We start from the raw sequence: 554,139 nt of genomic DNA on the forward strand, positions 1-554,139 counted from the left end.
TAAAAAGGCGCGAGCCAGTTCGTGAGCACATCTGGACTGGGTTGCCATCACTCACCCACCATCGGGTTCTTAATTCTCGACCTGTCAGCCAGATCTAGTCAATCAATTGGCTCAGAGAACGTTGCGATCTCCACTTGGCTGGCGGTAATTTAGCTGACTTGGCCAAAAGGGTTAAGTGCGATGGCAAAATGGCAAATCATGGTAATTATGAACGGGCCGTGCCACTTGCGAAATTAGTCGACTTGGCTAACGCTACGTGCATTAATTGTTCGGTCACATAAATCGGGCCAAGAGGGGGCGGCCATCGAGGGGGCGTACCAGCAGTTCAGCAGGTGGCAATGTAGCTGCAGCTGCTACCCACCCGATGAGTTCAAAGCTACACTGGCCTACCCAATTCGCTAGCTTTAACATTCGATATGCTATCCCACCGCAACCCGGCAGTCCAGTGTCTAATGCCTCAATTGCAATTCGAGTTTCAAATATGTGTCATTTGCGGGCGCAACAATTTTCTCATCTCCATATACAAATGTAGAAAACTTTTTGCCGGATTTTTACAACTGCTGAGTTATGAATGCAAATGCTAATGCAACGGCTGGCCATAAATCCCCCGGCAAATATATATATCTATATATATCCATCTGACTATCGATGTAGTGCATCGGCAACAGATGTGAAATACTAAAAAAAAGGCGCAAGAGAATCTACAAATTAGACACGATTTTTTTCAGCTGGCGAACACGATTCGAGACTCACATATGCAAGTCAAACGGAATGACAACTTTTAGATAGAATATTGTACATCTGCATGCATATCAGAGCGGTCGAGATGAGGCTGCATTTAATTAAGCAGCCGCCGTAGGTGATAATCAGCAGCTTACCCTTTCTGCTAATTGGACTTAAATTGCAGCCCACAGAGACATACCTGATCTTCTGTGGCCTTGTCTAGGGCTCAGAGCACAGCTGTGCACACAATCTGGTCGAGATTTATGGCCATAAGCCGTAGTCACCGCCGAGCTGTCTCTCGCTCTCGAGCGGAACAGCTGGCAGCGTTTATCGCCACTCAGAACTGTGTGACAAGCCTCCCCTGGCAACCACCACCCCGAAATCACCCAACACCCCAGCCAAATTGCATATCAATCATTCGGATGCAATTGACCCTGGCAGTTAATCAGCTGGCAATTTTCCCACTCGGAATGCATTCGATTCCATTTGATTGCACTCTATGCTAGAGTTTTTCGGCCAATGACTCAGCACATCTGGCGCCAGCGAAAATTTATGCAAAATATATGTATATCAAATATTTCAAATATGTTGACTGCCTTTGATTTCGATGTGGAATTCTCAGGCAAATTCTTTGGAAACTGCGAAATGCGCAAACCGCAAATAAAATTTGCAAAAAACAGCAATCAATTTTAGTAAGAAAACGCAACTGGCGCCAGTTTTTTGTTAACAAATTAATACACTGCTAATTGAAAGGGAGAGTGCAAAAAAAGACTAAATTGGGAATAATTCCGTTTATATTTTAATTGCTATTTAAATCGTTTAATTAATTGAATTTCATTTATACATTAATGGAGTATTTTCCCTTTCTTAATTTTGTATAATTGCTAACCAGATAGAACTATTAAATATAAACGTTACTTATAGCTGTTTTAAATAGTTTGTCAATTTTATGGTAACTTAATTGGTAATCTTAACACTACTTTATAGTGTATTACCCAACTTACCTTTATTTAGCTATATATTTTCTTCCTAGTCTTGCTTTATTTAAATTTTCGTCTTGTTGCTGTGGTTGACTTTTGAGCCAAGCGTGACTTTTGTTGACTTTTATTGTATAAAATTGGTCAATGAACGCGTTTGTTTATGAAAATGATTTCGGATCTGGTTTTTTATCGCCACTCTTTGTTAGATCAACTCAAGCTACTAAGATGTGCGTTTGGTTTTTTTTCGGCTAATGCACTCTGGGGTTTATTGAGTTAAAATTCCCCTAAGTTTCACTTGTATCCTAGATTTATTTGCATTTGCTTGATGGATTTGATGAAGAATTCTTGAAAACACACATGAGCGAGAAGTCGAAGCAAAGGTTGAAATTGTTTTTAAAACTTCGAATTTTATTTAGTTTTTACGGAGACTGAAAAATGTGGGACTCCCGATGCCGGACAACGTCAACTGACAACTGTCAACCCAAAACAAACATTTAGCGCTCGACAAAAGCCTCGACCGCCGAGCAGACGGTACATCAATTTTTCATTTAATTTAAATTTAAATTCAACTTAGGCTACTCAGTTGTTGTGTTCAATTGTCGGGACAGGCGCAACGAATGCTCTTTGCCTTGCATTCCATTCGCGGTGACGTGGCTGCGATCTTTTGGGCGGCTCATTATCTCTGGGGCAGCTGCCAGGTCACGTAATGCACGAAAATAAGTTCTGCCCGGGACTAAAATCAATTTTACGTGCCAAAACTCATCGATGCCGATGGCTTCCACTCGCCTCCAGATGGGCGGACCGAGGGCAAGTGGGCGTGGCCCTGGCGACAATTAAAGTTCATTTAGACAGTGCCGCAGCATTTGTATGCCGACGAGTTGGGTTGCTGGAAATTTTTGTGCCGCGGCATGAGAAAGGTCGAAAAGTTCGTTGCCTAAGTCTTTTGATTTTCGTCAGGTGCTTTTCGCATTACCGGAAGCGCTCGTTAGCTGATGAGTAACTGCGGCAGTCGGATGTTACCAGTGAAGTGCTACTGCGGATCGTGTCCACAGGGGGTATAATCATATGATTGACTGGTGAATTATTTAAGGTGCATTTTCAAACATTTATTATGATTTGCTTAACTCGAAAATGCTCGGTGCGACAAAAATAAACTTTTTGACAAATGAGTTTTGGGTTTTAACAGGCGTAAAGCTCATAAAATAAATTGAGGTAGGTTTAGGTATGAGCTTAAAACTTAAACATTCGTCTAAATAAAAAATGCTTGTTCTGGTGAAATAGAGAAATTTTAAGTAATAATTATTTGAAATGATTATTACTTAAATTTTTTTGATAGAGCAAACATAATTATTGGGCGGCATTTAGCAATCAGCAACGAAAATTTCAATATGAAATAACAGATTTACATTGAATTTTAGTGATGATTAAGGGATTCTTGACCAAATTTTCGGCTTTAGTAAAAATAACCAAAGTGTTTCAGCCAAGTCATATTTTTTCTAAAGAATTTAACTTCCAGAGTGACTAAGTTTTGCTGGGTGAGTCACAGACCGCATTCAAATCCGAAACTTATTCAATCAGCATCAATCAACTTCTGTTCTAATTTGCCACTTGAAAGGAGCTGATCAGAGATTATTGATAATTCGCCACTTCATTAATTATTAGGAAAACGAGTAAAACAAATTAACTGCAAAGATTACGCTGCAAAATGGTCATAGAATTATATAAACCAATTCGAGTGTGAATACTTTGGCCTAGGTGATTACGTGCCCAGCATTTGAAAACGGAGTCAAAAACTGGAAACCCCAAGTCAGCCAATGATCATTCATAAATTTTGTTTTAACGATAGCGGAGCAATAACAAAAGGAAATACAAATAATATAATTAATTGAACTTTTATGCGAAATCTAACAGCGAACTGCTGCCAAAATGGAAGCAGAAACGGTAGCCACAAACATAGACAGATGGTAAGTTCATTTCATACCGAAAGTCATTGATAAGCCGAATATATATTTCTGAGGCACGATAAGACAATTAAATATTCAGTTCTCTACAGCAAAACTTCCTGTAATGCTGACATTGAGGCACTATTTAAAAATCTGGGTAATTGTGTCTGTCGCTGTCGTCGCCATTATGCTTGAAAATTATTGTTCACTTGAAATGGGTTTTCGGGGGTTCTAGAAAACGAAAACAAAACTGACCGAAGGTTTTCCGCGACTCATTTCACATTCTAAACTGTCAGCGTTGTCATTGCGTTTATGAAGTTATGAAGTGCTCTTCTACCAAGTCAGTAAACCCGACCTGGAAAACGATGTGAAGCGCTTTTTGAAATCAGCCAATTGATTGATAACTTTTTGTTCACCAGCAATGCGGAACCGGAGCTAACGGAGCTAAGTCCATGGCGTTTTTCGCCTGGAGGAGCAAGCGCGGCGCCCAAATCCCAGTCCCTGTTTAATTCATCGATTGCTGACAGGCCAACAAATGATGGCTAAACTCAAAGTTCGCACAAATCAAACAACTATCAATCATTCGAGCACACGAACAAATTCGGGTATTTTGTCACAAAAACAAAGCAATTTACTAATTAATGGTTTCTGTCGTCGAGTGGCAGAGTTCACGTAAGTAAAACGCTCGGCAAGGGGAGGTGGAGCCCCAGGTGAGCACGGGGCTTGACCCGGAAATGACCAACAGTTACGCCCAAAAACCGAGGGGCTAAAAAGTATATTTATGCTTCCAAATGTTTCGAAGAATAGTTGGAAATGCCAGTTAAGAAAGAAGATTCATACATGTTATTAAGCTATTTAGAATGCCCTGAGGAGATTATTAAAACCCTTATGTATCCTAACTGAGAAGCTAATTATTTTAAATATATAGCTTGTCATGGCTAAAAATACTATTAGTGTTATGTTATGCCACACAGCTTGTTGCAATCAGTTTATATGTAGAATAGTTTTTGTAGAATGTTTTTACACAACTTTGGCTCAAAGTAATGTAAGTTATAAGCACACTTTGGGCAAGTAATCGCATTGTTCATAAAACCCAAAGCAAATACAAACTAAATTTAACTTTTAATGGTCTTAATTTCAAAAACCCCTTATCCGCAGTTAAATGTCTTTCATCACATCTAGCCGCAAATCTACACTCATGCCCAAAGTTCAAACATCTTATTGAATATTATTTCATGCTTTGTGTATTTCTGCGTATTTATTTGTTCTTGGATTGGTTTTGTTTTTTCCATTGTTCATTAATCGCTGCAAAGTGATGCTGGCAGAAATTTGTTCTTTGTTGTTAATGATATTGTCGGTGGGGGCTGGTACCAAAAAACACATATGGCTAGCTGCGGATATATATAGCATGTCATGGCAGCATCAGGTGTATTATTGATTCCTTCGCTGGTGTTTTGTTCGAAATGGTTTGTTGTTTTATATGGCATAATAAACAGCATTGAATAGCATTAAATAGCATTACAGGGGAATTCGATCGGCACCTCGGGTTTCCGCCTTTTTCGAAGAGGTCACTGGAGCGGATGAATGGAGCACATGGATAATGAGTTTAATGGATGATTTTACCAGGAATTCGACGGGGAATTTTACATTTTCGCCGTCGAAACTCTTTTGCGGTCGCTTGGAACTCACTGACAGATTAATTTGATTAGTATTTTCATTGGCATTTATTTTTAGTCCACTATTGTTTGCGCCGCGCTGCTCATTAGACATTATTTTTAGAACTGCGAGCATTAAGTACGCCGAAAATAAGTCTCGATTCGTAGTGAAGATTTGCCATTTATAAAATGTAAAGACATAATGGCAACCAATTAGCCGGCATTCGCCTGCCCACTTCCGCTTGTGGCCCAAGTCCGTAATGCCGCCGAAACGGATTCATCTGGCTAGAACTTCGTCTGTTTGGGTCAAGTACTCGGCCTCAAAGTGTTGAAATTGTTTTAATTAAATTTATTGCTCACATGGCGGCGCATTAAAAGTCATTGGCAGGCGTGATGTGATTAATCGAGCTGCGAGATTCGGTTGACAAAATTGATGACTTCTGAACGAGATTCAATCGCTCGCTTTCGAGTACGTGGGTGGTCCCTCCACCAATATATCATTCTACTTTCGATTCTGAGTGGGTTCGAACGGGTGGATTGACTGCCCGGGCAGAAGCATTGGCCACGGCACTAAAGAAACAACTTACAACAGTTAGTTGGTCAATGGGTTATTATGATAATGAACTCAATTGCCGCTGCTCAGAGCTTTGTTGTAATTTGAATGGCCTTGGGACATGGGCTAGAAGATTTCACAGCCAAAAGAGAGAATAGATGGCGCACACAAAGACCGCGGAACGCGATTATTACGATGATTATCATTATCGCGGTGGCCGAAGAAGAAGCACACAGCTGGCCGGAGGTCAATGCGGTTGAGAAAATCAAGTTTACAAAAGCAGGCAATTACACAGCCACACAGCAAAATATTTCGGTTTTTCTAAAGTTAAAAGTGTTTTACAATAAGGGTGCTTCGCATTGAATTCAGAGGATTTTCAATGTTTTGGCTTCAAGAATTCAAAGTAACCAAGGAAGCAATTAAATTCCTTAAAAAATTCAAACAAAAATGTATCTCTTTTCAAAATGAACGATAATTACTGTGTTTTTGAATGATTCCAAAAATGTGTTAAGCTAAATAGTTTTTCTGTTGTATTCATAAAAACAAGAATCATGTTTTTATTTAAGATTAAAGACATGTAAATGACGTGCCATATATATCTTTCCAAACTAGAACCATTGTTTATAGTTTTCTCAGTGCATCGACCAAGCTAAAGCGGCGTCAGGTTGGTTTTTCTGCAGTAGCTGTGGCCAGCAGTGATAAGAATCGCGTTGGCTAATTAAAAGCGACCACGAGGCGTATGAGTAATCGGCAGTCAGTCAGCCAGCCAGTCAGAGTGTGCCCAAAGTGATTTATGTGAACTCACTACTGATTTGAACTTCAGGCGAGCTCTTCAGGCGAGTTCAAGTACGCATGGCCAACAATTTGTATTTGGCCGAAGGCGAAACGCACAAGAAGCCAATTGCCCAAAAGCACTTGCCGTTCCACGAAAATGTCCAACCGACCGAAGCAGCTATACCCAGTCTATTAATATACATATATTTTCCATTCCTCTGGCACTTCAAATGGATATCGCTTTATAGATTGATAAAAGATATGGTAGGATTTCGAAAGTTTTATTTAATTTACAAAAGTCAGCATAGTTGGCAGACAGAATTGTGTAAAATATGCAATGCCATTGCCGATCTACCCGTAATGATAGGGCATCATTTGGCTACTGTACTTGTTCATTGATTGCGCTTCGGGCAGAAATCAATCGGCAAGGCAAACAGTAACAAAAGGCATTAGAGCTGACCTTCCTTGGAATCGAAATTTTATGTGCGCGAACTTGAGACATTGGAAGTAATTACTGTCAAGCCGAATCCGCAACGGAATTGAAATTCGCGACAAAGTGCCTCGAAAAAGTTTAACGACTCGCGACTCAGTTTCTGGCCACAATTAGGCTTAACGAGTGGAGCAATGGGTCGGCACCTGGATTTGTTTTGCAGAGATAAGGCGGTTCGTAATTGCCATGCTTTTGGCTTAATTGTCGCAGAGATTGCCCGAGGGGTTCTATCTATTCAAGATTTGGTTAATTCAAATCAGCAGGGGCAACTGGAATGAAGCTCTGAATATGGAGATTTAAATTCCAAGTTTTTTAAATCATTACGTTTTTCTTTTCTTTGAAAAATCAAGGGAAAATTTTTACTTAAGTTGGTTTTTCCTAGCTTGGTGGTCTGAAAATATAAAGTTATGGTGAAATGACATATTAGAATTATAATATTATTCTATGTAAATGTTTAAGTTTAAATCCAAGTAGTTAAAATAGGTATTTATTTGAACAGGTCATCAGAGTTGGCTAACTACGAAATTCTGATAAAATTAATACGTTTTAAATACGTATTTTTATTCAATGTCTTAACTACATTTGAATACTTTCTTACCGTTAAAAAACGTAGTCTGGCAACGCTGGTCTTTAAAAAAAATCAATACCAAAATGATTTTGGTATATCAGTGGTAGGCTTAAGCTTTAATCGAAACGTTTTTCAAATTCTCTTGTATGTAAACTGTATATAAATATAAAATACTAAGTGTAAACGGTGTATAAATATGAAATATAAATAGGCAACAATAACATCGATAGAATTAATTGTAAAACCACTCCATCTCGATTTGTTTTGAAGACTAAAACAAATCGAGATGGAGTAGTTTGAATCGAGAGCTTGAATGAGAAACAGCGTGAATAAAAAAACTTATGAAGTTTGTTATATGTAATAGGTGAAACTATTTGGAAAAACTGGTAAAAGCTAATTTTCCACAATATTGTGCCGACCAATGTGACCCGTTTTCTGCCAAGTAGAAAGGCGTTTATCAAAGACGTTGTTTGAAATACCAGGCAGAAAAGCGTTGGGCACACTGTACGACAAATTTGTTGTTTTCATTCAACTAATACCCTTCGAGCACAAAGAAAAAAGTTAAAATTCTATCAAAATTTCAAAAGGATTTCAATTGAAGCCGATCTGGTTTGCCAAGCACAATGCCCGCGGTTGAGGAGACACAAATAACAAAGTACCTTTCGCAGGTAAGACCCGTCTATGAGTCATCATAATACGCCCATTCTTCGAAATTTTGTTCATCTGAATTTTTCCTTTCTTCTGCACGCAACGCAATTAACGATACAATGGATTTAATTTCAGTATAAGTACGTGGCTGCCACCAAGAAGGACGTTGTGGACGTGGTCACGTCGTACCGCAGCTTGAGCTACGACCTGCAGAGTTTCGGTAAGCAACAGCTGATAAAAGCATCCCACCTGGCAAAGGTATTATTTATGTAAGTGCATCTATTATTTATACATTATTCTCTGCTTTTAGTGTTCAACGATGGCACTTCCAAGAAATTGTTCACCATACAGGGCACTATTCCCGTGGTCTACAAAAGTAATTAATTATATTATAAAAGCCCCTTGATAGCGTGAGATAAAGACATGTATATTTCCCTTTCTACCAGATAACACTTACTACATTCCTATTTGTATTTGGTTGATGGACACTCATCCCCAGAATGCACCCATGTGTTTTGTCAAACCCACTCCCACCATGCAGATAAAGGTATCGATGTATGTGGATCATAATGGCAAGGTCTATCTGCCCTACCTGCACGACTGGCAGCCGCACTCCTCCGACCTTCTCTCCCTCATCCAGGTGATGATCGTCACCTTCGGAGATCATCCGCCAGTGTACTCAAAGCCCAAGGAACAAATTGCAGCCCCATATCCAACGAACTGTAAGTGAGAAGTTTCAAAGCTCTCAATTTCACTAACATCCCAGAATTTCTTGATTACTTTACGATTTGTTTGAAACTTTCTGTGAACTTTACATTGTTTAATATACAAAGTTACATGATACATTTCTCCAGCTTATATGCCTCAGCCTGGTGCACCTGGTGGCAGCAACTCGTTTCTGCCTTATCCCACAGCTGGCGGAGCTGGTGGCAGCAACTTTCCACCGTATCCCACCGGATCCAACGTCGGACCGTATCCCCCGACACCCGCTGGTCCAGCTGGTGGATCCGGCTATCCGCCATACATGAATTTCCCACAACCAACAGCCGGTGGGTACCCACCAGCAGCGGGATATGTAAGTTGTAGATTATAATCTAAAAGTCGACTTCTTAAAATCTGAAGTTTATCCTTTTCAGAATCCCTCAAATCCCAGTTCCACGGGAACTATTACCGAGGAGCACATCAAAGCATCAATCATAAGCGCTATCGACGACAAGCTGCGCCGCCGAGTTCAGGAGAAGGTTAATCAGTATCAGGCCGAGATCGAAACTCTCAATCGCACCAAGCAGGAGTTGCTCGAGGGCAGTGCCAAGATCGATGCCATTATATCGCGCCTTGAGCGCGAACATATCGATATGCAAAAGAACATTAGTATATTAAAGGACAAGGAGCAGGAGCTGGAAAAAAACCTTGAAGCTCTGGAGAGCGCCGAGGCCATTAACCCCGACGAAGCAGTGACCACCACAGCGCCACTATACCGACAGTAAGTTGAATATATACGGATGCATTCCAAGATTAGCCATCGGCTGTTACAGAATTTCATGCTAAATAATTAATGCTTAATCCACCCGCAGGTTACTCAATGCCTATGCCGACGAAGCGGCCACCGAGGATGCCATCTATTACCTGGGCGAGGGTCTCCGCGGAGGTGTCATCGATCTGGAGACCTTTCTCAAGCATGTGCGACAGCTATCCCGCAAACAGTTCATCCTACGGGCCACCATGCAGAAGTGCAGACAAAAGGCCGGTCTAGCCGGCTAGAAGAGACTTGATTTCAACAGTTGCCGTTATTTCTTATTCGACGGGGTAGTGCGAGCACGTGCAGACGATTTATATGTTACCATAAAAAATATTCGATAATGTTTTAAGCGCAATTTGAATCTTAAAAATTGAAATTACAATTACAATAATCCTAAATAAAACAAAGGCCTCATGTATGTTAACGCCCACGATCAGATCTTCAGTTTATTTCTATGCGGAATGGTGTCTTATCTCATACGTAAATACCGACGGTTAAAAGCAGGAAAACGATGCCGAATCCCAGGAAAATAGAGGCGCACAGGCTAATCAACAGTTCCTTTATTAAGGTGCTTTCCTTGGAGCTCTTTCGAGACACCACGAAGATGAAGAACCAGGCGGTGAAGAAGGTTCCGATGACCAAGAGCACAGTGGCGAGGTGGGGGAATACGGCCGGGTTCACGGGAGAAACGTAGCGCTGCATTACGTCCATACTAGAAATAAGACGATCCGGTTAAGCTATTAGTTCAACACATTTGAGGCACTCTTACATTGAATTTTATCTTTAATTACTTCTTGTTATTTTTGACGCAAATTGTACGTGGCCCGGCAGCTAGGGTTGCTCCTCTTGTTATCGTTATCGGAGACACCCGCAATCGACTGCCAGTTTTGAAGTATCGCAACAAAAAGTATCGTGGTTGCTTGTAAATTTTAATATAAAAACATTTTGAGAAATAAAAAACACGGAGTAGAAAAATGTTATTAAAACTTAAACCAAGTTCGAATTTGGATTTCTTGATGTAAATTATTTATTTTTTTTTTTTAGAAATGTGCCAGCTAGTAAAAGTATTGTTGTCAGATTTTTTTTATTATCTACCATCTAGTTTGCTATTCGATAGCAACATGTTTCGATAGCCAGAGTGCCATCGCTGACTCGATTGACATGCTCTCTCCAGTTTTCCCCAACACTGCCATCAACGTGCTCTCTTTCATTATATTACTTTTTATCAATGCGCAGGAAAAATAAATCAAAGGCAAAGGAAAACAAAGACGCGCAATATGAGTGATGTGAGTGTTGGCCCAAATAGCCGCTATTCCAACCGATCTAATGTATTCTAATCCGAAGCTTGAGGAGATGGACAGCGAACGGCTGAACGAGCTAGAATCAATTCTATATGCCGCGATCCACTACAGCGATGGATTCGACGAGCACACTGCCATGGATCAGCCTGCGAAGGAATCAACCAGCGACCAGGATGCCAGGAGCATGCCACCGCCTCCCCAGCAGAAGCATCCCATTCCCGGACAGCGTTTCGTCAGCGGAACGCGAGTGATCAACAACAACAAGCAGAAACCACGCTACTGGATTGATGGAGCGGCAGCTGTGGGGCAGGGGCAGGTGGTGCAGGCGGTGGAACAGCAGGCCACCACAAACAAAACAATGCCAGGTGAGTGGCAACCAGTGGCAAATGGTATATATGAAGCAACAAAAGCCGTAAGCTGGCACAGAAATATTCCCAAAAATTTATCCAAAAAAGGTGAATATCATAAATGTTATCAGTTAATTTAAATCAGTGTTAGGAAATATATATAAAATCATATTCAATCGGTTGATTTGTATAACTGTTTAAAACTCAAAACTAAAAAAAATTAAACCTTATTAATAATCATAGGTATTTTTAGCTAGTTCATTTGTAGTCTTTTAGTACCGCACCATTTCATAGTTTTTAAGAACCCCATTTCCTAATTCCAACAGTACGGATCAGCCCAGCTTTTGGGCATTAGGCTGCTTACATCCTTTCCAAAACTATTTCGTTGGCGTGCTTTCAAAATTCTCCATAACCTTCCAATGATGACCTGCTTCCTTAGTCGCTTTCTGGGCCTGGGCAGGTGCGGTCTGCAGGTGCTCGAAAGGCGGATGGGCCATTTCAACCATTGCACCTTGGCCCTGGCCACTCTCGACCTTGTCTGCATTGTTTGCCTGCTCCATTACCAACTGGTGCAGCATGGCCGGGATCTGTTTTTTTGGTGCGACGAACTGGACCAACGGCTAGTGGAGTACATGCTATCTGCAGTCGTATTGATGGCCAGCGTTAGTGTGCTGGGCTCCTGTGTGGATGGCTTTATCTTCTCCGCCTTGGTTCAGCGGAAAATGAGTCGGTTTGATATGCCGCGACAGTATTTTGAAGATCGTTACCGCAGATTCGTGTTCATGCGGCTGGTCAGGCAACTAGAGGAGGCTCTCAAAGTGCAGGCTAAGCAGTCTGAGTTGGGCGAAAGGATGATGACGCCACTCGCCAATCTGTCCGAGGCGCAGCAGCTGATCAAGGAGGCAATCGACGAGTTTCGCACAGCGGTGCGAATCCTACTGTGGCCCAATCGATCCGATCTGCTGGCAGAGGCGTTTGTCCTCTTCCACATTAGCGAATCGCAGTTGTCGGATCTGACACTCCAAGGCTACAGGCTGAACGACGTCGAGGGGGAAGACATGTCCAATTCCCGTCTCAGTCATATGCTTAACCCAATCTGGTATTAAAATTGGTGCTATAGTTTAGAAACTGACTTTTAAATTGGTCTTAGGTCTTTGGCTGATAAGATGGGAAGGTTAGGTTGTATCAAAAGATTTGGTTTATTCTTAAGAATTTCTGTGAATTTACTATTTATATTTATTCATATCGCCTATACAGTTAAATATAAGGAACACATTTTAATTTATGGTTCTTGTCTCTTAGCTGCTGAAGAATGTTCCTCATCACAACCGATGGATGACGATTTGCCGAAAGACAAGAGTCTATTGCTGTCGCCCAAGAAAGGAACGCAAAATCAACCGAAAACAGCTAGCCAGCCACCGAAACAGCAGCAAAACCCACAGGCCAAACAACAGCAAAATATTCATGGAAAACAACTGCAAAATCAGCAGGCAAAGCCTCAGGAGCAAACAAATTCACAACAGAAACAGCAGCAGAGTCAAAAGCCAAAGCAGCAACAAAATCAGCAAAAGAAGTCGACGCCAGTAGTACAAAAACCAAAACCGCAGCCAACCGCACCCACCAAAGTGAACCACGAAGCCTACGAGGCGGAGCGTTTTGACCAGAGACTTCTAGTCGCCATCCCACCGAACTGCCCGCCCAAGAAGCAGAATAAGCCACAACAAAACAAGCAACAGCAGCAGCAAAACAAACAGCAGCAGAAAAAGCAACAGCAGTCGCTGCAACATAACAAACAGCAGCAGCAACCAGGTCCTGGACCGTTTGGCAAAGCCAACCGCAAGTTGGAGCAGATTCAGCGTCTGGCAGATAAGAAACAGAAATCCAAGCAGGCTCGGTTAAATAAAAAACAGCGAAAGCAGCAATCTACGCCTGTGGAGTTTGTCAACCTGGCAGAAACCAGCGAATCTTCCGATGACGATGATGTGGTTCTTGTACCAATTCCGCCAGCTCCTATCATCGACTTGGACACGAGCGACGGCGAGCAGACCTGCACTTCATCTCAATTTTTTCACGAAGAGAATGCTATGGACGCCACAGACGTGAAAATGGGATTGTCTTGTATAACTGAACCAGAGGGAACGAGTGTTGTTGCTAGCAGTACCACACCATCCATGCATTCACCGAGCTGTTCCGTCATCTCCAGTGATGACTTCATAGTTCAGAAGGATACCACTCGCTTGTTGACAGAACGTGAGGACGCAAATGATGAAGATCTGCTGGTGCTAACTGAGACGGCTATAAGAGAAGCTATTGGCGAAGAACCAAAAGATAAGGAAGTTGTGGATAATGCATCTGCGGATCAAGAACACGATCATGCGGCTGATACCTCGTCGGAATATGAATTTGTTCCCCCTTCGCGACTGGAAGAAATCAAGAAAAACTATCGCGTCGACGATCAGCAATTCAGAGCTTTAGACGTCTACGAAAGTGAGTCTGACCTCACGGAAAGTGGCATTTACTCAAAGGCCAAAAACAAGACCACGCCAACGATCATACGCAACGTAGACTCATCATCGAGCTCTTCCGTCGAGGAGGTAGTGGAGCCTAGTGTCCAAAAGACGAAGCGTCTGCGCAAACGCTCCTGTTCAACAAACAATCACAGCCAATCTGACCCAAACAACGATGATGGGTTGGATGATTCAGATAGCGATGATGGCGTCCATTCTACTGGAGTTCCTGGCATAGCTCGTGGTATGGCAGTGGAGCGTTGTAAGCGCAAGATCCGTAGAATCAGTACCAGACATAACTCTGATGACAATTCGAAGAAGACGGCTACACGTATCCATAAACCGAAAGTTTCTGAAGACCAGCATGCTAGCTCAGAATCTGCGTCTGAGTATGAGTTGCCAAGTGCCAGAGATATAGCCGAGCGACTTCTTAATCAACAGCAAGGACAAGGAAAGGAGCATGTACAAAAAGGCGGTGACGATGACGATGCTATGGATACCATTTCTATCGGATCCAATGCAGATTCCGAAGCAGAGGCAGAGTTTCGCGATGCTATTACTGATCGATTAGCTGCAGTCTTCGAGCGTCTTGAAGCCAAAGCCAACAAAGGGGAGGAAGACGAGGAACAAGTGAATGCGAGTGGATATATATCCGATGAAGAAGACTCGCGAGACAAAGATGTAGACACCACCGTGCGATCCGACGAGGATATGGATGCTTCCAACGAGATTGAGGAGACGAATCCAGATAAGAACGATACAGACGTGGTAAACGAAGAGCAGCCCATACAAGAGGATCACAATTTGCAAGAGCTAACTGACGAAAGTCTGCCAAAAAGCGGAGACCTCATTGGCTGGAACGAAGAGATGCGCAGCTTCTACAATGACAGTTGGAATGGGGAAAACTTCTCTGTTCACAAGGTCCAAAGAATGATGTCAGGTGCTGTTAACTTATTAGTAATAAGCGAATTCAGCTATTAACCTACTGTAATTACAGGTAATCGCCACGAGTGGAGGATCAACACCGCGGATAGATATCCGGTAGCACGACCCCGCTCCCATGCCAAGTGCACCAACTGCTTTGAGATGGGACACGTTCGATCAAAGTGCCCGCGTCCCCGCAAGCCACTTCTTTGTTTCATTTGTGGAACCGTGGGTCATACCGAGCCCCGCTGTCCCAATGCCATTTGTTTTGGGGTAGGTAGTTCAACTATTACAACTGGAACATACTAAACAAGTCCTTTCCATTTTCTAGTGCGGATCAAAGCAGGAAATTTACGTGCAGCAGTGCAACAAGTGCTCCTTTCACAGCCGCATGGTCTGCCAGCTGTGCAAAATGAGAGGACACGGCATGGATCACTGTCCGGATAAGTGGCGTCGCTACCACTCTACGGTAATATATATTAATCTGCAGTGCAGAAATCAATGTAATCCTCATTTTTCTTTGCCAACAGACTCGGTCAAACACTGAGCTGGATAGCCGAGTACAGTATAGGAACGTACAGTGCAGCTACTGCGCCGGTCGCCATTCTTTCGAGAACTGCCGACAGCGGATTGGTGACTTTCGTAACACGAACTATACAAGCCAGATTATGTCACACCAAAAGATCTACAAGAATCGCGGTGGCCCGATAGGTTTTCTTGGAGATTCAAAATCCTTTTTTGCGATTGAAACTCCCTTCCACTTTAAGTGGAACAGTCCGAGTATGCCGAAAAATTGCTATTATTCGAGGTTCCTTGTCAATGCAAATTTGGCAAAAGTCCAGTCAGTGAAAAGAAAGTCAACTACTGCATTAGCGGAGATTCCAGTAAAGATGTATACCCATGAATATGAGCCCAATGCTCAGGTGAAGGCAGCTCGAGGGGAGGTATCCACTGGAACGGCTAAGAAACCGCTCACAAAACAAAAGCCAGTTGTCGAGACAATCGCTGCGAACCGAACCGCGGAGAAGCCAATTGGAAAGCTGAATCGTGAAGAGGAAAAATCTGAAAATGTGCAAGATATCGCACCGGAAGTGGACCAACTTCAAGACGATCTGCTTGGACAACCTACTCAAAGCCAACCCGATGAAGAGCTACCCATGAAGGATGCCGATCAAGAAGTACCATCGTCCTCTGTGCAGCGTGAAGAGATTACCACCAATTTCGACAATCCACCAAAGGAACCTGGCCTAAGTAGAACACCATTGGCGGCCCATGAGTTGGACTCGGATTCGAATTACAGTTTCTCCGAGCACTTTGAACTGCCCAGCTCGACAACAACTGATGGTCAACCCAACAGCCCACTTCCGATCGTCCGTCCCATGGGCTCTCTACCCGATGCCATTTCTCTAAGTAAAGACGATTTTGAACTATCCTCTAACGTCCAAGGCATTTCCATGTGTGTTAACTCCAGAAGCACTGACGGAACGCCCGATCCGGACTCCAGTGAAGAACTGCCAGATGTTCCAAGCGAGGGCAAAATCATCATGGCGCGCGAACAATCCGAGTACCTGTTCAGTCACGAGGGCCGAACTTTTCTGGCGGAAACCGCCAAACAGTGTCATGTTAGCGTACGCATGGACTTTAAGGACTACGGTTATGTCCTGGTGATATATGGCCTTAAAAAGCACCAGGAAGAGTTTCAAGTGAAATTGCTTCGACGCAGTCAGGAAGTCAAGCGCAAGAGCATCGAGTTCCAAAGTCAGAAACCCCCCAAACGTATTGATGTGCTTATCCGCTTTCTGCGGGATGGAATCAACAGTCTGAACACCAATCTAGGAAACGCCAAGAGCCACTATATGCGCATCAAGGAGCTAGAGGGGATGAACACCAAAAACGGTTTTAAGATGGCAGAAAAAAAGCGCCGCCAGCTTAACATGATCCTCGTAGGCCAGGCGGGACTCCTGAATGGCAAAACACATCTCGATCAATTGCTGGTCTTATTGCGTCGCCTCATCGATGACTTCTCGCCGGATGAGAACGCCACAACACAGTTGCGCAATGAGATCGAGGACCATTGGCGAATGATCTTCACATCATATCCGCACCCGAATTACGACTCTCTGCTCAACAGCTATGGACGTTTGGATCAAAAGAATCGCTTGCCCTCGTTGCACATAGATCCTGTGCTGCTGGGACTGCAACAAAAGAAACAGCAGAGTCAGCCGCAATCGCCTAGTAAGCGGCCACCATCGCCAACACCTCTTCCACCAGTTTGGCAGGACATGGCCCCACCACCACCTCCTAAAATGTCAAAGAAGAAGCAACGTCAAGCCCTGGAGCAGCAACAGCAACAGCAAACACAAAATCAACAGCAGCAGCAAACACAAAATCAACAACGGCAGCAGCAACAGCAACGTCTGCAGCAGCAACATGAAAACCAGCAGCAACGCTTGCAGCAGCAGCAGAAGCACCAGCAGCAACGTCTACAACAGCAACACCAGCAGCAACGTGTGCAACAGCAACGTATGCAACAACAGCAGCAGCAGCAGCAGCAATACAACAACCAATATCAGCAGAATCTACGACGTCCACAGATCGACCAGATGCCCTACAATAATCATCAGCAACGATCGCGATCCGATCTTCAGCTGTGGCAGACTATTAATCCGGAGTGTGACCGTCTGTTGAATGAAATGGATCACAATCAACCTGGCAGCATCAACATGGACGCCAACAAACCGTCCATGTTCTGGTCACGCGAATCGATAAAGTACCTCGATGATCTTTTCAGGATGACCTCCAACACGGAGACCGTAGAGCGGCTGAAACGAGTGCTTCAGCGATCGCAGCGTGGTCTGCTGTCGCACAACGATTACCGTGCGGTCATTCGACTGCATTCACTAATGTGCAACTGAGGATTAGCGGGTCATGGGACTTATTTCCTGGTGGGTCACCTTCATTTTGTTTAACAAATGCCAACAGATTTCACAATGGGTATCTGAAAGATATTACCCAAAAACCGAATAAATACATAACTGACTATTTTGAAAAAAGCTCGAATTTATGATTTTATTAGTTGAATGAAGAGTCTCAAAACGACTGTGTAAATGTGTTTAGGATTAGAGTTATATTTTTTATTTAAATTTTTAACTGATTTCAACATTTCCACAGGTAAGTGTAGAAATAGTGACAAAATAACGACATCTAAGAACCGAATTCCAAATGAAAAACTGGACTAATTTTCTACTTCGTTTGCAATAAGTTACTATTTATTTATTTCGAACTCAAGAATGTTACACTACAAATTATAAAATTAATGTTTTATAGTTTCGTTGTCGGTATTTTATACATTTTCCTTGGCTTTCATGTTACATGGTCAGTTGTGTTAGGGTAGAGTTGTCCTTGTTTCTATGCCGCTGTGGTCTGCTGCTGCTCCTGGGTGGTAGTGGACTGCGCAGAAGAGATCTCCCCAGACTTTTCGTTGACCCCCAGCCAGGGACAGCGCTTCTGCAGCTCCAAGCGGTATCTGGGGTGACTTATGGCATAGACGAATGGGTCTATGCACGCCACCAGTTTACAGGTGCAGGCCGGGATCATCGTGGCTCCTGGTGTAAGCAGACTCTTATCCCCGAATGCCCCGATCAGCGACATTACGCCGTAGGGCGTCCAGGACACGAAGAACAGGAAGCAGATGGTAATAGCAGCCTTGGCTATCCGTATCTCGGCCGTCTCCTTGCTCTTATCCACATTGGAGCGCAGCGACTCCACGTTCATCTTCTTGGCCTGCTCCCTTAGCGCCTTTTCGTGGCTGAAGACATGGCCCACGATCTGGGAGTAGTAGTAAAGGATCATCAGCGTGGGGCACACGAAGCTGAAGAAGAAGATGGTGCCCACAAACAACCGGGTGTCGAAGTTGTCCGAAAGATAGTCGAAGGAGCAGGACGTGAGGTAGCCCTCTGGAAATGCATGAAGAATGATGAAATTTTTGGTATTAGGATATTTAATTACTGCATATCTGTTAAACACAATTTTACTCTTCCATAAATTTCTTCCAAATAAAATTTGTTTCTTCGAATTTCTTGGTCCAAACTAAGTTTGTAAGCATTTAAGATTCCCGCCACACATGAGAAACAAAGACAAACAAAAAAATCGCCTATCGATATTTTTATTTAATATTTTGTATTGCTTATGTCATTTGATTGGAAATACTATAAGAGGGTAAAATTGTATTTATTAATGATTTTAAAAATGTATGCATGGCATAACAGAGTAACAGACTACAACTTTTATCCTTTAAAAATTATGCGCCTTGATCGATTTGTATTATTTCAAAACTGATGTTTTCCTTCTATTAATTTATTAATAACAAACGTGGCAAGGCTGTAAAGCAATCGATAACAGCAATTGATAGATACCAGGAGGCACTGCGATGTTGCCGATTGCCTGTAATCGACTATCATGAATCGAATAGACGACAATTGGGGTTCCATCTCTGCAACCGACGCGGACATTAGAAGAAACTTAGTAAAGTAAAGTAAATTAATTAATTAATCAGCCAAGGCAGACATCACGACCAATGTACATGGAGAATGCCGAAAAAGACTGAATTCCACACCGCGCAAGGGCAAGTGCAATAAACGCCGAGTGCGGCGATCAAAGAACGCAATATAGAAAAAGTGAGGCACACGAAAAAAAAAACCATTTCGCTGCCTGTGTGTAAATGCAAATGGTTTATTTTTGTGCAGCAACAACAACAACACAACATCAGCATCAACACAGAGGCAGAAAAGGCGAAAATAACTAGTAAAGCTAAATATGAATAAATGTGTATGTGTGCGGGTCGCGTTAAAGAAAATTAGATAAAAAGCCAAATGAAATTAGCTCACGCCTGAATTTCGAGTTTCGGTTCGTTGCAAGGTGAACGAAAAGGCGAAAAGCAATCAAAACAGTTTTTCCATTTTCCCAGTGTGCGTGTGCAGTAGCAAAACCACCTGCATTGGTTATATATATATGCGGTTAAAAAAACAACAAATTGCAAGGTAAAAAACGGAACTTGCACCTAGGATATATACACACACATGCTGGCTGTATGCGTGTGTGTGTGTGCATGGCCGTAAAGGCTGACTGACTGATAAAAAAGGAAACAAAAAAATAACAAGAAAAATAAAATATACACATAGACACACACCAACGCAGCGGGGCACCAATACCTCGGCACAATTTCTTGGAGGCAGCCTGTCATGTAAGTTTACATATCAACGATTATGTATTTCGCAGTTGTTATTGCTGTTTAAACAGCAGCCTAGTCTCACTTAATGGCGGCTTAAATTAAAGAAAGATAGTCGCATTTCGCTTTGCACCGCAACTTACGTTTTCTATTTTACCATTTTGCAACTCATGAAAGCAGAAGCCAAGTTAATTATATTCATGGCTATGACTTTTGTGGCAATTACCATTTTTACCCCGTATGAACATTTCCAACGGTACGCAACGTAAACGAACTGTTAATTATGTGTGTGCGATCTGTGTCTGTATTGTAAGTGTGTGAGTTTCCCTCCCCGCTCCTGCCACCCCTACCACCACCCTCCCCTTACACTTCCCCGTTGCATTTGTTACGTTACGCACTCTTCATTGCGTGCCCTGCGCTTACGATTCTACGTTTATGCGGGCGAAGTTACGAATTTCGTAATGGCAAATGTTAAAATAACTTTTCCAATATATAGAATAAAGTATTAAGCATTTGTACGTTTATGCGTGTTTTGGGTTAATAAGGAAACATATTATTTATTATTGAGGTTTGAGTTTGTTTTCGAATCTAAAAAAAATATTGCTGAACTCCTTTGACACACAATTTCCCGTTAGGAAAGAGAACAAGTTATGTTTGTACATCAAAGCTAAACAATTACGAAAACTTTATATTTATATTGATATTTATCTTATAAGCGCACCATAGCACCCACAGCATATTGTTCACACTCATATGTGCCCATTCTGTCCAAAGTGGACAAACCCGTGGAACCGAACCACACCCATTACAACCAGCACGACACCCACCATCCCACAATCCCGCCATGGGTCGACGTCCCTAATGGCCGTCCATCAGCGTCGGCTCCGTCAGCTCCGCCTGATAAGAGCCAACATATTTGCGCCGTTCCACACGTGCCGCCAAGAGGCTTTTGGGCTTGGGCTCGGAGTTGGAATCGGAATCGGGCCTTCATTTCGACCGGAGACGTGACGGCGACCTCGAGCTGTGTCTTTGCTTTTCGCAGACCAACTCTGGTTCGATACGTTCCGCTTTTAGTAATTGCTTAAATGCAATTCCCATACACGCAAATGCGTGTGTTTTCTTTTTTCGGTAATGACAACAATTGGGAATCCACGGCAAGGTTAAGGTCAGGAATGATAAATCGCTGTGGCTTTTCTATTGGACGGCACGAAAATCGAACTACCTAGTAGTAGTGATTACGTGAAATAAGTTTTAAATTAATAAGGCTCAAGGCACTTTGATAGTAGTTTTGCTGGGCGACATTCTTTATAGCAATCGAGTAGAATTTGCTTACACAGTTTGCATTCATTTCATTTTAATGGAAAGTTTATTACTTCATCGAAAAATAAGCTTGAATATTACTCATGTCCCACTGGGCAAAATAGTAGGAAAGAACATTGAAATCAATAGTATGTTCCGAACTTAAGCAGCAAAATCGATAGAAAGCTCATAGCCTACGTTCAATTTTATACCATCATTTATTCAGTGTGTTATTCTATGTTTTTATTTGTTGGTTGCAATATGTTCTTTTTGGATTAACTTAGCTTAAACGTAACAAACTATATTTGTTAGGATATGTGTATTGTATTGTAGGTTATTGTTTTTTGGAGTTCTTATCACTGACCGAACAAAAATTAAAAAAAAAGAAACAAATTTTTGCTATGACTAAATTGGTCGCATTACTCACCGACTTGTGATTGTATCTCATTTCAGACAAGCACAAGAAAGCCGTTGTCGAAGCCACCGGGAGGACGAAGAACCTGAACCTGGCGAGAATTGCAGGGACCCAGAAGAATTGTAGACACATTCGTGCCGTTGCGAGAACCCTTCCAATGTCCAATAAAATCAACCCGAAGCGCCGCGAACCGACAGCAGCAGCAGCAGGAGCAGGTGCCACGGGAGTGGCCCCCAACACGAGCACATCGACCGGATCCTCCAGTGCCGGCAACACGTCCTCGGCCAACACATCCTCGTCGTCCAGCTCCTCGCTGTCGTCCGCCGGTGGCGGTGATGCGGGCATGTCCGCCGACTTGACCTCGCTGTTTGAATGCCCCGTGTGCTTTGACTATGTGCTACCGCCGATCCTGCAGTGCTCCAGCGGGCACCTGGTGTGCGTGTCCTGTCGCTCCAAGCTCACCTGCTGCCCCACCTGCCGCGGTCCGCTGGCGAATATCCGCAACCTGGCGATGGAGAAGGTTGCCTCGAACGTCAAGTTCCCGTGCAAGCACTCCGGCTACGGATGCACCGCCTCGCTGGTTTACACGGAAAAGACAGAACACGAGGAGACGTGCGAGTGCCGGCCCTACCTGTGTCCGTGCCCGGGCGCCAGCTGCAAGTGGCAGGGCCCGCTGGACCTAGTCATGCAGCATCTGATGATGTCGCACAAGAGCATTACAACGCTGCAGGGCGAGGACATCGTGTTCCTGGCCACAGACATCAACCTGCCCGGCGCCGTCGACTGGGTAATGATGCAGTCCTGCTTCGGCCACCATTTTATGCTCGTGCTGGAGAAGCAGGAGAAGTACGACGGACACCAGCAGTTCTTTGCAATCGTTCAGCTAATAGGGTCGCGCAAGGAAGCGGAGAACTTTGTCTACCGGCTGGAGTTGAACGGAAACCGACGCCGGCTCACCTGGGAGGCAATGCCGCGTTCGATCCACGAGGGCGTCGCTTCCGCAATTCACAACTCGGACTGCCTGGTGTTCGACACGTCGATTGCGCAACTGTTCGCCGACAATGGCAACCTGGGCATCAACGTGACCATATCTCTGGTCTAAACGCACTGTCAATTCGTCGAGTTCTTTCATTTCTTGTGTTTACTATTCCGATACAAATACATATATAGTTTATAGCCCTCTGTTCGCATCAGGCGTCTAACTCGTGGACAGATTGTGAGTCTGGAGATTAAGAAGAAAGAGTTTTGCAGAGTTGTTTTATAAAAATGATTCTCTATTCTAAGAGCCACTTACATGCATATGTATATATATCTATGGAAATATCAGGCTGTTTCGATTATCACATTCGACACGATATCGCAGTTTTCTTTGATTTTTAAATTAGGTAAAATGATTGTTTTGTGCTCGCACACCAATGACAAATTGTCTGAATATAAAACTGGCTAAGACACTCACAATTTTCCAAATCGAAATGGAAAGCGTATGAAAGCTATTGCTAAGTGATGTTCAGTGTTTATTGCACACGTTCGTTAAACCTGTAAAACCGCGTTTAAAGTTCGTATTTTGATTTTCTATTTGCTCATGAGTGTGTGTAAATCGACTCATTTGCTGAAAAATTTCCAATACTTTTGGCGAGATTTCGCGGATTTAGTTAACACAGTTTCCTGTCGAATGCGAAAATCGTGGCTGACCTGTATGTTTGTATGTCTAATCGGTTCGATTGGTACTCTAGTTCTAGGACATGATTTTTTAGTTACCGCACACAGAATACTATATATTTCAAAGTTTCAGTGTTACCCGTTTTGTTAGTTCATGGGGTTCTGCTTTAGTTTAATTTAGTTCGTAAGGGCCACACACCTGGAGCAGAGCTGCCTGCGCGTGCCCACGTGCCCACCACCCACTACAGTGAACGCTAGGAACACAGACCCACTCACCAAAACGAAGAGAACGGCAAGAAAGGCGAGGTCACTCATCACTCGAACATGTACTGCAAAGTCTAGTTTAGTTAATGTAAATTATTTTATACAATACTTGTAAATGGTAATAAGTAAAACGAACAGTTTAACGAAATTAACAAACCTAATAACAATAACGATAGCGGCAAAAGCGAAACCACAAAGAAAAGTAATATTTGATAGCGATAATCTGTAATAACTCGAGAGTTGTTTGAAAGTTGCAGCCTAAACGAAACTGCGACCCGCAATTTTGTTCATGCCAAACCACACAAAATAACAAAAACACACTAAAAAAAAAGAAAATTTTTTTCGCAATGCTAAAAAGACAGTTGCCCCTTCCCATTTTCCCCCCCAACCCCCCCAAACTTAAAAAGCAATGTTAATGTTTAAATTTCTATCTAGTTTAGACGATCTCCCCGGTTTGGCTCATGTTTTGGTTTTGATTTCCATTCGGCCAACGTTTCCCAATCGAAAACGGAAGAAAAATTAATGATTTTAAGCATCTGCACCGTAATTAGCTTTTAATGCGCCGATTTACCGCGCCACTACCATATGAGATCACTCACACAGACACAAAACTACAAAACTGAAATAAACATGATTAGTAAAAGTAAACAATGCTCGTTAATTATTGAAATTAATCTAGGGGCCACTTTGTAAACTTGTCGATTTAAATCAGTTACTATCTGTTTGTTTAGTTTGGCTTATCTTCGAGATACTTGCGTTACTTCTAATGCGATTTGGAAAGTTGCAGCAATTGATGGCAAAGGTTTTGAATGTTACAACGCCGAAGCAAGTTAAAGATTAAGTCGTTTGGTTGAGGTTATCTTAGAGATACTTAATCTAATATTCAAAATAAATCTTTAAGCTGATTTTAAATTTATTTCAAGTAAGTAGGCTCCGAAGTAAAAGTAGTTCAGTGTACTTTTAGCTTCGTTGTATTGTGGTATACAGATTATATTTTCGAATCCTTTAACCAAAATTTCAGTGTTCAGATAAAAGTAAAAAAAATTTGGATCGGCACTTATTCTTCAGAATCGTTTGGTTGTTAGGTATTGGGATTAATAGCTCGCGTATTTATTTTTGGCTGAAGCACAGATGTCTGTTCGTAACTCACGCCTCCAGTTGAATTCGTGGCCTGAGCGGGTTAGTCCGCAAAGGACAATTGAAACTCCCACGGCATCCGGAGAAATGTTGACTCGTCGTCAATCAGCACCAGCGTTGGTCGTGCCGCCGGAGGAGACCACGCACGTTGTGGTGGTCAAGCGGCAATCCCCGGACGCAACCGCTGCCGGAGAACTGGTGCCGTCTAGGCGGAAGGACTCGGTGGCTGTGCAGTCGGGAATTGTGGCCAATGGGCCATTGGACACAACACGCAGTGGTGCAAAAGACGACTTTCTAATGGCATTGCTGGAGTGCCCGGTGTGCTTTGGCTACATAATGCCGCCAATTATGCAGTGCCCGCGTGGCCACCTCATCTGCTCCACCTGCCGCTCGAAGCTGACCATTTGCCCCGTCTGCCGGGTGTTCATGACCAACATCCGCAGCCTGGCAATGGAGAAGGTGGCTTCCAAGCTGGTCTTTCCCTGCAAGCATTCGCATTTCGGCTGCAGAGCGCGGCTTTCTTACGCAGAGAAGATCGAGCACGAGGAGGACTGCGACTGCCGTCCGTACTTCTGCCCGTATCCGGATGACAAGTGCTCCTGGCAGGGACCGTTGAGGGACGTATACCAGCACTTGATGAACTCGCACGAGAACGTAATCACCATGGAGGGCAACGACATCATCTTCTTGGCCACCAATGTGAATCTGGAGGGTGCCCTCGACTGGACAATGGTGCAGTCCTGCCATGGGCGGCACTTCCTCCTCTCGCTGGAGAAGGTCAATTTGGGTGAGGGCTGTCAGCAGTACTTCACCGCCTGCCGTATGATCGGCTCCATGAAGGATGCCGCCGAGTTTGTGTATAATATCTCCTTGGATGCCTATAATCGCACTCTCCGCTGGCAATCCAAGCCGAGATCAATCCGTGAGAACTTTTCCTTGTTCACCAACGCCGACTTCCTGGTGCTCAACAAGCACACCGTCGAACTGTTCTCCGAGGATGGTAATCTCGCCTTGAACGTGGTCATTAGGAAGGTGCACGAGCATACCAACTAACCACTAGCGTATCCGTATCTCTGCCCCCCTACAAATTGGACGTCGCTGATTGGTAGCTGTTAGCGTGTTTAGATAAGTGCATATTGAATTGATACATGTGCTAGCCATATGAATTCCCAGGAACCACTCATGATCTCCGTGATTCAAAAGAGTTGTGTTGATGGTTTTAGGAATTACATTTGGCAAAGAATAAAGGATTGAAAACTATAATTAAGAGTTTCATATATAATTTGGATAGGGTTTCATATCCGGTGAATTTTATTTACAATCCTTATTTCACTTAGATACTTGTCATTTACTTATTTCAAAAGAATCCCTAGAACTAAACATAAAACTCATAATTCTTCTACGTCTATAGCTTATATCTTTTATATAACCATGTGCTTCATGATGATAGGATGCAAGTACATAGTCAACGCCAATCCGAAGCGGTTCGCAAAGATCGTACATCCCAGCGCAGTAGGATTGATTCTAGTGGGAACGGTACTTTTTTTATCGGTGGAAATGTTCTATATGTTGCCCAAGATATACGACCCCGATGGACTGTTCTTAAAGATCGCCTGGCTTATGGCACTATTCATTGTCTACAATCTGTTGGGAAATATGCTAGCCTGCCATCGCAAATCCTCTGCGGTGACTTCCTTGCCCAAGGATCGGCAGATTCCGTGCCCAGAGGAGGAGCACCTGTGGCACTTCTGTGACCACTGCCAGATGTTAGTGCCGGTAAAGTATTCGCCACATATAATGTATCTGTGTATCCACGACAAAGCATTTGTAAAAAGTGGATGTCGGAGGGACGGATACGAAACATTATACCTAATTATACATATGTACATTTGTACAATACACTCTGCTCCTTAAAAAGTATGTAACAATTGAAAGATGGCCCTATAAAGTAGTATATTCTCGATCGGGTTCAGTGGCCGAGTCGATCTAGACATATCCGTATGTCCGTCCGTTCGTTTGTCCGTGTGAACATCAAGATCTTGATTACTATATAACCAATGTTTAAAAAAATACCTAATTTTCTTCTTGGCACTGCCACCAGCTGCGTAAAGGGTATCTGATAGTCAAGGAACTCGACTATAGCGATCACTCTATTACACGGTTATAAAATATCCTTATGGTTGTAAAACATTTGAAACATTTGAAAACAGCCCAGATCCTGGCACTGCAAAGTGTGTGAATGCTGCATTCTGAGGCGGGATCATCACTGCATCTTCACTGCGACTTGCGTTGGCCACAATAATTACAGGTAATAGTCACTGGTGACAGCGATATTATTGTAAATCTACCCACATATCTTTCCAAAGGTACTTTTTCTGGTTCACAGTTTACATGCATATTGGATCACTTTTGTCATTGGCAACGCATGTAAATCTGCTTATAATTGATGAACAAATTCGGAGGCAATATGTTGTATTACACTTTTCATGCATTTTCCTATTTCTCAAACCAATGAGCTGGGAGTTAATAGCACTGAACATAAGTTTCGTTATCAACATCTATGCTTGGATTCTTTCACTCATAATGTTGGGATATCAGATACCAGTCCTGTATCTGAATACCACATTCTATACGCCGAAGGATCATAGATACAATCAAGGACTGCTAGGCAACTTCATGGCCTCCATGGGAAAACGAGGCCTCTGGACATTTATCTCGCCCAGCATTAGGAGTCCTCTGCCTCACGATGGAACTCAGTGGCAAACCAAGCAGGCACCCACTACTATTTGATAGCACCCACCATTATCCTAAAAATTAACTGTGTGTTTAGGAACTTTACAAAATGATTTCCAGAAAAAAATGAATATTTCAGATATTTATAAATAAAACTTCTAAGAAATCCCTGGTTTTCAACTTAAGGATACACACAATCTCACCTGGCACGAATCGATCCCAGAACTGGGTTAGCGGCAGGACAACCCATGGTGTGCAGTACAACCAGATGATTATATTCATTATCACCGCCTTGGTGAAGGTCATGTTGCGGTTCATGGGCTTGGTGATCACATTGTATCGATCGTATCCTATGGCCGCGTTCGTCATCCCAGCTCCAATGCCCGAATAGGAGCCAATGGAGGCGAATATCTGGCACCAGGTATTGCCCAGGGCGAATCCTCGATGGAAGCTATTGTAGATGAAGATCGGCGCCTTGAGACACATGATTAGATCGAAGACGGCCAGGTTCAGCACGAACATATTGGATGGTGTCCTCAGCGACTTGGATGTGCTGAAGATCCAGATGACCATGCCATTACCCACTGTCGAGGCGCAGAAGAGAAATATGTAGAAGACGCCCAGCATGTAGTGCATGGAGGCGGGCGGTTCCAGCTGGGTCAGCCAGTGCTCCGGAATGTATTGGATCTGATCCGGCGGCACATTCCATCCGAGGAACTGTAAGTCCCCGTTGCCAGAGCTCCGTGCCTCCGGGCGAAGTGGCGGTTCACTGGCGTTGCACAGCGGCTCCATATCGGTCAACCCGATACCGAACCGATTCGTAACCGATACGCCTTAACCGCTACCCGTTTCGCTCTGTGTGCGCCACAGGGCTGAACTGTTTCCAATCACCGCGATGCCTCGTTTATATCGCATTTTGTGCTGCCTACCAAATTCAATTAGACTTTGTGGTTGCGTGCCCGCAAAGACGATTTTCTGCCCTGTCTGCTGTAAAAATTTATCAGCAAGTTTTTCGCTCAATCACGGGCAAAGGGTTGGTTATAAAATAATGACGTTAAGACATCGTGTCAAGGTTAAAATTTCAGGGTACAGTAAATGTAAATGTTAAAAATAAAAGGGGTGACACAAGAATATCTTCGAACATGACGAAATTTGTATTAATCTCAAAGAAGGATTGCTTTTTATTGGTCATTGTCCAAGAAATAATTATGTTATTATTTTTACGTTAATATAAATAGATATATGTCAACATTGCACAAGAAACCTTAGAAAGCTGCAAAAATGTTTTAAAGTAAATATTAACTGAATACCAATCCTATTTGAATATAATTATTTGTTTTGTGGCAGGTGCGTTAACCGAATTAAATAATTGCTAATGCAGTTGAAATAACATTTTTAGAACAAACGAATTAGTTACAATTTTTTGAATTTAATGGTGCTGCCACATCGGTTCCAGAAACCCGCTAACGTTGCCGTACCAACTTGTTCACGAATCGCGGTGACTGTCACAAGTGGGTCACAAAAAAAAAAAACACTCCCATTAAAATGCGAAAATAAATCGTAAATAAAGCGAATCATGGACGAAGTGGACAAGATAATCATGCACCAGCTGCACCAGGTGGACGCGGCCATTGAGCCGATGGATGAGCTGTCCGACTTCACCCCGGAACAAGTGGTGCGAGCAGTCTCCGGCTGTCTGGCGGAGATTCGTCCAGACTTGCAGCTTCCACGGTCTCTGCCCGGCGGAGCGATGGCCCAGCGCTTCGGAGTGGCCAGCTCCTTGGCGCAGGGATGCAAGGATAGCGGTTACAGGGGCGATATTGGTTATCAGACCTTTTTGTATCCCAATGCCGTGGAACTGCGGCGACTGCTGATGTTTCTCATCGAGCAACTTCCGCTGGAGCGTCAAGGCACAGAGGACGGTGCCAGCAAGTCGCAAACCCTGAGCCACAGGCAACTCCTGGAGCGAAAGATTCGAAAGGAGCTCGCCCAACAACTGAAGACACCATGGGTGCCACAGTTTGCCCGGTCCGTGGGAAATCGCAAATTGCTCGGTTGCAGTAGCCTGGGCATTGAATTTCGACCAAACATCAATCTCAACATTCCATCCGCCAATCCCGAAGAGCGTTCCAAGGAGCAACAGCAGTATCTCGATCAACAGGCACCCAATCTCTTCCAGCAAACCTCCTCCACCTCGACGGATCTCGTTGCCTCGGTGCTGCACAAGAATGAGCTGGACAGGTGGGGCCAGATACTGCCGGATTCAACACTTATCTTCGTGAGCAGTGAGGATCCAGCGACGCCCCTAATTCCAACCGTACAACCGCCCGCCAGTGCGGCGGAGGAGGAGGCTTCACCCATCCAAGAACTGAGCGACCAAGTCCAGGAGTTGCGAGTCCAATGCGAAACCCTGCTAGCGGAACGCAAAGCACACGCTGTTGCCATTGCAGCTCTGAAACAGCGGGAAACAAAAGCGAGCGAGGAGATCAGTCGCATTCAGCCGACGCTCAAACTGCACGAACGCACCTCCTTGGTTCTCGCCGATTCCGAGGAGAACCTGGCCAAACTGGAGGCCCTGCTAAAATCCACGCAAAGCAAAAGGCTCACGCTTACCCAGCAGTGGCAGGATTACAGGAAACCGCTTCTGGAAAGCCTGGAGAAACTTAAGACCGCCAAGGAGGCTCAGGAGGTCCAGAGCATTCGCAACAGCATCGAGCAGCTGGAGCAGGAGCTTCTGGCCAAGACCCAACAGCACAACGAACTTAATGCCACCCTGCGTAGCGCCAGTCAGTCCCTGGCACCTCGCAAGGAGTACACCCGCAGGATACACGAATTCATTGGAAACATACGCAAGCAACGAGCGGATATCTACAAAGTTCTGGATGACACGCGGCAACTCCAAAAGCAGCTCAATGTCGTGGGTGCCCAGCTGCAGCGCCAGTTCAACTACACGGACGACCTGCTCTTCCAGAGCGCCAAGCATGATCTCCACGCGAAGCGGGCCTACAAGCTCCTGGCCCAACTACATGCCAATTGCAATGAGCTGGTCGAGTGCGTCTCACTCACGGGTAACGTGACCAAGCAGATCCGCGAACTGGAGGTACAAATCGATGGCGAGAAACTGAAGAACGTGCTGACCAGTCTGCAGCAGATCACCGGCGATATCCAGAAGTTCGAGGAGCACATCCAGGAGCTCCAGGAGCAAATACGTGCCGTGGAGCAGACGAACGCAAGGAGTTAGCTACGCGGAATCACTTGTTTACTAGTACCAGTCACAATAAACGAATTGATGCACGCCAAGCGTTCAGATATTAGCCAAAATAAGCGTTTTTCTTTAGTTGGTTTCAATGCTTTTTCACAGATAAATATATCAAATTTATTAGAAATCTATTCTATTTTTCAATTAAAATAAACATATGTAACGTATGTTTTTATTTTATAAAACAAGGTATTCAGAACAAAGAATATCTATAAGCTTTTACTTTTAAGGGGTATTGACATAGTCGTCCTTCGAAATCTGTTTCGCTTTGGTATTTTTCAGTTGTGTCTGGTATTTTTGCTATTTCTGCATTAGCCAGCTACGTTCACACTGGCCAACAGCCGCAACATTCGTATTTTTCGCAGTGTTTTGAAAGCCAAAGCTGAAGCCAAAAGCGCGTCGGCGGATCGCGTTCGTTTCGTTTTTACGTTGATTTACTTTCGTTTGTTTTTGGTTTGCGCGGCAACGAGTGAGTGACTGTCTTTGTGTGTGTTAGTGTTTAGTGTGTGCATTGCTTTTTACTCCTGGCTAAATTACCTACCACAAAAATGCTATAAACTAACAGTGAGAAAAAGCCGTGTTTCAAAATAAAACACTCGAGTGCGGTGTTGTTGTTGTTGTTCCTGCTGCTGCTGCTGCTGATATTCCAGAACTTGTTTTTGGCCTAGAGTTTTGTGTTGTTGTTGCTGTAGTTTTTGGGTTCTTGCATGCGGCCGATAACAAGTTTAACCGGTGTGCGTGTGAGCCGCGCTTAAATGTGTGCATGTGTGCGTGCGCCTTCGTTGGTGCGTGCGTGTGTGTGCGTGCGGCTCCTGCAACAAACTGTTGCTTCTTCGTTCTTCTTCTTATTGAAATTGAATTCCAATTAGAATTGCAGAACGCTGAAGGTCGAATTGGAGAGAAAGGGGCAAATTAAATAAAAAATAAGCAGTAAAAGATAGTGGAAAATCGAATAGAATAAATCAATTAATTGGCCGGCCGGCTTTGCTTCTGCTTCTTCTTCTTCCTCATATTCTCATATTCGGGGTCAATCAACGTTCGCCAGCAACAACAACAACAACAACCACATTCTTTTGGAAGCGTTCCGGTTCACCTTTTTTTGATTTTGTTAGTGACGTCTATTTCTAAAAATAGTCCAATGACAACATTCTTTGCATACGATCCAAACTTCCAGACTCATTAGAGTTTTGTTTATTTTTTACATTTTTTACCTTAACTGTTATTGAAATCAGATTGCGAGTACAGTAAATACCAGTTTAAATACACCCCCGCAGGCTCAATTTCCACTTTAAATCTAACGACTTTACTTATCATAAATATGTGATAAATTTTAATTAAAGTAAATCACTTTCCAGTCATCCGGTTGGCAGTAAATATGGCAAACGTTTGCAAAGTTGATTTGTTGAACAAATGTGTTCAGTCTGATATCCGCCTAACAAAATTATGATAGCTCGCTTATTCAGAAAATTAATTATTTTAAAGAAAATATAGTAAAGGAATGGAATTAAATTAAAGTAAATTATTATTTTAAGTAAACTGTTATTATTTTATAAATTCAATAATTGACCCCAATCGCTGACCACTGCCTAAATACCATCGTTTCCAGCGGCAATTAAAAAAAAGGCCAAAACAAACGCGAATCGTGGTGGCAAAAACAGTTTAACGCCGGCGACATTTTTCAACGGCTACGTAATAATTTGCTTATAGACCAAAGCAGAAATGCCAGCAAATTCGCCGACTGATAAAAAGTTGTTATAAATTAAATTTACTTCGCAGCACGCAAGCTACCGCATAAATAGTTAAAAAAAAAAAACCGAAGAAATACCGAGGGAATAGAGTGCAACCAAACGAAAGCAATACGAATAGGTGTTCCCAGTGAGCTTTTCCAACTAGAACCTAGAACCTAGAACCCAGAACCCCAAGCCGCAAGTGCAATTCATAAGCGATAACCAACCGACGGAGGCAGAAGATATAATTGCCATAATGACACCATCGCCGACCAAGGAACTCATGAGTGCCACACCGACGATTTCGCGTCGTCCGCGCGAGGAGTTCGCCGAGAAGGTGAGTGGATATATATAGTAAATATAGAAGGTATAGTTATAGATATAGGAAAGATATGGCCAAAGAGCAGGGCCGATCGATTTTGGCCCAAACTTCCTGTGTTTCCATTAATCGACCCCACAAATGTGTTACGTCGCCGTTCAGGCGGGAAAACACATAAACAAACTGGCCTTTTTGCCTTAAAGTCTTGCCTTGTTTGTTTGCCTGTGCCTTGATCAATAAAATATATATACGTACTCGATCCGATTGTACTACCAACCACACACATGTGCCCATCAACGATGCTCGGCCAAATAAATATCGCTGTCATCGCTGTCTTCGCCGGGACTTCTTAGCCTTCTCGTAATCGTTCCACCTGAGTTCTATATTATGATTTCCGTTACTCCATCACCTTTGCCGCCATTTGTTTCCGTGCCGCAACCGATCGGTCCGCTTTACTTTTCCGCGTCTGTTCTTATTCTTGGCTCTGACTAATCGAATCGAAAATTGGCCCTGGCCTACGTAACGTGCTGAAATTTCATTGATAAGATATCGTTGGCAAGCCATAATCGCTGTTCTCAGCCGGTGCACAGATATCATGTGTGTTTATGTTTGTTAGTAGGTGCAAGATTGAATTTGGAAGGCAAACGTTTGGTTTTCGAAAACGATCTTTTAATTTAATATATCTTCATAAACCTTATCATCAGCCAATCATAGCTAATGTTTAAGATAATTAAATTGTAAATTAAATATTTATGCAGCTTATTTACACAAATGCATAGCTTAAAAAACATAACTTATAACTTGTGCATTGGCCTTTACACGTTTGTTTTAAAATGCGTTGCGAATAATAAGTTTGTTTCCTAAAAGGCTTAAATGTTTTAAATACGCATAAAACTTGTTTGTTTTGTAAGATACATTTTTTAAATATTCGAATCTTGGCGATAATTGTATCTTTAAGTTATAGTTTAAAACATCTTATGAGCAAAGCAAATCAAATATTTGTCAAAAGTTATTATTAATTTAACAAGATGACTTTAGGACTTTCTAGTTGCTTTGGATAACTTAACATTTTGCCTTTGTAAATTCTCCGATTCGTACTTATTGCGGCTGACGTCACTCCAAGTACTTGAAATGCAAAAGGAAAAAAAAAAACGCGAAATAAAAACACTTGCTGCAACAACAAGTTCAAATTCAAAATTCACCGCTCAGACTTTAAGTAGAGGTCAATGTTGAAGTGGGTGGGGATGCCTCATTAAAGGCGAAAATGGAATGCTTTAAACTGGATTTTTAGTCGATCGGCAGAGAACGTGATGTATTCATAAACTAATAGATGTTGAACAGTTACAAATTCATATGCAAATCGCATTATTTATGGCTTGTATCTGGAACGCACAAAAGCTGTCGCCAGACGGGAATGTTTTGAATCTTTCGAATGCTTTGAATGTTTCGAATAGAGATGTCAAATGAGCTGTAAACTGAGAGTATCTTTGTATCTGTATCTGATTCCCTTGCTCTCGAAATTTTCGTCAATTGGTTGATTCGCCACAGTTGGCAACAACTTTGCTGCAGATCAATCAATTTGCTGCACACGCAATGATATTTTTTATTCGATTTTTTTTTTGGAGGGGTACCTGTGTCTGGGCTCATTATATATGTTATGCGATTTTATATCTGGGCTGTCAACGATTGTCAGTCAACTGTGAGGGTCCAATGCAACCAATTCCATGGCATTGACCATGAAACATTTATTTTTTATTCGCTGGCTCGCCTCAAAAAGCGCTTTTTGCTCTGTGAAGTTGATGGCGTTGGCTGTTGGCGTGCTAACAGCTAATTTTGTATATTCTGCATATGTCTTTTGCACATAAAAAAAAAAAAAAACAGACACAAAAAAGGGGGAGCAGAAACGAGAACAAAATTGCGGACCACATAAAACGACATGCCGTGCGAAATCTGATGCAATCGATGAGATCATCATCAGCCGACGAGATTCTCCATCCGAATCCGAGTTCCATTAATAAGCCGTTCCATAATTATAATGAGTAGGGCCAGCATAATCATTTCATTAGCTGCCAAAGTCCAGCTTCAACTTGAAGTGCAAAGTTCTTTACCATTCCGATTCACCTAGAGGATACTTCACTTCTTGCAGAGATGTTCAATCAGGTTCATCCTGGTACTGACTCATTTGCATTCCCAAAAAAAAAAAAGAAGTAGGGCCCTGGAAAAGTTGCCCTTTGATATTTTTTACGTATTTCCAGATTGGTTCTGACTCATCTGGTGCATCATCATCGCCCTTCTTGCTTCGTTTTTGGGATGTGGAGGCTCTTGTTCTTTGGTTCTTTGTGTGTCGCCAACTTTGTTGCAGCTGACTTTCCATTTCTGTGCACTCTAAAAAACGCTTTGGATATTTTGATTAACTCGATTCTTAAATCGTTCGAGCTCTCTGTCTTAATTGCTTCAGAAGGTGGCGAATCTTTTATTATAATTGTTCGCTTAGATTGCGATCTTTATAGTCGCCACTTAATTTATCAAGCAGTGGCTTTTGCTTTCCTGTTTGGAGCGGAATAAAAACTAGACCTGAGTCATCATCATGATCATGCTGACGAACCAACCCCAAAGAATTTCTGCACAAGTCCATGCTGCGTTTTGGCTTAAAGAATCTATAAGATACGTTATTCATATAATGATATCTTAATATATAGAATTACCAGCGCTGTATCGTATAGCTGTCAAAGTAATGATCGGTATCTAATAAACATGTCAATAAACAAGAATACTTTGTGGCTTTTGGGTTGGCGCAGATAGAACAACAGGAGATAAGATTGCTAACTTTATTGAATAAATCGGTAACTAAAACTAACAATTTAATGTATCTAGATATGAAAACCTTTATTCCAAACTGCATGTATGAAATCAAATGCTTTACATTAATCAAAGAATTTATTAGCATTTCATCGACTAAAAGAGCGAAGTTTTCAAGTGGACTATCAAACTATCATTTTCAAAAAAAAGCTTTTAGATAAAACGATTTCAAAGAGGCATTCTGAGTGTCGTTTTTCGGATGCCTGGCCTTGCATCCCTCAACATTTTTAGTCAGTTTATGCTCCGTTCTTTTTATTTTGACACTGTGAAACCCGAGGCAATCACTCTGCGGCTTTCCAAATACCGGGCTATATGTCTATATACATACTGTGAACTTACATATATAGAAACGTATGTACATATGAGTGGCTGTGCGGTATGTACTATATTTGCATTTGGAGACGCTACGCTCGGCATTATTTGCGTTTTAAAAAACAACCTTGCACTTGGCGAACTGCGACCAACGCTTGTCAGTTAGTTGGCAGTTTCCAGTCGGCAATCGACATTCGCATTTTGCCCACTGGTAACTGGCAGCTAACTAGTTACTGCCCCGCCTGACAGTTGACAACTTTGTCAACGTTTTTAATTGCATTATTAGTTTTCATTGCCCGTCAATTGGCGACCAAATGGCTTCAAGCTGCAAATTATGGAGCTCTCCGTCGCGCCTTGGAATACATTTTTGAATTTCGGCTAGGCCTTCGTGCAACTCCCCCCAGTATCATCGGTCATATTCCGGTGTCCGTTCTGGTCTTTCCGTAGATTGTTGCGTGCCATTGTTATATTTCCCAGGGGCGTGTTAGATGTGCACACAGCCGCGGTGAAGAAACTAGCACCAAGAATAAACAGCACTTCAATAAAACTTAAATCTCTTCTAAGTAATTTGTTGTCTGCTAAGTATGTAAGGAAATCAGTATGGTTTATATTATAATTATTATGTATAAACTAATCATATTTTTGAAAAAAAAATTAAAAATATTTAGTACAAGAAGAAATGTATTTATATTTAAGAAACATGGATCACTCGTGGAAAGTGAAGTACATATATGATCGTAGGGGAAATTATTCAGACTAATAACAGTGTTGTATGAATGTTTTAAGATCCAAATACCCTGAACTTTAAGATACCTCCAAATTAGAACGACTTGGGGTGCTATCATGGTGTCCAAAGTTGTGGTGGCGCGAAGTGAACGGCAAATGGGGGAGTTGTGGAGGGTTTGGGCGTGGGATATCATCTTGCACACCTTTCAAAAAGCGGGGTGGTGTGGCATGGGCATGGACTTGGCTGGGCTGGGCAGTGGGGATGGCCAGGTGGCACTGTCATATCACATGGCGGTGTTTGCGCAATGGAATACCGGCACGCTATCGCCTTTTTGGGCCACGCCATCCTCCATCTGGCAGGAGGTAGTCATCCACCTACCGGATTTTCGGCTGACACTGCCGCTTTTTGTCTTCATCATTTCTTTTTTTTGTCGGACGCCTGGGCGTGTCGCACATTTAATGTTGTTATTATTAATTTAATTGATTTGGACTTTAATTCGTTTATTTTGGAACAGCTGGCGAATATGTTATTAACACAAAAAGTTTACGCTCGGCTCGTTTCGTCTATTCTTAGACGTTTTCCATTCAAATATACTTTCGACATCAATTTCGGCTTAACTACCGGCGTTTTATTTAAATTGCTTTAATGCCCAATGCCATTTGGCAGCGCGATCTTTTGCGGATTCTCTTTTTGGCTCTGAACTGCGGTAACCCCAGAATTTGCATTAGATGTATTTAGTAGATATTTTTTTGTCAGCTTGTTTGGCTTTAATTTGTTGGCAATCATTCGCACCAGCCAACATTTCACACCCCACCAAAAATCCAGTTTGAGCGTTTCGAATTCAAATGGACGGAGCAACGAAGCCGGCATTACGCTTCGAATCTCGTCATCGCATCTTAAGCTTGGAGTCAATATTTGTGTTGGCTTTAAGCCGAGCGACGGTGACGTCATCGCGGGAAAAAAGCCCGCCGATCGGAAATTGAGCCCCTTCAATTAAAACGAAACTCCTAAGGCAAAAGGGGCTTATATTTATATTGCTGCTGCTTTGTTTCCCCTTTTTCGGCTTAAAAACTGAATTAAGTATTAACTAATTAAGTATGACAGGAAGCGCAATTATAAAAAAAATAACAAAAAAAAAGGTGTGGGAATAATTGAGTAGAATAATCAAAGAACTTACCTCACTATTGGCAGTGTATCGGAATTCAAGAGTAAAATATTTGCATATGTCTTCAGGATTTAATCTGCTAAAGACACGTTCCACAGATAACAATGAAGGCGAAACGGGTTCTCTGTTTTTCCAGGTCTTTATTGTTTTATGCTCGAATAAGTGTGTTAAGTAAACCTTCTTCGGCCGAACCATTTATTGTTCTAAAATAAAGCTCGACGTCATCGTTTAGCATTCGCCACTGGCCAATAAGGAGGCGGTCTTTGCCCCAAGTTGGAATGCAACTGCACTCGCTGCTTCGTAACCATGTGGCCTTTCTCCAAAAATTTTCAAATAAAACAGTCATGGGGCCGCTTCACCTGCACCACTCCCCACTCCCCAAACCCAAAAGCCCCCAGCCACCCAAAAACCCAAACGTCTATTATAGCTGGCGCAGAGTTTTGCAAAGCTCGCGTCATGCGTGCCTCCACTTGGCACCTATTTATGTATGCACAGTTGGGGTCACATAAATAGCACCTAATGTTCTTGTCACATTGTAAAATATTTGTCAAGTAATTGTTAAGTTTCAAGGAATAACAAATTATGATACTATTTGATCGCAGCAAAGTGTATTATATTATATTATATAATACACTTTTATACATTATAATACACTTTTATATATTACTAATTTATCATTAAAGCTTCTTTTATCCACATTTTTTTAAACTAGTCAAACATATTTGATTAAAAACTAATTAATCTGGAAAACGCGATTCTACTCGATGATCTACCAAAACAGAGCAAATAATTTAAAATCATGTAAATTACAACATTTCCCATTTTGGTGACCCCGTCTGTGGATCTTGTGTGTGGTGGCATTCAAGCAGCGCTTATGTGTGTGCCCGAATGTTAGGTATCGCATGTGAGTATTGGATGGACCGTGTACTCATACTCGTACTTGTACTCATACTCATACTCATACTCGGACTCGCACTCGTGTTGATGGTCTACTTTTCTTCCTTTTTTCATCCCCAGGCCTTTTCTTGAGTCGCGGTCTCTTGTATTTGGTCTTGTTGTTGTACATTGCCTGCCGGCAACCGGTCACGTTTATTGCACTGAAAGAAAAATCTGACGTTTGCTGATAGATGCAACATATTTATGTACATATGTGCATAGTTGCCAAATTGTTTTGTTTGCACGATCAACTATTTGAAAATCAAAATGTGATTTCTAGTAATATAGCAGTTAGATCTTTAATGATATATTGCTATATTTTAATTGGTCTTACAAAACATGGATATATATAAAATATTTATGTTTTAGAAACATACCAATAAGATTATTATGTAGACACAATTTAAACAAATATAACTTGTTAAGTAATCAACCTCACTTTGCCTAGGAAGTGTTAATGGTTTATGCCAAATATGTTACTTAAAGTTGTTTCTCTAAGTGCATGGTGTTTCTGTTGGCGCCATGGCTAAACCCCTCCCCTTATCCCCGAGCCGCCAGCGTTTAAGTGGCCAAGATAGGTAGGCATTGGATTGGAGCAGCTGTGTGTGCTCTATAACTGTAAAAACACGCTCGCCCACTTCCTTAAGAGCCGGCATTTTGACCAAGGCGTCGTTTTGTTTGATTTCTGTTTCGATTATATTGCCCCGATGCGATCTCCATGCTCGGCATCTATAGTATGATTCTCTGTGTATGGGTGACTCTCCCGAGTGTGTGTTAATTTTTAATTGTGCTAAATGTGCACATAAATACACAATAACCGCACGCCAATAGCGCTCACAATCCGCAGTTCACCATATTTCAATTTCAACACCCACCCATAATTTGGCTTATTTGTGGCCATTACACTGCTTGCTTTTTATTTTTTATTTAGCCTGATATTGTTGTCGTTGGCATTGGATCCCCCTCACCAATGTATGGGTGTGCGTATCTGGGTTTGTGCATGACTTAATAGCTGATAAATATTGTATGGTAGGTCATATAGACACACAGACATGGATCTCCATACTTGATACTATGCACACAATGCATTTGTCCAGTGGACATGTGCCCATTGGCCATTTCGCTGGGGCAAATAAACCATATAATCAACCATACATACATAGTTGAGTCTCTTGGGTCACTATACAACTTTATTTATGCAAATATTGATTTGCTTATCGGGCACAACATATGAATTGTTGTTAAACTGCGAAAATATTCATAAAATTGGGGGTTTAATGGGTTACATGTCTGAATCAAAAGATGAAGATGTTGTATATCGCGCAAAACAATCAAATATTTATAATTTATTCTCCATCCGATCGATATCTTGGGTTTTTAATTTAAAATAAGGGAATAACGCAATTCCCAGGAAATGGATAATTCACTTGATCGAGCACTGAACAACATACCACAGGGGTTTTTTTTTAAGGCATTTGCATTTAAGCGGTTTTATAAACAACTGAAACTACTCTGGAAATTGACCTCATGATTAATCATTTGGTTTTTCTCCACTATGCTGCGTTGATTTGGCTCTTCAAGTGATTTATTTCGCACACGAGCAATAAATATTAAAAATGTTTTAAGTTCATTATTCCATTTGTTTTCCTCTTTATAGGTATATATAGGTAAGCCTACCTCAAGCCAAAAATACAAATGCTTTGATGTTTATGTTTAGAATCAAGCATTTAGGAAATGAGGAAGCATCCCCCAAGAATCATATTTTAAATGATTAATTCATAATCTCTATGCGCAGACAACGGGTTGTATGAGTAATATGTCCCTGGCAGTTAATATTCATTGAAGTTTAGATTTGTTCCCTCTGCCAATCTGCAGTCCTACATATTTTATTAATCTTTTCACAATAAACATTTTGGCGCAGCAATATTTCTCGTGCGGCAGAAGGTGGAGCCCGCAGGGTGGCACCCAATTTGGCAACCACGGATGTATGTGGCATGTGGCAAGTCTTCTGTTCTGTTCTTTTATTCTCTCGCCTGCTGATGCGGTTGCCACAACCTCGGCTGCTTTGCTCAGCCAGAGCAGTGTTTATGTGGGGAAGATGCTGGCTCATGATTCTGCGAATGGCGTGAACTTTCCCCTGCCCCAAAAGATTTTCCTAGCCCCACTTCTTCTACTTCGGCGTCCCGCAGCGATTTTAGATTGCCCCAGTCCAAGCGTATTTTTGTGTTAACAGTCAAAAGTATTTGCTCTGCGGAACGTGCACAGTACTTTTTTGGGGTTTAAACAATTGAATAAAATAAGCAGGAGACGCAGTAGGGAAATGACGAGAATCGAAGACATTTATTCAATTTATTAAGTGTTAAGATATCGAAAATGGGAATATAATAATTTAAAGGGTTTGTTTTGAGTTTCACTTGTAAAACATTCGATTTGGCTCGGCTTTATGTAAATATTTACAAACATGTATTTAATTGTTGCTAAAAAGTACAGCGGAATTTAACTTCTAAGAAACCAGCTGATAATATATCTACAATTAGTGTATTTAAAGACATGTTTATGTTATTTAAAATATAAAAATGGTAAAAACAGTAAACCATTACTTTTATATTATCTACAACTTATTTCTTTCTTTCTTATTTATTCTTATTAACTTATTTCTTCATTCGAAATAAATATATATATTTAATTAGTTGGAAAATTATGAAAATTATATAAAATTACAAACGCACACATGAGTAAAAACCATTTCATTTTATTTAGTGTATTTGTGTGTAGCTTTCTGGTTCATTGCCTACTTTTAGGCAGCAGCTGCACGGTGCCATGAGTTGAGCCTAAAAGTAGGCAATTGTGCTGAAGCAAACCTGCCTGAATTCCAAATTAAAGGAGATTAAATTTGGAAAACAGGCAAATAATTCAGCAACTGATTTACGAGCCAACTGGGACCGCCGAGCCTCACAGTCTTTTGTCCTTAAATTAACAGGGTTCCTATTGTACTTACACATACATATGTGGAAACACATGGGCAGTTGTTAAGTGCTTAAAATATGCATGCTTTAATTGCCAGCCAGCTGCTGCATTGCACTTCATTCAGCAGTCCGAACTGCGAATTTCACAGATACGCCGATACAATCAAATGACTCGCATAAAGTGAGAAATCGGAAGCGAAGCAAATTAAAGTGCCACCAAAAAGCGATAAAATATGGTAAAAAAAAACCCCCACACACATGCCACTCGATCTGAAGCCGCTCATTAGGCGCAAACAAAGAGACAATGTCTGGTCACCATCATGTTTTCCTCACCGTCATCGTCGTATTCGCGTTTGATCAGCTCCGTCAAAATCAAATCTGATCGTAGAACGCTCACCTCTTCAAACAAAGCATTGCCCAAACACCTGAGCTCAGGTGTCGTCTTTGTTGCGTCGCTTGTCTATTGTCGACTTGGCACCCGGAAGTTTGAAAATCACAAAGTGGAGCGTATAAGGCGGCTATGAGATCTTGCAACAGGAAGGGCAACAAACTGATTAAGTGGCTATATAAGCTCGATTGTCCATATAAGACGTAAAGCCTATCCTTTATTTTCTATAGATGTAAATAGGTGGATGAACCTAATGTTGAATAAGGAACTAAGGGGTATTAAATTGTATATGGCACATGGTGAATTTTGAGCCTTCATTAATATATTTCGAAAACATTAATTCAAACTTTTGTTTATTTGCATTATATTTACAATATTTCACTATAAATTAACAGAAATAGTTTTAATAAATATATATTATTTAATTTAATTATGCTGCTACACAATAATTGATACACCCATCAAATATGGTCTTTACATAATTTTTACATACGCTAAGCTCTAAATTGCTTAGAGAATCTGTAGTTATATGTGAACCCTGTTCACTGGGTATCTCATTATCGAGCATTGATTGATTCGTAGTCGAGTTCTATTGATTGCGGTGATGTTAGCATGCCGGTGTAAACGCTAATTTGTTAAATGAGCTGTTGATGCCCGTCTGCGATGGCTAATTAGAGCGATTTCCGTTGCATAAATTACGAAAGTAGCGTTTTGCCCCAACAACGGAGTGGAAAAGGGCTAATTTACATAATACCCCTGTGTGTGTATGGGAGTGTGGGACTGTTACACCCACGCACTCAGCTGGTGCAGAACGCATATAGCCACAAAACACATAATTCAAGCGGCTCAAAGCGTGTGGAACGCGATGATGAAGTTAATACGCTAAATTGGTCAAAACAAACGAAACGAGCAAAGTCGAATGTCGAAGCTCGAAGCCACACGGCAAGAGAGACGGCGACAGTTCATTCGAAAGAGACGGCAAGCGAGCGGGTAGAAATTCTAGTGATCCGCGTAATAACTGAAGTTGGGCGCTCAGTTGCTCAGCGGCAGTTGACAGCGTCGGTTCGTGGATCAGCGATCGTGGATCGTGATTTTTTTGGCCCGCCGCTCGCCAAGGTTAATTAGCCCAGATCCGAGATCGAGATTGCGGAGAGACAGAGAGCGAAGATCACCATCTAGTGATGTCGTTTTTTCGCAATATACGCTCCTCCCTCTCCTCGTCGCGGGCCAAGAGCTCCCGCTCCTCATCCCGCGATACGACACCGGTACGCTCCGGATCTCGTCCAGGCAGCGTGATCAGCGGAGTGGGATCCGCGGGAGTTACCAGTCGCCGGGACTCGACTACCAGCTCAACTTTGCAGCGCGGTGATACCTTTATAATGCCCAATTCGGAAGAGGACGTGGGTTCTGCGTCGAACACCTCCACTCTGGAGAAGAAGTCGAAGAAGTCCAAGGTCTTTAGCAAATTCAGCACCTTCACCAAGCGCAAGAAGACTCCGTCGCCCGAGGAAGTGGCCAGCTATGAGCATCATCCCAGTGACACGGCCACAAATACTTACTACAAGTGGCGCAGCGATGGAGCGGATCGTCTGCAGGACTACGATGCCCAGTCGGATCCCTTCAACTTCCTTTACGAGCAGCACTCCAATCTGAGGACTCTGCAAACGGGTGAACCCAGTGGTATCCACCGGCAGGCCAGCATTGGTTCAAATTCCAGTGGCAGCTTTGATTCATCCACCTACCGTAAGAGCAAAACTCCCACGCACCTGCGAGAGCAGCTGGAGCAGCTTAAAACCCACTCCAACGACGATCTGCTGGAGGATCAGCAGCGGGAGGAGGATGAGCGTGAGAAGTACAAGACAGTAACCCTAAATAGCTTTAGGAAGTCCTTCAGGGATCGCTTGCTGCAGCAGCAGAAGGAAACGCCCCACAATCCCGCCTGGTTTGTGGAAGTTCCCGCCCAGCCAACGTCCACGAAACCCCTGGAACGACGCGAGTCCAAGGAGAACCGACCCGATTTCCTGGTCTTCGACAATGATAACTACCGCCCGCAGTCGCGTTCTCCTCTCCGGGATCGTCCCTCTCGTTCCGCCACCCGTTCTCCGGTGAAACGCAACGAGACTTTCCGGGTCACACAACCTTCAGTGCGTCATATGTCGCCATCGCCGACACCCACACCTGCTCCCTCCATTCGCATCGAGATCAAGAACTCCATATCACCGCATTCTCCTGGCAGATTTGTGCCCGTGGGCGTGGCCAAGCCCATGCCCACCACGGAGTACTATGCCCAAAGACTGCTCGCGAATAGAACCAGCATGAGCCCCAGTCCAAGTCAAAACCAGGGCTCGCGATGGTACCGCCAGCAGAACTCACCCACCCGGTTGAGTGTGGGTCACCAGCAGCAGCTGCAGCAGCACCAGCACCAGCACCAGCCCAGCCACCTCAGCCAGCAGCAAAAGGGAGGACGAACCCTGGTGCACATAGGATCCGACCAGAGCAAGGCCATGACGCCACCAACCCGAGGCAGGGCGCCAACAAGAATCCAGCTGTACGGCAGTAAACCACAGAGTAGACCACAGCCAACGACCTACTTCGGTGGCCACTACAATGCACCTGTTAAGCCCGGCCCGCGATCAGCATCCACTGGTGGACCCACCGTTTATCTGGGGCGTCGCGAACCACCCATGACACGTGCCACCACCACCACCGCCACCACCAACAACAGAAGCATCGCCAACAGCACCACCGCCCACATGGCCGCCCCCGTGCCACGACGCAACCGATCGCCGATCAAAATGCCCTGGCGGTAGGCGTTAACCGAATCTGTTATATAGAGATATGTGTATGTCATATTGCCAATGGAGAATCAAGAATGAGTGGATGACATATATAGCAGTTCTTTCCAAAGTGACAAAGTCGTCGAAGTTGCGTCATTATCAGAGCTGGGAGCTCAGCTTTGCCAACGTTGTTGGTGCCCCTCCGATAATGGGCAAATAAATGATTTATGTAGCCCCATCAGTCCGAACAATCCGTATCGTGTGTTGTGAATTTTTTCTACGTAAAATTATTGTTAAGTAAATAAAAAAATAAACGACAAACAGATAATGCAAAATGTGAGACCCAGCGGGGGATTTTTTACAATTAAATGGCTACGGCGTACCCCAAAAAGCACTCGCGACTTCTAGTACAGAGTGTTAACTGTCAGTTTTGAGTTGCCCCCAAAAAGAGTGCTCTGAACTTGCTAGATATACATAAGTGCTATCATAGTATAGTAACAGATGGATGGATATGCGAACATATAGCTGAGTCTCTATGACTAACGTGCATGAAAATGAGCCAGCGTTACGTGACAAGCATTTAATATGGTCACTCGATTGGTCCGATGGGCGGGGTGCGGGGATTGTCTAGTTAGAAAGCAGCTGATGAGCTCTTGGCCATATTTGGGCTGAGAATATGTATTCGTACTCGCAGGCAAATTATGGAATAAATTGCCTTTCCCCCCAAACCCAAAACATGATGTCAGCCGTCTATCTATGCGCTTCTCCATATTTTCATTCTACGAATGCAACCAAACAAACATTCAAATTCTTCCTATTTCAAACTGGTAATTCTTATAGAAAAGAACTCATATGCATATGGGGCAGATGCCTTCTCTGCGCTTCTCAAATGTTGTACTTAAGCAGTGCAACAAAATGACACTCGGTCTTAATAGATGGTAATGGTAATTCCCATAGAAAATAACTCAAATACATATGCGCAGAGGCCTCCTCTGCGCTTCTCAAAACTTGTACTTAAGCAGTACACCATAATACCAAAATGAAACTCGGTCTTAAAAGAAAATTCTAATATTAATTCCATATGATTTAAAATTTCAAAAATTGTTTAAATACACACAAACATTGATTTTAATATTTAATTAAAAAGAAAATCTAATATATTGATGTTTCGATGATGCTATTCAAAATAGAATGTCTAAAATACAAAACCATGTTTTAGAATAAATTTCCTTTCACCAAGCCAAAACAGTAAAGTTTAAACTAATGATGATGTCAATGGCCTTTCTATGCGATTTTGATGACAAAGTCATTTATCATTATTTGTCATCCAGTAAATAGAATTCGATCTTCTATCATTGTCCTCATAAAACTAATAATTAGCGGTTCCAAATACAACAAAATATTAAATCCTTTCCTTAAAACTCTTGCTTAAACGTGATTTCTCGTATCATTCTGATTTCATGAAATGGCCACCGCACAAACAGCGATTTCGCTGACCGCATCCGTCTTTTGGCTATTCGCTAATTAGTGGATCATTGCCCCAGACTAACTTCAGATTAACTCTGCGCACATTTCACTTTCTAATCTGGCAGGCCAAGGAGGCCAGCAAAAGACTAGTCTCTGGCCAAAAGCTCTCTTAAGTGGCAAGATCGTAGAGACATCTTTGGTCAGTGCAACTACAGCTCCAGTTTTTGCTCGGATCTACGCATGATCTTGAACTACATTAGTCTCAGTTGGCGAGACGCACTTTGTCTGGCCAGATTTCGAGTTGCGTTAATGTGAACTAGAGTGTGAAAATCACTATGTTTGCAATGTAAGCTAATACGCAGATTAACCTTGCTAATACGGCTAGAGTCTTGGCGTTATTTCTTTTTTTTTTGCGTGGGTCTACAAACAGGTTGAATTCAGACTTTGAATCATCATCATCATCGCCAGTAAATAGCATCGGGCTAATTCGTGATCGCTGGGTCGGAGGTTCCCTCAACTCATTCCCCAAAAACTCCACTTGTTCCGTCTGTGAATTTGTTAATTTGGCTTGTATTTTCGGTACTTTACTTAAGTGTGTCGGCTTTTGTTTTCGGGTCTCTCTCTCTCTTTTATTTGGGTTGTATTTTGCAATAAACCAACACTTACTGTTCTGTTGCTTGCGCTTTAAAAGATATACTATGTACTACGCATAGATTCAATTCCAAGTAACCGAGGACCGGTTTTCGGTTTTTTCTTTTTGCTGTTGATACCGCCAACTGAGACGACGACCTACGGATTTTAGTACCCTGTAGCGGTTTTTTCGGTTAAGGTATTTTGAATTGCCATAAAACGTGATAATTAAGGAAAAATCAGTAAGTATGACAAAAGTGGAGGTTAAGAATTCTGTTCCAATGCTTAATTTAGTGCTGTATTAATTAGCTTAAAATATATACTTCAATTCTTTAAATGCCATAAATACAAGTAAAGTTTAAATAAAAATATTTATTTAAATATGCATTATTTGACTAAAATAAGTTATGGAAAATGTCAACATTGCGTATGAGTGATATTTAGGCTTTCAATGATTTCTATTTGCTAGTTTTATCCTACTAATTTATTTTAAAATTTCTATTATCTGTAAGTTTAGGTAAACTATCTTTGAGTTTAAATGTAACCAACTCACTCTAATTTCGCTGCAGACAAACAGTCAACAGCATAGCGTCATTGTACGAAAATGTGGTGGCTGAACGAACTTTGATTCAGATTCTGTTTATTTTTCGATATTTTGCTATAAAGTTCGCTTGGCTGTGCCAGAGTTTTGCCACTGAGTGGGAGTCCCCAAGTGCGTGGGCTTATCAGAACTGGACTGACCACCATTAGAGCCAGATTTGTATGCGCTAAAATTTTACAAAACCGCGCTCCCCAAAAATGGCAATTGCAGCATAATATTTCTCGTATCGCGAAACGAAGTCAGCTCATGTTTATTTATACTAGAGATTATGGTAATTAAAATGAAATTGGTTCACAGACGGCAAGACGGCACATGAGATCATAAATTCGGATGAGAGATTGGTGGAGGAATACAAATTGGATGATAATCTAGGCATTACATTAAATCCGACTGGGTGAAATGTGTTTAATATCGAATTACAGCGCCATAACGTTTTGTGAAAGTTTCGCCATCATGGATTTATTGACATACCCATTCGTTTAATTGGCGACACATTAATCTTTGCACACAGCCAAATAGCACAAAAAGGCAGCACAAAGTCAAAGCGGAAGACAAAGCGGCGACCCGCCTAAGTGGAAATCAAACATTTGCCGAACAGCGGGCCAAGTTGCAACTTAATGCCAATAATATCCGCGCATCGGGCGCAAATGTTTGCCCTGTCTATGTCTACGCTGTCCTCGAATCCTCGTACCCACGAATCCTCGTCCCTATCCCCCCCCCCCCCCCGGGGCATTGTCTCCCCGGCACTTTATTCCGCCGCTTTGAACTGGGTCAGCATCGATTTTTGGCCAGCGACGTGTCACAATTATCGCTGCCAGCGATGGATTCGATGTCACCCAAATGGCAGTTCTGCCTTAAAATGCCAAAAAAAAAAAAATTGACGTAATGTCCCTGCCCGAATATTAGATACCTAGTTTTATGTGTCATGCATAAATAAAGATTATCAGATGGTAGTAAAGTTCGAGATTATGAACATGAACTAGATATTTACATTTACATAGTTCTGCGATATATATCACCTCTGTTCTTTATTTATTAATCAATATTTTCCAAAATAAATGTTACATAAATGCCAGCAAATACGATATACCTTTTATATTACCTAGCCATAACACCAAGTCGAGTGCACTGAGGGCAGCTCTAGACATCCTGAATATTAATGTGCCCGGGTCAAAGCTATGAAAAGTCAAGTCTTGTGTTTATTGGCAAGCGTTAAGGATTACATATAGCCGTTCGAAAGCAAAGGAAGCAAAACAATTTTTACTGCAGTCCTCGAACTCGGCACAAAGACAAAGGCAAGTTGGCCAAAAATGGAAGCGTGCCAAGTGCAATTTCTGTGTGTTTGCTCCCTCTGTTTTGCTGTTTTGTTTGTCGGCTTGTCTTGGTTCGGCGTGTATTTTTGGAACAAGTGCAACATCCAAGCCGGCAACTGCAACATCAACATCCGATTCGCGGCAGCAACTGCAACTGCAACTGAAGCTGCCACTGCCACAAACATATGCATGCATCCCCACCCTTCGCCTGCGCTTAACTTCTGGCATGTCCCGCCGCTTTTCTTTGGCTACCAGGCAGCTGGCCAACAGCGATTTCCATGCATTTGCATCCGGAGTCCGGCAATTTCATTTCAGATACGGCCAGAACAGCAGAACATGGCATTGTTTGGCGCAATGGCGCGTAAATGAGCAGGGCACAAATTAAGTTGTACAATCGTAAATCGGTTTTGTCTGGGCGCCCTGGTTTTTTATTTCGCATTTCAGCATGTTTTTTAATGTATTAAAAAGGGGAAGTTTCTCGAAGTACATAATGCATGTTGGCTGGGATGATTATCTTAATGAATTTGAATTATCCGTTGAAGTATAAGGGATATTTTAGGCAGGATCCACTTAAACACATAACTACGTTGGGTTGCATCAGAAAAATGCATATTAACTTGATCGTTTTAATTTATAACATAATTTATAACGTAATCATTATTCGTATACAATCCAAAATATTTAATATTACCTATATCACCTTAAAATAATCGTTATGCTATGCAATTATTGTACAGATAATTCAATCGCAAACCTAACTCATGAAAACCTTGTGGAAAACTTTTTTCAGTGCCTTCTGAGTTGCTGGCGTGCAATAATTATTTTCGATATATAATTATTTAGTTCCTGACTAATTAATTTTTTTTTGCTCATTTTCAGGGTGCCATTATAAGAGAGGTGGAAGATGGAGTACGGTGTGAGCAATGTAAATCAGATTGCCCAGGCTTTGCAGCACATGATTGGAGGTAAGAAATCATTAACTTTAAATAGAATATACAAAATTTTCAAGCAAGAAGTTCTAATGCATTTTTGAAAATATCATTAAATCCTTTACTATCGTTCCCAGTTTATAATTTCTTAAAATTTATTATGCGTTTTCTTGGCTACTCAGCAAAAATTTCTTTTAAATATTTAATATATCTTCAAGAACTTAGAACAATTGCTTTATTTAAGCAAAAAGAACACATCTTCCCCTAAAGATATGCCAACTTTTTGTGCCTTTACTGTAAAGCTCTCTAAAAAGCTTTACTGCTTGATAAGAGTAGTTGCAGGTATGGCCGCTAGATGGAGCGGACTGTAGTTTACTAATCAACCAAATTAGAAAGAATCAAAATTTCCACACAATATATAAGATAAAACAAAGTGGCGCATTGTTTTAAAACAAGACCCCAATAGATTAATTTGAAATGAATTAAAGTCAAAATTTTAAGATCATTTTCCTGTGTGGGCTCGGCATTAGTGTGTCTCGATAAATAAATTATGCGTCAGCGGTGCCAAAAACAGAGAATCCTCCTCGCAAGCAGCCAGTAATCGAGAAAAAGGCAAGAACAAATCACCTACAATCTTGTGGTTCATAAAAGCCAAGATAGAAAATGAACCAAAAACCGCAAGACGGTGGCAAAGGCGATTTGGCAGCGCCTCCATATATTCCCCCAATGGAATATATATATATATATATATATATATAGAATCGATGACATCGGTGCAATGTGCAATGTGGATAATGACTGGCCGCAGCGTTAATTTATTGCTCGCCTTGTGGCCGCGAACCAAATAAATATTAGCTCCTCTGATTATTTTCACTATTTATCATTGTTATTTGCAAAAGCCTAATAGTAAGCCGAGCGGAACTAGTTTAATTCCACTAGCATGAATTATGCAATTATTTGCCGCATTTTATAATGCTCCATATACATACATACGCAAATCGGGAATCGACAATTGGCCCAAACACTTAGCCATTTCGTTTGCTCCTGCGCCCAACCACAAAAACCATTTCAAATTACGCCATTAATTTGTGAACTGAACCGAATGTCCGACTGTCTGTCCGGCGTCTCCTTTTGTCTAACTGCGGTTGTGTTTTCTATTTGAGTTTTCATTTTGATGCTGGCCGCACGCCAATTCCATTTGATGATTTACGGGGCGTATACGTGATACACTTTAAGGGTACTACGCTTATCGAACTAGTTGGTTCAAAAGCCAAAAATAAAAGGTAAACTAAATGGAAATATGATGCTATTTTTTTTTAGATTTTCATAAGCAACTATTAAGTACTTTCTTTGATCTAAAATCTTGAAAAAAGAAAGAGTATTCCACCATAGTTATGTTTACCTCTAATTCGTGTTTTCTACAATTACTTAAATTTGGCATTATTGGATTTGTTTGCTTTTGGCATTTAAAAAGTATTATTTGCTAAAAGCAGCTAAAATATCTGTTTTTGGCTTTGGGATTTATGTCTTTATGTGCATTTTTTGTGGGGTAGTAAATTACAATTTTAAATTTCTTCAACAGAGCAACTTATACACACATACTCAAATCACAAGAACTATAAAAACGATATTCGAAAAATTCCTATTTATAAATAAAACGTAGGCAACTTTTAATGACCATGTTATCAAATTCATTTGATGAAAACATAGATCAAACCGTACCATTTTATTATGTGGGAATACGCACTTAAAGAAATTATGGCTAAATTATGATTATTAAGTTTAAGTGATTCGGTTTTATGAATATAAAATAAATCGAAAAGATAATGCTATTATGTACTACCATGCTTATTCGCTTCAATAAATAGCAGTGCATTCTGCACTGGAAAAAGTTGAGATTGCATTTGATTGAACACTTAAAACAATTACTTTAATTGGAAAATAATTATGGCAAAAAGGTGTTAATTATTAATCTCACTACACGGAGATAATTGACTAAGTAAATAATTGTTTTCATGCCCAAGTGCGTACATTAACCCCTTGTTTTCCCTTCGCCTCGTTGTATCTCGATTTCACTTCGTTGCAGCGGCAATTAGTTGGCAATTAAAGTCTAAAGACCTTGACTTAAATTTCTATAAATTCACCCCAAAAGGGTTCACCGCACATTTGTTTTTGCGCCCTGAAGATTCAGATTGAATTGATTGCGATACAAGATTGAAGATTGACGATTGCGATTGCGATTGCGATTGCCATGTGGTTGCTACATCAATTTGCTGGGTTCAGCTCAAGTTCAAGCTTTCGAGCGACGCGTTCAGTTTTTTATGTCTCCCACTTTTTAGGGCTTATGCTTGAGCAATGAAGACCGACATTGACTAACTGACTGAATGACTGAATGACCGACTGACAATCAGTATGCATGTGCACATATATACATCTGTATATGTACACAGCTTAAGCTCGTGTTTGTATTTGCGTATATTATGCATTGACGATCTCTCTAACAGCTGCGTGCTCGTTTTGAGTTTGTCGATTTATTTGTGTTTTTTTTCGTATTTGTATTTTCGTGCTCAGAGACGAGCTCAAATTGCATTGTTTAACTGCTAAAACAGTTGTTACTCAGTTGCCCGCACGATCGGTCTGTCCCACAGAGAGCGAATGAATATTCAACTTTAGTTTCAAAAAAAAAAGAAGAAAATATTGTAAAAAATACGAGGCTGTGGGGAAAAGAGCACGCGATGTGTCAGCAGCACCTTCACCTTATCGCGTTTTAAAGTGCGCTCATTTCCACGGCGATTGTTTGCCTAAACGTCAATTGTGCTTATCAAAATCGAAATCTCTTGCGGGCAACAGTCTGTTGAAAAATATAGAGTGCAACAGTGGCTCCAAGTCATATTTTATACCCAAATAGGCAAGAAGTGAAAAAAATCGTTGAAAAACTGATGAAGTGTATACTAAAAACTGCCGAGAAGTTGCCACAATCTTAAAGTATAATATATCTTAATTATATCTTGTTTTAAAAGCAAAAAGTTGAAACCAAATTAAAATTATTGTGTACCCAATTATTTGTGCAATGTGCTCATCTGAAAACGACCTTAAAGTGCTCGGAGCCACCAAACTGAAAACGGTTTTGACAGCCAGAGTTGCTGAGTGTTTTTAAGTTGCGTGCCGAAGTCGTTAGCTGAAACTGAAGTTGAACTCTATAAACAATATGCTGTTGAAGGTGTGTCCATGCGACGAGTTCCAAGTGCAGCACAAAGTGGTGAAGAAGCAGCCCAAGTTTCCCACCCGCGAACGCCACATGGCCATTCGGCGGAAAAAGTCCACGGTCATGGTCACGACCACGTCGGAAAAGAGCGCCAAGTGTCCGGAACAACGGTGAGCATGGGAAAAGCGGGAAAGTGGGGGTACTGGGGTTCTGCCGGGTCAGCTGTTTATGAGTTATCGAGGTGGTAATTATCGGCTAATGGATTGTGCCCCGCGGCCCACAAAGTATTTTAATTGGGCATCAATCTTTCGGCACTCGCCTTGGGCTGAAAAGGCCAAGAACAACAAGAACTCAAATAAATTCCAATTTGACTTTGGCATCTTCTCTTTTCATTTCTCGACTGCTGTTTTGCATAAGTTCACACATTGCGGTATCAGATTTTAATGGTATCCCATTTAACCGGCGCAAAGTGTGTGCTGAGGGAGCCAAATCAAATTAAAAAACCGTCTTAAATAATTATAATTGCGCATCTACATTTTTTAAAATATTTTTTCATGCGAAAAAAGAAGATAAATATATTCCTGATAACTGCTAGATACAAACTGGTGGATTAAAAACATTTCTTTATTTACATGTTACACTTAAGTACCAAATAAAGCTGTCGAAAAAATGTAGATCTCTGTTTTCTTCAGAACTTTCCACTGACCCAACTTTCTACTCGAAAAAACTACAAATGGGTTATGCAAAATCAACGAGATCTTAGCCATAAATAACCCGTGCCCCACGTGAGATGCCTTTTCGGCCGAAAGGCGATTAGAGAAACACATTTTTGACAACAAAGCAATTTAAAACATTTGCCGGCCAGAGGCCAACGCAAAAGTCGAAATAGTGACGAATGATCATTGTACTTGGAGCAATAATAAACATTGGGAAATTTGTGTGTTTACTTAATGTGACGGTAGCATTAACGTGAATTTCCACGAATCAAAGCGAACGTCAAAGCCTAAAAAATATATACGTGTACAATAAATAAATATATACACATACCATTAAAAAGTAAGACAGCATTTGTAGCCACCTTTTTAGATGGGTTACGCGCCCCGAACACGCTGCAAAAATGCCTCAGATGTCGAAAGATGGCCTCAATGCTTGGCCGCAGAGCCATTTACACCTGCGGCCGGCGACAACAGCCAAATGTGGCCGGCAGATACATGTATCTACAGCATCTGTATCTCTTTTTTCCCCTCCCCCACAACGCCATGTAATGTAATTTCCTTTTGGCTGTTTTTGCCTGTTCGTGTAATTAAAAGCAACAAACGACAGGCTCGTGCATCAAAGGTGCCTCTCTGATGGGTGGGTTAATAAACAAACAAACAAACAAACCGGTTTCCCCACAGCTGTTCACCTGGCCCCGGGTGCCAATGATAAATGGGCTGAATTATGCCCAATTGCATCTGCATGTGCACTTCATATTGGCTTTTGAATGGGAAATCAGAATGGATCTCATGCGGGTGTATATTTATTCAAAAGAATTGATATGAACCAATTAAAAGGGTTTGCTCTCAATTCTGCTGTTTATATATCCTCTTATTAAATAAGTAGTTTTTATTTAGTAAAACTTAAAAAAAAAAGATTAAACTGCTGTATCCTAATTTATGACACTCTAGGTGGCAAAAACGTTAATTGCAAATATTGTGAATTTAAGAATTGTCTGAGCTGTAAAAAAATAAAACCAAAAATCTAGTCACAACACATTAATTGCCTATCTGTCACCATAGATCTTCATACATGCAGTCCTACATTCCAGCTTCTCAGAAGCCCAATAGCGATAATAGCACGTGGACGTGCATTTAAAAGATACGGATATTTAGCCGTAATCGATGTGCTGCCAAAAGAAGATACATTATCCAGATACATTAAAAACATTGGCTATGCACTGCCGGATTGTTCCGGCAGTTGGTCGATTTTAGCTGGGCTCGTCTGCGTGTCCATTAATCAGCTGCCTCGCCAAAGTCACGTTTTGCATTTCGCCAGTGTATCTTTGTATCTGCGAGACAGGTCGTGTGTGGTTGTAGATGTGGATACACTTAATGCGGCTGCTTATCAAGTTGACAGACATTGCGGCGACACCGCACAAACTACCTGGATGTGTCTGGAGCCTGGACTTTCGTGAGCCTCTAATTAAGTGGTTTCAAACTGGAACTTGAACTTTGCCAGGCGATGGTCATCAATCTTGCCCAGATGGAAATACAAACATGCACGCAGATACAGACGTCAGTGAGCGCACATTAGATGCCTGATTTTATTGTACAATTTACGAAATTAATCATTAAAATTTACGATTAAGCGAGGCAAAAAATCTTCATAAATTACAGCCAGCACAGTGACAGAGATGGAAATGGGTGTGTTGACTCTCTTCGTGCTCGTGCGCCATGAATGAAAACACTTGGCCACACCAATCAAACGGATCCCTCGACTGCGCCTCACACCCGCCTCTGGGCACACCACCCACTCAAAGGCTTTGTGTATTTTTAGTGCAAATATACAAATTTGACCAAGTGCTGCTAGCAGTGGCGAGCAAAGCGAATCCAATGGCATAATAATATTATTAAAGCAGTTGCGTAGCCCAAAGTAGCTAGGCGAGAAGGGGGTGTTGTTTTCGAAAACATCGGGTAAATGATTTAATAATATTTTGCGGTCTAATCAAGATATGTTCAAAGAACAAATAAATAAAGAGTTGGTACAACATCGCTTCTATTCGGAAATGTGTGTGTTACCAAGTAAACTATGAGGTGAAACGAAACTTATGGTTACTCTTTTAAATGAATGTACGAAATAAATGATTTCTTTACAAAAACTTCAGTCAGCTTAAGAAACCTTGAGTTATTTGACCTTAAGTGATATGCTTGTTATAGTAATTTTTGATTGCAATTTCTTCCTCAAGAGATCCCCTTTTGCGAACGTCCTTTTATTTTTTATGGCCCATTTGCGCTGTCTGTATGGATTTTGTCCAGCTTACGCCGCCTTCCCCCGCCCAGCGACAGTTGGCCTTTTAGCTAGTTGGTTCTAGTTCTTTGCTTATAAATAATTGCAGTTCGGAATTTGTTTCATGTCTGCGCACTGCTACATGTGGCAATCAAAGTCAAAGTGTGGAAAAATGTCGCAGACGCTTTTGATAAATGGCTGGGGCAACTGGTGCGGAGGTCGGTCATCCAATACGACCTTGACCGCCTGCCGATTGGCGGAAGCCAGAAGGTGCATATGCTTGGTTTACATTTCGAGTAATAAGTGCAGGGAGCGATGGCCATTAATTTGCCGGAATTACCTTAGCACCCTCCAGTCATTTACTTCCATCTTCCATCTATTCCCCCGAAAAACCCACTATCTAAGCACTTCGCCAGCCAAGCGCGCTACCTGTTGACTCCTTAACTTCGGTTAGTGGCACACTGTGAAAATTAAATTTATTTAATAGAGTGATTAGATATAAAGCTTAAGTAACTTATGAAAAGCAAGAAACAAATAAAGTTGTTAAAATTAAACACTAATGTATAAGAAGCTAATCCTCTTTTGATTAAACCTTCAACTTCAAACTAATAAGGCGTTTCTCTCAGTGCTGGAGTTGCAACTCCCACCACATTGTCACTACCCTTGCACGTGCGTGTGTGTGTGTGTGTGTGCTAATGAAGAGGGCCATAAAAAGGAACGCAATGCATTGCTAATAAGCGGTTCTTGCGGCTCTCTTGCGCTCCCCTTCTCGCACTCGCACTCCCACTCCCCCTCTCTTTGGATGCAGCAGAGCACACACTTGTGCGGTGCCATTATCGCACACCTTTTGGAGCACTCCCCTGACCAACGCCAACCCAACCACCACCCGCTCTCTGCAGCACAGCGCTTTCTTCGTTCGGCAGCTTCGGGCTTTTATGCTGGGCTTCGGGCCGCGACTTCGGCTGCCGAACGGTGTGCGCAGACAGCGACGCCGACGCAGCAGAGTTCAGTTAGAATTGGTCTGCTTAACGGTGCGGTTGTCGGCGGCGGCGTTCATTCCTCGCGATTTGCGCGCGTTTCGCACGCGTTTTCACCAGTCGGTTGGCGGTGTTGTGGAATAAATTTAAAATAAATTGAATTAAATTTAATTGCACATATTTCCGTATGCTCACCTCGGGACTGGGCCATTGACTTGGCGGGGGAGTGACGTCGGTGCGCTTATATTTGCTCGATCTGAAGTGTTTAACATTTATTTGAATCGTAAACAAAAACAAAACGCCACGATTTGTTTACATTTTGTTGTGCGGTCTCTGGTTGCTTTATTATTATTATAACGGAAAAATGCAAATGTCAATTGCCGGAATCAAAATATATCCCAGTGCAGAGAAGAATGAAGAATTTTTGAAAGAAATATTCCTGTGGATTATTTTTCATTTTTCACTTGTCCCGAGAATGAGTCAGCTTTTGGATTACACTCCCACCTATTTTCAAATCTTATCCCACACACTGACATCTGACATTTGTTTTTCCTTTTCCCTTTTCACGGCCCATTGCGCATTGTGACCATATTTCGCGGAACTGTAACCCCCAGACAATTTTTGCACCAGTGCTGAGTGATAAATATTTATGCAGTGGGATCGGGATCTTAAGCCCCGTAATACCGTAATAGTTCCCGGAAATTCAGCGACGTTTCTACAATTTCACTGATCCAGCTTTCTGGGTCAGCCTGACAACTCTATGGGTTAATGGGAGGTTTATTCGCGCTAGATTGATGAGACAATAAAGTGAAGATGATTGTGTGCTATCATCCAACTCACATACTATAAATCATAATAAATTACTGAGTATTAACGGTGCTAAGAATAACAAACAGAATAACTGGGTAATGAGGTGTTTGCCCTCCGATCGGTCAGATTGATACTGTGTTCTCTTGGCAGCAATGCAGGCGGATTGAAAAAACAGAGTTATCAGTTTTCTATGACGTTATGTTATCTACATAAGTGTTATCTGCATGCCAGGTTAGCGACCCATTAAAACTACGGATTTCGAATTTTCAATTTACTTTATGATATTTCGATTTCAAAAGTAAATTATACTGAAAGTATCTCTTCCCGTTAAATCAAATTTGACATTAATTGTTTCCATTATAATTATGGGAAATCGCTTAGATAGTTACTCAACTAACTTTTCTTTTATGCATTATATTGGAATTTTCCTTTTATTTTCCCTATGTGTCCCTTTAGAAATCGCATTGGTTTAGTCGTGATTTATGCAGTGACATTTGCGGTTCATCTCTGTGGGAACCCCGCAAGGTTGAAATAATTCACTATGCAATTTGTTGCTAAAGAATATTCTATCTGCTTTCCGTCCGGCGGCCCCAACAACTTTCCGTACAACCCCGTGCTTGTAAATATCAACTAAGCTGCCCCTCGGTTATGGGAAATATAGTAAGTGGTGCTGTGAGGGGGGAGGGGGGTTTAGTGCAAAAGGGGCTTGTGCATCCTGTAGTGCATATGTTAATTATCCCACCTGCCCACTGATAGTGGGGTAAACCTTTTAGATGGGCCGAGTGGAGGGGGTAATACTACTCACTGATTCAATTAGCGGTAGCCATACGCACATAACCCATATTTACGGATGCACAGGAAAAAATTACACATATGTACATAAAAAGAAAAATAAAACAGAAATTATTTTATTAGGTGGTTTGAATTTGATTATGTGATGAAAAATAAATGTCACGTTAAATAACTTAATTTGGTGATTTTTACTGCATAATTACATCTTTAGTTAGTTGTAGTGTGTCTTATTGTTCCAATTTGTTCTCTGTGCATCTGGAGGTGTAGGGCAATGCAGCTCTACTATAACTATATAAATATATAGGGCAATCTGAGCGTCCAACAGTAAAGTGCATTGTTCTGTTGTTGTTGGGGTAATCGCATTAAAAGTCGTTTAATCGAAAGCAAAAAGAGAACTTTCCCCACCCCACCCCGCCCCACATCGTGGGTTAAGTGGGTGGGAGCGGGCGGTATAGAGCAGGTGGGGTGGGGGGTGGTAAAAGAGGGACCACAGCTCATAATTGAGATTTGTTGCACTCCAGCGTTGACTTTTATGCGAGCGCTTTTATTGTTTATTGTTTACAGCGGCAACATGTAAGTGCAATTACTGCGGAAAATTGGATTTCCTCGCTGCGGAAAAGCTCTCTGGCTGGATCCCTGGGATGGTCTTAGCGCTTGAGCTTCGCTTTTCGGTAGGTGGCAAACAAATTGTTGGTCAAACAATGCTGATTGCTCTCTAGCCGAAACAGGGCGATACTCTATACTGAATAGGATATAGCGAATGAGGGGGTGGGTGGGTTGATGGCACAGCCCCAAAAGTTTTCCAATTGCGGTTGCCGCACGCCGCTTGCCTCTATAAACGAAAGTGACTTTGGGGCTTATCAATTGTAATTGTGGGTCCGGGTTACCTACACCTACATACTGCTCCCAGCCCCTGCGCCACGCCCATCGCGAAATGCTGCGGGGCCTAACAAGAAAAGTTGTCGCCGAGTTTGACTGTCTATCTGTGCGAGAGTGTGAGAGTTTGCTTTCAGGATACAGTGCTTGACAAAACCATAAAGCCATGTACCAGAAACTAATGAACAAAACTAAAATCTCGTTAAAAGTGCTAAAGTGGCAACTTTCTGACTAAAATTATGTGTATCAAAAATTAAAAGAATGGCCTATAATTAGTAGTAGTAATTAGTTTACTATAATTATAAACACTATTTGATTATAAATTTGAATTCTATGCAAACTTAATTTTCTAAATCTTCAACAGAGTTTCCTTAATTGGCTCATTAAAAGTTTCAAAGTACCAAGCGTTATGTCTCGCACTGTAGCAAACTTTTGGCTTTTAATTACATTTATCTGGCAAAAGTTTTAGCCCCGAAACTAGTTTTATTTGTTTGTCATACGCATTTCTGTTGATTGTACACCATACGATATCAGTTATTATTATATTATGAAGCGCTTTTTATGCCATTGACATTGCCATTGTTCCTTGTCGCCCATTTCAATTAAATGAAAATCTTTGCCAGATGGTAAAAGCGCATTGCGTTCGCTTTTTCGCGTCTGTTTTTGATGTGACAAAAAAGCCTTGTCGCAGAGAAGGTTCTAATCTGAAATGAACACGTTTTAATGGCATTTTAATTGTTTATTCTGCGATAACACTGCGCATCTTCTCTCCGCTGAAGACTGAAAGCAAACAGAGAGATACAAAGTCTGTTTAACAGGCAGATAAAGATAAGTCGCGAGAATGGGAGGCTCATTCAATATAGACCATATTAGCACATCTGGCACGGCCCGCATTGGTGCATCATAAGCTGTCGCTGGGCAAACAAATGTGTTCCTCAAGGTCCCCAAAAGCATTGAAATCCAGAGATGTGAGCTCCCCATACAGCTGCGGGCATTCTAAATTCACTTGAATATTTAAATATAGACTCTGCCCGTGTGATCTATCTTGTACTTGGAAATCTGTCAAATTGAATTTGTTTCTACATCAATTACGGAAATGACATTTATTCGGGGAGAGATTTTTTGGTTAAGTCTCGTTTATTTTCGTTTGCTTTAAATTAAAATCGATTTGTATCAATTTTTTGAGGGACTTTTAATCACGTCGGATGTTTGAATCTACATAAAAAGTATCTATTAGTCAATACTTCCGATTTAACTGATATATATTATGTTTTTATGCTTTGCTGGATAAGTAAATATAATTAAAATCAACAATCATTTTCATTTAATGCTTCCTCAATCTAGAATTTACTGATAAATATTATAAAGATAACTGCGTAAGCCAAAATAATTTCACCCGCCGTGTAAAATGTGTCTTATCAACATGTTATTCTGAGTAGCCCCCTTTAATTATAGAGCATTCTTCATTTCCTTGGACTTCAAATGTAAACATAACACAATATATATCTAGATCTTGCGAGAACCTTGACTTTGTGTGTCACAGAAACATGACTCAGCTGCAATCGCATTAAATTATTCAATTTATTTGCATTACCCGGGGGACAAATCTCCTCCAGCCAGCAAAACCTGTTGCACTTTTCCGCATCAAAGTCGAGAGCAATTAGCAAACAGTTCCTCATTTTCCAGACAAGTCCATAATAGGACAGCTGGCATTTCGATACCATATACCCTGCGTTTTCCATTCCACATAGCCATTTGGACAATCGCCAGTCCCTGTGTTTCCATTTGATAGCATTTAGGTGGAAGAACTCACATCGGCTTATCTTATTTTGAACGCTAACGCAGTTTGGCCTCCGTCGATGATTGAGCAAATGGAATTTGGCAATTTCGGTTTTGGGCTTGGAGTTTTTCGTTCTCAGCTCCCCCGATGACATCACACACACACACACACTGATGGCCAATCCTACCCAGGATTGCTGGGTGCGTGTGTGTGTGTGGGGGGAGAGACCTTTATTAATCTTATCAAAAGATGCTTTTCTACCTTTTATTTTATTTCATTGCTTGGTCGTTTTTATTTTCGCTAAATGTCAGACCAACGGGCATGCCATAATCGTGAGCTCATTCCATCAGTCCCTTTTTTTTTACTTTTGTAATAAACTTCTGAAAAAGAACTGCAAGGCATATCTTTTCTGAACCTTTGACTGATGATTAATATTTTAAAAATAGTTAGCTAATCTGATTTACTATACAAACTGCCATTTATCTTTCTGTGTACTGGGCCTACGCACAATTCCACTGGTGTGGGCGTATTTATGATTGTGATTATTTTGCTTGTAGCTCTAATTGAAAAATAAGTAAACAAGCAATTATAGAAATTCCCAGCCCGCAGAATACCACCGCGCAGAGGTAAAATTAAATTCTTGGATAGTAAACAAATGCTATCGGAACAAAGGTCAAATTAGCACTTTAATCAAAATGTCAATGAGCAAATAACGCGCACCGACGTGCCGAATGAAAGGTGATTTTAACCTAAGACGCGAGTTTCTCTTATTTTCGTGGAGGTGGCAGCGCGAATCACCAAAGAAGAACCGACAAATTGTGCCGAGTCAGGCAATAAGAAAAGATATTTAAGCAGAAACCCACGAGAGCCAAGCCAAGTTCATTAAGACAAACGGTAACAGTAATAGGAATAAAAAAAAGAAGCGGATATAAAGCCAAAAAACCTTAGTTCAAAGTGCGGTTAAAAGTGGCGTAAAATGGTGAAAATGCTCGATCTGGACCGTCACGCAGAGTGCCCACTGTGGGCGGCACTGGCCTCCTCGGATGTCCCATGGACGGGCATGGACTACGCCTGCCTCAACGTGCTCAGTATCTACTGCAAAGTATTCGATAGGAAGGAAATATACGATCTCATCGTGAGGTAAGGCATTAGCCGCGTGCGCAAAGCTGCCGCTGGATGGCGCCACCAGAACTTGCGTTCAAGCATAACGAAGCTGCGCACAGTGGAATTTTTTTTTTTTTATTTTATTTGTGCTTTATCCCTTATATGTATATATATGTACATTTCATTAAAGCTAATGGTATAATTTGGTATTTACAGTGTTTAGCTAAGGCTTTCATCTGAAATATTTATTAATTATGTCTAGTTGACCTGTTTTTAGTTTTTTGTATAACAATATTTATTATTTATTAAGGAAAACAAGGGAGAAGAAAAACCTTAATTGACTTACAACTAACTTAAAAAAACTAAGACTTGAAACAAAAGATTGTTAATATTGTATTTTTTGTTGAACTTTTTGTACACCTACTTTTATATGTAGGTACTTAGTGTTTGTGTAATAAGGTAAGTTCATTATTAATTTTAACAGCTTGTTTTGGCATATTTGAAGTTTTTTGATATGAGTTTGAGCACATCTACCCCAAACAGGTGACCCATACATTAATATTGGATTAAAAATTGTTTTAAAAATTATGATCTTATTGGATATTGATAATTTAGATTTACGATTTATTAGAGGGTACAGTGTGCAAATAATTTTATTAACTTTCATAATTGTGTTGTTGATGTGGTATTTAAATGTTAGTTTTTTATCAAAAATTATACCCAAATATCGAATGTTGTCAACCCATTGTATTGGAGAGTCTAGTATTCGCAACTGTCTATCAGGAAGATAACGAGGTTTCCTTCTTTTTGTAAAAAATATAGCATTCGTTTTATTAGGGTTAATTTTAATTTTCCATTTTTTGTAATATATGTCTAATTCATTTAAGTAACTCTGCATGGATTGATTTATCTCGCTGTACGAGAAACCAGCACTGTAGACAGCGGCGTCGTCAGCAAACAGTGAAAGTACACAGTTTGTAGCTTGTGGAATATCGTGTGTAAAAATATTAAACAATGTAGGTCCTAAGACAGAACCCTGTGGCACACCTGCATTTAAAATTCGTCTAGCAGATTGACTACTGTCCAAATTAACGCTAAAGTATCGATGTGTCAAAAAATTTTGAACTATTTTAATGAGGTATATGGGAGTTCCAATCATCTTTAGTTTGTGCAACAGTCCGTCATGCCATACAGTATCAAATGCAGCCTCAATATCAAGTGTAACCAGCCCTACAGATTGTTTGGATTGGATACTTTCTTTAATATAATTTCTTAGTTTTAAGGTCGGCAGTATGGTATTTAGACCATTTCTAAAACCATACTGTACCGTTGGTAGTGTGTTGTGTATGTCCAAAAATTTCACCAATCTCAATTTAATTAATTTTTCCAGAATCTTGGACAATCCGCTTAATAGGCTTATTGGTCGGTAGCTTTCAGGGTTATCAGGAGGTTTTCCTGGTTTGAGAATTGGAACTATTTTTGCTATCTTCCAATCCCGTGGGAAATAGCCTGCCTGAAGACAGTGATTGGCAATGTTAACAATATGATTAATGGCGCTTGTAGGAAGGTTTTTCAAGGATATATTAGGTATTCCATCAATTCCAGGAGATTTTCTAGTATGGAGAGCTTTTACAATTGAAAAAACCTCTGGATAAGTGACTCTACAAATTTCTGCGATGTTGTTTGGGGTTTCAGCTATAGATTGTAAAGATATTTTGACTTGGTCAATTGTATTTTGGTTTGAATATGAATGTGTCAGATTATGCTTCAGTTGAAAGACATCAGCAAGAATATTCGCTTTTTCTTTTCCAGAAGCATATATTTCATCAGCTTTACTTAGACACGGAACAATTTGTTTTCTTTTTTTAATTGCTTTGGTTATATTCCAAAAGGGTTTGCTGCATTTATCCAGCTTTTGAAGTTTATTGTTCCATTTTGCATTATTATAAATGAAAAGCTCTTTTCGTATGATGTAATTTAAATGATCACATCTTGATTTTAGTAATGGATGACGTGACCTAAACCATTGTCTTTGGATAATATTTCTTGTTTTAAATAATTCAGTTATATGTACAGGGAGTGTAAGCTTGGAGTGATGTATAGGTTTATGAGGGACTGCTTTAAGAAAGGCATAATTGATTACTCTAGTGAAAGAGCCGATTAAATTATCAATATCCAAAGTCGATATCTGTGAGCAGTTGACAACCACCTCTTCAACCATCAGCCTTTCATTTATAATTCTCTTAAAAAGCGCCCAATTTGCCCTTCCCAAAATCGGATATGTTTTTACATTGCGCATAAAATTTGTAGAGTATTTAATAACCACTGGTAGGTGATCAGAGGAAAGCTCTTGCATTACTGCTGGATTAGCCAGCTGGTTAGGGATATTAGTGAGGCATAGGTCCAATGTTGATGCTTTTGCTTTATGGTTATGCGGAATATATGTGGGTTGCGTAGGGTACAAAATACTGAATTTTCCCAGGTCTGAAAGTTCATTGAGAATTTTGCCCCAACCATTGGCTCGGGTACACTTCCATGCTCTGTGGCGCGAGTTGAAGTCCCCGCAAATTAGAAAATTTCCATTTATTTGTGAGATCTTAAGGAGATCAGATCTATACAAACTTTTTAAATGATTATGGTCCCAAGATAAATCACATGAACTAGGAATACATTTTGAAGTATTTCCAGCAAAGTAAATAGAGTAAATTTTTAGACTGGAATTAGAGTCAGTGTTGATTTGTATACCTACATTTTCAATAACATGACTTTTAATGCAGGGTATTTGTTCATGTATCAATGTGTTACTAACTGCAATGGCAACGCCGCCTCCCCTACTTTCCTTCCTGTCATTTCTGTATATAGTGTATTCGGGTATATTAAAACGGTCACTATGAGTCAGCCACGTTTCATTTATAAGTGCTATGTGAATGTGATTATTTTCTAAGAACTTGATCAGTTCTATACGTTTGTTTCTAACGGCACGAGCATTCCATGCCATAATATTCAAATTATCAATAAAATTATTTGTTTGTGTAAACATACTTAATCGCTAACTGAGAAATTACTTGAAATTGCTCTCCCTTATTGGAGCATTCATTAAGTCTTGTTATTAATTCAGACAAAAGAGAATTTATCTCTTCACATGAAAAGAGATTAGTTTCATTTGTGATATTTGCTTTGGGATTAGGCAAAGTATGAATATTGGTGAGTGCATTACTATAGCTACCAAAGTTGAGTTGTTGCACTCTCTTAGTTTGAGTAGGCAATGAGATCTGGGGTTGATTTCCAAAGAGAGCAGATGGAGCGATGTGTTGCTTAGAATTCCTCATTCCATGAGCTTCCAAGTTATTTCTTCCAATGCGTTGTGATGAGCGTTTGGAAAGTAAATTGAGATAAGAAATTCGGCATGGGCATGTCAGTTCTGTCGATGGATGGTCGCCTTTACAGTTAGCGCATTTTTTGTTGTTTACGTCCATACATACGGCAGTCTGGTGTGATCCAGCACAATGGGCACATGATGTTTTAACTGAACAATTATTTGATCCATGTCCAAATAGTTGGCAATTGTAGCATTGAGTAATTTTATTCTGCAATTTCACTTTATACTCCCAGCGTACTTTAGTGTGGTTGACATACATAAAGTTTTTGCGCAGTTCCTTTACTGTGATACTTTTGTTAACGAAATAAACAATGTACAGTAATAATTCATGATCAGACTTAGTTTTCTTTTCCACAATTTTGACTTCGGTGCATTGTAATCCTAGGTTTTGTAGCATGGATTTGACAGTTTCAATTGGTAGTTTATCCAGCCCGGATAAAATGGCTTTGTATGGCTTGTTTGATCTAGTATCGTACGTGTAGAACTCACAGTTATGTTCCTTGAGTTGGTTACAAGCTGCATTGAAACAGTCCATATTTGGTAAAAATATTTTAATTCCAATTGAGATGGTTTTAATAAAGTAATCATCAGTTTTAATTTTAGCCATTAGCTCGTGTACAAATTTTGTATTTTGTTTAATTAATGTTATAGGAGGTGGTTTGATTATTATTTCATCAAGTGTGTCCGTTTCAATAGGTTTATCATCATTATCATCGTCTAAAGTTTGTAGTGGACGAAAATAATTTGTAAATTGCTTGGAGCCCCGTTCGTTCTGGCGCTCCACTAGTGGTTTATTCCTTTTAGTACGCATTTTTTCAACGGCAGATGCTTCAGCATCACCAATTGCATCACTTGAACGTTTGATTGTAGTCCTTTGCGAATATCACAATTAAAGAAGAAAACAGAAAATATCTAATGTACACCAAAATGTTCTCAGAGAGAACAGAAGATAACGATCGCAGCGTTCAATTTTTACAACCGCGTTCGACAAGAGCTAGTCGAAGACGGGCGCACAGTGGAATGAAATTAAAATTTATTGATAAAATATTTGTATAATATATTTTTATGTATTATATCCAGGGTGGTGGTTATTATTATTATTATTATTTATTTATTATTATTACTTAACAATCTCATTTCCCTCTTAATTTCCAGGAAAACCTGCCAGTCCTGCAAATGTCCTCGCGAGGCGCATGCCATCTATCAGCAACAGACTACCAACGTGCACGAGCGACTCGGCTTCAAGTTGGTCTCTCCGGCGGATTCGGGAGTGGAGGCGCGGGATCTGGGCTTCACGTGGGTTCCGCCCGGAGTGCGTGCCTCCTCGCGGATCAATCGCTACTTCGAGCAGCTGCCCGACGAAATGGTGCCCCGGTTGGGCAGCGAGGGCGCCTGCAGCCGGGAGCGACAGATCTCGTACCAGCTGCCCAAACAGGACCTCTCGCTGGAGCACTGCAAGCACCTGGAGGTGCAGCACGAGGCATCCTTCGAGGACTTTGTGACGGCGCGAAACGAAATCGCACTGGACATAGGTAAGGCTTTTATTATTACACATTGTTGTTACACATGGGGGAATGGCTTCAGTTTAAATTGCCTGACCCCACCCAGAGTGACCTAACTGATTGCGTTTCGCATTATTTTCCGGTTGAATAGCCTACATCAAGGATGCCCCCTACGATGAGCATTGTGCGCACTGTGATAACGAGATAGCCGCCGGCGAGCTAGTTGTGGCGGCGCCCAAGTTCGTGGAGAGCGTGATGTGGCACCCAAAGTGCTTCACCTGCAGCACCTGCAACTCGCTACTCGTGGACCTCACCTACTGCGTCCACGACGACAAGGTCTACTGCGAGCGCCACTATGCGGAAATGCTGAAGCCCCGCTGCGCTGGCTGTGATGAGGTGAGTCGTCTTTGGGTTAACCCCTCCTATCCGATCCCTAATTGACAAATATTGTGTGGCACACTTTTGGGGCAACGTCTGCAGATGGTATCTGTGTGTCGCCTGGCGAATCGAGAGTGTCCGTGTGAGTGAGTGCTCGCTGTCACGGGCTCTGGTTTTTATCGCCCGCCGCACGCAGTTCACGTTTATTGCATAGGTGCGGCTATCGCCCTTTCCAAAGGTTATGACATTTTCATTGAACTTCACTTGGCTGCCCGTAGGAGTCGGGGATCCCGGGGATATCTATCCTCCAGCTCCGCAAATGCAGCGACTCGCGAGTGGCGTTGGCAACAAAGAAATGAAGGCAGTTCATTGGCAGCATTGGCTGTTGACGCGTTGTCATCCGTCGAGCGGAAGTTCATTGCGAGTGAGCCGGAAATTTGTGGCATTCGGTTAAGGTTAGAGATTCCTACAAATTGCTGCAGGTATCCGCAATTCGTTATTGATGTGTACTAACTGGTGTAGCTCGATTGAAAAGATCCTTTATACATTTATTTTGATTTTAAATAGATTGGGGGTATAGTATGCAAGTGAATAGATGTTTTTCATGCGCGTTTTTCGTGTTGATTGATTTTTAATTAGAAAATATTGAATAAAGAAAATAAATTCGGTGTTATTGTAAAAAAACACCAATATGTTTAAATTCATTCAATTTAAATTCCCATCCCATGATATAGAAACACTTTCGCTTTCGTTGCGAAAAGCTAAATAAACATATGAATATATTACCACCCCAGATGACCCATTTATTCATATAAATCTGTGTATTTTTGGCACAATTTCTTATGACAATCAAATGACGAGAATAAACAAAAGAATACAAAAATAGTTTGGCTTTGTGGGGCAAGAACACAATTATGCCGCGTTTGACAATAATTATACTGATTCTGAAAACCCAGAAGAGAACCACAGCGAAATCGGCGATAAAGAGCCTCTGAAAGCTGCTGGCAAATGTTAGTGTCAGTGCCAAGACGAAATTTATGGCAAACATTTGTGTGCAATCCGCTCGGAGGCGGCGAAATGGGGCGTGGCGACCCTGGCCCCAGGCGCTGGCCATGCCAAAGAAAACTGATTTGCAAACACTGGGAACAGTAAAAGTCATTCGCATAAGAATTACGAATGCTTAAATATATTTTTCCCACTTTCGAGAATACCAAATTTTATAGGCAAAATAAACAAATGAATTGGGCATTTTATAAACAAAATTGTATCTCAACATTGTACTTTTAAATGTTATTTTTCTTAAATCGCAGATAAGATGTGACCATTAATGCCAAATTAAACATTTTTATGGAAATTGGCACCTCTGTATATTATTGCAGCCAACTGTGCGTATAAATAATATGTGTGGTATGCAGTTTAGAAAGATAATGTTTTTCAGAAAAACGATTATTAATGATTTAAAATGTTGCTTATTTATTTAAAAATAATGGATATTATTATTATATTATTATGCTGACATCATTCGGAAAGGAACCTTAAATCTTTATACTTGCTTGAGATTCAAAAACTCTTCATTATTTTATCGAAATGACAGTTTCATTTGATTTTCCTTATCTGATTTATGGCCATGTCGCTTACTGTTCTCCCGCACGAAAACGGCGAGCAAAGCAGAAAGTGGCGAAAAGTGTTTTGTGGAAAACAGCAATCGAAGCATAGACCCAAAAATAGATCCCCCGAAAGAAAAGGGGGCGCGGCCGGCGGGGTGTCGACTAAACTGATTAGAAAATCCGCTTTGGCCAATTCCGATTGCTTTGGCATTTGACACGGAGGCAAGGCAGTGCAACGGCGGCAGCGAACAGAAGCAGATACATTTGTGTTGCCAAATTGCCAGCGACAAAAGTCGGCGATGTCTTGTCAGTTCTACAGGCCTTTTGCTCTCATCGCTGGCCGTCAATTAGCGCCGTTTGCCATTTGAACGGATTCGGTTCTTGGCGGTTCTCTCGCCGCTGATTCACTTGTTCTCTAGAAATCGGGGGACCCATGGGCATTGGCTGGGGCATTAATCAGTTGCAAGACGATCGATTAGCGGAAAACAAGAGCTCGCCGCCCGAGCAACTGCATCCGCCTGGCGATTTCGCCCATCTCCGATTCTCCTCGCTCCGCGCTCTCATAAATCGTCTCAAAACGTAGATAAATGAATATATATCGATGATTGGTCCAATGATTTGTGAGCGAAAGTGAAATAAATATTTTTCGAATTACCTAATCGGCTGGCCATTAACGTGAGTGGTGTGAATTTTTCGAGTGCGTGGTGAATATATTTTATATAATACGTGTTAGCCGATTCGGTTCTCGTCAACACATACTCTCATTGCATCGGCGAGCGTTGGAGGATTCGGATTCCGTTTCGATTCTGGGCATTACGCAATGGCTGCTGAGGAGACGGCGCTTACCGGCGTCGGCGAGCTACTATTCTCGCTGCTAATTGGATACCTAGGTGCCCTGGAATTCGCCTTTGTGGCGCGCCATCTATACCACTGGACTTTCCAACATCCCGGCGATTCTTCTGCAGATGCAGCAGCTGACTCTGAAGAACTGCCTCGCATGCGAGAGCGATTGGATAAGCAGATCAAGGAGGCGGCCCAAAGGGAAGCCCTGGCAGGAACCAATGTCATGCAAGATGGTGTCCTATATGTCAATGGAATACGAGTGGATCCTGCTGGAGATAAAAGAGAAGCTTTGGCAGCCGAACTGGCACGTCAACAGCAGATCGAAGCCGATACGAGGCGTCAACTGGCCGAAGCCGAGGCCAAACTGGCAGAAGAAAGACTGCGAGTCCAGAGGGAGAAAGAAGAATCGGAGGAGCAGCAGAGAAAGCTCGTAGAGGCGGAAAGACAGCGCGAAAGAGAGCAGGCGGAGAAAGAACTGCAGGAACAAAGGGAAGCCGAACGCAGACAGCTAGAAGCAGAAGAAAATCAGCGTAAACAGCGCGAAGACGAGGAGAAAGAACGCCTAGAAAACGAAAGAAGGCTGATAGATGCCGAACGGGAAAGGGAGGAGAATGAGCGAAGACTGCAAGCAGCTGAAGAGCAGCGCGAGCGAGAAGAAAACGAAAGAAGAATCATCGAAGCAGAGCGTCAGAGAGAGCAGGCCGAAGCCGAAAAGGAGCGAGCCGAACAACAAAGGATCCTGGCTGAAGCCGAGGCAGCCGAAGCCGAACGTCGTCTCTTTGAAGCCGAGATTCAGCGAGAGCATGATCAAGCTGACGAGGAAGAGCAAGCACTGAGGGATGCGGAGATTGTAGAGCGTCTTCTGGCAGCAGAAAGAGATCTCAGTCCAAGCGCTACAGAGAGCGAACTGGAGGAGGATGCTGCCATCGCAGAGCAGTCGCGTCGCCTGATCTCCAGCAGAACCGATCTGGAGCAAAAGCAGCGAATGATTGAGGAAAACGCCAGACGCTTTCTTGAGGCTGAAGAGGAGATGGTGATGTTACAGCAGCGCCAACTTCAAGCCTTCCACAGCCAAGAGGAGGCAGACGAGTATGCTGGCATGGAACCCGTGGTGGAGGAGCCGTGTGTGAAGAAAGTGGCTCCACCCAGGTTTCAGGAGCCTCCAGAAGAACCCATGGTGCATAAAGTGAAAACTCAATTTGGTCAAGGAAGTGGTTCTGAAGACGCCTACTCAGCTAAGTCCAAAACACTCACCTTCCCTGGCGTATCGGATGAAGGATCCTCCCTTGAACCCAGAACTCCGTACTCCAGTCAGCAGTCGTCCTTCAGCACGCAGCCCTCTGATGAAGGCAACAGAATCGAAAGTGAACGCCCAGAACCCGAAGGAGAAGATCAGATACAGGAAGTCCAGTACACTGAGGACTATCTTCGTTCTCTAGATGGCATTAAGAATCGTCCTTTGATGCGAGAGGATGGTTCAGGAAGAAGAAGGGCTTTTAAGAAGCGACGATCCAGTGGAAGCTCGAACTCCTCACGGGAGTCGCGCGCCTCCCGCGACGAGGAACTAAAGATGTTCACCTCGCTAGAGGAGGAGGAGTTGCGCCACGGCGACCGGGAGGACTATAACCCCATCAAGTATACGAGCGAACCTACCCTGAGGGTTAAATCCCACCGACGTCACAAAAGGAGTCCAGCAAAGGATGTTAGACCAACGGCAGAGTCGACCACATCCTTAGAGATGCTCGGTGAGGAGAGCACAAATCCCTGGGGAGAGGTTGTGCCGGAGCACTATAAGGATACCGAGTTCTGGAAGCGGGAAAAAGCGCTCTCCATAGACGAGGAGGAAATCGAACTAGAGAGACCCTCCAGGGGAGAGGATGTTGAGGATGAAGCCACAAATGAGCCGAAGTCGTCCTCCTTTGAAGAGGCCACTGAGGCACAAAACGAACAGGCAGTAGCCGCCCTAAAACAACAACTTTCCAAGGAGCAGGTGGTAAGTAAATGAATCCACATGTCGAGGATCTTTATCAATGGCTTATTATGTGTGCGTTAGGACAAAGAAACGGAGAAGGACAACCCGCAAGCAGTGGAGGCCAGCGACAGCAACAAATCCAATGTAAGTGCGTAGGACAGACACCTGGCATCATTTCTCACCCACTAATTTCGACCACAACCTGATCCAACAACCGCAGACACCACTGCCGCAAACTAACTGTCCTAACTGCTTTACCTCTTTGCTTTTCATATTGCCTCTGCTCCCACACTCCGCTTGCTTTTCCGCTTCACCTTTCCCCCAAAAAGCTGCAAACCTCTACCGCAGCAGAGGAGCAATCAAGGGGTGGTTCACCTGGCTTGCGACGCAGTCCACGTATGGATGAAATGGAGCACTATCCGGAGCGCTGGTCCGCCAGCCAGGAGCAGCAGTCAGCGCAACAGCAGCCACCGCGAGCAGCACCAGCCATCAATGTCCAGCAGCCGGATACGGCTCCTTGGCGGGATCAGTACGGATTGCTAATGGAGGGACTCAGCGATTTCTACGACTTTACCGCATCTGTAAACCCATCGAGATCCCGTTCGGCATCGCGATATCCCTCACCAGCTCCCAAGAATGTGGCCAATTTGATGGATGGGGACACGGAGCGATCGCTGGAGGTTTACGACGACACTCAGGAGGGTGTAATGGCAGGCGAACTAAACTGCGAGTCTGTACTTCAACTTCTGGAGTCGAACTTGAATGAAACCGAATCCACAAATGACCAACTTCAAGTGCAAACTGTAGCCGATGATGCCAGGGATGGTAAATCCATACTACCCATGGTCCACGAACCACTTGAAAGCTCTACACTTGGTGCTGTTTTGGAAGAAAGGGGACGCGAGCCTTCTGTCGGAAGGATTCAATCCAGATCCCGCTCCCGTTCACCACTTCCCACGTCAGAGAACCTAGAAAAAAGCATTCATAAGCGCAGGGAGCGATTAATCAAACAGAACGATGAACTCGCCGAACGTCTATCACACTCAAGTTCAGAAGGTTCTATGGAAATCGAAACTAATGGCAATGGAAGATTAAGTCCAACACTGGAGGTCACCCTACCACAGCCTGTAATCGAGATTAATGAAATGGCTGACAAGAACATAGAGGATGCGGAAACTACACCTGAAGAGATGAGACTTTTTGTAGAGACCCTGAGAGCTGAGAGGAATGCCCGCTCAAGATCCCGATCTCGTTCCCGTTCTCCTCTGCCAACGGCTGGTAATATAGAAAAGAGCTTGGAAAGTCGTAGACTTAAACGCATTCAACACAATGATGAAATCTTCGAAAAACTACACGATCAAATGTCTTCGCCTCAGATCATAATAGAGTCCGCTTCACCGCCATCTTCACCGCTTCCTCTACCCACAATATCCATTGAAATTGCCGAGCCACCGGAGGAAAATGCTACCCAAACCGAAGCAGAACCTGAGGATACACCGGAGAGCATGGCTAGACTCTTCGAGCAACTTCGTCTGAATCGAGTGAGATCCCATTCTCGATCCCGGTCGCGTTCGCCACTTCCAACACCCGCTAATTTGGAGCAGAGTGTGCAGAAGCGCCGGGAGAGGCTGATTGCTCAGAATGATCAATTCTTCGAGGTACTCCAGGAAAGAGCAAGGACCCCGGAGCCAGAAACCCGTTTGACCGTTGAGTACGTCTATGAATATGTTCAAGAGAAAGATGAACAGGTTGGTGTAGGTCGCGACAAGCGATCCTTGTCCCCATCTCGCTCCCGGTCACAGTCACAAGAAAAAGTGCAAGATGATTTCCACTTGATGCTTAACCTGGAGGGTAGTGAGTTGCGCACACTACGCAAAAATAGCGAGGAGTTGGAAAGTGTCCTGGCCGTGGGTGCAAAGCAGCGGGAGGTCGACATGGATGCCCTGGAGAAGCTACACAATGCCAATGAGGAAATAGAGCTTCGCGTGCTCAGCCCCACTAATTCGGAGTTAGAGAGAGTGGTTGAGATGACACGTGAGAATCCGGACTTGGACCGAACGGTTTCTGAGGTGGCACGGGATCTGCAGGACGAACTCATGGCCAGCGGTTTCAAACGCTCCACCTACGTGGGGGAGTCCCTAGATCTAGGCAGCGATCAATTTAAGGAGCTACGTCGAGAGGCAGCTCAATTTCAGAGATCCCGAAGCCCATCTCCAGGATCGAGCATGGACTACGCTCGAGAGCAGGCTGCAGCTCAAAGGGAACTCCAAGCGGCCATTCTAGACTCTCTGACCGAAAGTCGTCTGGGAGCCAAACCCAAGACCTACTCCGAGGAGAGAACTGGCGAGTTCGAGGATATATCTGCCGCCCAACTGGACGATTTGCGTCATCGTACGGCCGAGTTCCAGCGATCACGTAGCCAGAGTCGTTCGCCTTTGAGGGAAGAGGAGCTAACTCAGTTGAGGGACATCGAAGCGGAGTCGGCTAAGAGGGAGCTGCAGGATCAGTTACTAGATAGGTTAGCCGCCTCGAGCATTAATTTCGAGAACTTCTCGCGGCACTTAAACGCAGACTTCTTGGACAGCGAGCGAAGGGCCTCGGACTCGGCTTTAATGGGTGACATGGAACCGGATGAATACCATCACTTCCGTCGCTATTCACTTGCACAGGAACAGCCCGTCGAGGAGTATCCCAGTGATGACTATGTTTATATATCACAGATCGAAGTGCGAACTCTAACTGGAACAAGGACTTGGTTAAAAGAGGATTTTTACACCCAAGAACCAAACGATTTTTCTGATTCAAAAAGTCCGGTTAGGGATGAAGACTCCTGGGCAAGAGCTGTTTTGGCTGCAGAGGCCGAAGCCGCTGAATTCGATTCCACCAATGCCATCTATAGCTATGATATTGTGGGAGACCATGAGAACTTGGATCAGGACAGGAGCAGCTCGAATGACAGCGAGGACACACGACAGACGGTGGTGGAAATTGATGACGAAGATGAGTTTGAGTTTGAGTTGGACGAGGGAATCTCGGATAACAACGAACGCACCCAGCCCACCGATGAATCCCACCATGACACCTCGGAATGTGAAGAGGCAGAAAGGAATGCAGATCGCTATGAAAATCGGGGAGCTCAGGATTGGGAAGAGGTGGATGATGTGGAGGATTTTCTCGACTACGGTTTCGACGATGGTGCTGTGGGCGGAGCAACCCCGTACTCCGATCCGGACTCCTTTATCGAACAGATCTACAATGAGGCCATAAAGAACAGAAAGCAGTCTGGAATTCTAAGGGAGTACGAGACCATGGTTCAGGAGCAATTGCCTTCGGATCTCAGCGAATCTGAGAAGGAAAAGTCCGGTTCTGACAGTGAGAAGTACGCTTTGTGGGCCAAGACCAGGGAACTGGAAAGATCGCATTCCGGTACCCGACACACAGATGTTGATATTGCGTTGGGGTTGATACCAGAAAGTGATCATCGCGATTCTGAGATGCGTTACCTAGGTGATGCGCATGTGGTGGCACGACAATCCACAAGGTTACGTACCCGATATGGCTTTAATCCTAAACTTGAAGTTGGCGACCTAGAAGATGACATCGAGGTGGACCTTAATTACAAGCCCAAGAGGGAGTACAACTGGCGCAAGAACTTCCGACTGGACGACAATGAAGAGGGAGAAAGAAGAGTCCAAGTTAAGACAGAAGAGGATGAAGAACAGGAAGCCAGAGATCAATTTGAGGAGGAATTCGGGTGGCAAGATCGAGAACAAGAACAAGAAGAAGAATATTATCAGGATCAGGAGCAGCCACTGAATGCTAATGAAGAAAACGGCGAAATGGAAAACGTAGAGCTATTGGAAAACCGCAGGATCAGTCTAGGCGGAGAAAGTATCACCCTCTTCAGTCGTAGTCCTGTTCGAGAAATTTTACCAGATGTTCCTGAAGAACTCCCGCAGGAGGTAGAAGCATTCGAGGAACAACCAGAAGCAGTGGCTCCATTGGAAGACTTGCCAGCTGAGAAGCCCAAGAAGAAAAAGAGCAAGAAGAAGCTGCGTAAAGGATCTAAAACCGAAGAGGAACTTCGGGATGATAATGATTCGGATACCCAAATGGGATTCTCTCGGCGCAGTGATGACCAGGAGGCAGCGGATCCGCCAAAGAGAAAAACACGCTCAAGGCGAAGCTCACGAAGTAGCTTGACCAATGAAGAACCCAATGGAGGTTCAGGACCCTTTTCACCTAGGAGCAGTCTTGCCTTTGTGGGTGAATCCTTGGAGGGCATAGCTGAGTTTGAACCACAGGAAAGAGAGGAAGAGCAGTCCACCAAGAAAAGGACTAAGAAACGCAAGAAGACCTCAACAAAGGAATGCAAGGAGGAAGCCAAAGAAGAGACCCAGACCATTGACGATTCTCACTTGGATAAGGCACTAGCTGCTGCTCTGGCGGAGATTGCCCCCGTTTCGGTGTCCACCAATTTGACCCCAGAATCCACGCAGCAAAACTTACTTTCCACCATTAGCACTGGACAGAGTGTCTGCATAACCCCAGCGTCATCCATCGAAGAGATTGGTGGATCGCCCTCCTCGACTTCAACTACGGTGGCTGCAGTGGTACCAGCGCGATCCGTGGTGGACACCTTCGATATACTCAAAGATGCCAATTTCTATCCGCTCTTCTAGATCGCTTGGTTTGCAAACTAAAACTTCAACCTTCACACTCTATCACCCATTTGATTTACTCTCTATCTGTTTCTTATAGACATGATCATAAGCCAAGTCAAGCCAAGCACAGCCCAGCACAATCCAGTCCAAGCCACATCCAAAACCGAGCACGCTGTACATGAATTCAGTCCCAGTTAAAGATCCAGTCACCAGAATCCAGCATCCGCTCCTCTGACTGAGGGTAAACACCCGTCCACGGGATCCCAGAGATTCCGATCTGTATAAACTATGTAATTATACTAACGACCCAGAAAAACCTTGAAAGCAAGAAAAAACGAACGATTGAAGGATTGTTTACCATAGCTGTTAGTTTACTTAACACTTTTGTCTTTATAAAAATGACGAGAATAAAAGCCAACTGAATAAATGAAGAAAACATTTGGTTGTACTCTGGTTGCTATTAATAGTCATACACCCCATCGAAAATCGCATCTGCGGTTTGTGCCAATTCTGCACCGGTCCTCGAAATACTCGGGCATTGAGATCATTCATGCCGCGGCAGCGGTGTCACCCATCAATGGGCCACCAAGTGCAACCGCAGAAGAAGAGGGTTCATAAATCTTCTCCCACAATTGCCCATGTTATTCTGCACAAAACTATCTGTGGCCCAATTTGCATTTTCGCATGATGTCATCGCTTGACACACACGGCTAATACCAATGAGCCAACACTCAGGTCCCAAAGGAAAATCTACGCCATATAGATTTACTCGATTTTAATGCTGTTGTCATTACGACTATAAACGAAACAAAAACAATCTGTCATGAACATGAGTTATATGTATATATAGTATTGGGGCTCACACACTTGGTTTTCTTGGGTCTTATGTCTGAATGATGGCACTAAGGTCAGGGCTAAGTGGCATTATGTTGGTCTAGAATTTGTCAATGAAAATATGGGGACATCTGTTGTTCTTGGTAGAAAGCTAAATTATGTCAAGATTCTAATTAAAAACGCAAGTTTGATCAAAATAAACTTGGAACATAAATTTAAGCAATTCTAACTTTTTTTTGTGAGATTGTATATTGTTTTATCCCAAAAGTATGCTAATCCAAGTGTCCAACTTTGCATTTCATTCATGCAGATCGTTTTGTTTATGTTTCAGTTTAGGGAAAAACATTATTTTTGCACTTTCCTCACTCGTGTTTTTTTTTATTTTTTTGGCGAAATGCCGCTGTCAAGTTTTATATGTCATATCCTTAGTCAAATTAAGCAAAAGTCAGCCGCAGAATGGCGACAAAGGTTCGCGGCAGATAACAAATTATCTCAGCGACTGTCAGGCCGCAAAAGGGGGAAATTGAAAATGAAAAATTCCCAAAATATTTATGACAGGCCAACAGGAAAGTGTGTCACTCGAGTGATTTGTTTACGCAGCTCACTTGGCTTTGTTCTCCATTTTTGCACAGGGTAAACAGGCCATTTGGAATATATTTCTGTAAAAGCCATTGCGTAATGCATTTTGTGCGGCAAATAAATGTATCTCTCCGAACTTGCGTTAGAGCCACATCCAAGCAAACACGGCCAAAACGTTGCCAAAAAGTCTTATTCAATAGTTTTGTCTTTGACATGAATTCATTTTTCTTGCGGGGCGCACTTAAAAGCCTGCGGTTATATTTTCTTTCATATTTTACCCCAAAGTACAAGTGTGTGTATATATAGTATTTGCACTGCGCGCGGAAAATTGCCTTAAATAATTTTCTAAAAAAATTCACTTGAATTTCGTGCGTTCAGCTGGTAAATGAATTTTATATATTCAGTGTGTCAGTTAAATGAAACACCTTTTTTTTTGCACACCGCCATACAGTTCTTCTTGCATTTTAAAGATACATATTTAAGCGTCATTTTATCATCATCATCAATAATATTCCAGAAAACATGATCGACCAAATGAAAGACATATTAAAAATGTGCCAAATTAAAATCAAATCTTTTTGGGGCGCAGCTGTTCTTAAACTTGAACTTATAAAATTTACACAGAATAGGCTTCTTGTCTCGGGAAAGTTTCCCTGTTTGACGTTGATTTTCGCTCAATACCCATGAAATCAGAAATATAAAAATACGCTGGAATATTCTATACCGCCTATACTGTCTATATGTGCTTTTGCCTGAATTTATGACCCAATTAACGCTTTAACGCCTGCGTGAAAAATGCCAAATACTCGTAATGATGATCCAAGGGAGGGGAGGGGGGCGGGGGGACAGCGGTCACATCACGCAAAAACTTTTTATCAAAGATTCGCGAAATGCGGCTTATTTTTAGACCAACTTGCAGATTGCATTTCACTTGGCTCCATTGCAGTTGTTGTTGTTGCTCGTGTCTGCGGCGAAAATAGCAACAACTAATATACACATGCGATGCATTATTTTATAAGTATGTGCATATAGCCAAGCACGAACATATATCATACTGTATATGATAGATAGGAGGAGCATGGCCAGCGAAACTTAATTCGCACGAAGAAGTTGAGCCGGAAGCGTAATTATGTATTTTGATTTCAAGTAAAATTAAAGTGTGAAATTATTCTGCCAATGACCTTTAGATTATTATTATATTATTATTATGGATTATTATGCAATTTATTATTACAAAAACTACATATGATAATGTTAAGATTTTTGCTTAGATATCTTTCTTTTATATTCATTTGATAAAGTAGACAAATTAATCCACAAAAACTGATTAAAAGTCTGAGATTTTATTAACATTTTCCCTTGTGGTTTATATGTTTAATCCCCCCGCTCCCCTTTTATTTTGACGCATCCCACGTCAGTGGCCACATCATCATTAGAACCATAAATTTCCCATCTCAGCAGTGAATCAGTTTACATCAACATTTGGATTCTTAAACAATGTGCATGTATTTATTGTGCTGGCTGCCCTCTTTTAGCCAGAACATTTCACGAGCTGTTGATTTTGTTTATTAATCATTTTAATCGGACTGGCTTTTCGTATTCCCCGCTTGGTTTAGACGGCCTTCTTAATAGCTTTCTACCACTGAACTGTCACTAGAACATTCTTTCGGCCCATTTGGCCATTTGTACTTGTTAGTTTTCGCCAAACTTACCTTGGATGGCTGCCCTTTGGTGTCGTTTCAATTTGTCTAATGGAAATTTGTTCTGCTGTTTAATAAACATCGGTTATTAATTGGGTGAAATATATTAATTTGCCAGAAAATTTAAGAACTGATTTAGGACCTGATGAGGTCATGGTGTATAAGTGTTCTATTAAAAGATACTGAATATTGATGGACTTTTTTTTTCGAATGCATAAGATAATTGAATGGTTGCCATAATTATTAACTTGCCCTTGATGAACGCTACTTTCAAATCATAAAACAAACAAATTTTTGAAATTTACAAGGGGGAGAGAACATAACAAACATAAATTCACAAAATTAAAATGAACTGATACAAACGCACCCTTTCTATTTATGGTATTTCAGAATTTCGGAATTTTTTCTTACATTAAATTGAGATTATTTTTCCAATTTGCCGGCACACCTGTTGGTTCATTTCAATTCAATAAACATTGGCATCTCAATGTCTGTCTGTATGCCAAATGCTGTAATAATGCAAGAAAATCAAGAAACTGCGGAATGCGAAAATAAATTCCATATATTAATACAATTTCGATGGAGATCAATTAGGGAATCTATTGGAAAATTTAAAAATACCGCAGGGTGCGATAAGCCAAAATGCCAGACGCGCAGATCATCATCGTTTTAGAATCGTTTTAGAACCGATCCAAGGGAAAAGCGATTTATGCTCCACTAGATGGCGATCGTGTCGTTTGTAGTGCAGTGTGGGAAGCGAGAGAATTTTCCTCGCTTTTCCATTTGCGCGAGTGTGTTTGTTTGGGTGTCGTGTGCACAAGCGCCAGCAACAACAAGAAAAACACACTACATTTCATTTGGTGAAAAATTGAAAAATTTTCAAAACTCTGACATGCGATTTAAGGGGGGCGATTTTTGAGTGTGCAGGGGGGGGGGCTAACGATTTCCGAGGGTGGCCAAGCATGCCACACCCCTTTGACCGCCGGCAGGTGGGGCAAACGCCCACAACTTTTGGCACCTGAAATGCGTTCGATTTTCCATTTAGTATTTTTAGCGGTAAGCGCGAACGATATATTGCATGCAAATTGGCCGAAATCGCTGAGAAAATTACCCCAATTGCATTGCAAATTCAATAATGCCGTTAATTATTGGCGATATTTACATTGTCTACCGCAATAATTCAGAACGCCCGTCTCTGGCGCTCCGTAAAAATAAATCTCTATAGAGATCCAAAGATCTCGACAGATGCTCTCTCTCCATTCTGCGCCCATTTGGCTCTGGCTCTCCGAGATTTTATTTTTACACTTGGCGGTGGCGAAACTAGATACAGAGCGGACTGAAAGCGGTGCAGCAGGCGTTTTGAAAAACATTTTCGGAAACCGCTGCGCCAGTTGAGATCCCGACTCGGCAAAGTTCATACCGTGCTGGACCTCCGAAATCGAAAATCGAAAATCGAAAATACACAAAAACTAACACACATCGATATACAGACACACGGCCAGACAAATCCACAAGATACAATAATTATAGAAAGTTCAGTCGGTCATTAGAGCGAGCGAGACAGCGGGCGCGATGGCGGACGTGGAAATTATGCAAACGGTGCAAACGGAAGTGAAGAAGACCACGAAAAAGGTCAAGAAGTCGTCGAAGCGGCGCGAATCCGAGGTCCAGATCAGCGAGGTCGAGGTGGACGCCACCATCGAGGAAAGAGGGTAGGTGACCTGTGTCATGTGTGTCCCAGCACAGTTTTGTGGCAGTTCGTAACGAAAGTCTTCTTCTGTAATCATATCTCAATTCTCTTGTGCTCTTTGTCCGATCATCCCAAAAACTTTGTTGTACAAAAAATAAAAACATTTGCACATTCCAATCGAAAAGATTCCAAAATCAATATATGTATACAAACCAATGAAAACTCTTGCATATCGAACTTTTACAAAACGACACACGTTACTACTCTACTTTCCTCGGCCAAAATGTTTACTAAAAGGTATCCAACAAGTCTATCTAAGCACACCCACCACCACAACCAGTGCCACAAAGTAAAACAAGCCAAGTAACACCCGAAAACTGCACTGCACAAAATGAAAACAAAACCGAAAACTATACAGAACACACACAATCCATGTGATATATACCCCCATATATTTTGTTTATGCCCATGTGCGATGTGAATCGATATCTATATCCCCCGATCTCTGTGTGTGCTTGCAGTTAATTTTCAGTGGCGAGTACACAAAAGCCATGGACAAGGACTGGCACTCCGGACACTTCTGCTGCTGGCAGTGCGACGAGAGCCTCACCGGACAGCGTTACGTCATCCGGGACGATCATCCGTACTGCATCAAGTGCTACGAGAACGTGTTCGCCAATACGTGCGAGGAGTGCAACAAGATCATTGGCATCGACTCCAAGGTATGTGAGTGTATTTCAACCATTTCGACTGGGGATCGTCGATTGGGGCCAATAAACTGTTCGTAAACCGAACTTATGGCCATAAGTGGGTAGTCAAAACATTTAATAACCATTAAGTAGGACAGAAATGCAGGCAGACGGCAAATATGGAGCACACTTCCCTTGAGAAGTTACGAAAACCAGTTCCAAAAAGAAATGGAATCCATAAATATTTTTGAAATCGCTGCAAAGACTTCAGATTACAGCAGTTTAACCGAAAAATAAAATTGAATTTTAATGTGATTTTTATGTTTGCGCTGTGAACTTTATGTGCATTTTATTATCATCGCGCTTTTATTTTGTCGGTTTTATGCGTCTAGCCATAATTTGTTTTAATTATCGCGTTAAAATTAGAATGACAACTGCAATACGAGAAGAAATGCAATAGCTTACGTTTAATTTGTTTTCGGAATGTGTGTAGAATATGCGAGCAAGGTTTATTTAAGTTCTGAATTTATTTAAGGGTTTCATTGCGTAAATAATTTCTCACGGTCTATGCAGTTTGTATTTGTCAAGTTTGAAAAATGTATTTAATATAAGGGCAATTAATATGTCTGCCAACCAAAAATACAATTTTAGGTAATTTATTTTGCTTGGCTAAAAGCCCAGCACTCAACAGCCCAACGGAAATCCACATTCTATTTCAAATGTTTATATGCCAAAGAACAAGATGAACTCTTATAGTTAGTGAAAAAATAATAATTTAAAAAAGAATATTATGGCCTAAAGTTAACTAGTTATAAAAGCAATTTAAATAAGTTTTCCAAAAGTTTCCTATTATATATTCACTACTTAAGGAAACACCTGAGTGTATCTAAATAAATCTAAACTTGTATCTCATTCCATTTGTTATCCCTCCCTTCACAGGATCTGTCCTACAAAGACAAGCACTGGCACGAGGCCTGTTTCCTGTGCTTCAAGTGCCACCTGTCGCTGGTGGACAAGCAGTTTGGAGCCAAGGCGGACAAGATCTACTGTGGCAACTGCTACGATGCCCAGTTTGCGTCCCGCTGCGATGGCTGCGGCGAAGTTTTCCGCGCAGGTAAGCTAAATTCGTGGGAAAACTGTGTGAAAATCGTGGCATACTTGCGGGCGGAGACAGAGTAATGGCAGCACTAAAGTGAAATGATTGCCATGAGAATCTCGGAATTCAAGTTCTTGTTGTTACCGTTAAGGATGGCTAATTGTTACCGCTGAATGGAGTTTCTAAGGAGCCGGGAGTTGGTCAGGAAACTGGTTCGGCACAGGTGGATGTGCACAGGTATCCCGTATCCATGACATATCTCGAACACTTGATCAATTTATAATACGAACGCAAGGAAATTGATTGCCTTTGGCTAGCTATTTGTTAGCCAAACTAGGCTCATAGTCATTGGAGTGGACTGCACGTATGGGTAATAAATCTTAGCTTATTGTCAAGGCCTAAACATAATTCTTAAGTCTCAAAGGTCAACTGGTTATAATTAAACCAAATTTAAAGCGTTTTAAAGGAGCAATGGACTTAGGAAACAGTTCAAAGAAATTAAAATCAATGGCTATTAAAATGTAACTCTTTTTACGTTTTGAACATTAAAAAGTCAGCTAAAAGCTTGAAATTACACTCAAGTAAGGTTTACTTATTTAAACAATCAAAATGTTAGCCGCTGATTTATGTGGTCCACCCGAATTGATTCGCACACCGTGCATTCCAACCAACGAACTTGCCACACTCGAGTGCGTCCAGTTTCGAGATGCAAAGATACGAGCGCTTACGTAAGTGCGTTGATGTCTCGCCTGCAAGTTCATTGTCACCTGTCCACAGACTCGGTGTCTTTAATGAAACGGGCAAACTGTTCCAGCCCACGCCAGACCCTGAACCCGCTCTCCAAATGCCCCGTTCCAACCCGCTTTTCGGTGGACAAGGTGTCTGCTGCTCCGTTTTCAATTGTAGCGCAAATAAATATGACAGAAAGGCAAACAGTGTCGGAATACATTGACTTTGTCAGCGAGTGATAAATTTATGGCTGATAAATGCCGCAGATCAGTTCCGAACACCAACACCAGATACGATACGATCTTAACCGATCCGATCCGATCCGACCCCTCGGCACGTTCCCAATTTGGCCAAAACACCAAGGGGGCCGTGACACTTTCGCGTTAACGCAAGGTTGCCAACCACGCGTTGCCAATTACGTGTAGAACAGGCCAGAAGCCGTAGATACAGTACAATATCGTATTGTTGATTTTCCTGCACTTGCGAAAAGTTATTTCAATGTCAGGGCATCCCACACACCGCAATCCGTCGGATTGAGAGATTCTGCTGTTTATCAAAGGTGGATCTCGGGTTGACAGTCGACACGGCAGTGACCAATTTGGGCACCAGCTAATCACCGCATCAAGTGCATACTAAATACTGGCGATTTACCAACTCAAAACATGATCCCATCCAGATCTTTTGGATTCCCACTGAGCTCACCTAATCCCACACCAGTGACTCACCATATAATATTCACGGATGCCTGTACATTTTTTGTTTGATTTATTTACTCTCACTGACACGCGTCGACGAAGCAAAGATTTTGGGATTTAAATTTCTATTCTACCCCTTGATTTGTGGCTTTTAAATTGCCTTGGTTCGGCATCATTAGAATGAAAAATGATTATTATGCTGCTTTCGGAGGCGGAGGTGCGGCAAAATTGCGGCAAGATTGCGAATCAGCGGGAAGAATTAAATAGAATTTGGTTTTTGGCACCCAGCGAATGGGGCTTTCATTTTGAGTCAAGTATATAAAATGGGTGAATGGATATTCAGTTGGCCAGTCGAATAAAATGAATTTTAGGACTAGTGTGGATCCAGAAAAAGATGTTAAGAAGTTTACAATTAGCCTTGATTTTTGCATTACATTTTTTCATTGCATCACATTGAAGTTTAGTTCCCACTTCACTCAACTCAGCTAATTACTGACATATTTTTCTAATGAATTTCGATTTTTTTTATTGACTTTCAATTGATTGATTTGCTGGTAGCGAACGGAGGGGAATCCCACGCACGCTGCGATCATCCAACGCGTGTCGATCCATTTCCGTAAGTCGAACGAGTTAATCAAAAACGATGCCAGCGAAGTGAACTTCATTCCGCTACGCCCTATGGTCATAATGTTCCGTCGCTCCAAATCGGGACAGAATTGATTAGGCACTGCAACTATTTCCTATTCGATCGCGTACCAAATGCCACTGGGCGTTGCGACCATGCAACCAACCAGTCTGAACTCCAAGTTGTGATCAGTTGACATGTTCCTAGCCACAATGCATAATGGTTGCCCACACTCATAACCGGGGGTAATCTGCATAAACGGAGGCTATATCAAGTGCCATGCGCCGGCGGGTTCGTCAATCTCCTCCCGGGCCGGTTCCTTCACTCAAAATAGTTCATAATTGCCCCACCAGCGGGCGGAGATCGGCAGATTGAAGTCTCTAAATGGCACCTCGACTGCCTTGCCAAGTGTTACACAGAAAGAAAGTATCTTACAGATATTTCCTTGTAAAAAACAAAGATTATTTTGAGCGATTTATGAATGAATATTATAATCGAGAACCTAGCAACCCTGACAATTTGTTGCTCTGTATTTTCCGATTTTAAGTTAATTCCCTTTGATTAAAGTGACCTTATTTTTGAGCAGTGCAGCTATTTCAGCTTGTCGGCTTCGATACAACAAGATGATCTGTTGTCGAAGGCGGCATGCAACAGGTACCGCCTCTCCAGTAAACAGTTTTCATTTCCACTCAATTCACAGTTCACTCAGCTCGATTCAATTTCGACTCGTTTCTCTCGTTGCTGGTTTGTCTCTCTGAACTCCGCCGTCTGCTTTTGTTTGGGGCCCCCGACTCGGGATTTCAGTCTCAAAGCGGCTTTCAAAGCGCGTGGAATGTGCCGCGGATACAAAAGAATTTGCTTAGCTATCAATTCCCCGTAGACAGTGTGTTTGTTTTGCTCGGAGCAACGTGTTGCATGCGAATTTGATGCATAAACTTTGATCATCTCGATACAATAAAGAACCAAAAAAAGTATTTCCGCATCCAAAATCCGTAGTTGAGAGACGCCGGCGCTGATTAAAAGAAACCAGTGCCCGTCTCCAATTATAAACATATTGTTGTTTAGAGCAATTCACCTGTAAACAATATGGAAAAGTGTACCCAAATGGCTTCTGTTTTCATAGTGTGTAATTTGCAACAGCGGGTAACAGCGAGGAACTAGCGACCCACATTGCGTATACTTAATGCCTGATTTCACTTTGCACTCGCTCACACATCCTGGGCGTATACGTAACGAGCGGCCCACACAGCGCACACATTACACAATCCTCAGGTTGCAGCTGCAAGTCACCACAGAAATGATATCTAGACACTCGCACCGCCTCTGCTCAACTTACTTACATTTCGATATCACATTCAAGTCAAATTCATAAATAACCAAAGAAATTTCATGCCACCAAAACCGGAAACGAAATTGGACCCATTTTGGCTGCATTTAGTGTCAAGCGATGGCCATTTCGACGCGTTCCACATTTAAATTTGATCCGAAATGGGAAAACATGTAAACCAACGACAGAGACATATGAATATGCACGCAATTGAGTTGGAATTTCTTTCCATTATTGCTGTTGTCATTGCAATTGAATATCAATCGAAATGAAATCGCTTGCAACTATTGCCACATGGCTTTCAATTCAGTTCGTTAATGCGAAGCGATTGATTCGGTCGATTCCCCTTGGGGCAGTCCACTTAATTGCCTGGCTAATTAAAGATCCTATCTATGGGATCTATCATGAACTCCCTCATACTTGACCGCCAAAGCTGATCCCGCTCAGCCGTTGTCATCCGTTCCTCTTATCAAAACAAAGGCCAGCAAACAAGCAAATTCAATTTCTCTTTTCCCCGAATCTAACAGACCAATAAATCTCGTCTTTTGAGCCAACATTTGTGCCCTGCGGCGGGTCAAAGTCAAAGATCTCGCGGTGGAAATCAAATATTGCGGCAAGCCGCTAAATGAATCCCATTTTAATGCACAGCTCAAAAAGAAGATCTCTAAGCTGAGTAAATTAATTGGTATTGGTATCATTAAGTATTATCTTAATGATATATGTACACAAAATTCCTTCACTATTTGCAATACACACAAACTTCTCATATCTTTTCATAATGATAGCTAATTTTTATAATCCAAGATCTCATTGTAATCAGAAGCAAACGAATTCTTCAGATTTAAAAGAAAAGCTTTAGATAAATGTAAAGATTACATCAACTGCATATGTGGTTCCTCCAGTATTTATCAAAATCATTAAATTTTTTCTTTCTGTGTGCGATATTTGCGCTGCTGATGGTTTCCAATTGCAATTAAAAATGCAGACCATGCACGAAGTAAGGGTTTCATTTTGGCTTCGGTTTTTTGGCTCGCACGGCGTTTGGGCTTAGCTTGACATATCCGAATCCGATTCGAATCCACTTTCATTTTCGGAGCTGTGACACTCTGAATGGGCCAATGCAAACGTAATCGCAAATGTCATCAATCAGCGGCGTCGCACTCGCAGTCGGCGACCTGTCAATATATCATTGCCTCAATGCCTCGCCACTTGACCCTCGCAATCCGAGCGTCATTGCTGCGGCGGCAACGTTTGTTGTAGGCGTCGGTTGAGACTCCAATCTTTCAGTGGGCGATGCCTTTGGTCTTTGCGGAGCTGACAGCCCATCACAATTAGTTATAATTATGTTAGACGCTGGTCGCTATAAATAAACGTTGTTTATGCCCCACCATTTGGCCGCAAAGAGCGTCGCAAACCCATACGAATGCTGTGGTTGCGAGTTGGTAACCCAATATTGATGGGACTAACTGTGGGGTCAATTGAGTTTGAACTAGATAGAGCTTAGCAGTCGATACTGGTAGCCATTCTATTATTATTTCTCTACTGAAGTCACACGCGATAAAAACTTGCAGCTCTGTTTGAATTTCATGTGTCAAATTACAGGTTTTTCACATCCCCAAGTTAAAATAAATACTATTGCTTTGTTTTACTACGAAGAGTAGCTTTGCTAGGTTTCTGATTGCTCAAATTCATAGTTATGGAAGTTTAAATATTTGCTTAGGGTTTATAAACATTTTAGAAGTAAATAATGCTATTGTTATTAACGAAGTTTAGATTTTGACAATCATATGTTGACATTTTCGTGACATGTTGACTTTGTAAATATCACTAAAAAGTCGTTAGGTTATAAGTTACTGTTTAATATGAACATTAAATTAGATTTTGATGTATAATACTTCAAAAATCCGGACTAAAAATCAGCATTATCATTACAACCTCGCACCTCCATCGTTTGCTCTTCAGACCCTAATCTTACATCATCAACCCAATACGAATCCCATTTCTTGACCATTATGATTTCTCCGGCATTCCTAGTTATCCATCTACACCTTCCCAATTCCCAATTGTGTGGGTTTCTATGGCTATTAATCCACTCTAATCTATTCTATTCCAATCTGAGCTTCCTGTGCGCTTCTGACTTGGACAATTTCCTGCTTCAATTTGCGCACAAGCTTCGGGCAAATCAGAAAAAAATTGTTCACGAAGTTTAACAAATTTTTGGTCTTGTTGTATTTACAAAAAGTTAATTATTTAATGATTTATGATAGCCCGTTGTTGTTTCATTTCCATTATAACCAATTTGGCTTGGGATTTTATTTATAAGCATTCGCTAAGTTAAATGAAACTCGTTATTTGGCAAATGATGTCATAGAGGCAACGCCTTCGGATCATACCAGATCCATGGGTGAAAAAGAGAGAGACTAGGCGTCGCCAAATTTGTTTTCTGTCCAAGTCCAGAGATCGATTCCAGATAAGCAGAGTTTGCTGGTTGGTGTGGAATATCTTAAATGAGTTTTATAGCCGGTCTTCGATCTCAAACTGACCCACTTTAGCGATGGCATGAAGAAAACTGCATTTTTCGTGACTTATCAAGGTGTTCTCGTTCAGAAGAAAGGGGCAGGTCAGAACTGAAGTCATTTAGCTGGGTACACTTTCCATTCGTGAACTAATCCGAACAAGAAATACAAAAGGTAGCGCTCGATCATGACCGACGTGGATGTACTCAGCTCGAGAATGAAGTCTCGGCTTCACCTGCAAACCAAAACGATTGGTGCCGAGCGGATCAAGAAGGCCAAGGACAACAACGAGGACATCGCCGTGCTGAGCATGTTCCTGCCCAACGCCTCCGCCGTGGAGGAGAACCGGAACTTTTATTGCCAGTTGGGCGATTATTGTCGCCTCGGCGATCCGCGTGCCAGCAAAGCAGGTAACATGGCCAGCAGTAATATTCCAGTGGTCCACACACTCATAAATCGAACTTATGTTAATTAACAACGGATGAGACATCATAATTTATCAATATTATTGTCCGAAAACTATTCAAATTGGCCAGAAGAAAGGAACCGCCCACTGGCTGGTGGCGAGATCCATAGCGTCATCGCCATCGATGGATGATGATGAGTAATGAATCCATTTAAGGGGGTCTCTCAAACAAGACAGACAACTAATCTATTACTTTATAAATCTAGGGTCTATCAACTTGGATGTGTAATAAAGAAAGACAACCTATAAAATTTAAATAATCAAACCAATATTGTAAAGTAAATCTTTTTATTAACAAGGTTGATTTTGAAAGCATGCATACTAGGTCTGGTATGAAGTACTATTTTGGTATTATTTAATAAATTAACGTAGATGAATAAAATTAAGGTCGAGTGAAATTTAATGACGCATTTTAATGGAATTTTCGTTAGACAATTTAGCACAACTCCCAGAACGAATTTTCCCGAGAATGCCCCTGCTGTCTTGCTTGGCAACCGTGAATTAAAGAATAATTCGCAGACGACATAGTCAACATTTCCACTCAATTACCCGCACTAGCAGACCTTTTTTTTCTCGTGACGGAGAAAATTTGCCTCAACTCTTTTTTGTCTGATTATTTTTGGCCAGCAACATTACGAGCACGCAATAAATAAAGCAAGAAGATGGCAAAATCCTCAAAGGTTTATATGGACTACTAACACTGCAATAGCCCTAAATCATATAGGGAATGGCTTTTGTCTCGAGACTAGCCAAAATTTGCGTAATTTCTGCATTAATTATTATGAAAATGTTAAAGCCAAAAGGGAAGAATCGAGCGGGGCGTGACTGGCACCCCTCGCTTTGGGAAAAAAAGTTGCATGTCTGGCTGACATAAAGAAGGAACGCTTTTGTTTCTATATTGGAAACGGATTGTCTTCCATCCACTGATTGACTCTGCCCTCAATCTGTCGCTGCCTTAAAATTGAGTTCTCCTCAGATTGAATTGATAGGCTCCGGAGCTGGGTTAGTGGGTTGCCAAAGTTCAAGGTTCAAGGCCTCAAGAAGGCGGAAATTGATTTCGACTTGGATTGATTTTTTCCCACCCGCTATTCTGCTTTCAGGCACCAAGAAGATGGAGTATAAAACCAGGCAGTGGCACGAGAACTGCTTCTGCTGCTGCGTCTGCAAGACGGCCATTGGGACCAAGTCCTTCATCCCGCGGGAGCAGGAGATCTACTGTGCCGGCTGCTACGAGGAGAAGTTTGCCACGCGCTGCATCAAGTGCAATAAGGTTAGGAAGATGGGAGTATGGCTATTTGAATGGAACTTTAGTTCAGATTTCGTAGTACACCCTATTTCACTTTTAGTATCATTGTATTATTGAATCTAATCCGATCTAACCTTCATGTTGCTTTAGGTCATCACCTCGGGAGGTGTTACCTACAAGAATGAGCCGTGGCATCGCGAGTGCTTCACCTGCACCCACTGCAACATCACGCTAGCTGGCCAGCGATTCACCAGCCGCGACGAGAAGCCCTATTGTGCCGAGTGCTTTGGCGAGCTGTTTGCCAAGCGGTGCACGGCCTGTGTGAAGCCCATAACAGGTGAGCCAAATAGACGATATATATCAAGGAAATCTGACTCAAAACCCTTTTTCTTATCAGGCATTGGCGGCACACGCTTCATCTCGTTTGAGGATCGCCACTGGCATCACGACTGTTTCGTGTGTGCCAGCTGCAAGGCTAGTCTGGTGGGTCGTGGCTTCATCACCGACGGACCCGATATCCTGTGCCCCGATTGTGCCAAGCAGAAGCTGATGTAAGGCATCTGCAACGAGTCTGGATGTGGGAGAGCTGTGGAGCAGCAAGCTTAAATTAGCCATAAACAAATTCAACGAAATTATGGATCAAATCAGAGGGATACTTACAAGTGGAAAACGATGAAGAGGAATATACACAGATGTATTAAACGATATACAAGAGATGATAATGCCTTACACTTACATTAGATATGAGAAAATTAGCTGAAGCTGATGATGATGATGAGTCCTACTAAATCAAAAGCAAATCAAATTTTGTAAACTTCAAGTCGATAGTGTTAGCTAAAATCTATGGTAACTTCGCTTTATCTTCACGCGAGTAGAGCAGCACATCAGATTGTATAGAAACTTATTATTTGTAATTGCATTTCAGAACGAAATCAAAATCACTAAACAACAAAAAAAATGGAAAAACCCAAAAAAATCAATATGAAATACTGATCCAATTGTAACTATTGTTGCCACATTGAAAAATGTATGTTTATTTATTTATTTTAAGTTTTAACCAAGCGACGAGCGAGTCGAACGCGATGAAAGTTTCCTAACCGCTGGTTTCAGTTCTAAACAGTTCTATTGTATTAAAAACCACACACGATTTTTGTTTGATATATATAGTACATTATGTTTATTAAACAGAAACACAAGGAACACACACGCACACAGACACAAGTCCTAGCAATTTAATTGTTTAGTTTATATTATTTTCGTTACGATCCCTTCGTCCGTTTACCTATTTACCTATTTTAGAGACTCCGCTTACTTGAAGCACTAAATACACACACACACAAATAATAATGATAATTGCGACACAACATTATATCAATGTCCTTAACTATTTAATGAAATTCAATCTAAATAAATTAATAAATTATCAACGAAAATTAATGGTTTTTATGCAGGAGCTTGGTAAAGGCATTACATCCAGATCTGTAACTTTAAAACTAAGTATACTGTCACCCTAAATATTTCAAAAACTTGTAACCGATTTTTGGGGTGACCAGTTGTCGAATTTTCACGTTGCCAGACTGAGCGACAAACTTGAATACAAGACTTAGCTTTCAATTAACAATAAATATAGCTTTTTTTTTACATTTCTCACTGCAATCTCAAAAATTATAAGTTCAATCAACTAAAGAGTTTTTTTTTATATTTTTATGCCGAAAAACATTCTTTAGGACCATTATTATGTATTTTTCAAAATGAAGTGCTTAAATATTTTATAGTTGATCAACTTCATATGTATATTTCTCTCCCAAGACAAACATTTTATTCATTGTGGGTGACTTGAACCCTTCTCATATATCTTCGGGGAATATAACACTTTCACTGCATGATAATATCGACTTGCGATATTAGCAATACACTTCGCTTTCGGGGCCAGTTGAAGAATAATATAACAGAAAATTGACAAATAAATGCAAATAAGTAACTCAAACAGCAGAAACAACTCAAAACCAAAGCGCAGCCACTGCTCAGGGCACGTCTCAAAGTTGGGTTTGGGCTTATTGGCCATGTGCCAGGCGAAGTCAAGCCAAGCCAAACGCCTAACCAAACCGAACAAAGGCAAATACAAACAGTGCTCAGTTACACTCAAAATGCGTACGAAAAACGGGTAAGACGCGGAGAAAAAGCGCAGCAGTTGGAATAAGTTCGTTGGCCAAGGCGAAGCCAAAATTAGTGCACCCACAGGCCAGTGCCAGAGCGGATCTTCTCTAGACTTCGATCATTCGACATGCAGTTGATCTATTTGACGCTGGGATTGGGACTGATCTTCACCACTGCCCTTCAGGCGGCCATCATACCACTGACCCTGATCAAAAACGGAGTTGGAGCGAATCAAGCGCTTCCCATGGATACGGAGAAGTTTGGTTACCTGGAATTCAAGCCCAATGGATCACTAATACTCAGAAGGACGCCCAATCAGAGCGGCAATAACCTACAGGACCTGGTGATGCTGAGAGGAGTTCTTCAGGCTCTTAAAGCGAATCCCTCGAAAATGTCGGAAATCCGTGGCGAAACGCCATTGAGCCTAAGGATCTATGGAGATGGAGTGGAGCACAAGTTTCCGCCCATACTGGAGAATATCATCCAACGCATTCAAACGTATTTTTCGGTTTATCGCTTTACGGATACAAGCAAACCCGGTGGATTCCAGCGAATTGAACTTACTACACAGCCGGCGGAGGATTCTCCGGATGTAACCACAATAAAAGCCGAGAACAATGATGAACTGATAGTAGTCGGAGAGCAGGACGCGTACATTACAGTGGGTGATGATACAGACTAGAAATAAAGCTATTTAATACATATTTATTCACCTAGCTATGTAAGATGATAAAAGTGCCGTACTTCAAATATTTTTTGAAAATATATCACCCTCATTCGCAAATATCAGGGCACGTTTCGACGTTACTTTGTATGCAGGGTTGTGAATCGGGCACTTTATGATTTTATTTACCCAACCGTGTAATAGTTGCAATATTTGTATGTTGCTGGGGATTTTCTGGTCTACGCATAAAGCTATGCGAATTTCGGCGAATTTTTGGGGGTCATTGTCATTACGTAATCAATTGCTAAAATAAATGCCTTGCATGGTAGAGAATTAAATAAATATTTTAATTATTTTTTTGTATTACGGTCATATACGAATAGTTTCTTTCATAAAATCTTTTTAAAAACCTTTCTGTGGTCGTAAAAAGTCGTAAAATTTTTCCACATAGCCCCAACCCAACCTAAAATTTCCATTCCCTGCATTCTACATTTTACATTCACTTTTTTATTGTTCTGTTTTACGTTTTCAATGTTATGGTTAATGAATATGTAATGATGATGATGAATACGAACTTTTCGTGATGATAATTATGAATGAATGTCTCTTTCTCGTTTCGCTGCTGTTAATTAATGTCTGGAAAATGGAAAATGTTGCGGATGCGTGTGTTGTATGTTAGTAATTATATGTACGATTGGTGGGTGGATGGATGGTGGATGAGGGGGAACCCCATGACCCGGTCGACATTGCGCCGGGCCAGCTATGAGAATCAGTCGTAGAACCAAAGCTGCCCAAGGGATGAATGAGATTCAAAGATGAGTTCTGGTTCCAGCCGAGCCTCTAAGCCTGCGGCACAATGGCATCGGCGATGATCTCCTGCTGCTTCGGCTGCTCAGTCTGGATGGCCTCGGCGGGAAGAATCTTGGTCTGTGGATCCGCCTGGATGGGCTTCTTCACCAGCTCGGTCTGAATGGTCTTGATCAGCTCCTTCTGCTGCTCAATTTCGGCGGCTGTGAAAAACATGACATGGTCAAACCGATAAAGTGTGCTTAATAAAAGACCTCACGTTGTTGCTTCAATATCTCCTCTGCAATCCCTATAGTTTTCTGTTCCAGCTGACGGCCGTTCTTCTGCTCCTTAGCATCAGGAATAGTGGGCTTCAAGTCCTGAGCAGCCTGTTCAAAAACCTGTTCCTTTAGCAGGGGCTGTTCCTTCAACAGGGACTGTTCCTTTACCACGGGCTGTTCCTTCAACAGGGGTTGTTCCTTTAGCACGGGTTGTTCCTTCAACAGTGGCTGTTCCTTTACCAGGGGCTGTTCCTTCAGCAGGGGCTGTTCCTTCAACAAGGCCTGTGGTTCCGGCTTGATCTCAGCCAGCGGTTCCGGCTTGATCTCAGCCAGCGGTTCCGACTTGATCTCAGCCTGTGGTTCAGCCTTCAGAGTCTGCTTTAGAGCAGTTTCGGCAGATGCCAACGCCGGTTCGGGTTCCTGCTGGATGCTGCGTGCTCGGATGGTGGAGATGGGCCAGGTGTAGAGGGGACCATGCACCACATCAACCACCGGAGTGTGATAGACCTGGGGCAGACGGTAGAAGTGCCTGGCCTCGGTGGCAATCAATGGCTGAGTATTGGCTGGCGTTTCGATCAGCTCAATTTTCTCGGTCTTCAAGCCCTGCAACTGCTCCTCCTTCTTGGACCCACTTGGTGGGAACAGCGAGGGGAAGAAGCCCGCTCCGGCGGAGGCTGCGGATGCTGCCGCCTCGCTCAACTGGCCACTCACGATCTCGACGCCCTGCTGGGACACCTGCTGGATCTGGTTGGCAATCTCGCCCGTGTTCTCCCACTGCTTGGTCTCCGGAGCACCGCCAGCACGGCCAGATCCCACGGCATCTACGACCGGCACCACCTGGGCAGCAGTTCCAGCAGGCACATACACAATCGTCTCCTCATGGTGGTGCGGAGTGGCCACGCGGGCCAGTGGCGACAGTCCGTGGACATAGCGGAGAGCGGGTTCCAGGTGAACCTGCGCCTGCGGAGTCACAATCACGATGTGCTGGGCCGTCGGCTCCAGAGGCCTGGCCTGACAGCCCATTGCCGCCAGGGACAGACAAAAGGCCGCGAGGAGGAACATTCTGTAGGGGGTAAGGATGATAGATCGATCGTAAAGAATTGTGTATACTTAAGCAATACGTATAAATTTCGACATAAATGAGCTTTAATAGATACGTATTTTTTTTGGAAGTGTACACAGAATAAAGTGAGTAAGTGTAACTATAGGCGCGCTTACTCAATATTTCTGGGTAGATGAATCCCTACTGTATATTATTATCGTCTTAGCTCAAGTGCAGTAAACGGGTCTAGCCAATGGTCTATTTATAGCCGCACTCCTGCCACCGCACCAAAGTCCATTCTAAATTTAACGTTACTATGCGCAACTGTGTGTATCCGTGTGTAATTGCATGTTGCCTGGTCGGACAGGATGCTCCTCGTACTTGCATGGATCGAGGGACTATCAACCGGTTTGCAATTGATTGGCCAGGCCATTGGAACTTCTTTGCCTAGCACTTCTAGTGTAGATACTAGCTAATGACTGCAAGCAGCTTTATGGCTTAAATCGGTACTTGATAGTCAAGTTCGTCGTCCCCACCTCTTTACAAGTGCTCCTTGTGTGGTACTTGCCAAGTTCGGCTCTTAAGTCTTTTGTTTGTTGGTAAAAAATATGTTATGCTAACTGGGAACATCGCTCCTTATTTTCAAGACTTGTGTGATTAAATTCGATCTTTAGATAAAGTTCTTCAAATGTTAATGTACAATAATATGTTATATAAGTCGTTCTTTCAATATTAAATTTGATCTTTAGATAAAGTTCTTCAAATGTGATTATGCAATAGTTTTGTTCTTACAATTTGTTAGCAAATCAAATTCGCATTGGGTTGATCCAGTTTCTTTGATAATATTATAATATCGCTTTTAAGTTTCTGAAAGTTTCTTTTATAAGTTTCTGAATTCCTATGCCTTTTTTCCCCTAATTTCGAAGCTGAAATCAATAATTATTTATATTCTTCACGTCCAATTTCAATCAATTTAAAAAACCCTTAGCTTTCTGATAAAAAACTTGTATTCTTTCATAAATACTAAATTTTTTGTACTATTCTTCATGGCTTTAGCCCATAATTTCGGATATATTTACTTTCTTTTCGCGATTTTATGGCTAGACCTAGCCTATAACTTAGTTGTTTAATGACCCCATTAAAAGAACTTAAGACCAGAGAAAAACGAGATTGAATTAAGCACACTTTTTGAAATAAGCCGAGCATAAACGCAAATTGAGGGTCAGACTTACATTTCAGTAGTTGATGGGGCCTTTCTCGACTTTCCCAAATCTAGGCAGGTAGTTTGATGGAGTTCTCTGGTGGCCACACGATCCGCAATCCGCTCAAGAAGAATCTAAATTATCACTAGTCAGTCTGAACACAATGGCAGTGAACACAACGGGCTCAGTCTTCAGTGTTAACACGGCGACCACTTCAAGGAAACTGGTGGCCAGTGCTGCTCGGCCATGGCCTTTTATAATGTGCGACCACAGACCCCTTACCCTGACCTATCCCAAGAACAAAGAGCTGAAGACCTGATGGAACTGGAAATGCGCAGCTTCCCGCAGGAAAGCTGAAGGGGGAACCAAGTCGTTCGCTGGCCAAAAGAAGCCCGAATAGCCAACAAAGCTGGCTGGCCAGATACATTCTGGTTTCAGGTTCGCTTGCAGATGGCAGATGGTCAACGAAGATGCCGTCTTGGCCACATCCCCGGCCAAGTTCTGGGCCTATCAAGTTTGTTAAACCTGCCGCGTAATAGAAGTCAAGCATGGCATGGGCGAACGCATTGAAGCCGCATTGACGGGCAAAGGTACTCGGATGGGAGACGGTAGATGGGAGATGGTCGATGGAGCCAACTGGTTCAGGTGCAAATTGAATGTGTTCCTTCCTGCCGACCGCCCCTCCGTCCGCTGCCCGCTTAGATAATTTATTTTCATGTTGCCTGCCCTGGCGGAAAAGATTAATCAAGATTTGCACATGCTTGCATTCAGTCCGCCTGAGATTTTCAATGCGCTGGCCGCAATCGCATAAATAAATTTATATTCCTTATAAACTGTATGCACTTCCCGCAGCAATTAGATGCGTCTCTGTCGCAGTCTTCACGTGATCTTGAATGGCTATTTGCGGTCTGTGATTCGAACGCCCGATAACAGGGTATGGAAAACTCCAGTTCCTTGGCTCGCAAGTCGGTTGTAATTACGTTCCTCTTAAAGACCGAACAATTATGCGAACTTTACGATCCCTTGCAAGCCATTTTTTTGTCTGACATTTTGTAACAAAGTGAAATGACTTTTCAACAAATAATTTACATGGACTATTTTCTGATTTCTAGAACTTTTAAACTAACATTCACATTCCAGAAACTAAGCATTTTTAACGCAATAACAAATTATTAGGTTAATATGAGAAGGTAAATAATTCATTTAAATAGGCATATTTTATTGGCAATCTGGGAGCTGGCACACAATATGTTGCTTAAAGTAAACTATGAATCTCATTGCGATCAAGTTCAATCCAATTGTAATCTGGTTCATCCAATCCTATAGCATTAGTTCTATTCCGAGTGTAGACGCCGTTTGGGTGCCATGCGGATGAAGGGTGTGGGATGCGGCATGGCCATCTTGGTCAGCGCCTGCCTGGCTGCGTAATCCTCTGCGATGGCGGTGCGCCACCTTTCCACCAGGGAATCCCCTCCAGAGATGCGAACCGGGACCAATTGCTGAGGAGTTTCCCGGGTCAGAGGGAAGCGGGCAACAGTCAGAGGTACATCATTATAGTCATAGTCTTCGCTGGCCTTCTCCGATGCCAAATTGGGACTCTTGATCACCAGTTGATTCCGAGTGGGCAATGAAATGCTGAAGGCAGCTGCCTCCTCGGGCGAAACCCCAGCAATGGCTGTGGCCTTGGGCGATGCTACGGCCAATCCATTTCGGCCGGAAAGGGCCACAGCATTAGGCTTTGAGGAGGCCACTCCACCTTCACCGGCAATCGAAAGACCTAAAAGGGCATTAGAGGGGTTAATAAAACTAAATTAAGAGAAGACTCTCCTTTAGATATCTTACCAACTGGTTTTGCCTCAGCCACGGCGGCATCCTTTTTAGGAGCCATTACGGATACACTGTCGTTAACATCCTCATAGGGATCCTCGTTGTTGGGCGGCAGGAACTGCTCATCCGGCGAGAACTGTTGCTCGGTTACCTCGTCAAGCTTCTGTTCGTCGATCTTCTGGTCAGCCGGATTATTGGTGGCCTCTAGTCCGAAGTTGGCTGGCTGCTTTTGAGGATTGCCAAACATTTCGGGCTGCAGCAGAACACTGAAGTCCTTAATCTGTCCGGTTTGCTGGAGCAGGGCCAAACTCTGAGCAGCCTGGCCCAGTTCCAGTAGGCTGCTGGCATAGATCTTGTTGTCCTCCTCGCTGAAGGAACCTTTGCGCTTGGCCAACTCCTGAATGGCAACCAACCGAGCGGCGGCCGACTGAATTCGATTGAAGTCACTGGCGCTGGCTGAGATCGAGCTGCTGGCTCCACTAGCATCGGCTACCGCCGAGATGCTGGCCGCCGAAATGGTGATGGTGTCATCGGAGTCCCTGGGCACAGCCCTCAACTGCGGTTGTTGGCGCTGCAGGATAAAGCTGCCCACACTGCCGTCCCGCTGCGGACGCAGTTGGAGAAGCTGACCCCTCAATCCTCCGTAGTAAGGATGCTCCTCGAAGACCAGCGGAGCCGACCTCGATCTGTGTCTGCTTTTCGGGGTTAGATTTGGTTATAGAGAGTGTGTGTGTTGGGTGTGTTTGGGAGTGTTGGGAGTTGCCTGGAGAAAGCGGGGATTTAGAGAAGCGTCAAGTATCTACATGGGATTAGCGGACTACTATATGACCCAAGGCGAAAGCTGTACAGTTTACGATTTACTTTATTTACAATCTAAGAAATGACACATTAGATAGGCCTTTGTTCTTAACATAGGAACATAGGTCAGTTGGGAGGAGGAACTACCAATTAGATTCTGTTGGATAACCTACAATATAGAGCCCATTTTCAGCAACTGATTTGTTAGGAAAACTTTCTTTGGGTGTTTTGCGTACTGTGTCAATTGACCTTCAAAATAATGCTAAGTAATCAGTTGATGAAAGTGAGCTTTAAGTTAAATCCTTGCTCCTTTACGTGAACAGATCCAATTCCAGGTCCGCCGTAGCATGTGCCTTGCCACCCACACCTGCTATGGCCACAGATTCCGGATTGAAGTAAACGTTGGTGGGCACGCCCTTCTTCAGATACGCCTTGGAAATGGGCGTGGATATGGCAGTGCCACCATTACCAACCACCGCTTTGGAATGAGGTTCCAGGATGAGTGCAGCCTGCTTGCGTCCCTGGATCGCCTGAGCCTGCTCCGGTCTATATGGCAGGAAATAGTTTCCAAAGGGGATCTGCGGAAAGTTGCCGGAACTGGTGCTGGTCTTTCCGGTGGCCTCAACCTTCAAGGGAACTCTTCCACCCGCCTGCTTTCTCAGTTTTTGCGGGGCAATCGCCTTCTTCAACTGCTGCTTGGCGGAGCGGGGTGACCCAGAAGTGGAGATCACTAGCTTGCCCGGCACCGGAACAATCTCTTCGATCACATACTCGGGGTTTATTTTGCTGACCGCTGAGCGGAGACCCACATCGCTCTTCAGATCCCCAGTGGTTCGAGTCTTCTCTGCAGGCAGAGCCTGTAGCTTTTCTGGTTTCTCCAGCTCGCTGGAGCTGTCATCGGCTAAGCTTTCGGGTCGGCCAGTTGTGGTGGTGGTTGTTGCACCGGCTATGGTGGCTTGACCGGCACTGGCGATGGTGGGTTGCACCACATAGGCCAGGGGCAGATTGTAGGCGGCATAGTAGGGGGCACTGAGCAGCACGGGTTGATAGGCTCCATAGGGCGTGAGGTCCTGGGCCGGAGCAGATCCTGCAATGAGTTTTCCGGACTTCTCTGCGACGGGTGCTCCTGGTGGCCAGGCCTCGATGTTGGTGGTGCGCCAGTAGGCACTTGAGTTAAGATAGTTTTTGGTTTAGGGATAGTGGGATAGAGGAAAATGGTGAAGAGAACCGCCGGTTAGTCGGATAATATTTACAGCAATAATTCGAGGGGTTAAACTGTGTCGGGTTAATATCATGCGGAATAAGTGAGGGTTAATACGTGTGATATCTAAAACTACTATGTACAAGATGAAAGCAAAAGCCCAAACAATTACGAAATACAAATATTTATTAGAACACTAGACAATACCAACTATGGATCCTAACTAAACGTGCTAAGTAATAGCTATTTGATTTAAGCCTCGAACTGGATTAGGACTCAAACTGGCCCGTCTCCAGCCCCGCCCCCTGATCCGCCTCCATGGTTGTTGTGCCCGTGGGTGGAGCATAGTAGACCGTTGGTCCTGTGGCCACTATCTTTCCCTCTCGCGGAAAACTTCTCGTCTCCAGATCGGTGCGTGCCAGGGCATCTTTCAAGTCCACATCTGCCGGTATGGAGATCACCTTGGCACCGGGACCGGCGATGGTGAGACTCCTTGGATGGGTGAGAGCATAGCCACCGGGACCCACAATCGCCGTTCCTCCGCTGCCCGCCGTGGCCACGCCCCCAGGTCCTGCGATAGCGATGCCGCCCCTGCGCACCTTCAGCCGCTGAATGATGATTCCTCCTTCGCGCAACGCCTGCTTTTGGGTGCTTTGCTGAGCGGCGGCCACCTGGCCCACGGTGTGCATGAGGTGGTGGGCCTTGTGGGCAAACAGGTGCTTCTCTGAGGAGGCACTGTTGTCCAGTTCCGCGGCGGTATTCTCAATGGTATCCACATCATCTGCCATCCCATCGCCAGCGCCCTCGCTTTCATCCTCCCATTTATAATCCATCGAATCGATTGAGTGTTTTTTCACAGGAACGTTGCCCACAATCACAGGACCTTCTCCAGTTGTGGCCGCCATTGGAGGTCGGAAGGGGAGCTTGAAAATGTTTTGGAAGGCATTCTTGATGGCTGCCGAGGTCTGATTCTGCATCTCAGCAATATTCATTCCGGGCATGCGGAAAGGACTTAAGCGATTCCGATTGGGCAGTAAGCCACCAGATGGTGGTAAAGTAGAACTCAACAGGACAGGCGCAGAAGTAGCCTTGATATTAAGTGAGGAGGATCCCTGGTAGATTTGCTGTTCAGCATCCTTTCCACTCAAGCGAACGGGTTTCGCTGTGGAACTAACCTTCTTTCTGTTGAAAGAATTTAGTTCCGGTGCCGAACTGGGCTGAATCTTCTGTGGCTTATGCACGGGCTTCTCGCGGGAGTCCAAACGATATTCCTTGAAGTTCACAGGCGCAGGAGCCTTTGTGGTGGTCGTGGTGGTGGTGGAATTACCCCTCTTTGGGGTGCCGTCTTCATTCAGAGCCAGTTCTCGGGGCAAAAAGAACAGGTGATACTTGGGCGTCGTCTTGCCCTGTTTTCTTCCAGCCTTCGCCTTGCCATAGAAGCTGTCCACATCGCCAATGATTTTGTATCCCTTTATCTTGTATTCCTGCGAGGCATGCTCCTTGAGATACTCCTCCTTGTTAAGTTTGTACAGGTGCACAGGCACCACAAAGTGGGCGGGCAGCTGCTGAGCTTCTTGTTGGGAAGTCGGCTTCGGTACCTCCACCTGGTTGGGTCGGAAGTATAGTTGGGCTTTCTTCTCCTCCTTGGAGGAGCTCTCAATTGCCTGGCGCAACCTGGGAGGCACATTGTAGCTGCCTGCCACATTCCTTGTGAGTTTCACCGCCCTAATTGAGGGTTCTAACAAGGTCTGACCATTACTTCCCGCGAAGTGGTGCTGATGGGCGTGGAATGGCTGATGGGCGGGCTTGGGGAACAGGTATTGACTGGAATCAAGGATCGGTGGCAGCTTGGGCTGCTCCGGCTGCTTCTTCACGTAGCCAAAGGCCTCGTTAACCTTGGCTATCTGCTCGAGGATGCGCTTGGCCTCGTCCGCCTTTTCCGAGGACGGAGTGGCCGCATTGGGCTCAAAGTCTTCGGGAAATTTGACCAGCCGCTGCTTCTGAATTCTGCAAACGAAAGGTGGGGTTTGTTTGGTGGTCTCTATCTGATGGTGGAGTTAGCTTCTAGTTGCTAATGCAGGGTAATGTGTTGTTGGGTGGAGGGGAGTGAGTATCGGGGTTAGTCACAAGTCTGGGCTTTTTTCGGTTTAGTCACATAGTTCTAGGCAAGCGTATCAACTTCTACTTGGAATGAGCATTAGCGTTGACACAGTCACATTTGGCAGGCAAGGCATTTCATGGTTATTTTGGGTCTTAGGGCTGGGTTACTAGCTACTAGTCTACTTACTCGACGGCCAGTCCACCGGGCTGTTGAGCCTGGCCAAGTGCCAAAGAGGCCAGAAGCAGTGTTGAGAGCTGAAAGACAAATGTGTGACAATAGATGAATGAGATCTTTAATTTATTCCGGTTAGATAGGGTGTCTGTATTCCGATGTCGTAATGGATACAAAATTCACACGTATGGAATGCGGTCAAGTCCCTCGCGAAAGTCTCTCTCCCTGCTCCTCCAGCCCATTTGCATAATTTCTTACGCTGCTGTAAGCTAAGCCGAAAAGTGAGAGCCAGGTGGAAAGGAACGGCTTAAGTACTTGACGGATTTTCCCTCGAACACGATTGTCAAGAACCTCACGATCGGCAAATATTTGACTCACTCTCGCCGGCTCTCCACATCTTTGGCAAAGTCAATATTGACGCAACCGTTAGCCGGTGGAAACGACCAGCCAGCACGCCTATCTATCACCGCCGAAATGTCACAAAGCCGAGAGGAACTGAGACCCAAAGCCAAAGCCAAAGCTTCGAAGTCGAGGCTCGTGTTGTGTCATTGACCTGAACCTCTAGGCGGCTGTTACGATTTCGGGGCCGAAACGTAACTCGAGAGAAGAGATTCTGGCGCAGAGGCTGTCGAACCTGGTTGCCATTGATTTGCAAGAACTCTTGCATCCCCAAGCAGTAAGATGTATTTCTGTCTGCTTTCTTTTGTGAGTATCGCCTTATTTATTATATTGCCCTCCCATAACGATGCCGATTCGACCCCGTATCGGGTGTGTCTTGTCCAAAAATAAACTGGGTTAATGGCTCGAATGCAAAGTTTAAGCGCAGCATTTTATGTTCTCAAACAAGATATAAATGGGTCTGTCTCCTGATCTTAACATCCGATCAGGTGTCTTTTGGTCTTAAATGATATTCCCGAGCCATTCCAATGGAGCTAATTGAGCAGGGATTGATGGACTTGGGACGTGTGGCTAACTGTCTATACTCATAAATTGATTAATTTATGAACCACTATCGAAACGATCACAAACTCGAAAACAAACCAATGCACTTATAGTTAAGAACCCTACACAAATGTGGCCGATTGTTTGGCAGTTGGGAGGGGGAAAGAAGACTTATATTACCATTTGTTAGCCCACGCATGATTTTTATACGTTTGCGGCATATTAATTTTATGTTCTTTGAGTCATAATTAATATTTGGGCTTTTTAACCCAAGTGGTTGTATTGGTTATGGTTATAATTGAATGGCATTGTTGCTTATGGGAGTCGCTGTAGAGTTTTGACTTTTAAGGGCATGCTTTTCTTAATGGGAATATGAATAATGCAAGGAACAATACTTCCTAGGTATGAATGATTAATTCTCACTTTTTAAATTGGGGTGGGGCTAGAATATTGTCACGTTCAAATGGGATGGACAAAAGGGTTTCACTTTTCAGAAAGAATAAACTCTTTTGAAAAACATTTTTTAAAGTGAACAATAACTGGCACAAAGAGGTCTTAACCTTTTGCATTCATATAAAAAAAGATTCCCCAATATAGTTCTTTGCGTGCAAACTGATTTGTGATTATTATAATGCCCAAAAAGATTTTAGCCACTCTTATTAATATTTGCATATGGCACAGAGCATAATCAAGGCTAATTAAGGCGACCAAAAAAGACAAGAACCAAGCCAAGAATCAAAAATGTTGCTTAGTGAAAGTTAGTGTCGATTCAGAAGTGAAAGAAACAAAAGACTTAAGGCACGAACTTGGGCCAGTTGACGATTTAATGAGTTCAGCGGCAGCACAGAGCAATAAATGATTAATTGCGGTCAGGTATAAACTAGTTTCGTTTTGTATTCCCAAAATGTGAAGTGAAGTCTTGGTATTTAATTTTCTTTTTTATGCGATTTGACTTACAACAAGGAAGCGCATTTTAACGCGATGTTCTGGTGAATAGTTTCAGATTTTTCAATAAATTCTTGGTTTCGTGGCGTTGACCAATCCTCGCCTTGACTATCCTATATCCTTGAACTGCAAACGAGAACGGGAATGAGTGGCACTCTGGGTTATCACGCGGCAAAATCACACACACTAAAAGCACTAAAAAACCAATCCTGCTGAGCTTTCAATTTACGATTGTTTCAGGTTCCGTTGTTTTTCTTTCTTTTTTTTTTGTCACGCACAATAATAGGGTCTGGAAATGGAACTCCTACCAAGAACCAAGAGCCAGCGAGCCAGGCGACGTCTGAAGATGAACTGAGTGCTGGCCGGGCCCAGCGCGTCTGTTTATAACATTTCCATTAGCGATGCAAACGACGAAGCTAAAGAAATGGCCAAGAAAACAGGGCCCGATCAGGTGTAAGAGAACTGGGTTTTGGGCAGAAGAGAGAGCCGAAGAGAAGTCCGCGATTCGGGCACGTAGTCGAGCGCCTTGGCCTGGCTTTTATCTGGGGGCGTGGATCTGTGGGATTTGGTTACCATCTCCAGGGTACACAACACCAATTGATATGCAGGCTTACAACTCTAGGATATTGCAGATCGAAATCTTCCCCGATCCCTTGGGTTAGGCAAATAGTTTGCCTAACATATTGTCAGATATTTCTCAAGCATTTGATTAAGTGTGCTGACAGGCGCTTCTTCAGACGACTACTGTTTCGCAAACTCGCACCTAGCTAGAACCCAGAATCACAGCGCTGACTTTGATTAATTGGCCGTTTATTGGCTTGATTGAGTGTGACTGGACAGGAGCGAAGTGACTGGCCATTACAAGTGGAGTGAGCCACGAGAATAGAAGCGAAATGCGTGTGGGAAGTGGAGAGGTAATCAGCTCGAAACGGGCCCAGAACATGACATAAGCCAAAATGGTAAGAGACTTACCGTGATGAATGAATCGATTGGTTGCCGGGCAATTCAATTAAAATGTTTGCCTGGAACTCGTTAGAAAGTTTCGCACATAGTGACTCAAGAGTCGTGTTCTTTTTCTGATTTGACAAGCACTTCGGCGTGAAGACTTCACACACTTCTCGGGTATCAACAGATGTCAGGATTAAGACTTAGCTTCGGGCCGTTTTTGATCGATAATCATAAATAACAAATGTCTGAAATCAGAGAAATTGATTTCAGGTTCGTGCCTTAAGTCATTTGTTTTCATTGCAGACCAAAGTCTTTATTAGCCCAGAACCATTAATTTTGTGATTAACTTTGCTGTGATCCAACTGCAATTTATTCTTTTATTGGCTTTTATGCCCCAAGCAGCCAGCTACTGACTCTGCTGTTCAGGCAGCAATAATGCATATTCCTTGATTAACCAGCATCGAACGGGGGGTCGACCTTTGTGGCACACGCAGGCATCAATAAAATTGCCACAAGATTTATGGTTTCGAGTGCGCAGAGCCGAAGGGAGCATACGAAATTAGCAGCAACACGTTGTAAGCCCCGAATGCGCCACACGCACCACTAGATCCACAATTGGAATGCAGCAATCAAAAGGCGATAAATCGAACCCCAGCTGAAATCCAAGCAGCCGAAGAGCGAGTCGAGAAGTTGAAGACCGAAGCCCGAAGACCGAAGACCCAAGACCCAAGACCCAGAGACCTTGAGGCCTATTTATAAATGCAGGCGAAACGGGACTGCTAGTGGGATGTCGTTGCCTAGGCCCGGGCCAATTAAGTCTGACCTTCGTCGAGGAGGAGAATCCCAGCCCAAACCGTTGTTTATGAGGGGGGAAAAAAAAAGGAACAGCTAACTGGCACCTGGGAGAGCCGGAGCCCCAGTAATTTGTGGTTTCAATGCAGGCCGTTCTGCTGCTACGCTAACCCAATTATGCACCTCGGCTACTTCCCAGGTGAGCCATTGATTTCTACGCTGAGAACGTGGCCATTTCAGCCACACAAACCCTAGGCCCGGCCAAATAGAATCTATGTCAAGCTATGGCAAGCTTTTTAGTGCTCTTCTGTACGTTCTTTTAGTGCATTCGGCGAAGAAAGTTTTCGAGTGCGTAGGAACTTGTTTCAGGGAAATCACTCGCTTAGATCTCTTGACATTAAAATTTAATTGTGGCAGTGAAACTTTCGGTCAAAACTGGCCCATGTTATAACTTTTTGTTTTGGCAAATATGCATATTATTATTGCTTATGGGCTTTTCTTGGCTTCGCGCGGCCAGAAATATATTTTATTTAGGCCACGCCGTGGACGCCAAGGCTTTCCGTTCGATTCAAATTATTTGGCAAGTGCGCGCACGCGTCGAACATTTCAAATGCTGTATTATTTTGGTCCCTTTCCGACATAAAATTGCCCAAACAAAAATAAATAAGCCACAGAGATGACTCAATTTGGCTTTGGGATGCACTGTCCATTTGTAAAATGACTTTGTGCGACCGAATAACCATTTTTATGATCGGAAAATCAATTAGGGTTTATAACATGCATAAATCGCAGCAGTTGTTTCGTGCCAAAGCACGCGCCACAAGCAATTAAAGCTCTTACAATCATTTACGATCAGAAACTGACAATGTTTACCCTTATCTACTTTATGCAAACAATTTTGTTGTAAAACGTTGAAAAATTATGTCCAGACAAGAAAAGCGGTAATTAATGCGATGGTAATTAAAACAGATTATGTTATTTTTTAAAATGAAGAATAATTTTTCTTCTTACCTTCGTATTTAGCCTAATATAATATTCCAAGATTTCCAATAACAAGAATTTAGAATTACTTATTTATAAATGTGAATATAATGTGTTTCCATCGAGAGATATTTTTGTGTCGCGTAGAAGGTATGAAATGCAGAGCTCCCTATTATATTTGATTATTGCTTGCATTCTATATCCAAGCAAGGCAGCAATCTTTGCTTTGAATGAACTCCGTTTTACCAGTCATTCATTCTTTGACATATGTGTGCAGTTCAGATCCCCGATCACGTAGGTGTCAAACACGACAGGTGACACTGTCAGATCTCCAAAGACTTCCAGTAAATAACGAAAAACACCCAAGTAGAACGAGCATTAGTTTTGGCTTATATATTTTATTTACGTGTAGCCACGATATTTATGCAACTCTTGCAGGCTTGTCAAGGCATTTGTTTGGATTCCGTTTCCGATTTCGATTTCCGAGTGCGGTTCAGCGGCGGTGGCCTTGGCCAAATTGCCACCCATGACCACGAATCCGATGCCGGCGCCCGCCTTGTAGCTCAGCTCATGGTAGCCAGCCTCATCGTAGTAGGAGTACTTGCCCAAAACATTTCCCGCCTCATCGGTGTGCTGGGCATGCGACATCTGGTCGGTGCTGAAATCAAAGTTTTGATGGCTTTGCAGGGGCTTCAGGTGATTGGTCGCTGCTAATTGGTAGCCACTACTCAGCGAGGATGTTGCCACTGCTAGATTATCCTGTGTGTTGTAGGAAATTCTGGCAAGCGGATTTTGCCTTGTTCTCAGAGCCTGATGCACAAAGTTCAGCGGACCAAAGGAATCCAAAGAAGATGCTCCAAAACTAGGCGTAACGACACTCCTATCCAATCTATCGCCATCCGTGTTGTAGGAGTATCCTTGTCCATTGAACTGCATATACACTTGAGCTCCATGAGCACAGGAAACTATCAGCGGAGCAATCAAAAGCACCAACATCTTGTTCAAGTCTCAGACACAACTAAACTCCGAGCATGGTAAGTCATGCGGTTATATGTGGATTCAAGGAAACCGCAACGTGCAGATTAACCTGCTTATACCCGCATCCACGGATATCATATAACTATTTGCTATAGATACAGATACAGTTTGAGATACAGATACAGGCAAAAATGTATTCCGCTTTAAATACTGTTTTAGTTTCCATGCGGAGTCAACCCAGTTTCGGTTACTCAACACTGATCACTTAGAGCTACGCACTACAAACTACAGATCCAATGGGTGCTTAGTGCTCCCTTGAGGCATTCAGCTCGGCGATCTCATCCTGACGCAGTGCCTCCGACGGCGAGAGACCGATCCTTCCGCCCAAAGGTATTATGTCGATGTTCTGGACATGGGCACGCACACTTTGACCAGGCGGCAGGCCCACGTACCATTTACCCACGTTCTTGATGACGGTGGAGTCGCGATGTCGCTGCACCCACTCCCGATCCCTGTCGATCTCTAGAATTCGGTGGTTGGCGGTGACCAGAGGAGGCAGTGAACTGCCCACATCGTCGTCGTTGAGGTGGTAATTGTCCCCGGGTCCGCTCATGGCACTGGTGCCCGATCCACCTGTGGGCGGCAGGTAGCCAAGGCCGGAGTCGCCTTCGCTGGAGGCTCCAGCTCCACCACCTCGGCGACTGCTTCCCCCACCGGCAGCACCTCCCCTTCCTGCTCCCCGTTCAGAGGAGGCACTACCTCCACCACCGCCGCCGAATCGGTTTCTGTTTCGGGACCCACTAGCATTGTTCCTGGTGGAGCTACCTGAACCCCCTCTCTGAGAGCTATCGCCTCCGGCATCGTATCTAGTAGTGCCCCGTTGTGGACTCCCAGCGGGGAACCCTCTTCGGTCTTCTTTGCCATTGAAGTTGGTGGAACCAGAGAAGCTGTTGCCTAGCCCAATGTCATCCCCTTGGTCATCAGCATGGGCTCCCAGATTTTCATCAGCTGCCCCAGCATCACTATCTCCGCGATTCCGATCTCTTGCTCCATCAGCCGGCTTTAGATAATCTTTTCCTCCTGGTCTGCTTGGAGTACGGCCCCTTCCCGCTCCTCCTGCACCACCACTTGGACCCGAAGCTCCTACCGAACCACTTCCACCGCCTGATCCACCACTACCTCCTTTTGGACCTAAGCCACCACCTGCACCCCTGCCAAAATCATTAGCCAGTCGAAAATCTGGATCTGTCAAACGAAAATCAGCCACAGAGGGATTGTTATGGGTTCCAGGACCAATCCGATTTTGCACCACCCGGTAGCCAATTCCTGCTCCAGCTATATACTCCACAGTGCGCTGTACGCCCTTGTCGTCCAGGAAGGAGTAGGTTCCCCGCACCAGGCCATCGGGTGCTCGACTTTCTGCCCGTCGGTGATCCGATCCGGAGGCGATCAGCTTATAGCTTCCAGCCGGCCCCCTTTGCACAGACATCTTGCCGCGTGCTTTGGGATGGGACTTGTACAGAGGACTGGAGTACGCCACAACGGATGGGCTGTCCGGCACAGCGTTGGAGATCTCGAATCCGGTTCCGGCTCCAGCTGCATACCGGACACTGTGCCGCTCGCCCACGTCGTCCAAATAGGAGTACAGACCTGGGATAGAATCAGTTAATATACTGCTAAGTACCATCCTCTCTAAGCTCACCTCTTATCCTATTTCCCGAATCATTCTCCTCGCTGCGCGACTGATCCGGAGTGCGAAAACTAAAGCTGTAGGATGGATCGTCGAAGGGATCGGCCAGCGGATCGTCCGGACTTCCCCGCGGCAGTACCGGATACTGGGCCAGGTCCATTTTCCGATGGATTTTCGGTCCGTTCACGCGAAATCTATGTGGGAAATGGAGGGAGATTAATTAGCTACCGACACAATGAGTGGTGATTGGGTAAACCCTTCCAGCGGAAGCGGACTTGCACTGCAATTTTGAATATAGATTCGATCTTTGCCCGGCACGCCATTACTTCGATTACTACACATCGCGGGGAACGATCCCATTCAGAATCATCGCTATCGTTGAGCATCTGCCATCTACAATCCATTCCGTTTTTTTTGGCTCGAAACTCTCAGGCCAGTCAATTTGTTAACAGCTTTTTGTTTCCCCCGATTTACCGGAGATTGCAAAAAACAACAGTAGCGCCGAAGCGGTAATGGAAAAACGTTTAGGCAACGCCAGAAAAAGCAGTCCAATGTGTTAGAACGGCTCCAACTCCATGGATCCCCCTCCGTTTGTTTGGGTTTCGCTTCAGTGGCCGCCGCCTGCCGCCAACCGCTGATATATGAGCTCAACTCTGACATCGAGGGGAGATAACTCACTTTGTGCTGCCACTTCCTCCGCCGCCAATACACTCAGGAAAAATCCACACATCTTCCTTAAGGAAGTTACTTTTAAGTAATGATGATCGAAGATCGTTAATTATATTTAAAAATATTTCAAGTTTAGATACTTTTAAAAGTACAAATGTTCTTTTTTTCCCATATATATTTCGAATTTTTAACAGTATCAGTTTCTAATGCAATTTGCTCCGCTCATATGCACTTTAAAGTTATGCTATTTTCTTGCAGTGCACCAGCGCACTTTACCCACTCGTCTTCGCTACCGTCTTCGATTACTCACCCACGTGGTCCGGCCGTGTAGACCGTCTCCTCGATCTGCCCGCTCGCCGGACTCCGCGAACCGTAGCGACCTCGCACCGTGTTGTCCGGAGTGCCCGAGGCGCTGTGATAGTAGCCGCCAATGTCATCATTTGCATGTCTTTTGGCCGATTGGAAGCAACAGCATATCCATTATCCATGCCAGGTGGGGTCCATCGAAACAGAAGTAATTGCGTTGCCCCATGCGTGCGAAATGGAGAGGGAAAGATGGTCGGAAGCGTGTTATTGTTGTGGTTGCAAAACGTTGAGGCGTTAAAGAGGTGCTAAAAATCTCAAATTTGCTCGGGTGTGATGGTGATGGTAAGGTAGCAGACATCATTGACCGATTAGATGATTTGTTAGATTTATGACCCATGGCTGCTAAAAAACTGTAATTGAGTTGTTCTCTTTTCAAAAGGTTTACTATTCCACCAAACAGCGAAGGTTGTAGGCAATTGACTCATTTTCAGCGACTATTTACTATTACTTCTTTCAAAGGCTAATGAACGACAATTAACGTTTTAATATATCAATTAGTTATTCTATTTAATGAATTTTATGGTTGTGGGTTAAGTCTTGTTATTGAGCTGATGATTGTGATGAAATAGAAATTTTCAATTCATATATAAAATTTTAAGTTCATTTTTATCTGAAAATCGCATTACTAATTATGTCCATTTTAGATTTAAGTATTTTTGTTAAATTAGCTATTATCAAAAACGTATTAAAAAAGAAATCACTAATTTCTGTCAACATATCCTTCTGTTTTTTAAAGCATTTTTAGGTAATATGGAAAATGTTACTAAATTCAAAATATTTTAATTGTAACGAAAATGGCTTCAGTCACTGGGTGTTGCAATTGCAATTAAATGCATATGCATATAACTCTTAATTTATGCACTTTTTTTCTTCAGTGCTTAATATCCTTTTAAAATGTTCACTATAGTTTGTCACACATCTCTGTACCGAAACTGGAAAGATCCATCCTCGTTGATGGTATTGTACTCGATTTCGGCTCTTGCAGGATCCGCAAAGTATCCCAAAACTGCGCAGAGAAACAAGAGGGAATTCGCGTGCCGATGCAGATGCAGCATCATTCAAATCGCATTCGTTTTAATCCAATCAAGAGATGAAACAAGTATCAAACGGGCATCCTGTTCCAGGTGCACAGTCACCACATAAACTTCTATTCCCCCAACAGTTCCGATTCAATTCGATTCGATTCGCTTTGATCGTCTCCCAATCCGAGCTTGGATCCCGACTTAAACTCCGACTTGGTTTGCGATCTTCGAGAGGAGCTAGCGGCTAGAACAACGCGACGGCGACGACTGATGCGATCCAGCGTTAGACCTTCGTATTTAAATACGATTCTCAGGCGGCTCAGCGAGCGGTTCGTGCGGCGTCATATGGTGGTGCTAGTGGAGCTAGTGGTGCTGCTTGTCTCACCTGACCACCCACCAAAAAGAGCCAAAGCCACGAAGATGAAACAGCAGCATTTGTGTGCAAATTGCGTTACAAGAAAAGGCGGAAAGTGGGCGCGGGGCTCAGGTGAGAGAATTCGTTCTAATGATGGACACGCAAGTGTTGTTGCAGCTGCTGCTGTGTTTCTCCTATTTTATGGCTCCTTGTTCGCCACTTTACGGGGGGCGGGGTAAGGGGCTTAAAACCCGCGGGAAATGGCCAGCGGAAAATGGAAAATCGTGCCTGTGTAGCTGTCTGTCAATTAGCTCACGTTGTTCTTGTTCCCCGAAGTTGCAACCTGGAGAGCTTCCTGTTGACAATCCACAATCCCCGCCCCGCTCTATCTGCAGCTTACAAATCGCGAAACGCTGAACATTGAACTTCATCGCTGGGAAATCAATTTTCCATTTTGAGTTTTCCGTTAGCCGGAGCTTATTACAAATTCGATCCAGAGCGAGTCTAGGTCAGTGTCTTAGCTGCAATTTTTGGCCAGGTATGCAATTAAAGGCAATTACCCGTCGGCTGGAGGAGACCACAGAACCTTATGACAATTTCCGCCTAGGATCTTGGCTCTTGAATCTTGGCCATTTTAATGAGCCATAATTAGCGTGGCGACGCTACTGACCACTTCCAAGTACAGTTATTGGCCATTGTTCTGGGTTCTAGAAGGGGATGTACTGGGGATATGTCAGGCCCTCTGATTAGACCGCCCCGCTTGGTTGCCTTTGATTCCGGTTATAGTTTATAGTTCTGGCTAGCCCATATCCACATCCACATAGACTACCGCCTTTGATAATCTTTATAGCCGTTGTTTTTTGGCCACATGCAAATTGGTCAGAAGGCGGAAGAGTTCACCAATTGGTTAATTGTGCGCTCAATCGGAGCGAGTGCGTTCCGAGCATAAGCGCTGTGTAATCGCACAACCGCAGAGACAATGGAACGAAACCCAATGCGATCGCGATCGGAGAGCTATGGAGATATGTATAGCCATGATATATGGCCGCTGCCAATGACCATGTTCATAGGCATGTGGTCGAGCTTTAAGGACAAGTTTCTAACGGACTGCACGCATGGGAAATGTGCAACCAGTTGTGGCAGTTGCAGTTGCACTTGGAGTGTTGCCGTTTGCCATTGAACCACATACCCAAAGAGCAAAACTGAAATGAGAAGAAAAAAAATACAGCTAAACTGGAAATTCATAAGTGGCCTGTGTGGGCCATCCTGCCAGGTTGGCTTGGAAAAGTGAAAATGCTTTCGATTTCATCGCGTCCATTTCTTCGGGGGACATTCATTTGACAGCGGCCCAGGCGATCGGATCGGCGTGGAGACTCCAATTAATCGCAACCATGAGGATTACACAACTTTTATGCATCTCGTGCATGGTTATCACATCGATCGACGCTGTGGAATATCTAATTCGCTTCGAGACGAAAAAGGCCAAGTGCTTGAATCCACCCAGAACGGCCAGGAAAGTGGAGTCGGTCATAAGGGAGTGCCAGGATGAGGTCCGCAACAAGTTGGTTAATGGTGGGTCCTCAAATTAGTTAAGCCATATCAAGTACTATACGGTTTTGGTCCCCATATAGAGGCCTATGAGATACTCAAGGAGCAGGTGTCACACAATCAGCCGCCCATCGATCCGAACGATGACTCCATCGACTTCATTTGGCCTTCTGTGCCCGAGGCACCTTCCCTCGATCATTCCCCCAACATTAGCCAGTACGAGTACATAGTCTACGATGAACCCGAACCAAAACGCCATGTGGCCAGATTGATGAGGAACATCCGACGTCTGGATGTGGCCAGTTCGGGTATATATCATCCCACTCTGGTGCCTCTGGAAGACAAACGCATTGCGGGGGTAAGTAAAGTCAAGTAGGAGAATCTTCTGCGAGTAGATCGCTTTTCTTCTCGTGTTAATGAAATGAATAAGCCAAGCTCAATTAAGTTCAATGGCAGCCCAAGAAACAATTGGCTAAACCCCCACTTAAGCTCACCCAGCAAAACCTAAAGTCAGGGTTTTTAGACAATCGAAAGAAAAGCAAATGCATTTTCAGTTGCATTCAAAATCACACGCCTCCGGCGGAGATTTTTCGCACACCTCCCAGCGCAATGCTGAATTTGATGGCTGAAAAGCGCACTTTATGGCGGCACTTAATACACATTAGCTGGCTTTATGCATCAGCAAATTGAATGCACAGACAGAAGTACCTATGCAGTGAGAAAAATATTAGTGGACAAATGTGTCAGATTTGACTATGTGTTAGGGGATACTCTGCTTCTTAGTTTTGATCAAAATTAGAAATTATTAAGTGCAAATATTACAAATGTTAATATAAAGAAACAAACTATTGTTTTTAGATAGCCTGTAGTTAGTTTTAACTCATTAAATAATTTTCACTGTGTATTCCATTGTATAATTTAAACAGGTTTAAGTTAAGTTTATTTACTAAAAGACCCTCGTTGAGTATAATTATCCCTATTTCTAGTGCCTGCTGCACTGCGTCTATGCCAAAAACAACGCCATCGATCAGAGGGGCTGGCCCACCTTAGACGGACTGGTCCACTTCTACTCCGAAGGAGTGCACGAGCACGGATTCTTCATGGCCACCTTGCGGTCCGTGAACCTCTGCCTCCGGACAATGACCGCCCGGTACGGCGTTAATCGCAAGGAGCTGCCCAAGAAAGGAGAAAGCTGCGATCTGGCGTTCGATGTCTTCGACTGTATATCGGACCAAATTACCGGCTACTGTCTGGATCAATACAGCAGATATTAGTTAGTCACTCTGTCTAGTGTGCGTAGCAATTAAATGTTTAGTGCAAGTTCAATTCCAGTTTTTGTGTCCGGCGGCGACTATTGCTACTATGCTGTGGAAAACAGTGTAGGTGGCTTGTTGTTGAAATTATTGTGGCTGTTGGAAATTACTAAACATGTGTCATCTTATTACTCACTTTTCTATTGCAAATATCGTTTGAATTTTTCTTACAAAACTTCACATGATTTCACTGATATTGAAAATGGAAAATTGTCAAGCACAAGAGTCAATCCATTCTTGATTACACGCTTAGCAACAAATTTCTGGATCCTATTGCACATATCAAAATCGACTTAAAAAGATAACGGAAGTATTTTGAATTCTTGACATATTATTTACAGACTTTATACATCGCGCCTTTTATTATCATCTACAGTGGCGCCACCTGCAGTCGCATAGGAATAAGCTCTGTATGCTAGTGTTACCGCTCACCAAAACTGTGAAAATAATCGATATCTAGCAGAAAACGATTGCGTTTCGATATGTTAGACAGTCCAGGCCGTCCGCCAGCATTAACAGTCCCACCACTAAAGCAAAAGTTTTCGGCTGTAAAAACGTAAATATTTCAACTTTAAGCAACTTTAGTGTAAAAATAATCAAATCAAGTGCGTTAATTTGCAAAAAGTGTGTGGGGCTATGGGCAACTTAGAGCTAGCACTGGCGTCAGCGGAAAACCTGCATTTCGCGTGCTTTTCTCTTGTCCCACATTCGTGGTCCGCTTTTGCATCATGTGGAATTCCAGGAATAACCATCATCGTTTCAGCGATCAATAAGCCACGCCGCGTGTTCTCCTTTCTAAAAAGTGCATTTAGCAGGCATTTGATTGGTATATTCCAAAGTTTTTCTTCATTTAAATTCAAGGACTGTTCTTATATAATTGGAAAAGTGCAGGTGGGCGGCTCTTCGGCGGAAAAGCGCTTGCGCCGGCTGCCCCAAATGAAAAGTGAAATTTCGCAATGCAAAACAAGCGACGTCGGCGACGTCACATGTGTTTTTGTAAAATTAACTTGCCGCATTGATGACGCAATTGACCGAGTGCCGCGTGTGCTTTTCTCCCCGCCGCCCAATGAATCATCAATCAAAAGCAATGGCAATAGCAACAGCAAACCGCAAAGAAAGCGCGCGGCCGCATTGTCTGGGGCAGCACAACTTGTTTTTTTTTCTGCAGACGGATGTGAATCATCTGCCACAACCTATCATAAGTCGGCTGCAAAGGCCCCAGATCGGGAATAGTAACCACCAAAGTATTATAATACTACGGAACCTCTCCCTCCCCCTCGCACCATGTTCCGCAATTACCTCATGCCCTTGGACCACTCTTCTTCTTCTTCGTCTTGAGGGGGGCTCGTCCAGGTTTTTTTCAATGGAATGCAGTTGCAAGCTGGTTTCTGGAACGGCTTAGCAAGGTGCAGAACCCTACTGGGTGCGTCTCTCTTGACGTTTTATACCCTTTTAAAGGGTATCATGACAGTTGAATGGCTCACGCCAACTTTGATAATAGCTTTTATTCAGTCTAAGACTAGTTGGTGGAAAAGGAATATGCAGGATAATTAAAGTAGTACATACATGTAGATACCAGTACATAGTTAGCATTCGATATTCAAATTGCCATTTCCGTTATTGTTTAGAATAAGATCAAAATTAGGATTTACAGTTTACCACATAATTTTTGTTTTTTATATTTTTCTTATTATCTTTCTCAAATAGCTTTCAAAGAAGTGGGGGTAATATTAGAAGTATTATTAAACTATAAAATACAACAATTCTAAAATAACTAAGAGTATCTAATGATCGGTCCTCCTCGATTGTTCATTAATTTCGCACTCGCATCGAGGTAAATGGTTAACTTAATGTGTCTGGTGTGTGAACTTGAAACTTTATTGATTAGCGGAAAAGTAATCGATACACGCACATATTCACTTGCGCTTGACCTATTAAATGCACTGTGAAAAAAAATTAAAAATCAATTTATATCAAGTTATTCTGGATACTCAATTGTATACCAAATCTTATAAAAACATTTTGTATATTAATTTTTGTTGTCTTTGGTGTTATATGATAAACAAGGTCTATGAATGTATTTTGAATATTATTTTCCTACGCATACCATGCCGCTTTTTCTCTCTGATTCACTTCACTACTCTTCTGGTTTTGGGCTGTGTGGGCGGCATTCTTTCAAACCATCAGCCGGCTGACGATCGGACTTTGGGATTGTTGTAAACAAATTCGGGCTATAAATACGCAAGACATGGGCAAGAGCCAGGAGGCGAGGCGGTTAGATAAGCGGAGGAAGTGCGGTCAATATGTAGATACATGAGTATGTACCTGACTGTTATCAGGTCCACCGATCGGCGACCGACCAAACCCCCTTTTGCCAGAAGATAAAGATACAACGCCGAGTTGTCATGTGGCCGCTTTGTGTGTTTTTATCACACACTCACTCTGTGTTTTCCTTCCAAGTTTTCAGCCCGCTCGGCGGTTCGTGAAGAGCAAATTCGATTTCTAAATTTTATATTTCACTCTCGAAGGCGGCCGCTTTTGTATTTTCGCTTCAGTCGACGCGCAGCACTCAGCACGAACAAACGTTTGACGCGTATCTGCGAGATACGGATACGAGTACGACGAGTACATATATTCGGTTGGTTTTTGGAGCAATCGCACGCAGTATATGCGTATATATTATACGGTGTCTTGATTCCACCGCGGTGCAGTGTATATACAGTCGGAACTAGACCTTCCACCGACCGAAAGCCTAATGGATTTTTCCAGTCATGCTTCGAATTGTGGAACTGCAGGCTCATCGGGCGGACTATTTCACACTAATTAGCTCCATCATCTGGGCGTTCTAATAATTCAGCTGCTCTCACGCGAGTCTTCGTTTTTTATTTTTTGCACTTATGTAATGTGTTTTCGTAACATCTGCGGCGACGTCGAGCAGAATATAATTGCAGGGAAAGCAGTATGTGAAAAGCGCCAGCACAAAACAAGCAAACAGATAAATGACACTGAAAGAAAATGTCGGGCTGCTAAATTGAATTATCTATTGTGGGGCGGACAATGTAACTGTAATTGTAGCTATGACCGAATCAAATAACCCGAGTGATGCACTTTCAAATACTTAGCTTTGACCACTCCAAACCGGTTAGCCGTTCCAATTGTTTTCTTTCATTTTTTGTGCTCCCTTGTCTGGGGGCCAGTATTTTGTAATCACTTCATTTGGATCGTCTGGCCAGCATGCCTTCGTCGATAAGACATGTGACCTGGCCACGCCTTCCTTGCCCCATAAGTTCCCAATCCGAATTTCATTCAATTTGTACGTATTTTTTGCACGACTGGCTTTAGATAGGGATTCAATTACGACATCCGCACGCGCTGGCCTATCGCCAATAATTTGATTAATAACTTGACAAATTCTGGAAGTGCTGTCGTGGCATGATCGGGACTGGAGGCCGGTTAAGCGGCCTCCTCTTATCACTGAATTGCGTCTAGAGGGTTCTTAGTTTAGTCATGGACCGCAGGAATTTATTACTCCGAGCCAGGGACATTCACTCTTGACGCCTTTGCGTTATCTGGGCAAACTCGTTTTGGGACAAATACCCAGGTGAATGCTCACTGCGATTCGGAGATGGCAAACAAAAAGTGAGGGCAAATATTCACAACTGATTAAAAGTTGGGAAACGAACAAACTGCGCAAAAAGCAGCTGGCTCTCCCCATATAAAACCCCCCATTTCACCATTATATTTGGGGGCCAAAGTATCTCCGCCATTTCTTGGCTGATTATCAAAAAAACGAGCGACAGACTGGCGAAACCAGCCCACGTTAGTTTGACGTCATCGGCGGAATCAGCAGACGTACGGCATCACGTGTGCTTTTTTCCACCAAGCGATCCCCCGATCTCAACGGTCTAGTCTGGCTTTAGACGTATGTAAATTCCCCCGCATCCATTCAATTGTGAACTTGTTTCGTGAGCGTGAGGGAATTTCATAACTGGCCCACTGGCCTGGCAACAAGTTCGGAACATTCGGTTGATCGGTGACACAGTTAAAACCCAGAACATGACCATGACGTAAAAACTTCTAAGCTATCTTATCGCGTTTACAGCAGCCGAGGGTCAGGAGTTCGGTGTTTCGGGGGTGGCACTGGCACTATCTTTTACGTGGCTTGTTTGTCAACAAAGCCGCCATCGATTAATCAGTTGGAAGTGATATAATAGTTGGCTGATAAGATCTCCACTAAGATTGTCTCTTGCCTCTTTCTTTCAGTTCTATTTTGTAAAGCTACAAAATGCATAGAGCCCACACAGCCTTCAGCCTGGCCTTGTCGCCGATGGCGCACAAGAACTTCGCCACATGGCTGCTCAAGAGCAGCAGCAGTCAGCAGGTGAGTTTGGTCGATATGGAGAACTCTTGAGGAAACCCCCACTAATGAAACCCCAATCTTTGGCAGATGGCCAAGGTAACTGCAGCGGCCGCTGTGCGCACCTACAACTCCGCGGCTGCCGAACCTTTTGCCAACGGCAGCACCGCCTCCTACGTGGAGGAGATGTACAACGCCTGGCTTCGGGATCCCACTTCCGTGCACACCGTAAGTATCCCCATTAAACAGGGTTTTATTCCTGCGACTTTTTAAATTGAACTCTTGATTCTGAGTCATCGCGAAACAAGTTCGAATTGCTTATTTCTGAAGCGGAAGTGTATAATTATCCTTTTAAAAACCATTTAAAAATGTTAAATGTTCTCTGTAACAAAAAATTTTAAAAAAAAGTCCAATAAAACGGTGGAATAAAGCATTGACTTGCAATACTTTTTAATACACAATAAATCCTCATTGATTCATTCTTCTTTTAGTCCTGGGACGCGTACTTCCGCAGCAACAGCTACGTTAGCCCGCCCAACTTGGCGCCCGTGCAGGCCAACACTCTGCCGCTGACGTCCTTCAACTTTGGAGGAGCCGTCGCCGGCGCTGCGCCCGACTCCAAGACCATTGACGACCATCTGGCCGTCCAGGCCATCATCAGGAGCTACCAGGTATGTCGGCTCGTGCTGGCTCAATTACTTGGCTTCCAGCCGAACGGTGGAGATTGCAGCCACAGTTGGCGCTTTTTGTTTCGTTCTCCTAGGTTCAGTTAATGTTTATGTTTAGATTATGATCAGTAGAGTTGCCTTTGCCCCACCCTTATGTGTGTTCACTATTGTCCATTTACCCAGACCAAATCATTTCGAATCCAGTATTCATGGTAGATTAGAAAATACTTCGTTGACTTACCCACGCCATCCACAGTATCCATAGAGTTAGACATTCACTCCTTCATGAGTAGTTTGGTTTTCTGTTCAATCACTTCCATTTCGGTTCACCAAATAGTTATATATTAAGGGGACTTGTCACTTTTGATTGCACCATTCCTCACTAGCTAATAAGATAAAGAAATATCGAAATTATTTGCGATTATCCAAGGATATTCTGATTATATTGCCAGAGAAGAAGTTAATTTTAATTTTCATATGATATACATTTTTGGTAAAGTTAAGCCTGTTGTTTTGTAGCTTGTTTGAGTTTCTAATGACATACGATAACTTCCTGGCGTACGCATTTAACTTAATATACCTAAGTCCTATGATCTACCCTGTACACCTCTTTACATATAATCAACCAATCTGTCTACGATATGTATGTACCATATAGTCACGAGGTCATTTGGCATCTGATCTGGATCCGCTCGGAATTTTGACTCGCGAAAAAACCGTCTGCAAGGATGGGCTAGCACGTCGTGCTAACGAAGATGTGCTCAGGCAGCACTCTGGGTTTTTGTTTGGTAAATTCTTTTACACAACTGTTTCATTTAACCCCCAGTCGCACCACTCAATCCAAAACCTGATGCACCATCCTGCTACTACCCACTCGCCTAGTAACTAAGTTAAGCACTCAAACTTACGCAATTGGTTTTGAAAATAACTCGTGCTTACCATTTAACAGCCGAAGAAGGTTAAATGAAATTCGGAGTTGATGAGGAAGGGACACATGCCCCTTTGTAGGATTAAGTTAGCGAGTTCCGTTCAGTTGAAGGTTTTTCAATATTTCCTGTAAGTAACCTTGGTGTTTGGCTTTCTCGAAGTTCGTATCTTTCCGTTAAGGTTTATTCTTAAGCATCCTGTCGACTCTATATCTCTGAGCACCCCAGTTCCATATTACGTCGCTGTTCTTGCACTGTGACCACCGATTCTCGATTAACCCACGAAATTCGAACACATTGCCATCTGTCAATCATTGTCTACTGATCCTGTCGAAGCTTTTAGTGTTCGCTTTATTTGTGTTTGTGCGTTGAGCACATGTATCTGTTTTTGTTCAAAGCCATATCTATTCTATAATTTTAATTGATTATTTTCTTTTCCTTTACTTTTATATAACTGCTTCCTAACCTAAATGTAAACAAATCGAAAAACACAAACTGCAATCGAAACTCAAACCAAAAACCAAAACCGCCAATCGTCTCGAACAATGTTTAAAAAAAATTCAAAATTCTCTCTTTTCGTATTATGTGTGTGTTTTAAAAACCTAAACCGAAACCGAACCAAATCCAATCCGAAAACATTGTTATTACTACTACCACCACCAACACCACAACTACCAACCAAACACCCAATACTGACTCGTTAGATTCGAGGACATAATATTGCTCACCTCGATCCACTCGAAATTAATACACCAGAATTGCCTGGCAACTCCTCGACGAAATCCATTTACGCTAATTTCAGTTTTGGTAAGTAAATCCGGCGTTGGTCGTAACACCTGGCTATTAGCCCGAAACATAACCTGTATCAGTTCTTAACCCTTGATTTGTAAATACTTTAAAAACCAAATATTGTGTTAGTGACGTTCTCTGTCTTTCACCCGCACACACGATCCCCGGCATCAAAAATTCGATTATCGAACCCAACCAACCACACAAATGTATCCAATGATATATAGAACCAAGTAAATATGCGCTATATATTGCCAGTGAATTTGTGTTACATTGTTTGCCCATTTCCGCCTTTAATTGTTATAATTTGGATGTCGTGACGAAATATATAAATATATTTAAGTATACCTCACCGATTCGATTATGTCACAAATAGATTGCATGATTGTTTTGCATTTCTCAAGCGAAATAAAGGGAAATCGATTGATAAGCCCCCTTAGTCTGATTGCAAGTGAAAGATTATGAGCCCATCAAAAACAAATTTAAGTTATCACCGATGTGTCTAATGCATGTCGAAAAAGTGTCCGAATGAGGAACCCGTGAACAAACCAGCTGAGCATGAGCATCCGATCCTAATTTAAACTCTGTACTGCGTACAAACACCTCCGAATAGAAGCAACAAAAATCATTACACTCCGAATTTCAAACCAACATCTGCCGCCTACAATTTACTAATCCCACACCATGACACAATCACTCAGAACCCCTTACTAAAGTCTTAACCCATTGTTCCAACCCACTGCGCAAAAAAAAAAAAAAACAGGCGAACAGGACATGGATCGCCAGTTCAAGCTGCCCAGCACTACCTTCATCGGAGGCGATGAGGCTTCGTTGCCCCTAAAGTGAGTAACCCAACTAAAAGATAATGGATGACCCAACTAATATGTGACATTCCCTTTATTAGGGAAATCCTGAACCGCCTGGAGAACGTCTACTGTAACAAGATTGGCGTGGAGTTCATGTTCATCAACTCGCTGGAGCAATGTAACTGGATCCGCAAGCGTTTTGAGACTCCCGGCGTCCTCAACTTCTCGCCCGAGGAGAAGCGTCTGATCCTGGCCCGTTTGACCCGTGCCACCGGCTTCGAGGCTTTCCTGGCCAAGAAGTACTCTTCTGAGAAACGTTTCGGTCTGGAGGGTTGCGAGATCATGATCCCAGCCCTGAAGGAGATCATCGACGTCTCAACGGAGTTGGGAGTGGAGTCGGTCATCATGGGCATGCCCCATCGTGGACGTCTTAACACCTTGGCCAATGTGTGCCGCAAGCCCTTGAACCAGATCTTCACCCAGTTCGCTGGTCTTGAGGCTGCTGATGATGTATGTGAAGATAAAAATCAGCTTGGTATATATATTTAATGACCTTCCTTTCTAGGGCTCTGGTGATGTCAAGTACCATCTGGGTACATACATCGAGCGATTGAACCGCGTTACAAACAAGAACATCCGACTGGCTGTCGTGGCCAACCCGTCCCATCTGGAGGCTGTGGATCCCGTGGTCCAGGGCAAGACCCGTGCCGAGCAGTTCTACCGTGGCGACCAGGAGGGCAAGAAGGTTATGTCCATTTTGATCCACGGTGATGCCGCCTTCTGCGGACAGGGCGTCGTCTACGAAACTATGCATCTTTCGGACCTGCCCGACTACACCACCCACGGAACGATCCATGTGGTGGCCAACAACCAGATCGGTTTCACCACCGATCCCCGTTTCTCGAGGTCCTCTCCTTACTGTACGGATGTGGCTCGTGTCGTCAATGCTCCTATTTTCCACGTCAACGCTGACGATCCAGAGGCCGTGATGCATGTGTGCAAGGTGGCTGCTGAGTGGCGTGCCACTTTCCACAAGGATTGTGTTATTGATTTGGTCGGATACCGCCGCAATGGACACAACGAGATCGACGAGCCCATGTTCACGCAACCCTTGATGTACCAGAAGATCCGCAAGCACAAGAACTGTCTGGACCTGTATGCCGACAAACTGATCGCCGAGGGCACTGTCACCGGCGAGGAGGTCAAGTCGGTTGCTGCTAAGTACGAGAACATTTGCGAGGAGGCATTCGCTCTGGCCAAGACCGAGACCCACGTCAAGTACAAGGACTGGCTCGACTCGCCCTGGTCCGGCTTCTTCGAGGGCAAGGACCCCTTGAAGGTAGCGCCCACTGGAGTCAAGGAGGAGACCCTCATCCACATCGGCAACCGCTTCTCGTCGCCGCCACCGAACGCTGCTGAATTCGTTATTCACAAGTATGGTCGAGAAAAGTTACTTAAACTTCAAATACTAATTAACCGATTTCTTTCCAAGGGGTCTATTGCGAGTGTTGGCCGCTCGCAAGGCAATGGTGGACGAAAAGGTCGCCGATTGGGCTTTGGGAGAGGCCATGGCCTTCGGCTCTCTGCTGAAGGAGGGAATCCATGTGCGCCTTTCCGGACAGGATGTCGAGCGCGGTACCTTCTCGCATCGTCACCATGTGCTGCACCACCAGCTGGTCGACAAGGCCACCTACAACTCGCTGCAGCACATGTACCCAGATCAGGCGCCCTACTCCGTCTCCAACAGCTCGCTGTCGGAGTACGCAGTGCTTGGTTTCGAGCACGGTTACTCGATGACGAATCCCAATGCCCTGGTGCTGTGGGAGGCTCAGTTCGGAGACTTCAGCAACACGGCCCAGTCGATCATCGATCAGTTCATCTCCAGCGGTCAGTCAAAGTGGGTGCGCCAATCGGGTCTGGTGATGCTCCTGCCCCACGGCATGGAAGGCATGGGCCCCGAGCACTCCTCGTGCCGCGTGGAGCGCTTCCTGCAAATGAGCAGCGACGATCCCGACTACTTCCCACCAGAGTCCGACGAGTTCGGAGTGCGACAGCTGCACGACATTAACTGGATCGTGGCAAACTGCTCGACGCCCGCCAACTACTACCACATCCTGCGCCGACAGATCGCATTGCCTTTCCGCAAGCCCCTGATCCTGTGCACGCCCAAATCGCTGCTGCGTCACCCCGAGGCTAAGAGTCCTTTCAGCGAGATGAGCGAGGGCAGCGAGTTCCAGCGCATCATCCCCGACAACGGCCCCGCCGGCCAGAATCCCAGCAATGTGAAGAAGGTCGTCTTCTGCTCGGGCCGCGTCTACTACGATTTGACCAAGACACGTAGGGAAAAGCAGCTGGAGGGCGAAATCGCCATTGTGCGCGTGGAGCAGGTGAGTCCCCATATGAATATTTATATTGCACCATCTGCTAACGTATTTTGTATGTTCAGATCTCTCCCTTCCCCTTCGATCTGGTCAAGGAGCAGGCCAACCTGTACAAGAACGCCGAACTCGTGTGGGCCCAAGAGGAGCACAAGAACCAGGGCAGCTGGACCTATGTGCAACCTCGTTTCCTCACCGCCTTGAACCACAGCCGCGACGTCAGGTAGGTGCCAGGGCTATATTTAAGCGGTCAGCAACTATCCAACCACCTAAGCAGGAGCACTCCGACCATGTCTTCACACCCTGATTTTTCTCTCAGGCTCAGATTCTTCTCTAGTCTCAGTTTATCTTTGTCTCTATCATGAAGTGCACTATTTTCATCGTGTACTGTACTTTTTATCTTTGATTCTCTAAACATTTTACTCTCTTTTGCTATTGTTTCACTACTTTTGCATTAAATGAAGCTTTAATTTGACCTTTTCATTTTTCATCGCAGTCGCTATCATTTTAAATGCTCCAGCCGTATGATATTCACTTAATATCTAATTTATAATAAAGCTAAATTTAATATAAATAATATTTTATAAAGCTTGCGGACCGACAACCAAAGTTGCTTAATTTACTATCTTTATTGATAAGAAAGTATCATACGGCAAAGGCGAATTTAAAATTTTTATTAGAGCTTCCTCTCACCCCTCACATGCCTCCTAGCTGCTGTATTTATCACACTCCCACTTTTTATATCTCTCTACCTATCTTATTAGCTAGTTTTAGTCCCAACAAGTGATAAAACACCACACACACAAAACTCAAACACTCATTGAACGGATATCCGCTTCTGATTTCTATTTTCGTTTGGATGAGCATGTCCAGCACCGCAAAAGAAAACGAAAAATCATTTTCACCACAAAGTTTAAAAATCAATATCTGAAAATTTATCGCAGCAATTCTCCAAGCGAGTCCATCAGCAAATTGGCTTCATTCATCCGATATTTCATCCTATTCATTTTTACTGTGCATGGCTTTTTATTTATGATTTAGTTTAAACTCTTGTGTTACGTTTATTTACTTATCGAAACTTGTGAAAGACAAGCAAACCAGTTATGTGTTATTTTGAATCTCCCAAATTCCCACCCCGAAATCCACTCGTTGTGTAAATATGTTTGTGCAATTGGCAAAATCTGAAGAAAAAAAAATTTGATAAAAATTCGAAACTACCCAAGAAACGAAAAAAAGCAACCAAAAACAAATCCTTTCTCTCTTTCTCTCTCTCTCTCTGTGTATGTGTTATTGTTACAGCCAAAGCGATGAACAATCCTCCTCCACCAATACTACCACTACTACTGATCATACTAATCATGAATCCGACACCGATTCCGATTCAAAATCAAAACCGTGGCTGAGTCGCATGTTCGCCGCCCCGAACTCCGGCGGCGATCCTAAGGATCCGGCGCAAACCCTTGGCGGCGACTTCAATGCCGCCAAGCACTTTGACTTAAAGAATGTACGACACGATTTCAATAGGCCCGCGGGCATCGCGGCCGCTCCGGGCGCCCGCATAGCGAAAACCGGACGCAAAATTAGGTGAGAGGGCAAGCTCAGCTCAGCTCCGCTACGATGCGCGCGGTCAATGAACTGTGTATCTACAATTAATCTAATCAACTATCAACTACCAACTACTATCTGCAACTTAACTATCCTACCAAACGGAAATTAACTCTCAGTTCCGTTATCTCTTCATTTGTCTCCTCGTTTCCCTTTTATCAGTTTCCTCGATTGCGTTTCTGATTTCTGTTGTTTGGCATGATGATTGTTCGTTCCATGATCCAGCGCCTCATGGTACCCCCGGTTAAAAAGAAATCAACACACCAAACCCTACTACTCTTAACCTCCAGCTCAACAATCTAATCCTCTAATCCTAAAGCACTGTTCTACTTTTCAGTTCTGAGTTTTTGTTTGCACCTCGCGCGTTTCGAAAGTTTTGCATTTGTTTTTGATAAGTTTGCCCTATTTTGCTGTTTGCCAGTCCAGTCCCAATCGTAAAAAAAACCACAGTTAACCCCGACATCTGTACTGCTCCAATCTAACCAAAGTTGTGCTGTAATCTGTACTTGAATTTGTTTGTTTGTACGACGTGCTGTCTATATAGATCACAACCAAGTTAAAAACTACCACAACTACCTTGAAAACAGAGTTTTTAGCGCTTATAGGCAGACATCTCATACATATGCCATCCTAATCTAGGCAATTTGCTGTTCCACGAAGCTTGAGAATTGATGATAAATATCTAAATGATTCTGCATAGCAAAATTTATTGGGGTCCATTTCAATGTTTGGGTTCGGTGTGGTTGCCCTTAATATCACTCTCGACTTAAGATCTCTATACATTTTAATCTTAATATTTAACACCCTGCGCTTGCCTAACCCTCATTTCATTGAACATTTGCCATAACTGTGCTAAAACCAATCAGAAACTAGACTAAAGTTTAGTGCACGTGTCTAACCGAATCAGCAAATCGAATACCGAATGTTGTGCCAACTCACCGCTCGATACCTCAAGTATCCCCACTAATCCCAACTATTTTCCTAATCCACAGCTACGTCGGACGCGCCTGCGGAGCCTCCACCGCCACCGGATCCAAGGCCCAGCACATCCGTGAGCTGAACGCGCTGCTTAACGACGCGATTTCGACCTAAGGAGATGGGTTAGGATGCAGATGAGATTGGGATGAAGATGGAGATGGAGACGATGAATATTAATTACGATTATATTTTGTATTGAAACGTATGCAGACTCTTTGATACGATTTTTTGCTGACGAAATTGTTAAGAGCATTGTGTGAAAGTAATGAAATGTTAAATATTAGTTTAGTGAAATTACAAGAGCAAACGGCAACCAAGTAACAAATAACACGAAATGTTAAGTGTTTAGTAAAGAATCAAGCAAAACGAAAAAGAACTACAACCACTCACAGCAAGTCTTTAATGCAAACTAAAGAGCCAAGATCTAGTAAATAGCCAACTAACCTATGCGCATACATTTGAAGTGATGAGAACTCGCATAGGAGGAGGATATCACTATACTTTCGGAATGAATAAAACCCTTTATAATCTTATTTCTTATTCCTATGTTTAATATTTATTTTATTGTATTATATATAACTAAACTATCTCAAGCCACGCGAAGTTTTGACAGCCTTTATCGATCGCAGGCCAAGAAATCATTAGTGTTTTTGTTTGCCTAAGTTACACATTTTTGTTTAAATAAATGAACAAGTATAATACTTAACAATGACAAACCAACAGAGCTGTGCTTTAGTTCATCACCGATCGAGGAGGCACTATCAGGGATATAGTTCGCGTTTTATATACTCCCCAGTAATTTGGACTGGAAGCTTTGATTACGATTCTCAACAACAACTTGTGTTTGGAACTAAGCAAAGCGTGTTTTATTTTTTTGGAAACCCTTTATGGAGCGCATCAAAATGCAGCCAAAATGCTTTAATTGTTTTTGATCCACGGACGGAGTCCAATCAGGACCCTCTTAAAAATATTTACAAAACAAAATATATATATACTTAAAAACTAATATTGCACTTGTCTCGCACCAATATAAGATATTGAACTGTAGAGTGATAAAGCTAAACTTTTCCAAGAAAAACAAAATGAAAACTATTTTATAAAAGGAGAGAACTTAAAGAGAGAGCATGTGTGTGCGACATTGTCGAAAATTTAACTTCATCTCTAAATTTTAGTGTTACTACAACAAAATATAAATCACAAATTTGCACCAAGTAAGTAAGTAGAATGTTAAAATCAAATATTACACAAGGCAAAATGAGTTGTCAAGAGCCCTGATAAGAAAAGATTTTTGCAAATAATGTGAAATGTGGGAATAACACGATTAAAAAGGAAATATACAATTTACTATTTAATGCATGGTACACTGCGTGTTTTACTCAATATAAATAGGGGAAAACCTTTTACAGCTTCTAGGCCCCAAGAACCAGTTTCATGCTTTCAATTTTCTTCTCTTTTTGGAAGACTTGCAGCAACTAGATTTTCTACAGGAAGTTGCAAGACTGGCCGTTGAGCATTTTCCATTTTCACTGCTCCATCATTCTATGCGTACTTTCACATGCTATCTGCAGTTTGGAGCCAAGATCTTCCTGTCCCGACAACTTCGACATCGCCAATTGGGCAGGTAAAGTGCTCACTTTTGGTCAATTTCTTTCTTTTCCCCTGCAAAAGCAATTTAATCGAACATCTTCGCCGGAGTTTTTGCCTTACTTTCTAATGTTGACAGTATATTTTCATGTCTCCCCGGAGGAACTCCTCCGGCGACCGCATTGAAGAGTGTCTTTCTTTTGGGAGTAACTGGGTGCAATTATCAGGGGCAAACACCACGTGTCTGGAATATTTGCTTACTATCTGTTGACTCAAGTATTTTGCGTTTTTTTAACTGATTTGCCAAAAAAAAAGCACTACAAAAATGAAAGCATAATGCCACGGATAACGAACGCTGAAACACCCTTTTCAAGACACCATAATTATCTGAGAAATAGTTATGAAATCAAATATTAATGCTGCTTTAAAGTTGTTACTCCTTTTTCTATCTATAATAAATTATTTATTAAATAAATAAATTCATTTTTAAATTCAATGAATTGAGAATTTTTTAAGCTATATTATTAAATTTACTAAAAATCGTATCTAAGCTTGATATTAAGGACTACTACTTCATTTTGGCACCAATCAATCTGCAATCAACAAAGAACTCTTCTAAGCCTACTCGTAGATGCTATCTTATTGAACTACTTTGTTCACTTAGTTAAAACTTCAAGCTTAGAGAAATTTAAATGAAATACTGGCAATACTATTTCTCTTTGGCACCAATCAATCAGCAAGCTATCTGTGATAAACGAAGAACTCTTCTAAAGGGCAGAAACCACAATATCACGCCAAGAAAGTAAACACAATCTTTAAAATGGGGACAGTCGCTTATGGCCAAAAGTGGCACTGCCTGAAAGCTCGGCCCGGATCACCCTGTGCCCGCTCCGATTCTTGGACCAACGAATGTGGGGCCTTCGGGGCGCCTGACCCGACTCCGACCCAGAGCTTCCGAACTCGGCGATCGGCGCTGGTGCTCGGTGGCCCATTGTTATGGGGCTGCTCACTCTCGCACGCTTCGCTCCAGACCCACGATACCAAGCGATCCGGCGGCCGTATCAGTCTGTGTCTCCGGTCTTCAAATCAGTCAGTCTCATTTTCAGTCTCAGTCCAACTATCAACGTCTCACGAGCTCCATTAGCGCGGTTCGGCGCGATTCGATTCGAATCGGTTTGGTTATTATCCATATTCCATATATCACGTCCAGCTGTTATCGAAGCCAAAGAAGCTGAGTAATGTGATTGATCACTGGCAGTGCTGCAACCAGCAATCCGAGTGAAGAAATAATTAGAAATAAAGTAAAAGTGAAAGGGTGGAAAAGTGAAAAAGTGGAAAAATGTGGTCAGCTCCAGCGGCTTCTGCAGTCTGGGAAAGTGTGCGACAAATTCGCCACTCGTCGAAGCATAGATAAAATGATAATGCGCCCAGGCTGATTTGTGTATGAAAGCGTGAAAGATAATGCCCCGCTATATATGCCTTACATAACAATTCAATTGGCTTATTAGTATACAAATGAAAAGAGTGAAACAAGCAGTGGATTGATTTAAAGCGCCAATAATTGAGCACTTCGGATGCAAATTAAAAACTTAGGATTTTACTCATCAACGGGAACAGTGAACGGCCTCAAAATGTAAGTATTCTTGGGCACAAATGAGTGATAAGGCAATTGCACAGCTCGAATAACATGGGCACTGATAATTTCCGGACTTATCTGCAGTTTTCTTGGAAAAAACAATAATACACTGCCATAAATGTGCATAAAAGTGGGTACATCACACGATTCGATTTCATGTTTCTACGCCCTTCTTGCCAATTTGCGGCTTTGGTTGCCGTGCAGTTAGAAAGCTGTCAAAAGCAAATAAAGGTCGTTCGCTACTCTCTTTGAAAGTTGTTTATCCGCCGGTTTCGGGGGAGGGGCCGAAAAGTGAAAGACGATTGATTAGCATCGTGATGAATCTGGGTTCTTTGAGTATTCATTACTCACTTCTTCCACTTAACGCATAGAGCGGAAAAAACAAACAATCATATAAGAATGGGACTTTTTTTGTTTTGTTATAATATTTTATTATTTTACTTAGTTTTTATTTGCGTTATTAATGCTTGTTCATTTTTTAAACAAAATATATATATTTAGCTGACAAATTATCAACACAGCCAGCTTTGATTTTCGAGTAGTGTTCAGTGCGAATTTTATCTCGCTACATTTCTATCAATAGAACCCGTATCTTTTTATTGTGCCTATTTCCGTTTCCGTTCACTTTGGGTACAGCAACTAATATCTTACTCAATAACTACTACCAATTGGGGTTAATTCTTTGGTAAAAAAACCAATATTTATTTTGATATCCATCGATCGTTTGTTTATCCCTCACTTACGCACGTTTGTTTAGCCCACAGTCGAGCCTTTGCTTACCTACGAATATCATTGTTGCACTGCCAGTTTCCATTTCATTGCGACTTCAAGAGGTTGCCACCGTTACAATTGCCACGATTTCTTCCGGCCTCATTACAAGGCAAATACCAGTTTACACACACGCTGGTGACGAGTGTAATTCTGCAATGTCTGCTGGGTTTTATTGAGTCGAGTGGAGTGGAGTGAAGTGAAGTGATGTGGAGTTTAGTGGCCTGGTCATGGCTTCCGTTTCGCGTTTGTCGTCGAAGAAGAAATCACCATAATAACTCTGTTAGTTATGCAGTCGGCAAATTATACCCAAAGATTATAGCTCAGCGAGGGGGGCTAACCACTTTCCATTTTCATTCACATGATCTCAGGGGGTGACCATCTTGAGATCAGCTTCTTTGCATAACAATTGTCAGATGTCTAAGTACTGGCCGTATAATTAGAGCCCACGCCCACGGCGGCCGCACACGAAATTGTGCTGCGTGGGCGTAATTGTGAATTTGTAGCTCGCAGATACAAATAGATACCCCAGTGCTCGTAATTGTAATTCGTAGGTGCAGCGCACAGGCGCTGACAACCCTGGTCGGAATTAGCCAAAGTCTGGGGGGACTTTTCCCTGCATTCCATTCCAGTCAGCGCCGATCCGTGACTCATGGCCCAAATGCGAAGCTGATGCTGGTCAAAACCTGTAGACAGAGCTGCACAAGATTCCCCTTACTCAGTGGCTACAGGAAACACTGCGGAAAATTGCCCATTACTAACATTAATTGTATATTTAAATAAAGTATAAATAAACAAATAAAGTTATAGAGTTTATTAAACATGTAGAACTGTAATTATATTTATTTAAATATATGGAGTAGTTGAATAAAACATTCGATGACATTTTTTGCCAGTGTAGATTTGTCTTTGGGCCAGTTGCTTGGCGAATGCATTCGTCGTACCAGCCATTGAACTTTGTAGCTCGGGCATCAGCAGTTATCGTTGCAAAAAATGCATATAAATATATATATTAAAGTTAAGCAAAACAACAATAGGAGAAACAAACGCGTCATCGGCATCGCTGGCATGCTCGGTGACATTTTCGATGTGAAAACTGCATCGTAAATTATTTTGACTTAATCGATCCTTCGATCGCCGATCGAAGCTGCGAATGCCAATGAAGCTGGCTTCAGCTGCAGGTTCTTTTCGTGGCTGGCCATTAATTTTTGGCCCGTGAAATTCCGCTAATTGATATGCATTCGGCATTTGGCCACAATCGCGGGTCGTGAGACAATCGTTTCACATTCAATATCGTTTTCGTGGCCTGTCAAGCATTCTATGTATATAGTTCATTGCTGCCTAAACTGTGTCACCCCACCATGAGTGTGGGCGATTTTGGAGGTGCTGAAGCAAATACTCGGATGATACCAGAGCCAACGTCAAATCTGGCCTAGAGAGTTCGTTGATCGGGCCAAAACATCGATGAGACATCACCTGTCCATGAACAAGAGTTCCAAACTGGTTGGCAGTTGGGAGAAAGAAGTCCCCGAGCAATTCCCATAATGAGATGGAACCGCAAAAGAAGCATAGCATTTACATATTGCATACAAATTAAAGGAAATGTTTCAACCTTAAGGTATTTAAGTTTTTATGGTAGCTTTATTAGAAATAAATAATTTGGATCAGAACACTTTTTACCAGCTTTATTTAACTAGCTCAATTTTTTGTGAGAAATAGTTAAGTTAATAAATAGAAAATAACTATTGAAAGATTAATTTTGCATAATAAATAGATCGAAAGAGATTGTCTTAGAGAGAATTAAAGTCATTACCAACCGAACTAATAGGCATTGCTCTATTTCCTTTTCAGTTGCTCTTATTCTTGTGACTAACTTCTATTGAATTATTTCTTCCTAAGTATGTAGTTCATACTGTTCTGAGTTAACATATGTTCCAATCGATTAATCCAATAATTTTAATAGCAAGTAAGAGCAATACCGCTTAAGGCTACCCCAGATTTCCTTGTAAACTGATTCACTGCTCCACACATTTGCTCACTTTCACCTTGAAGTTAATTCTGTACTTTTGCCGATATGGGGACTCTTTGTGTTTAGTGATTAAACACGATTCCAAGCAACCGGCCACGACCAGCCAACACCACCGATCGTACGTGGTTCCGATTTAATTCTGGACAAATCACGTTTGGGGGCTGAGATGGGAGCATAAAACTTGAAGACCCCTGCCAAGGCCAACAGAGCCGGCTTTAATCTTCAAATACGTATTTTCGCCATTAGATTTACCATCCGCCTCGCTTTGCAGGGCGGCTGGAGATACAAATGACATGCAGCCGGAGACACTTGAAGACAGTTGGAAAGTGCTTTAAATTTACTTTCTGCGCCCAGATTTCATCTCCGAACTGCTGTTTCTCTCTCCGCGCAGTTGTACAATAAATTAAATAGACCAAACAAAAACAAGAAGTTGACGTTTTTCTTACGCTGTAGTTTCGTCAGTCGAAATGGTAACGATAATTAAAGTTTTGCATTACCGCAGCTGCCTGTGATTAATGGGCTTTGTTTCGCATACGCCCCGTTGCCCCACCGCTCAAACCCAACCCAAAACCGCCCCAAAAACAAAAACAAAAACCAGCTCAAATTAAAACGAAAACGAAATCAGCCGAAGGAAAATCAGCCACTTAATGCAAATTACAGAGACAGATACAAAGATACAGATGCGAAGATACGGCGCGCAACAAGTGTCTGCTGTGGAAATGAAGTTGCCACATGTGGCAACCGTACCACCGGGTGCTCCAGCCTCATAAACAGCCCCATATCATGATGATCATACCCCTCATAATGACGATGATCCATCCACCCAAGTACAAAGCGGTTGCGCTGACAAGCCCATGTATGGGCGTCGGTTTTTTATTTGCCCGGTTTTCGAAGCAGCTCACCGCTGTTTTTCGCATTGCATTGAATGGAATGGAATGGAAATGGAAATGAAAAGGAAAACGAAAACCAGGTTTGCAGGTCGCTGAGATTTTTGAGTTTTTCGTGCGCGCCGAAACTTTGCGAAATGCTAAAATTCCTTTTAACTTTGTGCCACATCAACGGTGGGTTTCTTAACCAACTATTATTTAGCAAGTACTTGTAAAAAAGAGTGTTAAATATCACTGTTTAAAATCATTTATATTTTAAACAGCTTATTTGGAATTCAAAATACCGAACATGACCTAAAAAATGTAAACTGTAATTAATATAAAATTCAGTTTATATTGTTTAAGACATTTTTTTTTAATTCATAGAAATATGTTTTTCAGCATTGAGTATGCAGCCACTATAGGGTTAATCTGTTACTGCCCGTTAACAGCGACAAATGGTCACCCAAAAAGCAGGCCGTCCCACTCGCACACTCCGCTCGTTACAGCCGTTAAATATTCGATTTGTTTTGGATCCGGCGCAGCGCTGCTTTTATTTGTATTTTGTTTATTTGCCTTTGTTTACTTTTTTTGCATTTTCTCTTGTGTTTTTCTGTTTTTGTGGCCGTCTGTTTTCGACAGCGCTGAACTTGGACAAGAACTGGTATTGAATTTCCCAACTCGAACCGGTTTCGTTAACAGCGGCTTAACCGATTCGTGGCGATTGATGGGCAGTGATTGAAGTACATATTTCGGGGTCTCCAAAGCTCGTAGAATCTAAAGAACCCGTTTCCGCTTCCCAGGCGCCCGCAAGAAGTGATTTAGAGTTTGCAGACATGCCAATCGCTGAATTAATGGAGCTGCCAAATCAATTAGATGGGCTGCGACTTAATTAAAATTTGTTTGCCTAATTAAAAGCCAGCACAGTCAGTGTGAACGAACGTGCACAAGCGATTCTTTGTGGTTCCTCCGCCAGAAACTCGAGATCTCCAAGACCAAATCCTCTTTTGTGGGTCGCATGCCAGCGGAGAAATGCAGTTCTCAGTTGGAGAAAAGTCAAAGCAGCAGAAGCGGAAAAAGAAACAAATGCAGAAAGAGAAAGAGAAACAGACACAGAATCAGAACAAAATGCAGCGCCAAAAGCCAATGCACAAGAATGCGAGACGAACGCCACGATCCAAGATCCACGATTCCGAAGCGGAGTTGCAGTTGCACTGCGAGAAAAATATGGCTTTTATGCCCGATATGCCTATCTGTTGATATTTACATATTTATGTTCACAGCAATTTGATTTGATTGTTTGGCTATTCATTGGAATTTCCAGCTTATTCCACATTTTCTGATTAGATATCGCTATTACAACACATGGCTTCCTGAGAGTTAAAATGGCATATTTAGGTTAGAAAATATTGGCTAAACTAGCGGATGAGCTATTTTGATATGAGCATTATTATAATATTTATTATATACTTATTATAATATTTATTTAAAATGAACTGAAAATTAAATTATATATTATCAGCTTAATTTAATCAGCAAAAGCAAAAATTTTACTGGTGGATTTGCTTTTAATTTAGCAAGGAAATCTTATTTTTAAAACATTTAAGAAGGGGAAGCATCAGAAGTAAAGATACATTTTTATCTGGAAAATAGTGCAGAATCGTTTGATAATTTTTTCCCGTGCCCCAAGAAGAACGGCAGTTGCAGCAGCAATATCAGTAGCTGCAGTATCATAAGCAGCGACGCGACGCCAATGGCAATCGACAGCAGCCCAGCACCAAAACCAAAAGTCGCAGCAGCAGCAGCAACAACAGCAAAAGCAGCAGCAGCAGCGTCGACGGCAGCAGCAACGTCGACGGCAGCGGCAACACTCGTCAGTCGGTTTGCGTTCGTCGGTCGGTGGAGACGTTTGGAGTTGCTGGCGTTGCCTCTCTGTGCTCTTCTGGGCACTCCTCTGCGCGTGTTTTTGTGTTCGATTTTGTTTCGGCCGATTCGAGCCATATAAATATAAATATTTTAGATAATGTGCAATAGGGCATAGTGTGCTAAAACGACAGCAGTGCAGTAGCCGATATCGAGTGCAACAAGTTGGTTCATTTTTGGGGCCAGAGTGAAATTAAAGCTGGCAAAAGTGAAACGCCCACAAGAAAATCTGCGTGGTGCTAGTGTGCTCTTGAAAGAATCTAGCCAAACCACTTGGCAAATTCCACATACATACATACATAGCAAATTGGTAGAAGCGAAATTTCACCAAGAACAGGCTCCGAATCTCCGATCGCCTGGTTAAAACTTCGATTTCCGTTGGGATTAGACCGAGCCAAGGCGACTCTTAATGGTAATTAAAGCAAATTGGAATGCTACACTTCCTTGTTTAAGTTGTCTAAGTCGAAGACCTTAAGAATTGTACATGGTCTTAGCTTGAGAACTACATGTAATATTTCTGGTTAGTTGAAATTAACAACATTTTGGCCCAATCGTTAGAGAAGGAAGTGTTAGTAGTGCTCTATTACTTCAGTAGTACTTTGCAAACTATCTCTGTAATAGTTCGTATTTGACTAGGTACTTAAATGTTTTATTAGGAAATTCTAGCCACGTTTTGTCGGCACCTCGACTGCAGTTAATTGTTGTCACAGGGTATTAAATGAAATCATATATTAACGCATTCTTTTTGGCCAGTTTCCGTCATGACTTAACTGTTAACTCCAATCGGTCGGTGTGCTTTTCACACATTCGCACACGGGCGAATTGGCCTCCGAACTGACCTCTTCTTCCATGTCATGTCGGATTCCCCGCTTACGGTTTCAGAATTACGGTTAGCCATGTTCCGTGGCCATGTTTCAGTGTTGTTTGGTTCCATTAGCTTCACTTTGCCAATGCTGCACGCTAATTATACGCCTCTGTGCCTTACGCGGTTATAGCCAGACCTAGTCCAAGATTTAGACCCAGTCCAAATCGCAGACTCAACAATCTACAGTCTGCAGTCTGCAGTTGCCGTTCTTTGAGGCGCTGGAGGCAGCCAAGCTTGGAATGCAGTTAATGCTCGTTTGCATGCTGGTTTTTTTTTCTATTTAACCTGTACATGTGTATGACTATCACTAAAAATAGTCAGTCAAATTTCCCCCGACTTGCCTTCGATAAGCCTTAATGTTCTGACTCACACTGTAATCAGTGGGCAGATAAGCGGTAGTCAGCGCATAAACTGTGTCACTTGTGTGCATCAATTTCGCAAATTTAATTTAACTTAAACTCAACCATAGAGGCACCACAAAGCTTGAATAATGTAAGCATTCAAGGGGGCGCATAAGTGGTAAATAGGAACTACCCTTCGAACATAAGGCAACTATCGACCCATCGGCATTGTTTACCATATAAAGCATACGCAGTGGTGTATTAACGTTTTAGGGGTTGCTCGCAGCTAGCCACCTAGCCAGCTAGCCACACAATTCAGTTGGCTAAGGGCTGCAAGAGCTGTTTGGTGGTTGGATTTTGCCACGGCAACGCGGCCAAAACAAAAACAAAGGGTTCGTTGGTTAGTTAGTTACGAAGCAGTCAACAAAATTCACGCAGTCTAAGGTCCTTTTCGTCCAGTGATGATGTAAAGTGGTCAAGCATTTAAATAACTCGATTGTGCAACCGAACAGTAAGCCAAGAATTATCCCACGTATATTCAACACCTTTTTTGGCCGTCTTCAGCATCACTAAATCATGGCCAAGACAGTTCATTAGCTCTGAAACAAAAAGGTAAAAAACAAAAAGCGAGTAGCCAAAGGGAAAAGTAAACTTTCACATTTCTAATGGCGGCAGGTTTTGTGTTTTTTTTTTCTATACAAAATGGCAATAAATTTAATTTGATTTAATTTCACGAAATTAAAATATTTCTATCCCATTTCATTTGTTATCTTCTTCCGCATTCGCATGTAAGAGCCGAGATTAGTTGTTAAGCTGCGTGTCTAATCGCTGGATTCTTGGCTCGAAGTCATCTGGGCATTATCACTTTCACCCCAACTGTCAACGACTATGCTTTCCCATCGGGAAAATCTTTCTGCCGCCCTCAGAAATTATGAACCGTTCGTTGTGATAGGGCTAACAAAAAGAAATCAAACAAAACGCTGCATCCGTTGAAAGCGATTTGCATACCTATAGATATATACGGCATTTACCATATGCTATATCTTCATAATAAATGAATGGCAGGTGCAGCTGCAGCTTAGCCTAAAAAACTGCAGCTCATCAAGTTTCTTTTTTATTATGCCGTCTTTTCTTCTGCTCAAGATGAGGTTGATTTTTATATTGTCGAGGTGTCTCGCTGTCAATTGTTTACATTTTCCATTTCGGTTTCAGACTGCTTAATATGCGAAACACTTTTATTGACCAGGCCAAAAAGCTGTTGACCGCCTCACAGCTTGATCGGCCTTAGTGGAGTCCACTCTATATAAAAGGCATTGGAATTATCATTCTGCGGCGGCTGAGCAGAAAGCAAAAAGATTTATGGCTTGTTTCAGATTTTTTCTGGGGATTCTAAGCTAATTAATAAGTGTTTAGCATGATTCAAATATTCAAAATGCCAGATAATAGGTGAAAGCTTTGTTCTAAGTTAAATTTTGTTGTCAATCAACTTCTTGCTGTCTTGATTCTATATTTGTAAAATTTAATTTGTATAGTACCCATTTTAAAAGTAGTATTGCAAGTGGTTTAATCCTATAAGGAAGAAAGAAAGCTATTAAATTCACAAATATTAGATAACACATTTTACATAAAATATGTCATTATTTTGATAACTCTCAAATATGCGAAGCTACCAACAAGCAGCAAGCTGGCAATGGTTCGCCGGGAAATCCCCATTTTGGGGGCCGGTTTGCTTTCCGCCTTGCAATTGACAAATAATCGCCAATAAAATTCCATTTCGTATAAACAAGACATTATATGTAAACAACACACTTTTGGCCAGCAGTTTCCTCTGTTCCGCTGGCAATTTGAAAACATATGTATTGTCGGCCAAAGACGTTTGCGTAATCAGCAGCTTTAGCTCTTTTATTTACATTGGTCGTGCGTGTGTGCTTGGCTCGTATATAATATTTTGTTTAAAAACCTTTTTGCAATGGCAAATAAAAATTTATTTTGCTATTCTCGCCGCGTGCTAGGCAATGTGACGACTAGAGAAACATATGGATATAACGCTTAAAAAAACAGCAGACAAGTATAAAAAGTGAGTAGGCAAAAGAAGGCAGCAGAAGACCGCTGATGAAAACGGCTAACGAACGTACCGAAAGCAGCTTAAAGGCAATTTTACGATGCCGCATGTGAGGCAGAAGAAATTGTTTCGACTTTATGTAATCGCTCATTATAATTGGCATTTGTGTGTGACAAAAAACAACACGTGAACGCGGGGGGTGGTGGGCGGTGGTGGGCGACTGTAGCTGTGGGGCGGTAAACAATTGTCAGGTGCGAAGAGGCGGTGGGACAGTATTGTGGCCTGGGTTTTTGTGCAATGCCATATACTCGCAGTCGGCCAACATCGATCGCATGGCGATAAGCCAGCGCATTCATAACGTACGAGTATCAAGCATACGCAATGTTGTACACCGCACTGATTTCTCGCTTGCCCAAGTTTCGGTTTCTTTCGGCTTCCTTGAAAATTGTATAGAAATAATGTCAATTCACCATTTCGTCAGGTAATATGAGTCAAAACTCAAAAAAGAGGCTTAAAATGCTTTTGCAGATTACACGATTTTGTCACCGACTTGGGTGCTACCCACAGTATTTTTAACAACGAAAAGAACCTGTGTTTTGATTGTTAATAGTAAAAGTATTGGCTTTGGGTTGCATGGAAAATGTTTTTTTGATGTTTTAAACTAATTCCTATAGACCTTCTTTCTATGACGTTTATTTATTTAGTTTTATTTGTAGCTTAGACTATAAAACAGCAATTCTATGTTAGAAACTTCTTAAAAGCATTTATTGTTTTTACTCTGATGTAAGAGATATAGGGTTTGATGGTTTTTGCTTTGTTTTTGGTTGTTTAAGTAATAATGATATTCTAATTTACTTATACTAAAAGTCATGTTTAAAATCGGGAACACGTTGACAAACCAGCTTATCATCACCCATAATTACTGCGATCGGGCACGCCTTCAAATATAATGGGTGGCACCCAATTTGCATTTGCATGAACAAGATTTTCACGAGCTTTCTCTTCAACTCTCTGTTTTTTTTTTTTTGTGTTCCAGGCCCGGAGGCAACAGCAACATTATCATCAGCGGCAGCAGCAACAACTTGGCCGGCTGCATCTTGAATAGCCGAGAACGTGATCGCTTTCTGGCCAAGATCGGAGCAAGCCAGCGCCATGGCGATGTCACCTGTCTTGGATGCGGCTGCCAAAGCCGCTGGCCGTGATCTCAATGGCAATGCAGCAAGTGCAACAGCAGCATCAACAGCAACACCAACTGCAGCAGCAGCAGCAGCAGCAACCACACCGCGCAAAACGAAAAAGACAATTATCAATTGGCTGGTGAATAGTGACAGTGAGAACAACAATCGGCCGACGTGCGATAAAGCCGGCAAAGATAATCCAAATCCGCATCAAAATCCGAATAGCCAAGCAAATCCGAATCAAAACTGCAGCTGTGAGTCGCGGGCATTTCGCGATTTCCGTGGCGTGCAAACCTTGCGATTGTTGTGGAGCAGGCGCATCAAAAGTGCCAGCGAGGATCAATGTCACTCCCCAGTCCACTGCCACACCTCCTCCTCCTCCTCGCTGGGCACATTAAAAAAGTTAAATAAAAGCGTTAGCTGTCTGGTTAACGCCTTTAATAACTCGCGCGATTGCGCCACGCCGGAAAAATCGCTGGCAAAACGCGCGGCCAGTTTGCACAATTTGCAGGATTCGCAGGCGAAGCATAAGCAATTGCATAGGGAAAAAGATAACTTCTACAAGTACAAAAACGCCGAGCAGGCCAAAATGCAGGCCAAGTTAAGAAGCAGCGCCGACGAGGCGATTTTAAACGCCAGCGAAACGCGCGCGAAACGTGACGACAGCGGTGGTTTACCTGAAGTCAAATCGTATAATTTGAACACCTTATCAGCCGCAGATAAGGTTGCAAAAGTGGCGAAGGGGGAAGCTAAGACGCAGAGAAGGGTGGAGGAGCCGGTGGGAGAGGCGGAGGTGGAGGTGGAGGTGGAGTTACGAGCCAAACGGGAGCGCAATCGCCTTGAGGGTCTCAGTCTCAGCGCGGCGAGCGCCCAAAGTGGGGGCAGCAGCGAATCGCTTCAAACCACCACCACCACCACCTCCTCCACGCCCACACACAGCAGCGTGACGTCATCGACGGGTCGGTCGGGCGGACGTCGCAAGTATAGCTTTAAAACCCATGCCGGCAAGTCATATCATCAGCACCATCATCCGTCGCGCAGGACTAGCAACATGGATGCCTCAAGTGGTGGTATTAGTATGGTGGCCAAACTTACCCATCAGTTCAACGAGATTATCCAAAAGGATGCCAAGCTCCTGGAGCAGGTCAAGCGGAACAATGGCGTTTGGATATCCAGGGGCACTCATGTCTACAAGATCGTGGAGAAGCCAACGTCAGAGGGAAAGGGATTACCTAACGGCGAGGAAAATCGCATTTCGACCGTTCAGCGAAATATCAAAAAGTTCGAGAGGCTGGAGAAGCCGAATGTGCCCTTGAAGAGCGAACAGCTGATGCGGAAACATCTCGAACTGATGAGGGGCAGCAGTCTTCCGCGGGGTCCGCGAATCAAAAGGAATCTCAAGCTACCACCGGGTAGTGTGGGCATTCCAGAACTGGCGATAGTCAGCGAGGAATTGAAGACTCCTACTTCCGAAGAGCAAGCTAAGCAACCAAAGTCAGTCCAAAATGAATCACTGCCCAATCATCCCGAAGAACTGAATCAGTCGAATGACAGACCCAGTGATGAGTTGGCTGTAATTTTGGGGGAGGACGGCGCCGAGGAGGAGCTGCGTCAGAAGCAGCGGAAGCACAAGTATGCCTCCATATACGAGAAACTCCGATTCACCTTCGCGAAAGGTAGAAAATCAGCGAGTCCCTCACCCACGAAGGCCCAAATCCGGGAGGAAGTAGCCATAGATGAAGAGCCCGTCAAGGAAAACACATCCGAAGATATGGTTACTCGGAAAGAAGATTTCACATTGGAACTTCCCAAAGAGGTAATACCTAGATCAGAAGACCTAGAAGATTCCTCACGCGCCCTGCTTATATCCCCGTGCTTTGAAGCCGATGCCAAAATCCTGGACGCCCTTGAGGCAGTGGACCAAAAGCTCAAGGTGCTCAACCCCCTCAACGATGTGACCACCGCAGACGGTGAGCGGGAGCTCCTCCTGGCCGCCAACGATGACTTCGAGCAGCGCATCCTGCCCAATAGCTCCTTTGTTTACCAGGCGGCCAACAAGCAGTACTCGAATAACCAAATTCTGCTGAACCAGGCTGTCAATGTTACCCTAGTGAATGCCATCGAGGGTGAGCAGATGATTATGGAGCAGAAGCAACTGATGAAGGTCAGAGAGTTGGAACTCACGGAGAAGGGCGAAGATCAACCCCTTAAGCCAGCGGAAAAATCGCTAGAGAAGAACGAAACCCTGGAGCCTGAATCCCTCTACGAACCCATCACACCTGTTATGGATGAAACCAAGACTCAAGCCCAGACATCCAGCCTCTTTAAAATATACACCAAGAAATCAGAGATTGTGGAGGACATATACCAAACGGTTGAGGAGGCATCCACTGTCGAGGCGAAGACGAATAACTGGCTGGAGGGCTACGAATCAATAGCTGGATCCCAGGAGGCATGTCCCTTGACGTACGATGGCTACGAGTCCTTCGCCCCGGAAGAGGTGGTAACTACACCCACTACTCCATCTGCCACTGGCACACTGGGCCGGAACACCCGCGATGAGCTGCCTGAACTGCCGAAGCCCAAGAGGGTACTCAACAAATCACCCATTCCCATGCGACCAGCACCTCCAAAGCCAGAAGCCAAAGAGTCGGAAGAGGATGATAATATATACGACACCATCAAGGGCTGCTACGAGTCCATGCACTGCAAGGCAACCTCCTCCTCGTCCAGTGGAGAAGCCACACTCACCACGGACACCATTTCCCTGAGTTCCAACTGCTACGAGAGTATCTCCCACATCCGGAGAAGCCGAGTGGCAACTACTCAGAATCATGGTCAGGGTTCGGCGGGCAGTTGCATCCAACTTTCGAGCAGCGGCTCCACATTGACTATCTCCTCGGATCACAAGACCAACAGCCTTTATGAATCCTCTCTGGCGGCCACCGGATGCGTGGTCTACGGAAGTGCCAGTGTGGGATGCAGGTCGTCCTTGGGCAGTAGTGCCGGAAGCAGGGACAGCGGAAAGCCCGGCGATAAGAGATCCTCCATAGCCGGCTCCAGTGACAACAGCGATGCCTGGGTGGACATTTCGGATGGGGAGATTGGCCACACGACGATGGAGGCGACCACCAACGAGGCCCAGTTCATTGTGTAAGTACTATATCTCACATTGAATGTGCGTATCTTTTAATACAAAAGGAGCTAATTAAAAAAATAAGTAAAGTGTAGATAAATGAGAAATGAGATTGGAATTTTGTTTATAAAAAGAAAATAATTAAGTAATGCGTTATTTTTTCAGTGAACTTTTTTCATTTAACTTAAAGTATATAAATATTGTTCAGCGTCTCATGAGTCTGTAGGTCAGGTTGATATGAATAATGTTTTAAGTATACACACATTGCAAACCGGGAGAAAATATCGCAATGTTATTGTTATTTATTCACTGCCCGTTACGCAAAACCGATTGCGAGTAAAAAACGATTGGAATTGCAATCTTCCTACAGCTGGGCTATATAAATTCTGCGTAGATTGCTTATCAGTTTGTTTGGGTTTGCTTATCTAATCAGTTGATAAAGGACAGGATACCGCAGGGGTTTTTATCGTCAGAAATTTTGCTTGCCGCCAATGAATGGTGCATAATGGGTTGCAACATATATATAATAATCATTCATTTCGATGTAGAGGTTGACCCCAAAACTGTACTAAGAAGCAGGTCAAGGTAATTTTGGCTTTGATATCTGAATTGTATAAGGTAGCAGGATTAAATTCGAAAGATTTGTAGTATTACGCAAACGAAACTAATATATTATTAAGATAAATGCCCATATTTGGTCACTGTTTTACTTTTGCACATACTTAATCTTATTTAGGAGTAAACAACTGCCACAGATTTTTCAATTACGTAATGATAGCAAAATAAATGACGTTTATGTTTTTCTGCACACGCTTGCTATAGCTTATCTAAGTTGTTCAACAATAATGCACACAAAGAAACAATTTAAAACAGTTGCGAACTACAATGGGCTCTTAACGATCTTTTAATAGTTCTTCTGATCAACTGATAATTACCACCCCCAGAACTTTTTGTTAGCACTTAATTAGTACAAAGTCATGCTGTGCTCCATTTGATTGTTTCGACATTTGCCGGCTGATTGAAAGTAGTCCCCACTCTTTAGCGGCCCCTATCAATTAGAGCGCTGACCTACAATTTCTCTGTTATCAGCTGATAAGATTGGCGGGCCTATGGAGGCAATCTCTGGAAATGCTGAGAGCCCAAAATCAATACAACTACTCAAGACTGTCAATTGTTACAACTAACCAAAGGAGATCAGTTGTCTGGAATTAGTTTGATCGATCGGATTTTTAATAATGAAGTACTTAGCAATTCCCATTTTTAGTCAATTAAATTACTTAAATTGCTTTATTACTTTTGATTTTGTTTTTAATATCTCTTGTTGCACTTGCTCGTTTTCAGTGTAAGGGAAAGGTTTAAGCCACATCGCACCCGGAGTCCGGATTGGTCGAAACGCATCAGAGACAAAAGACTGCAACAGAAGAAGGCGATAAGCTGCATAGAGGGTGAGTAACAAATAAGTTAAGAACGTATGTATTTAAGTATGTTTTCAAGACCTAAGAATGTGCTCACTGTAGATTGGAAACAAATGGATTGCTACTTTGGCTGACCTAAGTTACATTGAACATTAAGATTAAAATGAAAACTGTATTCCTAAAGAGATACATTTTTTAATAACTTTCGGCAAATTTCTTCTAATTAAAATAATGTTTTAATTCAATATAAACTTTACAAATGATGTGAAAAACGTTTTATATTAATTAAATTTATATTTATAAGACTCGATTTTTTTGTAATAGCGGGGACTTCCCTTCATTGGAGCTTTTTATGAAAGCCATGTATTCGACATGCGTAAGCTTTGATCGCGGGTTCGTGTCCGCGCTAAACGTCAACATCCACAAATAGCATCCACAGCTGTAAAATGTCAGCGCTTCAAACCAATAATTATCAACTGTTTAATTAGACCAAGTTGAGGCCACTTATTCATTTTGCCTTTGATGAATATGCATAATTGGCTGTGCTCCACTCAAAAGTTTGCCCCAAGCGGCGTCTGGGCTCCTCGAAGGCAAATGCCAAATGTGAAGCGGAACCCGAATTGTTAACGAGTCAAGCAGCTAACAGAGCGGATAATTAAGCCACCTTTTTACAAATGAGAGTGAGAGTGAAAAAAAATGGGCGACAGGTTCCACAATAACTACACACTGCTAAAAATGTTCATGAATCCCAGAAAGGGTAAAACTATAAAAAGAAACAAGCAAAGTCTGTAACAGCGTTGCTTTATACTTCAAAAAAAAGATTAACATGTCGGATACGTAATATTTTTAAAATTTATTTTCCAATCCACAGTTAGCTATTTTAACAACTACTTAGAAAGCAATCTAAAGAAATATAACTATTTAAAAATGTTGCCAAAAGAAATAATATGTTGCAATTAACGAAAAATAAAATGATTATCGTGGCTAAGATATCTAAAATACATTTATATTGCTTATTAATGGTAGTAAAAACAAAAGTTAAAATCTGTAAAATCCATTTATATTGCCCATTAAAATAGCAGTCGCGTTTAAACGAATTCCTAAACACTCAACAACATAGGTAACTATTTATTCATCTTCGCATCCACTTTAAGATTCTTCTTTCTAAATACCACTAGTAATATGCCCACATCGTTTTGCGCAGTGCACAATGCCCATAAAGTGGACGCAGTGTGCAGTTACTGCTGCTCCGTGAGTGGGAATGGGATGGGGATGTTGGGCAGCAGTGAGGCGCTGCTGCTCTCCACTGGCAGCTGGGCCTCTCATTCGTGCCAACGCGCTCAACTGCGACGGTCCGCTGAACAAAACGGTCTGCGGAAAAAACGCGAAAGAATTCGTGTGATAAATGTGAATACCAGTGGGATAATAATTAATGATGCTGCTCTAATGTCAACCCGTGACAATAAAATAAATCAATTGATGTCGTGAAGTGCACATAATATTAGGAAAGCTCTCAGAGAGTTTGGAAAAATTACAGTGAGATAGAGAGAGAAAAGAGCTAAGTGCATTTTTGCACTACAAGTTTTTTGTTGTAATATGTGTGTGTGTGTGTGCGTGTGTATGGTGTTGCTGCTTTTGGAGACGTCACGAACTGAAACCGACTGTTGTGCTCGCCCTTACACCACCCCCTCCCCGATCAACCATAAAAACATTATTTTGTTGTTTTTCTGGCCATTATTTGTTGCTGCCTTTGCTGGCGATGACGAAATTGTTTAGCGAAAACGAAAACCAGTCTAGAAATATAAAACTCGAGCCAGCGCCAGCCCAAGCAACCTTGAAGAAGTCTTAAAGAAACACAAAGCGAAACAGGGGAGATAGCCGTTCGGCAAACTCAATTGGCCAAAGGAAGCGCAATTCACCAAACACGGCGATGACTTTTGAATTAAAAGACGTGTCATAATGAGTCCAACTATTGCAAAAAGGCGGTGTGCAATATGCAATGCGAACTAGAGTGCGAATTTGACTTCGCAAACCAGTGAACATGGTCGTGTACAGAGGCAAAAACCCAAGCAAGATCGAAGTTTGCCTGAAGTTTGCAATTTTTCACGAAAAATATGTTCACATCACTGTTTGAGATTAAATGGATCATAATGAAATATTTCCAAGATGTTCATTACTCCGTTGAAATCCTTAACATTAACATTAATCATATTTCTATAAAAAAATTTATTAGGGACATATGCTTATGTTAGCAACTTTTTTGTGCCGTTTAAAACTTCTGTCAAAATTCCCTCAGTGTTGCACAATGCGATAATCTCTCTAAGCGCTTCCCCTGTCGCCCGCCAAAAAAGGGGGTTCAGCGAACGCAGCTCCACTTGGCAATTGGAAAATATCTGCTAATGGTTTCATGTTTCATGGGTGAAACCGAGACCCGCAAACCGGCAGTGCGCTTAGGCCCAAGCTCAAATCCGCTAAATGGAAATTCTCAGCTTAACTTTTAACTTTTACCCGAGGCACGTTCAACTTTGGCTCGTTACCGCTGACACGCAACGCCCGCAGCGAAAGTGTCGTGGAAATTCCGAACCAAAGTCACAGTCGCTTGAGGCTCAAAAAAAAAAAAAAATGTGTATAAATTTATGAGCTTGCCGCATGCAGGAAAATGCATCCCAAGTGAAGATTTCCGAATGAATTCACCTCTTCAATTGGATGACTCGTCGTTGTAGCAGTAACTGGAATTTAACAAGAATGATTAGGCTCTTGAGACGTATAATTACACTGAGGAAATGTAAATGCATGTTGTGCCTATTTCAGTATTAATTTTAATGACTAGGTGAGAGTGCATTTTCACCACTTGAAATATACAAAATTCAACAGTTTATCAAATGTGCGAATCAACTAAGCTCTCTCAAAAAAAGAAAATACATACTAGAATGTGTGTGAACATTCAAATTGCAGATTGCTTGAATTATCTATTTAAAATAATGTAATAAACTACATTGCTAAATATAAAATACTGCTATACCCTGACATGTATAAAAATAATGACCAAAAAAGCAGTAAAATGATGTGGAAATCTTTAAAAACTAAACAGATCTTGAAGAAGAATGGCCACTTAAATGGAGTCATTTACGGCATGAAGCAATCCAAAAATATCTGTAAAAACAATTTTCCTACACTGATCGTCGTTCCTATCAGCCATTATCCGTTTCCTACGTGACCAAGAGCCGAGTGGAAGACAATGACATCGATTGGCACTTAATAATCTTAACCTTAATGCGTCAGGCGATCAATCAACCGTTCGATCCGTTGATCAACTGGATTTTTGCCAGCTGCATAGCAGTGTTAATTGTTAATTGTTTATGCGTGAAGAGCGGATAGAAACAACAGCAACCAGAGATCGTCAAACTGCCGGCCTTGCACTTGCTGCATTCCAATAAACAAAAGATCATCTTCGTCTGCATCAAATGTACATATATGTACATATGTACATTACATATGTGGCAAAGACGGTGCAATCGTATGTATCGCATGGCCAGACCATCTTTTTCTCCGGTTTCTTTGTTTAAGTCTCACGCTAAGGCGATGGGGCGACTAATGAAATAAACCATTTCCGTATTGGCATTGTTGCGGTACGATATGAACATTCACTTTACACGCACCAACAAAAGCCTAAATTCGCAGAATTTCGCCAGGGCATACACACTTGAATCCGTGAGCCAAAACCATAACTGGAAACCGGTAACTGCGGCCTCATGGTGGCCAGAATCTCGGCGCGCAGCTCCTTGTTTTCGGGCCAGAACCCCATATTTCCATATGCCCACGCGCAACAAGTGTCGCCGCCAAAAGTATCTCGTTTCGTTCAAGATATGGTCACGTAAATGAACACAGCTGCGGCCAAAGTTATTATTTCATATTTTATTTCTTGAAAATATAGCAAAGAAAATATATTCCGATGCTTGAAATCGTTGTAAAATATATTCAAAGTATTTAAATAGAAAGTATTTATATGTATTTTATGTATGAATTTGATTACTGTAAGTAAAAGGCCTGAAAAAACTATTATGCCTGGAATGCCATCTTATTTTTATGAACCAACTAACTTTTGGTGCTATCTTGCTGACCGCGCTTGTGGCTATACGTTCGCAAGCCGCATATCTGTGTAAACTCATATCCATGTTCAGCGCAAAGAGCTCGGATCGCTGCCTGGTTTTACTGACGCTCTCGAACCGGTTGGCATTCGCTGCGCTTGCCTGCCCCTTTGTCTACGTATGTACTAAACTACGTATACGTAATATGCGAGCAGATAGCATCTGGTCTAAGCACTTTGTGCTCGAAACCAGCTAGAATTTTCTAACTTCACACATGGGTTAACTGCGAAGTCGGTGTGTAGCCGCGTGAATAAGTGCTTTAAATTTAGTTTGAAAATTGGCAAATTCGTTAGTTTTTAGAGTATTCGAGGTACGGCACCTGCCACATCATGGTGTTTGATTTTTCAGCTATGTCTGTTTATCACTCGACATTGTATCCCCAGCGACTGTCTGCATTCAACCATGATTCCATTGTAATTTGCGCTATTTTGCATGCCCTGGCTTTGGCTTTGGGTGTTTGCTTTTATTTTAGTTCGCTTTAGTTTAGTATAGACCTCGCTGCGTACTAGTTTGCATACCATTGGCTCCATATGGCCAGCAGCTGGATTGTTGTGACACTTGAAAAGTCGGTTTAATTAGCATATCGGACAGTGGGCTGAATTGGTCAATCAAAAAGGGCAGACAATTGCTGCAGCAGCTTTAATTGCTTTCAATTGAGTGCAACTTGCTAAGAATACAGTTCAGAAAACCAGAGTTGAATCTCCACACTCAACAAAAAGGAGATCAAACTTCATTTAAAGGTTCTGAAATTAAATTTACCACACAAATACAACATTTAAATTCAAACGAAGAAAGGTTGATCATAATTTAGAGCAGCTGAAGTACGAATCAGACGATTTCCCCATGAATTTTTAAAGTTGTCATTAAATAATGGTTATATAAAATGTTGAAAATTTCTTTTGGTGGAAATCGTTTGAAGTCGCAGAAAATCAATAGTTCTTGAGTGCAGCAGTTTGTTCAATTAAGCGAATCACTGAATCCGTTGACAGGCTTCTGACCCCAAAGATGTGACAAGATGTCGGCGTTGAATCGCAGCAATGGCCAGCGCCTCAGCTGCTCCGGCAGTCTGAGCAGCAGCGGCCATCCCGCCGATCCGGTGACCTTGCCCCGGAAACGGCGACCTCGAGCACGTGGCGAGGTCGGGGTCACCTGTCAGGGAAGCAGCACCGTCTATCTCAACGGACCCGTGTCCGCCGAACCCATTCGACCCGCTCCCGAACCCATTTATCAAAACGAGGCGGCGGCCATTAGCCAGCGCTGCAGTTACAGCCACCAACGAGCCCAACTACTGACCTCCATGCGAGTGACCATCGCGGAGGGGGCCGAAAATACCGCAAAGGTCACCATGGCAGTGAGCACATTCGTAGGTTCGTCCTGGTTTCATAAATTGATTATAACAAAATAAACTAAGAAACTTTCAGCAAATTCATGTTAATATATTTAGAAGTCCTGAAACTGAACTAACTGCTTTCCATTCTGCACCCTTTCAGATGACTCAGACCACTACTACGAGACCCTGTCGCCACTCGGAAACAAACGCCATTCAACACAGCTGGTGCGGCAGAGCCAGGATGGAAATCGGAGCGGAGGGGTGCGTTCCTCGCACCGCCGGAGCAAGAACCACTCGGCATCTGCCCACACATTGGGCGAGCACGTGGTCATCTCGGATGATTACGACTCCTTTGAGACGGACAGCGATGATCACGGCGATGGTGAACCCGACCTGCGGCTAAGGAACGTAAGTAGCTAAACTATGCTTGATAGATTCACCATGATAACTCTGCGGAAATCCTATTTCAGCACAATGACAGCGGCGTGGACATGCGCAACCATCGCCTGCCAAAGCCACCTCCTCCGCAGAACCAGGTATATGAGTTCGTGCGCAAATTCAAGGACTTCATATCCAGCAAGAAATCTCCAAAGGGAAGTCAGCAAAAGCTGTACGAGAACACCCCGGCATCCACGCTATTCTACGTGGAGTCCAGCAAACGAACGGAGGACGTTTACGAAAACACTGAATACGCCCCAGAGCGGATTCCAGCTCCCGGAACCAAGGGCCACCAGGAGCAGGCTCCGGTTCTGAGGGCCAAACAGAAAAACGGCAAGAGCCTTCGCTCCCGTCTTCGTAAAAGTCTGGTCGGCTCCAGTTTCGATACCAAGCAGCTCTCCTCGCTGGCACCTACACGAAGCACCTTCTACGTGGAGGACCCCGAGGGATCATTGCCAGCTCTGCCATTAGAGCCAGAGATCCACGGTTCCGGAGAACTGGACTCGGGCTTCTCGGACAAGAACTGCACACCCTTGCCAGAGGCACAGAAATTCTCAACAGTGGCGCGCAAGGCCAAGAAAGAGGCAAAGGCCAACAGGCGGCGCACCACCATTGGTCTGAGACCGCACGATCCACCGCCGCCTCCACCGCCAATGACCGGCAGCAAATCTCCCTCGGACCCGGAACGTGACCTGGATGCTGAGCAGACTACTTCCTGGTACGCCGAGTGCGGCGTCTTTAAGCAGGCCACCAATGGTGCTGTGTCCCCAAGAGGCGATGAACCGGTCACACCCACTCCTAGTGGTCACGGAGGCGTTAGTTCGTGGTACGCGGAATCGGGTCTCTACCAAACCAGCGGCGTATCAGTGGCCAGCTCCAGCGGCAGCTCCGGCGTGTCCACCGGTAATGAGGCGGGCCTGGGCGACGAGTTGTCCTCGGAGCCACATAGTCTGTTCTCCAATGAACCTCTATACCAGATGTATAGCGCCGCCAAGCTGGAGGTAAGTGAATCCTCCCCATTACCTACTTTAATCAACATTCGCTAACGATAATATTTCACCACTTTAGTCGATCACCCGCGACCTGGAGGCGCATGGATCCTCAGATGGCTACGAGGAGATTGGCCAGCAAGCTAAGGCAAAGCCCGAGCCACTGGTTAAGCCCAGACCCACTGCCCTGCAGTTGGTGGAGCCCAAGAACGGTCCTTCTCGCACCCTGTGGAGCGAAATTCCCGAAGTCATACACTCATGCATACTGCGTAAGTAAATAGCTTGATTTTATCAGGGAGAAAGCGGCTTAGGATATATACAATCAACTAACTTATTCCTCTACGAATTCGTTGCAGCCACTTTGACCAGTCGGGAGCGCAGTCTGCAGGAGGCCAAGTTCGAGATCATCACCTCAGAGGCCAGTTACCTAAAGTCTCTTAATCTGCTGCGCCGTCACTTCATGAATCACAACGCCTTCTTGGACTCATCCGTGCTGAGTGCCAAGGACCGGAAAGCACTGTTCTCCTACATTGTGCCCGTGCACGAATGCTCAGAGCGATTGCTCACGGAACTGGAGGCCTGCTGGCAGGACAACATCATGCTGCTGGGACTGAGTCGCTGCATCTACGAGATCGCCGAGCGGCACTTCCATGTTTACGTGGCCTTTTGTGAGCATCAGGGCAGAATGGATAGAACTCTGCGCCGTCTTAAAGAGTCCAAAGAATCTCTGGCCTTCCAGCAGCACCTGGAGCGGCTGGAGGCGAGTCCCAGTTGCTGCGGTCTCAATCTGCACTCCTTCCTGATGCTGCCCATGCAAAGGATTACCCGCCTGCCGCTCCTGATCGATGCAGTGTTCAGCAAGGAGTCACCGCTGAATCGCGAGGAATACGAGAGCTGGAAGCTGACGCTCGCTCTCGTCCAGAAGGTAGTGGGTCAGTGCAATGAGGCGGCCAACCGCTGGGAGCAGGCATTTGAGCTGGAGCGGATTGCGCGCCAGCTGGAGTTCCCCTCCCATGTGCGAGCGCTGGCCATAGCACCGGTGGGAGTGCCGCGAGCGGGAGCCAAGCCCCGTTTCCTGGTCAAACGAGGCGAGCTGACGCATCTGCTGTGGCGTGGCGAGGATGCCAAACTGACCTTCGGCAAGCGCCTGACGAAGATCAGCATATATGCCTTCCTTTTTTCGGATCTTCTGTTGCTCTGCAAGCGTCGTGGTGAATCCTGCTTCAGTGTTTTCGACTATTGCCCCAGGAGCATGCTCACCCTCGCAGCCGGCGATTCGCTGCCTCAACTTCCAACCAAGGACCTGAAGGACCAAGCCGGCAAGAACCTCATTCTGATGACGCTGCTCGAGAACTGCGACCGCAAGACCGTCGAGCTGGTGGGTTATCTTACTCTTTAAACCCCATTTTCTTTGCTAAGATGAGTGCTAACTATATGTTCCCTGCAGTTGCTGTCTTGCCCCTCGGTGTCCGACCAGCAGCGCTGGCTTCAGGCCATGAGACCGCCCGAGGCGGAGACGCCCGGCGAGAAGCTCTACGAGTCCTGGGACTGTCCTCAGGTGGTGGCTAAGCACAGCTATGAGTCCGACGAGCCAGACGTTCTTCAACTGGAACTGGGCGACGTCGTCAATGTTTCCCGCAAACTGCCCGACGGTGAGTGACTTCAGAGGTGTGATAAAATGAAAAGCAAACCTAATAATTTTAATCCTCCATGTAGGCTGGTACCAGGGCGAAAGGATACGAGATGGAGCCGTAGGTTGGTTCCCTGGAAGCTACACCGAGGAACTGAATTCAGCCCATGTCCGAGCGCGGAATCTGAAACAGCGGCACCGTCTGCTCACGTTTACTGCCACTTACCTGGAGTCCCAAAAGAGCAAGTGAAAACGGGGATAACACTAAATAGCAACGCCAACTCCATAGTCCGCAATCAACTCTAAGTGAATTACCAATAGCCGAACACTTTAGGAAATGTGATAATTATTTAAATCGATGTTAGTATTGATTAATCGAAAGTCTTAAAATAATTTTCCCTACCAAGTAAGCAATAGAGAGTACTTCAATTTAATTATAACCGTTTAGTGGTAAATAAATAAATAAATAAACAAGCGAAATTTATGAAAACAATTATATTATGTACTCTTTACTCAACTAAAGCGACTGTTTCCTTGATTCCCTGACCTTATATCCATGGTACTCCTTGAAATCTTAATTATTAAATAAATAATATCAGATTCAAATTGTTTTCTATTTACTGCTAATTGTGCTAAATTTCGCAAATTGCGGGAGTAGTCAATTTTTTTGGAATATCGCTGAAATTATCGAGGAACACAATAAAATTATAATTATATATAAATTATATATAATTATATTATAAATTATATAATAAAAAAAAAACAACACGTAAGTGTATTCGGCTTTTGGTTTCAAATATTTTAACAGGTAAGTGTATCTAATAAATATTCTTCATCAGGATCACTAGCCACGTATCTATCATCCGTATAAAATTCGAGATTTTGGGATGAAGATTTCTAGCTAGAAAGCTAGAAACTACTAAATAGAACATGATTGATCATTTTGTAGCTAGCAGTTAAATAAAACACACAGTTCCTTACTTCATTTTAAAATTGTATATTCTCCTTCAAAAATATATATACATATTTTGATTTGATTTGTTTGTTGCTTTAGTTGTTTTCTAGTATGCATTATACATACGTATGTAATTTTAGTAGCTGCATCCCTAGCGTAATTCTAAACTTATTCAATTAATGTTACGATTATATTATTGCTGTCATAAATTATTAAATCTAAATCAAGCACTACAAAAGTGTGGGGCGGAGCAAGATATGTTCTGGCGATCGATCGATCCGATAGCAGCCCGTTTCGAGTGCTGCTAAGCCGGAGTCGTCATAATCATCGTCACCCTATCGCCAACACAATCTGGCCCGGCTAATTCTAACCCAGATGATTTACAATACTTCTTCATGTGACCGCGATGAGTGGATGTGGTAAATTTCGATGAAGGACCCATTTACACTGGGCGATTACAATAGTCAGAAACCAATCGTTGAGGTTCAGTTGGGATTGGTTTCGTTCGAGGGCTACGGCTAAGCTACGGCTCAAAAACGTATCCTGCATTTAGGCGCTAGATTCCTACACATATATAAATATATCACAAAATCAGTGAAATTAAAATTCGCTGGAGTATTTGCTTGTTTCGCTTTGGATGATGCATGAGAAGTGCTCGTTGAAACGTTGAGTGATCAAATGTTTGGCAATGTCCTAGCTCAGCAGACGGCAACAACCTGTCACCTGAAGCTGATGCCGCACTTGCGGCTGATCTTGGGCGTGTGAATATATGCTATTGACAGCAGCAGTGGTACATCGTTTTCGGACAGCTGCAATGGATTTGTAATGTCGCTCAGTCGGCAGGGATCAGTCTCCAGCAGGAATGCTGCCAATGTTTCCGATTGTAGGTAAATTTCCTGTAACTTGGACTCCAGGAACGACAAACACTGAAACCGAATATTCAGAAATTAGCAATGAAAAATTTATAATCACATTTGCGGTGCCTACCTCATAGGCTGGTATGCCGCCTGCATTCATGGCCTGTACGGTTTCCAGCATGCTGGACACGAGCTGAGACATGCCCACAGGAGAACTCTGACCACCGGCATACGGAAACTGCTGCGTTTGAGATGAAATTAGGCGTACATCCCACTTGTCCATGTCCGCCACAATTGCAATGTTCTCCGCCGGCTGCGAGATTAGCGAGGCTGAGCGCGCAGCCAGAGCTAGATCCTCCCGCAGATGCATCTCCCACTTGTTGGGCGGAGCACAAGTACCCTACAACATAGGAAACAAAATATAATCAGTACTGGCTCAATCGCAAAGATCGCAAAGCAATTCCCCACCTGCAATACCATGTCGGAGACGTAATGATCGCTGACGCTTAACAGCAGCGAGGGAATGAAGCCGGCACGCAGTTGGTCGCCCGGAGATTCGTCGTCCTGCGGCAATTCCTTGACGCCCGGAACAGGCAGTTTCAAGAGCTGCTGGGACACATTGACCGCTGCACACTTGGCGGCCACCGAAGAGACGGAACTGCGTCCTGACGGCACCCGCTTGGGCTGCTGCTTGCGCATGTAGGTGGTCTGCATTTGGGTTGGGATCGTTGGAGTTGGTGGCTCGACCGCAACAGAGGACTTTAGCGTGTCTATGGAGGCCGCCGAGTTTACGGATTGTAGAGCCTGGGAGCTGAATCCATTACCGTTCCCACTTTGATTGTAGCAATGCATTTCATCGGTCTCGAATTCCAGCTCGGTGGCATTGGAAGGTGTTTGGTTCCAGGTGGCCGAGGTATTTATGCCAACGCCACTGCTGCAAACTACGCAACGATCGCTATTCGCAGCCACTGGAGTTGTCGGTGGAAGCAGAGCGGCCGTGGAGCTACTGCTAGCAGCTAGTGTTGCCGTGCTATCGCTACCCTTAAGGGCAGCTGCTTCGCTGGCCTCCAGTTTGGTGACCTTGTCCATTAGCAGATCATAGTTGGACATCAATAGATTCTTGTTTTTCATATAGTTGGTGGCTATTTGCGGATACTGTTCAAAGTTGAACTTCATACCCGAGTGCTTGCTTCTGTCGTGGGTGCGCTGATGTTGTGCACACAGCATCAGAGTGGGCTTAGAATCTTGATCTCCGCTCAGGTCCTCACTGCTCTTTTTCAGGTTGATCAGCGGTTCATTGTCGCCCAAAACGAAGACTACTCCGTTGCCATTATCTGCGGATGTTTGCCGACAGATGCCGTGTTCTCGTTCGATTAGCTTGTGGCAGTGATCAAAGTGAATCTGCTCCTCCAGGCTAACGTTTTCTTTTATGGGCTCAATGCCCCAAGTCATGCGATCGCTTTTGCCCATGCTGTTCTGTGTTATCAAATCAGAGAGTGACAAATGCGAGGCTCGTCTCTCATGACTCAGGGGCTCAAAGTCACCAACTCCACTTTCTCCAGTCTTGCTCTGCTGTTGGTCGGAGTTTCCTTCAACGGAGTAGCTGCTGCTGCGTCGCTCTAGCTTGCGATTGATGATCCGAATGCCCTGCTGCAACTTGGCCAAATCACTGAGACTCAGACCCTCCTTTACACCTGCTACCGGCACCATGTTCCAAAAGAAATTCTTTTTCGGAGGTGCCTCCACGTTGTCTTCATAGTCGATGGCCTCGATGGCACCGTCGTCCACGGAACCTGTACTTACGGAGCCAGTGCCGCTTGACTGCTCCTCCTCCATGCACAGCTCCACGTTATCCGGCGTGGTTACTGTCAAACGGATCCGGCCGTCTTTGCCAGTACGAAAGTACTGCTGTGCCTGCCGCGCCAGCAGCATCTTCTTGTCAATACCTGTGTCCATTAAATAGTTTCCGATACGCAGCTCCTGCTGCACAAAGTGAGAGTCTCGGAAGGCCAACACAGTGGGAATCTCATTCTTTTTCAGAGTCTGCATGCCATCGCTGGCGTCCAGGGACCCAGAGTCCAATCCATCTGGGTCCCCATCCTCGTTGTCCCTATCGTACACGTTCAGTTCGCCATTCTCATCGTCCGCATCATCAGCAATGGCATTCAGATTCTGTTTGCAGGTTGCCGCCCTGCTCAGTCCGCGCTTTTGCGTCGGTGGACTCTTGTGCCTCTCCTGCGTACCCGTTTGATTTTTCGTCTGGCTCTGGGCGGCAAGGTCGTTAATAAGCTGTTTGTTAAAGTCCTCCCGCTTGGCCGCTCGCCGTACTTCGCTGCACCGAATAAAGTATGTGAGCACGTTTAGCAGCTTCTCTACCCAGAGCTTCTCTGCTCCACACACAATGGTGCGAGCTAGCTTCGGCGGCATGCCGATGGCTCCATAAAGGTCGCCGAGCTGGGCCCACAGCGCATTGTACGGATGCTTCTGGGCAACTTGGAGTAGCTTTGCCCTCTGCTCAATGGCCGCCGCAGAGGCAGACGACTCCGATCGTCGAGAACCGGAGCTGTTGAAGGCAGACACGGTGGCTACCCATCCGAGGTGATGAGTAAGAATTCCCGTCAGCATGGTGCTAATAAAACTGCAAATAAACAAAAAAATAATTAGATATAAATCTAAATTCGTCTAGTCATAGACGTTCCTATGATAGTCAAACTTACAAATTAGAGTCCTTAGTATCGGCGAAGGAGAGAAGGTCGCACAGCTCCTTGATGAATCTCTCGGCCACAGTCTTGGAGTACTTGCTGCCGCTGGTGGTGATGCTCAGCCAGACGGGTGTCTTGATGCGCGGGGCAGTGAAGAGATCGCTGAACCACTGTTGCGTATCCTGCCAGGCCTGGAACATGATCTGAGGTCCACACACAAAATCCTGATTATTTGAAATTCAACAGGGATTCTATCATATGTGTGTTCCTTACCTGCAGAAAGTTCTTGTGGTTGATGTAAGCCAGTTCTGTACTGGCTCTCAATCGACTAAGCATAGATTCCAGCAAGGCAATATGCTCACTGCAAAACAGTTCCATCTCCTCTTCAAAGGACTCACTCATCGAGATACAGACGGCTAATCCCAGTTTCGCTCGCCGGCGTAGATTGGCCTGCCTTCTGCCCATTTCCGGATTACTTCGCGTCTCATTCGCACAATAGCTTGCTCGTCGATATTGCGGTGGACCCATACCACCACCCTCGCTGCCCCCTCCAGCTCCGCCTCCTGCTGGTGCTACCACCGGGCCATTCAATGCGTAATTGTCGCTAAGGAAGCCGATAAAATCGTTCTTGGAATGCTCGTTCTCGAAGGAGGTGCGCAAATTACGCGAGATTCTTCGCTGCAGGCAGCCATCGCTGGCAAATCCGTCCAGGTAAGGAGACCCCGTATAGCACGCCGAGTCCATGCTCAGCTTCCGCATTGCATCCGACTGATCCGAGAGGACGCTGCCCAAACTGCTGCGCGTGGATGAGTACTGATATGACCACTGATCCCCGCCAGCTCCACTGCCACTTGCACTGGCCGAATAGCCCGAATCTGTGGCAGTGCTATATGTTGATGAGTATCGAGGCCCACTGGAGTCCATCGAATGAATCGACAGGGACTGTTGATCAGCCGGCGTCGCCGGAACGTCCAGCGGTGGCGTCAGGCTCATCTGCCGGCCCACACTCACGCTGAACGGCATTGAGAAGGAGTTCATCGAGAGACCATCCATGGATCCATGCTCGCTGCATATCGATGTGCGCGGCGTCGCCAGGCTGTTCGTGGAGAGCGTGGAGTAGGGCGAGTGGCCGGATCCACCATTGCTGGTGGGCGTCAGGTAGACCTGGGAGCACAGGATCCTGGACGGTTCCGGCAGCCAGTGCACCTTCAGAGCCGTTCCGCAAAAGGACATCGGCAACGAGCCAAACACCATTTCGCCCACCGGCGTGATGTCGGCTCCCGAGGGTCGATTGTGCTGTTTAAAAATATGAAATTGGTCAATTTAAAACGAAGTTAAGTAAGTATTGGGATTCTGCGTCTACGGTTCTAGAATCTGTATGCTTTTATGGTTCCCGAGATTCTTACGAACAGACGGACGGACATGGCCAGTTGGGCTCGGCTAGTGATCCTGATTAAGAAAACATATAGCGTATTTTGTTCTATAAATATCAAAATATAAACAAGAAGATTTTCAACTAATTTAAATTTCATCATCCAAACTAAGCGAGTCATAATCTACAGACTTAATTATAAAGAAATTAAATCGCTCAACATATTTAACCTTTATGAGCAATGCTTTTTATGTTTTTACATCCGGTCTTATGACTTATGTTCGAATAGATTACTTAATAGATGACTCACCTTATAGCCATACTCTGCGCACACCTCGATGAAATTGCTGCCATTGCTGGAATGTGACTTCGATGGAATCTTGCCATTCTGCAGCGATGTGTACTTCTCATTCTTAAGGAACTTTCCGCCGCCACTCGTGCTGGACGATGATATGGATGCGGATGTGGCCGATGGGTCCTTGTGCGTCACCTTCTGCAGGGCATTCGAGTCGAAGAGCAATCGCCGAGTGTCATCCTCTTTGTAGAGCAGAACTCGCACCTGGCTGCCCTCGAAGGGGAATCGACTGCAAAAGAAGGATCGAAGGTAAAGTCAATTAATTTAGGCACATACTCGTACTAAAGAAGATTGTAATTACAACATGGTTAGAATTAATACAGTTTGTTTTAGCGCTAATGGACTAACACTACCCGCTAGATGCACTGTTCAAAATTCCCCTTTGTACAGATTAGTTCCACTGCTTTTTTTAAATATATTTGTCACCATTCGACACCATTCAAAATCGGGAATATAGAGTTCCGCTCGAAGGTCATAAAAATGCCAGCCGCAGCTTCGCCGCCCAGCGGAGGTTCATTATAATGCGCACATCTCGAGCAGCTCTCGTATTTTTTGCTGTTCAGTGTCGTCGATAAAATGGCAAATGCTATGCTCTATATATAGCGATCCTTCGTTTGGCACGTGACGATTACTCATGCCCCCATACGAGCGGTGCTGTCAGTGCCGTCTTCAAATCTTTTACAGCCCCAAACCGCAATGTCGATTGATAAGGCCGAGGGAAACGTACTAATGCTGAACTTTGAACCCCCTGAAATGGGGTGGGAGGGGGAGTGAAGTGAAGGTGTCGTCGGTAGTCACATGACGGCAAACTTGAATGTTAAATTAAACCAATTTATTTTTGCCGGTTCTATAATTGGCTGATCCAAGTAGCGCTGGCAAATGAGGTATACGAGCATATCTCGGCGGAACAGAACAAATACAAGTCTAAGGTCTTAATGAACGAAATCTATTTAAAACTTAAATGAATTCAAACAAAGTTTGCTCGACGATTTAGTGAATATATTCGAATACCTTATCCAATGGCATAGCGATTATACAAAAAATTATACAATATTTTAGGTATTTCTAAAGTACCCTACAAAACTAATTGAAACTCTGAGATGAACTGTGTGAAATGCAAAAAAAATAAATGAATAGTAATGCATAATTTGTTGACAGCTCCTGTCAACGCTAATTATACTCCAATCCATCGAATAACCGACGAAACCCATTCGAAATCCATTCCACTCCACAGGCCAGACAAATCGGCAGCCATCGTACTCGATTTAAAGCTCGTACAACAGATTTGAGCTAATTAATTTAGTGGCTGTATAAATGGCTTGTCTAAGTAGCGCTAAGTTTGCAAAAGGCGCCTTCTCTGAAATTAGCGCTATAATTAACAATTAGCCCAACTGATGATAGTCGTTTGCCGTCTCAGGGGGTGGGGCTGGGCTAAATGGTGGGGGGTGGGGGGAGTGGGCGAACTAGTTTTAGAGCTTAATAAATGTTTTACTGCCCAGCGATAAGAAGGGGGGAGCCCGCACGCACGCCGATTACGAAGGTGTTTTTGTTTTTTTGGTTTGGTTTTAGGTCGGTCACGAGGGCCCCTGATATAGTGTGGATATATTGTGGTCTGGCCGGCCAGCCAGCCAGCCAGCCAGCCAGCCGGACGGACTGCACCGGCGGCCTCTTTGTTGTCCTCGGACTGTCCAATGTCCGGCCATCCCGGATCGGGGCGAATTTATTGACCGTGCTTACTTGGATTTAAAGGGCGGCGTATGCATGCGACAAAGGGTAATTCCAACTGCAGCTTCGCGATAGCGCCAACTGTCTGGCCGGAAAGTTTCGTAGTTACAGGTTGTACTTGTCCAACTCGACCTTGCCTATCTACAATTTCATAACAAAAAAAAATGCCTCATTTAATTTGCTGGTCACTCCTCCGTAAGCCACACAATTTGGAAACCTAAGTCCATAGAGTGTGATAAAATATCTATAAATTCATTAAGCATTAGTACCTCTTAACGGGTTAGCAATGTATTTATACTTCATGATCGATTGTTAACAATAATAAATTTTACACGAATTAGCCTTTTTATCTGCTCAATTTACTTTAAAATTTCAACAATAAGTATTGAGCAAATATTTATATCTGTAGCTCTTCACATCGAGACCAAATTGATAATTTCAATTGAAAATGTAAACAATTTTGGTATTTACTCGCAAGTCACGAATTAATTCAGAGTATTCATTTTTGAATAAGATTTCAATGAGCCAAAAAAAAAACAAAAATGTGTAAAATGTAACTCCTTATTTTGTTAATCTATTTTTGAAAATGAAATTGTGTTTGAAAAAGCAACTATATTTTTCATATTTATTTACATCTTTTGCATTCTCTAGCTTCCAAAGTTGGTGAGAAACTTGTAGTTTATTTTCGAGTTGGAGAAGTTAAACTGTAACATTTACCGTTGGACCCCCGATTAGCGCGGACTGACGACGCGTCGATATCTTTATGGCCGCGATGCTAGTCAGCAAATGAAGTTCAAGGCGCTCGCGATCGCACTGGGAGCTCGAGAACTGGGGAACCGAACTGGGAACGGGGACTGAAAAGCCCAGGTCCCGTGCCCAATCGTCAGAGCGAGACGAGCGGCGAGCTCACTCGCATATGCATTATAATAAGGCCTGCCTGCCTGCCTGGCCAATCGATATATATATATATACATATATATATGTACATATGGAGGCACACCACGGACATATGGACATACATACAGACGAGGGCAGTACGCTGAAATACTCATGCAGATAATACAAGCAACGATCCTCAACGAGGCGACTTCGGGGCCGCGACATGGGGCATCCAAATTGGAGCGCTGCTCACATGATTTCGCGGACCCATCCATTCGTTCGTCCAGCTGTGCACCCAACCCAAAACGAACATAACCGAACCGAGTCCGAATCCAAAACCCCCCGAGTGGGATCCAAAAGTCGGACGAGCATCATGTGGCCACCATTTGTTGGTTGTCATAGAGACTGATGTGTTAATATGTTGTTTAAAAATTTCAAAAAAAAAATACAAAAAATAAAAATAATAATAATAATAACCCTAAACACACACACATATGAGAAAGAGAAAGGAAAAACATTTGGCCACAAGTCGAGAGACAGCGATGAATGATCGTTTGATGGATTAGTTGAAAGACATATGGCCAAAATTTAATAACAACATTAAAGACATTCCTCAACGGTTTTCTGCCGAAGGTTAAATGCCCTGGGGAATGTAATTATTCAAGTTATTTTGAGGCTCTTAATGGCTTGCTTTGGATTTTAATCAAAGCCCGGAAAATAGGAATGTGTTAGAAATCAGAAATTCCGAGATTAAAGTTTAATCTTCAAACTAAAGGGGAAATCCAAATAAGTAACAAAATTATTTGGATTTCCCCTTTAGTCATGCAAAAATATATAAATAATATATAAAATAAATTAAGATTAGTCAAATATTAAAAAAAAAAATTCCAGGCACATTTATTATATTGAGAAGGCAGTGTAGAACACTCCATTGTTTTAATATTTTTGCTGGGTGCTCGTGTTTCCCCACCCAAATGGACTTTGTCAGCAGCCCTGATCTTTGGGGCACTACGAACGAGTACGTGAACATTTGAGGCCAGCATGCCAGAAAGCCAGATGCCAAAAGGCACAGGGCTGCTGCTGACCTGGCCAAGACGTGTGGAGTACGGTGGAGATCAGCGCGAAAACAATTATCGAAAGGCCGCTAAGTTGACTTATCGCTCGAAGAGGCAGCGGCGTTGTTTATTCAGATATTTTTGCCATAGCTTTTATTTTCATTATTATTTTTTTTTTTTGTAGCCTGTGGGCAGGGCACTCGCTGGGATCACATGCTTTTTCAGCTACGCAAGCAAAACAAAAGCGAGCCACAGCCAAACAATATTAAGCAAATAAATACATACATAAATACGGGCGGGCATGCATAATGAACGAAGACAAGAACAAACGACGATTCCCCCAATCCGACCATATAGCCCTCTCTCTCTTTGGGGGGTTCTGCACATACACTATACCCTATACATACACTATATAGGAATATTGTGATTGATATGGTCAGGTGTACTTATGGGGGATGTAAGGCGGAGTGCCCACTCGAGTGGCGACGGGCGTTATCGGGCTTTGCCTGGATTATGTTTTGATTAGCCCTCGGATACTCCTCCACTGCGCCACACTGATTGATATGGGAAATCGCCGGCAATTGATATGTCCCAGACATTTGGCTTCTGGCACGGCGGCCACAGTTCCGCACACTAGCATGTACACAATACGACACCAGAGTGATAAACAGAGAGTAAAGGCGCACAATTGTAATCAAATCAGCATCTGTTAATGACTTTACAGAGCGTGTCTGGACGTCTGATTCGCCCTGTCTGCGGATTATGCACTGAGAGAAACAAAAACTAAATACTGAAAAAATGCCATTAAATGTCATTATATAAGGATTTGAAAGTTGTCTAGGCAAGTTCTAGTATAGAACTGTTTTATCAAGATGGCAACTCTTTTCTAAGATGGTTAATGTTTCCATGCTGAATTCTTTGAAATACCACTTATAAATACTATCAAACTTTCCACCTTTCTTAAAACAGGTGTAAGCAAGGTTTGTTCTTCAAGGATGAACTTCTTGCAACCAGAAGCCCCCTTTTTCCCCCAGTGTTAGTCTTCTCGTGTGAGTGAGTGAAAGAGAGCGTGGCAAATAAACACAGATTTCCAAAGCGACGACAGCAGCACAGCCAACAAAGCCACGCGGACTGGCGGAGAGCGCGGGGCGGGACGGCTAGGCGGCGGCAAAAGCGAAACAACAACCAGTTGCTCCATCCATACAACAAGTCACATGACCCAACCAACCGACCAACCGTCCGTCCAACAACGATGATGGCGATGGCGATGGAGACGTTGGCGTTTGGCTACGACAATGGGTATATATAATGTATATACCGTATATATATATAAACAGTATAACGGCAGCTGCGCCCAGCAAATTGACTATCATTATCACTGGGCCCATTATAAGCAGTTATGCACACACAAATAAATCCAGTAGACACACGTCCGCACAGTCGAACGACCTTCACCCCGTCCTTTTGGTTCGCAAAAAAAAAATCGAATGTCAAGTTCAAAGCAATTGGCAATATCCCCAAAAGCCACTCACACGCTTTGGAACACCAGAAATTTATCAGCCAGCCAGCAAGTCAGGCAAACAAAAAAAAAACGAAATAAACTACAAAAAATAAACACAAACAAGAGTCGTCGCCGTCGCAGCCGCTCACAATACTAATGAGCAAATGACGACAAAAATATCGAGTGATTTTCATTGTCACTTGAGACCAATGCAAACAGACGCGGAAAAGTCAGGTGGGGCACCCAGAGGCGGAGGTGGAGGTGGAGGTGGAGGTAAGGACAGGTGAGCACTGGCGGGCGCAATCAATCAATGAAAGTTCCCGCACACACAAGTGCCAGCATTGTGCACTTGTTTCCACCTGGCAAACACAACGTGACTCAGGAGTAAGCCAACTCTTGCCCAGGTGAGCTCATGGCCCAAATGTCAACAAGTCAAGAGTCAGAGTCGCAGAAAGATGACGGAATACTAAATACGGAATACGGAATATCAAACCTGAAAACAATACTTCCGTCATCTTTCGAATTAAACGCCATAGCAGCAGCAGTAGCAGCAGCGGCAGGAATCAATTGAAATTGTTTCATTCAGCAATCTGGGATCAGGGATTAATGGAAAACATTTACATAAACAATCACGAGCGAAGGGAAAACAATGGCCAGACCTTGCAGATAAGAGGCAGAAACACACCAAGTGCCCTGTAAGCTGCCATATAAACAGTTTTACAACACAGAATCATGTGGTCAGCTGGGTGAAAAATTCCATTCGCCGATTATTTATTTATAACGCAGTCCTTTATATTCTTAAAAGAACAATTAGAATTCCCTGGGGTATATAAAGTTAATAAAATGGTATAAATTAAGCATAGAAATGCAATAGCTATTTGCTACAATAATAAATTGTGTTTTATTGTCGCGCTTATAAATCATAATTTGTCTGTGTTGTCCTAAACTTAAGACCGCACATAAATCTCAGGTGAAAACTAAAAACTATCTTTGAAGTTTCAAAACCTAAGTTGATTACTCCTAAATCACTAATAGCATTCATTTTTTTTAAGCTTTCTATCTGAAATTTAACGACCCAAACAGTTACGGTTCGGCGAAAAGGTAATAAACAGATATACTACCATCCTCATTATTCACACTTCTGTGTGCATAGTTATATGTACATATTTCCATAATTCCGTGAAGTAACAGCCCCAACCGGCCGAGTGTAATCTCAGGTGTTTTTGGCAATAGTCATAATACCCCCGTGATTCGATGAGCGTTCGGATTTGGCCAAAGGCAATGGCAAACAGTAGTTAAAGTAGAGCCGTATGCATTGGGCCATTGGAAATTATTCGGAAATTGTGCCCCCTGCAATGGTTCACCTATAAGGTGTCTCGTTGAGCTTCCGTTAATGGAGCTCTGGGCTTAGGCACTTCGGGCTCTTATTTTGTTTGCCCAGCTCATTGATACGAGGCGGCGGCGGCAGGCAGTGGAAAACAAAAGCGTTTTGTCAACTGATAATGGGTGAAAACAGGGCCATTCCACAGACAGAGAAGCGCTAATGTCTACACTGGCAGACAGATAGAGTGAAATTCAATTGCAAATGCCATTTGATATCAAACATCACCTTACCTTTGTCAGACTTCATAGTTGTTTCTTTATAATCCTCTTTTTCTAACAATAAATATCATTGACAGCTCAATAATTAAGTTATTTTGCTTTTTTTCCTTCAATTCAAGTTCAAATTGTTAAAGTTCTATGCTAATCCGATTAAGATATCAAGCAATAAGAAGTTTAGCTTTACCAAAAAAAGCACTTGAGAATTGTAAGATGAAAAGAAAGAGAAAACAGCCTTCATAGGTAGCAAATTATGATTGGGTTCGGAGATATCTCTTGTATTTGTTTACTTTTGTTAAATATTTACTTATTGTTGATAATTAAATTAACATTTAATTAATAAATATGTTATATTAATAAAATATGTTGGCAACTTTGTTAATTGTTGATATTTAAATTAACATTTAATTAATAAATATTGAATGTTGTGCTAAATAAAATTAGGATATATTCAGAATAAACTGGATTAGGACAATGTAATTGCTTAAATGGGTGTTAAGCTTAAGGTTTTGCAAAAATATAAATTAATTAATACATATCTCACTAAAGTGCAAAATCGGTTAGATTTCTTTGTTAATTTTTGGTAAATACCACATAGCAAACTTTGTTTCTCCAAGTGCACCTGCTATCGGAACGGGTCGCGAGGCAACAACAAAAACTGGATACGCGACGTCGTCGACGATTCACTACTCATATGACTTGGCAGACCACGCGACTTCGCACATGAAGCACCACATCACCACCACAACCACCACCACCTCGCCCCTTTCCCCTCGACAAAGTGCTGCCATTTAAATGTGCTGATTTCTGTTTGCACATAAGTAAAGTTTGTGTGCTGACTGCTCCGCCGGCAAACGCGTACATATTTAATTGCACTGATGATGAGGTTAATAGTAGGGGGCGGGGGGTGTGGGCAAGGGATCCCATATGATGGGCATAACACCTCTCCTGACATGTGGCCCACAGCGACGGAAAACTAGAGCCAGACACCCCGGCACCTGGCCCATTATTACTATACTACTACTCTATTACGGCTGGTCGCATCGTAACGCTACGGACCATGTAATAAGTTCACACCTGCTGCGCGATCCAGACCAAGCACTTTGATTGATGTCTGGCCGGACGGCGACTGTTTGGCCATTCAATTGGCGGGCAGTTATCAAAAACTATTAATGAATTCTCGTTCGCTACCCAATTTACGACTCATTTGCCTAAGGCTCTAAGTGAAATCATCCATAATGGTTCATTCAGAGCGGTGATTTTTCTTTCTTTTCTTCAGCATATTGTGGAAGATTGATATGTGTGGCTTTGTTTGATCGGCAATCGAACGCGATTTTATTGTGTGCCACACGTGCCTGAAGCCCACGGCCCACGGATCATAATGAGACTTTGTTGGGCCAAAGTTTTCCACAAAAGGTGCTAATTCGCTTGATTTGCGTAGCTGGACGCGATGTGATGCGGTGGGTATGGTATGGGTATGGTTATGGTGTTCGTACTCATGTGAAAGTCCAGCGATCGATCGACAGTTTGCGAATCGCACCTCGTAGATCGCAAGGCGATTGTGCGGGTACGAAATCACAGTTTGTATATAGCCAGAAATCCCCGGACTTATCGGGAATTAATACCAGCTCGCTAATAACGGATATATGTATTTTTGGACGCCATATGCGATGGATATCGGGCGAATGACTTGCGAATTGGGTTAAGGAATGCGCGCGCCTTCAAAGGCACATGATGCCAGGCGTCTGGTTTTGGATTTATTCGCTTTAGTATCATGCATATGTACAAAAAAAAAAAAAAAAAAAACTGTCATGTGACCAACTGGCTAGCAAATGTCTAAACATGGTCACGACGACGACGGCGTCCAAAGGAAATGATTCACCCCTTTTCCGCGCACGATTGAATCACCCCAGATGTCCAGGGGCCTTGATTTCCAGCATTTCACCATTTCTTAATTATACACAAGTGTCATGGGGTTTTTTTTTCTTTTGTTTTATTTTTGCCAGCTTTTTTATTCTTAGCTCTCCGCCTATCAGAGGAGACCGAAAGTATTTTTAAATCATTTCTTTTGGGCCCGGTGGAAATATGAACGATAAGTGGAGGTTCAGATTCTGTCGTGGAAATTTACCCAAGCGTGCTGCCGTAATTTATTGCCGTCACCCAACTAAATTAAGCAAATAAACAAATACATTTATTTGGCCCGAGTGGAGTTTTTAACTGCTATTAGTGTAAACGTTTGTTTAGTTTACAGCGAAACCGAAAAAAACCTGACCTAGTACAAAGATAGCGTCGGAAAGGGGGGGTGTTTCGGGGGCTAATTCGAGGGGGAGTTAGTCGGGCCGGCTGTCGTCTACACCTTACAGGTTTTCACTTTTTTTTGTTTTTATTATTATTATTAGAATTGTTCTCCAAGTGTGAGAGCGTGTGTGTGCGCCCGTGGGCAAAGTGCAAAAACCCCAAAAGCTGGCGACGCTTAATTAGCAGAGTGAAAAGTTTCTATCACGTGATGGCGTTGGCAAATGTTGGCGACAAGCGCGGCCATAAATGTATATACGGCCCGAATATTGGTCAATACACACTCGAATCTGACAATTTCACCATTACGCTCTATATATATTTTAAATGCCAGCTTGCCGTCTGACCGATAAGGCGGCCGATTGACAGCGTGGACGAGGCGCTAATCGAGTTAGCCGGGCAACGGGGGCCCTCAGATTAATGGCCCCAAAAATAAATGGGAAAACGATTGAAACATTTTATGGGCCCTGTCAGCAATGGTCTCCGAAATTTGTTATCCATTAGTTTTTTTTTTTTTTTTGCATATCGACAGTTTGGTATCATCGTGAGTTGTCGAAATAGGTTTTTTGATCGTTATCAAACTGACGTGATTAGAACTTTTATTAAATGCATAAAAAATACAAAAAAGAATTGCGTTTTAGAGGATCTTATATTCCAAAATTCAATGATTTTGTGGTTGCCAAACTAAGCAACAAAAAAGTATCGTTAAAAATAAAACGAAACCTCCAAGTCCGATAGTTCTCTGGCCAACTATATGCACATTAGAAGCTTCATAAAACTAAACAAATAAATACGTTTTCGGAGAACTGTAATCTTATCCGTTTTGATTTCGCAAAAATTATATACGAAACAGTAAAAGGTGTCAATGATATTGCGTTCCTAGAAAAGCGGGCGTAGGTGTGTCCCCCAGTTAACCGTTAACAAAGCATCCCCGCAATCATAGTACCATGCACACTCGCAGTCACAGCAACAGGAACCAAAGCCACAATCACTGCCCACGCACAAGTTAAGAAAAAAGTGTCAAAAATAAACATTGTAAACTGAATGCAGCAGCATACATAGGTAAATAGTGTAATAAATAATAATGAAATGAGAATTAAGCGCAAAGGCAACAAAAACAATGTGCCGCGCCAACAACAAAATGTGTATGACATAATAATCACGAGAGCAGGCCGCGGCCGCCGATTAGCAAGTCATGTGATTCGCTTTTATTTACATTTGCGCCTGACGTTGCCGTCGCCTTCCCCCGGCACACCCCGTAAAAGTTTACCAACGTACGCCTACGTCTGCGTGAGTGCGAGCGAGAAGCCAGCGCACACGAAGCGATAACGAATGGAGCCGAGAACGAACCGATCGCTTTGTGGGCAGTAGAGGAGAGCCACGAAGCGCGTGGGGAGAGGCAGAGCATAGTGGGGCACAGTTATTTGCGCGCGCAGCTCGATTGATGGGTGTGGAGCCATGCGAGCGAAAGAAACGGCAATGGCCAAACATCAACGCACCTCCTCGCACACATGCATCCACCATGACTACCCAATATGCACTGCTGGGGGTGTTGGGTGATTTAGGGCTTGTTGTTGGTTTCTTCGTGGAGCTGCTTGTGGAGCAGGCTATCGTTATCGATATTAGTAAAGTGAAGCGTAGCCAGAACCATATTTTTGTCTGTGATAAATTTTTAAATATGAATTTAAAGCGCAATAAATAGAAGAAAACTAAAACATGAACTAGCAATTTTACATAAAAATTATTTAGTTAAAAACAACAAAATCAACTCAATAAAAAAATGTATTTACTTTAATTAATTTGAGTTTTTACCAGTTTTTAAAATGTATCTAAAAATGTAAGAAAATAAGAATAATCCTTCTTAACTGCAAGCACCTGAAAATGGAATTTCCTGCAAAAACCGATCAGGTAGCTTGTGCCCTTTAAGAAGAACCCACTGTGGCTATAACAACAGAGGGACAAGGAACCAAGATAATGCGCCTCCTTTGTTACGTTTTCGAGGCAGCTGCAAACGCATCTTTGTAATCCCCTAAGATTTTGCTTTCACTGCCATTTCACTGCGGATTTGCGTCCTTTCATGTCGGCCAGACTTGCAGATTCTATCGAATAAGGCAAGCGGCGTACGTGACGATGATTAGTGCATGCCGAATTTGTGTGCTGGGTTATCGTCCTCGTTTTACGCTTTGCCAATTTGCGTACGAAGCACGGTAGGTGGGGGAAGAGGAAGCGCAGGTGGTGCAAGAGAGAGGAACATGATGAACATGATGGTGGAGGGGGGGCGGGTTGTATATGTATGTATGTATAGTGTGAAACGCATCATGAGAACGCCTTTTCGCACGTCTCTCTTTGTGTGAGTGTGTGTGCTTCCGAGTGATTTTGCAGCTGCACCTATTTTCCCCCTTTGTTGAGCGCGCATTTTATCGATACACTAATACCGGGTGTTAGGCAGTTTTGTTGTTAAAATGATAAACACTTACCTTAGATAATTTCGCGAAGTTTGTTTTGTAGCTTTTGCGGACGACGAACTATTGCCAGCAGAGGTCGTGGCAGCGACGCCGGCAGAGGCGTGAGCTGTACGTGCCGGCGATGTTGTTGTAGTAGCTGGTGTTGCTGTTCCTGTAGTTGCCGTTGTTGTTTGGCTATTAATTAGCGCTGCTGCTGCTGCGGACGCTGCGGTCAGCGTGGGCGCTGCCGCTAAATTCGCGGGTGTTGTTGGTGTTGCCGACGGAAAGAAGAGTTTATTCAATAGGGCCATAATAAGACACGATGTGCGAAAACTGTTAATAAACACATCTGGCCAATCGAAATCTCAGAATCGAAGATCTAATATTGAATTTATTTCTGATTATGTATGGAAATGGAAATAAAACACAGACACGCACGCACACAAGCAAGCGCGCACTTTTCGCTTTCCTTGGAATGTGTGGTTGTTGCTGTTGTTGTTAGCGAGAGAGACGTCTACCGTTACACGCGCGCCTGCCAGAGCGAGATGGCGGATGCTGCACAATCAAAACCAAAACTTTCGCTTTGCACTTTTCTTTCTTGCACTGCTTCTGATCTATCTGATCTCTTCCTGATCACAAACACACACATACGCACTTGCAGTGGAATTTATTTGATTGAGCAAAAACAATATATGGCTATTTTTGTGTTATTTTCGCGAATCGGCTGCGGAAGCGACACAGGTTCTTTACCGTTCCACATCGAAATGAGAACCGAATATCGCTGGCGTCCGCTTTAAAAAGTTTGCAAGAGACGCGTCGCAGTCGTTAAATGTGTGTGAGTGAAAGAGAGAGAGAGCGGCAGCAGCGTTTAAAGAGCACCGTCTGTGTTCGTTTGTTTGAGTGTGTGTAAATGGTTTTCTGTCGTTGCTACCAATGCGAGCTTCTTTTGGCCAATACACACTTTTTTGTTGTCATTTATCATTCACTTCCCACTTCCTGCCCACCTTTTTCACCGTCTTTCTCTCGATTCTCAGATCAAAGTCAAGTCACTTATTTTAATTGAACACTTTGCGGCTCTGTTTGCTCTCGGTCGAGATGTTACATTCTGCTTTTTGGCCTGGCCCAAAGGTTGGTCTTCGGTCATAACGCTTCGCGCTGACTGTTTGGCCTTTATTTACAATCACAAACACAAACAACACAAGAGCATTTTGCAACGCGAAGTTGGCCGCAGCTGCGCGACAGTGTGTGCACACCAAGGTGCAGAAGTATGAAGGCAGTTTTAGGGGATATTTTAAGTGTTGCCACACCGTTGCGTTTAACGGAAATTCGAAAAGTCTTGTTCGTCGAAAGAAAATGTTATTTCTGAAAACTTCTTAAAAAAAAAAAAACGTATCAGATGATGATTACAATTCGTAAAGGTGTACTTAGTAAAATTTTGAAAACCTTGCACCTTTAATTAAAACAAATTTCTGTGCGAATTTTTATTTAATTTTAAATTGTTGAACTTTATTTTTGTTGGCTTACATAAACATACTTCAAAATTTTTAGGCCCACATGCGAAGGAATTGTGGGAAAATGGTTTCGACATGAATAGAATTCACCCTTTTTATAAATTCATACGATCTGGTTAGCGTGTGCTGTCCATCCTCATTCTCATCCCCTATATCCTCCATATCTCATTATTAGCTGTGTTTCACTTAACTTTAACTGGAACCGAGCGAAATTAGAAAAACATTCAAATCTTAAACATTAGCGCTAAATATTCGTTCGCCTAGGAATTCCGTTATTGAAAGGTTTTAAGAGATTTTGATCAAATAGAACATACATATACATATTAACCATATATAAATGAGGCGACTTTGAGTCGCCCTGGAGAAGCTTACGATAGTTTACTTTCTCATCTTTTGTTTCTGTGTTTTCTTATGTTTTTAGGATCGTTAAACTGGTTGCTTGCATGCGTGCGTGTTTATGAATATAGTGTGTTTTCGTGTGAAAGTGTGTGAATAAGTCATGATTTTTCTGTATCCCTGTGCGAGAGCTACTGCATCCTCCTAGTCCTTGCAGGTGGACGTGTCCATGGGACTGGCTGGCTGGATAAAGGCCGTGGCCGCCGAGCTGGGCGGATTGGTTGGCGTGAACGCCGACAGTGAGGAGTTGCTGCTGCTGTTAACAAGATTGCCGCTGGACGAGTTGTTCAGGCTGATGTTCATCAAATTGGACGATGACGACGAAGCGCTGGAGTGGCTAGTGAGATGGGCCAGCAGACCTCCACCTCCACCGCCGGCCAAGAAGGTGGCACTGCCGCCAGCCGAATTCGACGAGCCAAGGCTTAGGCGTTCGCCTCCCAGATTCGAGAGAAAGCCGCCAGCGGCATTCCCAGCTGACACGGACGCAGACGATGAGGAGCTGCCTGTTCCCAAAATGCCCAGCAGTGGGTTCGTTGAGGTCAGCACGTTGGGTGCAGAAGTGTTCAGGCCCAGCATGGGCGTTGGCAGTGCTGGCTTGATGAAGCGTTCGCTGGCACGACGATTCTGAAACGAAGAATTTCGAATTTTACAAATCTGGAAAGCAGCAATTCACAATTTCGCACTGACCACTAGCTGGCCGCAGGCATAGCAGCGGTTTTGCACCGCCGTGCCCGGACTTAGAGGTCGGCTACTCGAGGGACTGTGGGAGACGGGACTGCTGATGGTGCGTTGCCGCTGGGCGCTCACCGCCGAAGCTGCGGCCGCGGCTGCTGCCGTCGCTACAGCGAACGAACCGCCTCCCATCAGGTTCTCGTTGTAGAAGCGTTCCTCGTCCATCTCCAGCGAGGATTCCGATTCAGAGAGGTGCCGGCATAGGGCTTCGCGACGCTCCACCTCCTGCTTCAGCTTGCGCTGAAGGCGAGCGTTTTCCTCGCGAATAGACTTCTCTTCCTGCGCATACTGCTGTGTTTTGATGGTAGCCTCCTTCTGGGCGGTCGCCAGGTCTGAGCGATAGCGAAGCACTTCGGAGCGCAGAATCTGGATATGAGCACTCAAACTGGTGGCCGTATCGCCACCATTGGCATGGGCGTTGTTTGTGATGTCTCGCGGCGTGGTCGGATCGGAAACCGGCTGATCCAGCTTGATTTGCAGCGAACGCTTCTCGGTCTCCAGCTTATCCATGCGCTTCCACAGCTTGTTTACAAGAGCCTCCTGTTCCTGCTCTAGCGTGTTCTCCAACTCGACCATTTCGCGGCGCAGCTGCTCGAGATTGGTCTGCTTGTTGTCCGTCTCCGCCTGGAGCTTCTCAATCTTGCGCATGAGCTTGTTGACGAGGCACTCCTGCTCCTGCTCAAGTGTCTGCTCCAGCTTGCACTTCTCCTGACGCAGCTGGTCGAGCTTCCGGGAGAGATCGTTGGTCAGACACTCCTCCTCGCGCTCGTAGTGGTGCGCCAGAGTCTCCTTCTCCTTTTTCAGGGCCTGAATCTTTTTCAGCAGTGTGTTCGAGATGTACTCTTCCTCCTGCTCGGCTTTGGCTTGCTGTAAAAGTAAACAAAGGCAAATTGAAGCAACGTTTGTGATATAACATGAAAGTTGTACTAACAATGATGACTGAGGCTTGCTTGAGGCAGCGATTCTCCTCTTGCACCACTTTGCACTTGGTCTTGAAGGTATCCAACTCGGCTTTCAGAACCCTAGAAGGGAAGAGTCATATTATTTGTGGTAAAAATGCATTGTATTAATGGTGGCCGACTTACTTGTTCTGCTGGGTAAGCGATTCTATCCTCTTCTGGAGCTGCTCCCGGGAAACTGGGCTTGGTGGCAGCATGGTGCCGCCGTCCAGCGAACTTTCGGATTCACAGGGACTTTCCATGCCTGCAAAACTAAAGGTAAATGGCCCATTGCCATTACGTTTTTTGAGCATATACATATATGTATGACAAGAAATAATGTATGCCAGTCGCTTTTTAACCAGATATTTATATATATACATATGTGCATGAGTACATATATATGTGGCGACTGGCTGTTCTTTATTCTTGAATTCGTCTGCGCCTCGTGAGGAACAAAGAATAAAGAAATCGGTCGGTGGTGGTGTTTGGTTTTGGCCCTGATCCGATGCAAAAGTTTAACCTTCAGCTGTGATTTTCTGTGCATCTGGCTTGATGCAATTTTTCGGAAATCGATAGAAGGGCAAGGTCGGCGAACGAAGGGTTTGCACAGGCTGGCAGGCCATCGCCATCGCCACCACCACCACCTACAGCCCACCACCGCCAGTGACTTGCAACTCGCATCTGGGATTAGGCCTCTCATTTCAACCGGCTGAAAATCTTCGATTCTATCTAACAGAAACTACCTTTGGTTACCTGGCTTTTGTGCGCTGTTTCCCCTTAAAAGACTTTTGCCTTCCGCCGTACTGCTCCTCCCCCCTCTTGAACACTCCTTTGCCGACTCTGTTTCACCAGGGCTGTGGTTGCCGTTCTAGCGTTTCACCTGCGCAGGTGAAAGGATGCAGCCGCGAACGGGGTAGAGTTGAACCTTAGGCGTCTGCTTAGGGCCTGCAGATCTGAGTGCGGTACATTTTGACCGAGCCGATCGAATAAAATTAATGTCAAATTGCGAAAAATCCACAGTGCAGAAGTGTGACCGTATATGTGGCGAAATACCGAAAAAGCGCTCACAGCGAAACGCCGCAAGGTAGTGATGACACTCGAGGAAATAACAGTATAGGTGGAAAACAAAACAATTATGTTATTCATATATTGTATTATAATTTTATTAAAATATATCAGGAAATTTTTTTTTTTTTTGGGTGTATTATTTTAAAACTGTCCTTCGCGGAAAATCATTAAATTTGAGGACTAAACCTAACGGTAGAGAATTAATGGATTACATAATTTGTTGCGAAAACTTTACAATAACTGTATATATATCTATTGCTTATAGATATACATGACTTAAACACAAAATTTGTATCAGCAAATAGACACGTAAATTTTGTAAGTTGTTTTCTTGGAATTCGAAATGTGAATTATTTGACATGTTACTTAAAAATTGACAATACTAAAAAAATTCTATTTTTAATTTGTGTTTCAAGCGTTTTTGATTCGTATACCATTTTTCCTGAGTTTCACGATTACGATGAAATTATGAATTGCTATATCTGATGCTGATTTCCCGATTACAAAGGTTCTGGGCGATTTTGGTTACCCTTATATGTGTTAAAACAAAGTGCATATAACATATGCAGAATTAAATAATACGTTCAAATGTTTTAATTGGCATTTCTAGTATGGGGACTCTTTTTACTTTACTCAATAGATTTTGTAAGCCAAATATATATCTAAAATATATATATTTAAACAATCTATCGTACTTTTTATTTACGATATGAATTCAGGGCTGGATGAAACCAATTGATTTGGAGCTGTTTCATAATCTGGCAACACTGGCTCCACGTGCAGCGCGTAAACAGCGGATAATTTAATAATTTGAGATATTTAAAGGCTGTAACAATGGCCGACGATGCCGGCCAGGACAAGCGAAAGCAGCACCGCGCCCGCCAGTCCGGCGTGAAGGCGGACAAGAAGAAGCTAAAGGCCAAGAAGGACTCCAACCAGAAGGAGCCCGAGTTGACCGCCAGGCAGAGGAATCCCAAGGCGTTCGCCATCAACTCGGCGCAGCGAGCAGAGAGGAACTTCCGGCGCAAGGAGGACCTTACAGCCAAGAAGCAGCATATTCCGGTTGTCGATCAAACTCCGGACGTACCGCCACCCGTACTGATTGCCGTGGTGGGACCACCCAAAGTGGGCAAGACTACGCTGATCAAAGACCTAATCAAAAGCTTTACGCGGACGAATGTCACCGATATAAAGGGTCCCATTACTATTGTGACCTCGAAGAAGCGCCGGATCACCCTGCTGGAGTGCAACAACGATGTGAACTCCATGATCGATGTGGCCAAATGCGCCGATCTGGTCCTGCTGCTCTGCGACGCAAGCTACGGCTTCGAAATGGAGATCTTTGAGTTCCTGAACATCTGCCAGGTGCACGGCATGCCCAAGATAATGGGCGTACTTACCCACCTGGACATGATCAAGAACCCCAAGCAGCTGAGGAAGCGAAAGAAGGAGCTCAAGCACCGCTTCTGGACGGAAGTCTACGATGGCGCCAAGCTCTTCTACCTTTCTGGTCTTCTTCACGGCGAGTACCTGCGGAACGAAGTCAAAAACCTGGGACGATTTATCTCCGTGATGAAGTTCCGCCCGCTGCAGTGGCGAGGTGCACATAGTTATCTGCTGGTTGACCGCATAGAAGATGTGACAAACACAGATCGCGTGCGCCGGGATCCCAAGTGTGATCGTGAGGTTGTACTGTACGGCTATGTCCGAGGAGTTCCTCTCAAGCAGGAACACATGGTGCACATAGCTGGCCTGGGTGATGCCCGCATCGACGAGTTGAACGTCATTCCCGATCCTTGCCCCCTGCCTGGAACGGAAAAGAAGCGAAGTTTGCTGGAGAAAGAACGATTACTGTACGCCCCCATGTCCGGAGTCGGCGGCATTGTTTACGACAAGGATGCGGTCTACATTGAGCTACAGGGATCGCATTCGCACAAGGAACAGGAGCAGACCGCCGAGGCTGCCGAGCAGGCGGAGCTGGTGAACAAGCTGATCGATAAGAAGGCCACCATCGATGAACAGATGGAGCAGCAAGAGTTCCGTCTATTCTCAGATGCCAAGCCAATCAAGTCCAAGGACTTCCGCAATGATCAGGACGACGAAGAGGAGGATGAAGAGGCGGAAAGTAGTGAGAATGAGGATGACGATGGAGAGGACTCTGGTCTGGATGCCGCTGACAGTGAGGAGGAGCAGCAGGATGAGTTCGATGCGGACGATTGGCGTGGGGAGAACAGTGAGGAGGAGGAGGATGCTGAGGAGGAAGATGCTTCTTCTGGCGATGAGGAGTATCAAAGCCTGGGAAATGTGAAAACTTCCAACGAATCCGATTCGGACGATGAGGAGGCTCGCGTCCTGGCCAGCAACATGAGCTGGAAAACTAATTTGGCCCAGAAGGCCCGCGATGCTTTTCTCCAACGTCACTCGGAGTCGAAAAACCTGATGCGCCTCGTCTACGGTGTTTATAATCAGAGTGAACATAGTCGTCAGGAGGCACAAGCAGAAGACGACGACTCAGAAGAAGAACTAGGTGGCCTGTTCCGGGTGGCTGCAAAAAAACAAAGCCAGCAGCAATCAGACAAGGACATTAAAGATAAAGACGAGCGGTGTTTCTTCGAGTATCAGGGTGGTAAGTAAAGTATATTTTCCTAAGAATGGTCAATTATTTACACTTGTTTTAAATTTAAGATGCCACTCGGGATTGGCTGGCGGAAGACAACAAGGAACTTATCAAGAACTGCTTCGTTACTGGCAAGTGGAAGGCCAGCGAGGATGCTGAAAATCTACTAAAGATGGACGACATGAGTGACGCAGAAAGCGAAGTGTACGGAGACTTTGAGGATTTGGAGACGGGCGAGCAGCACAGCGGTAAACCCAAAGCAGGAGATGGTGGAGAATCGGAAGAAGAGAACTCCAAACCTGAGGATTCCTTAGCAGCCAAGCGCAAACTGACCCGCGTAGAGGAGGAAAATCTCACCAAGGCCGAACTGATGGCAAAAAAATTAAAATTAAAGGCCAAGTTCGATGCGGAGTACGACAATAGCGGCGAGGGAAAGGGCGAGGAGGATAATGGTCGGATAACTGGCGATCACTCCTTCTACGATGACCTTAAAGCGGAGGCTCAGCGGCAGAGCGAGCTAAACAAGAGCGAGTTTGCTCACCTGGACAATGAGTTCCGCATTCAGATCGAGGGCTATCGGCCGGGTCTTTACGTTCGCCTTGGATTCAAGCAGCTGCCCGCCGAGTTCATCGAGAATTTCGATGCCAGCTATCCGGTACTGGTTGGTGCCTTAAACATGACCGAGGAGAACGTTGGCTATGTCAACTGCAAGGTGAAGAAGCACCGCTGGTACAAGAAGATCCTCAAAACAGGTGATCCTTTGATCATCTCAATGGGTTGGCGCCGTTTCCAAACAGTGGCCATCTATGCCAAGGTGGAGGACAACTTCCGTCAGCGATACCTTAAGTACACGCCCAATCATGTCACCTGCAGCATGACCTTCTGGGGCCCAATAACGCCTCAAAATACTGGTTTCCTGGCCTTGCAGACGGTGCGTCAGGATCAGGAGGAGATGCGTCGGCTTGGCTTCCGGATAGCGGCCACAGGCTGCGTCACCGAGGTGGACAAATCTTCGCAGATCATGAAGAAGCTCAAGCTGGTGGGACATCCGTTTAAGATCTACAAGAAGACGGCCTTTGTAAAGGACATGTTTAACTCCTCACTGGAAGTTGCAAAGTTCGAAGGAGCCAAGATCAAAACGGTGTCGGGAATTCGTGGACAGATCAAGAAGGCTCACCACACGCCCGAAGGTTCTTATCGTGCCACATTCGAGGACAAGATCCTTCTGAGCGACATAGTCTTCTGCCGCACTTGGTTCCGAGTGGAAGTGCCTCGGTTCTATGCACCTGTGACCTCACTCCTGCTGCCGCTGGACCAGAAGAGCCAGTGGCAGGGCATGAAGACGCTCGGTCAACTCAAGCGGGAGAGGGCAGTGCAAAATGCAGCCCAGCCCGACAGCATGTACACGTCGATCGTGCGCAAGGAGAAGATCTTCCGCCCTCTTACCATACCCAAGGCCCTTCAGCGGGCGTTGCCGTACAAGGACAAGCCCAAGCTGGGACCGGAGAATCCCAAGGCGGAGATGGAGCGCGTGGCCGTGGTTAACTCACCGTACGAGCAGAAGGTGTCCAAGATGATGAAGATGATCGAGACCAACTTTAAGGATAAGCGGCAACGTGAACGCATGGAAATGAAGAAGCGCATCAAGAACTACCGCGAGAAGAAGCGGGAGAAGATGGCTTCCAAGGAGCGGCGCCAAAAGGAGCTGCGCAAGAAGGTATCGCGGGCTATCAGCAAGGTGCGAGGAAAGCAGACTGCCTGATTTTGTTCTGGAGAGTAATCAATGGACAATTCTAAGGCATTTTGCTGTATAAAATGTAGATATAACAAAATTAAATGTTTTTAATAATTGAGTGCATCGACTATCAGATACAACGTGGATATGAGGATAAGGGCAATACTTCCAATTATATACCAAACACAAAAATGTTTATATTAAAATTTAATCATCGACCATGCGACCGGCGCTGGAGCAACTGCATCAAGGGCTGGATTCGATCCATCTTCGCCAAGCCACTGATGCAACTGCTCCAGCTGCGCCGGACACACGGGCCTCAGCTTGAAAAATATATATATAACTCAACACCGCTTAAGGACTAACTTGAACTGGACATGGGTGGAACTGATGCAGTGCACTCTAGTCCTGGCTCTTGTTGTCGTCGATCGTCTTTAGAGCGGCCAAGAGGGCATGCTTGCGACTGCCGGTCATGTGGCTACTACTGGCCGCTGCTCCGGTCGCGATGCTGCTCCTCTTCTTCGGCGCAGGATCGTCGCGCATATGGCTGTTGCTGGCCTGGCGGCAGAACGTCTTCAGGAAACTCTCGCGGTCCTTGAAGTCATCCGAGATCTGCTTGCGTAGGCTGGACATGTTCTCCTTCAGACGCGGAGCACGTACACTATGGTCCTGCGATTAAGAAATCACTTAAGTACTACTAGTGGATGGGAATTACAAAGGCAACAGTCACCTCATCGTCGCTGCCCTGCGATTGTTGACCATCAGTTCCGTCGTACTCCTCCATTGATTCCTCCAGGGGATCACCCTCGCTACTCTTGTTATCCATGTATGCCGAGTATTTCAATAGACTGCTGTCGTTGGCATTCTCTTCGCTGTTGTCCTGTGGTTCCTCTTCCCCCTCGCACATCTTGCTCATCAGGCCGTAGGCGTCATCATCACCATCATCGCCAGCCGGCTCATAGTCGTCCTCGTACTCGTACTCCAGAGACTTCTGCTTGGGCTTGGATTCGGCGGAAGCCAGTCTGGACATGGTCTCCGGTTCGCGACGCTTGCTAACCTGAACGCTTTCCATCTTGGGCACAGCAACGGCAATGCGTGATTTAGCAGATTTTCCAGAAGATACCGAAATCTTTCCCTGGGCCGAGAGCACTTGGCTCAAAGTGGACCGATTGGCTTTCTGTCCCATCTTAGCGTGGTTCGTGGCGGGCGGCAGGACAAGCTTGCCGCCACGCCCGCCCACCTGTCGTTCGATTTGACTAGGTGGAGTGTTTGGTCCACTCTTGTCCTCGGCACTGTCTTTGTCGAAGTCGTAGAACGATTCCGACTCCATCACATCCGTCAAAGCCGTGAATTCGCTTTGGTTGTTCTTCTCGATGGCCTTGTCCAGCATCTCCATTGACTTCTCCAACTTGTCGATCTTGTCCGGCTCATCGGTGACGCCACTCAGTTTGGTTCGTCGTCCGGAGGACAGGGGATTCACCTTGTCGGTGCCGAGCTGAAGGCTCCAAAGTTAAAAGATGACTTAGTTGAATTACTTATAATACCCACAGTGTACTCCTCCAGCTTGCGGTATCCACTGATCTCCAGCTTGGCCTTCTCCAGCTTCAGCATCACCTCCTTTCCCTTCCTTTGCTCGTTGAGCAGTTGCTGGCGGATGTTCTTCGACTCCAGCTGCACCTTGCGGGCCATCAGCTTCATGTCGTTGTCCTTCTCCTCCAAACGCTGCTCCAGGGATTTCAGCTTCTCCTGAAGCTTTTGGCGCTCGTCGAGATTCCTAAATCAAAAACAATCAAAAGGAATGAAGATTAAAGTAATTGAAAACATACTTATCCTTGTTGAGCTGGCTGTAGTGCTTGTTTTGATCGCTCAGCGTCAGGATGATTTCCTCCTTCTGCTTGAGCTTTAGCTCCAGAGCCTTGTTCGCAGCCTGGAGAGTGCGGTACTTGGTCTGCCACACGCGCAGCTCCTCGGCATGGGAGCGGAGCAACTTGGGCAGCTCGGCGTTGTTGGCCTCGTACTTATTGAGCGCCGATGACTGGCGATTGTGGAGCGTGCGCAGCATGCGATTCTCGTGCGCCAGATTCGCAATTTCCGCCTGGGCATCGGCCAGTTGGTTCTGGAAGGTCTTGGCGCGCAGATTCCTCGCGGACATGACGCGCTGATGGATCTCGCTGTGGTTTTGGGAGCTCATACTGCCGGAACCCTTAACGCCGCCTCGTTGTTGCGGTGGCGCCTTACTGCGCTGGTAGATCAGGCTGGCCGACTCCCGGGAGCTGGCCGAGAATAGGCTCTCACAGCTCTTTGCCGACGCTCTAGAAAAGGGGATTTAGGGGGGAGACTTTAGATGGTGGCTACTGCCGAAGATGTGGACTCTACCCACGCCATTAGATTGTTCGCTTCCGATTGGGATGTTCTTGGGCCGTAGGACGATGCCAGCTTGCGCGGCGATACCATCTAAGACCCTGCCGCTGCTCCGGAGGATTGTCACTGGGTTAGCTCGAGAAAGCTAATAATTTTCAGAGGCCAATTCGGATGTCTAGTGTATAGAAATAGATGGAGAGCCGGCGCGAGGTGAAGTCGAAATGTAACTGAAAACCAAGTGCCTGCTACTGTGGTTACGCCTGGATGTTTGGTGTCTATTGTTTATTGTTTGCTCCGCCGACTGCTGCGTTGTTGGGGCTGAATCCGGAATCGGGGCTCCTAGGAACTGGTTGCCATGACGCCTCCGATTGCTTGTCTATCGAATTGGGGAATCGAGACAACTTTTATCCTTTTTCAAACGATTCTGCTTTCAAACTAGAAATGATTTCTTATACTATTTTATTTAAATTTTTTTTATACTTTTGTTTATTTATTTACAATTATAGCAATTTTTTCCTCATAAAATCAAAAATTCAAATATTACCTTTTTATTACCTATTATTACCTATTTATTAAAGTTGTTTAACTAATATCCAGTAATGAAAATTTCATAGATACTTACGGAATGGATACTTTCAAAAAGGCCAAAGGTTGAAGCTTCTCTGCAGTTTATTCGTTAATTAAAGCAAAATAAAATCACTTAAGATAACAACGACGTAAAATAGAGGTTGATTAAGGCTCCTCATTGGCCTTGGACTTCATCTCCTGGTATTTGATGCGGTAGGTTCCCTCGGGATCGTAGATCTTCTCCAGACGCTCCCAGTCGGTGGGTCGGTTGTCGATGAGATGACGGGTCACCTTTTCAGCACCATACCGCTGCTTCTCCGTGCACTTGGTGCAATCGGTTTGGATGGCGTCGGGTAGGATCTCTACAAGAGATTGGGTATTACAGAGACCAATTGAATTGGGCTTCAAACATACCCTTCAGCATCTTTGCATCGGGAGTGCAAGGACCTGTGCCCTCCAGGCACTTTATGTAGTTGATCAACAGTCGCTCTTGGTTAAGGATCTCGTCCAGATCGACGTTGTCAAACTTATCGTCGTAGGCCTGCTCCACCATCCTTTCCATCATTGGTGACGGCGACGTGGCCGGCGGATGGGGTAGTCCTTCCACTTGGAAACAGGTGGTGCACATCAGTGCCACCACCAACGAAAAGTGCCCCATGGCACGACGGAAACCGGGCTGTCCCATTTTCGAATCGATCGTATGCTGTTAACCGTATTAGCAATCCGGGCTTTTATACAGGCCTCCGTTTGGAAATACACTGCGTGTCTCCGTCCAATTTGACCACTTACCAATTGGGCTCAAATTAAGTCAATTTAATTTGATTACCTTAAGCCCATCAACAGGCAAATGCGGTAGTGGCTTATTTTCTAAAGAAATTTAAAAAAAATTATTCTGGGCTAAGCAGTTTGTTTTGTGTGATATAAAAATAAAATATCTAATGAGTGAGCAATAAATAATTATAGGGCTTTGTGTGATAGTAATTTTTGCTTTTAGAATCTGCATGCTTAATCATCAAGATTTATCAAGATTTATTATATACTGTAAATAATACCCTCACTTTTGATGGATATTGGATATTGGTAATTGCAATTCAATAAAGGTCCTTCGGTTAAGAATTTAAAATATTATTTCAAACTAAAAAGGCATCCCATTAAATTGAATTTCAACACTGCTTCGCGCCCATAAATTAAATTCTAATGGTGTAATCTGAAACAGTAATCGAAAATACTCCTTTTTCCATCTGGTTACACCGATCAACGATATAATCGATAGCGATTTGGAAAACCAAGTCAGAGATATATCGATACCAGCGCGAGTGGGTAAACCAGTCGGTTCGGCGCTTTCTTTTTCAATGGACTGAATTTTCTTTAATTGCTCTATTTACGCAAGCGAAACGAATCGATGCAATTGCCCGGATCCGGAAACATTGCGACATAGTCAACGCAATTGCAGTGAATTTTCGACCCGTGGATTGCATCACAGTGCGGAAAATGCGAATTTGACGACCATCTGTGCGCCGATCGGTGGAAAACTCTCGATTTTGCAGTGGGCGCCCCACCAAGGACGACCTAGAAACGCCCCAGACGGGCAGCAGAAAGTAGGACAGGTGACATCACAGCAGAACCATGATCCACGTCGGCGAGAACTCGTGGAATCTGCGGATCTTCATCACGGATCTGGCGCTGGAGAAAACGATGCGCGTGCGCGGTGACCAGCACATTGGGGGCATCATGCTGCAGCTGGTGGATCCGGAGAATCCCAAGGACTGGTCGGATCATGCTCTGTGGTGGCCGGCGCGGAATGTTTGGCTCAGCCGAACCAAACTGACCCTGGATCAGTGCGGTGTCCAGGCGGATAGCCTGCTGCACTTCACGCCCATGCACAAGATACTGCGGGTGCAGCTGCCGGATTTGAGGTACTTGGACTGCCGGGTGGATTACTCCGTAAAGACGTTCTCGGCGGTGGTTAATCTATGCAAGCAGTTGGATATCCGCTATCCGGAGGAGTTGTCCCTGTGCAAACCTCTGGAAGCGGAGCACCTGAAGCGTAACTTCGCCCAAGTGCCGCATCAGAAGCGAGTGCCAATTGCTGAGCCAGATGGCACTACTTACCTGCAGCCTGCTGCGGACACCAACTCGTTTGTGCCCATCAGCACGTCGTTTCATGGAGAAGGCGGAAGCACGGGCAGTCTGGACAAGCCCTCTGCACCGGGATCCTTCTTCTGTGCTCCTCTGTCGCCGCACAATCACCGAGCCCGCTCGCCAGTGCGCTCCGCATCACCTTTTCCAGGCACCTGGAAACAGAGTCAGCTTGGCTATGCCACGTACGATTCAAGCTCCTCAAGTCTTGGAGATTTCCAGGAGAATTTGGCCAGCTCTCCGCCCACTCCATGCGCGGATGTGCGAGCTCTTCAGCTGCGCCCCAAGTCGCTGGTGGAGAAGGCGCGCTTGAATGTGGGCTGGCTGGACTCGTCGCTGTCTATCATGGAACAGGGCATACGCGAGTACGACACGCTGTGCCTGCGCTTCAAGTACTTCACCTTTTTCGATCTAAATCCCAAGTGCGACCAGGTGCGCATCAATCAGCTGTACGAGCAGGCCAAGTGGAGTGTGCTGAACGAGGAGCTGGATTGCACAGAGGAGGAGAGCCTTATGTTCGCCGCCCTCCAGTTCCAGGTGAACCATCACGTAGATCATACACCCCAGGGTGCAGCAGTGGACTCGGGCATTGAAACTTCCAGTCAGGAGAATGATAACGAAGACGAGATCGATTCGGCACTTAAAGAGCTACAGATTACGCTGGAGGGACCGGATTACGGCGGAGACTCGCGAAACATTACACGCATACCGGAGCTCTCTGACTATTTGCGTTACCTGAAGCCGCAAAGATTCACGCTGCGCGGCTATAAGCGCTACTACTTCACCTATCGGGATCTGCATTTGCATCTGTTCAAGAACGCCGAAGAGTCACGACGTGTTGCGCCTGTCATAAGCATCAACCTGAGGGGCTGCGAAGTAACTCCGGATGTAAACCTATCCCAGGGAAAGTATGCTATCCGGCTGGAGGTCTCTCCTGATGGTGGCCACGGTACCAACAGCGAGGTGTGGGTGCGCTGCGAGAACGAGCAGCAGTACGCCAAGTGGATGGCTGCCTGTCGTTTGGCGGCCAAGGGAAGATCCCTGGCGGATAGCTCGTACGAGAGTGAAGTGGACAGCATACTCTCGCTACTGCAGATGCAGCGACCCGCACACGGAGTTCATGTAAACATCGATCCTCGCTCTGTGGAAGCAGTTGATTATCTGTCGCCCAAGATCCTCCGCAAGCTGTCCAACAAGGCAGTCCAGCGGATCCTCGAAGCACATGCCAACGTTCGGGAGCTGAGTTCTTTAGATTCAAAACTGAAGTACATCCAAGCCTGGCGGTCGTTACCTGACTTTGGAGTAAGCCTGTTCATCATCAAGTTCGACGGGCATCGGAAGGAAGAGCTGCTCGGCGTGGCCCACAACCGCATCATGCGCATGGATCTGAGCTCAGGGGATCACATTAAGACCTGGCGATATAACACCATGAAGGCGTGGAACGTCAACTGGAACATTAAGTGCATGATGATTCAGTTTGAAGACGAGAATGTGGTCTTCTCCTGCCACTCGGCGGACTGCAAGGTGGTGCACGAATTCATCGGTGGCTACATCTTCATGTCGATGCGATCCAAGGACAACAACCAGACCCTGAACGAGGAGCTCTTCCACAAACTTACCGGCGGCTGGTCCTAGTACCATTTATTGCTCCATTTCAATGGCATCCAGTTTCAATTGTTCGAATTTTGTTAAGAAAAACCACTGTTTTAATTGATAACCAACTGATAGACTCACATCTTCAATGCAATACGTGTATTTTATTTACCTTTTAACTCATTGTTAACTAATCTTGTTGATGATTTTTCACCGCGAAAATCGCTTGCCAATGGCCCTTTTGCCTGCCCAACTCTTAATTAGACTTAACCGTGGCCTTAGCAATGTTTTTGTATCACTAACTCTTAAGTGTATATTTAAAATAAAAATCCCATATTAAAATTTAAATGTTTTTTTGGGTATTAGACTTTTCAGGGGAACTACTACTGAGGTCATTAAATCAGTAGTTTACTGATGGTCAAGAAATATTAAACTTGTTTAGTAAAAAATTAAAAGTTAAGTAAAATAATTATTATGTACCAAGTAATGTAAAGGAAAATTGTAGATCGAGATATAAGTTATAATAATTTATAACTATTACTACTTGAAAAATTTTTGTTAATTGAAAAAGTTTTGAACAATTTGTATGGCATTAATAGATTTGAGATTTAAAATAATATTGCCAAAATGTATAATTTAAAGTTACGCGGTATCGATTGATAAATTATTATCGTGAGCTTCATCGATAAGCTCTCGATAATTTGGCGCCAGCTTTGTTGAATTGTCATGGAAACAAAATAAGCATTTCTACATTGATTTCCCATTAAAATACAGTCTCTAAATTAAAGTAAGTGTATTTAACTTGGGCTGTAGATTAAAAGTGCCAGATTCTGCAGTAACTAGGACATGGAGAAAACGGAAAATACTCAAAATTCTCGCACCGCCTACGAAGTGCAAAGGGATTTTGGCTTCAGCAGTGGGCTGCGTTCAGAAATTATTTGGGATTCGTATGTTATGCAATTTTTTAAATCATCGTACCTGGCTAAACTATATTTATACCCACAGACTAGCCCCGGATCAGGGTGGTGTTCTAAAGCAAAAGATTGAGAACCTCATTCACGATGATGACGCCCGCAATGCCAAGGCGATTCAACGAAAGCGGGAGCAGCTTTTCCGGAATATTTGGCAGCAACGCTGTTACACCAACGGCACATTGCTTTCCGCCATAATTTACGTGCTGGTCACGCCGGATACAGACCCGGAATCGGCGCTGCAGTCTACCAACTACTCTTGTCACCCGGTTTTTCGCACCCGGCGCTGCTTGAAGGGCGAGAACAGCGCCGCTTGCTGCATGATTTTTGTGGATGAAAATGCACGGGTGTACGCCAATTGGGAGCAGTTCGTCTTCCGGAACACCCTGCCCAAGGGCTTGATGATCGCCCCCAGCCAAGGAATTTACACATTCACCGGCGACGAGGAGCCGGGCGTCCAGTTGATGGTCCATCCAACGCCAGCAGCACGTGCTAGGTATAAAATCCTGAATGCTGGCGATAAAGTCGCCACTGTTGGTAGCTTGGTGGCCAGTGTTCCGGCGGCTGCAGCTCTGGCTGTGCCACTGGGCGCTCCGCTCGCGATTGCCGCCACCGCTGTGGGCGTGGCCACCGGAGTCTACAGCACCCTGCGCTCTGCTTCCCATCTCATCGATCGTCGACGGCACGGACAATCCACCTGCATCACGGACACCGAGGCACGCAGCTCTTGGTTGGGCGTAGCAGGTGGCGTTGTGGGTCTAGGAGCCAGTGGGGCTACCAAAGCTCTGTCCACCGTTGCAGGAGCTGGCTACAAAGTTAATCCAGCTGCGCAGTTGGCCGTTAGGGGGATAAATGGTGCGTCAGTGTTCATCGCCGGAACGGGTGTGGCGAATGGTGTTTACGATTTATATTTGGTAAGTTGGATCCTTTAAATAAGACATTAATTTTATACCTTCGTTTCGACCTCCTCAGAAACATGGAGATGATCAAGCCATAAACAGCTTGGACATGCTGCAGATGGCATCGCACCTCGTGATATTCACTCATTCCATCAACAATATGCGCATCGCTTCCAAGGCTACCAACGGGTCTTCCTTGAGGCGAGCACTTCGAAATCAATCCAGGCAAGTTAACCCATCCCGGTTGTCACATGTATACCATCTTTCATCATTCTTGTATCAGCAGAAAAGTCTTTGATCGAATCTCCCAGGAAACAGTGAAGCTCCACAATGAATCTGGCCGATTTGATATTGTGAGAACCCTCAACGAAATTCCTTTTAAGGAGGTACTCCTCAGCCTTCACAATTTGAACTCACACCTAAGTCAGGGACTTACAGTGGCCACCACTTTGTTGCCGCAAATACTGAGTTACGGCATTGGCGGGCAGATGGTGATCAATATGGATATGCTTGCACAGAAATTCGGTGAAAAATTCGTTGAGCAAATCGGCAATCTGGCTAGCTTTACGGATGTTTTGGAGGCCATGGCCAGATACTTCAGCGATCAGGCGGTACAGCTTCTAATGCAGATGACCCGCACTTTCGTAGAGGAGAACGTGGATTATATTGATCGCTCGCTGAATACGTTCGTATCAACTGAGGCGGTCCTCTATCGCATTCTAATGCATTGCGTTAAAACCTTTGATGACTTCGGCGAAGATTTCCTTCAGAGACAACGTGAGGATATCTTGATGGTGGTATCCAAGTACTTTCGATCGCTGGAGCCAGTTGGCGAACAGAACTGCCGCAAGTACAAATGCAATGTTTGCAAAGGCGCCTACTATATTAGTTCCATATAAGCTGATTCCCTGGCTCAAGCTGTCCGTTTTTATTAAGTGATTTAGTGATTAATAGTTTGTGATAGAAGAAAGATTTGTGAGCCATATAGATAACTTTGTACTAGGATTGTAATAATCTTTTAATCTCAGCCTAATATGTTGTTAAATTCTCTGAATGTTTGTTTAGTTTTAACTGTCCACCAACCTTTATAAAAACCACTTTAGTTCCGATCAATTGCCGTATTCGATTGTTTATTCAAAATCGATCTAAGTGTATAAATACTGTAAATGGATCTGTGTCCCTGGGAGTGGGCACAAATAAGGTACTCTATAAGAGTGAGCGCGACTTGTAGAATGTACATGAATAGCCTAACTATAACTATGGACGGATTCAGAAGATTCTGACCAGATGGCACCGACTTGGAGCATGGAGCATGGAGCATGGCACTGGAGACCTCTTAGCAGAAGAACTCCTCCTCGCACTGGTTTAGACAGCAGTAGGGGATGTTGTTGTAGGACCTGCTCGAGTGATCCCTCTTGAAGCGATGCTTCTTCTCGTGGTGCGGCTTGATGGGCTTGTAGCGCGGAAAGATGTCCAGTTCGCTGAGGCGATTGAAGTGCTCCCGGGTCACCTTCAGGTAGCCACCCATTGGATAGCTGCTTCGGCTGATGTAGTGGTGCTTGTTGTGCGTTTTGCCGGCTGAAAAGGGGGAAAACGTAGCCAGTGAGCAAATTGATCTTGAACCTGCGCCTTGAAGTCGGTTAACTTTTGCATCGGAACTGCTTTATGCAAATGCCGGTGTAATGCGCGTATTAATTGCAATCTACACACTTAAAAAAAACGTGTTTTCGATATGCAGTTCCGAATGCAATTGTCGGGTTGACTGACACTGTGACCTTATTAGCTCGCTAATCCAATATCTTAATCTTTTCCTTACCGATCTACAGTGGATATTGTATAATTGAGATTTTAAAACGTAAGCACTATAGTTGGAACCAAAATTTAAAATTGATTAAGTTAATTAGTAATTTTAGCTTTAAATATGTCTGAAATATTTTAACTTTTTTTCCCTAGTGATATACTATGCTCTAAAATCTAAGATCTATACTGATACTTACATCCAAGTCGATTCAGATGGTGGTGCGCGTACTCGATGGACCTTCTGTCGCGGCGGGCACCCTCGTCCGCCTGGAAGAGGTGCTCGCACGCCTCCATCGCGAACTTCTTCATCCGCTCCAGGGAGCAGAAGCTGCCCGACGAGCTGCCCATCAGGCAGCAGACTCCGATGACCAGCAGCATCCAGCGGCACATATGCAACTGCAATGGAGGAGCGGGCGAAACGACAAGTGAGTATGAGTGTACTCCAAATTAAACACCCAACCGGCCTCCGGCGCCTAATTATAAAACGCTGACGCTCAGAATTTATCGCATAAGTGTTACAACGATCCTCTAACCGGCTGCACTCTGCCCTGCTTTGGCTTTTCAATGCGAATCTGGATCGCCGCTCTGGACACACATCTGGATTAACCACTTCGGATGACGACAGCCGGGTGTCGGGATGCCTGGATGTCTGGATGACGTTGCCGACTCCCACGCAGGGGAATCTGCCGCCCATTAACTGGGTCAATATCGCATCAAGATCGAAACATAAACTGGAGCGCATTTGCAAGTCGACGCGGCCAAATGGTGAAATTTAATTGCCGCTTTTAATGACCGAAACTTCCCCGACATTACGGCGATCTGGAGCTGAAGTGGAAATTATGTAATGCGCCTCGCAGGTAGGCATTTCCGCATTTTGCATTTCGCATTTCGCACCTTGCGGTGACACTCCAGTCCGCCGATATGAATCCGATTCGGAATCGATGCGGGCATTATGCTCTTGCCCGCGGAGAACAAAAGCGCATTTGTTTATATTGGATATTGATATTTTTAGCTGACAGCCTGCTAATTGCACACACCCACTTTTTTTGGTGGCGCGAAGCTAATTTAAGTAATTAAAGTGGAGTGTATGAAAACATTCCGAGAACTGAATGATTATTTATTAATCTCAATGCCTAATGCTTTGGTGCTAACTATTTAGCTAATACAACCCCCTAAATCAAATCATTTATCAAATAAGATTTTCAATTTATTTCGAACTCACCTTTGAACTCATTTCAGTGTCGTTCTAGGATCACAATTCTCAATAGATCAGTAGATCAGTAGGCACGTCGACCACCTTTCTGGTTGCAACACTACGTATACGTGTTTTCTTTTGGCGGGCAAACTTGCTGCTGAGCTAACTTGCTGAATGGTTAACCCGTTCGTCCGTCCGATCGACGTTACCTGATAATCACGAGTGGCGAGCGCACAATGAGCTTTCGTTGCCGACGTAGCCAAGCTTTTATACGCGCCTCAAAAATCGAGGATCGGCGCTTCGGATCGGCTCAGTTTGCCGCTCAGACAGCCGCTCTTCACCTTTCAATGGGGGTGTGAGAGAGAGAGCAGATTTCGGGATTTGTGATTTCTTCGGTTTCGGGATTGGAGTATAGGGTATGGGGTTCGGTCTCGGCTTTTTGGGGATCGCGGGATCCGCTCGCAGGAGTTTTGCGTAAGCGTCAGGGCGCGCCGGGCATTCAGAAATATACATTTTTTTTATCAATGGGCCTCGGAACGGACGTCAGACCCGAAGAGTTGGCATTTATAGTTTGATGGCGCCGCCGTTTCGATCTTAAACGAATTTCAACATAAATGGACTCGGGGACCCACTGAGTCACAGCCACATGCTGCTGGACTTGCTGCTCTTGATTAGCTGGAACAGTCTAAACGCTCTTATCAGCGCACCTTGGCAATGTAATAAGGTAGTAATAGCTGCTGGTGATTTGACGGCCGATGGTGGCAGTGAAAGTGAAAACTTGGACCTTGTTGCCGGGGCTTTTCCAACCAGGGCAACGCACTTCTTGATAGCCGTGCATGCTTCTAATATGATTGCTTATTTATGGGGATCCATAAACAAGTTTAACAGACCCATAAAACCATTCAAATATTGTGTGTGGAATTTGAACAACTGTAAGATCGAAATTGTTGACTGGCGTTTCCCATTGAAACTCGAGAAATGCAACAGTGATTAGCTTTAATGCGGTTTTTACTTATATTAAGCGGCAATTTCTACTGGACTCACTCATTTATTTAGCATGCTAAAAAAAGATCTAAGTGACTTGACCATTTTTTTCAGTGGCTAAGCTACTACTGTTTACTATAAGTAAGAGTAAGAGTCCAGAATGACAGGTTCGTTGAGCAATGGAAAGCTAAGACATTTGAAAGCTTAAGAAATTTTTGCATTGAATAATATTCCAATGGACCTCATGGTGTTTTATTCAACCTGAAATTAATTGATAACATAACATTCTTAAAAAACTGGTTGTAGAGACCAATAAACAGTAAAGTTTAATGTTCATATAGGGGGCATTCCGTTCAAAGTCTTAAAAAATGCAATGCAAAAAATGTAAAAATGCATTCATTAAAATAAAAAAAGTTATTATGTTGTGAATAGAAAATGGAATGCCAGCGAAATTGTTGTTAAACATTCAGATTAATATAGAAATAATATATACAGTTACCGAACATTTACTGATGTAGTATTTCCAACTGAAAAAGCAGGGTTCTGTAAAAAAGCGAAAGTGTAGAACTTTCACTGTCGTTTCTGTTCGGCTCTGTCTCCGTCTCTTTCGGTATCGCGCTCGCCCTCTCTTTCGCTCACCCTGTTGCAGCATCATTTGGGGTGGAGCACTTAACGGTTGTTCTGGATCCGGACGTCATCATCGTGCGTTCTTATTTTATCAGATCGTTTGTGTTACGTTCTTTTTCGGGTATTTTTAGCCGCTCTCTCGGTCAATGCACACTTTCGGCCGACTTTTTATGGGTTCAGATTGTTACGTTTCTGATTCCGATTCCGATTCGGTTCGGATTTGGTTTCGGTTTCGTTTCCACATTCGTTTTGCTTATGCTGCTTCTTTTTTTGCCACTTGCTTTTCGCTTTCGTTGCATTCTCGCATGCGGAAATGTTAGCCGGCCCCCGTGGCGTATGCGCAATGCTGCTGCGCAGTTGCATTTTGGCCCGCATTTCGCACGTATCCTTCGGAATGTGCATTCTCGCGCTCGTCGATCCGATCGGCAACGCATAACGGTAACGGGCACGTTCTGGGAACCCCGACTTGGGTTCGGAATGTGTGTGCGCCGGCTGTGGTGGTTCGGTGGAACTCTTTCTGGTATGCGGCATTAATTGGCTCGCCACGGGCATTCTCATTCATAAATACAATTTCACAACCTGATCCAAAGAATCGCGCCACTTGCGCCATGTCAACGATCTCCGTCGAATGCCCCTACCTGGGCATCAAATTCACGACTCATTATCAAAAAAAAAAAAAAAAATTGGGCAGAAAAAAAGAAAAGAAAAATAACAGCCGAAATACAACAGAACCCAACGGAGTATGAACCGCAAACAGGTTCTGCTTCTAATAGAATCGCCGGTCCATCGACGATCTGATATTCGTGCAGTCTAGACGAGCATTGGTACACATATCTGGTGGGTCCTTGCCTTGGCAACAAGAAAAGAGCTGGGAATGTCGCTCCGTCTTCTGGGAAGATCGCATCGGACCATGGGCGGATGGACAAGGAACACTGGCAGGACCGCTGGCAGAGCGTGTGAGCTAGTGTTTTTGTTTTGATGCCCACATCTCCTGTTCCTTGAACTGAGGGCGAAAGTGGTGCGTCACGTCATCTCCGGTGTCTGACTTTGCCGGCGGCTTTGTCGTTCACCTTTGCCATCCCAATCGCCATCCCCATCCTTCCCTATCCTCATCCTCATCCGCAGCCAATTCTTTCGGCCTGCCGGAGGGTTATTCTTTCGCCCTGGGTTCAAAAAACTCTGCGATTGCCTTGCTGGGATCGCATTTCAAATTAGAAACTCTTATTTCGGGGGTTCCGAATAGCACACGGCCAAAAAATACTCTTTTGTCTTGGCAGGGTTTTAATCTTATTTCTTTGGATTTAAACATATAAAGAGCTGGTATCCTTTAAAATTTTATAGGCATATATTTAAGATCTGACCTTAGAAAACGTAAAATTAGAGTTGGCTATCAAAAACCGATAAAATACAATACAACTTTCCAATACAATATAACTTTCTAATTTTCTTCGGAAAAATATTTCTCAAATAAAATGTTACTAAGCACAATAAAATATCGAGATCAGCAAATCTTAGAATCTCTCATAACTTTGCTACTTTGGACTCAAATAAAAACTTGGTTCAGTTTCTATGTGAATTAGTCAATGACTCATGAATAAACAACCAACATTATTTCGTCACGACTATCAATGACTAAATAAGAGCCTAGCAACATAAATCAAGTTTCGCAATAAATAGTGGCAAAAGACCGCAGACCATGACTAAGATGGCAAGTGAAATAAAATACCTGGGAATTTTTATCTTCTTATGAGCATTCATTAAACTCACCAATTTCAATTGGCCATTAGAAATATTTAAAGTTATTAGTAGCTATTTGAATAATTTTATAAGCATATACAAAATAAATCGAAACAATGTGAAGTAATTTTGAATATTGACTTTAACTATTAAGATTTACTTTAAAGTGGAGATTATCACAATACAAGGAATGCTTTCCATTTTTCAAGATCATATTGTTTTTGAGCATAAGCCGCCAAAATTCAAAATACAATATGTACTAAAATCACCGAAGTACTAAAACCATCGATGGACATATTACAGTTATCGATAAGTTCCACTTTTGCTCGGCTCTAATCAGCTGTTATGTTATGCCGCGAACTCCTTCAACAAAAATGTTGGCCGCCCGCAGATTACTACGATCACCGCGGATTACCGGTGCCCTGAGCTGGTCCCGCTGGAGCAGCGATGCCGCGAAGGCCACCACAGAATCCTCCGCCCTTTCGGAGAACGCGGAGAAGCGCCAGCAACTGCTCAAAGAGCTTTCTGAGCCGCTGGAACAGAAATGCCGGCCCGCCATCGATCCCAAGGAAACAAGTGTGATGCTCTTTCCTGGGCAGGGCACCCAGTACGTGGGCATGGCCAAGGACCTGCTCCGATTCCCTGGCGCCCGCCGCATCTTCGAGCTGGCCAACGAGGTGCTGAAATACGATCTGCTCAAGATCTGCCTGGAGGGACCACGTGAGAAACTGAATCGCACGGAGCACGCTCAGCTGGCTGTGATGGTATCCTCGCTGGCAGCACTGGAGCAGTTGCGTGAGGAGCGACCCAAGGCCATTGAAACGTGTGTGGCTGCCGCAGGCTTTAGTCTGGGCGAGATTACCGCATTGGTGTACGCGGATGCCCTGCCTTTTGACAAGGCATTGCGATTGGTGCAGGTGCGGGCCACCGCCATGCAAGTGGCATGTGACCAGGCAGCCGGAGCCATGGCGATGACTATCTACGGACCGGACACCAATCTGGGAGAGGCCTGTGCTCGGGCGCAGCAATGGTGTCTGGAAAAGGGAGTGGAGTCGCCCTACTGTGGCATCGCCAACTACATGTATCCGCACTGCAAGGTCGTGGCCGGCAACGTAGAGGCCCTGGAGTTCCTGGAACAAAATGCCAAGGCCTTAAAAATCCGACGGATGAAGAGATTGGCTGTCAGTGGCGCCTTTCACACTCCTCTAATGCAAAGCGCCGTGGAGCCCTTTACCAAAGCCCTGAAAACTGTGCGCCTTCAGGATCCCGTCATTAGAGTGTACTCCAATGTGGATGGCAAACCCTATCGCCATGCCAAGCACATCCTAACGCAGCTGCCCAAGCAAATCGTGCGGCCCGTCAAGTGGGAGCAGACCCTTCACGAGATGTACGAGCGCAAGCAGGGCGTCGACTTTCCACGCACCTTCGAATGCGGTCCTGGCAAGGGGCTGGTCCAGGTCCTGGAAAAAGTAAATGCCAAGGCCGCTCAATCCAGCTTTAATGTTATAGCCTAATCTTGTATAAAAATGCAGTTTGCTTTTATAAAAATGTATATTTTCTGGGCTAAAGGAAACAAAAAACTGGAAAGTTATGACCGTTGGCAGATCCTAACTCTTGTCGTCTCGTGATCGCATCCGATGCGCGAAGGCAGCTCCCTTGTTCTTCCGAAAGCTCTCGAAGGGATCGTGCATATTCGCGCCCACTCCCTGTGGATAGATAAATTATAAGTTGTCCTTTCTTGCGCACTCTTGCCACTTCACCTTGTACATCTCTCGACGATCGCGCACCTCGCCTCCCGAAATGGGCGTGTCGATGCCTTGATTCTTTGAGCCCAGTCCAGTGCCCGTGCCCGCCCAGCCCATTTTCATGAGCATTTGGTGGCCCTTGTTCGATTCCTCGATGAAATCCGCGGGCTTGGCAAATGTGCTTCCCCTGGAAAAGGAAAAATAGCTCATTGGTCCGACTTTCATGCAATTATACTATAGCCATGATTTACAGAAAGCTCGGAGGTGTTAGAGATCTGTCGCGGTCCACTCGTCTTAGACTGATGCTGTTCCCGTTGTCTCGGCTATTGGAATTGCCACGGTCACCACGGCCCTCTCTGCTATTTGTGCTGCCGCTGTTGTTGTCCCGTTCGTGGCGAGGAGATCGATTGCGACCCTTGCGGTTGCTACCACCGCCCAACCTGCTCCGATTTACTGGTGGCGGCGTTAAAGAGCGCTCCATGGATCGCGACCGGGATCGGGAGCGAGATGCCGTTCTGTCTCGATGAGGCGGCGTTTTTGAGCGGGAGCGACTGCGACTCTTGGATCTGCGCAAAAAGATAAGTCCATATATCTCTAGTTTCTGTTTAAAAGTATCGATGGAAAACAAACACTCACCGGTAAACTCGCTTTTTGCTCTTTTTGGGTAGGGGTTTCTCGAGCACAATCGGACTGGGCGACCGCGACTTTTCTCGGATGCCGTCCTTGATTTCCTCTTCCTTTTGCTTTCGCGCCGCATTCTTCACCTTATAGTACTCATAGAGACCAAGCTTCTCCCAACCCTCACTGCAAGATAAACCCATTTATAAGTAAAGCTGACTAACATTCAATTGAAGTACTTACTTATCCCTGGGACGATCGTGTGAGGGTGCGGAATAGAAGGCGTTCAATGCATTTGTTAGTCGCTCGCTTTGTGGCGCTGGAGCTGGCAGTCGAATGTCCGCCGGATCGAGGGCTTTGTAGTTGTAATCCTCCAGACGAATAAGCGGCACCATGAGGCCCGCTGGTAGGTCGTAGTAAGGCGCTGTGGGTATTTGTGGCTCTCCGATCACAACAGGTTCTCCAGATTCTCCGTCGACCAATTTCTGTGGTTGCTGGCCATCTTCCAATGTTCCGTCTTCGGGTTTTTTGGTTATAACCGCGCGAATGGCTGCATTGAGCACATCCAGGTCCACTTCGCTGCTATCAGCATTTTGCTGGCCAGGTCTTACAATATTCTGGGGATAGGCAGCCATTGGCGGCGGAAGCTGTTGCTGCTGTGGTTGTTGTTGCTGCTGTTGCTGCTGCTGCTGAAGTTGGTGCTGTCCTTGTTGCTGAGGGTCGTCAGGATGGTGTTGCTGCTGCATCTGCAAGCACGCCTGAATTGCTGCACTGAGAACGCCAAGATCAACAGGTGGTTCATTGCCAGACCCCTGCGCCTGCAATTGCGGAAACTGTCCCGGTTGTGGCTGCTGCTGCGGATGGCCTATTGCTGGGCCCTGATTATGATGCATGGGTCCGGGGAAGCCTGGTGGTGGTTTGGACATGTCCGGAATGAAGAAGTTCGGTCCGCGTGGATCCGCAAAGTGATTCCCCGGTGGTGGCTGCTGCGGTTGGAAGTTACCACCTGGATACATATTATTTCCCGGCTGCGGATGCTGCTGATCATGCGGCCCCTGGCTATTCATGTGCTCATGGTCACCCGGCATTGCTATTCGGTGGGACATCAGCGATGGGATGTTTTTCTGCTGATGGTGAAGCATGTGTTGCTGCTGGGACTTCTGGGCCACAATCTGCTGCTCCAGGTGCTGCGCCTGCTTCTCCAGCTGCACAATTTGCTGGCTGGCATGTTGGATAAATATATGATGCTGTTTCTGATAGCTGAAGCATAAGAGTTAAGGTTTATTATATGCTCTATTATGTTCTTGGACTTTTATACTTACTTATCCAAAGTCGCCTTGGTATTCTGCGTGAACTTGGCAGTTATATCATGATGTGTGTTCTGCAGATTGGTTTTGTACTCCTGCATTGACGAGTCCGGTGACTGAAGCTTCGAGATGACGCAGGCATCGAAGAACTTCGCCTTGGACTCCCACAGGGACAGCAGCTTGGCCAGCTTCTGGCGCTGGTCGGAGGTGCCAACTGTGGGCGAGAATAATACTATTAGAAATCCAAAATGAATCAATAGGGAGGGGAAATACATACTCAAGTCGGCGCTGCAGAACATCGGAATGACGACGTTCTCGAGGCTGTTCTTCAAGTCATTGATGTTCTTGCGCATGCTGTAAATACATCGTTGCACTTAAGTCTCATCTCCTAGCTACTCTAAAGTCTAGGTATGATGTCGAAAGTCCGGTGGTCGGTCAGATTCAGTCCAATTCTGTCAGCGTAGTCCGCAAAAACTAACCCACAAAGTATGCTTACTGCTCGGTGGGTTAGTTGTTGAGGTCTATGGCTCTTAAATACTATACTATACTAATAATTGACTGGGCGAACTTACCAGTGATGGAGTATATCATTAACTAAATATATAAGATGCAATTTTTGCTGAAACGTTGAACCATTGACCAAAGCCCTAAAAATAAATTAACAAACGAAAAACATATTTTTCTAGTTCTCTGTATGCACAACAACATTGCCAAAAGTACTTGTTGTGCAAGTATAATGATTTTTGTTAGTTAATCTTCTTTCTTTTTGGTATTCGTGTTTTTGATTTTTTTTCTATTGTCCGATGATTATCACTGTTAAGTGTTGGTGTGTTGTTGTGCGTGTTTATGGTTAAGCTTATTAAGTAAAATGATTTGTTTAGGTGTGTGGCCCTAGCTAAAAGACTTCCGGATCTGGGAACTACTCATATGGATCATAACATCTCTCGAAAACGAATCAATCTCAAGCCTCTCTGTGGAAGTCTCAATCGCACAATCACTCAATCGATCATCTCTCACTTGCATGTTCGATATTTCGTATTTCGTTTTTGTATGTTTGGTTAGTATTTCACTCGTTGAAAGAAAGAAACACAATTTAATTAATACATATTGCAGGTCATTAGGTATAAAACTGAGGCATACTTCTTTAAAAGATATTGTAAAACGACATTGATTTTTGCGCTGTCGGTTGAATGCTGTAAAATCCAGTTCTTGCCTAAAATTGCAATATCAAACGGGTTACTCATATTGTCATTGTCCATGGCGAATATAAATTAGGTTTAGGATTAATCAAAAAGTAGTATGGATTCATTTAGTGTGCGCTTTGTGTGCAGCAAAGCTGCGGAGCATCAAAAATTCAGCTCCATTAGCTAACTTATGACTGATTACGAGACTACAAACAAGCAATAATGTAATCCAGCCGGTCCGCTGAACTCGTATTTACCTGCAGAGATGCTGTCCTTTGTGCAGGACTCGATGATCGGCTGCAGAACGCTATCGAAGTCCCTCAGCACAATGCCCTGTTCGCCAGCCATCTGTTCCTGCTGCGCCGTCTGCGCCGCCGCGATTGCATCCTCGATCTGCTTGGTCTTCTGGTTCATCAGGGCCTACAGGTTGGTTGGTGCGATTTGGATCGCATGCGTTGGTGTGGTTCGGATCAGTTCGGTTTGGTCATTGGGCACACAAAGGTTTGTTCACATGCATATTCGCATTTGGTATTCACATTTCGTATTCAAGTTGACAAGCGTTTCAAAACAAATTTGATTTTAGGATTTGTTTTTTTTTTTTTGGTTTTTATACAGTTTTGTCAGTTGGTATGAAGAGTGGTTTGATTTGGTTTTTTTTTTGGTTTATGTTTCAAAAAATACAATAAAGCAAAAATTTAATGTAGCATTGTAAATTGTTAATTAAATAGTAAAAATAATGACAAATATATACTGTAGTTTGGTAATGCTGAAAGTACACTTTAACTTTATCTTATCCGCACTTGGAGAACAAAAACTGAGTAGATCGATTGAAAGAACATTTAGAAAAGGGTCGCAGGATTGATTATTCTGAGGAATTCGTGGATTAGTTTGTAGTGTTTCATAAGAAACAATTTGAAAAAGCAATTTGAGGAGTGAAATCACTTCCTTTACAGGAAAATTCATTGGCGACAAGCAATAAGAAAGGTCTTTCTTATTAAGACGAATTTGGTTCACAAAAAGCAGTTCATAATGATTAATAATATACACCATTTGTTGAACTGTTGTTCCAGAGTTTCTGTTACAAAATTTTGGGAATACAAGACTGCCATCTGTGAGTCTATGACAATATCTTTGGAAATAATTTAGGTCCGAAAGTATATACTGGTTATACGATTTATCTTTTCTCTGAAGAAAATATTTCAAAGCATTCTGGTTTGAAAACGAGGTATATTCACAATCGATTGGGTCGTTTAAAAGGAAGGTCAAAAATTCGAAGAAGCAAACACTTTCTTATATTCAGACTATAAAAGCAACTTTTAGGTGGGTATTTAGTTTAAAAAGGCATCCAATTTGCTTCATTGAATTTTTGCCAGAGGAGGCCAACACTCAACATGAAATCATATTGAAATCTTTTCTTTATAAACTCGAGCTGCTCTAAACTCTCGGAAAAAGGCTTGCAAAGGTGGGCGTATAGAGATCCCAGTTATTTCCAACTTCAAATTACCGTGTGCTGTGCGGAGAGATTCGCTTCAGATTGCTGGATCTGTTCCCGCAGCGACTTCTGCTGCATCTTTATGGCTTCCAGTTGTGACGTTGGATTCATGGTCATGGGATTGCCATTGGCCTGCTGATTGTTAGGCGGTCCACCGTTGCCGGCGTTCGGCGGCCAGGAGTGCTGCGTTTGCTGTTGCATATTGTCTTGTGCGTTTTCGGGCGGGTGCGGTGGCTGCTGATTGGGTGGCGGATAGAGGCCCGGTGGCTGGGATTGCTGCATTGGCGGCGGATGCTGCATGTAGTGGCCGGATGGAGCACCTGGTGGCAGTTGTTGGTTAATGGCCTGCTGCTTCAGCACTGTATTGGGTGTTAAAAGCAGGTTATAGGGGTTATTTTCCACCAATTTAGAAAGCACTCACGAGTCTGTTCCGCTGCCACCCTGAATTGATAGTAGCTGGCGAACTCCCCGCCGTACAGGAACTCGAACTTTGGGTTGTTCTGCTGCTTCTGCTTCGTTATTGCCTCGAATTCCGGACCATTTCTGGCCACAAACTCCGCCAGTTTATCGATAATATTCCGTAAACTAGCATCTGCAAATGAAAAGCAAATGGTTTTTGCAAAAAATGTGAGCATATCAAAGGTTGTGTGTGCGCTTGTATGTTTGTATGTACACATGTGCATGCCAATCGACTTGGGGACAGAATTAGCTCGATTTAGCACTTTTTTAGTTGCTGCACTTACCGCGTGGCGGTTGCACGTCCATTTTGCGACAGTTATTAGCACTCTTATCCTATGTAAAATACTAAGTTCATAACTTTTTGCACTTTTCCAGCGGCACTTTTCACTGCTTCTTCCTGTTTTTTCCGACAGTGTGCCCATATCTTTGTATTCTTAGAACGACATGTAGTTAAATACTAAGAGTTACTCTCGGTACTACTTTTAAAGTGGTTTTTAGCGCTTCTGATAATCTTTTTTGAGTAAATAAGCGGCTTTACGTTTTTTCGCTGCTCGTTTGTTAAACATATTTATTGTCAGTAGCAGAGGCTCCAATTAGAATGGCGGTTCGAGCAGAGCTGCCAATTACCGGTCTTTTGCTTTTCGATTAATAACACAACGTGGCAACGCCGCGCGTCTATCTCCGTTCTAAGCTGACAAAAATAGTTTATTTGTGGTAAACAAACCGAGTGCACACAGTTAGCCAGGGCAGTTTGCACTCGAAAGCAATCTCCACGCCGGCCCGTGATTAATGCAGCATCCGAGGAGGCATGACAAATCCGCACTTTAAACCGACAACTCCGCGGACAGCGTGGCATTGAATTACACGGGCTCGCTGCAAAATAATCTTGAAATAGCCACTATATAGTGTGTATGTGTATATAGACACATCCGCGAGCAGCAGAATGGCAGATAATAAGGGGAGCGTTATCACCATTAATGGCGGCGAATCGGCGAGAAGCTCGCCGCCCTTGCAGCGGAAGTCCTCGACGTCGGAATCTCCGCCGGAACTGCGAATCCTTTGCTTTGACCTCACCTACTACAATCGCACAACTCAGTTCCTGCTCAGCTGCGCCGGCGTCTTCTTCCTGTACATCCTGTACGGCTATCTGCAGGAGCTGATCTTCACCGTCGAAGGATTCAAACCCTACGGATGGTTCCTCACGCTCGTCCAGTTTGGCTACTACATCGGTTTCGGTTTGGTGGAGCGGCGGCTGGAGGGCTATCGGATAAGCGGCGGTTCCTTTTGGAACATTGAGCCGGAGCCACGTTGCATTCCCATGAGAACATACCTAATTCTGGCTGCTCTTACGCTGGGTACCATGGGTCTGTCCAACTCAAGTCTCGGCTACCTGAACTATCCCACCCAGGTGATTTTCAAGTGCTGCAAGCTCATTCCCGTGCTGGTGGGCAGCATCCTCATACAGGGCAAGCGCTACGGACTGCTGGACTTTACGGCAGCCACCTGCATGTGCATCGGATTGGCCTGGTTCACGCTGGCCGACTCCCAGATGACGCCCAATTTCAATCTGCTTGGCGTGGCCATGATTTCGGGAGCGCTGCTCTGCGATGCCGCCATTGGAAATGTCCAGGAGAAGGCAATGCGGGAATATAAGGCGCCCAGCAGTGAGGTGGTGTTCTACTCATACGGCTTGGGTTTTGTGTACCTATTTGTGATTATGCTGGTTACCGGCAACTTCTTCAGCGGCTTTGCCTTCTGCTTGGAGGTGGGTAATATTTGAGATTTATGATGTAAGCGATCTAAATTGTATCCTTTTAGCATCCCGTTGAGACCTTCGGCTATGGGTTCCTGTTTAGTCTGTCCGGCTATCTGGGCATTCAGTTTGTGCTGGCTCTGGTGAGGAGTAGTGGTGCCCCCATAGCTGCCACAGTGACCACCGCCCGCAAGGCTGTGACCATAGCCTTTTCCTTTGTGCTTTTCAGCAAGCCCTTCACCTTACAGTAAGTGTTCTGTGAATTTCTCAACACAAAGTTATACAATACCCATCTAAAAAACAGATATCTGTGGTCTGGCCTCATCGTTGTCCTGGGCATATATCTCAATGTCTACAGCAAGAGGAACAAGCTGACGTTGGCCGACATCCGACAGAGACTAAAACAATTTGGAGCCAAGGTTGCCCGCTCACCGAGTCGCAAATTCCTCATCGAAGTTTAGAACGATACCAAAAACACGTATATATTAGTTTAATTGGAAGCATGGTTTTTCTACAAGAAAACCATATAATATAATTACTTAATTACATTCTAAACAAACTATGTGCTATCTGTCCATGTCGAACTCCATTACGCGCTTGAAGAGATCCTGGCGCTCCTTGGCGGAGGTTATCTGGCCCATGGTGCGGTCCAGGAACTGTTTTTGGTGCTTGACTATGAACTTGTTGCATTGGATGATGGTGGCACCGATGTAGAGCGTCCTAAACTTGGCCCGTACATCTCCGATCTGGAAGAAAGGTGGTTTTATTGCTGGTTTAAGGACATGACAATGGGACCAACCAAAGTAATCAATGGCAATACGCTGGACACAAAGTGTTGGCCTCGATGGAGACAGCGTATGATTGCCATTTTCGTCCGATCGTTGATGTATTTCACTCGAAATCCCTGCTCGATCACGCCGAGGCCGTAGACTCCGTGATACTTCTCCACATTCTGGAGCAGGATCTTGGTCAGGCTGTGGTCGTTGAGTCGCAGTGATTGTGTTGGCGTGTAGGGCACAATCTGCACCGCTATATACCTGTTTGTGGATGGTTTAATTAATGAACGTTAAAGAAAACGCGGTCAATATTTACCTATTCTTTATGCGAACCATCGCTGTGTAATCAATATGGCAACGCTGCAAATGGTTGCCAGACCGAATTCGCTTCAACTACCGATAACATATCGGTTTTTAAAAATCCGGAAATGGCTGTTTTATTTTTTGTGTGTCTTAAAAATGTTCAAATCCAAAAATAATGAAGGATTCAGCTGTATTTAAATATAAGTTAGCTAGGAAAGTATGTTTTTATATCCTTATCTGGGATATTCTTTATAAAAAATTAAAATTTATTATCCAAATCTAAATATCCTGTAATTTATTTGGAACGCTTCAATAGAAAATGACCTTGTATGTTCAATATGTTGGTGTATTTTTTCATTCGATTGTAAAAACAGATGCGATCCCTTTTTACTTTTGGGAAAGTCTTTTGTTCGAGTTGGATATATGGAAAGTAAATGCATGGACATACATTGTTTTCAACCCATTTACTTGTATTTTGACAGCGAAACAATGGATTCGGGGAATCGCACGTAGAAACTGGCAACTTGTCGGCCAATTCATGAATGTGGGCAGAACATTCCTCACTGTCGCTGCCCACGTTCCGCCCTCCATCGACAAACGGAATGGGGGGCATTGCTCCAGTGCCAGTGGGGATTTCTCCATCTGTTCGCTGAATCTAAACATATATCTATATAATATATATATATATATATCACCGATTCTGTTGTTCGCAGACTTGGGGACGCGGGGATCTCAGCGCAACGCATCGCATTATAGCTGGCTGGCGCACATATGCAGATATCATGGCTGCCCCCGCCGACGGCTCCCCATGCCGCTCCACTGGATGGGATGTGCTCCATCCAACGAGCGATCGGTGGCCGTGGAAAACCACTATACGGCTCGTGTTCAGACTCCGGGGCAGCGAATGCGGCGGGATACGGTCCGATCGCGTTTTATTTTCGCTTTTTCCCATCGCACTTTACAGTCATTTCTAAAAAACAATAAAATTCGGGCAGCGGCGTGAAAAACGCTACATATACTCCAACGATCCGAACATCCACCGATCGATCGAGCGCCGCATTCGTGTTTTTCCGCTTTTCCGTGGCAAGTTCACCGATTGTGGTCTATATTTTGGAAAACGCATCCGCGCAGCCTCGCAGTTGGAACGAATACTCCGTGACGATCGCTTCGCAAGATTAGGCTGATCAGACAGATCCCATTGGCAAACATAAACCCAAAAGCAGCAGCAACATGAGCAGCGTCGTAAGCATCTCAGATCTTTTCAGCTTCACAGGACTGTCGCTGATTGATACCTATGTGTCCCATTCCAGGATGAAGATCTTACCCCCGAGCAGATCGCCGTGCTCCAGAAGGCGTTCAACAGCTTCGATCACCAGAAGACTGGCTCCATCCCCACCGAGATGGTCGCCGACATCCTGCGCCTGATGGGTGAGTTCTGGGGTTGAGGATGTCCAGTTGGATGAAGGAGTACTTATTGTTTTTGGCAACTGCAGGTCAGCCCTTCGACAAGAAGATCCTGGAGGAACTGATCGAGGAGGTCGATGAGGACAGTAAGTAAACGCTATTTTTACAACATATGATAGATATAGTCGAAAGTTGTGGAGTATTTCAATGATATTTTATTATATTTACAATTTTGTATGAATTCAATTCAAAATAGACAACATTTGCATTTATGTCATGAAACTGCCAATTAAAATAATTGTGTGGCATATATTTTATTAAATTTATTTCAGTCCCAAGTAGAACAGCGTGAAAATTCTACAAAAAATACATGCATATAGTTATTATAAAACGAAACAAAATAAAAATGAAATATGCATCAATAATATATTTACACTTGTGCCGATTTCGTGGATGTTTTTGTATTCGTTTAATCGATTTGTGTAGTTATATATACACATTTTCCTTCAATTTAAATTGAACATAAAAAAAAGTATAAAGTTACAAGTACGAAAAACCAATTAGTAATTAGATACTAAATATGCAAATATGATTATGTGTAGACTTTATGCAAAAGTGACTTTAATGATTCAATGACAAAAGTGAAAAAAATTAAAAAAAAAAAATCTACTGACAGCTGCAAATAATAAATGTATATATTTATTGAATAAGATTTAGCTGGCTATTACAGCAAATCGCAGATGATTCACCATCGAGCGATGATTAAATTTTAGTTACTCGCTGTCATTGATTTATGATCATAGTCGTGTTTTGGGAGCCCCATCATTAGCCGCTGGCTTTCCAGTCGTTTTTCAGTTAATTATACACACATTCGGAATATTTGGCACATTTCAGAGTCCGGTCGCCTGGAATTCGGCGAGTTCGTGCAGCTGGCTGCCAAGTTCATCGTGGAGGAGGATGCGGAGGCCATGCAGAAGGAGCTGCGCGAGGCGTTCCGTTTGTACGACAAGCAGGGCAATGGCTTCATTCCCACCACCTGCCTGAAGGAGATCCTCAAGGAGCTGGACGACCAGCTGACCGAGCAGGAGCTGGACATCATGATCGAGGAGATCGATTCCGACGGCTCCGGTACAGTGGATTTCGATGGTGAGTGCCCATACCCAGTGATATTAATACATTCTAGTGGCTTTCCATTCACATTCATATCCATATCCACCCACATACGAACATACATATGGTATATAATATATATAGTGATCATAAATTTCGATGATCTTGAGATCGCTCGATTATGACAGCTTGATCTGATCGGCGCTCCCATGGAGGAGCATATCGTTGGCTATTTTTGGGCGCGACACACAAATTCGATTCCACCACACGCATTTTTCATTCTCGGAATAACGAACGTACATATTTACATTTTGTTTTCGTGTTTATGGAATATTTATTTATAAATGCATATAGCGGTTGCTCTGGCGCGATGGCATCGGTTTAATGTCTGTCATTTTGTTTAATTTACAGAATTCATGGAGATGATGACTGGCGAGTAAATAAACGCACTGCGTCTGCCACCCACTCCAGCCACCACCCCCTGGAAAACACCACCCACTTTCCCCAACCACCCAGAAAAAAAAAACAAACACACACATGCACACTCTACACACACACACAGACGCACACGCACACCTGTTGGACACACGTTTGTTTGCTCCTGTTTGCACACTTGCACGTTTTTATTTGCATTTTGCTCCACCTTTTTTTGTTTTTATTTCGCGGAGCAAACAAATCCACGTACTTCAGTTTGACAATGCCAAACACGAGTAGAAATAGAACTTTTGTACTACTTTTTTATACTAAAAGAAGCAACGGAATACTGTGTATGCGAAAAAATAAATGTTATGCCATGGCAAAAAAATGAAAAAAAAAACCCAAAAAACAATCCACTCTTGTTTTCATTTGTTTATGGATTACTTTTTGCCGCCAAACAAACACGTCCATATATATTACGCTTTGATAATGCGAATAAACAGATTGTTGCCATAAATCTTAATCCGTTTTGAAATATATACAGGATTTCCCAGCACTTCTGCGTTTATTTTCCTTATATGAGTGTTATTTATACTTTCACTTATTTATACTTTTTGCATGGCAGCAAAACTTAAAATTAATGGACAGCCAATTAGTCAGTAGCTTTCTTCACAGCGACAAATTATTGTTTATATTATTTTGTTGTCGGATTAGGATTTCATTCTTTTCAAGGAAAAACAAAACCGACTATTTCGATATATATATATATATAAATATTGTGTAGATACCTTTTGACCAAAACAAAAACATATCTGCAGTGAGCTATAAAATCTATACAAACAGTTTGCTTATTTTTAGACCAAATTTGTATTGTCTTCTAGTGCTAAGAAATTCTATAAATGGGACTTGAATTTCAAGTTAAAATAATACAACTATTTATAAACTTTAAGCGCACAAGAAACGCCCAGTGAAATAGTTTTTACTATTATTTTTCAAATCTAAAAAAAAATTGTTAATTAAGAAAATGTAGTTTATGGCCATAGGTTTGTTCGTTAAGTTAGTGATTAGCACAGACAGCTTAAAAAATAACTACTAAACAATAGAGAAGTCGAACTTATGATCATATACAAAAAAGTAAGTTTTCTCAGTAACTAAAATGAGTTTTGTGAATAAGTTCCATTGATTTTATTTAAAGGTTCCAAAGCTATAAATACTATTGAAAATTTATTTTCTTAAATGTTTTTATTTTCTTTAAATTGGCTTAGTTTGAAATCGAAACCAAGTTTTTAATCAATTTTTTTGCCACTTTGTGTTGCCCTACATTTCTATGCCCCATTTTTATTAACAAGTAAATATTATGCTCTTACCAACAGCTGAGCAGCGAGTTGGCCTCTTGTAGCTTCGATCCGGCCAAAGAAAGCTGCCTGGCCGAAAGCTCCGTCTTAACCACGTTAACGAGCATTGGCCTCGTCATTTGGATGGTATGCTATACCGCTGAGTTGAGCGCTGGGCGTCGATCGTCGAACGTCGTACCGCTGCTACGTACCGCTACCAACGTTGTTTTTTTTTGGGGGGTTTGCTCTTCCTATCGAAACCCCAACTTAACTGAACTATCCGCCCTGCGACGCTGAGTCTCGTGATACGCGCGGTTCGCGATTGATAAAGAAATATACATATATATTTATCCAGAATGCCGCAGAGGTAAAGAAAGCCAGCACCGTTATTTATATAATAGCATTAACAAAATGTTGTTTGTTTTGGCTTATATTTGCCTACTCTCGCCGTGCGTATGTGTGTGTGTTTGTGGCCAAGAATCAAGAATTGAGAATCGAGAATCCGAAATGTGAACGTGTTAAAGGCGGCAAAGCCGCAGCCAATGGCCATGCCAATAAAAATTTATGATGGCATAAAGTTTTTTAGGAGCCCCTGCCTTTCCATCGACACCATGCCATTCCCTTGGCCATTTCATTTCACTTGACATTGGCTTATCAAATAAATTATAAAACAAAATTGGACCCTGATAGATAAAGCCATTTGTAAATTGGTGCGTGTGTGTGTGTGAGAATAATAGTGCTGCTTCGAGTATCTTGAGTTCGCTTGATAAGCGCTTTTTTTCGTGGCCATTACAAAAGGCCATGGTTGAAAACAAAAGCCAACGCCACCCGTTCGCCGGCGACACGCGCTGCAGTTGATTTTGAAGGCGGGGAACTTTTGGGGGGTTTTTTATTTTATTTAGCTGGCTATACGGGAAAATTCTGCAGCCCAGCGGCAGAAACCAGACGCCGACGTCAGCTGGCTGTGACGTGAGTCACAACAATGGGCCACCAATTAGCACTTGACTTTGAATCAAATCAAGCCCAAATCGGTCGCAAACATGATAACGAAAAGCACAATTGGCCGAACCGAAAGGGCAAACAAATCGCGTGTAATTCGCGACTAACTAACTCGAATGTTTATCTGTTTTTTCTATTCGCCTCGAAGTACCACGAACAACAACTGGTCGTTCCAGCCACTCCATCGCCAGCGGAGCACCAGCGGATATCCTCAGCATGTTCTCAACACGGTGCCGGAAACTGCCGTGCTCACCACGCCCCCGCCCACGAGAAAACGTAAGTTACGCTTATTGCATTGCCATTTGAATTTGGCGCCCAGGCAAGCAGTGCTCTTCGAAGTTAGCAGTGATTAGTGAGCGGAGGGAGTATTATTGGGGTATATTGTGGTTTAGCTGGATTCCAGTTATGTTAGGACTTTAAATGCTGGAATTCGCTTTGTTACTACTCCACTTTCAGTCATCATCGTTTATTTTTTGCTCATTTACGCTCCTTTTCAACGTTTATATGATTTAACAGCGTTAAGATAACAGCGCACTGTTACGCCAAGCAGTACGTCAAGCAGTGCGACCAGGGCTGTAGAATGAATGCTTTTGCTTTTGTAAAACTACTATTTTAGTAATTTTATATTAGACTTAAACTTGATTTAGAAACAACGCCATTTTTGTTAAGACTCTTATTTAAGAAACAACTGTTTTCGCACTTTGTAATTTATTGGCTCACTTAGAGTAGCATGCATTAACCCAAATATTTCAGCTTGATGACAATATCCGCTTAGAACAATTGTTCTCAAAAGACAACCAATAATTTTTGAATAGCGCGCCCATGGCGACCCGTTTAGTATTATAGCGGTATTTTTAGGATTTTGCGCTGCTTGCGCGCCTGCTGCGCACCTGGCAACCCTGCGTTCAATTAAACAACAACAACTGAAATAAAAACAAAATTACAGCGCTCACAATACAAATTGCTGGCGTTGCTGCAGCGGAAAGCGGACACAAGCGCAGATTCTTAGCAGCGCGGAAAAAGCCGAAAAGCGCGATGAAAATGCTCGCGGACACGGAGCGTGAGGAAGCCCTCAACCTGGTGAGTTTTGCGATCGTTGAAAATGCGCTGCTAGTTGCGAGTCCATGACAACGGCATCGCAGCAGCAGCAGCAACAAAAACAATAACAAGCGTTGCCAAAAAAAGAGCAGCATAGAAAACGATTAATTGGACCCCTTTATGTTGACTAATTGATTATCGATTGCCGCCGCTGCCCCGTTCTTCCTGCTTTTCCGGCCGACTTTCCACCGCCCCCGCACATCGCCTTTATTGATTTGTACACGGAACGTGCTTTGTTTCATGGCGCTATCGCGAAAAATACAAACCCACCAACCGACTGACATACCTACATAATCTCCGGCTGGCGGGACCACGAAACACAAAATACGAAATGCGGAACACTAAATATGCAAACCCAACCCACTATACAATCCACTTCACCGCCCGTAGCAAATTGAGTTCGAGTGGGTGCTGCGCCAAGAAGTACACGCGATACTGAAGCAACTGAGGAGCATTCTGGTGGTGAGTAGCCGATCGGATTCGTTGTCATGAGTTGTACCCATTAACCACACCGCACATTGTCTTCGCAGGAGTGCGCCCATCGGTTTCCGGTGCCCCTGTACGAGAACGAGGGAAAGAAGACTGAGAAGTTCATACTCACCGTGTCGCCCGATCAGCTGAAGGCCGTGCTGACCCTAACGGGCGATGCCATCACCCAGGCTGTGAGTCCCAGTTGCTAACCTCAGAAGGTAGTGGAAAGGTAGCCCCACTATATGCCCCAACAGGAAGCTCCAACTCAATGAAATACCAAAGATTGTAGACGCCAGAAAGAAGTGTGGTGGGGAAATCCCTCAAGCAGTTATCTAGTTCCCACTCTTAAAGATTCAGATGATTCAGTCTTAGAATATATTAGCATATGTGTGAAAAGCCCCAGAATTTGATGCAAACTTCCGTTTGCTATTCTCAAACTACAACTTATCTGAAAAGTTATAAATTTTACATTGAAATTTCCTTATCAAATCCTTTGCAACCGCTTTACTATAGAATTTTAAAATCAAACAAAGTTTTCAAGAGTCTTTCTCAATTATACTCTTCTGATTTATAATGCAGCGTACTACTACGCCCAGTAAAATCATGTTAATCATTTAAGAATACATTTATTTTCCTTATCTGTTGCTGAAACGACATGTGTACCTTTCCACTATAAATATGCGTATTTGTTCAATTAATCTGATGATTGTGTAGTTGACAAGTGAAAACTTTCCGATCAGTTTCCGACGACCAAAGTATGTTAATAACGAATTTCCTTTCGCAGGACATTAGCTTTAAGCTGTGCAAGGCGCCGAGCCAAACGCAACGTACCTCCATCACACATGACTCGCCCTGGAAGTTGCAGCAGGTCCAGGATGCGGCCAATCATCTGCAGACCGCCATCAACCACATAGACGATGTCGACGACTCTTATCACTTCAAGTGAGTCACGTTTTGTTTTGCATGGGATCTGCGCTCCGAGGTTATATTTATACACTTACATATAAACTCCACACAGAACCTCCGACGAAGTGCTGCATGTGATAGGCAACATTCTGGATGCCCTGCAGCGGGGCAGAAACAGTTTGCTGGTGCCCAAAAAGAAGCCCATCGATGAGCTGATCAAAGGGCGCAATATGAAGTCGCTGGTGCCCAATCTGCCCGAGGATTTGGCCGTTAGTTTCTACCTGCAGAGCCACAAGCTGATCATTGCCGTCTACCAGCTGCTGAACAACCAGGGCACCATGCGCTTCGATTCCCGCCAGGCGGAGGCCTCTGTCCAGTGGCTAAACGACGTGCTACTGCTGCTGATGAATGGCCAGAAACTGTGCCAGCAATTAAAAGACAAGGTGAGTCGCAGGTAAAGCACCGGAAGTAAGCAAAACACACACAGCAACACAGTTGTAGGGACAAAAAGAAGGTCAGGCGCGAGTGGAAGTCAAGCAAAGAAGTATTTAATTGAATTAAATTAAATTGTTTTAGCACGCTTTTGCAAAATATGCCATAGCATATTTTAATTGTTTCATTTTGAAATAGATTTCATCATCAGCAGTATGGTATGTTTATGGTCAGTTTTTATTTAGAAATTATGGGTATTATATCATGTTCGCCCCCCGCACTCACCAAAAACAGAATACTTGTTCTCAGCGGGTTAGAAGTATACACAGAAATAGTCAATTATTTCCTACAGAAATAACAAATGTATCTTTGTTGTCTGCACTGAAAGAAAAGGCGTATTTTCAAATAAATTTGCAGTTTTGTCAGGGCTTTCTATAGCAAGATGAGATGATGTTGTCTTGGAACTTTAATGCTGGGTGCTTAGCTATATACTATACAGTATTAATTCAATTTTATTGATCATAAATCATTTTTTCGCACGGTATAACCTAGAGAAATGTAATAGGCACGATATTTCGACTGCTGCCTCTTGAGCAGATCGAAATTGTTCTATAATTTATAGGCCAGAATAGCTGAAGTCTTCAGCAATTACTAGACGCCCAAACGATTATATCCACACGAAACACACCCACCCAAAAGTAAGCTATTTTCGGAACTAGCCGGCACTGATAAGGCGTCTGCTCTTGAACTGATATCACAGTGATTCCCAACGGTGAAGCACATGTGCGAAGAGCCACGGATGCTGTCCCATTTTTCCGCACCCACAAGATGCCGCCAAGTTTTGTTTGGTTGCTGGCCAATTGCCAGGGCCACGCTGCAGTTCTTGACTGTGACGCAAGTCGGCAATTAAAGTGGCCAATATGGGGATTGGCACGAGTATGGCAAATGCGAGGGAACGGGTTCCAATGCGCTGGGTCCTCGAATGAGTTGTGGGTGTATTTTTAATTCAATATTTCTACTCATTCGCAGATATCTGTGTTTTCGGTGTACAAAGATTTCACAGTTGGCTCGCGTTCGCCCTCGGCACTTTCCTACTGAGACGGGGAGCGCCGGGAAATGGATGCCGGTTATGGAAACCCTTGATGGATGACACTGGTGGATCGGCGACAGAAACAATAACAACAATAATAGCTAATAAAGAACCGTACTTGTAATAGCGAAGTAAATAATGTTAGTTGAAATGTTGCTACTGGAAACGGCACACCCATAATACCCATGCATACTATACTATATACTATACTATACAATACAATACTTTAAAACACTATACTGCTATATACAGTAGTGTATAGAGAGTTATATACATACATACAAGCATACAACTAGTTTAATGTACACAATCAACATTCATGTTAAATTACGATTACGCAGAACCTGAGTTCATCGCTTCACGTCACTCCAATTATGCATCAAAATGCATCTAAATAGCATTAGGCTGAGAATTGACAACAGAGAACGTTTGTGAAAACCAATTGTGTTTGTATGTGTAACTAAATGAAATTGCTAGATAATTATAGTTTATTCGTACATGTAATTTAATGTAATGTAATACCATGGCCCTTATTTATGTTTGCTACGATGCAACTAAATCCACAAAGTCAGCAATCAATCGGTACTTAAAGTCGGTACTTACAACGTTTATACCCCCAACACAGCCCCTATTTACATACATACCTAGGTACACACGGAAGGGGCATCAACATCGGCATTTACATGATATTGTTGTAATAAACCAAACCGAAATGTGAACAGAATTTTTAATTGTACTAAACTAAACACCGTTTTGTATTCGTATTCGTAATTGTATATCCGTAATTGTATTTCGCGTACTCGTTAATGGTTAATGGTTAAGAGCGCCCAATCCTAATCTAATCCAAAGTCATTTGTATCAACGGCCTTTACTTCTCGTTTACTTTATACATCTACCAGGGAGTTTATAAAGATATAGAAAGTTATTGAATGAGATGCAACGAAAACAATTACCACTGTACTTATTGAATATTGCAATTGCCTAAGCACCCCACTAAATGCATGGGAAGAGAAGACAACTATTTATGTAATCACTAAGCGTACTTACTGTCCACATTCATTTACTTGTTGTTGAATAAAAATTACCTTTTACCAAATGCCATGCACTTTGAAACTCATACTTTCGATTTCGCGCGCCAAATGTCCGACGACTGCGATCGATAGCAGCGCCGGCGATGACGATAACGATAGTGATAGCAAAGTGGCTTGACAACGATCGTTTTGGATTTGGCCACTTTTGTTTATGGCCAACAAACAGTTTCCAGTCAGCAGGCAAGCCCAAAGGTTTGCCCACAAAAAAGTGACACCTTCTCCCGGTAAGCAGCATTCCTCCTCTCATTGATATTACGACTTTTGGGCTTCTAGATGGACAGGTGCCATTCATTGGTCGTGTGTTTACAAGTTTAAAATGGCCAGGCCAAAATGCCAAAAATTCGTGTGTGTTGACGTGCATGTCGAAATAGACGCGGAAACCAGTTCGCGGTAATTGTTTTGATGCTGTGTTGTAATCTGTAAGCCCGCGCAGCGGAAACATTAGCACATTGAGCCATGTTTCCCTTTGTTGAGATTGCTGCCGAATCTTGTATCTTGTAAGTTGCTGTTGCGGATGGCCATGTTGCTGCTGCAAATGTGGCTGTTGCAGATGTCGCTGCTGCTGTCACCATTAGTATCTTATTTATTTAATGTGTCTTTTTGAGTCTGCTTAACGGCCTTAGTTGCTGGACGAGGTCTAATAAAACCACTCAAGACAAAAGTTGACCGTGGCCAAGTAACACACTAAGGGGAAGTAGAAATCGAAAGCTATAGAGCGAATATAATTTACATACGCATTTTCATCAGATTTCCTCTACAACCGAAACTAGCTGCTTACTATATCTTCAATATATCCGTCTAATTTTGCGGACAGCTTTCAAACTTTTCTTAGATTATAAATTATAAAGGTAACAGTTATTTTTGGCACTCTAAAAGTGTGAATGCCATTAATGCGAACATAAATAAGGTCGCGTTGCATTAGAAGGTAACCGAAATTAATTAATTAATTAGTGAGTTTATTTATTTTGGCTCAGCTCTTGGCCAATAAAAAATAATTGTTACTTAATTATAGCTTTGAAAGTTACTTTCAGATTTTATTTTAAATTATTAAAAAGTATTTGCTCTAAGCAAAGAATATAGCTCTATATACTATAAGATACAAACTAGTAAGTTTATGCAAGTAGTATAACTATCCTAGTAGTTAAAACGCATTTTGATAAGGTGAAAGCTAGCTTATATTACACAGAGTATAAAAAGCAAATAATTGAAGTAATCAGGGGAATTTGGATTACACAAACTATGAATTTAAGTAAACATATAGGCAATAAAAAAGTAGCCGCCTTTATTAGCGCCGCAGAGCGTCACGTAAGCCGAGCATTTGAAAACGCGCCGAGTCACTTGGAAACCTGCTCCGCTGACCCTCGAAGAAGGTCGCCGGCTGGTGATGAGCCAGTTTTTGTGTGATATCCAAGTGGCCGGGCTTGTCCAAGTGGGGCCGCCGACCATAAAAGCCACTCTCACGGAAACTCCACTTAACCACTTAAGCCAGCCCAGTTAACCTGCAGTCGGTCTCGTTGCAGTTAAACCAAAAACCAGTGCACTTTGACCCCGGACGCAATGGGCAACAAAAGCGGGGAAGTGCTGCTCGTAACCGGCGGCAGTGGATTTATGGGTCAGCACCTCATCAAGCAATTGCTGGAGCGGAAGGAGGAGCTGGGCATCAAAGAGATCCGCTCACTGGATATAGTGCCCTACAAGAATAACATTGGACACGAGGCGACCTCCCTGCTGCGCACCTATGTGGCCGATATCGGTGGCGATCTGGAGGCACTCAGTCCCATCTTCAAGGGAGTGGACGGGGTCTTTCACTGCGCCGCTTCGGTGAAAATCGAGTATCCGCCAAACTACGAGGAACTGGAGCGCGTGAATGTGAACGGTGAGTGAGCAACTGTAATAGGTTGAAATAAGCCTTGATTTGATCATAATTTCGTGGAAGAGTCAACCATTTAGCTTCCGGAAGCATAAGTCATCCTGATTAAGTATATTATTTCTTCGCTTTGTTAGGCACCCTGGCCGTAGTTGACCTGTGCATCCAAAACAATGTGAAGCGCCTGGTGTACACAAGCTGCACATCCGTCTGTTTTGTGCCCTTCAAGGGTCGTAGTACCTTCTCGGCGGTGATTAACTCGACGGAATCCAAGACAGACACTCCCACGCTGGACAGTTCCACTTTGTGGGAGCAGGATAATCAGTTCCTGATACCCGGATACGCCTCGAGCAAGCTAAGGGCAGAGAACATAGTGCTCAACTCGAATGGAGCACCACTGAATAACCAGGAGGGTAAGTTTGGTCGATTACTTAGCTTTGACTTGTTGTAAGACATTTGAATATACTAACATTTGTAATCCCTTTCAGAATACCTGGCCACTAGCGCCATCCGTGCCCCTTTGACCTATGGCGAGTGTGACTCGCATTTCATTACGGAGATTTTCGACTTCCTTTCCACTAGAGGATGGGTTTTCCCAAGGATCGCGGGTGTGGGCGGAAAGCAGCAGTTGGTCTACGCCGGGAATGTGGCCTGGGGTCACATCTGCGCCTATAAGGCACTCAAGGTGTCCGATAAGGCGGTGAATGGATTGCCCGTCTTTGTCACCGATGATACGGGCATCAATGATGTCTCCCGTTTTGTCCAGAAGATGGCCGTGCTGGGCGAGCGGTTCAAGGTGAAGACCAGCTGGTGGTATGTGCCGCACTTCCTGTTCTTCTTCCTCGCCTTCCTGCTGGAGGTGGTGGTGCGAGTGGCGTATCCCTATACCAAGTACCGTCTGCGATACTCACTGCGAGCCATCGCCTCCTACACATCCTCAATGCTGATGTACAATCGTCTAAGGGCCTCCATCCACATGGACTACATGCCACTCTTCGATCCGGATGCGAGTGCCGAGCGGAGCGCCAAGTGGTATGCCACGTGGTGGGACCAACGGCAGCAGGCCCAGAAGCTCAAGAAGTCCAGCTGAGTGGGGCTAATCCCCTATTACGATAGCATACTCTTCGATATCCTGAGTGGATTTGTGTTTACTGCCCTCTTTGATGTCCTGTAAATATCTTGTTAAATAAAATGGTTGTTGTTTGTATTACGAAGTCGTGGTTTAGTTTTGTAAAAGAAAAAAAAAAGCTGACATCGGCAAGTCGAAGTAAAAATATCCTTTTAGTTATTACTTTTATAAAAAAAAGTTGATTTATACAGATTAGAAAAGAAATCATAGTTTCGTTGGTTTCGTATTTCAAGAATTTTTTCGTCTAATCCTATATGGTATATAATATTCCTTAAAATATTTCATAACTTACCGTCTAAATCCTTAGCCTTTAAATTTTGAAATCTTTCCGTAGCCCAGTAAAAAAACAATTAGCTTATGTTTTTGAACAATGTTCATATTGGTTTATTTATCATTATGAATTAATTTATTTATTTCTCAGTTATTTCAATATAATTTTTATTTTATATATATATTTATATATATATATATATATATATTTGTTTGTCTTGGTTTTCGGTTCATCTTGTTTTTTTGTTGCTCTAGAGCGTTTCTTGCCGTTTGTTTTTTAAACTTATGTACCATTAGCTTAACTTAATATGCCATTATTTAATTTCATTTTTGTTTAAAATCATGTTTTAGTTCATTTTTGTTCATTTGAATTTTTTGTTTGTTTTCTCCGTTTTTTTGTTCATTTTGGTTTAATATGCGGTTGCTGATCTCTGTTCTTGCTGCTGATTCTGCCTATTTCACTGCCGATCTTAACCCGATCGAGGGTATAGTGGGATGCTATCCACTTCCCCAAGAACCTCGTCTATCCTCCCCTGTACGTGGCACATGGTGAACAAAGTGAGTTTTAATTTGCTGCTAAAGCTGTTCGCACTTTTGTTGCATATACATATTGCGGGCTGACTGTGTGAGTGGATGTGGGTGTGTATGGGTGAGGTGTGTATGTGTGAGTGTCTCTCTTAAAAACTTATGTAATTTCGTGTGTGTAAAAGAGCAACAATTTGCCCTTTTGTCGTCCGTTAATAAATGTTGCACTTGCGTTTGTTGTTAAGGATGCTGCCGTTGTGGATGGTTTTGTTGCTGATGCTGTTGGTGGCCGCATAGTTTCATTATGTTCTTTCGGTTCGAGGGTCCTTAAATATAATTGAATTTTTTTGTAACCACCAATATGCGTGACTGCCTGCCTGCCTGTTTGCTCATCGAACGCTTAACATTATTGAATTTAACTATATGTTTATTTGTTGTTCTTGGTTATATAACTATGTATATATATGTATATATCAATTTGGGTTTTATTTTCTCATATATACGGGCTTATTTGCTGTCCTCAGAAGGATTCTTCGGTCTTTTTGGGATTTGTCCTTCGTTTAACATATATCTTTTTGTATATATCTCGGATTTTCTTATTTCTTGACTCGTTCTTATGCATTCTCTCGTAGTAAATATACAAATTCGTTACCGGATTTCTTTATAGAAATGAAAAATGGTTTATTAAATTCTCGTTATGCCTCTATTTATGTGTATGTGTCTTCGCCTTTGTCGCTCTGTTGCGCTTCCTGGCGTTTAATTATTATGTTGTTACCTTGTATAGTTTGCTGTAAGTGTAGTACTGTACCAGTTTATATTATGTTTATGCTTATGTACACACATTGGCCATTTCGCAACTCGCAACTCGCATCCAACATTCATCATCATACCCAATGTGTCCGATTTTGAATCATGCGAATGCATCGCATCCAGCATCCGGCATTCATTCCATCTGGTTTCATTTGTGTTGTTACAGTATTCGCACTGAAAGTGGCCAGAGCTTTTGGCTCTGCGGCTTCGTAGACAGTAGTATGTATGTTTAATTGATTCTCGTTCTGCGCTCCTTAATTACTTTACTTACATAGTTAGAATACTTACAAACTGGACGCCCTGCTATGGCGCATTTTATAAATGTATCTTCATCGTCTTGTTGTCTGTCTTGTAGTTGCATATTCATCTGCCGCCTGTTTTCCTCTCTAAAGATTCCTTTGACTTTTATGTGTATAAAGTATTAAAATGATTTCATCTTGCTTGGTTACGCATTTCTTGTAAATACAATTTTAACGCCACTCACGCCGTTTGTCTTGCCTCAATTATGTATTATTTGTTTTTGGTTTTTGGTTTTCCTCATTTTCTTGTATATATTAATATATAATTTTCCATATAGTATAGTGTAAAATATATAAGAGATATTGTCAATATAGTAAAGGTGTTTTGTCAGCAGGAGTACTGCCACTTCCAACTGACACATTCCTGGGGGGAATTTCTTACTTATAGCAAAAATAGTCAAGTGATCGTTCGTATGAAGGTTCTTTTGTATGTGATCTCCATCGTATATATGCGTGTGCCAGTGTCTGTGACTGTGTCTTTGTCTGTGGCTGAGTGTGGGTGTATGGTTGTTTGGGTGTGTGTGTCCTTTATGTGGGTGCTGTGGGGTGTATGTACACATGTCTATAAAAAAGAACCGAGGATAGAAATGTCTCGTGTGAGTAAAAGGATTGCTATCGTATAAAAGCACGTCAAAGTGTAGAAGGCCCACAAGTCGTAAATCGTTCGCAAATGCGCCCCTTTGCGCCTCTCTCTGCGCTTCTCAAAAAGGCCAAGTGGGCGGCATGCCTAACTCATCTGTGTGGTTGTTCTTGGTTTTGGTAAACAGAAAGTACATTCGTTCGTTAGCGCTAGATATTAGTTAAATTGTATTTCATTATCGTAATCTTTATCGTAATTGTAATCGTATTTGTTGATGTTGTTGCTATACTCATACACATAATAAGAACTGATATGTTTGTAAGTCAATAATAAGAGAAAAACGGAAAGCAATTCGTATATGTATCTACGTAACTCCGCCTACACCCAATCCTCATCATCGTCTTCTGGTGTTTCGCCAATTTAAAACTATTTTACATTACACTTTATGTCTTTTTTGTGCCACGTGTTTATTTTCAACTTTTGGCTTTCTACCACCCGGCTTCGACCACCAATTGACTTTTTGACCGAAAGTTGCGTATAGCTTAAAGTATGGGGTACATTATTTTTAAAAAATCGTTACGGCATACTTTTTATACACACACACTTCTCCGTTCTCGATATAAAAAAGAGAGCTCACATGTCGAATCCTATAAATTGTTTTTTTTCCTTGTTCGTGTTATTAATATTTTGTTCAATTTAAAGCTTTTGCGCCTGCGCCGTCCACTGCCGCGATCTCAACCTATATTTTCTTCGCTCCGACGGCGCATCAGTAAAAAAATAATGAAAAAATGTTTGTTTTTGCTTTGTTTTTGTCTTCACTTGTTCGCTTTTTGTTCTTTTTTTTTTTGGTATTTAAAAAATGTTCTTGTTGCTTGTTGTTGTCTTTATGTCTCTGTGCTGTTTGGTGTTGGAAATTCTCTAATTGACTGAAATTGATTTTGTTACAAGGACGCATTGCTTGTTGTTTCGGTATTCTTTAAGCAGAAGTTGATCCGGTATACCAATAGTTACTATATATGTCTGTGATCGGCTATAGCTTCCGCAGAAGATCCTTAATAGAATATACAGCACTACAAAACACAAACGGAAAGCCTAGAGTCGATCGATAGCTGGGAATGCTGGGGAAACTTCTAGGAAAGACTCAACATTACACCTAAAGCTGCATCGACTTACAACGAAAAGGGATTTGGGGATCCCGAGTCGGTCTCGAGGTCCTTCGTCCTGCGTCTACCTACACCACAAATAATACGAGTACAAACGATTGCCTGCCCAATGATCGTGGATCATGGGGCACTAGTTAAAGAAGTGTAGCAATACAGGCTTAGCTGCCAGCGAAAAGACTCGGACTAAGATAGTCGTAGATCGGCCTGGTGTTTCAGCTAGTCGCTTCTTGAATACATACATATATAGATATATATATATCTGGTATGCATGTATATATATATAATTAGGTGTAGGTGTATATATTTAATGTATATTTATATATTGGTGTATATTTTATGTATTCCTTTTGGGGATTTGTTCAATTTACTTCTGCCTCTGCCGCGCTTGTTGTTGTTTTGAATTATTGCTTTTAGAACATGTCTTAAAAATATATTTATTTATATATATTTATATATGCCTTAGAAGTAGGTTTAATATATATATATATATATATTATGCAAATATAACATGTTTGCCGTCGCCGCCCTCCGCCAGCCACCCCCGTTTAAAAATATCTGCCCCGCAGGATAGAAGCTGCATTTGGAATTCGCCTCCAATGACCTGTGACCTGCTAAAGTAATCTTCTTCCGTCCAAAGTCCCGATATGCCAGACCGTCGAATGGTCTGATCTTTGTCTATCTAAAATTGAAGATTTCCCCTTTCTTAAATTGTTTACCTCTTGTTTGTTTTTTTTGATTATTTATATGTAAGTGTGATGCACATGGCAAAGTCGCAAGCCGCGATCTTTGGAAAATCTGAAATGATCGGCGTGTGGGGTATAGTCAACACTTTAAACGTTTAATGTTGTTTATGTTACACTGCAACTATTTGCTGTCCCTCTTCAATTATCGCATATGTTTGCTGTTCGGATTCGGTTTCTGTTTCCGCGATTCCATCTAACATACTATATAGGTAATGTGTAAGTTTGTTGGTCCGAGGACTCGACAAAAGTCCTGGAGAGCGTTGGTTTGACAATTTGGCAAAAAAGTTATGAAAGGAACATTTTCACTGTTTCGGCATTTGCTTTTGTTTTTCCACTGGCTTTTCTCTGCTTGCTGTTTGCTGTCTCTTGGCTTTTGTTTCAGTTGTGTGTGTGTGTGTGGGTTTTTGTTTTTTCGTCGCCTAATGCAAAAAATCTCAGACAGACAAAAAGCGCAACGTATGTATTGTTGTTCTGTCAATTATAGAATATTTTCTTGTGTCTGCTATTTTGGTTTTCTGGTTTTTTGTTGCTCGCAATTATCCCCCACTTGCTGTGTGTAACAAATGTTGTTTACTTATCTAGCTGATAGGTTTTGTTTGGTTTGCTTTTCCAATAATTTAATACTCCATATAGTTGTATATAAATATATTTTTCTATTACGCCCCCGATTGCATCGTCGTCGTTATCGTCATAATCCTCAAATATGTCTAGTACATTCATCGTCCGGGTGATTTAGCCGGACGGAGCGACTAGAAAAAAATTAATTGCACATTGCGTGGCCTGCATTCATCATCATCGTCATCGTCATCGACATCGTCATCGACATTTTCATATTCATTTCGATTTTCATCATCGTTTTCATTTCCAATTTTCCACTAGCGCTTTGGAGGCGCATCTGTGATCCTTTTTACACGCTTGTTTACTGATATATTTAGTTAAGTGTTCAAACATTTGCAATTTTGCGCGTTTGTTTTATAAATATTTTATTTACTTAATCGTACTATATGTTGTATGTATAATAGTTCATTGTTATATTTGCATATGCTCTTACCAAGTAATTTGTTTAAGTGTTTCTTTTTGATTTATCGGTAAGATCTGTGTTATGTTCGTGTATTGTGTTTGGGTGTGTGGCGTGTATGTATGTATCTTGTATCTGCTCTCTGGTATCTTGTATCTCAAAAATGGTGTGTTTCTTACATATTTAGGGTGTTGCATTTTCCTTTTTGCATTTTCATTGTTTCGGATACTCCATTGTGTTAAGCAAATAAATTGATTTATGCCTCGAGCTACGGAATTTCACTCTCTCACTTCGCTTTCATTGTCATATTTAATGCTTTAACATATTTGTCTAACTATCCACTGATTAATTAGCATTATTTACCACTTTGCTTTCAATGTGAACACAAAAGTTATAGGTTTTTCCTCTACCTTCCCCTGACTCGATTGAAATAATGAGAAAGAGAACTTCAACATAGTTAATAACAAATTGCCTTCGACTTTTGCTCACATTCGCTTTTGTTTCTTTGTTGTTTACTTTGGCCAATAAAGGATTTGTTGTACTTTAAAATAAATTCATAAATATAATTGTAAGCACAATTTTGATTTGATTCATACCCCAACCCAGTCCGGAAATCAGAACTAAACCCAACCGATTCTTAACATTTTCAAACTCGAACACCTCCAATTCGCATCTTAAATCGATTATCGTTGAAAGTACAATAACTTGTGGTTGGTTTCGCGTTTTTTGATTCAAGTAATTCCCTTTGTATATATTGCAGTTTACTTTATGTGTATAAGAGTGTATATTCTTGTGTATATATAGGTATATATACTATATATATATATATATCGACTTTAACTTTAAAAGTTACAACTTATATACGTTAAGAATAGCAATAATAATGGTAATAATAATTTGCCTTTAATAATACGCAATTAAATAATAACATTTTCGCTATTATTGCAACATTTTCGCTTTATCCTGTTTTTCAACTCTGTCGTTTTATTAGTAACCCCCACGTACTTTTTTGTGATTTATATTTTTTTTTTGGTTTTTGCTTTTTTGTTTGTTGGTTTCTCATTACTTAAAAGTGGTTACGCCCCTTTTGGCCTGGTTGTCATCTGTGGGCGGTGGGCGTGGGGCGTGTTGGCGGCTCGGTGCGGTGGAGTCCTTTTTTTCGCTGTGTGAGCAGGACCACTCCCCCACCCACCGCCCCATCGCGATGGCACTCCACTCCAGTTGGACGCACAGTTTCCGTTTAATTTGCATTTTAAACGATTTTTGCTGCACACGTTGCATCTTTCGGGGCCGAGCGTTGTTCTTGCCGATGTTGTTGTAGTAGTTGTTAAATTAAAATTAATTTTTGTTGTTTGTGTTCGCTCGTAGTTCGTCCTCATCACTTTTTTTGTTCATTTTTCGCTTTTTTACGATTTTTCCCATGCGTTTATATATACGTATTTGTAATATACGTTAATTAATTAATTATAATATGTGTGTTTGGTTTATTGTTTGTTGCTCTTGCAGTTGTCTCGGTTTTTCTTGCATGTGGAAATACACAAATATGTAATATGTACTTTATTTGATTTATATTTATATATATGCAGGTATATATAACTTTAAATTACTTCTTTTTTGCGCTCTGTGGTTGCAGCACTGCAGTGTGTATCTGTGTCTGAGTGTGTGTGTGTGTGTGTCTGTCATTTGTTGCTAAAGTTGCTGTTGCATTTGTTGCTCCTGTTGCTGTTGTTGCTGCTGCTGCTGTTGCTGTTGTTGTTGCTGTTGTCATTGCGGTTGTCGGCGCCACCTTTTAATGGTATCCATTTGTAAATGCCGCAGGAATTAGTGGTCCCTGTAAATAAACGTTTCGTGGAGAACAAAACAAGCAAACACCAAAAATTATTTAAATAAAATGCAATTTCTAGTTGCATAGCTACGCACACACATATAAGTATGTATTTATATAAGTATAGGTATATGGGTATTGATATATAGAAAGTAAACATTAAGAGGTATACATATATATGTACTGAATAGAAATAGATTAGAAGTGGCAAATTGTCGAAAGAATAAAAATCTGAAGTTTCCAAACTTTGCTTTCGATCGCAAAACAAATAAAGACATTTAAAAATTGTCACAATACGGTGGCGAGGTTTGATATGAAGGAGAAATCGATAAAACTATTTAATTATGTTGCCCCAAAAGTGTTTTAATATAAAATTCATGATTTTACTTTTTGCAAAGAGTGGAAACACATTCAGAGGCTTATTGTGCATGAAATTCATTAAATACCAATTCACTTTCTCTTTTTTCTAATGCTATTTTCGCGAAAATAGAAGAGCACTTAATTTGATTGTGGAAATTTATGAAATAAAATTGTATTTTTCCAGACACTCGCCGTGATTGTCAAGTCCTTTATCAAACCTCGCCGACAGCCATGGATAATAAATAAGTTTCGATATGATTTATTTTAGTTTGCAGCGAGGCATGGGAATATTGAAATATTGAAGTACAAAAATGTTCATATATAATACATATACGGTGTATACAATTTAAATAAATAATAATAGTTTAATTGAAACGGCCTAGAAAACTGTGCTTGTGACGTGCATACATATTTTTACGTTTATTTATTTTAGTTTTTTTTTTTTTGTAAATTTTTGTTTGACTAGTTGTAGTTAAAAGAATTTGATTGTTAATAATTGAAATCGTTTAGTTGAAAAAAGAAGAGAACACGCTGTAGTTTTGTTGGTGTGCCTACCTTGTGCAACTGCGTTTGTTTTATACTCTTATTTCTTTTGTTTGCTTTCGTTTAGCTTTATTTTATTTGTATTTTTCATATATTTTTTCGATTTAAATATATAATGGGTTTCTTTTACTTTTTGCATATCTTTTGTTTTGTTTTGTTCTCTTGCATTTATATTTTTGGGTTATCAGTCTTTTATATATTAGCCATCGCAAAGTTCAACGAATAAATCTGTACGAAATGAAAGAGAAATACATACAATATATAGAAGGATAACGCAATAGTTTAGCTCTACATCGGCAGTCTCTCCTTATCTCTACAATATGAGTCAGTGTGTGTGTGTGTGTGAAGGATTCGGGATCGAATCTCCAAGCGCGACACTTGCGTCTCATGTGGGTGTTTCGTATCGCTGGCTTACGCTCTAGCTCTAGGTCCAAGTCCAGGGATCGTGGGGATCCCGGAACTTGGTTCTGCTTGCCGCAGGACCAAAAGGACGACTCACCGGGCTGTAGTTCAACGGGGCGCGGCTGACGGCGATGGGGAAGCCGGACGGCTGCGGACTGGTGGCCTGCACATAGCCCACATTGTCGGCGGCCGCCGAGCTGTACATGTCGATGGTGGGGCCAGGTGAGTTGGTGGAGGGGAATCCCTGCCGGGTGGCCGTGTTGGCGGCGGCGGCATGCGGCGATGCCGACGGTCCATAGCTGTGGGCAGCCGCAGCAGCCGCCTGATAGTTGTTCATCACTGCAATAGGAGAAAGGACATTCATTAGATATGAAAACTTCAAAAGTCCGGCTAAAATACTCAGAAAAAACAAAGTTACTGGTGTAGGAAAAGTATAAAATAACAAAGTGTTATTCAAACATGTAGCAAAATAAACACGTATTAGTTACATTACACTAACATAAATATTAGGCAACAGTGCGGATGAGTAATGTGTTATCGTATAATCCACATACGCAGTGTTGCCACCCCCCTTTCTAAAGCACATCATTGAAAAGATATTTTTTTATGGTTGTCTTAAGGCTTTTAACAAATAATCACTGCTTTGTAGTAAAGTTAATCTCAGCAACAGTTGGGTAAGCCCACTAAAATGAATAGATCAAAAATGTTTGAATTCATGAATTCATAAATGACTGACGGACATTTGTTTATCTAGCTCATAGTATTTGCCACTAGCAAATAGTCACAGATGCTGACTTTTGATAAAGACATATTACTTCTACTTCATGTTCGGTGAGTAACTATTAAAATGAACTGCCCTGCCACAGCGTAACCTCTGTTTTCAGAGCGAATCGAATCTGGCACCTGGAATGGAAAATGGGGTCACTCACCTGACAGCGCCTGGGTCAGCAGCGGTGTATTGTTGTTGGGTGTCAGCTGCCCATTGGTTAGATCAACTGTAAGTGGCAAAAGAGGGCGAGAGGCGTGTCATTAGTGGGGGCGGGCTGGCTAAGGCGGATCGTAAGTAACTAGTCGAGTAAAAGCCGGGCACATATAGGAGGTGCCCGCGACACAAGAGTATACGAAAGTAATCAAGGCTGAGCTCTAAGGGTAAATGGGCTGTGGTACTGGTAGAGGGAATAGGAGCAGGAATCAAGTATATATATCTATATTAAAGTGGGGGTATGGAGTGAGAGAGTATTCGAGTATGCGATTGTAATACATGTGGCTATAGCTCTGTTATATCGGTGTGCCGAGGAAGCAAACAATCAAAAGCGAAAGTAAACAACTCTAACTAGTCCCAGAACAACTACGATGCCAAACGCAAACACAAAAGACGAACCAAAGAGCGAAAGGAAGTACGTATATAGAGTATAAATGGATGGGGGTTTCTGGGGAAGTATTTCAGGTTTCAGTGCTTTTTAGGACGAGGAAGCGCTAACTGGAACGCAGGTTATGAAAACACAAAGTGCTTTGTTATTAAACGAGCTTCGGGCGGAGGATGTTGACGCTACAGTGACAAAACAAAGCCAAAGCCCAACTAAACCAAACCAAACCAATCCGAACCCATCCAAACTCAGTTACAACGCTTGGTTTGCCCACTGATGTGCACTTTCCTTTGGGCGCTCCTGCCCGGATTTTACCCTCTGGTTTTCACCCCTTTTTTTTTGGCCCGTTGTTATCATTGTTATCGTTTCGTTTTTTCTATTTTTTCGTATATTTTCCGTTTTTTTTTTGTGGCTGTTCCCCCTTGTTATGGTCACAGCTGCAACAGCAAGTAAAAATACGCCAGCGCCAATATTGAAATGACAACAGAATGCGAATGCGAATACGAATGTGAATGAAGGCAAGCGAAAAAATGGGTAACGGGTTATGGCTGGGATCGGAATGGGGATATGGCGGGAATATCTGGGGCGAACGGGAGGAAACGTAGCAGTTGCATTTCCTGCGGAAACACAAAAATTGATGTAACGTAACGTGACGTAACGTAACGAGGCATGTCCCTGGCAGTCGTTCGCTTATTGTAGAGAAAACCCACACACACCAACACCCACCTTTTGAGCACCCACAACCCGTCCGCCACCCACTCGGCTCAACCCTTACGACCTTCGTCATCGTCGTTGTGCGTTTTATGGCGCCAATCAACTTTGGCTTACGTTTAGTTTACGTTTTTGTGCGAAATCTCGGTGCGCCATGTTGTTTTCATTAGTGTTGAGTCTGGGACTCACTATGATACAAAGAAGCGCCCGAAAAACCCCGGATCCTTATACGGACCGACATAAAGAGTCAGTAAAAGCAGCAGCAGTTGCAATAGCAATCGCAATCGCAATCGCAATGGCGGCAACGGTTGCCTTTGTAAATAAATAACTTATTAAGCCGGGGTTCCTTTTTTCGGGCTGCCATTGCCATTGCCATTGCATGAAATGCGTTTCCGCTGGAACTCGGGGAAGGTAGTGGATTGGTTGCGGGTTTTTTGGGAAAATTGCAATTGTCAGTCTTGCGGTTGCGGAAAAACAACTGTTACCAGCTGTCGACCTGGCAACCCTGTTACGGCCACAATAAAAGGTTAAATTGAGACATTTCAACAAACAAAATCGGTCAACAGAAGACATTTACATGATCACGATACTGCACAGTTTCAGATAAAGTTCTTGTTTCATGGGTGGGGAGAACTTATATTAAAACTAGGGTACACATAAAAATGGGTACTTATATACGTATACGTATGGGGGGTTATACATGTTTGATGGTTACAGCTGTTTGCTACTAATGAGTGTGTTACATGATACAGTTTTTGGTAAATTAAATTCTATTTCGAGCTACGTTTTCGTCCGACGCTTGAGCTAATTCGATATTGTTAGTTTTTGATGTGTGATGTGTAAATTTTGTATAAAGCTAAGTTTCTCAAACGGAAGAACACTACACAGAAATATATATTTGTATTCCAACTACGACTGGCGCCCAACGTGGCGCATTCAGTTTACAATTTTGTGTGTTTTTATTGCGGTCTTTGCTAAAACTTTCTCTATCATCTAACAGTTTACATACAGTTAATAATGTGGAAAATTGTTCGAATATAGAGCCAAAAACGGTTATAGGTTTAATATAATGATCAATACGTATATAAAAAGAGTATAATGCTTGTACGAATATGCATTGGAACAATAAGACGACCATTAGCTGACCTTGTTGACTGCGTAGTGTTTGAGCTGCTGTTCTTCTTGGGTTATTGGGTTCCTGCTGCTTCGGTTGTTGCCGCACTGTCCTTGCCAAGTTGCTGTCAGAATATTACGCATACGCCCCGATGGCCACTTTGTCATTCACTTGGCCACGTCAATTCCACTCCCTTCGAATCGCTAATAATGGGAGGGACGGCTGCCAATGCCCCAAAAGGATAGACTTTTGCTTGGGTTTTTTGGTTTCGGCTTTGCATCCGCATTTATTTTATTTTTCGTTTTATTTATCTTAGTTTTGTGCATTCATTTAGTTAATAACTCGTTTTCCATTTCGATTTCGATTTCGTTTCTGCGCAAGCAAATGTTTTTCTTGTCTCGTTTGAAGCGTTTTCTTATAAATCACAGTATATGCGTGTAGAATACATATTGGAATATGCGTGGGTGTGTGTGTGTGTTCGTGTCTGTGTGTTGCCATATAGGTTTTGTAAATAACTCGCAAGCGTTTGGTAATTGTCAATTTAAATAGTTGCAAAATACCTCGAAGCAGTTTCCGGGCATCCGGATGCCACAGCGATTCGATAATTGCATTCAATTAACTAAGTAACAGCTTATCCAACTATATAGAGTTATTGACCGATCTTTTTTTTTTGTATTAGGTTCGAGAGTGTGTGTGTTTAAATAGCTAGCTGTGTGTGTGTGTGTGGGTGAAACTTACATGGAGAGGACATTGAAAAATTGAATTTTTCATTAACTTAAGAGAGATTTGTTGTCTTTGATTTTTGGTTTTTCTTTTTGTTTTGGCGCTGCTAAGTTGCTTTCGAAAATGGATGGACATTAATATTGTATTTTTCGTTATTGTACAAATCAAATCGATTCACGCTTCGTATAAAATGAATACCCAACTTAGCTTGTAAACGTCGTATATTAAATATGTATATAAATATTCATGTATATAAGGTATAGTATATATGTATGTATATAGTAATGTCTATATGTACTTTAAATAGAAATGTCGAAAAATTTCGCTCGTTTTTGGTTTTTTTCTTTGCCATTTTGGAATTCTTGCGATGCACCGATGAAGGAAGGAATTTATATAGTTTTGAAAGCTTCAAGGCTTCAATTCGTATGTGGGCCAAATGCGGTTTGCTAATACATATGAAACGGAATAACACAGCTACGGATAATGGACAAATCTACTAATTAATGAACTTTAGCTATGGCAAAAATCTCTGCACGTTTGCTAATTATCTAAAAACTCATGGGACCACCGACAAACAACGGAAGCAAAAACAAAAACCAACTGGAAATGGACATGGAAAGCGCTGTGGAGAAAGGAAAAATTGCATACATAATGTGCAGCAAATTAATTAAAGGATAATAATGGCACTACATGTGACAGGCCTGCTAAAATTTGTTGTTATCTAAATGTTTTTCCATGTGCACTTTTCGCAGTTGTTGTGGGGGTAGCAACTAATTTATGCATACAGGGACTACAAATGAAATTTGCATTTAAATGCTACGGTAAAATAGTTTTATAAATAATAGATAGCGTCCCTGAAACGGGATGCAAATGGTCAAAGGTCGGGGTGTAAAAAAGCGGGATATATATATATATATATATATATATATGGATATGGAGTGGGGGCGGGGAGCATATGAAGATCGAGTATAGTTAGCTATAGAGTTTCGTTATACAATAATTGTGTCACACATCTAATTAGGGTTCTAGAGACATATATATTGTATATAGTGTACGCATGTCTGTGAGTAATTGAGTGATTATGCGGGCCTAGTTCTAAACGATTCTAAGTACTCGATTACATCCGATTACGGAACTGCACTAGGATTGATTAGTACGGGTGCTAGCTGCTCTATATGCGAGTATACGTAATTGTAGGTTTTATAAGTTGGGGATGCCACTAGACACTACGGATACTGCTGCGGTAATTGGTTAACTGCTCCAACAATATATGGGGAATACTTTTCGGGAGAGTCTAGTACGTAAGTTTCGTGTTTGCATGTGTGTTTATCAGCTATATGTATAGACTGCAGCTCTAAGCGTGTGTGTGTGTTTGTGTCGAAGTTACATTTTCTATGTAGTTCTTTTCAAATCTCTCGTGAGTTCTTTGCAAGTTTGCTCCACTCTGGAGTATTTCCGTGGCTTTAACAGTGGACTTTAGTTTGGTTGTTGCAGTGGTTACCATTTACCGTAGATACAAGCTAATCTAACGCTCTGGGTAGCATATCTCTTCCAGCTGCTGTGGGCATTGGAGTTAAATGGCTGTACCTACTTGTCACCGCTCGAAAGATATAGTTACTTGACACAGAAAAAGGGCGGCAATGAAAACGGAACTCTGGATCTCACATTCTCATTTGCATTCTCATTCTCAATCTCAGACTTGTGCGATTCGATTCGGTTCGGGTTAGTTCTCGCTTAGAAATTTATGTTGCCCAGAAACTGCGATTTGATGGCCGCGGATCGAGCTGTGAGCGCCGTGGCCAGCGGCAGGGTCAACGCCTGTTGGTGGTACGCCGACTGGGCGTGGCTTGGGACGCCACCGGAGGGGGCGACACCTGTCGCCGCAACACCAGAGGCGGCGCCAGCGGGGGCACCTCTGCTGCGGCCCGGGGTAGCGCTACAAGCGGTACCATAACTTCTACCGATTCCGCAAATTGTCAAGCCTACAAAATCATACGAGATACAAGATAGATGAAGAGAGAGATAGAGAGAAAAGGGGGGCAGGCAAACAAAAAGGTACAGTCTGCACTAGGGACCAGATCTGTAAAACTATCGATACGGACTTATTAGTTAAACGACTCTTAGAAAGTCCTTAACTAAACGGATGGTATAATTGCTTTTATTAAGATAACGATTTGAACATTTTCCATTATAATGAAATTTATTGGAAGACGAGAAAAAATAGTGATATAGAATATGTGATCCAACCTTTTTAAATGATTATTTATTTTAGTTATGATCCGAAATGCTTTGAACATTTGTATGAATGGGAACATATACTAATAAATAAAACCAAGTATAGTTATCAAGTAAACTAGAATATTTGTAACTATGGATTTTTTGATAACAGCAATAAATACACGTCGATTTTTTCGATAACCGTATCGATATTTTTACAGTTCCAGCTTAGACGGGGAGTTTTATGGTGGCAGGGTATCGATTCACATCAGCTATGTAAAAGCCCTAGTAGCCAGTGTTGGGTCACAGTGTTTGGTGGTGGGCAAATGTTAGACTCAAGGCCAAGCAGCGTTAATGACATATATCCGCAGGATGCGCAGGACTCAATTCTAGGGGGTTCTAGATGTATAGTGTAGTGGCTTATGTTGTGACTTTTTCGATTGCATCCGATCTTCAGCTATTTGTGCATTGATATGACGAACGCGTTGGTATTTTTGGTTTTAAGAGAACTGTGATTTATTTCATTAATGATTATGATATCTGAGTAATACTCGATAGATTAGCATTTAGCCGGGGATCGTCCTACGCCATGTAGTCGCCAATTAGTATTCGATTCTCCGGCACTACGCCCATAACACTCGCTGCAAAAGCAAACACAAAGACAGAAGAGAAATAATAAAGAGTGTGGCAAGCGAAACGGAAATAAACATGGATGTTTGACTGTATCTGGTGATGAAAACACTGAGTACTAACGAGTCGTCACAAGTAATATCTGAGTTAGTTGTGCTTATGATGGTTATCGGAATAACGCGAGGTCCTTCGTCATATCAAGCGGCACTGACTGTTTGGAACGGTTGGGTTTCAATGGGTTATATGTTAAGTTTTGTTCACTGGGGATTGCTTCACACTCTCACTCACATACAAATGAACAACAGGGTCTGAGTACGAGTCTGTGTGCAGGCTTAGGTGAGTGTGTATACACACAACATAAGTTGTGGATGTGATCGTGGTTGTGTCTATTTGGCAAGGAGCCGCACTTACCAGTTGGATAGGGCAGTCCAAAACTGGGATAGCCCGAGTATCCGCGACCAGCGGCATAGGCAGCATAGGCAGCTGCCGGAAAACCTAATCGTAAAAGCATAGAAAATAGTGTACATTAGATTCTGGATTACTTTTATTATGTATCGTGGTGTTGTCTCACCTTCGGGCAATGTCCCCAGTCCCCACATGATGTTATCTAAGGGAGTCGCATGGAAAGCAAGAGAGAGCACAGAAAGAAAGGCATAAAACAGATAATTACTGACACTCACACGATTATATCATAGCTAATGAGTTCAAACAAAAGAGTATTGAGATTATATCAGGACTAATTGTTATAGAGTGTAAATATGAGCGACTGCTTTACTATACGTAATCGTAATGTGTACTTAGTTCTAGTTGTGTAAGTGTGAGTGGCAACTAAGTAACTGCCGCTATATACTAGTTATATATGTTTGTTTCGAGTTCTAAGTAATGTTTTTGAGATTGCACTCGATTTTTTTGTATCCAGTGCATAACTAGTGGGTGGAATAAATTCCGCGCCATTTTTGTTATTTTCTGCATTAACAGCCTTGATTTGAGCTATGTTTATATAGAGTTATATGTAGAGTTACATTTGTTCGTTTACACAATTCTAAACACTTAATATATATGTACGCAGTTATGATCTAAGACATTTAGTAACTATGCTAGGATTATAGATTTGAATAATTTGGCTAGATATATATCATTTAAACTCTTCAGTGGGGGCAATTCTAAGGCCTGCCGTTGTGCATTTCTACAAAAATGCTCCATATCTCCAGGCCATTGCCCGCACCGCAACTAATTAATTAGGAAAACATAGGAGAGAGATAATACAAATCGAAACTAAACACAGAAAACTATAGGTATGTGGGCTAGATAAACACTACAACTCAAGGGGAGAATATAAGGAAGGTTGACAGCTATTAGATGTTAATCAAAAAATTTGCATTAATTTTGCTTCGGCCTGGAGTCACTTCCGTTTCCGCATTCTTGGCACTTTCCCATAAATTTCTTGGCCATTTCTCCGCCCTTTTGGCCATCTGCATCTCATTCTCTGTCTCGTTCGTTCATCTTGGGCATCGAAGGACTCTGACGACGGTACGATTCCTGTACATATATCATCCTTCCACTGTTGCAACTTAGGCTAATGTTACACTGGATTTAACTAGAGTCGAATTTGAGTTTGATTCGAATTTGATTTTGAATTTGAATTTGAGCGCTTAATGCGCTTATCGTAATGCAATAGATGTGTGTGTGTGTATGCGGTTATTTATGCATGTATAATAAATAGCTAGTTTCGAGTTTAGTCAAATATTAATGGCTATGGGCAAACAATATGTGTTTGTACGTAAGTACTCGAACTGGGAGACGGCGGGCAGTCGGGGGAGTTGGCCATCAGCTGTCTGAGCCGTAATTTGCCTGGGCCCTGTAATTGGCCCGAATGCATTGCGCACTGCACATTGCACATTGCACAGAGCACACTGCACATCCATTATCCATGATCCATTTCGGAAAATTACACTCCGACAGCTGTCCGGCCGCTACGATTGCATCTGTCCAGTCCGGTCTCTCATCAATTTTTCAAAACTAAACTTCGTTACACACATCGCATTTCTAATACTCAACCGGCCTTAGTTTGGCTGGCTTAGTTAATTTGTTATCCAACTTAATCGCTAGTTCGATACATTCGCTAGGTTCGAATCCGAAGCCGCTCTAGGTAAATATGCCTTTAAAGAGCTATTGATATGAGTTTACGTATAGGTTGTTAAATAATGTTCGATATACAAGAGAGAATTCGTTTTAAAACATAAATGAGTGTTTCCTATGGAGCTGATGACTTTTTTTTTGTTGTTAGCTGTTTTGAATTTGAAACATTGTTCGCTTTTGTTACATTCTTAAGTTCTAGAAAAGTCGCCAGGTGTCTAAGACATATTACGATCGCCGTCTAAGGTCTAAGTTTATCGAGTTGGTCTCGACAACATCTAAGCAGCTCTCTAGGACCTGCACTTAGCCTAGATATGTATATCTTAAGTAAGTCAAGTTCGCTTAAAGTCTAAGGAAAGAAAACGAATGCGCCGCTATTTGAGTAATTTAGTTAAATAACGCATACGCCGCGTGGCCTAAACGCAGCTTAGACAGTCACAAAATATAAGTTACGATATATATATAGTACATATGGAATAAGTAAGTACATGGCTAGTTGTAAGTTGTAAGAAGTACACGTAATCCTAGGCCTAGCAGCTTAACATATTTTTTGGACATTGAGACGGAATGAGAGTCATATATATATATAGGTGTAGTCGAGTGTGTACTGAGCGTGTCTTGTGGGTGTGTTAGTTTTCGGGACTAGGATTGCCAGTTTAGACTATCTTAGGATAGTGAAAGTTTTGTATAAGCTCTTAAATAAATAGCCGATTTAAAGAGTTTGCTCTGGCCTTGAAATCCAGCCAGCAAAACTGTAAGATTCAATGGAACTTTGAAGTTTTTTTTAAATTTGGCATTCAATGTTTAGAGGCTTCACTGTGGCCTGGGCGGTCAGATTCCGGGCAGCTGGTACAGTGAGGCCGCCGCTGCCGCCGCGGAATTGGAGCCCGCTCCCATCTCCATGCCGCCCTGCATGGCCAGCAGTTCGCTGAGCGGATAGTGGGCGGCGGCCAGAGCGGCATTCTGACGCAATTGAGCCTGTTGCAGCTGCGCGGCGGCGGCAGCAGCGGGCACATTGGCAGCCGCCGCTTGAAGGGCGCCCAAAGCGGTGGTTGGTGCACGCAGACCGCTGCTGACCGCCGCTGCTGCCAAGAGCCGTTTATAGCCAACGACGGCGGCGGCATCGGCGTAGAGGGAATTGGCCAGAGCGGCATTGCTCTGGCCCGCTGCAAACTGCAGCAAAGAGGGCGTGGCGGGCGGAGCGGGATTGGCGAGCGGCAGCAGACCAGGTGCGGCACCAGCTGCAGCGGCCACCACTTGGGCCAAACTCTGCTGTTGCTGATGCTGCTGCTGGGCGGCCACAACCTGTTGTTGTTGCTGCTGCTGCTGTTGCTGCTGCTGCTGGTGGTGTTGCTGCTGGGCGACAACCACGGCTGCCGCCGAGAGGTGGGCGGGCAGCGGATAGGGGGTGTAACGCAGCGAGCCCAATAGCTGGCTATGCGAGTGGGTGTGCGGGTGATGGGCGTGACTGTGGGCGGGCGACTGTGGGTGTGTGTGGTGCAGCTGCTGGTGGTGCTGTTGCTGCTGCTGATGTTGTTGTTGCTGCTGCTGCTGTTGCTGCTGCTGCTGTTGCAGCACGGACGCGGCAGCGGCTAAACTACTCGGCAGCAAGCCGGCGGCGGCGGCGGAAGTGGCCGCCGTCGAATGGGCGTGGCTGCTGCCCCAGACTACCAACTCACCGTATGCGGAACGCCCGGCAGCCCGCGTCTTGGCCAGATTGGCCGGCAGCATCACTTCCTTCGGCTGCGCCTTCTTGCACTCGACCTGAAAATACACGAAGTCATTGTAATTAATAAATAAAACTAAATGTATATATTTATATGCTATTGAGTTGAGTTTAGAATGCTAAACATTTTAAAACTGACTTTAAACAAAAGATTCTTCACTACATTACATTTAGAAAGGTTTTCATTGCATGACCAAAGGATATTGGAGTATGAAACTTAATCCACTAGTGAACATTCTTTAAGAAAATATTCTTAAATACACATATTCACAGTTTTGGTAGGAAGTTTCAGACTCAAGCATTTAAATAAAATTCCGAAATTGATGACCGATTGCGGGCAGTATTTTTTGCCGTATAGCCAAATATAAACTAAGGGCCGAGTTAGTGGATGGCTGGATGGATGGGATGGCTAAGCCTCTTGGGCTGCGATTCAGACCGCCACGCTTCACTTACCATTTTGTTGTTTATCTCGTGGAAATGAATTTCGCAAACTTTGTCTACCACATCTTCGCTTTGAAATGTAACGAAGCCAAAACCTGCAAGAGAAAAGAGCCAAAGTGAGTGAGTCAGTGAGTGAGTGTGAGTGGGCAAAAAAGTTTAAGGGCTGCAAAAATTGAACGAAATATGCTTTTGTGCGAGCGAGCGAGCGGCTAAATAATTTACTCAAGTGTCGAGACCGAGACAGAGGCAGTGTTCACCCCTTGCCCCTACCACGCCCCCTTGCCCCTTTGAACCACCACCTCCCCCGGAAACCCTTAACCCCTGCCATTTCAGGATTGCTGTCCTCCGGCTGACCTCAATATGCATCCCCTGCAGGGCCTCAAGTGGCGGCTGGGCGAGTAATTCAAACACTGCCCGCTCCGAGTTTACATAATAAACTTTGGCCAGCGGACATAGCTCTCGGCCACGCCCCCCCTCCCCTAGCCCGCCCCTCGACGAGCGCCTTGGGATCGGGGGCATAATAACTTTGTCCTAATGGCCGGCCAGTGGAGCCATTTTTGATATCTTCCAATTGGAGGCTGATGGAGAACTTAAATTCCTGGAATGTCAAGTCATTCCGGGGGGATTTTGGGTGGTTTTTTGTGGGACCCGACGAATTGGTAAAGGATTTATTATGGCTTAATTAAATTTCTTTCATTTGTTGCCGCTGCAATTTGTGCTGGCAAAAGTTTAAGTTGCTAGAATTTCTAGTCAGCAAGGAGTTGGGGCTTGAATTGCATTGGGTTCTTACTTTCCTACTATGTAAAATAAATATATTAAATGCTATATTTATATTATCCTTTTTAAGAAGTAATTCTTTCTGAAACCAGCGAAGGAATTGAGCTGTTTGGAAGTCCAACCTAAAATCAGCAAAGAAGTTGCAATGGCTTAATTATAGTTTTTAAAATGCCAGAAACGCCCTCGAATTACTCGTTCGAAGTAAGAAGCAACTTCCTATCCGATGGAGCTCTATGGTAGTCTCCCTTTCAGCCTTTCGCTATTCCCTTGCAAAACGGCTTTCTTCCCTCCGATTTCGCCACTTTGGCCTTATCGGGGCTTTTCAATTAGCGCAATTGTCTGAGATTTCACATGGCCGAAAAAGAAGAGCTCCCTTTCTCTGTGCAATTAGCAAGGCCAAGTGCAGACACCTGATGCCCCGCCGCCCGCATTTTGTTTGTGTACGTGTGTTTGCCTTGCCGTGCGGGCGGTGGGCGGTTGGGGACCGGGGGGCGTGGCCTAGCTGGGCGTAACTGACAAATTAGTTGGAACAAGTAACAGTAAACACGCAGGCTTATTAGCGACATGTGCCGAGCTGAAGAAGCTCCGAGGTCCTTTTGCTGAAGACAATGTGCGGGCTGCTTCCTTCGCCTTCTTAAGTGTGTTTGTATTTGTTTTAATTATATAAAATTAGCGCACGTTGCAATGCTGCACGCCAGCTACACGGTGAAATACAATTTAAAAATGAAAATGCAACATCGAATTTTCCATACGCATATCGGTTTTTAAAGGAATATTAAATCTTTAAGATCCTTTTAGTATTACTATTTCAGAATAAGTAACTTTAAAAACCTTGAAAGTCCTTAAATGTACTGAAAGCATTATAATTTGGGAACTGGATTAAGCCCAAGACCTCTATTATTTCGTAATTTAAGAGCTCTTTTTTCCACGTCCATTTGGTTTCTCACGGGTCTTCTATTCCGTTGCAACTTCATAAATCAGCCGTGGAACAAATGAAGCCGGCTAGTTTCGGTACGCTCCATGCTCCACGCTCCACACGTAACTCAATCAAAAATGTATCTGCTGGATACAAATGCGCCCGTGTTGCATGCGCCATGAAGCAATGCTCGTTGCCCAGTTAATTTCGTGGCTTGAGGCTTATGGCTCTGAGGTGAGTCTGAGTTCTCAGCCAGGCCGCCATTTTTACCTGTCGAAAATTTCCCGCAGGACGGAGCTGGAGCGATAGGAGCTGACGATGGTCTTGGCAACTGCAAAAATTGCACACTCATGCATGTTATTGCCAAGAAGCGGACACAGATATATGCTCTGGGCGAAAGGGGGGAGGGGGCGACGGTGGTAGGGACTAGGACTAGGGCCCAAAGCCAGCTGCTGTTATGACTGCGCTGCGCCGGCTTGCCAAAAAGAAAAATTACAAAATTTTCAATTTTAATATTAGTGGCGGCTGGCGACGCCAACTGCCAAGCCGGCCCCCAAAAGTTGCCCGATCCTCTGCACCCACCACCCCCTGCAAAAGCCACCCACCGCCCACCTCCCACCAAACCTCCTACAATGGACTGCTTAGGCGCACGTTGGGCATGTCCTTGGCTTGCCAAATGAAATTCATAGCATAGTTTCGGTCGCAGCTCGGCTGCGCTGAACTCTCTATTTGTACAGGCAAGATTGCTTAAGGGGAACTTTAAAAATACTTTAAGGTAGCTCAACTTTAATTCTGTGAATTATTTAAGTATGTTATTAGTTTTTGCTTGAGTTTTTACAATAATTTGCAGCAAATGTTAAAAAAATGTTTAATTTCCCAATAGAACTATATTCTTTTATATTCATTGCATCAAGCTATTAACTATAATATGCAGAGGTTTCTCCTTTTTTGGATGTGCAGATGTACAGCTTTATGCTTTCATTTGAATTTAATTAAAAAATGTCAAATTTGTGTATAAAAATCAATGAGTTTCATGGTCCAAACATATAGTGCACCTCATCGCATCTCCACTGTAATTGCAATTGCCTTCGCCCGCGTCGTTGTCATCCCAGTTGTTGTTATTGCTATTTGGACCTGCCTATATTGTTTTATGGCATATTCATATATCGCTGCCTATAGCTTGTTATTTTTTTTATCCATATAAAACGGTTGTCGTAGTTTTAGTTGTAGTTGTAGTTCTGGGCCAACTGCCACCGGTCTTGTTAGTAGGAAAAAGGAAAAACGCCGCTGCAATTTTCAGTGACCAGGCTTACGGATATATGCGATGGGTGTTTGTGAGTTTCGGTGCAAGTGTGAGTTCTGTGCCACCACGTTAGAATGTCTGTCTATTTGTCTATCTGTCTATATGTCCGCTCGTCCGATGGTCTATGTGTGTGTGTCTGTCGCTGGGCTGCACACATGATTTATGAATGAGTAACAAACTTGCTGCCGTGTAGCCGGAGCAACCAACGACGTCTTTTCCACTTTTCTTTCCTTTTTTTCTACTTTTTTTTCGTTGCCCCTTCTTTATTATAGTTGGCGAGTGTGTGTGTGTGTGTGTGTGTGTACGTGGCAATTGCCACATACAAATACAGACATATATAAGGGGCTCTCGGATCGGATCGATAAAATGCAATTACAGGCATATCGCAAGTGCCAGTAGGCAACGGACTCCGACTCCTCATGGCAATAAGGTCGTACATCGTACATCGTCCGACTGTACAAAAAGTCGCCATCGATGTCCTCGTCCTGTCCCCCATCCTCCGGCTCCTGCCCCATTCTCCTGGTTCGTGGCAATGAAGGCTCCAGCTACAACTAATACCCTTTGATTAACGACACACATTTTCTATTGACTTGCCCGCTGCTCGCCTGTGAAGTTGGGCAGTTGGCTTTTACCGCTCGCCAATAGCCAACAGCCAACAGCCAACAGCCAATAGCAGGAACAACAATAAAATCCTGCATATTTCATCCGGCGATCGATGCACGCAATTGTAATTTGCAAGGCTGACATGTTCTGGCCAAAATGAATTGCTTGGCCAATGAGTCGTGGTCGTGTCACCGGCTAAACTGTCCGCCCAATGCATTTTTAATTGGAAAATTGGCAAATCACAAAGTCGCTAAAGTAGGTGATTCGTGGAAATTCGCTCAAGTAGTTGCCCATGGTCATTATGGTTTCTTGGTCAATGGGTTGTAGTTAAGTGAGCATTCGATTCCCAGCGCATATGTCCTTGAATTGATTATTGTCCATAAATGAATGAAGCCCAATTAAACTAATGTGTCCTTAACTTTTAAATGTCTACTTATAGGTTTTACTTGGGCATTATGAATAAGATTTATTATTTATTATTTCCATTGCAGAATCCCAACACTATAACAATTCATACTGAACTTTAAATTGGACTATTAGGAAAAGGTGAGAAAATGTGTTAAAAATGTGTGTTACTCATTTCATATTGCTCATTATGGCCGCCAGTTCTCCGGATGCCTAAATCTTTGATGTGATGGCTGGGCGGCCTTCGCATTATTTGTAAAATGGCTCATATTTGTTTTTATTGGCTGCCGACGGGGCTGCCTGGGCATTTTGAAGCCTTCGCTTTTTTATGTATTTATGACTGCATCATCATGCAGTTTCAGCGTACTCCAGCGTCCAATTAAGCGAAATGTTCTGTGGGCCCACGGCTCTATCTGCTGACTTGCCACGCCCCCCGCCATCGCCCTCTCGACGCCCACTCTTTTTTTTGCGCTTATCTGCGGTGCGGCGCACAGAAGTATGCTACAATTTTTTATGGGCCGCGCACAAGCAAAAATCATGTTTTCTTATTCCCGTGTGCGTAATTTGAAGGGCGCAAAAGTTAACAATGTCCGGTGGTCGGCGGGGGGAGGGTGGCTTGCTGGATTGGGCGGTTAGTGGGCGGAGTGGGTGTGGCGGCGAGCAAGTTGCGGAATGATTGTGCAGCAACAACTATTGATGCATGCGGCTGTTCGTATCCATGTGAGCTAATTACTTTTGAGCAGCGGCAAAGGACCTGTGTGCATCTGGATCTGGATGTGGATGTGGATGTGTAGGTGGCTGTGGATGCGAATGTGGTGGGCTCAGCGTGTGTTTTTGGTTTGTGCAAAATTGGGCACATCAATCTTAATGCGCCGTGTCTCAGGTTGTAGTCCGATTCCCGATAGGACACCCCCCCTCCTCTCTCTCCTGCCAGAGGGACATGTCAATGGGATTGGAGACCAGGTCGCAATGCGAAATTCGGGGCGTCATTTAAAACTTTAATAGGCAAAATTGACAACGACAAGGCTTCGAAGGACACAACAGGACCCAAAATGTACAGGCACTGGGGGAAAAGCCACAAAAATATGTCACAGCAAAACATCATCTCAAGGATGATACATTTCACTTAATTGATATTTATGTTGGAAACATAATAAATTTATGTTTAAACTTAATTTACAAAATCTATTAAGCATCCAACTATTAAGACGGGCGATTATATTAAGGTAAGTTCCTCAAGTTATTACCAAGTTTAGCAATTGACATAATTAACAAGTTCTAAAGCGGCTTAAATCATTTTGTACCGGTTTCAGTAGCTGATTTGTGATAACTCCCTACTTTTCTGTCAGTGCAGTGCAAGCCGGACATTCTGACAGCCGCTCGGAATCCGGACGGACAGCTGGACAAACGCAATGGACGCAGTCGTGCGCTACAAGTTCGTGTAGCGGATGTACACTGGAGATTTAAGCCTTCTGCCGGCCAGCGCACCTCAGCTGCTGACCTCGCTCGCCTGCCCCGCCCACTTGCCACCTACGTATGAAGCAGCCATCATTCCCAGCGCCCTACCGCCCACTGCCACCCAACCGGCAACAACCATTGAGTGGCGTAAGAGGATGGCCCGTCTCTTATGGCCCTTATATCCGGTTGCATTGGCAGGTAATCTTTTCGGGTCCTTCTACATCCTGTGGCCCGTCCATTTTAATGCCCCGACAACGTTTTAAAACTGTATTAGCCCTTTGCTTATGAGCATCCTGCCATGCATGATACATTGACATTGTGTGGAGAGTGGAGGAAGAGCATTCGAGTGTTTGAGTCTGTGCATTTGCTAAGCTCCGCACTTCCGGCTCGTTAAAGCACGGAAATGGGCCGCAAATGTTTTGTGGCATTGTTGCGCACCAGCAGCGATAGCGATAACGATAAGGAAAAAAAACTCACCTCTGTGCCGATTGGTCTGCTTATCGAACATCAACATTGCATCCTCGATCTGAAAAGAGCAAAATAAAAGGTCTCGTTAGACAAGCAGAATTTTAATTTTTAGTACGTTTAATTTAAAATTTGTATGTATTATTGGTCAGCATGGCATTTCGAGGTTTTTGTTAGCTCCCCAATCGTGAAAAGTTGTATTGGTATGTAAGCACAAAATCACAAACAATTTTATAAGACTTCCTCTTTCCTATGCTAAGATCTGGCCATTTTTCATTTCCCATCCACTTTGCCGCGACTTTGCTGCACTTGTTCGCTTCTTTGTTTCAGTTGGTGCATAAGCATTCGAAGTTTGCCTCCTCGGTGCGAGCAACTCAATTAATGGCCTGAATAAATGTTCGCAGCAGACAAAACTGCTGCTAATTGCAAAGTGAGTGCGCACAATGGCCAACCCACACACACACACACTGAGAGTACTGACCAAACCGAGCCACCGCCCCTCAATACGCCCCCTCGTACGCCCACCGCTTTGGCGGGGGCGCAAAACTTTTACCCATTATGGCGCAAAAGAACTTATAATGATAGTTGACTGTCAAACCAGCGCACTAACTAACTAACTAACTGCGCTGACTTTCCACTGGCTGACTGGCTCATTACAGACCCGCTAAATGGACATGAGGGAATGATGAACTGCCCAAGTGACTGGCTGACTGAATGACTGACTGACTGACTGGCTGATTGACCGACTGTCATTTGATATTTTAATTGAGGCAGCCAATGAATGCACCGAATGTGCTGCTAAATTGGCCATCACAATCAGATTGCGGCTCAATTGCATTGGTCAACGGGAATTGTGCAGTTGTTAAATTGAGGCATTAATGATAGATGACAGATATCAAATGAATTTTGCATTCAGACAACGGCATGAGATATTTATATTCATAATATATTATTGGGCCTTAATTAAGGTACTTATTGATACGGCTTAATTTGGAATTTGTCAAATATGTTTGGAGCCTTTGGTTGCTTGTGCTTGTAAAGTTAATACCAATGCCCAAATTTATGCTCAGTTAACATAGCAGATTAGATTGCAAATCAACCATACATATCACTCATCACCGTAAACTTACCAAAGCCTGTCCAATTAGCCTGGGCAAGTATTAAGTTTAATGTGTGTTTAATCAAAGTTAAAGGTTATGGTGCCAGTGAAACTTAACTTGTATTGAAATAAACCTTTCAAATTGGTTTCATAGGCTTAGAATCCCCATTTCTATCTTGCCACAAAGCACCTCCTTTTCTTTGACTTCTTTGAATCCTTTGGCTGGAACTCAAGGACCAGGATGTCTTGTGCGCCATTCAATATTATAATGTGACAACTTTGCCATCGTCTCGCTGCTCGCTCACCCAACTGCTAATTGCACACTTCTTGTCAAACTTGCGATGCGGCCTTTAATGAGCTGCAAGCTGACCCTGGATAACTCATAGCCCTGACCACCCTACATCCATCTTGGCCAATCTTCTCCTGCCTGACTGCCTGCTTATGGGCCATTGATTAAGCTTAATCAATGCGCTTAAGGCAACTCGCAACTCCTGTGCACTGTAATTAAAATGCAGCCACGATGCCAGCGAAGGCGGCCTTATAAAAATTAATTAAGCTTGCGCCGCAGTTTTCCGCCCACCACCCCATCGCTGGAAAACTCTGCAGCTTCTGAGGCTGCACGGGAAAAAAGGCGATTTTTCATTGGATCTGAGTGCTTTGAATTCGATTTATGAACTTCCATAAAAATGGCTTTTATCGCATTTCAGTTTTAAATTAAAAGTTGATCAACACCAGGCTGCAAACAAAACTTTCTGAAATTTAATCACAGTGTTAAGATGCCTTCTAGTATATAGGGTTACTCATTTATATAAACTTTCGGCTTTTTAAGTACAATTTAACACATTCTTAACTGTCTTAAACTAAACATAATATATTGTATATACCTACACAGCGAATACTGTTTTAAAAATTAATAATGCATAGTAAAATCTAATAGGATTATGATTTCGATGGCATATTTTATTAATTTATGAACTGAATTTTTGCCGTACAGTGTAGCTGTTGTTCGCGCCTCGCAATTCGCAGCTCTTCAAGTGCAGCCGCCGATGCAACCAGCTACAACATTGTTTTTCAATTAACAATCAACAACAATGCCGCAACACAATACAAACGAACGGCGAAGGTTACACGCGCCAAATGACACAAAAATTGCCAGCTCAGGTGCTGCAAGGATAAGGGGCGGTGTGCCACAGAACTGCGGATGGGGGCGGGGCAGCACAATTGCAATTGTTGTTGTTAATTAAGCGGGCAAAACTGGAAAAGCGAACACTGCGCTCGAATTGCGGCCTGTTGTTAATGTCCGCCCATCGATGGCCAAATGGCAGAATGGCCAACTGGCAAAATGGCAGAATGGGAGAATGGCCCCTCTGCCCCACCTATAGCTGTCATAATTACACTGCCCCTGGATCGGTGGCCGACTCATTATGCCGCCCATTTTCCGATTTCCCCCGCCCTTCTTGATTTTTCCACTCCCATTCCTCATCGGGCAACCGCAAACTTTAATTCTATTAGCAAACGTTAAATGAACAGCAACAAAAGGTTGGTATGTCTGTATGTAATATGGGTTACAGTTGCCGCTGCAATAATAGCAAATCTCTACATTTTGCTATAAAATGGCAGAAAAATCTACACTCTATAAAATATTAGTTTAAGTTTTTATATTCCTATACTAGGAACATTTTTGCACAACCTTAAGGTGCCCGAGATAATGCACTAACTTTCGCAATTAACTGAAAGCCAAAAGTGCTATTATCTTGGCCGCAAATGTATGTAAATGTGTGTGCCACTAACAAGCAGGCGCGCGTAATTTTATTTAAATCTGAATTCATTAATTCGTCATAATCCCCAATCATTGCGCCGCCTGCCATTGCGGAGAACTTCAAAAAGCCATCAACGACAGACGTTGATGCTGTACCGCCACTCTACTCCACCCCTCTCCCCCCCTGAAACTCAACCACCGCCCAACCATCGAAACGCCCAAAAGCCGGCCCATTCATTTGGCTCATTTTGTGTACAAAAATGCTGCGCTCAGTGGAAACGGCGACGCTTCATTATCGTAATCGTTATATAAAACAGCGGGCAGACTACTGAAACTCAGACGATGACTACAGTGTCAGACATTTGTATATGTACGCGTCTGTATGGCATGTATATATGTATTTTATGCGTTCTGCGGCACATTATGTGCTTACAGTGAGTCCTAGACGAGGCGACTGCCGTTGACATTAATGAATGTGGCCGACAAAGAGTGCTGCGGGTGATTTTTATTTGAGTTCCCGCCCCAGAAGAATTAGGCAGTGGCCAGTCGAATGAAAATAGAAAAAAAAGAGCCAACAAGCAGGCTGAAAATGGGAAAAGGTTAAAGTTAAATTTCCACAGTTGGCGGAAACAGTTTTCCTAATATTGAGTAATATTCAAGGTTTCTACTCCTTTCGAGCTTTAAAAGATGCATTGTTTTAACAGAAAGTTGTAAATCTGTCTGTATGATAGCTGTTTTGAGATGTTTGAATAGCACCATATAATATTATGTGTATATATCTCACATTTCCTTGAAATGTAGCTTCTACACTTAAGTAAAGCTTATAGTTCAGTTTGTGAGAGCGAAAAGTGCATAATGATTTAGGCTTATTGCGAAAGTAGCGGCTAAGAAGCGAAGGGCTGGCTGGCTGGCTATGCGAACAATCGTGTTTGTTAGCGATTTCGTGGAACGCTCCACTTTGTCGGCATCCGGGAATGCACATTCCATAGACACCCGTATATTAATGCCGGAACGGATGGATGAAGCTCTGCCCGGCCACTCGTTAAATCGTCAGCAATTCCCACCCTCCGATGTCCGTCTGCGAACCGCTTTATCGTGCCCATCCAGGACGCCTTTGGTTTTGTTTCAAAGTCCCCGAAGTTCTAACTGGATAATTTGCAGTAATTCATCTTGCTGGCGGTTTTCTCGATTCTCCGTCGCACTTTCTTTTTTTCTCCTTGGATTCTCATGCCCGCTCCGTTTTTTGGTACGGTTTCCCCCGCTTTTGAATGCCTGCTTGATTGCGACAATTTATACGGCGTCGGGCTTGTCAGGATTTGGTTTTTGGTGGCTGTGGCGGCTGCCTGGGAAATTGAAATGAAGGACGCAGGACGAAGGACGAGTCCCGGCAGCCGACGCTCTTCAAAAATGCTGGGCAAAAGAGCCGCACACACTTCGTTGCTTTAAAGCTGCAACTGAATAGTCATACATCTAATGATAGTCTGTCCGCTGCACTCGGCAGTTACTTATTTTTCGTTTGTGCCACATCGGAAAAAAGCCCCAGCAGATATTGTTGTAGTTTGGGGGCGAGTAGTGGAAAAAGTGAACTTTTCCGAGCTGGACGTGTGCTATGCTGGCAGTTTCCCGGGGGTGGGACATCTTTCAAAAAACTTTCGCCGGGCGACAGCAAAAAAACAGCATCGAGTTCTTATGTACAATCCCCACCGATGTTCGAGTGTGTGTGTGTGTGTGGGGGTATGTGTAAGCACATGACTGCGTGCGGTTGAAATATAGATAAACTTTTTTAAGCTCGTATTTATTACATATTTGGCTGTAAGTAGAATTTAAGTTGCTTTTTGCTACCGACACACGCTGCGTATGAGTAATGCCCAACACCAAACCACTCAATTCCTCTGCTAGCACATACTGTGTGCACACAGCTGCGGTAAAAGTTATAGAACTGGGCAGTAACTAGCAAATATCTTTGAGATATTTAACGTTTTAAATCTTGTCAAACGAAATAAATTAACTCAACGGCACATATTAAACCAAATAAGTCACTGTCATGCTCAAAAATATACCGAATTAATTAATTTTGTGGCGCAAACGCTATAATTTCCACCGCAACTGTGCCACATATACAGACTTGCGTTCGAACGATCTGTTTGTGGTAAACTTGCAATCAAAAACGCATCAATCGAAGCGATTGAGAGACAAAGGAGGGCTGAACGAAGGTCCTGGGAATGGTCGAGTGGCACATTAATGAGCCGCACTCGTGTGAGTCGGGCCCAGGATATATATTTCAATTAAAAAAGGATTCCATTTATAATCCGCAACTTGATTTGTTATGCCAAAGCAGCAGCAGCAACGGCAGCAATGGGAGTGTGGCAAAACCGAAACCGAAACCAAGCCCCAACATTAGCTGCACGACTGGAACGCAAGTATGAATATTAAATTGCTGTGTAGAGAGTTGTGAAATCGGAGGACGAGATGGGGCGAAAGATATAGAAACAGCTGCAGATACGTAGATACAGATAGATAGATAGGGAATGGCAAATGGCGAATGATGGAAAACGGGTTTGCATAGCTGCTGCCTCGGGCTTAGTAGATCAACTATTAATGGAAAAAAGCAAATGAAATGGCTCAAAACCTAATGGGGCACGCACTATGACACCACAAAGGTCAGCAAAAGGTCGGGCGATAGCACAAAAGAGTTAATATTTACATAAACCTTCTTTGTTAGCGGCCTGCCATATAATTTGATTGGATTGACCGAACGGATATAGAATATTTCCCAGATCATTACATCACAGCGTCCAGTAGTTGAGTGTTTTAAGCATTTTCAAATTAGTTTCGTGCCCGGGATTATCCCACTTATCAATTTGCTGGACAAGCAAAGTTTGCTTTTGCCTGGCCATGCCGAAAGATAAACTTGCATTTTAAGCGGCGTCAATCTCCATTATAACCCTAATGAAAGCAGTTTTCGCACACAGTTTTCTTTTCGGCCACAGCTTGTCATCACTTTTAATAAGCTGGCCGCAAAAACTTTGTCACTTTTTTTTTTGTTTTTCGTTTTTTTTTTACTTTGCCGCAGAGTTCTTGAGCTCTTCGTGTGAGCTACTAAAATTTAATTAATATCGATTTCGGATTTGAAAAGGTTCGCCAGCTCGACCCAAAGGCCCACACACACACACACACATTTTGCGGCAGGCCAAACAACTTGAGCGGGTTATACACAAAAAAGCAGAAAAGAAAAATATAAAAAAAATGAAATCAAAAGGAAGATGGTGGGTTAAGGGGGTCTATTGGGGCCATACAAAGATGTTACAGCTTAGGCAAGAACTTGCACTGAAAAACTTTTAATCTTTGCGAGCATAAGTAAGATATATGTACTCCTCCAACCAATGTAATATATATACATATGTGTGTGTGTGCCATTCCAAGAATGGAAGCAGCTGCTCAATATTTTTGCAGAGACTTGCGAGTGGGATTGAGATTTCTAATGGGATTGGTTTTCTCAGCGAGAGGGTAGTTCTTCCCAGGGACCTTCTTTCTATTCCAATCCGCCTCCTTTTTTGGGCAGCAGTTAAAGTTGCTCGACGGCCATATAAAACAACTTGCAGAACAATTTTCGTTAATTAAAATATTTTCAATGTGTAGTTATATGCTTTTCTGGCTACTGAGTGCTGGTTTCTCTCTCTCCTGGCTACTGGCTGCTGCGTTCTGGGTCTTCGGAAAGGTTCTGCTGCTCCCTTTGCTGCTCCCTGGCTGGATGGCTGGCTGGCTGGCCCGTCATCGCTGCTAAGGATGCTCGAATTACAAAGCAAATTATAATTTCATGAAAGTTAAACGAGCAACTCTCCACCGCTACTGCCTTGCTGCTCCTGAACCTGCTCCTTCCGTGGGTCACTGAGCTGGTGGCTGGCGGTGGAGCGGCAGGTTGAGTGTCGAATCCTTGGCCACCCACTGCGCTCTCGAGTGCAAAGGTGGCCTGGTCGCCGAGCTGCGCCCGAGATTGGGAATTAAACATGCTGCCGGGTAGCGAGCAATGCAAAATACATAAGAATAAAAAGTGAATTGGGCAGGCTGGGAAAATAGGGGAAAATATCCAACTCGAGCGCCAGCGGAAGCCAAGAGCCAAGAGCCGGCAACAATAAAAAGCTTCTCTCTTATATTTTTTCAGTATGTGCAAGTGCGAATTTATGTCTTCAATTATTCAACGCCTCATTTGTATGCCCCGCTTCCTCTCTCTCTCGCTTTCCCTGTATCCCTGCCTCCTCTCACCCTCTCCTACCCATCTGGACTGCTTGTGTGTGTGTGTGTGTGTGTGTGCGGGCGGGCGGCATGCTAAAATGGCAGCGTGCATTTCCGTTTCCGGCCAGTGCATTGCATATGGCTGCACATGTGCCATCTCCTCGTGCTCCTTCCTCCTGCCACCTTCCTCTGCCAATTGAAATTTCAACTGGCGCAAAAGTAATTCAATTCAACGTCGAAATGCTGGACCCGAAAAAGCCAAGGATCCAGCCGGTCGTTATATAACTTTCGTGGGACTTTCGGTGCTTGGGATCCTTGGGCCTTGGTCTTCTTGGTCTTTGGGGCGGAATCCACGTCGAGAGCCCGACGACAGCGGCAAGAACAAAGCATTTAAGAAGTTATTGTCATAAATGTTTGAGTTTGTTTGTTGTCGGCAGCGCCCCTCCCCCTTTGGCAACGCCCCCTCCCCCATATGACCCCAACCATGGGCGGAGAGACACAACTTTTATTTAGCCATGTTGAATGCCACCGCCGGCAATTTGCAATTCTAATGTAATTTTTTCGCGAATCATAAGTTAGAGCCGCAATTCGGGTAAGGGGATTTACTTGAAAATGTTCCACGACTTAAGCCCTGACCAATTGTAAAGTTGCCCGAAAATGGGAAAGGGCGGCGCCTTTTCCTCGTTAGTTACGCGGCACAAATCGATCAGAGTGCAAACAAAAACGAGGAAAAACAAAGGCAAGGAAAACCAGCGAAAATATGTTAATTTCGCTTCGTGTTTATTGCGGAACGATGACGAAGAAAATTAATACAAAATCGGTCGGGTGAATTTCGATTGTCTAAATACACGAAGACTGAATGCTCTTCAAAACTCAAGCTACCGAGCACTTTCTATATGCCAAATCCTTTGGCGGTTGTGAAAATAAAATGCAGAGTGGAAAATCTTAAAATTATACAATCAAAGAGCAAACATCAATGAATACGAAATCAGAGCAGCAAGCAATTAAGTTCAGAATGCCGTGAAATGCATAAACAAAATCTCAGCTGCTTTATAGCGAATTTATTAGCGTGTGGGGTGCGTCGTATCGTAAGGATTCGCTGAAGCCCTGCCATAATTACCAGCTTATAAGGAAAAAAGGGATTGCAAGGATACAGAAGGCAGCGAGCGGGAAGGACAAATAAATGTGAACTCAAACAATGCCAGCGCATTTACATTTGCATTATTTAGCATTTAAGCGTCACGCGTTGCGTAAACAAATTGTGCAAACAACAACAAGAAAAGGCAACACGAGCGCGAGTAATTCATTAAACAATTTGGTTTGTATATTCGGGATCGAATCAGTTTTTTTTTTTATTCTGGATTTTCGTGGGCGGACTTTTTGGCCGAGGACGGGCTTAGCTGAAGTGAAGCTGCAACTGAGACCGGGGATTTAGTTGGTCAGTTTTTAAAGCCACACACTCGAAGGGTTCGGTGCTCGTCGTGTATATCCTTTTTATACACACCAATGCACTTATTGGTTTACTTGTTTACATGGCAAGCTGCTCGTTTTCACACTCTTTCTTATTTGCTTTAACATTTTCGCATGCATATGCAAGCAGCCAGGACGAAATCGAGGACGAGCACGAGGACGTGGCGGAGGACCTGGTCCTGGACCCAAGAGTGCAGCAGCTTGTTGTTGCTCGTTGTCCTGCGGTGGCATTCCGTGTATGTATGGCATCTCTGCATATGTGCATGTGTGTGTGGGTGTGTGTGCGTGTGTGGGAGTCCGCTTTAAGTGCGCCTGTATGCGTGGCAGTTGTTTGCAATGTTTTTACATCGAATGTTGATTGTACAAAACCACTGAACAAGAAAAATTAATTATACAAAAACGTCACCGCCAAACAGCTACCGAAACTGTTGACCCAATGGCGCTGGCGGGGGCGACGGGAGGGGTAGGAATACACAAGCAAAAAAGTTGCAAACAGGACCTTCAAAATATTTTTAAACTTCCTTTTACCTTCCAGCTTGTTGTCGTAGCGTAAAATCAGTTATAATCATACAAAAATGTAGCTATTTATTCATTAAATTATCATAATTTGTTTTTTAACAGGAAAATGTCATAGAAACTAGTATTTTATATGAAATGGATTATAAAGTTTTAAAAGTGATTGCATAACCGCAGTGAATTCGTAGATATTTTACTTTTATTATATTGTTCCACGTCATGTTTGTTTAATTACATCTCACTGCCATTGGTTTTTAGTGCAACATATATTTTTGTTTTTACATTATATGTCTGATCCTTTTATTTTTTTGCCATGTGTAGAGAGAACCTTTGTTTTGATGCAATTTTCGTTTTGCGGCTCCAGATAAAACGAATTTATGCCTAACCAGGAGACAGCCAGACATGCACACAGTTCCGTCCACAGCCCACACATATATTTCATTATATTTATTTATTATTTAACGTATTTCGCATTAGGCAGGCGGCACTGGGCATTGTCCATTTGCCGGCCAGCAACCGCAGTGTTTGAAACGAGTGTAATAAATCAGACCCAACTGTCAGGCGGGCCAGAAGCTGAAGAAGAACAAGAGCTTAGAATTGCAGCTGCTACTGCTTTTGCCGCTTTAGAATCAATTTATGCAAACGCCTCGCAATCAAATAATCCCTACGAATCGGTCGAAACAGCTTTTAAGCAAATGCCAAATCCTGTAGCATACTTTTAAGCGCTCGCTTAATGTGAGGAGAAGCCCGGTGGGTGGGTGGCCAGTGGGTGGTTGTGGGTGGTTCTGGGTGGATTTGGCATTGGCAAGTCAAAGACGTCGAATGCCGCGGGCTCTGTACGTGTTCAAGTGTGAAGCTGGCAGAGCCACGCCCCCGCAAAACGCCCCAAATCGACGCTTACACTTATATTATGTACGAGCATTTTTTTTCTTGTATAGCTGCTTTTTTCGCTATTTTTGTTTTGCACGGAAACTGCGTTTTTGCATTTTTTCTATGGCATTGCATTTAGATGTTGTACTTACGTATTTGGTGTGTGTTGGTGAGAGAGTCTCTCTGTGTGTGTGGAGCTTTTGTTGCGGTGCTGCAGTGCAATTTTCCCAACCCACACCCCCTCCCCTTTTTGTGTGTGAATCAAGCAAGTTTTTATTTCAAGCAGCCAGCGGAAGTGTGGCCCTTGTTGTTGCTCAGCTAAGAAGTGGAAACTGCTGAAGAACGGGCCGGGGTGAGGTGGGGGGTAAATCTGAAGGAAAATCCTGGCAAAAATGGGGTGGCAAACGGTAGCCGCATTCACAGTCGCAGTTGCAGCTGAAGTTGGCTTCTGTGCAACATTGTGGCACATGGCAAACTGATGACAACGACAATAACTGTAATGAAACCGAGATAAGCTCTGGCCAACCAGAGAATCCCAGGGAACTTGCGGTCCCGACCCAATGATGATGCTGCGGGTCTCCACTGTACCATACGCACCATAGCGAAACCGCTGGACCTCCGCTGACACAAGCAAATCGCATGCTCATTTGTTGTGCCATTGTTGCCGGTCGACGGGGCAAATTGTTGGAAATAGAGTTTTATGCCGGACCAGAGGCGATTATCGCGGTCACGGATTACAGAGTGCAAGGAGCATTATAAATGGAGCTTAGGGTTAGCTTACGCAGCGGGCAAAATGGATGCTCATTTGAGAAAAGGGAAGGAAAGGAAAGCTGGCGGATGAGAGTTTGTTTGCCATTTTAAATTGCATATAACGTTTAGTTATTTAAAGCGGAATTAAAGAATAAAATCCAGTAGCAACAAAGTATAACTCCATTTTGCTCATTCTCTTGCTTCTCATGTAAAAATAATTTAAAGTGTTAAAAAAACATAAACATTCGTTGACAGTTTTAAAGGACTCTATAAATTATTTAGACACCAGTAATGGCGTTCCAAAAAACCTTATCGTTTCAAATCCACAACGATAAGTATTCAAACTTGTGAGGCTAGACAATGATTGATAGACTTTCCCATGATCTCAAAAAGTGTCTAATTTAATATTTAAATTGGTTTCTCAAGATTCAGTCATGCAAATCGATTAAACTCCACTCCCATTCCGTTGCTCTGTCAATCCGAACTGCGTTTTTATTTCCTCGGTTTCAAAGAAATCTAACCTCTCAGCTAGCCACTGAATAATTAAAAAAAAATTTGCCACTCAGTTGGCCACCCACCACCACGAAAAGTCAGGCTTCGAGTGGCATGGTCTTCTGCTTTTCCGGGAGCAAACAGTGTGACAGCCTCAACCGCTGGCTTTTCCCCACAGTTCCCGCTTTTCCCGCTGTTCCCACTTTTCCCGCTTTCCCTGGCATCATCGTTGCTGTCAGTTTCAACTACGCTTTCGTTTTTATGCCCCCTCAGTCACTCCGGCCCTGAAACGGAACCCTCAGCCCCCTCAAACGGGCACACACACACATACACACAGCGGCAAAATGTTGAAACTGTTGATGTTGACATTGCGCCTGGCCTGGAATACCCGAAATATATATTCTTTCGTCTTTTATTTTTTCTCTTGGGCTGTCAAGGCGGCCGAAAAATAAGAGCCAGACCCCAAAACCATGCCACCCCACCCAGCACCACCATCTCCAGTTGGAAAGAGGACAGCCCCTGCAGACGCTCCATTCCTCATGTTTGGCGAGTGATTTATTTGACTGACACTTTTTTCTGCGTTGATTGCATCGTAATCCCAACATAATGAGTACTGTTATATTTCATGGCCATTCTCGTTTGGAGCAACCCAAATGAAGTAGACAATTTTTCAAAAACAAAGACTCTGAGGATTCCGGGTGGCAGGACTTCCATTGCCATTGTGCATGTGGCACACGTAGGCGGCCACTTGAGAGCGGCCAAGTGCGATGGACAAAACGCTGCTCAAATTCTCATCATTTGTAAGCGTCATCAGCAGCAGCAGCAGCTGGAAAAGCTGGAAAAGCTAACGAAAAAAGCGGTAAAAACAGCGGCGTGCCATTTGGCAAAGATCAAAGTGAAGGAAAATCCACGGGAACCTGTGCCATATCAAGCTCAACCAAGCTGCACTCCACCTACTGTTTCCAAATATCATATAAAAGTTCGATTTTTCAATTCCAGGGAAAATATATCCGACAAGCAACTCTAACAATTATTGTAATTATATTCTAAGAAAAGGTAAAGCACACACTCAAATTCTGATTGTTTCTACAAGAAACCAAATGATTTCGCAAAAATGGAATTATAAAAGCTTATAAAATGCAAATGAAGGTACCTAAGGATATTCATATATTTCAGTTTGGTTGGAAAATGCAAACATAAATTGATTAGCTTTTCCTGACTGAGTGTGTAAATTTCCTTACTATCATTTTGGAATAACACCATTCAGACTTAAGCCAAAGTAAAAGTATTTTAAACTATGATTTATAAAAATCATATATAGCATATGCACAAGCTGTTTTACTAAATGAATCAAATGAATGTTCAAGTAAATGATTTTACTCAAATTGAATTTCTGATTAAATCTGGAATAAGAATTATTGGGAAACATTATAATTCTACTGCAATGAATTTTCATTTCAATTCATTTCGCCCAGCTTTCCTATGCCATCGATCAGGCAGAGGCCAAAAGTGTTGTCACCTGATGGCCGGGACATGCTGTCGCAGGGGACACTCGTGTTATCCTACTCCTGATGGACAAATGTCCTTTGGACCCATCATTGTTTTGGGTGGAAAACCCAGCGGACTTATTGTTGTCAGCGGCAGTAGTTGAATTTCGGAGATTCCGCCATTGTGTTTTGAAAAGTTTATGGTAGATAGGAGCGACTACGAGAGATTTTTCTATGCATAATGCGGCAGTCGCACCCGAAACGGGGGCTAATTTCTCTTTGTCTTCAGTTTTTCCCCGGTTTTTCTCCCCCTTTGCCGCTGTATTTGTGTATCTGTGTGCCATCCTCCAGTCGCATCTGTGTGCGGCGGCAATAAAAACTTTTATTGTTGTCACACGTAGCAGAGTGTAGTAACAGTGAAGCCAGCAGTTCCCGGCTCCATTCTACGTTCTCCATTCTCCGGCTCCGTTTCCCATCTCCTGGCCATTTTGCTGGTCCTCCTGTTGTTGTGTAACCTGCGTACATACTTCCGTTTCCGCCCCTGCCCCCTGCTTTTCCTCTTTTTTATTTCGGGGCCAGCCAAATTGAATAAAATGGCCTCAGTTAATGGTTGTCGGGCTGATTCAGTTAGCGCATAAAATGAGCAGAGCTCTATCCACCATCTCCAACTTTTCCTTTCCTTCGCCTCTCTTCGCCATCCACTTCCTTTCGGGCCCGCACACTTCCTGTGTGTATATTTTCCGTATATATTTTGGTCACAAATGTGGCCGGGCCTAAATCTCGGTTTTACGAGCGCATTCTTTTGTTCCCGCCAATGTCCTTCGTCCGTCGTCCTTCGTCCTTAGCCCTTCGCCTTTGCCAACGCCATTCTTTTGTTTATTATTTGTTTTATTTTTACATACACTTATACACTTTTGCGAACGTCAGTCTTTAGTTGCCCCATTATGGCCGGGCTTTCGGAACAATGCGAAAATCAATGCTAATATATTAAACATGATTGCTTCGCTGGCCGAGTGCACATACACATTTTATGACTGTTTTGACGGTCTAAAGTTGCAGCCAACGCATGAATAAATAGATTTTAAGCATCCGAAGAGGGAAAAACAAAAGTAGATTAAAAGCGCAGCAGCAGCAAGAAAACAGCCGAAAAATTGCAAAAGAAACGAGCGTTGCATTCAAATGAAGGACTGCGAAATGCAGACAGTTGGACATGCAAATGGCAGTGACGAGATGTAGGTGCTCCTCCGGAAAATGTTGGGCTGAGTGCGCTTTCCACGAGGTGGGGTTGTTCCGGCTGCCCCTTTCGGTGGGCGGGTTCTCCTGGCTCCCGTTTCTGCTGGAATGACGAAATGCCCGCTCGCTCGCTGACTGGTTGTTCGAGTGTTTAAAACGGCTATTGTGCAGCTTGTGGTTGCTTTGCAAATTGAATAAAAGTTCATTCGAGTGTAAGGCAACCGATAGCACACCCATACACACACACATGGAAAACCCTCGCTGCAAAATGGAAAAAAAAGAAGGGAAATGCAGAAAAAAGGAAACTGCGAGCGAACCAACGAACATTGAATGAATGTGAATGTAATCGTTTTGCAAATGAAAATTGATTTTTGAATTGTGGGTGGTCAGTCCGGTCGAACCTTTTCCCGGGTCCCAGCTTCCGGAGCTCTATCATTCCGGCAAGCAACTAAATGAAATCAGCGACTGGACACGGCAACAAATGGCACTTCGCAAAAAAGGATATGTACACAGGGAATAATAGTGGAGCTGATTTTGAACCATTTGCATGCGCATGAAAAACGCAATTTGAAACGGCTTGTCAAGGTGAGCAAAAAAAAATGTTGGTTTTATATTAATCAAAGCATTTGAAAAGCAATCCACAAAATTGTTGTTGTAAAGGTATTTCTTTCATTTAAGGTCTTACTATACGGATATTATGTAACTAGCTTACTTTCAATGCCAAAATCATTTGAATTTGAATACCTTTTTTTTCGCCGTGCATAATGTACGAGAAATATACATTGCTGGCAGCGATGTGCAATTTGGTTTTTAATTTAAATATAAATTTAAATCTCGCAATCGCATAAAAGGACGCGAACAAATAGCGAGCAGATAAAGAAACTAAAAAATTGCCATTAATAATGCAAGGCTTAAATATTTGAATGCCCCTGCGATGTGATGGTGGTGTGGCTCTAATTGCGCACTGGTGTTGGTGCCTCTATATAAACGATTGTGTGTGTGTGTGTGAGCGAACGCACAAAAGTACGCTATACATTTTTCATGCGACCATAACAAAAGCAAAAACATACGGAAAATGCTCGACGCTTTTCTTATGCCACAACGACCGTTTTCAAAGACACTGCGCGTGAGACGGAGACGGAGGAGCGCAGTGCGAAAGAGACGGCAGCAAGGATAGACGGGCAACAAAGTGGATTTGAATTATTCAAAAAATGCGATTGTTATTTGCAAAATGTGCAGTGAATTGAGACGCTAGCAGACAAGCGACGACGACTGCTGCCGCTGCGATTTACGTTGGCGAATAATGTTGTATTTATGAGCCAGAATATCATAGTTGGCTAAAGAGTTTTATGGCAGCACAATTGATGGAAACTTTAACTGAACGCTTGAGGTTCAGCAACTGGGGTGGCAGGCAATATGCAATATTTACACACACAAAGTGCTCGTAAAATGATATTTTTTCGCGTTCAGCTTGCCAAAAAGCAAGGATCAACACTTACATCTAGGTATCTTAGACAGAACTTATTTTTAAGTTTATCAAATAACAAATAAACAAACGCTTTGCAATAAGCAAAGTAAGGTCCTGGAATAATTGTCTTGCTTTAAAAATAGGTGTAAATATTTAATTTGCTGCAATAGCATACGCTTGTATATCTCGAAATTGTTAAGTTACTTTTTATTCAGTTTAAAACAATTTAAAAACTTTAGTAATTTTATGCATATTTTTAATGCATTGATTGCAATGAAATTTTCACATAATTCTTGTCAAAATGAAAGTAGTACAAGCTTAAGAAGATGGTATGACTATTTCTGCAATTGAAGTGCAGTTTTGACATTTCTTAGGTGAACGAAATAACAGCCAATTGATTTATTGGTTATATCAGATGACATATAAGTAACGTAAGTGCTTTAACTCCAAACAAAAGCTAAATGCTGGATGGTCTTGGCCAAAATTAAATTGACAGCTGCACCATTTTTCTTGGCTCAGCAGAACTCACTCACGCTGCAGCTATTTATCATCTGCGACTGATGCGCTTTCAAAGGCCAAAGCTGCACCACCAATGCCACCAAAGCCACCTACACCACCGACGCACCACTGGTGACATTGCACTCTCCTGTCCATTTTGGCTTCGCAGAGCCGAGCCATTATAAATGAAAGCGCAACCGCCCATCCAAAGCCATTCAATCCGCCCCAGCTACACAAAAAAAAAATTCAGGAAAATAGAGAAAAATTAAAAGAAAAACTCAAACCGAAAATGGTTTTAATCAGTTATTCATGAGGCGGGGCGACGTCAAACAAAAGCTCCTGCCGGTTGACATTGCAAGTCGACTGACTGAAAGATGAGGCAGCTATTCTGCGCGCTACCATTCTGCAGATGATAAAAAAAACGCAGTATGTGAAAAAAAATTTATGAGCTGGAAAAGGGCTTCAAAAATGAAAGCCTTAAACTCCCGCCAGCAACAACAATTAGCTGCAACTTAAAAGCAAGGCGCACGGGGTTTGTTTATTCAAAGGGGTAACAGGGGGTTGCTTTTTCCCTTAGTTTGGGGTGTGAGTCCTGGGGACGACGTGTCTTCTTCATCTGGTTCTTGGTGTCTTGGCGTGTTGATGGAAGCACTCCAAACTAATGAGTATGCACATATTGTATGCAAGTGGCAAAAAAGGGGTAGCTTTGCCGCCTTTGTTGCAGCGACTCTAGATGCACTTGGTGCCCAGGTATATAGCATGTCTCGTCAAGAGGGGCTTGTCGTCGCTGATTTTGTTTTGTTGCCCAGCCAAAGAGCCTTCAAATTAGTTCGCACAAAACATAAATGCAAATGAATGCATGCATTTGCATCGCAACGCCCATACCACCTCCCATCTACCTACATATATCCCCCATCCAGAACAGCCTCATTAATGCAGGCCTGATTGGACTTTTTGTTTGGAAAGGGAGGAGATGCCTGCACACGGACACACACACACACACAGCTCACACCTCGCACTCAGTGCACTTAAGTAGCTGGGTTTTAAACAATTACATTGGACGCCTTTACACATTATGCTCTATCTGCTTTCACCTTTCTCTGTCGCAGCTCACCCCTCCCTTTGCTCGTGGTGTGAATGAATGTTGTCTGCTGATTGAAAATTCTTGTGCAAAAATGTCGACGTCGACGTTGTGTTACTCTGACATGCTGCTGCTCATTACATTAATTGCTTTGGCTTGTCTTTGCGACAGCCACAGACGATTGCAGTGCACACGGTGCGTATGCGTATTATGCATGCACGAGTGTGTATCTGTGAGCTGCAACCGTGTGCCCGCCCGATCGGCATGTGTATGTGTATGTGGAGCAGTAGCAGCAGCAGAAGCAGCAGCAGCAGTCGCATTTCAATTTCAATTTTGCAATTTTGGCAGCTGCCAGGTGGCACTGTCTCTCCAACTGTCTGCCATCCCTTTCCCTCTCGACGCTGTCCCTCTCTGACTGACTGTCTGCCCGACTGTCCGTCCCTCCTCCTGCCTCTCTGTCTGTCGGACGGGCAGTTTCCCATATCATGGCAGCAGGCAGGCAGTCAGCATTTCGCATTTCCCATTCCGAGGCTCAGACCAATGCAAAAGCCTTTTTATCGCTTTTGCCCCTCATCAATTCACTGGCTAACAGATTTGCGCAGCTGTTTCCCTCGCCCTCTCCCTTTCCACTCACACTGGGAGAAAATAGTGGGAATAGTGTATGCATATTTGGAATTAATAATAGTTTCATAAGACTCAATAATCCCAGCTTCAAGTACTTTGATATATTAGCTGTAAACCACTGTGGCCAGAATTTTCTGTCTTTTATTTCAGAAGTGCACTGTTTTTCGCACAGTGCATATATGTGGGTATGCGCGTGTGGCTGTAACTGTGCATGTGTGTGCACCCGAAAATGTATGTCGCCTGTCAAATTACTTGAATCTCTGCTCTGCAGTCGCCTCCTCAGCTCAGCCAGCTCAATGCAGTTGGACCCACATTTGTGCGCTTGGTTTGTCGTGTCAGTCAAGCATAATATGATTATGTAGATGCTCGCACACACTCGGCTTCACACACACATACGAGCACACACGCACGGCACGCATACTGGTGCACACAGGAAACGGAAACTGAGTGGGCGGGCATGCCGCCTAGCTATCGCAGTTCCGCAAAAACTACGAATATCTATTGGTTACACAACAATACAGCTACGGCATTGGCTGCACAGATCCAGAGCGCTGTCAAATCGTATTTATTATTTTATGTTTTCATTTTGAAAATTGCCAGTCGCCATTGTTGTTACCTTCGCTGTGATTACAGTGAACAAAAAGCACTATCTGTCCATAATGTCCGACTGTCTATCCGGTTGTCTGTCTGGCTAACTAATCGACTGTTGTCGGATCGCGTCAAGTGCCAGGGTTCTTTGGGTTTTCCAGCTCTTCCACCTCTTTTACCTTGCCGTTCGCTTTACCATTTGGTTCATTGTGTTTGCGGCGGGCAAACAGTCAAAGGGAAAGCGAGAGATATTGAGAAATGGGGAAAATCCCTGACTTTTACCGGCAATTCTCAGGATGTGTGTGTGTGTGCCTCAAAGTCCCCTAGCAATCAGGATTTGGTATGCAAATTTGTAAAATGGAATTGCATAAATATAAGAAATCAATATTGGTCTCGATTCCCACTGTCTGTCTGCTGGAGTGTGACTCGGTGTTTGTGTGCTTCTGCGAGGGTGATGAATTAAGGCAAGTCGATTAAAAGATAAGCACTCAAAATACACCTAACTCGACTAAATGCTTTCAGTGTCAATTTGCTTAACGCCCTGTTGACGAGAGGAGCGCGCCAAGCTTTTCCCCCTTCCACACTTTTCCAACGTGTGCTAAACATGCAGCAACTCCCTTGACCTCACGATGATGAAAAACAGTTTGCAACTAATTAAGCTGCACGCACAATCTAACATGCAAGTTAACACCCGGCCAGCAGGAGGCAGCGGCAATAACAACTAAGTTTTCCTCGGCACAGTGCAACAAAGCCCGATGAATTTGGCCCATAGGAAAGCGGAAACGGAAATGGGAGTAGAAGTCTACACTAGGCAAAACTGCCTGAAGCTTAGCATTGTCCATTACAGGAATTAGTTTTCTATCAAAGATATGAGAAAGGATCTGATAAAAGAACCTATAATAGGAAACATAAGACATGATTTAAGACATGATTTATAATAGGAAACATGTTTTAATAACCGAAATATTAGTAATAACCTGCATTCAAATATTCGCTCCTTAATTTCCGAGTGCACATTTGCGGCTGAATGTGCGCTGTGATGGATGTGTGATGTGCACTAATGGCAGCATTATGCAAGCATCGGGCATTAATTTGCTCATTATCTGCACGACCACAACCGCAATTCGAATAACTCTTGCCCCACTGTCCCCCTGCATGTGTGCGTGTGTGTGTTCATGTACGGTGAGTGTGTGTGTCTTCGTGTTTGACAAGGTAATATGCAATAAAAACGATACCCCGATCCTGCGTCGGGTTGCGTGGTGCGTTGCCACATTTGACCGCAGTTAACAAAGGCATACACATACACATGCACCCACCCACAGATACATACACATACATACATATATATAGACCGATACCCGGGACCCTAGCCGGGGCACAATAATAAGTGACGCATTTAATCTGATTTGCTTTATGACATGTTCATGACGAGAACAATTAAAATGTGCGGTTGGCTAGGCAGCAGAGAGCCGCTTCATCTGGGGGGAGAGGGGCGCTGTTTAGGGGTGGCCGAGGTGGGTGGTGTAACGATGATGATGTTGGCCGGCGTAAAAAGCAAATTGTTTAATGTGCTGTGAATAAGTGACAAAACAGCTGAACCCAGGATAGGCGCAGGCATGGGCCTGGCCAGAGGCCTCCTCCTCCTTTGCCGATGGTTCTGTGCTTCTGGTCATGGAACTTTATCGACGACGCGTGCCGAAATCGAGATGCGAAAGGGCAGTACACTGAGAACATCAATTTATGAATTTGAGCTTATAACATTTAGAAATTTAAAAATATATGCATAGTATAAATAAACCAGCTCTTTTTCTAGCACATTAATTTAGTGTACCTCCCATCCAATCCCTTTAGAATTAATCAATTAGAAGGCCTTGACTTTTCGCACAGTGCATGGGTGGGAGTGGAAGTGCGAGTGATGGCTCGTTTGGCTCCCCAGGGGTGACTTTGTCTTATCGCACGTAAGGGTTTATCCCATTAGCCGCAGTTGACTTGACGGTCCTTGGGGTTGGCCGGAGCGGTATCTCCGCCCCTGTATCTGCTCTTGATTAGCCAGTGGGTTATTAATGATCCGGCCATGGCCGCAGTGTCAACAATATGCGATATCCACATTCGATTTGGCAACTGACAATCGCCCCACCCTTTCCATTTTCGGGTCTGCGCATTTGTGAGCCGGTCCTCTTCTTGGCCATAATTGCGACAGTAATTGGACATAATGCGACAAAGCTTTCTCCTCTTCAGCTCCAGTTCGCCGACTCTCCGTTTGCTCTGTTTCACCATCGCTCCGCTTTCCTAATTCTCCAGTTGTTTGGCTTACACACGCCTCACTGGCTCGACTTCTTCGCCGGCTAAAACTTTGTTGCAGTTTGTTTTTACTATTGTTTTGTAATGGCGAAATTATAGACCCCAGCGACCCTTGAGCTTCATTTCACTCCCGAAAACCCCAACGAGGACGAGGACCAGGACCAGGACCAGGACCACCCACTCCTGTGACTGGCAGCGACATCCTTCGCCTTGTTCATCTTTGGCATTATCTACTTCCGCCATAAACAGCAACAACTTTTCATCTTTTGTGCCAAGCAGCAGAGGCAGCTGTGGAAGCAGTGGAAGCAGCATCATTCGTCGTCTTTGTCTTTCGGCCATCGTGCCGTCTCTTTCGCTGGCTTACCACGCGCCACGCTCTGCATTTTTATGATTTTTATTTTGATTTCCTTTAAACTAAGTTCAGGGAGAGCCAGTCAGAGTCAGCGGAATGGAGAGAAATCGTTGCTATTTTTGCAAATTGCCTACAATGATGGCCGCAAGTTCGCGTCCTGTCGTTTTCTCTCCTCATTTTCCCTCGTCCTGCGTCCTTTTTTTTTTCTCAATGTTACGCTTGAAGTAATGTTACAGCCTCCTCTGCTCGCTGTTCGACCGCCTTTGCCTGGCACCCGGAAAATATTATTTCGCTTGACTTTTACAACAGCCCAGCCATCGAGAGGTTTTCCCCATGCTCCATACTCCATACACCCCAATCCCACCCCCTGGAATATCGCCATCCCTCCCGTTGCCACTACTTTTATTTTATGTTTTTTCCGTTTAGTTGTTGTTGTTTATGTCGATGTTGCTGGCGACGTTCCGTCCAAAACTATTTTCCTATTTGTTTTGCCTAACTCGATTTTTCACTGGTTGCCTTTTGTCTGCTGCTGGGCTGCTCCACCCCACGTTTTGCAGCCCACATCCCGATTTTTCCTGGCACTGACACATCCTGAGACGGCACACAAAAACACATTTGACAAAGTAAGTACACTGGAAGAAAAACAAACACTTTAAGTTGTGCTGTGAAGTTGTGAGCTAAAATCAGTTAAGAGAATCCTAATTATACAATTTCAATACTGATGCGGATTCAGAAAGAAGTAAGACTTATTTTCAATATTTGATTTTTCTGCCTGTAAATTCAGCCAACTAAAGCAAAACATTCAGGACACTTTTGGGCTATTTTTGGAACTCGCCCCTGTGCCATCTTGTTTTTTTTTGTGTCGCTTCTGTCATTTATTTTTGTTGCCTTTGTTGATTCTCCGATTTGCCATTCATTTTGTGTTTGTAATGATTTCCATGCTAATCACAACAATTGACGCGTGTGCGGCTGTGACAGTCAGTTCGATTCAATCCGATTCCATTCCATTCAGTTCGAGCCCGAATTTACTGGAGCTGGGGGCCACATAACAAATGATGGCCATAATTGTATGGGAATCTTGCTCCATATTCATTGATGGGCCACGACATAATGGATTTCTATGCGGGCCGCACTTGGTGGCCAAACAATCGAGAAGTATAGAGGATAGTTTCTGCCCCACACTCTCTAAAAAGCTCGTTGATTATTTTTCGGCTTTGATCTATTTTAATGCTGGCGCATTACGTTATCATTTATTTGGCGGGGGAAATTGAAAGTATTTATCAAGCTGCTAATAAATGGATGACCCGACGGATTCATTCGATTTCGATCCAATAGCCGGGGTGCTAAGCTGCTCAGCAATTTTTCAAACTTGAAATTAATAACGATTTTTCCTCGCCCATTCCACACCAGTTTCATTTTGCTTGCCTTTAATTTTTCTTTTATCTGCCATTGAACAATGGCCAGGCAATTTCGGTGGAGCTGGGAGAGAACGAGAAAAAAGCGAGCAGCAGCAGGATCAGCAGCAGGAGCTGGAGAAAGGACAGCCAGTAGCTGGCATAATAAATTAAGCGCTGCTGGCCCGATGGCTGCCACTTGGCCAAAATAAATTGCACTAAGCGAAAAATAACAACTCAATCCATGGATGGTACGCTACGGACGACAAACGACAAAAACTGCCGGCCAGAAAATTGAAGTAGCAGCAGCAGCGGCAGCAGGAAAAGCGGGAAAAGTAGGAAAAGCTATAGCTCCAGCTATATGGCAAATGGAAAAAGTGCGCAGCACAATGGGCTAAAAGCAGAGGAAAAAGGGGATATAAACAGATTACGTCGTTATTGGTGCTGCTACTGCTAGGACTGTTCCTCCTCTTTCCTCCTTTTCTTTTTTTTGACCAGCACGTGCCCACACATGTCCCCAGGATAGATGGCGATGGCAGGTCCTGCTAGCTGCCTCCGCCTCCCGATATCCTATATCCTTTAGCCCATCGCGTATCTATGCATGACCAGAGCTACCTCGATTGATTTTGCGTCCTGGCATCACCTGCGGGCTAAGCTGCTTTCCAGGATTCGCAGGACGACGTTGGAAAAACCATCGAAGCGTTAACGTAGCCTGTCACCTTTGTGTCCCGTTTGCCGAGCCCGGTGTCGCATGTCCTTGGTGTCCTTTGCCTGCATTAATTTATTTCCGTGTCCTGCGACAATCGTGCCACAATTCACGGCTGCGTTTTGTTAATTAATTTGCTCATTTATTGCCACAGGCACACACTCTTGCAGGACTCTCTTGATTGAGTCCTTTGAAAGGAATTGCAGTTATCTTCAGCCAGCAGCTGTCTTCAGACCTTATTTTTCCGCTTACCTTCTACCTTGTTTGTCTCTCTCTTTTTTTTTGTTTTTCTTGGGAGATAAAGAAGGAGCTAAGTCTTCTTAAAACCGCAGATATAAGAACCAAGCAAAATAACAAATAAGTTGCTCTGAAATATTAATTTTTCCATTGGTTTCTTTTCAAAGATTTAAGGCTAGGAAACATTTTAGTTTCTATACATGGAAAATAATATCAATATTTCAATATTCGTTGCATTTGAAGACGAATTTTAAGTTTCATAGTTAGTTTTTAATTTTGTTAGGTTTCCAGTTTGATTCTGCTTTTTTTAAAAAGCTTTCAAAAGAAAATGACAGTTATCTTTAGACGGCAGCTGTCTCTTCGGATTTTAAATATTTTTCCGCTTTCTTTTATATTTGTACTTTTCGTTCCATTCATATTTTCCTTTTTTTTTGGGTTTTTGGAACACAATAACAAAAACATAAATCATAAGCGTCCTGGGATAATTTTTGTATAGCGTTTGCTATTTTTTTTTAGCTGAGCTGGCATCTGCAGTTTTTTGTGAGAAAGCGGATTTTCCACGGCTTTTATCCGTGGCGAATTCGTTGCGCCTTTGTTCGCTCCGCTTAAAGTTGCCTAATCGCAGGACGATGGCTTGAGTTAGTCCTGTAAATGGCCGAGATAGTTTCCATAAGCCACCCCGAACTAGTTGCAATTGGCCTCTAATCTCGGCGTAAATCATTGCACTTGGGGGCCGTAGCCACCTTGGCCACTAATTTACCATTATGTCAAGTCGAGAGCTGCTCAAGATGTCGTTCATTATGCGTCCATTCTTCATGGTTTTCCTCAGCAACTTGCGGCCACTTATTATTTATTGCGCCTTAGGTGAGCGCTGCGTTTCGCTTTTGCCATTTTTTTTTTCCTATTTTTGCCATTCACTCAACTAGCATTTTTCATGCACGTTCATTATTATCATTGCTGGCCCCCAAACTGCCATTCTTAAGGCCCCAATCTCTGGATTTTTCCATCGCCGTTCCTGCCGATTTTCCCATGCCACCAGCCCATTTCTCAAAACCCCCTTACCCCCCTTCTTTTTTTTTTTGCGCCCTGCGTTAAGCTGCACCAGCCGTTGATGATAAGCGACGAAAATGTGCAGAAAGCTGAAAGTTTCGCACAATTTTTTATGCCACGCTGGGTTGGGGCGATGGGTTGTTCGAGGGGTTTGAGGGCTGAGGTCTGAGGGGTTGGGTTGAGGGTTGGAAAACGCAAAAAATTTATCACTGCAAGAAGCCGGATGCTGGCTGCTCGGCTCCTTGGGCAAATAAAAGGCGAACGAAACTGCAGCGCGCCATTCAATTTGATTACTTGCGTCATAAATACCGGAAGCGTCAGAGTATTGAGGCACTATCACCCCCATATCTCCGGCCCCGCTCTTTAGGGATCCTCCACTATCCCGCTACCCCTCGCATGGACCACTATCCCCGCAGGGAGCACTGAATGCTCCCATCCCGCGCATATGTGCGTGATGCTAAGGAGGCGAGGAATATGAATGCGATGTCGATGAATGACGGCGGTAATATCCTGTGCCGTCAGCAATTGCAATGGCTTGGCTGCAGTGACGCAGCAGCTTGCTCCGGACTTTCGACTTGGCTTTCACTTGGTTGCAAAGGATGGGGAGGGGGGTGGAAAGGATAATGGGGTGGGGGAGTGAAGAAGTAGAGACCCTCCACGCTTTTTATGCACTCAAAAGAATCTGTTCGGCAAGAAAAGGCATTAAAATGTCGACAGTGAAAGCGTCGATGGCTGAGGCGAAGAAAACGTATTAGTAACAGACTATTGAGACGCAAAGCGACTATAACGCTGGGGCGGGGGCATCCTTTCGGGCAGGTCCTTTTGGGGGATGCAACGCTTGAAGGCCGCAGCAGGCTGGCAGTGCAGATTCGTACAAGTGCTGCTCCTTCGCCGCGGCAAATGACTTATGTGCTACGGGCTAGCACTCAGCACTCGACGGGCAGGATGCAGAATGCATGGACGCAGGAAGCAGGATAAAGGACATGGGACGCAGGATGCATGGACACACTCAGAGAAAATGTGCGAGTCTTTTGCATCATGGTCATAAGAGTCGCCACAGTTGGTTTGCTCTAAATTAAGCATTTAATGATCATTTTTGATATTTATAAGCATATATAAAGTTAGCTAAATCCTTTTTGGTAGCATAAATCGTGTTAGGTTTTTTGCCATAAAGACACGCAGAAATACTTTTACAACACTTCGTTTTATTTGCTTTGAAGTAAAGCGAATTTCTAAGCACTACTACTTAAGGCAAACCTATCGTACCTTTAAATAGCTTTAGATTAGCGTTTAGGAAATTGTATTTTCATGGCGGATAAGATTAAAGAGCCTTTGATATGATAAACCAACCGCTTAATGAACAATTTTGCTTTCTGTGCAGGACTTGCGGCGATGACGACGACACACTATCGCCAAATCAGCAGCGCAGCTTGCATAAAAAAATTGTAAAGCGCAGGAGTCGGGGCGATAAAAAGGAGCTCCTACTGCTGCCGCAGGATGCAGGATGCAGGAGTCAAAATGACTTTGGGGCACACACAACATAAGTGCTTATATATATCAGATATAAGCGTTCCCTTTGTGTGTGTGTGTGTAATGACTGATCGTGTGATTTTTTATGCCGCACACACACAGTGAGTTGCGTTGAAAGACGATTTATCTTGGACTTGCTGGGGTGATTGCCTGGCTAGATGACTCCGAAAACCCTACACACGCCGCCCATCCGGCACACAAATCAAGCACACACTCACACACACTAACACACACTGGTGTGGAAAGAGATAGAGATAGTGCGGGCGAAAGAGACGGGAAGAAAGCATAAAAAGTGGCAGCAAAATAAACAAACAAACGAGTTTTTGCTCCACTCTCTGTGAGAACGTAAGTTGCGGTTGCATCAAAACGAACCCAGGGCCAGAGGGAGATGGCAGATCGGCAGAGCGACAGAGAGGGCAGCAAAAAATAATAGCAAAATATCTAACCATGGGGAAAACGGAAAGGGGGGGGTGCTCAGGGAGCTCAAGCGGTTGGCAGAGATTAACTTTCGGGTCGCTCAAAGCGACCACAGCAAGTGCTTTACATTTAAAACACGGCAAATGGCCAAAGTGCGACAGAGAGGCAGGCGGTTAACGCAGTGAAAGGGACGGCAAATAGAGGACACAGATAGAGCTTGTTCGTGGACAGTCGGATGATGGTCACCGGCGTTGACAAAAGCGCATATGCGAAAGCCGCAAGCCGGCCAGATTAACAATTAGCTGGCATTTTAATTTATTTAATATTTATAAGCCAGCTAAATGGGAATTTAGCTATAAAAAAAAAAGAAATGCCAGCATAAATAAGCAGCAGGCGAGCCACATAAAAGACTCTTAAATAATGGCCCACGTTTTCTTATCGAGTGTGCCACACAGATAAAAAGGAGCTTCTTTCTTTGCCAAACTGGCCTTTAAGAGGATTTTTTAAGATTAAATTGGTTTTTTAATGTGTAGGGTGAAGGGTATTCTTTATGATATAGCTTATTATTCTCAAATACCTATGAAATTTTTTAAAAATACTTAAATATTTTTTTTGAATTTAAGGAATTCATCATATTGGGCTAGTCAAATTGCAATTTGATTTTTTACGGTGTTGTACCTTTTTGAAAACAGGCATCTTTATCTTTTTTATGTTTCGGACTTGAGGCCATTACGCATACGCCGCGTTGGCCATCAGTCCGTTTTCTGGGCTTATCAATGGCAAATCGATGGTTATTGCTTTATGGGCATTCGTGTAATGTGTGCTCCCCATCGGATCGAACATAACAAAATGCCTAACAAGCAGTGTGTGTGTTTCAGCCCTTGGCTAGCGAAAATGTTGTTGTTCTTCGTGTTGAATATTTATGTTTTCACGCAGCAGCCAAAAGCAAATAAACCAAACGAAACGAAACGAAATGAAACAACACCGAACCGAAATAAAACGAGGCGAGTTGAAACGAAATGAAATGAAATGGGGAGTTGGTGCAGAATAAAACATGGCAATGAATTATGATACATGTGTTTGCGACTCCAGTGGCCCAAAAAGCCGAAGCCCAATGCCAAAGCAACAGCAGCGAAAAGGCAGTTAGCTGGAAGCACAGCCAGCACTCATTCATTTAAATGCCATTTTAAACTTAAATGAAAGTTTATGGCTTTTTATTTGCATTGTCGCATATGCTGGCCCATACGTACATACATACATATGTACTCTGTATGTGTGGCTAAGGCTGTTGCTTGTTGCCTAGTAGATCAACACCCCCGAAAATTGAGGCAAGTGCAACATACACATGGCAATCAGGCTCGAGCACTGAGAGAAATTCGTAGTGCAGAAGTAAAAACTCTTTTCTAAGTATTATTTTATTTAATATTTCCTTTTGCTTACCTAATAATATTGTTTTTTTTCAAGGCTCGCTTTTTAATAAGAGTTCTTTTGCATTTTGAGTATAGCATTCGTTTTGTGCAGTGTAGCTGCTTGTTTTATAGGAGCGACGTGAACACATATGCCACGCAAAACTCGACACTTTACATTTGCCATGGCAATAATTTATTTTTATTTTCGTTGTTTTGCCAGAAATTCGTTACCTGCCAGGACAGGACGGCATAAACGAGCCGAACCAAACAGAACAGAACAAAACAGAACAGAACAGAACAGAACAGGTAACACGACATGGCAGGTGCAAAAGGCAACTGCGAACAAGCAACATTCAGACGGAGTGGCGTACATAAATCAAATTAATTTTGTAGGCGAGCCAACGTGCGCCATTTTGTGGCACCCTCTTGCTCGCACACGCTTCTCGCGACGCCGTCCCGCTCGCACACACAGCAATCACAAATCCTTGATGATGTTAAGGGGGCGGTGGGGTAAAGTGCGTTTTAATTGCAAAGATGCCGCCGCGTTTGGCATCGCGATTCCGAGGCTAATTAGGCGCACAATTGACACGAAATAAAAAGCCAGAAAAACAAAGAAGCGTACGTGACTATCTCAAGCTGTCGATCCGCCATTGCCACGCCCCATCGTACCTCTGCCCGCCCCCAGAATGTGTGGCAATAAAACGTACATTTAAATTGTCACGAAGGGGGTGCGGGGTGGCAGTTTTGTTGGAGCGGAAAAGCGGGTAGGGGGCGGCAACCGCATCGCACGTGTAGCACACTCGTATTCGTATCATCAAATGAATATTCGCTTATTTGCATCTCTCTCGAGGTGGTAAAAGATACTCCATACCCCATCATGCCCCCCACACACTTACACTGGAAGAAATCTCTTAGGATATTTGGGATTTTAATGAAATAGAAACGCAAGGCGTTTTGAAGTGTGTGATTTAGATTTAGATTTTTTATTTTATCATAAAAGATTATACTTTAAAGTTTTAAAGTTTTAATACTTATCTCTAAAAAGATAATAGCTAATTATAAATAAAATACACAATCATTAATCTCTTATCTCTTATCTCTCAATCATTAATCTCCTAAAACTCTTAATAAATAAAGAAAAGGGTCTTTCTAAATATTTTAACAAATTCTTTTGCTTTAGACAAATATTTCGAATATTTAAGTTTTTAGGCACACTAAATATTTGAATAAAATGGCAAGTGGATTCCGTTTGAATATTTATTCAACTTGCAAGTCCCAAAACCTTTTTCTCTCTGTTCTCACAAGCAAATGAGTCTCAGCTGCTGTTTTTTTTTGTTTTTTTTATAGAAGAGTGTGCATGTGCTACTCCGGATTGATGGCAGTTGGGTGGCTGGCTGATGGCTGACAAAATGAGTTTTGCAGTTCCTTTCTTTTTGGCCGGGCGAAAAGGGACAACTGGGGGCAACGGTGGGTTAACCTTTGATTCAACAGCTGGCTTTTAAATTAAGATTTCGCCCGGCTGGCAGCTTTGCTGGGCGCCCCTTGTACAATTTCACCAGCTGGAAATGAGAAAAGTTGCCCGGTTGGCGAGCGAAGTTTTCCGCTGGCTGGCTGGCTGGCCGCTTGCAAATTTCTCCGTCTTGGCGAGTTGTTTGCCGAGAGTTTTTGGCCCGCACAACTTTGCTGCGACTGGTAAATACGGCGTTTTTGGGCGGTAGAGAGAATCTAATTTCGAATGATTACGTCGCAGCCTCGTCAGGGAAAACTACTTCAAGTGGGATTATGTTATTACTTGGCCTTGGTTCGCATGCAACCCTACATCTCCAATATGTACATATGTATGTATCTACATTTGCATCTTCATCTCCATCTGTATCTGCAGCTGCATGGCCATCTAATGATATTGAATAAGCACTTGAAAAGCTCATATAAAGTAAACAATTGATTTCCATTACCCCGCCTGGCAAGCCAGAGGAGACTTAGCAACTTGGCATTTGCTTAGCCACCGTTTACTTGCACATTTTCCTAGTTATTTCTTTTTGTTTTTTATTCCATTTTTAAGCATTTTTCCTGCCCACTTGGCTGGCGAATATCTGGATATCAGTGTGTGAGAGCAGCCAGTTTCTTGCGAGTTATTTTCATATTTGTTTAAAGTCTATTTACCGCAAGTTGACAGTGAAATATGCGAAACTAGCGCGTAGCCAAATAAGTGCGACAGTTTCCGGTTACAACTGTGGCAATGCCAATGTCTTGCGGATAGCAGCAGGAGATTTTTCCTGGTCCGCAGCGCTTTTCCCTCCGACATTTGCTCACTCTCCACTCTCCGCTCCGCCGTGAGTTTTGCAGACTTTTCTCCCCTTCGTCAGAGTTGCCTGCATGTCATTGCGGTTTGTTTGTTTGCTTGACTTGCGCTCGGGTAAGGATTTCATGTGCTTGAGCCGCGCCGAAGGAAGGGGCGGCCGGGGGAGGGGTTTTCCAGAGGGGCTTTCCTAGAGGGAGATGAGCCCGAACAGGACCAACCGCAGAGGCTCTGTATGCAGAGGCTCTGTATGTCTATGTGTGTGCCTGTCTGTGCGGGCTGCCTGCCTGTCCGCATGACAATTTGTTGTGCATGAAATCTGCTGCTGCCGCTGCTGCTGCTGCTCCTGCTGCTGGGTGCCCCATCCTGCGTCCTTCTTATTTCTGCTTACTGGTGCAACGTTTTTTGCGCAATTTGCCAAAGCCATGCCAGGCACGAAGCAGATATGCAGAGCAGCTCGGAGCAACCAGAAGGAAACCAGCGAACAGGACGAGCGGCAGCTCACGCTCCGACTACGACTCCGAATTCGAATCCGACCACAACTGCAGCTACACTGCGAGAAAGTGCTAAGCTATAGCTGATATTGCCACATATAAAGAAGACACTTCTAAAGATGTGCAAATGTATGTAACAGTACATCTAGGCAGTTAAGTAAGTTACTTGTTACTTTAAGTGCTAATGTAAGTTTTCATGAGAGCACATAGTATTTCTCTCAGTGCCTGGCTGTAGCCACAGTTAAGCTCGGTCCGGGCAAATAGTCTGGGCTGTGTAAACAAACGGTTATCCCAGCCGAGTCGCTCGCTTGCAAGACATATTAGATTTCCCTTCGCCGCCATATCTCCCGATGTCTATGGCCAAAGCCTCGCTAGCAGTGTTAGTATCAGTGGTATGTAGTGCTAGTATGTAGTGTTAGCATGTAGTGGTAGTTGTAGCTGAGCCTAACCACTGAGACGGAAGTAATGTGTCTATCAAAGCATTAACAACGAGCCCGGCCAACGAAACGAAACCAAAACGTCTTCGTTTCAAATAGAGTTTTTCGCATACCCTAATCGCATGGCGAAAAGGGTTGCATCGTATTGATTTCCCATCGGTTTTGGGCTCAACCCAAGATGAGGCTTTATGCTAGGGTATTTCGAACCCCAACCTCAATTGACAGCTATGAAAAATGTGTATTGCATTGTTTTAGATGAGGTTTACGGCACGGAGATGGACGGACGGATGGATGGATGGTACTTGTTTGCCAAATGCCTTTTGCATTAAACGCCTTTATGCCAAATTGAACACAATTAAATTAGTTGCGGCCAAGGGATTAAGGTGGAAATTGCCATCGTTGTTGTGGTTGTTCCCGCTGCTCTGCTCTCCTGTGTTTATGTATAACTAATTGGCTATGTAAATGGCAGCTGAGTGTTTGCCGTGTGTTTGTCGTGTGCGTGTGTTTGCATTTGCTCGCTCACCCACACAAACGCATGCTGTTAATTACGAGTATAGGCAACCGCAGCTTATAGATGATTGAACCGGTTTAGAGTGGCTCCAAAGGTTATAGGGGGTGGCTGACTCCCCACCACTGCTTTTTGTTCAGTTTGGGCCTGCTGTTTGTCAGGTGGAGGGGGGTGGTGTTGCTGCGGCACATCATCCGCCCACATTGACATTTCGAGCAGCGTTGTCATGAAACCTTTTGCTAAGGATTATGCAAATCTGCCACTCATCGTGCACTCGCACTCACACACACTGACACACACACTCGCACAGAAACACTGGCGTGCCTTCATTTACATTTACATTCAGCTAGCTGAAGATTTGCGCATCATAATTTATGCCCCTCAAGCCCCACATTTCACCGAAAGAGACAGCTAGCCAGAAGGGAGCTGGAGCGAAAGAGAGAGGGCGAGACACTTCATTCAGAACGCCTCAAAAATTGCCCGCAGTTATGACAGTCAGGTGAGCTCCGACAGAATCAGGAGCAGCCAGGACTCACTCGGAGTCTTATTCACATCCACAGTTGTGCACTGCGAGAAATGATACTCTTGTTTCTTTAAGTCTCTCAGTTTCATAAAAATATAGCTCTTTTAATGTCCTTTTCCTGTAAGCAAATCAAAGTTCTACTGATTTGAATGTCTTTATAAGTTAATTCATAACATTTAATTTTTTTAACAAGCTTATTAAAGATAAAGGCAATTAAGTAATTCCTATTTAGCAATCAGTAATCATCATAAATTACATTTAATCGCATTCCCTATATTTATATACTTATCCCAATTTATTTAGATATTTATGTTGCATTTTATCAAACACCTTTTTTGCCATTATGAAAGTTATTCAACACGCGTTGTAACAATATTGTTTTTCACACTAAATCCCGAGTGACCATTTGTTATTTTTCGCGACAGTGTGTTTTGGCTCCCCGCTCGCTTGCCTCTCCATAATTAAAGCATAAAAAATTGTTTTTTAATGAAATTAGTTGAAGTTTTTTTTTTCTGCGCTGCTGTTTTCGTTTTGGCTTTGCTTTGCATGATTTGTCATAATTAATACCGAAGTGAGTGGGACACCGCAGGCGGATGGAAGGAGGTTTATCCGACATTTGAGTGGCCGCCTGGCCACCCAGCAGTGTTTCCCATTTCGCCCGGTAGATGGTGCACTTTTGGCCATTTGCCTCGGGGTCCCTGGCCCTCATAAAATGCTTATGAAAAGCGCTCAAAATTTACTAACCTTTTGCGGTGCGAGGAAAATCTCCAAATGCAAACACCGTAAACACCTTTAAGAGCCAGTCCAAAGGAGTCCGGACTTGGCTGCCACATCCTGATAGTTGGCCGGGCGCAATTTCCATGCGAAGGGACTTTACAAAATGTGTAGTTTATTTGCAATTTTTTAGCCAACGAGCTTTACGTTTCTGTTTTGATCCCCACACCCCTTTTTCCATCCCCTTCGCATGTGGAATTTTCGTTATCGCCCAGCTTGCAGCAGCAGCAGCAGCAGCTGCATCAGTTGCAATAAAATCAGTGGCCAAAGGTTGCAGCATCTGAGGTCAGCTGGGTGGCACTTTTCCACTTTTCCACCGCCCAGTCCCTTTGTATGTGTGTGTGTGTGTTGGTGTTTGTTAAATAGAACATTTGCAGGGAAAACCTGCGCTGGAAAAATTTGAAATTCGCCCGTTGTGTTTTGCTTATCCTATTCGTTTTTTTTCCCTCAGTTCTAAGTTCTTTTGATTTGTTTTTGCATTTGGAAAATAGTTTTCCGATTTGCATTTAAAAGGGTATTTTTTGTGGCGCTTTAAGGGCCCTAGACGGCCTACAGAAAAAACAGTATACATATATTGGACTTATAAAAGGTGTTGCAGATACAAATATTTGAACATGAACGACGAAAATAAATGGCATAGATTTCACACAGATAATCAATACTTATTGGCTAAAATGAGCGTATAATTAACAAATGATTTTTTTAAGGGCATTACACAGTGGTAACGCGAAATGAAAATGCAAATGCAGCTATGAAAACATTTGAATATAGCACTCGAAGAGATACAATAAACTGGAAAAGCCTTTCGCCAAAAAATGTTGCAAAAAGAAAATAGGTTTTCCTGGCAACATGAAATTGGCTGGCAGAGCTGCGTCATAAATTTCCATCTGCTGTATATATGCTTTAGATATATAGATATAGAATAGAACTGGGTAGCTATTGTTGTGGCTGCTATGGCGTATACGCATGCAACTATTAATCATATCGAATGGCGCGCCCCCGACTGGTCCGGCTAATCAATCTTGCCAGGAGCAATCTCTCCGCGCTCATCTCATCCAAAGCGGAAGAAAAATGGCCGCTAAAAATGGCTCGCTGGTCACCTGCCGCCAAAAACATGGGGAAAAGTGTAGGAAAAGCCGGAGGTGGAGGTGGGGGTGGTTAAACTAAGCCGCCGGTTGCCGTTTGGCTATTTTGTTTATGAACCTGGCGAAAATCTATCTGCACACCGAACCGCTCTTCTCCCGCTTCGCGATTTTCCCCACCGCTTTTCCCAGTTGCCCAATGAGGCGGCAGGCAAAAGCCAAAGGGGATTAGTTGTAATCAATAACTTGGCCAGCAGGTGGAGGAGGGAAGACTACTGGTCTTGGGCTTCTGTTTTGTTTGCCTGTCGAAAGTTTCGCCGCACAGCTTATGGCCGGGCTTATACACTTGCAGCCAAGTTATTATTATAATTTCCTTTGCCAATGGCGGATTAATTGAAAAGTTTTCCATTAAGAACTCGCGCTTGGTTAAATCGCCCGCCGCCTTTTGTTTCACCTTTTCGATTAAAGTATGTAATTCCAATATGTATTTAAGTATATATATATATATATATATAGATTTGCGTGCCACATAGTATCTTCACTATTTGATCGTTATGGATTTTGACAGTTTCGCCGGGCACGATGAAAATTACTTAAAAGCATTTCGTTACCCAGCGCTGATTTGATTGATGGCCGTTTATGGCTGCTTTCCTCTCACTCGTCATTATATTCGCATTATCAAGTGCTATAGCTAAAGAGATATATATATCTATATATATGTGTATATATATATAAAGGGGGCGGGGCAATGGAGCATTGCAAATGGCAGTTGACGTCTTGCGGCGCGGAGCTGACAAAAAGTTGCGCCAATTTATGTCAATTATCGGAAGCTTTACCTGCGGAGTTGAGTTTCATTTGGGTGGGGAGTTGGGTTTGAGTTTTCCGATGGGTTGTGGAAAATCGAGGAAATCGAGAAAATCGAAAATCCCCTCGAGAGCAGGCTGCGTAATTTGCTGGGGAAAACAAATAATGGCATTTTTAGCTGTTACCCGATACAGCTACTTGTTTTTTTGTTTTTCATCATTCAAATTTGTCACTGGGTGACTGGGAAATTCGATAATGTTTAAGGGAGGCTGGCATCCTTTTTTTTCCCCCAGCTGAAGGATGTTGAATTGAAGTTTGAGTTATTGGGTTTAAATATTGCTTGGGCATTGAATTTCTCAACTGTGCCTCAAACTAATATGCTTTTAAGGTTAACTATAAATTACTTTGGGATTTGAATAGATTTTAATACAATACGATTTAATATTTCCCGTACATTTTATCATTTTCACCTAGCTGCAACCATTTAATGCTTAAACTCTACTCCACATGTGTTATCCTCTTGAAAAAATCCCCCACCATCCGATAGCACATCGTTAATGAAAATCCGTGTTTGAGGATTTCTTTTTTTTTTTTTGCACTTCGACAGGATCGAGAGAGTCGCTCATTAAAATCGGCGGCGGGAAGGCAGAAAAGCGTCTAGCAAATCGATTTTCGTTTAGTATCGTAATCAACAACACGGGATTTTGGTGCTCGTGCTAAAAATTTGTTTTTTGCGCTATAACAAGTCTGGCAAAGCCACCGTTTCGGCCTTTTGCCCAACATGGCTGAATGGAGAACTTAAAGAGCACTCGAACGGCACTCAGCCGCAAACACACACACACACACTTGCAGCGGCACACTCGATATGCATACGTGTGTGTGTGTGTTTAAGTGGAGTTCTGTTTTAGGGGGCGGAGTGAAGTGGAGTCCTGAGCTTTGCAGTACTTGTCAAGATTGAATTTGGTTCGAATTTTTAGAGGTTTTTCCCGTTCAGTCGCTGGCTTCGTATTTCTTTTTTTTTTTGGCGTTTTTATTGATCAAACAAAACATAGCAAGTGGCAGCCAGTGAAGGTGTCACTGCTTACGGCAAGAAAAAAAATAGAGGGAAAAATATACATACAAATCTACATTGTATTTGGCTGGGGAAACACGCGCAGTGCGAATAGATTGCATGATTTGCTCCACTGCCTGTCATTCTGATTTTTTATGATTATTATTTTGCTTCATTTCGCTTAGCATTTTGGCATGTGACTGGCTTTCCCCCGTTGATATAGTTATGGATACATATACCGAGGAAAGCAATTCTCTTCACTTACCGGACCAAACTGTTCGAAGTAACTTTTGACATCCTCCAGTGTGGTGGGCGCCGAGAGGCCGCCCACAAAGATTTTCTTCGTTCTCGTCACCATCTGCAACAAATCCGGAAAGAATGCGAAAAACGGGTTAATATATATATGGCAGGCGAGTAATGAGCGGAAAGGTTAAGTTGGGCGGTATTTAAATATGCATTTTATTCGGGACTTTACGCGGCTTTCTACAAAAGTTATGAGCTCCCCGCCTCCTCTGATGGCCGGGTGCTCGGGGACCTGAGGCTTCGACCTTCGACCCTCGCCCTCGTCCTGCTTCCTCTCAAGTTCCTGTAACTTATGGCCACCAACTTTCGCCATGAGTCGTTCGGCCATTTTGTGCATTTTATGTACTACATGCATGGCCCTTATTCTCTTTCTCTCGCCTGCAAGTGTGTGAGTGAGCCTCAGAGCGAGTGTGTGTGTCTGTGTGCAGCTGGCATTTTTAAGCTGACAGTTTCAAGTGCCAACTTTACGCAGTTAGCGCTGCAGAAGCAGCAGCCGTCGAGCAGCCAGCTCCGAAAATGATGGCGAGACAAGGACGAGCAGGCAGCCTGAGGCTTGCATATGTAGCTGCACTCGCAGAAATGACTTCCAGCCTCAAGGATACAGCTCGCAAGTCAAGAAAACAATTCTCTCGGAAGATGCATAATTTAAGAAACAGTTCTGTCATCTGTATCTTAATGCTTTAAATCCCTACTTTGATCGATTAAATATTAGTTATCTTTGTTCTTTTTCTAAATAGGTGTATCTTCTCTTATATATAATTTACATATTCGCTGTAAAAGCGAAGGAAACTTATCCCATCACGAATTTCCGCGCAGTGCATTCGTGCATGTGTGCGTTAGCTGCTGGCTGTCATGGTGTGCGCGTGTGCGTGTGTGTGTGTGTAGTGCAACGCCAGCCTTTTTAGCCAGCAGGCAAGCGTAAACTGTTAACGTTAAGTGACGGCAGTTAAGGCACAGTGGGCCCATCGCAGAGCCCCACCAATTTTAATTTGTATAATTTTTAAAAAATTACCCACAAGCTAAGTAAACCCCAGAGACCTCGGCTAAGTTCAGAGGCTGTCACGGTTGGCTGCGAAAATCCAAGGGGGCGTTGTTCTCGACAGGAGGATCAGCGGAGGAGCAGGAGGCGCTAGAGAAGCAAGAGGAGCAAGAGGAGCAAGAGGAGCAAGAGGAGCAGAAGGAGCAGGAGGTGCGGGGCCCACGGTTCGAGGGACCCTCGAATAAACCGGATGAAGCTGATGACGCTGATTGCACTGACGCTTGCAAGCTGCAATTTATGAGCACGGCACAGACAACGGGGATGAAACCACCCCCAACCCCAAAGGCGCCCCGTTGTAAAAGGGGGTCTAGATGGCGATGTGGGATATGTCCGTTAAGGAAGCTAACGATATGTAACAGCGGTGCTGATGTTTCTGCAGTGCCAGCAGTAAAATTCATACAATGTCGTAAAATTAAAACACTTGTGCTGTCGCACTCACTCGCGCACATAGATACATAGGAGATAGTGGCATGGTGGTAGGGTGTTAGAGGGAGAGCGAGGGTGCGAGGGGAGGTTTAGATGTTACTACAAAGTTGGTCGTGCAGCTTTTGGCAAGGCAAATCGCTTTGGCCCAGAGTCCTGTCTTCTTGCTCAGCTCCTGGCTTCTGTTTTCGGTCTCCGTCTTCCTGTCGCTTTTAGTTTTTCCTCCTCCTGTTTTTCGTTTTTCGTTTTCTTCCCTTTTTTTTGTTTGTTGTCTGTGCTGCACTTTAGCCAGGTTGAGTTAGCAGTGGGACTTGTGGTCGGAATGGGGTGGGGGTGGTTGGCTGCACTCCGCGGGCGTTCCCTCTAACAATTTGCAAGGGCAAAAAAGACCAGAAATCAAGTTGAGAGTGTGCTGCAAGAAAGTAACTGTAACAACATGACGTCCGAGACAACGTTGAACCCGCCACCATCACCCATTAGGCCCGAATCACCCCCCTCGATGCAGCGCCCAGGCGGCGGCTCATCATCACCAGCCTCAAAATGGGCACAGAAATTGCAGCGTTGTTAAAAAGCGATTGAAACTGCAGTGGCCAGCACTTTGAGTGTGGTCTGTTGCACTAACAGAAAATAAGTGTTTGATATCTTCAGTGATTTTAAGCCATTTTAAAGGCAGCAACTTCTAAACTTGGAAATAAATGGAATTTTTTGGAACTTCAACTAGTAAATGTTAAGTTAGTGCGTTTCTCAAATGATCTAAATTATATATCTCAAGACATCTATAAATTTAAGAGTTCTCCTCATATATAATATATAATATTATTATTTTAGTTTAAGAAGCTTAAAACATTATCAATACTTAGAGGAGAATGTCCATCTATGGTTTACAAAACTGCTTTTTGCTGTGCATTTCCAGGCTGCCACTTAGCACAACGCACTTCGGGTGCACTAATCACTCCCCGAATGGAGCTACTTAAACTAATAAACTGGAGACGGGAGTTTGATTGCTCGGCCAATGTCGGCAATGTCATCATCAAATATAAATGAACCAGTTCGGGAACACGCCCAGTGCTGATAGCGCGGCATGAATCAAAAACAAAACACACCCAAAACCGAACCAAACGCGACCTCAAGACAAATACACACATGCGGCTGCGGGGGAAACACGGATATTCGGGCTACAAGGATACGCAGATAGTCAGATACTCAGATACTCAGCTACTCGGATACAAATGGCACCACACACGCATACTAACGAAGTGACACGGCATTTTAACGGCCGCCGCAGCGGAGCACAGATTAGGAATGTCAATATTAGCCACAAGGACTGCGATGAGCCGCCGGATGTCCTGCGGGGATGGCGGTGGCCTGGGGGTCGAGTGGGTGGGGCCGACAACTGGCACAATGTTTGGCCATGGCCATGTCTTTTTGGCCGGGTAATGCCGAAAATTTGACAAATGACGTCAGGAGTGGGCGTGATCAAGCGGTGGGCGTGCCAGCCAAATGGAGAGCGGAGGGGGAAAAGGACACACGGAAGCGCAAGAGGGCGGAGCGGTTACAATGCAGTTGACAAGAAAGTCGCCCACTGGATGGATGTCTAATGCGGAACAGACGCGACAGGGACAACGAAACTGTTGTCCACTAAAAAGGAGTACATTTAAATAGAACACTTGTAATCTTAAGCTGTATGATAGTAAAGAAATTAAATACTATATTTACAAAAGCATTAATCAATTAGAAACACAATTTTATGACCATTGATTGGAAATGTGGGAAATGTGAAAATGGATTATCCAAAGCCTTAATCCAATTGGCCTAATTTTAATTCAAGTAAAAATAAGTACATATTTCTCTTTTACGATGTTGTTTTATTGTCTTAAAGGAGTTAAATTAAATTCCTTTTGTTGCATTGCCATCTTAATCATTCAATTTAATCTATTTGCATGAGGACAAAAGATAACGCTCAAACAAGCAAAATAAGCGGCAATCAATCAATTCAACACCTATTTTATTACTTAATAAAAAGATTTACGCCTTTCTTCTAGCTCTGTGGATTTTAATGAGGCGTAGCATATAAATAGGATAATACAATAAAATCGACACTTTATCACGACCTTTCATCGATACGCAGGACGGTTGACAAGTCGCATGCATATTTCATTCTGACAGAGATGCTTTATCGATAGCCCCCGACTTATCCGGAATGTGCTCATCTTACTCGAGATTCCCGGGATGGGGTGGGGGAATGAAAAGCGATGCCGACATGGCCATCATCTCCATCATCTGAGGTGGGCTGAGAAGCCGATGTCTGTTATGTTAGTGGGAAAGGCCAAATCAATTTAACACTTTCAACTAAATTATTCATTTTGCATAATAATTTTCAAATCTGTCAAAAATGTACACACACACAAGTACACAGATACACAGGATTTTCGAGGCGTCTGCACTTTCACACGCTCCGCTCAGGAGGGGGCGTGGCGCTTTCGGGGCGTTTGCGGAACGCTTCCCAAAAAGCACTCAAATAATTCCCGGGCGTAAGCTAAACCAGCGCAAAGTTGCCGAGAGCTCACAACAATGGCAAACGGAAATTGGGGTATGGGGGTTTTCTCTGCCAGGCAATGAAATCGAGGGGTTGTTCTTGCGGGCAGCTGCGGGGGGATGGCGGGGGAAACTGGATAGGGGTTTGGGAAAATGGAAAACCCTTTAACCGTGCGTAGGCTCCGTCGCCGTCATCGTCCGCCAAGCGTCGCAAATTCTGTTAAGCGAAAATTTCATCAACGGCGCAGAATTTTCATTCGCCATTCAGACTTTTGCCCCACCTGCCCTGCTCCACTCCGCTCCTCACCCTTCCTTCACCATCGCCATCGTTCGTTGTCAAAATGAAAGGAAAATGTCTCATAAATCCTTTTAATATTAAATGAGCTCGTTCTACGCGACAGGCTCGGCCCAACCCGCGAAAAGCGTAAGGGAAAATGGTGGAAATTCGGGCAACGCACACACTTAAAATTATGTGGCTAATGGGAGCAACTTGCCTGGAAATTGCGCGCGGAACTGCGGAGATATCTCGAATCGGCGACACATGTTCAGCGGGAAAAGCATGGAAATGCGGGGAAAAGCGCCGGAAAAACCAAGGGACCGGGGCACTCTGCCAATTGTCATTAAATGTAATTTTTAAACCTGTTAGCGCATGTGTGCCATAAAATGTGAGGTTAAAAAGGGTTTTTCTTTCGGGCCTCCCTAGGATGTCCTTTTTTCTGTGCGCTGCCATTTGGTTTTATTGTGAAATTAGTCGGCAAAAGCGGGTTTATTAAAGTTTACCCCGAAATTCCTGATGCGTTGCCTGAATTTTGAGCCTGGTCGGGCGAAGGGTTAAGGGGTGATTTTCAACGACAACAATTTGTAACATTTGCCGCACTTCCCGCAAGAATTTTGCCCGCCGGGGGTTTGGATGGACGAAAACAGAAAAAAAACGACATAGCTGGAAAACGGGATTGGTTGTAACCCACTCGAAAAAAGAGCTCCCAACATCATTCAAAGTGACAAATTATCCATGCAAATTTTATACAAAATAAAAGGGGGAGGCCCACAAAACGCCCGCCGCCGTGGGAAAAAGTGTTGCATACTTATGAGTGTTGGCAAAGAGCTCCGGCATGAAATGTGAGCATTGATAGAAAGTTTGACAAATGCCAAAGGATGCCATTTCAGGATAAGAGCCATGACGGCAATGGAGCAAAATATATGTAGGCTGCTTATTCAAGCATTATCTTTGTTCATTTCCTTTTACACTTTGCAAAATGAAGTGAATGATTCTGCCGCTTATTCGATTGGAGTTTTTATTTAGATTGAACCTTGTATTTGGTTGAAAATTTCAAGAGCTACTTATCACTGATGATGAATGGTAATTGCATGCTGAACTTTGCTGTTATATTAGGCAATATGAGCTATATGATTATTACTAAGGAATATACTTCAATTTATATTTTCTCATCAAAGTATTAAATTAAATTAATCCAAAAAATCTATTTTCTTGCAGTGCACTCTTGTAGTTATGTATAATTCAATATGCTCCATCAATGCCGAGTTTTGGGTTCTCGGCTTTTTGTTTTTGTCTGGCTTTCAATTAAAATGACCATAATCACACACAGTCACAGACAGGACTCACCCACACCATCAACCACGTACACACTCACTCTCGCAGACACACACACATGTGACCCTGATCCCAGTGCGTTGAGCCCAAACAAAATTTGTGCAATTTCCGTTACTAATACTTTTTGGTCAATTTCCTTCGAATTTGCTTGGCCAGTCGATCCGGCTGGACAAAAAGCGTTAGTTGGTTCGTTCGTCTTCCTTGTTGATTTATTGCCCTGACAGAAGGAAGTCCCATCCTCCGGTCGGTCCTTAATTTCGTTGATATTTATGCGGCAAATGTCCCTGCGAACGTAGCCAATAAACACGTTCCTGCTGTCACTGACAAGGGATAATGGGCCTGGTTCATGGAGAAATCAGCATTTGAATATGCCCCAGGGACGAGGATTGAGAGTCCGAGAGTGAGGAGCGCCCTTCAAAGCGAATGCAAATTCCGAGCAAAGTCCTGCTTTTTTGTCCGGCTTTAACTTGTAAATCAAATGAAATATATGGCCGGCACATAAATACATTTTCGTAGATTGATGTCGAAGAGTTAAGTTCCCCAACCGAACTGAAACGATCCGAGCTGAGCTGAGCTGAGTTGGCATTTTAATGAGCTCCATAATGCGAGGAGGCAACAAAACTAAAATGGCGCATCGCTCACAAATTGGCGGCGAGTGGGTGGCAAAAAGGATGGCAAAGGCCAGAGCAAGCGAGTCAGTCCTGGCAAGTCACCTTATTTATGCATAACAATAATGAATATTATACAACAAGCCCGAAATGTAATTCTGTGTAATTAATTATTAATTTATGCGCATACATTTAACTCACACGCATTGTCGTCGACAGCAGGAGCAAAGGCAATGGCAGGACCAGGACACATGTGTGCGTCTCCGTCTTAATCCCTTCGCATTCTCCTCTCTCTCTGCAAATGTTCGAGTGTGTGAGTGTGTTTGGCATTGGCATCCTGGCACAATGGCGGCTGGCGGATACGGAAACTGTTTTGCTGCCGTTGATGCCGATGCCATAGAGAAGCCCCGGCCATTGTAGTTGCCGATGCCAGGCTTACCCATTAATTGGTGCTATTTATGGCTTGATTGGTTTTAAACTTATACAAGATTGCATTCAAATGTACCCTGCATGGCAATATTTACCATTTATGCAAATATTTATAGAATCATCCTTGTAAAGGACTGCCTTGTTTATTCGAAAATTTTATAGATATTTGATTTAAATTTATCTTTGCAAGCTATAAGTTTTTTATCATGCTAATCATTTTAAGTTTACTGGAATTTGAATAATTTTTAATTTTCCGTCTTTTATCTTTATTTATTCCGAACTTTAATTATGTTAAGTAGTTTTACCCAGGGCATATCCTGTTCGAGCTTGCCACCTGCATATCCTTTAATGCCGCTGCTGCTGCTGCTGCACTAACGACTAACGACCAACAAAGTCGTTCCTGATGCTGGTCGCATGTTGCTGCCCCTGTCGTTCTAATGTTAAGTTGAATTGTCATTAAAATTGTCGTCCATAATTTCGACATTAAATACACACACAGGCGGGCACACACACACACACAACCAGCTAAACCTGCTGCCGAGCGCGTTATATATATACGTATGTATGTGTGTGGCATAGATGTAAATTGTGCGGCTGGCCCCTCGACGTATGCAACACTTTTGGCTTGGCGAGCAGAGCATAAATGCTTGCCTCTGCTTAAGCAGATGTGTGAGTGAGAGTGCGCCTGCTGTGTGTTTTTTTTTTTTTTTTTTTTTTTATTATTCGACTTACGGTAGGAAAATTAAAATCTTCTAAAGATACCACCTACTGTCCGTAGGTGGCATGCACGATTCATAAGCCCTATTGGAATTATGCCTACGTACTAAAACAAAAACCTCCGCGTGCTCTTCAGTCCTTACTCGCTCACCGGGACTGCCAGTCAAGGTATGACTTCGGTGAGCAGGATGTGAGGCCAGGTCGCACTCCCTGCCTTCAGTGTAGTCCATGGTGGCTCCTCCTTCCACCCTTTAGTTGATTATTACGACGAGCCGGGAACTCTGGGGTAGAATTCTTCGCCCGCCGTCACCCAGGGCGCCAGTTTGGGCTTAGACATCCGCTCTGTTGGCCATCTCGTCTGATCGGACACGCTTCATCATATTAATGATAAGGCTGTGTCCCAGCTCCCAAGCCTCGCTGTTCGCCAGCATAGCCGCGAACAAGCCACTAGGGCTGAACGGGGTACCTGACAGCGTCTTTAGCTGCTCCCTCTCCGCCGTGAACCTGGAGCAGTGCATTAGCACATGTTCTGCTGTTTCCTCACCGTCGACGCAGAACATGCATCGAGCTGACTCTACGTGACGGAACCGGAGTAGGTAGGCCCGGAAGCAGCCATGGTCCGTAAGAAACTGGGTTAGGTGGTAGTCCAAGCATTTGTGCTGGCACTCTGCCCAAACCGTCAACTCAGGGATGAGCTGATGAGTCCACCTCCCCCGTCGCGAAGTTTGCCATCTGCTCTGCCATTCACCTGTTAGCCACTCGTGTGCCTCTTGCTTGGAAGCGCCACTTCGCATTAGGCTGAGAGCCTTGATCTCCAGATCAATTGGCGGCAGGCCTGCCAGGGCTAGCGCCGCGTCCTCGGATATGGTCCTGAAACCTCGAATGAGCCTGAGGGCCATTGACCGTAGCACCGAACGAGCTCCTTTCAGGTATGAGCCCCTGCTAGTGGCATTGCTCCAGATTGGTGCAGCGTATAACAGAGAAGCCTTTGCTACTGAAACCAGCAGTTTCCTGGCCGGGTGTCTTGGGCCTCCGACGTTGGGCATAAGCCTAGCCAACGAAGAGGCTGTGACTGCTGCCTTCTTGCTGGCGTAGCTTGCGTGGTCCTTGAACGATAGTCTGCGATCTATCATTACCCCCAGGTACTTTAGGGACTCTTGAGAGGTCACCTGTGTGCCATTGACGGAGACCAGCATGTTCTCCACCTTTTTTCTGCTGCTGAGAAGGACTGCTTCGGTCTTGTGAGCCGCTATTGCTAGCCCGGCTTTCTCGAGCCACAGGATGGCAGCACCGATCGTAGAGTTGCATTTGTCCTCCAACCCTGCGATTGTTTTAGAGACAGCTGTGATTGCCACATCGTCAGCAAAACAGTGCAGCTCTACTCCTACGGGCCTGTTGATGCCCAAGATCCCATCGTACATAATGTTCCATAGGATTGGTCCAAGTACCGATCCTTGGGGAACACCTGCGGAAACTCGGTATCTTTTTGGGCCATCTTCAGTATCGTACCATAGGACCCGGTCCCTAAAGTAGCTGCCAACGACTATCCTTAGGTACTCCGGGATCCCCATGCGGTTCATGGCTGCGAGTATTACGGGCCATCTGGCGGTGTTAAATGCGTTCCTTACGTCCAGAGTCACTATAGCGCAGTATTCCTTCCTGCCCCCTAACCATCTATCACCAGATAGAGCGGTCTTGGCGATGTTACTAACGGCCGAAAGAGCGTCCAGTGTGCTCTTTCCTTTCCGGAAGCCATATTGATGGCTTCCCAGGCCGTTGGTGCTCTCGGTGACTGCCTCTATTCTAGTATACAGGATACGTTCGAATAGTTTTCCTACTATATCTAGTAGGCATAGAGGGCGGTAGCTGTTTGCAGCATGTGCTGGTCCCTTGCCTTTCGGCAACAGGACTAGCTTCTGGCTTTTCCACCTTGTTGGGAAGATTCCGTCCAGAAGGCATTGCTGGAAGGTGGCCCTGAAGATTTCAGGTCTACCCAGCGCCACTGCTTTTATAACAGCTCCAGGAATACCGTCTAGTCCAGGGGCTTTGTTCGGTTTGATGCGCTTGGCTGCCTCGACGACTTCAAGTTCTGTGACGCACTGGAAATCTGGGGCAGGGGCTGCCTCTGTTGGCCTCCATAGAGTGGTTTGCTTTGGGAATAGCTCGCCTACTATGTTAGCCAGGACCCCCGGGTCGGATGGGGTTGCCGCTCTCCTCCTTAGCTTGTTGGTAACGAGTTTGTAGGCGAGGCCCCAGGTATCGCTGTCTACGCCATCCTGCAGCTCCTTAAACGACCGCGCTTTGGCAGCCGCGATGCCGTGCTTGAACTCTAGGCGTTTCCTTCTGAAAGCCTCTAAGAGTTCCGCGTGGTGGGTACTGCCTCTGGCACGTTGCGCCGTTCTCCTAGCCCTGAGGCAATCAGACCTTAGTTGGCTTAGGGAGGCACTCCACCAGTAAACGGGTGGTTTGCGCTGTGCCTTATTTTTCCTAGGCATGGTTGCGTCGCAGATTCCTTCGAGCATAAACATGAGGCCTGCCGCCATACTCTCTGCGTCCCCATTTGGGATTTCCAGGGAATTGATCTGATAGGCCAGCATGGCCTCATCGATCTTCCTGGTGTCCCATGCTTTCCCGGCTGTTCTGCTCTGCCGTCTCCTGGGCATGCCCTCCGGGGAGAGACTGAAAGAGATCAGGGCGTGGTCGCTCAGCGTCATGACGTCATGGACCATCCAGTTGTTGATGTCCACTAGCCCTCTGCTGACAAAGGTAACGTCAATAAAGGACGTGCCCCTATCGTTGTTGAACGTCGGCTTCCGCCCGTCGTTCAGCAGTATAAGGTCCAGCATGCCCATGGCGTCAATCACAGCTCGGCCTCTGGCGTTGGATGTCCTGCTGCCCCATTCCACTGCCCAGGCATTAAAGTCGCCGGCAACGACCTTCGGGCTTCGCCCTCTCGCATGGACCACGAGCGCCTCCAGAAACTCCTCGAACTGATCGGGGGTGTCGCTCGGCGGAGCGTAGCAGCTGTACATGTGCACGTGATTTAGCTTCGCATAAGCGATACCCCGCATAGGTAAAGCAGCCAGTTCCTGGACGTGGAGAGAGCTGCAGCATTTGATAGCTGCTTTACCTGTCTCGTCAAGAATCATGGGTGATTCTCCACTACCAGAGACGTAGGGTTCGCTTAGGAGCATGATGTCTACATTGCGCTCAGCCGCAGTCTGGGCCAGAAGGCTCTGAGCTGCTGCGCAATGATTGACATTGAGCTGTACTACTCTAATATGGCCGTGCATTGAGGTGGCTCTTGGCTTCTCTTAGGGTCGCTTTGTAGGTCGGGCACGCAAAGCTACCCGTCGGGTGGTTTCTGTCCACCTCGCTGCTACAGATCAGGCATTTTGGTGCTGCAACGCACCCCTTTGCCTTGTGCCCACGCTCACCGCATCTAAGACAGCAGTCTGCCCTGTCGGTGTCCTTGCAATTCACTGATCGATGTCCATAGCCCAAACACCTGTAGCATCTCGTTGGTCGGACGTCCTGGGTGAAACGACATCTTGACCATCCAACGATTATGGTTCCTTGTTTAAGGACTGGTATCGCCACATTCGCGTTCAGCAGCACTGAGGCTATCTGCGTGCCATCCCGCATTCTGCGAAGGCCCCTGATATCTTCAGGGTTTATCTGCAGACCCTGGAATTGGGCGACCATGCAGCTGTGGAGCTCATCTGCTGTCGTAGCCTCGTCCAAACCGCTGCAGGATAGAGCTATTTTTTGCGCTCCCGTGCGCACAGAGGCCAAGTCATTGAGCGCCGCTTCCAGGTCGCTCTTAAACTTGGGAACGCTTTCCGAAGCTTTCCCCTCTACCTCAAGCAACAGCTCACCTTTCTGCGTTCTCCGGATTTTACGTACGTGGCTGCCCAGTTCGCTAAGGCTCGGGTCCGATCTTAGCTTCCGGAGCATCTCTGCGTACGAAGCCTCTCCTGTCTTTTTTACAATGAGAGCCTCCGGTTTTTTACGCAGGCGCGTAGGCTTCACCTTGGTCCACTCTGCACCCGTGCTAGCATTCTTGGCGACAGATGCGTAGCTGCCTGGCTTGGACTCGTTAGTTCTGGATGACGCCTTTTCTTCACCGTTGCCACCCAACGTAGGGTTGCTCGGCTTGGGCGCCTGGGCGTTTGGCACTTGCACCTTGGGTACCTGCGCCTTTTTAGAAGCCTTTTTCGAAGGCTTTTGTACTTCAGTCTGGGTAGCACTGCTCTTCAAGCGGTGCTCGCTAGACGTACCTTCGTACAGCTCTAACGCCCTGGTGTTAAGGGCTGAGAGTTCGGACGCTATGCCCTTTGTCTCTCGTGTCACGTGCCGTTGGGTCTCGAAAGCGGATAGCAGGATGTTTATCTTGCCATTCATCCTGGTGAGAATGCCCCTCAGGTCCTCGTTCTGGAGAGCCGTGGTTAGGTCCGAAGACCGATGAGGGGAACCAGCTGGGGACTTCCCTCCCGTCTTATGCGATGGCACGGCGATGTGGTCCATCGACTTCTGACTTGTCGCGGTCGTAGATGCTGTAGGAGCCAAGTTCTCCACCTCTACAGCATCGCTGCAGTCGCTAGACAGCGGCGGCTGGGAGCCTGCATGCTCACCCCTCGCCACCGACGGGACTGGGATTCCGTCACCATGGGACGGGTTACCGACTCCTCTGGTGGGTGATCTCGAAAGTCGGGAGCTCCTCCTGAACGGGTCGTTGCGATCAGGGGGACTGCCCCCCACTGAGCTGTCCATCAACTGGGGGATGGCCTAAGGTTACCTAGGCGAAGCACCAGCCTTAGAAAGGGGTTCCCACGTAGGCCACGGATTTCCCCCTGGCTTTTACTGCTGGAGGTTTATACCGCCTCGTCTCGGACACCAGAGCCTCTGCTTAGGCACCAGAACGGTGAGAGGATGATTTTCGGTCTGTCCGCGACCTTTGTGCCTTTTCCCCTTTCTTAACGACTTGTGCGCTCCCAGTAACCAGTTACGAAATTCAATTAAATTAAATTTCAACGGTTTAATTTTGAATTTAATTTTGAATTTCGCGCCCTACTGTCGCAACACAACACTGATCGCACGGTTGATCTGGCAACGCCGCCCTCTCCAGATCACCCGTTGCGCCGAGTTGGCAGCGCTATCAGCTGTTTTTATCAGCTGCAACAAACAAACGCCAGCCAATAACCAAATTTACCCATTTACCTGAAACAGGCGCGCAACTAACTCGCGGGATTGCAGCGCAACGTTGTGGCGCGGCTCCACCGTGTTGTTCTGTCACTTTGCCGCACTCACCGGCTGACACAACTTCAACAATTTCGAATTTTTCGCGCAGCGTTACTTTAAGACGTCCGTCTTCACGGCGATGTAGACTTGGTCTCCCGCCTGCTGTGTGTGTGTTTGTGTATGTGTGTGCGGAGCGTGGTTAAAAAGTGCCAACGCAGCATGTTTTCAACATTGTTTAAATTTATATGGTAGACAAGCGAGCACACACACTTCGGCACACCGGCGGACGTGGATGGGACACCCAGGACAGCCGCAACTTGTGCTTAAAGTTTTAAATTTGCATAACACAGCAAGGAAGCAAGAAGTGTAGAGCATAGAGCATGGAGTCAAGGAGGGTCAGTCGAGGACATTCTACTACTGGCTCTCTTACGTAATTGCCGGGCTCATAAACTCCAGGACCAATCATCATTAGGCGCTCGGTCATTACATAATTATCGCAATCACAACTTGCAGGTAATTGAAATTGTGTGTGGTGTCCATTCGGAGTCAATTTCGATAAAGTTTCCCTCAATTCCGATTCCGGTCCGTATACTGGCGGCTTCCATTTAACGCTAATCACTTGCAGTCACACACAGCGAACTCGAAACTCACTTTGAGCCAAATAATTTGTCTTTCTATTTCCGTTTAATGGCCGCAGGGCAGACGAGCGGTGTTGGGCAAAACCTTTCTTGCTTTCCGGCGTTATAGATTGTTTTTGGCCAAGGTCAAAAGCGGGCCACTCGGGGCGGGCTAGGTGACGGTTTTGCTTAATTAGAACATTCATTAATCAAATCAAAACCATTTGCCACCCCGGGCTTAGGCCTAGTCGGGCCAGGGCAGGCCAGGAAAAACCAGGCCAGACAATGAGGAAAAGCGCTCGGCGAAAGCGAAAAAATGAAACTTTTGGCAAATGGCGAATGGCGGCCAGGCACGCACAGGGCCCAGAGAAACTGGCTAAAAGGAGGAGAGTGGCAAATAAATTCGGTCGCACAGAAAAACGACAAGCGGCATAACAAAGCGCACAGATTCGGCAAAAGGACGCAAAATAACGGAGCCACAGGATGAGCCAACGTAATACAACAAAGGACGAGAAACGGAAAAATGCGACCATTAAAACACATTTGTATATCTATTTTTGGGGCGAAACAAGCTCAACCTCAAACTTCAGAGCGGCGGGCGGTCCGCGAATGCCACAAAATCCCGGAGCCCCGGAACTCCGGAACCCCAAAAAAAAAACCCGAAACTCTAACCGAAACCGAAAGATATAGAAACGGCGAAATGGAAGACCAACAATGGCCAGCACACACAAATACTTAAAACTACTTTAATTTATGGCACACGCATTTCTGCGTTTAGCTCAGCCCCTTTTCCGTTCATTTCCGTTGCTATTCATGAGAGTGGGGTTTTTCCGACGGGGGTCGGAGGTCAAAGCAATCAGTCAGCAAACAACATGGCTTTGAGCCCTGCCTTTAGTCGCTCTTTCAAAGGATACGCTCTCTAATAAGTCGCCCAAAGAAACGCACCAATTCAAAGGCATCTCGAGGCGAGTGTTGCGAGTTTTCCTCCATTTCCATCAAATTTATAAGTGTACACCACATATGACCCAGCCAGTTATCAGCGTACGTGGCTGAGATTTGGCTGGGAAATTAATGAGAAATCATAAATCAGGAGATAATTGGAGAGCCCTGGCGGCCTTTTCTTTTCTCTTTTTCGGCGGCTCTGGCGGTTTACAAAGTCAAAGCGATATCGTCAGTCACTGGGCTTCCCTACACTGCAGTCAGTTGCACCCACTTCAGCAACCAGATGCACTGAGAAAATTATGAATATTATTCAAGTTCAAATCTTAGATCTGATCCAGCAAATGCGTATTTATTTTAAAAGAATATCCCATTTAGCAGAAGTGACATTCCACATTATTCCATAGACACACAGTTTGTTTTAATGAGAAACTTATAAAAGGCAGCTTGATCCTGTTTTTCAATGTTTCTTTTTTCTCCGTGTACGCCCCTCTTCTGGCTTTTCTGCCAACTGCTGAGTGGGTAAATTATGCATAAGCGCACTACCAGCCACATTATGACGAGGCAGGCGGACGTCTGATGCAGAACGCAGCTGCCTGGATTATATATGAGTGGTTTGGGTATGGGGGCGAAAAGGTGAGCGGAAAGGGGTGAGTAGAGAAGGGGGGACGGATCAGGAAGGGGGGCTGGCAACTCACTTGTCAACGTGCTCATCACATTTCTTCCCAACCAAACGAAACGAAACGAAACCGCCCAAACCACCCAGTTTGCCGTTTATGCGCACCAAGGCAAACAAACAGCAAAATATTTGTATGCTAAGCCAAACACATGCGACGGCGAAGCCCCACAATGCCACGCCCCCCGCTCCAGCTGCCAACAGACGCCCCCATTTCAGAGAGTCAGCCCAACGCGGCTCAAGTATTTTGCATTGCTAAGCAGAAATTATAAATCAGGGCAATTGTTGAAGATTTGCAGCCCGCACAACTAAACGGGATGGCAGGCGAAGGCGAATGAGAACCGGAATGAAAATGGGAAATGGGAACGGTAAGGGGGCACGCCGGGCGGGGAGGGGAAGGCGGAGCGGCAAGGGGGGTGGGAAATGAGGGGTCCTGGGATTGCGGCACGCACGCCTCGCTGGTTTCCCGGTACATGGCCGCTTCTGCTGTTTCTGCTGCTGCTGTTGTTGACTAACTGACTGGCTAAGTGACTGACTGACTCTCGCTTTGCTGTCTGTCCTGCACTCGAATAAAAGTATCCATCTAAACATAAACAAAATTGGTAGTAAAATACAACACACAACCTGATAAAATACAAAATGTTGACAATAAATAAGTATTGTATACATAAATAGAGAAATCCTTTACATTGTGTAACGAATATCCCATTTATTTGTCCATAACTTAAAGCTAAAAAATATGAAATAATTCTATTTCAGATTGGCAACTTTTATGTAATAGTTTCCGGCTATGAACATGATTTTAAGACATGCATTTATTTTCAGAATTCAGAAGAAGCAGCTATGAATGTTTTGGCGAGTGTTTTTTCGGGCCTCGCGTCTGATGAACGTGCACAGGCAGTCAAATATTTTGCAAGGACGAACGTGGAAAAATAAATAAAAATTCCCACAAAAATGAATTTAACGAATATGAACGCAGACGCGGGACGAGACGAGACGTGAGGTGAGGTGGGCAGTGGGGTGGTGGAGCCAGAGAACTGAAATCATAATTTAATTTAACGTATTTTTCGTTGCCAAAAGACAAGACGGGAATCACACACACACACACAGATACACACACACTCGAACAGGGAAGAGCGACAAAAACAACAGATGGCAGGATGGCGGAATGGGTAGAGATTGGGATTCAGAGAGTCACAATCAGCGGCAGGAACAGAAGTCCTGCTGCCAGACGGGCTAAAAGCAGCGGAAATAACACGCTCCGCAGCGCCGTTTAAAAGTGTAAAAGCCGTCAAGAAAAAGCTGAAAAAAAACTAGCAAGAGAAAAAAAATGGAGCAGGCAGCTGAAGGAAACAGTCGCGAGTTTTTCCAGTCGCCTCGGTCATGGTATGAGTCACCTTGGTAATAGAATCGCAGCGCGTTTTGCCTGGATTTTAATTTTAGTAATGGAAGACAATGGCAGACAGCGGAGATGTGGAGAGACAAATAAGCTTAGCCAGCAATGCAGCATCCCGACTAGAGTAAAGATGATAAGGCGGAGGGCAGAGCGGCAAGATTTCGCCAGATTTATTGCGCCACGTTGCAGTTTGAAGTTGTCGAGACAAATAAATCTATCCGCAGCGCAGAGGGCACATTTACACATGATTGTTATTATTTAATGCTGTTATTGTAGCTGCTGCTGCTGCTGTTGCTGTCATGCGGTTTTTTAAACGATTTTTATTAGTGGAAAGGAAAAGCGGAAAACGGAAATAACAGCCACGCGCCGTAAAGTAGACAACACATTCCGAACACACTGCTTTCTCCGGCCGCTACCCACTTTCCCCGATTTCTGCAGCACTTTCCGGGCACGACATGCAATAAATGCATTTTGCATGGTGTGCACGTAAATGACCGCCGACGATTTAAATTGTTACGCTGTGGCCGGCCGAGCGTTGTCTGCCATCAAAATGCATTACGTATACGCAATAAAAATTACGTATACGCCACCGAGTGTGTGCGTCGCACGGGGGAGTGACTGCATTTTATGCGTGCCGCGCATTATCATTTAACATTTCCGGTCCCGTTCAGTTCGGTGCGGTTCGGCACGGTTCACGGGCTCTTATTTGGGTGGCTGTAACAATTGGCTAAATAGTTTATTGTGTGCGCGAGTTTGGAATGATGGCAGGGGCCATCGATTGATTGGCAATTGAAATGCGCGCAGAGCGCAGAGGGCGGGAGTAAATCATGGCGAATTATGCAATTATAACGATCATCTGGGATTAAATAGGTAATTGATTTTTCAGCATGCCTTTTAAATCACTCCGCGCCCTTTTCATGCCCATCCATTCCATTTCCATCTCAATTTCTAGTGCGCAGACATTTGGGTAAATATTTACCCTACTTTCGTTACCTTTTCGCATTTCATCATCGCTCGACTAAAAAATTGCAGTCGTTCGGCTCTGTCAACTAATCATACAGAAAGCATTTCGCCCGCAACCCAAAAAACCGTCAGTTGACCAAGCTGCACGGGCACAATAATTTTGTAAATTATTGCGCATACGCCGCGTGTGTTTGTCAACGCAAAATAAAAACGTCAGACCGAAAACTTGTAAGCATATTTCCCTCTGGGGATCGCCGCGGTTCATCCCGAGCTTGAGCCAAAGCCCCAGCTCATTTCCAGCTCAAATAAGCGTAAGTAAATTTGTAAGACAAACAAACAGGGGGACAAGAAAAACAGAGACCTGCTGTTGACGACGCCACCAGCAGCAGCAGCAGGTAGAGCACTGGAGTGGGCCAGCTGCAGGTGGACAGGTGTACTGATGCCCGGCCAGCCCTCGAGGAGAGTCTGGCCTGTGTCGCTCATCAGGAGCACCTCTCCACCTCGCACCAGCTACCCAGCTCTCGAGCTCCAAAGCCAAGTCAGTCCAAACAGCTCCGGGCGCCAGAGAAAGACAGAGAAAAATGAATAGCCGAGGAGCCTCTGGTCCGGGGCAATATTCATTCCGGTGGCAAACAAACACGCAGAAGCAACAATGGTCACAACAGCACAGCACACAGGGAAAAAAGGAAAAGTCCCGAATGGAAAACCGGGGACAGTAAAGTCTCATCTTTAATTAAATCTAATGAAAAGCTTAAGAGGTTGGACAAGCAGTAAAAGACAGATGTGAAACATATCTTCGGGTTTAGTTTCGGGATATCAATTGCAGTCTGTTTAAAGCTGGCATTAAGTTTTTAAAAAGAAGATAGAATAACAGTATTACTAATTTTCAGTCTAATTCGTTTTAATTGTTAAATATCAAGCATATTCTGCACTAATATAGCAGAGATCATAACTATCAACATTTAATAATCATATTAATAACATAATACATTTATTTTATTATTGTTTATTCAAAAGCATCAATCAATTGAAAATTCATCTAGGTTTTGTCATATACGATTTTGAAAGGAACTTCCTTCAATTTAACTTTTAAAAGTTCAATCTTGATGAACTAATGTAATCCTAACGAATGGGATGTCCCGAGAAGTCCTTGGTTTTTTGCTCACTGCAGTAGACAACAACAATAAGCTCACTAACGCCTCGGACGCTGCCATTTGTGGCACGCCCCGCCCACCGCCGCCCACTAACCCAGCGCCCCCTCAAGTTATCATAGTTGATGAACTTCGTGTTCAAGTTGTAGCACAAGAGTTGACGCCTCGCAGCCAAAAACTGCGACTGCTGCTGTTGATGGCCTCGCATCTGGATGGGCGGATGCTGGGCGGAAAATGGGCGATGGGATGGGGCATGGGATAGAGGAAAAGCGGGGGAAAAGCCGCCGCCAGCTGTAACACTGATAGCAATTCCAAGAGACAACAACGGGCGCCGTGAAAACTCCTGAGCAGCTCTTTGCTTTTCGTGAGTTTTTGTTTTTCTTTTAGTTTATTTTACTTTCGTGTGCCGTGGCGGCGTCGGCATCTTCACTTTGGTTTGATTTTATTATGTTTTTCTTTGGGACCGCACTGGCCCCCATTTTCCAACCCACTGCCCCGCCCCCCTGGGCAACCCAATTTTCCCTGGCCACATGCTGCCAAGAGTTCTCTTTGCTTGTATTTGACTTGGACTCGGCGACCTTTGGAGAGGTTGAGCAGGTTGAAAAACAGCAGAAGCGGCAGAAGCAGCAGCATCCCGAGCCCCGTTACAATATCAAGTTAATTGTTTGAAATAAGTGTTGGCCCACGCCCACCCAGCGCTTTACTTTTTCACCCTGATTTTCCACTTTCCACAAGGCCCCGTTTGTTCTATCTTGTTGCTGATGTTGCGGTTTCTTTTGTGCCGCCTTTGGAAACTACCCACATTTATAGTGTTGTGGTCGAAGCTTCTCGCTTTTCCTCAGCTGGTTGTCAACGCCAGCCACAGCCCCAAGTTTCCCCTGTTTTCCCCCCCAAAATTTTCTCCCCTTCCCTCTCATTTTTCCACCCTTCTGGTGTTTTTCAACTTTTTCGTATTCGCATCTCTGTGCCTTATTTTACTTTGACTGACTCTCGCCACGGAGTCTCAATGTTTGGAGTGCACTTTACCCGGCCAACTTGAAATGAATCTAATAACTCGGCCCACACACACATAGATTGGTAGCAAAAACAATGCCCTGAATATACTTTTTTTTTTGGGGAAGGGTGGAGAGAAGATTGTTGAAAAGCGGATTTTGTTTTGCAAGTTGCTCGAGTGCTTCGGCGGTTTCTTTTCCACTCCACACTTTCCGCATTGTTCGCTGGCAATTCAAATATTTTACTTGAGGAATTTCCCGATCCCAAGCCGAACCGGTTATAAGTTTGCAGCCCTCCAATGTTAACAGCTCTATTAGTTCAATTTATTTGTCTGGCATGAATTTCATGGGAATGGGCATGGGCATGGGTGAGGGAAAAACAACAATTTTCCGGGCACCGAAACGGAGAAACCCAGTGACATTGCCAAAGACAAAAGTGGGCGGGGCGCAGGAATTCAGCTTGATTGTGTTTGCAATTTCATAAAATAACAATTCGCCAGCGCCTTGGCATCTTTCATCCTTGTTATTGGCGCCCTGATTGCCGCCGGCGGTTGTCGCTTGTCCTGGCTTTTCCGCAGGATTCAAGTGGAATGGAATGCGTTCGTAAATAGCTGGCAAGGTGTGGGCCCGGCATCCGACTGCTCCATCTCCATCCGCATCCGCATTTCCATCTCCACCTCCCCAACGCAATATTCATCACCATTCCCATCCCAATCCCCATCCCCAGTACCCAGTACCCAGTACCCATCCCATTGCAGGACCCAAATTCGATGGTGGAAAGTCAGGTTCCCGCTGCTGGGGCATGCCAAATTCAATTCACACAAAATACCCGTAATTCAACACCCCACGGATGGAGATGAATATGCCACTCCACTGACTGATTGCTTTTGCCTCCAAAACAAACTCCCCCAGGGCGCATTGAAATGAGTTAAACCAAAGCTGCCAGCCGCTCAAGTTTTCCTCGTTTTCCACGATTTTCCTCAATTTCGCTCGCCTTCCTACGATGACTTTCCCATGTCTGAGATTTCAGCAGCACAGCAGCGACATCTCAAGCGACTCGTTGACATATTTGTATTGTATTCAATCGATGAATTTCTGCAGCTTCTTCGCCGCATGGCCCATAAGGGAAAATGACTTATTTTGCTTACGCACACATTGAACAAGTCCTCAAGCAGCAGCTTGCCATCCCGCCATCCTGCCATCCTGCCATCCAAGTATCCTGGCATCCTGTGCGGACTTGATTGCTCTCCCGCTTTTCCATTCCTTCGCATTCTGTCCCACTCTTTTCACTATACACGGCAAGATTTTGTAACCAATTGAGATTGTTGAAAACTCGATTCATATGTTATTAACAAGTTTTCATTTCATATATTAAACCTTTCATTATCAATAAATATTTTCTTTTAAATTTTAAATTATAAACTATCGCATCTTGAAAAATCATTATATTTATTTTTACTTTCATTTTATCATTTCTTATTTTACCTCATTCTCAAAGTTTTAATGCCTTTTGTCTATCCAGTGCTAAGCTATTAATATCAAAAGGAGTTCTATTTTCTTTTCCCGCTTGTGTATGCATTGACATTCGTCTTGTTTCGGCTCCTGTTCCATTTTCCAGCGGAAAAGTTTGCGCTACACATTTTTTACTTGGCTGACTGTCGACATTCGCGTTGATATTAAAATTTTAATAAACCCCTGCACGTTGACTGGGGGAATCTTCAGCTGGTCCTTCTTTTTGAGCAGCTCCTGCTGGTGCTCCTTCCCTTGGCTTGCCACCATCCCCCCTTTTTTTTTCCTTTTTCTCCCCCGCCGTTTTCCGCGCTTTTCCCAGCTTGTTGCACTTGACGGAAACGCGTCAGTTGGGCGCGCTCACATTTCCCCCGCCACTTGCGCCCAACCAGCAGCTCCCAATTGGTTTGGCACAACGCACATTTTCATGCGGCGACGAGACGAAAAACGAAAACGCCATAATGCTGGAATTGCCATATATATACACACACACACACACTTGCGTACTTGTACACTGGGGGCCCAGCTGTCTGATGGCAATGATTTCTTTTGGCTCCACGTGAAACATGTTGATAAATCAAATCCCAGGCCCCAGTCAATGCCAATGCCAATTTGGTTGACAATTGCTTTCTTTTTTTGGTTTTCCCGCATGAATGACAGCTAATTGCTGGGCGGGGCTTTTTTTTGGGCTCTGCTCACCACTTTGAAAAACTACAGCAAGCTGCAACTTTAAGCCCTTTTCAAAAAGCTGGCCAACTGAACAGGCTTCCGTGTCAGGCAAAAGCCAGACATTTGTAATCCATGTTCTAGCTGTCTCCGGAATTGGCTTTGCGGCATCGGACAATTCAGAGAAAGGCCGGCTGAAGCCCTAAGCGCGTTGCCCGGAATGAAATCAAATAAAATAGTTAGTAAATAATAAAACAGTCGAGCAGCACTGGATTCCGGGCATTCGACGAGGATTTTCAAGTGGAATAGGGACTTTTAATGCCCGCTTAGGCTGGCGCTTTCCACTTGCCGCTTTTATGGCCAATGGCAATAGACGAAAATTTTATTATAGAAAACGTCTTTGGGCTTTGAGCCGCTGGCAGTCAACAAACCATTAAACTCAAGTGTTTACCACAAGCCCAAGTCACTAGACACAAATCTAAAATGGCAGTTAGACAACTCGAGCGATGTGGGACAGCGGCTAATGTGGTTACCAGACTAGGCTCCTAGGTGAGCTAAGTCCTGCGGAGTCCTCGATCTCTGGGCTAAGTGCTTCGAGCTGAGCAATTTGAGTGCTTGATGGCGAATTTATTGCCAAACAGACGCTCATGGTTTAAACTGCGCATCTTTATGGCTTAAAGCAAGCCAGTAGTTTCAAATTCTCCAGTGGGAATGTTCTGCATAGCAGAGATACAATATCTTTTGGGGCTTTAAAAGCGCCAGTTATTATTATTAATTTTGTTGTAACACGAACAACAATTTATGAAGTATTTCCATATTTCAATGTAGCCATCAATGGCTTTTTCATCAGCTCAAAATGAAGCCATTGGCCGCTTGAAACATTCATGAACCAAAAAAGTTGATGGCAACACGGACTGCTCATCAGAACTTCTAACCAAGTTGAAACCGCACTATAAATATATTTCAACTTATTTATGACCACTTTTCGATGAGGGCTTATTCGCGTTTACAGCCGGGTTGTAAAATTTATGAGCCAAGGGGTCGGAGGTCCTGGATCAGGATCAGCTCAACGGAGCAGAGAGACACGCGAATTTCGATGTCGCGTTTATTTTCCTGGTGCGTAATTATTTTTATGACATTTTCCCCTGCCATTTTTGGGTTGGCAAAGGTAGGGAGAGGTGTGGGTTAGATAGCCAGTGCTATATGTATGTATGGCCGAGGTCCTTTTTGTCCGGCAACCGTGCTGAAGTGTTGGCGTTTGCCAAACAAATTAAAAGCAAATTATAACGAAGCAACGAAAATGAAACGAAACGAAACGATATTATCAGGCAGCAAGGACACAAAACTACATTTTAGAGTCCAGCCGAAGGCGAGTCCTGGGAACTTCGAGGATTCCCCCTCACCGATGATGGTCGTTGGAATTTTAATTTCTGTGTTGTGCTTTTCACTCGGGCAATGCCACTTAAAGCGATTTACTTGCAAATCTTGGTAATGGATGGCAGCCAAGGTGAGAAACGTGCCCGAGGACCAGAAGTCCTGCGGAGGGTGCGAAACGTGCCTGACGTTGGACATAAATTAATTTATTGCGTGCGCGCCTGGCCAAGAAAACAAAAAAAAAAGAAAAAAATAACAGAAAAAATGGGAAAAACGCTAAGAACACAAAAAAAATTTGAAGAAGGAAGGAAAACAAAAACAAACGACGCGATTCGTTGAATTGTTTGAGCTGCCAGCATAAAAATAATTCATTGCATACTTTTTGTTGGGACGAGACCCGAAACTTTCATTAAATAGCATTAATAATAAAGAGATGATGGCGGCATTTAGGGGGGTATTTAGATATTAGGGGACTTATAATGAGCTGCCTTATTGACGTTAGGTGTTGTTTGTATATATGTACCATATATCTGATGAAGGTGAAAGTAATTAAATCTATATGTTTGCAGTTTTTGCTTAATTACTAAGCTGGGACATTATTTAGCTTTCAACTTCAGGATTGCCGTTATTTTGTTTTGAAAGCGGAAGTTGCCCTTCAAAACTCAGATCTATTTTATCATTTCCGGAAAATCCTTTTGTCTGTCTGTGTTTGCAGCATCTTTGGGATGCCTTTTGCTTGCGTTGCACTTGCATTTTCGCAGCACTTAGATGGAAACTTATGGATTTAGCTAGTCAATGCACTTACAACGAGCTTCTTTGTTGGAATTGTGGCGGCTGCTGTCGTCGACAGCGGCGTGAACGTCGACTGCGGCGGCGGCGGCGGCGCTGCGACGGCGGTCACGGGCGGACTAATTGCTTTAATGGTCGCCTGCGGAAGCGGCGGCTGCTGAAATAACTCCGCTGGCTGCTTCACGTAGAACAGATTTACTCCAAAGTGTGAAATCTTGATGGGTTTTATAGCAACACCTTCGACAGGAAATGGGTGTGTTTGGGCCGACTTAGGTGCGTCGGCTAGTTTGGCTAAGATCGGCTGGCTGGCTGATCTTGGCTATATATGTGTGTGTATTGGCTGCGCTTCAATCTATGGCTATAGCTGTCTGCTGTATGTTCTGCCGGATTTTCCCTGTTTCGTAGGTTCGTTCACAACTTTTTGAGAAGCTCTAATTGTGGGTTAGCGGGTTGTCAATATTTCTTAAAACTTGATTGGTTAATCCTTTTTAAACACTACTAAAGCTCAACGTTTGACAGCGCGACAAATGTCCTGCTCCTGATTTCGAATTATGTTTTGGGTATTGTTGTTGATTGCACTTGAACGCGTTGGTTGCTTAAAACACACGGTGACAAAAATCTCAGGACGCGATTGCCGCTTCGTACGAGAGAGTTTTTCTTTTCCTTTTTCTTTTGCTTTTGTTTTTATTTGGAAAGCGGTTTTGACTTTGTGTGGATTACTTTCGTGGATTAATTACTTGGCTCGATGACTCGATTTCGATTTCCCTTGGCTGTCGGCTGTTGTAGTTGTAGATTTCTTGGTTTCACACTAGGCTACTTGCACGGTTTTAATTTGCTGAGGAACAGAACGCAACGACTGCTGGACTCGCTTGTCTGATAACGACTGAAGGACTCTCGCGAATTGCGTAGGATTTTTAGCAACAGCCGAGCGCAGCGGGATTCTCCTGAGCGTCGCTGCCGACGTCGCAGTCGCCGTCGCTGCTGTTGCTGTTGCTAGTGCCGTTCCCGTTGCCTTACCGCCGTCTTCCTTGCCGGCGCAGAAGCATTACAACAGCGGAAGTGGCTAACAGAGAGAGCGAGCAGGACAACGGACCGCGGAGAGCGAGCGAGCGAGAGCGCAGAATGCACCCCCACACGGAGTGGAGCTCTGTTAACTGCCAGCCCGCATAACAGCCAGGGTTGTCGAGCTCGGTCACTTTTTTCCCTTTTCACTTTTGGAATCCTTATAAGTTTGAGAGGGGAAGTGCGAGTCAAATGCATTAGCAAATCCCTAAAAATGAATGAAAAGTTGCCTCCACTAATAGTCTCTTTACTTTCACCACAAAAGTGTGGTTGCATACTTTCAGGATCGATTTCAGTGGGATTTTAAATCACTACATGCTTACATTTAAGGCGTAAGCAGCTTAAAATCAACGTATTTTAGATTTGTTTATTTGCACAACATGTACCAGTTGACATCCTTTGGGTTATGTAGTTGACAACTACAAATCTATTTTAATATAATAATTTACAATTTGAAGTCACATTTTAATATTTTTGTAAAAGGCAACACATTATTAGTTTGTGAACATTAACATTAACTTTCCCCTTTCCTCACAACTTTTACCTACTATGTTGCAATCGAAAACAAACAAACAAACAACAAAAATTGGACATTCACAGAACATTCACTTTCAGCAGGAGAAATTATTTAACAGTGCTTGTGAGAAACTTTTCAATTGCAACAGCAAGAGAGAGGAAGGATGACAAGGGCTTTCTCTCGGTCTCTCGGAAAGAGAGAGCAAAAGCGAGAGAGAACTTGGTGCTCCACGCGCGTCATTGTTGCACCTTTATGTTTGTTTTCGTGGGTGGCCCGCACTCGCTGGAGAGAGGGACGAAAGAGGAGCAAGGACGGGGAAAGGAGCGGAGCGCGGAAGAGAGGGAGCAAGAGAGACGGGGAGACGATGGCGCAAACAAACAACAATAGCGATTCGAGTCGGCAGAATGTCCATGTAACCTCTGCAGAGGGTGTCGCTGATGTCCCGATGATTATGTTGATGAATAAGGATAATGCCGATGTAGCCAGGTGAGTCTTAACCCTTTGTCACAGAAATGTGGAATTTAGGGTAAGACAGTGAGCATATCTTAAAGTCATAGGCTTACTGATTATAGACTTTTTGTTTACCATTTTGACTTAAAAGATTAAATAATCATAAACCTTTTAGTACTTAATGGAATTCCGTCGAAACTCTTATAAATGAACTAATTATTATCAATGCATAATACAATTAAAAGTAACTTATGTTTAAAAATTAGAAATCACTTCGTAAGTTATGCACATGAAGATGAGGGCACTGAATTGATAAATTATGTCTCTATCGATTTGATAGGATTAATTATTATTATCAAATTGTTATCGTTGCAACTATCTTCCTATTATCATCATCGCCATGAAAATCGTATTCAAGTGAACGAACATCAAAGACTTTTTCGTCTCTCAGCCTCATTACAATCCTCGACGTAAGTATCTTTCCTGGTTGCCTCTTCATCATCGGCATCTGTATCTGCATCATCATCGCCATCGCCATCGCCATCGCCATCGTCATCATCATCATCATGGGCAATGTTGTCCTGGTCGTTCCCGTTCTCCTCCATTGTTGTTCGTCGTGTGTCTCGTGCGTTGGTGAAAGTGTCAACTTGACATTGCCTGGAGTGCACGCGCCACCGCTCTCTCTCACAAGCACAAGCACACACACGCACACCCACACACGTGTATACATGTATTTGAGGGCTCTCCATCGGACACACACACGCACACAGTGGCAGCTACATCCTTACAATCCGCTTGCGTCAAATATTTTGTTGGCCCGGGGCAATTGTTGTTGCTCCTCGCTGACAAGCGAATATTGCTCGCAGCTGGGAATTTTGCTCACGCCACAAAAAGGACTCACTTCCGCTCTCTCACTCTCTCTAGCTACCGCTATTTGCCGCTCTATCGTTTCTTGCGCTCTCGGCGCAAGCTCGGTGAAAGCATTTCCCCTGGCTCCGAAGGAAAAGCGGCAGCGCAGTCGGCGGCGACAGAGGCTGCTGCCATGGCAGCTTTATCAGTGCCATGAAATGTTGTTCCCGGAAAATAACCCAAAGGAAATGCTGCACACACACACACACCCTCGCCATGTGTGCGAGTGTATGTGTGCAACCAGCAGCAGCAATAACTGTGTACATGTAAATCCTGGTTTGTTTCATTTGCCGATTTGGAGCACCGTCCTCCGCATCGCCCCGCGCATCCGATCCCCCCGCGCCGAAAAGCCCGCCGGCACTAACTTTGTACGCTTGATGATGATAATAATGTTGCCCCTTGCCTGGCGCACTGAGAAAAAGTATCAACCCAATTGGTAATCAATCTGGTCGAGTCATTCTTGAGCAAGACATATTTCTTAATTGGATGATGATTTTTTAAGGAACTCATGAGGTTATCACTCAAATCATAAATAGCATTCTTCAGCTATGAGAGAAATCTGTAATAATCTGTAGGGAATGTGATACAAAGTGCTTAAAGAATTTTCAGAGTACTTTTGTTAATTCTTCCCATTTATTTAAAATTATATTTAACCTTCTGTCGGCTTGCTTCTTGTACAGATTTCTTATTATGATTACTGTAATGAAATTCTTATGTCAAAAGATGCTATAAATCAAATCAAACTTTACACCATCAAACCATTTTAAAGTTAAAGACCTACGCATATGTCCTGTCTGATTTTTCGCTGTGTATCAAACGAACCGTGCCCAAGCCAAGTCAACCCAATAGCAATCCCAATAGCAAACCCTAACCCAGACTCAAACTCAAACTCGACCCAGAACCCCAGCCCATGCCAATCCAATCCAATCGCACGGCCACACCAGACATCGTCTATGGAAATTCGCATGCCGATTTTCGAGCGATTGCAATTGATTTGTAATGTATTTCATTGTTGTGCCAGTGTGTGTGTGTGTGTGTGTGCGACGGAGTGATGGTGCTGGTGAGGGGGTATGAAATTTCTATTGATTATTTCTATTGCCTTTGTTCGCCGCTCGTCGCTTTGTTCGCCATCTAATGATAGCTATGGGGGCATTAAAAATGTCATATACAATAGTTTTTGTTGGCAACTAACCGAAAGCGTATAAAGCAGGACTTAAAGACCAGGAAGTGGACCAAGTGGCAGGTGCATGGCCAGGGATAAATTGTAAACTTGGCCGCATAACGCCGCCAGGACACGCAGCAAATATGGGAAACGGGAAATAGGCAATAGGCGGCAATAGGAAAATGGGAGCAGAGAGGCGGCTATCAGCTGGGGAATTGGCATGTGTACAAGTCAATTATGGGTCAAAATCCACACAGGAGTTGAGTTGACTGGATGGAGTTTAGTCGAATCGGGCTGGGTGGAGTGGCAAACACTCGAAGCTGACGCCAATGCCGTTGCCTTTCTTAGCTTTTCTTTGCTTTTCGCTGCTTTTCCTCGCCTTTCTGCCACTGGTTTTCCTTCGCTTCAGCTTCAGATTCGGCTTCTCAGCGCAGCTCAACGCACATTTTTATGAGTTCATTCGCTGCGCTCCTTTTAATACTCGCTTTAAGGACAACGCAGGGTATATGAGGTGTATAACGACCACACAATTTTTGCTAATTCCAGGAACTAGGAGCGATAGGGGCAACAAAGTTAGTAATCTTGCACACTTAAATCCTTTTCATATCCTTGGAAGCTCAGAAACAAGAACTGTAAGAAGCTGCTGCTCACATTGTATAACATTTATTTATAAATACAAAATTTATAAAAATACAATTTATAAATATACATTTTGAAGCTTATTATTAAAACTGAACTAGGTATTTAAGTAATATACATATTAATAATTAATATAAAAATAATTAATAATATTTTCCTTAAATAGTATAAAAAAGTTATGGCAAATGGCCATTAGCTTATTTAATCTATTTAAAAATTGCTAAAGGAAAATAATTCAGTGTTTTGACATTTGTGGTCAGTTACAATTACATAACTTGAACAACATACGCATATGGATATATTTTTTTCCCTACAAAATCTATGAATTGATTTTGACTTATTTATGGTTATTGATATTGACAGTACTGCTGTTGGCGAGCATCTTGCAGTCGTGGAGATAGAAAAAATATAATACAATTTCTAATTTGAGTTCCTTTTTTTGATATCCCTTCAAGACGTGTGCGAGAAATGGGGAGATTTGGGGAAACTGGTCGGGGTAAGCTGAACCATCAGCCATTGGCCATTGCAAATGAAACATGTTTGGCTTTATCGCATTTATTGACGACTCCGCCGGGACGTTTTGGTTGCCTTCCTCCACAGCCACCGAAGCCAGATCAAACAATGCCACTTGGGAGGAGGTATGCCCCTCGATTTGCGCTATCGAGCAGCGGCAAACAGACTTATAAAAACATTATTTTATGTGCATGTGTGTGGGGCAGATTTAAGCGGAAATGGGCGAACTAAAATCACTAAGAAAAGCAGTCATAGATAAACAGTGGAACATGATGAATGTGAATATGATGAAGCGTGAAACTTGCAAAAGATATCGCTATTAAATTCCTTATCTAAAGAAGTTTTAGACTAAAGCTAAAGTTGAATTGAATAACTTAGCAACTTTGGCCGTAAAATGTAAAAGAATATAGTCAGGGTCATTTTCTATAAATTTGAAAGACAGCATCAGGTGGCCTAAAAATCATGTTTTCAATATCCAATGCTGATAGATCTCAGATCTCGGATTGCGACTGCATTTCTTAGCAGAATATGAATAAGTTATGAACGAACTACTGGGAAATCCTCGCTGGATGTCCGGTCGCTTTTAAGCATTCCACTTGTTAAGAGCTTACGCCGCGCACTTGGCTTTAAGCCACGCCAACAAATGCCACTTCATTCGGCTGATATTTGTGGCCGGCACACACACACACACACCAGCCACACAGCGAAAATAGCAAAATCACACACATCCTTTTACCATCAATTCTCTGAGCAACAAACAAACACACGCACAAAAATATAAAGAGGGGGTCGGAGCAGGAGATGCCGCAACACGCAAAGCTCTTTTCACTACAAAACGGAAGTACATAGAACCAGGAACAGCCGAAGCGGAGGAAGGCGGTGGAAAGCGGTGGAAAACCAGGGGGAAAAGCAGGCCAACACACTCGCATACCGCCACAAGCTTAGAGCAAAATACTGTGGCAGAAACTACACACCATCGCAGGAGGGGGGGAAACTGGAAACGGGAGGCACGAGATATTCATTCTATCGTAAAATAGGTGAGCCATGCGAATGTGTGTGTGTGTGTGTTAGCTGGCGAGTGTGGAAAAAACAAGCGCCAACGCTCTGGTCAACGGATAACAAAACATAAATAATAACGACAGCCGAGTCAGCCAAGGATGCTGGGGAGAACCAAGGTATACTATATACAATATACGGCGGGGTATCTGGTATCGAGTTGCCCAAGGGCAGCGCCACCTAGTGGCCGAAAGCAGATCACCACACATTCACTAAAAACCATATTCAGCAGCAACATTAGCCGGAAAATTAATTAAGTCATTTTGATTAAGATTTGCAATATTTAAGATTTATTCGAGCAACCTTCAGCCAAACATTTTGCTTTAATAAACGTAAGTATATGTCTTGTATAAAATCTTAAAACACTTTGTATACAACGAATCAAGTGAATCCAATATGGCAATCGAACAGGTATTCATTCATAATGAATAATGTGAATAATGATATTTCTCAGTTTCTCAGTTTATTCCAGTTTATCTGGAGTACAAAGAAACACAAGTACAAACTATTGAAGTGTAAAATTATACTGAAATAAAATGTGCTTCTTTTTTAAATAATATTTATTTAAGGTCAAGTGATTTTAATTAAAGTAATTAATAACCTTAGGCCATGCCAAAATGCGACATTAAAGGCTTGAATAAAAAGTTGAAATAAAAAGCGACTCGGCACTCGGTTAAAGATTGCTTTATTCAGCAGCAATTGAAATGGAAAACGCTTTCGGCCCGGCCTGCCTTCCTGGAATATCCTTAATCGCCCTGTCCTATCGGTTTCCTGTGAGCCAGAACAAAAACAACCGAAAAACCGAACGGACAGGGCCGAAATGTGGGTGGCAGGATAAGGATAAATCCCCCACAACGGTACGAGAATAATGTGAATGTGAACGGGCATATAACTCATTTATTCATTTACTATATGTGGGAGCAGTAAAAGTTGTGAGAAATTTTGTGAGAACTGGTAAATACGAGAATATGGATGCTATTAAAGGGAAGCGAGCTTCAAAATTCTGCATATATATATATATATATATATATATATAAAGGGAATTGCGATGCTTGCGTGTATTGAGGCTTGCGTTTGATTTAATAGTTTATTAAGATACGAGCACCAAGTGCAGATTACGGCGGGCAAATTTGCTCTGCGGTCCGCTCGCCACCCCCCCTGAATTTCCACACCCCCAACCCTCGATGCACCCGAAACCACCACCTCGCACTATTACCGCCGCCCCTCCCCCTCTACCTCCCCGTAGAAAACCCACCAAGACACTTAAATGCGACGACCACTGGATTTTGGCTGTGGTTTATGGGCTTGAGTTGGGGCATAGATTTCGGCTTTCTTGCTTTCAAAGCGTTCGGCATGGGGGGAAATGCGAATTTCTGCCCTAGTAGTTAGTTACACCAATAGTTTGTAGCTTGGCGACGAAACTGTTGAATGGATTCAATGGATTTCGCGCGATTAAGATTCGCTCGAGTTTCCCTACTCAATCAATGCAATTATTTAAATACACCCGTTTAGTATTTACAGCGCTTTTCATTTGGTATTGACACAGTACTTATGTACATTTATCTCGTTTCTTTGCGACTGATTCATTTTCATTGCCAATTTGTTGCGCTCACCGAAACGGGCTCATTTAAAAGGCTCATAAATTAATATTTTCACGCTTTAAATGCCACAACAGGCATACAGGATACGCGAATACATATTAAACACATAATGGGCCTGTGTGTGTGTGTGTTCTAGACGATTAAAATGGCTGTTAATGACAAGTGAACGTTATAAATAACAGCAATGAAGAATTTCTTTTCCAACCCCCCCACCATCACGGATGGCTGATGGGTTGTATCTGCCGGCGACACTGAAGGCTGCCTAATTATTTAAGATCAAGCGGCGGCGGGGAGATGCCAATGCCAGTGTGCCGAACAATGAAAATTAAGGCCAAAGCCATAGACAAAGTCGCAGCTTCAGCTTCGATCTAATGATGTTGTCTTGGCCTGTTCCACGCCTCGATGTTATTAATGATGCCCGCCCCCCCTATGACTGCCATTCCCTGCACCCCATACATGCATATATACGCATACCTTTGGCTGCGAGTTTTGGGTTTCGTTGCCTTTAAATTACGTATACGCCATATTTTCTACCGCCTATCTTATGTTCGCTGCACTGAGGAAAATAGCTAACTAAATGCTATCTATTGATAAAATCAGAGTTCATTTTTTAATATATTATTATTAGTATTATTTATTTAGAAACATTTTAGTATTTATATCATCTTGGCAATAAACAAAATCCTTGCTTTTTTATTAACTTATTTTGGGGAATGTAATTTTGTAAGTTTATTCCTGAATTGATCACATTTCCTCAAACATTTCTCTTTATAAATAGTCTTGATTTCCGGTGTAGTTACTCGCTCATTCCATCGCTCGTCCTGTTTAGGCAGATGTCGGATGTGGCGGGTGGCCGAGGGTTGGTGGGGCTTGTGGGGGTAGTGGGTGGCAAGTGGGCGGGGTGCAGTGAGCGATTGAACCAGCAAACAACAGCAGCAGCAACGAAAACGGCAATAGAGATGATGACGGGGAAGCCAGCACACGGCGAAATCAATGTGTGTGATTTGCCAATTATGTGGGTTATACTGCCAGCGTTTCGTATGCGTGTGTGTGTGTGTCAGAGGGTGCGTATGAGTATGGGTGCTCTTTGCAGAGAGCGCTGTGCGTGTGTGCGCCTCGTCATTACCGCTGTTTCCATTTCCGGCAGACAGGCGAGGCTTCGATGTCAATTTCATAAGCAATTTACGCAGACAGCGGAGGGGGGCGCAGGGACATCGAGGTGAATCCCATTCGATTTGCCAACTGTTGAGGCCGAAATATATATTTTTCGAACGGTGGAAATTTAGTGGCCCCCTAATTAACCAATTTTGCAGGCTTTGTGAGCAGGGAGAAGTTCACACGTTCCACCGCCGCTTGTGTCCTAATTATTGTCCTGCCATAAACAACACAAAGGGCCAAGGCAGAGACAAAAGTAATGGCCACCATAATTCACAGTTACTTATTGTTTATCCGTTCGTTTGCCCCGGCTCAATGTGGGCCATAATTTAACTGGCCAAGCCGAATCTTTCGCCTGCTTTCGCTCGGTTCGATTTAATGGCAGCCCACACAGAAATGTTGCAATGACTCGCCGCCTCCTTGAAGCTACCAGGACTCTTTCTCTGATTTAAATGATGCGAATTAATTTGGAGAATTTTCAACTCCCCCTCGCACAAAGACACACACAGGCTCACAACACACACACACACTTGCAACCTGTGCAACAATGGGTGGAGGGGAATGGGGCAAGGATAAAGCGGCGGAAGGCTGGGAAAACAATTGCCTGGCTGGGGAGAAAACAAGGCCAAGGAAAATCTCAGTGCACATAACCGAAAGCCAAAATCGTGGCCATAACTATGTGCGGCTACCAGAGAGAAGGAAATGGCAAACAGACAAAAAATAAAAACACAGCAAAAAGTGTATGGGAAAACAAAAGGAAGTGCACAAAACAAAACAATGCAACTCGGGGCCTTTCGATGTGTGAAGAGCGGGGTTCGGTCCTTCGCAGAGCCGCAGCAGATTGCATAAAAAATAGTTGAAGAGCCGGACAGCAGCAGCACCACCACCAACAGCAGCAACAAGAGTCCACCACATTGGTGGGAAACATCTCTTTTGGGTGGTGTTGCAAGTGGGTGAATGAGGGGGGATGCGAGGCGAAAGTTTAAACAACTATTTATTATAAAATACAGAAACTACAAAATACTCAAACGAAATAGGCAAGGAGAGCTTCGCAAAGGTGCGGAATACTTGATACCCTAATATTATGAAATATGCAGTTTGAGTCAATAAAAGTAGATGTTAAAACCTATTTCAATACAAAAAGAATAAACTACTCATCAAAGGAATTAGCAAAGTTGTTTATATTTTTTCGAACAAATCAACGGTAAAGCTGCAGAGTTAATAATATGCTTAGCCCTGCCCTAGCTGCGCTTTACAGGGTATCAAACCTATTTAACTCGCAACCAGAGAGATAAATTCTGGCAGACAACAGCTGAGCATGAAGGTGGCATCAGGTTTTTTGAGACAGCAGGAGGTCCAACCAAAAAGACCGAGCTTAGCCAAACCAAAACGAGCGAAACGAGACCAAACCAGACCAGGAGCCACCGATCCGATCCGACCAGAACAGACCAGGCCCATCCAATCCAGCATCCATCCAGCACAGATGAGAGAGCATGGAAAAGCGGCAAAAGCGATGCACTGAAGCCTCAACTGGCGAGCGGAGCCAAAGGAGCAACTTTTACGTGAAAATGTTCAAAATTTAATCAAATTAAAGTGAATGCGCCGCAGGCAAACATATTTCGCACGCCGAACGAAAGAGACGGCGGCATGGCGAGTGAAAGAGAGAGAGAGAGAGGATGTGCGACGAGGATAACAACTCGGCGCAAGTTTAATATGTAAATTGTTTTCACTCGGCTTTCGTTGCTTTCGACATTAAGTGGTTATCATAGCCATTTATGAGGCTGTTAAAAAGTATCTCATTAAACATAAATGGCCGTCCTTCGTCCGCTCAGCTAGAACCGCATAGATAGACAAAGTATCGGAACGTTTCTGAAACGCCCCTTTTGCAAATCCAAATCCAGAATTTCGATGGTCGCAGCTGTTTCAGTGGTTTCCGCATTTGGCAAAGGGGTTTGGAAAACCCACTAAATTTCCCCCTTCCGCACTCACGTGTATGCCGTGTACATAGATATTCTATCCGAATTCCGTTTACCTGTCAAACTTTTGCCATTTGTGGCCAACATATTTTGAAGTTGGCCCGCACACACAGCATTCTTGTTAGCCACCCACCATTCCACTCCCATTCTTCCCATTTTCCAGCCCCCCCTACCACAAGTTTCGCACACCCACGGCAATTTCCCAGAGACAGAGCCACGTTTATGCCTAAACTTTGTCAATTATTTGCGGATTTAACATTTGTAGCTGGTGCGGATTTTGATTTTTGATTCGAGTTTAAAAGGCAGCATTACAACAACAGCAACTGAACCAATAAGACTCGGGAAGTTTATAAGCTCTGGCGAAATTACCATGACACACTTTAAGAAAACTTTGAGCAGGAATGGAAATGAATTGGAAAAATGCAGAAGAAAACACGCAAATTTAAAATATGAACTGTTTAAGAGTATGTACAAAATTTAAAGTTCTGTCAACTATTTATGTATTGAAAATGAAGATAAATAGGACTTAAATTTCATTTTCTAGAAAGTCTGAAATAGGAGCCAACGGATTAAAGCCCACATTTAAAACTGAAATATCAATTGAATAAATAACAAGCAACAATTACATTGTCAATGGTAAGTATTACAAACGCCTAAGCTTAATCAAATTAAGGGAAACAACAAAACAAACATATGAAAAAGCATTAAAGATTATTAATAACAACATAAATTAAATATGCACATATATAGATGTTAAAACTGTACACAAAATAGCCAATCGTATCCTTTTCAATGTAATGAACACACATTTCAATTTGCTCTACATCACACCTGCTTTTTTACTGGCATCATTACCGCAATTTTTTCAATCAATATATTTTTTTGTTGCTTGCATTTCATGCTTGTATTTACTTACTCGTATTTATTTTTTAGCGAGCATTTTGGAATATGCATATCAAATAACTATCAATGACGTCCAAGGCCTGCCACTTGCAAATGCTGAAGTCTCGCAACAAATTATCAGCGCAAACGTCAGCGGCACCTGTCGTGTCCTGTGCCACGCCCCCACCGCCCCCGTCTCCTGGAAAATCTTCCCGCCCTTCATATCACACTCTCGAATCTCGAAGCCCCACCTTCGCTTCTCCACCGCCTGTCCGAAAGTTATAAAAAAGAAAGCAGACAACGAATATTGGCATAGAAAATCAAAAATAAAGTACGAAAGGGTCGGGGAGTTGCGGGGTAGAAAGAGGTAGATATATAAGCACGAGATGGATGGAGTGAGACAGCGAGAGAGAGAGCAGATGACATTCTGTTGACGTTGATGGCAACACTTGCAATTTAGCAATTTGATTATTTTGGCAAAGGCTAAATAAATGTGTATGCAAAATGGGTGGCAATGGTGGCTTTCTTTTGTGGGTGGAGGTCAGTCGGCACCTGGCCACTGCATCCGTCTCGCTTGCACCCACTTCTGACCCTCTCGCTCGCACACTCGTTTATTATGCGTAGCTCGGAGAAAGTTTCGCAAAGTAATAACGCCGCAAAAGTTCAACTTCAATTGAAATAAATTAATTTCAACATTCGGACTGACAGCGCCAACTAACTGACAATTACACACACTGCGAGATTGTGTGGGTGCGAGGGTTCAAGTGAGATGGAGATATGAGTGAGAGAGACAGACTCGCAGCGTGCCGCCCGTCGCATAAAATAGTTGAGTAACTTTGCGATATTTTTTTTATATTTTTTCGGTTGGCTTTGCGACTGCTCCTGCTGCTATCTTTTGTTGTAAATGTAAAATAATAACGACAAAATTGCACTTTCAACTTTTTGACTTTTTCACATGCCATTGTCTGCAGCAGAAAGTTGAATTAATCGACCCAACCCCCCAGTCCCACTGAACTTTCACCCCAGAGCCGCCCCCATTCCACCCAAGAACTGCAGTCAGACGCATACTTGCCACATAGTTTGGCTGCCTCGACGACTGTTCCATCTTGATTGATTACATATTTCACAAGTTATTGCGCAGGGCGGCAAACGGAACCGGAAGTGTGGGAATGGAACAGGAAGTAGCGGGGAAAGGGTAGTGAAAGGGGTGAGAAACACACGTATTTATTAGATTTATGGCCTGGCTTTCATGTCTGTTCTGTTCAGCTCAGCTCAGTTCTGTTCAGTTTGGCTGGGTTATAATGGATTCTGCCAAGTGTATTCACACAACTTTTAATGTATTGGAAATTTCTCAGTCTCCCCGTTGCTGCGCTTCGCCTTTTCTACACTTCTCCGTCTCTGTCTGAAATGCGCCAACATCGCATCCGTCGCACACCCGAAGGTACTAAAAAAGTAAAACTCATGTCGAAAGCGGTAAGCTGTGGCAATTGACTGAAACTGCCGGTTTAAATTAGAAAAGTTTGCACAATGTAAGTGTACAACTCCCCCTCGCTCACACATACATACACTCGCATAACCAGCACACACAGATACAGACACAGATACAGATACAAATACACACACATGAGCGGCACATTCGAGCGTGTTAATTTAATGCCAGGATGCCAGGACACAGCATTTGCCATTGATGGGCTCTCGAATGAAAGAGATGTCTGCGCCTGGTCGGGAATTTGTCACACAACGAGATCCTGCAGAGGATGGGTCCAAAAGTATTACTCGTTTGGAAATCTATGGGCCGAACAATTGTGTTTACGTCTAATTTACCTACGAAAATGTTGTGGGATGGGATAATTCAGCAGCTGTCGAAATAAAAGTTCAAAAATGTCACAAATTACTTGCAAAACCGTCATAGTCTATGATTGAGTTGGCCATTTTTCAATTACTGTTGTCATTACTTACAGTAACAGTATTATTAAATTCGAGGACATTAACATAATTTTTAATGTAAGAGCTCTAACGTACAGATTTGGGAAATTAATTAGCTAATATAAATACAACACCCGGTTGTCTGTATTAGAATTATTATATTTCATAAACAATGGTGTTCAGATAGCTAAGTAGCTTTATTGAAAAACTTTATGAGATTCTTTTATGCGAAAAGAATTTACCCAGCTTGCTTAGCGCTATTCATTGGCCCATAACTATGCGGTTCAAGTTTATAAAATAACTTAATCTAAGCAATGCCAAGCCCGAAATCCGATCTGTGCATATAATCCACTTATACGACCTGTTCGTGTACGCACCTCAACTCAACATTAAAGGATTTACCCAACTCAACGAATCCCGGATATTTTTTCGCACACACGCACTCCACGGGGATAAGGAAGGAGATTCATATATGGGGTCCGGTTCGGTTCCACCGCCTTTCTTTTGTTCCGAACAAACAGCCATAAATCCTAGCCAAGTTCAAACTATATCTGCTGCCCCGGACCGTTCTGGGAAATTCATTTTTTTATGGCGCACTTATATGGGACAGGACAGCGTTGCCCAAAAATCCATTTCACTTATTCCCATGCACTTTTATGGCCCTAGTCCGCCAGCAATTTTGCACATTAAAAGCGAACTTTTTACATGACATATGTATGCCACACTCGCCCGTCCGCCCCCCATTATCCTATTCTTCGCAGCCGCCCCAAAAATATAACTAACACAAATATACATTTCATATTCATGGTGGGGAGTACTTAAAAAGCGAAGAAATTAACTCGGCTAAAGTTTTGGGCGGCGAGGCTGCGACATGTGTAAAAAAGCAGAAAGAAGAGCAAGTTGCGGCTGTTTTGGGGGGAGGATGGGGGGTGTGAAAGTAGGGGATGCTGCGAAAGTAGAGGCCTACTTAGCACCCCTCCTGCGCAGAGTGTCCCCTATTCTCCGGCTGCCACACTATTTTCTGCTTAGTCGGCTCATCTGCATTTTATGGTCCAAAAATATCACAATTTTTTCGCATTTCATTATGGCGCGCTATGCGTGTGTGTGCCACTGCACTGAGCGAAAATAAGCATAACCTCTGGATTTTTTGCATGGAAAACACAATTTTAAAGCAAACAGCTTGTGGCTTGACTTGGTCACTTGTAATTTGAAATAACAAATATATATAATAATATATTTATATATATATTTTTTATTATATTTTCCATTTTATTTTATATTTTATTATTATTTATTTATTATATTTTTTAATATAATTAATTTCTGCTCCCTATTCCTTTTTAAAATTGCCGTATATCTTTGAGATATTTGAGGTTTTGTATTGCTTAGCTGTAATTTTGTAAATAAAAGTGCTCAAGATTTCTTCGAGTGCACATCCGTGCGTGTGTTCGTGTGTCCCAGCGAGAACTTAGCAGCGTCATTTAGTATGCTTCATTTCATTATGTTCCTTCCCGTTCCCCACCGTCGAGCCCCATCGAGGAGAGCCAACCCCAAACTGCCTACGTCTACGCTCCTTTTTTTAAAACTCTTAACTTTCGCTGCAACCGCAAGCATTTTGGGCCGCATTTTGTGGGCAATCCTTCCTTCTCAGCCCGGTCCTCGTTTTTGTCGTCCTGGCAAACGGTGCGAGAAATTGTCCTACCTATCATTCTCATTCTGCCTATCGTCTTTTCCCTTTCCCTTTTTTTTCGGGGGCTTTCTCCCGATTTCTCTTCGTTTTTGTTGCTTTTGATGTCGCCTGCACAATTTTTTTTTCCTACAGATATCTTGGTCTTTTTTTCGCCATCGTACTGCGTAGGAAAACTCCTTTGGGTGTCCCAGCCATTTGCCTCGCACTAAGCCTGCTGCCATCTCTTTCTATACCCCATTTGCCGTCCCGCTCTGTCAGTCATTTTTTCCTCGTAATTTTCATAAGCAGCCGTTAGACGTTGGATTTATGTTTTTAAACGCCTTTTAATATGCGAGAGGATATTCGCGCGTAGCACCAGATCCCCTGCGAAACACAAAGCCACTCGCAAATGCCGCATAGCCAACGTCCTAGCCACGCCTCCGTGCGCCCTTTTTTCTCCTTGTCTCCTTAAAGCCTTAAACCACCAACCCTGCACCCCTAACATCCTTTTGGCTCCTTGCTTCCTTGTAGCTGTCTACTTCTTGGTAACGCCGCGCAAATCCAGTGAGAATGCGTTTAAAAAAATATTATAATAATAACATTACGTAAATAATTGTTGGCTGCTGTTCGAGGGGGGCGAGGTGTTGGCTGGTTGGGGGCGGGAATGGGGCTGGTAATTTCTTGGGGGGGGGGGGGGGTCTGTTTGGTGTTTGGGAGGCACGCGCCTCTGGAATAGCAACGGAAATCAGCTGCGTGTTGATAAGCACGCATATAGCTCCAAGGAAAGTTGCTGCCAACCGAAGGATCTTGAGGGTTGGGTGGCAGGAAACAGGAGGCTCTGCCTTCGACTTCGTTTCCTTGTACTATGTGTGTGTTGCTGTGAATGTATTTTGAGCAAGTGTGTGTGTGCGTGCCATTTGCGTGCGTATTTTTGGTGTGCTTTGCGGTTTGTCGTTCAGCCGAATCGGTAAAAAGTTACCCAGCTAAACAAGCCGAACATGAGTATATACCCTAATGGTAAGGAAGCTTTTCAGAAATATATATTAAGGACATTACCTTTAAGGATTTCCTTAGGATTCAAGAAGAAAGCAGGCTATGCTTCAAAAATTTGCATATATAGTTTAGGAGGTTTTCTATATGACAATTATTCAATAATGATCAGAAGATATTAATATATTTTAGTGTTAATTCTTATAGTGTTTTCTTAAAATATGTGTTTAAATAAATTAAAATTTATTGGCAATAGCATTGGTTCATTTCCGTGCTTAATAGTTCATAATTATCAACGTTTTAAAAACAAGAATACTACAATTCCTCTATCATTTACTTTTAAACCCATAAAGATATTTGTAAAAAGTGTATATATCAGCATAGAGGAGTCCAGTAAGAAAAAAAAAAACACAGGCACATTTGTAACGCGCTGTCTAACCGGTACAAAATGTGCGTGTGGCAAGCGAAGAAAGAGAGGGGGAATCGGCGTTGGAAAGAGAGGGGTGAATGCGATGGCTGCAGACAGCAGCAGTTCGCAATGGTTCCTCCTTGTTGCCTTCGCTTTTTTGCCGAAATTCTGTTGTCATCATCACTTTAAGAGAGCTGGTGTTAAGGTGGCATTGTGGGTGACACAAGTGGGTGGGTGGTAGGCGTTGCCTGTTGGGTGGGTGGTTGCAGGAAGCCAGAGCAACCGACGCCTGTCACACACAAAGTTATCTTCGCCTCGACTTGGCAGGCCCGTTGTTGTTGTCATCTTCCGTTTTTAATTTCATCTGCCATTTACTGCTACTTATGACACATCCTTTTGCCAGCCCACCTCGAACCACACACACCGAAAACCACGAAACCGGCTGACAATTTTTGGGGCTGCTTTTCCTGGTTTGCTGATTTTCATTTTTTTCCTGTGCACTTTTATACCCTTTTTAGAGAGTTCTTCGGTCCAACAGACCATAAAGAAAGCATGTCCAGGATACACATCACTAGGCCAATTTTACGACTGAAAGTCATAATTATTTGTTAAGTATTATGTCGTGCTTGGTCAAAATTAGCCAGCTGCTGCCCAACTAGAAATTACTAGTGGTTACTTTGTTAAAAAGTTTATAATAAAACTAAAAGGAAAGAGCACAAATATCGAACAAGTTTTAAAAATAAAAAATTTAATAAATATTTGCTAAGGTTTTCTAGAAAGTATTGAAAGTCCTTGGTCTTCAGAGTTAGTCTTCTCCATTTAGAGTATACATTTTGGGTGGCTTATTTCTTATATAATATATATACATTTTTGTGTTTTTTTTTTTTCTGGAACTTACCTTGGGATGTGCACGGCGCGGAAAAGCTACTTTCGGATCGACCTGCGTGGGAAATGGAGAAAAAAACAGAGAAAAAAATATAGTGAGTCCTGGGAAGATTCGAAGGAAATCGTATGCTTAATGACATTTAAATGAAAAGAACATTGCGCACAACTCTTCATATTAATAGCCGCGCATAAATCTTGCATAAGCCTGCACTGCACATTAAATGAAATTGCCCCAAGGGGAGTGGGTGGTGTTGGTGGTGATGCTGGTGCTGGTGTGGGTGGTGACATGGTGGGTGGTGTCTGCTAGTGACTTCAAGCTGAGCACGCACGAATTAACGCGTAACAAATTGCTCGGCCAGCGGGCGTAAGGAGAAAAAAAACGAGCATCTTCTACCCAATAAGCAGCGTCATTAAAAATAATTAAAAATCATAAAAATTCAATTTTAAGCATTTTTTTTGCCTCGTGTCTATCCTTCGGGCGTTAAGCCACAGCTGGCTGAATCCTCCTGATTTTACCGCTCGGCCGTCCGAGCTGTGGCTTTCATATTAGTGCAAGGACGCAGCGCGACTTGACAGCTGAAATAAAAAATCAGGGAGCGAGGGTGGCACTAAATCCCGTCATCTGAAGTGCTGCTGTTGCATTTATCCGGGTATCTTAAGCCAATGAAGGAGCCGCAGCGAGGAAGCAACGCAATATCCTCTGGCGATAGCAATTCGCACAAACATATTCTACGTTTTGTATGTATGTGTGTGTGCGGAAAATCTGTCACAGGATAGGCAGGACATGCGGCTGTTCTTGTTGCTGCCGTTGTGTTTGCCATTTGCCGTTTGCCGTGTTGATTTCCTGTGTGCAGGACGAAAAACAAGAGCAGCCGCATGGCGGGAAATTGATTTTTAGATTAAAATTAAAACTAATCAGCGCTGAGTGGCGAACGGTTTGGTTTCGTAGGATGTCGATGCTTTTGCCTTTTTGAAATACATCAGGCCGAAAAACCGTAACGAAATGAAATGAATTCGTTTCGTTTAGTTTCGTTTCGTTTTGCCGCGCTGTTCAGCGAAACGGAAACACGAAAATCCCTGACCAGCCGAAAGTCAGGAAGACGTGTATATGGCGGCTATATACATAGATAGTTATAAACATTACACGTTTCACTCGCACATAAATGCAGTTCCAGTTGCGAAACAAACAAAAACCCCTGTTAGCGGCTCAAAAAAAAAAAAACAAAATGCCACATAAATGCTGGCTGCGCATTTTATTTACAGTTGGCAGGCATAAAAGGATGATCGGATGGACATCGGACCGAAGGACTTGCTGCAAACAGTGCAGCTCCACTCAATTAGGCTAATGCCAACGCGGCGTATGCGTAATGCGTGCGGAATATCATTACAACGAGCCTTCACTGTGCTCCGCTCCGGCTAATCAAATGCGATTTCCACCTCTGTACAGAATGCGGAAGGAAGCCACTTTCGGAAATGTATTTATGCAGAGAAATGAACAGAACAGCGTTTGCCGAAGCTGATTAATTAAATGGATAAAATAGAGAAGCGAACGGAGATGCACGGACCTCGAATTCTACAGACCAGATCCCGGAGCCAGATCCTATATCCTATCCTATCCTGAAGAATAAGGCCCGAAGCTAGCTATTAAGTGTGCCTTTTATGGGATGTATCTAGCTTTTGATACTTCCGCTTTAATACATTTATGGTTTGGAATGGTATAGGATGTGATAGTTCTGATTGCTGAGTGTAGAGGAATTTCAATCTGACTGTATGTTTTATCCGGTTTAAAAATATTTAAATATCAAATAATTACTAAAAATGGCTCACAACTGCCTTGTTAAGTGTCCCAAAAAGGTAAAAATCATCAAGAGCGCAGCTAGAAAAAATTAACCATTGCAGCTCATTTGATGTTCATCGCGCCTGTCATATCAGCTAATTAAAAATTGTTTGGCGTTTGGGCCATGTTTTTTTTTTTTTGAAACTTTTGTATGCCTATACTTTTTTTTGCCTATACTGTTATGCTTTGACTTTCTAATTGCTGTCAATAGAGGGTATGGGGAAATATTGGGTCTATGGGCATGGGAACGATGCTTTTGAACAAATATTTAACATAGTTAAAGTGGAGTTTTGTTTTCTGTTTGGGGAAATGGGTGAAGAGAAAAAAAGGGCGAAAAAAAAGAAAGCGAAAAGTGAAGAGTTCGTGTGTAACATTTACCTTTTTGCCATCCAGCTCGTGTGTGCCTTGGGTGAGTACCTTATCTACGCTATTTGGATCGCTGAATGTGACAAAGCCGAAGCCTCTGCAAGTAGATTTGGAAGGAGATGTAAACAGGAGACGGTTAGCGAGAAGTTCTGCAAATATTTACCCAAGCCAGGAGCCAAAGTAACTGAACCTGAACCAGACCCAGCCCGAGAATCAGAAAAACAGAAAGAGACACAGGAGCCATGGCCAAAGTTGAACCTGCCATCGTCAGTTTAGCACGTGCGCCAATTAGGCGCTCAAATTACATCAAAATATTGCCAGGAAGGAGTGGCAAATGAGCAGTCTAAGGCCCTATGCCCCATGCCCCAGTGCCACCATACTCCATCCACGAATGCCCCCTTTTCGAACTGTTCGAAGGCAGACGTTTACAAGCCATTACGTAAAGAGCGCCGTCTCTTTCCGCGCTCGCACGCCCCGTCTCTTTCTGTTCCTTTCGTTCGTGTTGTGATAAACTTATTCTTGTTAAATATTTAATTAAAATGCTTATTATCTCGCACTGCATTTTAATGAGTCTCCCATGCCGGGCCAACGGAACGAGACAGCCAAAGACAACAAACCAGCTCAGAGATTTTGGGCTGTGGTGGCAACCCCGCGCCCCCTCCCTCCCTTCAATCCACCCCCAGCAATCCCCCCGCAATCCCCTTGCAACGCAGTCTGTGTGCACGTTTATGTTTATTTGAGTTTTGCCACTTGGCAGCAACGCTTAACGACGCTTCGTCTCCACGCTGCGCAACTCACAACTTCTTCTTTTAGCCCGGCCCAGACACATGCTCGTATTTGTCTTGCTCTTTTAAGCCCACCAGTGGCTGGCACCACCCATCAACCACCACCACCCACCATTCCAAGTTAGCCACCCAATCTGCACCACCAGCCCACTCAATCCGAGCCCAACTAGAACCGCAAGCACAGACAGTAATTAACGACGATTTTATTGCAATTGTGGCAATTGTTACGGTCCTGATTCCCCTCAATGTGGCCCACAAACCAGGAGCACCCGCCCAGTTAACGTTTCCAGGTCCAAATGGTCAGAATTAGAGTTAACTCACCCGTCTGCCATACATATATGTATGCTTCGAATTCGGGAGTGACATGGTTAGTATGGAAATGATTAGTACATGTGATTGAACTAAGAGCTCATTAATAAATAATCTAGTCCCAGAAAAGAAGAGTTTGAAATTGTAAATATTAAGGCCAACTTTTCTTGAAAAAATGAAGAAGCCAAGTTTTCTTGTTTAGTTGCAATTACAATGGTAATTATATTAATTTTCATAGCTTTTAACCTGTGCGAAAATTGTAGAGTAAAACTGTCTGACTTTCATATAATAAGTGGCATTTTAATGGCTTGGTGTCAGAACAGTTTTACTTTATATTCTGCCCTGACCTTGCGATAAATCATAGAAACTAAATATACGGTATTTATAATAATTTACTAGCTAAAAGCTACATTCTGTCCATACTGGCGTAATAATTACAGAGCAATTAGAGTGTACAGCTGGTACTATACTAAACGGAGCCACTAATGCTAGCTGATTGCAAAATGTTTTCAATGGGAAATAAATCCTGTGTAAAGTATATATATAAAATGGAAATTCTCCTCTCGAAACATTCAATGAAATTTAATCATTATTGTGATTAAAGGCAACAATTTTATTCATTGAGATTTGAAGACATCAATAAACTTGATTTGAATAATGCTTGCGTGTCCTAGAGCTCATTTTCATTCCCCTTCCACAAGTTAGACACACTCCATTCGCATAGGTGGTTAACCCATCTCAACCCTTTTTTGATCCACTTTTGACATACAGTTTTATTGTTTGCGTTTTTCCATACAATTTACTTGTCAGTTAAATCATTTGTAATTGAAAGTTAAACAGATAATGCGGACGTGTAATTGTTTCATTGAAATTTTATTGCTTACTGGAGGGCCATTATTTATAAGCAAGGATTAAACCAGAGCTTGCGTGTACTAAATTTAATTCGGAAAGTATCCTCTGTGGGGATGAACCCTAAAATTCATAATCCTTACAAAATGTTTGCTGCTTTCCATTTGACATTCTTTCGGCCAGATCGCATCGGTGTTTTGCCATAGAAATTGCTATTCAACAACGATGCCAACAAACAATGGCTTGTTGCAAATTTATAAAAACAATTTGCATATGGAAAAGGATTGCCCGGCCTGTTGTGTCTTTGATTTTCCCCACTTTTCCACTTTCCCACTTTCCCACTGCCACCCAGCTGCCACCCATCTTCCCATCTACGTGCCATGGATAAGTCATTATTTGTGTGCTTGTTGTCCTGGTATTGGCTATCTGGATTCTCGTACAGCTGGCACGGTCTGGTACATATTAAATAAACATTTTATCGTATTTATAGACGAACAATTTGTGCAATGTGCAATTTGCGAAAAAGAGGCCTGCACCTATTAATATTGATTTAAATGGGCGATTTCGGGGGTGGCAAACTTGGAGTGGCTTCGGTAGGCGTATCTTCAATTCAATGTTCAAGTGGGTCACACAAAATTGCAGAACAAAAGCAGGAGGAGGCCGAGTGCCACAAAGTTGAGGACAGAGATTGTTGCAATTTCTGGGGTGACGACGACACGGGCGGCGGCGCTGGCAGGGGAGCTCAAAGTGAAAAGCCACAAATTTAAAAGGCAAAACTCAAAAATAATGTGTCTCCTGTGTGCAATTTACTCACAAATTCAGATTCAATTTATGCAACTCGAGGCAGAACGGCATCCGCACGACAGACAGAGTCAGCGATAGCCGCAGAGCGGGACAGCAATAGAGCCAGAATGGTGGAGCGCTCAGGATAACAACAGAATGTGTGCAGGCAACAACAATGGTAACATACACACACAAACACACACAGAAATGCACAGAGAAAAAAGAGGGACTCAAACTGGGATGTGATTCGAAAGTTATTTTCTTAAAAAGGGTTCAGGAATTAACTTTATGATGTTAATGTGGAATATATTTATGAAAATTACGAAACAGAGATAGAAGTGTTCTTTACTATCGTTTATTTATTATAAGACTAATGATTGATTAATGCTTAATTTAGAATATAATTTGAAGTTTTCTCTATTTATTGCCGTGTGTGAACTTAGACAACGAAGAAGAAACTAGGCAACAACAAGGGCAAAAGCAGAGACATGCAGCCTCCGACAAGAAAAGAGGGTTTTGTGGCGGGGTTGCCGAGTGGGCGGTGGGTGTTGGGTGGTGCCACCAAATGCCGACCACCCACCCCTCTCCCGGAGAACATGCAACTTGGGTTGCTTGTTGAATTTTATAAAGCCGTTTCAGAATGCTAATGAGCGCACGCACACAAGCTGCCAGCAGCCAAGGATGATGCTGTGCGATGCTAGTCCGGAAAAAAGGGGGCGGTCTGGGGGCCAGGTGCGACAGGTGAGCGCAAGGAAAAGGGGGCGTGGCAATCATGTAACACATACAAACACCGCAGACACGTACGAAAACAGGGCCAAAAGGAGCAGGGGGAGGCATTCGAGAGCGAAATAAAAGTGTTATTTGAATTGGCATGGCAGAGCTTGAGAAACTTTGTCGAAGATCCTTGTTGCTGCTGCTCCAGAGCTTACGCACAATTTAGCAAAACAACTTGCATGTATTTAGCCCGTAGTAGTAGATACTCATACCTGTGCAAGAATGTGGATAGTTTACCCGAAGGATGCTGGCGGCGGGGGCGGCGGGGGCGGCGGGGGAATAAAGGAGCCATCCTGGCCAACTCAGAGTGTCTGCAGTTAAGTTGGCGGTTGGCTTGTGGCTGGCGTCTTGGATTACCGTAAATAATCTAACTAAATGAGTTACCAAAACGGTCAAAGTTCACATCAAGGTGTTGTCTCGCACATGTGTGTGTGTGTGAGAGAGTCTGTGTGTGTGCACTTTGGTGTGCGTGGGTGTTTGTAAGGGGAGCAGATAACAATATTAGAAGTCCTAGCATATGTCCAGTGATCAGGTGCAGGGCGATGATGAGGACATTCCGCCCCCAGGCAATTGCCGAAACTGTAACCGAAAGCTCATTTAAAGGCAAATGACGGCTGAAGGGTTGGATTTCGGTGTGGACAGGGTAAATGGAATCCGGGATATCCAGGCCAAAGATTAGTTGAAATTGAGTAAGGTTCAACTGCACTAAATGGAAATATTTGTCAAAGGGATTATGGGTTTTTCAAACACACGACACAAAACCTATTTAAATGAATATTTAGAAAAATAAATGGCAAATCGATTTTCACAATTTTAAACGCAGATGATGCCCTTCTTATCATATCTATCTTTTATATATAAAAAAATTAGAATACCTAAATTCACATATGTATCTCTGGCTAGTAAGCTATAATTTTCTGTGAATTTACGTTTTAGAATACATACAACTTTAAGAATCGGCCCTAAATCGTAATTTATATATCTTCAATGACTTGAATTTAGACCAATGAAAACTAATAAATTAACTTTTACATTCTTATACATTTTCAATTGACCAATTTGTGTGATTTTGTGCGCCGTGCAGCACTTAGTATGCACGGTAAATGGAAAACGTTGGTTGTGTGCACCTGCAGGATATGGAAATCCAATGACCCCACCACAAGCCAACCCACTTTCTTATATCTCTTAATTGCCACAACCTGAACTGACCTCAGTGCCAGACAGAATGACAAACTACTGTGAATTGCTCTTGAAGTCAGCGGAAGTAAGAAAACAATTGTCTCTGTGTCTCCGACATCCACATGCCCATTCCCCGCCCCCTTTTTGAACCGCCCATGCTGCCACCCCCAGTTAACGCCGCCCATTCTCTGCGGTTCAGTTTTCCTTCGGTATTGTTAATATACAAGTTGCAGTCAAGGCTGGAAATGGAGGCGAACATTATTTTGTCTATGCGCCGCTAAAAAGCAAAGAAGCCGCAAGCCATGCCCTCAACCTTAGAGCTGCAAAGAGGCGGGGAGCGCAATTCTACTGAAATGTGGGTGGGGGGGATTCAACGAAAGTAGCTGACGGCTAACAAAACTTTCAATCCGAGGAGGTAGGCAACGCATATTCAAATGACTTTTTCGTGTAAAAATTTCGAAACAACAAAACAAAAGCGCCCCGAACGAACAATTGCGAAAAGGAATGCAACTTAAGACGACACTGGAGTGCCCGGCGGGGTGGGGCGCACAAGGGGGCAAGGTGGCAAGGACCAGGGGCGTGGCAGGATGAAGAGGCCATTTCAGAGGCAGTGAGGCTGGAGCTGCAAGAGAGCCGGCTCTTCTAAGTCCCGGCTACAGCGAGACGTCAAATCCCGAGCGCACTAACAAGCACTTGCAGGCGGACCAAGACGCCGCCTTTGTGCGGTTCGTTCTGGCCAAATGTTTTGCCGGTCGAATACCCTCGGCCATGAAATTAACAATCTTAAGTTTAGGTATAAGATTATGGAGAATTTTTAAATTTTATTCATTATTTTATGCTCAGAAAAACGCAATGATTAAGCAAGGAAATACATTTAAGGGCAGTAAATATGTAAATAAGGATATTAAGCCAGAAAGAAATCAATTTAATTATTTATTTTTATTTCAATAAATGAACTGAAAGCAATGCAATAAAGTTTTTATTTGGCATTTTTATGCTTTAGCAAAAGTTTGCAACATATGAAAGCGCTTGTATTGTTGCTTAGCATTTTTAATAGATATCATCATTTGTTGCGGTTTTACCCACTTCTCTTATAAAAGCAACCAATCTCTTTTAATCCCGATACATTTTTAATAAATTTAGGCTTTAAGCCCTCTTTACCCATTTTGGCCTAAGAATCAAGTAGTTTATTCCAAATCCGCAGCCATACAGGTTGGATTTCATCTCGAAACACCTCTCATCGCGGAAGTGCGTGGCATCTTGCATTCGATCCGATGGAGGCATTCTTTGCTGTATTTTTTTTTTCTTAGCCACCCCCCTTGGCGGCAATCCTGCACCACCCCCGCCCCCCCTCTCCGGCTGACTGCTGTCGTGTGAAGTGGGGCCGCGTGCATGAAACTTTCACAAGTGGCTTCCTGCCTTGGCTCGCCTCGCACTTTATAAGCCTACACAAGCCGGGCGGAGGGCTCTGCTCTTTCGAGGGGAGCCAAATTGGGTTGTCAGGGGGCTGGGGCTGTCCATGGGGGTAAGGACAAAGTAGAGGCGCCGCCCACGCCCATTTTGCACGTTTTTATGCCTTTGTCTTTGTTTCGTTTCGTTTTGTGTCGTGTCGTTTTCCTGGGCACAAAAATGCATCCTTGAACACGCACACTTAACTGGGCCTGCGTGAGTGGCAACCTCTTGCCACCCACACTACCCACCCCCCTCGGACGCCTTGGACCCACCGCCTCTCCACTGCAGACAGAAAAAAATATTTACCAAATTTGGCAGTGCTCCAAAATAAAAGCATTTCTTTAGGAACTTACTTTAAAGTTCTAAGATCACTCCATCATCTCATATGGAATTTGAGATCCATCGATTTTTGAATCACTTTCATAAATCGTATAACACAAACTATTTGTTTATATTGAACTAATAATATTTCCCAAGTCTAAAAGTGTGTTGGAAGGATTTGAAATTCTTAAGAAAAGCTTTTCACTTTATTACAAGTTAGTTTTCTATTATGGATTTCTTATGTAATGGAATTATTACTACGAAGTGAATATTTGAATAACAGGACATTTTGTTATGAAGCTGACTCTTCAATGATAAATCAATTTTAATTATTTGTATAGTCTGGTATATTATGAATATGAGACTAACTAATAACTATCTTATAATTACTAAATGAAAAATGAACTTTTGCAACAATTAATACTCCCACATTTTCTCCGAATGCATTTTTTTGTGTCCTGTTTTCCTTTCTAGCTGGCTGAGGCTACTCAAGCCCGGCATGGAGACATTTAAGACGACTATGTCGCCACCCCGTCAACGACGTCGAGTCCACCTCGAGTTGTGTGTGTGCGTGCCCTTGCGTTGATGTAAAGCTCCCAACCCCACTTCGAGGAGCCCATCCCCCCAGCTTGCTATCTGTGCGTGGGTCTTGGGTAATTTTATTAATCCAGACACAGGAACAAGGCGATGGCGCGGTGGCCCGAAAAGGGGTTTTTCCACCAACATTTCGGCTAAATATTTAAATGGCCTGGCCATTATGAAAATTTATCGATTTAGTGACAGTTTAAGGACACACATTATGGCCGGCCATTTGTTATGTTTTTATGGTTTCGTCGTATGCCTGCTGCTAATGTCAATTTTTGAGTGTCGTTGCCACATTAAATTCTGCGGCAGCTGGCTAACAAAAAGTCTCGAGTCGGTGCAGAAAGGTGACTTTATTTTATAATTCATTTTATCATTATGATGTAAGAGTGCGGTGCGCAAAGCAATTACAAGGGAGTGAGTGATTAGGGGAGTCTGTGGGGATCATAAAAATATTCCCTCCTTTATGCTCCAACACATTTTTCGGGAGGCTGAGCGTTTCTTTTCATACAAATGCAAACATAAAATGCGCATAAAAATGCTCGTGCGAGGGGCGGGGAAAAGCGCATGAAATAATCAACAGTAACAGTAACAATGGCGGGGAAAATTCTGAAATTCTGGAGCTGGAGCAAAGCTGGCACTCGAGTTGACAACATCCAAATGTGCGTGCACTGGAAATAAAGGATACTTCCAGACCAATACAGCTCTTAATTAAGAATTAAGTCGATTTTACAATGGATATTGTATTGCGACTGTAGGTTCTTTGCTTTTAAAATCGGCTACACAAACTATAGTATCAAAACATTAACATTAAAAAATCATTCTATTAAATAACTTTAATAAATATGTTCGTTATTGTCGATTAATATGTCGATTAAGCGCACATTGTCCTTGCATTTGTGATATGCTATAGTTATGAATGAGTGGTCACGATCTTGGCTCAGCTTTCTCCACTAGCCCGGCCAAAGATCCTTGAAGGATAATGAAAAGTATAATCAACATTTTTTGCCGTGTGCGTGTGTGTGTGAGTGACGTCTCAACCAGCTTGGCCGATGACTGGGATGTCCTAATGGTCTTTTGCCTCCTGTAACTGACTGATGTTTGGCACACACACACCGCCACACACTCACACTCACACTCGTCCAGCGACGCCATAATTAATGATGAAAAATTGCTACCCACACACATACTCGTGCACTCACACACACAGGCGGACACTCAGCATATGCAGCAGCAGGATGAAAAGAGAGCGGGGGATGGGTGAAAATATAAAGCCATTTGGTTTTGTACGATGGAAATTAACATGAAAAGGGCAAAGCGCAGCTGCCATTCGCGTTTGGCCGAATATGTGAGATCGGTCCAGGATATGCCACCCCCAATACCCCCTCCCCACTTCCACTTCCACTTGCACATGCAAGTGGTCAATGCCAGAAGGTCGCCGGAAAACAGGAAAAAAAACACCACCCCCACTGGAACACATAAAGTGGCGCACTAAAGCTGCGAGCTCGGCAAAGTGATTAAATTGAGTTAATTATGTCCACCGAGAGTGAGTGAGCGAGTGAGTGTGTTAGAGCAAGACAAATACGAGTTTGAAGTTGTACATAAATTATTACAAGGATATTAAATGCGGCGCACAAAACGGGGGAATTACCCGAGTATTAAGTGCATATTATCAAAGGCCGTTAAATGTGGCAAATAAAACATTTTGCCTGCGTGAAATTGCTTTAATCAACCCTTAATCTTCATTTACAAAACACACTTTGTCTTTGTTAAGTCTTCACAAAGTTCCTTTTTTTCCATTTGCTACCGAAAATATTTCTCATTTAAAAAAGCATTTGGCCATTGTGTAGTGAGTTGCCATTTCGATTGGGCCAAGTCGCGGCAATTTGCCTTACAAAATCGAACTTCTATCAAAGTTTATCAAAGCCAAAACATTTAATGGTTGTGCAAAATGCTTGCAACATTTTTTTGTTCAGCTTATCCCTTTGGACCAGCCCGCTTTTTATTTGTGTATGTTTTTATATTTCGACGGAGTTTGTGTGTGTGGTGGCCCGGCTCTTATCTAAAAACCCGTTAAATTTATTATGCAACATTGCGCGCGGGTGGAAAATGCGATTTCTCATTCGATACAGATTCAGGTAAACATTCGCCGTGTGTGTCCGGCAAATAAATAAAAGCGAGCATTTTCTGCTGGCGCGTGTAGCGCCAAATAAAAACAGTAAAACATTAACAAGCGGCGGCGAAAAAAATTTAACTTAATTGCCAAACACACACACAAAGAAATACACACACACACTCGCACACAAAAGGGTGTTGCGTTGTTGCTGTGGTTGTGTTTTCCGCGGGCGCTTTTCCCGGTGGGTGGGGTCGGAAAATGGGGGCGGACCTTTCTGCAGTTGGCGTGCGTGCGCCGTGCGATATAATTTATGTTTCAATAACTTTCGAAACTCATTGAAAAGTCGCTTATGTTTGCTTCAATGGCAGCAGCAGCAACAACAAAAACAGCAACAGCAACACAAGAAGAATGCTAAAAGTACAACAATAAATTGTTTGGATTTACTTATGCGCAGGAGGGGGTGGCAAAGTGGGTGGCTGGGTGGCGAGTTTTCCTTAGCCGTTTCCCATTTCCCCACTTTACTCAATTTTTTACTTTTGCTGCACTTGAGCGACCCCGCTTTGTCTTCTCGCCCGCAAGAAGAAAATTCCCGCTCAACTTGCGAAAGTTTTTCGCTATTTTCCCTCTCATTCTTTTTCTGTGAATGTGTTTTGTTTGCCATTTGCTTTCATTTTGTTTTTCCCGGGCTATTGCCTGCTTTTTCGGATTTTCCACCCCTCTCCCCGCTCACCAACAACCAACTGCCACTGTTGTTCATTTTATGCTCTTAAAATTTATTTGCAAGTTTTCTAATTTGTACTTCACTCCATTTTATTGTAATATACAATCTCATTTGAAGTGAGATATCTAAGGACATCTATCCTGCGCAGAAGAATATAAGGACCAAAGCAAAAGGGATGAATGCAGATAAAGAAATATGCTCATTTTGCTAAACTGTTGGATTAAACTGATATATTTTGCTCTCCTTACTTAAGTATTTAAAAATGTGCCAAATTATTTGAGGCATATGGTTTTTATGCATCAAATTATAAAATGTAGTATATATTTCTATAAAAGTTCCTTTTTCCTATCGCTCTTCTCTACACACACTTTTTTTTGCCGTGTAACCAGTTAGCGGAGGTGGCCTATAAGTATGCAATGCCTGCTGATGGCTGATCCTGGTGGCGTATCCTTGTTTCCTGTTTCGGGACCGGGGCGCATATTTATTAACCACACTGTTGACTCTCGCTGCGGCAACTTTGCGTGCAGCTTGTTGCTCCTCTGGCGATATGGCCCCTTCCGTGCTCTTTATCCTGCCCCTTCTGTCTTCCGGTTTTGAATTTTGTTGTCGCACCTTCTCAGGAATTCTGTTTACATTTATTACTTTGCGCAAGTTTAAGTGAAAAATTTCCATAAACATTCTTTTAAGCGACATAAAGTTTTTATTAAATTTTGCTAGAAATCCCTGACACGATGATATCAGGCAACACAACGGCAAAGGCAAGGGGGCACCCGGCAACAAATAGAGCTGCGGAATTTACAACTACCAGAGGGTAGAACACCTGCCACCCCGAGCTGCTCGCTCGCTCTTCAAGATACTTTTCCGGAGTGGTGAGGGGCGAAGTGCCAACTGTTTTACTGTTGGCAGTACGAGATACTGCTCCGGCTTCTGCTGCACGCAGTTCATAAAAATTTTGCCAGCCAACATGACATGCACAAAGGCGAAAGGACACACGGCGCCAGATCCTGCGAGTGGAAGGGAGTGTGGAAGGGGCCAAAGTTAGAAGGAGAAATGCAGGAAGGTGGCATAAACTTTCGTCGCTTGTTAACCTGAAAGCTTCGCCGCCACTCCACCGACATTAGATGAAATTCAATTAAAACAAAGATATATTTCGTTGGACAAATTCCGGGGCAGCAGTTGCTTTAACCGGGCGAAAAAATGCTCTAAAAAAGAAAAGGACTCTCGCGCATTGTGTATACGCCCCATAAAACGCTTAATTAGTGCAGAGGGAAAGCGGAACATAAACACTTGCTTGTTGGTTCTTAAACTTTCTTTGTGCAGAATGGAAATGGAGCTAAACTTTCAGTTTTAATTAAATAAAAACGGAGGGAACTCAATATGTCCTTAAATAAATATGTTAATGCTTGAATACCATAAAAAATGAATTTGTAACGGAATCATAAGCAGCGTAATCAGTTGAATAATAACTAAACATAATGACTTCCTGGAGGGGAAGGATCTTAAATTTAATTTGGTGTATATTAAAATTGAAATTGACTCGTTTAAATGCCATCTCATTATTCATACTGTCCGCAAAAACCAGCTAATTTACGTTAAGCATTTTTAAATAAGGTCAAAGTACAGAACTGGGCGTGGGGGTTGCAGGGGTATTGGCCACGTTCAGCCAACTGAAAGTTGATCGAAACCGCAACAAATGACAAACGTTACGGCAAAAGTACACAACACGGAAATACACACACACACACACGTGTGCAGAGGAAAAGTGGAAAAGAGGACAGCCGGAGTACTAGGTAGAGGAGTAACTCAGAGGAAAAAATAAAATCAATGAAAATGAAAACCAATTAGCGGTTAACCAAACTGTTCAAATTTGGAAATGGATGCAGCCGTGCATGGCCATAAACAACAACGGCAACAAAGATGGCACAATCGCACAGGGTTGGCAGATGACTGATAGAAGGGGTGAACGGCAGTCGGGCCGAAAGGTAAAAGGTTGCCGGGTTACAAATTTATTACACTAAAATAGGAAATAATTAAAATCAGTTTGAGCGCGGATAACGTTTCGCTTGGAATGGGTAAGAACTTTTTGATTGATAAATCAGAAGTCACGGCCAAATGCGCAGTGAAAATGAAAACATTAGGGCTATGAACATGGAGGGATATGAAATAAAATTCAAAGGAATCAAAGCAATAGGTAAACGTTTTTCCAGTCCAACGAATCTAAATGTGGATATTCTATTATTATTTATCCTATATCTGCAGTTGAATTGAACGACAGGAAGAGAAAGCCTTCTCTCCATGTACTGTATATTGCGAATATTCCCTGATAAGTCTTAAGAATTTCACCCCTAGTTGGACACAATCCTTCTTAAGGACCAACTCACCTGGATCTGCGCGTCGTGGGATCCTTCATGACCATAGCCTCTGAGATATCACCGTAACGTCCGAAGTAATCGCGTAAGCTCTCTGAAAGGAATACAAACAATTGCAGTGAATAAATAATCAATCAAAGCCAGTTTATGGAATGTCCTGGGGTTACTACACTCAAGTACGGCCATCAAAATCACCACGTCAAAGTTACTAATTTCGTTACGCTCTTAATAAAAATAAACCGAAAACAAAAATATAAAATAAAAAAAAGGGGAAATGAATTTCGCGTGATGCCCAAATAAACAAACTGGTTGGACCCTAAACTTGTTCTCACTCCTGGGCGAGGATCTCCCTAAATAGCCCCCATTCCACACCCTTTGCATACGCAACTGGACATTATTCACATGCATACTCGCGGAATACACTGGGAAAATTTATGGGTGACTTAAACCTGTTTGTGTTTAGATTTGTTTATATTTCTTGTTCCTGCTCCTTGGAATTTTTAAAACTCGAATATTTTTATCTTCACACAAGTTTAGAAATTAATGTGCAATATGATGCCTTATAGGCCATCTGATTTTGTTTCTTTGTCGCAATAAAATGGCTTTTAAAATAAACAATAAAATTTGAACCTTTGTTTATTTTTGTTTCTCTCACTGTAGGCACACACAAAGTACGCAGACCACTTCAGACTTGCTGCTTTGGTTGCCAGCGGCAGCTGTTGTCTGCGGTTTTGCGAGCTAATCTGACTCTGACTCCGGCCGGAGGATGCGGATGTGGATGAAGGATGGCGGATGGCGGATGGTGGCGCAGGACTCCGCCCGGCTGGAAGCACTTCAGCGGCACGTACGCACACAAACGCAGCACTGAAGTTATTTCAACAAAATTGCCAGACAAACGGGACCGGGGACGGGGATCGGGCTTGGAAGGGGAAAGAGGATAGGAAAGGGGGCGACCGCCACACGACAGATACCAAGGCTCGTTGGCTGCGATTTAATGCAGCAAAAACAAGCAGAATAAAACCGATAAAGTCATCCTTCGCCCGTCGGCTGCTGGCTGAGGAGCCCTAATCCAGTCGAGTGTCGGCGCTGGCGTCATAAATTCAAACTACAATAAAAATTCAATAAAACAAACGATTTTGCCGCTCACGCCGCATGGCCAAGACGATCCGGCCATAAATGTGGTGCGAGAAATCGCACCAGGGAGCACCAGTTGTCCCACCACCAGTGCACCACTACCCCAGCCCAGAAATCGCGGCACCACCAACACACACACGCACCAAAAACAAAGCTAGAGCAACTAGTTGCTCCTTGTGACGATGCAAAAAGGCACACTTAAAACAAAAACTCAATAAAAGGCTTTTGAAAAATTATGGTATTCTTCTTGCTATTCAAATCTTTTCTGGTCAGAAACAAGATTTTCCAAAAACACAATTTTTAGGCAACTTAGTATTTAGCTGTTTATTTATACTAAGCCTCAAGAAATTGTGAATTTTATCTAAACATTTCGGATAATTCTCCTAAATTCTTTTAGCTTAATAGGACTGTTGCTGCATTTTTAAAGTGCACGTTATTATATATGACTAATTTTCTAGTTATGCATACTAACTTTATCAAATTCCTAGAAGCATCTGAAGCTATTAAGTTTGTTTGTCCAAAGCACACATCCAAGTAATTTCCATTCTAGGCAATATTTTCTAAGAGTGCATGGGTAATGTGGGCAAAGTAAAGGGTTAGGGCATGGGAATGGGGTGGCAAATGGGTGGCCTGGGTGGGGATGGTTCCACTCGCAGGCAGACAGTCAAGTGGGGGCAATGCAACGCAAAACGCGAAGCGCGTCGCGTGATTTACATAAGTATGCACAATAATTATGAACAATAAAAAACAATTTGTTTGCTTATGACAGTTTTGGAACCATAAATAACAACAGCAACTGGCGCAGCGGTTCGAGTGGCATGTGGATGTGGGCAATGGTAGATGGAAAATGGGAAATGGAAAAACCGGGCCGAGTGTGTGTGTGTGCGTGCGTGTGTGGCATGCAAATTGATGGGGCAGCCAAAGGGTTGCGCTCCATTTCGTTACGTTCGTTGCGTATGTGGCGCTGCAAAGTATGCTACACTTTAAGTTTTAATGGGCAATTGCCCCTCTATGTGCCTGTTGTAGGTGCGAGGGGCGGTGGGGATTTGAATGGGGCAGGGGCGACACTATTCTATGGCCTGACTTGGCCATTAGTTGAAGCTGAGGTGTAAATAAACCAGTCGGAGTAAACCACTCTCAATGGCTGTGATCGAGTGAGTGGGTCACCGGAAATGAGAACTCGCAGTTCATTCGTTACCGTTATAACGACATGAGGAAAGTGTCCTTAATTCCATTTGATTTTCGAGGGTAAGCCCTAAAACATTTGATACATTTGAGAACTTAATTTTGGTTGAACTTAATTTAGTAGATTTTTGTAGTAGATTTTTTTATTTATGACTTTGATCATTACCATCACCCACCTATCAAAAATCAGATTTCCGATGAAATGCCAACATAGAGTCATCATCAACGTGTCAATCAGTGCGCTATATCTCACTTTTGCCCACACAATATTTTAGACAGCGGTCTTTCTGCCCAATTAACCCCCTTTGCCGTTTCTCACAGTGCACCAGCCCCCCTATGTTTCGGGTACCCCTCCTCCGCCCCTTTTTGTCATCCAACGCGACATTCAGTTTTGAGTGACAGCTGCAAAGTTTGTTTTGCATTTCATATTTGCGAGCTTGTCTGCAGCCCCCACTCAACCGCTTCTCGCCACAACTCTTTAGCAAGGCTCAGTACCAACTGTCACTTGACCGGCCAAAACCCGCGTCCAGCCACGCCCCCCGCCCTCCGCCACCCCTTCCCCGCTCCCAGCCAACAGGGCCAATAGAAAAGCTGGCAAACAAAATAAATGTGTAAATGTGAAGAAGCAAAAAACTGGCAACACAAAAAAAAAGAAAAAAAAACAGAGAAACAAAAATGAAAATGGTCAACAAATTAAAACGCGCCAAAATAAAAATAAAATTAAAATTTATTTGCTACCCAACGGCAGTGAAAAAATAAAAACAAAATAAAATACACATAACAAAAACGTAGGGGTGGTTGAGGAGAGGGGAGGGGAGCGGAAGGAAGGACGAAAGGAGCAGCGACAAGAGCGAAATATATTGTAACGGGCCAAAAGCCAAACTTGGATTTAATTAAAATGTTTACCACAGTCATTTCATTTTCATAGCCAGCAAACATAAATTTTGAAGAGGAAAGAAGAGAGTGTGTGAGTGGGAGGGAGAGAGAGGGTCGGGACCGCAGAGCGAAACAGCTGCAAGAAAATGCCAAAAACATTAAAGTTACCACACCGGGCTAACACAAGAGTGGAAATTTTGATTGTTGCATTTTTGGTTTGGGGCGAAAACAATAAGCGATAAACAAAATAGGTTCAATCTAGAAACAGGAATTGGATTTGCAGGTAATTAGTTCAAGCAGGCACACACACACTCGCACACACACACACATAGAGGAAAATTTATCCTGAATCCATTTAGTGGGATTATTTATAAGAAAACTCGGACCCTCCTTTCTTTCCACCCAAGGCAATCCGTTTTGCGGTTGCAGGCATATTAACCCCTTAACGTCCTGGCGGCCCTTAACCCCCTGCTGCCCACCGCCGGTCGAAAAGGTCCCCAATAGGCCACCGCACATGTTGTCAAAAGCACAATGCTGAAACCATAAATTTATGTGCTTTCTATTGTTTTTGCCAAAGAAAGCGGAAGTTGTGTGCTCTTTGCGGTGCGCTTAGGAGCCAAAGGGGGTGGTGGAATAGGGGGTGGTGGCTGGGAAAATGCGGGGAAAACCTACACAGCAGCAAAACAGCAACCAAAACCAGAATGGGTGAAAAAGGTGTGCGCAAAGGGATTTCAATCAATTGTGAGGCGAACTGAGGCAACTGGCAGCCAGCGCAACAAAAACTCAAGCTCAGCTTCTGTTCCGTTCGGTTTAGCTCTGCCCTGACCTACACTGAGCGAAAAGTGGGTGATAAAAAACGAATGAGTAACAAAAATACGCACAATTCAGAAGGACACTACTTTGAACTTATCTTAAATTGAAGAGTGCATACAAAGCTTGCATTACAAACAACTTAATACTTTATTACACAAGGCTTGCACTCTAAATTAGATTAAATAAAAAATATTATTTTTTCGAAAATATTAAATAAATATATTTGTACTCTTTGTATCAAGACTACCATTAAACATTAAAATACAATATACGATTTTGCAAAATAGAACAACCTTCCCATTTTCAAAGCATTCAATTTCATTTCGATAATGACGTTTGCAAAACTTTCTAACTCCAAAAAGAAGTTTTTGAGCTTTGAATTTAATTAAGACGCAATGATTAAAAAAAAACAATATTTTTCCCTCAGCGTATCGTTTTGTTGGAAAACGCAAATTGCTATTTTGTCAGAACAGCAAACGAGATGGCAATTCACTGGAAACAGAGATACCCAGAGCGGGACGAAAAGAGACAGGGCGATAGGCAGTGAGAGAGACGGAGATGGAGCAGTAGAGCCTGTTGTAACACATCCCGGTCGTAGCATCATTTTTCATGCGCTCCAACAACTTTTGACAAAGGTCGGTCAAGCAAGTCTTAAAAACTTTGCGACAAGACAACGCACGTTCTGTTCCGTTCCGTTCCGTTCCAGTCCCCTTTGACCCCCCGAAGTCCTCGTCCTGCGAGGGCCCGCCTTTCGCTTAGTGAATTACGTCGGCTTTAAGGGGTTAAGGTTCAGCCCCCCGAGGGCCACGGGTAACAGTTGTCGCTGTTTGCTCTTCGCTCTAAGCCGTAAATAATAATATTTGGACAAGTTGGCAGGACGAGAAACCAAAAAGCGAACGTCTGATGCTCTAAGAAATCTGATTAAAAATAAATGTTAAATGATTTAAAAATGGATAATGATATGTTTTAGTAGTTGTTTTAATTCTTCTTTCTATAGAACTATTTTCAGTTATTAAAACGGTAACGAATGATTAGTACGGAAGTGAAGTTAATAAGAGACATATTAATTCAATCGAATCGTAAGAAAGACAAGCATATTTTTGAAAAAAAAAAAAAAAAACAGAAACAAAAGCACAAGCCTAAAAACGCTTTGAAGTATAGTAATCAAGAAAAGTTTAACATTATAATCTTATCGTGGAATCCTTACAAAACGGCTTTGATTTCTTGAAATAAGCCAAACTTTTTTACGCAAGTAACAATAGAACCATAATTGAAACAGTTTTCAGACTTTCACTAACAAATCCAGGGAACTCCATCCTAGATAAGATCCCCTTTGATCTGCCAACCTAATCTGTGCCCGTATAAGGAGCAACTGTTTTAATTATGATATGCTTAGAGGAGTTTCAAGAACCTTTCGAAACTTTCGCGGTAAACATCTTCATGCATATGAAACTAAGCTCTCAGATTTGGGATAAATAAATATGAGGCATAAACTTTATGCCGCGCTGGAAAATCCCTTTCCCACGCAGAATCCCTTAACCCTACTCAATGGCTCAAGAATGGAAAACTTGTTTACAAGCGTCAACATTTTCACCTGATCTACGGAAAATGTTTGCCCCAAGTTGGTGCGCGATTTATGGCAATGGCAAGTCATAGACTTATGGATTGCTATAACTTGCGAAACGGCACTTACCATAATTGCATTGGATATTGGCGATTTTCGGGGAGTCGGGGCCTCTGAGTCGGCAACTTTGAATAATTTATGTGAGCTGCGTTCAAAGTTGAGACGCACAAATTAAAATCAACGCACCAAATGATTGATGAATGGCCGGAGTGTGGAGGAGGCGAGTGCTCCGTATCTGGATCCGGCTTTGTTCGGGTCAAGTCATTTAAATACGGACAATGGGTCACCAACACAAGGTAAACTCAAAACTAAACAGAATGTCAAAAATCAAAGTCCAAACTTGATGGAAAACAAAGGCCAGAAAGTAGGCAAGTTGAAGAAGCGCTGGTTAAACAAAAGACGGTGAAAACTTTCCACGCACACAAAGCCAAAACTTTCGGACCAGAAAGAAAGTGCCCTGACGTTTCGGGTGGTCGGAGTGGTCTTATCTCTGGAAGACACAGGATCCAGGACCCAGGGCAGCATCAAAAGCATGCTAATGTCCAGCCCTGGCCGCAATACGCCCACCACGTAAACAATCTCGCTGAAAAGGGGGCCAGAAGACACAAAGACCGAGACAAGAGCCGAGAAGTCAAGCACAAAAAGGGTCAAGAGGGTCTTGGCTTGGTTGGGTGGAGCAAGTTCCACGGCACAAATCACCACCACCGAACACCACCCCAGAGAAGCTCCTCCACGCAGGATATGCGACGAGGAGAGCGAGAACGACTGTGAACGCATACGAATCAATTGATTTGGGAAGTGCGGCGGCGGCGGCGGCAGGACGAACTCAGCCAGGATGAAAGGTCTCGGTCCCTCACAGAATGCAAAGTCTCAGCTTGTTTCCTATTCCCTCTCAGCACTCGGACTTTTTGTTGCCAATGCAGCCAAGCGGAATAAATTTCCAGCAGTCAAGGTAAATCGTCGTGGAAATCACTGAAAGCAAATTAAAAAGTAACATCCAGCCGAGAGGGCAAAAGGATGACCAAAGCCAGGTGAAGTATGTAGATAGATATGCCGCCACTCACTCGAGCACTGTGAACATCAAGGGTATTGTTTTCGATTCTCTTAAAATCAATAATATTTCTAAAGGTATAACCTACCTTAATAATATACACCCAGCTCATAATAATCTTATATATTTTTAAACAACAAACCCTTAATTGTTCTTAAGCTGCTAAGATTAAACTGTTAACATTTGTTTCTTACCTATTTTAAATATTATTTACAATAATTCCACAATGCTTTCAGATTAGAGAGCTTTACAGTCGTTTCTCTCAATGCTCAATGATATATTTTCTATATAGAGAGACAGAGTCAATAAGGATGATGGGGATAGAGGAACAAAAGGGTCAAGCGCTCGACGCAATAAACCAAAATGCGACTATCGGTCCAAAAGGGAGGCGGTGCCCGGAAAGATGGGGGAGCTCTAAAGGATTTCCTTATAAATTATTGTGAATTTATGCGAATCATTTCCAGTCGGATTGCCGCCGCGATGGCGATGACGCAGCCCCCGTGTAGCAGGAGGAGCAAGCGGTGATGAGGGGCAGGAGATGGAAAGCCGCCGAGGATTTTAACTTTATAATTGAATCCATTACTTAAGAACGTGCGTCCAAGATTTCGACGTATTAAAGTGTTGCCACCCCCATCTCTCCTCTGCCCGAGAAAATCCCAAAATCCGAAATCCGAAAATCCAATCCCATGCCATCCATCCAAGGAAATCTCTACCGCTGATTGGCAAGGGTAAGGCGAGTTAAGTTCTTGGTTTGTTGGCTACACAAAAACCCCGAAATAAGTTTTAATTACGGGCATATGATGGTGCCCGATAATAATAATAATAATAACGGCGAGCGAGCGCACGAAACCAAACCAAACCAAACCGAGCCAAACGAAACGTTGGAAAAACTTTTGGCGCCCCGGCAACGGAGACGGACTGAAAAATTCTATTATAATTAATAGCAGAAAATTATGAAATTAATGCAAAGCAACAAAAATGGGTGGAAAAAAGAACGCACAGCAGCTCAGCCAGAACAGCAGCCCCGAAATTGGATTCATTAAAAATTGAAGTGGGTTTCGTGGCAGCGCCGAGTGGAAAGTGTGCTCGAGCTTATCCCAAAAACATGGAATGCAGCGAAGGGGTTGCAGAGGGTCGTCCTGCAGAAGGAACCCAGAATCCTCGGCAATAATTGAATATCTCAGGTCGGATTGGGTCGCAGTCGGCATAGATTTGTCCAATCACATTTAAGCTGATGAAATGTTGATGAGGGACAGATTAGAGGTTACAAATTTGGCATTCCACCGGGCGGATAATTAGAAAGTGGACTCCTCCGGAGGCCACTTACTTGAGGCGTTGGACGATAATAGAGCTGATATTTGAAAGATTTTGTACAAAATCGATTTCGGTCAGTAATTAAATTATTTCATTTCATTACCACAAAAATGTAAACCGAAATAATTGTCAAAGCTAACGAACCATTAAATCGAAATAGTCACACAAATCGATTTCACAAAAGAGAAGTCAAAATTAACCTGTTTTATGGCACATATTATTCTATTTATTTGCTAAATGTAAACATGTAAACAATTCTTACACCAAGAAACTTAATTCTTAAATTGAATAGCCATAGTATATACTTGCACGATTATTATTAAACACTCTGCATATACTTTAAACATCAATTATGTTTCAAATTAATTCAATTTAATATTAATTTGACGTTTGCGTGCGCAAATAAAATTCCACTTATTAACATATATGAATTGATATTTGAAGTATGAATTTAATTAGCACAAATTGAAGCTGTGATAGGAATAATAATTGTTATACTCTTTAATGCCTGAATGTTAGTTTCCAAGCGCGATCAATTGAATTGAATTCCCAGACGACCAAGAGCAAGGTATCGATGTACCACCAAGTGTTGTGAGAGCTCTTTAAAGCTTCGAGCTTGGCCTACTCCATAACAAGATACATCCTCCTTATGGCCACTTTTCATTTTCCCGATGGATTCTCCCTGGCTGCTTTTATTTTTTTTTTTTTGTTACACGCAATTTTTCATACTAATTACCAAGCAATTTAGTTTTGTGTTTACACTCGCTGGCCGCCTGCCCAGTTGATTGGCATTGGCAGCGGCAGGTGGCCGCCTCATTAGTGGCTTAACTTGCTATACAAAATGTGTGGCACTTATGGCAAACAGAACTGAGCACAGAGCGTGAGCAGAACAGAGCAGAGCGGAGCCCAGAAGTGGTGGCAACATGAAACATGAAAAAGCAGCAGCATCAAATTGACACTTAACCGGAGTGGCAGGGTGTGGACCAGGATGGCAACAATAAGCAGCCACACGTTGACCAGCTGAGTGGATGTGGATGGGGATGAGGATACGGATGCGGAATGGGCTTGGGAAATGGCTCCAAGGATGGGAGCTGCAGGAGCAGCAGGAACAACAGCATTACCAACTGTGTAAACAAAAACGACGGCGTCGAGGACAAGGCAACATCGCCCATACACACTAGTACACTGATAAAAAAGAAGAGTCCTTTACGCCGATAAGGAGTCTATAATAGCATACACTAATCAAGATAAGAGGCATTTACTTAGGCAATGGAAGCATAAGAGTATAGGAGGTTATAGTTAATCCTGTAAGGATGACAGGAACTTAATATATGAGGTATAAATAAAAAAAACAATGTTAAGTTCAACCAACGCAGATATAAAACCTGTATAAGCTTTTAACCTTTTTCATTATATTTATAATATGTATTATAAGTACCTAAACTTCATTTTGTTAAAGCTTTTTGTCCAGTGCACGTAGTGTGAAGAGAAACTAGAATGGGGAAACGACAGCGACAAAGCCTGCCACATATCAGTCAGAGAGACACAGGGACAGCGACAGAAACGGAGACAGAGAGCCTGGGAGCCCGAAAGCCGGCGAGAGATCCTTTAAAGTCGACCCGGGCACTTGTTGGTGTCCATAAGCTGGCTGGGCAAACAGGCAAACAAACCCAACTAACAAGCCATAAGATGACAGCCTGCCAGTGACAAATTGTGCCAAATCGAAATGGTAAACAAATGCCAGCCAGTGGAAGAGAAATGCCAACGGAGAAATGCCGGAGAACGGCTGGAAGGCGGAGGAGCACAAGATCCCTGGCCGAATGGAAGCAACAAATATGCAAATTCTGCACATCTGCTAATTTGCTAAGCTGAAAAAGAAGGAGCAACAGGAGCGGGAGATGAAAATATTGATGCCGAGCAATCAAATGTGCCACGGGGCGTATGCGCAATATTTGGAAGGCCAGAGGAAAAGTGGCCACAGATCATAGCTCACTTCGGTCCACTTTGTGCGGCATTAGCTAAGCAAATAATCATTACATTTTCCATTTGTTTTTTTGAATACATATATATATAAATGTGCGCGTGTGCCTTATTTTCGTTATTTTTTCGGAAGTGTATCGATAGCCCCCCAAATAAAATAAAAATCTCTCACGCATTCCCAGCACGTACCACATGATTCCCACCCTCCCCAATCCCAATCCCTCTCATCACTCGGCCCCACTTGACGAGCAAACAGCTCTCGAGGCATAAGCCACCCCCCAGAGCCCCCAGATTTAGCCCTCCCCCACCCCCCAACGAAAACTCCCCCGCCGTTTTCTCCATTTAAAAAAGTATCAATTTCATTGTTACGCGAGCTCGTTTTTTCCCTGTTCCTCTCCTCTTAGTGTTTTGGTTCTTTATTATATGGTACATCCTCGGAGTAGAGTCTTATGAATAGCATAAGAAGCTGATAAAGAATAACACAGTAAAGTGAAGTAGTGGTTACGGACAAAAGTGTGGAAAGATTATTGAATAAAAATCAAGCACTTGGGTAAGAAAAACTTTACATAGGAAATTATGATTATGGGAAAGAGCAAGTACCGAGATAAAAGAAACGTATTCAATAGATTTTCTTTGAAAACTTAAAAAGCTAAGATTAAGTTCTATGCAAGAAATTCAACTAATTAAAAAGTAGTTTTTATACAAAGTCCCAAATAAAACATTGCATCAAACTTAAGACATTCACTAAAATCAAATGTTTTTAAGACACTACCATTTTAAATTATTACTATTATTATTATTAAATTTCACATTTTAAAATTCTAAAAAATGTATATACATATTTTTTCGATTTTTTTTAAATAATGTGCAAATGTTATTGTCGAATCCATTTAACTTCTCAAGCTAGCGTAAAAAATATTCGATTTTCGCGCCGTGCTTTTTCCGATTTTTTCATTTTCATTTGGCTACGCAGAGTGAAATAAATTTTGAAACGGCAATTGCACGAGGGCCCATGGCAATTTTAGATGAACATTTTCCACAGGATCCGGAAAAGGAGACGAAAGCAGGGCAGGACATGAAATTATTGCCCAGTCATGACGTGAGTTTTCATTCGACTCTGAGTTTTTGCATAAAATTTCAATAAGGCCAAGTAAGCAAATGAGTTTTCTTCGAACGCTCGTCCTCTTTGTCTACCAACTCCACACTTTGGCCAGAATATCGGGCTAGATAAAGTACCAATAGTTTGTTTTAAGTCTGTCCCTAGTGTCAAATTGAGCTAATCAGGCCCAGGTTGTGCCCGGAAAGTTCCAGTTACTGCGGATAATGCATCATTTTGTGGTCAAATGGCAAGAGCGTTAAGTTTTTATGACCAACGACTTTTGGATCTAGACCAACAATAATCTCCTGCTGTTTCAGACCGAGTTTGCTTGTTTGTTTGTTGGGAGTTTCGCTCGTTTGCTGTGTATTTTATTTTATCGCTGTTGGCAGCCAGCGCGCCAAGGCAAACCGAAAACCAAAACAACAATAAAACCAGTCAAAAAGCACTCGAAATGCCAAATGAGTTGAGTTGGCCCCGCCCATCTATTGCCTAATGGCCAACCCATTCACCTCCGCTCCTTGCTGGGCGGGAAAAACTCAAGCTTCACTCTGTGTGAGGAGAGCTCACCTTTTGCAATTAATCCGTTGCTGGAAAAGCCGACGCCTCCGCCACCGCCCCCTTCGCTTTCGTCTATGTCTATGGAAATTTTTGGCCCAAGAAACGAGAGAATTTTCACCCACCCGCCCTTCGTTGTGTTATCTTCGTTTTTCATAAACAAAATGGGAAAATCTGTTTTGGCTGCCAGCGGTAAAAACAACAACTTTCCGCTGCAATTTGGCAGCGTTTTGCGGCGCGATTTTCTCGCCGCACTGCCAACTCCCAAAAGTCCTACCGCAATTGCTACTGCCATTTTTCGGTCTCAAGTGACAAATATTAGAGGAGTCTTTATCGCTAATTAGACTTTGTAGCCGTAAATCTGTTGTCATTTGTTGTGCTTTCCATTTGTGCTATTTTTGGTCGGGCAAAAGGTCCTGCTGTGCGAATGCAGTTTGAAGTTTGCCAACTGATGCCGGAAACATTCGAGACTCCAAGGAGTTTTGGGCTAAGAAGTTAAGCCAGGGAGCTTGGGAGCTGCTCAGAGCTGAGGGAAAACACCAAGGCAGTAGGGATCAGGACATATAGGAGTAATGGCCGGGAAGTGACTTTTAAATGAGTTCTGAAATTGTCATAATATGATCGAAGCACTCGAGCTACAGAACTTCTAATTATCACATATGTTTCCTGTGGCAGCGTTTTTGAATTAGAGCACTGCAAGTGTTATTGCATCTAAACAATATATATTGTATATATTATACATTTTATAATAAATCTAAATGTATATTTTATAAATCCAAACTGAAAGCATATCAATTAATGAAGTTTATATAGATAAAATATCTTAGAATGAAATTTACTTATTGATAAGTAGCTAAACATCTTGTTCGTATCGAAACCCATTCATTTTCCAACTGCAATATTGCCACAATTTTTTCGCTGTGCAATTACTTCTGGAGCACCACAGGCGGCAATGGCAGTGGCTAACTATGGAAAACAATGGCCTTGGATTGCATCCAGCTGCCATTTCGAGCGGATGGCAGACGAAAACGATTCTGCGGATACGGATTCACCAGCGAGACAAACGACAAGAGACAGCAATGAAGGCCGAGGAGGAGCGGCAGGCTCTCTACGATTATGCGAATTTTTTATGGCACATATGAGACTAATAGAGATTGGGATGCTGGATGGAGAGTGAAGGAGGAGATGGAGCTGGAGCTGGAGCAGCTGGCGCATGCCAAGAAACGAGCCGAGGCCAGTGGCAATTTATGCGGCTCAGTGTTGCATTAAATGTACAGTGAAATGCTTGAGTTAATAAAAAAAAGGAAAACATGGAATGTAAAAACGCCTGGCAAACCCAAAAATAAAAATGAAAAGCGAAATGAAAATGAAAAAGGAGCCCAGGCACAGGCACAGGCCCAGAAAGGAATCCTTCAGAGGCATCTAGCTTGAAGTGTGGCCGGAAATGAAGCGTCCCCATTTGGAGGTAATAAGAGTTTTTGGGCTTTTGTTTCTGACATGCCCATGATGAAGTGGGGCATCAAGGTTTCCTCGTGCAGAATGTGACCAAATGGGGAATTATCTTTGAAATAAACGTGATGAAAATGAGTTATTGGCAGTGTCAGTGATGAAAAGGGATAAAAATAGCCACAATCCTTTGGGAAATCAAGAAACGTAGCTTAGTTCAGATCATTCTTAGTTCTCTACTACTAACTACTACTACTACTACTTCAATTATTTTTATTAATTTTATATAAAGCCAAGGAAGATGAGGGCGACTTTGAATACAGCAATTTTCCCTTTAATGAGTATAATCCCACTGATCAAATTTCTCCAGTTGCTCCAGTAGCTCACTCCGCGCCTTTTACTCCTCCAGAATTTTTCCTCGAGACGAATCGAGAGCGAATCCTGGGCCTAACCAAGCGCAACCAAAAACTTAGTTAACATACGCACGCACACACACACAGGCGCAGCGAGCTCACTTTTCCCGGGTGAAAGTGTGTGTGGCATGTGTATGATAAATAGCTTTCAATTTATATGCCTCGAGGGCGGTCAGGCCAAAGTTTTTGGCTCTGGGATTGCGAGGGAACCAGGCGAAGACTTAAAGGTGTTCAAGGGTCATTTATCAGGCAGAGCGGCAACATTTAGCGCTGCCTTCGTGCCCCCAACATAGGTGGCAGGATGTGGAGGTGTGTTGAAATATACCTGTGTCTATATGTATGCATGTCTGTGCGGCCAGGAAATTTATGCCCTCCGTCTCCAGTGGGAGGCTGTCTAGTGCCCAGGGAGACGGAGACGGGGACGGGACACCAGCTCCTCTGACTAGTGGAGTATTCATTTCGATCTGAAAGTGAAAATCATTTGCAATTGTGGCAGTTGCCAGTTGCAAGTCGGCGATTTCTAATGGCTTCGTAGAGCGGTCGAAATTACTTTAACCCGCCAGCTGGGTCCACAACTAACTTGTGTCTCTCCCTCCCTCTGTTTTTTGCACAGCGAAAAATAAACAGAGTTATAGTTTTAAATTGTAACTGAAGGGGTTCCCAACTGGCGCAGCTGCTGCTGCTGGCAGAGAAATAATTGATTTTGTCATACCAAACACTGGAAATAGAATTCCAATGAAAAATGCACATGATTTAATTTTCAGATTTAATTAACGAGAGTGTGTAGTGCTCAAATAGATATTAAAACCATGGGAAATATAGCAACGCATTTGAAACAAACTCTATTTAAAAAAGTACTTCGAAAAGTTGCAAGATGATTATTATGCCAATACTTGTGACTGTGTTTGGTTATTATATTAATATTACTTAAGAAATAGTTTATTTTAAAACAACTTAAACCAGTTTGAAAACTTCTTTTTTGTGCTGTGTAACTATCTGCCCCACCTGCCGCTCCATTAAATGAGTGAGTAAATGTGTGTAGCTGTCGACAGGTGTGCAAGTAATTACACTCACACCCATCATCAGCAGCCATCGGAAGTGATGGGGGGATGCGAATTAGGGGCTGTTAGTTAAGGAGGGGGGGGGGGGGGGGGGCGTGGCCCGGCCTTTGCATACCCGGCACACAATTTATATTTGCCAAAGCTGCCGCTGACGCTGATGCTCGGGCATCGGAGCTTCGGAGGTTCGGAGCATCGGGGCTTCCAGGCAGACAGGCAGTCAGTCAGGAAAAATGGTTGCCATTTCCTTGGTCTCGTCAAAATTAATTAATTTGCAGCGCTGCTGCAGCAAGGACTTCGTCGGCCGACGGCAGGACTTCGCCTTCGCATTCCATCTATCCTGCGGTTATGCCTTAGAAAGCCACCTCACGGATACCCACCCACGCACAGTCCACAAATCAAACCGAGCAGGCAGCAAACGATTTACACTGTCCAACAAGATGATTGACGGTCCAAGGACACTGAGAGAAATTGGGCGGGAAATCGATTGGTTTGTGACCCTTGCAGTTGAGCTTTAAGATATATCCATCAGTTTGGATACCGCAAGGATATAATAAAAGTAACATCGTAACTTTTGTATCTTAAATTATATTGCTCAAGTGATATATTTGATTATTTTTCTTATAAATTTAAACAACAGACTTATTGTAGTTTTTTCCAAAGTTTATATTTCTCTATATTGAAAGATTGGGTATTGCATCGTGCACTTCTGATTATACTTTGCTTGTTGATAAGAACGAATTCGATGTTATAATATTAAACTGCAAATACATTTCAGCACAAAAGCCGCGTGTTATATGTATAACACTTGGATTTGTATTGGAAACTTTGTTGCCGAGTGAAATCAAATCCTGGGGTCAGATGCTATTGATTACCAAAGTGCGAGCCAATTGAATTGAATTTGTGCTACAAATCAAGTAAGCAACTTAGCAGCTAAACAACAATAGCAACAACAACAGCCGGGGCTCGGCCACCAAGCCACCCCCGTTTTGCCCCGCCCCTGCATCCCTGTCAATAGCTGACCCCAATCAGAGGGGGCAAGGCACGCACACGAGCACACAAACGGAACATGGACGTGGGCCAAGGGGGGAGCAATCAATTGCAAGGAATGCGAGAGCAACAAAAAATGCGAAACAGGAGTAGCAGCAGGGGTCGGAGGTTAAACTTGCCTTCAAAGGCCGAACAACGCACTACCCTCAGAATTCGGTGGTTATCTCCCTCAGCTAATTGCCATGTTTTACTTTATATTTGAATTTGAAGTAAAGTTTATAAAATTCTTACATTTTTAAAAGTTAAGTTCTATATCAAAGTCCAGAATATATCACAATTGAAAATATTTAATAGGTACGAAATATTCTTTGAAACTGGATAACCCTTTCAAAGAAAAACGATGGCAAAGAACAAGACTCTTGGCCAAGGTTAAAAATGAAGCTGGAACAGTGCAGGATCCACTCGCTTTTCGTGCGTTGCCTGCCCCACGTGGCAGTGAAGTGCAGTATAAAATACTAATCCGCATCAAATGAATGCTACATCAATCTTGTGTCGGGCGCAGGCGGCGGATGATGTGTCGCCAGGTGCGTGAGGTGAGGATATCGAGCAGGTCCTGGGGAGCCAGGACAGCGCGAACGACAAGGACAGCGAGGAGCCATCAACTATCCGCCGAAAAGGGTGCAGGATGCACGGGTGAGCCAGCGACGACGAACCGGTGGCAGGCGCAACTTTAATTTTGTTACTAAGCCCGCTCAAAAAGTTGAAGGGTACACAAAAAGAAATTATGAGTGCTACTTGCAGATTTCAGTAATTATAGATAGATAATATTTGAAAGTTACAATTGTATCACCAATTTGGATAGCTGATTAAAACTTAACATTAAGACATTCCTTCCAGATAATTTAATTTTAAATCGATTCGAATTTTTGCAACAAATTAATATGAGTGTGCGGCACTGACTTACTGACTTAATTACCCGTTTAATTTCTTTCTCTGTAGGGAAAGCGGTAGCAGCGACTGTGGCTGCGTCGGTGGCAGATGCCGTGGAGGAACCGCTCAAAAGTCATTTCCGCAAATGTTGTCGGCATCGTTGTCGGTGTCGCATCCTCGCTGCGAGGATTGCGGATTCCGGGACGAGAGACAAACGGGCAGCAAGAACTAGGGATTAGGGATTTGCGTGCACATAAATGAATTTCGTGCACGCATGGGAAGCTGGTGGGTCTGGTGGGGCTGATGGGGCTGATGGGACTCGGAGGGGGTGTAAAGGGTGCTCCCGGGCTGAGTGGTTGAGCAGTAGGAGCCACCTAAGCCCTAAGCAGCTGCTGCCGCAACAGTAAACGTTATCTACACACGTGCAACGTGCAATGTGCAACATGCAACCAATGAGCTGGCCCCTCATTTTGCCCAGCTCCCCCGCCCAGGACCATTCGCATTTTCCAGGGCCTCCTACCCCCCGGGCGCATTACAATCCCACCACTATCCTTCGTCCTATTCCAGCCCCATCGTCTGTGTTTGCATTGGTGTGCAATTGTTGGCATTACGTGCCACTCTCGATTGCCATTCAATGCCAGGAGCAGCAGGATCCAGCTTTAGAAGGGGAATCCTCGGCATGAGCGGCTGAGGACGGCTGGAGGAGGGGCGCCATCCTCAGCCCTCGCAGAGCCGCCAACTATTGAATTACTTTCAACCTGCGACTGAAGATTGCACTTGAAATAGGATTCACAGCTCACTCGCTCTCCAAAAGCTTCAGATTTTCAATTTCCGTTTCCTTTTTTGCGCTTTTCCAGCCCGCCAGCCCACCGACCCTCCTACACTCCCCTTTGATCTGTGCGTCTGGGACTGGGATTGGGATTGGGTCCTCCTCCGGCTTTTTTTTCCCCGTTTGTTCATGTCTAAGCAAATGGAATAAGCGCGCTCATTGCTCGAGCTTGTTGCCGATGGATAGATGGATGGATGTATGGATGTATGGATGACAGGGGGCAGGACTTCGGGGCAAGACTCGAGGGCAGGAGGGAACGGATGGATGGGTGCACGGATGGATTGATGACTTCAGCCCAGAAACTATGGAAACTACGGGCATGCCCTTCGCAAGGGTTTCAGCTAGGGGTTTCAGCTAGGGGTTAAAAGCAAAAGCTTACACCTTTTTTTTGTTTATACAGGTTTTTGAAACATGACCTCGAGAAAATTAGTAGGATTTTGCTAGAATCTATTGTAAATAATTCGGCTAGCAAAAATTTTATGTACAGAACATATTAATTTCAAAATAAAACGTTTTGTTTTTAGATATTAAGACATGATATTAAAAACGATTACGTGGCTATTAAAGCTAGTGTATCTATCTTATCAGCCAATAATATTCACAATAACCCTTTATCGCTTAACTTACCTATCGTGTTAGCATATATTCTTGCCCCTAAAATATTCATGGTAGCCACTAAAAATTCCCACTTATTCGACATCGAGTTTCTGTGACGACCTGCCCAGAAAATGTGATGGTAGCCTCCTTGCACCACGGTGGCAATGTGGAGGTGGTAGGTTGCAGGCAGAGCACGTGCATCGCTGCAGTGGTTGCCACGGGCAACTACCGCCATTTGTACCCCACACTCTCTATCTGCGAGGGCCCTCCTACGAGTATGCCCGTCCTCCAGCAGCAGTACATCAATCCTTTAAGACGCAACATTGAGTGCCAATCAACAAGTGCGTTCCATCTTGGACTCAACCTGTGCTGAAAATTCGCCAGCCCTTTGCACCAACCCACCACATGCAACAGTACGCTGAACACTTTTATTGCTAACCATTTTTTTCCTCCTTTTCTACTCTTTTTTTTTTGTGAGGAATGGGGAATGTTCTGGCAAGGATTTGTACATACATTTGTACGCTCTGCACACGTTTTCAGTGTGTGAGGAAGGGGTGGGTGTGATGGGAGGTGTGGCAGAGGGTGGCAGAATCGGATTGAAAAGAACTCGGCACGTATTTGTCACGTATTATATATTTATAGCAACCAATGAACCGTTGAATGCATGGACCGACTGCAGGATAGGATGTTGAATGCATAAAACGCCTCCCTGCCAAAGTTCCCCTCCTTTGGGCTCCCCTTTGGACATTGCTCATACGCCACGTGTACTTGAGAGTTGGGCTTAGTTTAAATTGAATGTTCCTCGGGCTGTCTGCACCACAGAGAAATTGAGAGTTTTCACACTGAGGTTAAAATAACTATCTGAAATGGGGAGTTCGTTTATTAAAAGCTAACAACTTCGAGAGTAATTAAACTGCATCGAGTATTTTATTTAATTAAAACCTCTTGAATGTTCTTGCTGCATTTTTCATTTAAATACATCTGAGTTAAAGACTATTGATTCCTATATCCAGTATAATTTATAAACTTTTGAAATACTTGTTTTGTATCGTAGATACTTATTTTCTCTGTGCATGACAGAGCAGGAGATGTTCGGAAAGAGAGATGGAGCAACAACCATCACAGTTTAATTATAATTTTAATCACTTTTGCAGCAGCAGGAGCGGCGTCAACGGCGGCGCGGAAATGAATTTTATGAAGCGTGCTCCGAACTGTCGTACCCAACATAAACTGTTGTCAGTTTCTGGGGATTCTTTGCAGGAGCAGGAGCAGAAGCTGGAGCACAAGGATGCGGGCCATCGGGAGCAGGAGAGTTGGGAGCTGGAGAAGGGACAACCGTCGGTCATGTCAATTCAATTTTTGTGCTTTCGTGCGCGGCGACAAGTTTTAGCCAGTTCCCCAACGCCCCCAACGCCCCCTGATCCCCTGACATTTCAGCCAGCGGCACTTTATGTACATCATCATCAACACCTTTTGCCAGGCGCCATTTACACGCCGTCGTCTATCCTCGTCTCTAAGTCTAATCAGCCCAGACAGCCATCAGTCGAGGGTTTTGCTATCTCTTTCGGAATCTCTCCCCGTCCCACTCAGCAATGTACTCTCCATCCCTTTCGCACAACCCCCAATTGTTTCTCCCATTCCCCAGCGATGTGGGTAAGCGAATCAATTTTAATGCCGCATTTGTTGCTCGGATTTTCGTCGAGAGCAAAAGGAAAAGTTGATACAAAATCGAAGTCGGAGAAGAGTACTGGTGGTACCCTGTAAAATTACCTTTAATTGGCCACAGGCAAAGCATTTGGCTATATAAAGAGTAATAAGATGAATAGGTTATAGGTGTTACGTAAAGTGTTAGTATTTTTAATAATTGTATAATAATGTTTTTATCATTTAATTCACCACTTTCTATTCTTTAAGCATATATTTTTAAATGTTTCTACGTTTTCAGTTTAGATTTTACAACTTGCCCCAACTTATCCCCCCTGAAATACCCCTTGGTTTGCTCGGAACAAAAAATTATGAAGTATATTTCTTTCTCGCCTCGTTCGCCGGGGCAGGCAGAACAAATTGAATCATATTTTTAACAGCGACGAAATGGGAAATTATAATTGCCAGCTGAGCATTTGCTTTAGACTCAACGAAGTTTGCACTCGCGGGCCTGACACACTTCACTTCATTCATAGAGCGTTATGAATTAAGGCAAGTGCACATACTCTAGATATATGTATATACTATATATATAGATGTGAGCGGCGACGAGGCTGCTGACATGTTTTGTCCACAGGCACGCATTCTCTTGCGGCCTGGCTAACTGGCGAGCGGTTCTTGTTGGCCCGGCTTTTGGCGTTGGCTGACTATCTGGCTGGCTGAATGGCTGGCAAGTTTCCCAATGGCACGCGCTGCCTGCTTCCTGAATTTTCGCAGCCAGATCCCAGAACCGCCCTTTTTCGGTGACGACAAGTCAGCCTGGCTGCGTCACTCATATGAGCCGCAAATATCCAAACCCCCAACCCCAAACCTCACTCCCCCCTCCTTCCACTGGGTGGCATTTCACGTTGATGCCACGCACGAACGCTTACTTTGTCGCATGCCCAACTTTTGGCTATTAAGTCATTTTTGGCTTTTTAGATTTGCGACAAATTCCCGGGGTTGTGTCCACTAATTGCCCAGAATCTTGTGCTGGCTATCTAGTGGCGGCTACACGGCATGGTAATTCAACAGTTTTTCAGAACACCAACAGCATCGTGGGCTATGCAGCTCTCCATCATCGGGTTGGTCAAGTGTTTGCCACTGGCGCAGACAGAATCGAAGCAGCTGATGTTGCTTCTCTTGGCCACACAACTTCAACTCTTTTATAAGAATTTACTTGAATGAATTGTGCAGAGTTTCGAGTGGCCCAGACGACAGGCGGCCGGGAAAAATCAAGAGGAGGTGGAATGGGGCGGAAAAGTCGACCATAACAATGACAAGACAAGATGGGATGAATGCAGTGGATGGATGGCATGGAGTGGTGTGCTCGATGGCCACTCAAAACTCTATGGAAATCAATAAGAAGTGGTTGAAGACATTTTCACCAGATGGACTCTTTTATATTGCGCTGCATATTTATTAAAATTTAAAATTACACAAAACCGACAGTTGTAGTAAAGAATTTATTTATAACTATATCAAAGGCCTCCTAACTAAACTATATCACAATTTGTTGATTCAAGATTATATCTCAAGCAAACATTATTTTATTTAATAACTGAACAAAAAATAATGTTGAACCGCAGCTCATGATGAAAACATTCCCATTTTTTATACACAGTCCACAAACATCGAGTGTAAAATTGTAAAAAAAAAGCTAATTTCAGTGGCAACAGATTGTGCGCATTCTGATTTATAGCTGTTAACATTATATTGATTAAAAAAGCAGCCAAACAAATGTTGACAGAAGCAATGATTTCCAGTTAAAAGTTCAACAAAAAGCCAGCTCTGTAGCATTTTCAAACCACTCGGTTGCCAAAAAAAGGAAACCTCCGAATGAAATCCCATTCGTTTGGGCCCTATTTTCAACAGGCTGAAAGTAAACTTGAATAAAGCCAAAGACGTATAAGAAACTTAGCTCCGCAGCAGGCAAACAACGGACACGGCCCAGGCTACTTAGCCACTTGACTGCACTTCCACTTCCACTGCCAGTTTTGGCCAGATTTTTCCAACTCCAGGCCAGGGAAAAGTGAAAAGCTAGATTTGTCACGCACTGATGCGTCTTTAAGCGTTTTAATTACCCACCAAACGAAACGAAAGGCAACGAAACTTGGGCATAATATGCAAACCAGGACAATAATTCACATTGTCCCTGGGCACAAAGCCACTAACTGATCTGCCCCCCATCTGCCTCAGAAGTAGTAAGGCTTACCAATGCAGTTGCACTGGAAACAAACTGTTTAAAGTAATATAAACTATATGGCAGGATCATTAACATTAATATATTAAGCTCAATAAAAATATAAATTATTGGAATGGCTTATAAATCTGTTTACTAACAAAATAGCTCCTAATCTCTAGCTGATTTCATTTACACAATAGACATTGATGTCGACATTTTTGCAGTGAGCCTGCAATTCCCGTTGCAGTTGCACTTGCATTTGCAATTTGCATTTCGGACGCTCAGGCAATTAATAGCGCACACGTAAACAAAACACGGCACAGTGCAAGGATGGCAAATGGGGGCGGTCGAGAAGGTCCTGCCAACGGTGGGCGGGGCTGGGCGGAAGCGGGATGGGCTGGGCTGGCCTTACGACAATGACGATACTAAGGTTAGGGACTATCAAAATGCAAAGCAGCAGGCAGGTAATGAAAATGCTTAATGGCTTGCAAAGTGTCACAGTGGCTGAGCGCCTGTGGATAGGCAATGGAAATTGGCAAAAGGGCGCAGAGTGGCCAAAAGCCCAACCAACACGAATGCAATTGGCGAACTTAAAGCGCGTTAAATTCAACTGCTTCGGGAGGAAAGGCATAGCGGGCGGAGCGCATAAAAAGTCAATTAAAAGAGGCAGTGGCAGTTGCTTGTGCAGCTGCGTTTCGGTTTGAGTTTTTTGTATTTGTATTTCAAGTCTGAGTGTCTGCCCCACGCCCACATTTACCGCCCCTACGTACACGTTGAAAAAATCCCCATATTTTCGGACTCAGTTTTTGCCGTGTAATTTAAAAATAACCCTGAAACATAGAAAAAATTATATCAACTTTTTGTTAAGTTTTTATAATTTTTTTTAGCATTTATTTCGCTTGCAGCTGATTTTGTATGGACTTTTTTAAAAGGCACACTGTCGAACACCTTTAAGCAGTATTGTACATACCATTTATTTAACTTTTTTATTATCATTCTAACAATTAAGCTCCATTTAGCAGAGGATTAGAAAATGTTAGTTCAGTATTTTTCCGCGTGCACTGCCCAGACTTTATGTGTGTTGGTAAGTCCTTCGAGTGCATGAGTGTTGGCCAGCGCTTTTAGCAGAATAAACAGTGAAAGTTGCGCAAAAAGGACACGGCCAAGACACAAGTGAACGAGTCGAAGAGACACGGTGGCCAGAAGGAGCCGGAGTGCCAGGAGTAGAAGGACTAGCAGGAGCAGCAGGACGATCCGAAGGAGCAGCAGAAAGAGATGGCCATAAAAATGGGTGAACGAGTCTGAAAGAGTGTGAAGCATGTTGGGACCTTTGAACGTGTTGAACTTTCAAATGGCTTTGCGCGCCGCTGCCAGCTAATGGCATTACAGTTCACCCCGTTCCAGCCAGCACCGCCCCTCAATACCCCCAATCGTGGATCCATCGCCAGCCACCCTTCTACACCCGCTTTCCATCTCATCCCCCCCAAACCCCTTTTGACTGCATACAAAGGCCGAGAACGAGAGGGAGCGTGCGAAAAAGCAAAGTGTAACTGCAATGTGTGTCCAGTCTGTCTGCACTGCCCGAAAAACTAGTCTAGATTGTGGAAAAATTTTAGTTCGAAATGTTATGTCTGGCTTTAAAAATGATGCTCTGAATATTTAACACAAAAATTATTATTAATAGCTTATTAATAGTTATAAAATATTTCAAATTACAAGATGTAATATGTAATATAGGAAGTTTTCATTTCAATTGGATTAGATTTACATCACATACACACCTCGATTTTTACACGATGCTAAATGAAAACCAACAAATCCTTTAATATTTCTGAACTGCAAATATAAATACTGACGAAGTTTCTTTTATTCATTGCTGTCTAGCTTTTGTTTTAGGTTTTTAGAGACCCATTTCAAATTTTGTGCAGTACATGGGGGCATGTGCAATTAGAGTGACGTACGCTTTATTGATGCCCATAGCCATTTGGCATGCATTAGCGCACGGCACACAAACACACTCGCAGCTAGATACGCATACAAACATACACACACACACACACACACGTACTTGGGGGCAACTTGAAAACAGTTCCAAGGTAAAAATATCAAAGTTGAAGTGCACTTTTTTATTCGTTTGTCACGCAGCACTGGGTCTATAAATTATTTCTTATGATAATTGGCTCAAACGTGGGCGAACAAAACAACCAACAGTAAGCCGAGTTTACAGTCTGGGAAATCGGAAAATGGGAAATGGAAGGGGTGAGGGGTGTAGGTGGGAGGAGTGGGGGGTCCAATCAAAGTGCAGCAACAATAACTGCAATCAATGGTTGTTAGTTAGAGCGGAAATCGGTAGAATACTGCCTGACATTTGGCCCGTAATTACCGTTATGCCACTGCAAACTGCAACCGTGTGGCAGGTGAAGTGTGTTTGCTCGAAATAAAAAAGTATTGAAAAGCTCAATTGCGGTCAGGTTTGTATGCTTTTATGATTTCCTGGAAGACAGCAAGGAAGTTGCGTGTCCGACTAAATTAAAGCGAAGAAAATGTTTATAGCCACAAAATGTGTTTACATAAAGTGCAAATACTTTTGATCGGCGCAACCGGGTTTATTAACTGTATTTACTCGTATTTTATTCTCTTTCCTTTTATTCGTTAAAAGGTATTTTTAATTTACTTGCTTGTATTTTAAGACACTTCTGAAAAGCATTGAACAGGTCACCTCTTTTATTGAGTTTTAGTTTTATTTGAATATATTTAAGTTGAATTTAATGTATAAGATCTAAATGAATCCGCCAAAATAATTAACTTTGAATAATAAGTGCATTACACACCATTAACTTTAATTAGTGTTCCTTAAGTCAACTAGGCAAATAGTTTGTAGTTTTATATACATTAAATTACCTGCTTCTCAACAGCACTTGCAAGTTATTTAAAGCATACTTTCTATTTCGATGAAAACGAATTGTACTGATTCGATCATTTGAAATGGAATTAAAAATAGATTTCATTGACTAAAGTGCAGTATTTATGGCAGTCTTTTCATAATGGATAAACTTTTGCCGTCGAATCATATTTCTTTGAATATTTATTCTGATGCGTGCGGAACTCAGAGATTATTTCCGCTCCCAAAGACAGCAATTAGATGCATTTAGGGGATTATGCCATACACTTTTCATCTTGCCATAAGCCTTGAGCAATTTTTGTGGCCAAACCAATTTTTCATAATCTCCTTTCCCACATATATATTATTTTCAATATGCAGTCAAAGTGACTCGAAAGTGCGAGAGGGGAATTTTATTCTCGGAAATATGCGAGCTACTGTATCTCCGAGATATGAATTGCATCGTATGAAAATGTGCTTAATTTAACTGCTGCCAGAATGGCTCCTTCGCCACCCCTCCCTTCCCCTTCCCCTTCCCTCATCTCAACGTTTCCATGGCTTTTTGTCGCTGCGTAGATGATTTAAAATGTGCATAATAAGCGGCACTTGGAGAAGAATGAAAAAGAAAAACAAGCTACATATAGACTAGAGAATCAGTTGAAGAAGATGCCGCCGTGTGGCGAGCAGGGGAGGCGGTCTGGAATACATTTGAATCACAAAACTAACAAATAAATAACACAAGCAACGGGAGTGTGTAAGACAAACACACTAAAAAAAAAACAAAAAGGGGAGAACGGCTACTTTGGTGCACTGAATTTTGAAATACTCTTGCCGAAATCTATGACTTATAGGGCAGAAAAACCAAGAGTAAGATTATTGCAATTTGTTACTATTTAAATTCTTTTATTTAATATTTATTTGTATTTAACAAATATTTATGATATTAAAATCTTATACATATTTTCATCAAAACATATCCAAGAACTATAAGATACATCACCCGTTTAAAAAGTCATTGCATACTTTTAAACATCTTTTTAAGTAATTTCAACTTAATAACCTACAGACCATTGCAATACCCTCTGGTAGGGAATAAAAATGGGTAAAAAATTCGGAAAATACAAAACGAGCAGACAAATGGCAACCGGGATCGTTGGACAGCCAGCAAGGAAAGGTAGTGCACGCTGGATGGTGCAGGGATGTGGGAGCGGGTAAAAGTAGATGGGTAAGAAAAACATATTCAAATTTAAAATTTCGCCTGATTTTCCTGCTTGCCCCGCTTTAGCTGTTTTCGTTTGCATTTTCGCCAAAAACAGCGCGAGACGTGGAACTTTTCACACATGCAGCTAGCCGTGTGTGTGTGTGTGTGATTGTGTGTGTTTGTGCGTCTAGTGCGAGTGTGTTAGTGTGAGTGGCAGTGTGCTAGTGCGATTGTGCATATGTATGTGCTTACAGTTAGCGGGCGCCAAACCAAGGTGTCGCCGTGCACCCAAAATCGTTTCAGCGTGAATACATTTGCACCGTCTCCATGTGTCAACCCCGTGCCACGCCCTGCTCTGACCTGCCGCCCCTTTTGCATATCCTGCAATTTCCACAGTGGTACCAGTGTTACCAGTACCATCGGCTTCGCTCAAGTTAACTTCGCTTCGCAGGCACAGTAATTTAGTTAAAATATTCAAAAAGTTTGCGCAAGTATTTTTGTTATGCGTTCGAAGATGGAAATGAAATTCGATTTTTAGGGGAAATTTTACTTGCGTGGGGGGAGGTAGTTCGATTCGCCCATAAGTTATTTGTGGGTGGACATTTTATGCGGGCTTTGGAATGCCTCCATTGGTATTTATACTAAAATCAAAATTTATTAAACATGCATTGTTCTCGGTTGAAGTATTCGATGAATTCATATTGATTCATTGCGGCACGCATTTTATATATAAAAATCTTAAAACCGCATTTATCTAAAACGTTTTCATATTTATGAGTTGCAAGTGCAAGAAAGTTTAATTTTGATTACCCAAATTGCTTGCTTTTGGCTATCTAGCAATTTCATAAGTTGTCCCATCTTTTGAGCACGTCTTACCAATTTTTTTTTAATATTTCTTAGCCACTTTATAGCTAGCAATAGTTTTGTGGCTTCGATCCACTGTCTTTGGCCAGGGCATACCTTGAAAATGTACGTAGCTGGCGAAATGTATTCGCATTTTCGCAAACGCGCTGCATTAATTACCGCAGCAGCCTCCGAGCTTGAATGTGTATGTTTGTGTGAGCTAACACGTTAGCCCGGCATGGTTTCGACCTACCCACCAGCCATCCCCCACCCCCTTTTGGAACCCCTGGCAGGTGCTTTAGGCCGCGTAGAGGAGTGGAATTCGAGGGTGGAAGCTGCGGAATGGAGCACGGTCAGCGCTTCACTTTGCTTCCTTTCGCTTCGTTTCGCTTGGCATCGTTCGTTGGCGCTGATATGTTAAGCTGCATTTTGGCTTACAAAAATATGGAGAACAGTGCGGAGGCAGCCAGCAGTTCTGGGCACCTGCAAATCCTTTTACCTCGTTTGGACATTTTGTGATGTATTACGTAAGTGCGGCATTTGTGGTCTATATAAAAGAGAGTTGCAAAATAGCCCCTCGCCCAGGCACACACACAGCCACACTGAAACCCACTCACACACAACCATGGTCACACGCAAAAAAAAAAAACAGAAGCGGAGAGGAGAGGTGAAGAAGTTGGCATTGGAAATGCTTAAATGATGAAGCGAGCCCGACCCTTTAAAGTTGGCAATGAAAAAGTTTCATATTTTTGAAATGGATATGGCAAAGGATTGAGCAACTTTGAATGGTTATGATGAATGCTTGTGGCGAGAAGAGGATAATTTTGCGGATGTGAAAGAGCAGCCGCCAATCCATTAGATGGCCAGACAAACTGTCAAAACGAAAAAATTTGAATTCGGAACAAGGCTTCTTAAATAACTTGCTTATGAGTGACTCAATTTGGTTGGCATTATAAAGATCGGTTTGTAAACTGGCTTAAAAATATAAATTTGGCAGCTTAAACCTAATTTAGTCAAATATAAAAATACTTTGTGAATGTTGAAGGAACACTTTTTATTGATGTAATTTTTCAAAGCCCACTAATATTCATTGAAGTGGCATCGTTAAGCTTTCTTGTTTTGACCAACTTTTCACAATTCATTTGCTTTCAATTAGAATAATTGCTGCTTAAATGTAATCGCCAGCAATCTACAATCTTTTTAGCCAAAATTAAACCCTTTTCAACGTGTTTCTGATCTTTAATCTGTGTTCGAGTGGTTAAGCCGAGTTTATCGATTTCTTAGGGTTTTATTCGGAATGCTTGCCTTTGGTCTTTCTAATTGATTCTCTGCCCGAGCATCGACAGCATTTCCTCCAGTTGTTTACCACAATATCCGGAACTGGAACTGGAACCACAACCTTGCCACACACACTCAGACACACACACACACGCACATCGGTTTGCACACACGCAAGCAGGGATCACACACATGTGCATACCACAAACTAAAAGGTTTTCGGTGCGTCCAATGCATAATCAACAAGCAGCATATATTTATGGCCTTGCCAGACGATGGCAATATAAATCAAAAGCTTTTGCAACTCCATCCATCATCCAGCTCGCAGCTTGCCTTTGCCACCTCAGCTCCACCCCGTGTCACGCCCCCCTCCCCCCCTCGCCAACCCTTCCGTGCCACAATTTTCGCACGAAAATTTAAAGAACCATTAAATATTCTTAAGACGTTTAATCCCTTTTTAAGGCACACTAACTATTTCAAATTAATCAATTAGATTTGAGAATAATATTTTATTAGATATCCTCTATCTTTAGCTTATATCTTACATACTAGAAATAAAAACATATTTCAGCTTTAAGGATTTGTATTTCTCCAAGTTGAATTACCATTTTCCCACTGTCCTAGTATGAGTGTGCAGTTGGGTTAAGCGATTAAGAAAAACCAAAGCGTGAAACTAGGCAAAAAGGATGCCGAAAGCTGGCTCAAAGGCAGGTGGCATGGCACGGCAAGATGCCGTATCTGAAGTTGAATTTGAAGCTGAAGTTGTCCTCAAATTGAAGGCAGCCGGCGGATGCAAATTGGGGAAAAGGGAGTACGGAAAGTGGAAAAAAGGAAAACACATAAACAGCAAGGAAAGCGGAGAAAGCGCGCCGGCAGTTTGCAGAGCATCCTTGTGCTGTTGGCAAATTCAATTCAAATTTTGTAAGCATTAAAAATTGTTGTTGGCCTGACTGCAGAAAACTTGGGAAACTCGCCGAAGGAAAGTCGCAGAAAGCGACGCGAAATAAAAGTGATTGTAAGTGCCAGCAGCAGCGGGGCGGCTGGCGAAACGCAGGGGCATTCGGAGTGGATGGTTGGGAAAAACGCCAGAGAAAGCGGCACAAAAGCAGGAAAATTTATGAAAAGATAAAAGACGCAGGCGTTCATTCAAACATAACACACACAGATACACACGCCCACACACCCAAACTCAGGTGAGGACAAGCAATTTTAAATGGCGGCAGGCGGCCTAAGTGCACTACAAAAAAAAAATGCTCAAAGCCAGCTTAGAGTTCTTCAAAATAAGTACTAGTGATTAAATGACCAATGAGCTTTTTTTAAACTAATAGTATAAACAAAAATTACATACATCATCTCTATCGAAAGTTCTAAGGATAATTGATACATTTTAATTTATTAAAGGATCGTCCTGATTCTTGGAATGTCCGATAAAACTTATTTCTATCAATAATTTTCTGAGTGTAGGAGTTCTGAGAAGGGGCAGTGTTGGAGATCGCGAGGGAGCCTGCCCCGTTTGGTGGCTGCCACTTGAGGCCGCATTACTTCAACTTTGAAGATGCTCGAACGCCTTGTGCCTTGCCTTCCTACGCGGGCGACACCTAGCGTGCGCAGCTGGAAGCTGCATTCGGTGGCAGGACGAGCGATTCTCGAAAGAAAGGTCCTGCGGCCCACTGTCCTCCTCCAGCATCCCCAGCATCTATGCTATGTAATATGCAAACAGATTTTTTTCACTTTCATTGGGGATGTTGTGGCTCCCGCCCACACCCACCGCCCCCTCCCCCTCTCTCGACGGACTTCTTGTTGCTTGTTTGCGGCAAACACAACACCCGAGCCCACCCAATCCCCTCTTCCAACCACAGAACGTTTGCTGAAAAGAAGTTTTTTAGCAACTCAGCAGAAAAAGGAAGCACGATGAATGCGAGGGGGCTCGAAGGCTTTGTCTGTGGCAGCACATTTTGAAAATGTCCCCGCCAGTGGGACAGTGTTGCCTAATGTCATGTGCACTCCAGCCCACTAAAGCCCCCTGAAACTACCCCCCTGCCAGCGCCCCTTTGTTTGAGGGGTGGCAATAAAAACACGCAACAAAAGCTGAAAGCTGCAGCACACAAAACATTTAATCACACTTTGCACAACTTGTTGAAAATGCAAGCTTGCAGCTACCCCTCCTCCAATTTCCCAAGCCCCACCTCTTTCCACCCCTGTATTCAGCACCCCCTTTTGTGCTGGGTGCTGTGGGACCAATTGGCAAATTAACTTTCAATTCAATTCAATGGCAGCATTTGAAAGATACATTAACACCTGCCCCATAGACCAATTGGAAATACAGAGAGAAAAGTGGGGGCTGTTCAAATTTTTTAACATCTGTTCGAAAAAGTAAAGCCGTGAAGTATTTAATTAGACAACTTATAAAATTTTATATCACTGAAGATGCATTTTGCAGTGCTTTAAAACGTTTAATAATAATTGACTTACTACTTTTTTCTTCAGTGCTGCAAGGGAACCGGAAAGAGAAGGAGAAACCGATAACGGTTTAGATAAAGAGGGGTTTAGTGCATGACACGCCCCTCTGGGCGATCCCTTTGGCCTTTTGATTTGGCTTCTTGTAAACCCGATGACTCGTTTTGTATTTCCCCGAGTGTGTGTGTTAAATTGAAAAGGTTAATCGAGTCAAATTTGTAATGATAGTTAATCTCTATTCTTTCACTCCTCAATTGGCAATGACATCCAATGTTGCACAAGCTGTCGATAATCATGAATAGGCCATTTTTTGATTGGTTTTTTTACTAAGAAAATGTAATATGTAAGTTTACTTTTATTGATTTAAATATTCAAATGCACTAAGTTCTTGATAGATTGTTACTCTCAAATCTTAAAGTAAACTTCTTAAATGGTTGTCTGTGCACTTTTATCCATTGCTTCGCCACAGAAATTATTTTCGCTGGCAGTTACATCCCCGAAAACTAATATCTTCATCTCTGCGTCCTTAGACATTTCCGCTTGTATTGGCCGTAACTCAATTTCCCTATAGCAGTTATTATGATGGCTACGTGGAAGAGGCAGGCAGCGCGGCTTATCAACGACTGAGGCACTAAATCAACTTCTGCCTCGATGCCCCATTAACCCCGCCCCGTGGAGCAGGGCACAGTTGTTACCTATCCCAGATAGCCCCCAGATGCCCCACCTTTGTGCTATGTCACCAGCAGCATTCTGGCAGGACGAAAGATAAAGCCAAGCCAAATCCAGGACGAAATCCACATCACAACAATTTGCCGACGCTCTTAAGCCGTTCCGAGAAAGGACTGCGATGTATGGCAGGCAAAAAAATAAAGAACAGAATGAATAATTGCCAATATGCCACAAATTATTTCAAATGAAATGTGAGTTCCAACCACAAACGAGCTCGTAAAATATGTATTTATGATTTATAAGCAAGCACACACATAATAACAACGAAATTTCACAAAAAAAGCGAGGGAAGCCCAAAAAAATGAGTACAAATATACGTATATTGTGCAAGGCAACATCGTAGATAAAACTTTGACAGAATTGGGGGCGTGGTCGAGGGCGTAGTTGCATTGAAATGCAAGCGAAAGAGTTCGGGCTCGCAGTCGAAAAGTTGGCACAGCCAATGAGATAGATTTTGACATGGACGGAGGCCAAGCAGAAGCCACTTAAGCAACGTCCTGCCGCCGACCTCGTCCTTTGAATCCTGGGGCAACTGATCCGCCGAAGTAGATTGCCAAACGTCAGGACACGGCGGACGCAAAGGTAGCAAAAAATGCGCCACGTAATGGGTAGTGCGCAGTGATACCCTGTAGAAGCCACAAATCAAAGGATTCCATTCTGGCTAAGGGGAAATCCGTAGCTTAGATAATTATTTGTTTTATTATTAATCGATTAGCAAGGGGTATAACATATGTTGGGACTATGCTTGACTTTACAATATACATTCATAAAGCGTTTTAAAATTGGCTTAAATGATACAAATATACTATTTTTTAACTTTATAATAAACGATTTGTATCCTGGCAATCAAGGCAGCCCAAGTATTATATCAAAAGGCAATGAATGAATTATGTGATTATACACCTGTTTCCATCTTACAGGGTATCACCAACTTAAGCTAAATAGAACTGCCTGCGTTTGCGTTTCCGTTTCCCAGAGGTATGTGCAACGGGGGCAATGTTTGTGGCCCACAGAAAAAGGAAAATTGAAAGGCAGCCAAGGCGGGAAAGGAAAGCGAATGGGAAAGGGACTAAATCGCCTGGCCGTGAGAAAAAAAGGGACAGCGATAAAGCGGCCGAAAGTCGAAGGAGCATTTGCAATAATAATAAGTTGTTTACGGCGCGTGAGTTAGCATCAAAACAAGCGCTGACATTTAGGGGCGGACACGAACACTGACTTGGTAAATGGACACGGAGTTTTGGACATGGCCAAAAAGATGTGCAAGGAGACATGCAGTTTGCGCCGTCTGGAGCCCCTTTTTTGGCCAATTTCTGGCCTGGCATTTCCTTGAAGCCGTCGCCGAAGTGGCGCCAGCTGGCGTGGCTTTTCCACAACTCGGCAAAAAGCTTGACGCCATTTTTATGAATGAAAAGCGCTTTCCACGCGCCGAAGCTCGAAGAGAGCATTTAAGAGAGCCCCACTCCTAAGAGCGCCGAAGAGCGGCAGGAGAGAGAGAGAGCTTGGCAGCAGCAGCTGATTCTGATTGGCATGGGTGTTGCAGGTTGCGCGTTGCACGTTGCTGCCGTGTTGTAGTTTTAGTCACGTGCCAGGCTTCAAATCAAACAGGATGATGGCACATTAAAGCACCATTTTGCACGACTAACGAGTTGCAACTTCGTGGCTGCAACTTCGTGGACGCAATGATTGCTGTCCCTGTTGTTCTTGCTGCGGGGTCATGCAACTTTAATATGTAAACAACACCTCCCCCTGTCGGTGTGTGCCGTTGCTGGTGTGTGCGTCTACCGGAAGCAGACATGTTGTGACACTCTTTGACTTGACCTCAGTGGCAGCAACAACAACAGCGGCAGCAGCAGCAATAGCAGCAGCACCACTAACAACACCAGCAACATCTGCAGCTGCAGCAGCAGACAGACTAGAGCCATAAACGCATGTCAATCAGAACCAACTGCCAGCTGACATTATAACAGAAAACCAGGCAAAGACCGAACGAAATGCCAGTTAAAACCCAGCAGCAACTTGCAGCAGCAGCAACATTAGGAAGCGGCAACAACCAACCGTGTTGTCTGCAACAACCGAAACAATTTTCGGTTATGCAAAGGAGCTACACAAATTTTTGGTCTGACCCAGTTTAAGGCCAACAGCAAAGAGCAAAGAGGAAGGCTCACTCACACAGACAGCGCGTTACGTGAGGTCCTGGCCGATTGCGGGTGGCTTTTGGCTAGACTAAGACCGGCGTGCACACATACATACAATATATGTATGTATGTATGTACACATACAGCCATGGAAAGCGCAGGAAGTCGGGACAGAAGTGGTAGTGGATTCAGCTAGGAAGACACGTAGCGCACAATTTCGTAATAACTTAATCGATGTCGACTCCGGGAGGATTTCAGCCATCTCTTCGATTTTTTTTGTGCCGCATGCCCTGGAAGTTATAAGGAGTTCTTTAGTTGTGATAAAGATCTGGCAGGCCTAACTAAATAAAGTTAAGACAAACAAAGATTCTTTAAATACTAGATTCAGAGTATTGCTGAGAACAACAAATGAGACTATAATTAACTGAGATTAAGCAAAACAGTTGTCAAGCACTATTTAAAATTTTAAACAATAGTCAGGAAAGTAATAGATCTTAAAGTCGACAAATAGTCGTTATGAAAATAATATCAAATACATATTGGAACATAATTCACCTTTCAAAATAAGCAAATTACTTGGTAATAAAAGGGAATATATTTTAATATAATGGAATTTTATAAGAAAAATCTTGATGAGGGTATCTGATGTGCGGAGGTCCCCCGAAGTCTGCTGCCTGCATTTTCTTCATTTTTCCGCCGTGTGTGTGTGAGTGTGCGAGAGAAGCCTATCAAGTAGGAGCTTGGCTTTGGTAGCAGGCAGGAAGTTGGCAATATATTTGACTGCTCTGCGAACGGAAGCGCAGCTAGGGCCCCTGACAATGGTGCGGTGACTTGCCACCTAATGGGGAAAAGTGGGAAAATGGGCCGGCTGTAGGGTGGATGGGTGAATGGGGGCTGGGCTGAGCCGAGCTGAGCGGTTAACAACCGTTGGGGAAAATGTCACTTAGAGGCACTGCAGCCGGCAGAGTCTCAAAAATAGAAAGGAAAGCGGTGAAAAACGGGCTGCGAGGAGAGAAAGGAAAACAGGAGCAACGAGCTGGAAACAATGAAGGCAAAAGTTGTCGCTGTTCAGTGGTTTTTCGGTGCGAAGTTCGGTTTGCTGGAACTTCTAATGAGACCGAGCTGGAAGCAAAGATATCGAAGTGGCTTTCATTATTGGACTCGGACACTCGATGGATAAGAATATTTACCTTTGCCGTGTCAAAATTGCCTGGCACCAAACAAACTGGCCACGAGCAGACGAAAAACTTGCAGTTGTTCAAAGAAAATCCGAGTCGCAGAACTAATATAAAGGTTGAAAAGTGCACAGGAAAAAGTGTATCTCATCTTTTGGGGCATCTTTGGTTTATTCCTCAGATACATACATATATAATAAGCGATTTTGATTATATGTATCTATGAAAGTTACATTTTGCAAAGCAAATAAACTATAATGAACCTCATCCCTATGTAAAGGCATAAAATCTACGATTTTTGCGAATAAGAAGGATACAAATGTTTTACTTTTCAGTTGCCAATTAAGTTGCATTGCATGACTTTTAACCGGAGGTTAATATATACAGGCAGTCTAGGATATCATTTTCAATACGGTTTTATGCTTACGTTAAACGGAGATGTCTCGTAAAATATAATAGGCGTTTAGATAGTTTAGCATTTAGCTTCTCCTAAGTTGGTGCTGAAATTAAGATGCCAATAATAGCGTCGAGCCATTTAGGTGGGATCTTCTCGCCGTGTGGGTGACGACGTGGCTCTGCAATTGAAATGGGCCCAAAGACACACCGAAGGCATGGCCCAAACAACAAACACATAAAGTCGATAACCCGGCCAGGATGGCGAGTGTGTGTGACGTGAATCGCAGGATATATAGGGGAGGAGCTACAGGAGCCGGAGGAGCTGGAGCTGGAGCTGTGTGCTGCAGTGGCTCGACTTTTGTGCCCGACTGTCTGACTGCATATTTGCTCGTCTGCTTTGCCTATTTTCACGTCTTTTTTCCCCATTTTTTTGTTCTCTTATTCGCCAGCTCAGAACTTGCGACTTATGACTTCCCGAGCCGACAAAAAGAGCCCAAAAAATGGGTGGTGGTGGCCACCCAGATACACGGAAACGAGAGACTCCCCCAAGTTCGGTGTTGACATTCACAGCGCTCATTAAATGCGCTGCACCACGACCATCTCTCTATCTTTTGCAACTAAAAGTTGGTAAAGTTGGTAGTTTAGTTAGCTGGCCTGCTCGTGAGTATTTGGCCAAGTCATAATGTTCTTGTTAAGATTTAGCAAATTGAAAACAGTCAAGAGGCGGCATGCCACGCTTTAATCTATATTTTAGGATCCGCTCCTACTGCTATAATAATAATAATAATAATAGCTTGTTGTTATTGCATAATTTTAATGTGTCGTCCTTAATTTAAATGCTTCCGCTGCACACGGAGCACGAGGCGAATCCTTGGCAATGTCACGACATGGCCTCGTCTTGTATCCTTCCACCTACCTACCTCTGTCTACCGCCCCATAGTTCCCTTTCTAGCCCTATTCCTCTCTGCCCGTCTGCCCTCGCCGTCCGCATTGTCGTGTTCCGTTTTTGGCTGCCAAAAAATTGTCTATTAGTTGGGCCAGAATGAACATTCCATAATAATGGCATATGACAAGCGCCACATGCGGCTGCAATTGAAGGAGAAAGCCGGCGGGGCGGAGGATCACTGATGGTAGATGCTAGATGGTGGATAGTAGGTAGGTAGGTGGTACAGGATAAGGCTGGATGCTTATTAATTTAAAATTTACGTAGCATGCACTTAGGCGCCGGCTTGAAATTGCAGCTCTCCTCGCCAGCAACTTGGCTAAAATCTGCGCAGTCAAAACGGTTTTAGGGGCCCCACAGGCTACACGACATTTTGATACTTCGTACAAGTTAATTAATTGTTGGCAGGACCGAGGCGAGCAGCAATCCTGCCGACCCGTTGCCTTTTGCTCCTCTATATATGTATGTGTGTGTGTGACTACACACACATGCACTATATATTCAGTGTCACTTGTGTAAATATTCAAACCAGCTACGCCCCCCAAAGTTGATAGCCAACACGAGGAAGCGGCGGAAAGATGAAGGAGCACTCGGTGCAGCGGGTGAAACAACAAAGTGTCTAGGACTAGAGCCAAAGGCGCAACAACATGACCAGGAGTCCAGGACATTCGCATTCACAGACGGGGGCAAAATAATAGCGCCAAGTTACGGAACATTTGGAAAAAAAAATATAAATGCAACTCTATATGAAAACAATTATATAAAAATCTTAAGAAATCTTGTTAATCGAGAAATCTTCTTGGAACTTAAAATAAAATTTGCTATGTTTTCGAGGGCTTGCCGTTCGTGTATATAAAACATAGAACTAACTGAATCTAAACTAAAGAGTAAACCACTTTTTAAACAGCTAATGAAAATTCTAAACTACAAGAGGTTATGTTAAGTTTAATTAAGAACAATATTCTACAAAAACTTTATATATGACAACTTTGAAGCCAAAGTCCAAAACTTGGTCCGCACCGCTGTTATTCTGACCGCAGCTGTTCGGCTGAAAAACGAGACGTCGTATGCGGCATGTGTGAACTTTTTAACCAAACTCGTGCCAAAGTCAACAAAACAGCGAAACTGGAGACAGAAGACGGGTCAGAGCAACTGCAGCAGGAGGATGACGGAGCTACGGCGATGGAGGCGTTGAAAGCAGAAGCCATTGGCCAACTGGCAGGACATTAAATGCGATGCAAAAGCGAACGCAGGCGGATGGTCGGTCGGTGGACGACAAACCTTTCTATCGGAGCCAAGATGCGGTGGCCACAGCCTCCGGATAATCACATTCAAAAGAATATGAAGCGGGCTGCAAAAACATCACCGAAGATACAGCGGGGAATGTGAGTAAAAAACGAGTGCACTGGGAAATATTAGTGTGAATTAAATGGATTATCTTAATTTGATTGCAACGAAACATTGTAGTGATATGCTATGCACTCATAGTAGGTTTGAAAAGTCGGATTTAATGTTTCTTGGTGATGTGGAAATTTTTGAATATTTTTCTCAGTGTACAAAGAACAGTAAGAGGGTGATAGTCAACGACTGTGAAAGAAACAGGAAATGTTGCACGGCAAATTCAATGCGAAGACAGGGAAGCAGTGAACTTTGACTGATGGACGCACTGAGTGACTGACTGAGAAAAGGAAAAGGGATTCGGATGGGGAAGGGATGGCAAAAGGGCTGGAGAATGGAAAGGGGCGGGGTGTTTGAAAACAACTGGGGAATGGCTGGCTGGGGGCAACCGTCCGGCACTTATTTTATTGACAATTTTATTTTCTTCTCCTCCGTTTTTCGCCTGCCGTGCTGAGCTATTTCAATTTGACGCTTCTGCTTGCGGCAAATTGTTGCTAACTGCCTTTGCCGTCGAGTGGCATAAATTAATCAGGAAATCGAACGAGGCAACGACTACGATGATGGTGAAGGTGACACGCCTCCGCTGCACCGCGCCACGCCCCCCATTTCTCGACATCCTGATCCGCCCAGGCGGGCTTGTTTCCAAAAATTTGACAACTTTTAGATTTTTAAAACCAGCAGCAAACATATTTTGTCATCATCGTTTGTTTCCTGATTCAATTGCAATCGCTGGCTGGCAATAGACTGCCGGTTTTAGTTGCCAAATTGAAGAGTTACTATATAGAGTGGCGCAAATCCAGTTTAGAATGTTAGCCGAAACTTTAATTGCTGCGCGTAAATGGCTTTCGCACTAAACCGTTTCTTAAGTGGCCAATTACCGGCTGTAGTGATTGATTTGAAGAAATACATCGATTTCTATGTTAGATTGAGTGAGCTCCAATTGAAAACAACTCGGAGTTATTGCAATTGGATGGATCTCTAGAATTAATTGAAAATATACTTAAAGAAATCAAAGCAATATCAAGCAAATCAATTTGTAAGCTTATTATTAACCTAAACATAAATTTGTATTCAAAACAACTTCAACGATAACTTTATATTATACTCATGATTCGCTCACATTTTATGAAATTCCATAAAGGATTGAGTTATATGAAAAATTTCACTTGTAAATGTCAAACAAGTATTAAATTCTTTTGTTTCTACCTCTGAACAAAAGTTTATAATCTTTACAATCGCGAAGGGAAAAAGATTAGGCACAACTGAACATTTATACATATAGATAAGTATAAGAATGCTCTAAGATCAAATAACCGCATTGAGGCATAAAATATCCACCTTAAGATCTCAAATTACATTGAATTGCGACACTGGCAGTTCATTGCCATTCAAAAAAAAGGGCTTGCTTTGCACCCAGTTTCCCATCAGTCGAGGACACATGATAGACAATCCCCTGGCGGTGTTTGCTCCAAACCTTTTGAACTCTTTTCAGCCATCTATTGACTTTACCTGGCCAGTTTGGCGGCAAAGCGTCAAAAGGAGAAGAAGCGCTGCTCGAGAAATAAGCCCGGATATGCACACAGCCATAATGCTCGGCGCAAACAGAGGCTCCTCGTCGGGCTGGCTTCATTTTCATTTGCATGACACAAGCTGGCAAACAAACAAACAAACAAAAAATAATAATAATAAAAAAAGGCAAGTAAATCGAGAAATGCATATTAATTTGCTCAAAGTATCTCGGGCCGAGACTGGTGGCGCTTTTATCGCTAAGCGGCATCGAAATGTGAGCGATATGCATGCATAGATTCTACTCCGCTACTCGTTTTTTGTCTTCCACAGCCACTCTTTCCATTTTTTCGATCAATTCACTTTTCTGGATGTTTTTGCTGCTGCCCCCCTCCTTATTTGGTTATTTGTTGCATGAGTAATGTGCCGCACCGTTCTGCAGATGCAAATGTATCTGTAGCTGTAGCTGTATCTTTGGTGCATATATAAATAGTATTTCAGTTGAACGCACATCCGAAATAGCAAAATGCGGAGCGGGTCGCGTATTGTGTTTCAAAAATGTTGTTAAAGTTGACACAAATCACGAAGGGGCGTCGAGGAGCAGCCTCGCAGTGGAGGCAAACAAAAAGCCAGCGAAGGCTTTTCATCCAGACATATCCACATCCATATGCACATAAAGATGAATGGCGAACTCCCGATCCCCAGCCGAAAAAAGGCACCAAAAGTCGAAGTCGAGTGTTTCCAGGCGATAGCAGCAAATACGTTTTCAATGCATACAATTACTTCCAGCAAACTGCTTGCGAAATTAAAATTAAATTACGCCGGGGCGATGCTGATTTCCCGGGATGGAGGCGGAACAACCGGAGGCTGGATGAGGATGACTGCAGACGGCAAAGTTCATTAAGTTATTCGAGTATTCGCATTCGAGCATATGACTTGCTAGTTGACACGAAAGCATCACAAAGGCGGCACCTATCGGGGGCGGTTGGCAGCACTCGAGAACGTCATTAAGTAGCTAAGACAATCGTGCCAATCATTAAAAATCTTGGCCCAGCTAGAGTCAAACGCTCCTGAGTCCTGAGTGCCTTCGGCCCCCACTGCTGCTGCAATGCGGATGCTTCTATTCCACTGCCCCTCATCATCGTCATCATCCTCGCCATCATCTCTGCAGTTATCAACACGTACGCAGTTCGCCAGTCGGAGAACCAACTCAACTCATCTCATCTCAGCTCAGCTCATCTCAGACCAGCTCCGCTCCAGATCCCGCCTGCGAGTCCGACCTGTCTAAAGCAGCCCTAACTATGCCGTTAGACCCTGTACGTTATGCGCTAGAGCCGAGCGCATGTTTATAGACGCCCTAGATTAGGTCTTTGTCAGCACATTTCGAGTGTGTACTGTGCGGGAGGAGGAGCTGGGCATATGTAGCCACAGCAGCGGACAAAGAAATAATAACAATAAGTAAATACAATATAAAAGGGAACAGGAAGCAGTAATCCTCCCTACCATTAAGGTCCATAAGTGTTCCAGTGTATATAAACTGAATATTTAGCAATTGAAGTAAGTCCTTTGTTCACATCAAACTCCTTTCTAAAATATAACAACAATTCTCTAAAAATCTCTGCTGCTCACCGCACTTGAATATATTTCACAAAAATGATTAATTACATTCGCAGTGCTAGTATCTTGACCTGGGCTGTTTGTGCGACTGTGTGCTCGAGTGGCGATAGCTGCGAAAAATCCAAAGCATAAGCTTTTGGCGCGAGTGGAAGTGGAAGCCACTTGAGCCGGCGTTCTGGTGTTCTGCTGTTCCGGCCTCTGCCTTCAGCGCCAGAGCTGCAACTTGGCTAACAATAATACAACTAGTGGGTGGCCAAGAGTTCGGGGCAGTGGCAAGAAAGGGCCCGGAAAGAAATAGACTCGCAGAGGAGCATCTTTGAGCTCGGACTTGGACAAAAAGCATGATTCCTTGCGCTCAAATGGCAGCTAATTGAATTGTTTGCTTTCTTCTGCTCATTGAAAAAAAAACGATTTAGCTTCATTTTCGGACATAACAAAAATAAGTGGAATATTCCTAGCAGCAACACGAGTTTCAAAGAATAAGAAGCATCAACTAAGATGTTTAGGATTTTCTTCTAGATTCCGTCTTGATTTATTCAAGCCACTTTTTAAATAGTTTATAGAACCATTTAAATCTTAATTTTTGGCCCTTTTTCATCGACTCACGTGCCACTCATTGACCCTTCGCCGCAATTTCCATTCCAATTGACTTTTGCGCCGTCTCGATTTCCGCCAAAGACATTTTTTTACACTTGCAGCAACTCGTTGTGAGTTGGCCCTGTTGTGAGTTCTTGTGGGCCCTTTGGCTTTTGCCTAATTTACCAGCTCCATGGGGCCAACTGGCGGCTGCCAAGAAGCGAAAATAAAAATTAAAAAAGAAATAAGACACACACAGCGGCCAGCGAAATGGCGAAAGATAACAAAAGAGCCGAGCAAAAACACACTCATACCCAAAAACCAAAACTAAACGAGCAATGGGTGTTGTCGGGAGGGGGGTTTCTGTGGGGCGGCATTCGTATTGAAGAAGCCATTTGAAAATTTGAAAATTTTTTGGCACAGGTACAGGAAACCGGTCCCCAGACCGCCCCCGTCCTCGTACAAAATCAAAAAAACCCGTGAGAAGGGGGGAAACATTGAGAAAGGCCAAAATAAAGAGACAAACCAAAGACCGCATTGACTGTTCAACTACTATACATATATAGAAACGTGTGTGTGGTGATAGTGTGCGCTATAGGTTATAATATGTTAGCGTAATGCCGAGTGGCACTCTGATGATGGGCGGAGCCAACAATTTCGCTAAACAAAAAGCAAAAAAAAAAAAACCAAAATCCAAGCAACAACACAAAGCGGCAATATATGTGCACTATGCTATATGGCATGGTGTGTTCTTTTTCTTTCTTTGCTTTTTGGTTGAGCACTGCAGATACTAGATATAAGGGCTCCCAAAAGGCAAGCGCATCTTGCCAGACGGCTGCAATCCCTACTTTGCAGACCTCTTTTCGAGTGCCATCCAAATTCGGTTAATATGCATGCCCGACGAGCTTTGACGGCAAGCTGCCTTTTGATTAGCCTAATGAAACTATGCGGCTGGCTAAGATGGGGTAGAAAATCCGGCAGAGAATCATACCCGTCCCCCGGCAGTTTCCGTGCATCTCGAAATTCGTATCTGAAGTCGTCGCACAATTGACGTCAGATTCCGATTCAGATTCGATTCGAAAAAGGGAGCAAATCTCAAGCATTTGATCAATTACAATTTCCAATTTAAACAAGGCCCCGCCTCTCGATTCATTGTTGTCTCACATTGTTGTTAATTCACATAGAACAGAAGCTGAAACCGAATCAATTCGTAGCCCATTCAAATTAAGATACAAAATTCAGTTCCTCACACATGTCTACACATTTTGGGATGTTGAGAAACTCACTTCTCGATTGGGAAATTGAATGGGAGTAGAAAGATAGATTTTGCTTCGGGGATTATTATTAGTTAAAAATCGACAAAAGCAACAGAATTTTAAGAGTCTCTTTTGAAAAGCAAGAAATTCAATTTATTTTAATATTTCATTTTAGTTGAAAATATCTAGTAAAATATTTTAAATTATTTGTAGCTACGAAGTTGTTTTCGTCCACGATTTCCCCACTTCCTGGTTGCTTTTTAGCGCAAAATTGCTACTTAACTCTGCTGCTAATTGACCCCTTTATCAGGCCCAAGTCAATTTTTAGCCGAGATCCACTAATTTTCACTTAACTCGTTTTTCACTCACCTGGACTTGTCTGCCAACTGAGGCCGCCAATGAACATTTTTCTGAAACGAGAAGAGCCAAGAGAAGGGAAGTGTAAGATAAATGAGGCATTAGCTATATGTATGTACGAGGCACGAGCAAAAAATTAGATAAATGTTATGGCCTGGCCAAAAGACAAACAAACAAACGACGAGCTGGCGATCTCTTATCGGCTCCAATGTCCGGATGGGATGCCTCCTCAGAGCCAGCTTCTTCATTCCGGCCAAAACAAGTGGAGGATGGTCTGCCCATTCTGCCCCACATCCCCGCCCTCGTCATTATTACCATTATCTCAATCATCATCAGCTGCGGCACTTGCAGTTCCAGTTGCGGTTGTCTGCTGTCTTCATCATTATTTAAATCATAGAAAATAAGCCGCTTTCCCGGCATTGTTTTCGTGCTGGAAATCTCACCCACTCCCTACCACCTTTCCACCCTGTCTCGTCTGTCGCCCCCTCCCCCTTCCACCATTCCAGGCAGCCACTGCAGCGGCTTATGCAACAAAAAGAAGACAGTAACATGGCCCTAATTAGGAGACTTCTCAGATGCACTTCTCACTACGATGAAATATTAAATTAAAGATATTTGGAATCATTTCAAACAAATTGATATCTGATCTATAAACTTTTATGTTTTATTTAAATATTTAACAATAACTTTCTTTTACATGTAAGCTAATTAGAACAAGGGGAATAAGTTATCGTAAAAAATTTACTGTTTAAAAATTCTATCAAATTAAATTAGAATATAATAAAAACCAATCTTCAAATGAGACTTAATAGTTACCCGACATCGACCAGCAGTATATTTCCATATTACAGGAATTAAAGAAGGTAATACGAAAAATTAAGCGATAAACCATCTTAAACTGAACTTCTGAACTTTCTTGGCCGACAAACCGAGCAGCGAATGGAAATAGGCTTTTCCCCAGGGAGAGCGTGTGGAAAACAAAAGGCAAAGGCTGTGCCCGAAACGAAAGTAGGCGGTGGAAACACAGTGGCAGTAGGAAAAGCACCGACGACGACGACAATGATTATGAAAACTTCAACAAACTGCAAAAGAGCGCAACAGTGGCACGAGGGGATGTGGAGCGGTCTAACGGGGGGGGTGGTGGTGGGTCATTGGGCGGTTGAAAGGTGGCGGGTGCTCTGCTTTGTGGGTGGTAGAGGGGGCGTGGCAAATGCAGTTGCAGGCTATGTTGCTGGCGACACGAAAACGAATGTTAAACACACACAAAAATGCATAGGAGCACAAATTGCAATGAAAAGCAAAATAAAACAAGCGCTGGGAGACAGAGAGAGAGAGAGCTAAACTAAATGAAAATGTTAATAAAATGTGCAGCAACAAATGCAACAGCGGCAGCAACAAAAGCGGAAAGTAAGCTAAAAGAAAAACTAAACCAAGGAACGGAAGAAGCGTCAACAACAACAGCTGGAAAATAGGCGGCAGGTGGGTGGCAGGTGGGCGGTTGGGCGTTGGCAAGGTGGGGGCAAAAAGTAACAGCACTGCAGAACCGTTTCGGCCTGAGTTTGCACAGTTTTCCCAGTGAAAATAGGCCTCGAATTGCAGCTCGACAGGAAACCCAAAACTTTTTGCACGTTAGACTATGCCAAACAATTTGTCATTAATCAATGTTTGGAATTTTTCCGTTCCTCCGCTCGGCTTCGATTTAGGCCTCTGCCTTTTGCAAATAATCAATCTTCGGTGAAAGTAGAGACAATAAACGAAATCTGATAAATGGCAAGACATTTTTTCCAAACAAAAATGTGACAGTCGCTGAAGTGTCAATTTGAGTGCAATCAGCAAGTTTGAATTTAAACAACGTTAGAGATAATGCCTTTAAAAGCTCGTCAGCATTAGATATAATGTCTTGTTGAATCATATTAAAATACGAAATAAAAATCATTTCATCGTTTCAACTTGGGATTTCTGTTCGATGCCACGGCTGAAACCATCCATCACATTTCGATAGCTACTTTGTCACCCAGGTCCACCTACTGGCACCCACTGCCACCCACTACCACCCACTGCTCCCATTGAAAACGCCATCAATTGAAGGATGACGCCGCCGACTGATCCGCAAATATTTGTATTCATTTCATAATATTTCAGCACTGGCAACATTGTCTATGGGCATGGGGCGCACTGCAGGTGACCTTCGGTCGCAGCGCACCCACCACCCCCCAACGACCCCCTTGCGAAACCACACCTCTGGCCAATTGCAAGTGCACCAAATAAATGCGACCTTGTCCCACACTGCAAATCTGAGTCTGTGCACTGAGGCTCTGATTTTGCATTGGCTGTGTCCAGCTGTGTGCAACGCGTAATTGCGAAAAAAAAAATAGAAAAACACGATGGAAATGCCGAAATGGAAAATCGTCGTGGGAAGGGATGGGTAGGGGGGCTGGCAGAGGTTAGTTCTGGGAAAGTGTCAAAGTCAACGCTGAAAGCAGTTTAAAGAGTTCAACTGAACAAATTGCACAAGATTACGCATACGCAGTGATGTCCCTCGTCAATTGTTTTATTTTCCTCGGGCCTGGCATTCAGTTTCCCGCGGGTGCCAACTTTGATGACATTTGCCTTTGTCTATTCAGATCCCCAGGCTTTGGGCTTCCTCCACCCGGCTTATGCAGTTTTCGCAGCTATTTACAGATTTCCCACAAGTTCGCCCCCTCAGACAATTCATTCTTGCTGGGTGGTGGCCGGGTGTTTGGGTGGTTGCGTGGTTTAGTGTTGCGGCTGCTAAGCCCAGAGTCATAAACAAGTCAACGCAACATGTCCGATTAGTAGAGCAACCACCGACTGGCATTTGTCACCCACTGACTGAGCCTAAGATGTAACTCTAGTCTGCACTCTCACAAATAAGTCTGTGTGCACATCCTTGAAGGATTATGCATTTTCGAAGCAGATTGTCTAAGAATTAGTGCTTTAAATCCCAAATTTCTGGCAGTGCATTATGATTCCTAATTCTTCGAAGTAAAGAAAAAACACACACACTTTTACACACTTAACTTCCCAAATGCTTGTCATAAAACATCTGTGTATTTCTGTAGATATATGTATCTGTAAGATTGCTTCGAAGTATCCATTTCAAAGAATTGATTAAGGAAACGTTGACTTTCAAATTTATATAATATGCAATTTTTTGAAATTTAATTCATAATGTTATAACTTAGCTTACATATGATAACATCCTCATGAACAGAACTTTTCAATCAGCCTTAGTAATATGTTCCACAATTATTCTTATTTGGATCAAAATTCATTTAACAATGTATGATTAATGCACTTCAAAGTCTAATCAATCAAAAGGCCGCCCAGTTTATTGCATTCCCCCCTTTTTTGAGTGTACCGAGCTTCTATTGGCGCTTCGTTCTCTGGTCTGCTCGGCTCGGTCACATTTGCTTGCATTACGAAATAATTGTAAAGCGCACGTCACTTTTCTATAGGCCTTCGTCTGTCTATCCGCTCGCTCCCCAACGAAGCCCCCTGTCCAAGCCCATGTATCCCCCTGAAAATCCCCCTTATGGTCCCACCTCCCCGCAGACAGCACACTTGGGCCATTCATGCGCAAGTCGTCAGCGCCCATTCACGGTCTGTCCCAGTAACACACTGGGCGAAAAAGCGCCATCAAACATCATGTCTGATATGCATCATTGGCGCTGGGTGAGGTATTGAAAGATACATTGCGAGAAAAAATGGATCAATATAATATTAAATAAATAAATTTGTGTAAATATATCTAGATATCAGTCATATATTTATATATATCATATCATATCGCTCCTGACAACTAAATTACCTATTAATAAGTTAGGCTGTTTATTAATTTAATATTGATGTCTTTTAAATTGGCTATTATAGTTCATAAATAGATTACCATTTTAAGTCGTATTTCAAGCATGAATTTTTAAATTTTTATTTTCAAGCCAGGCTTTTTAGCTCTTAATGAGTATTTTTTGGTTTTATCTTATATTTATTATTACCCATGGCTTGCAGTGTAATTGTTCGGCTGCAGATCCGTACCCTGACCCGTTTCCCGGACCCATTTCCCATTTCCCATATTCCGGATCCGTACCCGGACCGGCTCGGCTTGGCTAGCTCTCGGTTTGGCTTTACCCTGGGCTGGGCTTTATACTTGGCGCCCGCTGGTGGCTCTGCCGCTGCCGCTGCTGCAGTTGCAGTCGCAGTCGCCGTTCGCCTTGCCGCTTGTTTGCCATTCAAAATCCGTTCAGACGTTGTATGCACATCAAGTGTTGCCCTCTCGCTTCTGCATTACATTTGCATATAATGCTATCTCTATCTGCCTTTCTTTGGAGCCACCCCGCCCCGCCCCTCATGGCTTTTTTCATCCCATCATCTTTTCTCTCTGTGCACTAGTTGACGTTTTCTATTGTGGCTTCATTGTTGAATAGAAAAACGTGCAAAATAGTAACGAAAAAAGGAAAATAGCAAAACAGCTACCCCTGCTCTCCTTTCATTCTCCCCGTCACCCCCCTCCCCTTTTGCCAAGCCCCTCTCCCCACTCTATCACACGCACGCCTCTTGTTCGGCTTACAACTCCCCTAAAACTCCCATTCCCTGCCTACACTGGGAACAAATTCACACAACAACAGAAGTGGAAAAATTCTTAAGATTTCAAAGCAAGAAGTATTATATTTATTTAAAAGCGGCTAAAAATGATTCCTGTTCTTTCGAACTCTTTGCCTTAATAATTCCAAATCCACTAGCTTAAAACTTAACATTAGGTTTGCAATTTTTCTCAGTGCATCCCCATCACCATCTCCATCATCATCATCTCCGCTGCGTGGACTTGCCGCTTACATGGAAATAAAAGTGCAGATCTTGTAACTTTAGTAATTTTTCACATGACAAATTATGTGAGCAGCGACAAAGCGGGAAGTGGGTGGTGGGTGGGATGTCTGGTGGGTTCGTATGAGGGGGAGCGGTGCATGTCGAGAGGCCAACAAAGGGGCGCGTATGGAGATACACACACCCATACAAAGGCACTCGTGCACACACAGATACTCGAGGGGCCAAGAAGAGAGTCTATCCAAAAGGTGGCGAGTTGTGGCATTTTGAAAGCGGACAGTCCGCATTATGCAACAATGTGGCGCCCAGCTGCGAGACTATTAAATAAAGTTGCATTAAATATGAGGTTCTGGAACATTGCGGCTTAACAGCTCATAAATCTGTCACTAGTTTCACATTCAAATTGATATAGTACGCAGTTGTGATGTAAATTTGATTGATCGACTTTAACTTAAAGCCTCGACAAAAACTCAGCAGGGGATGCCTATGCTTTTTAAAACTTATGCTACTTTTATATAAAACTTCATACAAATACTGAAATGTTTGCTGGGATAATGAACGTTTGTTAGATTAATATTTAAGACTATTAACAATACAACTAAAATACATTCTGTCAAGCTTAACTCTTTGTTATTTGAGCTTCTTCTTGATAAAAAGATACATTGTACATACATTTTCACATATAGAAATGCACTTAAATCCGACCATTTTACCAAGCCCTCCGAGAAGCATTCCTACTATTTATAAATACCTGCTGCACTTCACCAGCAACAACAAACATTGCTCGACATTGCTAACAGCCCGTAATAGTTTTAAGCTGTTATAAAACGATTTATCCAAGCTGCCAAGATCCGGACTACATGCCAATGTAGTACCATACGCCCCATGAACGCCACCTCGGGCGCAATCCCTATCCGTTTATGAGGGAGTATCTATGAAAACCTCTGGACAATTTGACTCCCGCAAAGCCCGAAAGCAACAGCAGCGGTGACAACCACTGGGCCAGAGAAACAACAGCAAATCCCCATCCACATCCTGATGACTATCATGTGCGGCTATCAACAACATCATCAAAATGCACCAACATCCAGCAGCAGGGGCGATGAAAGGAAAAAGGGGGTAGAACCTCTGCAATTGCTTCGTGGTTACAACCTTTTCACTACGAAATCGAAGGGCTGCCGGGGGAGTGGGGGGGATGAGCGGAAAAGGCGAAAAGCGTTGGACACAGAACCACCAGTAAAAGCTAAAACGCATCGGGCGACACTCCACATATTCACACTGGAGGAAAATAGTTATAGTAAATGTGAGTACCTAAACTTCAAACAAATTTCCAAATATAAACGTTGAAACTTTGAATTATTTGTCAATAGTAGGATGGTATAAAAAATCAACATAAATTATATTTACATATTTATTTCTATTGGAGTAAAACAACTTGTTCTAAGGTTCGAATTTTATATTAAATTCATTACTACAGAATTTTCTTTGAGTGTTATCTTTGAACTGAAGTATTGTTATTGACATAAATAACCATTGAATTTGAGTTTTCGGAAACTTTAAATACTAATTGGGGAAATAACTTTTTAAGTGGCAATTTACGACATATGGTAAATATAGTTAATTTACAACTTAATAAAAAGAGAGATAAAAAGAACCATTTACCAAAATGCTTGTGTACTGAAAACCACGATTAGGAATATTGTACTCATATTATTATATCTCAGAGTTACCTCAAACCCGATAATTACTACTATGACTATGATTTCTACTGTGCAGAATTGTACTTGCAACGTTGAAGAGCTATAGTCTAAGTTGTAGCCCGAGGGGGGATGAATTGTGAAAAGCTGGGCCAGCGCATAAATATGCCGCCGACAATTGTCTGAGACATTCGAAGGGGCACAGCCCGTGGTGAGTGCGTGGTGGCGCCAGGGGGTTCGAGGGGGCTAAGGGGCCTCCTCCGAAGGGGTTTCCCACAGTGGCTGACTAGGGAGCTCATATGGGGGAGCCAGAACACGCAAAACAGAGCAGAAATATGTGAGGGGGCGGGGAGGGGATCGAAAGCGGTAGGCGAACCTCAGACAAAGCCAGCCAACGGCGGCTAAAAATGTTGGCCAGGCGGAGGCAAATGTTTTATGTAGCACCCACTGAGAGATAGCCATGGGAGATGTGGACACAGTGGTAAAGATATTCCAAGGATCCCCTTTAATATGCTAAAAAAATGTTTTTTTTTCGAACTTAAAGCAGGGAAAGAAAACATATGACATTTAAAAGGGATATTCAGCGAATTAGAACAAGCTAAGAAAAGAATATAATTCAGCAATGATATAAGTCTACACTATATATATTTCTTTCTACATAAATCTTATTAAATACAGCCCATAAAAATCCGATCTTGACTCATTTTAACAAAATTCAATTATGCTTCAAATACAATACAAACATATGAATATGAAAAACTTTTAAATCCTTAAAAGCTTAAAGGATTATCGAGCTGGAAAAACTGTAGGATTTAAATTGTAATGCAAAGTATTCAATGGTATTTCAAAGATTCAGTAGCTAAGAAACGTTAAGCTCCTCCCAAAGTTGGAAAAATCTTTATAAAAATAGGAATACACTGGAAACGATTTACATATTATTCCACTGTGAGTGCGGGTGTGTGTGTGTTTGAGTGCGTGTGTGTGGCTGATAGTGTGCGTAATGCGAATGTGCACGAAAAAGCGTAATAGAAAAAGAACTTTACAGTTGCATCGATTTAATCGTGCGGAAAGCTAAATATGAAGGAGGAAAAGATAGGGGGGGAAAAGCGGGAAATCTGCGTCTGGAGCATCGCAGGGGGAGGGGGACAGGGGTTTCGAGGGCGGCAGTGGGTCAAAAAGGGGGCGGGGCTGTGGCTCAGCCTAAATTGGGATACGCTTCGTTCGGCTCGGCTCATTTAAAGCAATTCTAGTGCTGCAAAACACAAACACAATTACCAGTACATGCAATTTATAATGAATGGCAAGCTGGACAGGGGCGGCGAAAAAGGGGCTTGAGGGGGGAAAGGGGGTGGTGTTTCAGTGGGTGGGAGGCCGTAACCCGCTGCACTTTGCGGTTCAAAGGATGCATTGTGGCCCCGTCTGCGATACAGATAGCAAAACTTTTGCGCTGTCTTTCCTTCGTTCCACTGGATTCTTCTTTCGCATTTCCTTCTCCCGTTTATCGTCTTATATTGCATAACATACGGCTCGGCTTAAAAGGGGGGAGGGGCGGGTGTGGGAGTAAGGGCCGTGGGGGACAAACAGGCGACCAATGTTATGTTTGCTACAGAGAAGAAAAAAATGCACCTAACTTTGCTGCATACAAATTGCTTAAGTTTCAGGACTCCACAGACAAGTACACGTTTTTTGTAAATTTTTTAGTTGAGCAGACGAAACTTTTCCTACTTATTGTGCAATAATAAAACCAGTCAACAAATATTATTCAAATTTAGCTTGCTGTGTTATTTTTAAAAAATATTTGTATGAATACACTTTATTAGCTATCCAAATGGTTATTATTTTTAAATGGTTCAACTGAATAGGCTTTCAATATAAACATATATTAAGAAATATTCATTTCATTAAGAACTTGAGCAATAGTTTTCAATTTTCACTTCATTAAAACTTTATTTTCCGATGATTTTTTTCGCAATGCATACACCTATCACTCCACCCACCAAACTCATTTTCTAATGGCGGCTTATACTTCCTAACCGAAAAGAGTTTACGTTTTATTCCGCTGCCAAAAGTTATGACTGCATTTAGCAGAGGGAAAACTTTCTTAGCTCAGACTTGCATTGATTTCAAAAGAGAGAAAATATATGTATGTACACATGGGAAATGGCTTGTGAGGGGGAGGGGGGGATTGTACTTTTAGGCCAAGTATTGTGCTTGAAGCACCCCGCCCAATGCACGCCGCCCACTTCCTCAAGTCACTCCATTTTAATCGAACTGTTTACTTAAAAGTGCAACTAAGGCAAATGAAAAGTTTCTTTTCGGCGTGTCAGACTCCGAGTAGATTGTAAATTGAATTTTGATAATGTCAATCGTAGGACGGCAGAAAAGTTTTTGCAATTCTTGCGGTTTAAGTGGATTCCCCTCCTCCCCTACCCAGTTTTTTTTTTTTACGCCCAGTGGTTATCATCCACCCAGAAATATCATAACAACTTACTGCTACTGCAGACAAATGGCCAATTTACATATGCACAATGCTGAAAAACACAAGCCCAAACACAAGTCATCCGCAAACAAACATTTGAAGCCCATCGAGGTCAAATATTTTGCAATTTGTTAACATATTTAAAACAGTTTATGGTAAAGGCAGACAACGAACAACTGTTGACTTTTCGCACCAACAACGATAAAAGATCGCCTGTGATTGTTGTGATAAACACTGAAGTTGAATGCTATAAAAAGTATATATTATTTTTCGAAAATATATATTAAATATATTGAAAACTGAAATGCATAAAAAAATTGAAAAAAAAATGCATGATCTTAAATTAGATACCTTTTATAACAGGCAATATTTTATCAATTCAAGCCTTTATTCATGAATATTAATTATTATTCATTAGATTCATAGTGAACCGTTTGTTAGATTTTCATTTGTTTATCATACCAAATACATTTGGTAAGTGATTTGAAGCAGAATACTTCTGCAGGCAGTCAAATATAAAAGAGCTAGAAATTAGTTGGTACTAAAAAGATGGTCACTTGGACTAGCTCTGTTTGGAGGCAATTGTTTTACCGTGAGTGTTTTTGGCAAAATAAAATTCGCCTGGGAGAGGGATGCTAACCAACAAAGCTGGCACTTTAAGCTAATGGCCGTCCTAGAGTCAAATTGCCACAGGCCTCATTATGCATACAAAATGGAAGCTTATTGGCCGGCCTGGCGGCACAAACAGCCGTACAAACATACGGACAGCGACGCCGTACGGACAATGACAGTTGCGTTTACGTTTACGGACAAACAAACAAAACTACGGGCTATATGAAAGTGCGCACACAACGACACAAAATCATTTGAAAGCAATTATATCAGACAAACACGGGGGATATGGCCAATGGTGATGCTACAGCTACTGCTGCTGGCACTGGTTATTCGAATGGGAGTGGGTCAGTCCCAGTCCGTGCTCAAAGCACGGCGTACAATGAATCAATTTACGGAACGTAACAAAGCCGCAATTACAAGCGCCAGCAGAGCGACAGAGACGAGAAACAAAACGACAATTATGAAAAGAGCAGCGAGTGCAATTGCATCGCAATCGCAATCGCAATTCCACACTGACGACAGTCATCTGTCGATGCGGTGCACAATTTTTGGGGCCACGCTAAATGACGCAGGGGCCTGGAGCAGTGTGTTCCCCCCTTTTTTTTTTGTTTTCGTTTGCATTCCTTGGTCGGTTTTCCTCGGTACTGTTCTAATGGATAATTGTCGAGCTCGCATGCAGATGCGAGGCATTCTTGAGCGGGTCAAAAGGGTAGCGGCGGCGGGATTAGCGATACGTACATATGTAGGTGCGCCAATCCACCCAAGAGCCAACTTGTTGATTCCCACTCAGAGGTTCGAAAATGCGAAAGGATATTTAGGGGGATGTTTCAAAAGGCTTTTCTGAACTTATTACTCACAGGTCATTCATTAAGTGCAAATAATAAGTTAGGAACTATTCTCAGCTAAATCTTATGAAGTATTAGTTCAATTGAGATGTGTATCTTCCACAAGCAACAAATTAATAGTTAATAATCTTAGCTATGTCAAGATTTAGTATTCGATTTTTGATTTTTTGAAGTTGAGCTTGGTTTGAATCTGTATCTAACTTATTTGATCCCAAATGAATTCAGTAAGCTAGGTATCAAGGCAATCGATCACTACACAGTGCGATCTCTCTCACTTGATGTTTGCTGCATTTGCACTAAAAATACATTGGCAAAGTGAATTGTATTAATAGCAGGGCATTTATTTAGTTATTTCAAAGTTTTGTGTGTTGTTTTTTTTTTTTTGTTTTATTTTCATTTTCTTTCGCCTTTGTGTTTATTTACTTTGCCATTTTGCGCCGAGCAGGCAGCTCGTCTTCTTTTATTTTCCGTGGGCCCTTCAAAAGATTTATAAAGTTTGCCAAAAGAGCGGGTGCCAAAGCAGGGGGAAAGGGGGGGTAGTCGGGCAGTGGGGGGGCGGTAGCGCTCAAAATTACTGAGCCGTGGCGATCGCCGCGCCAGTCAACGAAACTGTGAATGGAATTGTATTCGCATGTTTTCAACGATATTCGCCAAGTTGCACAACGAAAATAGAGAAAGATACTGAGACGCGGATACAAGTGCAGGGATGCGGATGCATCTGTATCTGTGCATCGGTGTAACTGTGTATCTGGGCAGCGTCATCAAAAGGTATTTTGAATTAATTCAAGATTTATGCATTCAACATTCGCTAGGTGCCACATTTCCCATTCGCATCGCCACAAAACTTTTACTCAACTTCATGTTGCAGTCAGTGATGGGAAGGCTAAGTGATTTACCAAAAACATCGTAGAAAAACAATTAATTTTAAGATTTTCAAAATTTAAAAAATGCAAAAAATATGACAAAATAGATAAAAGGTATACGGAAAAGTATCTATAAAGATCGTTAAGAAGGTAACAATTTCCCTAAAAAATCCCCGGAAAAATCCCTAAAAAACTCTAAAAAAAAAAAAAAACCCAACTCCCTGAGCAAGTAGTACCCTTTGGTACAACTAAAGTGCATCACTGGTGGCAGTTGCAACAGTTTCTGGTGTTTCAGTTGCAGTTGTTGCACCTGCCAGCATCGTCGGAGCTCAGCGAGCAGCAGGTGATCCATTTCTTTTATCCGGTAGCCTCCGCTTTCCCGCCACGAGAAATGTGGCAAGGGATTTGGAGGGAAAAGCGAGTCGGCAGCCCAGCCCAGCCTATTTTTGCTCTCGTGTTGTTGCGAGTTTGCCAAACTAATGCAAATAGACGAGCTGCAATCAGCATCCGTGCCCCCCTTTGTGGAGTGCTGAAATTCACTTGGGTTATACAATTTGCAGCATTTCGATAATAGATATATTTATAACCGTACATCTATGTGCATGTATGTATGTAGTATATGCATGAACTGCATAATTTATGGGCATTGCGTGTTCAATGGATTGCGACGGCTGTCCGGGCCATATGGCTGTACCTATGGCTTTTTTTCTAGATTCGCAGCGATTTTCCAATTTTGTGCTGGCTTTTCTCCCTGGGCCACTTCAATGACAAAGGGCTTATATGGCATGAATTGGCATACAGCAGTTGTGGAGCCCTCCTCGGCGCTTCTCAAAAAACGTAGCTAAATAGCCAAAATATGGGTTTAAAAGGAAGGAGGAAAATTTCATCTATCTATCTATTCTAGTTTTAGAAATATAATTGAAATTTTCATCATTTGCACTTCAAGCCTCAACAAAATTGCCATTCACCATTAAAATTCAAACTAAATTGCCAACTAATATTATAATTATGTGCTTCTTATTATCAATGAATTGAACTAATTTTCGTGGAAATGAAATTAACTTAAGTTGCTGACTGATAAATTATTATTAAATTTAGAGTTTAAATTTTCATTGAATAGGAGCCAATTGCCAGATTCAATTTGAAAATAAAGTTTTCTGTGAAATAGTTCACTTTTTGTGAATTTCTAATCATCATACATCTTTTTTTTCCATTCAACTGAAAATATTACATTCTATGCGAATTCGAACAAAACGACGAGAGCTCCCTATTCAGTAAATTGTTCACTTTATGGGCTGCGTCAAAAGTCCGCTCCATCACTACCTTCAATCAGTCCACTTGGCTGCCAATCACCGGATCATCCATTTGCTAGTCCGACTTTCTGACAGCCAAACTGCACCCCCGACCACCAAGAAGACTACTGCAAGCCGATGCAAATTATCAGCAATGCAGCTCGCAATTAATCTACTGCATATGACACCGCAATCACAACTTAACCCATTTTGGCACAAGTATAAATGTTGAATGCGGGGCTGGGAAGCTGGAAGCTGGGGAATCAGATTGATAATAAACTGTAGCCGGAAGGATGAAAGCGAGTCGAGGGCAGCAACTGCATTGCACTAAAGCACTAAGCCGAATGGCTTTAATTGAATTTTGATGTCCTTGGCAAATTGTTTTCTAATTAGTTTCGCAGACTTGGATCCCCAGCTGGGCCATCGTCCATTTCTGGCCGCTTTCGGCCAGTTCCGGACCCAGTTGACATAGAAAACTTTCTGTCAACAACTCTAACTGCCTTGACACCGCTCCCCAGGCCATGCTCCATTCGCTTCCGGCGCCCTGCGCTTCAATAATGACAAACTTAAAACTTAAACAATTAATGCCACGTCCACGACCTCAAACTAAATAAAAAAGTTCTCGTAAAACTCGGCACTGCGAAGTTTGGATGCCCTTCTTTCAGAAAAATTGTGTAAGATCTTAGGAAAAAATGTATATATTTTAAAAATATAAATAAAATATAATTTGTGCACAAAAATCTGAGATACTCAGTTGCTAACAACATCAGTTTCCAAACTTTTAAGGATGGTAATTTGTAGATACTTCTACATGTCTTTGTTTCTATAGCCATGGTATTATAAGTTAATCAATCTCGAATTGAATAAAGAATATTCTTCACTTTCTGAGATACCTATCGCTAGGGTATACACATACATATAAGAGCAGCACACTTACCCGGGATCATTGGGCACCTCCGAGGGGGAACAGGGTCCCAGCTCCACTTGCTGTTGCTGCTGCTGCTGCTCAATCTTGATGTCCATGTTGGGGGTTTTGGCTCGGGATTGAGATGAGTTGGAGCTGGAGCTGGTGATTGGAGTTTGCAGTTGGGTTTGAGCGGAGCTGATGTGGTTGTCTGGCTGTCTATTCTATAATTGTTGCTCCAACGCCTTCTGTGCGGGCATCGAGATGCGAGGGGAGGTCGAGTGGTTCTGTGCGGCTGAGTGGCTGTGATACTGGGTGTTATGTGTGGACGGGGGATGCTGCTACTACGAGTTGGCTAACAAAGTGTTCCCTTAATCATTGGCCACGATGGCTGCTAGTTGGCTGTTCGATTGGCTGCCGGATTCCTTGTTTTCCATTTGGCCTGGCTTTGGTTTTCCCGCTGATTTTCCACGGCTTTTCTCCTGCTTTGGTTATCGTTTTATTTAGCTTGCTAATTATAATTTGGTTACATTGCACACTTTGAATCACATTTCTTGGTTGTTTTGGTTGCTTCGTTTTGCAGGCCACTTTTGGTTTGGTTTAAATATTATTGTGTATTTTGTAACTATTATTTCGTTTGGTGTTTAGACTTTAAGTTTTAGAAACGTTGCGTTAACTTTGGTTGTTGGTTTCCCAATTGATTTGAAGGCAACATATTACTGCAAAAGATCTATTTTGTTGTATTTGGTGAAAATTAATTAAATTGCAATTTTAAACTTTGCCCAGGGAAACTTTTGAAAATGCTATTTTCCCCTTCACTCGCTCCACCTCGCCCTCCTCGCTTTCCCACCCATTCGCAGCTGCTGCACCACCCCCACCCACCCCCTAAAATGCAATGATTCGCAACGAACAATCGTAAAATGCAAAAAAGTGCAACCGATGTGGGAGCGATAGAGAGAGGGAGGAAAACCGTGGAAAAGCCAGGTGAGGAACGGGCGGAAAAAGGGGGGCGGTTTAGTAACGGCTGAGTGACAATTGGGATGCGGTACTAAGACTGAAAAAGATCTTTGTTTGAAATAAATTTGACTTACTTTACTTCATATATGACATGAGCCATCAAATTAATTTTCTTGGAAAAGGCGCCTCATAAAAATTAAGAAAACTAAAGATAAAATGTTTTAATAAAATTAGAAGTCTGCGTAATTGCTTGTTGTGAGATTTTGTTAAAATTTCCAGTATTTATTAAAAGGAAATCTACTAATTTATTCAATTCCCATCGTTGTTAAATAATCTGAACGATTTTTAATAATTAAAAATGGTTTTAAATATCACTTTTTTAAAGCGAGAAACAACTTAGGTTCCCCAAACAATTTTTCGGAAATTCAAAAATGCTGGCATCCAAATTTTATAGCTTTGAACTTTTGCTTGTTAAAGCAATTATTTTCCGTTGCTTTCTCTCTGAAATTATTCGCTTTCCTATATTTTTTGTGTGTTCTTTTTTGCATTTTCTGTGCTTAATACGCGCCTTGATCTTTCCCACACCCACAACAGCAGTAAAAACAACAACAAATAATAGAAAAAGACAGAGATAGATAGAGAGGGAGGTGCGAAAGGGCAATAAGAACATTGCATGCAGTGACTCCCTCAACAAAAATTACAACAACGCCAGCAACAATATAATAACGCGCAGCATGCAAGCTTTCACGAACAGACACGCACACACACAATCGTACACCAGCAGACACACACACCAGCACAGGGAACATGCACCGTTACAACGAGAGCAGAAGTTAACTGGCGGCAGCAACAAACACGTGACCCGACAATTGCAATTGCGACAATTGGCAGCACAAAATAAAACAAAATAAACGATAAGCTAAAACAGAGCTAAGGGAACACATGTGTGGCCAGAGATCGCCGACAGGGGGCGCTCGATTGATCGATCAGTAATCGATGTTACCGTTAGTACAGCCGATGTCAGCCATTTTATAAAAGTGATCACCACAAAGATCCCTAATAAAAGGAACGATAATATAAATCAAATGTATATTTTATGTAATAAATGTGTTTGTTGATTGATTTTACACAAATTGATAAATTTTGCTTCCTATCTTAAAGCAGAATAAATGTAATGGCAAAACACTTTTAAATATAATTTTCACCTTTTGTCATAAATACACAATTTTAAGTTTCTAAGTAATCAAACAAAAAACCTAAGGGAAAGTCACAGGAAATTAAAATCCAATAAATCAATAAATCAAATCATCACTAGGGATCTCTGCCGCTCTCTTTGTATCGATCAAATATGGATGTTGCCGTTATTTTGCCGGCCGGCAGCCATTTTGCAGGAAAGATCAACACAAACGCAATGTGTTAGTGAGAGCGAGCGAGAGGTTGGGCGGGGGTGCGAGGGAGAGGTTTGCGCTTTAACTCCTCTACTTCAGCGATTATTGTAGTTGATTGCAATTAAAATCGAATGCCGCGCACTGTTACTTGTTTTCCCTATTTTTTTGTATTTTGTATTTTATATTATATAATCGTCAAATTGCACTCCACACAGCCATCGAGGTAAACAAAATGCAAAATGCCCTCCACAGCATGGGGTTTTCCTTTCGGGCCTCTCGGTTGTATTGGTTTGGTATCTTGTACGCGATTTGGTAGTTGTTTTGGTTAAAACGCACGCACTCCACGAGCGGTACGAACAGCTCTGAAATCGGGCGACTCGAGAGGAATATAGAAACTGCAACGGTTAGTGCAACGCTGGCGTTCCGCTTTTCTCAGTGCGCGCACACGAACGCGACAACCAACAAGACGACACTGAGCGGCGAGACCCCAAAACCCAACTGACGGCCCCAAAACGACCGGCGGCAGCGACGTCGACTGCACTGCTGCACTCTCTGCCTTCGCTGCTGTTGTTGTTGTCGCTGCTGCTGCTCCTACGGAGCTTTGCACCGGCAGCGGCAGAGGCGCCGACTGCGGCAGTTGCACTATTTACCGGCTGCACATGGCGCATGTACTTCAGCATCACAGCTGATAAGTGATAAGCCGCAGCGAGGAAGAGAAGCCGGCGAAAGTTTGCGGAAAAAGCTTACCGAAGAGCGGCGTTCTCTTAGGCCGCGTGCAGCTTTAAAAGCTCACACTGAGAAAAATTGAAACCTTTCACTATCAGCCAACTCAAGAATAGCCAGCTTCAAAACCTTAAGTTAAGAACAAATTTTGTATTCCAGTGTTATCATAAGATTTTATTGTATGAAATCTACATAATGGAGCAATACATTGTACGAGAAAATACTTTAGTCACAGATCCATTCGTCAAATTGCAACTTTTGCTGTTTTCAAAACGTGGTGGGCATCCACCGCAATAACAACACTGATTCAATAATAACATCGTTTAATTTCGCTTTTCCACACTGACAGGTCATTTCCATTCTTTATTGCCCTTTTGAAACTACGCATACGGGGAATTTAGTACAGGCTAGCACTTATTTGCTCAACACGGGAACAAGTTATCCATGTGGGTATCTTAAAATTATGCAAAAACAATAATGAACGCGTCGTGGAGAATTGTAACTCCAGAAGGTCTAGGAACTCCTTGAGCCCTCTCGATCTGCCACATGTCGGGGTTTTCTCCGGTCCGCGTTTGGGGATTACAACAAAAACAAACAGATGTCGGCACCCTCGAACTAACACTCCAAAACTCCCCATCCACATGAGCGAAGATCGTTGCCTAACTGCTCTGGGCAGTTACGGGCTTGGTGGGCGGCGATGTTGGCGTGCTGCCAGCGTCCAGAGGCTCCGTTCGTTCCTTTTCCTTGTTCCAGCTCTTGAGGCCTTCGGGCAGAGTGGTGTCCTCCTCGAAGGAGCCGGTACCCTCGACGAACTCCTCGTAGGTTGACTTCTCCTTGAAGGGTCGTGGGCCCAGCAGCTCAATCATATCATCACGGCTGAGCACTTCGTTTTGGAGCAGCCTTTCCGCCACTTTTTGAACATTCTCCTTGTGCTTGGTCAGCAGACTAGTGGTGGCCTCGTGGGCACATTTGATAATAGACCTCACCTCGTTGTCGATCAGCTGCGCTGTGTCCTCCGAGTAGGGCTTGCTGAAAACGGGATCACCGGCCTGGCCCACATCGAAGCTGACCTGCCCGACCTTCTCGTTCATGCCGAAACGCACCACCTGGGAGTAGGCAATATCGGTGATCTTCTTCAGATCATCCTGAGCACCAGTGGTAATGCGATTAAAGAACAGCTCTTCGGCCACACGGCCGCCGAGCGTCATGCACATGCGATCGAACAACTGCTCCTTGGACAGCAAGTAGTGATCCTTGGGCAGATACTGGGCGTAGCCCAGTCCCTTGCCGCGTGGTATAATCGAGACCTTCAGCAGAGGATCTGCGTGCTCCAGGAACCAACCGGCCACCGCATGGCCAGCCTCGTGGTGTGCCACCGTTCGCTTTTCCTCCGGCGCCAAAACATTGGTCTTCTTCTCCATGCCAGCGATAACACGCTCAATGGCCTGTTCGAAGTGCTTGAGTACGATCGAATCCTTGGAGTCACGGGCGGCAATCAAAGCAGCTTCGTTGCACACATTCGCGATGTCAGCGCCTGTGAAGCCTGGTGTCAGTGCAGCCATTTTCCTGCTCAGCTCGTTCTTGTCCAGCGACGTCTTCAGGTTACCCAGATGCACCTTAAAGATGCTCGCCCTGCCCTTAATATCAGGTGCTGGTACATAAATCTGCCGATCGAAACGACCTGGACGCATGAGAGCCTTGTCCAGAATATCAACACGATTAGTGGCGGCCAGTACGACCACATTCGTAGTGGTATTGAAGCCATCCATTTCCACCAGAAGCTGGTTAAGGGTATTCTCTTGCTCCGAGTGGCCACCGAAGGTCTTTCCACCACGTTTGCGACCCACAGCATCGATTTCGTCGATGAAGAGGATGCAGGGAGCATGCTTTCGGGCCATGGCGAACATGTCGCGGACACGAGAAGGTCCCACGCCCACAAACATCTCGAGGAACTCGGATCCCGACACGGTAATAAACGGTACATTCGCCTCGCCGGCGGTAGCCTTGGCCAGTAGCGTTTTACCTGTTCCGGGTGGGCCAGTTAGCATGGCACCCTTTGGTATCTTGGCGCCTAAATCGATATACTGCTGCGGGTTCTTTAGAAAGTTAACAAACTCCATGATTTCGATTTTGGCTTCCTCGCAACCGGCAACGTCCCTGTAAGGAATATAATAGGTATTAGGTATGTACTGTGAAGTCTCGCCAACTTACTTGAAACCCACACCAATCTCATTGGGATTGGTTAGCTTGGCGGTGGACTGCATGACGCCACCAAAAAGACCACCACCCTTGCGACCACGGCCTCCACCCATCATATCGGCGGACTTCCGCATCATATAGACCAGGAAGCCTATGATGAGCAACGTGGGCAGCAGACCCGTCAGACTGGCGGCCTCCACCTCGTTGCGATAGATAACGGGCACAAAGTTGATGGACTCCGTTCCCTGCTCCGTCTGGGCCGCCTCCAGGTTTCGCTCAAAGCTATCCACACTGCCGATGTTGAACCACAAGACGCCACTGCCGCTGTTGCTGTTCTGCTGCAGACGCACTCGCACCCACTTCTTGTTAACCACCTCCAGCTTCTCCACGACACCCTTCGACAGGTAGCTGTTTTTGGGAAATAGAGATAAATATAATAGTGAGAATCGCAATCGTATCACAACATGCGAAAGATCTAGATCCATGGAATTATGCATATATTCCACAGCTTCTAGTTTCACATGTTTTGATCGAGCTCTTATGCAACACGTGATGCTAGACCTCACCTGTTGACGAACTCCTTCCACGAGATCTCCTTGTAGCCCATCTCGAAAAAGGCGAACGAACCCACCAGGACGACGGCTCCGATGGCACCCAGAAGGATCCACCGCTCCCTGTCCCCGCCGCCACCGTTCTCGCCCAGAGGTCGTCCGCCCAGTGAGTTGCCTCCTTTTCCTGCCGGCCCCCTCGAGCTGTTGCTGAACATGCCGAAGTTCCAGTCCGATTTCGCGTCTGTTTGGGATCTGCTGGGTTTAACCGAGGCGGGTGTCGATGTGCTGGGCTTCTCCGAGGCGGATTTGCTGGAACCCGCGGGTGGCTTCTTATCGCCGACGGATCCCTTCGGTTGGCCAGACGACTTGCCGCCGGCTTCAAAATACTTTTCGAATCCCTTCGGCGGCTTCTTGCACAGCAGTTGGATCTGTTTGACCACGTAGCGCAGCAGGGGCGACAGCTCCGTGGGCATGATGTAAACCCCGGCGCCCGTGGCTCCCATGTGTGTGCGTTGTCCCTGCATAAAAAAGGAGGAGCATTATAAACTTGGATAGCCCTGTAAGTGAGGGATGTGGGCACCTTTCCCGGCAAGGAACCCGCCGTGTAGTTGCGCCGCATCATTCCGGCCATCGTTTTGGCCGTGCCAAACAGCCGGAACGCCATGACTACGGCGGTTTTTCGGTTCTCGCGCTAGGTTACCCAACGATCGGTCGCCCGGATTGCGTGGCCACCGCCTCCAAGCCTCTCACACTGACACAATTTTGGTACGGAAATAATGGGTTTTTGAAACTGACACCGAAATTCGCCGCCACGCACACCCGGTTTCTTTTGAATTTCTCTCGGATTTCGCAAATTAAATGGTGAAATAATAAGCGTAAGAAATTTCTTATTACTAAGTGTGACCGCGCCAAAAACAATGGAAAATACCGACCGGTCTATTAATAAATACCATAGTTTCAAAAACCTTGATATTTTTTAGGTAGTGAATTTTAAATAACCTCTTTAATTAAATTTTTATAAAATAAAATAAAATACAAATACATACATATACAAATGGCATATCTAAACCCAATGAACCCTCATGACTGCTAATCGAATGTCATAGCGCATAGGGCCCAATTGCAGGAGAACAATGCTATATAGCAATCATGAGCTGTTCAGTTTGTGCCAAACTGTTAATTAAACTCATGGATAATAAATAATACCGATATACATTTAAAATACCAACGGTCACGTTTTTTTGTGAATATAATAGCACTTTATGGATAAGTCATTTTAAAACCATAAAGATGTAACGTTCAGTGAAGACGCGAACCTTGGTTTGGAAACAAACTTAAAAAGCTCTTTCCAAAGGAAATTAATTAGTGAAGTTCAGTCAAAAGTATTTTTAAATGTGATTGTTTCTATACCTTGAATGTTCTGCCAAATGGTTATCCAATGCCATTAAACATGAATGGAAGCCCGAAAACAGTAGCACTCTGCATAAATCCACAGATATAGAAGAGGCTCAGCTTTGGCAAGTTGTGCAAGTTACATGGCAAAAGTTGGCCCCAAACGTTGTCAGGACCAGGTGGACTCCATGCCGCGTAGGTGTAAGGCTGTGCTGGCTAACAAAGGCAATCCAACCAAGTATTAAACCCTAATTAACGTATTAAAAAGAAAGACTAATTAGTTCTAAGTCAAGTTGCATTTCGTTACTATTTTATCATAGCACTGCTATTTCAGTGAAGACCAAAATTTCTGCCTATTATGTTGTTTTAATCTATTTTTTTCGAAATTAATGAAGAATCAATTGAATTATTTGAAATTAAATATCTAATGTTATTATAACAAAAAAATTTGCCCATTAAAACTGTAAGTCATAGAAGTTTTTTTATCTTAAACTCGCAGGTCCCAAGCACTGCTATTTTTATGAACACAGCTGTATGTGCGGAAAGGAGCATCGAGTGGTCATCTTGACCACGCAGTATGCATCCACTTTAGTGTGGCTTGGATGCAAGTTGGTCAAGGAGCAGAAGTGATGGGTTCTGGCGAGAGCGGGAGGATTTTAAGGAAGAAGGCGCCTCTTCGCACCACTCCCCTGCATTTTCTCATACTCCCGATCTGCAACTCCCATTCTACTCCTTCCACCTGGCTGACTTGGACGGTGCACCCACAGTGTCATGATCGACGACCATTGGGTGTGGATGGCTCCGTGTTGATTTCTTTCTGGACGAGATTGTCGATGCTGTACTAGGTGCGATAGGTCCTTCATGAGAAGGCTCAGTATACCGACACATTACCCTTTCTCATTGCTGATATTTTGTATACACAGTGTATCACCAATACAAACATTAAAAGCAAAATGCATAATTTTCTCAAAAATACAATCAAAAAATAAATGTAAGGCGAGCGCAGTAGGTGTGTTTTACATACAAATTTCCAGCTAGCACGCATCATTTGTTGTCTCTCTATGTAGAATTTTTATACAACTCTTTAGTACATATCTTTTTACGCATATATTCATAAATCCGTGGCCAGTCGAATGGAGGAGGCTCAAGTGGGTAAACAAGTTCGATTGCAGGACTTGCCGGCTGATGTGCTGCATATGGTCATGGGCCATTTGGACCTATATCACCACAAGTTGCTGCGGCAAACTTCGGAGGAACTGAAGCAGATCAGCACGGCGTACATACTGCATCATCACAAGGCCTACGAGGTGGCCCATTCGGAAGGACTCTCGGAGGAGCAGAGTAGCGCGAAAAGGATCATGCTGCAGGTGGGCTAGTTCTCAACTCGATACACGATCTAACCACTTTCCCCAGGTCCTGCGCACGGCTATTAGCTACTTTTCCGACGAGGACAGTGAATCCGACGTGGCCATCAGTCTGCTGCACTTTCACTCTAAGGAGGCCGTTTTTTATAATGAAGCTGACCATCTGGGCAAGTTCCTTGTCCATTTCCTGATCCTCAATGAGCAAGCCTTCAACGTATTCAGTGCTGAGAGACTGAAACTTAAGCGCCTCCATTACACAATGGCAATTTTCGGCCTATTGCGAGTGAGTTAAGTCCTTTGCTCCTTGAGTCTACCGAGTTGTGAGCTGTGCACATATCTCTGCAGCAATTTCGAAATTTTAGGATCTTGGGATTCGGCAAGACCTTTTGGCACTGGAACGTGGAGGTCGAATTGAGCCACACCTTCATCGGTGTCATTGAAGAAGCAAAGGCCAGCTTTAATACTGTGGAGTCCCAACGACGCATCAACTTCATCTCCATTCTGGCCGAGCTGCTCTTCCACGAGAAGAGCAACCAGAACTATGGGTAATAGACGTGCTTCTCTATGTTCGTAGATTGATCTATTCATATATTTCTTTCAGTGGACAGAGGGGCTTGGAAGGCACTTTGTACACCTACAGTATTCAGCCAAATTCAAAAGCCAAGCGCACTCCTCGAATGTTTATAAAGTTTATAGTGGATGGTCCGCAGTTTCTACTTGAATATCTGAAGGACCTAATCAGCGGAGAGGAAGATCCTCACAATCCGTTCGTCTTGCCACCAGGAACAGACTTTGCCATTCGAGTTGAGACCAGGTGCTTGAAAGGACCCCAGTTTGTATATTTCGGAAATCTGAATTTTAATGTGTTGAGATGGAGCGAACTAGTCGAATGAAGATGTATCTGGACGAAAATGCTAACCAAATTAACGATCCTGTAACATTTAGTTCGAATACAAGATATTTGACGTTTTATATACAAAAAATGTTTTTTTTTTATTGCCCATGTAAACTACTGATAAAATTGAAAACCTAACAAGAGCGCAAAGATATATTGGTTTTACATATATAGATAACATACACATCTTCCAATCTAGCTATGTATGCATTCTATAAATACAGTCTAATCCGATTTCAGATAGATTATCGCATTTGTTTTCGTTCTCTTTTGTAGCCTCGATAAAATTTATCAAGTAACATACATAGCTTAAACTGAATATTTCTTTTGTTTATTTGCCCAGTTTCTTATTTAATACTTATTAGTTATTTGTTTCTTACTATGTGGCGAATATCTACATATATACAGCTGTGTTCATAAAAATAGCAGTTTTAATGGGCAAACTTTTTAATGGGACAGCAGTGCTGTCCTCTACCCACCTAAATATATTTTTCTTAATTTATTGCCCTTTTAAATATACGAATTAACTTAACCAAACATACTTTTTAAAAAATATTGATAATATTGTGACTACATTGGAAAAGAACAGACACTGCTAGTTTCCCTCCCTATTTTATTGCAGGGAAACCACTTTCGAATTATACGGTCCCACTATTTCCCTCTCTCCCTCTCTCTCTCCCACGTAATGTGGAAAGCTCGGTCTTGCAACGCGATCATTCGTTTCCGTGATCTTGAAACCGAACGATCTGCTGCGTTCTCCGCAATTAAATTAAAAGTGCAAGATGATGACATACGCGAACAGCAAGATATTGATATTTTCAGTTAACGCTTTCATCGTTTTAGCCGTTTTAATATTGCTATTAATATACCATTTTTCGAACGAAATCGAAGAACCTCAAATGAACTAAGAAGTAAGTAAAGTTAAGAAAGTCCCCAAGAAACTCAAGCTTTTGTGGCTGCCAAATTCGAGTTTGTTACTTTGTTTTAGCTCAATAGATCAAGTTACAAGTAAAATGATTGAGTGAACTATCAGTGTTTTTTCTGTAATAAAAACCAGTGTTAAAAAGTAAAAGCTAGATCCGTTAAAATGTAGGTAGATTGATGCGTTTCCGAACGTATAAAGTATATTACATTGTACATATATTTTTGAAAAAAAATAAATAGCCGATTTGAATGCCTAAACTATATTACGAAGCATAAGACTGAAGATTTTGCAGATAAATACACATCTGATTGATTTTTAAACAATTATCCAGTATTTTTGCTAAGCGTTTGATTGACGACGGTCTCGATCTGTTCTCGATTTCGAAGTGTCACGAAGGAATCGTGGAATGCCGGCCTTTTAAGCGATAATTAAAATGCATCAATTTATTGCCGTGCGATGTGCGAACAATAATAGCCATTTAATAAATATTCTCAATCAATGCCGCCCTCCTCCCCCCCTCTGCGCTCAGATAATGAAAAGAATTGCGGGCGCAAAATATTTGCTTAATTAAAGTAATTATGGTTTCATATTTCATGCGCCGCGTACGAACCTGTAGCTGTTGCTGTCCACGCCTCCTTCTGGGCGGTAATTACGTTTTGTCATAAATTCAACATTTATTTTAAAATGTCATTAAGTACTTAACGTCCACTCCCCCTGTTCCTGTCCCTGCCCCAATTTTCCCCCTCGTCCTCCGGCACATTTTTCGCCAGCGGGCGTTTTTACAGAAAAAAAAAGAAATAAGGCCAGCGAATCTTATTTTACAATTTTCGAAACAAAGTGTTGTTCGGCATGTGACTGATGTAGGGGAAAAGCTTATTCATTGGTTTTGGAATAATTCCTTAGTTTTCATTGGGTTTTCATTGGTAGTTGGGATTTTTTCGTTTGGTCTATTTCCATGACTACTGCTATTTTTAATGATTGCTGAATTTTAGGTCCTGTTCTATATGAAATCTAAGTTTGTTTCGCGTTGCTTCTAATGATATGGATCAGTTGCAGTTCGTATTTTTCCAAGTAATTTGTAAATTCTTGCCGGCTTGTGCGCTCGTATAGTTGGTTGTGTCCAGTGATCCGTTCAAACCGATTATAGTCCATGTTATTAGAGCAAAGTGGTCCAGAATTCGATTTTTTGACATAAAGTCTAAAAATTAAGCTAAAGAAATCAATTCTAATTGAAGAAACGATTAGCAATATGATGAAATAAAATAATAATAAAGTCACGCCCGATTTGTTAACTATTAACGATATTTAACTAAGCTATTTAATTTCTATTAATTTGCTTCCAAATTTGCCCTATGATGTGTCTTTCCTTTAGATTTGCTATCACTAATGCTATTTGTATAATTTGTTGAGTTGTGGAGCTAATAAAACTTATGCCCATCACTGTTTGCTCTGGATTCGTGGACACATGGAGATGCATGTCTGTAGATGAATGTCTGCTTGCAACAAAAGGAGCAGCGTAAAAAATGAGTGCAGGAGAAGTGGCACGAAATGTGACAAGAGAATCCAACACCGAAATGAATAATGTAAATACGCCAAGTGTACAAAGTTTTAATTGTTATCATGTTTTGTTTGAGCGTTTCTCCCCCTGCGTGTCTGTGTGCCTCTGTGAGTGTGTGTTGGTGTGTGTGTGGAAGTGGCACTCACGCCTGCTGCTAAGACGCATCCATTTACGGCTGGGCAAGTTCCACGTTGCGCATACGACACATTGGACTCACATCTGCAGTTGGCTGAGTGGCCTGCGGCAGCAGCAAAGTTTTCATTTTGCATATGCGCCTCGAGGCCCTCCTCTGTCGTTTGACTACCCAAAACTGGGAACGATCGTGCACACATAAACTACTTTTTAAATCAAACTCTTGTGTCTGCTGGATTTTCCGGCACATTCGTCTGGCTTCATTTGTAAGTTCGTTTTTTATATTCTTATAGTTTTACTACTGCGACTGCAGTTCCCGCTTGGGATAAGCAAATTATAGTCCCAACTCCTTACATTTGCCCCGAATTTATTAGTTAGTTGCTGTAAAATGGCTGCTCTTAATCACCGAACAGAATGGTGTAGTTTTTTGTCAAGTTTGATTTAATGAACGACTTAATTCCGTAATAAATCAAACTGCCTACAGGGACACAAACTTAATCTAGCTTAATTTAAGTTCAAATCATAAACCTTTTACTGCATTCTGCACACTAGCTATTACCAACAAATTGCTTTGCTTGTTGCCATTTCGGACAATTTTTCGTCCTCTTGATAGCCTCAATTATTTAAGGCTGCCTTCAATTTGAAACGGTCTGCGCCGAGCATTTAAGGCATTTATGGCTATTAAAGTTGAAAAATGTTTCACTTGCAGTTGATTTGCATAAATATTTAAACTTGTTTAGCTGGCATAAGCATTTTTGCCTCTGACTTTTGCCATGAAAATCCAGCATCCTGTGTGGCTTTTGCCGTATTTGTTTGGCACAAATTTTAAGTGATTTATGCTGGCCGCAATTGGGCTGCCCAATAAATGCGTAGAAACGCACCGAGAGCCATGAAAAATGCAGGCAGCCGAACACCATCTTTTTGGCCATCTCTCCATTCGGCCATGCATATTTATTTGCCAACATTTACTTATGCTGTGCTGTCTCCTTGTGGCCAATGGCCGTCGAACTCAAAGGCGGCTCCAGACAAAGTTGCCAGCCATAGATTTAAAAAGGACGCACATGAGCTATCAGCTTGCTGGCTGCCAAACAGAAACAGCAGAGAACACTTGAAACTTTTCCGGATCGGCTTCGTCCGGCCTTCTGTTTGTTTACTCGAGCACTTATTTATTTGATAATAATTCCAGGGGTTTTCTTCCAAAACAAACTATTTGCATTGGCCACTCTGGCGAAGTCCGTATTCCGAGCCGCACCGCAGCAACCTGGACCTGCACTGGACTCAACCGAAGCAACTCTTTTGTCTAAATAAATAATCAAAATGTCATAACAAGTGGCGTGCAAGAGGGGGCGTGGCAGAACGGGGCGGTGCGGTGCGGTGCGAGGCGGACCGGAATGCATCTCATCTGTTCGGTTCCGTTCTGGCCGGCATGTATGTGCAATGTTTATGCAAATGCCGTGCAGGCAGGCAGCCAGGCAGCCACTCCTTGAGATCCTTGAGGCCATGCCGTGCTCCTGATTACGACTAGGACGCACGCAGCCAGATCAGCCCGGCTCCCCCAGGATGCATCAGTGCAATATAAATATTTTACATAGATTTTACATAGCTGATTGAAGTCCGTGTGCATATGCTACCCACTCCCCTGCCATCCATCCTGTAACTCATGCTGTGAAATTATCCTCTGCATGGCAATCATATCAAATCAAATTTAAAGTGCCCCTCGCCAGGCACAGTGGGCGCATCGTCCTGCATTGGCAGATCCTTAAAGCCGCCCAGCCTGGTTGGCTTTAATATTTGTTTAGTTGCGGCGAAATTGGGCTTTAGTTTGCCGCTCCTAATTAAAATTGGTTTTGATGAGCCGTTTCGGTAACATTACTTATTTATTAGCCAGCATAGTAGTTGTAAATTTTAAATTTGATTTTATATTCAGCACTCGAGTGAAAGTTCCTTTTTAACTTTAACAGCTACTGCTCGATTCAAGTTAATAATAATATATTTGGTATGAAGTAGAACTAACCGTATTTAGATGGTTCCTTTTTCGAATCCAACCCATAGTTCGCACTTTGGCGAAATGCGGAATAGCAGTATGCAAATATGGCTCAGCATTAGCATACAAAGGCGTAAGCCTAATTGAACCAGCTGTGATTGGAATGACCCCCAAGCCACCCGGCAAAGTGGGTGGTGCGAGTGGTGCGGGTGGTGCGGGTTCATCGTTGGGGGCTGACCCACAATGCGGGCGGGGAATTAGTGGTGACGGTGGTGCAATTAATAGCTAATTTAGAGTCGATGTTAAAAAGGCAACATTATTTATGATTATTTGTTTATTGCTTGCGGGTCGTTTCTCTTTCCACCTGAACGAATTAACAACCCACTTGCTCCACCGAACCCACACACCACCCACCCACACCCACACAACCACCCACACATGCAAAGCAAAGCCGCTGGCAGCATTTAGCTGCAATAGACAGCCATTTTGCGGTGCTGCCTCGGCGATAAAGTAATAGCTGCTATTTGGGCTTATGACACACACACACACACAAAGACAAACTCGGACTCACGGGGAAGCTACATGTGTTTTCGGAAAATTTCTCTGCTTCCGGCAGACACACAAATACAGTCACACAAGCAAACGCTGAGCTGCCTTTGTTGTTACTTTCCGCGTTGGCAAAGAGCAAGCTGCAGATGGGAGCACGGCGAAAAATCTACCTCATATACAGATTATTAATAATATTACAAACAAAAATAACATTCTAGTGCTTTACTATGCTTAAAGGGGGAAAATTCCATAGGCTTCGGCATAAGTTATAGTTAGCTGCTTCATTACCATAAATTAATATATAAATACTTGTTAAAAAACAAAATATATGTAAGAAGTCAGTTGGCTTAATAATTTTTTGATTTTTTTAAAAAATATTTCTGCAGTGTTTTCTATAAAATTTCCGTTAACATTTTTAGCTTTGTGTTATAATGATCAAATTTATCTTCATACAAATATGTAAATATCGACGTATAAATATCGATATATAAAATATCGACCGTTAGAGTTGTTAAGTGTATAACCTCAAAATTTGGTTTGAATGTGTCATTAGGTACACAAATTTATTTCCTGTGTAGCCGAGAAAGGGCAGTATTTGTTTTGCGGGGCGGGAGGCGTGGCGAGGCGTCATTTAGTCTGCGGTTAGATGCGCGTACGTTTTCATGTTTTGTTCGCGATTCTTTTCTCTTTGGACCCCGCTCTTAATGCTCTTGTTGAGTTTTTTTGTGGTTTTTTTTTTGGTTTTTCCTTTGGATTTTTGTTTTGTTACAGCCAGCGGACTTTTTTCGCGTTGGCTTTCGGCTGTTGCGCTGCCGTGTTTTCCACCATTCGCCGTTGTTGCGGTTGCAGCACGTCTGAACGTGTTTATGGCGCGCATATCCGCAAATATGCAATCAGACCATAATCTACTTAATGTCTTTTTCGCCGGGAGGTGAGCCGCCCACCCGCTGCCATCATTAAAAAAAGAAGAGCAAAAAAAAAAATGGTGAAAAAGAAGTGCGCACTGCGAATGAAGTAATGCAGTTTGCCACACACACGTCCTGCGCGGATTTATGGCCAACAGCAAAGGACACGGCACATTAACCGAAATTAGGCTGTCACTTTTTGGCCATTCGCGCATTAGCTGCCAAAAGTGAAGTTAAAAGTGCGTGTTTTTGGCCGCTTTTCATTATCAAGTCTTTTGTTGCCCACTTTTTGGCGCGCAGCGAAGCGTGCGCTGCTTTGAAGTCCTTGGCAAGGATATGAGGTGAATTTTGTGAGCAACAGCAGCAGCTGCGAAAATCGAGTTATGGTTAACTGCGGGATGATTTGAATGGCAAGGCATGTGATACAACAATCTTTACAAAAACGTATTATAACTGAAAATTTAATTACTAATTTCGAGCAAGAACTACAACTACTTCAGGTACTATAATCAGATTTCACACTTTAAATCTTTGCACCTTTATTTCAGATTATTGCAATGCCAACTTCTATAATTTTGAATTTAATTTATTATTTTCCATTTTTATTGATATGCTAATTTTTCCGCTCGCCCTATAAGGTTCTTCCCCTGTTTCTAGTTTAAATCACTAATGACTGTGGACTCAGTCCACTTCATAAATTTGAAAATGTAATTTAGTTAGATATCGTCCCTTAAGAAAATTTAGTTCTATTTCGTAATTGTCCTTGTTTTTCGTACCCACGATGCATTCCAAGAATCCTTTATACCCTGCTGCATCACTTTTCTTTCACTGCTATCCCACTTTCAGTTAAATTTACACAACCTTTTAGCTAATTTTAAAGAAAAGTCGAGGCACAAAGGCCTGAAGGACACAGAAATCGGGCAAAACAAAAGGACGCTTGCAAAATATTTTGCCGTAGACAACATTAGATATTGTTTTGAGCTGTGCAGACATGGGCTGGCATTTTAGTTTAGTCTCTGTTCCTGGTTGGAGTTTTGTTTCTAGTTCTGGTCGGGTTCTGCAACTGCTTCTGCTTCTGTTTCTGCTGCTGTTTCTTTTGCCATTATTGTTATTGGGGGTTGGGGACGGCTGACAGTCTCCGACTGGCCTGTTATTGTTGGCCCAGCGCACAATGCGGCCATAAAAAGCTGGCAAGCCAAACAATTGAAACAATAAAACGGCTTTAAGATGAGGTCCTCGGAGCTGCGGCTCTGCCGGAGTAGATAAAGGCAATTAGTGGTGGACTGCAGTTTACTCAAAGTTTCGATCGGAACCGCCGAGTCGTCTAGCTGGTTGGGAACAGGATCTCCTCCAGCTTGGCGTTGAACAGAGACTTGACCGTCTCGTCCGTGGTGTCGATGATCAGCTTGTAGTAGCCCGATCGCCGAAGCAGTCGTTCTTCGTCATCGGCCACACCGTAGATGTCCTCGATGGGCATCAGGATCTCGCTCTCATTCGGCAGGATTAGCTTACGCGCATCCTTGCGGAACACGGCCACCGCCTTCACCATGTTCGTGTGTGCCCTCACATAGTGCTGGAAGGTGAGGCTCTTACGCTTCGCCGAGATCTTCGACTGTATGCGATCGAGACGGGCTATCAGGCGGAGCAGGATGAACCGGGCATAGCGATCCTTGATCTCCAGCAAGGACATCTCACTGCCATTGTCGAGGGCTGGGCGCATATATACGCTCAGGATGATGAATACGAAAATGGCATTGATCGCGAAGATCAACAGCAGTATGGCCAGCTGGATGCAGTCGATGTCCTGCGAGAAGACCTCTGCCAAACGCTTCCAGTACATGAGGTCGTAGTGGTGGACGCTCCACTGGTAGTGCAAGTAGGCGGTTACTGCCACGCCCAGTCCGCTGTAGAGCGCTATGTACGGGTAGTTCGCGTGGAAGAAGTCATTAAACTGCACTCGTAGCTTCTGCCACAGCTCCATTATGTCCTGTGTCCTTGGGCTCTTCCTTTTTTCCGGTGTATGGTTCCAGGCTGGTAGGGGATGAGTCCGACTGGGCTTGAATTTTCGTTTCGGGTAATTTTGGTACTTATGTTCCGAAAGGTTGATCCATACAATTAGTCTACTTAGTTCGGAGTAATGCAAAATAAAGGGCAATTTTAACAAGCCTCTTATGTGGCATTTGGCTGTGATTATAGTTGATTGTTAAGTTCTTAATATTTGATAGTTATGTTTAAAAATATAAAACAAACTAACGAATGAAATTGGCCATATGAACTTTTATAAAAATATAATTTTTAAGGTGTGACGCATTATAAGCTCCTAATAATTCAGTTTTCAAATTCCACTATTAATTATTATAATGCAGTATTATTATACTGTTTAAATTGCTCTGATTTTAATAAGCTTTTTAAACAGATTTAAATTGAGTTTTACTCAAAAGTATAAGAGTTTCTTTTAGCCAGTTCACCCTGCAACCAAATGTTGTGGATGCCAAACAAGTTGCGAGTTCGACGAGGCTGGGTCGAACTTGTTTGGCCTGAAGGGATTGAGCTTTATTGGTGGTGTCTGTAAAGGTTTGAGCAGTTTTCAACATCACTCGTGTGGAAAAGGTATGTTCCCCTGAAACATGCAACCAATTTCAGTGGCCACAACTCGCATGGAACCGCCCACGACTGCAACTCGAGCTGTCTTAAAGTCGTTGGGATGCATTGTATTCTTCTTTTTTTTCCTGAGCTGCAGGCAACTAAAATACGTAATATACGTCCAGGTCCTGTTGGGCGACAACATTTCGCTATCTGGACTAACTTTTGCCAGTAACCCGCTTGCGCCCCTCCGCTTTTCCTATCAACCCTAACCGATTTGAGACGTTGATAAGGCAAGCGAAAAAAAGCATAGCATACTTCTGAGCGCAATGCAATTTTCCGTTTTCATGTTCTTGGCTCTACTTTTTCGACGTTTTGTGCTGCTCTTTCCATTTTTTTCGGGTTCGTTCTTTGTGCTCTGCACTTATTATTGTCTCTTTTCGGTTGACTTTTTGCGCCGAGGCCAAAGTGCATGCAAAACTGCATTTTGTAGACAAGCCGAAAACCGAAAACTGCCAGCCAAAACGGAAATATTCAAAAATGGTTGGCGGAGTGGGCGGTAGTGGGTGGTAGAGTTCGGTGGGTGGGGATGGCCTATCTGCCAACTCTCGGCCTCTTCCTCCTCCGTGTAAGTGTGTCTGTGTGTGTGTGTGTGTGCGCGCTAATAAAAACGTAAAATTTAATGGTTACGGAAGGCACTAAAAAACAGGCTCACCGACAGCACCCAAGTAGTTGTTGCTGCTTCTGCTGGTTCGCACTTGCAAAAATCAAGTGCTTTCTTATTAAAACAATTAATATTTGACAGTGAGATATTTTTACAGCTTAAGTCAACAAATATTTCACCTTTTATACAAATTATAGGCACATAATGCACTCTTTCAACTACATTTAAAATGTGAAACTCCTGTTAAAGGCAAGAAATTTAAACATTAAATTTGGTATGTCTTATAAATGATGTTATTAAATATTATATTCATTTTTAGATAAAATATTGGTCATTAAATGAAATGAGATACATTTAAAATATATTTTTATTTTCTTCAAAGTTGCATTATATAGATACAACCTTATTTGTCTCTTCAAAGAACATAGTTTAGGGTCTCAAGACCGAAACATACTCAATCAACGAAAGCTCCATCCGATTTTTCCGAGTGCATCTGCAGTTGCCGCTGCACTCGTAGTGGTGCAGGCAGTGGTCTTCGGCTGTGTGAGTAGTGGCGCTGGCGATAACCAAGCAACGAACCACAACCGCACCAAGGAGCGCGGGGAAAACCATTCGATGGGCAAAACTGTAACTACGCCAACCGCCGCCGTCCTTGCCACCCCTCTTCTGCAACCCCCTTTCGCCCGCCGCCGACGCAGTGGAGCGCCCATCCGTGCACGTCAAACGCAGACAACTTGAAAAATGTAGAGACAGCGCCGCAGTATAGTTGAAACACGCCAAAAAATATGCAAAAGTAAAATAAAACAGCCACGGCAGACACAGCGACAGACAAACGCATTTGGGCCCGTCGAAAAGCAGGCCCAAACCAGCAACTACCAACTACCAGCGACCAGCTACCAACATCCAACGTTCGACAGTCGAGGGTCGAGGTTCGACATTTGCCGTTAAGGGTTTTTCGCTGTTGCTGTTTACACTCGATCTCCGCCAAAAAGGGAAACTCGGGGGTGTGATGGGCTATTACGCCAAGTTCTCCCTCCGGAAATAATATTTAGTAGAGAAAAGAGTTTGACACTTATTTGTTTATTTATTTTTTGAGATGGGAAATGCATTTAGAAGAGCAGGCTCAAGCACACGTTTTTTAAATAGGAATATCCAATACAAGCGTTAAATTTTCATAGGTTAATATATCAAAATAAATTATGTTATCATTGTAAGATTATAATATTGCTTATCTAGTAAGGGAAATACCCTACATATTACATATTTTTACGCAGTATTCAAAATTTGACGCTACTCCTTGATGTTTTTACTAGTGCTGCCATTTTGACTTGTATTCAACTTATATTCAAAATTTGAAACTGCTCAGTAAAACAGATACATAAGCTTGATATTAGTTGTGAAAATTTAGCTTAAATAGCTTGTATTTTTATTTAATAAGGAAGCCATAGTAGAAAATGTGAAATTAATTAGTAAGTATTTCAAAGATTAACTTTTATAATTTTATCCATTCAAATATTTATGCTGACTGTTGGCATCACTAGTTGCTGGTAACTTTGATTTTGTTTTGTTATTTGGCAGCGCATTGCACAATATTTTGCAGCAGGCAGTTTTTAGCCACTTTTTTTGGCCACAGGACCTCCCAGCGACGCTTGTCCACTTGACAGTGGGCACAGGGAAATGGAAAGGGAAACGGGAAATGGGAAAAGGAGCAGTAGCATTTTCAGCCGGAGTTGAAAAGTCAGCTCGTCGGCGGGATCGAAAGTTATGTGGCCCGGCTGTTCGATTCGCACAGAGGTGTGCGTGCGGCAAAGGACTCTAAAAAGCTAACTGAATGGACAGCAATTTGCGCGGCTAAACGAGTCGACAAAGGCGCCCGCGCTCGGAGTCCTGCGAGTCCTTTGGCCTCCCATCGAAATGGTTTGGGCGCCAGCTACTGTAATTAGGTTTGTCGCTGACCAGACTCACATGGTATCCAATCGAATCGAAACGAAACGATACGGAATCGAGTCAAAGTCACCGCGCCACTCGCCCAAAGTATGCTGTAAATAATTCACAATTGTGCGACGCATTCGAATTTCGCACTCGCACACTCGGCGGCGGAAATGTTTGCCTTGTTTACAGCGCAGTGCATAAATTTGCAATTGCATGCGCACAGATACTGATGCAATGGTGCGTGCATTTCCGCTGTGTGGGTGTGTGCGTGTGTGTGAAGAGGGGCTTTTCCGGTCGCGGGGGCGCTGCAAGTCCGATGGGCGGCCGTCAAATTAGGCCTACTCCCGGACTCCGGCGAAAAAGTTCAACGGGAAATTTTCGTAGCTAACAGCATTTTCAAGTTTTATCGTTACGTGCGAGCGGGCGTTTACGGGTTTTGGGGTTGCATACATATATGTGCGTTTGTGTTTGCTCCTCGGTGTCCTTGGCACAGGCATTGTATTATGTTGCGTCCCTCCAGCCAGAAGCGTGCGCATACACTGCGAGAAAAGATATAAGGAGTATGCAGTTATACATTTTTCACTCACACGACAAATAGTGTCTGTTCTACTTGAAGCAAACTAGTATATGAACTTAAAATGATTATGTTTAGAAAATTTAAATGTTAAATGCATCATTTTCGCCGAGTGTATCTGCGAACGCGAGTATGGACGTCGCCTAGCCTTGTCTATTTAGCCGCCTGCATACAAAATGCACATAAATTGTCGTGTTCGGGGAGCAGAAGAGACACTCTGTGGAGAGGGAGGGGACTGGGATGTAGGGATAAGGAGGGGCTTTTGGGGCCAGAAGGGGCGTGGTGGCTCCATGGCCATGTGCCGAGCATATTTATATTGATTTTCGCGCCTGGGATTGGCATTTGGGGGCCGTGCGTCGGCCGCCAGCTTGTTGTTATGTACTTTGCCTTTTCAATTTCGGCTCGTTTTCCTCGTTTGCTCGCCCCATTCACTTTTTTTTATTGTGTTTTGTGGGTGCACAATAAATTGAGCCGAAATTGCATCAGCGAAATTAACAGTTTCATGTACGTTAATAGACTTTTGCAGTGGGCCCGGGAACCCCAGCATTGCCCACATTGCTGCGGGGACTGGGGAAGTCTGCTTGTGGCGGGGGTTTTGGCCAGTCGGGGGCCGTGGGCTCATTATGTTGGGGCTTTTTAATTATGGCCAAAAGAGCGTTTGCAGTCGCTTAAAATGAAATTTGCAGCAGCAGGACGTTAACTCGCTATACGCGGTTAGCAGTGGCTTAAATGAATCTGTTTGTGGATATTTGCGCCATTGTTAACCATGTCTGGGTCTGAATCTCTCGTGTTCAAATGTTTATCAAATTTCCGTAGTTTATTGAGCCATTTTTTCAATTATGGTGAGATTACTCTTGCAAAAGCTATTGGTGCTTTTAAGTAGTTTCTGCCCTTCCAATAAGCAAACATTCTGTATTTGAACACGATCTTGCACTCCTTGCTATATATGGTAATTTCTACCTAGACTTTCCTCGCACGCAAAGTGCGTTTTCATATCGAACTTAAAGCAGGAGAAGAACAAAGCCCAAATGGAACTATAAATCATTCGGCACTCATAAAGCCAGAAGTCCACACACAATGTGCATTATTATGCTCGATGCAGTTTGGCTCATTAGGTCGCCGGGCATGCCATTTGGGATATTTGGACCCGGACCCGGACTCAGTCCCGGATTCAGAGCCGGATCCTGGCCAGGACTTGCGCCCTCCGATCCAATTCACTCTCATCCGCTGGTGGAAAATTTTGCATGGGTAATTAATCTGGAGGGATCCCTTGGATACCGTTGCTCCTGGCCATTAAAAGTATGCAGCTCGGCAATTTCTGAAATTTTAATATGGCAAACGAACTAACAATAAGCAAACCACTTAGTTACTTCTCACAGCCATGGCTAATTTGCTTTGTTCAGCTGCTCCTTTGCAGCTGGAAAATGGAAATGAAGTTGCTCTTCGTAGCCGGGTAGATGCAAGTTTTGGTAGCCACTTGAAATATGCAAAATTTGTAATAACCCGAACAGGCGAGCTTGCAAGGAGATTGAGATTGTGGGCTGACGAGCGAGGACATCAGGGGAGCGGAAAGGACGAAGCCAGGCCAGCCAACGCACGCAATCGGCAACGTGTCGCATTTGTAGTTAGACATAATTGTTAATTACCCGAAACCATTACCACATTAAAGGCCATAAAATGCAACACTAATTGCTTTATGCCACCTCTACGAGGCAGGGTCGTGCACTGAAAGAAATGGGGCTTCTTTGACAAGTTTATTACATGCAAGAAGTGCATAACATTGAATAAAACAATATATTAGTTACATTCACTTTAGTAACAGTAGTGTCGAACATCTAAACAAGTATTTTATGATGCATTTTCACCCAAGTTGCATCTGATTTCTCCCAGTGCACTTGGCTCAAACATTTTCTATTTGATTATGCAGCCAGTGCTCTCCTTTGTTATGGTTCTAGTCGGGCCATGAGTTAGTGTGTGCGGTAACGTAATATGGAGCAGAAACAATAGTTTCGGCCTCATCATCATCCAGCGGATCCAGTTCCTTTTCCAGCCCCCATTCACCCGATCTTCCGATGCCCCGATCCCCCCGATGCCACGATGCTCATGCCATGCCAAGCAAACATTGCCGTTCGGCGGCAGTCATCGTCACCAGAGCTGCACAAGCCATATGATTAATATTTCAAAATTACACTGACATGCAAAGTGTCAACTCATTTTGAGAGACGCCGCCGGCAGCACTTGGCACCCTGGCACCCAGGCGGCAGCCTGGCACTTCGGCACTCGGGAGTTTGGCATACGGACTGCAGACTGTGGACGGCGGATGGAGGACGACGGACTGCGACCACGCCCACCTTTCCACACATTTAGAGCACAAAGCGCTGACAATGTGCGAGCAGCAGGAGGCGGGAAAAATGGGGAAAACGTTTTGTTACAATTCACTCACAGGTGGCCCGCAGAGAGAAAAAAAGTAGGCGTGTGAAATCGTGGACTAAGTGAAATATTTATTAGCCCCGGCACATCGCAAGTCACGCGTTCGGGGCACGCGATTAAAATGGAATTACGACGAGAAGAGCAGCTACGTGAAAGGTTACACGAGTGGTGGGAGTGGCATGTAATTTAATCGAATTTATAAGCACCTATGTACGTCTTGATAAACACAATCGCAATCACAATTCCATTTACTCATGTGCAGCAACCGGTTTTCGCAGAAAGTCACAGAAACAATCGAGGATATACCAGGGAGTGGGACAATCAGAATGGAGGAGCAAGGACGAAGGATGCAGCTGGAGCAGCTACATCAATGCCAAGCGTTAATCGATTATGCTTACATAATTGCATTTTTCCCATCTCAGCAGTTGTGAATCGCAACAAAAAGCAGATCGAGCCATAATCGAATCAGCAATAGTTTCTGCCATAACAAGTTATTCTACACTCTTACTTGTAAAAAGAGAATTAAATCCTAAGCTACAAAAATGGGAGACTACACAACCATATAAGAATTCTAGATTGATTTCAATATGAATATTACTTGTTAGCATTCGAAATATTATTTCGATGACTCTCGGAATTTCAAATTAAATACCTTAAAACTATACCTTTAAACTTTAAAGGTTTTAAAAAAATATACATGTAGATACTGAGCAATCAATCTTGGTGCGTAAAAGTGGTAAATTAATTTAGAGCACATCAACCGCAATCACAACGTTAATGTGGCATGTGCATCGATTATTTCGATATGCCTATATCCCCAGCAGACGAGTCGTCCTTATGGCAACCGAAGGAGTGGCAACCGCAGCAAGGATAAAATGGCCAGCAGAGCAGTTGAAGCGTTTTTAATTGATTCCTCCGCTCGAGCATCGCCACACTCACATTTATCCAGCGCATCCGTTTGCGGCTTGTCTTGCGTAGCTGATCGGAATTGATGCCACTGATTTATATAATCTTGCCCAAATAATCTCATCCAGTAGTTGGCATAAGCTGGCTCGCAATTAACACGACTCAACGCGCATACACAAAACGCCAAAATGCTAAACGGCAAATGGTAAATGGCGAATGGCAAACGGCACAATGTATTCTGATCCCAATCCCAATCCCAGACCGAATCCTTTCGGGTCTGAAATATTGGCCTAGCGATTTGACATATTGCCAACAAAGGAACTCATTATCTGTGCATTAAAATGGGACACGACCCGCTTTGGTTGTGTTCTGTTTGCCTTTTCAGTTCGCCCATTCCACGGTGTGTGTGCCACGCTTATAAAACACATTTATCATAACTAATCCTTTGGGTTTTCGGCTGCCATGCCTCCGGATCCGGACTCGGATCCGCCCCCACCGCCACCACTGCTCTGTCAGCGATAACACTTTGAATAATAAATAAATACAAACAAGGACATTTTGGCAAAGGCAGGCAACTGCCAGACGGCCAGACAACGCCGGCCGATTTTTAATGCTAACGATTATCATGTAAGGCAATATAAAAATAAATTGCAGCCGCCAACAAAAAGGAAAAAAATCAGGAGCAGCGACAGGATGTGGGAAATCGAGGGGATGCTGGCCACATGGGTGTCCTTCGAGTGTACACAGAGAAAAATAATGAAAGCCGAGTTGTCGGCAAGAAATGTCATACTATTGCAAACGATTACCTTTAGTCATTATTAAAGGAACTATATAGAGCTTAAATAATATTGTACATACCTTATATGATTTGTTTCAAGTTGTAATAAAAGTAGATACTTTCAATAAGATAAACTTGTTTAGAAATATATATTATATATTTATAAACATCAATATATTAGTAGATCTGCGTCATTAATTAAACCTTAATATCACTTTTAAATCAGTTCATGATATGATTTACCTATGCCAGAGCCAGTAAATATGCACCCACGAAGGACATGAAAATTAATGGCTTCTTCTGCTGCTATTTTCTCTCCGTATGCCTCCTGTTCCTGATAGGCATCTCTGAGGCGAGTCTAGGCCCAACTTGCTGGCAAGGACCCAGTTCGCCGCTAATAACAAACAGCCACGGAGACACTTTAGTGCCGAAAACGGAGGACAATCGAGCGACTCCTTTGCTGGCGAGTCCAACTCCGGCGGTCTCATCAGCTCCAGTTCCATATCCTGTACAGTCTGAGCCCCAGATCCTGGTGTTGCTGTTGCCTTTTGGCAGCATTTAAATAAATTTCTCACGTACATATAGACCAGCGGTTAGTGTTTGCGAGGAGCGGGAGCGGGATCGGGAACGAATGGCCGGAACACACACAAGGCCCAATGCTGGCTGTTGCTGTTGGCGACAGCACTTGGCTTCGACTACCCTGGTAGCCATTAAAGCCAATTGCCCACAAAATCATGCCCGATATCATAATTGCTCTTCGTGGTTTCCATACCCTGTAATCCGGCAGCTGTGCGGGAGCCATATCAATTTGAATAGGGGCTGATCTGATTCTAAAAATTTTACATATTTTAATTTACTAGATACTTAAGTGATCAAAAGGGTTAGGAAATTATAAAATGCTGAAGTGCTAATTCTGATAACATTAAATTAATATAAAAAATTAAAACAGTTCTTACTTCTACTTAGATTTTCCAAGGAAAGGTATCTTCCATCTTTCCCAGTTTCGCTTAAGTTTATAAGATCTGTTTAGTTGATTTTGAACAAAGAAGGGTATCCGCCATTCGTTTACCTCGGAAAGTGCTGGAATCGATGTTCGGCATCGTTTAGTTAGCGCCAACGGGCAGTGCAATGGTTAAGCGAGTTTGGACGAGCGGACCCCGAGCTCTTGGCTCATATAAAATATTGTTTATTCAGTCCGATGGAAACTGGTGGTGAATGGGAGGGAGGGGGGCTTGGAAAGTCATACGGGGAGTAAATCGCAGATGCGATAAATTTAAACACTTGTTGTAGTTGCTGCTGCAGAATTTATTAGAAACACTTTGTGGTTCTGCTGGCTTTTTGCATGCGTAGCCCATGGTCCTATTAACGTCTCTTGGCCACTTGCAGTTTTATTGAATATGCGACACTGAGCCCCATCTATACATATATATCTGCGAAAACATATCAGATATGTATATGCACTTGTATACACAATGCCATCTTGCCAAAGAAAGTTCAAAGTGCAGCGGGGGATACCCATTTCGTTTGTTTTGGCCACTTGAATGTGCGCCAAGTTAATTAACACTAACGGCTCGGCCCAAAAGAACTGCCAAGGATGCTCGAATGCTAATGAAACGCTCGCTGCATAAATTTAATTGTTTATCGGCCGCCCGAGCTGGCTGAAGGCCAGGACCCGCCAAATGCGTTTTGGCCAGCATCATGTGGGGAAAATCATGCGGGGACGATTTGGAGTTGGAGTTGAAACCCGAGAAATATCCGGAAACTGAAGTTTCGGCGTGGAGGCGGGCATATGGCGCACGGGGTGTTTGGCAAGTCATTGGCAATGCCGATGCCACGATGATGACTTTTAAACTTTCTATTAAACTATAACAGCGATGATAGATGAATAATAAAAGCGCCAAATACATAATAAAAAAGTTTAGCGTCATTGGCGACAGGCGGTTTGGATTTTCCTGCCACTTCGAGGCCCATCAGCGGCTTCTTTCGCTTCAAATCAGGCAAACATATTTGTTCATGCACTGGAAAAAATCGGTTACCTTTTTCCTGTTGCTTATACGTCCAACAAAATATGAAAACAACTTGCATTTTATTACTACTTCATATATTGTATGTAATTCATATTACATTTATATATAATATGGATGAACTATATTATCTATAATAAATATGTAAATATGCCATATATACATTTATTTATTAATAAATTAATTTTAATTTCAGTGCATATCGGTGTATGTGTTCGCCGTGCAGACGAAGACTGATGCTGCTGCATTTGCGGTGAGAGTGCGTGCCTCGCATAAGTTAGAAACGTTAACCGGCAGCAGCAGGACGAAGGATGAAGGATGAAGGACGAAGGAGGAGCTGGCAGGGCGGAGCTGGAACTGAGTCGAGCAGGCAAACTGTGGCATAGCGGATCGAACAGATTGATGAGTTGTTGAAAAATGGCAAACTTAAACAACAATTCCACTCGCCAGAATGGTTTAGAAAAGCGAAAAACGACATGAAGGATTTGAGTGCACACAAGGACGAGCATTTACATACACACTATATTTTACAATAAATGCGTAAATAATAGTACTTTCAAATTGTTTACGTGTAATGTTTTTGGGTACGCGATAAGTTATACAGATTAAGGGAATGGATGCATAAAAAATTACTAGATGTGATCTTTATATAATCTAAATTTGAACAAATTATTCATTTAGGTATTGGCCTCATACTTATTAAAACGTGTTAACATGCCTTCCCAACCCAGTTGGCTATTCGGCAACTTCCAGATCGACGAAGCTGTACTCCGAAAAATCTATATTTTCCATTTCGAGCAACTGCATCCGAAGAAAATGAGTCTGGACTACAAGAGCTTGGTGCTGAACTGCCTGGTGAACTTCTTCCACTCGATCTGCTTCTATGCACTGTGGCAGGAGCGGGACACGATCTACCAGATGGAGTGGTCCTGCGAGAAGATCTTATTGGTGGGTAGCTTCGCGGCGGCACTGACCATGATACTGGCCCTGGTATTCTACTACTCCTGGATGATCATGGTTATGATTTGGCGGCAGTATTGCGTATATCTTCGCCGCTCGAAACGCATGAGATTCCTGTTTAAAAAGTACAGAGGTCAGCAGGTGGGGGAGTTGAAGTAGTGACCTGATCAATCCTCGAATTCCTTGCTGAAAATATATCAGTATGGCACGAAACGGGCGATGGTGGAGCGGCGATAGTGCACACAATGAGTGTGCACACAATGACGAGCATATACCCTACATTTTACAACAAATCCGTAAATAATTATACTCTCAAATTGCGTACGTAGAATGTTTTTCATGTTTTTACGAGATTAGGTATAAAAATTAAGGGAATCGATTTAATTAAAAAGAACTAGTTATCTTCATAAAATTTTGCATAAGTTATTGGTCTCATATAGTTCTTGATAAATATTTATAGCTTGCCGAGTTTCCCAACCCAGTTGGCACTTCGGCAACCTCCAGATCGATAAATTTGTACTCCGTAAAATCTATATTCTATCTATATTTTCCATTTCGAGCAACGGCATCCGGAGGCCATGAGTCTGGACTACACGAACTTGATGCTGAAGTGCCTGGCGAACTTCTACCACTCCATCTACTTCTATGTGTCACTCTTTTCGCTGTCCTACTGCGTTGTACTGTGGCAGGTGCGGCACAGGATCTACCAGATGGACTTGTCCTGGGAGAGAATCTCATTGGTGTATAGCTGCGCCGCGGCAATGATTCTGATACTCACCCTGGTAGTCTACTACTCCTGGATGGCCATGGTCATGATTTGGCGGCAGAATTGCGTTTATTATCGCGCCTCGAAACGCACGAGATTCCTGTTCAACCTGTACAGAAGGCAGCTGGTGGGGGAGTTGAAGTAGTGATCTGATTAATCCTCGAATTGCTTGCTATAAATTAATCAGTATGGCACTAAATGGGCGATGGCAATATGCAAATCGTTTAATCAAAATGTAAATGCAAATGGCGCAAAAATTAAAATGTTCTCTCGTCAGAAGTCGCGCAAACAGACATTTTGTAAATATTATTATTACATCCTCATTTTTGCTGCTTTTTTCCACATATTTTTTTTTCCTTTTTTTTTTTTGCTTTGGTTGCGTTTTGCGTGTGTGTCCATTTATTTATATTTTGTGGGGGGTCGTTTATGATTTTTTGGCTCCCTTTTTACTGCTGCACGGCGATAAATTTGCATTTAAATCACCGCCACCCCCAAACCAATTGGTTGTGTGAGCTGTCCTGGTTTTTCGGGGTTTGTTCGCCGGGCGAGACAATGGAGCACAGTGCCTCATGTACGTATGTATCTACATGTATAACCGGGCATTATTAACCACAAAGTGTCACATGATTTTATTTCGTATCGTATCGTTTCGCTTCGTTCCGCTAGACGTGCATTTTACCTGCAGCTTGCTTTTTGTGCCCATTATTTTTGGGCTGACTTCTGTCCGATGTTAAACGCTGATAAGCTCCAAAGGACATTTTGCAACATAAAATAGCCGTAAGTAGCACTTGTCTGCCGAGTGGCAAGGAGTCCGGGTGTCCGGGAGTCCGGGAATCAGCGACGAGGACGAAGGCGAGGGACGAGCAGTCCTTGGACTGCAGGACTCGGAGACTCCAGGACTTTGAGACTGCACTGCAGTGCAGTTAGGCGAGTGCAGCTGGGATTGCAATCGCCATAAAGTGCGCCGCCGGTCGTCGTCGAGGGCAAAATTGAAGTGCAAATAAAACGCCGAGCAGTTCGGCTGCTTTTGTTTTGTTTTGGTTTTTTTCTTTCATTCCTTGGTTTTTGGCATTTCGGGACACGGCGAGGATACTCCGCGTTTCGTCGCATATTTCAACAAATTTTTTACTGCACTTTGCAGTTGGTGCATATTGTTTCTTTTTTTTCGCGACCAGTTTCCCCTTTTTTGTGTCGCTTAAATGTCACCGAAACAGCCAGCGGAAATGGTCGGAAAGTATTTCGTTTGTTATGCTAAAATTTAAGGGCACCGGAAGTCGTTTTAAAGAGCAGCAAGCGAAGACAACAAAAATATATAAATGATACGGCGAGAGACGTGAAAGAAACAAAGAGAAACTGACAAACGATCCGTTGTTGTTCGATTTATTCGGGGTATTTTCATTTATTTCACGTTTGATTGATTATTGCTAGACATCCGACCGACCGACCACTGCAAACGAGTTTTTGTTATTTTAATTTTTTCGCATTTATACTATCATTTTTTTTCTTTTTTTCTGACCCAGCCTTTGTTCTGGCCATTTTAGATTGCATAAATATTGCGTGATTTCTCGTAAATTCCAATGTTTATTTTATGCAAATTTCTTAAATTAAATCGAACGCGAAAAAACGCCTCTCGAGTGTATAAATGTGCAAATTATGGGACCAACTTTAATTAGCTGCCGTTTATTGCGATATTCAGGTGCGCAATGCGTTTTGATTTACGCTCCTCCAGCGCTAATCTTCTGGTTGAAAAACCCACGCGATTGTTCATTTGCATGATTGCCAATTTGAGTAGCATGATTTATGAGTTCCTAGTTAAAGTCAACTACTAGCATTGAAAAAAAAAATGGGTTTGGAAATTCCGGAAAGGGAAGTTGTAGATTCACATTTTAAGGAGAGTAACATGCAGCGCATCAATCAAATCAAATAGAATCCATTCGAATTTAAGCTCCTGCCAAAGATAGCCCTTCTTTTTCTAAATATATTCTATTCTCTGTTCAAATTTGAATAGTAAAAACTGATATTAAAAGTTACAAAGCAATTTTAAATGCGGCAAATGGATAACCGATCTCTCCCAGCAACGAATTGGATTTCCAACCTCGAGGCAACGCTTTTTCGGGGCTTCCTGTTGCCAGGACCTTTGCCGTGTGGCAGTGATGTTTATCAATATATCAGAATAAATAAGCCATTTTCGATTCGCCGGCATATGCACTTGTCACCCATCTGCATCGCAGACTGGCAGCGTCTTGGCTGTGGCAAGTTCAATCTAATGCTGCACGATGGGGCACATTGAAGAGTCAGCAAAAAGCCTACCAGGATAACCCGGAAGTTTGCGTGTGTGTGGAGTTGGGCTGAGCCAGGAAGCGAAAAAGGGAGAGCACATGGACCCAAATATATACATATAAATATGCGGCGTAAACGAACGACTCACATGCCCCAAAACTATGCGCATCATTTTATTTGGGCACGTGCTGCTCGTCATTTAAGAGTTTTGTCTGCACTTTCGTTGCTGGAATTTTAAAATATTTTCCGTGCCAAATGCCTGCGTGGCTTTTACTTTTCGCCCTTTTGTCCCAGAGCCAGAGTCGAGGCGCCCTTAGCCCTCCGATTGTCTCCTCAAAAGCCACGGGCTGTGCGGCCACACACAATATGACTGTTGCTGCATATATATATATATGGATATATATATGTGTGTGTATATAGTATACAAAAGTCACTAACAAAGTGCCCAAGTGGAATGCAACATTGTTGCTCCGCAGCATTCAGATGTGGCGGCATTTTCTATTTCCATTTTTGTTTTGGCATTTTTTAGTTGCCTTCATTTCTCTCTCGCGCCGAGCGCCGTCATTTCCACTGACTGCGTTTCATTTGCCTTTTGCAAGGACTCTCGGATCGGCCTCTTCCCGGGCACAGGACACCATACCCCCCACCCCCCACTGAGGCAGACGCTTCACCAGTAATTTGGTATGCCTTTTGTTGCCTGCCACAGTTCCTGTCCCCAGTATCCACACTCGCAGGAAAACTCAGCTCGGCAGCCGGAAAATCCAATCGAGGAGGAAAATAATCTCCCCCTTACGATCACTTTTTTAATCAAGCCAACAAAGCATGAGCGAAATAAAATTGTTTAATATATGCAATTGTTTAGTGTCAAAAGTTGGAAACAATTTGATTAGTTTCGTTAGTGAGTGTTAAGGAAAAAAGCTAATTAATCTGTAAAACTTAAAAAATACTAAAAAGAGTAGGTTAACATAACTTTAATAGTTGATTTTATACAGTGTGTACATAAATTTCGGCTCTATTAAAATGGAAAACTTTTATAAACAATCATAAAGCTGTGCATCATGTATTTTTTCCAAGTGTGCTCCCCTTTTTTGAAGCAGCCCCACCTCCTTCACTGATTGCTGGAAAAAAACTATTTGCACTTTTAATTTGAATTACAAATTTTGTTTCGGCTGGGGAAAAAAATTGAAAAAGTGTAATCAAATTGGCGCGGGCATATGCAGACGTGTTTATCCGCCAGTTTTAAGGACTTCGCCGCTTTAACGGTGCCGAGCTGGAATTTAATTGACTGTTGGCCGTATTTACACAGGCCGGCTGTCTGGACCGTTGCCGTTAATTGTCCCGCTGGCACATTATGGCCACTGGGTGCCCGCAAACACACTCTAAAACACCAATGGCAACGTATTAAACTTGCATGGGCTATGACATCATTGTTGATGCTGCAATTACCAAATCACTGACCTCCACACACCCAGGCACCCATTCACACACACGCACACTCACACTCGCTCTCGCACACCATTGTAAATATGTACGTCCGGGGAGTTGGCAAATATTCGCATAGTTCATGTTCGACCAAAATCGTTTAGATTGCCAAATAATAGTGACAGACCTTTTCCAATCACGAGCATATATTGTCAATTGTTTGCTGTTGCTTCGGCCGGAGGCTGTTAAAAAAATAGTAGGGATATTTCAGTTAAAATCGACTAAAATCGCTTCACAGAAAATATTTGCTTATTGATCTCCTCAAGCGAATGGAAATTTTATTAAAGCTAACAAAAGTTGGGCTTGTTATTCGAAATATCAGATTTATGAATGATTAAGCCATCTATGTGTAATCATTCGACATATTATTTAAATAAAGTTTTCGGGGGCTCGCAATGTCCACTTATATTTACATCTCAAAATGTTTGTATAATATATGTTTGATATAAAATTCGACCTTTTTGCTCAGCCTTCCACAAAGAAACTAGATAAACTAAATAAACTAGTTAAATAAATTCTTGCCATACTAAAAATGTATGTTTTAATTAAACACAAAATGCCAGCTGCGCCGAAAAGCCACTAAGAAATGTAGCTGTTTTTCGTAAAATAGTAGCTTGTGCAAATAATTATCTAAAAAAAAGGAAACTTGTGTCTCTATTTTCAAATTGGCTGCATAAAGACGTCGTTTAGTCAGCTCAACTACTCTAAAAAGTATTAGTAATGTGCATTAAGTTCAATGTTTCATTTTATTCGCTTGCTTTAATACGTAAACCAACCAAAAAGTTGTACTGGTTTGCTTAGTTGCGGATTAACATGCATGGGATACCAAAAACTCAGTCGAATCCTAATGCCTGAGTATCGATAAAAGATAAATTTGAAGTGGTCGCTTGTCTGGTTTCGAACAAGGCCTGTTTACCACCTCCACCAACACACACACATACCTTATTTTCCCGTATTTTTCTTCTTTTTTTTGGGTCTGGGGGCACCCGGAATAAACAGTTAAAATTGCCGCAAAAGTGCGCATACGACACGTTGTACGAGGGCCGCGTCGTTGCTGCGAGCAAACAACCCTCGCAAAAACCGTAACAAGTGTCGCGGCAAACAAGGATACCAAGGCTGAACGGGCGGTTGGTTGAGTGGGCGGCATTCGGGCGGCGATGTGGGAGAGTCCTTGTCTGCAAGCGAGCCGAACAGGTTCGAGTTCGAGCTGAACAGAACAGAACCGAACAGGATGGCAGGGCACTTCGTCCTGGCAACGATACTCGGGCCCATCGCACAGTTGGCTGTCGTCCTGCGGCAGCGGTGGTTGTGTGCGCTCGTCCCTTGGATTCACCACCAGGACTCCACACTCAGCTCCAGTGCCTTGAAAAGTGTTTAGTGTGCATATAATCAAACCAAGAAACCAAAAAACCAAAAAAAAAAACAAAATAGAAGAAAAACTGCCAAGGAAAAAGTAACCATTAGAGAAGTGGTTAAAGTGACAAAACCTGAAACTGTCGAGGACATTATTGTGTGAGTGAGATAAGGACTTGCCGAGACAGTGGCCCGATGACTACGACAATGGCTACGCCCAAGGCCTAGGCAAGTTGAACGCCCACACAAGCGCAATGAAACACACACACACACACGCACACACGGAAACACACACTCGCAGGACGAACAGGAGGAGCAGGACACGCAGCCTGGCAAATGGCTTGTTTTCGGTTCTTAAATTGTTTTATTTTTCCCCAGCCATCCTCCTTTATTATTTAGCGCGGTTCGTCCTGTGCACTGTGTGGACATTATGTGGCCAGGACCTCCTGCCATATGTTTACTCAGTATTTGTGTGGGTGGCTCGACGGGGCGCTCTTTAAATTGAAATAAAACAAGCCAACGAGCAACCAACGACATCCCTTTAAGCTAATGGAGAGCCTTATCTGTGGCCGATCCATCGGTAAGTATCCTTTGACTGGCTTAAGCAGCCTGTCATTCGCCACTCAGCGCTAATTGATATGTGTAATTAAAGCGACTGTCAGGGCATTTACCGCTCCGGCTGTCAGCTGCAGCGTAATTATAATAAATCAACTCGATCGCCATGCGCGCCATGCAAATGCACTCGCCCGATGATAAATAGTTGCGAACCCAAACACCTGACACTCTTTGCAAACATTGCCATGGCGAGGCGAGTCTTTAAATTAATTATGTCCCACGCAAAACGTTTCTCCACCCAAAATCCCCCAAGCTCCAAGCTCCCCATCTTCATTTCCACAGGCCGAGAAGTATGCGTGTTCAGGCTGCCATTTCCGCCGCTTCTCGCCTCTCGGCTCGTGCAACAGCACTTTGGCCAAGTGTCGCTGCTCCAAACGCCAATGGCTCACGGCAGCTCATTGCCAGGATTCTCGATTCGCCATTCTCCATTCCCGACACCCGATTCTTGCCCCAGCCCGAATGCAATCAACTGAAAATTTCTCCGCGGCTTACTAGCCCAGGGGTTGCAAGAGGGGCATATCCGGCCTAGTTGGGCCTGCAACACGGTTGCAAGTTCCCGTAAATCCCTCTTAAGTGTTACTACTCCACTTGATGGGGCCTGTAAAGTGCATTCTCGCCACTTTTTTCCAAACACAAAACTCCTAGTTTACGCTTAAACGAAATCTGCTTAATTTTTGTGTGCATTATACATTAAGTTTTAAAATATCTGAAAAATCATATTATGTTAGCATCTGTTAATGGAAATACAATTTTAACTTAGATTTATATTTTTAGGTATGTAATTTTAAAATATTTCAGAGACGTTATACCTATTTTAGCACGTGCTAGCATTCCAAATCACATCTTCTAGGTGTTTTTCTGCTTGAATTCTCTTCAGAAAACTCTGATTGTAGTTCGCAAAAAATACTTTTGGTGCCCACAAGCACTTTATCTTCGCAACTGGCAATTTTCACAATGAATTCAGGGGTCAAAGAACCCCAATCCAACTTGCAGTTTAGCTCTCTAATTTTCACTTAAAGGTGTTCCAAAATCGAGTTAGCTGCGCTGCAGTCTGCAGCCCCTTTTTGCTTGTCACAGTCGGCGGCTGATAGCATTAATTACAGCCCGGTTGGGTCGAGAATCGTAGCTTTGGCCACTCAGTTGGGCTTGCCATTAGCATTCGCAATGGGTTTTCGCATACCAATGCCCATGTGCACTTACGAGTGGAAAAGGGCTTTTCGGCTTGCGAAAGTAGGCTGTCAGTTGGCCAAGACAAATGGCCGGAGCTTGGCTAAGACGATGATGAAGGGGAGAAGCCGTTAACACATGCTCAGACGCGACGACTGACGGGCAAATCTGCTGTGGATGCTCCTGCATCCTGCCATGCTGGCATTCTGGCATTCTGGCATCCTGGCGACCTCCTTTGCTCATCCTGCTGATCCCGAAGCTGGGAATAAGTTGAAACTGCAGATTAAATTACGTGCAGAGGCTCGAGTCAACGTTTACCAATTTGAGAGCTGTGTGGCTTAGCGTCGACTGGGGCACCTTTCGAAGTTGATTCCAAAGGTGTGCCGCTGTCTGTCAGCCTGTCAGTGGCTGGCACACACCCACTTATCCGCCAGCTGAGCCACCACACCACCAGTAGTGCAACACCGCCAGTGCACCACTCAGTGCACCACCCACTTGGCCACTGCGAAGGCCCCGACGAACGTCACCTGACATTGTTTGCTCTGCGGATTTGCATTGTGGTTAGTTGGCGGTGCAGTTTGTTGGCTTGGCTTGGCTCGCCCAGCTATTCCTTGCCTTTCCTAGCCGTCCTGTGCTGCTGCTGCAGAGAGAGAAAATTCGCCAAACATAGAAGAAAAATATACTTTGACTTAAGGTATCACATAGAACTAGCATAGGTAAAACTTAAAAACAAGCACACGCTTCTAAAACGATCATATAGTATATATATATTCAATATTTTCATGGAAAGTGGATGAAAACTTTTCGCCAGCATCGCTTGCTTTTCTCGCAGTGTACTTGTGGGCCACATAATGGCATAGTTGCCTCTCCCCAGGCAACTTAAATAAATGTTTTCTATAATCAAATGGTAATGCAGTCAGGGCCACAGCCTCTGAACACTGCCCGAAAACCTAGCCAAGCGTTCAGGGCAGACTTTAGCCAGTTCGTTCTAAACTGAACTGCGACTGAACCGAAGGCTTCGGAAATCCAAAACCCTAAAGCCCAAGAACCCAGGAACCGAGGGAGGTCAGCCTCATCTTGTTTTGAAGTAATTACATTGTTCGCCTGGCATCGTAAAGTGAAGTGAAAGGCGTTAAAGTGTTAAGTTGCTTGTTAATTTTTTCCCTGGCATCCTTGCGATGCTGGTGGCTCCTGGTGCCCAGGATCCCGGAGCAGTAGGTAGCCTGATGCTTGGTTTTGTTGTGGCTTATAGTCGCGTCTGATTAATGAACCGTGGCTATGTAGCCGGATTAAGCTCGCCGCTTATGTTGCTACTTCTCCTGGTGCTGGTGGTGGTGCTGCTGCTGCTGCTCCTGTCAGAGGAGCGATGCCTCCTGCGGCTGCTGTTGCTTGTAATTAAGTTGAGTGTAATATAAATAACTGTATTTGCACAGCCAGGGTCTGGAAATGTTTCATTAATTCTGTTATTTAGCTAAGTATGTCCAAGTTTGGCGGAATGCTTTTTGGGGCTAGCAGCGAGTGCCTTTTAAATTGTAATTAGTTGAACTTAAAGTTTGTAGTGTTGGCGTAAACAGCACCGAAAGAAATCAAATATAAAAACCCATTTCATTGAACAATAACATTTAAATTAATCTATAATGTATAACTTAAGTCTCAAATATCACAGCACAAAGAAAAATCATATCAATATACGTGTCATTATTAATTTTGATACTTTACAACGCTTTTAAATACTCCGAAATAATTTTTTTTTTTTCGTTGAACAACATTTTTTGCCACCACTCCAACTTCGCTTGCCAATTAACAGCCTTTAAAGTGTAAAACTATCTGGAAAAAAGTGTAGCATACTTATGAGGGATGAAAAAGGTGGCGAAAATAACCACGCTTTGTTGCACGCGTAATTTGCATTATTTGCTAGTAATTTAATAAAGTTTTTGAATTATTCACACCGAAGTCACGCACTCTGCCACATTGAAACGCAATTAAGGCAAAAAAAAATTAAATAAAAAAAACGTGAGGCGCGTGGAAAAAATAATTTATAGAATACAATAAACAATGTGTTGCCATAGTTCGATGGTAATCTTTTTTGCTCAATTTTATTTTGTTAATTATATTGTAGCCCTGATGTGCATAAGTCCGGCCAGTGCAGTAGTGTGTTGCCATCAGAGAACTGCAAGGGTGGCACTTTTTTACCACTCGACTCACACCCTACAATTTTGTGTGCGGGTGCTACCCGCCACGCACATCGCGGGTACTTACAAACACACAGTATAAATCTGAACATGCAGACAAGACACCCCGTTGTGCGCGCACCCGAATCAATACGGTGCTCTGCGTCGCGGGTGCCGATCACACACTGCCTAAAAAGGGATGAGTGAGAAAAACACTTATGGGTTTACCGTTAAACACATGGGTGTTTCCAAAAATACTCGGGTGTTTCCAAAAATACTCGAGTGGTCTCGTAGGTAGTCGAGTCACAGACAAGAGGCGTAACTCCATACGTTTTACACTCCATACGTTTACACACTATACTTTCGGCGTGGCTCTAGACTTTGTCGAATACTTTGTAAAATATGCCCTTCATCTTATTATTATATATTATTATAATTATATATATTATATTATATTTTATTATATTATATATTATTAATATATATATATATATATGTAATTTAATTATTATATATATATATATTATTATATATTATATATATTTTATTATATATTATTAACGTTATTATTATTTAAATATAGATTCTAGTAAAAATAATAGTAATAGTAATAATGCTAATAGCCGAATCTATGTACATAATGTCACAAAATTCATTTCAAAAATGACTTTATGTAAGATTATTTGTCAGTAGAGTATTCAGCTAGCGACGTGTGAAAAATTAATAAGGCAATGATTCGAAACGGTAGGCACCCATTGAAGAGCAAAGACATGAGCACGAAATTTTTCTTGGGTATTCCCTTTTACCCTTCATTTCTTATACCCGTCACGCTTCCACCCATACAAATTTTAGGCGTACAAAAAATGACCAGAGAACTGCAGCCCGCATACAAAAAATGACGTGCGGCCGATCGTTGACTGTGCGTCCACTCACCCAAATGGTTATTGCGCAGCAGGCCTCGGGTGGTTTTTTTACTCGTAACAATAACACCACGTTGGTAAAACACTCGAGTATTTTGTGTTGCCGCAAGTAGGGTGTCAAAAAACACGGGGTGCCTAGAGTACCGAGTGTTTATCGGGTGGACGTAGAGTGCGAGTGGCGGGCTGCAGTTCTCTGGTTGCCATGTTAACACTCACACACACACACACTCACACAGACAGGCTCAAATATATTATGCCTAGCGATTTGTGTTTATTTGCAAACAAGCGTTGACATCGGTGCACCCGCGCCGAGCACTATCGTTGCATAAATTTATGGCACATTATATGTTTTTTGCCTTAATGGCTACAAATTGCATAATTGCAATTAGATTTGTGAGCCTGCTTAACGCGTTTTGAGGTCGCCAAATGCAATTAAGTAACACAATTCGGTGCGATGCCAAATGCCCAACTAGATCTATGGCGGTAGACAACGAACGCATAACCGGTTGGCGGTTATTTTCCACCAAAGGCCGAAACAAAGGAGAACGGAAAATGGGTGCCGAAAAGAAAGGCGGAAAGTGCACAGAGACTTACACGCTAAAAACGCTATAAACAGATAAGACTCGTGGCCAAAAGGAGCGACTGGCGGTGGCAGAAAGTTGGCAAGTGGAAAGTCAAGTTGGGCTCACGCTATTTATAGGCAACGCAAGCTTTTGTTTTCGATGGCCTTTTCATTTGCAGTCGGCACTGCACAAGCACACGAAATACAAAAGAAAAATACTAGGAAAATGGCGAGTTTGGCTAGCTAAAAAAGCATGGACAAACTGAACTGAACGTCAGTTAACTCTGGGCCATGCACAGCGAATGACAATGGAGCCCTCGGCTCTTTATTGTTCGCCGGACTTTCGCTATATGTATGTGTTTTAGCTCCCCACTTTTGTCCCCCGGCAATCCCCACGAGAATCTGGCCAAAGCCCAGTGTGTAGCCACTAACTGCCTATGGCTCCAAAGCGCTCAACTACTCAAAGTGTGTGCTGCTTTAAGTTGTCAAATCCGATGCACAATTTAAACGTTCAATATGCAGGTATCCAAAGAAAAACAAAAAAACAATAACAAAAGAGTCAAAAAGCTGGGCAAAATAAACGACATTGTTGCCCGCCTGCAAATATTTTCGTAATTATTTTGCATGCAAAGTGAGGATTTTTCCAATTTTCACTTATCAAAGCGCACATGGCCAATATGCAAAAATGCGGAGGCAAAAAACGGAAACTCTGGGGCCACATAGTCCTTTTTTCACAGCAACGAAACGAAAATACGCTTCAAAGTTTTGCTGGTAAACTTTCTATTAGAATTTGATAAAGATGATAATAGGTATAATTATCGTCTTTCGTTCTCGACACAACTAATGGGGTTTCGTTTCAACGGGAAGTTGAGAATAAAACTTTTTATAGGAAGGTGGCTAAAACGCATATTTCTTTATTGTTAGAGCTAAATGTTTTTGTTAGTTGACTCATTGAAAAGTCGAAGCCAGGTAGTAAATTCGCGGATGCCCAGCTGCAGAGTATGGGAACTGGCAAAATGGCAATGCGAGTGCTTAAACTGTTGTATGCCTTTTGGCCGGCATAACGTTTTTACGTCCTATCCATTTCATTTCGCAGAACTGTTAATCCTGGCTATCCCACGGACAGCTGGGGATTGCGATTGGCCATCCGCTTTGGTCTCGTTGGGCTCGAATCGGCTCGGTTTGGTTTGGTTTGGTTTCGTTTTGGCCTGGTTTTCCATCGACGATGAGCACTTTTGTTTGAATTTACATTGGTGAACACCTCTTGCACGTGTGCTAGTGGGTTATTCCTGTCTGCTTTTCATATATGGCACTGATACCTTGTATTTTACTCTGACTCTGATTGTGATTTCGCCCCGCATTCCCATTGCCATTCCGATTTCGATTCTGATTCAGATTCCAATGATTGCTAGTTCTGATGACAGCGTTTCGTTTTGCATATTTTTGCATTTGCATTTGTCCGATGCCGTCTCAATGACTTCCTGCGGCAGTGACTCCTAATGGGCGATGGCTGTCCGTCTGAGTCCTTAAATGTGGCCCACACACATGGCACACATACATATGTATGCACGACATGCTGTCGCGCAATCACACAGCTCATAAAAGTCGCCTGCCACCGACTGGAATACTGGGTCTTTAAGGGTCATTAAATTTTAAGCACTTGCGAAGGTCCTGCTGCATAAAAGCGAGCTACGATTTACGGCCCGATAAACGCTCGCCATTTCCATCAGCTGGTGCTGCTGCTCCTTGCTCCATGCTCCATGCTTCTTGCTCCATGCTCTCTGCCCTCCACTTCTCGGATAAGTTCTCCTGTTCATTATTTGAGTTTGCCGCATGGCATAAATACTTATAAGTTATGGGAAAGCTGAGCAAATATGCAACCAGTTCGAGTGGCAATCTGGGATTGCTCTGCTTTCGACGCACAGTGATCACTGGCAATGCGGAAAACCTGCAGGGCATATGTTTGCAGATCATTTATTATATTTAAAAATCTTATGGAAAGCTTACAGTAATAAGTGGGAAATGCCTCCTTAAGGTTTATGGTTGTGAAATGTTACTAATCAAACATGTTCTGTTAAAGTGGCTGCCACACTTTTATACAACTTACTTAAAGTCATCGACTTGATTTATAATCCTCAGAAACTGTACAGCAGATGCACGTACAGAGTAACACTGCAGATGGTCTGAGAAATTTTGGGGTGAGACAGTATTGTCCTTTTAAGTGTGTCCTTACGGTACACGAGTTCAATGCAATGCCAGCATTATATTCAACCAGACAAGTGACTCGCTGCTGTACTAAAATTGAATTTATAGTTTATTTATGCAGCTACTAAGAAATTAAAGACATTGTTGCCAACGTAGACGGGGCTGGCTGGGTTGGGAGAGGGTATACAAAGGCCCAGACACATGTCATGCTCGTGGCTAACACCCATACTCACCGCCAGATCCCGAGGTATATAACTCAGGCCCATAAAAACAGCGCGTGGTTTATTGATTTCAAAGGCAGTGCTTATAGACTGCGGGGCTGCTACGCACATGACGCGCTGGCAAATTGATTTCGGTTTTGGTTAAGCTTAAAGCTCAAGAGCCCAGGAGCCCAGAACCTCCATAAATCTGTCAACTAAGCCCGTCGCTAATCAAGTGAAAGTTCAAATCGCATGATTTAATGCCAGCAATCGACTCCCACGCACATGCAACATTTACATAATAATAATGAATAGATGGTGCATGGGATGGTAATGGAAATGGGTTTGGGATTGAAAATGGGTGTTGTGTGTCGGGTTTTGGCAGTGGTAGTGATAGTGGGCCTGGCCAGCATAATTCAATTAATTTATGCGGTCGGTCAATGTTTAGTTTTTACGTTGTGCGGTTTTCGCTTTTGCCTTTTCGCTTATAAATCATTTTGCATAATTTATGCGTAGACCAAGAGCCGCACCAAATGCCAGCTAATCCGGTTCGCCAGACATACTCGTTCTACCCTCGTTTTGTAAAATCCATTCGAGCGTGAAAAAATCCGGGCGCACAATTGCAAAAGTGCAGGCGCAATTTATGGCCAGCCGATAGTTCTTAATATTTAATGCACACAATTAGCTAAAGTCCGCTGGGCCAATATTGCTCATACGCCGCATGTGCAGACGGGCCGCATAAATCCCACAATGGCATCGCATAAGCAACTTTATTACAAATTTATAAGCGCACTTCAGGCCAACAACAATGCTGTGAAATGGGCACATAACTTGCCCGGCCCGTCAAGAAGTTGGCCATAAAAAAGTGAGCAGGCAGGACAAGAAAGGCTTGAAACAAAAAGGCCGGCTATGCTGTGCCTTTTGTGTTCCGACACGACTGTCAACAGCCATTAAATGCTCGAAGTCGGGCTCATAACCCAGTTATATGGGATGTGGAGTGCTGTGGAGTGGAGTGAAGTGAAGCAACCTATGCCATGGCACAGATATCTTGATATAGCGCCACAGGGCGTATACGTTATGCTCGCTCCCCGGCAGCTGCGACTCAGCCCAGCTCAGTTCAGTTCAAGTTAACTCTACTCAACTCAGTTAGAAAACGTCAAGAAAGAAAAAATAGCTGAAATAAAAACAGGCTAGAGAGTTTGCTATTGTAGCTACCAACTTCTGACAGCGCAATTTATCACTATCAAAACGGGCGTGTGTGTGTGTGTCGGTGTATGGGTGTGTGTGTGCTGCTGGGGCAGGGGGTGTTGTATTGCCTATATAAAACAACAACGGCCTACAAAGTTGAGGTCGTAAATCAAAACTTAAATTTAACACATGCAGCGGCAAATGGCTGACACTGCCAAACGGATGTCAAGTCCTGTTAATCGTGCTCTCACTTCGAGTTCCATCGACTTTGGCACAAACTTTGTCAAGAAGTACTAGAGGGTATATATATATTGCTCCTATTATTTAGTGCCTATTTTGATGAGGTATAACATATTATTTTATTCAAATTTTGTTGCTCGCTTATATCAGTATAGTTATAATAAATCTGTCTTGTCAATGCATTTGAAATCTTAATTCAAAAAGAATATATATTTCACGTTTTATTTGTTATAATTTCGATCACTTAATGATCTTAAATTCAGGCAAGTTTTTATATTAAAATGACTTGATTTATCTCTTTTTTTATTTACTTGATTATACCAGACTCTGGCAATTGATAGTATTATTTTAAGGGTGTTCCATTTTCGGTTTTCAGCTGCTGCATTTCGCCTGCGTTGCTGTTTGTATTTTACTGTTTGCATTTGTATTTTTATGCGCGATTTCTCAGTTGGCTCAGTTCGCCCTTCCGAATCCGTCTGTGGATCCCAATCTGAATCTGGCAGTGACTCCGTTACGGCTGCTCCTTCTCTGCAGCACTAGCACAATGCAGGGGGAGACTGGAGTTCTGGACTGGCAGTGTCCAGTTTTTCTGCCTGCTTGTTTGTCAAAGCTGGCGGCCCCATCAACAATTGACAGATGGGAGTTGGCCGGAAGTGGGTGTTGAACGGGGGATGGGCATGTTGCCGCACGCGTGAGTTAATCTGTCAAAATAGCTCAACGGGAGACAGAATTCAGGGAGTGGCGAGGGAGAAGAAGAAGACCCAGCCACTTCACATGTTATCCGCCCTGATTGGTGGCCCAAACTCTCTGGCAGTGACTTGCGTGAGGGTAGAGATATCAACCCAAAATCCGCACATCCCTAAGATGCCCTCATGCCCATCTCCATAGCCATCTCCGTTTCCCTTTTCCATCTCTACATCCACATCCATATCCACCTCCACCTCCACCTACATCTCCATCTCCATCTTCATCGCCGCCGTCACCGTCATCGCAACGTTTCGTTTTAATTTGGCCTCGGCTGCCTTTTAAGTTGATTCCCCAGAACGAAATGCCATCAAGTGCTGCCGCTTGCCACTTCGTTTAGTCATTTGGCTGAGCCATTTTATGTTTGCCCTTGTAATTTGGCCTGATATGGTGATTTCGACTTCATATCCGCTGCCAGCAGGAGAGCAGGAATCGTCTACATCCGGCGGAGCAAGGATGCTCGTACCCACAACCACCCACTTCCTTTGTTGTCGTTCGGTTGTCATGTGCGAGATTTGCGTGTGTTACGACGATTAATTTAAATCATTGATGATGCCCCTGCCCCACCGTGCCATTCATGCTGGAGGCTGGAATGTCTACGGATTTCGTTTTACTTTTTATTTGCCCCTGTGAGTGGCAGGCCACGCCCAACTCTAGACGGCCTCCCAATTCCATCTAGCCTGCTCGTTAATCATTGTTTTCGACATTTGCCTGCTCGTCAATTGCCTTTATTGTCATGGTGATGGATCTGAGGATGCCGGAATGCTGCGTCGCTTGTCTTAATGCGGCACTTAAGCCAGCAAATATGTATATCGAAAACGATTCCCGGCCCCTGTCTGGGCCAATTGTTATTCAAAAACCATTAGCCATAAAATGCAGCACAAGGCAGAAGGAAATTAGCCGGGGCACTCGAATATGCGAGCCTAATTTATGGCAATGCAGCAGCGATTTCTCGGACAGGCCATGGGCATAATTAGTTTTCGAACTTTAAAGTTATGAGTGGGGCCCGCTATCTTTATGGCCAGACAGGCCAGGTTTCCAGGTTGCCACGTTTGCCAGGTTGCCAGGCGGAGGATCCACCATTGATTTTGTCCGTTTGTCTGGCGAGGAATGGCGCTGGGGAGGGATGAGGCTGCCAGGAAGCCATGTGGCTTTCAGCATATAAAGACATTTTTCTGCTGACCGTGTAGGTGCAGGGAATTGGAAAGCCCGCCTGCAGCAGCGACAACCTGACGCCACGGAAAATTGTGCAGACGCGGACAAAAGTTGGCCAAGTTGCGACAGTGTCGCCAGTGTGGCGCCTACACACACCCACCAACCAGGCCATTGCAGCCATTGTGCCCATCCTATAACTCTTAATAATCTTATGAGGCATTACCTAGACTACTGAACACAGCTCGCTTAATAGAGCCATTTCCATTTGTGAGCCGCACTTTGTTTTTGCCGAAAGTTTTCGCTAGGCAGTCGAAAGTTTGCTCGCATCCACATCAAATTTTCATGCGCATTGTAAACATTTTCTAATTGAGTTGAAAAATACATAACGCCGCTGCTCCAAATTGTTATTGTTTGTGCGAAAATAATGAGGGGGCTGCTGCGCATGTTTGCCTTAGCCATTAAGGACTTGAGATGTTCCCCGAAGCTGAGCAAACAAGGCGCAAATGGAGAGGACGGGCTGGAAAAACACTCGCCAGCCAAAGCACACAAATTAATTTTAGCTGGGAAACAATTTAAAGTCTTTCAGCTGAATGACTAGCTGAGTGCCTGACTGACTGACTAACTGACTAACTGACTGACTGCATCAACAATAAGTGCGGAAATTGCAGCAGACGATGCCACTCGACACTTGCCTTAGTGCTCACAGCTCGACTCTTAGTCCCAAGTCCTCAGTCCTGAGTCCTCGTTGTGCAATTAGGTGAACGGCGGCGGGCAGGAGGTTTATGGCCTGCCGAAACAGAAGCGGAAGTTCCACGGCACAGGAAGTGCAGCAAAGGCGATGAAGGACCTTTCTCTGCTCCTTCGTTACTCGGCTGCTTGCTAAGCAAAATCAATACATAAAGCATGCGCCACGTTGTCCCCAACATGTGTCGAACGTGTCCTTATCTGCCACTCTCCCGCTCTCCCACATCCCACCTCTCGTCCTTGTCGTTTGCCGTTTGCCACCTTAATTGGCTGTGGCCAGGCAAACGCAGCACGATGGGGCAGAGCCCCACAAAAATAATGAATGTCAACAAATTGTGACAAGAAATCAAAATTTCTGAAGACTATGGCAAGTGACAGCGATGTGGACAGCGCATAAACCGAAAAATGAAAAGGACGCAGGACCCAGGAAGTGAATGGGAAAGGTGAGCAGGGAAAATACCCTGTGCGGGAAATAATTTTAATTAAAATGGAATATTTAAATGTATTCCAATGCAGTATATATGTGTAATAAATCTTAAAGCTTTGGGCGATTTTATGCAGTATTTACGAATATTCATGGCTTTTAGAACATTTCATATTGGTTTTGAAATCCAGCCAAAGTCCTTAGTCAGTTTTTGAATAAGACAGCTAAACGCCATAAATTGTCATATTTGGTAGCTTTCATCCATTGAACATTTATTTGCATTTTCCACCGTTGAGCACACATTTTTAAAAGCATTCGCCTGCGCCTGATATACTTCATACTCCATACTCCATGTACTCCGCGCCCACGATGGGCTGTGAAAATTCAGCCCATCCCCTCCGTCGCTTCGTTATAGTAACGAGCTGTGCCGAATTTATGAAGATATTTGATTTGAATTTTAAACAGCGGCTCTGGCCCGGCCAACAGAGCTTAACAATGACAGGCAGGCAACAAGGTGGCGGAATGGCAAATGAGGCTGAATGTTGGTGGGGCTTAAATTACGCAAATAAATAGGAAACAAAAAATGTCCTCGGGCCTTGTGGAGAAGGGGGGGGAGAGGAACTTTCGGCTGTTGCTGCTGCTGCTGCTGGTCGAAAGGTAACAAGATTATCTGTGTCAAGACAATTATTTCCGCCGCATCAGCAGCGACGTTCTGTTTGGCCAGCAATCGTGCGTGCGGCAGCGTGGAATGCCAAATGCTAATGGCAACGGGCTGGTGCCGAAGTGCTGCTAAATTCGGTTAGGGGATGCCCCCTAATGCGGCAATGAGGATATAGCTGCCGCATTTACATGATTGCCGCATTGCGTTTCCGGTCGCCTATCTGCGCAATTGTCATGCAGGCCGCTCGATTTAAGTAATTCGCAATTGAGTGACACAAATGCGGCTTTAGCTCACAGTGCCAGGACTCGACTCGGGTTTCCCTAAATTAATTAATTTCTTGGGCACAATTTGTAGGGGTTTTTTGTAGAGAATTTTACGAAAGCAGTTAAAATGAAACTTAACATTCCCCAATGTCATCTAGCTTTTAAGTTAAGCCTTTAACATATATTATAACTATATTATTAAGAACATTTAGAATGAATTTGTGCAGCGAAAATTATGAAAAAACCCACTTAAAATCATTTGAAAATTTAATAAAATTTAAAAGCACGTTTCCCAAAAACCTCGGAATGGTTAGGTACCTCGTGTACTCACTGTGCACTTCGTTAGACCGTCTTTTGCTACTACTTATCATTCAATCCATCGCTCATCTATGTACATTCGCTGCTTCCTATCTCCCCCAGAGCTTTGCACTGCGACCCCACACATTATCATTCACAACTCATCCGATTGTCATTGTCTATGTCTTCATGGCATCAGTGGGGCAGGAGCTGGAGTGGAATCAGGACTCGAGGAGGAGCAGGACTAAAAGTGCTGGAATAGAAGCTGCATCTCCATCCTCCAACCACCGACATCGCCATCTCAACGCGGCTTACGATTTTGCGCTTGCATTCATTTTTAAAAGACCTAGGACCCAGGGGCATGCTTATGCAGGTATGCAGGATGGAGGATGCAGGATACAGGGATACTCTCCATTGTCTGCAGGACAGCGGCAACAACCTCCGAATCGTGTTCCATCTCGCCATCTTCATCTCGTCATGCGCTAATGGCACAAGGTGAGTACCAACCGACCGTGTACTCTGCTGGGCGCCAAAAGTGTTAAAAAAGTGACTTTTAATGGGTTTAAATCAAGTAAAAGTTGTTGAAACTTGACTTGATTTGAGCGATTCCCCATTCCCCGCACCGCCCAGGGGTGTCGCAACGGAATCCATAGCATCTACGGTTGGTCGCCTGCCATTTTATGATGCTCCGCCGCTGATGCTCTCAATGCGACCGTAAAAAGTTTAAGCTGCCCGAGATCAGCTCAAGTAGCTTACTGCCACTCGGCCCGACTTCGCCATCCTCGGATGCTGCAGGATGCGAAGGATGCCACTTGATGGCGCTACTCGTTAGGTAATTTGGCTTTGATTGGGGTTTTGGGTGCATTTCGTGCTGCATTTGTTTCAATGACAAGCATCCAGGAAAATCAAAGTTGTGGACTCTGCAAAGTTCCTTGGCTGATTTAGTGGCTTTACCGCGGAAGTTGATGGCGCTTATTAAGTGGAATGGAAGAAAATATAGCGCTACTTGATGACTTTCATTATTGAATACATAATAAGCCATATGAAAAATCTAATTCTGAAAAGCTGAGCTGGAAATATTGGTTTAAATAAATATAAACTAATAAGGAAATCAAGCTAGCAGAATTTTGAGTATTTTATACTTTAATGGGAAAATTTTTGATCAGATCTCAGTGACCTAGTTAGTTCCATGTCACTGAAGTCAGAAGGTCAATTAGTTAAAGTACATAAAAACAAATCCCAGATTTTGCTTAAATGCACACACGTTCAGCAAGCATCCTTGCAGACAGCAAGATAGTTTTTTAACTGCTCACTTAAAAGGACAATTATAGTCTGACAGCGGCCAAGGAGACACTGCAATTTTAACTCGTATTTTATGATTCGATTTGGGTCTTGGACGTTTCTTATCCCCCTTAAATGTCACGTAGTGCCCCACACACGCATCCAGCATATAAATATAATATACATATATGTACATACGAGTCTGTATCTTATAGATATCCAGCCAAGCCAGCCAGACCACCAGCTCCCACGCAACTTCCAGTTAAGATTTTTATTACTTTATTTTATGCTCGTTCTGCTGCGGTTTCGGTGGCCCCGAGTTCGTAGAGTCCTGTGTTTTTGGGTGGGGTTTTCGGTTTCGGGGGTGTGAATATGTGGATCCCTAAGCCAGGCAATGAGACTCTAATGCGCGTAAAACTAATACAAATGCATTTCTTATCCGGCACCACCCAACGCCCGCTTTTGGCCAGGCCAAATTGCTTGTACTTTGCCACAAGTGACGGCTTATGCGGCAATATACATAAGTAATATTGCGTACCATGGGCGTTGTCTGGCCTTGGGTGGCGAATGAGGCGTTAGATCTATGGTAAAAAAGGGGGCGGAGTGGGCGGTTGTTGGGGCAGCTTAACTAAATAACCGTTTGATGCGACTGCAAACGTTTTACGTTCTCATCACATTAACGCGAACACTTTCAGCCAAATGTCCATAAAGCGAAGCCAAAGCATTCAGTCTAATCCCCAGTTGAGATACTCAAAAAAAAAAAAAGAACGGTGCATAAAATTGCCTGCAATTCGATCAAGTGATCAAATAGACACGAATTTAACTAAATGTTGTATAAAAAACCTTTGAACAAAATAAGAAATAATTAAGATTAAATGCAATTTGTTTTGAAGTAACCAAGTCTAATAAAAATAGACAAAATTAAATTATAGGTTCGTAAAACTAGCTGCAAAAACTATTTAAACTCCTTATATTTAGTAAATAAATAAAGCTATCAAGCAGAGTAAATTGCATTAACCGAATTCATGAAACTACTTTCTAAAATCCATAAAGCCTAAACACATCAAAGCTGCCTTAACTACTCATATATTCTAAAAGAAACCACGTCAAAGTCCAATTAAACTAGATTAAAAGCAAGAAAGTCACAATTAATTTTAAATTATCCCAGTCAAAGAATATGGAAATATGCAAAAATGTAAATCTTCTCTTTCTGCCACTCGAATCTGGCAGCTTAAACCATTTTAACAGAGTAATTGAATTAAATGCAAACGATTCCGACGACATAAAATTTTATAATTTACTTCAAACAAAATCCAATTTGGTCTGCCATAATTTACTTACAATATTTCCAGTTTTTTGTAATTGTTTGATAAGCGTTTTTGTCCTTTAAATTCTATTGTATATTCATGCACATATGGTACATATGTAAACTGTATGAAAATGTCATGAACTCAAATTAGTTTCATAAACTCTGTGGCGATCATAAAACCGATGTCAGCTGCAGACACTGTTTTATTTAAATTTATTTTCGCATTACCTTTTTTTTGCGATTGCAGGCTACATAATTGCCCGAGCATTACCAGAAAGTGCAATTCAATTAAAATTGCTGATGAAAAAATGTCGGCACATCGAACTTCAAATGGCACTCGGCGTGCAAAGCATATACATATATATTTTTATTACCTCTCCACATTTTGCGAGTCCTTTTTTTCCGATGTGGACAATTTTAACTTTTAACTGCAATGTCGTATGAATTTTTGTGTGAAAAATGAGGCAAACTGTTCGCTCAAAGGGAAAATAAACTAGTCAATTTGATATATGAGCGTACCGTGTCATGGCCGTGAATGGTGTATTACAGTGGACTATGGGCCATGACGAACCAATTAAATCAACGTCTGATTGCAAAATGAATGACTTGTAAAATTGTCCCCGCCCCCTTGGGAAGAAAGTATCAAATTGCGAGCGTTTTTCTCATCGTCCTGGCTTCCCAGTTCCCAGTTCCCTCAACTGAATCTGCAGTTATAGTAAATGGTCTATTGATTCGCAGTGCTTACACACACTCTCGTATGTCCTGGCAAGGACTCGAAGGATGTCCCCAAGTTTGGCTGCCAAAGTTAGTTGGGCCATCGGGTGGCGAATCAATAAGAAGGCAGCACACAAATGGCAACAGATTAGATGGCATTCTTTGTGTGCTCGGGGGTAGTTAAATTAATTCCATGCAAAACTTATCCTTTGTACATTAGGGTCGCTTTGACCAAGTCGGGGTAGTTATTAGGGAATTACTGGGAATTGTTGTGGCATTCTCCACACAGGCCCGCCTTTTCGTTGCCCGAAAATTGTTTCAATTAATTGTCATTGTTGCTGCCCTGTGATTTGACAAAATCTCTAGCAAATTAATGCAAATCATATACGAGCGTGGGCCTTTGGTTCTGAGATTATACATTAAGTGCCGAAGCAAATCTGCGAGCATGGATGAGAAATCAAACAGTGAGAAGGCAACCAAACAAAAGCCTCAAATACCGGACATAAAAACTTGTCACTCCAAAAACTTTACTGCCAATCCGTGTAAGTCTGTTCGCATGAGTTGAGTTCTTTGGTGTTATACAATAATGATTTGGTGTTGTAGATGAAATAAATAAGTATGATAGACTCCACAGTTCCTTTGAAAGAAAATAGCAACTGATGGCTTGAATTAATATGCTATGGCATATAGTACTTTAAATACATAGATATATAAAGTTTAAATTATCTCATTAAGTAATTAATTTTGTTCCCAATTGTTGTGCCCCTTTCTGAGTGCCATACTCCCCATTTTCTTGAAGGGTATCTGATAGAGGACGAGAATGACTTTCCAAACAGCTTAACATGCCGTTGTCACACACGCGAGGACTAGCCAAAGCCGAAAATAAAATCCCGTGCAGCTGTCGGAGGTCCTTCCAACTCCCAGCCCCACTCCCTACGGCCCCAACCCGAAAAACGAACCCCCTCTCCCCACTTTCAGCATCCGCACTCCGTGGGTTGTCCTTCGCATAAAGCGCTTACCCTGTGTGGCAGATTGATTTGTGGTCGGGTTCATGCCAAATTTAACTTTAATAGTTTTTACTGGATTTACTTTTAATTAATTTTGTGGAGTCCGTACGTCCACGTCCACTTCCACGTCGTGCTGCCCGTTTCCATTTACCCCGAGCCGGATTTCAGTTACGAGCCAGTTCATTTGTAACGGGCCAAGTAAGGAGCGGGCCAAGGATCGGGTAGTCCTGGCTGAAAGTCCTGCTTGCTGCAGCGTTTATCGTGCCCGCGTAAAGCGCAATTAATTTCGTGTCTGTTTTGAGCAGCAGTGCCACGCCCCCTTGCTGCCGTTGCGCCTCCTTTGGCGAGGCCCACAGTCGCCGCCATTAATTATGAGATAAAACACTAAAATGTATCAAGTTGTTGCCTTGTTGTTGTGCCGCTGTGCAAGTGACAAAGTTGCCGCCACAAATTTACGTCTGGGAATTTAATTTCCACCCCCACAGCCGCCTTGTTTTTCCGTTATCAGTTACCATTTTTAGTGTTTTGCCAATGCAGAAAGTTCGCCAAAGTTCTAACCAAGAATTATTCTTGTCTTTTTAGATTCCCAAAAAAGGATGAAAGCATATGTGGCTGCATGAAGTGGTAAGTATTTAATTGAGGCGGGAAAGTTGCACCAGTTTGGAATCCCCGACATGTGATTCCGAATTTGAATTCTCAACTAATATTTTATTTTTAATTTGCCCAAGAAATCCATAATGCAATATTGACAATAGAAATTTCACGAAGGCATGATTATCTACGGAAAATCTTAAAGGCAGATGCATTCAATTAGGAGGTCAAGAATACCAAAATACAATAGATTTTATTCCGGCATTGTATGCAATATTGTGTTGCCATGAAATTTGCCGGATTTCTCTTAATCGTTGCAAATCCTCGTTAGGGGCAATTGCACAACACCTGTGCGAATTATTTCAAAACAATGAGGCTGACAAAACAATTAACTTTTAAGGAGTCATTAATTAAACCAAAAGACTCGAACAATGCAGAATGCAACGGAGCAATCGCTTACCAACGCATTCAATTTGATTTCTATATATGCCATCTTCAATTTGGGGAACACATGTCGTTGGCATTTGCAAATCAAATCCCTTGGGCATACAATCAAATCAGCCCTGATGATGATGATGATGATGCTGGTGGTGGTGGCGATGGTGATGCCAACAAAGACGACAACTTCCTCCTTTCTGGAGACGCTTTAAGTTGCTTAAGAGGAATCTTATGCAGAGGGATTTCGGTGGTTTCCGCATGCATTGAATTGCAGATTCTCGGGACTGTTTTAAATGCAGCCCACGCAAACAGAATCCTTGGGGCAAAAGGAAAAAAATAAAGAGGAAAATGGAGAAAATAAGACCAGGGGATGATAAGGTGGTGGAGCAGCTCAAAAGTCGCTGGCAAAAGTATTCAGAAAGAAGTGCAGCTGCAAAAAAGTTTACATTTCCAGATGCCATTTTACTTTACTTTGCCGTTCGGCTTACATGACCGTGCGAAATGTACCTTCCCCTTGGAGGTTTTGTGGGTGGTGTGGGTGGCGGTGGTGTTGGTCTTTGGGCCGTGTCCTTGTGTATTTTTGTGACTTTTGGCGCCGCCTGCAAAGACAACATCGTCGGAGAGTTAAGCAACTTACTTAAGCGAGGGGAAATGTCTGGGAAAATGGGGTGTGGGAAAGCCGCTTTCAGGAAATTGTTGCATTTCGGTTTTGTATGTTGCGAGCCGAAATACACTTGACTTGACTTTTGGCCGCAAAACGCAACGCAAGCAAGGGGAGTGGCGGTGTGTAAAGCCGGAAAAACAGGAAAAACAAAGCAAAGATGGTGGCAAAAAATCGAGGCCAAAATGTAACGAGACACAAGACCCCGCCCACTCGCTTTCCACTCCCTTTTGTACGGGAATATACATATATATATGCGGGAGCTGCGGCTGTGGCACGTATTTGTTTTAATAAAAGTTTTGCAGCAAAACTTAATGAAATGTTGGCAGGCCTCAGCCACAGTCTCAGTCGCAGTCAGCCATCCTGCCACAAGGACCTCCATTTCGGGCCTAGCTTGTTTCCCAGACAGGCCCAAGACATGAACATGTTCCGACTGCGACTGCTGCAAAGTTATGTGTGTGCAAATGGGGGAACAGGGACAGGTCCTGCCAGGACCTCAAAGGATGTTGTTGATATTTACGCTCGAGGAATTCGGTAGAATGCCTTTCAATTAAAACAAGTGTGCAATAATTCAAGTGTATGCCTTGCGGTTAAAAAAGAGCCAAGCTAAGCTGAGCTGAGTTGAGCGAGAGTTCTGCAAATTACACGATCCGTTCTCGATAATTGACAGTGCCCACGTCTTAATGTCTGAGTGCCACTTTGCCAGCTTTGCCACTTTTTGTGGCTTACAGAAAATTCCACAAAAAAAAAGGTAAATCAACATATACGCAGGGCAAAAAAGAAACGCATTACACAAACATGACCGAAACCAAAGACAGCTTGTTAATTGGAAAGTTTTATGCAATTATAAAACTTTTTTCATTATTCCCTGGTGTTTTTTTCGTGTGTGTCCTGTTGATATTTTGTCGCTACGAAAGCATACAATTCGGTCCAACCTGCAAATGGAAGTGGAAGAGAAGTAGGGAAACCAAACCAAAGGTGGCCAAAACGATCCGGTAGAAACTGTAACTGAGACGTACCCAACTCATGTGTGACCAAAGTTAAAATGAAAATGCACAGCGGCAGGAAAGGATGGCTAGATGGATGGGTAGATGGGATGATGTCCTTGCACACATACCCAGGATGGATGCTGGCGAGTCACAAAAACGGCAAAATGTCAGTGCCAGCAGGGCAGCGTGGCCAACATGTCGCATGAGTGTTTTGTGCTAACTGCAAACGCAAAATTAATTTCATTTTGAAAAGTCCGCCCCCGTCCCCAAAGTGACAATTGCATGAGTTGGCAAAGTGTTTAGCATGAATTTCATTAAAGGCCAGCGGCCAACGGCCAACATTTTAAGCAACTTTAAGGGGGGCAGGGCCCGGAAAGAGGAGCAGGATTCCCCTTACCCAAAACCCAGAGGCCGGCCCAAATGAATATGTAAGCGGTCCCACTTGGCCATTTACGTGTACAATTGATGTGGTTTGATTTCGTTAGGGGCATTGCCAACTACATAAACACAATAACAAGCAGAAGGAAGAAGGCAGGAGGAGTCGGCCCATTCAAGTCGACATCGCCCGACTAAAAGCCGTCCCAAATGGCCTCCGGCGGAGTTTGCAGGCCAAGTATCCAGTCAGCCAAATGAAACGAATGAATAAATGAGGCCAGAGGCCCAGGACAGTTCGATTCGTATTCCCATCCCTTCCCTTCCTTTCCTTTCCTTTCGATTCCATTTCATTCCATGCCGATTGCGATTGCTACTTCGCTGACAGTCAATTCAACGGAGAGGAGCATGTGCACATAATAGCTGCTAAGCAACTGCACTCGAGTGTCTTTGTATGTGTGCTACGTATTTGTATCTGGTTGGCTGCGTATCTGTATCTTTGTATCCATATCCTTGAGCTCGCCGACGGTGCCATGTCCCAGTTGGCATGTCAGCCACTCGTTGGGCCGCGTTCTTCATTTAAATGGTTTTGAAATTGATTTCATTTGATCGCAAATTATAATATTTTACTCTGGCATATACTCACGACAAGTGGTATGTCCTATATGCGAACACTGTAAAATATTTCATATGAAGCCATAAAATGCCTGCTACATGCGAACTTCGAAGTCAACATGAGAACTGAAAGCTACATTATTTATTCTTAGTGCAAAATCAATCTGGAATACAAGTATCTCGAGTACAATCCATGCTTATTAGTATCCGTTTGGCTTTAAGTCGAACCCAAAACTTGATGGATTCGCTGGGTTGTGATTGTTGTTTGCATGTTTATTATTATGGGCCAGTCGAGAAGCCCAACCGGAAGTCTCGTCCAATCGGGAGCCATAACTGAGACCCAAGAGTGCGTAACGGAAGTGCCTCGTCCAAAGGATGCGGAGGATGTGAAGGATGCGGAGGATGCGGCGGAGGATACTGCCCTTTGTGTTTGCAGTCGGGCAAATATAATAAATAACTTTTTGCTACTTTTCGTATTTGGACAATGCTCGACATGGGTCCTGTTCCTCCGCTTTAAACTTTGTCTCTCTAATGGCATTTCGATTGCCTCTCGGCTACTTTTCTGCACTCATCCGTCCGACTGCGAACGGAAAATCAATATACTATATACTACTTTGTGCAGTGTGTGTGTATGTGTGTGTGTGTGGTGGACGGACCGCAAATGGCAATCAGTTGGATGGCCACCATTTGTCATGTCACGGGCGGGGCCTAATTTATCAATAATTATACTTTACAAACATTAAATGCGACCATTGTGCGAAATCAATCCGGATGTGGTCGTACAAACACACTCCGCAATCTATTAATAGATAATCTTTTTTGCCCGAACGTTCGCTGGCATGTCATTAATTACACCCCGATCCCAGATCCATTCACCTACGCATCGGACGGGAAAAAAAAAACCCCTCGGGACGAGTCCAAAAGGACCCAGTCTTATCGCGTGGCAAACTTTTCCTTCATATTTTTGCGGCCGTATTTTCATTAAATGGATTTCAATTATGTTCAACACACAGCCGAAGGGTGGGGATATGGAGAAGGGGAGGCCTTCCTTCTGATGGCTGGCGAACTTATTGCATAAAAATTTACAAAAGCAGTTAAAATAAAAGGGAAAAGGGAGCCAGGCAGCGAGGGAAACGAACAATTTTTAAAATGAATTCATTAAAAGTAAAAATCAGCGATGGCCAGAGAAGAGAAATCACAGCGCAAACAAGACAAGACAGGAGACTCTCCACTCCGGATTCCTTTGATATTAAATGCCGGACGCAACCTGCTTAACCCACAGCCCTTAACCCTTTGTTGCCGCGCTTCGTCGCGCTGACTGCACTTTATTTGGCAACTTAATCGCCTACGAGGCCGCAATTTAACTGGAATTTCCTGCCCTCATCAGGATGAATTGTCGTGTTTTATTAAATTTCATCGCATTAGGGTTAGGCAGATGTTTCGTATCCTTTTCAGGATTTCTTTCCTCATCCGGGGTGATAATTCTCATGTCAGCAAGGCCTCAAAAATAAAGCCTTTACCTTCGATCTTAACATGGATTTCTTAATTCATTATTAAATAAGTCGGAAAAAATATGATTATTTATTAAGTCATATTCAGTTATCAACTCTTTAATGTAAGCGACATGCCCTAAATTGTTGGCCGTGCACTGCGCAATGATTGTGTGGATGCCGACCAAAAGGGATTTAAGCATTTTTAAGTGTTTTGCAGCCGTAAAATGTTTATTTAGCATTTAAAAAAGTATTTGCTGCGGGGCACGTTTATGGGACGTTAAAAAAGGGCATCATCAGGCGCAGGAGCAGGAGCAGTGGCAGGCATCTGCGGCCTTGTCAGAATCATGCCCCATGAGCCGCGGGAGCAAACAGACAAACAAAGTGGCTGAAATTTATTTAAAAACCCATTTAACAGGCTGGCCCAGTGGGAGGCCTTCGAGGCGATGGCGATGGCGATGCCCTAAGCCCACATCAAACAAAAAGCGGGAAAAATCGGAGCTGGGGACGGAAACTGTCGCCAGGGGGCGCCACATCAAATGGTCAATTAAATTTCTGGGCATTTCATCAATGTCGCCATTGTCAGAATTTCTGGGAAACGCATTTTTTATTTATACGAACAATTTGTTATATTGTTGCGGTACGTGGGTATATGGGGATTATTTAAACGCTAATGATCTTGATGTTTCTTAAGCAGAATTCAGCACCATTTTCGCAATTTGCATATATTTTTAAAGTAATTGTATACAAAGTGTAAAATGGAAATGCATATCTTAAATACGCGCTTGCTGAATTTTATCTAGATATTTTTTTACAGCAATCTGAAATTTTAAATGTTTCTTTTGCCAGCTGCAATATTCCATGCATTTAGTTTATTTATTTATGGTAAATTATATGATCTTAGCCCATTAAAATAGATAGCATTTTAATATTTAGATAATTACTACTTAGCGCAGTCTTGTGATGTCCTCACATCTCATTAACCCTCCGTTAGTATTAAGAAAATCTTGGGTATTACTTAACTGGATTATTTAGCAGTATTGGTATTTAACTAAAACCCCCATTAAAACGCTGGCGAATCTAATGCTAATGCAGCCAACGTCATTAGGGTGCGGTTTAATGGTATACTTTTGGGGCGTCATCCTTGGTGGGAACAATTTTCGCGTCAAAACTGGGGAATCGGTGAATTCACAGCCAGATGCCCTGCATCCCTTGTGGAAATTATTTTAATTTTTCACGCAACCGAAAAGCGGAAATTCCAATTAAAACGCATCAGCGCATTGAGATACTCCGCATTCGGCATCTGCATCCGCATCGGCATACGCATCCGCATTTCGTATCTGAATCCGAAAGAGAAACAGAATCAGAATCAGAATCAGAGTCAGGATCCGAATCCAAAGCCAAACAAGGATGGCGTTGAGCAGTTTTTTCTGACTGATTTTCCATTTATTTGCGTAAATTAAAAAAAAGAAGAGCAGCAGGAACGGGACGAAATCCTGGCACGCACTCACACATACGCGGAGTGCAGGACTCGCGGCTCCAAAATAAATAAACTGAGATAAAGTGAGACGAAAGCGAAACGAAAATAATAATGTGCATATGTAAATAACACAGGCGTAGCCAACAACAAGGATGTCAGCGTAATTGGACACGCGCGCTGGGAAATGCGGAGAATGGGTAAAATTGCGAGGTGGTTTTGGGGAAAATGTCGCTGATTGCCGTCCCGTCCATCAGAGCGTGTGTTTACTGTAAATAGACAAAGTGGCGGCCGCACAGGACACGGACACGGACCCGTTTCGCTGGGGCCAAAATGACATCACAATTTCTTATTATGCCGCTGTCATATGTGTTTAATTTGTGTCGCCCGAATGAATTTCCGATTTTGCTGAATTCAATTAAATTGAATTTCAATTAAATCGCCGCAGCATAGTATGTGACATCAGAGTGAGTAGTAGTCATTCACATGGCCAGCGATACCCATATCTCCGCATCTCTGCTATCTTTTCAAATGTCCTGTCCTGCTGCTGGTATTGTTTGCGCTGAGCAATAAACAACATTTCGTTGACTTTGGCATTTAAAATGTTATGTGCAATTAGGAGTGCAAGATGAATGTGTTGAATGGCTGCCGGCGCAGTAATTACAAACTCTGCACACGTGACGCACCACGCATAATGAAAATCCGAATGAAATGGCAATCTGCAAGCAGCAAAACAAGCGAAATTATTTTGCTGATTTACCAAAGACAAACATAATTGAATTACGGAAAGAGCGCACACGGGCATGGTTATGAGCACGGACACGTATACGGACAAGAACTACGGTGCGGCTACGTAACGTGCTCCTTAGTGTTTGTGTGCACTCAAACAATGCGCATTAAATTGCCAATTATTTGCTGTTGCTCCTGATCGCATTTATACGTTTTTATTGATCCACTTTAAGTGGGAATGGGAATGGGAATGCACAACTCCTACTTCACACACTCACACATGCGAGCATAGTACACACACAATCCGCAAACCCATGGAAGGCCATTCCCACTGCAGTACAAATTAGAATGGCCAGGATAATTGGCAGATGCGATTAATCCTGATTCGATTATAAATGCAAAGGATAAATAAACAGGATGCTGAACAATCAAGTATCCGGTAAATGGCTTAAGCATATTTAAGATACAAACTTTGCCAAGATTTGCAATTAGTTTCATATTTAAGCCTAAGCGCTTAACTAAACTGCATTGCTTTTTCATGTTTATTAAAACTTATTTCATCCCCACACTTTGTTACAAAATGCATTAGATTTATTTTTTGTTTTGTTACATTTTTATTGGCAACACTTTATTTTATTAGAGCTCAGCATCGGCTGAAAATATCAACAATATTATTTCCTTGCCCAAACAAGTTTTTAATAAGTTTCTGATTTGTGGATGGGCAAAAACTAATCTTCGATGCCAACGAATAAAAGCCATAAATTTAAGGGAAAAAATGGCGAATGGCCGCAGGTCGGGGTGGCATAAAAAATGGCCCAAAGCACCCGATTCTCGATCCCCCCAACCCGCTGGCTCACTTGAGCGATGGCCGGCGGACATGATTTGGATTCGGAACAAGAGGAAATGGGAAAACGCAGGCAGTGCCAAATAAAAGTGGCCGGATGGGCGTGGCCAGGTGGGATGCACCATGATTCGATTCATTTTTGTAATTGTTTTGCCCGGAAAATGCGGGTGAAGCGGCAACAGCAGTTGAATTGTTTGCCAGGGCAAACTGCAATCAAAAATGGGAGTAGAAAAAATAGAAATTTAATGTTTGTTTGCGTTTCAATTCAATGTGTTTGTTTGCCTGCCGCAAGGCAGTTGCTGCAATTGTTGTGGTTGTGCCTGTCACACGTGCTGGGCATTGATTTAAGCGATTATTTTATTTGATTTCTAATTAAAAATCATAGCAGTCGGCTTTTTTTTCATGCCCTCCATATGCGTGTTGTTGGACTTGCACTTGCTTTTAATTAAATGCAAATAACAAATAGCACAGTGCGTTGGCATAAATTATGCCAAAAAGGTACGACCATTCCAGGGCAGGGCGAGCGAGCTGGCCATTATTTATGGGTGCAATCATTCACATGATATTCTGCGGTTTCCCCAGCATTTATCACACAACCAACTTTTATAACACTCGCTTAACATTGGGTGTTGCGTTATGATTAATGCCTTCCGCCGCGAAGGGTTACACTTATATGTATATCCATACATCCTGCTATCTGAAGGGCCAAAACTGCCATAAATTCACTTTAATTTGCCACTTCAGTTGGGGTTTTCCCAATCAAGAGTTGGGCTGGCTCATTGATGTCCTTCAGGACGAACTGGCATAAAAGTGTAATTATATTCTGACTTCGGCCAGGTTTCCCAATCAAATTTCTATGGAAATCAGTTGCTTTAATTAAATTTCGATAACTGAGCAGTTTGCACGTCGCTCGTTGCAAACTCGATTTAAGGCCGCGCGAAATGCCCACAATGGCAGCATAGGGGTTAAGGGGAGCGAGCATAAACAGAAAACTCATTAAAATCATAAAATGCATTTATGACAGCCTTGTTTGCACTGCGGGGCAATAAAGAGGTGGCTGAGGCGTTGCTGAAAAGTGTCAAAATCAAAACCAAGGCGTGTGGTTGTGTGTTTTCGCATGCGTGTGTGTGTATATCCTGGCTGCATCCTGCTCCCGTTCCTGCCCCTGATCCTTTGGCTTCTGCCAGTGCCACTGCCACTGCCACTGCTTCTGCTGCCGTTGTCACACAATTATGCGTACAACAGTCCCGGGCACTGTTGTTGTAATTATGTTGCCGGCTGTAAAACAAACTGCCGACAACGTCGACGAACAAGAGCCTCCAAGAAGACGAAGGAGAGCAACGCCAGTTGCGCCAGGACAAAGACAACTTCGCTGCCGGGCAGGACACAAACACGTGCACCGGAACAAAATGCACGACACTTCCTTCAAAAAATTGTATATTAATTTAAAATATTTAAAACATTGGTTCATAAACCAACACATCCCTATTCTGTTTAGAATAAGTATTATCTAAGTATGTCTTATTACTACGCTCTTTTTCAACTCAACAATAACTTTTCTTCGAGTGTTTTGGGATAGCAGCCAGGATGTGCAGCCACTTCGATTAATCATGGCAATCCAGAATCTGCAGCGGAGTTGAAATATGAAAAGCTTGGCGGAAAATGCGAAGGCACTTAAAGAGGGGCGCTGAGCATTTTGCAGCGACAGAGTCACTTCAATCAGGCTCATTCCGAATCCCATGCCACCGCCCCCGCTCCACCCCTTCCAATGCGTTTGACAACTGGAAAGTGCGCACAAAGTGGGCGAAAAGAGGGTAGACAACGTGATATTTGCTTGGCCAGAAGGAGCCACTCCCTTGCCCATTTGGGTTTATCTTTATCTCCGCCTTTGTGTACTCGTTTTGGAGCTTCTTATTACCGAATAGTTGGGTGAATGCCTGGCTATCTGGCTGACCACGTTCTTGTGCCACTGTTACTGCCCCTCGTGCCCAGCCCCCTCCCGCCCAGCACCATTCATCTTGCGCTCAACAATTTTTCACTGCATAACTCAGGGCGCCACGTACGCGAAGGTCCTGTCTGCAAAGGATGCCCCCTTGTGCTGCCCCAAACTTTATCTGCAATCAGTGGCCTGCAGAATTTCACACATGGCCACATGGTTCGATACGTTTGATTAATGCTCTCGCACTGAGTGCATCCTCTGACCTAACCCGGCGAACTTCTAAACAACTGCGAGGAGCCGTTGAGGAGGAGTTGACTTTTATTTGGTCCCGGCTTAGGGCTGACTTTGACGCTGAATCAACGGAATCAGAACGTGCGGGTCCCACACATTTTCATTTCCATCTTCATTCGAATGCGAGTTGTTCTCGGGCCGGGCTCAACCCATTTCGATTTGCATTTTCCGTTGCGAGTGCGAGTGCGATTGCGATTGGGATTCCCCCATTTTCATTGCCGTTGCTGATGCTGATGCTGATTACCATTTCGCATTCATTCCTCATCATTTGCTCAGCATGTCAGTCAGTCAGCCAGTCAGTCATCCAGTTGGGTCGACTTGGCGGACTTGGCATTTCAGCTCTTCTATTTAGCTGATTGTCGTCTGGCGGAGGCAGGCCTCCACTTCGTACCACTCCTTTCGAGTCCTGGCTGCGTGTGCTCAGCATTTTTGTTGACATATTCATTGGCAAACTCAATAATGCCGGATTTAAATGCTCGATGGCGTGTAGGACCCGCTGCCGCCTGCATGTGCGTGTGCCAAATTGATTTTGGCCAAACATTCGCCGCGTTTGTCACGGAAATTGAAAAGCGTCTTCCGGTGGGAACACCGCTCAAACTTCAACTCGAAGTTCCTTGTCCTCTTTCTACTTCTCTATTTTTTTTGCGATTTCAGCGTGGCATGAGATGGCAAAAGTTGTGTAAATTATTTTGCCATTGCACTTGTCAGCACAACTTCCTTTTGGTCCTTTGTGCATCCCTTTTGACACACTTTGACGTCAGTTGCCAGTGCAGACCAGCTAATTTGCAAGGAGCCAGCGTTTCCGCCAAACAGCTGCACAAAATTGATGAATAACAAGCTGGGGTACTGCAAAAACAGTATTAGTGCATTGGAATAACAATCTTAAGAAGTTCATCATAGCAACAATAATATAGCCAAACGTTAAGTGGAAAGTAAAGCGCTACAAGCTTGTGTATATATTCCTTCTTCTCCCTGCTGCCATCACAATTTGATGGACTCTGGACAGCAAAGGGCATCTTCCCGTCGACTTTGACTTATTTCCGGTTTTCTGATTAATGAAAAGTGCAATTTGAAGTCCCTTCCTTTCGCTGCACACTTGAAGTACAAAGAGACTCAAAGCAAAGTAGAAGACGATTGGAATGAGCGGTGATGGTTATAGTGATGGTTATAGTGATGCGAATGGGGCAGACTCATCATCATCATCATCGGCATCTCATCTCATCTCAGCTCATCTCATCTGGGTTCAGCTCATCGCATCCCATCGCATTGGAACGCCAGCATCCTTGGCCACAAGCCACTTTAGAAACTCATCGATTTTTTCGCCTTGGCTCTTAGCCGCGCTCGCTTTTGAGTCTTTCGGGTGTTTGCCGTTGTTGGCCGCTTTATGCATTTCGTAGCCACTTTGATGACATTACCAGGAGCGATGGCCAGAGCTTTCACCCCAACGCCCAGCCCCATCCAAAGGCCAGTCTTTTCGCTCCGTCATGGCTTAATGGCATTACGCCCAAGGCCCCACATTTTTTGTATGCTATACGCTCATGCCTCGCCCTCTCAACTCCATCAATTTCAGCAGCTTTTTACAATAAATTAAATCAATCGATCAAGCCCCGGCAAAAACTGTGCCAATCAATTAGTTTCCACACACACACAAGAGAGCCGCCGCACAGCAGCACCCACATAGCTGGGCAATAATTTTAATGAAATACAAATATAAATGAAGCGGCCAACGAACAATGACAGCTTCCGCAGTTGAACGACCCAACATGGTCATCAATCGAGAAACTTTTCACAGCGAATTTGTTGGAAATTATTTCAAGCACTTGCCCGATTAGAGACGCCATGTTTCCAGCTGTTTATCTAAGCCATTTTGCGGCAACGACAACGCTTTTGGCCATGTGCCGGGAATCTCAAGTAGTTGGGATAACCTAACCTGCGCCAAGAAGGAAAATGCAAAACAAACCAATAACAAAGGAACTAAAAAGGACTCGCCCAGTGACTTCAAGCAAACGACATTTGGATGCCCTTTGATTTAGGCATTTTTCTGTTTTATCTTAAGTTTTATTCAGTTTTGTTAAAGTGGCATGTGATATGCATTTGCATTTTGTTAGAGACTTTAACTAAATACTAAAAACTAAATAAGCGACACTAAAATCAACACAATATATATTTTGACCAACTTGCTTGAAAGGCACACAGAAAGTCGGATTATGCAAAGCTTAAGACAAAGTATAAATACTCACTGAAATGTGAGTCAAAATCTTATCGAGTGGCAAACAAAAAATGAGAGAAGCGACAAAACGAATGACAAATTTTAATGTCAATAGCCGCAGACGTGCAAAAAAGGACGAGGCGGTGGCCAGGATGGCGGCAGAGGTTCGGAGAGCCAGGACCGGGGCCATTTGCTCTTTATCTGCCGCCGCTTTTCAGGTTCATTTTAATTTGTCCAAATGTCCTTGCAGCGAGCACAAATGATTTGTTTTGGCCTTTGCCGCTATTGGGGCGGCATTCGTTCGGTTTTCGGCCCCTTCCGGGTTTATTTGTATTAATGAAATAGACGTTTTGGGGTCATGCTAAAGTGATTTTTCAACGTCTGCCAGAAGCAGCCGAGTGGTGGTGGTGGTGGTGTATCGGTGGTTCTTTGGCAGTGCCCACCACCCGCTTTGGCACACATCCTTGTCCGGGTCCCCAGTTCCATTTTGCTTATCTCCGTTGTAGACCATTGTTGATGTTGTTGCTCCTCGGCGGAGCTCGTTCCGCTTCTTTCCGTGTTTATTTTGCCTTTGTCTTGGTGCCGTAACCCGGAGTCCTGCTTCCTTTCCACTTTTTTTTTGCATCGGTCGAGGGAGCGAGCGAAAATGTCGTAGCTTTTCAGCAACACTCGCAGCAAAGTGAAACTAATGGCAGTTAGTTTTGTTAAGTCGATAAAACTGTCAGTGATATGGCAGATTGTGTGGCAGCAGCCGCAAGCTCTCCCTGCCTTCATTTTCTATTCTTTTCTACACTTTTTTTCACTCCTGCCTGCCCCCTCCCCCCTCCCCCCTACAACCTTTTGCCATCCCTGCTTTTGTCACCTAACCCATTTCATGTTTTTGATCCTGACGGTGGGTGGGGGTAAAAAAAAAAGGATTCGGCAACCAGATACATTTTAGCTGGGTTAAAAAGTTAAATGAAGTTGCTGCAGGCATTAAATTTCCGTCGCCGCGAACACCAAACCGAAATTTACACCAGCTCACGGAGCAAAGGAATACTCGCTCATAAAGTATGCAAAACTTATGCACCATCCAAGCGCCGCCCCTTTCGGGGCGTGGCTGTTGGACAAGTAAGTGGCATTTTATGTTCATTTGCCGCGGCGACTCCTCTTCTTCAATGCCAAAATGGCATTGTGTTTTATGTTTTCGCCTATGCGAGAATGCACATGAAAGAAGTATGGGTGCAGAGTGCAGTGGGTGGTGTGGCAAGTGGCAAGATGGCTGCAATGGTATGGGATGCGATGTTAGGAAATGGCTGACTTATTTCGGCGACAACCACCCGACCAAAATGGCGCACATTTTTCGCCTGCCGCCTTGTGCATCCTTTCGCAGGAGCATGGTAAATGACTTCGCTGCCATGTCTTCATCATCGTCGGGCTTTCAGCTTATTACTTGGGTGCGATAACGCTCGTGCATTCCCGTTTGCATAGGGCATTCTCTATGTGCCGGGGATTCCCCCATGCAACCTTGCGTGTGTGTGTGTGTCCATGTGTGCGTGGCCAGGTGGCCAGGAATTAATTATCGCGTATTGCTGGTGGCTCACGTATCCTAAATCAAAGCGTTTAACGTCACTAATCCCCTTAATGCACGACCCCGTCGAGGAAGCACTCCAATTTTAGACGAACCAAAGGGTGAACCAGTGTGCACTGTTACAAAAAAGGTGTACTGTTCAGAGCTCGAGATCTATAAAAATATTTTTCATTTGACTGCTCTCTTCAAAGCAAATATATTTCTTCCACTTTGAATAGAACTAAATTAACAATAAGGTTAAAATACTGTTCTATTAGCACCAGAAAAACTATCACTATATTGTCTCAGTGTCTTTAGTTTCCGACGCAGTTGGTCTAACGTATTAAGCAAATTAAAATGAAAATCCCTGGCCGAGCGAAACCGCAGCAAAAAAACGCAAATATATATATACATAGCCGAGTTGCAGGAGCGCCAAGGCAACGACAGTTTTAAAATCTCTACGGGAACGAGGGGTCCGATATTCCGGGTCGCAGCTTGGTTGGCGTTCAAAAGGGACGACACGATGGCCAGGTCAGTTCGCTGTGATTGGCAGGAGTCATCAGGCAAGTTAATTGCCCACGATTTAGCCGAGCGGCGAAAGGAATTTGCAGGGACTTACCCAAATGGCAAGTGTCGTGAGTGGGGTCGTGACACGCGGTGTTCGTGACGTGCAATTAATGGCGGTTCCAGATGACCAAGCCTGCAGCATCACCACCACCGTGCCAGCCACTAAAAATGTTTGCATTTGAGTGATTTAAAGAAAGTGTGGGAAAATCGTTAGTCACTTTAAAAACATAAAGTAGTACTTATGGGAAATTTCATAAGCATTTATAATTTGAAAACAATGCCATCAGTTAATGAAGTTGAGTATTATTCTGAATAATAATAAAGTAGCAAGCTGGCAACAATGAGTGATATGAACAACTTTTGTGCACTATAAAAGAGTGCAGTAAGCATACAAAACTTTGTAGGGACTTTCTCCGAGAACTTAAATTGATTTCATTTTATCAGTATTGCTTACTTACTTGCTTTGCTTGTACTTAGTTTACTTTTCATTTTAAATTTCTGGCCACATAGCCAAGTCGGTTCCCCGTCGATTGTTGTCGTACTGAACTTAATCCCAAGAGTAGAGCCCATCAATCGGATTGAAGTCCACCTACATCATCGCCTGTCCTCATCCCACCAGCTCGGCTGCCAGACCCACATTGATGTAGGTGAATTTGGAGCCATGGAGCCGGGGGTTCTGGTCAGGACAGGAGCTGACCCTCGTTCGCCGCTGCTAAATCTCGGTCATTTGTGACGCTATTACGGGGTGGCCATCGTCGGTTGCGCCCCCAAACGAACTTTTCCTCCTGTCTTCACTGGGAAAAATGTATGCTGTATTCAAGATTATATGAGCTATCCCCAATTTTGACCATATTTTAGGACCTTCATATATTACAAATTTTATCTTTCGTTACGTACAATTTAAGCAAGAAGTCTAAAAATATAAGTTCAAGGCTTATAAGTGATATTCGACCTGCCTGTTTCATTTATTGGACATACAATTGCATTTAGAAGACATTTAAAAGTAAAGAACTGCATCGGTTTTCTCAGTGTACGACCATAACTATTTGTATATCGTTGCGAAACCAGCGACCATTATCCTGTATGGGTGCGTATTAACTTTTGCTTCCTGTCAACATTGAAAATTATACGGTAGGCGGCCACACACGATGCCACCTACAACTAGTGGGTGACCAGTTTCTGAACCCTCAGCCCAAGGAGCCATCCCATGCCATGGCAATTCTCATTTTCATTCCCATTTTCGTACTCAATCTCGGTTCCCTTGCAATTTTTGTACGCTTTGGCTTTTCTCGCATTCATTACGTGAGCTGTGTGGCTGATGGCGGCATTGAATGGCCAGGGGGCGTGGCACCGCCCCATGTGCCATTAGCCCAGCATGAGCTCCCCTTCTGCGGTGGCACATACCCGACTCCAAGGAGCATTTCATTTAGCCCTCGTTGTTTTTTTGTTGCTGTGGTTTCGGGCCAAATAAATCAAGAATTTTTTACAAATTTGTTGTCATCATGTTGACATTTCCGACGTCTTTATCGACTTGTGGACGGTGTGGACGGTCAAAAGGCCCCGTTTGTAGCACGATTTCCATGCAAAATACATAAAGCGTGTCTGGGGATGTTGTGCTATGTGCGAGTATATAACGGCTAATGGGAAATGTCTGTGAATGCAGACGAAAAAAGCGTACAATTTTCCAGGAGATATTCCCGAAACTTGGCTTAGTTCGAAATTGGTAGTGCTTCGTTGGCGAGCACTTGAATATATTATGAGACGTGCTCTTGAGCAGTTCGCAAATTATGTCAATTACGGTGGGACAACATTTTCGCAGCGAAAATGCACAAAACGCTAAACTACAAAACGAAATTATCGACTCAGAAATGCGACTGGCAGCGGGGAAAACTGGAGGAGCGCAATCTAGGAGCGAAAAACGAAGGATGAAGAACGAAAAACGAGAAACGAAGGACAAAGTACCAGCGCCATCCGCTTGACGTTTGTAACTTTCATAAGAAATTCAACACTTCCGCTGCCAGGGGAACTGCAACAGTTTCCCGGCGTGGTGCAAATTAAAAGCAAAAAATAAAGCCGGCAACTAAAATGCACGAATGATGCGGATGAAGGGCAGGGTAGGGGAGCTAAGGAAGTAGCGGCAAAGGAGCTGCCGTAAATAAAGAATTACGCCTTATGTGTTCTGGTGTGCGTATCTATTTGCATTCGCCATAAAACTCGGCGCCATCGAGCGGCATGAACAGAGGGGCCAGAACGTCGGCCAAATGACTTCCGTTTCCGCCGCTTAAGATGGCGCGTGCATCACAGCCCTACACATCCTTACACACACACACAGGCAGACAGACAAACACACACACATTCCGGAGGCGGAGATATCCGCATCATCATCATTTGTTTGCCCGCTCGACTGCCTGCTGTGTCCACTGCTGACATGTCGGCTGGCATGCTGAAAAATTGCATCGAGTATAATGTAAATCGTGTCATTTGTCAATGGCAGATGGTCGCTTTTCCTGCGGACAACAACTCCGATCCGGGAAGCGAAACCGCCTAATGACAATTGCCGAGCTCACGGAGTTTCTCCACAAAGAAAAACAATAAAATGTGCCACAAGTATTATCTATAAAGAAATACAGCCCCATATTCAAAGTCATTTGTGTAATCCCTTAAAGGAAACTGTATCATTTTTTTTTCTGTGTAAAAGTTTATTAAAATTGGGTGATCCTGAATATATATACTTTATGGGGTCTGAAAAGCATCACCTACCTGTTGCATAATTTTCAACGGAAATTTCAATCACCTTTACTTTACGAGTAACGCTTGGAAAAAGAAATAGTGCTACATTATCAACTTTTCAACGAAAGGTTTTGTGCACCTATAAATGAAGATAATGGACTATTTTAATGGTTATCATAAATAGGTTTCTTGTTATGACACAGTCTCATCTATCATTGAAATAATTTATTGTGTTGAGATAAGTTTGATTAATGAATTCATGCGAATAAAGAAAATAAATCAGAGCTAGTGATAAGCATTTCTTATTCACATTCGGTGCCAAGATAAGAAGAATACTCGTACTTTAATTCTGGAGGAAAAACATGCATGGTTGTATTTTCCACTGGCATATAAATCCGCAAGAAGTTTCCTTGCAAATCAACTCTGTTATACGCTGGCCTCTTTGCGCTGGGCGTTTAATGACTCTTGGCTAAAATAGTTTGCCAACAGTTGCTCCTCGCTGGCACATTAACGTGGCCAAGGCGGCAAATAATTCAATAAAGCAACTTTCGGCGAGATTAATTAAATATTTCTGTCTAATTTGACGCAATTTATGCAATGCCAGGGGGAGCGAACTAAAGTGGGGTGCAGAAATGAGCAAAGTTTGCCGGGCAAACTTGCTTATCTATCTGGTGAAACTTTTATTAATTACAAAGGATACACATCAACATTAGTCCAAGTGAGCTGCGGAAGTGGCGTCACATTTGTGAATTGAACATGGGGCGCTTCGAGTTACTTAGCTTCCTTTACTGACTCTCTTTTTCCGTTCGTTCTTTTTTGCCTTTCTTGCAGCTGCCTCTGCCTTTGAATGACTGAAAGCTGGCGAGGATTAGCCACAAGGACAGCGGTAAGTGGCCGTCGAGTCTGGCAAATTATGCAACTTAATGCGCTCGTATGCCAATGTACATAATGCATAATTAATTTGGCCCGACATGCACAACCTGTTGAGCCGCAAAAGCACTCACCTTGGCGTCCTTCACTCCACCCTTACCCCCTCGAATCCCGTTGCCATTCCAACTGAGCCGCTGCCTCATTGAAAAGTGGCATAACGAGCTCTTGTGCCCCGGCTTAAAAGCGCTTACAAATTGCTACATGAAAATGTCTGCCAAGCGAGGCGGGGGAAGGCGGAGGAGGCGGGGGCAAAGCGAGGAAAATGGAAAACGTAAGGGCAGCGCAAATGAAGCTGTGAAAGAGGGGCACCGGCGGGGGCTTTCATCAACACTTCAGGGCTATTGCAAAGGGCAAGTTGAAAACTGAAACTGCAACTGAAGCGCTTTCCACACACACCCACACACACACACGTTGGAAAACACGGCGGAGAGTGAAAAAACCTCCGGCTTTTTAATGAGTCAAGTGGCCAACACGTGAAACACTCACAGACTGCACTGAGAACATTCATATGTAATGATGATATGAATACCATAATAATATCTATTAATATAATATAATATCTATTAACTAGAGATCGCCTACTATAAATACTAATAATATTTAATAATGCCAAAATTTTAGATTAATAATAAATATTTTAAAAAATTCCTAAGGCAATAGCTTAATGGCTTTAGTATAACGAATCACTTCTCAAACTAGATAATTAAGGGTATTTATTGATTAAAATTCAAGGCAGATCAAACGCGAACATTTGTTTCCAGTGCACACATATCCGTGTGTAATGACGCACATTTTGACTGACTTTTGTGCGAATGTAGTCGAACGAAATAAACCGTTTTGCCTTTGAGCCGAATTGAGTTTCATTTGAGTTGGCCCGCTGATTCGTTCACTCGTTTTCGTTTTCGGGCGTCATGCCAACGCCGTTTGAGTTTTTGCCTTGCTTTTATAATTGCATGTCGACTCTTAATGAGCTGGGCGCCATGCAATTTGTACTTTCGCTGAGCAAACAGCGAAAAGCGAACAGGAGGCTAAAAGCAAAGGATTTCCCATTTTCCTGCCACTTGAAGTTGGCGCTGCGGATGGGGTTTGCTTGTTTCGGAGTTGCCGGGAAAAACTCTGCGAAAAATAGAGCGCAGAAAGTTGGGCTCTTGTTCAAATGGATTTCGGTCGTAAGCGAAATAAAACCGCAAAACTCAAAATGAAATGAGTAAATTGCGGTTGAAGTTGCCAAAAGCTTCAGCACTCCTGCCTTTTTTGGAATGTGTGGTTTTCGTTTTGCTTGGCCACATCTGCGGCACTCTACACAGAAAACATCCTTAAAGTTTTTCAAGCTTTAAAAAGGCGAAAAGATAAAGCCATTTGAATAGCAAACATTCTTTTTGCCCGAAATTGCGTAAATATATGTGGGATATCGAAAGCAAACATATTCCGCTTATCAAGGCACTTTGCAAAAACGTTTTATTTGATTTACTATCCGATGCTTAGATTTCGAAATTATATGAAAATCTACATATATCTTTAAAACTCTGCATACTCGAAAATTCTATTTATTTTCTATGCTTGCTCAGTATGCCTGGCAACGTCGTTTCTTCGGCGAAACCTGTGAAAATGCCTTTCATCGCAGCCGGCAACCATAAAGATTTAACCGATAATAGGATACACAAAACGAATGTGAATTTTTCAGTTCTTAATGCCAAAACGAAGTCAGAGGCTAAACATAAGAGTCGAAGACCATAAACAATCCTGACAGGACGTGTATAGGGGCAGGGGAAGGACCTGAGACCTGTGCAAAAAGCAAGCGAGGGGTGAATAGCTTTAAAGCTGATGCATAAAATATTGCGTATACGCCCCATTATGCCATACGACGAACGCACAACGACACATGGGGCAGACGAACATGAACGGCAGACTTCTAAACCATATATCGTATGTATAATTGAAAACAAATTTTACTGCATGTAATTGAGTGTGTTTGTTTGCGGACTAGTGCCTATACATTCACATATATGCAGCTCGAAGTGTTTGTGTGCGTGGGTGGGTGTGTCTTGATATCGATAACGAATGCCACAAATTGAATTTAAATCATATTACATACAAACAAGCAGCACAGACACAAAACAGGCCGGGTTTTCGACTGGGGATAAGGATTGGGCTCTTGGCCGCGCCATCGCCATCCTCGCTTGTTTTATTTATGGCTGCAACAGCAACGATAACAAGTGCAACTTCAACAGCTACACGGAGAAAAAATCTAAGGAACTAAAATGAAAATCATTTTGGCCTGAGACAAGACAACGAAATAAATACAACTTTTAATTTTGGCTCCAGGTGAATCAAAATTGTTGTCTGTTGAAATGTGGTTCTAATTGGCAAGACTATGACTTTATAAATTCGTATTTAAACAAGAAGATCTGTATTGCAATTTCGAAATGTAATCCACATAATAGAGCACAAAATCTGCTCACTGGAATTTTAGATCAAAATCTTGAATTTGAATTGTGGTTTTCCCCGTGTACCACAACTAAAGTTTGAGCAACGCCTTTGCCTTCGCATTGAGCCGCATTTGAATTCGGGTTTTGAGATTTTCATTTTATGCATTCAGTGCACACGCTCAGCCGAAACAAGCCAGCCAATCTCCTCGAATATCCTTCCAAGGATATTCCGCCTCCGACTCCCCGTCCTCTTAATTGCCTGCTCTGCATTGGGATGCCATAAATTTATGCATTGCATTCTGGCAGCAGCCATACGTATTGCCCCGCCACTGCCATAGAAATTGGCTCACAATCTGACAATGGCACCCAAAGCGTGTCCATCCGGAAGACACCGCCCAGACGGAGGCCGTAAATAAATGTTTGATAAGCAGTCAATATGATTTGATGGGGGAAAAGCAATTAAAGTCGATCGCTTAAAACGAAATTTAAATGCTGTCAAAATTAGAAAGTCCCCCGATAGAATAGATATATATTTACCCAGCAATTTGCTCAGACAAACAGCCGTCGCATCTCAGGGGCATCTATGCCAGAAATCGAACTGGGATGCTCGCAAAAATCCATGTGATGTGCAAATAAACGGCCACTAAGTTATGGGCTCAAGTCAATTCCGACACTCGAGGTGTCCATCCGAGCTGGCACGACCCAATATCTGGAAGCTCTGAATGGAGTTGGACTTAGTCCTTCTGCTTAGAGGAACGTGTTTTCGCCTGACTTGGGAACGTGACGCACGTGCGTGCAAAAATTCAAAGGACCCAAACTCGGGGAGGTGCACTACGTATTGACGTTAACATTTTGCTCGGCACTTGTAACGTGGTGCAATGCAAAATGCGAAGCTGAAAAATAAAATGCAAAACTGAAAGGAGTAAATACCAGGCGCAAACTACAAATGCGCAGGGAAAAAATGTTGCGACTCAAGTGAATTGCAAAAGAATTATTCTTAAAACTCTCGAAATTAGTTGCTGAACTATAATTCTGAGAAAAATAATACCGAGAAAAGTGAGTTCTCGGAATATACTCAGTAAATTCGTATAAAAGAATAAAATGGATATCTTTAATAAAAAATCATAATAAAATATACACCTATAACATCTTTGTTATACATTTTCTGTTGCATCATTTATAGTTTAATATTTTTAGTAATAAATCATAATACCACATTCACATTATTTTGACACCACAAATTCCCTTAATAATAGCTACTAAATAATCACTTAAAAGCAGTCAATATGTGTGCTTAATGACCGACAAAACATGCCTAATACCTGTTATTATTTAGATCAACTAAACTGGCAATCGGGAACCGGAATGGCCACGTATTTTCTCTCGGTTCGACCAGGACAAATAAGCAGGCAATGAAGCGAGTCCCTGCCAGGACCCACACCTTTCGTCTCAGGCAACATCTCACTCCCGGACCTGGGCAGAAACTACTCCCTGCACCACGTGCATATACACCCGTACATCATGTCCGGGGCATTGTTGCTGCTCCTGCACGCGCCGCACGATTTTGCAAATAAATACAAATAACTTTGATTTTGTGCCCCTTCGGAAGGGCGGAACTGCTAGCCCAGATTCCCCACTCCCCCAGACCCCCAGACAGGCGAATCGCAGTCGAAATCCCTGTCCCAATCCCCGAGCGTGTGACGTTCAACAGAAGCATTCAAATTAAACTTTATTTGCCCTCCCCGTACCTTGGGGCGTCTCTGGGCCTTCTGCTTAAAATTGCAGATTGCAGGCTTGATCACATTGCTTGCAAATGAACGTTGGCAAAGGAGCAGGAGTTGCGAATCGAGCAGGTCCTGGAACAGGACCTCCAGCAGCAGTAGCTGGAACAGGAGCAGTCAGACAAACACATGAAACGTGCTGTGCATGCAATAAAGGAGATTTTTTGTGGGATTTCCTGCACTGATACCAGCCAACGGCACAATATGCTCCATAAATTGCCTTTGGCCTCTGACTCAATACTCGTTTATATATGTATGTATACCTTCACAGTGATATTTCAGTTGCCACCCCAGACAATAGTTTATACTTGTCTATGATTTAGTTTTAGCGCCCAAATAGGGATGCAGCTCAAAAAGGACACACATCCTTTCTATACCCTTACCCAGCTAACCAAAATAATAATAAGCATGCGCAGAGCAATTATGCGAAACGACTTCTAATTGCATTTGGCGGGGCTGAATTTAACAACTTTTGCAGGAGTTACAAACCACTTTCGTTTTACAACTTTTCGCAGGACTCACATTGGAGAGAAACAGGTTCGACCCGGTTATACTTATTTCAAAAAACACATTTTCTAAACTGGCATATGGCTTGATATATATATATATATATCTTGATCATAAGCTAGTTATGCAACCCTATTATAAAATCCGTATTAAATAAGAGTATTTGTATTACACTAGCAATTAAATATCGCTTAAGTGTCAGTATAAGTATGTCAATGAACATTCCTCAGTGATTTGCAATATGCACATCAATTTATGCTAGAAAATTGAAACCAAATTTAATTTGAAGTATTTTAGAATTAGTGAAAACACTCTGCCTTGAAATCGCGTAAGTAAGCAACTCCAGATGCGATCCTTTGTTTAGTTTTCCAGGGTAACGGAAGCAATAAAGCGACTCCTCCGCTTGGTTAGGTTATTATTATTGTTTGTTGTTTCGTTTTGCCGTTCCCTTTTGTTTGTAATGTGAAAATAATCCTCGTGAAAGTTTGGTTGTGCGGGAAAATCAAAGTATTAGCAACTCGTTGCCTCTCCTTTTGGCTGAGACTCAGGATTCAGACTCAGGCTTCGGCAACTTCCGTTGGGCGCCGTCATGGCCACGTGAGCCCAGAAATAGAAAACATGGCCAACATTGCGGGAGCAGAAAGGCTTTACAGTGGAGCTCACAACAACGTAGTACCTAAGCACTTATTATAAGAAATTGAATAAGATTTAATGGTTTAGGGATTTCTAAAGGTTCCCATTGATTTGTTATTAAGTGCATAGATTGGGATGTAGATGATGTGAGTTAATAATAGTCATTTTTATTCATTAAGCATTAATTAAAAAATATATTTTGTTAATACTTTCTAGTGCTATTTGTTTGGCCACCACAGTAAACCGTGGGTGGCCTGAACGTGAACGTGAACTTTTCACGTGCGCAATTTGTGTTCGTATTTAGTTTTCCTCTTTCTGCGCTCGCCAAAATGTGTGCTGTTTTATTCATATATAGTACATTATTCGCCCCGACCTTTTCAACTGGGTGCTGGGCGAGAACTACCCTTGTCCTAGCCGAACTCAACTCAAATTATATTTTTATGAGTGGGGCCAAGTTACGGCACTTAATGATGTTGCTTAGCAAATTGAAGCAACTAAACACAAACATAATTGAAACAATTTTCTCATTATAATGACGATGACGATGATGGCGATGGCGAATAGTGGGTAGAAAGTCGGGCAGTTTTCCGGGCTCCTTTGAGGGAAAAGGGGAAGGCGGTGAAGGCAGTGGAGCAGGTGCCGTTGACGCAAATTGTTTGCCTGCGATCCTGTCAAGGAGCTTCAGGTAAACAATGAGCGCGCGCCCAATGTCAACTAAATATGCGTCGTTCGGTGTGAGGAAGATGAAGTGGGCGCCAGGAAGTCCTGGCAAAAGTTAAGCGCTCAAATAAAATAAAGGAAAATGGCAAAAAGTTTGATAGTGCGAGGAGGAGGGCTGCGATGCTAGCTCCTAGGCTGCCAGGGTACAGGTACTCAGCCTATCGCAGGAAGTGCAGTCAGCGCCGGAAGTTGTAACAAGTTAATGGCAGTTTTTCAAGAAGCCAACTACTGTCAGGTGCACTGGTATCCGTGGATGCAGGGGCAACTGGGACAACTGGGATAACTGAGGCAGCAGCATTTAGCCGGAGGAACAGGAACTCCAGATGCAGGACTAAGTGCATTCAAGTTGGCACTCAAGTGCCGCCAAAGTGCCAGTCGACGTGGCCTAATAAAGTTGCTTAGGCGGGTCTTGGCGGAATTAAGTGGCTGCCTCCTGGCCTCCAGATGCCGTCGTCCTGGGAACTCAGGCCCACACTCGCCTCCATCAGCCCCTTCTGCTCCTTTTCCCGTTTATACACACACTTATATTAATACTCTGTGCCTTTGTGCCCATCAGCCATTGTATTTGTTTGGCATTGTGTGCCCGGGCCATTAGCAGCTCAATTTACAAAACGTCGACTTCTGATAGCGCCGTCTATCTGCCGCAAAGCTATCGGCCCAAAACAATATTTGGCATTGCGGGCGTTCCTTCCCGGCATTGTTTTTGTAGCCTCATCCTCTCTTGGCTAAAAGCTATGGGCGACAAGTGGACGCCTAATGGACCGGCGACCAACTGCAATTCGATACGGATGCCCAAGCTGCGGATGCGAACTTTTCGGGGTTGCGTGGAGTTGATGGAGCGTGGTCATGAAGAGTGCACAGAAAAAAAGTAGGATAGCAATGATCCTTTTTGCTCAAAATGTAATTAATGAACGTTTAAACAAACTATGTGAGGGTATAAATTCAGTTACAAAAAATTTAAGCTAAACTATTTAGTTAACAGTCTGCGCTTAACAGCCCGCTTTAATTGACAACGGCAGGACACATGATCAGGGATCTGGCCACACCGACATCTGTCAGTTTGTGTGGTAACACTGCGTTTTGACAGTTGGGAACTTACTGTCGTTTTCTTTCGCAATGTGGCCAACAAATTAAACAGAAGTGTTTGTTACTTATATAAGTACATAAGAAACGCACAAGATCGCATAGATGCTGAGAAAAGAAAGCTTACTTACTTAAACACCATAGATGCAACTTGGCGAAGTCTGCTTTTTTCGGATTCAAAAAATACACGCTAAAGCCAACCAATCTTAAAACCAATTTTACGATTTCTATGTGGAATCGCAACGTCGGAGTAAGTAGCAACAGTTTTAGGTCCTATTTACATATATTATTTCTTTGTTAAATCTGGTTCGACACAATATTCATATTCTTTTCTCCTAGTACATACAAACATCTGACATTAATACACGCACCTTAAATCATCGTATCACACAAGTCTTCATGCCTGCGGAATTCGAAGGATAAACAAAATCTTTCAGAAATACCCAGAAGTCTGAGAAAGATATTATTAAAACTTTAAAAGAGATCCGTCCTAAATATAGCCTCAGAAATATTGACAAAGACCTACAGCCACATTCATAATGAACTCGGAAGAAAGAGATTTATGTGGTATCCTTGGTTAATTAGCGAAAAAGCACAGACAACATTATCTTATCAGCTCAAATTAATCATTTCTTTCCAGTGCAAACGGCCCACGACTTTGTTGATACATTGGCAAACAAGAGGGGCATAAAAACAAAATCAAATTGCTTGCAAATAGCTAAATAAAAGGATGGCCCAGGACGAGGCTTCGGCTTATTACTCCCCAAGTTGCCAGCCTGCTCGAAGCCAAACATTTCAGCCAGGATATTGTCGACGAACAAGGAACAAGTTTGCGCTTTGCAAATTAATAACAACAGCGATGAGTTTTCTTGTGTGCCCCGTGTGTCCTTGTTGTTGCTCTTCATCCTGCCAGATAGGACAATGTGTGTATGTGTGTGTGAGCGGTAAGTAGGACTAATGCCTGCAGGTTGACGTACGTGCTGTGGCATTTTTATTAGGCATCTCCTTTTTTACGAGCCCCGCGCCGAAGCCCTTTTAATGTCGAAGGCGGCGCCAGACTCCACTGGATGTAAAAGCTAAGAGGGGGAACGTTTCATGGCCCATAAAAGCAACAGTCCCCCGAAAAACACAGTTCCCGGAATTTTGCACCCTTCCAGCTCGATACCGGAAGAGTGAGTGTTACTTTTTGTTTAATTTAATTAGTCACGGCAAAGCCCACACCCCGAATATCATTGTTATTAGTACGTCCATTTTATTGGTCGCATACCGTTGAGGAATAATAACAATTAGGCTTAAATAAGGTCTGGCTACTATAAATACCCCTTATCGAGATGGGTGAGCTCTTAAAAGTACTCAATAATAAAAATCATAAATTTTTATATTTTTAATATATTTAGCGCTTTTAATCTGATAACAAGACAACACATTACATACAAAATTGTACCTTTGTTCCTAATTTACATTTTAGTTGGTATTATTTTTAAAAAAGTCCAGCATACCCGAAATGCTACCCCGTACAGCACGTGTTTGTGTGCGGGGAGTGTATAAAAATGTCGCTCAATTAAAGTGTAGACACTTAAAATTCAACACTTAATTTCGTGCGTAACATTAATGCCGAGCACATAATTAAATTATGTTAATTACGCTCAACAAAGTCTATTAACAACACACTGCTAGAACGAGATAGACAGCTGAAATGGCTGACAGAAGGAGACGGACACCGGGGCCAAATCCCTTTTGGGCCAAAAAGGCCAAACATCAAATAACTTTCAATCAATTCCAATTAGGCCAGCTCCCTTTTGGCATAAAAATTGGATCCAGAACGGAACGACAATTTAATTTCAAGTTTAATGGCAAACAGCAAAAGAAATAACCACAAAACCCGGGGTGAGTTGGTGGCTTTCGAACAGTTTGATGTTGTTATCTCGAAAGCAACCCGTTTCAGCCGTTTCGGGCCACCGCAGGAAGGGATATTGTAATAACAGCTGCCCGACACGAAGGACTATCTGATCCTTGGAAATTGCGCAGGCAAGGAGGAGCCGCAGGAGCTGGAGGCAGACCCCCAGGAAAAGTGGCAAGGAAAAGGCGAAGGAAACGCCGAGGAAACGGCCACGCAGCAATGCATTTTGCAGTTAGCAACAATGGGCCAGCGGTCAAAGCCACAATAAAAGCGTGGTGTGGCATCGCTGGATGGAAGCGAAACTGAAATGAAAACCACAAAACACGCCAAACCCGGAGTCGTCCGGGAAGCCCAGAAAGCAAAGAGGAACGGAAGCGGGCGAATGTCCCACGGACATACAGCTGTCCGTCCGGATGAGTTTGAAGACGTGGCAGTATGCTAGAGTAAACCAAGTTCATTTTCAGTGCAAAAATTTAATCAAGAAGTGCAGTGCAAGGCGAGCCAAAGTGTCAGCGGTGGCATTTCCCACTTTCCACCGCCGTATCCCGTATCCTTCCCCTGCAATCTATTGTCCCCTCGGCCCCTGTCCCCTTAAAATGTCCTGGCGTCCAGCCCCTTGCGTGTAATACGAGATTCGTTCAACATTTACAATGATTTTGTGATTCTTCCGACACTTTATGGCCCAAGCCACGCTGACAGGCTCCCCACTAAACTCGAACACCCTCACTCTATATCCTTTTATATCTTTTGTGCTATATACATACACATCTAAATGCATGTGTATGTATACACATCCCACTGCTGGGTGTGTTTGACTATAATAGAGTGAAAGACTTTAAGCAAGCATCGCTATCGTCATCGCCATCGCCATCACATCACCATCTCGGTATTAAGTTGCAAGCGAAAAAGTTCACTTGTAATGCAGACGAGCAACGAAAATGGAAAATTGGCGCGCAGCTGACACTGCTCCCATTTACCCCCTTGATTTTCCGCCCCCGCCCATTTCGAGGGAGAGTGTCAGTCGATATCCTGCGAGCAGCTTGGTCAAGTTCCCACAGGCGGGCCAGGATGAAAAAGCTTGCGCCGCAGAGCGAAAATAAATAAATATTTGGTTAATTCGATTTTTAGCTATGATTGTCCAAACGCAATTCTTGTTGATATTCAATATTCAAGGGTTGCGACTGGGCATCGCGGCTCGAAATAAGAATACAACTCGGCAACCAAATCACCACTGAAGTGAACTTTTATTGAAACGAAATCGGTTCATGTGATATCCTGCAGCAGGAGCAAAAAATAAATTATAAATTTGATTAAAATTCTCAAATCTTGTTTGTTGTATAAGAATGTAACGGATGAATTGAACAGGAAATTCAAAGCTTGTTTCTCACACTTTTACCATTTTAAGTAACATAAACCGGTTATTTGTCTTTTCATATTTCTGACACATTTTACCAACCGAATGAAAATCGTACTGCTGCCTTAAAAAAAAATTTTTGAAGGCTTTTGCCGACAGCTGCTCTCTGACGTTTGCAGAATATTAAATTGCATAATTAAATCTAAATGTGAATTCTGGAAAAACCCTGCAGACTTCAGCTGAAGCTCATATTCATTTTAGCTGAAAATCTGTTTTAAATAAGTACCTTGAATGCGGTCAAGGATATTGAGCAGTGCACTGGTTAATTATATAATTCTATTTAAATTTACATATCAATTACCGTCAGTGCCAGTTTTCTAAAAAAAAAAACCATTAAAATATGTGCCAATAATGTCGTTGCACAATTTCTTAAGGGCTATAGATATCAAAGCGATTTAAAATATGAAATTTCACAAATGCCAATGGAGCTAAAAATTATTCAAGAGATTGACACGTATTAGTCTATTTCCAATTCAATAAATACAAACATTTCTATTACGCAATTTAAAATCAATCGATTAACTTGAAAACACAAATCTGAATTAAATAAATGCCTGCTCATTTTGATGTTTTAATTAAATTGCGGCGTGGTATAAAGATAAACTTTAATAACATTTTTTGACTGGTATTAGCAACTTTTCTAACCGAGCCACTTGTGAAAAATAAAGTTAAAAGTAATATATTTTATGGGGGGAAACAAGTCAAGAATTTACATCAGGAAACTTGCGTTATGAAGTGGGGAAGCTGAGCATGGAAAACGTATTTCGTAACAAATATTTGCCAAGCATCTTTTGACAAATTATGACTTGGCTCCTCCTGCCCCTTCGCCCCAATCTCGTTTTTCTCGTCCTGCTGCTCCTGCTCCTGCTCCCGTTCTCGTTCCGGTTGCTCTTTGTTTTTTTGCCAGAAAACTATGGCTCAAAGTTGCCATGACAGCGTTGCCACATTATACAACAAGTGCTCGAAATAATAAAGTTAACAGCACTTTAATAGTTACCGCCCGCCACACCCACGCCGCCCACACGGTGGGCGTAGCGAATCAGGGGGCGTGGGTGTGGGAAACGGCAACCGAACGAGGCAACTTCAGCAGCGGCAACATGTTGCCGGGCAACGGGCATAAATGAGGGGCTTATCCTATCGAGCAGCACAACTTGAGCAATAAAATTGCTTTTATATGCGAGAGTCTGTGCCGTGGATGAGCGGGGAAAATAGCCTGAAATATTCCTGGCATGCTCAGATATACAACCATTATGGGCGGGACGGCAGATAAATTTTCCACTTTGATTTCTCTGCTTAATAAAAATCAAATTTAAATGCGGCTGACAACGCACCAAGAAGTCGTCAATTCATCGCAGTACCATGTGTGGAGGCTACACGGAGAAAAACAACTTAAATCTATGAAAAAATGTAAGCAAAAGTATATTTAGTATGTCCATGCGGCAACTTCTCAATCTTAGCCACTTTCTTACCCAACTAGACCTAGTTAACATAACTTAAGGAAAAACAAAAAGTTTGTAAACACGTATCTGCTACTGAAATTCTGTGCCGTAAAATGTAGAATAAATATATTAAAATCAGAATAGAAATGTTTAATTTTCAAGAAAAAATGTGTTTACCATTCCGTCATATTTTCTATATTTCTTCTTAAACATCGAAAGCCATTGTTTTGTAATCCACAAAAGCTAGACACAAATTTTCGGATGTTTTGGTCCTTGTGTAGGAAATGGGCTTGGGGCCAGTAGTGGAGGCATTTATGGCCAGCTGATGACATGGCTTCCAGCGATCCTGATGCTCCTGCTTCTGGAATGTAATAAAGTTTGAAGCTTCCTTCGGTTCCCGACTCTTTGGACTTTATGGCTGGCACATAAAAGGAAATCAAAGCCACCAAGGGGAAGCCATCCCCAGCTGGCCGAGTCAAAGAGTCAGTCGTCCCGCCAAATGGCTTTGGCCCGGGAGTCAGAGCTCTATGGAAACTTGAAGCTGAGGCCGTAGCTGGAGCTGAAGCTGAAGCGCAGCTAATAAGGTCTGCGGGCCTGCAGGGCGTATGCTTAATATTTTGAGCCAGTTGGCGCTTATATAAATGCCGTTGCCCAGAGCACCAAAGCGGAAAGTTCTGCATAAATTCAATTAACTAAAAACATGCAAATGAAAACTTTTTTCGAGGGCGACAAAGCCGCGGGGCGAAAGCAGAGAAATGCTAAAATGCAACTCATTCAGATGCACAGAAGTGGCAATTGGAAGTGGCCACCAGGCGCATCCTCTATCCTCCAGTCCCTCCATTACCTCCCCACCCCCGATGCTTTCTAATTATTTCGCGCTGGCTTTGGAATATCCTTTTTGCTCCGCACTCAGTTAACTATGCGTGTATATCAGCAGTAGGAAATGCAATAATGTAACGAGTAATTGTGCAAAAAAAATAGGAAAAGCAATAAAGAACGCGCAGTTACGCAAAGCGTAGTGGGCGGTCAAAGGCCATGGAATCTGGCGAGGATAACGGCAAGGACACCACTGCCAGCAGTTATGAGTGCGGTAAGCGGTCCGGGGCAACAAAAGTTGTCAACGACAGCAACGGAACGGCAACGGCAACAGCAACAGCAACTAAAACAAAGCCCCAACCTCTGGGCGCTGGAGCGGATCGAGCAGATGGAGCGGTTGGAGCGCATGAGGGGGCGCAGGAGGGCACAGGGAGGGGGCGCATGGGGGACATGGACGTGCAACGTGGCCGCACAAAGTTCGAGCGCAGCTCACGCGCCCCAGCCACGTGATTCCGCTCCTCGGGCTCCTGTTGCTACAGGACTCGCCTCGTGCCCCGGCCCAAAAAGGATATTAATTTCCCAAAGGTGCCGTTTTTGCTGGCGAAAATCACGCAAAATGCGACCCGGCTTGCACGAGTGGGTGGTGGCAGTGTGAGTGTCGGGGGACAACTTAACGGAAGGCTGGATGAGTGGAGCCTTTGTCGAACAGAACATTACACACCCTAGGCTGCAATTAGAAATACAAAGTAGTCCATTCAATGCTACACAGATCGTACACAAAATATTAAGTAGGTATGATTGTAATTCATTTAGGAAAGGTCTCGCTCCGATTACGTGACATAAAGCAGTAATTAAAACGCAAGTCAAATGGAATATTCACTTTTAAGCTGGCTTGAAATGTGTTTTCAATTGATTTTGAGACTTTGGAAAATTGTTGAATTATGGCAAGCTACTAGAAATAAATTATATTATTTAAAGAAACTCGTAAATGCATCATTTTTGTTGAAGTACTTACCAATAAGTTGATTACAATAAATGTAAAAATATTATGTAAGCAAGCTGTGAACTCAAAAAATGCGTTACATGATTTATTTTATATTAATACAATATTCCATATTAAATATTCGCTTTGGGACCAAAATAATTGCAATTATTAAAATACAGCGATAGCATTGTTCATTTCAAAGAAAATCGATTAAAGTTGCTGATTTTACACAGGATTAACAATCGATGTAACCCACAAAACAATGGCAAAAAGCCTGTGAAAGTCATGGGACCCCGTGAGATGATTATATCACCGACGCGAAATAAAATTAAAACGCACGCACACAAATTAAAAACTTTCAATAGCAACAATTTTCATTTAAAAATTCAACACCATGCGCTGGGACAGGCGGTGAGGGGATTGGGAAATGGTGGTGGGGGCTTGGGGAAATGCTCTCGGAAAATGGGGAAAATGTGGGTGAGCTAGCCTGGCATTCCGGCTAGCAACCGCTTGTTGATGGCCATTGAAGTGGGGCGACAAACAGATTTATGAAAACTGAAAAATATCCATTGTAATTTGACTGCGCGAGTGCCAAAGGACCTGCTCCTCCAGCGATGGTAAGCTGCTGCGGAGCTGGCAACAATTAAAACTATTTTGGCCAAAACAATATCGGGTTGTTGCCATCGCCGCCAGCTTTCACAGTTGCCAGTTGTTTGCTGCTCGTTGCGCGGGTTGTTCGCTGCTGGCAACATTTTATTAGAATGCAGGCCGGGTCCGGGTCAAACCGCAAGGGGAGGTCGGTGTGAAGGGGCGCTGGCCACCGGGAGTGGCAAGTGGGAGTGGCCAGCGGGTGGTGGGCGAGGGGCGAAGGCGAAAGGACAAGACCGAAGCTGATTGCTTGCTGCAATGGCTGACAGGACATGGGGCTTGGCTATGCCCTATACCAGCACGGTTATTCGCATCAAAGGAAGTGTCTTTCTTCAAAAAATCCGATTCTAGGAATAACTTTACATTTTTAAGCTGTCAAAAATACTATAATAAATAAAAAAAAATACTATACTGATAATGGGATTTAAACTGGGAAAGGGCATGTGACTTCGGTGCCAACTCCATCTTCCATACCCCATATCTTGTGTTGTTCCGTTGTTTTGTCATTGCTGCTGTCTGTTTATTGTGCCAGCGCTGCAGAACTCGAAAGCATGTCCTTTGGCCAAGGATAAAGTGCAGCGGCAGCGAAAGGAGGCGACTGCGAGCGCAGGACGCGAGAATGCGACTGGGCAGGAGCTTAGCAAAACAACAGCTGCTGGCCCGCGACCCCTGACCCCAGATGCCTGGGCGAATTGCATTCCCGAAGGCAGGCGGAATTTATTGCTTTAAGACTTAACCAATGGCTACTGACACTTCTTTTTCTTTGGATCTGGTAGTTTCTGCATCATGAAGCCGGGCGGCGGTGGCGGGATCTTCAGGGTGGTGAGTCCACCCTTGGGCTCACTGGCGAACCTACCGTTGCGCGGACCAGCGGGCGGCAACTTGTCATTGCGCAGATCCGCAAGGATTTTGGACAGACTCTTCTCGTCCAGGTCCTCGTACATGTCATCGTTGACCGCCAGAACGGGCGCATTCACACAGGCGCCCATGCAGTAATCCTCCTTGAGCGTGAACTGCATGTCCGGCGTGGTCTGGCCGTGCTCCAGATTCAGCGTTTTCTTGCACGCCTCAAAGATTTCGTCGCCCCCACGCAATTTGCAGGGCGTCGAGGTGCACACACTGACCACATATTTCCCGCGCGGCTTCATGAAGAACATGGTGTAGAACTGCGCCGCCTCGAAGGCCTCCATCGGATCTATCTTGATGGTCTCGGCCACGGCCTGAACGGCGCTGATCGAAAGCCATCCCTGCTGCCGCTGTGCAATATCCAGCAGTGGCAACAGTGCTCCCTTCCACTCTGCCTGCGGATACCAGGCGAGCAGGGCCTTCACCCTCCGCTGGTTATCCTTGGAGAACTCGAACTTCAGCGTTTTGCGTATTTCAGTGGCATTCAACGGGGCTCCCAAACGGAGAATGGGTGCCAGGTGGATGGAGCGGACGGGCTGAAGCAAGCGCAGCATAGCGGTATCAATGTATACGTACTTAACCCTGTGTATATGAGATTCGCCTAACGTTGAATATTGAAATTCCTATCGCATTGACATCCATCTCTCGGAATACATAAAGCACATACGTTATCAAAGCCGCCATCGAGTGCGAATATTCGCAATATATCGAGTATCAAATAAATAATATCGATGTCAATTGAATGCTTGCATAATGAAAACAAATATGTTTAATGTCGTACAACATCGAATTAATTATATTTAAATGGTAAACGAGAAATGGAAAGCAAATAAGTGTATAATTTAAGAGATAAATAATACAAATTAAATTAAAACTAATTCCTATTACGAATAGTAGATTGAATAATACAGGCATTTAAATTAGAAATATTCTAGTGAATAATGTTTCACAGTGAAAAGTCACAATAAAGTACGTTTTATAACATCTAAAAGTGATTTGCTTAAATAAATGCTATAAGCTTTTGCTATCACCCCACAAACCCAGCTCGTAATATCCTTCTCACTTTTTTATGCAATATTTCTCTATTTAACTACGCTGCAAATCAGTGTGTTGTGGCCAAATTGCAATCAAATTGAGTTGGCCAGCTGCTCGTCATGACAACGTGGAGCTGGTGAATCCGCAAAGCGAGGTCACAGCATGCCAATCAAGTCTCCCTGCCGCAAATTGTTCAAATTGCATGCCGCTCTTAATTGTCAATATCAGAGCTGCAGGTCAAATTCACCAGGTTTAGGGGTTGGGTCAAACTCCACGGGTTCAAATCCATTTCCCCGAGCATTTCACACTTCACTTACGAACAATAGTAATAATACCAGAACTCGCTTATCAACACCTGTCCCCCGGCCCATTTATGGCGTTTTTATTACGCTTTATTAATGTGCATCTGTGTAGGCCCAGAAGATTAGATCGTAAAACGCAGACATTATGCTCGCACAGTATCCGATCAAAATCCATAATAAACAATTAGGATAATGGCTATTCAAAGTGGCAACGACTGCAGATAGCATAACGCTAATGTTGCAGGCACATGTAATGGGAAACATCAAAGAACTGGAGCACATGTTGCCCCAAAAAGCGAGCCGAATTATTGTGGCAATCCCCTGTCAACACTCATGAAAATGAGCAATTTTTATAGCCTTATAGAGGGTATTATAAGAGCTGATGTAAAGTAGACCTATGTAATCAGCACTGGAGTCCTTATAATTATTATACTACACTAAAATTGTTATATCTATTCTATATCTATTTGATTAAAGTTTTAAAATAAGGTTTTAGCTGCTAGTGTGTGAGTCGATTACTATTTGTGACTCTTCCAAAGTCGAAGAGTGGTTTTAAGAGGTCTTTGACCCACAAGAGTACCTATAAATCTGCATGTGAGTGTGCATGTTGGGCCAGCAAAAGTTTGGGCAGTCCCAAAAAGCGGCAACAAAATGGGAACTGCAATTGGCCACCAAGTACTTTCCAAAGTCTTTTGCATGGCAGTTCACATAATTCGTGTTGTGATAGTCTCGGCCTCGTTTTTCCCCGGTTTTCGGTTTTCGGTTCTTGGTTCTTGGTGGGCAGAGCAGTTTTCGGTTTTTGTGCCCAAAACATAATTAAGTGCTGTGCAAGTTGTTTCGGCTGTTTGGGGGGCATTTGTCATAACGTGGATGGGGGAGAAAAGTCCGGAAAGCCCAGAGAAGCAGAGCCCGTTGATAATGTACTAAGTAGTAATAAATTTTACTTTTATGCGAGAACCACAAGCAAAGAAACTCTGGGGAGAAGCGAAAACAAACCAGAACAGAAACCAGAATTCAGAAATCAAGAGTCGGCGAAAAGTGAAATGGGCCCTGTTCCCCTTTTGACCCCGTCGACAGCAGCTCAACAAGTTGGCCAAGTTAGCGAGTTGGAAACTCCCGACCATCCGAGCTGATGAAGTGGCAGTGGCCATGAGCCGGACTTCAGTTGTAGTTGGCCAGCGTTGGAGTGGAAGCTGAAATTAAATCAAACATCAAACTCAATCGCAAAGCCAAGAAGGGAAAAGGACTTCTCCGCCGGCAAAATGAATCGAAATGGGGCAGGGACTAAGTGCCAAAAGTGTTAGCAACTTTGCCATATTTCTGTTGATTTTGTTCGCACAAAACTGTGGCCAGGCACGCAGCCACGGGCGTGATGGATTAGCAAAGTTGGAGTTTAGCGGCCGGACTACCCCTGTTTTTAATTTTGCAAAAATATACCAAACTTTGTGTGCGCAACTGCTGCCGGCCACGCCTCGCCGGGAGGTCAAAGGGCGTGAACTGGTGCGGGGGAAGCCCATGTTCCATGTTTTCGATCAACTGCAGCAGGACTTCGAGGCGAAATGGCGGCGCACAACTACAGTGAAGCCATTTAGCATTCTCCAGCACTTGGATTGGGAGCAGGAGCAGGAGGCTCACCGCCTTAAAACCCACTCAAACGCTAGTTTTGATATCCTGGAAGAATTGTACAAGGATCAAAAGGCTTATGAACGAAAGACCACCACCACAAAGCCTTTTCATGTGGTGCAAAAACTTGAAAAGGACCTGATCAAGGCGGATAAACACACCACCACCGTTAAACCTTTTCATATTTTGGGTACCCTTGTGGAGGATTTAATAAAAAAGGATCTGAAGGACGGCTATCTGGCTGAGAAACCGATAAAATCTACGGAACCCCTAGCTGAACACAAAGCCGAGTTGAAGCCGCAATCCCGGGCAAAAGAAAGTCAAAAGCGGAGACGGAAACGCATTCGCCGCAGAAGAAAACGAATTCGCCGCCGCCGGAAAAGGACTCGCCGTCGTCGCCGAAGGAGGAGGAAGAAGAAGCGAAATAAGCGCAAGAAGAAGAAGTACAAAGGCGGTAAGAAGAAGAAGAAGAAGGGAAAGCGGAAGCGGAAGAAGCAGCAAAAGCCGGAAGACCACGAGCAGCACTCGATTTTCCAGCCCGCTCACCTGATCTTCGCCAATCCCACCAAGCAACCGTATTACCATCACCATCCGCACGGATATCCATATCCTCCGGCAAACCAGATGCAGGTTCAGACTATACCCACAGCATTATTGTCCGCCTTGACTACCAAGAAACCACACACGGTGACCACCACCCATCGTCCCTTCAGCAAGATCAAGTATCTCCTGAGACACAACAGCATCTTCAAGAAGAAGAAAAAGGAGTACCTCAGCCACGTTGGCCAGGTGCTGTATCCGTTTGTTAAGTTCGTGGCCTTCTTCACAGTCCTCAACCCCTTCACCTTGGGCGTTTTCCTGTTCACCCTGATCTCCCCAGCCGTCTTTGGATTCCTGGGCTTCGTAGCTCTCAGTGTGCTGGTCAAGCCCTTCCTTCATCTGGTGTTTGGGGTCAAGCGAAATGTGAACGCCTTCGATCGCAAGAGGTGGCTGGCCCACAAACAGGAGGAGAAGCTTAAGCTGGCCCTGCGTCCGGTGACTATTCACAAGCACTTCTACCAGCAGGGTCCGGTCCGCTCTGCTCCGCCGGTGAAGCTTCGTCCAGTGGGTCACTGGCGCAGAGAGGGAGATAGTCCTGAGACACAGATGCCTCGACCATCTCAGCGCCCACAACCAATGCGAGCTGCAGCCGCACGACCACCTCCCAGGCACCCACCACCCATGAATCGTTATAATCCTTTGCTACCTGAACAGCACAAGGCTCTTCGCTATGATCATTCGGACCAGCCTGGAATCTTTCTGCGATAGCAACACGGATTTATGTTTGAACTGTAGATAAATCTTTTGATGTATAGGGTAATTTTAAGGCAAACTAATTTAAATATAATATAAGAAGTAACATAGATATAATTTGTATCTTATCAATGGGTAGGAGACTTGTAATTTTTACGTAAAAATTATATTTGTAATTGATGTAGCGGAAAATACACCTAAATGTCAAATCCGACAACCTCCAGAAAAGTAATAGGGGAAAAGGACCTCTCACTCTGGCAACTTTGGACCCTCACATGCGTATGGTGCATTCAAATTAACACGTTTGTGAAGTGAGATTAACAAGATCCAAGCCAAAATTGCAGCCGAAACCAATTACAAAGATTGGCAACGGTTAGCAACGGTTCTATTCCCAAAGCGAATTTAGTCCTTGTAGATCATCTTGTAGATGTCCAGCTCTCGCAACTGTTCCAATTTATCGCCGTAACCCAAGCGGAGGAGTTCTTTCTCCTGCTGATCATCCACAGAAAGGACTTCGTGGAGTGGAACGCAAAGTTGCAGATCCGTGCGCTCAAAGAGCCTTCGTGCTCTCCAGCGAAACTGTTCCACTGCCTCGACGCAGTCCTTGTGTCCTTGCAGGAAGTCATCAATATGTAAGTGGTGGTGGATCAGCCGGTCTATAGACGCCAAAAGGTGCATCACAAGAAAACGACAGTAACGCTTACGAACGTAAGAGATGGGCATGTCCAGGTTGTCCTCCTGATTCTTTTCAGCTTCTCTAGTCCAGCACCACAGCGCGAGAAACAGGATAATAGCAACCTTGAGTCCACCGATATACATTAAAACCGTCAGCGGAATATTCTCCTTCTCCACCGTTTCAAACCAACAGAAGAGATCCAAAATCCCGTAGTCCATGATACTCAACACAATAAGACAGAGCACGGAGATGTTGCCCACCGCCAGATGATGAAGTCGAATCAGCCGGAGAACACTGCTCCAGCTTAAAGAATTAATAGCCATTTGGATTGAATGTAAGGAAGTGTTCAGCCGATTACAAACTTTATAATTTTGAAACCCTACACGAAAAAATACACATTACTTTTACCTTGAGCAAACTAGAACTAGACAGATCTTAAAAATGTAAATGAAAGGAAAAGGCCTTCTCAGTTATTTGAATTTAATTGGAAAATAGCATTATGATTATTTGGCAACGTATTTGAACCAAGAGTCGTAAGCAAATCAGTATACATTTTTTTGGCCAACTATTCTGTAACTGGTTTCTTTTAAATTTAAATTTTACCCAAAAATTTCTTTGCGCAAGGAAATTGTCTTCTGCAAATAACTGTTGGAATTTATAATAAAAGCATTTCAAATATTGAATATATTTTAATGAAATTTTACCAAGTAAGCTGCCTAATAATCGTGTCAAAAATACATTAGCTTTGTTACGGATTTTTATAATTTTACTTTGCAGCGATGAACCAATTATTCATTGACCATTCAAATTATATTGCAAGTTTGTGCATTCTCAGCACTTACCCAATTGGCATTGGACTCCTGTTTTTTATCTTGTTGCTCTAGCCGACGATATTGGTATTGGCATTGGCATTGGCACTTTCTTCACACAATACTCAGAGCCAATATCAATTGCGCCTTTGCAATTTGCCAACATTTTGCAGGCCATCATAATGGAATCGCCTTGGGAACGTCATTTTGTTTGGCTCAAAACAAGTCGTTCGTCGGTGGAACGGCACTCCATTGTGAAGACGCTGGAGAAGATTGGAAATATGCATTGGAGGGAGTTGGAGGGATGAAGAGTCAGGGCTTTAGGAGGGTGGAAAGAACCCGCATTTAAATGCAGATAGAAAACAATATTAGAATAACCAAACAAACTCTGGTAGTTGTAGCACACAGTATAAAGTTTAAGATTTAGTATTTTAAAGACAAGACATGAAATTTAAGTTACATTTTTTAATATTTAATATTTTTATCAGAGCGGGATATTAATATTTCCTCACAGTGCAACACTCGGAGTGCCAGGCAGCAAATAGAACAAGTAATAATAAATAAAATTGTAGCCAATTCATAAGGATTTTGCATTTTGTCGCTTCAATCAGGCAATTGATGGTCTGCCGGAGGAAGGGATGCAGTGGGGCAGCTGTTTTCCATGGAGTGGTGGGTGCTTCAGGACCACAGGACCTGCGAACGACTGGCAACAACATTCATTCATATTTGCCAAGTGCCGATTGAGGCTGCCTCTGCATTCTGCTGATCTCCTTCAACAACGAGCCACCCCACCCACCTTGCAACACCACCATCTCCATGCCACCCCATCCACTGGCAGCACAATGTGCGTATAAATAACGGATTTCCTGTTATAAAATATTTGTAACGACATTTTCCCGATTTATGTATCCACACATATCCACACAGACGGATTATGCATGCTGGCATCAGTGCTCAAAATACTAGCACTTCTTCTTTAAAAAATGTTTTGAAGTTTATGGCCCAGCATGTGGAAAAATCTATAGATACTGTATCTACTTCATTTGAATAAAATGAATACATAGTGGATAAGGATTGACTTACCTACAGGTTTTTTGAGCCATTGCTTTGCATTTGCATAAAATATTTTAACAGTATCAAACTTACTTTTACAAAGATTTAGATTGAGACAGTGTTTTGCAACATATTTGCTTAACCGCAAGTATGTTTATTAAAGATTCTTGGAATCTATTTATTTGTCAAAGGCTCGCAATTACATCTACTTGTTTGAACATCGCTGTATTCACTGGAATATGTTGCATTGTGCCATTGCCAGTGGATGAGCGGATGTAGTCCGCCTTCCAATCCTCGGGGATTCCTATATATATAGTGCCACGATATCTCCGGCCGCCGCTCTCCCCTGCCAATTGCTGCCACTCAGTCATGGCTGACAGTTATGGCTATATGGATATCGATATGGATATGGATATGTGCCGGGTAACGTCTTCGGATTGCAGCTGTCAACGCAGCAGCAAATTTCGCCCGTTCCAAATGCGGTGCTCGCTGCTTAGGAGTCGAGAGTGGAGAACCACTGGATTGATGATGCTCCGACTGGCAGATGCAGTTGCAGTTGCATTTGCAGTGGATGCTGCCGCTGCTACTGCTGCAGTGGGGGGTGCATAAATCACAGTCATGCACGTGTTAATATCCTTGAATGCGCTCGAAAGCTCCATTGTTGTCAGCGGATATCCAGCACACAAAGGTAGGAGGGAGTGGTTGTGGATGGGAAGTTATGCATCCTGTTTTCGGGGGCAGACAAATGGCCACGGGTCAGGCCACAAATGATTCCAGGTATCGCATAGCTTCCAAATGATTGGCAACGCAATTATTCCAGCAATCCGAGTCAGCTAGCTCATCGCATCGAATTTAGGAACGTGAAGTAGGAAAAGGCGCCCTGAATGATCTGTGAAATTGTTGAATCAGTAGTTAATCAATCGAAATGGAGTTAAGGGCTACTCACTTTCAGCACAGCAGTGAGACTAACTCGAAAATAATTAAGGCCAGTGATGAAGAAGGGTCTCGAGTTCAGTTGGATGGCCAGGGTCACCAGTATCATCAGCTTGACATTCTCGCCAACGTTATCCGACTGATGAATCACCTGCTCCCAGTCAGCGGTGTAGTACATCATACCCAGTTCATCTGTCTGCAAGTGCATGTTAAAAGAATTGATAGCGGAGAGTGAGAAAAACACCCACTGTTTTAAGCAGAATTGAGCCAAGCATTCCCAGGGCCAGTAATTCCATAAACTTTGCGAGGAACCACACAATGTAGGCCACATTTCCCCAGGGATTCTGTAAAAAAAGTTATTGATCTTAGGATGTTGCATTATTTTCCCCTTTTGAATTAGTAGTTGTATAAATTTAGATAGAATTACCAACCGTAAATGCCTTGAAGAACAGAGCACAGAGCAGTCCGGCGCTAAAGGCGAACATTACGAATATTCTGAGGGTGAACTCCTTCTCCACCCGCTGGCCAAAATCCCTCAGAGCTGCGTTCCTTCGCAGGATGTGGGTCAAAACTAACCGGTAAGCGATGGCCACGTTTAAGGAGCTTCTTTTCTTCAGCAGCATCTGTGCTGAGCGACGGAGATCCTGTCCAAGCTGAACATATCGAGCATTTAAATGCATCATCAGCTCGCCCATGACATTTAGCTCGCCGAACAGCATGCTGGTGATGATGAAGCCCACCCAGAAGTTGAGCACCAGGAGTGGAATAAAGAAGTGCAACTGGGTGTTGTCGAAAGGGTACACCTGCTTGTAGAGCATTTCTCGACGATGGTAAATGACATTCGTCACCGGAACCAGAAAGAAATTGAACAAGGCCAGCAGGTAGACGGTCGAATTGACCCGTGTGGCCAGCATTTGCCTTTGAATGCTGGCAAACAAGTGGGGTTCCATCTCCTCGCTTACGTAGATTTCCGCATAGAAGCGCTGCAACAGGGCCCGGAAGCGATCCTTGTGCCAGGCCAACTGGAAGCAGCGTATCTGCATCTCGACCAGGATCAGATATGTGGGCATGCCCGTCAGCAGGTTGTCCATGTCCTGCCGATTGGCTATCAGGTAATGAAAGTCCACCTCATTGTGCTCGCAGAAGACCAGGAATCCGAGAAAAATCATCAACCTGTCCAGGAAAACGATCCAGCGCCCCGACTCCGCCTCCAGGGGCCAGGCGACGTGGTTCAGGACACGGTACAAGGACACCGGCCACGGCATCGGAGCCAACTCTCCGCCGGGGAGACGGGGTCTGTAGCGATGGAACGACATGACTGGTTGGACGGCTCTATGGATGGACGCCCATTTATATTCTAATTTTAATTGCCGCCGGCCTGATGAAATATTAAATTCATGGCCCAATCATAAATTATTCAGATTCATTTGCGTTTGTCAAAATAAACCCGAAATCGAAACCAAACCAAAATCCGTCAGAAAACCAACCCCATTGCTGATTTGCTTTTGAATTCCAATCAACTGGCAAAGCTCGGAGTTAATTGACACGCGATTATTGAAGGTTTGGGTATGGGTTCCACTTTAAAGTCACCCCTTCATTTGATTAAAGCAACACTTCTAACATTTTAAAGCTGTTTTAATTTAATTAATTTTCCATAAGGGCAAATACACTTATCATTTCATACTATTACTAATAATTTAATTGATTTTAATTACCGATTTAAACAAGCAGTTAATTAAGGGCAATAGCTAATAGTTTCAAGGGTGGTTCGACTTCAAACTCAAATCATTCCGAAAATCCTCTCGCATCATTGAACATTCGTCTCGGCGGACAGCCGCAAACAATCATTTTTATGATTATGCTAAAATAACACTGACATAATTCCAATAAAACCGAAATTGCCCTGGCACACTGACTGACAGCTCGGCCTTTGTGCCCCGTTCACCTGGAAGAAGGCAGGATTCAAGGCCCCAGGACCTTCGCTTTCCCTCCTCAGGATTGCCTTCAAGTATGCACCTGGGAGCAGCTGCTCATGTGTGAGTATGCCCCGGATCCTGGCCAAATCAAAGGACGACCGAAAAGGCGTCGGAGCAGAGCAAATTCAATTCACTACTGTTGATTCTCCGCCCGTTGTTGTTCCTCTTGTTTGATAAAAGGATGAAGGGCTGAGGAAAGGCCAAACAACAAGGAAAAAAACCCAAATAATATTAATATGCAAATTGAGTTTTTTAGTTGAGTGATCTAAGCGGATAACCGAGGGCCAAGTCAAGGCGAACGCCGGTCTCGAGGGACAGACACAGGATGCGGATGCGGACTAGGATGAGACGAGGATGAGGATAAGGACAAGGTTGCGGATTGGAGTCTCTCTTTGGGGCATTTTGTTTTTTGCTTTATTGATTGCCGGCGGGACGGCACACGTACTATATATGTATGTATATCTGGAGCAGCAGTCGGTTTAAATGCGAGTATCGAATCAATTGAAATCATATTTTATTAAACGTTTACGGGATCATTTCCCACAACCGCCGCAGGAGCACGGAACTGGGAAAATATTTACAAGAAGTCACAGTCTGTGACCCACACCACATCGAAGAACAGGCCGCCGGCAGCGGCAAACGCTTCAAATATAAACACATAAAAAACATTATACGTACTGGTAGGTACACATAAATCCGTATCCGTATACGGATCCGTATCCGTATCTGCTGCTGTGTGTGCGGCCGTCGGCAAACTACGGGTTATGGAATTCTGCTGATTCGCTCGCTTTTTGCGTGAAAACAAATTCCAAAAGAAATTGAAAACATCCAGACGCAGATTGAAAGCAAACGAATGGCGATGGACGATGGCAAACAGAAAGACCTGCGAAAAGGCACGAACCTCGGAAAGCTGCAGCACCAGCAGTCTGGGAAACGCCGCCCGAGGGATTGGCCAAATGTCACGCAACTTTTTGCCATATCTCCCGTTTTCCAACTCCAGGCCACCAAATGGCGTTCGAACGAAAAGACAAACCAAACACCCAGCCCCTTGCAGCACTTGATTTATAATTACGACCACTAGCAAGGACGACCGGAAGTGGGCCAACAAAAGCCGTTTTGGCGGATTTGCTCAATTAGCCAGGTCAGACATGAAATCGAAACCGAAACCAAAATTGAAGACCAGCGGTTCCGGATGACTTGCCCACTGGGAATTGCACTTAGAAAATTATTTAAAGTAAGTAAAACTTAAGATACGTAAGGCGTACTATTAATCAAATACAACTTTGGTTTTTTGTTTTGAACATTTTAGAAGTAATTATCTAACCTTAAAGGTAAAACAATTATTTAATTAAAATAATATTTAATTTAAATTAGTTGTGATAATATAAGAATAAAGATGTTTTTATTAAAAAAATCATATCAGTGAAGAGCAATAAAAAGCCCGACGTTTTTTAAAAGAATGGAAATAATTCTTGGTGCGCTCCTTTACATAACCCGTAGTGCGTAATTTCCGCCGGGGAAATTTCCTTTTCCTTTAAAGTGGGCAGCGCCTTCATTTGTTTTAACGGTCCGTTCACCTGTGGCATACGCGGCGTATGAGTGACCAGATATCCAGCTTTCCAGGAATTATTCGTTCGTCCGTCCCTGTTACTATGTGAAATATATGCAAATTGGATTATATTCATATGAAAGGGCAGCCTAAGGCTCAGTGGTCCTGGGCACGTGTGACGCCCCAGCATCAACCTGATAAAAAAACACAGGATGAAAAACAAAATATGCTGATGTGCTGGTGAGTGGGAGTGTCCATTGTCTAGACATAATTGGGAACCAGCTCCGAGATCTGGTCAGTGTCACAAAGGAAAGGTATTTACTTTCCGAAAACTCATCGAAATACCCTAGCTTGTGCCGAAGTCATTAAATTTAATGAAAATAGCCCTCATTTACAAAGGGCTAACAAGCATATGCGAGAGCACAGAAATTGTCAGATAATAAGTTTTATTAAAAGCCTTGCAAAAAATCGCAAGAAAAAGATTGAATCCGCCTACAAATTTTTACAATCAGGCTAAACTTGCTTTAAGAAATCATTAATTTTACATTTCCTGCCTAAAAAAGTCGAATGAAACAAATTTTTTAAAAAGGAGCTACCATTTTTTCGATAAAATATTTTATATTCACACCAAGTATGCCGATTTCCGCTGTCGAGCCATTCTAAGAAAAGGTTTGCTTAGGTCTTTAAACAGAATTTGTTGAATGTTGCCCCATTTGCGCCTTGATATCTTTTAAATTCCTATCAAGTATACGCACTGATTTCCGATTTAGAACATGACTCGCAGACCATTAAAGAAACATAAGCAAAGTCACTTGAAGTATGGAAACCGTAAACACAGGCAGCACAAAAAAGGGGCAAGTAAAGTGGGATACATGCAGACAGACAACCGCACTCCTCACAAAAGCCCCTGAATAATTAAAATGTCTATGGCAACGCACATCCTCGCATTTAAGGAGAGCCACATCCATGATGATCCGATTGAACTCCGGATGGGATATAGCAGGGCAGGAAAGCTGCAAATCGAACACGCAGGTTTACATGCGCCTAATCCCATTGTCAGCCGGATGGCCCGAGGCTGAGTGACTCGGAGTCGGAATCGCCTGGCACCCCTTTTCCGCTTGCACCTTGAAGGTCCTTCCACCGAAAGGCCTCAAGCATGTCCGTTATTTTGTTTACAAGAAAACATAAATCTCAGCTCCTGCGGCCGGAGTATGTGGAGTATGTCTGTGTGCGGTCGAAAGGATTCGCTGCCGTGTGAAATGGAACATATCATCACATCCCCGAACCACACACATATGTGTGGGTGTTGGCGGGGTTACGCTTTAGGTTGCTCTCCTCGCTCTCCATCTCCTCCGGCTGCCCACAAACAAAAAAAAATAAAACGACCAAGGATGAGCGCCTTGGGTTGGGGATTGGTATTTGGGAATGGGGTTTGGGTTCGGGTGAGTGGCAAAAGCTTTGGTTTGCACGCGTCAACTGTAAAATCCTTTTGACATGCAGCCGGCTACTCTTTGGTCCGAAACTGGCCATAAAAAATGGGCTTTAGAAGCTGGGAATCCAATTATAAAGAATTTTAAACTATGTAGCGTGAACAGGACACTTAAAGTGGGCAAAAAGGGAAACTGAGCAAAAGTCAGGTTATTAGCGGATGTAGTCCGTAGTGTGTGCGGCAGTGTGAGCTTGTGGGAGATGTCTGTGTGTGGGCAAGTTATTAAAAGGAAGCCAGTTCTGACAGGTCACAATCAGTCAAGGGCTCACCCAGCTGAGCTCCTGCGTCCCACTGTATAAAAATTGACGTGAAATTTATACGCCATTCTCGCTTTCGGGTTTTCGGGTTGCCAGTTGAAGAAAAAATATAGCAACAATCCATAAAGTAAATGTAGCATTTAAACAAACAAACCGGGCGACATCAGAGTTAGATCGGCCAGGAGGAGGTCCTGGGCGAAGGGGAGGTGGGGATGACAATCCGGGCCAGGAGCTGTGACAAAACACTGGAAGCCAAAACTGACAGTGACAACTGGCTGGAATGGAATGACGGGGAGCACAAGGAGCAGTGCTGATGATGCTACTCCTGCCCCCCATTCGTTCGTCGTTCCCCCATCCATTGGCGTCCCCATCCGAGTGGTAGGAAAAAATTGACATAAGCGGATATGTTACCCAGCGCCTTTCCGGAGCGTGTTGGGGCGTGGGATTCGGAGTGGAAGTGGGCGTGGCACTGGCCCATATAGGCGGATGCTGCAGGAGCAGCGAGCAGAGCAGATAAATTAATGCGATTTTTCATGTTGCATGCTTGAGTTTGATTTATGCAATTATATGTCTCTATATGGGCGGTGGAGCATGTGTACGAAACTGCCTGAGTGCGGGTGACAGACAACTTTTGTCAAATACGTCTAAAAGCAGTAATTTTTTATATTTGATATAAGGCGGAAATGCTAAGAACATTTCCGGTTCGTTACCTACGCGCGATGGCAGCTTTGTGGAATTAGTTGCCCTATTGGGGATACGCTTTAATATTCGAAGCAATGTGGACATGGTATCACGTTACAAGTAACCAGAAATATTGAAGAGATATAAAATGTATTATTAAAATTGTATTGACATTTTTTACGATTTTATTCCTGGTTGGAATATTTACATTTTTTGTGACATTTTTAAAACTATATAGAATACATTAGTATGTTATAACCTTTCATTAAATAATAAATTCCCATTTTATTTGTAGAAAAAACAGTCGAGATTATTCTTTATAATAATCATTTTAGGGATATGAAACTGCCCTCAAAGTATTCCTTTCCGCGAGCAACTGCCTCGGGAAGTGCAGTCAAGAATCGTGTGGGGCATGCAGACAGCCGGCTGGGGCATGTTAATTTGTCATGATGCCACTTGCTTACTAGTTCTGCTTGTGGTCCACTCATCCGGCGGCCAGCCATGAACACTCGTGCTGTATACGGAAATTACACAACAAATGGACTTTGGACTTTGGACATTGGACTGGGGCTGCTGTTCGTTTTTCTGGAATCAGGAGAACAACCTGAAATCTGGCCAAATCCGATTAAATGCAAATGGCCCCGCAACCCCGACGCACGTACTCACACATCCATAGCGCAGATTAGTTGCGTAAGTTATGAGTGGGAAGTGGAAGGAGTGCGATGCGGCAGGTGGCTCGGGCGGCTTGGGTGGCTCTGGTGGCACCAGATTTGAGTGCTGCAGCAATCGTCAGTCAGGCAAACACTGCAGCAATTCCCGGTGGCCAGGAGGCGGTTATACGACTAATTAATATTTCAATGGCCGATCCGGTTGCATGTCTCTGCGAGACTTTAAGCCATTGCCAGTTGAAGTTGGAAAACTGCTGCTCCTGCTGCTACTGCTGTCCGCCCAATAGCAAAATGGCAAAATAGCTGAATAGCTGAGCATGGAAACTCATTTCGGCCATTAATGGCCGATGGTTTGCGGAGTAACAAGGCGGAGAGTTGGCAGTCGTTGGTAGTCGTCGTGAGTCGTCGTCGTTTCAAAGGAAATGACAGCCATTTCCATTTTTAGCTACGCTTGGGAAAGCTAGCAACTGGCGAGGACCAGGTCCTCCTTTAAACTGGAACTACACAAATTGCTTGCTTAAAATATGCGCTAAAAAATTCCCAGCCAACATCGTCGTCGTCGCATCCCCAATATTTGAACATTGTCGCAAGGCATCAGCATCAGCATCGGGATTTTATGTAGCGCATATTCCTGCTCCACATCCTCTTGGAAAAAGGAAAATAAAAGAGCCACTTCCGTTTTATTTGTGCAAAATTAAATAAACCGAAATATGGCTGACCATATTGGCGCATAATGGGCAAAAATATTTTTTTCATTAATGCCCCATGCCCCACGCCACATGCCCCATACCCCATGCCCCAGCGGAGTAGATGGCAAAATAAATAAATAAATAAGCGGAGCCAAAAAGGAAAGCCGAAAAGTAAAAGCTCCGACTGCGACCAGCTTATTGTGTGTCAATATTTGGTTGACCAGGCCAACGGATCCAGTTTGGTGGCTAAGTGAGTGCCTGGCCAGCGGGCGGAGGTGGAATAATAAAATCATTTTAATAGTTTCGCTGCCTGCAGTTTTACCGGGCTTTATGCAGCTCAATGAAATTAAAATGAACTGTCATTAAAAGTGGCTCCTTTGATATGTTCAGCGATTTTCTTGTCATCAATTCAAATAGTTGCTGCTCTTTGGTGGCCACTTTAATGAAGTTAATGGGTATTTAAATTCCCAGGGCTTAAGCCAACTTGAACCTGATTAATTATACTTAAAAGTGCCTTCAATATTGAAACAGAGTATGATATTTTTATTACTGATGTTTGATATGAACTTGTATTTGGTCGAAAAATGTTTCGTTACCTAATGCCCTACTTATGTCTTTGTTCTTATAATAAATGGATGGATTTACTCAACATGTCTTGAATCAGCACATTTATATCCGTTTACATATTTATTTTAAATACAAAATGTTCACATCCAACTGAATAGCATTGGCCATTGAGTGTTCACACCTTCCGCCACTTTTCCTTTCTTCAGCTGACAAGTGCTCCACTTAGACTTTTCCTCTTCGCCCGTGCCACGCCCCAAAGACGTCCTCGTCTCAAGGATAGTTAAGCTGCTTCAAAGCGATATTAGATGAAAATTTGTGTAAGCCGTAAAGAAAAAGCCCATTCAGGGAGAGTGTGAGACGATTGCCAATCGAATTTAATGCGCATTTCTTTTTAAAGTGCCAGCAGCTGGGAACGCACAATCCGCCCAGCCACCACCCATCCAAAAAGGCTTCTTTTGTCAACAGCAAGGTATTAGGAGGAGAATCCGCCCGAATCCCAGCCGCCACCCACTCGGGAGCAACCCAGCGAGCCGCACTAATCAACACAATTACGAAGCAGTCGAAGGAAAACTTTTCTAATTGGATATGAAGACGCGCACATGCGTTTCTTTAAAGGAATTTTACTCCAGCAGGCGAGGGTCCAAATATTGTGACAAGAAAATGGCTCGGCACAAGGAGATACCGACGTTCCGCGCCCCAAGTTCCAACTCCAATTCCCATCTTAGGCATGGCATCTCCCAACTCCGCGGCTGAAATGCTTTGACAAATTATTTTTAAGCCAATTTACAACTTGAGAAAAAGTATCAGGAAAACATATCACTCCACACACACCCAGGGTGTGTGGTTCGCTTCGGTTCGGTTGGGTGGCTGAGTGTGAGTGTTTGTGTAGGTAAAGCAAATATAATGCGAGGGATAAAAGTGTAAAGTTGACAACCCAGGCACATTACTCACCCGAGGTGCCAGCCATCCAGCCATCCAGCCATCCGGGCATCCGGGAGAGTAGGGGCGGCATTAAAATAACCAGCCAACCGATTCAACGTCAAGCCAGAGCCCAGAAATGAGCATGGCCAAGAGAAATGGTAATGTGACTGGTCGAGAGGGCCCAGGTCCTGCTCGTCCTGACGCTGGCTTTGGGGCCTCCGTTTGCGACTCCTTCATTTTGCACTACTTTGGAGCATTTTCTCAATGTCTCTCACTCGACAAAATGTCGACAGCGTCGGCGGAAACCATTAATTTTGTCACTTTCGGAAGTGCAAAGTGGCGAGCATGTGGGAGCATGTCGCTGGCCGAGCTAATGGCCAGGTCACCACCAACTGGCTGGTCAATAGTGAGAATCATGAAAGGGCAATTAAAGTCGGGCACCTGTGTGCACCTGTCCGCGAATATAGCTTGCCGCCGACTGCCAAACAAGTTAATTGCACAGACCGCAGGCCACACGACACTTGATAACCGCGAAACCACAACAGTCGTAAGTTGGCTTAATAATTACAAATGCATAATTTAATAGTAACGAATGATGAGGATTGCCCAAGCACCAAACGATAGTCGAGTCACAAAGGATGATGCTTAGAAGTAACGAGTGATTAGGGGTTGGGTTTAAAGTCATAGCCACGGCCGATTAGCTGCACAGTTCAGTCTTCGATCACGCACATTATGTTGATGCCACTCTTGCCAAGATTTACGCACTCCAGAGCGGAATCCTGGTGCTGTCGCATATAAATAAGGAACTGTATGATAACGTAGAACAGGTTATTCCTATCGTAGACGCAGTTGTGTAGTTCCTTGTCACTGATGAAGTTAAATTTGGGGTTAAGTAGGTTGCCGGTACTCAGAATGGCGCAGTGGGCCTTGTTGTGAACTGCGTTCACCACGTCCTTGGTTGAGCTTTTCTCGTCGCGAATTAACACGTAACGGGAGTGGAAGGGTCGTCCGCCGCCCTGCGGCAACGGCATCAACTGGCTATCCAAGTACACGCAAAACAAATGGAATATTATCTGCAGAATGAGGTTACAATTAATCAAATGTGCTTAGTTGCCGAATTTCTTAAACTCACAGCTGCATCGGTGGGCAAATGCTCGTCCCGCTGCGGGCCGTTGTGTGTTTTGCCCGAGTACCAGCGGTAGTCAGCTATGCAAGAACCCTGCGCAAGCTGCTTGATGCGCTGCACCAGGTATTCCTGGTTGCTAAAGGTGTCCAGGAAAGGTAAGAGCATGGGCAACATGGGCGCACACGTCTGCACGAACTGCTGGTTCTCGGCTGTTTTGCGTAATCGCTCTAGACTTACAGATCCAATTTTAATGTCAATCAGAGCTCGCTGGCGGAAAACATCGTCCACATAATTGATCTCTTTGACCAAACGCTGCAGTATGGTAGTAGAAATCCACTAGAAAATGGTAAGACTTTAGTAAATTGCAGTGGAATATTGAACGGGCTGCTTACAAATCTGAGGTTGGCCACATATTGCGACAGTTTGTCCGTGGATATGCGCTTGATGACCTCCGAATTGCTGTCCCTAAACTGAATGCCGCCAAACTCCTCAATCGAGGTGGGAGCATTTTCCGTAGAAACAGCCGGAGGGGGCGACAGTTGATAGATGGTGGTCTTGAGCATATAGGCCGCGTTGTTGCAGTAGTTCCAAAAGGAGTTGGCCGATCCCATGGTCTGCACATTGGGTGTATCCGAGCTGTCCACCATGCTGCGCTCCCGATCCGCCTGCTTCATTAGACTGGTCAACTTTCGAGTATCGGTCATGAAGTCATCGCGTCGCACCTCCACATACGGGGACTTGTAGGTAGACTCGTTGCTCAAATTGCTGGCATTCAGCGAGTTGTTTCGCACCATCGAGGAGTTGTAAGAGGTGTTTTGCTTCGTCTGCTGCGGCGTCCTTGTGGGACTTGGACTGCGGCGCATGGATTGCGAGCCCCAGCACGAGTCCTCGAAGGAGGAGTGCCAGTTTATGATGGGTATGTCGTCATCTATATCGCTATCCAGTTCGTAGCTGCGTGGTTTCATCACGGATCGGGAGCAAACTGTCCGAAAAGAGTTCTCTACGGGAATTAAAGTGGTTAAGTAGATGCGTTAGAAAGGGTTCCTTTGGATTCCTCACCTGCATTGCCGTCAAGCAGCCACTTTTGGATATCGCTACCCATAACTTGGTCACCACCAAACCATAACCACAAATACTTGCCGAAGCAGGCGAGCGCACTTAGGCCAATCAGGGTCGTAATGGTGCACTCCGCCAGGAACCAGTAGGTCCTGTAGTCGGACCGACATGCCTGCCAGAGGTCGAATAGAAGCAGCGACAGCAGCACCACATTTATGTAGCACCACTTGAGGTAATGCCACGCTTGGGCGCCCTGCAATCGCAAGTCCAGGCTGCGCTGCACCACCGGATTTTTACTCAGGGGCGAGCTGGGGAACATTCATGGGTTAATTTTATGAATTCTATACTAGTTTCTACCGCTTACCAATTAGTCCGTGTGAAATTCATTGCCTACTATGTAATAATTATTCGAAAATCTCCTGAATATGTCGAAAATGCCGGGAAAACTTGTTTGCAAGTGATCGCACAGACAAAAAGTTAGAATACCACAAGGTCACAAAATAAATACCGTTTGGAACGAAACGCGTTTTGTTGGTACTTTGTTGGCTCAAGACACCTTAGCGGAGACACTTTCCCTAGCGCAGACACTCACCAATCGGCGATGTTTTTGCGGGTATCGATTTTTAAAACCAAATTCAGAATTTTTTTAATAGATTTAAAGTTAATAATTTTTTGTTCAACGGAATGCTTAAAGCCATTCACCCACTTTAAACCTATTACTAAGCTGCCGTTTTTAATTAATCATTTAAATGAAGTGTATTATGATATTTTTTAGAAACGTTATAAATTTACCTGTTTTTTACAAAAATTTATTCTCTATCTTCAATATTTTATTACATATACCGTACAAACCGCAATGCCAAAAATGTTGGAACATTAATGAGGACGCTAAAAAATTCCTTAATTTAATTTATTTTGTTTTTAATAATAAAAATAACTCTTAATTTCTTTCATTCCCTAGTAAATTATTGATTTTTTTGGCTTATATATACATATGAGCAACTAAATGTGCATTCTCAATAACTTAAAAATATTTTAAAATAAATATTTATAAAAATACAATTTTTATTTTATCTAAAAATTTTACATTCTTCAGCGCACTTGGGCTCGTCCGGGAATTGAACCCGGGACCTCTCGCACCCGAAGCGAGAATCATACCTCTAGACCAACGAGCCGGATTGAACCGCAGTCGACTAATTAGGCAATCTAATGTAAGTCCAAAAAACTTACATATAGCCATTCCATAAGGTTCCGCTTAAATGTCACCCAAAATTATGTTATCTTCTCTCCATATAGCCAACCAATTATTAGACTCTCGTAGCACTAGACCCTTAATTGCTGAGAAAGACTAAAAAGAACTATGTAAATCCATTGCAAGGGTATACAAATCAATTGGTAAATGCCATCACTAAATTTAAATAAAACACGCTTGAAACTATATGATATATTAACAATAATTACTTATATATTGTTTCCTGATTTAATACATTTTCGAGAGTACGGTACTTAGATAGAGATATTCAGTTTTTCACCAGTGTGTTCCCTGATCTTTAAGCCCGCATCACTGCCCGTCTTCTCCTTCTTCGTTTGCCGACGACTGTTGGTCCGACTCCCACTCCCACACCAATCCCCGGGACAGGGGCTAGTTGCAGCAGGAGAGGATTACTGACCAGGGCGGCGGCGATGCCCAGAACGGTGGCACTGGCCAGCGGAATCAGGAAGCTTTTGGCCAGCAAGGCCTTTGGTGAGATCTCTGGCGTTCCCTTATGTGAGACTATCTCGTGGGAGTCGATGGGGTAGGAGCTGTAGGAGTAGTCCACTGGTGGCCCTGGGTAGTGGCCATGCTCGGGTCGGGGTCGGTAAAGGTGGTATGGCCCTCCGGCCTCTCCGCTGGAGGAGTAGCTGTGCCCAGGAGCAGGTCCTGGCTCGTAGCCATGTCCGTTGGATGGTCCATAGTCATACTGATAGGGGTGACTGTCATAGGCGTAACTTTTGCCAGCACTTCCACTGCTGCCATAATGCCCTTAAATGTTAATAAATACATACTTATTGAATCTACATGAACAGTAATTAATTTTATCTAGTGATCATATTAAGCTTTAGTTTATCTGTGTAGATATATACATTGGGTATTCCTTGAACTCACCCACGCTTATACGATCGTGTATATTCCCACCTAATTTCCACTTATCATAGGCCTGGCTGAGGTTATCATTTAGGCCACTGGCTTGGGAGCCATGGGCTCCTCCAACCGGCGGCAGCGCTCCAATGGGCTTGGATATAAAGCCAGCTGCAGTGCTGTCCAACTTGGATGACGATGAGCCCGGTCCGCGGTAGAACTCCGGTGGAGGATCGTAGCTCTTGGCTGCTGCGGAGCCCACGGGGTCCAGTTTCACGATAGCCTGTCGTTTCCGCGGCTGCATTGGCCGCCAGGACTCGGATTCCTTGGATGCGTTCTGCGCGGATGCGTGGGTTATGGTTAGAAGAAGACCGAGGCAAAGGCCAAAGGCCAGGAGTAACTTCCCTTGGGACGCGAACATGTTAACTGAGTGCGCCGCCTGCAGACCGACGGATTTTATATGGGTCCCCGTGTCGCCATGTCGTCATCTGGAGTGGGTGCCATTACAAGCGCTGGCGACAAATTGCAGTCCGACAATTTCAAACCGTCGCCGCTTGGCTGCTGGCATTGAGACGTCTGCAGTGCGTTTCGGGCGCGATTAGTGCCGCCAGCTTGGAGCCCCTTCAAGATTTGGCCACGCGGCTCTTTCCACACTCTTTCATCAGGCATTATATCAGGCGGAGGGAGCAACGAGCATGTAGTTGCCAATTTGTGCCTCTCTTGGATTATTGAAATAAAGCGTGCGCACCCAGAAATCCGTAGCCCCCCCGACAGGTGAGCAGCCAGAAATTAGTGGAGTTATTCGCGCCCTCGGCAAAAGAAAAACAAAAGTTCCAATCTACGTTTTAATTAAATCATTTATCGCTGCTTATTTCTAAAGTCGCGTTGCTCAGCGAAGGGGAATGATCGGAGGTGAAGTGAGGTCGTAGGGGGCCGGAAAAGTCATCTTTGGTGCAAAAGAAAGCACAACCTATGGAAAATGGTGGAAAGTGTTGCTAGAACGGTTGCGCAATAAAAGGCTTTTTCTTACTCTTATACTCATTATGATCCGGTTAAAATATATAAATAATAATACCCTTTTAAACCCAAAGTTTGTCTACATCTTCTCATCTGGCTCAATTTTAATATCACTGGAAGCAGACTTCTTGATCAGACAATCAAAAACCAAGTTGATGTCTTTTTTAAGACTGGAACGCTTTTATTAATGCCGTGTGGCACTTTAGAAATACATTCCAATTACATAAAAGAAATAGTTAAGAATGTCACGGCGATTATCAACGGCGCTTCCGATACATTTCCGGTATGTCGTCGGGATCGGAGTCGGATGGAGGTGGCGTGGGTAATTTGCCATCTTTGTCGCCCAATACCAATCGCTCGAGGATCTCAACCTGGAGGTCCAGGATAGCCATCAGCTTGAACAACTTCTCGCCGCGCAAGTGGTAGTCGGCACTTCGCTGCTCCTTGGTCAGGCGTGCCCTTTTCAACTCCTGCGGGCTCTTAATGAGGTCCCTCTTGAACTTAATCAGTTCCCGCCTATTTAGCTCTAGTTCCACATTCTCGGCAACAGTATGTCCACGGCGTTCGTACGTCTTTCGCAGGCATCGAAAGGTATCGCCAAAAAGATCCGCATACTCCACGTGCAGAAATTCCAGGAAGGTGATAGACGACCGATTGGCGTTTTCCTTTATGATCCTGCTCGTCTCGTTGAAGTAGTCATAGATGACGGAGGCGAAGACGTTCATCAAGAGAATCGCCAGGAAGAAGACCAGTGCCAGGTAGAGCAAGATCCCTAGAATGCGACCTCCGTGGAAGAAATCCGCAGGACGAATGTCACCGTTAAAACCCATGGAGTACCTGGATTAATTAGATTAGTTCATGGTTGAACCTAATGACTTGAAAGCTACCAAATAGAGATGTGATGTTTAGGGATACGTACCACATGCAGGTGACCACGGACTGAACCATGTGGCTGAAGACCACTGCGTTGTTTCCATTCGGCACCGCCAAAGTAATGCCAATGGCCATGATGACTACCACAATAATTACACCCAGACTGGCCACTGCTCGCCAGGCGGAGAAGAGGGTCTGTGTAAAAAGCTGAAAGACGGAGGAAAACTGGAGCACCTTCCACAGCCGCAGAGTGGTGATGCACACCAGGAAGCCCTTCACGATGAACAGCATTTGGTGGATGCGCAGTGGACGCTGGAAGTCGAGATACTGACCCTTGGTAGCCTTCTCGACCATCTGCAGCAGGGCATCTGTCTCAATGTCGCGCATGATTACCAAAATGGTCAGGAGGACGTTCAGTATATATATGGCCAGATCCACCATGGTCCAAGCCTCGTGGGCGGCGGCCGGATGATGCCAGATCTTCGTGAACACACCGCGGGCGAACAAGATGACCAAGACTGTGTACACGAACAGTATGAGAAGCTGAGGGGTGCTTCTCGTCTCCACACTTCCCAACATTGACACAGAATCCACATGCACCCGGGGCAACTGGATACCGAATGGGCTGTTCTCCAAACGCAGAGTGATCAACGTGAAAAGGTTGGCATCGGCGTTGTACATCGTCAAGTCGATAAACAAAGCCGAAGTATTTTTATCCAGCCAGCTGTAGTCTCTCAGGTATTCGATCTGCTTCACGCAGTTCACCTAGCAGCATTAAAAATGTACAAAATATTCGAGAATATCTCCTAGTATTATCCAGACCTTTGTGCTCATCATGAGCACCACGTAGCCGGCGACTTCCGGGTAGTTAAGCAAATAGCCATAATGATCGTAGTTGAGTAGCAGGCCATTCAGAAAACTGGGCTCGAACTCGGCCGGTACAAAGGGGTCGTAGATCCGCCAGAACTTCTCCGTATAATGCATCCGGCTATAAGGAAGGCGCCACTCGGGCGCATAGGTTTTCGTGTCCCACTCGGGCTTGCCCAGTCCAATATGGCAGTCCACTGGGCGCATTTGGCGCAGGCGCACCACCCCGATCTTCTGCCACTGATCCATGGCCCACCAGCCCTCGTAGCCGTTGGTTTTCTGCGCGTAGAAAGCCTCGACTAGGGTGATCTTCAGATAGCTATGCACCTAACGGATGAGAGGGATAGATTTATACATTTATACAGCATACATTTTTTTAACTCTTTATGACCATTCGATTGGCATTTCTTTCGGAAGCTTAAGTAATTCAATAATAAAACGCATTGTACAAAACACATTTCTTGCCTGGTATATAAAGTACACCTGCGACAGGCCGAAGGTGACCGTGGTATTGTCCCAGAAGAGTCGCTGCATGTTGTTGGTATTGTAGTAGTTAGTCTGGTCCTCCTGCAACACCACCATCAGCATCAGGGCAATAAAGTAGGAACCGTAGAGCAATAGGTCCCCGGCAATATGCTTGTATTTCTGGTTTAGCTGCTCGTTCGTGTGGCCCTCGGAGATCAGGAGCTCGGAGCGCAGACTGCGCAGCCGGATCTTCAAGTAGTCAATGTGGTCCATGGTGGGCCCCCCCTCTTCTGCTTTGTAGGGCGGGTCCTCCTGCGGCCAGGTGGCATAATCGATGCTCAGAATGAAGAAACGAATGGGCTCCAGGATGAGGTATTGGAAAAAGAAGACCAGGACGATGGTTACCAACATCGTCTTGAGTCTCTGGGGCTCGTGCATAAATCCCGAAAAGATTGCGACCAGGATGAAGCACACCAAAACGACACTTGCGGTCACCACGAAACACGTCAAGTCCTTGCGGCTAATACTTTTGAGACTCATTTTAACTGGCGTTCTTTGAAATTGCTGCAAGTTTGTACTAAAACTCAGTAGATATAAAATCCACGCTTGCTGCTTTTAATTTTAAAAGTCCATGAACTTAAACCACATGTATATATAGTGGAATGAAAGGGTATGGCATTGTCCTTCAGTTCGTCCATCCGTCTGAGATTATAAAATCATTTTAATTTTAATTAACCAACCCAACCAAGCCATAAAATCGATACTCATTTTGAATACTTTCAACGTATTTGTATTTCGTATTGATAGTTGCCATTTGGTATGTATTGATGTATATTTAAGTATAAAGATATATGCACAATTCATTAACTTAGTTAACGTTTCTAAATTAAAGCGGTATTCTTCCGAAAGTTCCTCTTGTATACGTGGAGACTAGGTGCTAGAGTAGATACATAGTTGACTAGACATACCGACATATATGTATGTAATGCGTATAATACTGGCTGATCGAGGCGGCGATCCGGATCGCCGGTCATCAGGATCCGGTGACTGGCGAGCGCTTTCATACATTTTCGGAATTGACTTTCAGTGGCACGGGACCGGGAGAAACTCCGGACAACCTAGTGCGACATGGACACTAAGAACGGAACCCCTTCGCGGAGGAAACACACATGCTATATACGGTTAGATACAGGTGGATTAGTTAGTCTGGTTATGATTTCCTGTGCTGCGACAATTCTCTGCGAGATTAGTTGCTGGGCAACTGGGAGCGCTTGCCCCAGCCGCCGTGGAGCTTCTGCCACTGGTCGCGTTTGCCCCACATGCCCTTCAGGTTGTTCCAGGTGGGCTCGCGCTTGCCCCAGGCGCCCCTGAACTTGTTCCAGCCCTGCGCCTGCCTCCTCTTTCCCCAGGCCACGTTCATGCTCTTCCAGGCCCGCTTCTCCACATCCGACTCGCCTGCGAGGTCATCGAAATCCTCGCCAGACTGCGATTGCTGCTGGAGCGGCTGTTGCTGCTGCTGCTGTGCGGATTGTCCATTTCCACTGGCCAGCCGCTCGAAGGTGTCCCAATCGATGGTGTTGGTGCCATCCGTGATTACCAGCGGAACAAAGTGACCGGTCATGTAGATGTCCGGATCGCTGGCGTCTCCGCTGGAGGACCGCTTGCCCCACGAGCTCTGCAGCGATTGCCAGGCGCGCTTGTTGTTGCCGTACAGGTCGCTCTCGCTAAGTTGATCCAGTACCACCTGTTCGGACAGGCCTCCGCCTCCTGGTTCATTGGAGGGTGGACTGCCAGCACTGCCACTGGCTACCAAATTTCCACAAGCGCTGCCCAGGATGAGAAGCACCATCAGAAAGCCGTAAGTTCTCCGCGTTTTAGTGTGAGCCATAGCTGTGGATATAAAAATTTAAAATATAAAGACCGCGACTTTGCTGGATTTAAATGTTAATTAGTTTAATAATAAAGTATAAGTTTCTGAAAAAGGACCTTTTAAAATATTGCTTGAAACCAATTTTGAAACTCAAAACAAAAAACTAAATTATTATTATACCATTAACAATTACAAGGAAGTTAGCTTTAATTCAAAATAAAATTCAAACGAAATTCATTTCAGTGCAAAGGTGTAAATATGAATGAATAAATGCCTGACGAAAGACCGATCCTGATGAGCAAGCACAACCGCACTCGCGGAATGCTCAATTAAGTCGCTGCCGACGCCACTCGACTGCTCCCTGGGGGACCCGGGAAGTCCTGGAGAGTCCTGCGGCAATCATTTCCGCCCGCGCCTCGGAATTACTGGAACACGCGCAAGAACAACAAGCGAGCGGGAACAAGCGTAGCGATTTAGCTAAATAACCTCTCTAATTGAAAGCGGTGGGGGCCGCCGGGTGGGCGGAATTGAGTGGTGCCCACCTTCGGCAGGATAACTGAGCTCATGCCGTCTGCCGACCGCTGCGTTAAAAGGCAGCAGCGCATAACAGTTACAATTTATGGTCTATTAATGTCCTTTCGGAGGTAGCAACCAGCGGGGCTACTGAGGAGTAGGCATTTCATTCGGCTGACTTCGGAATGCCAGTAGGCCAAACAATGGGGGGCGTGGGGCAGAAAGCCAATGTGCAGAGATGATTGGCAACCGGAGCAGGGAGAATCGCAGTCGATAATGATGCCTTAAAACGTTGATACGCTGCCCCGCAGTCAAGATTATGGTGCTGTTTACGCACTGGCTTAAGTGCCTTGCGATTGCACTTGCGGCCACTCGACAGACTAGACAAAAGCCGGAGGAAAATTCACGGAAAACTCAGTGGCTGTGGATGTGGGTGGAAAGAGGAGCGCGCTCGTTTGTTTGCACTTCCTGCCAAAGTAGTTTTCCCTATGCGTTCGCATGAGCACCGCCACCATATTGATTTGCATACATTCTAGCATTAGCTGTCAACAAAGCCACATCCTGTTTTAAGGACACTCCAAGAAGGCGGAAACGTCGGCGTATTAGGCTTTCGTTATTGCGTATTTTCGCAGTCCACATGCATAATGAAGCTGATATTATTAAATCCGCCACTAAGTGCCTTATGAGTAAAAATCTGTCTAAAAATAAAGCTTAGAATGTACCTCAACAATCCTAAATAAATCTATTATTTCTTGCTCTCCGATTATTCCTTTTTTAATGATTTAAAACGTGGCTATACGAAAAGCTAGCACATATTCGTGATGAGCTATCAATATATGTTGAAGTACCCCAAAACTTGCCTACAACCAGCCCTAATGGACAAATCTAATCCCTTAACTGCCCCGCTTCTATTGGAATTAGCACATTTGCCGTAATACCCGTCCGATTTTATGGTCATTGCGAGTCGGCTAGCAGCTGGTAGGCGCCAATATGGAAAGTCATCAACCGGGAATCAACTATGCAAAGCCCACTAAAATCGGAGCCACTGGGGGGCAGGAAGGACGTGGACATGGTATCTTATCTGGAAGTTTGCCTGATTAAATGATGTTGCTGGCCGCCCGCTTGGATTGGCGGACTAATTGAGAAGCGTCGGCGGTGGGCCAACCGGTTTCTGGATGCGACCATACTTCGTATGCGGATGTGTCCCCTAGCTCCTGGCCAAAGACCAACGACTCCTGACTGATTGTCCGAGTGCGGAGTTGGCTCTTTTTTTCCGGCTTAGCCCGGACTTAATTTGTGCGCTTGTCGTTGATTGATTGACGCCGCCCAGATGAAAGTTTTAGCGGCTTTGCGCCAAATTATAATATATAGCCATCGCGACGATAGAGCACGCATCGAATTTTATGACCACACCCCCACCACCCGCAGCGAGGATAGGATTGGAAGGGGTTTTGGGGGTCAAGGGGCAGGCAAACGTGCCGGGTCAACTTGTAATTGAAATTAACTGAAAATATTTATGGCCCTTGTGGCTGACATTCCTTCGAATTTGGTAGTTGACTTACGCAGCTCCATTATTAATTTGCCAGCCTGTTGCCGAATAATTCATGTGGTGTCAGGACGGAAGAGATATCCTTCGTCCCCATTGGCGACTCCCTCAAGTGTGGCAAGTGGCAAGCAAATTTTCGCGCCAAAATTAAACAGCCCGTTGCAAATCGAATTCGGCAGCTCGCCTATTTTTCGCATGTCTCGATAAATAGCTGGCGCAAATATTTGCCAAAGGATGGCATTCGCCAATAAGTATTTTGTTTAAATAGGTTTCCTGCCCAAGACACCCACGACACTCTGCTCAAGAACTCGTCGCCTGTTGCCGCTGAGTGTGAATCGAAGTATTCCCGGGGACATGGACATTAACGAAAAGTCGTAAATAAACAAAATATCCGCAAAAGAGTAAATATGCTGCTCGTCTCAAGCAGGTTAGCCGTGGGACTCCCGTATTTTGTCACTTCAATTTCCAATGGGTTTGTTTGGCAAGGGAGTTCTGCATAATTTGGCCATGTTTCGCAAATAAATTTACGCTGATGAGTCTTCTACTTTTATTTTTAAATTTTCGATACCTTTTTACATTTTAATTTGTGAACGAACGAAATGGGACGCAAATATTGAAAATAAACGCGTCATCGGGTTTTAATGAATAGTTAAAAGGGCACACATTAAAATTTTCACAAAATGGAAACTAATGAAATTTTTTGGAAAAATAAATGACCTTTATACATTTTTTATTAATTCACAAAAATTAAAATTAATTTACTCCCGTTTCAAATATAAATACAAATTTCTTCAGATTTTATTAATTGACAAAACCAAACATTTTATTAAACGGATGGATTAATTTAGCAATCGCAATCTTTAAGTTCACATATTTACTAATTTATATTTCTTTCTTATATTCTTACTAATAAATATTTCAAGCACATTCCTCAATGAATTTATTCCTCAGATACTAATTTCTTATTTTAAAAATGATCTTTATCTTTATCTTTGAAAAGGCTTGCTTTGTGTACCACTTATACGAAATAAATTGAAAGGCAAATTGTTTAGGACTGGATTTGGAAACTATTTAATAAATTCGCGCAATAAAAAATTTAAATTTCAACTAGAAAATAAACCACAAGAATTCACTTTTGAATTCATTTCCTGGGGCCTCAAAGCCTCAAATCGAGTTACGAGCATATTGAATATCGAACGAACCACTTACCTGACTATATATCTCCTCGCGATTTTAGCGTACGAATTATTATTGAGGCCAGCGGAAACTGCGGCCAGGGTTTTACAATTTTATTTCGGGTTTTGCTGCGCACTCTTTTATAGAATTTTTTCCGACATGAAATAGCGTTTTTAAGTGAGTTTACGGGCGCGAGTGCAATTCAATTAGCGCTCTCACTTGACCGGTGTGAAACAGATTTCGAGGAGCGTGGGAGCTGGAAGTCCTGTCCTGGCTGTTGGCTGTGCGCAAACCTGTTGATCAACTGCTAATGATACGCAGCCCGGCGCGGCGGTCGCTTATAAATCAAAACGGAAGCGAATCGCCGCCCGAGCGGCCATCCATGTGTCCACGAAGGGTGCTTCGTTTAGGTGGGTGTGTGTGTGTGTGTGTGGACAGGAATGCCGGCTGCGCACGCACACAATGGCAGGGGGATATGGATATCCGCTTGTCGCCTGTCGTTTGTGCAACGGAAGTGGCCGAAAAGTGTGTTGCCTACTTAGCGGGGTACGTGTTAGTATAAGTGTAAGTGTAAGCGAGCGTAATGTATGTGTGCGTATGGGTGAGTGAGGAGAAGCCCCGAGTTTAGGGCACACATGCGCGATTGTTTGCTCTGACTCCCACCATCCGACCGGCGGAGACCATTCTCGATCCCCTGGGGAAGCCGAGCCTTGGACTCATTCAAATTCAGGTACACGCACTCCTTGGGGCATTTAAAATTAAACACTCCGCACACTTACAATGAAGCAAATGGAACGACTGACGACAGCATATTGCATATTGCATTTCTTTGTCACCGGGTGGCAATTGACCAAACACAAATACGATTCCCGCCACTTACCAACCACCGATGTACCTATGCCCGCAGCTCCATCCTGAATGCGACTCCACAGCAGGATGCTTAGGATCCGGAGGAGAACCCTTTTAGTGCTTCATGAATATTTATGGCGACACAGCGCCTCCTCCGTTTTGTTGCTAAAAAACGAAGGATAAAAAGAGCTTCTTCAATTACAAGTGACGCCCCAAAGATGTCAAGTGGGAGTGTGTGTCGTGTTGTGTTGTGTGTGTTGCAGCGTATCGCTTTCTATGCGAGCACATCAACAGGTTTTCATTTGTGGCCATTTGATGGGACGCCGAATAAACGATGATGGGAATATTTATGACACTCCTCTGCCGGTGCGTATAATGAATGGCCCATGGGACCCCACCCGCACCCGCACCCTTGGAGCGCTGCAGAGTTCGTCCATCCAGGAGATAAGCTACGTAGTTACTAATTGATTTGGCCACTGATAAATCGCTGCCGACTCTCAACGCCGATGACAGCTACATGTGTCCGTTCCTCCGCAGCACTAAAAAAAAACTTGATCGATTATGAAGCTCTTTAGAGAGAAAATCAAATATTTATAGATGATGGAATGTGTTTATTTTGATATGGAAAAGTATTGATTATACGGTAGAAAAGGAGGTAATACATGAAGATTGGATGTTGGTTTCAAATAAAATTAAACAATGAATAACTGATATTATAGAAATATATTTACTCTGAATATTTACCTTTTATATTATCCAAGCTGAAAAGGATTTTTCTCAGTGCACTTGATGGTAAGTGAATTGCAGCAGGAGCAACAGAAGCAACAGAAGCCCAAACGATTGTAAATCATTTCCATTTACGTGTCTGGCCTAATTGCAGCCATCCGACGGAGACCTTTGAGCGATCCATTTGGATACGTCACCACTAATGTTTCATTTGCATGGTGACAAAGTGAATTAAATGGGTTCGCCTTAAAGGCGCAACTTTGGCCGCACAATGGGAGAATGCAGCGAAGCCCCGCCCTGACCAAACGCCTTTTCCGTTCTCCTGGACGCCACATTTGTGTGGGAATCCCTCGGTGCTTCCATTGTGAAGATGATGTAGCTGGCGCTGTTGGCAGCTAATAATAATTTGTTTGCACTTTGCATATGCCATCTGGACAACAAAGGGCCGGGGCAGCCAGGACATTCGCAAGACATGGGGAACACAATGTCCTGGGGTCAAGGCAAACGTCCTCCAGAACTCTTATATCCGCGCAAGAAATCACTGCATTGGAATAGTGGGTGTATTGGAGTACTTATTGGTTTTCAATTTTCTTTTATTATAAGTCAGGTCAAATTGTCTTGAAAAATCATTATAACAATTATTTTTCTCCATATTAAGTGATGGTAATTTTGAAAGATTTCAATGTGTCACCTTTAAGATATCATTATGTTCTTATCATGACTGTATATCGATAGGCTTAAATGTTAATTGCCTGTCATTTTTATAATTATCGCGTCACTTCAATAAGAAAATTGGTTAGTTGCGTTTAATTCTCTTCGATGTTCAGTTCGTTTTGCAGTTTCAATTTAAATATAAAATCAATTGTGTATCCGGTATTGTAGTGAATAATTTCGATTGCACTTAATGATTAACCAATTGCCTAAAGCATCAGTTCAATATTGATACATTTGCAGTTTATATATACGACCCAGTTAAATTCGCGAAATTCTTTTCGAGTTGTTGCTGCTCCAGTCCGGTTGCGAATTGCCATCCTCGTGGTCGCATCATGGTGCTTGTAGTTCCCATGCTGCTGCTTCGAATTCCTTCAAAAATTTGCTACTGGCATATCAGATGTCGCAATTAATGATAAAAGTGGTTTGTCTTCTGAACAATTGCTTTTTTCGCAGTATTCTAGGTTATGTTCTATCAGTGCCTACAAATGTGCTCGTCGCACATACATTCTTAAGTGTTCCCAGCTCTAAGTTGTCTGTGCTGTTTTAATACTTTTTTTAAAACATCAATTTCCTAATTGGTTATTTAACTATTATACAAACGACACAAGTGTTCCGTTTTTGTTAGTAGTCAACCAAGCATATAGCATATGAAAAATCCGCGTGTTTTCGTCTGCAAAGTTTTCGTCGTGTTTTTCTGACGAACAGTATCCAGAAATATCGTTCTGTCTCAGGAATTCGAGGTCTGTTAAAAGAGGCTAAAGCCAAGTTTAATACAAGGAAGTTGGTTTCCTTTCCCTATCATAGCCTCAGTACAATTTCTATATTTATAAATGCAAAGAAACTGCAAACTTACCACTTACTTACAACGCTATAATTTACTTTACATTAAAAAATATGTTGATATAAAAAAAGTAAAATAATATATATATTTTTTATTATTTATATAATATATTTTTTTATATATATATACTGTTAAAAAAATGTCTATACTGTATCGCATTTACAAAATGCATATATTCTTGCTGTATTTTTTTTTCAAATAAATTACTTTTGCCTGCGCCAAAAATTTAAGTTGGCAACAATGGCCATAGCGAGTGCACCTTCCCCATTCAGCAATTACAGCTAGTCTCGCGAGCGAGTACATGAACCTCGAGACAGCGCTGCCACTATGTTTAATACCATCCATTTACAGTAATCGGGGTCAGCTGTTGCAAGCTAAATAAAACTAAATACAAGCCGGCTGAAAAACAAATCGACTATTCGCAGAATTGTCATGAATTAGGTACTGCAGAATGGATCTAATATTTTCTCAGGATGTGCACGATGCACAGAAGTTCCTGGATTGTGCGGAGAAACTGGAGTACGACGAGTTCTCGGCGGTAAGGACTGGTTTCGAACATATATCCTGATGTCCTGTCATGGCTTTAATCTTGATCTACAGAAAATGTTTGTATTCTGCAATGCGCACAGCGATGTGGATGTGTTTGAGCTAATGGGCAATGACCGGTTGTCGCAGTTAATCTACGGATGGGAGGTGTGCCACCTGCCCACCAGGAATTCCGAGTCCTTAAAGGATCCAGCGCTGCGTCACATGGTGCGGGTTTTGGCCCACCACTCGCTGCTGATTTTGTTTAGCCAGGAGTGGAAGACCTGCTCCGAAGGCCTCAAGCAACTGTTGCTCTACAGCCTCACCAAGGCGGTGCCGGCGTTCTACCAGATTGCTGACCTTGCCAATTTCAACTGGTCGTACGTTCTGCAGTTCCAGACAAAGCCTTGGAGCCTGCCCTATCTGCAGCAGCTATTCCTTAACCTGAAGCTGAACAAACACACCGCCATCGAGCACCCAGTTCCTGCGGCATCAGAAGAAGGTAAGCAATTACTATTTTTCCACAAGGATTAATCTAATCATAGTCAATTTTTTAGAAGTTGCTTTCCTGATACAGGAAGGGATATCTCTGGCCCTGTTGCGGCTAATACAACTCTTTAATGCCGGCAACTTTGAGGCCGTGAAACAGCTGGCGCTTCGGATGCTGGCTGCTTGGGTGAAAGCACACGAAAATGATCCATTTGTGTCCTTTGAAGGGGATAAAAACTCAATTACACTAATCGGTCATCTATACCTTTTGACTGTTTTTGTAAGAGATGAAAATCGAGGCTTTGTGATAGATAATTTGGTAAGGAAAACTTACATGATATAACATATCAAACATAATGTAATCATAAAACCACTCCTTAGATGTACAACATACGGTTCTATACCCAGATCATGCAGGAAGCTTCGATCTTACATGACATTAACTTTACGCCAGCTCGGCTTATTGCCCAGGTTTGCGTGCGTCTTCAACTCGGAAAAAATGGGTTCTTTGAGCAAATTGGGTTTAGGAAATTCAAATTCAGTCTGGTCACTTCATTTGCCGTCATACTGGAGGTCTACGCCAGCTATGTGCTGGGGAATCTCTTGATGGAGCTTCAGGCGCTCAACGAACACGATTTTCTGGAGCACCTGCCACAGTTCAAAGAGCTAATGTATCGCTATGTAGAGGAGCGGGAGAGCAGCGAGCGCTTCCTTCTAGAGGAGCTTAAGAAGAAGGAAAACCAGCGAAACAGCCACTTTCAACCACATGTAGTAGAGCTAAATCTCAACTACCAGCAGCAGATATGCAAGGGAAACCGAGCCAGCAACTTAGGCGACTACAAGAACTGTGATGAAGACGAAATGATTCAACCTGAGGTGGACGAAGAACAAGATCGACAAATAGATCCCGTGTTTCAAAATGTACCAAACAATGAGGAAGTTTTGAGCTTTGTGTACAAACTTCTGGCAGAGCGGGTAAGCGATGAGAACTAAGAAAAGCAATTGCTTTACTAAACAAAGTGCTCTCTTTCAGAATTTTTCAGGCTGGAAATTTGCTAAGATTGCCCTGCTGCTGAAGATCATTGGGCAACAGTTGAATGCAATTGAAATATGGAAATATCATCCCGGATTAACAGTTGATTTTATGCTTAATTTGGAAGAAAAGATGTCGGAAAACTATGCTGACCTCGCCAAGGTATTCTCCGAACATGGGTTTATGGAGGCAGAATTTTGGCTGACTGCTTTCTACCTCCACCCCACATCATCGAATTATAACGAAGTGAGGCGCTGTTCGCGGATCAAGAAAAAGCGACAGGAGGATGACTTGCTTCCTGCTACGACGCCACAGAACGTCAAGTACGAACTGCTGAGCTCCACCATCGATGTGGACGAGATTGTGAAAATAACGAACCATTTCGATCCAGTGGCCGACTACGATTCTATACACAAGTCGCTGCAGGCGTTGCGGCTTCCCCGCAGCATGATCCAGGACCTTCTGACCGTGGTCTTCCAACCACGGAATAAACGATACTCATGGGCTCTCGATTGGCACACGCTGCACGAGCGTTGCCATGCCCTACTCAAAAGTCCGGACCTGAAGAGAAAATTTGTGTCTCTCAACATGGCCGAGGCAGGCGACAATTTGAAGTACCTCAAGATCGACTATGCCAAATACAGGGATCGCCCGCAGTTGGACTATGGCACCATAGAAGAGGGCTACGAAAATGCGGCTAATCTCCCAGAGGTTGAGGAAGAAGCTGAATCAACGCCAGCAGTGGATGATGAAGCAGAGAAAGCCAAGGAGCAGAAAAAGCGGCGACCCGCAAAACGCAAATTTTGGGACGAAGGTTAGCAACGAAATCGTTTTCTTTTGAGCCACTTGCTTTCATAAATAGTACTTTCATTCATACTAATAATTTAAATTTAAAACCCCACAGTAGCGTTCTCGGAAGACGAGGAGGAGGCTGCCTCAAGCGATTCGGAGCACTACTACACAGGAAATGGCCGCCGGACTCGGGTTAGGGCCGCAGCCATGGTTGCCAATGCCATGTTGTCTGACATGGATCGAAGTGTGCGCGGTGGGCGACGATCGAGCTCTCCAGAGACATCAAATCACCAATTTCATAAACAGCCCGTCGTCGAGGAGCAGCCAAAAATCGCAGTCCAGCCTCCAAAACAACTGTGTCTACAAGAAACACCTGCACGTGTCGAAAAGCGTACGATTTGCGAACTGTTGGAGTCACGACCCAAATTTACTAATGAAACCGTCGGTTTTAAGCCGATTGCCGACATATGGAGTTTCAAGAAGGAAGAGCTGCAGAATGTGGTAGGCGACAGCAGCAGCATGATAGAGTGCGCCTCGATCATAAACAAATTCAAAATCTTGAAGGCCCTCAAAATGGCCAAAGCTGCAAAAGCACCCGTGCAGCCATGTCCCCAGCTCGTTCGAAAAATCGTTCGCACGGGATCGGAAACTGAAAGCGTAAACTCCGAAACTTCAACGATGGCTACCCACGACTTCAATGAGGAGGAGGTCAGCGAAGGTTCTACCGCTGTAAGTAATGAGCTAACACCTTCGCCGACCACAAAGTCTGATTTAACCACGGACCCAGAAGTGTTGCAGCCCACTGGTGGAACCAAAACGCATTTGATCCATGGGAGCCTAGAATCTACAAAAGTGCCACAGAAGACTCCGGAGTTTAAGTTTTTGACCAAGGAGCCCGTAAGAACTGGAGAACAGACCCAGCAGCCACTGGGAGATGCCTTAAAGACTAGTGATCTTATACAGGTCCTCCCAAATAGACCGTTCAAAGTAGAGGGACTGGAAGCGAGACAGGCGGTCGAAAAGCCAAAAGGAACTAGACAACCGCAACGAGATCTGCCGAATACTAGAAAACAAAAAGATAAGCTTATCCACATGCAGCGCTTAGAAAATTCTCAGCTGCCTAATGAAATGTCAACGCCATCAGAAACCGGGACAGAAACCGACACCGCGGAGGAGACCCTTCTGTGGGATGGCAGTGATGAGAACCCGAGAAACAAGCGCTTAAAATTTATCACAGTGAACAACGAATCCAATTCCAGATCTCCTGCAAGCGATACCAAGGAAATGGAGACAAATCGTCAAATCAACGAATGCCTGACGCGTTCTTCTCAGGTGTGCTTAACCGGACTGACACCACAAGACATAGAAAAACTCAGGGGAGTAAGAGTTCGTGTTAAGCGAACTAATCTGGCAAATTTATATCACGACCAGACACGTCGCAGCCAAAGAAGGCTCACAGCGAGTCTGAACGGCCAGAGCCGCTCCCACACCGAGGACAGCAATGCATCTTCGAACAGCTACAATGAGCGCCAATATGGTAGGCGCCGCTTTAAGAAGTTTGTGCACATCACATCGGACTCGCCAGCACCTTCGGAATCGTCCACGCCATCGCCGCGCATGATAAACAAGCCGATCTTCAAGCACATTACATCCGATTCCTCGACAGATCTCGAGGAGGTGCCTCGGTCTGTTTCTGCGATTAGAAGACGCGGACGCGGTCGTGAACGCAGTGGACCCAAGTGTAGAACACAACCAAATTTGCGACGATCGCCTTCGTTTCAGCCAGATGTGATCGAGCTGTCCTCGGACTCTCTTTCGTCCAACTCACCAATTCCAGCCGCTAACCACCCGATGAATAACTTTACACATGCAATGGATATGGATCCGCTTTACGAGGAGGCCATCATTCCATTCTAACACGCTGTTGACAAGTCGAGCCTGCTACCGAGCCGGAGGCGATGTTCTACGTGCCCGGAACGAATGCTGGCGAAGGGATGTTCGGAGGTTGCGCAGCAGAGGAAGGGAGCAAGGAAGATGAAGTATAGCTGGGAAAATCGAATTCGTCTCGCTTGTTAGAATGCAATTAGCCTGGGGCACACTTGGTATTTGCTTTGGCTACCAAAACGCCAGGATTTTGATGAAATTATTTACGTGTACATCTGTTTGACCAAGTTTCCGGCTCCGGCTCCGGCTTTGTATTTCGGTTTTTATTTGGACTGTGACGCCGCCTGAGGGCCTTTAAAAAAGAACTCTCATCGAGTCCAGGCCAACACTCAATGGAAAAAGCAAACGCATCCGCATTTCAATTAACTGCCTAATTGATGTGCATTGTGGTTCTAAAAAAAACCAAATTAGCTACACGCGTCGGAGTAGCTTTGTAATACGGATGACGACGACGGCGACACGTGGCTGCTGGTGTGAATTTAAGTGGCATATATATAGCTCAAAGAAGCTGGGTTCGGAAAAATCGAATTTTTGAAATTTAAAAGCTGGAATCGTGTGCCAGTTTCTTGCCCATGTTTGTCCACCAATTAGTTTTTTTTGCCCACGTCCAGTTTTTGAGATATGAATTTTTCGAAAATCCAGGTCGTGGGCTATATCAAAAACTAAGTGATTTGGAGAGGAAAAGCCGGACAGGGATATTATTCTCATGTAAGAGAAGTTGTTAGTAGTACTTAGCTCTTATAAAGATATTAATACAAACTACCATTAATATACTGTTTAAAACTTCAATATAACTTACGGAAACACTCATTGTACTGATCTTACAAGAAAAATTATTAAAAAATAAATAGGTATGCCCTTAAGCATTTGTTTATTTATATAAATCTATAAGGAAATTAATTAAACATCAGCTCTACTTAGTACATGTTTCATAACTAATCGTTTAGCTACCTTACACAAAATCATACAACCGAAAATATGAAGTTTATTATAAATATTAAAGAAATAATTGATGGTGTCACAATTACTTAAGCAAGGTCTATATTTTTTCCAGCAAAAGCACTCAATTTATATCCATTAGGAAACTACCGGCTTCATAAGCTGCTTGAAATGTGGCATATTACTAAATTAGCCCCCTCGACACTCAAGTTCTCACTCGTGCTGGTAATTTGCGGCAATTGCCGCATATCATAACAAATCCGCACGTGGCACCCGTCGTCCACTTGAAATTGCAACTCCGATCCTCCTTCAACAGGATTGCCGCAGATAGGAATCCCAAATCGGCACACTTGGCCACTTGAGCAGCCGTTAAGACCGCGGCACGTGCCAACGCCTGGGTTTTGGGCCTTCTATCAGGAGGATGGAGTCCTGTGGGAGTGAGTGCTTTCCGTTGAATACACATGTTGCTTTTGGTAAGTGGAGGCGGCATCCTGGCCACGTGCCACTAACCCGTTTAGCGACAGTCGTAAGCCCTAAACGATTATTGCGGTTTAGTTGCGAAAGGCGAAATAGTTGATGGTAATTGAATCGTTTGAATTGCAATCGCATTAGTTCGATGTTGCGATAAAATAAAGTAACAATTTATTTAGTCCACGAAGCACTCATACATACTCTATAGATGTAGGTAAGGATAAGGACTCTTTACCTAGTACGGTAATGGATTAAATCTCGTCTGAAAATGATACCTACTCCAAAAACATAGCAAAGTCGTAATGATCCAAAGATATCATATTCAACAAAAGTATTTCCTTAATTTTAAACATTTTTTTACTTATCATTAAGGTGAGGGTTTTTTAAAAAATGATAATATTTCTTCTTTTAATTTAATTATAATAAAAGCATAACTAAAATGGAACAACAATAAAACTCATTCATTAATATAAATATTATTAAGTTAAAAATATGCAGTAAACACATTGTATTAAAATACCCCTAGAGGAAGGGTATGACTATAGAGACGAGCTTTGATGATGCCGTTGGCGACACCGCTGATCCTCGGACGCAGACATCCTTCCGATTGGCTTAGAGAGCACCGCTCGCAGCGGAGCGTGAAAAATGCTCGTATTTTGACTGGTAGCGGCGGCCCGCAGAACGAATCTCCATCTCCAGGAAGTTCACCCCGCTGCCGGGAGTTCCAGCTATACGACGTTGGTGTGTGAGTGGGCAAAAGCCACCCCCGGGCGGCAATCACAGCGCATATCTGTTGGGATTTGTGTCGGGGTTCTGTGCTCTCTACTCTGCGCTATGGCGCCGCCACGACCGACGACAATGCGCCGAGGGTTGATGCCTGTTAGTCCGGACCCAAAGCAGCGGGCTTAATGGCTGGCCGGGCACATAAAACCGGTGCGCACTCCTCGCCAGCTTTTAGTTGGTGCGGGCACGCGAGACGCGAAGAAACAACTCTCTCAAAGCGGAAATCGTAAATCGGAAATGTGCTAAAGGATATACACACCGAGATAAAGATACGAGATCATGGCCGCCTGCTACAATGCCTACAGCGCTGGCTCACAGTCCTTCGAGTTCGACGAGGACGACGACGACGCCTCCTTCGACAGTGGCTACGAGAAGAGTTTCGAGACGGAGGCCCAGTTGAGCTCACGACGCCGCTTGGACTTCGGCACTCCGCCGACTCCGGCGATCCCGCAACCGTACTCCGGCGGCACCTGGGACGCCGTACCGCTCAGCTCACCGCCGGCGGGCTTCGTGGGATTGCTCGACACGAGCAGCAATCACAGCACTCGGAGCGGCAGGACACTGGTCGAGCACCTGAACAGTCGGGCCACGAATGGCGTCTTCGATCCGCCATTGACCAGTACGCCGGTGAAGTCGCCAGAGGATCCCGATGCGCCGCGACCGAAACGCAAATATGCCGTCGGCAAGAACAGAGTAACTCGCTCGCGCAGTCCAACCCAAGTGGTAAAGATCAAGCGATTCCGCCGCATGAAGGCCAATGACCGGGAGCGGAATCGGATGCATAACTTGAATGATGCCCTGGAGAAACTACGCGTCACTCTGCCCTCGCTTCCCGAGGAGACGAAGCTGACGAAGATCGAGATCCTGCGATTTGCGCACAACTACATCTTTGCCCTGGAGCAGGTGCTGGAAAGCGGAGGTTCAATCAACCTGGATCTGGAGAAGCTGCAGAACTTCACGCTGAGTGGCGAGAGGATCACCAAGGAGCTCTTCGATGCTCTTTTCGTGAATCCACAGCCGTATCCCATGTTCGGACGAATGTTCCCCTATGGCCAGGGAGTGGCGCCTCTTGCACAGCACCAGACTGCTCCAGCATCGCACGCGGAGCAGCCGCCGGCAATGGGTGGCTTTCAGCACGGCATGGACTATCCGCAGCAGCCACCAGGATTCGACTTTACAGGCAGCATGCGGTTTTACCACCAACAGCAACAGCAGCCGCATCAGCCTCACCATCTGCAGCCTAATCCCCAGCAGGAGTCCAGCCCGCAGCAGTTTTCGCAGGAGAAATACGATCTGTTCAGGGGATCCTTCGATGCAGCTGCCAATGTTCATCCTACAAACTTGGATTCTGGGATTCACCAGCAGAGCAGTTTCTACTCGCAAACACCGCCATGGAAGGACTATCCGGAGGATCAGGCACACGTGCATCTCGTTGCACATCCACACAGCTACAAACACTTCGCCCCGCAGGTGTAGCACAGTTTTGGGGGCCAAACTACGATCTTAGGGTGTTCAGCGTGATATACTAAAAGATTGCCGGGAATTGCAGGAAACTGATCAAGGGGAATCCCCCGAAGCGATTTGCCCTTGACTTACTTTAAAAACAAATCTAAAGTAACTTATGGGTTCTATCTCCGGGTTTCCCTTCCTCACTTTTCTCAACTTTCCTGCAATCCGTTGATATTGGTAATAAGCGAGGCACCTAATTGACTGCTGAGATTATCCTCAAGTTGAAAATTTCATATTTCATGCTTGCTATAATCTTTGAACTCAATTAGTTTCATGTTATAGAGGGATCCTCAATAGATTAACCAATTTAAAGCCAAACATCCAAGGTAAAGCTTCACTAACTCCTTATTATTTCTTATGAATTCCCATAATATTTGCATTCATTGGCTTTTTTCTTGTGGATCCCTGGTGAATATTTGAATCAAAAGTGCTTAGAATAATCAATTTTTCAAAAAAGCACTCTTCTTCTGAACATATTCGCATTCTTCTTGACTATATAGTACAAATCGGTTGTCCATTTAGTGTAAGCGATACGTACCTTGCCATTCTAGACTTAAGACCTATCTATAAGGATCCTTGAAATGAACCAGGTATTAGCCATAATTAACTGTACAATCGATTAAGTATGTAGGTTATGCCAGATTCTATATCAGTTATTGCAATGCAAGGAAAGCGAGCTAGTCAGGGCCAGAACTTTAAGGTGATAAGATTGAATTTCGATGTAAAGCCATAATAATTTATTTTTGCAAATAAAGTTGACGATCAAAACGAGCCGGAAAATTGTTTTGCGAGTGGGAAGAATGGACGAACTCCAGGACAAAGTCAAAAATAGTAGCCAAAGCAAACAACCCTGGAATCAGTACCGCCGCTGTGTGCGGGTTTCAGATCCCAAACAATGGACTTAAATTCAAATAAATATTGTATATTGCAGGGCACATAAAACGAATGGCTTTGTGTGTGTGCACTGCAGCTTGTTCTTATCGTAGGGGGCACTTTTCGCCCTTACAATTCGACATGGGGTGAGTTCAAGTAGAAACCGAACTCGAACTCCCGGCTCGGCCTTCGGAACTCGAACAATGGAAGATTGCCGTCACCTGCCACACAATTACAAAACGAATGTACCAACAGCAGCAGTCAGGACCAAACGGAGAATCCTGAAACATGAGCTGTGAGCCAGTGGACCTGCATGAATGCCACTCAAATTATTTAGTTGAATGAACCGAACCGGCAAGAGTCGAGGGAAATGCTTTACTGCTTTACTGCCTAACTGGGTAACAACTTACTGACTGACGTTTTCCGTTACGAGAAAGGGGTGAAAAGGTGGTAAAGATGCTGCAAAGCCGGCGAGGAATTCGCAATCTCAACTGAAGATTACAATAAGACAGTCTTATCCGTTAATAGAGCTGTCATATTGAAAAATCTTAGATCTTAAGGCTTTAAAGTTTTAAAAACAGACGAAGGTTTGCCTAATGCAACATAAATCGAAAAGTGAGAAAACAGGATAACTTTTAAAAACCATTTGGATCCAAATCAAATCATATCATATTATTTCAATAATCATTCACTGAGCTCTACTTTAAACTAAAAGATTAAAAATTAAACCAAATCCTGAGCATTCAACTATGTTTAAGTTAACTAGGCATATCATATTTGCTGCTGGTAAAAGATTCACTCATTGTTAGTTATTGGGGTTATAAGTGGGAATTCGCCAGTTTTTCCACAACTAAGCCGGCGTTTGTCATTTGAGCAGCTTTGTTGGAGGTGTCGGGATTTATCTTTGCAATAATCATTATTATAGACCGGCATGGGTCCTGGATTCTCTTGTCCTGTTGTGCTGCAAAGGCGCAAATACGCAGCGGGTGAGCCAGCTAAGCTGCATTCCATTTCTGGGACTCACTCGCCTCTCCTCGAGGGATGAGGATGAGGATGAAACCTGGCACGGATGGGACTGGCATCATTAGCGGACGGGGTGGCTGCGTTTCGATGGCTATCGGCGGATCAATGACGACATCTATGCCCTGACTCCCTTGCCCGAATGCTAATGCACTGCGAGGCTGGAAAAACAATTTGGCGATGGCCATAAGGCGATAAGGCAACCAAAATGGAAACAAATTGCCATGGACATGCTAAAAGGCGCAAACACAATGGATTGGCATCTTCGGCTGCGGCAAGTGCAGGTCCTTGGAGAGCGATTCATATGCGGTCCGATGAGATTGCACAAAGGACTTCAGCTGGGTCGACTAATGGCGGAGGGTTCGACTCGCAGATACCTAGCCAAATCAAATTTCTGTGTAAATATACAGGGATTAGTCAACATGGAGAAAACACAAGGGGCCATTTCATATGCTTCCATATCAAACCGAACACGGAAAAAAGGCTGCTTTCTTTGAAGTTTATTTTATCAATTTAAAGTATAGGTTTATTATTACTTTCCATCAGCTTGTATTTTAGATTAACTCAAGCATGACGAAAAGCAGGTCTAACTGAGGACTCTTCTTTTTTTGTAAAATATGGATCAAATATATCAAGCTGTTTGTTGAAAATATGTTTTAACTGAGTAAATTAATTAAGGGAATTTTGGTTAATAGTAAAGAGACTGGATATGTAATATTTTTGTGTGTCAAAGATTGGATATGCATATAGTACGTGATAGCAAAGTCAGAGTTCAACCCTTGGAATGGAGAGCATGAAATATTAAGATCATATATCACACCGTTCCAGACGACACCGCGCCAATTTGTCCTTGCCCTTTTGCGATTCCCATTTCGCAAATCGAATTTTATTTGCCGAATTGATTGTTTTACGCCTTTTTAGCAAGACGTTGGCACACATTTTTTAACCCTTTGCCGGTGCACGTGGTTATTGCTGCCCCGGATCCATTGTTCATTACCCCTTTTTGGTCCTGATCAAACATTGATGGCAGAGATTCGCTTTGGTGCAATAGCTACACGTTCGCTTTTTAGCGGCAAGTAGCTCGACCTTTTTGCCCATTCATTGCCCTGCTCGAATTGGTTTATCTGTGAAATCTTTGACGTCCTCTGGTTGTTGTTTTTTGTGAGCCTGAACCTTCCGGGGTGTGCGACCTCGTCGTATACGTTACTGTTCCGACTCGAAAAAAAAATATCCATGTGTGCCCTACCTTTGTCGCTTTCGAGTTGTGTGCTCATCTAACCGAAAAACATTGGATAAACAAACAGCCGGCTCGAGTATTTTGTTACACTTAGTGCCCGTACGCGAGAGCCCTGGCACAGGACCTTTTCATTTCTCTATTTTTCAGGATCCGTGGAAGGAAGCCAATCTGTCGCATTTGTGTGCAATCGTCCCTCGGCTGATACTGTAAAATGTTATGCAAGCGCTGATTTTTAATCCGATCAGAGCGGTTTTAGTCAAATTTAAGCAGATTTATGTCACATTGTTGAGCCAGAAAGTGGTACGCAGCGAAGGGAAAACAAAACGAAAATGTTAACACATGTAAATCAAGAATCAGATAACTATATAGTGCACGTTCCTCTATTAGGCAAATCGAATTGAGATCATGTTCCTGCCCACTAAAGATAGGACCAGAAAATTCGATTGAGGTTGCGGAAAATTATGTGAATGGAGGACAGAACAGAAGGTCCTGTGGGTTATTTCAGGGTACTTTATATAGATTGAATTTTCTAGCGTTTTGTGGCATACATCATCACAGAATTCAAATTTGATTTTTGCTATAGATTAAACCTGTTTAAATGGTCAAATAAATTAATAAAAAGAAAGAAATGTATTGAATGCAATACATTATGCAATGATTACAACCCAAGCATTTTGAGCAAGTAATGAAAGTCATTAACGTACTAAAAAAAGACAATAAATCTATTTTTTAAATAGCTAAACTCAATTCGTGCGTAATATTTACTTCCTTGATCTTTAATTACAACTGAGGTACCTCTGTAAAAGATAAATGGTCTTACACATGACTGATTATTAAGAGAACTTTCCAAAATCAGTTTATCAAAAGGCCAAGCAGTTTTCCAACCCCATATGAGAATAATTTTTCAATTCCAGTCACATTCGCATTCTGGGACTGTGCCAAAAAAAAAACGCATTTCAAATATATTCCTTTTCCAAATGAATAAACTGTTAGACAAACAATACATTAAACTTTACAACTTCACACCCGCTGCCAGTGTACGCGAAACATTAGCATTTGAGGAAGCACCCTTCTACTAGGCTGAAAATGGAAAAATCCTGGCAGCAAGCAAGGAGTGGTTCATGGTGGGTCATGGACATGGTATGGTAGCTGTACCACAAACGATGAGTTGATTGTTATGCAAATGAGCTTAGCCAGAAACCAGCAACCGGCGACCAGGACGAAATGTGAGAGCCCAACCCCAGATTTCGACTCGGATCCGGGTGCAGTTCATCAAGTGGTCATAAATTTATAGGTAGTTTGCAGACGCGCGAAGCTGCCTAATTACTATGCAGCGCCATGTGCATAATGAAGCTGACATTTCTAATTTATGGTTGATATTTGTTAATTTTTTTATTCGTTGTGCATAAATTGAAATCGGTAGGTTGGCACTAAAATGTCGGCAAAACAACGGTTTCATGCCCAGTTATTGTTAAATGTAAACAACGGACACGGCACGAGCGATTTAATGGGGGTTACGGCGGAGAAATCCTTTCCTGATCCTAAGCTGACGCATCCTGGTAGTTCCACTTCCGGCTTAGAGCAACTATTCGCGCGAAAATCCTGCGCTAAAGCCGCCATTGTGTGGGCTTCCGCACAAAAAAAGGAAAATTCGGGGAAAAATGCGAAAAATCCTTGCAAAAAAAAAAAAAATTGCCAAAAATTACCCCAAAACGTGAATGGGAAGCAGAACTAGTAGTTAACTGCAATTACACAACCCCTAAGTCCTTTTTTATGGCCCTGCCACCTCGGAAAGCGACCGTTATGATTACTTGCCACACTTTCCTGCCCCGCTTTTCACTTTTTGGTATGCACGCAAGGCCTCTTCTCACTATTTGTTGCTCAATCGGGAGGTCCTGCGGCAAAGGAAATGGTAATGGCCGAGCTCAGTCATTAATTGTTGGCATTGTTTGCCGCCTCGTCAGCCGGACATCTGGCTAACTGTCTAGCTGGCTGACACTAGCTGTCAGAGAACTGAATCTGGGGTAAAAAGTCAGTTTCTAGACACCTGCATACACACGATGGATAGTGTGTGTAATGCAAATAAATCGTTACGAGATCGCATTGTGAGTCAAATAAAATCTATAGCAATATTTCTATGTCGTTTTTGAACACAATATTGTGAGAAGATAGGATCAATAAGTTGTTTGTTGGTAAAGTATCCCACGAATAATAAAATTTATTTAGCAAGAATGTAACCTAAAATACTGAACATGTGCTATTAAAGTTAGTGCTGGGTGCTGGGTAAAGTTTAGATAGACTATGCTACGTGCCTCCTATGCTCCACTAGATTATATCTGCAAGTTAAGCCCTTGGCGCCCCATAAATTCTATCTGTGCTATCTATACTATATAGTCCTATATGTATCAGTGGTATTAATTGCAGATTACTAGAACTTCAGGCCTTGATGATTGGCGCCGCGAATGACTTACAAGCGAGCCGCTTTGACACTCGAATTTGTAGTGTGATTTATGAGGATGACACTGACATCATCAATCACTGTTCAAGTGGAAGGTGATTTAGCAAAACACACAAAAAAACACGAGACTGCAGGAAAATGCCAATCCAGGTTAGTTAGGCTTTATGTAAATTGTACTAGTAAGGGAAACAAGTTTAATTACACTCCATCTCTGGGGAGGAGGACGATCAACCCCCAAGTGCAGTTGAGTTGACCCGGACAACACTTGATTCGCTGTCTTGGGCTGTTGATGTTGTTTCGCTTTAAAAAGTTATAAAAATAAGTCGGCGGAGAGCGGCAGCAGCAACCCTCGGAGTTCATCCTGCACCCTTTGATTTTGGCCAGGATCGGGAATAGGGGATCGGGGCAGGACCAGCATCATCCCCTGTTTTCCCGCCCGTTCTCTCGTTCGTTGCCAGGGGCTAATGAGCGCCGCACATTAGTTTTAACAACATTTATTATTTATGGGTTTTTCCCTCCTCCTGTCCCGCTCACCCTCAATGCATCCGCATGCCGCCTCCCTCTCTCTCACTCTTTCACAGAATTCTTACTTTGGACGTTACATTTTCACTTGCCTGCATAGTGACGCAGTTCCCAAAATGAAAATGGGAATTTGCAATTACTCGAAACGCGGCAAGTTTAATTGGAATTTCGAATCCGGAGCGGCTCGTTAACAACTTAAGTCAGGATCTGGGGGTACTCAAAAAGGCTCGCAGGCGGGCGAAAGGATAATCTGATATTATGATTAAGTGGTTTCTTCGATTAGTATAAACTGTAATGCAAATTAAAAGCAAGGTCATGAAACTTTACTTTTAAACTTCAATTGGCTTGGGTTAAGCAATGTTTTGATTAAATGAGATGATTCAGTTTGTATTCTTATTAAAACATAACAGCTCAAAAATCCAGGTAATTCAGATATAAAATCAATAAAGTCCATCGGTACTAGCCACATTTAATGTCCTCACCTTCCGGATTTCAGGCCATTAGTGGGGATACGATTCATTTGCATATCACTTTACGCGGCAAAGCGTTGGGAGTAATGAGTAAAAGGTCGCGTTTTTCGCACTTTTGTAGTTAATAGAATTTATTTGCACACATGTTCACATTGGACAAACTACTTAGTCGTATATAAATATATTTACTTAATAGCGAAAGCATATGCATTCTGTTTGAAAACGGGAGACTCATTTTCGGTCGACACGCACATGGCCTGACTTGGACTCCTGGTCGAGGATTGGATTGTGGAGCTGGAATTGGGCGTCGTTTGGAGCGATGTTTATACTGCACTTGTTCGACATGTTATAGGCAAATAGGCGATAAGATAAATATATAAAAATAAATGCATTCCAGACCTGCCAAAGTGCCAAATGAAAACCAGCAAAATTCGACAGGGAAACCAGCACTTCAACACAAATGACACAAAGAACTGACTCGACTTAGTCTAACCATTTCAATTGAAAAATCCCTACGCTTTATACATTACTTTATATTTTAACACTATACTAGTCTAATTGGTGCTACACGTACATTCTAGATCACGCGCATAGTATGCTTAAGCTTATGGTATATGGACTGATTTGGCATTCTATCGTCTACCAATCTCTGCCAGAAAGAAGTCCCGGTTCGCAGTTGCCGAGCGGAGATCCTGGGAGATTCGGGATCTCCGCTGGTGCAAAGGGGGCTTGAGTCTTGGGCACTAGTCTACTAGGTTGGTGGTCAGTGGTTGAACCTGGACCTTCCCGTGCAGAAGATGAGCTGCGGCTACAAGGGCCCGTAGATGGGTTCGGAGTAGAGCACGGCGGGCATGGAGTAGCTATACGAGGTGGCTGTGTGCTCCGTGGGAGTGCGTAAACTTGCCTGAAGACTCCGCTTACTATGCCTCTTTAGCCTGGAAAAGGTTAATAATGAGTTAGGATCATGGAAAAGGTCAAGGCCGCGTCAAACTTACTTTTTCTTCAAACAACAGGCTGTGCACAGGGAAACCAAGGCAGCCAGACCTATGAGGGCGGCCAGGAAAACCAGCCACGCTCCCGCTGAGGTCAGCATTCCCGCAAAAATAGCTGCAGCATGAGTCCTTCTCACCGAGCAGGATTCCACCTCACTGACCCCATAGGCGGCGTATATATCTATCAGTTCCTGCCGCAGCTGCTGCGAATTCATCAGCTTTTGCATCTCGTTGAAGGACAAGGCAGCTCCATTCTTGAACATCTGGAAACAGGAGCTGGTGGCAGTGAAGTCCAGACTCATGTCGGGCCTGGTGAAGACCTGTGTATCCAAGACGTGCAACTCCAATCCCAGGGGCTTCAGTTTTTTCTTCAACTGCTCCTGGAACGGTCGGATATTGTGCTGGATCTCGTTTGGAGGTCGGGCGAAGACGAACTTAAGCAGCGACTTGTCCCGGATGACAAACACCTTGAGATTACTGTGGGCTTGCCATTTGGGTTGTACTGAATTGTTGGCCATCACCCGCATTAAGAAGTAACCATCCACGTAATCCGCGAATGAACCTCCAGTTCTCAGTTCCCCAGTTCGATTGTTCAAGGTGAAGAGATTCTGTAGGTTGCCTACGGCCAGACTGCGACTTCTCTTATAGAACTGTGGCACAAAGGTCACGTTCTCAATGGAAAGACCAACGGGTGGAGCCTCTGCATCCGCGTCGCTGGCTTTCAAAGTGGTCACCACAGTGTCGATAGGCACATTGATCCTTATACCCACAGTGGGATCTGGCTGCTCGAATTTCGGCAGGTTGTCATCGATGTCCAAGACTCGAATGTTGATGCGCAAATGTGAAGGATCCTGTCGATCATAGGGATCTCCAATGAACTTGTAGCCAGGCTCGCCCAGTTTCAGACACTTAATCGTCAGAGTAAAGGACTCAACCTGCTCTCGATCAATAGGTTTTTGGGTTTTGAGAATGGCCAGGCTTTCGTTATTTCGCTCTATCGTAAACAACTGTTCATTATTTCCATCAATGATCACGTAATCAATGGCAGCGTTCTCGCCGAGATCCTCGTCCACAGCGCTGAAGTTACCAACTATGGTGCCAGCCGGCTCCTCTTCTCTTACCGACATGCTCAAGGGTCCTGCGTCCTTTAAAAGGATAAAAATGATTGTCAGTTCTTAATCTTAATGTTCTTCTAAAACTCTTCCATCACTTACAACTTCTCTTGCGAATCTCGGTTCGTGATCATCCACATCCAGAACTGCAATCTGAAGGATCCTCGTCACCGACTGCTTGGGCTGTCCATTGTCACTTACTTCCAGCAGAATCCTGTACATGTCCTTTGTCTCCCGATCCATCGACTGCCTAGTGGTTATCAATCCTGAGTGAGCATCAATAACAAAGGCTTCGGCGTCTGGAGTATCTGGCAATATGCGATAAGTAATGGTTCCGGATGGGGTGTTTTCATCATCCGGATCGCTGGCAATGACTTGAAATACTGGAGCTCCAGTAACAGCATTCTGAAAAGGTAAATTTAAAGGTTATTTGAAAACGCTTTAAAGGTCGTAAATCAATAACCACCTCTGTGACATTCGCCATTTGTCCCACCCGAGGAGACAAAAAGTAGGGCACACCATCATTGGCGCTGACATCCCCAATATATATCCTGACATCGGTGTCGGTGGATAGGGTGGGCTGTTTGGGCATCTGGTTGCCGTTGTCCTGGGCACGAACAGTTAGTACATAAGGATGTGCTCGGCCTTTGCCGGTAAGATTACGTCGGGTGGATATCAGACCACTCTTGGGATCGACCTTGAAAAGCCCATTGGCCTCACCCTCGTTAACCAATTCGTAGTGCACCTCGCCACCCAGACCCTCATCCGCATCCACAGCTTCCAGCTGGAGAACAAACGAATCGATTTGCGCGTTTTCCGGAATCACGGTGCTATATTTCTTCTGAGTAAACTCCGGAGCGTTGTCGTTCACGTCCAGTACCTCTATCTGCAGCTCCACAACACTTTGCTTGGCATCCGTGGGACGTCCAGGAGAATCCTCCGCCTTGATCTGCAGCTGAATCCTGGGTGTTCGCTCCCTATCGATGGTCTGCCCGCTGGCCACGATTATTTCCCCAGTTGTATTGTTAATATCGAACAGCATGGCGTGCTCGCCCTGCAGTGAGTAGATGATCTTGTGGTAGCCCAAACGCTCATCACGGGCGTTAAGAACCGCATCCTTGTCCAAAGCCCTCACCCGAATAACTCGCTCCGGATGAGGCCTGTTCTCGATGATGGTGGCTTGATAGGAGTTTCGTTCGAAGCGCGGACTATTGTCATTCACATTCTCCACGGTGATATTAACTCGACTGACAGTGCTTCTTTGTCGATCGGCACTGTTGGCGCGAACTTGCAGCTCAAACTCCGGACCACTTTCACCCAAGGCTTCATAGTCCAGCCGCTTTTTGAGTATCACCTCTCCGGTACGCTCTGCCACTTGGAAATAGTCCACTAGCTTGGGTTCTATCAATTCAAAACTGGTAATCGGCTGTCTGGTGACAGGATCTTCCGCCTGCAAAATAAACAGCGCACTATCGATGGGCATTTCCTCCTTAATCTTTACATCGATCACGGGTCTTGAGCTTGTCCAGCCGGGATTCTTAAACACAGGATTGGTGTCTTGGAAGGACTGCACGTAGACGGTAACTTCTGTGCTGTCCACCTGTCCCTCGGGATCCACCTCTGCATTGAGATCTCGAACACCGACGGTGAAGATTATGATGGCGGCTACATCGTGACGAAGCGTTCCATTGACAAAGATCTCACCACTTTGACTGTCCACTCGGAAGGCTTCCTGCAGTCGGTAATTGCTTCGATTGGCTATGCTTACGCCTGCCTTTGTGGTGGCAGCGACAGGTCCAACCATACTGTACTCCAGTTTGGAATTAAGATCCTTGTCGATTGCCTTCACGCGAAGGACACTCTCACCCACGGCTGTCCTCTCGGATACGTACGTCGCATAGCTGTTTTGCTCGAACTTGGGACGCTCGTCATTGATGTCCTTCACATTAACATACACCGTAGTGGTGGCCGTTTCCGGGATAGGAGTTCCGGAGTCCACAGCGTTCACTATGATCTCAAAGCTGTTCATGTTTGAGTCGCGATCGATCCGGGCTTGAGGCGATACAGTGATTAAACCAGAACTGCAAAATAAATTGATAAGATTTGATTTAAACTTAAGTGATCATTTAGGTAATACTGACAGTTCATCAATCTCAAAGTTGTCGTTGGCCCCCACAATCCTGTAACGGAGTAGGCTGTCCAGACCATCCGGATCGTGGGCAGATACGGAAGTGACATTTGATCCTGCAGCGGCATTCTCAGGAATGGAGACTCGGTAGCTGGGCGGGCCTATAATGGGTAGGTTCTCCATATTTTGGAAGTGGCCTCGGAAGATGGGCCGTTGATTACCGGAAATGCCGACGCGTACCAAAACACGAGTGGTGTTAGACAAGGAAGGAATGCCTATGAAGATTATTCATAATTAATGATTATTTCCTTTTATAATTAATTAGCAAAAAACTCACCGAAATCAGTGGCCGAAACCACCAGTTCGTATTCACCCCTCTCCGTGTCCATTGATCGCGCTGCCTTCTGAATCACAATCTCGCCCGTATCAGGCTCGATCCGGAATACATTTCCAGCAATGCTGTTCTCGGACACAATGGAATACTTAACCCGTCCATTTCCTTGGGAGGGACCATCTGCATCGTGGGCACGCACAAAGAACTGGGGCTCAAAAAGGGCTGCACCCTCCCGAATAGTTCGACTATATTCCTTGCTTTCGAAGTTTGGATGATTGTCGTTCACATCGGTGACACCGACGAACAAGTTGGCATTGGCCTCCCGCTGACCTCCGTCGATGGCCACCACTGTCAGGCTGTAGCTGCTTTGCTTTTCGTAGTCCAGAGGTTTCAGCAGATAAACGCCTCCGGTTTCCGGATTCACATAGAAGTTGTCCGCACCGAAACCCTTGAGCACGTAGCGGACATGTCCAAATTCACCGGAATCCAAATCAGTGGCTTTTACGTGTCCAATTATCGCGTCCACAGGAAGATTCTCAGCTGCCGTAAAGCGATAGGTACCTTGGTCAAACACAGGTGCATTGTCATTGGCGTCCAGCAGATGGATCTCTACCCGAGTCTTAGCCTTCTCCACGCCCTTCACGGAAGCCACCAGATCGAACTCAAGCTTTCGAAGGTCAGGATCGACAACATCGTAATCCAATCGACTAGCATTCAATACCTTGACAACCACTGGTGTTCGGCCTTGAGATTCAGCGGGAGAAACTTCAAATACTCCGGCGGCATTAAACACATCTCTCAAAGAAAGCTCATAGCGACTGTTCTCGCCCATGTCGCGATCATCCACGAAGATCGAAAGTCCCGGCAGAGGCATTCCAGTAGCTAGATTCTCCGTTATAGAGACATTAAAGTGCGGTTCACTAAAGGTGGGTTGGTGATCGTCCACATCGGTGACCACAATGGTTACTCTTGTGATGGAGTGCTCGGCGGGAATAGCTCCATCGATAAGCTCTGTAGCTCGTATTGAAAACACATATACCCCACCATTTTGGAGGATCTCGGCATTCTCACGATCCAGTGGCTCCGATGTGGTCTGCAGTACTGCCGTTCCCTCTCGAGGATCTCCAAAGGGTACAAGCTCAAAGTGTCCGAAGGGTTCATCTTCCAGCGATAGGAATATTTCCCTTGGTATGCCCACATCCCCATCTACTGCCTTCACTGTCAGGATGCTTACTCCGGCGGGAGTGTTTTCCGGTACTGTTGCGGAGTACGGAGCATTGGTAAAGATTGGCGGTTGATCCTGGATGTCGATCACATTGATCGAAATGGTGGCCAGTGAAGAGAGGCGGTTATCCAATGCACTGTCCGAGGCCGAGATGGTCAAGATGTACGAGGGACGACTCTCGAAATCCAGCTGTTGCTTCAGCGCCACTCGGGCTGTATAGTTTCCGTCAGATATTTTCACGGCCCGCACTTCAAAGATGTCGCAAATGTCATTTTCCTGGAGTAGCAATGAATACAAAATAAGACATGTACAGGATTACCTCATATTTAATGCATGTAACGTACCTCAACACACTTCATCTGAACCTCAGCGTTGATGCCCTCATCCCGGTCGACGACCACAATGGGTGGCTCCACACTAAGCTCCGAACCCACGGGCAAGGATTCGCTAACACTGGCGGTGTATGGTCTGCCCAAGAAAGTCGGCTGGTTGTCATTGTAATCCCGTACAGAAATCACACGCCTTTGGGAGACGGTATTGGGCTCTGTTCCGTAGATACCTTCGTCTGTGATGCTAATGATCACCTCGACAGTGTCCTGGGTTTCTCGATCCAGCTCCTGGCGCAGGCGCACCACTCCTGTCTCCCGATCCACCGAGAAAACGGGTCCGCTGATACTGTACTTCAAGCGACCTCCTTCCGGATCAGTTCCTGTAAAATAATAGGGATTTCCATATTCATTAATAAGGTTAAACAATGCAGGAACTTATACCTTTTTCTTTTCAGAATTTATGGGCTTAAGTACAAATCGTACAAATCGTAAACCAAATAATATAGATCGGAAAATTTCTTACCGAAATTGAACAAAGTAATAAATCAGTAGCAAAATAAGATAACCATATGGATACTCTATTTATCAAGATACATAACCAAATTTGATTTCATCCACATATTTATATCAATTCCCATAAGGATCCAGTTTTCTAAGCAATCAATGCATTTTCTGAATGTGTGTGGGACGCGTGTTTTGGACAGCCGGCAAGTGCAACAAATTAGTTGGCGACGGTTGAGTCCCGGTGTTTGACACGCTCGCTGCTTTAATTACAGGTAATCCGAGCCAGCGTCATAGGCTGTCACTTCGGGAAGTCGTTCAGTGGAGCCGCCGCCGTCGGTTTATGTAAAAGCGTGTGAAAAATGCTAATTCGGTTCCCACAACCTCCTGCGCCGTTGACTTTTCCAGTCGACTGCGGTTTTCCGGCCCCTCGGAACTAGGGCAACTAGTTACCATAGTTGTGGGTCTAGCCCTAAGTGGATTGTGTCATTCCCCGGCAATTTCTCTTTCTCTGTGCCCACAGAGTCTAATAACAGGAAATATATCTACAAGTATTTGGTTCGGGTAGCCGAAAAATTCCAGCTCGGGGGCAACACGAAATTACTTTAGAAATTCTACCAAAGCAATCATGGAGAAAAGAAAGAAAACAAATGAACTCGGGGAGCTTACAAAAGAAAACAGAGACCACTAAGCGATCGGTCGGGAAAACCGCTTTTGGCAGACAGATTTTTCAAGTTTGCAGGGGGTAGGGGAGCGGGCACTGGAGAACTCAACGTTGGGAGCGGGTTTGTGGTACACCGACAATTGCAGCACGACCACAAAAAATAAGTCACGGCCCAAAGCGGGAAGCAAACAGGCACAGCCGCTCCTCCATATAACCAAAAATAAAAAACATGCATACCTCATGCATTTCCCTGCCCCCCAAGTACCCCGAACTTTATTGGTCTATCCCAATCCCAAACCCGATCCCCCTGCATTGGCGCGTGAGTGACCGTTTTAACTTTTCAATGTACATAATCATTTTTTCCAGCTCACACTTACTCATACCACGTAATCATAGGGTATGTGCTGTTCTTAAAGCAAGTGAACTACTGAACTGGGTTTCAATATAAAGATTTTAAAACATGGATTATCAATTTGCAATATTTATTTCAATCAATATTATTTCTATAGAGATCAAGATGCTGAGTAAAAATTTCACCATTCGATGTTGAGAAACCACTTTATAAATGACAAAAAGATAATCATCTGATATCCGCGAAATGGATCTAAAGTTACAAAATGCAACCGATCCCTTAGATACATAGGGTATCTCTAGATCAACCCTCTCCACTTCTCGATTCCCGCTTGTTTTCTCTTTATGAATTCTCGTGTTCGATTCGAGTACATACGGTGTTTTTTAGGCAATTGGGGGAAAAGTGGAAAAGCTGAATGAACACTGTAATTGCGGGTACGTGCGAGATGTGGAAAAGCTCTGCTACTTTTCACTTCGCCCAGCATGGATGCTTCCATGGAGGGGGAGGATGTAATTGTTGTGGTTACCATTGTTGCTGTTGATGCGGCAGAAATAATTTGTGATTTCATGCTTGACGGAGCGTATTAGTTAATATTTTGGTTATTATTACACATGGAACAGTGGATAAGCCGAAAGAAGCGAAAGAAACGCCCGCCATGTGCCAACATTCGTTTTACTCAGTGTTTTTGGTATGGTAAAATGTGTAATTAAGTGGGTATAAAAGGAAAACTCAAGCGGCTAACCGATAGGAGTTTTCTCTGCAACATTCCGTGCAATTAAATCCTCAAGTTTCGACACCAGGAGGCAATCCCAGCGGATTTTGGGCTTATGCAACGATTGACACTCGGTATTGTCTGGCAATCTCGGATTATGTTGTGCCCGATATGGATTCAGCTCAGTTTCCCGGCTCACAGTTTAGGCCGAGCAATTTCCTTGGCCTGGTCAGTTTTTCCGTTTACTTTTTTCGGTGTCTACCAGTGGTTTTCCGCGACACTCTTGATTTCCAACGCACCCAGCCAGAGCAAACGTGTTTCGTATCTCACGGATACCGCTTGCAAAACGAACCAGTCTCCATCTGCATCCGAGTCTCGGCATCGGTTACATTTGCAGGCGGAGTCACTGGGCGAGCATCATCCAAGGCGATTTGGCACACGCTCGGCAACCAGTTAAGACAATGCCCCATCTCATTATGAAGTTGCCGTGGAGCAGCATCAAATTGCAGGCCCGAAGCCGCCGCAGCTGCAAATGTATCTCAATCTCTTAACTGGGCCTCTGTGTTAGGGTGTCATTTGGCTGAGGAGCAGGTGCAAACTAGATCTGCCTGTTGGATAACATAATTCAGGGGGAGTGGCTGGCCCGCCCGAAGTTTATTAAGTCTTAGTATTGCCAGAGACATAGGAAATCGACTCTCGATTGATTGCCACTCTCGTTCGGAGTAAAAGTGCTGTTTTCATTCTCTATCTAATGGGCGCCATTAGCTTGCCACAATCTCCATTATCGTGGACTAACACTTATCGGTGGTGCTACGCACAAACGTGTTCAAATGCATTTCCGCCTGCTCACCTATCAGATACATATGTCTTTGGCTGTCTTTGTTTGTTTTTGTTTGTCAATTGATTAGCAAACTGCATTCTCGGGCGAGCTAACTTCAAAAAAACTAGAAACCAGAAACAGAAAAGGAAAAAAATAAACAATAAAAACATGAATATCTTGTTGGCTTATCGAGCATTCTTGCAGATCCGCACTGCATATTTCAAGCCAAGTGGCATTATGCAATCGCCAATATATGCTTATATATCTGACGAATGCGAGATACGAGGGTGCTGAAAACGTGCGGCGACCACAAAAATCCAATACTCCGCACAAGGTTGACCCGAAGTAGGTGGGCCACCCAGACCATTGCGGTCCACGAAATGAAAGTCACCACTGGTAATTTGAGTTATGATCAAAAGCTAAATTACAAAATTATTAGAGCCAGTTTTGGAGGAATGTTTGCTTGCACCGAAGGGGAAATACCCTTTTGAATAGCCTATTTAGCCAAAGACAATTTCAGCGAAAGTAACGAAAGATAGAAAGAAAATTACTAAACGTTAATTTAATTATGCTTGTTAATATAACTACCATAATTATGGACCTTAAGGGCCAACACCAGAAGTGTCAAGTTTACTTGATCTTAATGGATAAAATTATTAGGTCATTTTAGAGGCAATCAATTGTATAACAATTGAATCACTGTTCCAACGAAAAGATTTAAATATTAATAAATATTGTATTAATGAGCGGAACTTTTTAAACACAATATAAGGTATTTTTAGTATTCTTATGAAAATTTAATTGAACATTAGTTATATTATTAAAGACTTATCTCTTATGAGAGTCGTAGGATTTCAATTTATTAATTTTTGCAGATTTCATTGCGCCAAAATCGAGTTCTTTTATTTAAAGATTGTTAGTGAATTAATAAACAATTGTTCTCTTAAAGATAACAGATAAACCAGATAATAGGTTATTTGTTAATTAGACCAAGATCGTGACTGAGTCAGTAGATACTTTATCTACATAGTTTTCTTGTACGAAAGCAGACCATCTTATCGATATTCTTTGCAGCTTATCTTATTCTATCATAGTTGAAAACTCAAATCTGATTAACTGTCTGTTCTATTCGGATTAATTTGTACTTAAGTACTAATATAAGATGCATGTGGCCTTTTTAAATATCCATAAAAATAGCCCGTATATGTAGTTACTATTAATTCCAACTTCCCACACTAGGCCACGTTTTGATCCATCTCCTTCTTTATTTTGGCCAAAACAAAACGAACTACTGGCAGTGAAAGGCATTGCCACAAACTGCGTGGGAATTGGGCTATGGGTGTTCATTGTCTTTTGCGATGCAATGAAAGCCGTGAAGCAATTCCGCATAAAATTATGAAACGTGACGGCCCCGTACTACACATGTTGATAAGATGTCGAGCATGCAATCTTGGCCAGAACTCCCCCCACCAGAATTCGAATAAAAATATGCGACCTGGTTGCAACTCACCTTTCAGCTGGAAGACGGGACTGCCGACGGGTGTGTTTTCCGAGAGGCTAAATCGGGACATGTCGCCCGTTCCGGGGACGAACTGCGGCGGTTGGTTGACCAGCTGGCCGGCGGTCAGGCTCAGAAAAAGTGGCAACAGCAGCGGCAACATGTTGCCGTTGCTAATTTCAGTGCCGTTAGGTATCCGTATCCGTTAGGTCCGAGTTTCGATGGTTGTTTACGCGAGTATTTGGCACATGTAGAACGACACAGTTTCGTTATGATTCGATCTCTTTGCTCTCTCACTTCGCTTCGGTCGCGTTCTTGGACTGGCCGAAATGCAAAACAAACTCTGGTTATTTATTGGGCCCGAAACAATGAGTTTTCAATGCTAGCCGCTGCACCGCCCCCAGTTGGCCTTGTCGCGGGTTGGCTCAAATGAATGGGACTGGGCTGAGGCTTAGATTGAGCTGATCTTGCAGAATTGCTTATCTTAGCCTTGCCGTTTGAACTTTTGCCAGCTCTCGATAGCATTCCACAAATGATGTGCAAAGCGAATGTGGGTATATGTATATGAAACAAAAAAGCGATGTTCCGACGAAATCTAAAAGAAATTTAGTAGCGAACAGAAGATTTCACTTTATGCACATGTGAAAAGTGGCACATGATGATGAGGCGGCTGCTGTTCGCCAGTTCCGATCATTGGGCACTTCTCGGCGATTGGCAAATGCGACGATGATGGCTTTCTTTTGGTACCAACACCACACACCACAGATCGCAAGCAAAAGCAGGGGAATGTGCAAAAGCGGCTAAAGCAAATAAACACAGGCAGTCGACTGGTTCAGGTATATAGTATGGTATGGTATAGTATCCGAGTAGGTATCTATGGGTTCTTGTTTTGGCCGAAAAAGAACAGCAAATGGAGAGCGAAATGGTGGAGAGCAAGAAGGAGAGAGCGTGGCGAAAAAGCAGGAAGCAAATGCAATTTGGGCGGCTTAGGGCTAGCAGTTCGGGCAAATAAACTATAACTATAACTTAACACTAATGCGGAATGACCATTTCTGGTCAACTATTCCGCGGTTATATTTTCGGTTTTGGCCAACGCACGCAAAAAACACACACACTCGAAACCGCACAACGGATGACGCTAGGGTCCGAAACTTGATCTTGCGCCTTGCTGCTCTTGTTGTTTTTGCTGCTACGGATTGCTCTAAAGTATCTCGCGGATGCCGATTTGAGTCGAGTTACAAGCGCGACAACGTCTGTACGAAGCGACGCTCGCTTACCTTCTGGCCGGACTTACCTGTTGCTGCCCGTTCTTTCCCAATGAGAGCCGCTCACAAAGACTCGGCTCGGAATACTGGTTTTCGGCTCTTGCCGGTTCTGTTTTGCTGCGGGTTTCGCGCACGCGCATTGGAATTGGCAATGAAAACTGGCCGTGAAGTTTGAAGCCCACTTTTGGGCTCACGAAAAAAGTATTTTCGGGATTCATTAAAGGTGTTCTGGTAATTCCTAAGAATATTTCTCCACCCTGTGATGTTAAGATACAATATTATGATGTACGGATTCTTCACTTAATAAATAATAATTAAAAACAAAAAAAAAACTTAAAGGTGTTCCTATTTACAAACTATAGCCCTGCTAAATTGGTCTATATTTGTATATATAATTTAACTTAAAATGAAGCAAACTACAACATTCGTAAAAAAAATTACATACAGAGATGTAAATTACTTCATGTGCCTTTTAAAAATAAGCCTTACCTTCAGTGGTCAGTTTGTTTAAAATTTCAGAAGAATTTTTATAACTTAAACATCAAATTATCAATTTACATATTAACTAAATCCATTCATTTTTTATTAGTCCACTACCGAATAAATTAATTCAGATAAAATGCCAAAACATGATTTGAATAATAAAAAGCGTCTATGTTAATAGAAATTGAGATACGTTTATTAATAATATTATAAATACAAAACATTCAATTTAACTATATTTCATTTAATTATTCAAGGTGAATAAGTCCTTGCTCTGCGGAACAGCTAGCCCTAACTTACTCTAAGTACAACTAGCGTAGTTAATGGTTAGAGAGCATCGTCCACCTGGAACTGTATCAGATCCTCGACGGGAAAGCGGAAGAGCGAGGCGGTCTGTGCCTCCGCTGCCATCTGTTCGATATTGGCGCTCTTCGGATAACGATAGTGCTCCTCCGCCGGCGTTTTCCTATATCGATAATCCTGCCGAATGCTGCCCAAGGCGGAGTGATCTGAAAGCTCAGCTGCCACAATAGGATGCTCAAAGTCAATCAGCGGCAGGTGATCACTGCGCGAAATGGTACTGGATCGATTTCCTGGCTGGGATTGCAGATGTTGCTGTTGTGTCGCTTGATGTTGCTGCTGGGTTTGATTATGCGACGGATGATGTTGCTGCTGCTGCGACGGATTGTGTTGTTGCTGCTGCTGCTGCTGTTGTTGCATACCAGTGCCACTGCCATTGACTGCCTGTCTTGGTTCAATGGGGCTGGGCGGATTGGGTGGCGGCAAGTCATTCGAGTTGATCATGTTGCGTTGCATGTTGTGATTGTAGAACGGATTGGTGGAGGCGCGAATTGTGGCAGTTGGTTTCTGCTTGGGGAACACGTTCAAGTGTAGCATGATGGGATTCGTTTGGCTGTCCACTTGACCCTGACCCTGTCCAGAGCTCTGTCCGTAAATGGGCTCATCAGGATGCACGCTCTTCGGTGGCGGAAACTTGTGGGCCTGGTTGTGGTACAAAGCCTGCTGCTGACTGTATCTGGTAGCCTGGTCAGGGAAGACTACGGGCTGTTGGGTGGGAAACTTAAAGGGGGTCTGGTAAATGCCTTGACCCATCTGATAAGCGGCAGCCGTGGTTCCAGTCAAAGCAGCAGGCGAGGGGAGGGCATAGTCCTGCTGGAAAGGATGCCGCATCACAGAGGCAGGACGCGAAGGCGGCAACACAGGATATATGTCCAGATTGACCTTAAAAGGAACCCTTTTCAGATGCGGCTGGCGTGTGGCATTCAGCGCGACCACAGGTTGTGCAAAATGCTGGTGCACGAAGGGATCTGCCACAAAATGCTGCTGACTGCCATGCTCCAGTAGCTGTTGCTGCTGTTGTTGTTGCTGCTGCTGCTGTTGCAGTTGCTGCTGGAGCTGCTGCTGTTGCTTCTTTTTCTTCTTTTTAGACAATGGTTTTCCGTTTCCCACTGGCTGCATGGCTAACAAATTGACATCCTGCGGAGAACGGGGCTTGTAGGGATACAGCTGATCAATGGCCACCCTTTGATGGGGCATCACACCATGATTATACCATGGCATTGGCATAGACATCATGGGGAACATGGGCATCGGTATGGTGAACTGCATCTGTTTCTTGTTGCGCTTTCCGCGAAAGAAGTTCCCTATACCACTGGACTTGAAGTTCTTGAAAGTACCGGCGATGTGTAGACCCGTAGGCATCATCACCATGGGTGGCAGCTTACTGGGCGCTAAGCCTCCGATGTGCAGGTGCTGCAGGATGTCCTGGATGTTGTTCAGCTCGGGACGACCCTCACCCTTGGTGAACTGCTCGGGCATCGGGCCTTCGTAGGGAAAGTGAAACGGCTTGGGCTTGAACTCTTCCTGACCTCGAAGGGCTCGGGTTCCCGGAGTTTCGGAGTACTGCCGACGCAGCAAACCCTTTGTGGGCGTTGGCGGCGGAGAGGGTGAGCCCAGGGACAATTGCATATCCTGGGTGGTGAGGCGCGGTGGGCGTGGCATCTGATCTCTCAGCAACCCCCTCAGAGGCGTCATGGTCGCCGATCGCTTGGGCAGGCGCTCGTAAACATGGGCGTCGTCCGTTTCGTGCGACGAAGTTGCGTGTTGCTGCCGTTGCGCTTTCGTGCGCCACGTCCCGTAGATGGGTGCAATGTTGCTGTCGGCACGCTCCAATAAGTAGGCGGTTTCCCCAGCAGCTCCCTGCGTCGCCTGCATCTGCTGCAGATGCAGCTGCAGCTGCTGTTGCTGCTGGCGCAGGTACTGTTGCTGCTGCTCGTGCTGCAGTTGCTGCAGCTTGGCCCGCATCTTCTCGATGTCGCTGTCGCTGTCCGAGGGCTCGGTCTCCGTGGTGGCCTGGGATGGCTCGTCCGCTGAGGACTCAATGTCGTTCAGAGATTGCTGCTGTAGATGCTGCTGCTGGTGCTGCTGATAAAGAGTGGCTGCGGAGGCGACCTTCACTACCATGAGAGACATCTGCAGGTACACACAAAATGAAATCAAAGATAGAGGGGTTACATGTGCTTTAAGATAATTGTTTGGTTTGCCGTTTAACAGGGTTACTTCGAATTGGAACTCGGGAGATGTGCAATTACAGCTCCCTTTGCTCATATCAAGATTTTCACGTAATTGTAACTCAAAATATGTAACCAACATATAAAAATTGACCAATTACACTGAACTGCGTAACGTAAACAAAAGACGTTCGAATCCTCCACTCACTATTGTGTACACCAGGATCAGGCCCATAATCCACCGCCTGCCTTTAGTCCAGCAAGGATCCAGTCGCGTTCGAGTGTCCCGTTGTCCTTGACCGACTGCCGACTGCATGAACATCTTTCCGGGATCTGCTGCTCGAACCACTCGGCTTGCCTATCGCTTGATAAATGTGGGCCTGAGCTTCTGCCTCATCGCGGATCGCAACGATGACTGAGTGCAACTGGGAGCTGGCGGCGCCTAAAAAGCGTCGGTTATATCGGCCCAAGTGCAACAGCTTAATTAGAAAGTTTAATAGAGTTTGGCTGCGAAAGCAAAACAGCAAGCTACAGACAGACAAATAAATTAATTGCTCAGGCGAATTCGTGCTCCCAGGCAAGTGGAAAAGAAAGAGATATTAAAAAACGCATTGACCATGAAAATCTGAAGATAGCTGCGAAGTAACTAGAAATATCTTCGGGGCTAATGAAACCGAAGTGGTTATGCACTCACGAAGGAGCTGACTAGCCATAGCTCTACTTTATATAAGTAAAATACTTTTTAAACGGGAAATGGTAATATTAAGTAAAGATCAATAATAATATAAAAAACCAATCCAATATGTAACTAGTCATAAGTTCAAATCACACTTCAACTATATTTCAAATTTGACATTTAATTATAAACTAAGGCTAAATTATTTCATTTTTCATGAAAATATACATCGCTCAAAGTAAACATCTATTTAAATACCTACTCATACGAACATTTCAAACCTATTAACTAAGCTAACGTGTTTCACATCCATAACTTAAATTGTTAGAGACCAGAAGTGGAGGTCAAGGTTAACTCTCTAACCTGCACTTTAGTCGCTTTATGGCTTGCAAGCAACGATCTCCTTAGCATAGTCGTAAAAACCGACTTTTAAGATAACTCCGAAAAGAGGAGAGACCAACCAGACCACAAAATCTCCCGGACATGGCTTCATCCCATTTCCCGGTTAGGAGTGAAAAAGAAAATGTGTTATTATTGTTTGTTTGGGTTTCAAACATCGCACATAACATAACAGGACCGCATGTTATTTCCGCTTCCCAAAAACAGAAGAAGAAAATGCTTGTAAATATTCGAAAAACTTATTTTATTGTTCAGGTTTCAGCGATCCGAATTAAAAGTTTATTTAATCGTAATATAGAGCTATATAGTCTTGAGCTGGCGTCCGTCACAGACGACGGCCGCCCATCGATCGTAGAGTAGTGGTAGAACATAGCAAGAGTTGGATAGACTGTTAGCTGTACAATTGGGGCACTCATTTACAATGATCCCTAGCTGTATGAGTATGCGATTCATTAATTACAAAAATAAAATAAAAACAAACAAGTGTCGTCCTTGCAGGCGCACCAGTGGCGCCCTCTAGCACCGCTGGCGCCGGATCGTGTAAAGTTAGACTGTACGAGAATTGACTAGATCAATCTAGCCCTAGACGATGGCCCTATCCCTAATCACATCTGGATCTCTAGATCTAGAAGTTGAAGGGGATGCTGGGCACGGGGTATTGGTAGCCCTGGTGCTTGGTGGGTGCGGGTGGGACGTAGACTGTGGTGCGCTGGGTCGGGGGTGGCACGTACACGGTGGTGCGCACGGTTGGTGGTGGCACGTAGACGGTGGTCCTACGGGTGGGTGGTGGAGGTGGGCGGGTGGTGCGCACAACAGTGACGGGGGGCAGGTAGGTGGTTGGGGGACGGGTTGGTGGACGAGTGGGTGGTGGAGGAGGGCGGGTGGTGCGCACAGTTGGGGGTGGCAGATAGGTGGTTGGTGGGCGGGTTGGTGGACGGGTTGGGGGCCTCGTGGGTGGCAGAGTTGGCCGAGGAGTGGTACGAACAGTGGTGCGCACGGTGACCGGTGGCAGAGGCTTGTTGGTGGGTGGCAGGTAAGTAGGAGCCGGGGTGGTCAGACGACGAGTGGTCGGTGGGTAGGTTGGTGGCCGGGTTGGTGGGCGAGTTGGTGGTGGGGTGGCACGGGTGGTGCGCACAGTTGGGGGAGGCAGGTAGGTGGTTGGTGGCCTAGTTGGGGGCCTCGTGGGAGGGAGAGTGGGACGAGGAGTGGTACGAACAGTGGTGCGAACGGTGACCGGGGGCAGAGGCTTGTTGGTGGGTGGCAAGTAAGTAGGAGCCGGGGTGGTCAGACGACGAGTGGTCGGTGGGTAGGTTGGTGGCCGGGTTGGTGGGCGAGTTGGTGGTGGGGTGGCACGGGTGGTGCGCACGGTAACGGGAGGCAAGTAGGTGGTTGGTGGCCTAGTGGGGGGACGAGTGGGTGGTGGAGGAGGGCGGGTGGTGCGCACGGTAACGGGAGGCAAGTAGGTGGTTGGTGGCCTAGTGGGGGGACGAGTGGGTGGTGGAGGAGGGCGGGTGGTGCGCACAGTTGGGGGTGGCAGGTAAGTGGTTGGTGGGCGAGTTGGTGGCCTGGTAGGAGGCAGAGTTGGACGAGGAGTGGTGCGAACAGTGGTGCGCACGGTGACTGGTGGCAGAGGCTTGTTGGTGGGTGGCAAGTAGGTAGGAGCGGGAGTGGATGCACGGGTTGGTGGTGGTGGTGGCCTAGTTGGAGGACGGGTTGGGGGGCGAGTTGGTGGTGGGGTAGCACGGGTGGTGCGAACAGTTGGGGGAGGAAGGTAGGTGGTTGGTGGACGGGTTGGGGGCCTGGTAGGAGGCCTGGTAGGAGGCAGAGTTGGACGAGGAGTGGTACGAACGGTGGTGCGAACGGTGACTGGTGGCAGTGGCTTGTTAGTGGGTGGCAAGTAAGTAGGAGCCGGAGTGGTCAGACGACGAGTGGTCGGTGGGTAGGTTGGTGGCCGGGTTGGTGGGCGAGTTGGTGGTGGGGTGGCACGGGTGGTGCGGACGGTAACGGGAGGCAAGTAGGTTGTTGGTGGCCTAGTTGGGGGACGAGTGGGTGGTGGAGGAGGACGGGTGGTGCGCACAGTTGGGGGTGGCAGATAGGTGGTTGGTGGGCGAGTTGGTGGGCGAGTCGGTGGACGAGTTGGTGGCCTGGTAGGAGGCAGAGTTGGACGAGGAGTGGTGCGAACAGTGGTGCGCACGGTGACTGGTGGCAGTGGCTTGTTGGTGGGTGGCAGGTAAGTAGGAGCCGGAGTCGACGCACGGGTTGGTGGTGGTGGTGGCCTCGTTGGTGGTGGTGTTGGACGACGAGTGGTCACTGGTGGCAGTGGCTTGTTGGTGGGTGGCAGATAGGTTGCTGGTGGACGAGTGGTTGGTGGCCTAGTTGGGGGCCTCGTTGGGGGAGGAGTCCTTGGTGGTGGTGGTGGAGGAGGCAGACGGGTGGTCACTGGTGGCAGTGGCTTGTTGGTGGGTGGCAGATAAGTTGCTGGAGGACGAGTGGTTGGTGGCCTAGTTGGGGGCCTCGTTGGGGGAGGAGTCCTTGGTGGTGGTGGTGGAGGAGGCAGACGGGTGGTCACTGGTGGCAGTGGCTTGTTGGTGGGTGGCAGATAAGTTGCTGGAGGACGAGTGGTTGGTGGCCTAGTTGGGGGCCTCGTTGGGGGAGGAGTCCTTGGTGGTGGTGGTGGAGGAGGAAGACGGGTGGTCACTGGTGGCAGTGGCTTGTTGGTGGGCGGCAGGTAGGTTGGTGGTGGCGTGGGAGGCCTAGTGGGTGGCCTGGTGGGTGGCCTAGTGGGAGGGCGCGTTGGCGGCCTTGTTGGCGGCTGGGTGGTGCGGACGGGCAGAACGAATGGAACATCGGGCGGGGGGTAGAAGTATCCCTCGGCTGCACGAGTTTTGCGCTGTAATAGGTGGCTTATAAGTACCTGTTGGCAGGGAATCGGCAGATTTCCGGACTTACCTCATGGGTATCGGCCGATGCGGTGGCCACAGCCACAACGCAAAGCGCCAAGACGAACAGTGCACTTCTCTGTGGGTAAGGAACGGAAAACACAGTTTGGTTAGTGATGCTACATATTGATGGATTTCGATGGTGTTGCCATACAGAGGTGCTGAGACTAACGACTGGCTCTAACAACCTGATTGCGACTAATTGATCGCCTTCTAAGCTAATCGCCTATTCACGCTTCGTGGCAACTTGGCCGGGGTCGGAGGAGGCAAGGCAACTCCGCTGGCCTGCAGTTCAAAACTGTGGTAAAGTTCAGCCAACAAACAGCCAAGCCGGCGAATCGATTTACCATAATGCATTGAAAATCACCCGAAATGCTAACGCAGACATTCAACTTTGAGGGGCATTAGCATCTCTAGGTCAGTCCCCTCCCCCGGAGCTACGTATGTAAATATCGCAGATTGGCGCGATTGATACATAATGCCCATGCAAATGCCGAGCGACACAAGAGATGTGAGCTCAATGGGGATCCGAGGAAGTAGCCCCTGAATTATGGCTTCCGACGATGCTGTCAGCGGGTTTATTTGCATTTGTCGCTGGAGTTTCGGCAAGGTCATTGCTAGTTAATGAAAGTGCTCGTCGATGGCCGCAGATGGCCAGTGTCGATGAGCTCAATTAATTGGCTGACGGAGAATTTTCGGGGGCTATAAAAATAGCCGATTATGAAAGAAACCGGCCCGGATCCGGGCCCCAAACTCCAGACCAGTTCTAGCCATGATTATATAATAATCAGCCAAGACTGGCCATAAAACTAGTGAGAAAACGCAAAATTAGCATACGCATCTGGCATAAGAAGAATAGTAAGCCCCGGGTGTCATTTATAACCAAATCTGTTAGATTTTAAGCCATACCTCCAAAACCGACTGGGTCCAGTTTCATTTTTGGTTTCTGATTGTTTGCTAATTTCAAAAATATTTGATCTTTGTATGTAAATGATTTTAAATAATTTATGCTAATGAACCTGAACTTTTGGCTGTTCTAACTTGTTTTAAATATCGCATCAGCCACAATTAAGCTGAGGAATTCGAGAACCAACTCGGGTTTGACTTATGGCAGCGGGTGGTGCTGAAAGGTTAGAAAGTGAAAGGACTTGGAGAGATATTTGCAGGGGCAGAGCGATTCCCTCTACTGTTCAGTATGCTAATTGGCAGCTAATTAATCTCATTCACACCGCATCGAGGGCAGAGCCCCAATGCCAAGACTTTTGGGGCAACTTAATTTGTCCAAAACTGTGAGAGATTTGGGTGAATTAAAGTCTGGGGAAAAGATCAGGCGGCCCTTTAACAAATGAAATCTTCATTGGCAACAACAATGATGGTGATTAATGGACGTCTATTCAATGGCAACGTCAAGAATTTAACTTAAGGCAAAGTTTTTATGGCTATTTACCTAAATACGCCAATCGCAAATTGCGACTAGCAAATGTCAGAAGCAAAAGCGAAAATTATGGAAAAAAAAAACAAGTTTTAATTTCATCTTCAGCCATGTCAATGCTGACATAGAAACTGCCGCCACATGGCAGAATGCACATGCAGCTGGTCCATCCTAATGACTTAATACGCAAATTGCGGATCGCGCCAAGGCGATTTGCTCCGTGGGCGGCCAACACGGCGTATGCGTAACATTGCACTCGATGCCACTTGCTCAATTTCTACATGGCTTAAATGTCAACCGCCATCTGGTCAACTCTTAACTCGAGATGATAGCCCGGGTCCAGAGCTGGACCCTCGACAAAATGTGAAATGCAAATAGATGGCGATTGAATTGGAACTGCAGTCGGTGTTGGCAATTTATTTGCTATTTCTTCTTGTTTGCGATGCTTGGGTATGCACAGAGAAAAATCGGAATGAAGTTGCCAGCTCAAAAGCCCTATCTTATCTTATAGCCCTTTTTTAAGATTGTACTCCTATGAACTGATAGAACATCAAAATGTCATTAATGTCAAACTATATCATGCTTCTTTAGTATCCTTTTTTACATAGATACAAGATGCTCGAATTAATGAATTTCTGAAGATTTTAAAACAATATTTTAAGCTAGATAACTGACATATTATTTTAACACAAGAAATGTTTCAGTTTGTATTTATAACTGCTACTAATTTAAAATTCGTAAGATTCGTAACGTGTGTGTTTCAAATATTTCCTGTAGTTCACAAGCTCAAACTATAAAACGTGGAAACTCCCTAAATATGTTGGACTAACAAAACTGATACTTTTTATCTTCATCTGCACTGCTTTTCCTTTGCGAAATGTCTGTCTTGTTTGTCTTCACACCGAGGGACACTTGTTATTTCGTTATTTTGCACTTTGCACACGATCATTGTTCGTTTTGGATTGGTTAGATTGGATTGGAACTGGGTTCGGTTACCATGGTGTACACTTTCGGACTGCTACAAACGGCAGTTGCGGTAATCCCGGGTGCGTAGGTAATCCTAGGCGGTGTGCGTGGTTAATCCTTGCGGACGGTACTGTGAGGATCGGAAAGGAGAAGACGCGACCGATCGTATCAAATTCAATGGACGATTGAATTTGATCGATGCCAAGCTAAGTTGGTTTAACTTCTAGGTCGAGTGTGGAATACCAACTAAAGCATCAAAACTTGTAGATTTTCTATATATACTCGGACCCAGCATCTGCCCACTTGGGCAGCGGCGTCGGCAGAGGCATCTTCACCTGGGCGACAGCTGTTAACACACGGCCAAAAGCCGAAATCGAAAGCATTTTGGCCAGATGAAGATGAGCCGAATACGAAGCCTCTGCCGCTGCTGCCGCCTCAGCCTTCGTCGACAGCGACGCCGACAGCTGAATGCTGACCAGAAAGCCAACCAGTCTCGGTTGTTTGATGTTTGTGAGTTAACAGCCAGATAACATGGCTAAGACAAAAAGGCAGCCAAATTGAGGCCCAGCAATTATGGCAGAAGAGCAACTAAGCCAGACGCACCATCCAGCCATCCGACCATCCACCAACGCCTGCTCTTGTTGGCATTTCTATTTAGCCAACTCCGATGGCTGGCAAATATGCTCGTACTTTTGGCAGAAGTCTGCGGCGAGTGTTAAACACGTTGTCGTGCAGCGTTTAATTTGGTAAATGGGTCCGAGCCACCGAATTTCATCAATCGATGAGACAAGCCGAAGCTGAGCTTGCCGATCGAGAGCCAAGTCAAGGCTCCCATCGAAGCTTGCCAAGGCAAATAAGGCCGAGAAGATCAGGCGTTGGCTAATGGCAATTACCCCTCGGAGCAGGCCTAAATGCAGTTGGAGTTGCGAGTCGATGTTGGAGTTGGAGTCGGCCAATTGAACATGAACCGGTTGACTTGGCCAAAAATGCGTGTGCCCGGGGGTCAGCAGATGGCAGCCGGAGTTGAATGTTAAGGTAGGCTCAGCTCGGCTCAGCTCATCTCTGGCTCCGTGTCAGCCGAGTGACCTTTAAACGCACACTCGAAGATCTCGATGATCGCTGATCGGTGTTCAGTGCTGCATTCTTCGAGCGACTCCCAAACGGGTTTCGGCATTTGTCATCGCCTGCATTTCGCCACTTTAATAACTAGAATTTATATATTCGCAAGCAGTCACGTCTAGATTTTAATGAACCAATCAGAGTGACACCCACTGGCCACGCGCAGTCATGAGCCGGCCCAAAATAGATGTGACTTTGAACTCTTTCGGCCCAAAAGGTGCGTGGTCACTGGGTAGTCAGGGTCTAGAAAAAAAACGGAACGGAACAACACCCCGAGGAAGTGCAGCCGAACGGAAGTCACCCCTGCGGCCATCAGACGGCACTTAGAGCCACATTAATTCTTGGCTTTTATTACATAATTGCTGGCTAACTATTCGGGTCATAACTTGCTTCGCACATCCCCGCAAAGGCAATGACACTTGGCGGCGACTGCTGACATTTCAAATTTGTCATTGCGGATAACTGAAGCGACTGAATTGTTTTTATTATTTCTTTTCAGTTTTTGGCGCATTGAATGCTTCTCGACTGCCGGCTAGAGGAAAAGCCTTTTTTTGTCACCTCATCCGACATTGCAACAGACGATTATTCAACGTCTTCCATGTCGAGTGGTTGATAATTTGCTGCCTCACATTTTGGACTCCACTGAAGGACGTTGGCGGTTGTCGAATCAAACAAGCCTGTTCTAAACCGCATTCTAGACAGGTTGCTATTCAGATAATTTAAAAATAAATTTGTTAATCTAGGGGAGTTTCAGAGCTCGTATGTGAATTGTTATGAGCCTTTGTCTTCGGGCGCGGAAATCATAATATCTAGTTTTTCATTATGTTTTATCAGCATGGAGATCTTGTCTTGGCGCTATTTCCGAATGGTGCTACCGACATTATCTTGTATAAATGGCATTTTTAGTCATCAAAAACAAAACGAGAAGCGGGGTAAACAAATCTTAAATCATAAAACTAACTACAATTTGTTTTCTGGTAAATCCAAAAAAAATCCTCACAAAGAACCATCTTCTGCAGATGCAAATTTTTTACAGAAATGTAGCAAACAACTTTAAGACAAAGATTTTTCCCAAAAAATACAATTTCTTTAACGTAATTTTTAGCTTAATTAAATTTTATATAAATCATGTTAAAACTACTGAGAAGATTAATTGTATTCTTAAATGCCTCGACGCTTGTTTTTAAAGACTTGTACCCATTCAGGTAGACACTTAATATTACTTATCTAATCCTAGAGCAAATTAAATACCCTCACGCACCGGCCATTAAAATTGAAATCAAGTCTCTTGGCCAGCAACACGAAAAAGTCAACCGCAAATCGGTTAATAAAAAGTGTTCGCCGAAGAACAGAAAGCCGAGAAGAAGATGTCGCCACTGAATATTTATAAGAAGGCCGATGACTCTCTACCCACCCAGCAGAAGATTCACGCATCTTTGAATGGATAAAGAAGCGTCTCAGAGTGCGTGGATATTCAAATTTCGCGGATCTTGTCTTGGAGGGAATCATATAAATTTCCGAGTCAAATGTCACGTCACCTGCGTCAGCGGTTGGAGGAGAACGGAGCACCGAAAGATTGTTAATTGTGCTTATGATTTATGCAAATTTGTCCCAATACATAACGCGAATCTCTGGTAACTTCTACATGGCTTCTCTCAAGGCGGACTATATTGTTTTCTGCTTAAGATTTATACTTATGTAAATCCGCCAGCTAAACAGACGCCCAACCCGACTAACTAGTTTGCCACATTGTTTCGCTTTTTGTGCTCAGTTTAAAATTTGGATTCGAGTTCTAGTCGAGGAAGTGGAATTACCAAAGGTTTTATAAAAGGTTCGAACTGGATTTTACAACACAGCAACTTTGAAATGGAAAGTTCTTAGTAGGAAATATTTTGGACAATTTTTGGAAGTTCCTGAAACCCAGGACCAACATAATTTTAACATATAACTGAGTCCTGCAAATCCTCCTATAATATCACTTTAAGTATATACAACAAAAAATACGATAATTAAGTATTAAACTGAACTATATTCGGGTTATTTCGCCCTTGAATAAAAGCCATATTTCATTCATTGACTCAATTAATCAGGCTGACAAAATGTATTCGAATATCGATTAAGTCTTTTAGCCATATCTAGATGGGCTGAATGCAAATAAATAAAGGCTGACTTATCGACCAATGATCTGTGAAACATTCACCTTAAATTGATTTAGATCGGCCAAAAAGACCTAATTAATTCTTTCAACAAGTTGTCGCTCGCCTTTGTTTAAACAATAAAAAGTACAGTTAGAAGAATTCAAAACAGAAATCCCGACCGTAAATTTATGAATATGATTTGGCAAAATGTAAAATGTTTGCAATACGAGTGAATAATTGTTAGCAATCGCATAAACAACTTGCTAACGGCATTTAGTTAATGGATATTTCAAGTCTGCGAATTCGACGAATAAATGACGTTTGATATTCATTTAATTTCTGTGAAATTTACTTGAAACAAAAAGCTGCAAATTAAAAACGGTGCGGCGAGAGAAGTAAAAAGAAGAAAAAACGTGTTTTTCCCCTGCGAAAGACCCAGAAACAACAAAAAATATTAATAAGCCTTATCAAGGACACCGGCAGGCGAGCGTTAACCAGTTTTTGGCCAGCAATTTATGGGCCACAATTGCGGGCCATTGCCATTGCGATCCTTGCCGCGCCACATGAAACACCCAGACCATTTTTTGGGAACCGCTGAGGGTCACCGCGCTGGGAACTGTGGGACGAACAGGTAGCCAGCATCCATGAGAACCGGTTACACAGAATCTGTGCTTCGACCATTACATAACCGAGTGACCCTTGAAAGTTTAACCAACTTGCGACTGGCCTTTTAAAGCGAAAGTGTCGGGCTTGAACAGAATTTACAAGATCTGCGGACCGCTATCATCAATCAGGCCAGGACTACAGAATGGAGCCTATTGTTCACTTAAGGCGACACCCCGTCTCGAGATCAAGTTCAGCTCGAGACCCCATGCTTCGTCGGAAGGTGCTCGAAATGGAGCTTCAGATGATGGCTCACATCGAGACCTGATTAATGGCCAACTGAAGAGAGCACTTCACGTCACCCCTTTAGCCATCTTTGCTGCCAAATTAGCCCACTTGGGCCAGTGGCAATCGGATACAAGCACTCATCACGTCACTCCCCTCGTCGGAGGCACAAACATTTTGGAGCGCAAATAAAACAGAAACTGGAGCACTCCGAGTCACACGCGTCGACGGCCACAAGGCTGTTTAGGACCGAAATTGAACTCAAAATTAAATATACACAAATGAGATACATATAATGTATGAATTGGAGCTACAGATCAGGCTTAAGGCTTTGACGTGGATGTGTAAATTCTACACGGTCTGCCCAAATAAAAACAACGAGCCAAAATCTTAATCTCGAATAAAATTCATTTGTTTCGGCCCGGGATCTGGCCAACTGGTTATATCGCCTCATTTCAATAGCCAACTGGTTCGTCCCAGTACATAATATATTGCCATTTACTTATATCTTGTAGGCAGACCAACACTTTTGACAGCGTCGATTCTACGCCCGAAAAGCCAAATTAAAAGGCAGACATGCAAATTTGTCAGTCTTTTATTTCTCATCGAGCACACCCTTTTATTTACAGGTTAACATAAATCGCTTAGCAAGTTCTTAAACAAAAAAATATATATATTTTTAAAATAATTAAATATTTTTATTTGTGACCAAGTAAATAGCTTCAACTCTTCGGCAAAAATCCAAGCTTACATATCGTACGATTTTCCAATTCTTTTTGTACAAATTTGTTTTCTTACTTAACTAACAAATTACTCATGCACGAAAATACTAGAAATTTATCAGTTCCAAGAATCATCTTTTTGAAACAGGAAGCAAAATTGGATTATAAAATTTATAATATAAAATAATAATTGGTTAAATATTGTCAAAATATACAAAGCTTGAACTAAAGGGTATTCCCCCTTAGACTCTTCGTGCAAGTGTGTATTTAATTTTGATTTAAAGAAGCTCCATGAGATATAACTGATGCAGTCGACGAACCCCACATATTTATATATATATATTCATAATTTATCGAAGTCTGGACAATCGGTGGTGGCATGAGAAGTGTCTGATCGTAATGGCAGCCACGAACACCACTGTGCACTTGTAAAGCCACGAAAAGGCCTCATAATTTCCACCTGGTCATAAATTTTAGCTGTTGCTTTATGATTTGTTGACCCGGGTCCAAGACCACACATTCATCCACAGAGTTTTTGGGAGCTTCCCGCTGTCTTCCGCCTTTCGGGGCCTTGACTTGGACACGCGAGGCAACCTTCAAGGAAGCCCCAATCCTGCAGTATCCTTACATGTCTTGTGGCATTAACTCGACTTGACATCGCATTTCAGGCGATTAGCACCAACTTAATTGGATTATGCAATCCAAAGACGTCAATCAGTGTGAAGTCCCCTGCCCAATCCCCGCTCTCGGTGGCATCTTCTCGTCTCGAAGGTTAGATGGACCAGTTTTCTAATGAATTTCAGATAGAGTTCGTCTCGGACTAGAGCCACTATGAACGCCTAAGTATTTATTAGCTTTAATTTGAATTTTCATATATAAAATAAAACCGCGAACAAAACTCGTTGAGGCGCTGCTTCTTCTGCACGGCGATACATTTAGACATAGATGCTTCTATACGAAAACATAAAACGACACAAAACAACACCGCCAAACAAAATCAAGTTCACCTCGAGTGTATCAAATTTGTATAAAATTCATCAGTTAGCAAATACGTCAGCTGGTAATACAAGATTCAATCTTTGTGGCCAGAGTGTATGTGTGTGTGTGTGTGCGTATCTGTGTGTGTGTGTGTGGGCATTATGCAAAGCAGAGGAAGAAGACCAAGTCCAACTTATACCATATATAAAGATATATTTGTACCTGTTGAGCTCGGATCGGATCGATTAGCATTTTAGTGGCTGGCCTAATGATACTCCACCATGGGAGCCACCTCAATGCAGTTCTGCGTGGCTAAACTATATTTTTATGTGGAATCGATTAACTCGAGCCATACATCACACGCTTGTTCCATCCATTCGATATGCCCCACTCAAGGCCCCCCTCGGTGATCCGAACAAGAGTTGGAATCAGCTCAGAAGTGGCCAAAACATCGCTTGATTGACCACTTAATGGGCCAACTTCGCACTTCTTTAGCGCTATTAATTGCACTGCGCGCCAAGAAGAATGTATCACATTTTACGAAAATTGGCCAGTAATTGCCTAATTTCCTTTTTCATAGCTCCATAAATATCCAACTCTCATTACTTCTTGGTACTCGAATGTTTTGGGTTGGCATTGAAAATATAACAGACTTTACAGCCAGAACATAGAGGTTCAGTTATGAGTTTGTTTGACCTTTCCATAGATAGCAATAGTAAATGTTGTGACTCTTAAACAAACAACTTTTGAAATTTTACTTAAGAATTGCTTATAGTTTGATATTTATCTAAGCAAACACGTATTGAAATGACTTCTAAACGAAATTAATCCTTGTTCTCATCAGCTGAATATTCTGAATATCGTTTTTTAAACGCATTAATATCTACTGTTAGGTCGTATAAACATATAAATCATATGATAATAAGCCCGATGCTGCAGACTAAATCCATTTTCTAAACCAGAAAAATCCCACGCAGTTCCGTTTAGAATAACGGTACAAAAACGATTATTTACTTAGTGACTTTATAAGCTTTCGATTTCGATTTCGTTGGCGTTTGCGTCAGATAACTTGCTCTGCGGCTAAACACAAAAGTATTCTTAAGCAAATTTTAATTGCCATCTTGG

At 43.6% G+C, this 554,139-nt stretch overlaps 54 protein-coding genes and 1 non-coding gene across 99 annotated transcripts; 28 read left to right on the top strand and 27 right to left on the bottom strand.

Moving 5' to 3' along the window:
• The first annotated feature begins 8,174 nt into the window (after positions 1-8,174).
• Positions 8,175-10,289, top strand: LOC117140980 (tumor susceptibility gene 101 protein). Its single transcript, XM_033304228.1, has 7 exons — positions 8,175-8,354; positions 8,470-8,554; positions 8,645-8,710; positions 8,781-9,056; positions 9,189-9,409; positions 9,471-9,817; positions 9,909-10,289. Exons 1-7 carry the CDS (start codon positions 8,310-8,312, stop codon positions 10,093-10,095), a joined length of 1,227 nt encoding a protein of 408 aa, XP_033160119.1. The 5' UTR covers positions 8,175-8,309; the 3' UTR covers positions 10,096-10,289.
• LOC117140981 (transmembrane protein 258) lies at positions 10,270-10,734 on the bottom strand. Of its 3 annotated transcripts, none has more exons than XM_033304230.1 (2): positions 10,645-10,734; positions 10,270-10,565 (listed from the first exon to the last, which is right to left on the bottom strand). In XM_033304230.1, exon 2 carries the CDS (start codon positions 10,562-10,564, stop codon positions 10,328-10,330), a length of 237 nt encoding a protein of 78 aa, XP_033160121.1. In that variant the 5' UTR covers position 10,565; positions 10,645-10,734; the 3' UTR covers positions 10,270-10,327. The 3 variants fall into 3 exon arrangements, with proteins under 3 accessions (XP_033160121.1, XP_033160120.1, XP_033160122.1); XM_033304229.1 differs by having other exon boundaries at positions 10,623-10,732; XM_033304231.1 differs by having other exon boundaries at positions 10,270-10,590; positions 10,645-10,712.
• Positions 10,735-11,130: 396 nt separating this feature from the next.
• Positions 11,131-17,985, top strand: LOC117140990. The gene is made up of 6 exons (XM_033304241.1): positions 11,131-11,139; positions 11,198-11,519; positions 12,804-14,948; positions 15,006-15,205; positions 15,264-15,401; positions 15,463-17,985. Exons 1-6 carry the CDS (start codon positions 11,131-11,133, stop codon positions 17,845-17,847), a joined length of 5,199 nt encoding a protein of 1,732 aa, XP_033160132.1. The 3' UTR covers positions 17,848-17,985.
• LOC117140997 lies at positions 11,824-12,607 on the top strand. The gene has a single exon (XM_033304248.1). The coding sequence runs from the start codon at positions 11,921-11,923 to the stop codon at positions 12,605-12,607; it is 687 nt and encodes a 228-aa protein (XP_033160139.1). The 5' UTR covers positions 11,824-11,920.
• A 195-nt stretch (positions 17,986-18,180) lies between the features above and the next one.
• On the bottom strand, positions 18,181-28,554 carry LOC117140993 (opsin Rh4). The gene is made up of 2 exons (XM_033304243.1): positions 27,870-28,554; positions 18,181-18,888 (listed from the first exon to the last, which is right to left on the bottom strand). The coding sequence occupies exons 1-2, from the start codon at positions 28,456-28,458 to the stop codon at positions 18,341-18,343; spliced, it is 1,137 nt and encodes a 378-aa protein (XP_033160134.1). The 5' UTR covers positions 28,459-28,554; the 3' UTR covers positions 18,181-18,340.
• On the top strand, positions 19,385-24,444 carry LOC117140995 (E3 ubiquitin-protein ligase sina). The gene is made up of 2 exons (XM_033304246.1): positions 19,385-20,174; positions 21,912-24,444. Exon 2 carries the CDS (start codon positions 22,031-22,033, stop codon positions 22,973-22,975), a length of 945 nt encoding a protein of 314 aa, XP_033160137.1. The 5' UTR covers positions 19,385-20,174; positions 21,912-22,030; the 3' UTR covers positions 22,976-24,444.
• LOC117140994 (probable E3 ubiquitin-protein ligase sinah) lies at positions 24,767-26,187 on the top strand. Its single transcript, XM_033304244.1, has one exon. The coding sequence runs from the start codon at positions 24,928-24,930 to the stop codon at positions 25,984-25,986; it is 1,059 nt and encodes a 352-aa protein (XP_033160135.1). The 5' UTR covers positions 24,767-24,927; the 3' UTR covers positions 25,987-26,187.
• LOC117140996 (probable palmitoyltransferase ZDHHC24) lies at positions 26,309-27,823 on the top strand. The gene is made up of 3 exons (XM_033304247.1): positions 26,309-26,709; positions 27,144-27,241; positions 27,300-27,823. Exons 1-3 carry the CDS (start codon positions 26,365-26,367, stop codon positions 27,721-27,723), a joined length of 867 nt encoding a protein of 288 aa, XP_033160138.1. The 5' UTR covers positions 26,309-26,364; the 3' UTR covers positions 27,724-27,823.
• Positions 28,555-29,162: 608 nt separating the features above from the next.
• On the top strand, positions 29,163-30,987 carry LOC117140992 (coiled-coil domain-containing protein 22 homolog). Its single transcript, XM_033304242.1, has one exon. It carries the CDS (start codon positions 29,243-29,245, stop codon positions 30,905-30,907), a length of 1,665 nt encoding a protein of 554 aa, XP_033160133.1. The 5' UTR covers positions 29,163-29,242; the 3' UTR covers positions 30,908-30,987.
• Positions 30,988-31,287: 300 nt separating this feature from the next.
• Positions 31,288-92,540, top strand: LOC117140418 (four and a half LIM domains protein 2). Of its 11 annotated transcripts, XM_033303297.1 has the most exons (10): positions 31,288-31,394; positions 32,702-32,989; positions 49,992-50,077; positions 67,105-67,481; positions 67,603-67,847; positions 82,240-82,440; positions 83,347-83,521; positions 90,962-91,131; positions 91,258-91,444; positions 91,505-92,540. In XM_033303297.1, the coding sequence occupies exons 2-10, from the start codon at positions 32,909-32,911 to the stop codon at positions 91,660-91,662; spliced, it is 1,680 nt and encodes a 559-aa protein (XP_033159188.1). In that variant the 5' UTR covers positions 31,288-31,394; positions 32,702-32,908; the 3' UTR covers positions 91,663-92,540. The 11 variants fall into 11 exon arrangements, with proteins under 11 accessions (XP_033159188.1, XP_033159189.1, XP_033159191.1 ...); XM_033303300.1 differs by lacking the exons at positions 31,288-31,394; positions 32,702-32,989; positions 49,992-50,077 and adding exons at positions 57,279-57,327; positions 62,248-62,606; XM_033303298.1 differs by lacking the exons at positions 31,288-31,394; positions 32,702-32,989; positions 49,992-50,077 and adding an exon at positions 53,325-53,416.
• LOC117140420 lies at positions 43,329-45,437 on the top strand. The gene has a single exon (XM_033303305.1). It carries the CDS (start codon positions 43,506-43,508, stop codon positions 45,132-45,134), a length of 1,629 nt encoding a protein of 542 aa, XP_033159196.1. The 5' UTR covers positions 43,329-43,505; the 3' UTR covers positions 45,135-45,437.
• Positions 92,541-93,297: 757 nt separating the features above from the next.
• Positions 93,298-94,050, top strand: LOC117140422. The gene has a single exon (XM_033303307.1). It carries the CDS (start codon positions 93,392-93,394, stop codon positions 93,944-93,946), a length of 555 nt encoding a protein of 184 aa, XP_033159198.1. The 5' UTR covers positions 93,298-93,391; the 3' UTR covers positions 93,947-94,050.
• Positions 94,051-94,419: 369 nt separating this feature from the next.
• On the bottom strand, positions 94,420-97,477 carry LOC117140421 (RNA polymerase II degradation factor 1). Its single transcript, XM_033303306.1, has 3 exons — positions 97,270-97,477; positions 94,995-96,058; positions 94,420-94,938 (listed from the first exon to the last, which is right to left on the bottom strand). Exons 2-3 carry the CDS (start codon positions 96,055-96,057, stop codon positions 94,769-94,771), a joined length of 1,233 nt encoding a protein of 410 aa, XP_033159197.1. The 5' UTR covers position 96,058; positions 97,270-97,477; the 3' UTR covers positions 94,420-94,768.
• Positions 97,478-98,437: 960 nt separating this feature from the next.
• On the bottom strand, positions 98,438-105,593 carry LOC117140365. Of its 5 annotated transcripts, none has more exons than XM_033303225.1 (4): positions 105,237-105,568; positions 103,353-103,420; positions 99,082-99,758; positions 98,438-99,016 (listed from the first exon to the last, which is right to left on the bottom strand). In XM_033303225.1, exons 1-4 carry the CDS (start codon positions 105,249-105,251, stop codon positions 98,574-98,576), a joined length of 1,203 nt encoding a protein of 400 aa, XP_033159116.1. In that variant the 5' UTR covers positions 105,252-105,568; the 3' UTR covers positions 98,438-98,573. The 5 variants fall into 5 exon arrangements, with proteins under 5 accessions (XP_033159116.1, XP_033159115.1, XP_033159117.1 ...); XM_033303224.1 differs by having other exon boundaries at positions 99,082-99,761; XM_033303223.1 differs by lacking the exons at positions 98,438-99,016; positions 99,082-99,758 and adding an exon at positions 101,234-103,072 and having other exon boundaries at positions 105,237-105,350; positions 105,533-105,593.
• Positions 105,594-108,052: 2,459 nt separating this feature from the next.
• Positions 108,053-109,007, bottom strand: LOC117141093. The gene has a single exon (XM_033304408.1). The coding sequence runs from the start codon at positions 108,939-108,941 to the stop codon at positions 108,348-108,350; it is 594 nt and encodes a 197-aa protein (XP_033160299.1). The 5' UTR covers positions 108,942-109,007; the 3' UTR covers positions 108,053-108,347.
• A 90-nt stretch (positions 109,008-109,097) lies between these two features.
• Positions 109,098-113,654, bottom strand: LOC117141090 (fibroin heavy chain). The gene is made up of 4 exons (XM_033304406.1): positions 112,576-113,654; positions 111,593-111,730; positions 110,626-110,807; positions 109,098-110,573 (listed from the first exon to the last, which is right to left on the bottom strand). The coding sequence occupies exons 1-4, from the start codon at positions 112,704-112,706 to the stop codon at positions 109,228-109,230; spliced, it is 1,797 nt and encodes a 598-aa protein (XP_033160297.1). The 5' UTR covers positions 112,707-113,654; the 3' UTR covers positions 109,098-109,227.
• A 686-nt stretch (positions 113,655-114,340) lies between these two features.
• On the top strand, positions 114,341-115,899 carry LOC117141091 (general odorant-binding protein 70). Its single transcript, XM_033304407.1, has 3 exons — positions 114,341-114,597; positions 114,657-114,931; positions 115,560-115,899. The coding sequence occupies exons 1-3, from the start codon at positions 114,417-114,419 to the stop codon at positions 115,845-115,847; spliced, it is 744 nt and encodes a 247-aa protein (XP_033160298.1). The 5' UTR covers positions 114,341-114,416; the 3' UTR covers positions 115,848-115,899.
• A 475-nt stretch (positions 115,900-116,374) lies between these two features.
• LOC117139145 (2-oxoglutarate dehydrogenase, mitochondrial) lies at positions 116,375-129,113 on the top strand. Of its 6 annotated transcripts, none has more exons than XM_033301298.1 (12): positions 116,375-116,442; positions 120,150-120,267; positions 120,334-120,471; positions 120,735-120,914; positions 121,570-121,699; positions 123,390-123,468; positions 123,531-123,942; positions 123,998-124,866; positions 124,925-125,819; positions 125,879-126,033; positions 127,110-127,394; positions 128,408-129,113. In XM_033301298.1, exons 2-12 carry the CDS (start codon positions 120,172-120,174, stop codon positions 128,505-128,507), a joined length of 3,339 nt encoding a protein of 1,112 aa, XP_033157189.1. In that variant the 5' UTR covers positions 116,375-116,442; positions 120,150-120,171; the 3' UTR covers positions 128,508-129,113. The 6 variants fall into 6 exon arrangements, with proteins under 6 accessions (XP_033157189.1, XP_033157190.1, XP_033157188.1 ...); XM_033301299.1 differs by having other exon boundaries at positions 116,417-116,491; XM_033301297.1 differs by lacking the exon at positions 116,375-116,442 and adding an exon at positions 118,431-118,524.
• Positions 129,114-131,092: 1,979 nt separating this feature from the next.
• LOC117138998 (ephexin-1) lies at positions 131,093-155,227 on the top strand. 4 transcript variants are annotated; one of them, XM_033301075.1, is made up of 9 exons: positions 131,093-131,610; positions 141,504-144,798; positions 146,123-146,226; positions 151,835-152,082; positions 152,145-153,113; positions 153,181-153,370; positions 153,458-154,479; positions 154,549-154,753; positions 154,818-155,227. In XM_033301075.1, exons 2-9 carry the CDS (start codon positions 141,620-141,622, stop codon positions 154,979-154,981), a joined length of 6,081 nt encoding a protein of 2,026 aa, XP_033156966.1. In that variant the 5' UTR covers positions 131,093-131,610; positions 141,504-141,619; the 3' UTR covers positions 154,982-155,227. The 4 variants fall into 4 exon arrangements, with proteins under 4 accessions (XP_033156966.1, XP_033156965.1, XP_033156967.1 ...); XM_033301074.1 differs by lacking the exon at positions 131,093-131,610 and adding an exon at positions 137,169-137,611; XM_033301076.1 differs by lacking the exons at positions 131,093-131,610; positions 141,504-144,798; positions 146,123-146,226 and adding exons at positions 147,509-147,603; positions 151,334-151,711.
• A 511-nt stretch (positions 155,228-155,738) lies between these two features.
• Positions 155,739-173,685, bottom strand: LOC117139495 (folliculin-interacting protein 1). 2 transcript variants are annotated; one of them, XM_033301820.1, is made up of 7 exons: positions 172,504-173,685; positions 160,928-161,201; positions 159,519-160,541; positions 159,261-159,448; positions 157,012-159,181; positions 156,674-156,943; positions 155,739-156,612 (listed from the first exon to the last, which is right to left on the bottom strand). In XM_033301820.1, exons 1-7 carry the CDS (start codon positions 172,779-172,781, stop codon positions 156,406-156,408), a joined length of 4,410 nt encoding a protein of 1,469 aa, XP_033157711.1. In that variant the 5' UTR covers positions 172,782-173,685; the 3' UTR covers positions 155,739-156,405. The 2 variants fall into 2 exon arrangements, with proteins under 2 accessions (XP_033157711.1, XP_033157712.1); XM_033301821.1 differs by lacking the exon at positions 172,504-173,685 and adding an exon at positions 162,710-162,806.
• A 263-nt stretch (positions 173,686-173,948) lies between these two features.
• LOC117141851 (coiled-coil domain-containing protein 6) lies at positions 173,949-177,101 on the bottom strand. Of its 2 annotated transcripts, none has more exons than XM_033305526.1 (5): positions 176,804-177,101; positions 176,195-176,320; positions 176,041-176,131; positions 175,065-175,976; positions 173,949-175,001 (listed from the first exon to the last, which is right to left on the bottom strand). In XM_033305526.1, the coding sequence occupies exons 2-5, from the start codon at positions 176,308-176,310 to the stop codon at positions 174,522-174,524; spliced, it is 1,599 nt and encodes a 532-aa protein (XP_033161417.1). In that variant the 5' UTR covers positions 176,311-176,320; positions 176,804-177,101; the 3' UTR covers positions 173,949-174,521. The 2 variants fall into 2 exon arrangements, with proteins under 2 accessions (XP_033161417.1, XP_033161418.1); XM_033305527.1 differs by having other exon boundaries at positions 176,794-177,101.
• A 773-nt stretch (positions 177,102-177,874) lies between these two features.
• Positions 177,875-181,662, top strand: LOC117141849 (ribosome biogenesis protein BMS1 homolog). Its single transcript, XM_033305523.1, has 2 exons — positions 177,875-179,744; positions 179,804-181,662. The coding sequence occupies exons 1-2, from the start codon at positions 177,953-177,955 to the stop codon at positions 181,495-181,497; spliced, it is 3,486 nt and encodes a 1,161-aa protein (XP_033161414.1). The 5' UTR covers positions 177,875-177,952; the 3' UTR covers positions 181,498-181,662.
• Positions 181,663-181,664: 2 nt separating this feature from the next.
• Positions 181,665-184,114, bottom strand: LOC117141850 (myosin heavy chain, embryonic smooth muscle isoform). The gene is made up of 5 exons (XM_033305524.1): positions 183,851-184,114; positions 183,297-183,782; positions 183,019-183,244; positions 182,201-182,965; positions 181,665-182,139 (listed from the first exon to the last, which is right to left on the bottom strand). The coding sequence occupies exons 1-5, from the start codon at positions 183,922-183,924 to the stop codon at positions 181,873-181,875; spliced, it is 1,818 nt and encodes a 605-aa protein (XP_033161415.1). The 5' UTR covers positions 183,925-184,114; the 3' UTR covers positions 181,665-181,872.
• Positions 184,115-184,482: 368 nt separating this feature from the next.
• LOC117141852 (putative odorant-binding protein A10) lies at positions 184,483-185,106 on the bottom strand. The gene is made up of 2 exons (XM_033305528.1): positions 184,813-185,106; positions 184,483-184,760 (listed from the first exon to the last, which is right to left on the bottom strand). Exons 1-2 carry the CDS (start codon positions 185,081-185,083, stop codon positions 184,564-184,566), a joined length of 468 nt encoding a protein of 155 aa, XP_033161419.1. The 5' UTR covers positions 185,084-185,106; the 3' UTR covers positions 184,483-184,563.
• A 597-nt stretch (positions 185,107-185,703) lies between these two features.
• Positions 185,704-188,472, top strand: LOC117140706 (unc-112-related protein). The gene has a single exon (XM_033303772.1). It carries the CDS (start codon positions 186,025-186,027, stop codon positions 188,170-188,172), a length of 2,148 nt encoding a protein of 715 aa, XP_033159663.1. The 5' UTR covers positions 185,704-186,024; the 3' UTR covers positions 188,173-188,472.
• A 363-nt stretch (positions 188,473-188,835) lies between these two features.
• Positions 188,836-191,109, top strand: LOC117141007. The gene is made up of 4 exons (XM_033304261.1): positions 188,836-189,077; positions 189,136-190,015; positions 190,074-190,225; positions 190,287-191,109. The coding sequence occupies exons 1-4, from the start codon at positions 188,977-188,979 to the stop codon at positions 190,897-190,899; spliced, it is 1,746 nt and encodes a 581-aa protein (XP_033160152.1). The 5' UTR covers positions 188,836-188,976; the 3' UTR covers positions 190,900-191,109.
• LOC117141008 lies at positions 191,104-193,246 on the bottom strand. Its single transcript, XM_033304262.1, has 3 exons — positions 193,023-193,246; positions 191,998-192,196; positions 191,104-191,578 (listed from the first exon to the last, which is right to left on the bottom strand). The coding sequence occupies exons 1-3, from the start codon at positions 193,032-193,034 to the stop codon at positions 191,337-191,339; spliced, it is 453 nt and encodes a 150-aa protein (XP_033160153.1). The 5' UTR covers positions 193,035-193,246; the 3' UTR covers positions 191,104-191,336.
• Positions 193,247-196,686: 3,440 nt separating this feature from the next.
• LOC117142038 (probable malonyl-CoA-acyl carrier protein transacylase, mitochondrial) lies at positions 196,687-197,885 on the top strand. The gene has a single exon (XM_033305908.1). The coding sequence runs from the start codon at positions 196,694-196,696 to the stop codon at positions 197,855-197,857; it is 1,164 nt and encodes a 387-aa protein (XP_033161799.1). The 5' UTR covers positions 196,687-196,693; the 3' UTR covers positions 197,858-197,885.
• Positions 197,876-203,578, bottom strand: LOC117142037 (calcium homeostasis endoplasmic reticulum protein). 2 transcript variants are annotated; one of them, XM_033305906.1, is made up of 13 exons: positions 203,433-203,573; positions 203,111-203,281; positions 202,702-203,048; positions 201,455-201,617; positions 201,154-201,226; positions 200,586-200,660; positions 200,291-200,367; positions 200,029-200,227; positions 198,950-199,966; positions 198,725-198,892; positions 198,340-198,654; positions 198,104-198,275; positions 197,876-198,049 (listed from the first exon to the last, which is right to left on the bottom strand). In XM_033305906.1, the coding sequence occupies exons 1-13, from the start codon at positions 203,452-203,454 to the stop codon at positions 197,951-197,953; spliced, it is 2,898 nt and encodes a 965-aa protein (XP_033161797.1). In that variant the 5' UTR covers positions 203,455-203,573; the 3' UTR covers positions 197,876-197,950. The 2 variants fall into 2 exon arrangements, with proteins under 2 accessions (XP_033161797.1, XP_033161798.1); XM_033305907.1 differs by lacking the exons at positions 197,876-198,049; positions 198,104-198,275; positions 198,340-198,654; ... (2 more) ...; positions 200,029-200,227; positions 201,154-201,226 and having other exon boundaries at positions 203,433-203,578.
• A 226-nt stretch (positions 203,579-203,804) lies between these two features.
• LOC117142039 (adenosine 3'-phospho 5'-phosphosulfate transporter 2) lies at positions 203,805-205,376 on the top strand. The gene is made up of 3 exons (XM_033305909.1): positions 203,805-204,913; positions 204,967-205,148; positions 205,206-205,376. The coding sequence occupies exons 1-3, from the start codon at positions 204,092-204,094 to the stop codon at positions 205,360-205,362; spliced, it is 1,161 nt and encodes a 386-aa protein (XP_033161800.1). The 5' UTR covers positions 203,805-204,091; the 3' UTR covers positions 205,363-205,376.
• A 10-nt stretch (positions 205,377-205,386) lies between these two features.
• Positions 205,387-206,093, bottom strand: LOC117142041 (ribonuclease P/MRP protein subunit POP5). The gene is made up of 3 exons (XM_033305911.1): positions 205,994-206,093; positions 205,701-205,938; positions 205,387-205,647 (listed from the first exon to the last, which is right to left on the bottom strand). Exons 1-3 carry the CDS (start codon positions 206,011-206,013, stop codon positions 205,468-205,470), a joined length of 438 nt encoding a protein of 145 aa, XP_033161802.1. The 5' UTR covers positions 206,014-206,093; the 3' UTR covers positions 205,387-205,467.
• Positions 206,094-207,021: 928 nt separating this feature from the next.
• Positions 207,022-209,313, top strand: LOC117142040 (troponin C). Its single transcript, XM_033305910.1, has 5 exons — positions 207,022-207,222; positions 207,291-207,408; positions 207,474-207,530; positions 208,279-208,530; positions 208,906-209,313. The coding sequence occupies exons 1-5, from the start codon at positions 207,211-207,213 to the stop codon at positions 208,932-208,934; spliced, it is 468 nt and encodes a 155-aa protein (XP_033161801.1). The 5' UTR covers positions 207,022-207,210; the 3' UTR covers positions 208,935-209,313.
• A 1,273-nt stretch (positions 209,314-210,586) lies between these two features.
• On the top strand, positions 210,587-215,960 carry LOC117140662 (protein rogdi). Its single transcript, XM_033303706.1, has 8 exons — positions 210,587-210,612; positions 211,393-211,520; positions 212,191-212,324; positions 212,733-212,804; positions 212,873-213,004; positions 213,598-213,755; positions 213,832-214,162; positions 215,181-215,960. Exons 1-8 carry the CDS (start codon positions 210,602-210,604, stop codon positions 215,247-215,249), a joined length of 1,035 nt encoding a protein of 344 aa, XP_033159597.1. The 5' UTR covers positions 210,587-210,601; the 3' UTR covers positions 215,250-215,960.
• A 525-nt stretch (positions 215,961-216,485) lies between these two features.
• LOC117141419 (3 beta-hydroxysteroid dehydrogenase/Delta 5-->4-isomerase) lies at positions 216,486-219,413 on the top strand. Its single transcript, XM_033304847.1, has 4 exons — positions 216,486-216,556; positions 217,853-218,208; positions 218,337-218,612; positions 218,688-219,413. The coding sequence occupies exons 2-4, from the start codon at positions 217,890-217,892 to the stop codon at positions 219,287-219,289; spliced, it is 1,197 nt and encodes a 398-aa protein (XP_033160738.1). The 5' UTR covers positions 216,486-216,556; positions 217,853-217,889; the 3' UTR covers positions 219,290-219,413.
• Positions 219,414-220,001: 588 nt separating this feature from the next.
• Positions 220,002-395,492, bottom strand: LOC117141065 (RNA-binding protein Musashi homolog Rbp6). Of its 8 annotated transcripts, none has more exons than XM_033304356.1 (15): positions 395,104-395,480; positions 392,698-393,394; positions 379,140-379,180; positions 336,630-336,711; positions 324,390-324,474; positions 322,188-322,229; positions 280,660-280,752; positions 244,871-244,919; positions 238,944-239,026; positions 238,444-238,528; positions 235,200-235,235; positions 235,040-235,123; positions 228,796-228,861; positions 227,964-228,205; positions 220,002-226,567 (listed from the first exon to the last, which is right to left on the bottom strand). In XM_033304356.1, the coding sequence occupies exons 2-15, from the start codon at positions 392,781-392,783 to the stop codon at positions 226,526-226,528; spliced, it is 1,116 nt and encodes a 371-aa protein (XP_033160247.1). In that variant the 5' UTR covers positions 392,784-393,394; positions 395,104-395,480; the 3' UTR covers positions 220,002-226,525. The 8 variants fall into 8 exon arrangements, 7 of the variants coding, with proteins under 7 accessions (XP_033160247.1, XP_033160251.1, XP_033160248.1 ...); XM_033304357.1 differs by lacking the exon at positions 220,002-226,567 and adding an exon at positions 227,589-227,692 and having other exon boundaries at positions 395,104-395,481; XR_004459450.1 differs by lacking the exons at positions 322,188-322,229; positions 324,390-324,474; positions 336,630-336,711; ... (1 more) ...; positions 392,698-393,394; positions 395,104-395,480 and having other exon boundaries at positions 220,002-226,256; positions 226,344-226,567.
• Positions 293,094-316,801, top strand: LOC117141066. Of its 7 annotated transcripts, none has more exons than XR_004459454.1 (4): positions 293,094-293,814; positions 315,577-315,877; positions 315,958-316,049; positions 316,347-316,801. XR_004459454.1 is itself a non-coding variant. In XM_033304362.1 (4 exons), the coding sequence occupies exons 3-4, from the start codon at positions 306,116-306,118 to the stop codon at positions 307,749-307,751; spliced, it is 1,254 nt and encodes a 417-aa protein (XP_033160253.1). In that variant the 5' UTR covers positions 293,094-293,479; positions 293,554-293,814; positions 306,036-306,115; the 3' UTR covers positions 307,752-309,215. The 7 variants fall into 7 exon arrangements, 2 of the variants coding, with proteins under 2 accessions (XP_033160253.1, XP_033160252.1); XR_004459452.1 differs by lacking the exons at positions 315,577-315,877; positions 315,958-316,049; positions 316,347-316,801 and adding exons at positions 296,359-296,536; positions 296,614-296,919; positions 296,977-297,170; XM_033304362.1 differs by lacking the exons at positions 315,577-315,877; positions 315,958-316,049; positions 316,347-316,801 and adding exons at positions 306,036-306,438; positions 306,821-309,215 and having other exon boundaries at positions 293,094-293,479; positions 293,554-293,814.
• Positions 395,493-396,038: 546 nt separating the features above from the next.
• LOC117140282 (AFG3-like protein 2) lies at positions 396,039-399,392 on the bottom strand. The gene is made up of 4 exons (XM_033303110.1): positions 399,063-399,392; positions 398,498-399,000; positions 397,944-398,339; positions 396,039-397,889 (listed from the first exon to the last, which is right to left on the bottom strand). The coding sequence occupies exons 1-4, from the start codon at positions 399,144-399,146 to the stop codon at positions 396,392-396,394; spliced, it is 2,481 nt and encodes an 826-aa protein (XP_033159001.1). The 5' UTR covers positions 399,147-399,392; the 3' UTR covers positions 396,039-396,391.
• Positions 399,393-400,891: 1,499 nt separating this feature from the next.
• Positions 400,892-402,213, top strand: LOC117140430. Of its 2 annotated transcripts, XM_033303346.1 has the most exons (4): positions 400,895-401,241; positions 401,288-401,521; positions 401,584-401,783; positions 401,840-402,213. In XM_033303346.1, exons 1-4 carry the CDS (start codon positions 401,008-401,010, stop codon positions 402,129-402,131), a joined length of 960 nt encoding a protein of 319 aa, XP_033159237.1. In that variant the 5' UTR covers positions 400,895-401,007; the 3' UTR covers positions 402,132-402,213. The 2 variants fall into 2 exon arrangements, with proteins under 2 accessions (XP_033159238.1, XP_033159237.1); XM_033303347.1 differs by lacking the exon at positions 401,840-402,213 and having other exon boundaries at positions 400,892-401,241; positions 401,601-401,777.
• Positions 402,214-408,706: 6,493 nt separating this feature from the next.
• Positions 408,707-410,297, bottom strand: LOC117141496. Its single transcript, XM_033304983.1, has one exon. The coding sequence runs from the start codon at positions 410,165-410,167 to the stop codon at positions 409,511-409,513; it is 657 nt and encodes a 218-aa protein (XP_033160874.1). The 5' UTR covers positions 410,168-410,297; the 3' UTR covers positions 408,707-409,510.
• Positions 410,298-420,784: 10,487 nt separating this feature from the next.
• Positions 420,785-421,361, top strand: LOC117141497. Its single transcript, XM_033304984.1, has one exon. The coding sequence runs from the start codon at positions 420,792-420,794 to the stop codon at positions 421,194-421,196; it is 405 nt and encodes a 134-aa protein (XP_033160875.1). The 5' UTR covers positions 420,785-420,791; the 3' UTR covers positions 421,197-421,361.
• Positions 421,362-421,531: 170 nt separating this feature from the next.
• Positions 421,532-422,100, top strand: LOC117141498. Its single transcript, XM_033304985.1, has one exon. The coding sequence runs from the start codon at positions 421,616-421,618 to the stop codon at positions 421,946-421,948; it is 333 nt and encodes a 110-aa protein (XP_033160876.1). The 5' UTR covers positions 421,532-421,615; the 3' UTR covers positions 421,949-422,100.
• Positions 422,101-478,260: 56,160 nt separating this feature from the next.
• Positions 478,261-479,081, bottom strand: LOC117140653 (NADH-quinone oxidoreductase subunit E). Its single transcript, XM_033303694.1, has one exon. The coding sequence runs from the start codon at positions 479,019-479,021 to the stop codon at positions 478,305-478,307; it is 717 nt and encodes a 238-aa protein (XP_033159585.1). The 5' UTR covers positions 479,022-479,081; the 3' UTR covers positions 478,261-478,304.
• A 1,995-nt stretch (positions 479,082-481,076) lies between these two features.
• Positions 481,077-482,735, top strand: LOC117142050. Its single transcript, XM_033305923.1, has one exon. The coding sequence runs from the start codon at positions 481,077-481,079 to the stop codon at positions 482,733-482,735; it is 1,659 nt and encodes a 552-aa protein (XP_033161814.1).
• Positions 482,736-482,809: 74 nt separating this feature from the next.
• Positions 482,810-483,826, bottom strand: LOC117140341. The gene has a single exon (XM_033303190.1). The coding sequence runs from the start codon at positions 483,717-483,719 to the stop codon at positions 483,123-483,125; it is 597 nt and encodes a 198-aa protein (XP_033159081.1). The 5' UTR covers positions 483,720-483,826; the 3' UTR covers positions 482,810-483,122.
• Positions 483,827-485,886: 2,060 nt separating this feature from the next.
• Positions 485,887-487,507, bottom strand: LOC117141300 (odorant receptor 74a). Its single transcript, XM_033304680.1, has 4 exons — positions 486,623-487,507; positions 486,440-486,535; positions 486,205-486,387; positions 485,887-486,147 (listed from the first exon to the last, which is right to left on the bottom strand). The coding sequence occupies exons 1-4, from the start codon at positions 487,505-487,507 to the stop codon at positions 486,097-486,099; spliced, it is 1,215 nt and encodes a 404-aa protein (XP_033160571.1). The 3' UTR covers positions 485,887-486,096.
• An 8,033-nt stretch (positions 487,508-495,540) lies between these two features.
• Positions 495,541-497,640, bottom strand: LOC117140852 (transmembrane protein 209). Its single transcript, XM_033303979.1, has 5 exons — positions 497,535-497,640; positions 497,174-497,478; positions 496,507-497,114; positions 496,121-496,450; positions 495,541-496,061 (listed from the first exon to the last, which is right to left on the bottom strand). The coding sequence occupies exons 1-5, from the start codon at positions 497,555-497,557 to the stop codon at positions 495,699-495,701; spliced, it is 1,629 nt and encodes a 542-aa protein (XP_033159870.1). The 5' UTR covers positions 497,558-497,640; the 3' UTR covers positions 495,541-495,698.
• Positions 497,641-498,273: 633 nt separating this feature from the next.
• On the bottom strand, positions 498,274-498,345 carry Trnap-cgg. Its single transcript has one exon. It is a non-coding gene; the product is annotated as a tRNA-Pro (tRNA).
• Positions 498,346-498,720: 375 nt separating this feature from the next.
• Positions 498,721-499,710, bottom strand: LOC117141203. The gene is made up of 2 exons (XM_033304555.1): positions 499,317-499,710; positions 498,721-499,193 (listed from the first exon to the last, which is right to left on the bottom strand). Exons 1-2 carry the CDS (start codon positions 499,708-499,710, stop codon positions 498,721-498,723), a joined length of 867 nt encoding a protein of 288 aa, XP_033160446.1.
• An 852-nt stretch (positions 499,711-500,562) lies between these two features.
• On the bottom strand, positions 500,563-503,051 carry LOC117140239 (polycystin-2). Its single transcript, XM_033303041.1, has 4 exons — positions 502,512-503,051; positions 502,002-502,373; positions 501,226-501,944; positions 500,563-501,143 (listed from the first exon to the last, which is right to left on the bottom strand). Exons 1-4 carry the CDS (start codon positions 503,049-503,051, stop codon positions 500,564-500,566), a joined length of 2,211 nt encoding a protein of 736 aa, XP_033158932.1. The 3' UTR covers position 500,563.
• A 260-nt stretch (positions 503,052-503,311) lies between these two features.
• LOC117140135 (allatostatins MIP) lies at positions 503,312-507,913 on the bottom strand. The gene is made up of 2 exons (XM_033302901.1): positions 507,650-507,913; positions 503,312-504,401 (listed from the first exon to the last, which is right to left on the bottom strand). Exon 2 carries the CDS (start codon positions 504,397-504,399, stop codon positions 503,758-503,760), a length of 642 nt encoding a protein of 213 aa, XP_033158792.1. The 5' UTR covers positions 504,400-504,401; positions 507,650-507,913; the 3' UTR covers positions 503,312-503,757.
• A 3,192-nt stretch (positions 507,914-511,105) lies between these two features.
• On the top strand, positions 511,106-516,476 carry LOC117139960. 2 transcript variants are annotated; one of them, XM_033302654.1, is made up of 6 exons: positions 511,106-511,284; positions 511,347-511,773; positions 511,832-512,079; positions 512,142-512,735; positions 512,794-513,607; positions 513,698-516,476. In XM_033302654.1, the coding sequence occupies exons 1-6, from the start codon at positions 511,198-511,200 to the stop codon at positions 515,500-515,502; spliced, it is 3,975 nt and encodes a 1,324-aa protein (XP_033158545.1). In that variant the 5' UTR covers positions 511,106-511,197; the 3' UTR covers positions 515,503-516,476. The 2 variants fall into 2 exon arrangements, with proteins under 2 accessions (XP_033158545.1, XP_033158544.1); XM_033302653.1 differs by having other exon boundaries at positions 511,829-512,079; positions 513,698-516,475.
• A 1,407-nt stretch (positions 516,477-517,883) lies between these two features.
• Positions 517,884-519,994, top strand: LOC117141589 (basic helix-loop-helix neural transcription factor TAP). The gene has a single exon (XM_033305102.1). The coding sequence runs from the start codon at positions 518,002-518,004 to the stop codon at positions 519,196-519,198; it is 1,197 nt and encodes a 398-aa protein (XP_033160993.1). The 5' UTR covers positions 517,884-518,001; the 3' UTR covers positions 519,199-519,994.
• A 5,920-nt stretch (positions 519,995-525,914) lies between these two features.
• On the bottom strand, positions 525,915-537,747 carry LOC117139427 (cadherin-23). Of its 2 annotated transcripts, none has more exons than XM_033301722.1 (9): positions 537,594-537,747; positions 536,491-536,798; positions 531,947-532,311; positions 530,381-531,878; positions 530,057-530,318; positions 528,382-529,996; positions 528,018-528,320; positions 526,807-527,948; positions 525,915-526,746 (listed from the first exon to the last, which is right to left on the bottom strand). In XM_033301722.1, exons 2-9 carry the CDS (start codon positions 536,639-536,641, stop codon positions 526,620-526,622), a joined length of 5,463 nt encoding a protein of 1,820 aa, XP_033157613.1. In that variant the 5' UTR covers positions 536,642-536,798; positions 537,594-537,747; the 3' UTR covers positions 525,915-526,619. The 2 variants fall into 2 exon arrangements, with proteins under 2 accessions (XP_033157613.1, XP_033157612.1); XM_033301721.1 differs by having other exon boundaries at positions 537,577-537,747.
• A 726-nt stretch (positions 537,748-538,473) lies between these two features.
• Positions 538,474-541,202, bottom strand: LOC117141557 (histone-lysine N-methyltransferase 2D). Its single transcript, XM_033305064.1, has 2 exons — positions 540,966-541,202; positions 538,474-540,719 (listed from the first exon to the last, which is right to left on the bottom strand). The coding sequence occupies exons 1-2, from the start codon at positions 541,077-541,079 to the stop codon at positions 538,554-538,556; spliced, it is 2,280 nt and encodes a 759-aa protein (XP_033160955.1). The 5' UTR covers positions 541,080-541,202; the 3' UTR covers positions 538,474-538,553.
• An 856-nt stretch (positions 541,203-542,058) lies between these two features.
• On the bottom strand, positions 542,059-547,401 carry LOC117141163 (proline-rich extensin-like protein EPR1). Of its 2 annotated transcripts, XM_033304501.1 has the most exons (4): positions 547,200-547,401; positions 544,782-544,850; positions 543,977-544,722; positions 542,059-543,397 (listed from the first exon to the last, which is right to left on the bottom strand). In XM_033304501.1, the coding sequence occupies exons 1-4, from the start codon at positions 547,200-547,202 to the stop codon at positions 542,458-542,460; spliced, it is 1,758 nt and encodes a 585-aa protein (XP_033160392.1). In that variant the 5' UTR covers positions 547,203-547,401; the 3' UTR covers positions 542,059-542,457. The 2 variants fall into 2 exon arrangements, with proteins under 2 accessions (XP_033160392.1, XP_033160391.1); XM_033304500.1 differs by having other exon boundaries at positions 542,059-544,722.
• Positions 547,402-554,139: the final 6,738 nt, after the last annotated feature.

This window comes from Drosophila mauritiana, chromosome 3L (assembly GCF_004382145.1).
Source record: "Drosophila mauritiana strain mau12 chromosome 3L, ASM438214v1, whole genome shotgun sequence".
Classification (NCBI taxonomy): domain Eukaryota; kingdom Metazoa; phylum Arthropoda; class Insecta; order Diptera; family Drosophilidae; genus Drosophila; species Drosophila mauritiana.

Bases quoted from the DNA above. Each gene is read 5' to 3' on its own strand.
- LOC117140980 (XM_033304228.1), top strand. From the start codon at position 8,310: ATGCCCGCGGTTGAGGAGACACAAATAACAAAGTACCTTTCGCAG. The intron at 8,711-8,780 runs GTAATTAATTAT...CCTTTCTACCAG, and splicing joins TATTCCCGTGGTCTACAAAA to ATAACACTTACTACATTCCT. The intron at 9,410-9,470 runs GTAAGTTGTAGA...TATCCTTTTCAG, and splicing joins ACCCACCAGCAGCGGGATAT to AATCCCTCAAATCCCAGTTC.
- LOC117140981 (XM_033304230.1), bottom strand. From the start codon at position 10,564: ATGGACGTAATGCAGCGCTACGTTTCTCCCGTGAACCCGGCCGTATTC.
- LOC117140990 (XM_033304241.1), top strand. The intron at 11,520-12,803 runs GTGAGTGGCAAC...CTTGTCTCTTAG, and splicing joins CACAAACAAAACAATGCCAG to CTGCTGAAGAATGTTCCTCA. The intron at 15,206-15,263 runs GTAGGTAGTTCA...TCCATTTTCTAG, and splicing joins CCAATGCCATTTGTTTTGGG to TGCGGATCAAAGCAGGAAAT.
- LOC117140997 (XM_033304248.1), top strand. From the start codon at position 11,921: ATGATGACCTGCTTCCTTAGTCGCTTTCTGGGCCTGGGCAGGTGCGGT.
- LOC117140995 (XM_033304246.1), top strand. From the start codon at position 22,031: ATGTCCAATAAAATCAACCCGAAGCGCCGCGAACCGACAGCAGCAGCA.
- LOC117140994 (XM_033304244.1), top strand. From the start codon at position 24,928: ATGTCTGTTCGTAACTCACGCCTCCAGTTGAATTCGTGGCCTGAGCGG.
- LOC117140996 (XM_033304247.1), top strand. From the start codon at position 26,365: ATGTGCTTCATGATGATAGGATGCAAGTACATAGTCAACGCCAATCCG. The intron at 26,710-27,143 runs GTAAAGTATTCG...ATTTGAAAACAG, and splicing joins ACTGCCAGATGTTAGTGCCG to CCCAGATCCTGGCACTGCAA. The intron at 27,242-27,299 runs GTAATAGTCACT...ATCTTTCCAAAG, and splicing joins GTTGGCCACAATAATTACAG to GTACTTTTTCTGGTTCACAG.
- LOC117140993 (XM_033304243.1), bottom strand. From the start codon at position 28,458: ATGGAGCCGCTGTGCAACGCCAGTGAACCGCCACTTCGCCCGGAGGCA. The intron at 18,889-27,869 runs GTGAGATTGTGT...ATGCATTTCCAG, and splicing joins CTGGGATCGATTCGTGCCAG to AGGGCTACCTCACGTCCTGC.
- LOC117140992 (XM_033304242.1), top strand. From the start codon at position 29,243: ATGGACGAAGTGGACAAGATAATCATGCACCAGCTGCACCAGGTGGAC.
- LOC117140420 (XM_033303305.1), top strand. From the start codon at position 43,506: ATGTCGTTTTTTCGCAATATACGCTCCTCCCTCTCCTCGTCGCGGGCC.
- LOC117140418 (XM_033303292.1), top strand. From the start codon at position 70,257: ATGGCTGCTGAGGAGACGGCGCTTACCGGCGTCGGCGAGCTACTATTC. The intron at 72,273-72,332 runs GTAAGTAAATGA...TGTGTGCGTTAG, and splicing joins AACTTTCCAAGGAGCAGGTG to GACAAAGAAACGGAGAAGGA. The intron at 72,396-72,580 runs GTAAGTGCGTAG...TCCCCCAAAAAG, and splicing joins GCGACAGCAACAAATCCAAT to CTGCAAACCTCTACCGCAGC.
- LOC117140422 (XM_033303307.1), top strand. From the start codon at position 93,392: ATGCAGTTGATCTATTTGACGCTGGGATTGGGACTGATCTTCACCACT.
- LOC117140421 (XM_033303306.1), bottom strand. From the start codon at position 96,057: ATGTTCCTCCTCGCGGCCTTTTGTCTGTCCCTGGCGGCAATGGGCTGT. The intron at 94,939-94,994 runs GTGAGGTCTTTT...TGTTTTTCACAG, and splicing joins GGAGATATTGAAGCAACAAC to CCGCCGAAATTGAGCAGCAG.
- LOC117140365 (XM_033303223.1), bottom strand. The intron at 103,073-103,352 runs GTAAGTAGACTA...TTTCGTTTGCAG, and splicing joins CCCGGTGGACTGGCCGTCGA to AATTCAGAAGCAGCGGCTGG.
- LOC117141093 (XM_033304408.1), bottom strand. From the start codon at position 108,941: ATGTTGGTGCTTTTGATTGCTCCGCTGATAGTTTCCTGTGCTCATGGA.
- LOC117141090 (XM_033304406.1), bottom strand. From the start codon at position 112,706: ATGATGCTGCATCTGCATCGGCACGCGAATTCCCTCTTGTTTCTCTGC. The intron at 111,731-112,575 runs GTACAGAGATGT...ATCGGCCAAAAG, and splicing joins GATGGATCTTTCCAGTTTCG to ACATGCAAATGATGACATTG. The intron at 110,574-110,625 runs GTGAGCTTAGAG...ATTCTATCCCAG, and splicing joins TTCGGGAAATAGGATAAGAG to GTCTGTACTCCTATTTGGAC.
- LOC117141091 (XM_033304407.1), top strand. From the start codon at position 114,417: ATGAGGATTACACAACTTTTATGCATCTCGTGCATGGTTATCACATCG. The intron at 114,598-114,656 runs GTGGGTCCTCAA...GTCCCCATATAG, and splicing joins CCGCAACAAGTTGGTTAATG to AGGCCTATGAGATACTCAAG. The intron at 114,932-115,559 runs GTAAGTAAAGTC...CCCTATTTCTAG, and splicing joins AAGACAAACGCATTGCGGGG to TGCCTGCTGCACTGCGTCTA.
- LOC117139145 (XM_033301298.1), top strand. From the start codon at position 120,172: ATGCATAGAGCCCACACAGCCTTCAGCCTGGCCTTGTCGCCGATGGCG. The intron at 120,268-120,333 runs GTGAGTTTGGTC...AATCTTTGGCAG, and splicing joins AGAGCAGCAGCAGTCAGCAG to ATGGCCAAGGTAACTGCAGC. The intron at 127,395-128,407 runs GTGAGAGGGCAA...CCTAATCCACAG, and splicing joins AAAACCGGACGCAAAATTAG to CTACGTCGGACGCGCCTGCG.
- LOC117138998 (XM_033301075.1), top strand. From the start codon at position 141,620: ATGGCGATGTCACCTGTCTTGGATGCGGCTGCCAAAGCCGCTGGCCGT. The intron at 153,371-153,457 runs GTAAGTAAATAG...AATTCGTTGCAG, and splicing joins CATACACTCATGCATACTGC to CCACTTTGACCAGTCGGGAG. The intron at 154,480-154,548 runs GTGGGTTATCTT...TGTTCCCTGCAG, and splicing joins ACCGCAAGACCGTCGAGCTG to TTGCTGTCTTGCCCCTCGGT.
- LOC117139495 (XM_033301820.1), bottom strand. From the start codon at position 172,781: ATGGCCCTATTGAATAAACTCTTCTTTCCGTCGGCAACACCAACAACA. The intron at 159,182-159,260 runs GTAAGTTTGACT...GTTTATTTGCAG, and splicing joins GATACTAAGGACTCTAATTT to TTTTATTAGCACCATGCTGA. The intron at 156,944-157,011 runs GTGGGGAATTGC...CCTATGTTGTAG, and splicing joins TCTCCGACATGGTATTGCAG to GGTACTTGTGCTCCGCCCAA.
- LOC117141851 (XM_033305526.1), bottom strand. From the start codon at position 176,310: ATGGAAAGTCCCTGTGAATCCGAAAGTTCGCTGGACGGCGGCACCATG. The intron at 176,132-176,194 runs GTAAGTCGGCCA...CTTCCCTTCTAG, and splicing joins TCGCTTACCCAGCAGAACAA to GGTTCTGAAAGCCGAGTTGG. The intron at 175,977-176,040 runs GTTAGTACAACT...TTACTTTTACAG, and splicing joins AGCAAGCCTCAGTCATCATT to CAAGCCAAAGCCGAGCAGGA.
- LOC117141849 (XM_033305523.1), top strand. From the start codon at position 177,953: ATGGCCGACGATGCCGGCCAGGACAAGCGAAAGCAGCACCGCGCCCGC. The intron at 179,745-179,803 runs GTAAGTAAAGTA...TTTAAATTTAAG, and splicing joins TTTCTTCGAGTATCAGGGTG to ATGCCACTCGGGATTGGCTG.
- LOC117141850 (XM_033305524.1), bottom strand. From the start codon at position 183,924: ATGGTATCGCCGCGCAAGCTGGCATCGTCCTACGGCCCAAGAACATCC. The intron at 183,783-183,850 runs GTGGGTAGAGTC...CCCCTTTTCTAG, and splicing joins GAAGCGAACAATCTAATGGC to AGCGTCGGCAAAGAGCTGTG. The intron at 183,245-183,296 runs GTATGTTTTCAA...TTTTTGATTTAG, and splicing joins AGCCAGCTCAACAAGGATAA to GAATCTCGACGAGCGCCAAA.
- LOC117141852 (XM_033305528.1), bottom strand. From the start codon at position 185,083: ATGGGACAGCCCGGTTTCCGTCGTGCCATGGGGCACTTTTCGTTGGTG. The intron at 184,761-184,812 runs GTATGTTTGAAG...AATCTCTTGTAG, and splicing joins CGATGCAAAGATGCTGAAGG to AGATCCTACCCGACGCCATC.
- LOC117140706 (XM_033303772.1), top strand. From the start codon at position 186,025: ATGATCCACGTCGGCGAGAACTCGTGGAATCTGCGGATCTTCATCACG.
- LOC117141007 (XM_033304261.1), top strand. From the start codon at position 188,977: ATGGAGAAAACGGAAAATACTCAAAATTCTCGCACCGCCTACGAAGTG. The intron at 189,078-189,135 runs GTATGTTATGCA...TTATACCCACAG, and splicing joins TCAGAAATTATTTGGGATTC to ACTAGCCCCGGATCAGGGTG. The intron at 190,226-190,286 runs GCAAGTTAACCC...TTGTATCAGCAG, and splicing joins GCACTTCGAAATCAATCCAG to AAAAGTCTTTGATCGAATCT.
- LOC117141008 (XM_033304262.1), bottom strand. The intron at 191,579-191,997 runs GTAAGTATCAGT...CCCCCTTTTCAG, and splicing joins CCATCTGAATCGACTTGGAT to CCGGCAAAACGCACAACAAG.
- LOC117142038 (XM_033305908.1), top strand. From the start codon at position 196,694: ATGCCGCGAACTCCTTCAACAAAAATGTTGGCCGCCCGCAGATTACTA.
- LOC117142037 (XM_033305906.1), bottom strand. From the start codon at position 203,454: ATGGACGTGCAACCGCCACGCG. The intron at 203,282-203,432 runs GTAAGTGCAGCA...TTTCATTTGCAG, and splicing joins GGACGTGCAACCGCCACGCG to ATGCTAGTTTACGGAATATT. The intron at 201,618-202,701 runs GTAATTTGAAGT...ACCAACCTGTAG, and splicing joins ATCTCTCCGCACAGCACACG to GCCCTGATGAACCAGAAGAC.
- LOC117142039 (XM_033305909.1), top strand. From the start codon at position 204,092: ATGGCAGATAATAAGGGGAGCGTTATCACCATTAATGGCGGCGAATCG. The intron at 204,914-204,966 runs GTGGGTAATATT...GTATCCTTTTAG, and splicing joins GCTTTGCCTTCTGCTTGGAG to CATCCCGTTGAGACCTTCGG. The intron at 205,149-205,205 runs GTAAGTGTTCTG...TCTAAAAAACAG, and splicing joins AGCAAGCCCTTCACCTTACA to ATATCTGTGGTCTGGCCTCA.
- LOC117142041 (XM_033305911.1), bottom strand. From the start codon at position 206,013: ATGGTTCGCATAAAGAATAG. The intron at 205,939-205,993 runs GTAAATATTGAC...ATCCACAAACAG, and splicing joins ATGGTTCGCATAAAGAATAG to GTATATAGCGGTGCAGATTG. The intron at 205,648-205,700 runs GTTGGTCCCATT...CCTTTCTTCCAG, and splicing joins TATTGCCATTGATTACTTTG to ATCGGAGATGTACGGGCCAA.
- LOC117142040 (XM_033305910.1), top strand. The intron at 207,409-207,473 runs GTGAGTTCTGGG...TGGCAACTGCAG, and splicing joins CGACATCCTGCGCCTGATGG to GTCAGCCCTTCGACAAGAAG. The intron at 207,531-208,278 runs GTAAGTAAACGC...GGCACATTTCAG, and splicing joins CGAGGAGGTCGATGAGGACA to AGTCCGGTCGCCTGGAATTC.
- LOC117140662 (XM_033303706.1), top strand. The intron at 212,325-212,732 runs GTGAGTTTTGCG...CACCGCCCGTAG, and splicing joins GTGAGGAAGCCCTCAACCTG to CAAATTGAGTTCGAGTGGGT. The intron at 213,756-213,831 runs GTGAGTCACGTT...AACTCCACACAG, and splicing joins GACGACTCTTATCACTTCAA to AACCTCCGACGAAGTGCTGC.
- LOC117141419 (XM_033304847.1), top strand. From the start codon at position 217,890: ATGGGCAACAAAAGCGGGGAAGTGCTGCTCGTAACCGGCGGCAGTGGA. The intron at 218,209-218,336 runs GTGAGTGAGCAA...TCGCTTTGTTAG, and splicing joins GGAGCGCGTGAATGTGAACG to GCACCCTGGCCGTAGTTGAC. The intron at 218,613-218,687 runs GTAAGTTTGGTC...AATCCCTTTCAG, and splicing joins ACCACTGAATAACCAGGAGG to AATACCTGGCCACTAGCGCC.
- LOC117141066 (XM_033304362.1), top strand. From the start codon at position 306,116: ATGACAAGGGCTTTCTCTCGGTCTCTCGGAAAGAGAGAGCAAAAGCGA. The intron at 306,439-306,820 runs GTGAGTCTTAAC...ATCGTATTCAAG, and splicing joins GATAATGCCGATGTAGCCAG to TGAACGAACATCAAAGACTT.
- LOC117141065 (XM_033304355.1), bottom strand. From the start codon at position 392,783: ATGGACATCAAGATTGAGCAGCAGCAGCAGCAACAGCAAGTGGAGCTG. The intron at 379,181-392,697 runs GTAAGTGTGCTG...TTCTCGTTTCAG, and splicing joins GAGGTGCCCAATGATCCCGG to AAAAATGTTCATTGGCGGCC. The intron at 324,475-336,629 runs GTGAGTTGGTCC...ATCTACTTGCAG, and splicing joins CCCACGACGCGCAGATCCAG to AGGCTTCGGCTTTGTCACAT.
- LOC117140282 (XM_033303110.1), bottom strand. From the start codon at position 399,146: ATGGCGTTCCGGCTGTTTGGCACGGCCAAAACGATGGCCGGAATGATG. The intron at 399,001-399,062 runs GTGCCCACATCC...TTTTTTATGCAG, and splicing joins CGGGTTCCTTGCCGGGAAAG to GGACAACGCACACACATGGG. The intron at 397,890-397,943 runs GTAAGTTGGCGA...TATTCCTTACAG, and splicing joins GAGATTGGTGTGGGTTTCAA to GGACGTTGCCGGTTGCGAGG.
- LOC117140430 (XM_033303346.1), top strand. From the start codon at position 401,008: ATGGAGGAGGCTCAAGTGGGTAAACAAGTTCGATTGCAGGACTTGCCG. The intron at 401,522-401,583 runs GTGAGTTAAGTC...ATATCTCTGCAG, and splicing joins CAATTTTCGGCCTATTGCGA to CAATTTCGAAATTTTAGGAT. The intron at 401,784-401,839 runs GTAATAGACGTG...TATTTCTTTCAG, and splicing joins AAGAGCAACCAGAACTATGG to TGGACAGAGGGGCTTGGAAG.
- LOC117141496 (XM_033304983.1), bottom strand. From the start codon at position 410,167: ATGGAGCTGTGGCAGAAGCTACGAGTGCAGTTTAATGACTTCTTCCAC.
- LOC117141497 (XM_033304984.1), top strand. From the start codon at position 420,792: ATGCCTTCCCAACCCAGTTGGCTATTCGGCAACTTCCAGATCGACGAA.
- LOC117141498 (XM_033304985.1), top strand. From the start codon at position 421,616: ATGAGTCTGGACTACACGAACTTGATGCTGAAGTGCCTGGCGAACTTC.
- LOC117140653 (XM_033303694.1), bottom strand. From the start codon at position 479,021: ATGCTGCGCTTGCTTCAGCCCGTCCGCTCCATCCACCTGGCACCCATT.
- LOC117142050 (XM_033305923.1), top strand. From the start codon at position 481,077: ATGGGGCAGGGACTAAGTGCCAAAAGTGTTAGCAACTTTGCCATATTT.
- LOC117140341 (XM_033303190.1), bottom strand. From the start codon at position 483,719: ATGGCTATTAATTCTTTAAGCTGGAGCAGTGTTCTCCGGCTGATTCGA.
- LOC117141300 (XM_033304680.1), bottom strand. From the start codon at position 487,507: ATGTCGTTCCATCGCTACAGACCCCGTCTCCCCGGCGGAGAGTTGGCT. The intron at 486,536-486,622 runs GTTGGTAATTCT...CTTTTTTTACAG, and splicing joins TGTTCTTCAAGGCATTTACG to AATCCCTGGGGAAATGTGGC. The intron at 486,148-486,204 runs GTGAGTAGCCCT...ACAATTTCACAG, and splicing joins GTCTCACTGCTGTGCTGAAA to ATCATTCAGGGCGCCTTTTC.
- LOC117140852 (XM_033303979.1), bottom strand. From the start codon at position 497,557: ATGAATTTCACACGGACTAATTG. The intron at 496,451-496,506 runs GTAAGCAGCCCG...ACCATTTTCTAG, and splicing joins ATGTGGCCAACCTCAGATTT to TGGATTTCTACTACCATACT. The intron at 496,062-496,120 runs GTGAGTTTAAGA...CTCATTCTGCAG, and splicing joins ATTTGCCCACCGATGCAGCT to ATAATATTCCATTTGTTTTG.
- LOC117141203 (XM_033304555.1), bottom strand. From the start codon at position 499,710: ATGTTCGCGTCCCAAGGGAAGTTACTCCTGGCCTTTGGCCTTTGCCTC. The intron at 499,194-499,316 runs GTGAGTTCAAGG...TTAACATTTAAG, and splicing joins ACACGATCGTATAAGCGTGG to GGCATTATGGCAGCAGTGGA.
- LOC117140239 (XM_033303041.1), bottom strand. From the start codon at position 503,051: ATGAGTCTCAAAAGTATTAGCCGCAAGGACTTGACGTGTTTCGTGGTG. The intron at 501,945-502,001 runs GTCTGGATAATA...TAATGCTGCTAG, and splicing joins TGCTCATGATGAGCACAAAG to GTGAACTGCGTGAAGCAGAT. The intron at 501,144-501,225 runs GTACGTATCCCT...TAATTAATCCAG, and splicing joins TCCGTGGTCACCTGCATGTG to GTACTCCATGGGTTTTAACG.
- LOC117140135 (XM_033302901.1), bottom strand. From the start codon at position 504,399: ATGGCTCACACTAAAACGCGGAGAACTTACGGCTTTCTGATGGTGCTT.
- LOC117139960 (XM_033302653.1), top strand. From the start codon at position 511,198: ATGGATCTAATATTTTCTCAGGATGTGCACGATGCACAGAAGTTCCTG. The intron at 511,774-511,828 runs GTAAGCAATTAC...TCAATTTTTTAG, and splicing joins TCCTGCGGCATCAGAAGAAG to AAGTTGCTTTCCTGATACAG. The intron at 512,080-512,141 runs GTAAGGAAAACT...ACCACTCCTTAG, and splicing joins GCTTTGTGATAGATAATTTG to ATGTACAACATACGGTTCTA.
- LOC117141589 (XM_033305102.1), top strand. From the start codon at position 518,002: ATGGCCGCCTGCTACAATGCCTACAGCGCTGGCTCACAGTCCTTCGAG.
- LOC117139427 (XM_033301722.1), bottom strand. From the start codon at position 536,641: ATGTTGCCGCTGCTGTTGCCACTTTTTCTGAGCCTGACCGCCGGCCAG. The intron at 532,312-536,490 runs GTGAGTTGCAAC...ATTATTTTACAG, and splicing joins TCCCGTCTTCCAGCTGAAAG to GAACTGATCCGGAAGGAGGT. The intron at 526,747-526,806 runs GTAAGTTTGACG...AACCTTTTCCAG, and splicing joins GCCTGTTGTTTGAAGAAAAA to GCTAAAGAGGCATAGTAAGC.
- LOC117141557 (XM_033305064.1), bottom strand. From the start codon at position 541,079: ATGTTCATGCAGTCGGCAGTCGGTCAAGGACAACGGGACACTCGAACG. The intron at 540,720-540,965 runs GTGAGTGGAGGA...GTGTACCTGCAG, and splicing joins TGATCCTGGTGTACACAATA to ATGTCTCTCATGGTAGTGAA.
- LOC117141163 (XM_033304500.1), bottom strand. The intron at 544,723-544,781 runs GTAAGTCCGGAA...CACCTATTACAG, and splicing joins CATCGGCCGATACCCATGAG to CGCAAAACTCGTGCAGCCGA.